The 576,716-nt window shown below is 44.5% G+C and overlaps 1 protein-coding gene and 1 long non-coding RNA gene across 3 annotated transcripts; both read right to left on the reverse strand.

Moving 5' to 3' along the window:
* Positions 1–478: 478 nt before the first annotated feature.
* On the reverse strand, positions 479–357,156 carry CA10 (carbonic anhydrase 10). 2 transcript variants are annotated; one of them, XM_079965645.1, is made up of 10 exons: positions 356,618–357,156; positions 355,012–355,511; positions 287,029–287,103; positions 212,244–212,386; positions 77,821–78,006; positions 27,649–27,744; positions 24,181–24,253; positions 8,824–8,978; positions 5,089–5,263; positions 479–1,274 (listed from the first exon to the last, which is right to left on the reverse strand). In XM_079965645.1, the coding sequence occupies exons 2-10, from the start codon at positions 355,070–355,072 to the stop codon at positions 1,252–1,254; spliced, it is 987 nt and encodes a 328-aa protein (XP_079821771.1). In that variant the 5' UTR covers positions 355,073–355,511; positions 356,618–357,156; the 3' UTR covers positions 479–1,251. The 2 variants fall into 2 exon arrangements, with proteins under 2 accessions (XP_079821771.1, XP_079821772.1); XM_079965646.1 differs by lacking the exon at positions 356,618–357,156 and adding an exon at positions 356,295–356,312.
* Positions 357,157–546,467: 189,311 nt separating this feature from the next.
* Positions 546,468–560,736, reverse strand: LOC307210164. The gene is made up of 4 exons (XR_013835892.1): positions 560,652–560,736; positions 558,483–558,588; positions 548,763–548,874; positions 546,468–546,954 (listed from the first exon to the last, which is right to left on the reverse strand). It is a non-coding gene; the product is annotated as an uncharacterized lncRNA (long non-coding RNA).
* Positions 560,737–576,716: the final 15,980 nt, after the last annotated feature.

Raw genomic sequence — 576,716 nt, forward strand, 5'->3', positions numbered from 1 at the left:
AGCTGGCGTACAACCTCCGGGTCATGTGGCCAGCATGACTAAGCTGCTTCTGGCGAACCAGAGCAGCCCACGGAAACGCCATTTACCTTCCCGCTGGAGCGCTACCTATTTCTCTACTTGCACTTTGACATGCTTTGGAACTGCTAGGTTGGCAGGAGCAGGGACTGAGCAATGGGAGCTCACCCCGTCATGGGGATTCGAACCGCCGACCTTCCAATAGGCAAGTCCTAGGCTCTGTGGTTTAACCAACAGCGCCACCCGCGTCCCTTCTGGTATCTAAATCTTATTCCTTGTGAATCCTATGGCAGAATTAAAGTCACACCACTGTATTTTAATATATCTCCCAATGCTTTTAGCTTAGACAAACTAGCAATATATTTATAATATGTATGTTTAGGGTTTCTTTAAAATATATATATAGGAGGCATTTCTTTAAAATATATATATAGGAGGACAGAGTAAACCAAAGCAAGTGTAGTAAATTAATTTGTTAAACACATTTATTGAATTGTTAACAGTAACCAAACACAACGTATGACCTTTGTAAAACAAGGAACAGAAAAAAAATGGATTAATCCCAGTCTTGGCAGTTCCTACTACAGATATGTGATGAGGGGAAAATATTTCAATTTCCTTTATATTTCTTCAGTGATCTATTTACAATACTTATCCCGGTATCTGTCCATTATTAAATAAACAGAAGGATCATGACCCAGAAACAAGTTTCCCTTAACAATCTTCTAGTTCTGCTTTGCCAGTAACCAGTAATGAGAGTGATATTATGAGAGCTTCCCAAGGATTACTTGGCACACAGAACACAAACCCACTTGGATGCCGTAGTGAACCACCATGTATGGTATTTTTTTTCTTTTTAATGGGGGGGGGGGGGATGATGGTAGGGGGAAGAAGGGAGGAGGGGAACAGAGGAGAAATTTCATATGTACAAAGTCTGAAAAGTCTTTGCTTGGTGAGCTACAGTAGTTTCAGGAAAACAGTATCAAAATTGTAATCATGTTATCGGTAAGATCATTGTCTTTTTGCTTTTGTTAGGACCGATCATCTATGAACAAATTTCATCTAGCTGAATTCCCAACTTGGCATCCGTTTATTTTTTCTCTTTTCGTTGCAGCACGTGTGTGCACGCCATCTATGAAGTACAAAGACTGAATGAGGCTGGGGCATTCTGTATTACGTCAATTCACAGTAGTAGCATTCAACTGAGGTTAGGAGTTCTTCCTGCTTCTGTCGGAATCACTTGAGGAGCCATTCGTTTACTGGAAAAGGAACACAACAAGAACAACATCATGTAGGTTTTCCACAGTGGTACCTAATTTTTGAGGGGAAGCTCCCACATGACTAAAGAAGATCACAGAAGTGCCCAGGGAATACAGATCTTAGGTGAGTCATTGAGAAAAGAACAAAACTCACCTTTTTCCTGGGAGAAAGAGGTAGCCTGCTTGCCCATGGGAAGGCAGCTAAAACAGGCAACTTCTTTAAACTTTGCTGGAGGGGCCTGTGGCTCCTGCACCTCGGTAAAAGCAGTTCAACGAAACCGTCTCCCTAAGCCGTACCTCTGTGGTATAAGGGCCAGAGAGCAATGGCGGCTTCACCCAGTGATCAGTCGCAAGTGAAACTGCCACCTGAGTCCCTCTGCCACCAGTGCACCAGTGGCAGAGGGAGTCTGGAGTGGTGGCGGTGGTTTACTTCATGATATACCACTGGGTGAAGCCGCCATCACACTTCGACCTTCATACGGGTCCTGGCTGATGTATCGATACATCACCCTGGCCTATTGTTGAGGCTGCTCAGCTGAGGCACGGCTTTCACATGCATCAACTGAGGAGCCTCAGCAAAGCCCCATTGTGCCTTTGGCTCTAGGGGAGCGGTCTCTCTCTCTCTCTCTCTCTCTCCCCCCCCCCCCCCGCTTCTGAGGGCCCAGGTGAGAAGTGTTGGAATGCCATTCCGGTGACTGCTCCCAAGGAAGCATGTACTGGACAGCAGTCTCTTTGTAATGGGTGTCGGAGGGGCCATGGCCTTGTGCATAGAATTTTGAAGGAGCACAAAGCTCCTCCACAGTGAGAGGAGCACCGGGCTGGGGGGGGGGTCCCTGCTTCGCACCCAGCAGGGGCCATCAGCTGCTCAGGCTCCCCCTTCGCAGATGCCAGCCTTGCAAGGCTGCTTTGGGGATGGGGTGGGGTGGGGTGGTGGCAGCCATGCACTCTTAGATCCCAGCCACGTGTGAGGCTGGGATCAAGTGGTGCATGGCTACTGGGTCCTCACACTGCCCTTCCCGAGCGGCCTTGCAAGGCTCGGATCCAGGGAAGGCGGCATGAGCAGCATGCAACAACTGTGGTACAGTGGTACCTCGGATTAAGAGCTTAATTCATTCTGGAGGTCCATTCTTAATCTGAAACTGTTCTTAACCTGAAGCATCACTTTAGCTAATGGGGCCTCCTGCTGCTGCTGTGCTGTTGGAGCATGATTTCTGTTCTCATCCTGAAGCAAAGTTCTTAATCCGAGGTAATATTCCTGGGTTAGCGGAGTCTGTAACCTGAAGCGTATGTAACCTGAAGCGTCTGTAACCCGAGGTACCACACTGCATTTGGTGATGGTATCACTCCAGCAGTTGCAGTGAGCCCTGTTTGTCCTCTGCCGGGCACCCCCTTGTGGCATGGAGAAACACTCTGCTGATGGTGAGGACCTTTGTCCATTGCAAAGATCAGGTGCTCCTACTGCCTCCCCCTCCCCACCATTTGTAGGGCTGCCATATTTCGAAGGGCAAAAAAGAAGACAGCAGAGGGGTAGCTCCGGGGATGGCTCAGCTGGGGAATCAGGAGCCTTCCCACTACCCAGCTGCGCTGCACAAAGGGCCCCCCGCTGCTCGCCTGCTACCAAACAAAAAAACCTGGACATTTCCCCAAGTTTAAACCCCCCCAACAGAGGATGTATGGTAACCATTTGTGACTTTATTCGTCACTTTGGTGGTGCCAAAGAGTTAAAGCTCCCCCTCCCCACACCTTTGCCCTTCCAGCCCCACTGATGGCAACTGGCGAAAGAAAAAACGAGTCACCAAACTATGTGATGAAAAACACATCAAGTTTGGCCCGTTGTGTGCTCACGTGAGATTGGTGCACAGGAACCAACTCATGACAAGTAAAAAACTGAAGGTAAAACTTTGTCCTTAGAGTAACACATTGAAGGGAGACAGGGCTTCAGAAAAAGGGATAACGTGTTGTTCACAGTCTGGAAATATGAATCTGTCTCCCACTGCACTGCTCCATCTAGCTATATTCTTTGACAGTGACCTTCCAGGATCTCATACCCCTTTCTATGTCCTACTTGAAAATGCCAGGGAGTGAATCTCAGGTTCTAATTGTCCTCTCCTGTGAAACCACTGCTGCTCTGGAAAAAACAACCACCACATGATGCTGGTGACTGTGCTCCCATATACCCCATGTTTGCATGATGTGTATATGGGTATAGCTGCTACTGTTTAGATCAGACATGGGGAACCATATGTTGTTGGACTACAGGTCCCTTTATCCTTGACCAACCACTGTAGTCCAATGACATCTAGAAGGCCACAGTACCCCCTGGCCTGGTCTAAATGGATGGGCAGGATCCACATCCACTATTGGTGTGTCAAAACATATACTGCGGTTCAGAAACCTCATTTCTGAAGTATCACTATAGTGTGGTATTTCCTAGTTGCTGACTGGACTGACACACAGAAGCTCTTCCACGGAAAAAACTATTATTTCTCCTACCCATATCAAATCATTTGAAATTAGGGACATAAAGAGAGGGTTGCCTGTGGAAGTGGCTAATTCTGGCCATCTGGAGGCAATGGCATACTTTTCTCTGCTACCTCACTGTTTCTCCAACCTTTAGGCCTCTGATATTTGCTGTTTACAGCAGAGGCTTGGCATTTCACTCCAATTTGGAGAGAGAATTTCCCACAGTGCGTATTGTGGAGATTCCTCCAGAATAAGTAATTTCTCCTGTACAGACATTCAGTTGTTCAAGCCCCTTTCGTTTCCAGCTGAAACTCCTTCAGCCCACCACAAGCATCAGACTCCAGCCAGTACTGTCTAGAGTCATTTTACTTTCCTAACATATGCTCGATTTTGCTTAATGTTCAGGAGCTTGCTTGAAACGTTGAGGGTGTTTTGGAGAGCGATTGTTGATCAGTGGCAGAGCCACGAACAGCCCATGTGAAGGGGCGTTGGGGACTGGCTGGCTGAAGAAGAGTAGTGGGAGCCTGCCTCTCCAAGAAGGCTCTGAAGATGACACCTTAGGGCCCGGAGCCTGATTGTGGGACAGTGAGGAACAGAAGGGTTGAACTGGGAGATGATAGAAGCAGGAGACTTGAGTGATCAAGGGGGAGAGGGGTCAGGAAAAGGTGAGATCCCGAGTGAGATGCTAGAGAAAGGGGCATGCGTAGAGCTTAGTTTCAGCAACACTTTCATTAAGGTGAACCAAGGACACTGCTGTACTGTTGTTTTTCTGCTAATAAAAAGCTGATTGCATTCCGTGCCTTCCTTGTGTGTGCTTGCCCTGTGGATGACCTGGCTCCTTGACAGCTCCTTGACAAGGGGCCATGCAACTGACCTCCCACCCGCAGAGCTGATGCTGCTTACTGGGAGGAAGAGGGGTGAGGTGGGAAGGGAGGCTTGTCTGTGTGCAGATGCAGAGCTAGGAGCACCAGGTTGACTCTGCTGGTGCACACGCACAGTGCTGACCTCCCCACCTTTCTCCCTTCCGGTAAACAGCGGCTATTCTGCTGATGGGAGAGCAGTGCACAGCTATTGCCTTTCTTGCCAGCCGCTACTAGTCTGGCCAGTGTCTTTGCATGTGAAAAGCCCCAGATTCAACCCCAGCATCTCCAAATAAAAGTGGAAAATACCTTTTTTCTCTGTCTGAGAGCTGCTGCTGGTTAAGAGTGTTAAAAATCCCTGCGTTACACTGACAAATCATCTCACCTGGTTAAGGCAAGGTCCTGTGCTCCAAAGCCTGGTTGCTGACAAGGGATGCTATAGAATTACGACACTAAGCATTTAAGAAATGAAAATAATATTTGGAGCATACCTCTATACTGTAGTTTCTGTGCTCTATTGTTTGGGCAATCTTTTCCCTGTAAACTAAAGTTGATGTTCGTTCGGATACATCGATTGTTGAGAGGCTGGACTGGTCTGAAGTTGTCGCTCATACTCAGAAAAATCTGTGAAGGCTGATTCTGGCTTAGCAGTCGTAACGAATGCATCTGCACAAACATAAATGGACCCACTTAACACAACAAAATTTACATCCGTTAATATTCAGGAGGAAAAAATACGAGCAAACTATATAACCCAGGACAGACAATTAGTGATAAGTACCCAGAAAATTTACTGTCTGTGCTCTGTTCCCCTGTCTTCTGTTTTTTGATTTCTGTTGATTATCTGGTAGTGTAATGCAATTGCAACGAAAGCCTGTATACAGTTGTACCTTGGACCTCAAACGCCTTGGCTCCTGAACAAATGGCTCCCGAATGATCGAAACCTGGAAGCGAGTGTTCCAGTTTCTGAATGATTTTCGGAAGCCAAACATCTGGCGCAGCTTCCGATTGGCTGCAAGACGCTCCACATTGGTTTTCAAACGGTTCCAGGAGTTGAATGGACTCCTGGAATGCATTTTGTTCGAGAACCAAGGTACAACTGTATAGGCAAATTCAGTTTATTTTGCCTTTAACGGAAAGCTTCCAATTATGGCTAGGAAATAATGCTGTAATGCCTCTTAAGGGACCCTCTGTGTAAGCTCCTTTCCCCCTGAGGAGTGTGTTAAATTACTGCGTCTCCCCATATTTCTTTTCTGTCTTTCACTGCGAAAAATTGTTATTGCAAAGAAACAATGGCAAGAAAGCATCAGTTTAATCCCTCACCCCTAGCAGGTGGGGGTGGGGCAGCTGACTTAAGGGGAAAAACATCATTAATCATTATGCAGGAAGAAATAAAATGGTCTGAGCCTACAGTGAGGAAATTGCAATTCAGGAGAGGGGAACCCCTGGCCAAAGGTTGGATCCAGCCTGCAGTCAGATGTAATCTGCCCCCCCCCTTCCACTCATCAGTGGTTCAGTGGAGAACTGCTCAGCTGGAACAGCTCAGTATCTCTTGTTAACCATTGCAACTGAGAGGAAATGTCACTTGGCAATCTGTTTCTCCAGGTGCGCATTTGTAACTTCTTTTACAAGGAGATCTGCTGTAGGAAAGCAAGGACTCCAGCTGCATGGAGAACTTGCGGTTCAAAGTCATCCATGCATTTTGCAGTTGCATGCATGCAGTTTTTCAGGGTGTGATGGCGTCTGGAAGGTTAAGGCTCTGAATCGCTGTAAGGCTATCAAGAAGCGGACTGAAATTATTCACATTCTTCAGAAATCCTATTGTCTTTTGCGCAGTCAAGGCAGATAAAAGGAGAGCTTTTCCACAGTGTGTTAAAATAAAAAGTCTATGGAGAAAACGGAAGGTGTGAAACTTAAATGGAGTTACTATGAATTCAGTATATGCCCCTGGTTTGTGATGGGAAGGTCACTTGCTGGGAAATGGGGCTCATCGTTCTGTCCCATGTGGCCACTGGAGGGTGTCAGTGCCTCCTCCTGTGGCTGCACTGGTTGCTGGAAACCTGCCCGTTTGAATGAGCCTATCACCTGCAAGCTAAGGGGCGGGGCCATGGTGGTGGACTGACTGGGGACTTCAGCCGTTAGTCTTCACTCAAGTCCACCCATTTCCTACCTGAAGGAGTGTCTCCACCCCCATCGTTCAGCCCAGACACTGAGGTCCAGCTCCGAGGGCCTTCTGGCGGTTCCCTCACTGTGAGAAGTGAGGTTACAGGGAACCAGACAGAGGGCCTTCTTGGTAGTGGCGCCTGCCCTGTGGAACACCCTCCCATCAGATGTCAAGGAAATAAACAACTATCTGACTTTTATAAGACATCTGAAGGCAGCCCTGCTTAGGGAAGTTTTTAATGTTTGATGTTTTATTGTGTTTTTAATACCCAGCCAGATGGGCAGGGTATAAATAATATATTATTTATTATTATTATTTTATTTTTATTATTAAAAAATGGGCCATGACTGAGCCAGCCAGCTCATTCAGAGTTGGAGTCCACACTCTCCCACTTAGGTCCTGTCTATAGGTGAGTGTCCAGGTTATATGCGGCTATGAAAATACTTGGTCACCGTATTTGGGGCCAGAGAGGAATTGTTCTGCAGACAAATTGACCCTGGTTGGAGTCAGTTTTGTCTTACTCATGGCAACTGTCACAATTTGATAAAAGAGCATTTATTCTGTCTTTCACATGCACACACACAAAGGAGGCTCCAAAAGCACATCTAAGTGACACATGTGAAGCTGATTCAAGTGCTGCTTGCCTGATGAGACCTTTAGGCAGGAGCCACCGCTAAAAGGTTGCAGTAGGAAGTGACAGCCACATCTTACTAGATTATAGTTTTTAAGACATGGGACTGTCTTGTAAGATTGGTGCCATGAATATCAGAGACTGGCGACTGTGCAGTTCTGTTTCCCAGTAAAAAAAAGTATGCATTTAAGCAAAACTGCAGAAGCCAGTTCAGATTACTCATGCTCATCTTGGAAAATAGATATGAAGCCTGAGTATTTCTGGGAGTCCCCAAACCAGACAAGACATTTTTCCCCCAAGCTCAGGTCATTTATACAGTGCAAAGAGATCCTGGAGACAGCTGCCCCGGACATCATGGTGATTAAGTCTCTGGCAGTGACTGCTCAGCTCCCTTTTCCTGACACTGAGAATCTGGTTGTTTTCAAGGCCCTCTGGCAGTGCTTGGCTCACCTGCCTGCCTGCCACAGAGAAGCTGAGCAGTGATTGGCTGAGCTGCTCTGATGATAAGGCAGGGCAAGGAGAAAAGCTTAGTGACGTATGGGAGAAGGAAGCAGGGCTCTATCAACGCAAGTCTGGAGGAGAGGGGTGCTTTGGGTGAATGCAGGGAAGAAGGAAAGGGGGCAGAAAAATTGAGAGGGAGAGGAAAACTAAGTGAGTGAATGGGCAGAGAGGCGAGATGTATATAGGGCAGGTTGATTCAGCATCCAGGGAAGCTGTCTACTAGCTCCATCTGGTACGCCGGCTGTGGACTGTCTCACCAGAGTGGTATATGCTCTGGTTCTCTCCCACTTGGACTACTGCAATGCGCTCTATGTGGGGCTACCATAGAAGGTGGCTTGGAAACTTCAACTAAATCACAATGCGGCAGCTAGACTGGTGACTGGGAGCAGCTGCCAGGACCATCTAACACCGGTTCTAAAGGATCTATACTGGCTCCCAGTACGTTTCCAAGCACAATTCAAAGTGTTGGTGTTAAACTTTAAAGCCCGAAATGGCCTTGGCTCTGTATACCTGAAGGAGTGCCTCCACCTCCACCATCCAGCCCGGACAGCAAGGTCCATCTCTGAGAGCCTTCTGGCGATTCCCTCACTGCGAGATGTGCAGCTACAGGGAACCAGGCGGAGGGTCTTCTAGGCAGTGAAGCCCTCCGTGTGGAACACCCTCCCATCAAATGTCAAACAGCTAGACAACTATTTGACTTTTAGAAGACATCTGAAGGCAGCCCTGTTCAGGGAAGTTTTTAATGGCTGATGTTTTATTGCATTACGTTTCATTTGGTAGAGAGGCAAGGAAGACTGGACTTCACTTTTTTTGAACTAACCCACCACATATTTCCCGCACGCTTCGGTTTATTCTCATATTCCTTTACAAAGATATACCTGAAATTTGTTAGTCTAACCTGGCCTTTTCAATAGAGGTAGCAATGCATACCTGCATCCTTGTAATGTAGACAGGCTTGTTCATTAGTATCCAACTTGCTGTTTCATAGCAGGGTGGAATTGTCATCGACCCATCATATGTAATGAAACTAGAGGTTTCGGGGTAAAGTTGTTCGATATTAAGTCCCTGCAGTAAGTATGCATCATCTGTGGGATAAATTGGGGCATCGTTATTAACAGGACACAGCTTTCACATTCACATGACATCTTGAAAGACCTACATTGGCTCCCAGTACGTTTCCAAGCACAATTCAAAGTGTTGGTGTTGACCTTTAAAGCCTTAAATAGCCTCAGCCCAGTATACCTGAAGGAGCATCTCCACCCCCATCATTCTGCCTGGACACTGAGGTCCAGCGCCGAGGGCCTTCTGGCGGTTCCCTCATTGTGAGAAGCAAAGCTACAGGGAACCAGGCAGAGGGCCTTCTCGGTAGTGGCGCCCGCCCTGTGGAACGCCCTCCCAGCAGATATCAAAACGATAAACAACTACCTGACATTCAGTAGACATCTTAAGGCAGCCCTGTTCAGGGAAGTTTTTAATGTGTGACATTTTAGTGTATTTTTGGTCTCTGTGGAAGCCGCCCAGAGTGGCTGGGGAAACCCAGCCAGATGGGCGGGGTACAAATAATAAATTATTATTATTATTATTTGCTACAAGTGTTATGGCAAAGGAACCTAACACAACTGGCGTGGGGAACCTGTGGCCCTCCAGATGTGGTGATGGAAGTTGCGTATTACAGCAACATCTGGGGGCCAAAAGGGTCCCTACCGCTGTAACGCAAGGAACTCGAGGTACTTCTGGTCCAACTGCCCTGCACTTAATATTGATTTCTTAACTGCCCTACATGATCAGGAAGAACAACCTGGACAAAACTGCAGTAAACAGTAAGAGAGATTCAGAAGCCTAAATAGGAAAACATTGTCTGCTATGTGGAGTCCCCAATCTACACATGCACCTGCGTTTTATTACCTTGGTGGTTCAGGTAGCGGCTCTGACATTTATTTTCCTGACAGTTTATGTTTTTGTCATGGGTTTTGGCTAGTACAATAAAGCTTATTTTGATTTGGACTGCCCTACACTGCAAGGTCGGGTTACAACAGCACAAAATTATTAGCAATAGTTGAAAAACAAGCTACAGTTACAGAAATAGGATGTGACCTATTGCAAATATAACGTGGGCTTGGGGATAAGCTACACAACCTGGCTCTTCTGAGTGGAAAAGCAAGATGGCAATAAATAATGTCCTTCATAGCAGCCCCCCTTGCTTCAACCACAACATTTCATTTGCTGATATTTACAGCAAAATACCCCCCCCCCAAAAAAAAGAAGTTTCCCCTGTCAAATAACAAGCAAAGATATTCTAAATATGTGCCGTTTCGCAACTTTGGTGTCAGAAGTGCAAGTTCTCATTCTTAACCTGCTTCACAAAGCTGTTGAGAAGCTAATGGCTGGAAGGGGAAGACAATAAACACACCCTGAGTTCCTGGGAGGAAAACCAAGATGCAAATATCTAACAATGAGCGGCAAACACGGGGCAGTTCCACAACTCTCAGCAAAACACCCGCACACCCAAAATCGTTTGCCAACCGTGATAAACAAAAAAAGCATTCCTTGCGTCTATAGGAATTTTGGCTCGCTGCAGCTGCAGGGTGTTTGCAGTTTTATTTTGTGTTTTATGTTTTGCTTTGTGGATGCTCCACATCAGTAAGTACTAGCCTAGTGATGGCAAGCAGTCCAGCAGTAACTGGGTGGGGGCTCTAGGTTTCTGCCCCATTACAGCAGCTGCTACTGATTCCAGTGGCGGATTTTGAGGTCCACTGCCTTCATCTCTACATCATCTCACCACAGCAGCATTAGACGGTCAGCTGGAGTTATTGCTCTCCCCGCCACCCTGCAGATGAGGGATGGCGAGGCTGCAAGGCAGTCGCTTGTCTAAGCCCACCTACTGAGGTGCTGGCAGAGGTGAGATTTGAACTGGGAACTTCTTAGCTGAAAGCTCCATCTCTGAGTACTGCAGAACAGCCATGCAACTTCAAGCACGAGCAACTCTTCCTCATTACTGTGGCTTCCATAGCTTTGAGTGCACACAGGGGGGCACCCAGCACTTGAGCCAGAACGCGACTTTAAATTTAGTAAAACTGCATTTTATCGAGCAGCATGCACAATGAAAATGCTGACCCCCTTTTCCCCCCTTTTGGTTCGGGAGAGGAGAGAGAGGGGGAGAGAGAGAGAGAGAGAGAGAGAGAAGGGGTTTGATTAACAATTATTATTTTTTCTGTTCAACATATCCTGGAAAGGCCAAGAGTGTTTAGATTTAATTACCCTTGCACTGCAGAAAAAGATTGTTCTACCTTGTTAAGGTTAACGTATGATAATAAAGCTGCTCAGTGAAGCCTAATGCCCTTTAGTGTGCGCAGTGGGAGTGTGGAAGGCACTGAGAGCTCACTCCAAATGCTCGAGCCAATGAGGAAATATGCTTTTAAGCAAACGGCTGGGCTTCCCACTTTGCTGCTTCTTCATCGCATCCTTCCTTCTTTGCTAATTAATGAGCTGTCCCTTTGTAGAAGATTTCAGGGAGCGCGTGCTATGTGCTCAAATTATAATTAGAAAGAGTCTGAGCCTTTAAAGGCCTCCTGAGCAGATTGGCACCTGTCATGCTGTCTGTGCTTGTACAGCAAAGTGGTTAATAAACAACCGCAGCATATTTTTTTGGTCTCCCTCACAGCAACCCTGCCAGGTTGGTCTTCTAATTTTGCAGATGGGGAGGGGGGGGTCTGAGGTTAAGAGAGTTTTGCCCAAGTCCACGGAATTAGTGGCAGAGATCAGACCTGAGTTGGTCTACTGGATAGAAGCAGAGCCGTCTTTCCCATAGGGCTTAGAGGTTCGTTGCACCAGGGCGCCAGCCTCTTAGGGGCGCCCCAGCAAGTGGGGGAGCTGCACGGCATTGCCAGCGGCCTCCCCTTTCCCTGCACGCCCACCAGCTGCGCCCTGTCAACCATATGGCTGGCGTGTGTGCAACTTGCCTCCCAAGCCTCCGCAGGAGAGCAGCGATCCCTGCAGAGGTTTGGATGGAACTATATGGCTGGTGGGCATGCAGCTTCCTTCCCAAGCCTCTGCAGGGATTGCAGTGGTATGGGGGAGAGTTGTGCCCCCCCATGGCTGGCAGTGCGGAGCTTCACCCCCCCCCCAATATCCATGGTAATTTGGGGACGCTGGGCAGATATTCGCACCCCGGCGCCACATCTGCTAAAGACAGCCCTGGATACAAATGAAGCTCTCCTAGAACACATTGGCATTTGTGCTCCACCGGCCATAGCCTGACAAAAAGCATATTTCAGGTTTAGCGTGATACCCCCCCCCCCGGCTTTTTGTTTCATCGACAGAAGCCAGAGGTCATGGAAAGAGCTGCATTAGGCGTATGTTTCTCTCTGAACAGCACTCCTTCCATTTCAAAAGCATTTGCCCATGTGGCCAAAGGCACTTTGGATGTGAAGTACAGATGGTTCTTTGGATCCCAACCATTGTTGATGCTAGAGGAAGCCTTGCTCTCTCTCTCTCTCTCTCTCTTACTTTTTTTTTTTTTTTTTTTAAAAAAGTCCATTTCCCATTTAGGGGAAAAAAAAGCACACAGTATTCAGCGAAGTAGAAAGAAAGTACACAGTGGCTGTAGAATTAGAAAGAGAATTATGCAAAGGAAGTTCACACAATGACTCAGAGAGTTTATCCCCAATTTGAACCCAAACAAAAAATCCCAACAGTGTATGATACTGGAGTACCACCTATTCGTAGTACAAAATAGGGCACTTTAGACAAATGTGTCGTCCCTGCAGCATAAGTGTGACCTTGAGATGGGGTATGAAAGCCACAATATGCAACGAATGTGCAATCAACGGATCACGTAAAAAGCCCAAGGTCTCAAAATCTGCTGCTAGTGCTTTTGTTGAGCGTTAATAGCATTCCACTTCCAGAATGATGCTTAAGACTAGTCTAACAAACAAACAAATAGGTGTGTTTTGAACAGGAGTACGTGTGGGTCCTTCCCTGCCCCTGCTTTTGGAAACTAACAGTGGAAACTTTTTTGGATATTAATGTTCGAGCCAGGGCCAGACCAAGACATTTAACCCCTGAGCCAAACCACAAAATGGAGCCCTTATCAGGAACAAGGGGAGGGGGAGGTATAGATTAACATTGGGGAAAAGGGTGAGAGGAGACCTCCTATTTGCCAAGAGGCTACTGCAGAGAGGGCATGGGAGGCGGCTGCTGAGGAGATGGCAGATCCAGCCTCCAAGGAGCAGTGGCAGTAAGCAGCGGGCAATGCATTCCCCGCTGCCCCTGCAAATCCTCCCACCTGAGCCAGTTGCCTCACCTTGCCTCATGTGTGGGCTGGCCCTGGTTTGAGCAAATGCCATAGCAGTCAACCGTCTCTTATTTGGCAGGAAACTCCTTTATCCTAGTGCCGTTTCCCGCTGCTGTTCCGGATTTATGATGTCCCTTAAATTTCCCTGGTTTCAAAGGAAGCAGTTCCTCTCCCTCCCTCCCTGCCGGCCAGGGAGGAAGGAGGCTCCAACTGTTGCTTGGCTGTGTTGCTCACCCAATAAGGAGTCTAAGAACGACAGGGGGTGTGTGGAGCTTGCATGCCTTGTGCCCGGCCGCGTTGCCTGGGGACTCGCCTTTGCTCAGCGCTTCCCAGCGGAGAGGTGACGGTGGTTTTCCTAGCTGCATCTTCTTTGCCTGGTTGCTGCGCTGTGGGAACCACAGCTTGAGGCTTCATTTGGCTGCTGGCTGGGCTTTCTCCCTTTGGCTTGGAGGGGCTCAGAAGTTGAACATACCTGTGCTCGGAATCGGATGGATACGTCATCGACGGCCCACTCACCCTTGCTGGGGAAAAGGTCTGTTTGGAGTGGGGGCACATGGTGGGGGGAAAGGAAAGGCAATCTCGTGGGAGGGGGACTTTTGGATTTGTTTTGGAGGCTCCTTTGATTGACTGTTATGGGAGAAAGGAAAGGAGGTGGTTGACTAAAATGGTGGGTGGCGATCTCGTGGCGGGGGGGGGGAGGCTGTGTGTTTCTGGTTAGTTAATGCAAGTTGATCCATTATTTTGGCTGCTGATCCCTTATTTTCGAGGCTGCTGGTCCCTTATTTTCAAATCTGTAAGTTGACAGCTATGGCAAATGCAGATTAAAACCACTGGCCAAGACCTCTCCATGCACAGCACATATAGACATGTTGGGCAAGCAACACTTAATCAGCACTTCCTGAATTTATCTAACATTCCTATATCCAAGGGCATTGCGACATAGTGAAAGGGCAAGGGCACAGGCCTTTGCTACAGATTTGCATATGCTAATATGCAATTAAGATGATGGAGGGCTAGAATCTCGCCAGCAGAGTATCCAGGTAAAAACAAAGCATGAAACGAAGAAGGAAAGGGGTATATGATCTGGGGTACAGCTCAAGAAAGAGACCTGGGATCTGGGCTCCCCTGGGTCCCCCTTTAACAACACTCATGCCTGTATCCTCCTAAAAATGTACAGCATTTATGATTCCAGTACAACGTGGCAGTAGGAAAAAACACATATAGATTCCTGTAACTTTCAAAAATGTAAAGCAGAGCAAGGTGAAGACAAGAGAGAAAGTGGTGAAATTTGTAACGAGCGATACAGTTGTCCCCACTCTTAACCGTAGTGAGGTCTGAGCTTTTTCCCAGCTCAGGTGGCTTCAACCTTGGCTGTCAAACTGATGTCAGACGGCTCCTTCATTGGAGCAATGCTTGCTTGGAGCAATGCTTCTCCGCCCTCTCCGCCAGCCTGTAATATTCTGCAGAGTTTGTGGTCATGCTTCACTTTTATATGCGCCACCATTGTAGCCAATTTCATGGGCTTCTGAGAGGGAGGAGCCAGAAGATACGCTTTGGATTGGACGCACCAGGCACCGTGTGTTGGCTGTTGCTCGCGGCGACTTCATGAAGCCCCAAGTACGTGCAAAGTGTGAATTGTTCTCGTCTCAGAGGAAACGGCTCACTCTAGGAAAGACTAGATGAGCTTGTCCAGGCTTTGAGACATAGCTGTCAACCGTCCCTTATTTGGCGGAAAACTCCCTTACCTCAGCACCGTGTCCCGCTGCTGTCTCTTATTGATGATGTCCCTTAAATTTCCCAGGTTTCAAAGGAAGCAGCTCTTCTCCCTCCCTTCCTGCCGGCCAGGGAGGAGGGAGGCTCCAACTGTATTGCTTGGCTGCCCGGCCCGCCCCCCTCCAGCCTCCTCTCCAAGGGCTAACCATAGAGGGGGAAAGCGGAGGAAGGACCGCAAGCGCTTCTCCCATAGATTTGTAGTGGTAGACTAGCATAGATGGTCTGATCTGTGGGTTTACTTTGGGCGCTATCCCCCCCCCTTCCTCCCACCCTGCCTGATGGAACTGAGAGCTGCAGATGGAGCACGAGAGAAAAGATACAGAACTGCAGCAGCATCTTCGTAGCTTGGACTTCATTTTGCACGAAAAGTGGTTGCTGTTTGTAGTTATTTAATTGCAGTGTTTCATTAGCTGGTATCTTGAGCAGCAACCTCTGGAAACAAAGGGCTGAAAACCAGCGCTGCTCTCCAAAATTATCTGGTCCCTTTTAACTTCGTATTTCAGTTGGTTGACTAAAATCCCTTATTTTGGCTGCTGATCCCTTATTTTCGAGACTGCTGGTCCCTTATTTTCAAATCTGTAAGTTGACAGCTATGCTTTGAGATCTTCTGGGAAGGCCTTTTCTTGGTCCTGCCACATTCGCAGACATGTTCGATGAGGACACAGGAGAGAGAGGAACTTCTAAGTGGCTGCTCCCAGTTTCTGGAACTCCCTTCCATGACCCCCTCTTTCCTTTACTTTCACCAGCAGGCAAAGACTTGTTGTTGTGTTCAGACAGGTCTTTTGGCCACAAGCTGATGTCACACACATGACCCTCTGGGGTGGGGGGCAAGAGTCTTGGCCCCCAGGAGCCAGCACCGATTATTGCCACCGCGACTGCAGCCTACCTTCTCAGGTGCAATAATGTCTAAGGCAGCTCCCTTCAGCAGATGCCCCCACTGTGCAGGGTGAATAAAAATCAGTGAGGTTTTTTTTAAATAAAAAGTAGGATTTTTAAAAATTTAAATTGGATTTTTTTTATTATTTAAATTGGATTTTTAAAATAAAATGCTTTTGGAGGAAAAATCTTTCGAAAGATAGTTTCCTGTTTAAGTTACATTATAGTCCAAAGGCTATTGATCCAGAAATAAGGATTTGTTTTAAGTTTTTCATGTGTGCTAAAACTCAGTCTAAAGTGTTGTTGTTTTTTAATCATTTAACCACATCAGTTAACAAACATGGATACATATGCTATAACGTTATTGTTTTAGTTAAATAAATTGTTTAAATTGTTATTAAGGAAATGATTATTTTTCTCCTTCCAATAAAGTACAACAGAGAAGTTGTCCAAATATAAATAGTTAACTTATTAAACCTCACATTAATTTCATAATTATCTGTTTATGTATTTCTAATAGTGTAACCAAATCAGTAATTTCTGATATAACTTTAAAAACTACTCTGAAAATTTATTATTCCAAAAATGAAACCTTGATCTGGTTGTAAATATTAAGATTACACCAGCAAGAATGAGTTTTTCTGTAAAAATATATATGATTTAAATCAAGTCTTACTGACTAGTGATTTAAATTGTGATTTAAATTGATTTGATTTAAATCAAATCCACCCTGGTTTTGTGATCCCAAGGGAAGAGGAAGCCCTGACTCCAACTCTTGTTTCCTACTTACTGCAGCTGCTATTTCCATGAACTTCATCACTCTGCTTCCTTGACCCACATTATTACCCTGACTCAAGCGAAGGGCTCGGGACGTGAGGCTGCTTTCGTCTTGCAAGTTTAGCTTCCCAAAGATGGAACTCGTGAGAAGGCATTCGTGCCCACGCATGCATGATGCGCCTGAACTGTGGTGGTGGAATGAGTGGGGAAGACAAGGCAAGGCATCCCTGCCAGATGCGAGATATTTGGCAAGGCTTTGGGGGACCCGCAGTTAGTGTGGGTGCCTCCTTTGCTCCCCCCATCTCTTCTCCCACTTCATGGGCTTCATTTCATTTTATTCACATGCTCTGTCTTCATTGCAGAGAACCCCCAGCAAGGCAGTTTCCACCCCATGCCAGCTGAAAAGCACAAAGTCACTCCAGTAGTGTTACTGGACTGGAAGACGGTCACAATATACCGTATTTTTTGCTCTAGAAGACTCACCTTTTCCCTCCCAAAAAGTAAGGAGAAATGTGTGTGCATCTTATGGAGTGAATGCAGGCTGCGCAGCTATCCCAGAAGCCAGAACAGCAGGAGGGAATGCTGCTTTTACTGCGCAGCGATCCCTCTTGCTGTTCTGGCTTCTGAGATTCAGAATATTTTTTTTTCTTGTTTTCCTCCTCCAAAAACTAGGTGCGTCTTGTGGTCTGGTGCGTCTTAAAAGGTAAAAAGGTAAAAGGTACCCCTGCCCGTACGTGACCGACTCTAGGGTTGTGCGCTCATCTCACTCAAGAGGCCGAGAGCCGGCGCCGTCCGAAGACACTTCCGGGTCACGTGGCCAGCGTGACGAAGCTGCATCTGGCGAGCCAGCACCAGTGCCGCACACGGAAACGCCGTTTACCTTCCCAGCGGTACCTATTTATCTACTTGCACTTAGGGGTGCTTTCAAACTGCTAGGTGGGCAGGAGCTGGGACCGAACGACGGGAGCTCACCCTGCCGCGGGGATTCGAACCTCCGACCATACGATCGGCAAGTCCTAGGCACTGAGGTTTTACCCACAGCGCCACCCGCGTCCCCACTGGTGCGTCTTATAGAGCGAAAAATAAGGTAACAGCCAGAGATGACCTCAGCCCTATTTGCAATGAAGATTGGAAAGGAAACCATCATTTTGCAATAGTTACGTGCGGCTCAGGGTGATTCTGGTTTGTTTGTTTTTCAAGCCAGTGACTAGTTTCTGACTCACCCTGGTTTCTCTCTCTCTCTCTCTCTCTCTCTCTCTCTCTCTCTCTCTCTCTTACCTATTCATTATTTATAAAGCAGCACGGAGTGTGATGCACAGCATCAAAGCGTTCAGTCGAAATGAGGCATTTCAAATTCTAAAGGCCAAGTTCTCCTAGTTATCACCCTATTATTTTTTCAGTGAGACTGCTTGGGTGAAAAAAGGAGGTGGTTTCTGCTGGCGGAATGAAAAACCAGGGACACTGAAACACAAACACACACACACACACACACACACACACACACACACACAGTTTTATTGTGACAACTTTGGTCCATCTGCTCTGCCATATGCCCACGCTTTATTATAAATAAACACCTGTAAACAATGCGGTAGAGTCATTAAATGAAAGGCGCAGCCTCAAAATGAGAGGGAATGAAACCTCTGTTAAATTTTAATACTGGAGATGTTGCCCCTAAAACGCATCAACCTGCCTTGTGCAGAGTCTGTCCATCTAGCCTAGCGTTGTTTGTGCCCAATGGCAGCAGCTGAGCAACATCTTTCACAAGGGGGGCTTAGCCTGAGAGCCTTTTAAAGTGAATTAAACCTGCACGTAAGACATCTGATGACCTCTTCTCCACTGCAAAGAAAACTTATTCTCGATTTTGTTCTTGGTCTCCAGTTTTTGGTCTTAGAAGCCACAAAACACAGAATCACTGAATTGTAGAGTTGGAAGGGACCTCTATGGTCAACTATTCCAGCCCCCTGCAATGCAGGAATGCAGTGGTACCTTGGGTTACATATGCTTCAAGTGACATACTCCGCTAACCCAGAAATATTACCTCGGGTTAAGAACTTTGCTTCAGGATGAGAACAGAAATCGCGCAGCGGCGGCGCAGCGGGAGCAGGAGGCCCCATTAGCTAAAGTGGTGCTTCAGGTTAAGAACAGTTTCAGGTTAAGAACGGACCTTCGGAACGAATTAAGTACTTAACCCGAGGTACCACTGTAGTTTGTCCAATGTGGGGCTCGAACCCATGAACCTGAGATTAATACCCTCATGCTTTACCAACTGAGAGGTATATAAATTTAATACTACTGCTGCCAATAAAAATTACTAGTGAGAAAAGAGTCTTTACAGTCGAAACATCCTAGCTTGGGAATGTTCTCCCCAGAGAGGTTTGTCCAGTGCTAACTTTCATGTCATTTTGGTGCCTTTATATTTAATCTATTCTTGCTTTAAATTCTTGCTTTAAAATAATTTTACCTGGCCTATGGTTTTAATGCTATATTTTTTGTATATAATTTACATTTTTTGTTAAAAGCTGCATTTAGAAATTTTACGGTTACAGGAGGGCGTATAAATATGTAAAGCAAACAGATTTGTTGCATGATGGTGGTCTTGTTCGGTTGTCTACTAAAGACATTTACACTTGGGTCTTGAAAGAACACATTACAGTGGTACCTTGGTCCCCGAACGGCTTGGCTCCTGAACAAACCGGCTCTGAAACACCACAACCCTGGAAGTGAGTGTTCCAGTTTGCAAACGTTTTTCAGAAGCCAAGCATCCAACACGGCTTCCGATTGAGTGCAGGAAGCTCCTGCAGCCAATCGGAAGCCGCGCCTTGTTTTTTGAACAGTTCCGGGTGTCGAACGGACTCCCGGAACGGATTAAGTTCGACAACCAAGTTACAACTGTATTCAAAGCCCAGACTGCAGCAAACTGCACAGGAATTACCATGTTACTTCTGCCTTAGTTTGCTGGCTGAAACTAGTTATCCAAGGTTTGAACATTTGACAGAATGCCCAACATAGATTTGTGCTATGCCACTTGCCACACAGAAAAGAGTGGCTAGCTAACAGATGGCCACATGATAACTGGTCAAAAACCATCGGTATAATCTTCCATCACAATATAATTGTACTGTTAGCTTTGCCATGTCAATAATGAATGGACTTGGCACAAAAATCTTAATAGGTCAAGGAATTGCAGGAGTTCTAAAAGCTCTTATGCTATTCTTGATGTTGCATGCACCCATAAAGACAACAAGCATAATCCAAGCCTAAATCATCCACTATTTATTTCCTGGCACTCTCTCGAACCACCGTCAGATCAATTTACTTCCTGTAGCGTAATAGGTAGTCAGTACTTTTTGGTCTGCCAATAACTCCACAGGTATTTAAGTGCAAAATAACCGTGCTTTGTATATTTTAATCCAGAAATCAATGGTGTGGCTTCCAAGGGTTGTTGCAATGTAGGTGTTAAAGTTTTAAAACTGATGGAATTCTGGGTTCTGTCTTTCAAAAACAGGAGCCCCAAAATTAGAATGCCTGCAAAAGGTGCAGAAATGTAGAGTTTCGACACAGATGATGAGCACAAGGGGAGTAAGAAGTTCTTCTGATCTGAGAGAGGACCAGGCTCTCTGAGGCTGCCCTTGGATTGCCTGAGAGTATTCTCCTTGAGCAGGCAGGAGACAGAGCATCTGGATAAATATCCAAGCCAATCCATGATCGCCACATCCCACCATCCTGTCACCACCACCCAAACATATCCTCCCCTTTCCCTTAGCAGCAGTAGCAGCAGCGAAGATGCCCTCATTTCTGTTGCTTCATTCATGACGGATAATAGTGTGGCAGGGTGTAGGGGCTTAGGAGAGCTATAGTTCTTTCTGTAGGGGGTTAGGAGAGCTATAGTTCTTTCTCATTTTAGGATTAGTCCCAAGTCCTTTTTTGAGTTTGGTAGGACATTTCCGGCCTGCACTTGAAACGGGCAGAGGAGACAAAACGTGATGAAGGTCACGGCGAAGAGGACTCCTCTCAAGGGCACCCAACCTGCTTTGAAACATAAGCTTGATGTAGGAGGGCTATGTAGGCACAAGGAGAAGATGTCCTATCACAAGGACTACATCTGCCAAGGGTGGGAAGCCGAGATGGAGACCAAATGTGCCCATCTTCTTGGGAGATCCATGTGCAAAGGAAGGAGGAAATTGTTCATCACTGTGTGGGTCAGTTTCATAGATCAAGCTGCAGTTGTGCAGTGTGTGTCATGTTGAGTTTAAATTCAGCGGCACTGGCTTTTGAAAGCCCCCAAATGGTCTTGGTGGGATCAGGGCAGGGGCTGGGAACCTTTTTACACCAATGGGCCACATTTTATTGTTAGTCACCTTCTGAGAACCATGTGTCAGTCTTGGGTGGGGCCCCGAGGGAAAGAGTGAGTAACGCAGTAAAAAAAGGTAAAGGTAAAGGACCCCTGGATGGTTAAGTCCAGTCAAAGGTGGCTATGGGGTTGCAGTGCTCATATTGCTTTCAGGCCGAGGGAGCCGGCGTTTGTCCACAGACAGCTTTCCAGGTCAGGCAGCCAGCATGACTAAACCACTTCTGGTGCAATGGAACACCGTGACGGAAACCAGAGTGCACGGAAACGGCGTTTACTTTCCCACTGCAGCAGTACCTATTTATCTACTTGCACTGGTATGCTTTCGAACTGCTAGGTTGGCAGGAGCTGGGATAGAGTGACAAGAGCTCATCCCATCGCGGGGATTTGAACCGTCAACCTGCTGATTGGCAAGAGGCTCAGTGGTTTAGACCACAGCGCCACCTGCATCCCGAGTAACTCAGTGGTACATTCCAGCTACACAAAAGTCTGAGAATTTTATACCCACAGCAACAAAACAAAAACAAAAACAAAAACAAAAACAAAAACAAAAACAAAAACAAAAACAAAAACAAAAACAAAAACAAAAACAAAAACAAAAACAAAAACAAAAACAAAAACAAAAACAAAAACAAAAACAAAAACAAAAACATCACTCCAGCAAAAATCCAGGCAGTTAGAGCTGACCAGCTAATGAAACAACTTGGAGGGGGTGGGGGATCTTCTATGAGCAGGAATCTGAGTGAAAGGAGGGTAGTTCCAGCCTCCAGCAAATAAGGATGCTAGAGAACTGGACCTAGTAGGCTTCTAATGCTAGCAAAATATGCTGGATGCACAGCTTCTGTTTGCTTTACTGGACACAGACTTTTTGATGCGCTATCAGGACATCAAAAATGTGCTTTCACCAGCCCTCTTTACTGCAGGCATACATCATCTGTTCATGATCTTCAAAAGTAATTTGGTACCCTGTCTTCTAGAAGCCTTGTATATCTCCTGACACTGTTGGTCTCTGAGCTTGATACATACTGGAAGTATGCATTCTTTGCCCAACTCTATTCTGCTTTAGGACAATTTGTGAACTTCTCACTTAGAGTTGTATCCAATGAAGCCATCCCATTCACAAGGATTTCTGCTTGCTCAATGGAACTTGTCCACTCCCCCCAGCACTTCCCCCAATTCTGTTTCCTTCAATTCTCCAAAGCAGAATTATTATTATTAATAATAATAATGATAATAATAATAATAATAATATTTGGATAGCGCATCAGGGAGGAGGAAAGGGAGGGGAAGTTCCATTGTGTAATAATGTATATACTTCTACATTTAGGAACGCACCTAAGACATTAAATATGTGATGAAGAGGCCCTCAAACACTAGTTTTAGATGTTAGTTCCTGTAAGAACAAATGTGTTTCTTCTGGAAGTGCAGCAAAGAGAGTTTAAACCCAGAATCTTGAGTGCCCCAGTTCCTGGCTTTTAAAAAGCTGGAATATTAGAGCAATGATTCTTTAGAACTATCAATATCGTTCTTATCACACTTACAGTCATTTCCATGAATTCCCATAACACTGTATGAAAGAGGGGTGGTTGCTAGTAATCACTAGGAAATTAATGAAGCACTCATCTAAAAATCCCACTTTGAAAATCCAAGGGGCACTTGGCTCTTAGGACGTTCCTGACCCATCGTCTGTAGAGCATCTTTTGTGATGCTTTGAAAACCACAGCTTAAATTATTGCATTAACTTTTCCTCATCTTGAACCTAATTCCGCACTCTTTCGCCTAACCAAAATTAAGTGAATGACACTTCTTATTTTCTTCAAACTGAAACTGAACACTCACTGCACAAAAGAAGCTCCTAAGCATGGGTTTTTAAAGAAGCCAGCTGTTTAAAAGCAGCACGGAATTCCTTCTAATATATGAAACAAAATTAGATCTCCCCGCCCCGTGCAATGACACTATAATCCATCATCCAAGACATCTGTGAAATTACGTTCAATAACTTGGGGTTTTTTTGCATTTCTTTTTTGTCCTGAAAATGCTTCTAATCAATACTTGTTACTGCAGGAAGTAATTCTTATGTACTGTCTTTGACAACTCTATTCTAACAGCATTCTAATGCTATTAACTGGGCCGCATGTTACCCATCACAGCTCTTGACCCATAGTTTTTGCAGATGGGTTTATGGGCTCCCTTCTTGTCTTACTTTCCATGCAGGCTTTCCTCCTTACTACCTAGTTTCATCTAAGCATAGCTTATCACAATGCCCAAATTTATTTTATTTTATTTATATCTCACGCTTCATCAGTTTTAATGATCCCAGGGTGCTTAGCAATCAGGCATTGTAGCATGATCTTTACCCAACGTGGCATGTGCTCTGATTGGCTGTGTAGTGCTGAGGGAGTTTTCCTCTGTATGTTTGGCTGAATGTCTACTTGTTATGTGCAAAGGCTGACCTAAGAAAAACCACTCTACTTGTTTCTCCTCAAATTATATACTGTTTTTGTTCAATTTGCTCAGTAGAGTGTTATCAACACTTTTCTCTCTGGACTCAATTTGCATTATTTATTGACTTTGCTAACAGTTTTTAGGTGGTGTTGAAATATAATTAGGTCCAGATTTAATTAACCCAGTTGATATTTAAGTTCACAGAAACTTTAATATGATAAAGACATGTTTTTGAGAAAGCTTGAAGCAACCACGAATAACTAGAAGTTATATCTCAAGTTAACACCAGCTAAGCAGATTGCTCATATCTTGTGTGGTAACTCCTTTATTTTTTTTAAACACCCCATGGTTACCTTTGACATATTTTTTATTGTGTGCCTTCCGTTTTTGATTCTGGTTTGAATTTTTGTTACCCACTTTAAAGGGCTTAGGCTGAAAAGGACGTTTATAAATGTTGAAATAAAAATTCCTTCCTTGCAGAGGGTTGGACTAGATGACCCTCGGATCCCTTCCAACACTACAATTTGACAATTCTATGAAATATAAATTAAATAAATGTTTCATTCATCTCTGTTCTCCCCCACACCTGAAAATACCTGTACTTATCTTGAAAATGGTCTCCGACCAAATGCCCCTGAGGAAAACTTGAATAAGCTCACAGCCAATTTGGGAAGTGCCAAATCTTGGATTAGGTATTCCTCACAATGTGAGGTGCGCCCACTGAATGATTCCCTCAGAACCCTTTATATATTTATTTCAAAAAGAAACTTACTTTTATACGTTATTCTGGTGATGGTGTCTCTGTTAAGCATACGGTTTAGAAATGGATTTGATGATTCAGACACCTGTGAGAGAGATAATCTGTCGTCAAAAACCAGTCACCAAAAACACCTCATTTTGGAAAAGTGCATCTGTTTGGATGGTGGGTATTGGTGGAATAAAGGTGCAACTTGGGAATTGGCAGAAAGTTAACTTCTGAGACGCGCTCAACTCTGCACCTAATATAATTCTAAAGAAATTCTGTATCACCCTGTGAATGAGGCAGAAGAACAGAAGCCTTTCTTCTGCAGAGGAAGGAGACGTTCAAGAAATTGGCAGGACGGGTTTCAACTAAAAGCAAACATATTCAAACCCTTTAATATATGTGCCTTCCTCATTTCTGGTCTTTGAGGTTGTGTGAGACACTGTGACACGAAACATGCTTTCTTCTTTGCCAGACCTATGAATCTGCTTCTCTTTTGTTTCTTCCACTCCTTTTATTCTCCTCAGGCCTCTGCCTCTATTTATTTTGATGCTTGGTTAAATTTTCATGTTGTGGTCATGATTCAAGGCCACACAGTTGTTGAGCAGAGCCTGACTGCAAATTTTATATAGGAGTTAATCAGCACTTGACATTTTGACTTGGGTTTCGATGACACGGGGGAAAGCAATAAGCGGTATCTTCTAGGAATTGTTCAGTACAAAAATCACATTCTCCACTAAGGAAGTCTTCAAAATTCATGAAGCAGCTATTCACACTGCCAACCGCCACCTCCCCCCCCCAGCAGTGCGATTCTCTCTCTTTTCTAGAAACATATTGTTGGTACTGGCAGAAGGGTAGGACTGGAACTGAGCAACCGAGAGACCTATTTTATTGGTCAGTCTTCTGTTGTTATGGAAGAAGCTCCAGTTGTGCCATACAGAGCTTTTCTACATAAATATTTTATTTTTATTTTTTAAAAAACAACCTCTCCAAAAGTTAAGAAACAATTTGCCAAGGACAAACAGATCAAAGCATCACTTGGTCCTGCAGGATGATTTAATGTGATGAGAGAAAAAGGGATTCTACAGAAGAAAAAATATTTGTGGAAAAAACCTACATGCCTGATCATTGGCAACCTGCAATGTGAGGGCTGAACAATCTGTTTGGCAGCACAATTGGATCTGCCAACCGGAGTGGCTGCGAACCAGCTGAAAAAGCAGTAGGGAGGAGGATTTGCTTAACCCTCCTCCACCCACTGTTTTTCCTGCTAAACCCCACCCCAAGCCACTGTTCCCTTGCCATAGCAAACACAAATCTGAGAACCCATATTCGGGAGAGGGGATGGCTGGAGGGAGGGCAATTCAGGGGGAAGCAGTAGGCGAGGAAGGGTTAAACACCTCCCCAACTCACAGCCTCCCCAACCCTCCTCCAGCTGTTTGGACGTGATTCAGAGTCCTACACTTGGTTCTTCTTGCCAAATAAGGTAAAGGTAAAGGTACCCCTGCCCGTACGGGCCAGTCTTGACAGACTCTGGGGTTGTGCGCCCATCTCACTTAAGAGGCCGAGGGCCAGCGCTGTCCGGAGACACTTCCGGGTCACGTGGCCAGCGTGACATCGCTGCTCTGGCGAGCCAGAGCCGCACACGGAAACGCCGTTTACCTTCCCGCTGGTAAGCGGTCCCTATTTATCTACTTGCACCCGGAGGTGCTTTCGAACTGCTAGGTTGGCAGGCGCTGGGACCGAGCAGCGGGAGCGCACCCCGCCGCAGGGATTCGAACCGCCGACCTTTCAATCGGCAAGCCCTAGGCGCTGAGGCTTTAACCCACAGCGCCACCTGCGTCCCCCAAATATCCACGCTCAAATAATGTAAGAGCCAGGTTCATTGGGAGTAGGTAAATTGGCCCTCAATGGTTAGTGGTCATACATTGCCATACATTCTGGTAAGTTACTTCAGATAAAGTGGCTGAATATGTTTCCAGGACACTGTCCAGCAGGGAATTACAGCGAAGGTGGCAGAGCAGCAAAGAATATTGCATTTAAAGTGGAAAATACTGTTGAATCATTCTATCGGCAGAGATATAAAGATCCTCAGGTTTTATTTTTAAAGGGCAGCCTGCAATTGCCCCTTATGATAATTTCCACAATTTTTTTGCCTGGTACTCATCTGTTTGACATCATTCTCCTCCACCTGTTGGACTTAGTTATATGCAAAGGATTTAAAATCAGAATGTATATGTTCAGACAAATATATACATAACATATTCAAATATATATTCATCCACTTTACTACAGAATATTTTTTTAAAGTTGCAAAACTGGGGACTGGGCAGTGGGTTGGTGATGTCAAGAGTGCTAACCAATAGGTACCTCTGGCGGCTTCTTTTTTTTTTAAAAAAAAATCAGAATGAAAATGAACAGGACGAGTTTCTCAGAGCTGACCCCAGAAGACAAACATGTAGACATACAAATAAATGCTCTTCGAATATTATATCTGCCTTCACCCCAAGTTTATGTACCTTGCCAAGTGAAGCTTTGATTATTTACTGGGGCTTTAAGGACTCAAAGTAGTAATTCTGAATTTAATATGAAATCCCTTTTAGCATATACTGACATCCAGTGTGCATCAAACCAATATGGCCACAGAAACATGCACTCTAATACAGTGGTGCCTCGCAAGACAAAAATAATCCGTTCCGCGATTCTCTTCGTCTAGCGGTTTTTTCGTCTTGCGAAGCAAGCCCATTGACGGCTTAGCGGCTTAGCGCTATTAGCGGTTTAGCGGCTTTTAGCGGCTTATCAGCTTAGCGGATAAGCAGATAAGCGGCTTAGCGGCTTAGAAAAAGGGGGGGGGGAGGAAAAAAAAGTCGGAAAAACTCGCAAGACATTTCGTCTTGCAAAGCAAGCCCATAGGGAAATTCGTTTTGCGAAGCGCCTCCAAAACAGAAAACCCTTTCATCTAGCGGGTTTTCGTCTTGCGAGGCATTCGTCTTGCGGGGCACCACTGTACCATATGTTAAAAAATGGGAGGGAAAGAGGATCAGATAAGCACAGAGGCAGTAACAGTGCAACCCTATCAATATCTATTTAGAAGTAAGTTCTTTTGAGTTCAATGGGGTACAGGACTGCAGCCTGAAAGAGGGCCATAGTGGATGTTCTAAAAGCATCTTTGGAATTAAAACATCTCCATATGCTTTTGAAAAAATGGAAATGGTCTGTTGCAATTGAATTTCACACCAAGTACTGAGCCACAGTGATCATTTTTCATCCTAAGGTATGGTGCACAAAGCTACTGAAGCAATCTACCAGCTATTAAAGCAATCTACCAGCAATCTACTTAGGCTGCAACCCTGTAAACACCTGGGCCTTACTTTTGTGTTGATATGTATTGGGAATGCACTGGAAGAAGGTTTAAATACGAGCAGCCACCAATGCTCCTAATTTCTTACAACCGTCTGAAAGGAATGTAACTCAACACAGATGAAATTGTACGATACTTACTTTCATAAATATAGAAACTACCACCAAGCCATTGGGACTTTTTGCAGCTTCTGTAACATTTGTATACAACTCATGGTTATAGTGGATTAGTTGAACCTAAGGATAGAGGGGAAAGCAAATAATAAATACTGGAGAATCAAACCCGCTGCTGTCTTTCAAAACGACAAATATCCTTTTTAGAAATTCAGATTTGTTTGCAATGCAATCTCCTACCAAGCTTGTAAATTCATAATAGCACTCCCCCCCCCTTTCTCCTTTTATCCTGGAGATTTTGCAGCCCGCATAATTTTAATAATTGCAGTGACCATCTGGCTTGTACTGGCGCTGCACCAGTTGTTCCTCCTCTCTATTGTCAATAAGTGAATTTAACACATTAAGATGCAAAATGCACCACAGAGGTCGGCACTTTTCTGCTGCTTGCCGTAGCAATTTGCCGCCGTAGCCCAGGAGTGTGTCTGTTTTTCTGCATCCCAGTCTGCAAAGGATGGAGGGCTGGAGATGGGCCCTTTGCACAAGCATGAGAGGTAGAAGCTGGTGGTTAAGGTTTGCAATAGCAACGCAGGATGAACAACTGAAAACAATGCTCGGAACTTGACCCAGACTTCAAAACTGTGCATAACAACCAGAGCTGTGCCACTTGTCACATGCCATGTGGAATACAACCCACCAATTGTCTCGCAGGAACTATGCTCTTTACATGGTTGTTGCCTGAGTCCACACACAATCCACATTCCCCCCCCACCCACCAAAAAACAAATACTCAGGGGACAGCTACCCTACAGGCCCCAGTATACAGTGGTACCTCGGGTTACAGATGCTTCAGGTTACAGATGCTTCAGGCTACAGACTCTGCTAACCCAGAAATATTACCTCGGGTTAAGAACTTTGCTTCAGGATGAGAACAGAAATCGTGCTCCGGCGGCACGGCAGCAGTAGGAGGCCCCATTAGCTAAAGTGGTGCTTCAGGTTAAGAACAGTTTCAGGTTAAGTACGGACCTCCGGAACGAATTAAGTACTTAACCTGAGGTACCACTGTATATTGAAACATGCAAAAGACCTCTTTGGTTCTCTGGGACGCAAATTATGCAGCAGTGATGTAAACCATGCAATTATTTTTGAATACAGAGATTCTCCACCATCCTCACCTTGGGGCAGTGACTGCCCATTAAACTAGGCTATGTGAAGATATATTGCATATGATAAACAGTACACTTTGGAGTAGGTTGCCGTATTTCAAAAAGTGAAGATCCAGGCATAAAAGTTACTGAGCTTTTTTTGTTCGTTTTCTGCCAATTTCCAGACCCTGCTTGAGGCTGCAGTATTCTGGATATGTCTGGGAAATTTTGGACATATGGCAACCCAGCTTTAAAATACCTGTAGGTTGCTAAAAGTGTGCAGGATTTGGGCAGAGGGATCTGAATCACTGGAATCCTTTAACTAGAAGTTCCTAGCCTTTCAAATTGGTATTCTTCCTGTGCATATCTCCTGCCTTCTGCTTTCCCACCAAGATCTTTCATTTAAAACCACTCTTCATTTTGTAAACCAAATTCTTCATTGCAAAGCCTTTTGGGGGAAAGGGGGTTGCCTTGCTTTCAACACAATAAAATCCATCGTGGTGAGTAACTGCTATCAGCACCACCAAGAAGCAAAGCCAGAACATACGAAGCACACGCTGTCAACCATTTGAGTGGGATTAAATATGTAGATTGTTAAATGGTAATTGCCTGCAACTTGTGGGCACTACAGCAATGGATTCATCACAAAACATTGAGAAAAATGGAAGCTCTGGACGGAACAAAGAGGCAAACATATTTGTTAGGTTTCGAGCAAATGGGGCGAGAAAACAGACCAGGCGTTGTGAGAGGAGGCCTTGTTGACTGGCATTGTTATATCTTCATATATGGAGAAGTAGACTGGAGCAGAACCCCCAACATTAAGATTATATACTTAATCTTATAAATCAGGACACAAATGACGCGACTTATCAATGTGGTTGTGGTCAGTGAAGTGGGGAGGCAGGTTGGCATTGCTCACCAGCCTTCTGGACACAGAGCATTGCTGCCAATTCCTGAGAAAGGCAAGGTGAACGGAGTGGGGTGCAGTCCGGGCATGGCGGCACGAGCATCAGATGGGCTCTGCTGCCAGGTCTGCACCACCCCTTCCACTCCCCCTCTCCGGAAACAGCAGCGGTGAGTGGTGTCCACAAGGCAGGGGAGCAATGCTGCTCTGCCTGTGCCGCCCCCACCAACTGTTGTCGTTGGCATCCATCTGGCTTGAGGGACAATGGAGTGTACCTCCAGGGGTGAAGTCAAACTGCTGCATCAGCAGCACCCAAGTGACCTCCCCGGGATGCAAGCCTGGGCAGTGTGTATAATAAATTATTATTATTATTATTATTATTATTATTATTATTATTAATGATTTATTTCTACCCCACCCATCTGGATAGGTTTCCCCAGCCACTCTGGGCAGCTTCCAACAAAGATTAAAATACATTAAAATGTCACACATTAAAAACTTCACTGAACAGGGCTGCCTTCAGATGTCTTCTAAATGTCAGGTAGTTATTTTTGACATCTGATGGGAGGGCATTCCACAGGGCAGGCGCCACTACCGAAAAGGCCTTCTGCCTGGTTCCCTGTAGCTTAGCTTCTCGCAGTGAGGGAACCGCTAGAAGGCCCTCAGAGCTGGACCTTAGCATCCGGGCAGAACGATTGGGGTGGAGACGTTCCTTCAGGTATACTGGGCTGATGCCGTGTGTATGGGGGTCCTGGGTTGCCCAGATGATAAGACCCTCCCCAGTTGGCCTCGCTGATGTGGTCCAAAGGAAAACAGAGCAATACGTTTGGCACCAGCTTGGCTGCAGGAGTTGATGGCAGGAGGAGTGCAAGACGCTATCCAACCATCTTAGCACTTCCACTCTGGAATTGTGTAGGGGCCCTTTATCTTTGGTTGTCTTGGGAAATCTGCAGCCCACCTTGTCATTCAAGGGCTTTCATTTATGCCTTTTTGGGACAGCTGAGATAACACTTTTGGTTCCAACTGGTCCAAGTTCACAAGCAAGAACCCCAAGCTTGAGGAGGCATCATTTGCAGTGTGCAATAAAACCGTGACAACAGCATGCAGTCCTGAAAGGCATCCGTCACTGTCTCTCGCAGTTCTGAGAGTTGATCCCAGCATCTCTGCCACACTGAACTCCTCTTGGACCATGTGTCCACGTAGCAAAATCACCCCCTGGATCATGTGACTGGGTGGCGAAATGCTTTGTATCTGCCGCTTTTGGCTAGAGAAGTCTGACTGTGGCTTGAGTAGTGAAGAGAGCTATGTAGAACTTCAATTTAATTGCTAGAGAGAGAAAAAGAATGTCTAAAGCAGGCAGATTTTAATAGGAAGGTCAACATGGTTGGTGCACTGTATTAATTTATCTTAGTTTATAACCCATCAGACGAGAAAAAGAATGCTTGACCTTTTTTTTAGCGTTTGACACAGTAGGTTATTTTTTCAAGCAAGCAAACAAACTAAACCGGACAGAAGTAAAAATGTCAAAGGCAATGAAGTCATCTACAGAGTTTTGACAGCCAGCAGAGCTGGAGGAAACATTAGTACAATCCTATTGTGGTCTGTCTTCTAAAGGGCCTTGTAAAGAATTAATGAGATTTCCCACTAAATGGTGACAAGAGGGCACAGGCTCATTAGCCACGGGTTTATGATTTTATTGTACTTTTTTATTATTATAACATCTTTAGACTTCGGGATTGTGCCCCTGTTGGCATTTTTTTGGACTTGGTAGCAAAGGGTTTCATCTTTATTTCCTAGCACTCACTCCAGAAGCCAAGGGCAGCCAAGGAGTTCAGGAAGAAAGAGGTGATGACCTTTGGCTTGCTGGATTTTCCTCTCTGCTAACTCTCAGAGATGGAGTTATCCATGTTGCTTCAAGGAAAGGAGCTGTGATTATAAGGCATAATGAGCCCAAAAGGGTTGTGGACAGCATTCAGCTCCTGATTCTGTAATTGCGAGGCCGTCTGTGTAACAAACAAATGCTGGATATGCACTCCTGAAAGAAGAGTTTGTGTAATCAACAGAATAAATAAATAAATAATAATGATGATGATAATAATAATAATATTTATACCCTGCCCATCTGGCTGGGTTTCCCCATGGCTACATTGAAGTCTAACAACGCTCATGAGAGAGGTTTTCACTACTACAGTGGTGCCTCGGGTTAAGAACTTAATCCGTTCTGGAGGTCTGTTCTTAACCTGAAACTGTTCTTAACCTGAGGTACCACTTTAGGTAATGGGGCCTCCCGCTGCTGCCGCACAATTTCTGTTCTCATCCTGAAGCAAAGTTCTTAACCCGAGGTACCATTTTTGGGTTAGCGGAGTCTGTAACCTGAAGCGTCTATAACCCGAGGTACCACTGTACAGCTAATGGGATTAGGGCACACATTATGAGGGAAACACGAGTTCCCAGCCCTGTGGCTTACAGCTCCCAAGAAGAGTATGAACTAGTGGCCTCGTGGGAGTCATGAGAACTTGACAGAGAGACATGTAGGACTATATTTGTCCCCTGTGCCTGAGGTTGCCCACCCCTGGTCTAAAGTCTGTACCACCTTTTACTGTTTGATTCAGTAACGATATTGTGCAGCATTTTCTGTGGTTGCTCTGAATCCATTTTTTTGGGAATCCAGTGTTCTAGGCCCAGCAAATTTGGATATGTGAATAGTTCCCAGGAACTGGGACACTTATATACAATGCAATTTATACAAAATGTTCTACCAATTTTTCAGCCCTTTCAACACCCCTGGGTTTTTCCATGGTCCCCACATTCCCTCCTCTGAAAAGAGTACAACATAAGAATGCATGTTTGGGGCACAACATAACTGCATGTGAATGTCCGAGAAATTTAGTATGACCTACATGTCCTCTAGCCCTTCCTAGCTTGGAAAAGTTAATATAGTGAATGTAGTATTATGCAATCATATTAATGGAGGTATTTATGAGTAGGCAGTAAGTAATTATCCCCACTCCAGAGATGTTCCAAATAATTTATGTGATCAAGGTTTAACTAAATTGTGATCCACTTTGGCTCCCCAGATTGTAGGCTCCCGAATCTCCTACCCTTCTGTGTACTTAACATCTTGTTGATTTTTGGCTGAATTAATTAAATACATCAGCCATTTTAATAATAAAATTGACTTAAAATCTCATGGCAAGTAGATTTAAACACCATTTATAATGAAAGGCCAACTACTTTAAATCAACTTAGCAGATGGGGATTGTAACAACTCCTATTTCATTACAGCTGGAGTAATTCATGACATTAAAATGGCTGTTTGTAAAATAAATGGGCCACAAGAGATGGGGGCGAGAGGGAGAGAGAGAGGAAAGGAAAAACCAGGATGCTGTGGTAATGGGGAAGTATAGGAACAAAGAGAACCATCTGTCTTTGATCTAATTTCTTCCTACTACCTTGGGTCAGAGAGGAAGACAAAGGATGTTGAAAGAAGAAAGACCAGGAGCAAGAAGAAATGAAGGTTGTGGGAAGAAGAATCACTCAAGACAAAAGGGTGTGCATTTGAGTATGTGAGAATGAAGGAATAGGGAGGGGCTGGACTATGTGGTAGGTTGCCTACAGCAGAGGAGGAAATTGTCCATAGAACTAGGAGTTTTGTTGCACAGATGATCAATCTGTGTGATGTAATCCATTGGTACAGTCAAATGCAACATTCCTTATTTCCCTAGAGTGGGCACAGGAAGGGGGACATCCAGTCAGTGTAACTTCCTATTCCACTGGTCTGGAGCTTCTCCCTCTGCATGTGACCTGGGAGATGGGCATGGCTCTGGCTGACTCCATAAAAGAGCCGAGTCATGCAGCCATTTTCTCACTTGCAGTCTTGTTGTTTTTCCCCTGCAGCCATTTTGTGTTACCTTAATGTAATTTTGCTGTCTGCTGTCTGCTGTCTCTCAGCCAGCAGCACATGGGTTCAGTCTCCATATGAGATGAACTCACAGTTTCTTTATAACAATAATAATTTTTATTTATTTATACCCCACCCTCCCCAGCCAAGATGGCTAACACCAGGTATAAAAACAATTGACTAAAATACAACTTAAAAACAAGATTAAAATACAACATTAAAATGCAGCCTCATTTCAGTAGAAACTCAAATCAAAAACTTTTTTGGGGATGAAAACGTCAAATCTTCACCAAGGCCAACTATCCAGACTCGTCCTACGTGGGCTAGAAAAAAAGCCAGGGAAGTCCCCAAACAGGAGTTCCATCATAGAAGGAGAAAGGAAAAAGGAGCGTCTCCGCCCCCATCGTTCTGCCCGGACACTGAGGTCCAGCTCCGAGGGCCTTCTGGCGGTTCCCTCACTGCAAGAAGTGAAGTTACAGGGAACCAGGCAGAGGGCCTTCTCGGTAGTGGCACCCGCCCTATGGAACGCCCTCCCATCAGATGTCAAAGCGATAAACAACTACCTGACATTCAGAAGACATCTGAAGGCAGCCCTGTTCAGGGAAGTTTTTAATATGTGACATTTTAGTGTATTTTTCATCTTTGTTGGAAGCCGCCCAGAGTGGCTGGGGAAACCTAGCCAGATGGATGGGGTACAAATAAATTATTATTATTATTATTATTATTATTATTTATTATTATTATTATTATTAATTTATTATACACACTGCCCAGGCTTGCATCCCGGGGAGGTCACTTGGGTGCTGCTGATGGGCGGGGTACAAATAATAAATTATTTATTATTATTATTAATTATTATTATTATATAAAAAGGAAAGAGGGGGAGGGGATCAAGTTGATTGCAAGCCAAAGGCCAGGCGGGACAACTCTGTCTTACAGGCCCTGCGGAAAGAAATCAAATCCTGATTTATGTAACCTCTAAGTAAAGCCTGCCTTTCAGGGATCATATTGTGAACTGAAATGTGAGTAAAATTTTCATTACTTTACTCAGAAAGACTCTTGTGTCTTTATTTTTTTAAGAGGGATCAAAGGGGACACCAGGAAACAATCTTAACTAAGAGATTCAAACGAATCTGCAAACTAGCTTCCAGCGATATTAAGGGGAATCTGCTCTGCTGCATCACTCGCCAGAGTGGTGCATGCTCTGGTTATCTCCCGCTTGGATTACTGCAATGCACTCTACGTGGGGCTACCTTTGAAGGTGACCCGGAAACTACAACTAATCCAGAACGCAGCAGCCAGACTGGTGACAGGGAGCGGCCACCGAGACCATATAACACCGGTCTTGAAAGACCTACATTGGCTCCCAGTACGTTTCCGAGCACAATTCAAAGTGTTGGTGCTGACCTTTAAAGCCCTAAACGGCCTCGGTCCAGTATACCTGAAGGAGCGTCTCCACCCCCATCGTTCTACCCGGACACTGAGGTCCAGCACCAAGGGCCTTCTGGCGGTTCCCTCACTGCGAGAAGCCAAGTTACAGGGAACCAGGCAGAGGGCCTTTTCGGTAGTGGCGCCCTCCTTGTGGAATGCCCTCCCACCAGATGTCAAAGAGAACAACAACTACCAGACTTTTAGAAGACATCTGAAGGCAGCCCTGTTCAGGGATGCTTTTAATGTTTGATGTATCATAGTATTTTAATATTCTTTTGGAAGCCGCCCAGAGTGGCTGGGGAGGCCCAGCCAGATGGGCGGGGTATAAATAATAAATTATTATTATTATTATTATTATTACTTACTAGTGTGAGTAAAGGAAGGATAAAACTTATTCAATATATCCTTGTCTACTATCCTTAACATTCCCACACAAGCTACTGGGAAATTATCTAGGACTAGTTGGTATGTGTGGCGAGCCAACCATTGAGAATGGACCCTGAGTTTTTGTTCCATCTCGACGTAAACCCAATATAATTTCATGCAGTGGGCATTTCACCAGATGAAGGTGGAGAAACAAGTCTAAGAGCTCTGAAATGGCAAACCTTTGAGTTCCCAGCCTAAGATGACTTTTAAGAACCCCATAAGCTAGGAGGGCCTGCGGTAACTGAAGTGGAATGCATGCTCAGTGCAGGGCAATTCCCTTCTGGAACATCCTGGCCACTCTTGGCTGGTCAGTCTCGACTACTGGGTCTCAAATGGACTTAATGAGCTGACGAATGGCGATTCACTGAAATTCAAGAATGGCAGAGCTGCTTCATAAGAAGATTCCTGCTGGATCAAACCAATGACCCATCTCATCCAGCAACCTGTTCTCACAGGGGTCAAGCAGTTGCCTACAGAAAAACCTCAGGCAGCACCTGAGGACAACACCCCTCTCCCCATCTGTGCTTTCCAGCAACTGGTATTTAAGTGCATTGCTGCCTCTGACCGTGGAGGCAAAGTACAGTGGTACCTCGGGTTAAGTACTTAATTTGTTCCGGAGGTCCATACTTTTGACAGAATTACAAGCCTGGTAGATGAAGGGAACGCAGTGGTTGTAGCCTACCTTGACTTCAGCAAGGCATTTGACAAAGTGCCCCATGATATTCTTGTAAAGAAGCTGGTAAAATGCGGACTTGACTATGCTACCACTCAGTGGATTTGTAACTGGCTGGCTGACTGAACCCAAAAGGTGCTCATCAATGGTTCCTCTTCATCCTGGAGAAGAGTGACTAGTGGGGTGCCACAGGGTTCTGTCTTGGGCCCGGTCTTATTCAACATCTTTATCAACGACTTGGATGATGGACTCAAGGGCATCCTGATCAAATTTGCAGATGACACCAAACTGGGAGGGGTGGCTAACACCCCAGAGGACAGGATCACACTTCAAAACGACCTTGACAGATTAGAGAACTGGGCCAAAACAAACAAGATGAATTTTAACAGGGAGAAATGTAAAGTATTGCACTTGGGCAAAAAAAATGAGAGGCACAAATACAAGATGGGTGACACCTGGCTTGAGAGCAGTACATGTGAAAAGGATCTAGGAGTCTTGGTTGACCACAAACTTGACATGAGCCAACAGTGTGACGCGGCAAGCTAAAAAAGCCAATGCAATTCTGGGCTGCATCAATAGGAGTATAGCATCTAGATCAAGGGAAGTAATAGTGCCACTGTATTCTGCTCTGGTCAGACCGCACCTGGAGTACTGTGTTCAGTTCTGGGCACCACAGTTCAAGAAGGACACTGACAAACTGGAACGTGTCCAGAGGAGGGCAACCAAAATGGTCAAAGGCCTGGAAACGATGCCTTATGAGGAACGGCTAAGGGAGCTGGGCATGTTTAGCCTGGAGAAGAGGAGGTTAAGGGGTGATATGATAGCCATGTTCAAATATATAAAAGGATGTCACATAGAGGAGGGAGAAAGGTTGTTTTCTGCTGCTCCAGAGAAGCGGACACGGAGCAATGGCTCCAAACTACAAGAAAGAAGATTCCACCTAAACATTAGGAAGAACTTCCTGACAGTAAGAGCTGTTCGACAGTGGAATTTGCTGCCAAGGAGTGTGGTGGAGTCTCCTTCTTTGGAGGTCTTTAAGCAGAGGCTTGACAACCATATGTCAGGAGTGCTCTGATGGTGTTTCCTGCATGGCAGGGGGTTGGACTCGATGGCCCTTGTGGTCTCTTCCAACTCTATGATTCTATGATTCTATGAGTCTATACTTAACCTGAAGCTGTTCTTAACCTGAAGCACCACTTTAGCTAATGGGGCCTCCTGCTGCTGCCGCACCGCCAGAGCACGATTTCTGTTCTCAACCTGAAGCAAAGTTCTTAACCTGAAGCACTATTTCTGGGTTAGCGGAGTATGTAACCTGAAGCGTATGTGTCAGGGACTCAGCGGGAGCGCAGGGAGGAGAGGAGATGGAGAGTGAGGGGGAGCAATCCGAGGGCAGCGTAGGAGAAGATGACAGCAGCCCGATAGATTCCATGAGCCTCTCCAGCGAATCGGAAGATTCACAGAAGGGGGCACCGATGGGCAGGGCAAGGGGGGACCCAAGGGGGACACCCCAGAAGCAAGGGGCCAGCGGGGACTCCCAGAGCAGCAGTTGGAAATCAGGACCAGCTTCCCCACCAGAGCGTAGTGGGGGGGAGGAGTCCCAGGTATCAGAGCCCACATATGCACCACCAGCGAGAGAAGATGAGTCAGGGTTGGCCACGCCTCCATCGGAGAGCGAGGGAATGGTCAAGAGGAAAGTTGCAGGCTGGGCGCGCGCGCCAAGTTCAAATGTACAGGCGAGCGGCACAGAAGGTAGCCCGGATAGGGAACCAGGTCCTAAAGCCCGCCGGAAGGAGGGGGAAGAATCATCAGGGTCAGCGTCAGAGGAGTCCAGAAAGGATGAAACCCTAGCGGGCAGGAGGGCCCAGAGGAGAAAGGAACTTAGGAAGAGGTGGAGCAAGGCGAGAGTCTTAAACTGGTGTGGAAGGGGAGGAGACTCAGACGGGACTTCGCCGATCTAAGGTCGAGACGTAGAGCTGCGCGCTGCGGCTTTAAAATGGAAACTAAACCTCAATAAAGACTTTTGTACATAACTACAGCCTAGCGTTGGTCCTCTGTGAGCTGGGACCTGGAGGCAGCTCTGACAGTATGTAACCTGAAGCATATGTAACCTGAGGTACCACTGTATAGCCATTGTGTGGCAAGTAGCCAAAGTAGCAAGTCCCACAAACTCCAGCAGGTGCAGAATGCTGCAGCGAGGCTCTTCACAGGGTCTCTGCCATGGGAGCATATTCACCCAGTGCTTTACCAGTTGCACTGGCTCCCGGTGGAGTATATGGTCAGGTTCAAGGTGCTGGTCTTGACCTTTAAAGCCCTTTGTGGCTTAGGGCCCTCATATCTACGGGACTGCCTCTCCTTGTATGCCCCGCAGAGGACCTTAAAGTCCATGAACAACCATAGTTTAGAGGTCCCGGGCCCTAAGGAAGTCAGACTATCCTCTACCAGGGCCAGGGCCTTTTCAGTGATGGCTCCGACCTGGTGGAATGCTCTGTCCCATGAGACTAGGGCCCTACAGGATTTAACCTCCTTCCGTCGGGCCTGTAAGACAGAGCTATTCCGCCTGGCCTTTAATTTGAATTTAGCCTGATCTTTTATTTCCCTTCCCTTCCCTCCTCCTCCCCTTTTATGAAGATCACCCACTCTGAGACACTACTGCTAATTCTCCCCTGGCCTCCTTGCTGGCCCAATCCTGGGGATTATCTAATGCTAATTTTCCCTAAATTGATTTTTGAATTTTATTGTTATTCATGTTTTTATACTGTATTTTATGCTGCTTTTATAATTTAAGTGTTTTAAATTTGTTATTAGCCGCCCTGAGCCCGGTTTTTGAACCGGGAAGGGCGGGGTATAAATAAAAAATTATTATATTATTATTGATAACACTTCACTGCAAAGGAAAGATAATAAGAAGATACACAAAAAGAAGGCACTTTTTATCATATGTGGTGGAAATGTAAGGTAGTAAAAGAATTTTGGGAAATGATATATAATGAGTTGAAAAAATATTTAAAACAACTTTTTCTAAAAAACCCTGAAGCCTAGGTGCTGAAAATATTATTTATGTATCCAACCACGGCTGCACAGATGTTATTGGCTCAGAGATGGAAAGAATATACCAGAGAAGAATGGCAAATGAAGCTGATGGATTATGCCAAAATGGCAAAAATGACTGGAAGAATCAGAAATCAGGGAGACCAAAATTTTAATAAGGAATGGGGAAAATTTATAATTTACCTTAAAAAACATTGCAAACAGTTAAAATCGTTAGCAGAATTGGAATTTGCACTTGTATTTTAATGGTGAATTTTGGACACAATGGAGAGGTAAAAGATTTGGATTATCATAAAAGATGCAGGAGGAAATGATTAATAATAGGACCCACAAAGAGAAGGAGGGAAGTACATGGGAATTTATGGAATTCTCTTTTTGTTTTGTTTGACAATTGTTTGTAAATTTGAAAATTAAATTAAAAAATAAATAAAATGAAAGCTGTTCTGCCACATTCTGGAGAAACAGTAGAGATATTAATGGACTAGTGAAACTTGTGTTAACTACAGATTGGCTTTTAAGTCTTTAATTTTTTTATTCAGTCTGCCATACATTTTAGCATCACTCCCTTGCCACTGTGTTTTACTGTCAGGTTCTTGATTTTAAGCACAAAGGCAGAGCGTGTCATGGTGAGTAATTTCTCCTACCCAGGGGGCACCCTTTCTGTATCTCCTCCTCCTTTTATCTAATTGACATGTAAATTCAGGCCAGGGATGCTGCAGCCAGAGTCCTCTGTGGGCCATGAAAAATCTGACATGTGGCCCTAGGAACCTGTCAGAAAAGAGACAGTAAGAAATTACCCTTGTAGCGCCTCAGGTGTTTCGGCCTTTGAGTTGTGGGTACAGGCGAACTAATGCCAGTGTACCTGAAGAAGCAAAGATCACCAGTGTCAAAGCAATGGTTCTTCAACATCAACTTCGTTGGCCTGGTCATGTTGTATGGATGCCAGATTATCGTCTTCCAAAGCAACTACTCTATTCCGAACTTAAAAATGGAAAGCGTACTGCTGGTGGTCAACAAAAGAGGTTTAAAGACTCCCAAGGAAAATCTAAAAGAAGGTAGTATAAACACCGACAACTGGGAAACACTGGCCTGCGAGTGCTCCAACTGGAGGACAGCCTTTACCAAAGGTCTCATGGGCTTTGAAGACACTCAAACTCAGGACAAAAAGGAGAAACGTGCTAAGAGGAAGGCACACTTGGCAAATCCACACCGTGATCAACTCCTGCCCAGAATCCTATGTCCCCACTGTGGAAGAATATGTGGATCCAGAATTGGTCACAGTCACTTACGGACTCAATGTTAAGATCGTGTTCATGGAAGACAATCTTAATCGGCTAAGAGTGATCACCAAAGAAAACTGGCTTGAACTCTTCCCACCCCAATTGGGAGAAAATCCATTTGTATGTGCCCTCGATGGCTGTTCTGTTTCAAAGCATTTTTATAGAGTGTGGGTGGGTGGGTGGGGAATGCAGCTCCATGATTGGTTCCTCAGCTTAGCACAAAAAACCAAACAAACCGGCAATTTGAAAGCTATTTCTGTGTTTTCCTTCTTTTCGTAAAACAGGTATTAGCATTTGAAATAAATATCTTTAAAAGATCCTGCTTTGCTGCTTTGCTTTGTAGTGTCACCTCAAGAGCTCTGTCTAAATGGCTTGAGACCCAAGGCTTGGTTTATCATCAATCTTCCCTGCTGTTCCTAACACAGCTACGATCAGTGGAGACACTCAGCCTGACAAACGCTTGATTTAAAAGAGAAGGCGCTGATGGCAAAGTGTGCACTGCCTCGAGGTCGCTTGTTTGTCTCAATATAGTTTGTATTAACAGTAAGTGCCTTGACAGGTATGTCTATTATTGGGAGAATGCCTCTGGTTATTAAATTGATGCATTTTAAACTACGTACGGTAGAGTCTGAATCATGCATTTAAACCTGGGTCTCTGCATGTTAACTGCGGGGTGAAGTCTGGGCATTCAAAAATCTTGCACAGGAGTTTGAGGCCTCTGTGCCCCACTCCCTCCCTCTTTTTATTATTATTTATTAAATTTGTATAGCACCCTATACTTGCAGGTCTCAGGGCAGTTACAAAATAAAATCACAAAACACATAATAAAAACAAAAACAAAACAACCCCCCTCTCGTTCACCTCTGCGTATTAACTTCTCCTTGTCTCTCTCTGGCTACAAATGGATACACAGTGGTACCTCGGGTTAAGTACTTAATTCGTTCCGGAGGTCCATTTTTAACCTGAAACTGTTCTTAACCTGAAGCACCACTTTAGCTAATGGGGCCTCCTGCTGCCGCCGCTGCCGTGCACGATTTCTGTTCTCATCCTGAAGCAAAGTTCTTAACCTGAAGCCCTATTTCTGGGTTAGCAGAGTCTGTAACCTGAGGCGTATGTAACCTGAAGCGTATGTAACCCGAGGTACCACTGTACTTCTATAAATTGGTTGTCAACATAAGTGCAAGAGACTATCTACGTTGCTTTGTCTGATCACACTGTTCTTCAAGACCTAATGCTGGTTATGGGGTCTCCAGAGCTGGAGGTGGCATTATGTCCCCCGATCCTGCAGATCCCCTGTCTTGGGTGAGGTCTCAGGGGCTGAATCTACACATACATATTTAAAAAATGCTGTGAAAATGCTTTTTTAAAAAAAGTTTTGAAATACATATGGAATTTGCCATTAGCTCACTAGCACCATCTTGTGCCACATTTATATAATGCACTTAAAACGTTCTATTTGCAGCTGTATAGCTGAGCCCAGGTATTCCATCTGGTTGCCCCTTTATTCCCCATGTCTTGCTCATGTATGGTCCATGATTTCTCAGGAGGAGTCCTTGTCTACTTCCATCTCTGGAAGCCTCGACAGGTCTTGACAGTTTATTGGGGGTATCCAGAACATAAGGAAGTCTCTGAACCATGATATTGGTTGAGACACAATTCTGACAAGCTGTTTAAATTGCTGAATGAATATTTTATACATTTGTGCCAATGCATTTATGAATATGAAGTGGAGGTGAGAAAAAACACATGGACACTAGTCTGAAATGTGAACCTCGTCTCCGAACTTGCATCTTATCCCTTACCTAGCTTGGAAGTTTCTGAGACGTACAGAACTGAGAACCTGAAAATATGGATACCTACTGGATAAATGAGTCTGACCAAGCTGCGGGGGGCAGTGGAGGACAGGAGTGCCTGGCGTTCTCTGGTCCATGAGGTCACGAAGAGTCGGACACGACTAAACGACTAAACAACAACAACACTGGATAAATAAGTTCCTTCCAGTATGGAATATCTTAGGGAGCGGGAATTAGTCGTTTTTGCTTAGTAAACTCTGAAACACCATATGCATTAATGGTATATTACTATTATAACTAAAAGGGATGCAGGTGGCGCTGTGGGTTAAACCACAGAGCCTAGGACTTGCTGATCAGAAGGTCGGTGGTTCGAATCCCCGTGACTGGGTGAGCTCCCGTTGCTCGGTCCCTGCTTCTGCCAACCTAGCAGTTCGAAAGCACGTCAAAGTGCAAGTAGATAAATAGGTACCGCTCTGGCTGGAAGGTAAACGGCATTTCTGTGCGCTGCTCTGGTTTGCCAGAAGCGGCTTAGTCATGCTGGCCACATGACCCGGAAGCTGTACGCCGGCTCCCTCGGCCAATAAAGCGAGATGAGCGCCACAACCCCAGAGTCGGTCACGACTGGACCTAATGGTCAGGGGTCCCTTTACCTTTACTATTATAACTACAACCATTGTTAGGGCACCAATCATTTTAGCAAGTCATTGCAAATATTAGCTTGAACTTCATTTGTATAACAACTACACATTTTCAATGGAGAACTAGAAGGAGCAGATTATAGCTACAGAGAGTTTCAACCCCCCCCCCCCCATAATATAGCACCAAGAGCATTGTTTACAGTGAAGACTGCAGAGAAAAATCCCCTTTCAGTTCTGGTTTTGAGCTTCCAAGCCCTTGTTATAAGCTATTGATTTTCTTCGGAAGATTCCCTTTGTAAGATTAATTTGCCACAGAACTGAGCCTTCTTTGCTTCCCTTGAGGAAAAAAGCCTCTTTTTTGTTCTTTCTTTCAGGGAGAGGGTTAGAATTAAGATTAATTACTCTTATTTTACCTGACAATTCCCCCCTCCCCTAAATCAGAATGCATCCTGGTTCCATCTCCAAAGACTGCATGTTTGAGACACAGCAGTTTTGAGCAATCCAGATATAGAGGAGTCTTACTAAGAGTAATCTATATTACGGTTTTTCCTATTACTAAAGCAAGAATTCAGCAGGTCAGTAAGGGGAAACTCTCATTCTGTAGCAAAGCAGCATAGTTCTGGCTGGCAACAGAAACAAAATTTGGAAAATGACAATGGAAAATGGTGCCTAACAGAAGGTGGAAACTGATAGAGGCTTTAAAAGGGGGGGGGGGATGAAGGTGAATACATGATGTCTCTGATGTCCCTATTCATTTCCTTTGTCTCTGGCCAAACAGCTTTGTAGATGTTTGAAAAGTCATGATCAGAGATGATATTATGATGAGTCCAGGGCTCCCCCCCCTGAGCTGGAACTCACTGGAACTCAGTTCTGGCACCTCTCAGGTTGATGCCATTGCAAGAGAACATGGCGAGTTCCGGCCCCTCTTTTTCTAGAAAAATGCCACTGAATGAATCTAAACACAAAGGGCAATTTTGCTTCCATCTGAAATAACTACATTATCCGTCTCTCACTCTACCAACAAACCAGCTGAACCGAGAGTGATTCGCATAATGGACTGGGACCTGGAACACCATGGTTCAAAATCCCAACTGGCAATGAAGCTGATTGGTGACCTCAAAATGGCCATTATCCCTCAGCCTAACCTACCTTACAGGGTGGTTGTGGAAACAAACTACAGAGCGAGAAAGCATGTAGGCCATCTTGTGCTTCTTGAAGAAAAGGTGGGATATAAATGTATACCTGAAGGAGCGTCTCCACCCCCATCGTTCAGCCCGGACACTGAGATCCAGCACTGAAGGCCTTCTGGTGGTTCCCTCATTGCAAGAAGTGAGGTTACAGGGAACTAGGCAGAGGGCCTTCTCGGTAGTGGCGCCCGTCCTGTGGAACGCCCTCCCTTCAGATGTGAAGGAAATAGGCAGCTATCTTCTCTTTAAAAGACATCTGAAGGCAGCCCTGTTTAGGGAAGTTTTTAATATTTGATGCTGTATTGTTTTTAACACTCGATTGGGAGCCGCCCAGAGTGGCTGGGGAAACTCAGCCAGATGGGTGGGGTATAAATAATAAAATATATTATTATTATTATTATTATTATTATTATTATTATTATTAGGCCCTTTCTGTTGTAGTCTTGTTAAAGGTAAAGGTAAAGGTACCCCTGCCCGTACGGGCCAGTCTTGACAGACTCTGGGGTTGTGCGCCCATCTCACTTAAGAGGCCAGGGGCCAGCGCTGTCCGGAGACACTTCCGGGTCATGTGGCCAGCGTGACATCGCTGCTCTGGCGAGCCAGAGCCGCACACGGAAACGGCGTTTACCTTCCCGCTGGTAAGCGGTCCCTATTTATCTACTTGCACCCGGAGGTGCTTTTGAACTGCTAGGTTGGCAGGCGCTGGGACCGAGCAGCGGGAGCGCACCCCGCCGCAGGGATTCGAACCGCCGACCTTTCGATCGGCAAGTCCTAGGCGCTGAGGCTTTAACCCACAGCGCCACCTGCGTCCCTTAAGCGCCACCTGCGTCCCTTTGTAGTCTTGTTACTGAGCAACAATGTGCAAAGCTCAGAGGAGTGGGAGGCCGGCCAACCAGAAGAGTCTTTGAAGTGTACTTGCCTCAAGGCAGAATCAGGTCCAGTCCTAGGGTTGGGCAAACAGCAATCCACATGGTCAGTCTGTCCAGGGGTCAGGGAATCCAGTGTTCATGGGGTCAAGTGTCACAACGAGACGGAAACAGCGAGGTAGGATCAGGAACTACAAGCATTCTTACCAGCATCTGACTGCTGCTGGAAGCTCTGCTTAAGAAGGCTGAAGCCAGCTGGTTCTCATCAATGCCTCCTCCTCTGTATCCTTGAAGGCTGATCAGCTGCAGGTGGAGTCACTTTGCCTTTTCCCCCTTCAGGCTGCTGTTCAGCAGGTGAAGCTGACTCCTGGCCCATGATAAAACTCCCCCTTGAAAATTCTCTTCTGTCCCACATCAGTGTTATTAGCAAACCACAGGGCTGGGAACTCATGTTTGCCTCATAAGGTGCCTCATAATATATAAACAGAATAAAGTTCCATTGCTGTCAGAGAGCATAGCTGTTGCAAAGCACACAAGGGGTCCTGGTTGAATTCTTAGTTTCTCAAGCCAGAAGGACCAGGTGGCAGGGATAGGCTACTGCTTCAGACCCCAGAAAGCTGCTGTCCAGAAGGTTATATGTAGGCAGAGTCTCTGTCTGCTTGCTTGCAGCTCAGATGGGGGAGATACATAAGCCTCTCTGTTGTGGCAACTGCCTCACTGGGGACTCTCTCATTGCACACCTAGGGGTAGCTGAGAGATGTGGGACTGATGGACATGCCATCTCCTAACTTGTAAGTGTACTTTTGACAATGAAGAGTAAATTCCTCACTCTGGACATTCTAGCCCGACAGCGATGTGACCAAACAGATGGCCAAATAGTTTGATAAGGCAAAAGGCAGCTTTCACTGCTGTATTTCCCATTGGAAATGAACAGCTAAACAAAAAACAAAAAAAAAACACAAAAAAAATCACTGAAAACTGATCATTTCTCTCAGACAGAAAGAAACAAAACCATTGTTTGAAATCTCTCCTTCCCATGCTATTTGGAAAAGTTTCTTTAAAAAGGTTTACCGATCCTTTCAAAAACTGAAAGAAATACTGTCATTTAATGAGAGGGCTCACCACACAACTGTTTCACAAACAGTAAACAGATTATTATTATTATTATTATTATTATTATTATTATTATTATTTTAAAAAGAAATGTGTAATAGGTTGCATTAGGACTTCTTTTTTAGTTCTTCAAGGCTGTTTGCTTTCCCCCTTGAGTGCTGGAGCACACATGAACCATGTTTTGTTTTGAAGCAATGACATTCTTGCTGCAGCAAGAATTATAATGCAATTCCCAGGAGATGTAAACAGATGAGCCAAGCCAGTGGGAAAAACACAAAACAGAGAGTTTGATTTAGTTGGAAATCCCTCCCTCCCTTCTAAATACAGCGGTTAGTTAATTCTGGTTCAGATATTAATAATTTCTTTACATGATGCATCCTGACTGTGCCCCTATTTTACACCGCCCCCACTGTCAGTGGGATCCTTCATCAGGACCCAAAGTGTTTCATGGATGGAAAGAACCTTTCTGCTGCTAAAAGCCTGGATCCAGCCCAACTTGTTGAAATTGCAAGAGCAAGAATACGATGCTTTTTTTAAAAAAAATCATCTTGGAAGTTCAGAGCTGAGATTTGAATCGGGCATTTGTGTGATGCACAAACGTAAGCTATAGGACTTTAGAGGTGTTCAGGTACTAAAGAAACTACCAGCTGGTTATTGTTTCTCAGTGTTTTAATTTAGTAAACCACTCTGCAACCAAGTGTGGTGAAGGCCAGCACACACCTATCACGGCATTCTGCAGAAGGGGGCAACCTGAAGGCACCATCCTATCATGTTTTCTGCGTCAGTTTGCATTTCTTAGCACAGAAAGCATTGATCTGATGTGTAGAAATCCTTCCTATTCTAATTATTTCAAGAGGGTTCTGGAAGTTTCTGTGTGTGAAAGAAACAAGCAGAAGGTTCATGATGTTTGGGTTATTCCTTCAGAGAAGCTGAGCACAGCTGGCTTAAACTGGTTCTGTTATCTCTTCTGTCAAGGTCATGGTGACTATAAAAGTAAGGCCAGAAGGAGCCTGGATTTCACTTTTCTCTTTTCCTTCTGGTGTGGTGTTCTGTATATCGTGTTAAGGTTTAGTCTTATTATAAGTTATTGTAAGTTTAATTTAAGTCTGCTGCAACTGGATTTCCTGTGGACAGTGCATAGCTGTCAACTTTTTCCTTTTTTAAAGGGAAATTCCCTTATTCCGAATAGGATTCCTCACAAGAAAAGGGAAAAGTTGACAGCTATGGGACAGTGCCAATCCTGAATGTATTGGATTTGTGACCATTATGCTCATTTGCCTTCAGTAGCAGTAAAACTCTGCTGGATGAAGTATCAATTGCCTCTGGTCTAATTTTTTTTTTTTTGGGGGGGGGGTTTAGGGATCCTGCAACGTGTTTAAGTTTTTACTCTGATAACTATACATTGGAATCTGCTCTGGATCAATATTGAGTAGAATTCCATGACAGTCTGCTCCACATGATGTTGGAATTGTACCTTTGGTGTGGCAGCCCCTTCCTTTTGGAACTTCCTCCTACTTGCTTTGTTGTTGTTGTTTAGTCATTTAGTCGTGTCCGACTCTTCGTGACCCCATGGACCAGAGCACGCCATGCCAGAGCACTTCCGTCTTCCACTGCCTCCCGCAGTTTGGTCAAACTCATGCTGGTAGCTTCGAGAACCCTGTCCAACCATCTCGTCCTCTTTCATCCCCTTCTCATTGTGCCCTCCATCTTTCCCAACATCAGGGTCTTCTCTTCTCGTGAGGTGGCCAAAGTATTGGAGCCTCAGCTTCAGGATCTGTCCTTCCAGTGAGCACTCAGGGCTGATTTCCTTAAGAATGGAGAGGTTTGATCTTCTTGGAGTCCATGGGACTCTCAAGAGTCTCTTCCAGCACCATAATTCAAAAGCATCAATTCTTTGACGATCAGCCTTCTTTATGGTCCAGCTCTCACTTCCATACATCACTACTGGGAAAACCATAGCTTTTGGTCAAAACTCTCCACTATGACCTGTCCATCTTGGGTGCCCTGCATGGCATAGTTCATAACTTCTCTGAGTTATTCAAATCCCTTCGCCATGGCAAGGCAGTGATCCATGAAGGGGCCTACTTGCTTTATATATCTTTTTATTATGTTGTAGGTTGCTTTGGGATGCCAAGCTGTAAGCTATTCATAAGTGAAAATAATGCTAACAACAAGAACAATACAGATTGAATAGCAAAAAGCGACACAGATCTCTCTCCACACACTCACATTACAAAGGAGGGTTTAAAAAGTAAATAAAAATTACGATGGGCAAGGGGGCTTGGCAAGCACTGTGAGAGATGTCTGAAAGTGCTGGGTTCTACTTGTACTTTATTGGCGACAAGTACACTGCACATAATTGGAGCACAGATAGGAAGCCTAAGCAGGTATAAAGCTTATTATCACATTAAAGCCCACTAGGCAGCTTCTGTTTTCTCCATCTGTTCATCAACTACCTCTGCCGAACAGCAGATAAAATGGAGGAGAAGAAACCAGTTGGATCACCATAATCCCTGTTGCGTACATTGGATGCTAAAGCACATTGTTTGTTCTGTAGCTTTTCGGAGGTGTGATAGTCACCATTTTGACAGGGATCCTGGCCTTGGTCAGGGTGGGATTAAGTGAATCAGTTCATGGGCTCACAGAAAAAGTATTTTCCCCCCCGAATAAGAGAGGAGTTAAAGCTTGCTACAACTCCCCTCCCCAACTGAAAGACTTCTAATGTATGCTCCCCAGTTATATAACTCTTTGTCTCACTACAACTCATTAGTGAGAAGGAAATAAAAAGGCTTTCCTAAATGCCCAGTGGAGTATACTAGAGAAGCATGAAAGCTCAGCTGGTTTGATGGATGGATTTGGGAGCGATGCACTTGCTTGGAGGCAGGTTGAAAGTAAATCTGGGTCTCTAAAGCTTCAAATGTTTCTATAGGAATTGGCTTCTGGTTATACCGTTAGACTGTTGAACACCCATGGAAAAAATGGGACCTTGTAGGAGAGGGGTGTACAACCTTCCAAAGCCCAAGAAGCCCAGAAACCTTCCAAGGGCCACATGGAAGTGGTGGACAGGCCGAAAGTGGGTGGACCAAAACATGTAAATGTTACTTTTGTACTGTAGCCAAGTTTGCATACACACTTGCACACCCTTCTCCATTCTTCATCCAGGCAAGCAAACAACATTGTCAGAGTTCAAGGACATATCATAGCTAGGGGGGAAATGTCCAAGGAAAGTGTGAAGCAGGACCAGTGAGAGGCATGGCCTGAGGAGAGGGAGATGGGTTGACTTAGAAATCCTAGTAGGCCTCTGTGGGGATGGAGGAGAGCATTTGAGAATGCCCCCTCAGGACTTGACAAGCAAAAGGACATGACCAAGAGAGCGAGGAAGATCCATACTTCAAAATCTGGTGTGTGTGTGCATGCATGTGTGTGTCTGAGGTCACAACATGAGTCAATATCTTAATTGTGTGCTTCTCTAAGATCTTACTTGTGTTTCTCCCACTCTCCCCAACTCAGCAATGCAAAATCTATCTATCATCTATCTATCTATCTATCTATCTATCTATCTATCTATCTATCTATCATCTATCTATCTATCTTCTATCTATCTATCATCTATCTATCTATCTATCTATCATCTATCTATCATCTATCTATCTATCATCTATCTATCTATCATCATCTATCTATCATCTATCTATCATCTATCCAAATTCTGTTGGCATAATTTATCTCAGCCAGAAGCCAATGCAAGAGTTAAGTGTATTTAAGCCCCTTAATTGCCAACAAAGGTCCGTTTAGTAAAAGCTAAGGTTTCCCCAGTAGTGATGTATGGAAGTGAAAGTTGGACCATAAAGAAGGCTGATCAAATTGATGCTTTTGAATTATGGTGCTGCAGGAGACTCTTGAGAGTCCCATGGACTGCAAGAATATCAAACCTCTCCATTCTGAAGGAAATCAGCCCTGAGTGCTCACTGGAAGGACAGATCCTGAAGCTGAGGCTCCAGTACTTTGGCCACCTCATGAGAAGAGAAGACTCCCTGGAGAAGACCCTGATGTTGGGAAAGATGGAGGGCACAAGGAGAAGGGGACGACAGAGGATGAGATGGTTGGATAGTGTTCGTAAAGCTACCAGCATGAGTTTGACTAAACTGCGGGAGGCAGTGGAATACAGAAGTGCCTGGCGTGCTCTGGTCCATGGGGTCACGAAGAGTCGGACATGACTAAATGACTAAACAAAATTCCACAGGGTGTCAGATTGCAAAACTCTGTCTTGGATGGAGAAAGAAGAGATAAGATAAGGTTTTCAGCAATGTAGAAACGGGAGCTACGTAAAGCCAAGTAGCAAGTGCTTAAGAGTCCGAACTGATTTATTTTCCCACTCGAAGTACCTTCTTACAAAGTTTGTTTGACTTTTGTCATGTAGTTTTGATGGCACGCGCACCATGCAGCCACAGGAGTGAGAGGGTTTCTGCAGGCCACTGAAGGGGATGAAAGCGAGGCCACGAAGTTCTGTGAGGCGTCTAACGTTCACCAAGATGAATAACAATAATGAGGTATTAAAACAATTGGAAATGAAAGTCATGGGGTGATATTAGCATAGAGTCTATGGCTGTGGGCTCGAGCAAAGGCATGTTTGAAGAAGCACAGCATGGTTAAAAATAGCCAACAGCAATCTGGAATAAATGTTTTATTAAAGTGTTGAAATTCCTCGAGGATATTATTATTCAATTTCTGACAACACAAAGGAAGCACATTTCACCTCATGCTTCCCCCCTCCCTTTAAGTAGGAGACTTACAGATTAAGATGACCAATAATAACGGTGAGCTGTTTGTGCCAATGGGGCCGAAAGCAACAGGAAGTTGTGAGCAGTAAATCCAAATGTGAGCAGTAATTATAATAATATTGATAAAAAAGCAGCGGAATTTCCAGGTGCAGCTGCCTCTTGTTGTTTTATGTGCATGCCCCAAATATAAAAGAATGATTTTCAGATTGGCAAGATGACAGTAATCTTGGCGAGTTCAATAAATAATGAATGTTGTCGTCAACATTCATTTTGACTTCTGAATTGTTTAAAGCCCAGGGAAATGGAATTGCATACATTATATAAATGTTGACAAAGGCTGGAATGGATATTTGAGCAGTGAAACAAATGGGAAATCAGAGCATAAGAAGAGCATTGCTTTTTGGAGCCAAAGGCCTATCTATCTCAGCATTTTGTTTTCACCATGGCCTACCAGATGCCTGTGGGCAGCCCAGAAGCAGGACCTGAGAACAACAGCACTCTCCTCTCCTGCAGTTCACAGCAACTGGTGTTCAAATGCCTACTGTCTTCCAACAGTGGAGGTAGAACATAACCATGGGGGCTGGGAGCCATTGGAAGCCTCCATGAATCTGTTCAATCCTCCTTGAAAGCCATCCAAGTTGGTGGAAAATGAGCGAGGTCCCAACCAAAGAAGAATGGCAACTTAAATTGATGGAATATGTGCAGCTTGCAGACTTAACAAATAGAATAAGAGAACAAGAAGAATGCACATTTAAAGAAGCCTGGAAAATGTTTACTGAATATATGAAAATTGCATTTACAGTGGTACCTCGGGTTACAGATGCTTCAGGTTACAGACTCCACTAACCCAGAAATAGTACCTCGGGTTAAGAACTTGGCTTCAGGATGAGAACAGAAATCGTGCAGCGGCGGCACGGCGGCAGCAGTGGAAGGCCCCATTAGCTAAAGTGGTGCTTCAGGTTAAGAACAGTTAAGAACATCGGTAGAATGTGTGCTTTTATTTAAAATGCATCTCTGGGTTATTTGTGGGGCATAGGAATTTGTTCATTTCCCCCCCTCCAAAATATAGTCCGGCCCCCCACAAGGACTGAGGGACAGTAGACCGGCCCCCTGCTGAAAAAGTTTGCTGACCCCTGGTTTTGGGCATAGTTAGGGAGAAGCTCGTGCACGGACTGATGGCTGCAGGGCTGTGCAAACTGAGGCTACCTGAGGGAGTCCCTTCACCGTTTCTTGAAGGCTTCCAAGTGGCAGGTTGAGGTGCTTGGTTGGTCTGTATATATTGCTTGCTGTTTAGAATAAAATCTTTAATCTTCTCACTCACTTGTGTTTCGTATTACTTCTGAATCTCATTTTAAAAGAACCACCTTGCATTTGGCAAGACACCCTCCCTCTGCAACGACTCGGTCGGGTGGAGCTTAGGTGAGTGGTGAAGCTCCACCAATGCTGCTGCCTAACCAGTAGGTGAAGCCAAAGTCCCTGGCTTATCATCTCTTGCTCTGTTCGAAACATAGCCCCTGCAAAGTCAGGCAACCAGATTTTGTGGCGACAAGGTAACCAGATTTTGTGGCGACAAGGAAGGAACATAGCCCCTGCAAAGTCAGGCAACCAGATTTTGTGGCGACAAGGCAACCAGATTTTGTGGCGACAAGGAAGGCCGGACACTAGCTGCCCCCCCCCCAAACACGTAGCCAGCACTTAATTAACTAAGGGTCAAACCTTGCACCCCACAAGCTCTGAATGCAGAAGAAATTCAGGTGGCTCCACACAGCAGGAATTCGGATGACAACTGCACATCAGTGTTGCAAACTGCTGCTCCGTAAATGCTGGGCTACAGAGAAGGAGAGGTGAGAGTTTTTTTGTATGTCTCCATTTGTGCAAGGGCAATGGGTGAAAGGGAGACCATAGCAGGATTAAAGTGACCCAGAGTGAAGCCATAAGCCTCCTAGACATTAGTGGATGGGTAAAAGGCTTAGCAATCCAATTAAAGAAGCACTGGAGCCAGCAACAGAGAGTCGCTTTCCCTTGGAAAATGCAGTCACCAATTGATTCCGAAGCTGTTCTCTCAAAGGAAATGTCGCATCTTTCACAATGGGGGTTATCATAAAGCCTTGGGAGCCACAGATTTTCTCTTAATGGGGCTCAGTGCAGGATGCCCCAAGACAGCCAAACTCCCAAGGAATTCACTTAGTGAGTTGGGCACTTAGCCAACACAGCAAGCAAATGTTAACGGCCACCCCATTTCAAGTCCTCCTCCCCTCCGGGTAGCAAAAAGCCCAGTCTCTGTTAAGGTCATTCACACCAATCCTTATCTTTGCTGGCAAGGACCCCAGCCTTCATCATTCATTGATCTTCAAAGTTCACTTAGATGGCATTAGACCCACAAGGTGTTCATTGTACAGTCATACCTTGGTTTTTGAACAGCTTAGTTCTTGAACGTTTTGGCTCCCGGATGCCGCAAACCCGGAAGTGACTGTGAACTATTTTTGGAAGCTGAAGGTCTGATGGGGCTTCCGCGGCTTCCAGTTGGCTGCAGGAGCTTCCAGCAGCCAATCAGAAGCCACACTTTGGTTTCCAAACATTATGGAAGTCGAATGGATTTCTGGAATGGATTCCGCTTGACTTCCGAGGTACGACTGTATTCCTCAATAGCACCCTGGACTTTCAAGCACCATAGAGTGGGAGGTTTTGCAGCTAGAAGGGACCACATCCAGCAGAGAACTTTGGTATGCCAAGATCCTATAGTGCCAAGATCCTATAGTGCCAAGATCCTATAGTGATTCTATAGCAAAACAAAATGCATGTTTACTTACAATACCCAGTTCCTCCCCTGCTCCTAAACTCGCTGCAAGCGTATTTGAAAACTTGACATTGTAAGCCTATGTACATATTACAGTGGTACCTCAGGTTAAGTACTTAAATCATTCCGGAGGTCCGTTCTTAACCTGAAACTGTTCTTAACCTGAAGCACCACTTTAGCTAATGGGGCCTCCCGCTGCTGCCGCGCCGCCGGAGCACGATTTCTGTTCTCATCCTGAAGCAAAGTTCTTAACCTGAGGTACTATTTCTGGGTTAGCAGAGTCTGTAACCTGAAGCGGATGTAACCTGAAGCGGATGTAACCCGAGGTACCACTGTACTTTGAAGTAAGTAATGAGTTCACTGGGGCTTAGTATACCAAGGCTGTAATACTGCAAATGGGACATGAAGGCCAACAACATTAACCCCAATGTGTGGGAAACCCTAGCAGATGACCGCAGTACTGTTGTGTATCCATAGCAAGGATCAGGGGAGGAATGAGGAGGAGGAACACAGAGAGAAGAAATGTCCATTTTTGCTGTTACAGATGCACAAAGGCATCTTCATTTGCCGCACCCGCAATAAAACATGTCTGTCCTGTATTGGTCTCTACAGCCATAGCAGGTGCTGTAATTCACCAACTGTTTGACTTTATCCCTGAAGGCACACTCTTCCACTGTCTCTTGAGACAGACGGATTATAACAACTGCATGCAGCCACACAATGCAAATGCGTAGTTTGACCCAACGGATGGAAGCCAATGGGATTTATAAACTTGTTACGGGCATGAATTAAAGGGCACTTTGTAATAATGTTATAAAAAGAACGCACTTTAGTTCCAAAATTAAGGAATATGCTTTATTCTTTGTTCCGTTGGTAATACTCAGAGGGCGTGGGGAATCCTTCAATTACTGCTGCAGGATCCACTGCCTGGAATCAATCGACATCTCCGGAAAGTCAAAACACTGTCAAGTTAATTAAATGGTTCGATACATTTGCAACTGTAGCTAAAACAAAAATTACCAAATATTTAAGGGATGCTTAGAGCCGTTTAAAAGGTAATTACTGTAGCAGCATTCCACGATCCTTAGAGATGTATTGTAAATTATTCTAAATGCTTCAGTGAAGTTAATATTAACACTTAGAGCAGATACATTAAACATTTTATTTATTTATTTATTTATTTATTTATTTATTTATTTATAAATAAGTCATATTTGACTCAGCAAATATACTGAGGCAAATATTCAGAGATTTATTGATGTTGAGATTTGAAGTTTTACTTATTTCTTTTCTGGACTTGGAAATAAAATTCACAGGGGCTCATAATAACGCTTGTCTCAAATACAAGGCAAACATTATGACGCTGCCACCCTACTTTTTACATAGTTCGCCTTTTCTCCTTTCTACCAAGCCGGCATCCACTGTTGTCCCAGCTGCAGGGCTTTTCTAAAGCAAAATTTAGGACCACTCAGTGTAGGTGTTTATAATTTGAATGTAAAGCAACAGACCCAATAATTGCCCCTATTTACCCAGGACACTCCCAGATTTACAGAAGCCATCCCAGTTTCTGATTTGATCCTGGAATGTCCCGCTTTTCCTTGGTGTCACCTGAAGTCGGGTTTTTAGGTCTCACACGGCCTCGGACAGCATCTCCAAGGTCTCACAAGGCCTCAGATGTGATTTCCAGTGCTTCCCGAGACACAGGAAGTCGTGTCAGGGGCCCTATGGTATGGGTGCTGAGGACCCACAACAAAACTTTTGTGGGTGTTCAGGAACCCAGAGCCCCCCATAGTTGGCACCCCTGAACTTTCACATGACTCAAATTTGTGAGCTGCCCATTTGCCCCCTGTAACTGCCTATTTTGGGATTGACTGCATATTTTGGAAGATTTGCCTGATTTGCTGTTAAGGCATCTCAATGGTGATCCAGAGAAAATGCCACAGAAGACAGAATTGGGATTCATGACCTTAATGGATTGAGGAACTGGGCCAAAGCTAACAAAATGAATTTCAGCAGGAGGAAATGTAAGGTTCTACTTCAGTTTAGATTCCTGCATTGCAGGGGGTTGGAACAGATGACCCTTGAATTCCCTTCCAATTCTACAGTTCTGTGATTCTACACCAAGGCAAGGAGCAGTAGCTGTACATATATAAGATGGGGGATGCCCTGATTGCCAGTTGTTGTTGTTGTTGTTTAGTCGTGTCCGACTCTTCGTGACCCCATGGACCAGAGCACGCCAGGCACTTCTGTCTTCCACTGTCTCCCACAGTTTGGTCAGACTCATGTTTGTAGCTTCGAGAACACTGTCCAACCATCTCATCCTCTGTCGTCCCCTTCTCCTTGTGCCCTCCATCTTTCCCAACATCAGGGTCTTTTCCAGGGAGTCTTCTCTTCTCATGAGGTGGCCAAAGTATTGGAGCCTCAGCTTCACGATCTGTCCTTCCAGTGAGCACTCAGGGCTGATTTCCTTAAGAATGGATGCGTTTGATCTTCTTGCAGTCCATGGGACTCTCAAGAGTCTCCTCCAGCACCATAATTCAAAAGCATCAATTCTTCGGCGATCAGCCTTCTTTATGGTCCAGCTCTCACTTCCATACATCACTACTGGGAAAACCATGGCTTTAACTCTACGGACCTTTGTTGGCAAGGTGATGTCTCTGCTTTTTAAGATGCTGTCTAGGTTTGCCATCGCCTTTCTCCTAAGGAGCAGGCGTCTTTTAATTTCGTGGCTGCTGTCACCATCTGCAGTGATCATGGAGCCCAAGAAAGTAAAATCTCTCACTGCCTCCATTTCTTCCCCTTCTATTTGCCAGGAGGTGATGGGCCCAGTGGCCATGATCTTTGTTTTTTTGATGTTGAGCTTCAGACCATATTTTGCGCTCTCCTCTTTCACCCTCATTAAAAGGTTCTTTAATTCCTCCTTACTTTCTGCCATCAAGGTTGTGTCAATTGCATATCTGAGGTTGTTGATATTTCTTCCGGCGATCTTAATTCCGGCTTGGGATTCATCCAGCCCAGCCTTTCACATGATGAATTCTGCATATAAGTTAAATAAGCAGGGAGACAATATACAGCCTTGCCGTACTCCTTTCCCAATTTTGAACCAATCCGTTGTTCCATATCCAGTTCTAACTGTAGCTTCTTGTCCCACATAGAGATTTCTCAGGAGACAGATGAGGTGATCAGGCACTCCCATTTCTTTAAGAACTTGCCATAGTTTGCTGTGGTCGACACAGTCAAAGGCTTTTGCATAGTCAATGAAGCAAAAGAAGATGTCTTTCTGGAACTCTCTAGCTTTCTCCATAATCCAGCGCATGTTTGCAATTTGGTCTCTGGTTCCTCTGCCTCTTCTAAATCCAGCTTGCACTTCTGGGAGTTCTCGGTCCACATACTGCTTGAGCCTTCCTTGTAGAATTTTAAGCATAACCTTGCTAGCGTGTGAAATGAGTGCAATTGTGCGGTAGTTGGAGCATTCTTTGGCACTGCCCTTCTTTGGGATTGGGATGTAGACTGATCTTCTCCAATTCTCTGGCCACTGCTGAGTTTTCCAAACTTGCTGGCATATTGAGTGTAGCACCTTAACAGCATCTGATTGCCAGTAGTACATGTGAAAAGGATCGAGGGGTCTCAGTAGACCACAAGATTAACATGAGTCAACAGTGTGATATAGCAGCAGAAAAATAGTTAATGCTATTCTAAGCTGCATCAACAGAAGTACAGTGTCCAGATCAAGGGAAGTAATAGTACCACTTTATTCTGCCTTCGTCAGACCATACCTGGAGTCCTGTGTCCAGTTCTGGGTGCTGCAATTTAAGAAGGATATTGACAAGCTGGAATGTGTGCAGAGGAGGGTGACCAAGTTGATCAAGAGTCTGGAAACCAAGCTTTATGAGGAACACTTGAAGGAGCTGCGTATGTTTAGCCTGGACAAGAAGAAGAAGAGTTTGGATTTGATATCCCGCTTTATCACTACCCGAAGGAGTCTCAAAGCGGGTAACATTCTCCTTTCTGTTCCTCCCCCACAACAAACACTCTGTGAGGTGAGTGGGGCTGAGAGACTTCAGAGAAGTGTGACTAGCCCAAGGTCACCCAGCAGCTGCATGTGGAGGAGCGGAGACGCGAACCCGGTTCCCCAGATTACAAGTTCACTGCTCTTAACCACTACACCACGCTGGCTGAGAGGACTGAGAGGAGCTATGATAGCCATCTTCAAATATCACAAGGGCTGTCACATGGAAGATGGAGCAAATTTGTTTCCTCTTGCTCTGGAGGGTAGGACTCAAGCCAATGGCCTCCAGTTACAAGAAAGGAAAATTGGACTAAGAACTTTCCGACTCCCTCAGAAAATGGTGGACTTGCCTTGGTGGTTTTGAGGCTGGATGGCCACCTGCCATGGAGGTTTTAGCTGAGATTCCTGCATTGCAGGGGTTTGGACAATAACCCTTTGAAAATGCACGTGGGGACAATCTGTGGATAATTTGGAAGAGGGAATGCTAGGTGTTTAATTCATTAAGAGACATGCTCTAACCTCCACAAAGTTGAGCCTCTTTTATTAATTCAGGTAATTCCGTGCTGACAAGGAATGAATGCCCACAGGCAGTTTATAAACAATCAAAGTCGGCTCTGAGAGATGATGACACAGCCAAGTCTGGTTGATTTTACGGCCCTTGTGCCAACCTCCCTATTTCCTTCAGAGATTCCGTGAGGAGCCATGTTGAAGAAGCAGCTCTTTATATGGGCCAAGGCAGTAAGCGGCCTTAGCCACCTGCAGTGAAAAGTTTTATTTGTGCATTGTAAACTCATTATAATCTAAGAAGATAGCCCTCGTTTATCTAGCCGCTGAGTGACTTAATAATCTTTCTGACATTGTGCTTGGATGAATTAAGTCATTAAAAGCAGCTGCGGTATTGTAACTTAGCCAAACTAAACTCCAATTGCCTTTGGTGCAATCCTTCTGGTATCGCTTGCTTTTTACAGTTGACCTTTATCTATGCTTCCTTAAGGATCAGTTTATTATGAGAGCATCTCAGGGCTCTGTTGTAGTGGCTTTGCTCAGTTCAGCTGAACAGAATGCTTACATACTCTAAATTGCCACTTCTCCCAGATGGAAAGCAAAATGTGCAAAAGCCTCCAAGTGAACAGGATGAGGCTCCTAATGGTCATTTGTACCATCTTGTCTCTCTTTTGCTCTTCTGGCAAGCAAAAGAATGGGAAGGAGCACCAGAGAACGTCTTTGCTGAGCTCATTAAGGAAAGAGATTGTTGATGGTTTCTTCAAAACTTGTTGCAATCCTAGCACACTTTTGCGTGGTATAGCACACTCATTTCAGTATCGTCTCTGGCCTAGCTCTCATGGTCTTGATAAATGTGTGCTTCAGCAGTACCACATAGAATCATAGAGTTGGAAGAGACCACAAGGGCCATCGAGTCCAACCCCCTGCCAAGCAGGAAACACTCCTGACATATGGTTGTCAAGCCTCTGCTTAAAGACCTCCAAAGAAGGAGACTCCACCACACTCCTTGGCAGCAAATTCCACTGTCGAACAGCTCTTACTGTCAGGAAGTTCTTCCTAATGTTTAGGTGGAATCTTCTTTCTTGTAGTTTGGAACCATTGCTCCGTGTCCGCTTCTCTGGAGCAGCAGAAAACAACCTTTCTCCCTCCTCTATGTGACATCCTTTTATATATTTGAACATGGCTATCATATCCCCCCTTAACCTCCTCTTCTCCAGGCTAAACATGCCCAGCTCCCTTAGCCGTTCCTCATAAGGCATCATTTCCAGGCCTTTGACCATTTTGGTTGCCCTCCTCTGGACACGTTCCAGTTTGTCAGTGTCCTTCTTGAACTGTGGTGCCCAGAACTGGACACAGTACTCCAGGTGAGGTCTGACCAGAGCAGAATACAGTGGCACTATTACTTCCCTTGATCAAGGCTGTTGATCAAGGCTGTTGATCAAGGCTGTTGTGATGGAATGACCATGAGTATGATGGAGTCTTCAGACATTAAAAAAGAAATCCTACGTATAGAAATCCAGCATGTCATGGGAGAAAGCTATGCTAGACTTCGTCTCTCTCTGCCAACTTGTTTTCTACATGAAAGAGAAGTGTAGGGAAGTTTTTAATGTTTGATGTTTTATCGTGTTTTTAACATTCTGTTGGGAACTTCCCAGTGTGGCTGGAAAAACCCAGCCAGATGGGAAATGTATAAATAAATTATTATTATTATTAAGTGGTGTAACTCAGACACAGGTTGATCACCTTAGTGAGAACTAGGCAAAGGTGTTCATTTTTTGGGGGGTAACAATGTACTACAAATGAGTAAAATGTAGCAGTGCAATGATAATATTTATGGAAGATAATAATTGCATTTTGTTCAAATAAAAACTATTTTCCCCCAAAAAGGAAAAAAAGAACTAGGCCTCTCTTCATGGTTTTCTTTAGTGTTTGTCCTGTCATTTTCCATCTAAATAGATGAATGTCAGACTGTGCTAAGGCTGTTTTTCAGTGATTGGAATTTTATCTAAAAGCAGACTGGAGATTTGACATCAACTGTTTTCATATTTGTAGCCCAAATTGTTGAACTTTGCTGTTTGCTGACATTCAGAAAAAATAGAAGTATGTATTAGTACCAAATATATATATTAGTATATTATTATATGTTAGTACAGTATATATTAGTTGAGATAGATTTTCTGCACCCTTTTTTTACTTTTGGGGAGGGGCTGATTTTGAATGAATTAGCTCAATCCTTTTTTTGGTTTTTAATGTAGTATTTCATAGCAATTGGTGTGCATTAATGCTCACTGCTTTGCTGAAAGGTAAGAGTATGGGATGATAAAAATTGATGGAACATCTGGCGATAAATAGGGGAAAAGATGAGTTCGGAACAAATTTTGGATTTCTTACAGAATTGAAACCTATTTCCTTGGTGTTTAAGGTGATCCTAATGCAATTTTTCACAAGGGACAGCTGCTCTGACTGCAATAATTTTGAAAGAAAAACAAATCTCCTTATTAAGTGTTTGCCTATGCTAGATGTTCTTAATTCATAACCCAATTTCATTCTCTCAGAGCTTGCCTGGACAGAAATGAATTGCTTTTTAAAACATTAACTCTTTTTATATCGCAAAAAGGTTATAAAAAATTGGCTATAGAAATAAAAATGTTTTGAAACCAAAGCGCGCTCTCTCTCTCTCTCTCTCTCTCTCTCTCTGTGTACTATTCACCAGTGAGCTTAATAGTAGAGATCTGGACATATTTGGGATAGTGAACAAATGTTACCCCAGTGCTTTCTGCCTGGCCCCTTAGGACATTAGCACTGCCTCTGAATGTATTTGCCTGGCTGCAATGTGCTGTTGAACACTGATAAGGCATATTCCCTGTCTGAATAGAGGGTAGAGAGGGTTATGTGAATGCGGGAAAAGCTAACCTACTGTACAAAGCTGAAATTCACATTTTTTTTATTTTTTATTTTTTTTAATAAATATTTATTAGGTTTTTCCAAGTTAATACAAAACGCAAACAAAAAAACCAAAAATGCACAAAAAATGTCAAAAATACAAAAAAAAAACAAAACAAATATAATTTTCATTACTTATTCCATTAACTTATTTCCCGGACCTCCTCTCACCTCCCCCTTTTGTATTCCAATTCAGGTTCTTAACTCAGCAAATCCTTATTATAACTTATTATGACTTATTTTAACTTATTACTCAACCTTTACATTACAGCTGATAACCACTTAATTTCTGTCCAACATCAATCTAACATTCATTAATTTTACAATATTTCTGCAAATAGTCTTTAAATTTCTTCCAATCTTCTTCCGCCGACTCTTTTCACATTTATTGCTCCATTCACCTGTGCCGCTGGCTTGGCCTGCTATTGGCACGCAACCCCCAGAAAGCTGTCTTTGAAGGAAAACTACTTGAAAATGATATACAGGTAGTATTTAACTCTGAGTAGGCTTGCTAAGATGTATAAGAATGAATCATACAAGTGCTGGAGATGCAAAGAGGTGGAGGGAACATTCTTTCACATGTGGTGGACTTGTAAAAGAGTATTGGGAAATAATCCATAATGAATTGAAAAAAATGTTTAAAAGTACTCCCCCCCCCAAAAAAAAAAAACCCAACCCAGAGTTCTTTCTGTTGGGGATAATTCAGACTGAAATTCTCAAGTGTCAAAAAAGGTTATTTATGTATAATGGACAACTGAATGGTATAGTTTTTTGTAAAATATGTAGGGATTTATGATACTTAAGGTGAACCATGGAAAGAGAAGACTGGAAATCATTGATATCTTAAGGATGTAAAAATGGGTATTTTAAATTGTAAAACAGAAAATTTAATAAAAATTATATGCGAAAGAAAAAAGGAAGTTGTCCAAAATGGAATGCCGCCCCCAGGCTGGAGAGGGTTCCCCAGCCATGACATCCATTCATCCTCCGAATAGTAAAGAACACTGCGTTCCGTAGACTGTTTGGACGCAGAGGAATGGTGGGAGGAACCATCTGGGGGAACCCCCAAGGGACGAAGGCTCAAAGCCAGGGGATTGGTGGTGGGATGGTGATGAGTGGTCAGAGGGAGAAGACTGGGAGGAGGTGTCAGAAGCTGAAGAGGTAACAGGGCTTAGTGAGCGGGGGAAGTCTATGACAGAAAGAAGTGCTGAATCAGAGGCAGAGGCAGAGGCAGGAGAGGTGGGGGTAGATATGGGCCACAGATTAGCCACCCCAGATTTAATCAGACATACACACTGATGCTTTGATGCATCAGTGACATTGCCTCTCAAACCTGAGTCATAATACGACGACACCTCAGCCCTAAATATCCACACCCACATTTATTCTGAAATAACTTGCCCCCAAGAGTGTTCCCTACCCTCTCTCCTTGCCTGCTAGGTTTGAGTGTTCAAGGTGTTTTGTGTTGGTTTCTTAACATGAGGGGGCATTCTGATCCTTGATTTTCTACCTGCAATCTGAAGCATTAACAGTCGAGCAACAAATTCTTCTTTTCTTCCTCTCTGGCAATCAGTCGTAGCCGAGTAAGATTGCCTTTCATGAACACGGTTTTAACAGTGAGTCTGTAAGTGACTGTGGAGGCCAATTCTGGATCCACATGTCCTTCCACAGTGGGGACATAGGTTTCCGGGCGGGAGTAGATCATGGTGAGGGTTTGCCAAGCATGCCTTCCTCTTAGCACGTTTCTCCTCTTAGCAACAAATACAGCAGATGAGTTTGCTGTTCATGCAGTCTGCAACTCTCTGGGTTTCTGCCCTGTAGTATTTGTTTGTTACACTTGTATCCTGACCTTCTTCCAAGGTGCTGAAGGGAGCTCTCCTTTTGCCTAATGGTTTTATCTTCACAACAACCCTTTGCAGGCAAAGAGAGATGGTAGCTGAGCTTCATGCCTGAATCAGGAAACGAACCTGGATTTTCCTGGTCCTAGTCTGGGATTCTAAACACTCTGCCACACTCCATCCCAGGAGTGCAGAACATTTTCTGGCCTGAGGGCCACATTTCTTTCTGGGGGCCACATGCCAATGGAAGGCAGAGCTAGAGGCAAAAGTGGGCGGAGCAACACATGCAAATTTCAGCTTTGTATAGCAGGCTGGTTTCTGCACATATTCTCACACCATTTTCTATCCAGGCAAGCAAGGGACATTATCAGAGTTCAATGACATATTTCAGCCAGGTGGTGCAAAGCTGAGGCAGGTTAAGGGTTTGGCTTGGGAGTGGGTGTGGCCTGAGGAGAGTTCAAAGGTCAAATGGAAAGGGTTGGAGGCCCACATTTGGCCCCTGTGCTAACTTCTCCAGCTTACCAGGTATCTTGGGATCCTATCCTTTTGACCTTCCTAGTCCTCAAAAGCGATGACAAACCTAGACAGCATCTTAAAAAGCAGAGACATCACCTTGCCAACAAAGATCCATATAGTTAAAGCTATGGTTTTCCCAGTAGTGATGTATGGAAGTGAGAGGTGGACCATAAAGAAGGCTGATCACCGAAGAATTGATGCTTTTGAATTATGGTGCTGGAGGAGACTCTTGAGAGTCCCATGGACTGCAAGAAGATCAAACCTCTCCATTCTGAAGGAAATCAGCCCTGAGTGCTCACTGGAAGGACAGATCCTGAGGCTCCAATACTCCTCATGAGAAGAGAAGACTCCCTGGAAAAGACCCTGATGTTGTGAAAGATGTAGGGCACAAGGAGAAGGGGACGGCAGAGGATGAGCTGGTTGGACAGTGTTCTCAAAGCTACCAGCATGTGTTTGACCAAACTGCAGGAGGCAGTGGAAGACAGGAGTGCCTGGCGTGCTCTGGTCCATGGGATCACAAAGAGTCGGACACAACTAAACGACTAAAGAACAACAAAGTCCTCGTACGGATTCCCCAGTTATGGCACAGAATTTGGATCTGACCGGCACATAGTTTTGAACACAGACAGTCTGATAGTGAGGCCAATCAGATTCAAAGTTCACCATCTTGTCCCTGATACTGCAACGGTTTCTTGTTATCAAAGCCTGGCTCGATCACCCTGTGGTGCACTGCCGGCACAGCAAATATTAGAACAGGCCTTGGAGGACCAATGTTAAAATAAAAATTGAAAAGTTGTAATGGTGAATTCATTAAGTTACCCCTGAATTATTGTAAAACTGAAAGCTTCTGCCTCTGGGAGTAACATCCTCTTTAATTAAAGACACGTCATCCCTTAAGCATGTAATAGCAATCCTTTAGCAACTGAAAACAATTCAGGGAAAATGCATATTTTATAAGCAACACTGGAAGTTTAGAGTTTTCAGTATCTTAATGGCCCAAAGGGAGAAAATCAGGGAACTTCTTTTTGAACGGGCGGGTGTGTGGGGGAACAGGGGGAGAGAAATATCCCTTTCTGTTTCGTGCTGGCAAAGTTTAAAATTCTGATCCCTAAAGGGAACTGGAATCTGTTATGTGACAGACTGTTCTTGCATCCCTGGAATAAACAGAACAGTAGGTAGCTGAACAAATAAATAAGGGGAACAAAACAGGAAATTACCCAATTGGGCTAATTTAATCAACACTTAAAGCAACAATACATTGAGTAGTTATAGTTCTTTTCTTAGGGGCAAACTCTGGATGATACATGCAAATGCATGTAAGAAAACTGACCGTCACTTTTGTTTTTTAACCCTTTCCACACCAATTGCATTTCTTCTCTAAATCTCTTTACCCGTCCAGCTGTCCGTCCCCCCTGCCACCTCTTGGGGGTTTCACTTGGTGAGGAAATAATTAAGGACCCCATCCCTTCTCTTTTCTCTCTTCAAAAAAGAGGCAATTCATTAAAACAAAACAAAAATGCACATGTGACCTGCATTTGGCTCTTTTAAATGCCATTCTAATAGCAACTTATAAAATGTTACTGGGCAGAGTTGTAGTTATTTGGTGAAATGCTGGAAATCTGACTACTACCTCTCACTTTAGTTTCTTAATCGAAGTAGGCTCCCTCCCCCCCCCCCCCGGATTTGTCATTTATTTTTCTACTGGAGATGCTGCCGAAGTCTAGGCTTGCAATATGAACTCCCAACAGTTCATAGTGCTGGCCTAATGCCCTTGAGTTCTTTTGTGGTTCAGAGTTTAATCTGAGCTGGAGAAGAACTCCTCCCTTCCAACCCTGCCCTCACTTACCTCACTGTGGTGATGGCTCCAGCAGACGAGGTGAAGTGGGAGTCAGCAAACTTTTTCAGGAGGTGGCCGGTCCACTGCCTCTCAGACCTTGTGGGGCGCCAGACCCACCCTCTCCTGAAAGCACCCCCTTCCTGAAAGGACGCCCCATCCGCCACTCATGCCGCTGCTGCCGCTGCCTCACCTTCGGCAATGTCGGTGTCATCCTCTGGCCTGGATGATGGAGGTAGCCTCCATGTCAATGCCGCTTCCTCCTGCTCAGCTCTTCCCACTCGGCCGCTTCCTCCCACTTGGCCACCTCTTGGTGCCACCCCTTCCTTCCCGCTGAGGCGGCTGAGCAGGACGAAGTGGACGAGCAGGAAGAGCTCAGCAGGAGGAAGCAGCGGTGGTGGTGTGGAGGCCGCATCAGCGTCACCGTCCACCCAGAGGCGTCCACGGCTTCTGCGTGGCTGCAGGAGCTTCCTGCAGCCAATTAGAAGCAGTGTCACATCGGGGAAGTCACTCCCCGTGTGGCAAGGTCTCCACACCGTGCCGGTTTAGCGTGGGGACTGACTGAGCAGGCAGCAGGGTCCACAAGGTTCGTGGGCCGGATGGGCGAGCCCGGCGGGCCACATCCGGCCCTCGGGCCTTAGTTTGCTGATCCCTGTCTTAGTCCCTTCCTCCCAACCTTCCTGGCATATGAAGCATTGCTAGAATGCCTGCATGAAGCCCTGAGAAATGTGGTTTTCCTAAGGCTTTCTGCACTTGCTGCTTCACACACTAGGGAAAAGGGGACAAGCAGTGACAGCAAGCGCAAGAGATCAAGGTCTCCTTCACCACTGGAATACCCACAAGCGAGGCATTAGGAGGAAGGAGTGAGAAGACAATATGAAGCTGCAGCCACCAGGAAATTGCTCCCATGGGGGCTCATTTAAAGTGAATTTGTAACACTCTGAGGAAAGGGGTCCCTCTATCCACTTTTTAAACTAACTGCTGGGCCCAGTCCTAATTGGGCCTGATGGAGCTTACTCATCTCTTATTTACCCTGTGTATTCTACAACCAGGAGATAAAGAAGCATGGTAATAGCAAATGCTTTGGTGGTAGCCCTCAGTGCTGCATAGAATTCTTTCACACAGAAGCCTCATCCAAGTGACATGACTCCCACTTGGAATCCTGGCCCACATAAGGCAAACTAATCTCATGGCAGGTATCCGTTACTGTAAATTTGCAAAAGGGACATGAATTGCCCCTTGTTCCCTTTATTGCAACTTAAACCAGGAAAGGATTACTAAGATAATGTGTCTGAAACTTTTGGCTAACTTAGGGAAATTCCATCGAAGTATTATGTTCTGCCTTCTTAGAATATGAATTTCATGGTGTCATGTGGAACTTCCTAGTTCCCTCAGGTTTGGGCTCGAGGGTGGTTAGGCATTGGGTAAGCCTTTGTTTAAAGGAGGGTAGGTTGTAGCTTCTGCCTGCCCCTCCTCAGAAAGGCTATCCTGTTAAAGGGATCCAGGGGTGTGGATCCTGTCTGATGCCTGGACATGGGCTAGGGCCATGCCATGACCCCAACGGGGACTCCTTGGGTGCCCCTATTTGATGTAAGTCATAGGGCACCCCTATTGGTGGTTTGCGCTTAGTTGGACTCCCCGCAGATGAGCGGGAGTCGAGATATAGCCTGGTTTCACCCAGCGCCTAAGCCAAACCAATAAAGTTGTGGCCTATTTTATCCCATAAACCTAAATAGGTTTATAAACCTAAATAGGGAGCCAGTGTGGTATAGTGGTTAAGAGCAGTGGACTCGTAATCTGGTGAACTGGGTTTGATTCCCCGCTCTTCCACATGCAGCTGCTGGGTCACCTTGGGCCAGTCACACTTCTCTGAAGTCTCTCAGCCTCACTCACCTCACAGAGTGGTTGTTGTGGGGGAGGAGGGGAAAGGAGATTGTTGGCCGCTTTGAGACTCCTTAGGGTAGTGGGATATCAAATCCAAACTCTTCTCTTCCAAATATTTGTGTCTGTGTGTTTATTATCAAAGGGAACTGCAGGCCCAGGGCCTTGGCACACCATGTATCTAAAGCTTTTGGCTAACTTAGGGACATCTAAATGCTAAGTATTATTTTCTGCCTTCTTAGAATCTGAATTTCATGGCGTCATGTGGCACTTCCTGGTCCCCTCATGACACTTGCAATGTCAAGACAGGGGCTCAGAGAAGTTTACTGCTGCTACATCACAGTGAGAAGTGACAGATAAATGTGCTGAGAATGAAAGGCAACTGACCCCACAGGTCACCTATATACAATTCTGGATCTTCTCCAGTCTGAACAATTTATTGTGAGGACTTGTTCTGGAACCACTCTGCTGAACTATACAATGAGATGCTGCACACTCCCTGATCTGGCTTTCCAACACTGTGTCACTGCCTGTTACTGAATGACAGAGGGGAAAGACAGTGGAGAGTTTGGCGTGGTGCAGGTGCAATGGCGGAACCAATCTGAAACACCTCAAACTGCACCTGTACCCTGCCAATTACAGTGGTACTTTGGGTTACAAACACTTCGGGTTACAGACTCCACTAACCCGGAAGTAGTACCTCGGGTTAAGAACTTTGCCCCAGGATGAGAACAGAAATCGCGTGGTGGTGGTGTGGCGGCAACAGCGGGAGGCCCCATTAGCTAAAGTGGTACCTCAGGTTAAGAATGGTTTCAGGTTAAGAACGGACCTCCGGAACGAATTAAGTTTGTAACCAGAGGTACCACTGTATTATTATTATTATTATTATTATTATTATTATTATTATTATTATTATTTTGCCCAATATACATTCTCTTCACAAAGCAATTTTCCCTAATATAATACATATTTCTTAATATATGCACACTTTAACCCAACACATGCATTTGTGTACACGTCACTTGGCTGCAGAGCTGCATAAAAAAATTAGAGAAAAGTGTGAATTCTGAAGAAGGGCCATGTTTCTGTTTACTTATTATTTCAGAATGTGCAAATTAGGTAGATGCATGTTTAAACATCTTCCTTCATCCCTAGCAGGCTTTGGGATAAATATCTGGCAGGCTAGTGCTCTACTAGATGTTAACAACAGGATGCTCATGCTTGGGAATATTTCCTGAAGCTTGGAAAACCTAATCATGGAATAAAAAAATTCCTTCCAGTAGCACCTTAAAGACCAACTAAGTTAGTTCTTGGTATGAGCTTTCGTGTGCATGCACATGAAAGCTCATACCAAGAACTAACTTAGTTGGTCTTTAAGGTGCTACTGGAAGGAATTTTTTTATTTTGTTTTGACTATGGCAGACCAACACGGCTACCTATCTGTAACTAATCATGGAAGACATTTGTAGGAAGAATCAAGTGAAACTTGCCTTTTCATTTTGCTACAACTGAAAGTCTGAGCCTTTCCCAGTTTCATCCGCTTTCCCATAAAATGCATGCTTAGCCCCGCAATATGAAACATAAATCTTTCCCCGAAAGGCACTCGCTTCGAATTTTTTACTTGCTATTTCAAGTGAGTAGAAATAAGGATGTCAGTGTCATGAATCCTGAATGTACGTGGCACAGAATTGATTCGTGTCCACAGGAGCTCAGATATCCTATAACTCGATTTGCATAATGAAATCTACGTCGGGAATCCAATGTTTTTTCTTCTCAACTAGCACTGTGACAAGAGCAATATTACAGGGAAGACCCTGGGCTCTACGATGACACTCATCACATAACTGTAAAACCAATGCTAATAAAGAAGATGTACAATTGCAGTCTAAAGGAAAAGGGGAAGGCAGATGAGTACTCAGTCAGTGAGGTGGTGGAGAACTACTTTTGTGCCTGAAGGGGTTCAGGAAACCCTCGATGCCACATGATGGACCCAATGACTTGAATGGAGCCAATTTCTGAAAAGGTAACAGTAAAGGGACCCCTGACCATTAGGTCCAGTCGTGACTGACTCTGGGGTTGCGGTGCTCATCTCGCTTTATTGGCCGAGGGAGCCGGCGTACAGCTTCCGGGTCATGTGGCCGGCATGACTAAGCCGCTTCTGGCGAACCAGAGCAGCACATGGAAACGCCATTTACCTTCCCGCCAGAGCGGTACCTATTTATCTACTTGCACTGTGACATGCTTTTGAACTGCTAAGTTGGCAGGAGCAGGGACTGAGCAATGGGAGCTCACCCCGTTGCGGAGATTCGAACTGCTGACCTTCTGATTGGCAAGTCGTAGGCTCTGTGGTTTAACCCACAGCGCCACCCATGTTCCTTTTAATTTCTGAAAAGGGCACGCCAAAATGTGAGCCCTGCTGCCTCAGATGATCAAAACCCATGTGAGGACCCATCCTCAAAATACCTTGCAAATGCAAGCATACCTCTCTCCATGGGATGCGGGTGGCACTGTGGTCTAAACCACTGAGCCTCTTGGGCTTGCTGATCAGAAGGTCGGAGGTTCGAATCCCCATGACAGAGTGAGCTCCCGTTGCTCTGTCCCAGCTCCTGCCAACCTAGCAGTTCGAAAGCATGCCAGCGGAAGTAGATAAATAGGTACCACTGCGGCAGGAAGGTAAATGCTCTGTCCAGGGGTACTTTACCTTTTTTTAAAAAACTTTTTCTTCTCTCCACTGTTGGTTATCCTGCCCCCACCACCCAACTTTACAGGGCGAGGGGGAAAAAAAAGAAAAAGCTTACTACAGTGGTACCTCAGGTTAAGAACTTAATTCGTTCTGGAGGAATGTTCTTAACCTGAAACTGTTCTTTAACCTGAAGCACCACTTTGGCTAATGGGGCCTCCTGCTGCCGCTGCGCCGCTGGAGCACGATTTCTGTTCTCACCCTGAAGCAAAGTTCTTAACCCGAGGTAATATTTCTGGGTCAGCGGAGTCTGTAACCTGAAGCATCTATAACCTGAAGCATATGTCACCCGAGGTACCACTGTATTGTGAAAGAAGGGAAAGCAGTGGGAAGGAGTCCAGTGGGCAAATGGGGTGATGACAAGGAACCCTAACCACACTGTGGATTACACAATTCGAAATGAGAGTTCTGAGCGTCCTTCAGACCAAAACAGCCCCCCCCATTTGCCAATCCCTTTGCTGGTGGTAAATTGGGAGGCAGTTGTTTCAGGGGCTCTGATTCCATACCCTCCCCCATGTTGCAGGGGAGGGGCTTGGGTGCAAGTGTCTAAACAAGGATTATATCAGTAGGTCACGGAGATTTGTAAATAGAGGTGCATTTGTCTTTTAAGCTGATATTACGAAACTCAGTCCTACAGCTCGGTCTAACAAGGAAGTACGAAGAGCAACAGTTACAGTGTCCAACAGTCTGCTCTAACCAGTGATATTTTGGTTGGCATTTTGAAACTGCTATCACTTTCCATTCTCCTAGACTTTGGGCTGGTTCATTAACTGCGGTTTGTTCCACCCATTTTTAACCTTCTAAAACTGACGGGTCGTTGTTCTGTCCCTGCACACTTTACATATATATTCGCACTTGAAATAACTGACAATAACTCTTAATGGAAGATAAAAATCAAGTAAATTGAGTTCAACACAGTAATTAGTTCATATTTGCATCTGCAGCCTTTTTTTAATTACCTGTCAACAGATTAACAATTAAAGTTGTATAATATGGAGATTGGCTTTGTTTTAGACAAAGGAGTTTATAGAGATGTCAAGGCAAAGATTCTGCAGAAACTAGTCTGCTGTTGCTTGCACACGTCTTCTTCTTCTTCTTCTTCTTCTTCTTCTTCTTCTTCTTCTTCTTCTTCTTCTTCTTCTTCTTCTTCTAAACCTATGTTGCTCCCTACACTGGAAACAGCTGCCCCATCCCATTTTCCCCCCTCCTCTCTTTCAAATCCTTCCTCCGAACCCATGAGTGGAGTATTTGCAGGAACAAGCTTCCATTCTTTACCAGATTCTGCATTTGTCCATTGCTGACTCCAGCTTGTTAATTTGGGCAGATTCAGAGCTGAATGCTCTCTAAAGTCAAGTCCTTCTAAGATGAATGTATACAAAATGGATTCGGGTTTTTCATTTATATAAAAGATTCCCATAATTGAGGACTGCTTTATGAACTGAGATATCCTCTACACAAGTAATTTTCTCAAGCAATCAAATACTTCAGATATCTTTTCCCAAGATCATATTCATTCACCTTTTCTCTCTTTGAATTTTTTCATCTTGTAGATTCAAAAGATGGGTGCACAGGAAGCAGTTTGTTAGCACTGCAACAGAGATGAATGCTCTTATCTCACAGATACATATTCCATTTGGTCACCCAACTACTCTGCTTAAGCAAGGATACTTTCAGGGGCAAAAGAAGAGGCTGATCGACAGGTAAACTAGCATGATTTCAAATGTTCAATTAAGGTTAACTCAGTTCACTGTGCTTATAAATTAATTCACTTGCTAATTTATATAAATGTCTTCAAATGTAGCTATCTACTACATTTATTGTGCAACCCCAGGAGTGTCCATTCAGAAGTAAGTCCCACAGAGCACCATGGGGCTTATTCCATGTGAGTGTGTACAGCATTGCAGTCTTAAATGCATTGTACATGAATAGATGTTTGTTGTTGTTTAGTTGTTTAGTCGTGTCCAACTCTTCGTGACCCCATGGACCAGAGCACGCCAGGCACTCCTGTCTTCCACTGCCTCCCGCAGTTTGCTCAAACTCATGCTGGTAGCTTCGAGAACACTGTCCAACCATCTCGTCCTCTGTCGTCCCCTTCTCCTTCTGCCCTACATCTTTCACAACATCAGGGTCTCTTCTCATGAGGTGGCCAAAGTATTGGAGCCTCAGCTTCACGATCTGTCCTTCCAGTGAGCACTCAGGGCTGATTTCCTTCAGAATGGATAGGTTTGATCTTCTTGCAGTCCATGGGACTCTCAAGAGTCTCCTCCAGCACCATAATTCAAAAGCATCCATTCTTCGATGATCAGCTTTCTTTATGGTCCAGCTCTCACTTCCATGCATCACTACTGGGAAAACCATAGCTTTAACTATACGGACCTTTGTTGGCAAGGTGATGTCTCTGCTTTTTAAGATGCTGTCTAGGTTTGTCATTGCTTTTCTCCCAAGAAGCAGGTGTCTTTTAATTTCATGGCTGCTGTCACCATCTGCAGTGATCATGGAGCCCAAGAAAGTAAAATCTCTCACTGCCTCCATTTCTTCCCCTTCTATTTGCCAGGAGATGATGGGCCCAGTGGCCATGATCACAGATGTATGTAAATGGATGCTAATTTAAGCTCGCCTATTGCCTGATGCTGAAGTTACAGTCAACATGAAAGCCATGGATGGGAATCAGCTAGCCAAGAAATGGATTTCCTGCAATTCACAATCAATCTATGCTGATGGAGCACAAGAACCTCCATGGTCCACCTTGGTTAGCATGTTGACTAGGACTCTTAGACTTTGGGTCAGTCCTGATCCTGTGTCAAGGAGCTGTCAAGGAGCCAGGTCATCCACAGGCACACACACAGAAGGCATGGAATACAATTAGTTTTGTTTTGTTTTTTAGCAGAAATAAAAAACACAGCAATGTCCCCTGGTTAGTCTTAACTCAACGGAGGCATTGCTGAAACTAAGCTCTAGGTATGCCCTCTGGACCTGTCTGGTGCACTGCTCAGCAACGTGCAGCCCTTCTGGGGCAAGGGGTAAGAGGGGAAGGAGAGTCAGCAGGACTGAGACTGTCTGCATGCATGCTGTGACTCACAGCTTCTAATCCTGTCCTGGATGACCCTCCTTCTCCTGACCCCCCTTGATCATTCAAGTCTCCTGCTTCTTTTGGCTCCCAGCTCTTCCCTTCTGCTGATTACTCCTCAGTGTCCCATCACCAGGCTCCGGGCCCTAAGACGTCATCTTCAGAGCCCTCCCTGGGGGCCTCGTGGGCTGGTGGCTCCCAGTTCTCCTCCTTATCCAACCAGGCCCTGATATCCTCTCCAATGGTTGTGTGTGCATCTTAAACACATGGTGAACATCATGCCCTGCTACTGCAGAGTTTGAAGACCAGATGCCAGGATGAATGAGAAGGTAGGATAGGGATGCCGGCAAAATGGTTTGGTTGGCCATTGCTTGTATCTGTTATTTGATGCATTTGAGCCATACATTTAATACATACAGCACCATCTTGGAAGCACCACTGCAACCACCAAAGCAGTAGATATAAGAGACAGATTTAAAGGTTAACACATTTTGGACAGCTTTACTGTCCCATAAAGTCATCTATTATTATTTTTTTGGCCATCCTTCATTTGCTTCCTAAAATATCACAGCTACCTCTTGATTTGCATTATATCTCTCTAGCTATTTAATACATTGCCATGTTGACTTACATTGCTGAATTTGAACATTCATTTGTAGTCCACAGAGGTTTTGCTATACTGCCCTTACTTTAGGCATATGTTCCCTCTTCTGGCTCTTTCCTCCAAGGCTCAATTTTCTATGTTAATAAGCTTATCTTTGAGCTCAAATACTTAAGACTGACCTGTGTCATTTCCCATTGAAAAGCTCCAGAATGTAATGCAGATAGCCTGTGGCAAATTGCAGTTCTGAAATTCAGCAGGAAGAATGCTGAAATCCATTCAACGCCCCCCTTCCAAATGCAAGGCATCAATTGTAGGATGGGAAAAACAAACTCCAAGAGTTTATGATATAGTTTCCCTCTTGGTTACAGTACTTAGTGTTAACTACAGTGTTGAATTCTGGGTAGCTAGAAGCCTATCTCTTAAGCACTTAAAAACAAGCAGGAATTTACCCACAATTAAGAGGGCATTAATTAGGATTTTCCCCCCAGACCAATGTTGTGGTTGAATTAATTGTGACCCCCCCTCACCTCCCTGAGAGGATGACTTCTTTTATTCATACTCAGCAATATATTCCTGGCAAAGTACACCAGGCTTTTAACCCAGGAGCGGGTGGTATTTGAATATGCAACACAGACTTAAAGCACCTGAGTCCCCATCTCTCCTTTAAAAAGATGAATGCTAAATTCAGCAAATATATTCACTGAGTTGTATCCGTCAAACACATCCCCCCTCTCCCCCTCCATTTGTTTTAGCCCTCCCTCCACCGAGCAGATCAGGGCATGGGGGGGGTGTTGGGTGCATGGGGAGAGCAAGCCCGTTGTGCAACCACAAGTCCTTGCAGTAATGGTAGGGCTTTTTTTGGGGGGGGGGTTCAACCATAGTGTGTGAAATCAGCGCATGGGTGTCAGAAGTTCGAGTTGTACGTAATTTCATGAAAATACTGTTTCTTGACTCTGTCAGGCAGTCCCCTACTTTTGGAAAACAAAGACAATGATTGCCATCCATTTTAATGACACAATTTGACAAGGCTGCAATTAATCTACTGCTCTTTACATATCTGCTGTTCTGCGATGCCAATGAAAACGGCAGGCGTTAATTGACTTATCACTACTTGGTGATAGATGGCATAGGCTGCAGAGCGGCTATTCATCTTCAGCAGAATAAACACCTGCATTGCTAGAACCTTTTGGTGCGTCAGAAAGAATAACAACAGGATATTGAAAGAGCCTTTTGTACATATTTGTAAGAGGATGTATGTCTCTTATTACCATATTTGTTTGTGCTCTCAGGCACATCCCATTGGGAAACGGCTCATGATCATATACTAGGGTTAGCAGACCTTAAACCAGGAACTGACTGCTTTATATTTTTTGCTGAGGAACTTCCTGCTCACCAAAGCATTCCCTGACCACTGATATCGGCTGAGGTATTTTGCTGGTCACTGTGGGGGTTCAGGAAACTGGAATACTGCATTTTTAAAATATTGTTTTATGCTGTTTATGATCCATTGCATTCCTCTGAACCCTTCTTTGAAATTCTTCTAGATCATGGTATATGAATGAATGAGTGAATGAACAAATACATCCCTGGCTTCTCCTGATGCATGAAACCAACATCCTAAAAGCATTAGAAACAGGCTTCGGTCTCTCATCTAAATGATACATTTGACCTTACCCACTGATTTCTACTAGTTCCTGATGACTCCTGCCCTGGCTGTAAAATCTCATAAAGATCTCCACCTTCCTGCTTATTGGAACCATCTTGATTGTCTCAGCAGACTTCCCCCTCCAAGGTCATCTGACTCACTGCTTCTTCTCTGGACTCAATCCACTAAAGTCCATATTGAGTTTGGGACTTGACCACTGCCCTGAACTGCCCCATGTGGCGATCACACAGAGTCCCCGGACGTTTCACCGTCTATTGATCCCTGTGCCACCACTTTATTTCTCGCTGCCACCACCCAGGCCCTACCTGGTACAAAACTGAGTCCAGTCAGGGTTAAATGGGAACATAAACTTCTGTTTATTTATTGCAGATTAACAAGCATGTCGTTTCATAAATGGCATCGGTCAGTTACAATCATGGGGTGCCTATCCAGACCTATAACTCCCGCTACCTGCTCTCACTCACTAAATCACCTCTCAGATATTGACTTGTCTTCCTAGCCCCTAACTGTTCCTGACGCAGCTTATTTCACTACACTAACTCAACCTACCCACAGACTTTATCCCAACTCACTCCCACTCCAACCAACCACCCAACTCCCAAAGAACTCTCCCTTCGCCCCTCCCAGAGCTGGTTTTATAGTCCCTCTGACTCCACCTCTGGGTAACCTGTTTAACTATTTCACCTCCAGCACTCTCATATGTTAACGTCACACTCCACTAAGCAGCAATGCTACTGTTGTTGGGAGGGCAGCACCACATCCCTCTGTTGACTATGCCTGATGCATGCTCCTCCAATCCCTCTGAGGACAGATCTTCCAGCATTATGATAGGCCTGTTTGACTTAATGGCTGGCTGGACTTCTGTTCTAGCATGGCCTTCCATCTGATGGTTTCCTGGGTCCCATACTAAATATGGGCAGGTGCCAGCCTCCTCTCCTGATGCTCATTGGGTTGGACCGGATTCCTGACAAGACTGCTCAGAGCTCTGATGCAGACTGAAAGCTTCACTGAAACAAGTAAGATAAGCATACAAATCCCACTCATTTCTCTGAGGCAAGAGATTATCTTGATTGATTTCATTACGGGTCCTTCTTTGCTTGAAGAACAAACAAACAAAAACCACCCTGAGAGTCTATGGATAGACCTATTAAAACGCCTAGAAACGACTGTGTTTCCCGCTGTAAAATGGTAAGACCTCTGAAATTAGAAAGGCACTTGACTCTACAGCAGTGACTCTTTGCCTTCCACCCCAGTGTCCTGTCTTTAGTCTTCCACATCAACATGTCTGCTCAGGAATGCTCTGCTGTGTCCTGCAGAGGAATCTTGAGTATATTCAAGGGCACAGCTGAAGCCTATTGGGTGCATTCTCAACTAACACTGGGTGATGGGGAGAACCAGTAGCTGTGGATTGCAGAGAGTTGGGGCAGAGGAAGGGGGATTGGTGAAGGCAGTCCACCCTGGGTGTCATCACTGAGGGGGGTGACATTCAACTCACTGCCGGTTACCCGAGCCATCGGGGGAAGGGGCGGAGCTGCGCCGCTTTGCCGGCGGCCTTCCCCCCTTCCCTCTTTGTTTTGACAGCTCAGGGGAGGCTTGGGAGTCGTGGGCAGGTGGCATGCCATTGCCCCCCGTTCCCAGGCTGCTTCCTGGGGAGGGGGGAAGAAGAAGAAGAAGAATAGTTTGGATTTGATATCCTGCTTTATCACTACCCGAAGGAGTCTCAAAGCAGCTAACATTCTCCTTTCCCTTCCTCCCCCACAACAAACACTCTGTGAGGTGAGTGGGGCTGAGAGATTTCAGAGAAGTGTGACTGGCCCAAGGTCACCCAGCAGCTGCATGTGGAAGAGCAGGGAAGCGAACCTGGTTCACCAGATTACGAGTCCACCACTCTTAACCACTATACCACACTGGAAGCCTCCCTCGAGCTGTCAAAAGGAAGAGGGAAGGGAGGGAGGCTGCTGGCAAAACAGCATGGCTCCCTCCTCCCCGCCCAGGAAGCAGCCCGCCATGGGTGGCTCGCTCCACCCCCAATGGGTGGCTTGCTCTGCCGCCATGGGCAGCTTGCCCCTGAGACATTCGCTCCGCCCCATGGCCCCTGCCCCTGGGTGCACAGCATATGTGCCGCTCCGGGTGCCGGAGCAGGTAACTCTGCTTCTGTAGAGAGATATTGGTTGTGGTTGGCAAGCTGTCTTGCTGGGGAGTTGGCCCACCACACCCCCATTGCTGATCTTCTCTTTGAGTAACCCCTGATAAGCTTCCAGGGAACACAGTTTTAAAGCAACAGGCCCGCCTCTGTACACCCTTTAACTATTTCTTTCCATGGTTTTGAGATGCAACAAGGACATCCTTGTCACCAGGGGCAAAGCGACGGATTCCAGAAAGAAAACTAAGCAAACTGCATTAAAAATAGAACAATAAGCAAGTGTAGCTAAATGTGCATAGAGTATTCTAGTTGCAGAATTTCTATGTTCTCGTTACATAACTGATGTTTTTTGTATTTCGCAAAGTGTAGAAATCCTGTGCTGAGGACAGAAACATGAGCAAGTCAGCTCTCCAGGGATCTTAAAAAAATAAATAAAATAAAATTCTCTGCAGAGCTTAAAGCATATTGACATACCTCTCCAGAGAAAGCTTGTCCATTCAGAAGGTGTTCTGATCCCTGACTGTCTTCGCTTCCAAAGTGTAACCGGATCTCTTCCAATCGGTGGCTGTATGTCATGGGTCCTCCAGAGATGTTGACCAAATGTTCTTTGTCCAGTCGCAGAGAAACATGCCTCCCTGTGTTATACATTGTCCCACTGACCTAAACAAAATGGAAGTGGGGAAGAAAAAGCATGAACTTTGCAAGTCTTGGCTTGCTTCGAGGTTGAAATTTATTTAGTTTTGGTTTTTGTTTGTTTTTACTTTTAACTGTCTCCTGTTGATCTAGATTTTTTTTTTAAAAAAAGGCTGTGAGGAAATTCACAAACCCATAAGGGCTTCATTTCCCTGCTTTGAGCATTACATTATATATTGAATTATTTTAATAAGTATACATATTTCATGCAAAATATGTAAGATATATACACACACTTTAGCCGGAAGTGTGTGAGGAACACAATAAATGCGATTAGTGTGCTTCTAAATAAGTAGGAGTTTGAAAGTATCCTTTATACGAGACTTGAATAATGACTTCATTACCGGATTTTGGGCCCGAGAAAGGGGAATATTTCATTGGAAGGATTAATTATTTACATTGCATTTAAACATATCAAAGATTCAACTCATTTATTCTCACTGAAAAATTTATAAAAAAACAATTGGCTAAAAGCAGAGTAGACTAGCTTTGCAAATATACAGATTCAAAAACATGTGGTAACCTTACATCCTCCTTGCCATCGCTGAGGGCAACACTTCTGTCCCTAGAAGTCAGTTGCTAGTGGGCGGGCAAAGTCACTACACTAACTTCCTGGAAGTACACTAGCTTTCCAGGAGTGGGAGGGAGATCACTATGGTGAAAACGCATTGTTGCGGCCAGTGCATTTTCTGCCTTGTCCCTTTTTACCCTCCCAGTAAGCAAGAGTGACCCATCTGACTGGAAGCTACTGTAGTAGCTGGGCTCCTTCTGGCAAGCCACACCTATCTGTTCCACAACAGTTGCTACAACATGGATAGTTCACATCTCTTCCTCCGACTCATCTAATTCAGAGACAAATCTCTACTAACTATTACAATCCCCATCTTGGTTGGAAGTTCTGCATTTAAAGGAAATAGTCAGCAATGTCTAGGCAACACTATGACCATGTACATATGCAATAGACAATTTTTTTATAGAATTCCTTCAAACCATAACAAGTCCAAAATGAAATCTTTAGTCTCAAAGTCTCTGAAAATCTTTAAATGACTACATGAGCACTGTTCCACAGCACTTGATATTTTCATTTACATATATTCATTCGAAATAAGATGGGTTTATGAAGCAATTCTATATCTTCCCACCACACTGACAAAGAATTCTATGAAACAGTAGTCAATATCCAGAATCACTGTTCAGTGTTGGACAGTATTGGTTGAATACACAAAGCTTCACCTTCATCTTGTCTTTCATCATACAAAGTCTAGTGCCTCGCTTCATTTAAAGATTTTCAGAGACTTTGAGACGAAAGATTTCATTTTGGACTTGTTATGGTTTGAAAGAATTCTATAAAAGATTGTCTATTGCATATGTACATGGTCATAGTGTTGCCTGGGCATTGCTGACGTTCTCTTTGCAACACAGGGGTTTGTTTGTTTACTTATTTAAAGAAAATATGCCAGTTCCTTTCTTCATGTTTCTGTTTGTGGTTCATAGCCACTGGGTTTCACTGTCGGATCACTGACACCTGGGCATTTTGCACTATATTATTTCCATCCATTCACTATTACATTTATATCACACCGTTCCTCCAAAGAACCCCAGGTTCTCTTCCACCTCCCAGTTCCATCCTCGCAACAACCACGTGAGACAGGTGAGGCTGAGAGTGTATTGCTCAGAGAGTTACATAGCAGTGAGGGATTTGAATCCTAGTCTCCCAGGTCCCAATCGGACACCCCAACTGCTCCGACAGACTGAGAATTATGTTCACACCCGGATAATATTAGCAGAGCAGGGAAGAAACACAATTTCCTGCCTTTCACAAGCTTCAGTTACAAAACACAATGGTAGCAGTGGGAGGCTAAAGTAACAAACAGTGTGGAGTGTCATGATCGAGACCACCAGTGCATAAATAGATTTATTGTTCAGCTATGAGGAAAACCAATGCATTTTTAAAAATAAAATAAAAAGATGCATGTTTTTACTGATGCCACTGTAAAGGCAAAGAAGGACAATCTGCCCTTCCCATCACCTTGCTCAAGCTTCACTGGGATGAATGGGGCCTGCCAAAGAAGACAACAGTACTCCTAAAATTGAAATGACTGCTCCAGGAAGTCATCCTCCCTTGGGCCTCAAATTCAGCTTATTGTGATTTCTTGCTGGCTACCTGAAAAAGTTGATGGTAGGAAGAGCACAAAAACTAAAAACTCACCGATCCACTCTACATCTACGTTATTTTTGGAAGAACTCGCTGACATTAGTCCCTTCCTTTATGGAAATATAAAATTTTGCAGAAGATCTTTTATGACCCATCCCGTCCCTGCTGATTTCCCAGTCAATAAAACCAGGGTGTTGCCAGTATGTTTGTTTGCTGACAATCAGACCAAAGACTCTGAGACTGAAAGGAAAAAATGAAATTGCATCTAAAGAGTATAATAAAAACAGTGCTCCTGTATAGCACCCATTCATGCCACTAAGAAGCATGCTGGAGACTTTTCTTCCTAGTGCATTGTACAATTCCTTCTTGCTCGAGTTCAAGGTAACAATCATTTTTCTTCTCAGCAGTTGTTAGGAAAATAAAAATAATAAATCACCAGGCTGGATACAAATCGTACATTTAAATTATGCTAATTTGTATTAAATAGCGGGAACTATAGCATGGTATGCTTTGTTGAGCTTTAATTTGAAAGGAGTGTCTTGACAATTACATATGATACTCTATAGTTAGTACATCATGCACCATAATCATTAACCGTGCCGCTGTGTCATTTTACCCGTAATAGCAATTACTGTGCTCAAAGGTCTTGTTCTGTTGTTGCTCATTCCCTTGTAAGAAAAAAAAGTTGCATTATAGAGATGCTGTGATAGAAGTTAAGGTTGGCCATCCAGAGTTCTGCATCATCATATCGACACAGGTACTTTACATCCTGTTTCTAATTTCAAAGGAAGAGTGTGAATAGTTTCTATTTGTCACATAAAGTCATTTATTAATGCTTGGGGGGGGGGAGCCCCACAAGTCGCGGAGCTTTGTGTTTGCCCTCTAGTTTATTACCTTGATATTTGTATGTGTAGTAAACAAATATCAGATTTGCTTTAATATTTCAATGAGGGCTTGCTTCACTGAATCCGAGCTCTAAAACGCTGAGCAACTGAGCACCCCTCATTGGTTGAAAAGGCAGTTTGCTATTCTGAAACGGCACATTGCTAAATGTTTAATTCACTTTTGAATGCTCTTGAAATATATTCAAAAACCCATTACTTACTCTGCTGGGTGCAAAACTTAAATTAGGCTACCCTTGCTTTCTTTTTTAAAAAATGGTTCAATCGGAGTACTAACACAAACCTAATATCTCTCTGTGGATTATAAGGGAGAGCTTGCAACATACACAAAAGAGAGCTTGCAACATACACATACTCTGTTGACCAGCTACACTCTGGGGCAATTTAGGAAGTATTCCTAAGACATCCAGGCAGCGATCTGCATCAGTAATCTTTTCCACTTGCCCCATGGAAACTTGCTTTTGCCTGATCAGTCTGCTTGGCTTGCTAGCCTGTTCTAGAGAGCTACAACTCTGTTCGAGTGACTGCTGATCTCAGTTTGCTTCGCTAGAGTCCCTGGAACATCATGCTGCAAGGACTGACAGGTGTGTCCCATAAGTTTCAGTTTACATGGGTTTTCTCTGAACTTTGTTCCTGGGACAAAGTTCTCAGCACCAGCTGTAGGTTCTGGAGGGCCCTTGAGCAAGATGAGCTCAGTGGGTTCCACTCCCTGAACTGCCCTTCCTGATGCAGGAGGTATGGAAAGATAGACCTGGGTGTGTCATCCACATGGTGAAGACACCTCACCCCAAAACTCCTGATCACATCTCCCAGTGGCTTCATACAGATGTTAAGCAGTACTGATGGGAGGCAGGACAGAATGGACTTGTGCAAAATTTAACAGGTTAATTCTCATGGTGCCAGGAAATAGCTGTCCCTATCTGCTACTATCTGAAAGTAGGAATGGAACCATCATGAGACAGTGGTGCCACCCTACGTCTTGGAGTCAGCCCAGGAGACTACTGTGTCAATGGCATCAACAGCAACAGAAGTCAAGGAGAATGAGCAAAGTTGCCCTCCTGCTATCTCTTTAACAACAAATGTCATCAATCATGGCAACCAAGGCAGTTTTTGTACCATGAAAGCACAGTGAGATCAGTCCAAATGCTCAGTTTCCTCCAAGCATGCTTAAAAATGGACTGCAACTGCAAGGATAGAGCAGCATTCTTCAACTTGGTGCCCCCCAGATGTTTTCGATTATAGCTCCCATCAGCTTCAGCCAACATGGGCAATAGTCAGGGATGATGGAAACTTTAGCCCACCATCTTCTACTAAGTTGGAAAAAGCTAGTGTACCAGTTTCCATTGTGGTCCAGCCTTGACCAATTTGCTCCCCTTCTTTTGACTGCCAAGGCAGCTGCCACTAACTTGTAGGCTTCAAACAGTACATATGCAGTTGAACTGGAGGGTGAGCCTGGCAACAGCCTCAAAATTATAAGTACCCATTGAGGAAGATGGAAAGTACATATATAAAGTACCATTAACATAGCATTTTCATTGGCCATGGTAAGCCTTCATAAGGTTGACTTAGGCTGCAAAATATATTATGTAACACAATGAAGCAGACACTGATATTACATTGAGGTCTATTTTAGCGTAGGATGATTTCTGGGCAAAGGCCTAGAGTAGCCTTTCCCAGCCTTGGATCCCCAGATGTTGTTGTCCCGTTGTCCCTGACCATTGGCCTTGCTGGCAGGGATGATGGGAGTTGGAGTCCAGTAATATCTGGGACCATCACCTCCTGGCAAATAGAAGGGGAAGAAATGGAGGCAGTGAGAGATTTTACTTTCTTGGGCTCCATGATCACTGCAGATGGTGACAGCAGCCATGAAATTAAAAGACGCCTGCTTCTTGGGAGAAAAGCAATGACAAACCTAGACAGCATCTTAAAAAGCAGAGACATCACCTTGCCAACAAAGGTCCGTATAGTTAAAGCTATGGTTTTCCCAGTAGTGATGCATGGAAGTGAGAGCTGGACCATAAAGAAAGCTGATCGTCGAAGAATGGATGCTTTTGAATTATGGTGCTGGAGGAGACTCTTGAGAGTCCCATGGACTGCAAGAAGATCAAACCTATCCATTCTGAAGGAAATCAGCCCTGAGTGCTCACTGGAAGAACAGATCGTGAAGCTGAGGCTCCAATACTTTGGCCACCTCATGAGAAGAGAAGACTCCCTGGAAAAGACCCTGATGTTGGGAAAGATGGAGGGCACAAGGAGAAGGGGACGACAGAGGACGAGATGGTTGGATAGTGTTCTTGAAGCTACCAGCATGAGTTTGAGCAAACTGCGGGAGGCAGTGGAAGACAGAAGTGCCTGGTGTGCTCTGGTCCATGGGGTCATGAAGAGTCAGACACGACTAAACAACAACAACAATATCTGGGAACTCAAGGTTGCAAAAAGCTGGCCAACAGTAAATCATGTGGGGTTTTAAATCATACAGGGAGTGTCCACAAGTAGAGAAGCTTGCTCTTCTACTCATGGAGGACTGTAAAGACAGGAGAAGTGATGTGCTGGACTTAGCCTACCAGTGTCCCCCACCCTGAAATGAACACCTGAATAGAACTTCTAAATATTCTTAAAACATTGACTCCCAAGCTATATTTTTTAGGTCTTGAGCCTCCAATCACCAGCCATACATGGAAATCCACCTGATACAACCGCCTGTTCGGATTCTTGTTGAGTTTTATTCAGCATTCCGTGTTGCTCAAACACGTCTCTAACACAAATGTCAAGGTCTACCACTGCTGTGCATACAATAGAGTTCTTCATTCACAATAACATCCTTTGTCTACGGATAAAAATTGTGCAGGGAACAAACTAGGGTACAAAATAAATCTGCGTCCTTTAGAAGGCTAAGCTCTTTCTGCATTTCAAGACACAGAACATGGCTCTCAAGGCAGTGGCATGACAAAAGGGAACAAATACAGGACAAATGCAGGTTGTGCAATCTGCATGGCATGGATTATGCTTTTGGCTCAGGATAAAAAGGTACTTGCTTTTTTGTGTGTGCCCAACTTGGTGCATTTCCAGTTTCAGCCAACCAGAGAGCACAGGGAGCTGCCAAATGGATGTACCCCAATTTTCAGTATGAAGAACCTTTCTCTTCCCCTCCAATGTACACCTGTGTTCTTTCAGAAGATGACACACATACCATCATTGATGTACTGCCACTATCTCTTATGCAATGGCCAATGCAGTTGGTTGAGTGACTGTTAAGAACATCCTGTGGCATGGGCATGTTGTGTAGCGCTGACTAAAGTTGTGGCCTTTTCATCTGACTGGAGTAAAAAAAGGATCCCTGGATGGTTAAGTCCAGTCAAAGGCGACTATGGGCTGAGGGAGCCAGTGTTTGTCTGCAGACAGCTTTCTGGGTCATGTGATCAGCATGACTAAACTGCTTCTGGTGCAACGGGAAACCGTGATGGAAACCAGACCACACAGAAACACTGTTTACCTTCCCACCAAAGTGGTACCTATTTATCTATTTACACTGGTGTGCTTTCGAACTGCTAGGTTGGCAGGAGCTGGGACAGAGCAACGGGAGCTCACCCCATTGTGCGGATTCGAACTGCCAACTTTCTGATCAGCAAGCCCAGTAGGCTCAGTGGTTTAGACCACAGTGCCACCCATGCCCCATCTGGAGTAGTACAGTATCAGCAGAAGTATAGGTAATCCAGTACACTTATGCTGCTGCTGAGCCACACAATGCTCCTATTGTGACTCTCTTATGCTCTGTTTCTTATTAAAAGAAAACAAAAGCGTGGCATGGCCAAATTGGAAAGGTGGAAAAACGCTCAACATCTGAAATCACTTGATGTGCAGAACTGCTTATTCAAGTTGGCATCTGTCATGACCACGTATGCAGTGCTGAGCTTGTTTTTATTGACATGGCACGAAGTAGCCAAGTTAATCATAACCCAAGCTATGAAATGTTGGATTTCAAATGTAAGTTTAGAGAGGATTTGGAGAACCTAGCTCCTCAAATGGCTCTGTCAGCCTTGGTGAAATAATCTGAGGACTAGGCAAAAGTGATAAATATATGTATTACTCTTCATTGGATAATGTCATAAGCGATTATAATTTTGGAGGGAAAATCCTGAGAAGAGGAAGGCAAGACCTGAAATGACTGGAGAAAAGTGCACAACATTTTATTTTATTTTTTAAAAAAGGATTCCAGGCAAGCAATCTTCCTGCTAATAAAAACTGCATCCTGAAAGCATCTGGTTGGGAACAGAGCAATAACGTCCACCAGTGCTTTTTTTCTACTCTCAGTTTGACTCAAGAAAATCACCATTTTATAGTTCAAATCGGGAAAAATAAATACAGTAAATGGACAAAAGTACATGCATTACACTGGGAAAAGAAATGAAGCTGCTATCGGAGGTGGGAACAACGAAACTGACCAATCACCATGCTGGATTCATAGAATCATAGAGTTGGAAGAGACCACAAGGGCCATCGAGTCCAACCCCCTGCCAAGCAGGAAACACCATCAGAGCACTCCTGACATATGGTTGTCAAGCCTCTGCTTAAAGACCTCCAAAGAAGGAGACTCCACCACACTCCTTGGCAGCAAATTCCACTGTCGAACAGCTCTTACTGTCAGGAAGTTCTTCCTAATGTTTAGGTGGAATCTTCTTTCTTGTAGTTTGGAGCCATTGCTCCGTGTCCGCTTCTCTGGAGCAGCAGAAAACAACTTTTCTCCCTCCTCTATGTGACATCCTTTTATATATTTGAACATGGCTATCACATCACCCCTTAACCTCCTCTTCTCCAGGCTAAACATGCCCAACTCCTACTTCACAAATTAAACACTCGCTTCCGCCTGAGACTCAGGAAACACCATGACAGGAAATGAGGCTGCCATTGGGGGTAGCAACGGAACTGACGATTCACCATGCTAGGGAAGAAACTATTTTTTAAAAAATTGCTAGTTTATTCTCTCGTTAGATTCACAAAATGTTTAGGCATATGCGTCTCCCTGCACCCCCCCCCGAAAAAAGCACGGTTATCCACACTGGAGCATGTGGGGCATGCCTGTTCACTCAGAATGATGAAGTGAGTTCATCAGGCATACATCTGATGTATGTGGAATGTGTTGTGGTGAACAGATGTAGACCTGCAACATCTCATGTACAGCATTTTCAGTTCTCTGACAGTTATAATTCCTTAGGAAACTGTTCATTTAAGAACACAACACAACACAACACAACACAACACAACGTAACATAAAAACATAAGAGGAGTCTGTTGGATCAGGCAATCTAGACCAGCATCTTGTGCCCACGGTGGCCAAGCCCATGGGAGCCCCAAAGAAGGATTACAACAGCACAACAAAATGTAACTAAAGCTGCTTCAGGATCGACTTCCGGGTCGGCGCCATCGCCGAATGGCGGACTCCCTCCGAGCTCCGGAGGGAGCCTGCTGGGTAGGGGTTGGGTCCTGCCGCGCCCGCGATGCGGGGACCCTCAAAAACCATGGGCGGTGATGCCCATGGACTTGGTGACTCGGCGGGCACCGTTTGCGCCCCCCCGACCCTCGAAGGAGCCTTTTTAAAGGCTGCTGAGAGGGTGATGGGTGTGTGTGTGTGTGTGGTGCTATGAGTCCACTGCTTCCCCTACCTAGCGAAGCCACATGCCATTCGACGGAGAGCAACGACTTCTTCTTCTGAAAATTTTGGATTAAAAAGAACAACCCGTGAGTAAATTTATCGGACTTAAAAGGAAAAATTTGATTTACGAATTCGGAGCGAGCGGGGGAGGTGCAAAAAGGAAGTCCGCCCCCCCTGTTGTAGATGTTTTAACGCAAGGATTTGACAACTAAGATCGAGAGATGAACTTGTTTATTTGAAAAAAGTTAATTTCACGAAGGGAAATTATAAGTAACTGTGCTGGAGGAGAAGATTGGTTTGTGAGAATTAAAATGCAACCCCCCGGGAACCGGGAGCGATCCATCATGAGAGACTGGTGAAGAGACACAGAAACTTTGACAGCTATCAAAGTAGCTGTCAAAGCAGGAAAATTAAAGAGAACTTTGTTACGATGGCTTTGCTGGTTAGATTTGTTACAATTTGGACATAAATTATTGGAAATAAAGGCAACAAGTTATTTGACTTTTGGGTCTGATCTGGAAAGAAATTAATTTACCATATTCCCTCTAGAGGGAGTTCGGGACATTGCAACAGTGGCAGCAAGTGGAAAAATACTAGGAAACTGAGCAGGATTTGTTATCTCTTGGGAAAGCTGCAAAAACGAAGCATTATTTTGTCTACAGAGGTTTCTACACTAAAGGAGACAATGGATTTATCTATTGAAGAAAGGAAGGGACTTGATGTAAGTTTATGTTCCTGAATAAATAAAGCCTCTGTAGAGGAACCAGAAGTTTTTGAATTAGAAGGTTTTTGCAGCAGAACAGGAAAAGAAACCTGAGGAATAAGAGCTGGACTAAATTCGAAGTTAGAACATTTGGGACATCCAGACTTTAAAAGGATCAAGAAACAGAATTTGAGTTATACTCTTAAACACAGAGGTCTGGATGGAAGAAGAATGATCTTTTCTGAGAGTTTCTCCGAGACTGGACTTTCTGAAATTAAAAGCTACCAAAAAGACGGCAAAGTGGAACTGAGAGAGATTTAGACATGGACATGGGTTCTCCAGGCTGGCAGTAGACAGATGGATGAACTTTGGGGATCGAAACCGGGAAAGGGGGGAGGGAGATTTGGAACCCAAAGGCTGTAAAACTATATATTTTTTCTTTTCTTTTTTTTTCATTTTTTCCTGTTTTATAAAAATAGGGGAATTCGTGGAAGGGAATTGGGGTCGATCTCAGGGAAGTATAAAAAATATAAAGAGGAATGGTTAAATAAGATAAATTAATTTTGAATAAATGGGCTAATTATAATTATAACAAGGCTTTAAAATTTGGGGTAAGAAGTTGTGGAATTAATTTAATGAAAATGGAATATAAGAGGGGGAGGGGGGGAAGTCCTGGAAAGATGTCAATGAAATTAAGTGTAAAATGTATCCTTTTCTTTTTTCTTTCTTTCCTTTTTTATTCTGGAAATTTTAATAAATATTATTTTTTTTTAAAAAAAGCTGCTTCAGGATCAGTATGTTTTGCTTCTTGGGACAATGAACTATGTTAACCCATCTTTGAGGAGTTTCCCACTTCTTAAAACACTGCAACCACATGGAATTTCTCATGCTACCTATATTTACGTAATTGCTCTCTATTTACCACAGAGTGAGTGCATGTCGTTCATACAACAGTCCTGTCCAGTGAAATGCTATCTGAGAAATGTTCTTGTTTGTAAAAAAGAAAAGAAAAGAAAAGAAAAGAAAAGAAAAGAAAAGAAAAGAAAAGAAAAGGGGGGGTGGAGAGCGAGCTACTGAATGCCATTAACTGCTGCTCTTTGGTTCCTATTAAAAGTCAGACTGTAGATTAAAGGAGGAATTACGCAACAGCAACCATTAGCAAAAATGAGGTATTGTTTTTCACTATTTGGATTTCATACCTGATTTAGTTCGGCGCTGCATTGTGTAAATGGATATAGGGATGTTCTTCTGGTACCAGCCCCAGAGTCTGGGAGCTCTCTTTAGGTTTGCCGGTAATGAACCTCATAGACAGAAGGAAGATGTTCGGAATTCTTGTTATCCTCTTAGACTTGCCCCTCTAATATGGAAGGAGTTTCCCATAAAAGCTGGGACATTTGTTTGTTTGTTAACAATATTGCTTCAGTAGTATGAAGCACAAATGACAAAGCCATAGGAAACCACCCTGTGATACTTGGATGAAGGGCAGTATAGAAATGTAATAAATAATGATGATGGATGTCAGGGGTTCAGGGAGAGAGGCGCAGAGGAGGGAGGAGACCGAGAGTGAGGGAGAAGGATTCCAGCCTGACGAGGAAGAGGACGACAATGACCCGAGATGGTCCATGAGTCCGTCCAGTGAATCGGAGGATTCCCAAAAGGAAGCCCCCCTGGTCAAGCCAAGGGGAGCCCAAGGGGGAAGCAGTCAGGAGCAGGGGAACGTAGGGGGAACCGCCAGTGGGAGTTGGAGATCGAGACCTGCTTCTCCACCGGAACGGAGTGAAGAGGGTGGAGTTACCAGTGTGTCGGGAGGAACAGAACAAGGAGCAGAGGGGGGAAGGAGATCGGGGCAAGACGTCCTGCCGGAAGGGGCGGAAAGCAGTACCGGGAGCAGTGTGGCTGTTGAAAGGAAGGTGAGGAGCAACGTACGCGCGCCAAGTTCAAATGTGGAGGCGCGCGGAAGTGGGGAGAGCTCTGGGGAGGAGCCTGGTGCTAAAGCACGAAGGAGGGGGCAGCAGGCAGGAGAAGACTCAGCCTCTGGGGAGTCCCGGAAAGAGGGAACACAGGGGGGCAGGAAGACCCTGCGGAAAAGGAAGGAGAGGAAAAGGTGGAGCAGCACAAGCCTCTTAAACTGGTGCAGGGGAGGGACGGACTCAGAGGGGACTTCTAACATCTAAGGGTAACAGATGTGGAGCCACGGAGTTTGGATGTAATGACGACAATGATCTTCAATAAAACCTTTTGTATATAACTTGGACTGGACTTTGGTCTCTTGTGAGCTGGGACCCAGGGTGGCTCTGACAGTAAGTCCCCTCCAAAGAACGCAAAAAATTTTTTTTGCAAAGCTCACGAACGGTGACAGCCATGAGTGCGGAGGAGCAGTTGACAGCTCTGCGAACTACAGTTTCCGAACTCACTGCTGCAGTCCTTGCGTCTCAGAAGAAGCATGACGAAATGGAGAAGCGCTGCCAGGACCTGCAAACCAGGTGGGAACGTGCAAGCAGGGAAGGGATTGGACTTGGACGGAGGGGGGGCAGCCTAGTCACCCACTTCGATGGGAACCTGAAGCACTACCCCAGTTTCAGAGCAGACGTTTTGTATGCATTGCACTTGCTTCGCCATGACTTTAAAGATGAGGAGGAGAAAGTGGGGTTTATTGTTTCTCACTTGCATGGGCCGGCCAGAGACTGGTTGCGCAATTTGTGGCGTGAAGATGGCCCTGCCCGCCGCGATGCAGATGAATTCATTAAAGCAATGGATGCCTGCTTCCAGTCAACTGTAGATGTGGATCTTGCACGCAGGGAAATTTTTGGATTGCGGCAAGGCAAAGCCACTGTGCGTCAGTACCATTCCAGATTTTTTGCTTTACTGACTGCGCTAAGCTGGGAGAAGGATTGTGCACCTGTGAGGGATTTGTTCTGGGAGGGGCTCAGCGGTCCCATTAAGGATGAACTTGCCAGGGGAGACAGACCCCAGACCCTGGAGGAGCTTGTGCAGAGGGCTTTGGCGATTGGGATAAGGCACGAGGGACGTCCTTGGCACACTGAGGAAGAACGTCAGGTGCGTCCACCAGCGAGGACGTCTTCTTTCATCCCCAGGGAGTTCAGTCAGTCACATCCTTCGCCACTGGGAAGGCAGGGGGAGGAGCCCATGGAACTTGGTGGTGCTAAGGCTCAAGCAACAGCCAGAGCCCCAGCTTCCGGTGCAGTAAAGGCACAGCCTCCTAGAGGGACCAGGAAGTGTTACATTTGCGACAGTGCACAGCACATGGCGAAAGAGTGTCCCCAGAGGCTGCAGAAACACACTGCAGCTTTAGCAACTGTTGCAGCAGAAATGATGCAAGCAGAGCAACCTCAGGGAAACGACAGTGCCTGGCTGGAAGCAGAGCTGCTGGGGCTCAGCCAGGCGAATCTGTAGAGCAGTCCCCAGCGCTTTTGCAACGCACAGACCCTTTACCACCCAAGCCAGCCGTGCAGCTCACTGCAACACTTCAGTTGCCGAATGGAACCACCCTGGAAGTCCCCATCACGATTGATTCTGGGAGCAACGCAGATTTTGTGGGGACGCACTTTGTCAAGCAGCATCGCATAGCGCTTCTGCCAGCGACAACACCTCTGAACGTAGTCACGGTGGATGGCAGGAAATTGCTAGGAGGACAAGTTGTGCAACAGACGCCTCCCATGGTGATGAGGATTGGAAATCATCGAGAAGTCATCAGCTTCAATGTCACCCGCCTTTCAGACACGCCTATAGTATTAGGCATGAGTTGGCTGGAGAGACACAGTCCTGCTGTAGCGTGGTACCAACGGCAGATCACCTTTTGCTCATCGTACTGTGCTCAACATTGCATCCAGTCCAGCCAGGAGGAGGGAGCTGAGCAGCAGTTGCAACTTGGCATGGTGCAGGCAGTACCCCGCAAGTACGAGGGGTTCCTGGAGGTTTTCTGCGAGAAGGAAGCTGACCAGTTGCCGCCCCACAGGCCTTATGATTGTGCCATCGACCTGGTGCCAGGGGCGCAGTTACCGACTGCAAAGCTGTATTCCATGTCTGAGGACGAGATGCAAGAACTCAGGGAGTTCATAGAGCACAATTTGAAGCGCGGATTCATCCGAGAATCGAAAGCGGTGGGGGGCAGTCCTGTTTTCTTTGTAAAGAAAAAGGACACGCCCCAAAAAAGACTCATTGTGGACTATCGATTCATAAACAGTAAGACCAAACCCAAGGCCTTCCCCATGCCCAAGATAGATGATCTCCTGGCAACCGTAAGGAAGGGGAAGATCTTCACCAAATTGGATCTGCGTGGAGCGTATAACCTCATACGCATCCGGGAGGGCGATGAGTGGAAGACGGCCATGTTCACGCCTCTGGGCACGTACGAATACAGAGTGATGCCATTTGGTCTCCAAAATGGATCTCACGTCTTTCAAGCATTTATGCATCACGTGCTAGCGGGACTTCTCTACAAGAAATGCGTGTGTTTCCTCGACGACATCCTGATCTTTTCGGAAACGGAGGAGGCCCATGAGAAGGACGTAAAGGAAGTCCTGCAGAGACTACGGGAGAACAAGCTCTACGCCAAGTTAGAGAAGTGCCAGTTTGATGTGACGGACGTGGATTTCCTAGGCTACAAGCTGTCCGACAAGGGGCTGGCCATGGACAGCGCCAAGGTCCGCGCGGTGTTGGACTGGAAGAGCCCTCGCAATCGGAAGGAAGTCCAAAGATTCATCGGCTTCGCCAACTTCTACCGCAAATTCATCAGAGGTTTTGCAAAGGAGACGGCAGCGATCACGGACACTCTCAGTTCCAAGAAAAAGAGGTTCGTGTGGACGGAACAGGCGGAGCGCTCTTTTCAGAAGCTTAAAAGCCTTTTCGCCTCCGAGGAGCAGCTGCTGCACGTGAATCCAGGCAAGCCCATACGAGTAGAGACCGACGCGTCAGACAGAGCGGTTGGAGCCGTACTCCTGCAAGAAGATCCACATGGAAACTGGAGACCCGGTGCCTTTTACTCTAGAAAGCTCAGCAAAGCGGAGCAAAACTACACCATATGGGACAGGGAGCTGTTAGCCATTCACGCAGCGTTCAAAGCGTGGCGACATTTCCTCATTGGAGCCAAGCACACAGTGCAGGTCCGCACGGATCACAAGAATTTAGAGTATTGGCGCACGGCGAAACTCCAGAGCCAAAGACACATGCGCTGGGCAGAGTTCTTCGCGGATTTCGACTTCAGGATAGAGTACGTCCCAGGGGACTCCAACGTTATAGCCGATGCGCTCTCCAGGAAACCGCAATATCTTGAGGAAGCGGCGCCAATAGCAGCCAGGCACATTTTTGCACCGCAGGCGTGGGCGTGCGCTGCCATCGCTGTCGACCTGGACGCAGTGCGACGCGCGTTGCAGGTAGATCAGTTTGCACAATCCAAAATAGAGGAGCTGCGTAGGGGTTCGTTGAGAGACGATGAGTTCCAGTTACGCGACGGACTGTTAACTCACAAGGGTGCCCTCTACGTGCCGAGCGACGAGCTCCGAGCAAAGGTTCTGCAGCAGTTGCACGACGCTCCCAGTGCGGGCCATTTCGGCAGGGAGAAGACAATAGAACTGGTGGCCAGGGACTTTTGGTGGCCCCAGATGCGAGGAGAAGTAGCGGAGTACGTCGCCAGATGTGACACTTGTCAGAGGTCCAAGCCAGTACACCAGAAGCCGGCGGGCTTGCTGGAACCACTGGAAACACCACAGCAACCGTGGGAGAGGGTGGCGCTGGACTTCGTCACTGACCTGCCCAGTTCCAGAGGCAAGACGGCGGTACTGGTGGTGGTGGACTTGTTCACCAAGATGGCGCACTTCATTCCCTGCGCGAAGGTGGCGACGGCGGAACAGACCGCCAAGCTCTTCATCGACCACGTGTTCCGGGCGCATGGGCTGCCGCGGGCCATCCTGTCCGACAGGGGGCGCCAGTTTATTTCCAATTTTTGGCAGAAGCTCCTAGGTATCCTGCGCGTCAAGATCAACCTAGCGTCGGCAAGACATCCACAAACCAACGGCCAGGCCGAGAGGGTCAACGCGATCATGCAGCAGTACCTGAGATGTTATGCAAATCAGCGACCCACAGCTTGGGTGGACTACCTACCGATGGCGGAGTTTGCCTACAACAACACGAAGCATGCGTCGACGGGGGTGACGCCGTTCTTCGCGAACAATGGACGTCATCCCAGGACCTTCCCGGGGTTCGTAGCACCAAGAGAGGGGGAGCCGCAAGAGGCCGACCAGTTCGCTGCAGAACTACAAGAGGTGCACGAGGAGCTGCGGAGACATTTGGAGCTAGCCAAACAAGCATATAAGGTGCAGGCAGACAAAGGCAGAAGAGTGGGAGAGGACATCCAGGTGGGGGACTGGGTGTGGTTAGCGGCCCAGGCGATGCCAACCAAGTCGTTGGCCAAGAAGAAGCTAGGGCACAGGCAGCTAGGACCATACCAGGTGGAGGCTAAGATCAACCCCGTGGCTTTTCGACTGGCCCTCCCCGAAGGTTCCAGAGTCCACCCGGTTTTTCATAGGTCGGTGCTCACTCCCTACAAGGCCCCGCACAGGTTTCAGGAGTCTGAAACAGTACCGCAGCCACGCACAGAGTCACCTAGGAGGGAGGGATCGCCTAGGGTCGAACCACTCAACGAGGTCACAGAGATCCTGGACTCGAGATGGGGGGAAGAGGGAATAGAATACTTTCTAGTCAGAGAGGGTGCACCAGTCAGTGCCAGTGGGTGGGTGCCGGACTACGCTTTAGACGAACCTCTTTTAAAGGACGAGTTCCATGCCCTTTTCCCACATAGACCCATGCCAGCCGAGTACTTCGATGACTGGCTCTTTACCCCCACATGTTCAGGCAGCACTTTCCACGGCTTTTCTTCAGCCGAGGAAAGAACGCCGAACTCAAACTCGCCCAGGGGATCGTGTTCGGGGGTGGACACAGAGCCTTCTTATTGGTGGGATGAGCAACCAGAGGAAGCCTGGCGCAAGAAATGGCTGAAGGGGCCTTGGCAGGCAGCACCAGACGAAGTAGCAATGGAAGAGGGAACTGCGAACATGTTGGGTGAAGAACCCGAATTCGAACACACGTACACCGAGCTGCCAGCAGAGGTCATGGACGTAGCCGAACTGTATCCTGCATCTACCTCCGAGGAGCTGCAGTTCCCACAACCCGCACCCGATGGGGGGGAGGGGGGAAGGGGGGGCTTCGAGGGGGGGATGGATGTCAGGGGTTCAGGGAGAGAGGCGCAGAGGAGGGAGGAGACCGAGAGTGAGGGAGAAGGATTCCAGCCTGACGAGGAAGAGGACGACAATGACCCGAGATGGTCCATGAGTCCGTCCAGTGAATCGGAGGATTCCCAAAAGGAAGCCCCCCTGGTCAAGCCAAGGGGAGCCCAAGGGGGAAGCAGTCAGGAGCAGGGGAACGTAGGGGGAACCGCCAGTGGGAGTTGGAGATCGAGACCTGCTTCTCCACCGGAACGGAGTGAAGAGGGTGGAGTTACCAGTGTGTCGGGAGGAACAGAACAAGGAGCAGAGGGGGGAAGGAGATCGGGGCAAGACGTCCTGCCGGAAGGGGCGGAAAGCAGTACCGGGAGCAGTGTGGCTGTTGAAAGGAAGGTGAGGAGCAACGTACGCGCGCCAAGTTCAAATGTGGAGGCGCGCGGAAGTGGGGAGAGCTCTGGGGAGGAGCCTGGTGCTAAAGCACGAAGGAGGGGGCAGCAGGCAGGAGAAGACTCAGCCTCTGGGGAGTCCCGGAAAGAGGGAACACAGGGGGGCAGGAAGACCCTGCGGAAAAGGAAGGAGAGGAAAAGGTGGAGCAGCACAAGCCTCTTAAACTGGTGCAGGGGAGGGACGGACTCAGAGGGGACTTCTAACATCTAAGGGTAACAGATGTGGAGCCACGGAGTTTGGATGTAATGACGACAATGATCTTCAATAAAACCTTTTGTATATAACTTGGACTGGACTTTGGTCTCTTGTGAGCTGGGACCCAGGGTGGCTCTGACAATGATGATGATGATGATGATGATGATGATGATAATAATAATAATAATAATAATAATAATAATAATAATATTGTCCACTGATTAAGCAATGTCCAGTACTAAGGGCTGGAACAAATGATCTCCTAAGATCAAGCAAATCTGTTGTTTCCACTGTCAACTTGATCGAGACTCTTACTCAAGACTTGTAAATCCAGCATTTTACTCGCCTCTTGTTCTTTCCTCCTAATGTTTTTAGTGTATAATGATCATAGAATCATAGAATCATAGAGTTGGAAGAGACCACAAGGGCCATCGAGTCCAACCCCCTGCCAAGCAGGAAACACCATCAGAGCACTCCTGACATATGGTTGTCAAGCCTCTGCTTAAAGACCTCCAAAGAAGGAGACTCCACCACACTCCTTGGCAGCAAATTCCACTGTCGAACAGCTCTTACGGTCAGGAAGTTCTTCCTAATGTTTAGGTGGAATCTTTTTTCTTGTAGTTTGGAACCATTGCTCCGTGTCCGCTTCTCTGGAGCAGCAGAAAACAACCTTTCTCCCTCCTCTATGTGACATCCTTTTATATATTTGAACATGGCTATCATATCACCCCTTAACCACCTCTTCTCCAGGCTAAACATGCCCAGCTCCCTTAGCCGTTCTTCATAAGGCATCGTTTCCAGGCCTTTGACCATTTTGGTTGCCCTCCTCTGGACACGTTCCAGTTTGGAGGTTCAGTTTATTTTTCATGCCGCTTTTGCATTTTTTCCAGAGGCCATTCTGTCGTTTCTATTTTCACATGTGATTGTTTTTTTCCAAATTAGAAAAAAAGGTCTGCTCATATACAAACTGCCTTGCTGTCCTATGAGACGGACTGAGAGGGCAGAAAACAGGGGATCTGATCAATAAGGAACTCCAGCCGCAAGCACAAATGTTCCAAATGGGACCACAAAAGCTCTTGGGAATGATGGGACATGATGACAATTGCTTCACAGGGGAAGCCATCTTTCTCCCCCCTACATTGCAAAGGCAAAAATGAGGGTCATTTTTGGCCTGGGAGTCAGATCTTTCTCTGTCCCCACCCCTGTAGGCCAACTGTGACAGATGAACATTGCAATCCACCATTATGATGTCGGATGATTTTCCTGGAAAAGACGTTAAGCTAACCCACCCATAAGTCCCGCAATTCCCTTTGCATCACTTCCTTAAAATTGCTTCTTCCAGTCCACAGGGACAAAGATTGATCTTAGGGATAAGTTATGCGGGTGGCGTGAGGGTTAAACCACAGAGCCTAGGACTTGCCGATCAGAAGGTCAGTGGTTCGAAGCCCCGCGATGGGGTGAGCTTCTGTTGTTTGGTCCCTGCTTCTGCCAACCTAGCAGTTCGAAAGCACGTCAAAGTGCAAGTAGATAAATACTGGTAGGTACCGCTCCAGCGGGAAGGTAAACAGTGTTTCCATGTGCTGCTCTGGTTCGCCAGAAGCGGTTTAGTCATGCTGGCCACATGACCCGGAAGCTGTACGCCGGCTCCCTCAGCCAATAAAGCGAGATGAGCGCCGCAACCCCAGAGTCGGTCACGACTGGACCTAATGGTCAGGGGTCCCTTTCCCTTTACTATGCATTCTTGTTAGAATATCGGAAAGGTCCCATTTGACTTCTTTAAGAACTCTCAGGTGAATCTGTTTATTTTAGATATGTGAACTCCATCTCTTGTCATCACTGCTTGCCCTAGTTCCTCAGACTCCTTTCCTGAGATAGTTAGTTCAGATACTGACATTTTCCCAACAAATACATTTAGAATATTGCCAAATTACAGTCTGGTTGTCCAGAATCTGCTTCATGGTTACATATGGGCACAGAGCTCATACACTACAGCGCGTCAATATTTCTTTAAAAATTACTAATAGGATCTTGCCAACAGCACCTAAATGCCAACCCAACAGCCTGCAAAACTGTTTTTCAGGTATGTTCCCTGCAGTGTTTTGTCACACCCAGCAGAGAGCACTGTGAGCCCATTGCATACTAGTTATTAAATGCATACTATGTTTACTTCCCTGTGCTGAGAAGGAAAGAAAGAAACATAATCTTTTGGGTATGTGATACCACTATAATCTGTGACTTACAGTTGCAAAGGCACTGGTATCAGCCATCTGAAACAATTGTGAATATGGTCCCAAGACTCCAGTATACTTCCAGCCTACATCTTTGAGTTTTCAGGGTGAGGTCTCAGCAGATTGCTTGAAGGTCATGAGATAAATTATATTTCTAGTAGATATGCTTTCCTGGCAAAAATCCAATGATTTGCCCCGAGTTTCACAGAAAAAAAAGAGGACTTAAAGCTAAGCAACGGAGTTATCGATAATGTGTCACTTACTGAGTGAGAGACGCCATGTAAGTGCTTAGCTTTGAAGAACAACAGAGAATGGATCCAATGTTTGATTGGGGTGGGGGGGAGTTTGCGTGAAAACGATCAAATATGAAAGTTGAATGGAATGATTTAAATAATGTTTTCATCTCATGGAGAATGAAGGATTTGAAAGGGGAACCATGCTAATTAGTCGAAAGAAAGCTCCACCTAAGGTGCCCTAGTTTCATAAGCATCATGGATTTTAAAAGGAGGGGAGGGGAAAATTCAGATTGAAATGGGCGGGGGAGGTTTCAGTTAAAGTCCTATTTGTTGCTGTTCATCATTACCTCTGCAATAAGAGTTTGGGTGTTTACTTTGCTAAATTGCTCAGCTCCGAGATACCTGGAGAAAACCACAGAAACGATGAAGTCCAATTTTAGTGGCTAATGAGCACAATATGTCAATTCCCTGTGATCAAGACAATGGGCTTCAATAATGGATGTGCCATTCTGTATGGAAGAGAGAGAGAAACAGAATTCTAATACAAGCACCACAGGGTCATGCCAGTCATAAGATAATTATGTACCATGAGCAATTAAAGGCATGGAACGTGTCCTGATGCACTGTAACACCCCATGGGGTTTATATGCCACATGCTGTCTTTCAGGGACAATAAAGTTCCTTATTATGGTCACATTACCATATTAATTCAGCAGTCTGGGCATGTTAGTTACTATGAAGACTACTGCAGATCTAGTGCGGCTTACAGTGTTTAGTGCTAACGGCTGGATGATAGAATGGCCCCTTATTTTCTCCAGCCAGATAACATTAAGATTTTACACTACAAGGGGCTATGGTTCCATGAACAGGTGATTTATAATAGTTTCCCCCCCTGGATACAGTCTTGAGATTTCACAACTGCAACAAACATGGAGTAACAAAGAAGATGGGGCATTCTGACGATTGTTGAGGCATCACAAAGCTAGTACATGATGCTTTGCAACTGCTGCAAGAATATCCCTCTGGGATTCTTGGCAGATGTGTTGATGCAAATGTTAGAATCTGGGTCCTCTTGTATTTCCAGCTCTTATTCCCATGTTACGCCCTGTTCTTGCAAACCTTTCCTGAATACTGAATACAGATGAATAGCATCGTATTTAGAGATTGTGGGGTTTGCCAGCAAAATACACACAAGTAGCATTCTGGTCCACACCAGCTCTAGAATCCACAACCTCAAGCCAATGCTATTGATTCTCAGGTCTCACGTAAATGCAGAAAACTGTGCCTTTAAAAAATGAACAAATAACAAAAGCACTTTGGTTACAATAGAACAATATCTAAAAGCATTTTATTTTCGATAAACACAAGGGCAGCATTCGAGTCCTGGATGGATTTGCCTATAAAATACGGACAGACTTCTCAAGATGAATCAGGTGTGAGTTCATTTTGAGGAGCATGGACTTTCAGACAAAAAAATATATCAGCCTGGAACCTGCTTGCCAGCTTTGAATTTGGCATGCTATGTAACAACCTGGTCCTTCACTACTTCAGCAGAGCAAAACAAGAACACAAGGACTTTCTGTGGCTGGGGAATTGGAAGTACTTAGTCACAGTGGGTCAAGAGAAGTGTGACCAAAACTCCATTTGTGCAGTGGGGTTTTTCTTAATGTAACCTCCTGCCCCCACCGCCTAGCTGTCTCTGATGGTCAAGGTACAAGGCATGGGGAAATATGGTGGGATGCAAGCATGGGAGCTGCCTCAAAAGAACATGAGAATTGAAGAGAAGAGCTGGTCTGGTCTTGTCCCAGATGAAGGAGAAGTTGGCAGGTGGTGAGGATGCAGGCAAATTAAGTGCCAACTGCACTAGTGTATTTCTCTCCCCTGCCAGATTGACATAATGGGAGGGCTTTGTATCCAACCTCTTTTCATATCTCATTTCTCCCTCTCTACTATTGGAGGAGGAAGGGAAGCTGTGTAGATTTCCGCAGCTGGATTCAGAAGTTGACCTCAATAAAATTCATTTTGCCTTGAGGCAGACCCTTTGTGGAATGCAAGGATCACAAAGGTTGAGAGGCTGCAGTAAAAATGTGCTCATTTCGGGTTCTACCCCTATTAACAGCCAGTGTGGCTTAATGGTTAGAGTGTTGGACTAGGACCTGGGAGAACAGGGTTTGAATCCCCACTCAGCCATGAAGCTCACTGGGTAACCTTGGACCAGTCACTGTCTCTTAGCCTAACTTACCTCACCTTGTGAGGATGAATGGGGGGGGGGGGGGGAGAGAACCATGTAAACCACACTGAGGTCCTCAGAAGATACAGGTGGCATATTAATAATAATAATAATAATAATAATAATAATAATAATAATACTTTTAATGGTGTGCTGGTGTGTGGGTGTGTGCAGACTGAGCTTAATAATTACAGAACAGCATCTCTTCCCATATCTGTCTAATCAATGAAAGTCGAGCTCAACTACACTCCCAGTTTTTACAATGAGACTATGAGAGGAATGCCGACATTTCTAACTTTAAAGAATGAAAGTACTTTCTCTCCCCAATCTGAAACTACCAGAGCCAGCAGAAACAGAACCTTGGAGAGCTCCCTCATGCTTTGCTTGCTGCAAGTCAAGCTTTAAACTGTTGTAAAACAACACTTTGAAAAGATGCAAATCAATTTTCTAAAAGGTTTTCTTCCCTTCTTAAATAATAATAAAAAAAATCAATTGGAAATAATATAATGTGGTCTGATCTTATGCACAATCCCTCGGAGAGAGGGATGCCTGACAAGAGTACACATTTGACCGATACGGAAAATATGTCTGTGTTCTTCCTTTTTCACTTCTTGCTCCCTCTTCTCCTTTACATCTGCACCATGAATTCAGTCCCTTTATGCTGCTGTTGCCAAAAAATAATAATTAAAAGGTGCTGCATTGCCTTGGACACAAATGTCTCACCTGAACATTTTGCCCAGAAGAGAGAAGAAGGCATTTTATAGGCAAGTACAAGGTCTTCTGGGACACGGGTGGCGCTGTGGGTTAAACCTAGGACTTACCGATCAGAAGGTTGGCAGTTTGAATCCCTGCTCCTGCCAACCTAGCAGTTTGAAAGCACATCAAAGTGCAAGTAGATAAATAGGTACCGCAATGGCGGGAAGGTAAACGGTGTTTCCGTGTGCTGCTCTGGTTCACCAGAAGCAGCTTAGTCATGCTGGCCACATGACCTGGAAGCTGTACGCCGGCTCCCTCGGCCAGTAAAGCGAGATGAGTGCCGCAACCCCAGAGTTGTCCGTGACTGGACATGATGCTCAGGGGTCCCTTTACCTTACAAGGTCTTCTGAGCCTAGTCAAAGGCTGGTTAAAACTGATCTCATGCACTGCTCTGCCAAAATGCAGTAAGTTTGCCTCAACCTGGGGCAAGAGGTTTTCTGACAGATTTACTAAGTGAAATAGTTGATTTGTTATGCTCAAAGAGGTCTTAAGGCCTCTTTGAAACTCACTGGGACTATTTTCAATACTGGTGGAACGACCGACAAGTTTTATTTTGTTAAACTTGTTTATTGATTTCTCAAAAATTAATAAAAACATTTATCTATCTATCTATCTATCTATCTATCTATCTATCTAACCTGGGTGTAAGGGGATGGTTTGCAGAAGCAGCTGACTACCAGTAGCAGCTGATGCTCATTGGGACTGGTGAGGTGGTAGCCAGGATGACCAACATTAGATGGCGCTACAGTTAATTATAGTTTTGTCCTCCTCCTCCTCCCTGCTGAGTTGTACAAGCACAAGGCTGGGATTAAGGAGGAGAGAGCTGACAGACAGAGCCACCCTGTTGATCACTTGTAGCCACAAACAATACCAGGTCAGCTGCCAAAGAGATATGCCTCTGTTGATTTTATTAAAAGGCTTGCTTCTTTGACAGTGGGTACTGTGAACAGTAACATCTAGCACCAGTGTGTGCAGAGGTCCCTGCCACATGAACAACTCCTTTCCTTGGATCCTGGCCACAATCTCTAGGACTCTTTACTTCTGCCGAAATGGTGTCATTAGCAAGGACAGAACTCTATGTAGCAGAAAAAATAATATTTCAGAACATGGCACTGTATTCCCCTGAGTCCCCCAGAAACAAATATCAACAGCTAAAAAAAAAACAATGGATTACACAGTGGTATAAATTAACTGCATGAAGTCAGTTGCTTGCTGCAGCAGTTTGTGCCCTACTTTCCAAGACTTTCATAGCTAGCAATTCTGTATCGTCTCTGCTTATTAAAAACAGAGTGGCAAGATCAATACAGCAATATTTTGTAGAAGAAAATTGAATTTATTAAACTGGTTTGGCATTTTAAAGATGATTAAATCCTTTGTTTATTGGAAATCAGAGGGACTGCAGGAATATTTGGCATGGAAAAGAAAGAACACAGACTATAATAAACTCCTAAGACTTTTAAGTAAAATTATCAAATTGATTTTCCAGCTTCTGGAATCACAAAAATTGCAAACATATAGCAGATCTTTATTATTGAACTATTTTATGAAAGACTTGATATTGAGGCGCCATTCTGTAAACGGCAGTCCGGGGCAAGTTTAGGTTTGAACCACTGGAGAAATCAGTCTGAACATAGGAAGGAATGAGGAGGATGAACTCAGGCCAAGATGAGCGAAGATGAGATGCAAGGAAAAAGCAGGAAAAAAGCAAAGACTCAGTATGTTTTATTATGGGGATGTAGGAATGAGAGTCACTTTTCACTAGCCCTTAACACAGCCTTGCTGACCTGGTGCCTTCTAGAATCATTGGCCTACAACTTCCATCATTCCTGACCACCAGCTATGTTGGCTGGGACTAATGGATGTTGTAGCCCTAAACACAGAGGGCACACAAAAGCATTTTCCACATCATTCGGGACCTGCTATGGCATGTTAAACTACAAGAAATGTACAAAATTATTTTTGTGATGTAGCCTTGAGAAAACCAATGTCTGTCATCTTCCATTCCCAGAATAAAAATGTAAATAAGTTCACACGGTTGTTTAGGAACAAACAAATTAAGGGGCTTTTAAAGTACGTTGCACACTGAAAGAGCTATATTCATGATGATGATTTCTCTTTCTCTCTCTCCAAATATAGAAGAGATTTATGTGTTTTTGTTATAAATGCTAAAGCATCTTCATACACCATCTGCTGTAGATGTGACTCAAAAGGAAACAGAGAGCTTGAAAGTCACACTTCAGATCACTGTGTGCCTAATTAAAGAGGGAGGAATTTGTTTTAATTTTTTGCAATGATAAACATGTATGTGCTTTTCAAACAGTCAACAAAGCTGTGGACAATAACATACATGATCATATACAAATAACAGCATTCACGTAGAAGACTGGTGATTTGCCTGTCTCTCATCATGGCCATTAAAGGGGAAGAAGAGATGTTCTAGGAAATGGGGTTGAAACCTAAAATGAGATTGGAGAGTCATAGCTCAGTAGCAGAGCATGTGCTTTGCATGCAGAAGGTCTAAAGGAGGAATGCTTCTGGAACTTAAATCCATCCAAGTTTCTCATCCGATTCTGAAGCTCCCAGTCCCCTAGCCATGGACAAAGAACAGCACCAGTATGTGAGTTATCTTCCATTCATTCAGCTAGGATTCCTGGGCTTTGTAAAGATAGCTGTGCATGGACTTTCCACATCATTGACTTGACTACGTGATTCATGAATAGCTGTCAACTTTCCCCTTTTCTTGCGAGGAATCCTATTCGGAATAAGGGAATTTCCCTTAAAAAAAGGGAAACGTTGACAGCTGTGGATTCATGTAAGCCATGAACCACAACAATCATGCACGTTTCTTTTAAATAAAAAAGCAGTCGTCGTCCCATCCCTCCCCAGCATGTGATTGTGCACACAGTCACATCAATATTCATCTAAGCTAACGGAAAATGCAAATGTGCATGAGTGTAGAAGTCAAATTTAAAGCTCCTATGCCATCTCGAAATGTCAAACACAGACTTTTGTGAGATTTTCATGCACACCAATAAGAAATGGTAAAGGAGCTTTCAGTAACTGGGGCATTTGATCAGAAACTGTACAAGTTTATGCAAATGACTGAAGGACAAACAGGGACGAGCAACTTGGACTTCACTCATCTATGCAAGCCATGGAGTGGAAGAAGGCAAGGCAAGGAGGGTGGTGGATCGAACGGGGCCCCTAGCAAAAATGTAAGAATGTCATCATACTGCAGTTGAAAGGATCAGCACAGTGCAGCTTAGACCTTCCCCTTTCCAGGCAACTTGCCCTCTCACTTGCCTCCATCCACCTGTGGTTCCTGCCTCCTTGTCCATCGGCTCCCTCTCCTGCCTCCTCACCAGCCTCAGCCACCCGCCTGCCTGCCTCTGTTCCCATCTCTTTTCTCATAACGACACCTCCTGTTCACAGCTTCCAATGTCTGAGGCTAAAAGGATCACGGTGGGGCAGGCTTTCCTGAGCTCCCTCTGTGGTCACTGCCCTAGAAAGGAGGGTGGGGAGAAAAAGCTTCACCCCCTACTGCTGTCACAGGTGTAAAAGAAAGAGTAGTTTGGGTGAGGGATGAGGGGTGGGAAATTTGGGTAAGTTGTAAGGGAAGAGGGGTTGGGAAGGTTCAGGGAATGTGTTGGTTGGTGGGAGGTATAAAAGAGGGGAAGGGGGTTGGCTAGGCAGAGGGGGCAGAGAAGGGGTTTGGGGCAATAGTCAGAAGTTGGGTAAGTGCAGTTGGCTAGCAAATCAAGAAGCAGAGACAGCCCTTATTGTATTTATATTTGTGTTATGAATCTTTTTTTTTACATCAGTGTTACAGTACAGTGGTACCTCAGGTTAAGAACTTAATTCATTCTGGAGGTCTGTTCCTAACCTGAAACTGTTCTTGACCTGAAGCACCACTTTAGCTAATGGGGCCTCCACAGCATGATTTCTGTTCTCATCCTGAAGCAAAGTTCTTAACCCGTGGTACTATTTCTGGGTTAGCGGAGTCTGTAACCTGAAGCGTATGTAACCTGAAGCATATGTAACCAGAGGTACCACTGTACTGTATTACATTTCATTTTTTTCTGATCCCGAATTCTTTACTATCACACTCAGAACAGACCCATTTAAATTATTGGGCACAACTAGCCCAAATCTACTACTTTTTAAATAGGTTTAATTGCTTCAACCCACAGAATTAATACTTCGGTCAATGGGTGGTCCAGAAATGTCATGAATGAATGAATTATGTTGGCTGGCAGAGCTATGAGTCTTCTAAAAAATATTTTTTTAAATGTTCACGGTAAGTATGCCATAAAACAGCAGACTCTGTTGCAATGAATAGTAAAAATGGTAAAAAATAAAACCCTGCCGATAGGCTTTCTGGATATGTATGGATTGAAATATATATATTTCAAACTCACTAAAATACTGCTGCTGCTACTTTCTGCCAGATTTTTCGTTTAAAAATAAACATAAAGCCAAACAATGTTATCAAATGCTGCAGAATGAATTCTGTCCATCGCAAAGGCTGCAGGCAAATAAAAATATTTCTACGTGCGCTTTACCGACACAGTTGATTAAGTAAGTAAGTAAATAAATAAATAAGCCATATGTATTTATTTTATTTTTTTAAAAAAAATAAATCACACATGAAATAAAAACATCCACACACAGAATTGAATGGCCCACATCCAAATTTACATCCCTCCCCTCTCAAATTTCTCTTTTTTGGGGGGCATGTTTGCGATTAACGTGTAGGTTTGACATTTCATCTTGCACTCTGCCTAAAATACTTCAGCATGAGCCCGGGATAAACAGCTGACCCACTGACACATTGCTTCAAACAAATCACAAATCTAAGAACGCAGCACACGCCGCCTACAAAAACATGTGCGCAAGGAATATATAAGGCCAGATCTTCCTGTGAGAACAGAGATTAAGGCTGCGGAAGGATTAGAAATTAATTAAGAAGCTCCGTCATGTTTCTCAATATCCTCTTTGATCTGCTACAAGACTCTCCCCAGGGGCTTTGCTGCTGCTGTGTCAGGGACCTTTTGAGCTGCAAGTCTAGGCAGGCTTACTGGTTTTTGTGCTTCTCCCCATCGCTCGTCCCAAACTTTTAGCCAGGATGAAAAACAACAACAACAGGCAGCTCCTGGGAAGGAACAGGAAGCACAGGACTGGAAGCACAGACTGACCTACTGTCCAGGTCTCTCTTAGATCAGTGATTTTCAAGCTGTATTCCCCATGGCTTCCCGCAGATGCTTATCAGGCGTTCCTCAAGGAGAAGATCAGTTGCGGCACACAACTTAAAAGAGAGCCTGCACACAATTGCCAATCTCTCCCAGCAACCCACAACTGGAGTGTTGAGTGTGTTTGGGTTTTCACTGTCAGTTCATGCAAGGGCAAGGGCAAGGGCAAGGGCAAGGGCAAGGGCAAGGGCAAGGGCAAGGGCAAGGGCAAGGGCATAATGCTCTAATTCAGGCATGTCCAACTTCCAAAAGACTACAATCTACTCACACTATAAAAAAACTGGCAGTGATCTACCCATTGGATTGACCAAAGTGGTTGAGCTTTTTTTGGGGGGTGGGGGGAGATCGATCAAGGTCATGCGATCGACAAGGATCGACCAGAAACGTCCCGCGATCAACTGGTAGATCGCGATCGACCTGTTGGACATGCCTGCTCTAATGAGTCCAAGAACCCTCCCACTACCTTCCCAAAGCCCGCCTGGTTTTGGGAAGGAGACAGGAGGATTTCAGCATCCTGTAAGAGCCCTGGCACCCTCTTCCCAAAGCCCAGGAAGTTGCTGCCCAACTTAGAGAGGGAGGCGCGATGCTGAAGAGGGTGATGTCTCGCATGCAACATCGGCCCCAATCGCCCTTGCAAACTGGTGCCTCTGGCCCTAACTGTTCCCCTACAAAAATAAATAAATCACTGTATACCACTGGGCAATGGGAATAATAATAATAATAATAATAATAATAATAATAATAATAATAATAATAATTTATTATTTATACTCAGCCCATCTGGCTGGGTTTCCCCAGCCACTCTGGGCGGCTTCCAACTGAATATTAAAAACAGTACAGCATCAGACATTAAAAACTTGCCTAAACAGGGCTGCCTTCAGTTGTCTTTTAAAAGTAAAATAGTTGTTTATTGCTTTGACATCTGCTGGGAGGGTGTTCCATAGGGCAGGTGCCACTACCGAGAAGGCCCTCTGCCTGGTTCCCTGTAACCTTACTTCTCGCAATGAGGGAACCGCCAGAAGGCGGAGACACTCCTTCAGGTATACAGGACCGAGGCGGTTTAGGGCTTTAAAGGTCAGCACCAACACTTTGAATTGTGCTCGGAAACGTACTGGGAGCCAACATGCATGGTGAGGGTCCCCCAGGAACTGAGTATGCACCCCAGAACCCACCCCAGAGTCCTTTGCAATTAAATGGGCATCTACGGCAATTGTTCAAAATTTATTGGCCAGATAAACTGATTGCGGGAAGCATTTTCCTGGAAACGCCCATGCCAACTATTACAATGGCACGAGAGGCACTTCTGTGTGCTGAGAGCTACGCTGGCAATTTTGTAATGACTCAGATGTGTCTTCGCACACTGATGATACTGCCATTGGAGATAGTACTGCCATTCATTGACTCACTGTGGTTGTTCTTTACAGATACATGAAGAACTGTATCCAGTGCTGCCAATTCCGCTCTCGCAACAGATTTCCACTGTTGAAATGGAACTGTTGTACCCTCCAACATTTCCCTGATAACAATAGGGAAGCCTAGTGCTATTTTTCTAGAAAAAGAGATGCTAGAACTCCCCACGAACACCTCCCTCGTTCTCTTAGCACCCACCTGAGAGGGGCAGAATTGAATTATGGTGAGTTCCAGCTGAATAAAAGCCATGGGGACCCTCCAACATTTCTCTGATGAAAATAAGGATGTCCTAAGGAAAAGCGGGACATTCCAGGGTCAGTCCGAAACTGGGATGGCTTCTGCAAATTTGGGACTGTCTCTGGGAAATAGAGACACTTTGAGGGTCTGCCCTCTGGAGAAGGTTTTTGTTTTTGGGAGGGGGAAGGGGGTACAACTAGAGGAAGACCTGTTGCACTTGAGGAATGACAGCATTCCATATAACCCTTCATGTCTTGGTAGGAAAGGGCCAACTCACTTTGCTACCCAACTTTAAGCCTGCCACGAAACCTTGCTTTGCTCACACAAGTCCTCTGAAACTAAATGAGTGGAATCCTGAGTGTACTGCTGCTGCCATTCTGGTATTTTATTTTTAATTGCTTTCCCCAAACTCTTCTTTCGTAAAACGCCAGTAGGCTCTATTCATAAACCTTCTTCTAATGGGTGACCTAGGGTGGGGGTGGTGAGAAGGGTAGCTGGGTTACGTGTCCTCCTCTATTGCTATTTGATTGTGCCTGGTTTGAAAAAAGCCGATAAAAATCTTAATAAGAAATAAAACAAAGGTGGCCAATCAATGTTTGCTGAATCAATACACTATTTTCTGAAGCTGATTTCACAGCTATCATTCTACTTTATTATATGTACTAGCAGGGCTAGAGTATTTGACCCAGATCTTTCAAGGGATGGGATGAAAATAACTTCCCTCCCTGGAGTGGGGAGCACAGAAGAATTGTCATGTGTGTATGAGCTGACTAGATCAGATAGTGGAGGGCCTCTTCTTTCTAAACAAAAAAAGTGATGTCACCACTTCAGACAGTAGCTTGACTGCCCCCAACAGGCTGGTGGTGTTCCTTAAACTAGTGATGCTTCATGGGAATAATGCAGGTATTTCCCTGCCCCATTTTCTCAGGGGCAGAATGGTCTCCTGAAAGGGTGGAGGGAGATAATTGGTCCAACCATAATTACCATAATCCTGCTTTGTGCAAGGTGTGTCTGGCATTTGCAGGATAACCTGTGAACAAAGAGAATTCATGCTGCCTCACTGTGAAAGGATATTTACAAACAAGGCCCTCAGGTGCTTTGCAGGGAAAAATAAATGCGGTTTAGCCTCTTCACAGGCTTACAGCTGTGAGAAGACTTTGAGAATGCCGAGGGTACAGCAACGCAGTGGTGGTAAACAGCAAGAAATCAGCAATACAGATGCTTTGAGAGGAAGTCAAAGCAAAGAAATACATAAACATAAGACCCATCTCTACTGGCTTCCAATGCGAACAAGGATGGTTTGCGTTCCAGGTGGACATGTAAGAATTTCTGGAAGCCCAATAGCTCTACTGCAGGTGTAGGGAACTACAGTCATACCTCACGTTGAGTCTGCTTCAGGTTGTAATTTTGTAATTTTATTTACGGCCATAGGCCCATACAGGTAAAAACGACACATAAATAACAACTTGTGCACGTGGGGAAAACCTGCTTCAGGTTACGTCTTTTCAAGTTGCGTCCTGCAGCAACCTGGAAGTACCGGAATGGTTACTTCCGGGTTTCACCGCTGGCATATGCGTAGAAGGGCTAAATTGCGCCGTGCACAGACGTGGTGCTTCTGGATGCGAATGCTTCGAGTTGCAGACTTGCCTCTGGGACAGATTATGTCCGCAACTCGCAGTTCCTCTGTACAACTCCCATCAGCCTCAGCAATATAGTCAGTGGTCTGGAATGATGGGAGTGGTAGTTCAGCAGCAGAGCCAAAGATTCCCCAAACCTGCTTTATTGGGAAGAACTATAGGACGCGGGTGGCGCTGTGGGTTAAACCACAGAGCCTAGGACTTGCCGATCAGAAGGTCGGCGGTTCGAATCCCTACAATGGGGTGAGCTCCCGTTGCTCGGTCCCTGCTCCTGCCAACCTAGCAGTTCGAAAGCACATCAAAGTGCAAGTAGATAAATAGGTACCGCTCCAGCGGGAAGGTAAACGGTGTTTCCGTGCGCTGCTCTGGTTCGCCAGAAGCAGCTTAGTCATGCTGGCCACATGACCTGGAAGCTGTACGCCGGCTCCCTCAGCCAATAAAGTGAGATGAGCGCCGCAACCCCAGAGTCAGTCACGACTGGACCTAATGGTCAGGGGTCCCTTTACCCTTTTATAGGAACTTAGTAGTGCTGCAATGCTTCGTGAATTTTACAATATGACTTTTCTTGTGGTTGTGCTGCTTATAGCCTTTTTAAAAAGTTGTTTTGTTAACAGTGTTTTGTAGAAGGTGTTTGCTTTCCTGGTGATTTGTTAATTATTTTATATGATTTATGTTGTGGTTGTGATGTTCTGCTATTTATGGTGTATAAGCCGCTTTGTGACTCAAGAGAGTGAAAAGCAGAATAACAACAACAACATCAACAACAACCATTTAGTATGTTGAAGAGCAAAATGAAGGGTTCATATAGTGGTGAAGGAAAGTATGGCACAAGGAAAAGGGGAGAAACTCCCTCGAATGAACAACAACAAAAGGAGAGCAGGCTCCTGTGCTCAGTGATGGAAAACTATTGTAGCTCAATAAAGCTACAATAAAGACTTTCCCAGCAGTAAGCATTGCAATTGCTCTCTTTTTGTTTTGTTCTACTAAAGCATGGATAAGGCTACTCTCAGTGGGTAAAATCTAGCAGCATTCCTTATGGTTTGAGACATTATCCACTCCCATTTCCATGCTGGCGAAAAAATGCTTAGCGACATAAAGGGACATGTTATATAATAACGAAGTATCTCAGAAAATAATATGGATTAAGAATGGCATAAGAAGAGCGTAAATAAGCAGTTTCACAGTGTTATTTGCTTAAAGGTAAATGCTTGGCATAGACGACCCAACATGGGATCATTCACCAGAGAAGGATGGCTGCTTCTACAAAACATGGTTGAGAATATCTATTGGATTTTACGCTTCTCTGAAAAGTGCAACACAGTTTTCATAGCAGAATGCATGGAAGGATGCATATTTTGGGATTTAACACATTTAGAAATGTGTGTTTTGATAGAAATGACACTCAGAGTTTAAATTTAAAGCAATCTTTTGTGCGAATTTAATAATAATAATAATAATAATAATAATAATAATAATAATAATGCAGAAGTCCCATGGACCATCTGCTTTGGATGCAGCAAGTCCCAAGTACAATCCCTGGTATCTCCAGTTACAGCGGGGAGAGACTCCACAGCGCAGCAACCCAGCAAAGGGGATGCAGCAAGGAAAACCACGGTCACCTCTCCGCTGGGAAGCACTGAGCAAAGGCGAGTCCCCAGGCAATGCGGCCGATTTGATCGGCACAAGGCATGCAAGCTCCACCCCCCAGTCGTTCTTAGACTCCTTATTGGGTGAGCAACACAGCCAAGCAACACAGTTGGAGCCTCCCTCCTCCCTGGCTGGCAGGGAGGGAGGGAGGGAGGGAGAGGAGCTGCTTCCTTTGAAACCCGGGAAATTTAAGGGACATCATCAATAAGGGACAGCACCGGGAAACGGCACTGGGATAAGGGAGTTTCCCGCCAAATAAGTGACGGTTGACAGCTATGTGTTCGCTATTCAGTCTGTTGGAGCAAATAGTTCCTTGCTCTAGCTCAAGAACTAGTTAGGTTTGTGAAATTGCTTCCAACAACGGGGGTTGGTGGGTGTTGAGTAGCACGCCACTGAGGTACACACAACTAAACTCATGGTATATTTAAGCTCACCTGTGAAAATCTCCAACTGTGCTCCCCACTCCCTGTACAACTCACCTTCTGTTTTATTGACGTCTGCAGTTCATGTTTCTTGAACTAAACCAGTTTCCAGTAATTGCCTCATAAACATAAGGTGAAAAATTACACATCTGGAAAAGGGCTCATTATATAGTCATTTGTCAAGTAAATTCTGCCAAATGGAGCAAACACTGAAGAGATTTGTGCCATTTATTTGTACACAGGCTGGAAACGAGGGAAATGGGAATCTTAATTCACCAGCTGAGAGTGGCAGAACGCATGCCAACAGAGCACCTCTGGTGCTTGTCTGTTACAACAATACTGGTTGCATAAGAATAATGTAAGACAAGACTGTAAGATATTTAAGACATGTAAGGAAATGACCAAGTAACAACAAAGTTTGGTGTGGTTTAAGCTGAAGTGCACAAGTGCCTTAAGGACACTGGCCTACAGGAAGCTGCAGTAGGCTACTAATTGGGTTTCCTGACACATTTCAAAATGGAAGCGTTATCCTAAATAGTTATCTATGGAATTCACTTTCACTCAAATGGGTAGCGACCAACTTGGATGCTTTAAGAAGCGATGAGACAAACTCACGGAGAGCAAGGCTATCAATGGTCACGAGCCACAATGTCTATGTTCTACCTCCATGGTCTGCCAAGGATTAGATGAGGAAGAGTGGTGGAGACTGTCTGGCCAAGAGGCCTCCTGGGAAAATGCAGGAGAGGACAATTTGGACCTGGGTTCGTGGTGGTGGGAGACAGGATACACCCCAGAGAGCTGGGAATTACTGGAAGCTGGGAATCTGGAGGGTGAGGAACAAGGGCAAAGAAGCAGAAGCCATAGCCCTGGGCAAGGGCAGGAGTCAAACTTAATAGAGGCAACACCAGCACCAGCTGATAGAGTGTCTGTTGAAAGTCTGCCAGCTCCACTTTCCACCCCTAAAACAAGATGATTGCTCCATGTAACAGAACAGAAAGCCAGGTAGAAACAGAGAGCGTCCCTTGGGACTTGCCTCAGGCAGAAGGAGGGATCTGAGACATAGAAAATAGACTCGATGGGAGGAGCAAGACACTCTGGGAAACAGTTCATGATGAGGGAGTATACTTCATGAATCTTGCTATCAGCTGTTGACCTCAGATCCTGCATGTGGTTTTCTCCTAAGCATTTGCATGGAGTAATCCATCAGTAAACTTCTTAAGTTCCCATGAGAGTCTTCTCTCATGTGCACCCAGATCCTTAGAAGAAGATCACTACCTGATGTCCAGCAGATGGCAACCCCTTTTGTTGGAAGCCCTCAAAGGCTTTAAAAACTCCTAGGTCTGGCCCATAAAACTCAGGAGCCGGGAGGATAAGAGTCCATTGATTTATTACTTTCCAAGCAATAGGTTACAGTGGGATAGCTCCGCAGAAGCCTGCAACCGCAACTTTGCGGCCTGGGAGAGTGGTGATATTTATAAGTTTTTACACAAAGAATTTCAATTTTCTCCAATCATATGTATAGAAACATTTCCCCATTACCTCATCCCGGTTGTTGGGTACATTTCATGTCAGTTGCGCCAGCTTAGCATAAGCATCAGCTGTTTTGCTGTCGTCTATATGGTCTCCATGGGATGCGGGTGGCACTGTGGGTTAAACCACAGAGCCTAAGACTTGCCGTTCGGAAGGTTGGCGGTTCAAATCCCCGCGATGGGGTGAAGTCCCGTTGCTCGGTCCCTGCTCCTGCCAACCTAGCAGTTCGAAAGCATGTCAAAGTGCAAGTAGATAAATAGGTACCGCTCTGGCGGGAAGGTAAACGGCGTTTCCGTGCGCTGCTCTGGTTCACCAGAAGTGGCTTAGTCATGCTGGCCACATGACCCAGAAGCTGTACGCTGGCTCCCTCAGCCAATAAAGCGAGATGAGCGCAGCAACCCCAGAGTTGGCCATGACTGGACCTAATGGTCAGGGGTCCCTTTACCTTTACCTTTATATGGTGTCCATATAGAAACATTGTGTTACATTTTTATAGCAAAATCTATTGCACTTTGTTGAACCTAAGTGTATAGCTGTGTATGTTCTGTGATAAAACATGTTAGCGTCTTCTCTTCCCATTGGAAAGGGCGCTTGCATAACAAAAGCTTTCTTGACAGGTTCAAAGCTTTTCTTAAAGGGATAGGTTATCAATTTTTTAGGGGCCCTTGGGGCCCCTCCCACAGTTTTACATACCCCACAACTGTTATCCCGTCCCCGCCCCCCGCCAAAGCACAGTAGCTCCCCACTTCTCAAGGGCATGTAGGTTTGGTGTTGGGCAAGTCTAAATCTCACTCACCTCACATTCCCCATGGTTTTACTCATTACTGGGTTGCTTTAAAAACCTGCAAATCATTGCCTAAATTTGGGCAAATCTTTCCTCTCCTACAAATCAGGGTGGATAAAAAAATCAATGATTTTTTAAAAATAATAATTTTAAAAATGGATTTTTTTATTTAAATCAGATTTAATTTAAATTGGATTTTTAAAATAAAATGCTTTTGTAGGGAAAATATTTCTAAAGGTAGTTTTCTGTTTAAGTTACATTATAGTCCAAAGGCTATTCATCAGGAGATAAGGATTTGTTTTAAGTTTTTCACGTGCGCTAAAACTCAAAGGTTTTTTTATATAAAAAAACTATTTAACCACATCAGTTAACAAACATGGATACATATGTCATAATGTTACTATTTTAGTTAAATAAATTGTTTAAATTGTTATTAAGGAAATGATTATTTTTCTCCTTCCAATAAAGTACAGCAGAAAAGTTGTCCAAATATAAAGAGTTAACTTATTAAACCTCACAATAATTTCATAATTATCTGTCAATGTATTTCTAATAGTATAACCAAATCAGTAATTTTTGATATAGCTGTAAAAACTACTCTGAAATTTTACTATTCCAAAAATGAAGCCTTCATCTGGTTGTAAATATTAAAATTATACCAGGAAGAATGAGTCTTTCTGTAAAAAATGATTTAAGTCTTACTGACTAGTGATTTAAATCATGTTTTAAATCGATTTGATTTAAATCAAATCCACCCTGCTACATGAGTGATCTTTTTAAATTTTTATCTTTACTGAAATCTTCAGCAGGAAGATGACAGTTGAAGTAGCAAAACGATAATTCAACACTTACTGAAAAGTTTTAATAGCTGGAGTTGTGTGTGTGTGTGTGTGTGTGTGTGTGTGCGTGTGTGTGTGTGTGTGTGCATGGGCGCCACACTCTGTGCCCCAGAGTTCCTTGGAAGTGAAGTGACTGATCCCATCACAAGTCAGATATCCTAGCAAAATGTGCACACACGGTGTGCGATTAAAGGATTATTCCCAAAAGAGTGAGCTCTGTAGTTCTGTATGGTGTTTGCATACTAGCAGCAAGCTAATTAATGTGTAGTTCATCCTTTGGCAACCATTGCTGGGCTCTGAAACTGAGCGAGATTAGCTGGCATCCAGCCATTTCAATCACTGCTGCTAAAACAGGCTCTAAAAATGTAGAGGGGGAGGGGGAGAGGCAGAACACAACCCTTGGAACTGGGCGTTGTCTAGAAATGGCTTTAACAAAGGCCTGGGTCAGATGGTTCAGCAAGCTACATGTATTCAGGCTGTGCAGGGCTTCCAGCAGACTCACGACCTGCCAACTGCATTAACCGGCACCTCCACATGAGACCAATTCGCATGGCCGCTGTGGTTTAGATTATTGTGGTAGTCCTTCTGATGTAATGAACATCGCCACACATATTAAACAACAAAGTATGTAGTGATACCAGGAGGTACATTAAACAACAAGACTGTCAGCTTGTCTTCAGGGGGGGCTAAAAGAGGCCTTGCTGTTTCTGCTGCAACATATTAATAATGTGGCTGTCATTCGCATCACTGCCAGCACCACGGACAGTTCCTTGCTTCTCTGCCTGTTGAGAGACTTTTTCTTCTTGTAGGCATTGGCCATAAGGAATTGACCACAGCTGTACTGCATAGAACGCATATATTCAAGCATAAATACAACCACACACTATAAACGTTAGCTATTTGTGATTAAAAAATCCGCCTCACACAAATAGTTGGAAATAAATCTTTTTACTTGTCAGGCTAGCAACACCAAGTATTATTTAGGAACTCCTCCAGACGACGTCAAGAGAGAACCAACGGGATAACCAGCCCACTTCGAACTCCCAACTGCCAATTGCCAACGGCCACCTCCTGTCCACAACCCCATCTATTCTTCGTGAAATACATTCCCAATGAAATTACACTGCAAAGGCCAACAATAAAGCTCAAAGGAACAAGGTCACAGGACACCTTGTTAATTCAGAAAGCTGTAAGCCACCTAGAGTGGCTGGGGAAACCCAGCCAGATGAGTGGGGTATATTATTATTATTATTATTATTATTATTATTATTATCATCATCATCGTCGTCGTCGTCATCATCATCATCATCTCTCTCTCTCTCTCTCTCTCTCTCTCACACACACACACACACTTTTAAAAATAATGTATATTATAATGTATATTATGGGTGCTTCTGCATGTGCTCTCCATGAAAGAGTAGCATTATTATTGTAAGGTAACACAATTCTAGCTATATTCTAGTTACAGTGGTACCTCAGGTTACATACACTTCAGGTTACAGACTCCGCTAACCCAGAAATAGTACCTCGGGTTAAGAACTTTGCTTCCAGATGAGAAAAGAAATCGTGCTCCAGCAGTGTGGCAGCAGCAAGAGACCCCATTAGCTAAAGCGGTGCTTCAGGTTAAGAACAGTTTCAGGTTAAGAACGGACCTCCAGAATGAACTAAGTACTTAACCCGAGGTACCACTGTATTTTGTTTCTTATCCTCCACAAAATAGTCCATGGCCACTGAAACACCACCGCTTGCTGCCACTTTACCTATATCAATATACTGATTCCTTCTACCTGCTATTTCTGGGCCTTATTTTGGTCTTCTCTTCCCAGCCCTTCTTCTTTAGCAACCTTCTTGCACCTGGTTTCCTCCTACAGCATATGCTTGCTTTGTCTCTTTGCCCCTTTGTTCTGTTTCCCTTTCTGTTAGAAATTCAAGAGTCACTTGCGGTGCTGAACAAATCAAAGGGATCCCTGTGATAAGTGCAAAGGTATCTATCCTTTTGCCTGCCTTTACAGCCCAGGGATATTTTAGACAGCAGCTCAGGGAATACACGACATGACTTGGTCATCGTTGAAATAACCTTGAAACGTCAGAGCAGTCTCTTTCTCTTAAGGCAACCTTCCTTTCTCTTTACAGAGATCATTCATTTCAGGTCAGATTAACATCGTGGCAATCCCTGCTCAAGATATCCGACTTTTCCTTTTTTTCAAATGGGTAGGGGTTTTTTGCGTGAAAATCTTTAAGGCTGGGAGGTGAACCAGTGTACTGATTCTACTGTTCGCTAATCTTGGGAAAGTATCAAAAAGGGCTTTGCACCATTCCCCACACTTATCCTCTTGAATACAAACTGCAAGCTTGAGGATTAGAGGAAGTCAGCCAGGGTGGCACTGATAAAGTCACGAGATTCCTGGGGGACTGTTGAGCAAACCCCAGTTTAGTTCTGTATCTCTTCTGTAAAGGTGAAGGGACCCCTGACCATTAGGTCCAGTCGCGGACAACTTTGGGGTTGCGGTGCTCATCTCACTTTATTGGCTGAGGGAGCCGGCATACATGGGTCATGTGGCCAGCTGCTTCTGGTGAACCAGAGCAACGCACAGAAATGCCGTTTATCTTCCTGCCACAGCGGTACCTATTTATCTGTTGTTGTTGTTTAGTCGTTTAGTCGTTTAGTCGTTTAGTCGTGTCCGACTCTTTGTGACCCCATGGACCAGAGCATGATTTCCTTAAGAATGGATAGGTTTGATCTTCTTGCAGTCTGTGGGACTCTCAAGAGTCTCCTCCAGCACCATAATTCAAAAGCATCAATTCTTCAGTGATCAGCCTTCTTTATGGTCCAGCTCTCACTTCCATACATCACTACTGGGAAAACCATAGCTTTAACTATACAGACCTTTGTTGGCAAGGTGATGTCTCTGCTTTTTGCACTTCTACGTGCTTTCGAACTGCTAAGTTGGCAGGAGCAGGGACCGAGCAACGGGAGCTCACCCCGTCATGGGGATTCAAACCGCCAACCTTCTGATCGGCAAGTCCTAGGCTCTGTGGTTTAACCCACAGCGCCACCTGTGTCCCAATCTCTTCTGTAGAGGGCACCAATTCCTGAAGTTCCAGTTATAGCAATTAGGAGTGGGGGCAGCTGTTATCCAATTGTACTTTAGGACTTTCATATTTAATATTCTGCTATAGTCTTCACCAACCTGGTGCTCTGCTCCTGACAGTGCTGGTTGTTATAGCAATGGGAGTTATAGACCAAAACATCTGGAGAGTAATCAGTCTGGTGAATTCTGCCCTACGCTGTGAGTCCCATGGAGATGTCTTGGGCTGGTTGGAGGAGGAGGAAGACTGAGAGAACTGGGTCCTGGCAGTGTTGCTTCAGATGCTGGGGAGGAGATGAGTGGGTTAGAATCATAGAATCATAGAGTTGGAAGAGACCACAAGGGCCATCGAGTCCAACCCCCTGCCAAGCAGGAAACACCATCAGAGCTCTCCTGACATATGGTTGTCAAGCCTCTGCTTAAAGACCTCCAAAGAAGGAGACTCCACCACACTCCTTGGCAGCAAATTCCACTGTCAAACAGCTCTTACTGTCAGGAAGTTCTTCCTAATGTTTAGGTGGAATCTTCTTTCTTGTAGTTTGGATCCATTGCTCCGTGTCCACTTCTCTGGAGCAGCAGAAAACAACCTTTCTCCCTCCTCTATGTGACATCCGGGTTATCAGGGAAGAGGCCCTCCTCAGTGGCACTGAATGCACTGACCACAACAGAGGAGTGGTCTGAAGACTCCAGGACTGCCTGTTGTGAATCAAGCACACCTTGCCCCCGGGGAGGCGTCTGAGATTAGACAGGACAGTGAACTGGTCATGTCAACCCTGCCTCTATGTTAGGGACTGGACTGAAGAGGAGGGCTGGGAATCACCCCCTCTTTCTCCTCTGCTTCCCTCAGAGGAGGAGGGGGATTGGGGGGATCCAGTAGTTTCAAGGGAAGAGGGAGACAGGATTGAATTGCAGCAGAGCTGCCAAATTATGAGCCGATAGGAGAAGGAGGGGGGAGGCAGAGAATTGTCAGGAGAGACATCCTTGGAAAGCATAGAAGCACCACCATCCCCACATACTCACCACTCACTTAGAATTCAATAAAAAAGGGCTCAAAGACGTTTGACTCCTGAGGCCACCTGTAGGGCCACAGACTGTTGCTGGAGAAAGAAGGTGAGGAGCTCAGAGAGAGCAACGTCTTGTGTTGGTGCTGACCTTTAAAGCCCTAAATGGCCTCGGTCCTGTATACCTGAAGGAGCGTCTCCACCCCCATCATTCAGCCCGGACACTGAGGTACAGCTCTGAGGGCCTTCTGGCGGTTCCCTCCCTGCGAGAAGTGAGGTTATAGGGAACCAGAAAGAGGGCCTTCTTGGTAGTGGCGTCCGCCCTGTGGAATGTCCTCACATCAGATGTGAAGGAAATAACCAGCTATCTTATCTTTAAAAGACATCTGAAGGCAGCCCTGTTTAGGGAAGTTTTTAATATTTAATGCTGTATTGTTTTTAACACTCGATTGGGAGCCGCCCAGAGTGGCTGGGGAAATTCAGCCAGATGGGTGGGGTATAAATAATAAATTATTATTATTATTATTATTGCACCATAAATACAAAACCATAAATACAAACTTTCTTGCATCTTCCTTGATGCTACCGGGAATGGAGAGAATCCCCAAGCCTGACACTTTGCTGCAAAAGATGTATTAATGGTTGCGTCAGTGTAGCCAGACCTAGCAGACACAGCCTCCTCACTGCAGTGCCTGATTATTTGCCTAATCTCATTGCTTGGAAAGACAACAACACAACTATTATTATTATTTTCTGGATATATTATTAATTAATTTATTAATTATTATTATCATCATTATCATTATTATTTTACTACAAATTGTAAACTCAAAGTGACTTACAACATAATATTAAACAAATATTAAAATCAATCTAAAGCTAAAGCAAAAGCTAAAAGCACTTATGCATATTTAAAGCAGTCTAACAAATCCTACCTGCTAAGAGAGGCCACAATGTCCAGAACTCTCCGAGTTAAAGGCTAAAAAGAAATGTTTTTGCCTGGTGCCTAAAAGTCGCCAGTGATGGTGTCACACATCCCTCCCTGGGGACAGCATTCCATAAATGGGGAGCCACCACTAAAATGACCCATTCTTGTGCTGGCACCTTCTGGACCTCCCTTAGTGTCAGACAGCACACAGAGAACCTCAGTTGATGAGCACAGGGTCTGTGTTGGCTCATGTGCCTAGGAATGCTCCACTCTTCAAAAGGGGAGCTCAGGGTGTGTGTCAAGTGCTTGGACAAGGTCTTAGCTTATGCCTAGTCATGTATACAGTGGTACCTTGGGTTACAGACGCTTCAGGTTACAGACGCTTCAGGTTGCAGACTCCAGTAACCCAGAAATAGTACCTCGGGTTAAGAACTTTGCTTCAGGATGAGAACAGAAATCATGCTCTGGCGGCGCAGCGGCAGCGGGAGGCCCCATTAGCTAAGGTGGTGCTTCAGGTTAAGAACAGTTTTAGGTTAAGAATGGACCTCCAGAACGAATTAAGTTCTTAACCCGAGGTACCACTGTACTAGGAGCTGCATTGTGACTTCTGAACAACGTAGCCTGAAACCTGATCTATGGTGGGTGCACTGTAGTGAATTCTGGAATAAAGCCTTTAATAAGAATTGAGCCAAGAGTCCACGTACTGAGTCTACAGGTCAGAGCTGGGGCACCATATTGCTACTGCTCAGTTTCTCCAGAGATGTCCCACATGCTGCCTTCCTCTCGCCACTGTTTTGGGACAATTTCCATGTGCCCCGAGGAGACTTTTCAATCGCAGGTTTGGCTGCAGTTCTCACAGGGCTGCGTCAGCCTTCCTGATTTATTTATTATATATCTCCAAAAACACGTCTTTGCTGCCTTTTGGCTCCAGAGAATTATTGATATTCGCTCTGGGGTGTTTCGTGGGAAGTGATTCATAAATGAATTGAATAAATAAATAAATAGAAAAAAGATTCCCCCGAAGCGGTTTGCAACAATAAAACTTCAAAAAAAACGCATTCAAGCCGCAATAAAACAGATAAAAGGAAAGTATAATGAGATCAAATCAAAGCACATGAAAAGCCTGACATAAAAGAAAAATGTCTTAACTACTTGCCTAAAGGACAATAGAGAAGGGACCTGTCTAATCTCCCTTGGGAAGTAGTGCCACCATTTGGGGTTCTGCGACTGCCAAAGATCTTATTCTACATCCCTACCCATTGCTCCTGCCATGGTAGAACTCAGGATCTTATCCAACACTGCTGTTCCCGTCACAAAACAGTCATCTGCTTGTGCAATAGAGCTTCCCTCTCTACTTTCCTACAGCTCCTTGCACACCCTCAAAATCTGCTCAAGAAGGTTGGGGGACCCTCTGGAAGCATATTTGGTGAGGTGCATAAGGAGAGGAGAGGAAGCTGAAGTCCCACTGCATGAATACAATGTTGCTCACCCAGCACTGGATATGAGCCACCCAACACAGCCTCCAGAAATTATCTCAGCTGATGTCAGGGGCTGGACTGAGAAGGAAGGATGGGGGCCGCCTCCTTTCTCCTGAACCTTCCCAAGAACAGGAGGACAGTACAGTATAGATTTAGAACAGTGGTTTGCAGAAGGGCATAGTTCAGAGGCTGCAGAAGGGAGAAGCTGGGAAATATTGGGAGAGGAACAGCAGGAAGAATAAGAAGCACCAGGGGAGAGACAGATGACAGACTCAGTGTCCTTGGAAAGCATTCCTGACCCCCCTCCCTCTCCCAGGACCAGGCAAGCATTGAGGGTATTAGAACAGACAGCTCAGAAGCAGAAAGCTCAGATTAGCTGATGCAGGAGTGACGTCTAATAGGAGAGACGTAGTGGGGTCGGACTTGACTTGGAGAAACGCCATTACAGTGGCACCTCGGGTTAAGAACTTAATTCATTCGGGAGGTCCGTTCTTAACCTGAAACCATTCTTAACCTGATGTACCACTTTAGTAACTACCTGACATTCAGAAGACAGGGAAGTTTTTAATCTGTGATATTTTAGTTTATTTTTGGTTTCTATGGAAGCCGCCCAGAGTGGCTGGGGAAACCCAGCCAGATGGGCAGGGTACAAATAATAAATTATTATTATTATTATTATTATTATTATTATTATTATTATTATTATTATAGTTAATGGGGCATCCTGCTGCTGCCACGCGATTTCGGTTCTCATCCAGAAGCAAAGTTCTTAACCCGAGGTACTATTACTAGGTTAGCAGAGTTTGTAACCTGAAGCGTCTGTAACCCAAGGTACCACTGTAGTTGCTCTCTGTGAATTATTGAATAAATTGCTTGGTAAGAACTTTGATCGTTTCTCTGATTCTTGACTGCCACTGTGAGAGGGATCGGATTCCCCGAAGCCTGACAGCTGATGTGGAGGTTCATGCACTCTTCAAAAAACCCCAAGTTGCAGACGGTGGAAGAAGATTGGAAGAAATTCAAGATTTATCTACAAAAATATTGTAAATTGTATGAATGTTAAGAAGGATGCTAGAGTACAAACAACTTGGCACCATTAAGCTAGATGAAGTGAATATGAAGATAAGCTAAATTTAAGAAAAGATAATTTTTTGGAAATTTTAGGTTATATTTAAATTTTTAAATTTGAATAAAGGATATCTAAAATCAGAGATATAACATTGGAAAATTAGATAATAAGAAATAGAAATAAGGGGATAAATTTGCTGGAAAATTTTTATAGTCAGGAACGCAGGAGCGGGAGATGTGAGGGAGTCCAAAGAAGTTAAGAAAATTATGTCAAGAGATGTGTTATATTGTATTGTTTATTGGTATTGCAACTAAAAATAAAAACTGTTAATAAATATTTATAAAAAAAAAAAAAACCCAAGTTGCAGGAATGTGTTTGTAGGGGAGGTGTAGCCGGCAAAAGTTACTCTATGCCCACAGAAAGGCACCCTGCTTTTGCACAGAGACATTCCTACTCAACCAGCTGGAATGGGTGCAGGAGAACAGTCATTCACGTGAGTGATTATAGTGGGTGTTATCCAACCAACTTGTTCCAACAGTGCAAGGATTTCTGCTTATGCAGTGAAACTTCTCCACTCTCTTCCCATGCAACTCCCCCCCCCCCCATAGCTGTCAACCGTCACTTATTTGGCAGGAAAGTCCCTTATCCCAGTGCCATGTCCCGCTGCTGTCCCTTATTGATGATGCCCCTTAAATTTCCCGGGTTTCAAAGGAAGTAGCTCCCCTCCCTCCCTCCCTCCCTGCCGGCCAGGGAGGAGGGAGGCTCCAACTGTGTTGCTTGGCTGTGTTGCTCACCCAATAAGGAGTCTAAGAACGACTGGGGGGTGGAGCTTGCATGCCTTGTGCTGATCAAATCGGCCGCGTTGCCTGGGGACTCGCCTTTGCTCAGCGCTTCCCAGCAGACAGGTGACAGTGGTTTTCCTTGCTGCATCCCCTTTGCCGTGTTGCTGCGCTGTGGGAACCACCGCTTGAGGCTTTGTTTGGCTGCTGGCTGGGCTTTCTGCCTTTGGCTCAGAGGGGCTCAGAAGTTGAACATACCTGTGTCCGGAAAATCCCTTATTTTGGCTGCTGATCCCTTATTTTCGAGGCTGCTGGTCCCTTATTTTCAAATCTGTAAGTTGACAGCTTCTGGTTTTATGAGTTAGCTGGATGCCACCCTACATTTCCCTTTATTGCCAATACAATGTTTCAAAAGGACAAAGTTTTGTGCAAGAAAAATATTTAAGCATTGCTATTATTGTTTGCCCCCCCACAAACTCCAAAGTTTGGGGGTCTGTTGGTGAAATGATGTTATACAAATGATAATTAAAGTGGGAATTGTGCATCGGTTACACACTCCCTAGGCAACAAATTACTGTAGCGTACAACAAATCCCACTAAGCAGAAATGTTCAGGTGCCAGAAGGGGGGGGGGGGGGACCGCAGCAGCATATGTCTGCAGAACTAACTAAATTAGAGGAATATAATTTTCTTAAATAAAGAGGAAACACGGAATTAATGGAAGCAATAGTTTGACAATTTTGGCTGCAGTTATTAGTGATGCGCAAGATTGTTATTATAAAGCAAGCTGCTAATTACGATCAGATTCAGAACAAATCGACTGATAGCTGTTAATTATGCCTGAGTGTATAGGAATAAAAGAAAGGAAACAGAATTATTACTGCCTACAAATATGCAAGTGCTCGTGAATTTCTGCTGGATACATCAGAGTGAGATGCAATGGGGGAACAAGTAAAAAGGTAAAGGTAAAGGTACCCCTGCCCGTACGGGCCAGTCTTGACAGACTCTGGGGTTGTGCGCCCATCTCACTTAAGAGGTCAGGGGCCAGCGCTGTCCGGAGACACTTCCGGGTCACATGGCCAGCGTGACATTGCTGCTCTGGCGAGCCAGAGCTGCACACGGAAACGCCGTTTACCTTCCCGCTGGTAAGCGGTCCCTATTTATCTACTTGCACCCGGAGGTGCTTTCGAACTGCTAGGTTGGCAGGCGCTGGGACCGAGCAGTGGGAGCGCACCCCGCCGCAGGGATTCAAACCGCCGACCTTTCGATCGGCAAGTCCTAGGCGCTGAGGCTTTAACCCACAGCGCCACCTGCGTCCCTTGGGGGAACAAGTACCAGTGCTATTTTTTCTAGAAAAGGAGGTGCTGGAACTCACTGCTCTCTTGTTGTCTTGTAATGGCAATGGCGCCCAGCTGAGAGGTGCCAGAACTGCGTTCCAGTGATTTCCAGCTGAAAAAAAAGCCCTGACTAAGATTCTCAGCAAAGCATTCTGATTTTGTCTGGGAACTATTTTAATGCTAACATGTTTTCAATTTCAATTCTACTTTGAATTCTAACATGGCTTTTTTGGGGGGCGGAGGGGGGCAAAGGAAAGTCAACTTTCAGTTTCAAGTAGGACACAGCTAAGTTACAGCTTGTGGTTGGTCTGGAGAGAGCTAAACCATGAGCCCAGATTTTGGACGAGATGCTAAGCCAAACCATGACTTAGCTTGAGCACAGCACAGAGACAGAACCATCAGGAAGAGCAAAGGGACTGCCACCTCGTCCCTGGAAGCCTGCAGTCTTGCACTAAGCCATGGTTTGACTTAGCATGATGTGTGAAGCAGTAGATGTGGGTGACTTTCAACATTCCTAGTCTTTGATGATGTGTATCCTTTTCCCATGGAACAACTGATTGGTTCAAAATTGGGAAAGGAGTACGACAAGGCTGTATATTGTCTCCCTGCTTATTTAACTTATATGCAGAATTCATCATGCGAAAGGCTGGGCTGGATGAATCCCAAGCCGGAATTAAGATTGCCAGAAGAAATATCAACAAACTCAGATATGCAGATGACACAACATTGATGGCAGAAAGTGAGGAGGAATTAAAGAACCTTTTAATGAGGGTGAAAGAGGAGAGCGCAAAATATGGTTTGAAGCTCAACATCAAAAACAACCAAGATTATGGCCACTGGTCCCATCACCTCCTGGCAAATAGAAGGGGAAGAAATGCAGGCAGTGAGAGATTTTACTTTCTTGGGCTCCATGATCACTGCAGATTGTGACAGCAGCCATGAAATTAAAAGATGCCTGCTTCTTGGGAGAAAAGCAATGACAAACCTAGACAGCATCTTAAAAAGCAGAGACATCACCTTGCCAACAAAGGTCCGTATAGTTAAAGCTATGGTTTTCCCAGTAGTGATGTATGGAAGTGAGAGCTGGACCATAAAGAAGGCTGATCGTCGAAGAATTGATGCTTTTGAATTATGGTGCTGGAGGAGACTCTTGAGAGTCCCATGGACTCTCAAACCTATCCATTCTGAAGGAAATCAGCCCTGAGTGCTCACTGGAAGGACAGATCCTGAAGCTGAGGCTCCAATACTTTGGCCACCTCATGAGAAGAGAAGACTCCCTGGAAAAGACCCTGATGTTGGGAAAGATAGAGGGCACAAGGAGAAGGGGATGACAGAGGACGAGATGGTTGGATAGTGTTCTCAAAGCTACCAGCATGAGTTTGACCAAACTGCGGGAGGAAGTGGAAGACAGAAGTGCCTGGTGTGCTCTGGTCCATGGGGTCACGAAGAGTCGGACACGACTAAACGACTAAACAACAACAACAACATCCTTTTCCCATGCATGGTGCTGATTACTGGGAATGCCTTGTTGTGTGCCAGCTTCTATGTTATCAAGCACACAGCCAGACAGAGTTGGGAGAAAACAGCAGCATAAGGCAGTAGCTCAGAAGGTCACGCAAAAGGCAAGGACCTGGCCTGTCCCAATTGTGCTCAGAAAGAATACATTATAATTCCTTTCTTGATGATGTGTGTGTGTCTCCGCACACATACATTCCCTGTTCTCTATTAGGCCTTCACTGTATTGGGCGAACTGATTAACAGATTGATTTTATTAACGAGGCTGAAATGTATGTTGTGAGATGTGCAGACACGGACATTTTCATTCAGCACTTTTGTTAAATGGATGGCAATGCACATGCAAGCTCATTAAGATGCAAGTCCAATGAGCAATTACAGCATCGTCAGCACAATCAGTCAGACATCAGGCGACCCAGTTTTGTAATGTAGAATTACTGTGTTTACAGCAGAAAGAATAGGACAGCTTGTACTCTTTTTTAAGAAAGTGTGAGCACACACACCAGGTTTAACAAGGTCCTGCCTTTAATGTTAAAATGCTGACAGCCAAAGGTTGCATTCACCCGGCAGTTTATTCCATTTCTTCAGCCTTTCCTAAATTGTTAATTTCCATGTTATATTTGAGCTTTCGCATGACATCAAAGCTAATTCTAGAAAACTAATGGAATATAGCACATGTTTCTGTGTTATTTGATCCCTTATGCCAGGAAATCACCAGAGTAAAGGGACAAAATTTGGGGGCAGTATGCTGGCATACAGCTTCCCCCTGATGTTTTCATGGTAGAGTGATGTTGGAACAGAAGCACACCTGTGTGGAAAGGGTGCGGGGGGAGGCAATGAGGTTGTCCAAAGACATTGGTTGTTGTGTCACACCATGCCCAGTTGGTGGGAATAAAATTTAGTGTGAAATGCCGGTATGTCAGTCATACAGCCACGGTTCATAACACAGCAGGTACTACAGTGTGGAAGGTACATCAGAAAATGGGACAGAAATGTTAGCTCTATAATCAGGAAAACTAACCTATCCATTCTTAAGGAAATCAGCCCTGAGTGCTCACTGGAAGGACAGATCGTGAAGCTGAGGCTCCAATACTTTGGCCACCTCATGAGGAGAGAAGACTCCCTGGAAAAGACCCTGATGCTGGGAAAGATGGAGGGCACAAGAACAAGGGGACGACAGAGGATGAGATGGTTGGACAGTGTTCTCGAAGTTACTAACATGAATTTGACCAAACTGCGGGAGGCAGTAGAAGACAGGAGTGCCTGGCTTGCTCTGATCCATGGGGTCACGAAGAGTCAGACATGACTCAATGACTAAACAACAACAACAACAAACACAACATTCCATGCATCATCTTCATCATTATTAAATGTCTATATCACCCTTCATCAGAAGATCACAGGGCGGTTTACAATATGAAGGCACCCAAAGTCTGTAATAAAATATAGTTCCAACAAACTGGCAGAGGATTCAGAACATAACACATTGGTCCGAACAATTGTCAAAAGCTTGCCTAATCACATTCACACATCTCCCCCAAATTTTGAAAGATGAATGAGGCTGAGGACCACATTAAAAAAAGCTAAAACTCTGGTAAAACCAGACACTGACTTAAATGGCATCTAAATTTTGCAACTTTCAATTTACTTGCTCAGAGTCTGAGACATGCCTCAAATGTTCAGCACTGTGTAGTCACACCCCCAAGTGGCTTGCAGCTTGGAAATGTGACTTATATTTGTGGCACCAACTATGTGGCACACTAATTTCAGGACTGACAGCTGACCTAGCTTTAGTCAGGCCAATTCAGACATTGCTTTAAATGCAGGAATAACAGAAGTGAAAAATTAGTTGTGCTTCTGAATCTTCATTTGAAGCATTGCATAATAATAATAATAATAATAATAATAATAATAATAATAATAATAATAATGTTATTTATATCCCACCCTCCCAAGCCAAAGCTGGGCTCAGAGCGGCTAACAACAGTAGAAATAGCACAGTTTGCATAAAATCACAGTCAATTAATTGAAATACATTCTAAAATCAATTCAGAATCAAATTAATGGCAACCATTGGGCTAGAGTTCTATGAGGATTACAGAAGGAGAGAGGGGGTCCGACTGTGCCTTGGCCAAAGGCCTGGTGGAACAGCTCTGTCTTGAAGGCCCTGCAGAAAGATGTCAGGTCCCGCAGGGCCCAAGCCTCTTGTGACAGAGCGTCCCACCAGATTGGGGCCACGGCCATAAAAGCCCTGGCTCTGATTGAGGCCAGCCTAACCTCCCCATGGCCCGAAGTCTCCAATATGTTTTTATTTGAAGACCGTAAGGTCCCCTGTGGGACATCCCAGGAGCAGCGACTCTCACTGTGAGATGGATGAAATGGAAGATACAAGAACACACCAGAGCTCAAAAATACCGTGTTGCTCAAGGAAAGCTCAGCTGGGAAAGAAAACCTTTTATACTCTTTGCTCCCTAGAAGAATTGAATGGTCATCCTGGGTGGGTGTTAATCTGTCTGGTAGGCTGAGAGTGGCCACCATTTAGATGGCACTCTAGTCATCCTTTGAGGTTTATAGGGTCTGGCCAACCAGTGACACCATCAGCACGGCAGAAGCTATTCTGAATTAATCTGGATGTCAATCAGAGCTAAAGTGAATTAAGGACTGGAAAGATAATAAATATAGCTTAAATGAATTAACTATGGAGCAAAACCAGAGGTCGTGCCCATCCTTAATATGTGCACACACAGCTCAGTCGAAAGGGTGAGCTGCTCCTTTCAATGATTGTCAAAGCTTAATACTTTTAGATTAAAATACTTCCATGATAAATAGAATGATATTGAAAAGAAAAGAAGTAAGATATATGATGTTGCTATATTATCGTCTAGAAACACATGCTATTTGTGAAAGACAACTTCCCCCCCTCTCCAAGGCATCACCCATCATCATAATAAAATCTTGAGATATTTTCAGTTTCCTGAAAGTCCCATCCCTCACCTTCTCTTGTCAAGAGGTGATACAAAGCATTTATCTTCCTGCTGTGCAACCATCTGCTTGAAAAATACACAAATATTCTGCGCTGATAGACTTTTCAGCCATTACGAAAGTGGAGGAAACATGGAATGTTGCTTTATATTGACAAGGTGGGTGCAACGTTCACCAGCATGGGCACTATTATGACAATAGGGGACCACAACAAAATATTATGGTACAGGACCCAAGCCTACTGATACCTCCCCATCTTCTGCACGGGTGGCACAATTTTGGCTACGCATGGATTTAAGCTCAACAAATGAGTTCGACGTTAGTAGGTAGCATTCTTTATTACTGGCCATGTTCAGCACATCAGAAAAGCAACATTCACCATCTAGGCCAGCTCGGGAACTATGGATGTCTTAAAATTTACATTGGTGTGTTGCCATTTTTCCATCTTACTGTTTGTTGTTTGTTTGCTTGCTTTGTATAAGGTATGACGCAATACCCTGCTACTGTATCTTTGGGATGCTGGTAATGGTCATTATGCTGTAATTGGGGGGAAAACTGACAAAAGAAAAGCAATAATAATAATAATAATAATAATAATAATAATAATAATAATTTATTTGTACCCCGCCCATCTGGCAACAAATACAGGGATTCTTCATACATAACCTTCTGTTAGCGTTAGTAATTTTTATGGTAATAAAGCAGAACTTTATTATTTCAACCATCTTTATAAGGAGGGGTCAACTGCTGTGGGCAGGAATGCCCAAGTACAGCCGCTGAGTTTATTCTCAGCACCAATGAGCTCATGGGTGCTGAAAGAAAGCCCGTTTGCAGTCATGGTATGGATTCAAGCCACACACACAAATGGGTATTTTCCCTCTGAATGGCTGCTTCAAAGTGCAGCTTAAGTTCAAACCGTGCATCCGCAGGCCACCGTTTACCCTCTGCAAACTGGGAGAGGAAAAATGTCCGGTTGTCATGTTGTAAGCTGCCTTGAACATGGTTTGAACCATGGAAAGGTGGCATTCAAATAAAATTATGTACGTATGTATGTATGTATAAGGTAAAAACGTAAAGGATCCTTGGATGGTTAAGCATGAATACGAACTGTGGGTAAACTATGTTTTAAAATTACTTTTCAGTCTGTAGCTTGTTTCTTTGATAAACAGGGAAACAAAAGAGATCAGCCTAATGGCTAATTCCTACGCTTTCATTTAAATTGCTTAAGATGGGATTTAAACTCTGCTGAGAGGGCTTTCTCTTGTGGGAGAGTCTGCAAAAGCCCTGCACTTTGAAAAAGGCTTGCAACCACATTTTTTTTCTTTGCATCAACCCACACACATTGGCCTGTAGAGGGACAGAATCTAGTTAATCTATTCCTCACCTACCTAATAAAACCCATCATTTACTACCCAACGAGACTATATGAACTCTGTGGAATTGAGGGTTTTGCATGGGTATAAGCAGCCTGATATTTATTTTTCTCTGCAACCACAATTGCCCAGTTAATCATGTTCTGAGCCACAGGAGTTAACTCCTACAAGCAATCTTCAAAACTCCAGTTTCAATGTGCTCTTCTCACTCTCTCTCTCTATGTATATGGATGCAGGGGGCAGTTCTGGCAGCTGTAAAATCTGTCAGATCACTCTGACTTTGTTTCTCCCACATAGAGGGCCATTGATTTTGTACCTAACTATGCTGCTGATGGCAGCCAAGACATGGTGCACAAGGTCATGCATGTAGGACGTGTTTGGGAGCTCACTTCTCTGTTTGTCTCGCAGCTTTGTTTCAGCAAACTGTCACTACTCCGTGAAGAGCAGAGAAAACATCTGCTAGCTTTAGCACCACTGGGGGAGGCCTTTCCACCCGCAACAGCTGCCTGTGCTGTCTGAGCGGGGATGTTAAGAGAGCTCACACAGCAGCCAGCGCAAGAGGAGATTCCAGGAGCACCAAAACAAGGCTTCCATTGGCTGCTGGTGAGGGTTGATGCAGCCTTTCTTGCAGAAAAGAGAGCTGCTGAGGAGGGAACGGGCAGAACTGAATTTTGCATGAGCCTGTCAACAGAGCACGTGGAGCAATACGGTTTCTCAGCACACCTTGGAGGCTAAGGCAGGGCACTCATCACATCTGGATTTATTGCAAAGAAGCCCTTTTTCTCGTATTGGGTTTTTCTTACAGCATTCAAAAGCACTTTGTATGAAACTCAGAGCAGCGTATGACTTGGCAGCTATGTGTGAATTCATAACACTGATTTAAGTGGCATTTGCTTTGTGGATATGACAGCTCCCAAATCTCATATGCACATTGATATTTTTTTTAAAGGCATCATATCAAGCACACTAGCTGAAGGAGGCTCTTGTCTATAAAAGTTAATGACATGATGCAGGCTGCCATGAGATATTTCAGTTGTTATAGTTTTGCCAAGAGACAGACCAGACAGAGGGCCTTCTCGGTAGTGGCACCCGCCCTGTGGAACGACATCCCATCAGATGTGGAGGAAATAAGGAGCTATCTTATCTTTAAAAGACATCTGAAGGCAGCCCTGTTTAAGGAAGTTTTTAATATTTAATGCTGCATTGTTTTTAACACTCGATTGGGAGCCGCCCAGAGTGACTGGGGAAATTCAGCCAGATGGGCGGGGTATAAATAATAAATTATTGTTATTATTATTATTATTATTATTATTATTATTATTATTATTATTCTCGAGGAGTGGATGGAGGGGGAAGCTTTGAGAATGATGAGGAGTCATGCCTCCCAGTAAGGTGCTCATTTCAGAGATCTTCCTATGTCACTGTTTTCTATCCCATCTTGTCAGCCTCCCAGTTCCCTCTTAGGATTGCCAGCCTCCTCTGGCAGAGTTTGTGTTCCTTTAACAACCGGCCAACGCCAGGAAATTCAATAGGCGGTGAATTGTTATTTCTTAAAATGAATATCCTGTTTCTCTTCAAAGAATCCATAGCTGCTTTCAACAAACAAAAAAAACTCAGAAACAGTAAAAGACGCAACCACATCCACCTACTCCACCTCAGATGTCATCCCCGGTGACCATCTATCTCCTAAATTACGCACTAAAATCTTAAATGGAGAGTTTGTTGATATGTTCAAGTTAGTTCCCCCAGTGGAGGAATTAGGGAGGGGCGAAAAGAGGCCTTCCCATGGAAAGAGAAAGAGCAAGTACCCGTCCGTGCCTAGGACATTTGAAAACTGGCTCGATGGCTTCCAGGCCTTTATGGGTACGATTGTTGCTGCTTACCCTAAGCGAGCGGTTCATCTTGTTGCTTACCTTTCGCATATCCGTACCGCTTGTGCCCTCTCAGGGGAAGCCGCCGCCATAAGCTATGACAAAAAGTTTCGCAGGAAGGCTTCCAGGATCCCGTTAGCACGTTGGGATCAGATCGAAACCGGTATCTGGTCAGTAGCCGTTGGTCCATATGTAGAGAAGAAACCACTGGACTCATATCGTTCGGTTAGGACAGAGCTAAGGAAGGATTACAAGCGCAGGGTTTGCTGGGAGTACAATAAGGGGTTGTGCCAGAGGCCATCTTGTAAATACCCGCATGTATGCGACAGGTGCGCCGGCGCTCATCCCGTTACATCCTGCTTTAGGGGGGGGAAACAGCCCTTTCGTGGAGGCCGGGGGTTCCATCACGCCAGTTCCAGGGGAGCCCCCGCGGCAGGGAACAGAAGATGAGGTAGTTTTGGGGTTGGCGTTTTCCCCCATTAATATCGCACCCCTCTGCGATCTTCTGTCCTTTTATCCTGATAAAAATGTAGCTACCTACCTCCGGGAAGGATTTTCTAGTGGTTTCAGAATCCCTATAGTAGGTTCCTTGATAGCTAAAGATTCCCCCAATCAAAAATCCGTTAGAGAAAGACCTGAAGTCGCCGAGAGAAAGATAGCCAAGGAGGTTAGTGCAGGCAGGGTAGCTGGCCCTTTCGACAGGCCCCCCATATCAAATTTACATGTATCACCATTAGGCATTGTTCCAAAGAAGACCCCTGGGGAATTTCGGCTTATCCATAATCTTTCTTATCCGAAAGGCGGATCAGTAAATGACGCCATCCCACAGGAACTATGCACGGTAAAATATGCCTCATTTGACCAGGCAGTAAAGCTAATTCGGAGTTTTGGTCGTGGGGCACTTTTGGCAAAGTGCGATATCGAATCTGCCTTCCGCCTCTTACCAGTTCACCCCGGTGACTTTTGGTTGCTGGGCTTTAAATTTCAAGGAAAATACTATGTTGACAAGGCCATGCCAATGGGTTGCGCAGTAGCCTGTTCGGCATTCGAAACTTTCAGCACATTCTTGGACTGGGCCTTGCGTTTTAGAACCAATTCCACTGGCGTCACGCACTACTTGGATGACTTTCTTTTCGTGGGTAAATTTAACACGGGAGAATGCGCCTCCTTGCTTGAGGCCTTCTCAGCTCTGGCCCACGACTTGGGGGTTCCCCTTGCTGCAGAAAAAACTGAGGGACCAGCTACGCGTCTCACATACCTGGGCATCGAATTAGATACAATGGCCCAGTCATCCCGCCTACCCGTTGAAAAGATTGATGCCCTTAAAGAAACAATTCGAGATACCCTGAGGCTGAAGAAAATCACGCTTAGACAAATCCAATCCCTATTGGGCCATTTTAACTTCGCGTGCAGGGTAGTTTCCCCTGGTCGCCCCTTCTGCGCCCGTCTAGCCAGGCTGTCAGTTGGTCTCAGACACCCGCATCACAGGGTACGTCTTCCCAAGTCGGTTAAGGCCGATCTGGAGGTGTGGATGACATTTTTGGAGAGGTATAATGGGGTATCTCTATGGCAGGATGTTTTAAATTTGTATTCAGACTTCCAGGTACAATCAGACGCAGCAGGGTCTTTAGGCTTCGGCTTGTACTTCAGGGGTCGTTGGTGCGCACAACGTTGGCCATCGGGATGGCAGGGGCAGGCCATCACACGGGATCTCACCTTTCTTGAGTTTTTTCCCATAGTCGTGGCCGTTCACATCTGGACAGAGGAGTTCTGTAATCGCCGCGTATGCTTCAGGACCGACAACTTGGCAGTGGTGAACATACTAGCCAGGCAGTCATCTCGGTCTGAGAGGGTCTCCTCCCTTCTGCGGGCCTTTGTTCTCCGGTGCCTTGAGTACAACATAATATTCTCAGCCAAGTTTATTCCTGGGGCCAGTAATGATATAGCCGACGCCTTGTCTCGCTTTCAGATGTCTCGCTTCCGGTCACTAGCTCCTGGTGCACAACCGTTGCCCGAACCCTTTCCGGAGCACCTGTGGAACGTTGGAGACGCAAAGTGATTCAGGGAGTATTAACGTCTCTCGCTCCATCAACTCTCAGGTCTTACAAGAAGGCCTGGTGCGATTTCCTGGGTTTCAGGTTTGGGATATCTGGGCTTTCACATAATGTTCCACCCACCACCGACAATGTCCTTCAGTACCTTTCCCACCTTGATGATTTGGGACGCGCTCCCAAAACCTTAAAGATACATGTAGCAGCAATCAGCTTCTTTTCTAAAGCCACCTTTTCTTCCGACCCGTGTAGTGACTTTCTTATCCGTAGAGCTATTGAAGGTTGGAGCAGGTCACAACCCCCTAGGACCGAGGGCCGCAAGCCAATTTCTTATGGGTTGCTATCTCAAATACGCTTGAAGCTTAGGTCAATTTGCTGGAGCAAGTTTGAGGCCCGCCTCTTTTCCGCGGCGTACGCCATTGCCTTTTTTGGCGCTTTGAGGGTTGGCGAGGTTGTAGTGGAAGCTAGCGCGAGGGGTTCTACGCGCGGCCTTCTTATGGAGGACGTGCAGTTGTCTGAGTCGGCTTTGATGGTCAGGATACGCCAGTCCAAAACAGATCAGGCTGGGAAAGGGGTTCTGGTTAAGCTGACAGCATCAGCGCAACAGGGCCCATGCCCAGTAAAGGACACTAGGCGGTACCTTTACCTTAGACCACCCGGCCCCGGTCCGCTCCTGTTGCACGAGGATGGGTCTCCATTGTTGAGGCACCAGTTCACCAGGGTACTCCGCAAAGCTATTGAGGAGTGTGGCCTATCTCCCCGAGAATATGCGGCGCATTCATTCAGGATCGGTGCCGCAACAACAGCTGCCCACTTGGGCCTGCCCACGGATAGGATAAAGGAAATGGGCCGGTGGAAATCCGATGCATACAAAAGCTATATACGTTAGAGTGCTCCCCCTGTTGTCCTCTTACTTACCGGTTTTCTCTCTCCTTTCACCCTCAGCTGTGTTCAGGCGACACGTGTGGTTTTGCGGCCACAGTATAGTCCATTGGGCCCGCGTTCGGGCGGCCAGCCGCGGCCTTGCGCCTAACCTTGGTTTACCACCTGGAGTTCGAGTTTCCTGGTTCTCGAGAAGAGGCATGCGCTGGGTCGAGCTTAAGCCGTTGTTGTGGGAGAAAGTAGCCGCGTTCGGCCCTCCCGATATCCTGGTCATCCAATTAGGAGAGAATGACTTGACTAGTAGGAGAAGTGTGGACTTGCTAGCGAGCATGAAAAGTGACTTGGATGCGTTCGCTACTTTATGTCCCAGAACGACAGTGTTCTGGTCTTCTATGCTGAAGAGGACTTTTTGGCGCGGAGCGCGTAGCTGTATGGCCATTGAAAAAACCAGGAAACTCGTAAATCGGGCAGTTGCCCGTTGGGTGCGCTTCATGTATGGCCGAGTCATTTATCACGACCGTATCCGTATCGGCGAGCACGCCTTATATCGGAATGACGGGGTGCATCTATCAGACCTGGGGAACGACATCTGGTTAGATAGCGTCATTTATAGCATCCGGGATTGGTTACAGCTGTGAGGGTATTGGCGGCGAGCCTTGCGGCTCGGGTGGCGGTTAGGCATTGGAATAATGTGTTGTGCTGTGTCGAAGAGCTAGGTGTGGCCATCGCCTATGCCTTCAATCTTTAGGGGTATTCCGTTAAAGGAATCTGGCGGTCGTGTATTCTGTCCGATGCCTGCTTGGCGGGAGGCCATGGCACGACCCTCGGTGACATTAGGGGTGAGCCTATAGTTGGATCGGCATCAACTGGCTCCACCTTCTGGTGAATAAACCCACTTGTTCAAATCCAATGCCTAAGCCAATACCTTTTCACTGCTGTAATCAATAAAGTTGTGGCCTTTCCTTGCCCATTAACCTTATATCACGTGTCCGTGTGTATTCTTTCCACATTGCGGGGGTCGGGTCCTCGAACCACAAAGACTCTCCTCCCTGCAAGAGAGGGGAGTGGTTGTGGGCGGGAGCCCGAGCACCGCCCCTAGCAGGGGGCATTAGCCCCCTGCCATCACCTCACCTGGCTGCCGCCCACGCCCCCCAGCAGGCATCCAACCAGGTGCCTCAGGGGGGCGTGTTCAGCAGCCTTTTGCTGCGGCGGCAGCCTTCGCCCGGCCTCATTCTTCGTCCTCTCACCACGAGTCACCCACCCTCCACTCCCTTTTAGTTAGGGCTTGGGTCACTGGCCTTGCTATGGACCTTAGGTTGGTCGCCCTGGTTGACTAGGGGGCCTGGTAGGAGTTTTTCCATTTGGCATTAGGCCTTTTTGGTTTTTTCGCCTACCTCGTAGCAATCGTCACAACTTTTTGTGGTATTGGTGGGTAGGTTAGGCATTGGAATAATGTGTTGTGCTGTGTCGAAGAGCTAGGTGTGGCCATCGCCTATGCCTTCAATCTTTAGGGGTATTCCGTTAAAGGAATCTGGCGGTCGTGTATTCTGTCCGATGCCTGCTTGGCGGGAGGCCATGGCACGACCCTCGGTGACATTAGGGGTGAGCCTATAGTTGGATCGGCATCAACTGGCTCCACCTTCTGGTGAATAAACCCACTTGTTCAAATCCAATGCCTAAGCCAATACCTTTTCACTGCTGTAATCAATAAAGTTGTGGCCTTTCCTTGCCCATTAACCTTATATCACGTGTCCGTGTGTATTCTTTCCACATTGCGGGGGTCGGGTCCTCGAACCACAAACAAAAAAAACTCAGAAACAGTTTAGCAGCAACAAATGCTTTTTAAAAAAATTGACAAAAAAGGGCTGCACCCTCAAACACAGCAGCAGGAAAAAGGAGGGCATGTGGGTTTGGACCAGAGTTCCTGTGAGCAGAAGCCTGTTCAGAGGACATTCCTGCTGGAGGGATTGTGGAGTTGCTTGTGCTTTGGAGGGTGGAGAGACCCTATGGAAAAATATGGCTGGCTGGCACAACTGGGTTGATTACTCTATAGTGTCCTCCAAAACCACCCTGAAGAACCACGTAATAAAAGTACAAGGTAAAGGACCCCTGGATGGTTACGTCCAATCAGACTTGGTTGCAGTGCTCATCTTGCCTTCAGGCCTAGGGAGCCGGTGTTTGTCCACAAACAGCTTTCCATGTCATGTGACCAGCATGACTAAACCGCTTCTGGCGCAACGGGACACCATGACGGAAGCCAGAGCGCGTGGAAACACTGTTTACCTTCCCGCTGCAGTTGTAGCTATTTATCTACTTGCACTGGCGTGCTTTCGAACTGCTAGGTTGACAGGAGCTGGGACAGAGCAACGGGAGCTCACCCCGTCGTGGGGATTCGAACTGCCGACCTTCTTGGGCAAACCCAAGAGGCTCAGTGGTTTAGACCACAGCACCACCCACATCCCTTACCACATCATAAGCAGGTGATGAAACAAATAAAAAAATGGCTTGCAGGAAATAGTTTCAATGGAAAATTATAGTGGAATTAATTAGAATTGACAAAAAAGAAAGAAAATCAGGCATGTGTGTGGAGCAGAAGGGGGAAAGCATTGTTGTGCAAGCAAAGTCCTTGTGCAGGGCTTCTATTGATGGGTCTCAGAATGTGAATCCTGCACTATATCTGGATGCCATTACAGGCATAGGAGAAGGGTCAGGGGGAATTGGGGTGGGTGAGCAGCAATCCTCCTTTAAAATGTGTGCAAAATTGGTAGCAATATTAAGAATGAGATTGTCTGGTAACCTAATGTTAGGATTTCAACAAAGCTGATCTAGGAATGAGCTGACTCTCAGATGCTTAAAGTAAAGGTAAAGGGACCCCTGACCATTAGATCCAGTCGCGGTCAACTCGGGTTGTGGTGCTCATCTTGCTTTATTGGCTGAGGGAGCTGGCATACAGCTTCCGGGTCATGTGGCCAGAATGACTAAGCTGCTTCTGGTGAACCAGAGCAGCGCACGGAAACACTGTTTACCTTCCCACCGGACGTGCCTTCGAACTGCTAGGTTGGCAGGAGCTGGGACCAAGTAACGGAAGCTTACCCCGTCGTGGGGATTCAAACTGCCAGATGCTTCCTAGTTCCTAATTTCTTTCATTCTTCTTTTTAACAAAGGAATACCAATATGTTTTCACTTCAGATGAGTAACGACGAAAGTCCCAGAGAACCCTATGCAAATCAATATGCCAAACTACTGCAAATTAGCAAGCAGAGAGCATTTCATTGACAGTGAACGCTATCTGTCAATCTAAAGTGGCCTTTATAACCAGGAGGGACGGCACGGCTCTTTGCTAGTCAACCAAATGTACTTTGCTAGTACAGCAATGACAGTGGGAAGCCTGATCTGAAGCAAGCACCCTCTGCGGTGAGTCCAGATCACTTATTTTCTCTCTCGCCGATGGGTATCATTAGCCCTCTCTCTGGGGAGAAGCGCTGCACATCCAAGCTCTGCTTCTTCCCTACCAAACTTCCCTTTCACAGATAATTCCCATAGCCCTTTTGCATGTGTAGAGTGCTTTAACCTTTTTAAAACTAAAAATGAATAGAAATAAATGTGCGTGCAACTTATAGGCCAGCTTCCAACATCATGACACTCTCTAAGTCCAAGCTGCCTTAGAGTTGCTACTCGTGTGAAGAGGGGAAGGGGCTATGAAGCTGTGCTTTCAAGTTTTCCCCTGTCCTCTTGCTGAGGTGTTGGCTGCCCATGAGTTCAGCTGTAAGTTCGGCCGTGGGAAGCAGAGGAGGCTGCTCACTTAAGGCAAATGGGGCACAGCCCCAGCACCCTCAAGTCTGCTCTTGGACAGCCCCCCAGCTGGCTGCCTTCTTATTACAGCCATTGCTGTCTGTCAGCTTGCTCTTCCATAAGTCTCAGTGTTAGCTAGGAGGAGGGTGGGGAGAAAACCAAAATGTCAGGGACGGGACTGAAGAGGAGGAGGAATGGTGGAGGTCGCACCCCCCCTTTCTCCTGTAGCTCTCAGAGAAGAAGAAGAAGGCCGTCTCAAATTACAGCAGGGCTTTGAGGAAGATAACAGCTCAGAGACAGGTGAACAGCAGAGTTATGAGGTGGAGGCAGAGCAACTAGCTGACACGTCACTGGACAGCACAACTGAACCCCCTTCTCCCAAAACGTGGCGTTTGTTACATGTGCAAGAAGAAAGGGCACAGAGGCAGTAGACCACAGAGAGACGCCATAGAGGGAGAGGGGAGGAGCTCAGTGCGAACAATGCCACCATTGAGGAATGACTGGATTCTTTCACTGTGATGACTGAAATAAATCATAAGAACTTTCTTGTTTCTTCCCTGCTTCTTGGTGCCATCAGGGGAGGGAGAGCATCCCTCATGCTGGCACAGAATTCTGCTGGGAGCACGGGATCTAATGTATTATTTGGCAGCATGTAGAACTGATCTGGGATTGCTCAGCTGGTAGAGCACGCGACTCTTAATCTCAGGGTCGTGGGTTTGAGCCCCATGTTGGGCAAAAGATCCCTGCATTGCAGGGACTTGGACTAGATGACCTGGTGACCCCTTCGAATTCTATGATTCTATGATTCTAACTAGCCCACCCCACAGATATAATGATCTGGGTCCTAAGGAGCATGGACAAAGTTCCTCTTGTGCAGCAGAGCTTTCCCATTTTCTTCTCCCCATTGTTGCTCCTTGCAACTCCTGAAAATCTGGTGGTTGGAGACTCACTGGAATGGCGTGGAATGGGATGACTGCAGTTGGGTGTGGGTGGGTGGGAGAAATCAGTAACTGCTCCCATGTGAGTAGACATGCCTTCACCTTCAGCAAAAAGCTGCTTGGATCTGAGCCATGGGTATTGCATAGAAATCACTCAGTGTGATCACAGTGACACAGTTCCCACCCACCCAGTTCCTAGCCCTATCTAAATGGCATTGCTTCTGAGAAAAAATGTTAAATGAGAACTGGCTCTCTCTTCTGAGCCCTCGACTCTGCCAATGTGAATCGGCCTTCATCGTGAAGCTGTAGTTAAAACAGCCTCAAAACACAACATTTGTGTAAGGCGGAGGGGGTGGGCAGGAGATAAAACGTTGTAAGGTTTTATATAGTAGGGATGAGCCAGCTCTATTTATAGGGGCTATTCAACAAATTTTAACATACCCTTATATGTTGTATGTGAAGAGCCATGAAACACAAGCATGCATTATACCCTAAAGCTCTCTGGATAGTGTACTGATGGCTATCTGCCCAGTTCCTACGATTAAAAAATGGCATGGCAGTAAATCACAGAGAGTTTAAATCTCTTGGATTATCATTATTAAATGTGGTTTTAATACTTTCTGTTCAGTACAGCACTGGCCTCCCTCTATGCAGAAATATCTAATCACAAACCATTTAAAACTCTACGAGAGAACCTCGTTGCTAAATTAAATGTTTGTCAGCTGCAGAGAGAACAGCAGTTCCAGGTTTCGCCCCACTAGGCTGGAGCGTGGCCACAACGTAATCATCCGAAACGATTTCTGAGAACCGTGTATCCATCAGATTGTCACTGATGATAACAACGGTCTTACCCTTAATGCGATGACACACCTGGGAGCAAAATTACTGACCTGAGCATTGCTATAGAGGGGTGGTGAACTGTGGTGTTGCTGACCCCGTTAGAGGCACACGGGGATGATTTGGGATTAATACGTTGGGAACGCCTGTAGTTCAGCAGTAATTCACATGCTTTGCATGCAGAAAGTTTCATCATCATCATCATAATAATAATAATAATAATAATAATAATAATAATAATAATAATTTATTATTTATACCCCGCCCATCTGGCTGGGCCTCCCCAGCCACTCTGGGCGGCTTCCATAGAAACCAAAAATACAGTAAAATATCACACGTTAAAAACTTCATGTTTAATTCTTGGTATCTTCAGGTATTGTTGGGAGAGATTCCTATCTGAAACCCCGGAGAGCTGATGATAGTTTGTGTAGGAACTGAATTAGACCGACCAGTGGTGTGACTTGGTCAAATGCAGTTTGACTCTTAACCATCGTACCTAAAATAAAAATACAGTGGTACCTCTGGTTAAGTACTTAATTTGTTCCAGAGGTCGGTTCTTAACCTGAAACTGTTCTTAACCTGAAGCACCACTTTAGCTAATGGGGCTTCCTGCTGCTGCCGCACTGCCGGAGCACAATTTCTGTTCTCATCCTGAAGCAAAGTTCTTAACCTGAAGCACTATTTCTGGGTTAGCGGAGTCTGTAACCTGAAGCGTATGTAACCTGAGGTACCACTGTACAAATACTGTATTCCCAGACTGAACCTCTTCATATAGATTTGGCCATCAAATTACCTGCTTCCTATCATAGGTGCCAACTCCCTGGGGCCATGGGTGCTCAAGCACCCACAAAATTTCCCATGAAGGGGCCGGGCACCTACAAATTTCAGTGCCAGGGCCATGCACACTGCATGGCACCCACACCCATGGTTGCAGGGCCAAGCTGGCACTCCTGCTTCCTAAGTTAGCTTCTGCCCATTGGCAATGCCATTCATACCATTTATGGGGGAGGGACGAATTTGCCACACCCCTCCTCCCCTGTAAGAAGCAGAGAAGTGATATCTCACTACTGCAGGCTGTTCTGAATTATCATTTATAGGGCTACAAAATAGTGTCCCGCCCAACTGTTTAAAAAGCCAAATATAGACGTGGAAGTGGTGGTTTGGCTGTCCTCTTGTGACATACAAATGGATATAGAGGATCTGACATTAACCAATAATGGTTATATCCAAGCAGTATTAGTAAACCACCGCAGAATGAATTAATTTATTTGTCTAAATGTATAAAGGTAAAGATACCCCAGACCGTTAGGTCCAGTTGCGGATGACTCTGGGGTAGCGCGCTCATCTCGCTCTATAGGTCGAGGGAGCTGGTGTTTGTCCACAGACAGCTTCCGGGTCATGTGGCCAGCATGACTAAGCCACTTCTGGCGAACCAGAGCAGCACACGGAAATGCCATTTAGGTTCCTGCCTATTTATCTACTTGTACTTTTACGTGCTTTCGAACTGCTAGGTGGGCAGGAGTTGGGACCGAGCAACGGGAGCTCACCCCGTCGTGGGGATTCGAACCGCTGACCTTCTAATCGGCAAGCCATAGGCTCAGTGGTTTAGACCACAGTGCCACCCACATCCCTCCTAAACATACAAACTATGATGCAAAACAAGCTCGGTAGTATCTAGAACAAGGGCTGCAATGTACTGAAGAAACATTCCTAATGACAGAGATTCTGCTATGTGGGGGATTTCAATGCGAAAAATTGGGGGGGGGGATGACAAAATAAGCAAAGCTACTGCCCTGGATGAGGACAACATCAACACTGCAGATAGAGCCTCACAAGATAAGACTATTAATAAATATGGGTTATAACTATATTCCCTTGTATATAAGCACTGCTTGCAATGTCTAAAAGGTAGGCCCCTCAATAAGACAATAAGTCACTACACTCATATATCCCAGCATGGGGTCAGTGTAGTGGATTACATCTTTGTGTCACATGCTATTTATTAAAAAAATAATAAAAATGGAAGGCAGAGCAGATAGTGATGCCCAGTGGCCCAGTGGTGGCCCAGGTAGGCCAGCCAAAGAACAACAAAGACCCCATTACCACACAATCAATGCAGGGAGAGCACATTGGGGATAGGCGCATAAGATGGACATATCAGTCAGATATTGTCAAACTTAACAGGGCAGTCCACCTTCCTGGGAGGTGTGATGGGCAGAGAGAGTTTCACGTATGCATAGTGAACACTCTTCCCTGTTAATGCAACCATTGGAAGAGGTCCACCAGTCCCTAGGTGGAACATAGCTACTTTGTGCATCTGAAACACAAGCAGGACCAGTCGAAACACCTGGGCGTCTGCCAATTGAGCCTGGCTGTCATCACCGGAATTGAGCTGCATGACATCTAAGTGCTCTGGATGAATGGGTTTGCGGAGTTGGCTTCCCGATTCAATACATGGCAACTCTCTCGCAGCATTGGAAAACAAGAGGCTGTGGTGCGGATATGTTTATATCTCCCATGTGTGGCATCTATTTTATGGCAGCAGGCCAGATTACACTTTTAGCTGTTTGGGAATTCACCTGAAGTACAGAGCAGCTTCCGTCCAAAGCACAGCTTTTATCTTTAGATTTTATGTCAGCAATATTTCGTTCCGAGAGGGAGGCTTGCAAAATAAATAAATAATGCTGACAACCTTTCCATGAGAGGAAAGCAGGGCTATTCAGAGTGGAGAGCAGCGCATTTTCCAGCTGAATTTCTTTCCCTCCCATCTAACCTATAGTTTTCTACGGGCATGAAGTTACAGAAAATATGTGTGCACACTTTCAGGGATATGATGTTCTTTCTATACCGGCTCTAATTCCAATAGAGATTCAACACACATCCACAAACTGGTTTGAGCATACAGTACAGTCGTACCTTGCTTCTTGAACGACTTCATAGAATAATAGAATAATGGAATCATAGAGTTGGAAGAGACCACAAGGGCCATCAAGTCCAACCCCCTGCCAAGCAGGAAACACCATCAGAGCACTCCTGACATATGGTTGTCAAGCCTCTGCTTAAAGACCTCCAAAGAAGGAGACTCCACCACACTCCTTGGCAGCAAATCCCACTGTCGAACAGCTCTTACTGTCAGGAAGTTCTTCCTAATGTTTAGGTGGAATATTCTTTCTTGTAGTTTGGAACCATTGCTCCATGTCCGCTTCTCTGGAGCAGCAGAAAACAACCTTTCTCCCTCCTCTATGTGACATCCTTTTATATATTTGAACATGGCTATCATATCACCCCTTAACTTAGCTAGCCGAACAAATCGGCTCCCGGAAGTGAGTGTTCTGGTTTGCAAATGTTTTTCGGAAGTCGAAAGTCCGACGCGGCTTTCACTTGAGTGAAGGAAGCTCCTGCAGCCAATCGGAAGCCATGCCTTGGTTTTCGAACTGTTTTGGGAGTCGAACAGACTCCCGGAACGGATTAAGTTTGAGAACCAAGGTACCACTGTAGTCAAATTATTCACAAAATAAGACACAAAACAAAACCCTGATCTCCTCTGAGCAGTTTTGTGGAATGCCTTCAGTACATTTCCTGCAGCAGTGACTTGCTCAGATTCGATCACACTAGTCTACACACTCATTTCAGATACACGAGCATTCATACAAGTTGTTTCTCTAGTGTGGACTCTCTAGAAATCAACTTGAATGCTCCCCTGAATAATCATGCCTCCATTGCAAGTCGTGATGCAGGTTGTCATATACGGACAGAAAGTATCAGTATTTGAGCAGTAGCAGCAGCAGCGTCCATGAAATGAGGACATCCTGAGAGCATTCAAGTTTCTCCCTAGAGAGTCCATTTGGTGGGTACTGTCTTCCCGAATGCTCTGTAGTTGTTGGCTTTCATATGTTGACAGAAATAATGCAAGATGGAAGAACTCATGGTGTTAACCTGATTGTTCCCTGGAAACTGTGGTATTCTACCATGGATGAAATAGACAAAAAGTGATGGGGGGGGGGGGGAATCAGGCCTTTTTTTTTTTTTTTGCAATCCAAGTTAAAATGATACTGGGGGGAAAGGGTCAACTTTTTTGGATGTGTTTTAAATTCTACACTACAAAGAGAACCTCTCTCTTTCCAAAATTTGGAGTAGGAAAACAGATGTTTCTCTCACACCCCATGCCCTGTCAATTTTTGTAACTGCTGTGGAACTTAAATCCTTGAGGAACTAACAGAACAGTCGAAACAAAATAAAAGAATTCCTTCCAGTAGCACCTTAGAGACACGAAATGCATGCACACGAAAGCTCATACCAATAGCAAACTTAGTTGGTCTCTAAGGTGCTACTGGAAAGAAGTCTTTTATTTTGTTTCAACTACGGCAGACTAACAAGACCAACACAGCTACCCACCTGTAACAGAACAGTGTCACTCGAATGCATTCAGTAATGTTAATGGAACACTTTTAGTATTAAGGAAGTCCTTAGTTTGCAGGAAGACCTATGCAGATTTTATTACCAGCTTCGTCTTTCACCTGTATTTTGACAAAATCTGAATACTATTGAAAAATGCCACCCCAAAGCAAATTGTACTGCTTTAGAGCACAAATCTGTAGTGCCTTGTGGTATTCCCAATCATTAACAATATATATATATATATATATATATATATATATATATATATATATTTCAACTATTTGCCTGATTTAAGAAAGCTTTGTTGATTAATAGTAAGTTTTAATCACTTCATCAAATCTGCATAAATCTGCATATGAATAAAACAAAGGGTCTGAAAGCGAACATATGTTAATTACTTTTATATAATGCATGGGTATACTTGCAACAAACATAATCTTAGAAAATAGAAAGGGGGAAAACCCCTTTTCTAAAATGGAGCCTGCTGTTTTAGATGTACTTTTACTAAAGAAAGAAACTCTTAAAAATGTGTTGCTCGGTTAATTTGCAGGGTTTTTTTAGTCAACCACAAGCCTTTTAATGAATTTAGCAATTTAATTCATTAAATACTGCAGCCATTATTTCTTACAAGATTTGGGGCTTTTTCAGTTTTGAGTAAGAGAGGATGTGAAATAAATGTATAGAATTATGTGTGGTGTGAAAGAAGTCGATAAAGGGAAGGTATTCTCCCTCCTTCACAATAATATAACTCGGGGGGCATACAATGAAATGGAACGTTGACAGATTCAGGAGCTTGTTCACCCAGATCACTGCTAAGCTACTGAATTTGCTCTCACAAAAAGCAGCAAAAGCCACCAATTTGGATGGTTTTAAAAGGGGGCACTGTGGTCTAAACCACTGAGCCTCTTGAGCTTGCCGATCAGAAGGTTGGCGGTTCAAATCTGCGCAATGGGGTGAGCTCCCGTTGCTCGGTCCCAGCTCCTGCCAACCAAGCAGTTTGAAAGCACGCCAGTGCAAGCAGATAAAAAGGTACCACTGCGGAGGGAAGGTAAACAGCGTTTCTGCGCGGTGCTCTGGTTTCAGTGTTCCGTTGCACCAGAAGTAGCTTAGTCATGCTGGCGACATGACCTGGAAAAACTGTCTGCGGACAAACGTCGGCTCCCTCAGGCAGTAAAGCAAGATGAGCACTGCAACCCCAGAGTCGTTCGCGACTGAACCTAACTGTCAGGGGTCCTTTACCTTTTTTCTTTCTTTTTAAAATGTGGTATGTACTGTGTTTTACATACAGTGAAGATTAACCTTCTATAAATATATCCATTCATTTAAAAATCAGTAAATTTTATGTCAGTTGGCTAGGGGAGGCAAAAAATCCCACACACAACGAAAGCGAAGTGTACAACCACAGTTCCTGCAAATTTCTAACTGATTCTTTATGATAAATATCTCCCGACTATTATCATTACAGCATTGTCAATGCTACATCTATTTTAACAGTTTATAAAATATTACACTTTCTTGACATTAATTTATCATGATTATTTTGGTAATGATTTTAAATGCTTATTGATGCGCTGGATTGCAGAAAGTGTAGTATAATTTAATTTTCGCCGCTATGCATGTAGAAATCACTGTAGGCATTCTAATGATGAAAGAGGAGCTATGCTAATACAACAGAAAAAATGATGCAAAAAAATGATTTATGCTACTTTCTTCTTCTATTTGCAGTTCATTAAGTCACTGTCTTCTTGTAATGACCAAGTGAAAATTAAAGTACTTCAGAGGAGAACTTTAGGTTCAGCATCATTAGAAGAAGAGAAATGTGTTCTTTGATGAACTTGACTGGAGAAATCTATAGAGCACAATTTAATCAGACGACACATTGATCTCTGATGCTGGAAGGCAGGCTTAAGATTGAACAAATCTTTTAAATGCATATTTCTGCCTTTTAAAAGTAGCATATGATCCATGAGTGATTTATTTTTAATATGCTTCAGTTTCATAAGGTACAAGCAGTACACACGGCTTCACTTTGTACACCACATAAATGGAAGAAAAATATTCCAGCCTGGGGAATCATAATTCATTGGCTTTGTGCAGTTCTGGTTTTTTAAAGACAGGCACTCCAATCCAAAGAATTCAATCTGGGCTGTGGAAATAGGTTTTTCACACATGCCACTAAAAGATTCTTTGAGCCTCTCTGGCACTATTTGGAGGCATGCGTTGATGCTCTGGGTGTTGTACAGAGGGACGAAGGGAGCCATAATGAATGTATGTTTTAGTTCAATGGTTATCCGATAAGGGAACTCTTCCCACGCCGATTGGTCAGTTGAGCCCATCCACTTTGTGGAGAGGTCTGGGACATTCTATTCAGCATTATTACAGTGGTACCTTGGTTCTCAAACACCTTGGTACTCAAACAACTTGGAACCCAAATACTGCAAACCCAGAAGCAAGTTTTATCGGAAGCCGAATGTGGTCCGTTTTGAGTGTTATGCTTCCATTTTGAGTGTACGCTGAGGTCTGTCTGTTTTTGCTGTTTATTTTGCGCTTTTGTGGCTGTTTTGTTTTGTTTTGTTTTTGTGACTGTGTGGAACCCAGTTCAGCTACTGCTTGTTTGATTGTGTGACTGCAGTACATTGTTTATTAATTTCATTTTATGGATCTTCTCGTTAGATAGTAAAATTCATGTTAAATTGCTGTTTTAGGGGTTGCTTTTAAAGGTCTGGAATGGATTAATCCATTTTGCATTACTTTCTATGGGAACACGTGCCTTGGTTTTGGAACAGACTTCCGGAACGGATTAAGTTTGAGAACCAAGGTACCACTGTACTCAGTGCGCACAGGGCACTGAGAGGGAAATGGAAATGGAAAATGGCCTGTCTTTCAGGAAAGTGTTTCCCATTGCAGGTTTTCTAATTGATGATCTCCTGGTTATTCTGGGGAATCCCAAGGTTGTTAGGATCAGAACACTATTCTGGCCAACACAGAATAATTTCTGCTTCAATTATGTACTAATTTAAGCATCCCTTGCGGAATTTAGTGAGATTGCTACATGGCACTTAATCCCAGCAAACTAGGTTGCTCAGTCAGGAAGGTCTCATCGGGCTTTTTAATTATTGGCCCTTTGTGAGAATCCAGAGAAAAGGTGCTTCCCATGGGGCAGCTACCACAAATGTCTTCCCCCCACCCCCGGGGGCTGCGAAGTTTAATCGCTTTCAATGGCAGATGAATCAACTAAAGTGCTCATTGATTAGGCCAACTTCAATCAGTAAGGGCAAATTTTTAATCGCCGAGACAGAGAATTAAGGAGACGCTCATTCATATTTAAAGCTATTATGCAGGAATGAAAGACAATGTTACAGGCAGCCTTTCTGAGCAGTGGCTCATAAATTGCACGTTAAGGCACTGACTCTGAGGTTTTGGTACTTTGCTAATTAATTTCATTTAATTAATTGGTCAATCACTTAAAGAAAGTTGTGAGCAGGGCAAGAGAGGGCACAAAGATGCGTTCATTGACAAATGCAATAACAGTATACCTGTGATTGGTTAAAAAAAACTATCTGAACGTTTTTCTCGTCATCAAGCTTATGTTGAAAGTTGTTGGGTCTAATTTTGACTCTGCTTCAGTCTAGGATGGTTTAAAACAGAAAACTGAAGGTTTGGGGTGACAATAGTGCCACACGTCGATAACACAGATAAAATTTTACATTAACTTCACATGCAAATAAGAATAACATATGTCAAGATGGCAGTGCACAGAACTTTTCCTTCATTTGCACAAAGAATGGGTTGATGGAAAAGAAAATCAAGGTCTTCCATACTACATAGGTATATCTCAGACAAACACACGGAATATATTTGCTATGTAAATTGCTTATAAAGTCAACAAACAGCAGGTACTGACAAAAAGGTTTTGCTAATGACAACACAAGCTTGAGAAAATGGTCACCTACTCATTTCCATTGCACCCGGCTTGCTTTCAGCATCACCTGATTTCATTTGTCACCACACAGCCAAATTTGATTACCTACAGAGTTTGATTAAAACATCATGTCCACTACATGATTTCTCACTGGGTGGGGGTGGGGTTGGTCATGTGATTAACCCAGGAAGGAGTGAGGGGAAACAGCACCCATTGGGGTGGGGTGGGATGAGAAATAGCGCCAAAGCAGATAGAGGAAATAATTGCACCTAACAGGCTAACATATTCACACAATCAAAAAAGCTTTAAGGAAGTGTTTCCGTTTCACCAAAACAGTTATTTTTGACCCAGAAATTAAAAGTGGCAATCATTTGGTGCAGGTTCACCTGAAAGGGACTTTCCTCTACTCCTGAGTTGGCTTCTTTTGGAGCCAGTGGACACACTGGGAATTTTGAGAAAGTGCTGGGCTTCCATGGGGGCATGTAAACGGCCTTGGCCCAGTATACCTGAAGGAGCGTCTCCACCCCCATCATTCAGCCCGGACACTGAGGTCCAGTGCTGAGGGCCTTCTGGCAGTTCCCTCACCACAAGAAGTGAGGTTACAGGGAACCAGGCAGAGGGCCTTCTCGGTAGTGGCGCCTGTCCTGTGGAACGCCCTCCCATCAGATGACAAGGAAATAAACAACTATCTGACTTTTAGAAGACATCTGAAGGCAGCCCTGTTCAGGGAAGCTTTTTATGTCTGATGTTTTATTGCATCATCATCATTATTATTATTATTATTATTATTATTATTATTATTATTATTATTTCTGTTGGGAGCCGCCCAGAGTGGCACCCAAATGGGTGGGGTAATAATAATAATAATAATAATAATAATAATAATAATAATAATAATAAATTGTTGTTGTTTAGTCGTTTAGTCGTGTCCGACTCTTCGTGACCCCATGGACCAGAGCACGCCAGGCACTCCTGTCTTCCACTGCCTCCCACAGTTTGGTCAAACTCATGCTGGTAGCTTCGAGAACACTATCTAACCATCTCGCCCTCTGTCGTTCCCTTCTCCTTGTGCCCTCCATCTTTCCCAGCATCAGGGTCTTTTCCAGGGAGTCTTCTCTTCTCATGAGCTGGCCAAAGTATTGGAGCATCAGCTTCAGGATCTGTCCTTCCAGTGAGCACTCAGGTCTGATTTCCTTAAGAATGGATATGTTTGATCTTCTTGCAGTCCATGGGACTCTCAAGAGTCTCCTCCAGCACCATAATTCAAAAGCATCAATTCTTCGGCGAATAAAAAATAGGAAGGGCCAATTTCAGGCATTGTGGATTTTTGAGGGGATGTCTTCAAATATCTTTTGTAGATCATAAGAAATATTGGCAGGCACAGTAATGTCCAGGGGTACCACTCCTGCATTACATGACAGCTTGTGAAGATGACCTTCTGTGTAGGCTTGGATGGTCCCTTGCACCCAATGATACACTAATGCAATGCTTCTCAAACTGGCGTCTCCAGCTGTTATTGGACTGCAACTCCCATCATCCCAAGTGAGCAGGACCAGTAGTCAGGGATGATGGGAGTTGTAGTCCAAGAGCAGCTGGAGACCCAAGTTTGAGAAACACCGCATTAATGGGATGGTGGCATTGGGGGTTATTCAGGTATGCAACAAGCCAATGCAAAGGTTGTTGTTAAGTGTCCAGGCCAGGTTCATATGAAATATTTCACCTCCTCCGACAGCGGAAATATGAGGGAGAGGGAGCGTTTGCTCTACTCAATGGAAGAAAACAGTACAAATCCAAATGTTAAATACCAGGGACAGAGAATTCATGCAACGAAAGCCAGCTCGAACCATTTTTGCTACACTTTAATGCCAGTATGCTCATAATCAGCTGAAAAGGTTTCATATCTAGATAATACCAAATCTTTATTTGTCTGGAGCTAGACTGCTCCAGCTAAAGCAAATGTAAGCCTGGGTTTATGTTTTATGCCTTATTTTGTGTTGCAAATAAAAACCACAGATAAAGGGCCCTAAAACTATATAGAAAGAGAATGTGTCAGCAGTCTTCTACACTAGCTAGCATTTTTTACTGTGTTTTTTAAAAAGGGGGATATTGGAAAAGGGTTAGAAAGTGTAGGATTTACAATCAACCACATGTTTCTTTGAGGTAAGCAGAATACAGTACGTTTCATATTATCCAAACATCTGTTATTCAGCACTCATAATTGTCCAAACCACATGTTGATTCCGGTTCTAATTTTATCTGACTCACAGGGAGCAGAACGAGCTGTTGGGTGGAAAATGCCATATTCCCAACCCCATGTGTTGCTTCTGAAATTAAAAGCAATGGGGATATTTAAAAGAAGCAGTGTCAAGAGTGCATAACTCTTTCTCATCCACTGTTTTTCCATGGCAACCTCTCATCCTGGCCACTCTCCCTGTAGCCTCACTCTGAGAACAGGTACCCTGGCATTAGCAGCCAGTGCAGTGGGGTAATAATAATAATAATAATAATAATAATAATAATGTATTATTTGTACCCCACCCATTTGGCTGGGTTTCCCCAGCCACTCGGGGCGGCTTCCAACAAAGATTAAGAATATATTAAAATGTCACACATTAAAAACTTCCCTGAACAGGGCTGCCTTCAGATGTCTTCTAAATGTCAGATAGTTGTTTATTTCCTTGACATCTGATGGGAGGGCATTCCACAGGGTGGGCGCCACTACCGAGAAGGCCCTCTGCCTGGTTCCCTGTAGCTTTGCTTCTTGCAGTGAGGGAACCACTCTGGCGAGACAGTCCACAGGCAGGTAGGGTCTCAGCCTGCATACCAGGTGGAGTTGGTAGACAGCTGCCCTGAATACAGAATTGACCTGCGCCTCCATGGACAGCTGTGAGTCCAAAATGACTCCCAGGCTGCGCACCTGGTCCTTCAGGGGCACAGTTACCCCATTCAGGACCAGGGAGTCCTCCACACCAGCCCGCCCCTGTCCCCCAAGAACAGTACTTCTGTCTTGTCAGGATTCAACCTCAATCTGTTAGCCGCCATCCAACCTCCAACCGCCTCCAGGCACTCACAATGCTATGAAGCCATACCCCACCACTGGTTTTGATGCTGCTTACATGGCCACAGTGGTCAAGTCTCAGGAGTAGGAAAATATGGCTTTGCAGCACCTTCCACTTGCTTCGTTTTCCTCCTCTCATCATATTTTGCTTCTCAGAAATTCAGATAAAACAGAGGAGTTGAATGTTGCCTTGCGAGATGGCATTGAAACATCGCAGCTGTGATTGCAAAGACCAAATAATGAGCAGGTGTGTTTGTGTGAGAGAGTAATTTATGTGACTATTTAGAATAATAAAACAGGTAGCAACCCCCATCATTCAGCCGGGACACTGAGGTCCAGTTCCAAGGGCCTTCTGGCGGTTCCCTCACTGCGAGGTTACAGGGAACCAGGCAGAGGGCCTTCTCAGTGGTGGTGCCCACCCTGTGGAACACCCTCCTATCAGATATCAAGGAAATAAACAACTATCTGACTTTTAGAAGACACCTGAAGGGAAGTTTTTAATGTTCGACATTTAATTGTGGTTTTAATTCTGCTGGGAGTCGCCCAGAGTGGCTGGGGAAACCCAGCCAGATGGGCGGGGTATAAGAAACAAACAAACAAATAAACAAGCAAACAATCTGTAGCATGTAGATTGTAGGCACCTCACCTTACCTGATTGCAACGAGAAGCTAAGCCATAGTTTGGCTTAGTGTTATATCCAAACTTGGGATCATGCTTTGTCTCCAATAACAATAACAAACCTGGGTTACAGCTCGTGGTTTGCTTGGAGTGAGACAAGCCATAAACCCAGGATTAATAATAATCCTAAAACAAATCATTGCTCAGGTTTTGGTAGCACTGCAGCACCAGGAGTGGGGGAAGACTGAAGCAGGCATAACTTTTCCACTGTTCACCAGCATGCTAGCTTGTTCATGCTAAGCCATTGTTTGCCTCAATGTCATATTTAAAAGAGAACAATGAGTCACGAGCCTCAATGAGGTAAATTAAGGATGTCCCTCTTTGTACGCAGCCCTGCCTTAAATGTCCTGAAGCTATGATTAATACATTCAACGCAGTACATTGTTGTCAAACAACCGCAGATACTTTTAATTGAATTTTTCAATAGCCGTTTGAAGTTCTGCGCAGTTTGGAAATTTCTGCCTTGCATCTTTTATTCCTTACCAGATTGCATCTGCTCCCCCTCCCTAGAGAGGCTGATCTCTACAAGCAAGTACTGAGACGTAACTAAGCTCCACACCCTTTGTCACGGACTTCCCTACTTTGTGAGCCAGAGGAAGGGGGGGGGGAGAAGCACCAAACACAACCCATCAATTTTTCATAAGCAAACTCCGCCTTTGATTATAAATCTCTTGTCAAAATGAATTCTTGACATGAATCCCTGCCAGGATATTAAGAGGACATGTGAAATGACAATCTTAAGACTCAATTCAATAACAGCGGTTTATTGGAAGAATGACGGCTTCTCTCCCATCTTCACAATCCCTTTGGCTGATTTGGTTTTTTTTTATACTCGGGAGGAAGAATGTATAATGTGTAAGTAAACAATACAAAAAGCAAAACTAGAGGCTTGAGATGAAATCCAGCTCAATTAAAATCAACGGGAATTTTGTCACCGACACGATGCAGATCACACCCAGCCAGGTGCATATGGAGACAGTGGTGGAGGGAGGGGTGTGTGGTGGGGGTGGCTCGCCCCGGGTGTCATCCCTGGGGGGGGAGGTGATATTCGGCATGCTCCCTCAGGCTCCCTCCTTTGGGAGTCATGGGCAGGCGATGCACCATTGCCCCACACTCCTGGCTGGAGGAGGTAGGCAGGCAGGCAGGGGAGAGGATGAGGGGAGAGGACGATGGCTCGGGGTACGCTTGGAGTTGCGGGTGGGTGGTGTGCCGAATGTCAGCCATCAGTGGCTTGCTCCTGCCCCATGGGCGGCTCGCTCTGCCCCTGGCTGCAGTGCACGCACCACACCTGGGAGGGCACCCTTCGCCCCCCCTTGGGAACACGCCCGTCCTGGACAGCGCGCGCATATGCTTTGCCACTGTATGGAGAGCAGTATGCCCTTAAGTTTTAACTTCTGCTACTTCTCCTGCATTCAGGAGCAGAGAGTGAGCTGTTGGCCTGGCCTCCTGGCCCCCGCTTCATTGCTGCTTACCAGAATGGTGTACAATGGGGTGGCGGTGAGGTCAGTGCTGGTGCAACGGCTCAGACCTTCAGGCACTCCAGAAGAAACAACATAATACAAATTTAATGGTTCTTCCCAGCTCCTTAATGCAAGTGTTCAGGGAATAACTTGAAAGCTCTCGCTCTACTGTTCACAAATGGTCTGCCTGGAAACTCAAGGGCACCTTTTGCTTAGGATTTCTACAGGTGAGATTTCCTGCAGCAAGTTGTTTTATACTGTGGCTAGCAGGCAACCCTGGAGAATAAGAAGGAGTCTCCACCACACTCCTTGGCAGCAGATTCCACTGTCGAACTTCCTGACAGTAAGAGCTGTTCGACAGTGGAATTTGCTGCCAAGGAGTGTGGTGGAGTCTCCTTCTTTGGAGGTCTTTAAGCAGAGGCTTGACAACCATATGTCAGGAGTGCTCTGATGGTGTTTCCTGCTTGGCAGGGGGTTGGACTCGATGGCCCTTGTGGTCTCTTCCAACTCTATGATTCTATGATTCTATGAATATAGGAAATTGAGTGCTTTTAGACCCCCTTCTGTACGGGACCAGGATGCAATATATTTAGAACTTTCAGTACTGGAGGAGGCAAATCCTGAGATATGATCTGCTGCTGACCACTTACCAACACATGCTGAATAGGGCTGGCGACTGATCCCTTAAGAGGTTGTGGACTCTCCTTCCGTGGAGGTTTTTAAGCCGAGATCGGATGACCATCTGTCATGGATGCTTTAGCTGAGATTCCTGCATAGCAGGGGGTTGGACTAGATGACCCTTGGGTCCCTTCCAACTCTACAATTCTATTATTCTCCTTTCTTCCCCACTAAATATTTTCTGCCATTTCCCTAACCCTCCAAGCAGATTTGAGGACGGTATACAGGGAGGAGAGAGAGGAAGTCCTGTTGTCCAAGCAGCTCTCATTCTGCTTGTGCAATTTGTAGCTGAACAAATTTCAACTGGTTAAATCTGCATAGATTTACATATGGAAAACAACAGTTCTGAAAAAAAGTTTTTAGATGATACGTGCATGAATCACAGCAAGCACTGATGCAGAAGAGTTCCCTACTATGAATTAAAGCAGAAATACCTCTTCTGCAACGGTGTTCATCACTGAGAGAGCTTTTAAAAAGTGTTTATAGAATTAAAAACAGCTGACAATTCTTTTCAATTATCGGCTTAATGAATCTGTGATATGTACCAAAATGCATGAAATGGGGTAAAGTGCACATTAAAGAAATTGTGTATTAATGAAAATAACATAAGAAAATGCATTATATGTGTTAGGAGAAAATACGTACAAACATGTCTGTAACAGATGAAATGTGCACAAAAATGCTGGTGAATTTTCACGACTTTTTAAAAAATGAAGAAAATGAAAATAAATCATATTTTGATGTGGAAACGCAGAGGACTGAAGACAGGGAAAATGAGAAAATGAAACTGGTGCATTTGCTCAATTTTAGGTGAGACCCATGTTGAAACAGTAATACTGAAATCCTATACACACTTGCTTAGGGGAGTAAGGCCCACTGAAATAAATGGACCTCACCTCTTGAGTAGATATACTCAGTGGGGCATGTCTGGTACTGCCTTGGAATTCGAAGAAATATATATATATATATTAAAAAGTGTATAGTGTAATTAGTGAGTTTGGATCTATTACACCAAAAATCAGGTGAAGTCATGCTGAAGTTACATTTTGATCTGCCATCTTGTTTCAAAACAAGATGGCACCTGAACATCAACAAAGATGGGCCACCCCACCTCAGGAAACCTTTGTGTCACCTTTGGCAACAATATCTGAAGAGGTGGCCAAACCTGTGCCAAAAAAAAATGGGCAAAGGAACACCAAAGTCATATTTTGGCCAACCATCTTGAATCACAATGAAGTTTGGCATATAAAGGTTGGCATAGACCCCCCCCTCCACTTCAGGAAACTTCATGCTGAGAGGCAGCTGAACCCAATAGACAGCAAACAAACCGACAGACAGACAAATCACCTTCCAAAATATTTAGTAGATTGCTCCGTTAATCTGGCTGACAGAAAGTTCAGTCATTTCCTTGACACATGTCTGTGGCAGGTATATTTCTTTCATGTCAAAGAATTAATAAAGCCTGCCTTTAACAGTAATACTGCTAAATTGGTTATTTTTCAAAAGGAAGAGGAAAACGCAGCCGACGTGTTTTGTTCCGTGGGGGATATAAAGTTGTTCTGAGTTGCGGAATAAGGTGCATATTTTATGTGCTAGGGAGCAGCGATATCCTAGAATAATGATACTCCTGCGAAAGAAGAGATAGCAAAAGGCATGCAGTGGACTGTGAAGCAATTCAGAGCTTTTAAAGTGCAGAGTGAAAAATCGCCAGCACATGCTGTGTCAGACATCTTTAAATAGCAAGCCTTTGGGCCAAGATCAAATATTTCATTTGATACATCCTACTTGCAAAGGGAGGGGCCCAGCCATTCTCTCGGTTGCCTTCCATCTTTGATTTCAAGGCACCATTATCCTATTTCATCGCTCAGGAAAGTGATGATGAAACACTGCAGCCAACTCATTGTCCCTCCCTCCCCCTCTCTTCCTTTAGTTCAGGGGTGGACTCTTTTTGGAGATAAGAGAAATCACCTTGCTCTGTCCACAGATTCAACACACGTCCTGGTGCGATCAATCAGATGTAGCTAACAAAAAAAATTATTCCCTGTTGCATAAAAAAAGAGAAGCCCATTTTCATAGGTTTTATATGTTAGGTAATCAGCTTCGCAGATGATCAAAGATTAACTTTTAAATGGATGCTGCTAAGGAAGATTCTCAGTCTTAAATCAGCTTTCCTGCATTAAACCTTCCTCTTTAATCCTCAGCTCCAAGTAATTTTATAAATAGATAAAATTGGAAAATCTCTTAAACCACACAAGTATAATATAATCAGATGGAACCTGCCACAATCCCTGCTTTTGCTTGGGGGATACCCTTGGGGAAAAAACAAACAAATTATTGGGAGTCTTCTTTGTGTTTGATTGTTCTTCAAGGAATGACATGAAATGAATGTTAAAGAAGAAACACCAGTTGTTGGCTGAATAAATAATTAATAACTGATAGCAAGACACAGAAGACCCCCCCCCAACTCCCAGTTACATAATGCCACTGTAGTTGTTCTTTTCAGGATTTAAAAATAGATGCATAGTAATGGAAGCAGCTATCTAGCATGTAGACACAGCTCTGAAAAGCACCATGCCCTGTGCAACATTTCAGCTAAATTGACCATATGTTGCGGCAATGTCTGCCCTCCGCTGCATTGCACTGTATTACCCCCATGCCTGGCAGATTGGGATTATATATTCAAATGACAGAATAATGTAACACAGATGTTAAATACATGATATGATCGAACGGCAAGAACTGATGCTCGCTTTGGGAAAAACTAAAGTTTAAGCTGAACCCACACAAGTGCTCCTTGTTCTCTGCATTTGGTTATATCTATACCTATAGATAAACGGGGAAGAAATGGAGGCAGTGAGAGATTTTACTTTCTTGGGCTCCATGATCACTGCAGATGGTGATAGCAGCCACGAAATTAAAAAACGCCTGCTTCTTGGGAGAAAGGCGATGACAAACCTAGACAGCATCTTAAAAAGCAGAGACATCACCTTGCCAACAAAGGTCCGTATAGTTAAAGCCATGGTTTTCCCAGTAGTAATGTATGGAAGTGAAAGCTGGACCATAAAGAAGGCTGATAGCCGAAGAATTGATGCTTTTGAATTATGGTGCTGGAGGAGACTCTTGAGAGTCCCATGGACTGCAAGAAGATCAAACCTATCCATTCTGAAGGAAATCAGCCCTAAGTGCTCACTGGAAGGACAGATCGTGAAGCTGAGGCTCCAATACTTTAGCCACCTCATGAGAAGAGAAGACTCCCTGGAAAAGACCTTGATGTTGGGAAAGATGGAGGAAACAAGGAGAAGGGGACGACAGAGAACGAGATGGTTGGACAGTGTTCTCGAAGCTATAAACATGAGTTTGACCAAGCTGCGGGAGGCAGTGGAAGACAGGAGTGCCTGGCGTGCTCTGGTCCATGGGGTCATGAAGAGTCAGACACGACTAAACAACAACAAATAGATAAACAGGAAAAATGACAGGAAATTATTGTCTTTGATAAGGCCATATTCCCCATTTTAGAAACCATTTTCTTCTGGATAATGTGATATGTTGCCCATCCTTTCCGTTTTCTTTACAGTGAAACAGCTTCGCCTCAAGTGTTAGAGCTTCTGCTTTTTTCCTTCGGGAACTCTTTCATGGACTTACAGATTTTCATGTTGGAGATTTTCCCCAGATAACTGTTTTCTTCTTCTTCAAATTCCAGGTTTGATTACAGCAAACAGAATGCAATATTTCAGGAAGTGGCCTCTCCCTACCATAATCTTACTCCAGTGCCATGCAATCTGTAGCTTCTTTTCAAGAGCTTATTGCCTTCCCATGACACAATCCTATTTACTGCGATGGCCCAATCTTCTTTCTCTCACTTATTGTGTGACGATAAATGACAGAGGTTGCAACCCTCTGCCATTGAACCTCTATAGTTCTGCCTTGGGTAACATGCCACTTCCTCTAAACTCGTTAAGTTAGTGCAAGATTCTCTCTCTCTCTTCTTTTTAATGAAAAAAATCTTTATTGAAATTCATTAATGTCATTACAGATTTAACTTCACACATACACATACATATATTCTTAAATTAGTTTAACTTAGAATGTTAATTTGACCTTCTAATTCCACTTAGATATCAGCTAAGCTAAAATCATATAATGGTACATAAAATAAAACAAAACAACAACAACAAACTAAAGTAAAATAAATATAGACTTCCCATCATTTCCCGATATAGTTGACATTTGTGATTTTGAATGTACAATGGTACCTCAGGTTAAGTACTTAATTGGTTCCGGAGGTCCGTTCTTAACCTGAAACTGTTCTTAACCTGAAGCACTACTTTAGCTAATGAGGCCTCCTGCTGCTGCCGCGCCGCCGGAGCACGATTTCTGTTCTCATCCTGAAGCAAAGTTCTTAACCTGAAGCTCTATTTCTGGGTTAGCGGAGTCTGTAACCTGAAGCGTATGTAACCTGAAGCGTATGCAACCCGAGGTACCACTGTACTTATAATTATTACCTTACATTTAATATACTTTCTTACAACCTAGCGTACCAGTTTTCTTTTATTTCTTAATATTTAGTTAGTGCAAGTTTCTCAATTAAACTCAAATAATCTTTCTGAAGTTTACAACTACAGTGGTACCTCAGGTTGCATACGCTTCAGGTTACAGACTCCACTACAGACTCTCTTTCTTTGGCAAGAATCACGTGTCTCTTGTGAGATCTCCTTTCAGCCCAATGATCAACTATAGCATATAAAAGAATTGTAAACTTTTGTTGTTGCTGCTGCTGTTAAATTCTTGTGTGACTTAGCTTCTCAATTTATAAAGCATCAGGGAGAAATATCGCATAATTTATTTGGAAGTAATTCATTTATATTTACCCTCCACTGACAGCACAATTATTGATTTTGTTCTCAAGTGAAAACAAAGCTAAGGGCTGCTGAAAGCCTGTGCTGCAGCTTATATTAAAGATCCTGGAAAGGTATTTAATTTATGTCAACTTACCATTGTGCATATTGGAGCAAAAAGAGGCAGTTCAGTGAGTGTACAACAGTGCGCCAGGGCCTTGCTGAATACATAGCTGCATTTTCTATACATTCTTTACATGCTCTTCAGGCTCACATCCTGCTTTTTCTACCTACAGACACCAGAAATGATGCAAACCGCTACGGAGAGCATTCTGTTCACTACAGATTAACTTTGGATCCTATGTTGATTGTAAGCAATTAGCACAGCACTCTCAGGTGACACCAGTATCTTTGCCACAACTTCTTTAACAAAAAAATATTTATACTTTTCAGATTTATACATTTCACTGATTTTACAATCATTTTAACATTTCAGAACTTGACTTCCTTCCCCCTTTCTGCTTTTCATTAAATTTATTTTTGATATCTTCTGCATATCCAAATTAACTTAATTTCCTCATTTATTCATCTTCTTTAAATATACACTCTTATGAAACTGCAGGTTATTACAATAATCCTATCAATGTTCTTATCTGTTTGCAATTTATCTGTAAGTATTCAAAAAACGTGTTGTCTTTGTCCATGGAGTTTTCTTGGCAGGGATACTGGAGTGGCTTGCCGGTTCCTGCTCCTGGTGGATCAAGTTTAGTCAAAACTCTCCACTATGAGCTGTCCGTCTTGGGTGGCCCTGCACGGCATAGCTCATAGCTTCTCTGAGTTCAAGCCCCTTCGCCATGACAAGGCGAAATGCAAGAAGATCAAACCTATCCAATCTTAAGGAAATCAGCCCTGAGTGCTCACTGGAAGGACAGATCCTGAAGCTGATGCTCCAATACTTTGGCCACCTCATGAGAAGAGAAGACTCCCTGGAAAAGACCCTGATGTTGGGAAAGATTGAGGGCACAAGGAGAAGGGGACAACAGAGGATGAGATGGTTGGACAGTGTTCTCGAAGCTACCAGCATGAGTTTGACCAAGCTGCGGGAGGCAGTGGAAGACAGGAGTGCCTGGCGTGCTCTGGTCCATGGGGTCACAAAGAGTCGGACATGACTAAATGCCTAAACAACAACAAAATTGAGTATTTGAAATTGTAAAACAGAAAATGAGTCCCATGGACTGCAAGAAGATCAAATCTATTCATTCTGAAGGAAATAAGCCCTGAGCGTTCATTGGAAGGACAGATCCTGAAGCTGAGGCTCCAATACTTTGTCCACCTCATGAGAAGAGAAGACTCCCCATAAAAGAATGTTGGGAAAGATTGAGGGCACAAGGAGAAGGGGACAACAGAGGATGAGATGGTTGGATAGTGTTCTTGAAGCTACCAACATGAGTTTGAACAAACTGCAGGAAGCTTTGGAAGACAGGAGTGCCTGGTCCATGGGGTCACGAAGAGTTGGACATGACTAAACGACTAAACAAATTCAATAAACCATTTCCATTCTTCTACAAAATTCTCATCATCTTGATTTCTTATTCTTCTGGTAAGTTTTGCCATTTCTGCATATTCCATAAGTTTTTGTATCCATTCTTCCTTTTCTGGGACTCTTTCTTTCCATTTTTGGGCAAGCAACATTCTTGTCACATCTTTGCCACAATATCACTCGGCACAGAGCGCAACCCAGGTTAAGGTACAGAAGCCATGTAGGTTCCAAAGTGACATGAGTGCGCTTCTGACATATTTCCTGCGCGTGCACCGTGAACCCCCAAGCCTGCCTAAGAAGATGTAATCGCCAATGGTAAGTATGGCTGAATCTGATCAGAGTTAGATTGCCTCACTGCCAGAGCTTCTTCACCCTGAACGAGGAATTCTGTCAGAAATCCCAAGGCATTGAAAAATGAGAATCCTGTGAAAGAAGGTTCTTTCATATGTGGTTGACCTGAAAAAGTGTAAAAAGGTATTGGGAAATAATTTATAATGAATTGAAAAAAATGTTTAAAAGTACCTTTCCAAAAAAAAATTTAAAAAAAATTCAGATGGAAATTTCCATGTACCAATAAAGGTTGTTTATGTATGCCACAACTGTGGCCCGTGTTTTGTTAGCCCCAAAATGGAAAATGAGCGAGGTCCCAACCAAAGAAGAATGGCAATTTAAACTGATGGAACATGCACAGCTTGCGAATCTAACTTATACAATAAGACAACAAGAAGAACATACATTGAAAGAATATTGGAAAATGTTTATTGAATACATGGGGGGGGGGACTCTGTACACTTGAAAATGCTGGCAGCGTTAAGATAAATTCAACAGTGTAAATAAGTTTTGATGGAAGTAATAATGGAATACTGAATGGTTTAGTTTATATAAAATATGCAGGGATTTATGCTATGCAGAATGAATCATGGAAAGAGAAGGGAAGTCATTGATATTTTAAGGTTGTCTGAATGAATATTCTAAATTGTAAAACAGAATGTGTGTGTGTGTGTGTGTGTGTGTGTGTCTGTGTGTATGTATATATATATGAAAAGAAAAATGAGAATCCTGTAGAAATCCAGAAGCATGATGCACAAGTACTGCTGTCTAGCTAGTTTGAGATGAATAAAATTATACATAAATGTAAAATAAATAGATAGAAGAAGAAGAAGAGTTTGGATTTGATATCCCGCCTTTCACTCCCTTTAAGGAGTCTCAAAGCGGCTAACATTCTCCTTTCCCTTCCTCCCCCACAACAAACACTCTGTGAGGTGAGTGGGGCTGAGAGACTTCAAAGAAGTGTGACTGGCCCAAGGTCACCCAGCAGCTGCATGTGGAGGAGCGGAGACGCAAACCCAGTTCACCAGATTACAAGTCCACCGCTCTTAACCACTACACCACACTGGCTCTCAAATAGCAAATACAAAGACAAAACCTCCCTTATGCAGCACACTACTACTTCAAAGTCACCCTCAGTTTGAACAATGAATTAGTCCGGAATTTGAATGAAAAGAAATAATTTTCTACTGCTCTTCAATGGAACTTTAATTCTTCTGAAAGTGTTTTAATGAGCTTCATAAACAACCTTCTTGGCAGAAAGTTATGTGGATTTTATTTAAAAAATAAAGCCCAATCTTCATAAAAATAATTAACTCTATGCAAATAATGTATCAAATGCACGTACAAACTATACTTCAAAAGTTCTTTTCTGTTACTATGGAAACTTCTGAAGTCATTAGTTTTACAACTGTGCAGCAGTTCCTTTGTCCACTCAAGACTAACAGATAGCTGGGCTTGGAATCTTGTACTGAAGGCTCATAGGAACTCCAGGAAAGCCTCCATTTGCTCAGGCACTTTAAAGTTTTAGCACCTAGTTTAATCTGTTGTTGTCTAACTGCCTTTATTGCTCTCATTTATGATGACGCTGTTTTATTATTAATTGTATTATATTTTGATTTGGCTGTTTCTTATCTACGCTCTTATGCCACCCTGATATCTTTGATGATGGACGGTTTACTATTAATTTATGAAAGCCATCTTTAATAAACCAAGTATCTTGATGTATTTGTAGCTGGCTTTTGTAGGAAGCTGTAAGGTTTTTCTTTTCTTTTCCTGCATATATTACCTGTGTAATGTTGCTCTCCCGGAACTGTTTTGTAATCCTTGAGAAATGAGGCCTCAACACAACCAATAACCAATCACGACCCTTTAGGAATTTCTGTCCCTCCTAAGAAGTCCTCAAATTCCACTAAAAGGGGGAAAGAAAAATATTTTCTAGACTAGGGAAAGGATAGCGCTGAAGAGAGGCTTTCTGCAGAAATGCCCTATCTAACCTCTCTCTCTTTCCCTTTACAACAAGAGCAATGACATCATCTGACAGAGCAGTATTTGCCTGTGATGCAAACTTGGAGGATAGGTCTGGCCTTGCACATGTCCCCTTTGTTATGCAAGCTAGGCTCCAACAGTGACTGGTAGGCTTCGGCGATATAGCAATATATAGTCCAAAACCGGTTTGAAGTTCATATTGTGATATCGTTTTCATAATTTCTGACCTGGCAATATGTGTTGAATCATGGTCCGTGTGTGTGTGTGTGTGTTACGCATAAATCACAATGTGGGAAAAACAGTGAAGCCAACCAATGAATCTTTCGATTCCTGCAGCCTCTGTTAATTCTTTTTAAAAAGAATAATAATAATTTTTATTAGTTTTACATAAGGTTGTACACAATGAACATAACCATTCCAAAAATAAAAAAGAGTTTCTTTCGAACCTTCGGACCTCCTTTGCTCCCTCCATGGGTTCCATTTATAAATATTATTCCTGCATCTTTTACTGCAGGAATGTCCAACCGGTAGATCCAAGCTGATCGTGTGATCCTGTGGGACTGCAACCCCCCCCCCAAAAAAAGCTCTGTCTTCCCAAAAGAAGCTTAACAACTTTGGTAAATCCAATGGGTGGATCACTGCCAGTGTTTTTATAGTGTGCGAGTAGATAACAGTTTGTTGGAAGTTGGACATTCCTGTACTGTAATGCATTATATAATAACGGTAACCAAAGTTCATGTTACTTACAAGTGTTCTTGTATGACAACAACAGCCTCTGCTAATTCAGCCAGCTCAGCTCTCCCTGCCTCATGCAGTGGCCAGTAAATCCCTAGAGCAGAGGCCGGCAAAAATCTTGATGCAGGGAAAACCGTGAAGCCAGCCAACGCCTCTACATAGCTCCATCCTTATTTCAGACATTGTGATATATCGGTATATCACAATGTTTAGCTGGTGATATATCATTATGTTGGAAACCAGATATCGCCCAGCCCTACTGACTGACTGTGAACTTCCGGGCTGAGCAGGGATGTCAAATAAGGCCTCCCTAGCAGGTGGCGCTGTGGGTTAAAGCCTCAGCGCCTAGGACTTGCCGATCGAAAGGTCAGCAGTTCGAATCCCCGCGGCGGGGTGTGCTCCCGCTGCTCAGTCCCAGCGCCTGCCAACCTAGCAGTTCAAAAGCACCTCCGGGTGCAAGTAGATAAACAGGGACCGCTTACCAGCGGGAAGGTAAACGGCGTTTCCGTGTGCTGCTCTGGCTCGCCAGATGCAGCTTTGTCACGCTGGCCACATGACCCGGAAGTGTCTCCGGACAGCGCTGGCCCCTGGCCTCTTAAGTGAGATGGGCGCACAACCCCAGAGTCTGTCAAGACTGGCCCGTACGGGCAGGGGTACCTTTACCTTTACCTTTAGCCAAAGTCTAACATGTTAATCACTACACAACACTCTCAAAGTTCATTATTCAGAAACTGAGAGGGATAGCTATATAACAGGGGGAGTGGGCTCCTGTGCTTCAGATTTCACCACTGGACCAGATTGAGGAGCAATGTGGACTGAGTTTCCTTTTACACTTTGATGGCTATTGAATAATTGGTGTCTAGTGAACACAAGGGATTGTAGAACAGGTAATAATAATAATAATAATAATAATAATTTATTATTTGTACCCCGCCCATCTGGCTGGGTTTCCCCAGCCACTCTGGGCGGCTTCCAACAGAGATGAAAAATACACTAAAATGTCACATATTAAAAACTTCCCTGAACAGGGCTGCCTTCAGATGTTTTCTGAATGTCAGGTAGTTGTCCATCGCCTTGACATCCGATGGGAGGGCATTCCACAGGGCGGGCGCCACCACCGAGAAGGCCCTCTGCCTGGTTCCCTGCAACTTGGCCTCTCGCAGTGAGGGAACCGCCAGAAGGCCCTCGGAGCTGGACCTCAGTGTCCGGGCAGACCGATGGGGGAGGAGACGCTCCTTCAGATATACTGGACCGAGGCCATTTAGGGCTTTAAAGGTCAGCACCAACACTTTGAATTGTGCTCGGAAACGTACTGGGAGCCAATGTAGGTCTTTCAAGACCGGTGTTATATGGTCTCGGCGGCCGCTCCCAGTCACCAGTCTAGCTGCCGCATTCTGGATTAGTTGTAGTTTCCGGGTCACCTTCAAAGGTAGCCCCACGTAGAGCGCATTGCAGTAGTCCAAGCGGGAGATAACCAGAGCATGTACCACTCTGGTGAGACAGTCTGCAGGCAGATAGGGTCTCAGCCTACGTACCAGATGGAGCTGGTAAACAGCTGCCCTGGATACAGATTTGACCTGTGCCTCCATGGACAGCTGTGAGTCCAAAATGACTCCCAGGCTGCGCACCTGGTCCTTCAGGGGCACAGTTACCCCATTCAGGACCAGGGAATCCTCCACACCTGCCCGCCTCCTGTCCCCCAAAAACAGTACTTCTGTCTTGTCAGGATTCAACCTCAATCTGTTAGCCGCCATCCATCCTCCAACCGCTTCCAGACACTCACACAGGACCTTTACCGCCTTCACTGGTTCTGATTTAAAAGAGAGGTAGAGCTGGGTATCATCTGCATACTGATGAACACCCAGCCCAAACCTCCTGATGATCCCTCCCAGCGGCTGCATGTAGATGTTGAAAAGCATGGGGGAGAGGACAGAACCCTGAGGCACCCCACAAGTGAGAGCCCAGGGGTCTGAACACTCATCCCCCATCACCACTTTCTGAACACGGCCCAGGAGGAAGGAGCGGAACCACTGTATGACAGTGCCCCCAGCTCCCAGCCCCTCAAGACGGTCCAGAAGGATGTCATGGTCGATGGTATCAAACGCCGCTGAGAGATCCAGCAGAACTAGGAAACAGCTCTCACCTTTGTCCCTAGCCCGCCGGAGATCATCAACCAGTGCGACCAAGGCAGTTTCAGTCCCATGATGAGGCCTGAATCCCGACTGGAAGGGATCCAAATGGTCCGCTTCTTCCAGGCGTGCCTGGAGTTGTTCAGCAACCACTCGCTCAATCACCTTGCCCAAGAATGGAAGGTTTGAGACTGGGCGATAATTGGCCATCGTGGCCGCATCTAGAGATGGTTTTTTAAGAAGCGGTTTAATAACCGCCTCTTTCAGTGGGTCTGGGAAGGCTCCCTCACGGAGGGAAGCATTCACCACTCCACGAAGCCCATCGCCCAGTCCTTCCCGGCTAGCTTTTATAAGCCAGGATGGGCAAGGATCCAGGAGACAGGTGGTTGGCTTCACTCGTCCAAGCAGCCTGTCCACATCCTCGGAGGTAACAGATTGGAATTGATCCCACACAACTTGACTAGACAGGACTCTAGCACTCTCCCGCCCCGGCCCTGCTCCCACGGTGGAGTCTACTTCTTCCCGAATCTGAGCGATTTTATCTGCAAAAAACTTTGCAAAATCATTGCAGGAGAACATGTGGCCCGTACTGGGCCCCGATGTTACAGGTGGTTCCGCTAAATTGTGAACCACCTGAAAGAGTCTCCTGCTGCTGTTTTCTGCAGATGCAATAGAGGCGGTGAAGAAAGTCTTCTTCGCCGTCGCTATCGCCACTTGGTAGGCTCGACGTTGAGCTCTAACCTGTGTCCGGTCAGATTCAGAATGGGTTATCCGCCACCGGCGCTCTAGCCGTCTCAACGATTGTTTCATTGCCCTCAGATCCGTGGAGAACCACGGGGCTCTCCGGGCTCCATGCAATCGGAGAGGGCGCTTCGGAGCCAAACAGTCAATAGCCCTGGTTAACTCCACATTCCAGCGGGCCACCAGGGAATCGGCTGAAAGGCCATCAACATGGGATAAAGCATCCCCTACCACTCTCTGGAAACCATTTGGATCCATTAAGTGGCGGGGGCGGACCATCCGAATCGGTCCCACCTCCCTGCAGAGGGGATGGGTCGCAGAGAAGTCCAGTTGCACCAGGAAGTGGTCTGACCATGGCACTTCTTTCGTTTCACTTTTACTTAGTGTCAGATCACCAACATCCGTAGAGGTAAACACCAGGTCCAAGGCATGTCCGCGGCTATGGGTTGGGCCAGACTTATTCAGGGACAGCCCCATGGAGGCCATGCTTTCCACGAAGTCCCGAGCGGCCCCTTGTAAGGTCGTGTCGGCATGGATGTTAAAATCCCCTAGGACGACCAAGCTAGGTGTCTCCAGGAGAACATCCGCCACGACCTGAAGCAGCTCGGGCAGGGAATCCTTGGTGCAGCGGGGAGGTCGGTACACCAAAAGGAATCCTGTACTGCCCCTATTGCCCAACTTCCAGAACATGCACTCAGAAAACTGGGTCTTCCCAATAGGACGCCTGGTGCAAACTAATGACTTCCTAAAAATCACTGCAACCCCCCCTCCCCGCCCACATGACCTGGGTTGCTGTGCGTAAGAGAAACCTGGTGGACAAGCAGCGGCAAGGACAGGCCCATCTGCTTCATCCAACCAAGTCTCTGTTACACATGCCAGGTCAAGTCCTCCATCCATGATCAAGTCATGGATGGCAGTGGTCTTATGAATCATTGACCTGGCATTGCACAGCAGCACCTTCAGGTCATGTGGGTATCCCTTGCTGATTCTAGTATTCATCTGGTCAGGGCCAGACCCGGAGGCAGGGATAGTCCTCAGACAACGACTAAACCTGCCTCCTCTGTAATGACATGGTCTGGTCTTAGCGTAACTCCTCCTCCTACCCGTGATCACTGAGATCGGTTGTCCCAGTGCATTCCCCCCCGTGGAACATATCCCAGCCATTTTGTGGGCTGGGGCCCATTCCCCGGCAGCCCTGACCCCTCCCCTTAAGAACAAAATAACCCCTTTAAAAAACAACAACAAAAAAACAACAACAACACAAATAAAACAATACAAACAAAAAACAATAAAAATTATAAAAATTACAAAAACATAAAATCAAACAAATTCCCAGGCCCAATAAACATCCACCCCACCCCACCCCACCCCACATACAAAAAATTCAAAATAAAAATTTTAAAACATTTTAAAAGCACTCTGCACCCCTCCAGCAGTAACAGCAACTGTCCTAGTGAGGCCCGTCAGGCCCTGCCCTGGGCCAGGTGGTAAGTGGCAGGAAGGAGCAGGGCCCTCAGACACTCACATACAGGAGAGTCCTCCTGGGCAGCAGAATCCAGCAGTCCTTTATGAGGCTTCAGGCCCCGCCCCAGGCCAGATGGTGAGTGGCAGGAAGGAGCAGGGCCCTCAGACACCCACACAGGAGAGTCCTCCTGGGCAGCAGAGTCCAGCAGTCCCTGTGAGGCTTCAGGCCCCACCCCAGGCCAGATGGTGAGTGGCAGGAAGGAGCAGGGCCCTCAGACACCCACACAGGAGAGTCCTCCTGGGCAGCAGAGTCCAGCAGTCCCTGTGAGGCTTCAGGCCCCACCCCAGGCCAGATGGTGAGTGGCAGGAAGGAGCAGGGCCCTCAGACACTCACATACAGGAGAGTCCTCCTGGGCAGCAGAGTCCAGCAGTCCCTGTGAGGCTTCAGGCCCCATCCCAGGCCAGATGGTGAGTGGCAGGAAGGAGCAGGGCCCTCAGACACCCACACAGGAGAGTCCTCCTGGGCAGCAGAGTCCAGCAGTCCCTGTGAGGCTTCAGGCCCCACCCCAGGCCAGATGGTGAGTGGCAGGAAGGAGCAGGGCCCTCAGACACTCACATACAGGAGAGTCCTCCTGGGCAGCAGAGTCCAGCAGTCCCTGTGAGGCTTCAGGCCCCACCCCAGGCCAGATGGTGAGTGGCAGGAAGGAGCAGGGCCCTCAGACACCCACACAGGAGAGTCCTCCTGGGCAGCAGAGTCCAGCAGTCCCTGTGAGGCTTCAGGCCCCACCCCAGGCCAGATGGTGAGTGGCAGGAAGGAGCAGGGCCCTCAGACACCCACACAGGAGAGTCCTCCTGGGCAGCAGAATCCAGCAGTCCTTTATGAGGCTTCAGGCCCCGCCCCAGGCCAGATGGTGAGTGGCAGGAAGGAGCAGGGCCCTCAGACACCCACACAGGAGAGTCCTCCTGGGCAGCAGAGTCCAGCAGTCCCTGTGAGGCTTCAGGCCCCACCCCAGGCCAGATGGTGAGTGGCAGGAAGGAGCAGGGCCCTCAGACACCCACACAGGAGAGTCCTGTGTGGTAAAATAAAATACATGATGAAGCCATGAAGTCTGTCCTATCCAGTGATGAGGAACAAGATGCTCTGAGAGGAGGGAATATATAACCACAGAATAGAAAAAAGAACATGGAGAAAATATCTGGGACAGTAAGAGCCGAGTTTAAAGTTTGTGAAAGGAAAGAAAAGTGGTTGGTTCAGACACAGCTGAGCAGCAGTGATATGCTTAATCCCTGCTGCCTTCTATTGTTTTGTTGATTAATATCATGCCTATACCTCAAGTCTCCTTCAATAATTATAATAGTTGGTATTATTAGATAAGGTTGTCCCATGTGGTGGCTTGGAGACAACTGTGGTTCTTATTTCTTGTCGTAAGCAACTGAGATGTGAAAAAGCAGCAAGAATATCAAGCCACATAGCGGAAAAAGAACTGACCCTCAAATTAAGATTGATTTTTTTCACCTCCACATTTATAGTTTTGTTTTGAATTCTTTCAAGAAGAACAATTTCTAATTATTAAGGTGAGAGTCGGGGAGGGGGAAGGAACAAAAGAAAAGCTCAGCGGAGAGAAGATCATAACAGCACAAATGTCTGATTTCAGTATATAGATGACTTTCACGTGCTTAAGAAGAAAATAGCTATCTGCAATGAGGTTGCATTGCACAATCTATATTAAGGGGCCTCTCTTTAATTAAATTTAACTTGGGATTACTGGGTCGTGGTCAATATTGTACTGCAGGCTTTTGCTTGAGCAATGGAACTTCCACGTCTTCTCTCCCTAGAGCAGGCATAGGCAAACTCGGCCCTCCAGATGTTTTGGACTACAACTCCCATCATCCCTAGCTAACAGGACCAGTGGAGGGATGATGGGAATAGTAGTCCCCAAACACCTGGAGGGCTGAGTTTGCCTATGCCTGCCCTAGAGTATCTCTCACCAGGTATAACCTCAGAATCTGTTCCAGTGGGTTGGAGAGATGGCTGCAGCTGTTTTTCAGGGTGTGCAGGGAGAGAAAATCAAAGTTGCCTGAGTGGAACTCAGCACACGCACTGCTGGATGCAACCCAGCGGCTGTTTTGTTTCCCCCCCAGCCCAAACTCCATTCCGGCACCTCTCAGGTGGGCGCCATTGTCGTTCTAAGAGAATGAAGGAGGTGTTCTAGAAGAACAGCGGTGTTGCAACCCATTATTCCGGATACAAGCATATCCTGGAGAGAAAACAGTAAAGACCTGATGAAGAGAGCACAGCAGAGGTTACATTTTCTGAGAATCCTCCAGAAAAATAATCTCTCAAAGGACCTGTTGATGACATTTTACCATTGTACTGTTGAGAGTATATTGACTTATGGTCTCTCTGTGTGGTTTGGGAGCTGCACGGTCAGGGAAAAAACAATGCTGTCCAGGGTTGTAAAGACTGCGGAGAGAATAACTGGGTGCACTCTTCCCACCTTGGATCAAATCTATGTTTCCAGGTGTCACAAGAAAGCTGCAGAGATAGTGCAGGATAGTACGCACCCCGGAAATGATCTCTTTCAGCTTCTGCCTTCTGGAAGAAGGTACAGGGTTATAAAGACTAGGACTAGCTGCCTGAGAATAAAGATTATTGTATCATATCGTATATGAATTTATAAAGGGGAACTGGGAAAGGGGCAGACATAGGGAATGGCCCACATTCCACTAACTGCAAAGGGAGTCAGAAACAACCCTCTGATGATTATAGGCTTGTAGCATGGCGGTGGGCTTTTTCAACATTGTGGAGGACATTCCCGGCTGAATATGAGGGGCCCCATTGGTATTCCAGTGGCTTTTGAAGACAAGCCTCTTTAGATGTTCTTCTCATTTCCTGACTTGAAACTCCTGTCTGGTTTTTATCACAGTTTTAATGTTTCAAAATGGCTGCGCTGCTTTAATGCTCCTGTTTTATTATATACTCTGTGGATATTTATTGTGATGTTTACGCGGAATTGCTTATTGTGTATTTTAATGTGTTTGCTTGTCTCTTGTTGCTGGTTTTATACTTGTGAAACACGTGGAAGTCAGCCTGGCACTTAAGCGTTATATAAATTAATATAACAACAGCAGTAATAGAAGTAGAAGCAACAGAATACTGTCTCCGGGTACTTCTTGCTTTTAGGCCTAGCATACAGAATTGCTCCATCTATGTGTGGAAGTAGGATTCTAAACACAGCTCAGTCTGCTGAATGCAAACCTGTGTGAAGTAACAGACCCTCCAAGCACCCCTATTTTCCAGGAATAGTCCCCAATTGACAGAAGCTAACCCAGTCTGATCTGATCCTGGTATGTCCCATTTGTCCTTATGATGTCCTGTTTACATCAGATAAATGTACAGTATGTGACCCCTCAGCCAAGGAGATAAATAACTATACAACTGAAAACCACCCAGAAGGTTTTTTTAAAAGGTTTAATGCTTTGTTATGTTTTTATATTTGTTGGAAGCAGCCCAGCGTCGCTGGGGCAACCCAGTCAGATGAGTGGGGTAATAATAATAATAATAATAATAATAATAATAATAATAATAATAATAGAATTGGATGCTCTTATTTTCATTGGAGAAATGTTGGAGGGTATGGAATAAACACCACTATATCCAAAGTGACAGTGGCCTTGGTTGCTGACTTTCAGGTACACATAGGTATGCAGACGAGGGAAGTATTCTGTTAAGTACCAAGGTCACAAACCACATAGGGCTTGATAAATCAAAAATACCAGAAACAAATCAGAAGCCAGTGCCAGTGATAAAGGACTGACATCATGGGTTCATAGTAACAGGCTTAACAAGAGTTAAGAATAGGATGGAAACAAGAATCTTAGAAGGAGCAGAAATACAGATGAGGCTCAAATGCTGTCTGGGACCAAGTAGTTTGTAAATCAAAGCTATTTACCCTATTTTTCCATGTATAAGACTAGTCTCCCCCCCCCCCCAAAAAAAATAATGTCAAAAATTTAGGTGCGTCTTATACACGGATACATCTCCCCCCATTTTCTTAAATCATGGTGCCTTATACATGGGGTGTCTTATAGACGGAAAAATATGGGTATTTGTTTATTTTTTACTTTCTTTAACATTCCTCTGATGTTTCATCCAAGCAGGAACTTCCAAATTTGCCTTAAAAACACCTTTAGGCAAAATTTGGTGGCAATTATAGTTTTCTGTGCATATTTTCTGATAGTCCTCTAAAATAGTGTAAGACTGTGCTGCTCAGCCTTGAGGTGTGTTAAATGCTACTCAAACTGCAGTGTTAATTATTTTTCTTGTAGTTTGCTGCTTCTTTTTGACTCACTACTATATCACAGTGCAGCAGACAAATAATAATATTAAAGAACATGAGGGCTCATGAGTGGAAATAGTATCAAAACAAGCAAGAAAGACTGGAAGATACCCTCTCATATATTGAATAGGGATGGAGGGAAACTGTTGTGAATTTTTTTTTTGCAATAATCTTTGGAACTGCACATCCATTGCCATGCAAATGGAAGACAAGGGCAAACGGGCACAAACGACTTTTTAAAAATCTAGGATAAAGTGCTGCTGCTTGCTTTTTTCTGTTAGACCCATGAATTTCAGTATGTCTGCTCTGAGTAAAACTTAAAGTTGACTACCACCCGATCATAAATGGAGTTTACAGGTTTCAGATTCAAGAAGCCATGAATTTAATTTAATTTACTGACCCCCATCAGTCACTTGGTGGGGCCAGTTAGCTAAATCCAGCCCCGTGATATTATACAGTCATACCTTGGTTCTCAAACAGAAAACCAAGGCGCAGCTTTTGATTGGCTGCAGGAGCGTCCTGCAGCCAATCAGAAGCTGTGGAAGCCGTGCTGAACATTTGGCTTCTGAAAATTGTTCGGAAACCGGAACACTCATTTCCGGGTTTCGATCGTTCGGGTGCCGATTTGTTCTGGAGCCAAGGCGTTTGAGATCCAAGGTACGACTGTATGTTATATAGCCCATGCTTTCAAAAACTTCATTTTAAACTGACAAATTTGTAAGTTGGGCATAGGTAAAGGTAAAGGGACCCCTGACTATTAGGTCCAATCGTGGCCGACTCTGGGGTTGCGGCGCTCATCTCGCTTTATTGGCCGAGGGAGCCGGCGTACAGCTTCCGGGTCATGTGGCCAGCATGACTAAGCTGCTTCTGGCAAACCAGAGCAGCGCACGGAAATGCCGTTTACCTTCCCGCCGTTTACCTTCCCGCCGTGCTTTCGAACTGCTAGGTTGGCAGGAGGAGGGACTGAGCAACGGGAGCTCACCCCGTCGCGGGGATTCGAACTGCCGACCTTCTGATCGGCAAGTCCTAGGCTCTGTGGTTTAACCCACAGTGCCACCCACAGTTGTGCATACTGCTACACAAAAATGAGAGTCTTGTTTCATTCAATCAATACTTGATGTCTACGCTGACCTTAGTGCAGCAAATTCTTCCGTGCATTTCTAATAAAGCGGAACCCTAGGAAAATCAACACCTTCTATGGAAGAACTAGCTAATAATTTAAAGTTGTAAATTGATACATTTTGAAAATAACACAGTTTTTTATTTATAGCTTAAAAGCACTATCTTGCTTTAATCGTTACAACAATCATGTTGTAGGTCAGAATTATTACCCCCACAAATTACAAGAAAGTGCCCTTTCTAAGGCAATATTCAAACCATGGATTTGCTGATTTATACGTCACTCCATGAGCTTTCTACAACACCTTCACTTTGGTGAAAGAGGAACCTGTTAAATTTCTGCCTGTCTAGCTGTTCTTAAAGACACATACACAGTTTCAGAAATGGTGATGGCAGCCCTGTGCTAATTATCCTTTACTTGCAAGTACCCTTCAAAGACGGGACGTGGGTGACGCTGTGGGTTAAACCAGAGCCTAGGACTTGCTGATTAGAAGGTTGGTGGTTCAAATCCCCGCGACGGAGTGAGCTCCCATTGCTCGGTCCCTGCTCCTGCCAACCTAGCAGTTCGAAAGCACGTCAAAGTACAAGTAGATAAATAGGTACTGCTCCAGTGGGAAGGTAAACAGCGTTTCCGTGTGCTGCTCTAGTTCGCCAGAAGTGGCTTAGTCATGCTGGCCACATGACCCGGAAGTTGTATGCCGGCTCCCTCGGCCAATAAAGCGAGATGAGTGCCGTGACCCCAGAGTCGGCCACGACCGGACCTGATGGTCAGGGGTCCCTTTACCCTTTACCTTTATCCTTAAAAGACAAAGGCTCTTTCCCCTGAGTCCTCCTCTTCTAATTGGGTGGCACTGGCAATGTTTCCAAGGATGCCATGGGAATATCTGCTGTTTTCATGCCATTGTTTTTTCTTTTTGCATTTTCTGACTCACCATCAATCCTGGGCTGAGCATGCATAGGATTTAGGGGCAGTCTTGCTTGCATAGTGACAGTGCATAGTGGTACCCTGGTTTACAACCATAATCCGTTCCAGAGGTCTGTTTGTAAACCAAAACAGGTTGCAACCCAAGGCACGCTTTCGCCAATGGGGCCTCCCCAAAAAATTTGTTCATAATCCAAAAAAAGAAGGTTGTAATCCAAAACAAGGCTGCAAACCGGGACACACATTTCAAAGTTTGATGTGTTTGTAATCCAAAACGTATGCAAACCAAGATGTATGCAAACCAAGGTGCCACTGTATCTCCCCATACCCCATAATTGGAGTAAAGGATTGCTCGGCCCAGCCTTCATCTGCACTGAAAAGTGGCACAGAGTCACACCTGTGTGGTCTAGTGGTTAAGAGCGGTAGACTCGTAATCTGGTGAACTGGGTTCGCGTCTCCGCTCCTCCACATGCAGCTGCTGGGTGACCTTGGGCTAGTCACACTTCTTTGAAGTCTCTCAGCCCCACTCACCTCACAGAGTGTTTGTTGTGGGGGAGGAACAGAAAGGAGAATGTTAGCTGCTTTCAGACTCATTCAGGTAGTGATAAAGCGGGATATCAAATCCAAATCCAAATCCAAACTGATACTTCACATGTGTTGATGACTGTGTGCATTCTAACTCTGATACTTCACATGCAGCATAATCCCAAGGCTCAAGGTCACTCTAGACACGACCTTCTTCTTTTTCAGCAGCCCCCCAATAAACAATCAAAATTATGAATACATTTCCCAGCAGGCTTGGAAAAACCCATTAATTCTAGTGCTGAATCCCAGCCACGGCAGTCACTGCCAACAATTTGCTTCTTTTTTTGGGTGCGTGTGTGTTTTCGTGCCCAGAATGCCACGCTGTATTCCCTTTGTTCCCTGCCACACACGAGCCTAATGTAATTTGATAATTGCGACACGGTAGGACACTGCGGAGACATGGGTTTGATTAAAAAATTAATTTCAATACACAAGGATGCTGCCTCCCTTGGAATGGTTATGAAAGGCTAATCAAGGAGAAGCGAACCAGAAGACTGGCATTTCCTGGTATGTGGTTACACCTGCCACCCTCTCTCTCCTCCCAGTATTGCAGATCGACAGCATGATGGAGCGAAGAAACTTTGACAGGAGAGGCACGCACAGCCCATCGGAAACCGAAAGTAAGTTTAGCCGCCTCGCAAACAGAACCCCCATTGTTAATTCTGTCGCAAGCCACAAAGACTGATGGGCTGGAAAGATCTTTTAAATGTAATAATATGTATCTGGATGAAGCCTGTGCCTTAAACAACAACAACACGCACACTGATGTGATTAAACGGAACAGGTGTAAGATGCAGAAGGCAGGGGAAGATATTTTGTGTTTTGGATGTGTTTCTATCCCCCCCCCAAAAAAAAAAATCTCAAAAGCTAGCTCTCATCTGTTGCACTCACTCTCTTTTAGTCAACATTAATCTGCACAGATGGCAAAACATCCTAATCTCTGCTACCAGCTGCAGAGGGGGAATTTTTTTAATGAAATGGGAATTTGAAGGTTTATATAGAAAGCACTAGAATCTCTATTAATTCCCTCCTCCTCCTGATGCCCAAATTACGTTATTTGGCAGGTACCGTGGTGTGTGGACAATTAGTAGCGTCTACAAAACCCAGCGTCAGTTACCATATGGCTTTGCTGCCATTAAACTTTGGCCTTGGTAAGAAGGAGAATTCAAAGGCCCAAGCTGCCCGATAAAAATACATCCCACCGTGATTGTGAACAATTTCAGCCACCCATAAATAATCCCTTACGTCCAAATAGTCTGATCCTGTGGTTAGGCTTTGTGGCACGTTAGAGCAATGACCACTGGGCAGAATGTAAAAATAAATAAATCTTTCTTCAGCATGAGCCTGAACTGAAACCAGGTTTCCTCTGGTCTCCATCCAGGGCTTTTTTTTTTCTTATAGCAGGAACCAGAGCACGGAAACACCATTTACCTTCCTGCTGGAGTGGTACCTATTTATCTACTTGCACTTTGATGCGCTTTCGAACTGCTAGGTTGGCAGGAGCAGGGACCGAGCAACGGGAGCTCACCCTGTTACGGGGATTCGAACCGCCAACCTTCTGATCAGCAAGTCCTAGGCTCTGTGGTTTAACCCACAGCGCCACCCGCGTCCCTCCACAGTGCCACCCGCGTCCCTATTTCAGTGGTACCTCAGGTTAAGTACTTAATTTGTTCCAGAGGTCCGTACTTAACCTGAAACTGTTCTTAACCTGATGCATTTTAAATAAAAGCACACATTCTACCGATGTTCTTAACTGTTCTTAACCTGAAGCACCACTTTAGGTAATGGGGTCTCCTGCTGCTGCCGCGCCGCCGGAGCACGATTTCTGTTCTCATCCTAAAGCAAAGTTCTTAATCTTAAGCACTATTTCTGTAACCTGAAGCGTATGTAACCTGAAGTGTAGTAACCTGAGGTACCACTGTATAAGAGAACAAGGGAGGTTCATGGTGAGTTCTGGCACCTCTTTTCTGGGAAAATAACACTGTCTCTAACCAAAGGTTCTGGATCCCAAATCAGCAATGATAAGCAAGGGTGCATTAGAATTAGGGACATGGAGAAATTTGATTCAGTTTGCATTTAACTGACATTTTCCAGAACAATATGCAAACAGAAACACAGCCATCCTTTGAAATTCACACCGCACTTCTCCCAATTTTGCAATGTAGTTATCCAGTATAAAAATGCATATAACAGGGTAAAAAAGAACATACCTGTGAAGGTAACATACAGAAATGCACTGCATTAGGAAAAAGAGCTTCGTAAAAATGTGTGTTTTAGGCAAAACTGCACAGAAAAATGTGTGTACTGGGATAAATTTGCATTAAAATGCGAATGAATTTTCATGAGGACCGTTCTTTTTTTAAAAAAAAATATATAAATCACAATTTCTTTTTTATCACATCACAAATTGAACTGGAAATACAGATAACTGAATTTAAGATGGGAAAACTAGAAAACTGAACCTGGCAGATTCACCCATTCTTATTTGGAACATATGGAGAATGTTTTCCCCTCACTAATGAAAGCTGGTTAATGCATCAGCTGGACCCAACAGTCTTACCACAACAGAGAATGGAGCTACCAGCAGACTAGGTTCATATAGATACATTGTTTGTGTGAATTGGGCCCTCCATGTAGGACATCAATATGGAGTCACCCTAATTCCCATAATCCTGATGGAAAAATAAAATAAAATAAATCACCACTATCATGGGGAAGGAGGTAAAAGGTAAAGGTAAAGGACCCCTGACAGTTAAGTCGAGTCGCGAACAAGTCTGGGGTTGCGGTGCTCATCTCGCTTTACTGGCCGAGGGAGCCGACATTTGTCCACAGACAGTTTTTCCAGGTCACGTGGCCAGCATGACTAAGCCGCTTCTGGCGAAACCAGAGAAGCGCACAGAAACGCCGTTTACTTTCCCGCCGGAGTGGTACCTATTTATCTACTTGCACTTTGATGTGCTTTCTAAGTGCTAGGTTGGCAGGAGCTGGGACCGAGCAACGGGAGCTCAACCTGTCACAGAGATTCGAACCTCCGACCTTCCAATTGGCAAGCCCTAGGCTCAGTGGTTTAGATGCATATAAATCTATATAATCTATCTATCTATCTGTCATCTCTCTCTCTCTCTCTCTCTCTCTCTCTCTCTCTCATCCACCTACGTACCCACCCACCCTATGGGACAGTTTCACATTACAGGCACCTCCATGTAAAACTTTCTCAAGCCCTATAGTTGGCCCTATAGTTTTTGAAGAGATCCTAAGGAGGGGGGGGGGTTGTCTTATTCATGAACCATCCTTGAGTAACCACAGACATCTGGGATTAGAACATGAGGCTTTCATGTCAGTGTGACAACACTCCTTGTTTAGAAATTAACCGCTTCTGCTACCTTTTAAAAGCCAAGGAACCCTGCTTTCCAGGAGCCTATGAAAAAGCAACCTGTTTGCCAACTGCACTAAGAAGCTGATACTTCAGCCTCTTTCAGCAAAGAGTTTTTTCAAAACTATTACAGCCACCATGCGGGATAACGCAGAAAAACAGCTCCAAATGGATGCTATTGTCCTCCAACAAGAGAAAAGTGAGGCAGGAGATCCTTAGACATTGGGATGGTTACACCACAAGTACTCTTACTACCAATATTGCAGTTGTAAAGTTAACACACTTTCTTTCCTTTTACTGTGACTGAATCACTCTTGGGATTGCCAATGGATGGATTTGCCTAGAACAGAAGAGAAGGGCTGGCACAGTTTTACATGTTGTATATACTTGCTATGAAATATTTTGAGCTGGATTCCTTGGCTGGTCTGGGAATTTGTTCTCCTGTGTTTATGGCATAACATATGTTCCACGTTCTGTAATGATAGTGAGCCATTATGCAAAGGCTGGCGACTGTTTCCATGACTGAAGAAATGATGGCTGAACTCCAGAAGGTGCTCAGAAAAAGGGGACTTCCTTTACATTTCACACTGCCCCATTAGGCATAATGCATTTTAGCCGTGTTGCCATTATTTCCCTTCTGGCTGATCATCAGTATCCTTTCGTACTGCTCCACTACTAACAACGGATTTCGGTGCCTAATCGGCTAGTGGCTGGGTGCATAATGGCACAGCTATTCACAACCATCCATTAAGACTGAGCCGCAAGAAGCTCAGCAACAATTTTGCATGAACAGGGATAGGACTGCTTGGCACCATTGCTGTGGCACTTCGCAATCACATCACCCTGCTTTTCGAATATATAAAAGCTCCAGCTGTTGATAGACCAATGAAGTTCTTGCAGACATCTAAGGGCCAACCCAAACCCACTGGAACAGCATGACGGAATGTATACAACACTTCTTGGATTGCACCACTTCAGACAGCAGATGGGGCATCATATATGACTGGTTCCTTGAAGGAAGAAGAAGACTAAGCTAAAAACCTTTTCCTAACCCACCAGCTTTCTGGACTCCCGGTGGTGCAGCAATAAGACTGTTAGCACATTCACAAAACTAAGCAGGGTCTAGTTTCAAATTGGATGGGGGAACCACAGGTTGAGATTTCCTATATTGCTGGGGATTGGACTTGATGACCCTTGGGGTCCCTTCTAACTCTAGTTCTATGATGCTATGATTCCATGTGCAGGGAAAAAAAAGAAATGGACCGCCACCAGCAGTCTTAAAGCAGTCCAGTCCGGTTGTTCCATGTACATTTTCTACATATTTTATTTGGCACTAAGGAACTTGTGGTTGGTGGCGTTTGAATTCTTCCCTTGCTTTCCCCCCTTCTATCCTTTGCTATGCTCTTTACTTGACCCACTGGGTGATTGTCCCTGTGATGATAATATTAGGATGTAGGTGTAGCTGATTAAAGCTGCTAACTTTCAAATTTATTTATGAATTCATTTATACCTACATTGGCTCTCCTGAGTAAGTATTAATGGGAAGCTGTTTATTAGCATAGCTGATTGCTGGAACATTTACCTAATGATTAAAGAGAGTTCTGAAAAATTATGTTTCCACTGTGTTGCCTTGTGACAGCAAGCACAGTTTCCCTACCAAAGTGCTCACCAGTACAAAGAATAATACAAGAACCTCATTTTCATTTAAATTCGGGGAAAACGAATCTAAGGTAAGCCAACGGGGATAGCCTACAACAGTAAAATAAAGCAGTAATTACAGTTTTAATATCACTCCCGCTCATTATAATCAACGGGAACTTTGCCATTTCCTGTTAGGTACAGAATCAGCAAAGACCCACAGGAGTGATTTTCTGTGGCAAGTGAGCCACTGACTCAAGTACTCTAGCCATTAAAAACCCAACATCTGAAGAAGAGAGAACACACACACAATAACTTTTAAAATCTTTTAACATTCCATAAGGAGCAAGAGGCAACTTTAATCAGATAAATTCTACCGCAAAACAAATGTAAAAATATCGTTTGTGTTTAAAAGGTGCTTTGTTATGTGTATGCAAACTACTTTGTATGTAATAGCTCAATAAACAATCTTGAAGGGTACGGTTGTCCCCCCTATTGCTACGGATGAAAGACAGTTTTCCAAAGACCAGCTAGTGGCCAAGGTGACATTTGAACTATAGTGCAGCACAATTCTTTGCTTCCCAAATTCAGTGGGGTTTATTCCCAAATAAATGTGCACAGTTTACAATGCACACCCAGGATTACAATACACTCCCTGACCAGTAATAACCATTGCAACAGATTTATAGTACTTTGCCCCTCCTATTAGTTAATATTAAACTTATGAGAGGTTCATTTTATTCAAGCGTTCCTCTCTCTAGTGGATTATGGGAAGCACCCAGTGGTATAACATTTATCCTGCCACAACCATTTAGTTTTAATAATATGGCAGCATCAGGCAGACCTAGATGATTCGCTAGACTCTATAACCTTTCCCAAAAGGAATTATAGATCACATTAATCTTGCTCATGCACACACACAAAAAAAAAACCATTGCAAGAAACCCTCCACATATTCAATGAATACTGACTGGCCACACCCCAATACGAAAGGTCCAGTGGTAACTCGGGTTAAGTACATAATTCGTTCCGGAGGTCTGTTCTTAACCTGAAACTGTTCTTAACCTGAAGCACCACTTTAGCTAATGGGGCCTCCTGCTGCTGCCGTGCCGCCGGAGCACGATTTCTGTTCTTATCCTGAAGCAAAGTTCTTAACCTGAAGCACTATTTCTGGGTTAGCGGAGTCTGTAACCTGAGGTGTATGTAACCCGAGGTACCACTGTATTGCTAGCTGACACAGTTCTGCTTCCTGCCACAAGTCTGATAAAAGTACGAATGGTTTCTGACAGTTTCCCCTCCCTTGCTCTAGTTACTCAGGAATGAAATCTATCTTCCTATAGCAAAATTCATTGTTGTCCACTCAGCTGAGGAACCCCTCTGTCTGTTTGACCAAAAGTGTCTTGGCACAACTCTGTGCAGGTTCTGTGCAGAGAGTAAGTTCAAGAAACAGAACCACAAGGAGCTAAAGAGGGAGAACAAACCGCCCGAAAGGCTACCGGAATAAATGGTGCATCAGCAAATCTGTCAGGAGTGGTAATATCCTTTGAACGGCATCAACAATTAAAGACACCTTCTCGGTGCATGCCGTACTCCCAGAGCAGCCATTAGTGGTGCCAAGAATAACAACAAAGACAAGCACCTCAGCAGTGTCACAGCTATTTAACATCAACTAAAAAAAAAACAACAAAGCCAAGCCAAAATCACTTCACCGCCTTGTTGGGTTTTCTACAAGTGTCAATCAAAGCAGGGGGAAAGAAGGGAGGGAAATGCACACAAAGGCACATAATGCCAGCATTGCGTACTAAAGTGTTGGCAATATATGGTCTACACACTTTTCAAGGCTGCAATTGCTCCCTTCAAATTTCCAACGGGAGGGGTAACAAAAGGTGGGATGAGCACGGGGGCCTCACTGACACTGGGGGAGGTCAATGTAGGTGCCATTACTCTGGGATAGCTTGGTTGGCGGAGCATGACATCATCACAAAGCCGTGGGCTCGAGCCCCACATGGGGCAAAACATTCCTGCATTGCAAGTGGTTGGACTAATTTACCCTGTGGTCCCTTCCAACACTACAGTTCTATGATTCTAACCTGCAGGCACCATTTTTTGTGATACTAGCCCTACATACAGGAGGAGACGACAACACTCCTACAACTATGAAACACTGGTGCTTTAGTGCTGTGACCAGTGCTATTTTTCAAGAAAAAGAGGGGCCGGAATTCCCTATGAATGCCTCCCTTGTTCTCTTAATAACGGCAATGCCGCCCACCTGAGAGGTGCCAGAACTGAGATCTGGCGAGTTCCAGCTGGAAAAAAGCTCTAGCATTGACCAACTTTATTCTGTTGTGCATGCAGAACATCACAAGCTGTGCATACCTGGCAAAGTTTCTATACAGGAAACAGAGAGATGAACTATGACCTCCAGTGATCATGGAACCTCTGTATACTCTATCCCTTCCCTGCATGCAACTATTAGGAGAAACTTTATGTTTAGAAGGAATTATATTTTTTTACCCATTTTTTGGGGGGAATATTCAGTCATACCTCATGTTACGTTTGCTTCAGGTTGCGTCCCACGGCGACCTGGAAGTACCAGAAAGGCATGCTCACGCAAAATGACATCACGCACATGCGCATAAGTGGTGAATTGTGACCCGCGCGTGCGCAGACACCAGTTGCGTTCCTTTCAGGTTGTGAATGGGGCTCTGGAACGGATCCCATTTGCAACCAGAGGTACCACTGAGTGTCCCTGCTTGTAGTTTAGAAATGCAATAAGCTATGATTGGGGGGAAATGCCTGACACCTATATCCTGGCAACATTCAGCATGTATCCTGCCAACTATTTTCATGGGCTGAGCCAGATAACAGGATTCACAACGGCACATTTTTTTTTTTTTGGGGGGGGGGGGGTTAGAGGTGCAGAAGGACCTAACAGTAGAAAATAGCCAAAATAAAAGCCCTTTTAAGTTCTGTTGATTCCAGGTGTTTGCATGTGTCGTGAATTTAGGACGGTTGTATAAATGATGACAGCCCCTGCATAAGAGGTTTGGATGCATATGCCGAAGTGTAAGTTCTGTGTACACTGTTGCATTTATGGAGCATACATATGAACATCCAGATTAGCAAATTCATCTCTATTTCAATTTTCATAGACGGCCAATTAAAAATGGAAGCATCAGAAAAGTAACATCTGAAGCAGCTCTTATCCTCTCCAAAAGCAGATGCTCATACAAGATGGATAGTTCTTCTCTTATGGTAACAGCTACCCATACTGATAGCTATTTATCTGTGGGGAGGAGAGGAATCAAATAAGAAACACCATGGCAAGTCAAAGCTTCTCTTTGGCACTCACAACAACTTCAGACCCTCCAAGTGTCCCTGTTTTCCATGGACAGTCCTGGATTTACAGAAGCCGTCCCGGTTTCTGAACCGATCCTGAGATGTCCTGCTTTTTTTCGGACATTCCCTATTTAGGGAAGCTTTTAATGTTTGATGCATTACTGTATTTTAATATTTTGTTGGAGGCCGCCCAGAGTGGCTGGGGAAGCCCAGCCAGATGGGCGGGGTATATTATTATTATTATTATTATTATTATTATTATTATTATTATTATTATTTTCATCAGAGAAATGTTGGAGGCTATGTAGCTCCAACACTTCCAGATTATTCATCTTACACTCTGATTCTCCTTCAAGCCCCAGTATCCTTCTTTAGACAGACCCTTTGAAGTGGAATAGAAAAGGAGATGCTATAAGGAATAGCACGAGGCATGGAAATAACTCTTCATAGGAGAAGAACTGCAAGCACGAGACAAAGGAAATAAAGACTGAAAACAACAGCTGCAAGGACCCTCTGCATCAATTTGAACAAGGGATTCCTATCCCTTTCATCCCGAGCAATTACACTGGGAAGTTTCTTTGATAAGTGAGACACCCACTCCATTAAAAACAACAACAACAACAACAACACCACTTGATTCCATGAAATCTATGGGCCAGACTACACATTATATCAAATGTGCATAGGCGCCGACTCCATGGGGCCTGAGGGGGCCTGAGCCCCCTCAAAAATTTGTTTGGGGGGGCTCTGCCTCCCCAATAATTTAAGAAAATTATTAGTTATATTATGCTTCGTAAAATCACAAAATTATGTTGGTATTTTTTATTTTCCTTGTTTGACGATAGTTACCTTTTAAAATACATTCAGTAATGAGTTAAAACAAATAATTATTACGGTAGTAAAAGAGGCGGCGCGAGTAGTTTTGCTCGGTGCGTGCAACTGGCCCAGCCCCTTTTTCCTCTCTTCTGCTCTCCTGCCGGGCGCCTGAGGGAGAGTTACTTAGCGGTTCTGAGGAGCCGCTGTTGTTTCGGCAGGGGAAAAACCGCCGCCCGCGAACCGCCGAGCTCCCTCTCTCTTTCCAGCCTCTCTCTCTCTCTCTCTCTCTCTCTCTCTCTCTCTCTCTCTCTCTCGCTATGGCCAAGGAGGAGAAGAAGCCCTTCAGCCAGTCTATGGCCGAGTAGCGGAGGTTCATCTACAGCCCCAACAGCGGCGAGTTCCTGGGGCGAACGGCCAAGAGCTGGGGTGAGGAGGGCGAGCGAGCGAGCGCGCGCGCGCGGGGAAGGGAGGGGAGGGGGCGGCCGGCACGAGGGGCGGTGGGAGGCGAGGCGCGGCGGGCACTTGCCTTGCCCACCACGCATCTCTCTCCTTCTCGGTCTCTCTCCCTCCCTCAGCTGGCGAGGGGGCCACGAGGCGGGCGGCGGCAGCAGCAATGGGCCGGGAGCGGCTCTTGCGCGCGCCTTGCCCACGTCTAAAAATAGACCACCCGAACGTCACTAATTTTCATCTAAAATTTAGAAAACTTCCCGGGGCAGGACCCCGGTATGGGCCCCCCCAGTATTTTTTATAAGTCGGCGCCCCTGCAAATGTGTAGTATGAAGCACTGGCCTTCAAAACTGAGAGTGAGTAGGGGTTATCATTAGGACTGCAGCAAGTGAGGAAGCATGGCAAAATTTCTTTTTTCTCTAAGGTTAATTTTAAGGCTTCAGGGAATCAGCTTCCTCCCCTCTTTGGCAGTAGATAAGCAGAACAAAGGAAAAGGAGTCTTCTTACCAGTTAGAAACTTTAATGATCACTGCGAGAGAACAAAGAATCCATTTCTAGGAAAGAAGGTGCTCCCAATTAAGGGTTCAACCCACTTCATCCCTAGTCATCGATGTCACTAGGTAACCTGATCTCGCAACCACTGTGCTTTCTCTGCTGCCACTTTATCTGCTCTTCTTGACCTTCGGCTGAGCAGATGAACGCTTTCAAGCGACAGTGAGTCTGTTAACACACTCTCTCCTAGTTCTCCTCCTCCTAGCTGTTCTCCATCCAGGACTTCCCAGCTTCTGCCTTCTGAACTATGTTCCTCTGCAAACCACTGTTCCAAATCTATACTGTCCTCTTGCTCCTGGAAAGATTCAGGGGGAGGGGGAGGCTCCCACCATTCCTCCTCAGTGCAGCTCTCCTCAGCATGGTCCCTGACAGGAATTGCCACATTGGGGAATGGTTTTTTTTTGGGGGGGGGGTCACAGCTGGAGACAGAAAGGTTAAACCTCCCAACCCTGTGTATTGTGGTCCTGATGAAAACCTCTCTTCCCCTGTCCTCAGCATTGACGTTAAAAGATCAGGGGCCAGTGTTTTGCTCCATGTTCTCCACACCAACAGTACTGATCTAAGTAAACGGATTATCTATTTTCCTTACCTCCTTCAAGGACAAAGGTAGGAAAGGGCGGCCTCTCATTGAAGGTGTGGGATGGTGCATGGCTATTGTATCTGTATTTATTTAAAAAGCAATAAAGATTTGTTGAAAAGAAAAGAAAAAGATCAGCAGGTGCTCACTGCAAATTTGACATTACCTGTTGTCTTGGCCAAACAGCTGCATCCCTCTCTGGGCAACCTTCCGTGGGTCATGTGCCAGTGGTGAGCAGCATCAGAGGAAAAAGTTTGTGAGGCAATGAATGTTATCTTAAATGCTAGGTTAATTTCTACGTACGCTTGCACACCCCTATTTTTGTTCTGTGAACAGCTCTGAGACCTTTGGGTATAGGGTGGTATGTAAATTCAAATAATAATAATAATAATAATAATAATAATAATAATAATATCCTCTATGCAGGCAAGCAAGAGGCACTATCAGAGTTCAAGGACACATTCCAGCTAGGCCAGAAGTCTCAAGAAGGGTATGAAGAACATGACCTGAGGAGAATTCTGAGGGCCTGATAGAGGCCTGCATTTGGCCCCCAGGTCTGAGGTTCTTCCCACTTCTGTTGAGAATATCTTAAAGCTTTTTGAAAGTCCAACTGCACAATGTCAACTGGATCATCCCATTGAATCTGATAGGAATGGATTATATAGGTGGAGAAGGTAGGGATAGCAGGATGAGTGGGACCTGAATAGGAATGGGGGGAGAAATTACAATTCAGTTCACATTTATTTTGCACTTTCCAGAACAATATGCAAACCGAAATACAGACATTTTCACAATTTACACTTCTCTGAATTTTGCAGCTGCCATGCAATGTGTGCAAAAATGTATATTCTAAGGTAAAGTGCACATACAAATGCATATATTTGGGGAAAATGACATATGGAAAATGCAGTACATTGTGGAAAATCTGCTTTGAAAAAGTGTGCCTGTCAAGGCCATAGCTGTCAACCTTCCCTTTTTTTGCGGGAAATTCCCTTATTCCAGCGCTGTTTCCCACTGCTATCCCGGATTGTTAGATATCCTGTAGACTGTCCCCGGGACAGGTGAGGTTGCTGATCTCTTATTTTTGAGGCTGCTGATCCCTTATTTTCAAATCTGAAAGTTGACAGCTATGGTCAAGGGACCCCAGGGCACATACCATGATGAGGAAGCGAGCCAAAGCAGTCTCTCTCTCTGCCACCTGGTAAAAGTATTATTTACTCCTGGCTGTTTTCCATCAGCCTAAAACTTCTGTGTGTCCTTGAGAGCCCTCAAGGTAGTATAGAACTTGGCACTTTAGACCTGGGGTGGTACGTTAAAGGAGACCACAAAAGTTTTATAAAACAAAATTAAAAGTTTACTAAAAGGATGAAGAAAAAGCTCTTAGGGGAAAACAACAGCAGCGTCGGAATGGTTACATGCACATAAAGCATTCTTCCCAACTGGAGCAAAAACACAGCCAAATAAATGTAGGTTAAATGCAATCCAGTTTTCCCTAGCTAGACACAGTCCTGAGAGCTAAGACATATGCCTGATTTGCCATATCTTGCACCCTTCAGCTGGCATGTGTTCCTGTATCTGTATCCTGAGACATGCCTTGATCCGTTCATCCATTTACCTGGTTCCCCAATTTACCCTCTGGCTGCATGACTCCCAAACACAGGGAAGCTAAATAGTCTCCCCCACCCCCTTCTCTCAACAGCAAACACAGCCTAAGTGCAATCTGCATCTTTCTCAACGATTAACCAGATTTCAATTTGATCTCCAGACCCAGCAAGTTTTAATAAGTTAAGCCCGTAGCATCCAAACTAGACCTAAATACAACCCATTTTTTTCACAGCACGTATTCGGCAAAACTCCACACACAAATGTGTGTGCTCGGATAAATTCACACTGACGCGCTGATGGATCATGGCAGCTTTTAAAAAAAGATATTTGCAAACTGATGTGGAAATGCAGAGAATTGACCTTCAGACGGAAAAGAGGAGGAACGGAAATGGACAGATTTGCCCATCGCTAGACTTGAAGCACCTTCACGTTTTTGGAGACACCAGCCACTCTGCCTCCTTTATTTAAGCTTAATCTTGTGATTTGGCAAGCAAGGCTTCTTGGGTAATGCTGATATGTATTTAACAGTAAACAGCTTTTGTGTTTCTCAGCTTTGCTTCGCTAGCTTTAATCACTGGCAAAAGCTCTTTATTGCCATGTATACTCCCCCACTATGAACAATCTCCCTTAAGCACACCACCAGCCTTATGCCATGTACAGGAAAGCAGAACACTCAAAACAGCACACAAGACACAGTTATATTGCCAGCACCCGTGCAACAAAGGCCATTCTTCCAGTGCAGACCACAAGATTCAATACCCATTTCTCGTGGAACTAGAAGCACAAGCAATCCTAATGCAACGGGGTCTCATTCCAGAGACAGAGCTTTTGCATTCTCCAGGCCATTAAAACAAACAACATCGACTCACAAACGTGCACTGCCAAGCTCTATCAAATCAAGAGAGGAACGGCATCTTTGAATAATAAGGGAATCTGAAAGAAGCGGGGGACATTATCAGACAAACAGAATCTTTTTGCAAATGTTAGCTATGCATGTAGTTGAAAACAGCCAGAGAGAAATTGTGACAGCCTGTCTTCTGATGCTGGTGGGTTGCCAGGAACACATCAGCAAGAGCGTTCCTGGATTTGCAAATGATTCCTTTTTGGTTTCGGGCAATCACTCCAGATGTTGCGTTTTAACCTCCAGTGCCTAAGACCGGAATCCCATGTAAACTTCCATGGGAACAAGTGCCACTGAACTTCGTGGGATTTGTGTCCCAGAAGTAGCAAATGCAACAGCTGGGATGGCCTACGGAGCATGTGGACCATTTGTTCCACCTTGGCCCCATTCTGCACTTGCTGCCATGCTGTTCCCTTTGCTGTGCCCAGGACTTTGCTGTTGACATCACTAGCCAGAGGCTGCCTCCAGGCTGGCTGACAACATGAGCCAACCAAGCCCTAATTCTGGGAGTAGGCTTTTATCTGCCAGTCTCAACACAAGTGGCAGTGCCCTCAGCAGCAGTGACACCAAAGAAAGGGGGGTGATGTAAGGCCATGGGTCCCCCTTCTAACATTGTTGCTGGGGTTGAATATTTATGGTGTAGTGTTCTGGTGACAATTACTGGAGGTGAGCTTCAGTGGTCTCTTCTTCTGCTGGTTTTGAAGGGGCTTTGTCTTATGCCTAGAAGGAGGATATGGGACTCAATTATGGGGGGGAGTTGCGTGGCGAGCTCCCGCCCCCCACCAGGGAGAAATAAAGACACAGGACACCAAGTATTAAGGTTAATGGGCGAATTAGGCCACAACTTTCTTGATTTCAGGAATGAGAGGTATTGGCTTAGGCACTGGTCCTATCGACTAGCCGGCTCCAGCCTGATTGCATGAAGACCGGCATGGGTTAACACCATAAGGGGGAGTCCTGCTGAGGAGCTTCCCCGGGTCACCGCTCGGGGCGTGCCTTAGGCCCACACCTCCATAGGCTTCGGATAGGACCATGCCCCCCTGGAATCCTTTATCGGACTACCCTTAGCTTTTGGGGGGAGGTGATGGCATTTCCTCCCCCCCCCACATCCTCTTAACCCTTCCTTACCAATGCCTAACCGCCAATACCGAGGAGTTGTGATGAGTTGCTACGAGGTAGGCGAAAAACCGATTGGCTGAAATTGCCAATAGGGAAAAATTGCTAATAGGGAAAAATTCCTACCAGGCCCCTTGCGGCAACCGACCGATGTCTATAGCAAAGTCAGGAGCCTACCTTAAGGGAGGGAGGGTGGGACAAAATGTGATGGCTGGCGCGGCGAAAAGAGGGCGAGCTCTGGCCACGCCGGCCCTAAATAGGGCAGGCCATGCCCCCCAGCCACCTGATTGGCTGGCTGGGAGGGCAACGCAGCTGGGTTTCCCTTGGTCTCGCGGGGGCTGGAAGCAGCCCCCGCGCACATGGGGTGGCCGTGAAGCCCGCAACCCCACCTCCTCACCAGGTTCAGAAGTGGCTTTGTAGGGGCCCCAAACCATGTAGTCACTGGTAGTGAGAGGATGGTAGGCCAGGTAAGGGGATCAAGGAACAAACAGTGGTCTGATCTTCATCTCACCAAGTCTGGTGGCTGTCCTATTAGTCAGTCCTCAAGTCTCTTGGTTGTTATTTATGAATGCTTCATTGGTATACAATGAGATCCACTTTAACCAAAATTAAATAGTGGATGTGGGCTGACCAAGACCTAAGTAGAGTAAGGCTGAGCTAGTCTCTTCCTGCTAAATCCACCTGGATATTTGGTTCAGAACCAATAGACTTGAGAGCCAGGCTCTCTCCCTTTTCAGGCTCCCTGTCTGTTGATAATCCAGAATGTCTACATCTAGTTCAGGGCCAACAGGAAAGATGGGGGATTCTGCTGGTGTACCAACCCCACCCTCCCGCTGCTCAGCTTTCTCCCTATGTGAGCTGAAGGAGGGGTTCTCAAACATAGTGTTGAAGAGCTCCCAGATACTAGCTGTTTTTCTTTGGGGGTGTCAACATTCACATCAAGGCTGCCTTACCTGGAGTAACCCCCATGACTTCATGGGTACCATGAAAACCATGAGCTTGTCCCCAAATGCCTTCAAACCAGAGTACAGCAGGGCATATTCTGGATGTGATTTTCTCAGCAAACAGACGACAACCTGAAACACTTTGCATTGCTTCCTTTGTTGTGATGAGATCACTTCCTCGATGAGCGGTGTCCAACCTGCTCTTAATGGGTTCAGTCTGAAGGAGGAGGTTTGGAGCTTGTATGTTTTAAATGCCTTTAAGTTGCCTTGAGACTGATTATTATTTGAATGGTAATAATAATGATGGTGCTAATAGGCAAAAAATATATGGGACCAGGCTGTAAATGCTTCTAGATACCTTACAGATTTTTTGCTCCTTTGCTATCTCTAAGCCCGACAGGAATAATCCCTTTTGTCGATACTATCCATGTAACATACAGAGAAACCTTCTTGGTGGCAACTCTTCAACTGTGGGAATCAGACTATACATTACTCTTACAGCGTGAGAAACAGTCTGGCTCTACCTTTGAAGGTTCCCTCTCGAGATACAGAAAACTAAAGGAGGTTGACACACCGATAGGTAAAGGGGAACTGCCAGCTAAAGCTCTATCCTTCAGTTGTTTATCTCCTGTTATCACTATTCGTGGCAGCTAATCTTCTCTCCTCCCTCCCTCCTAACAGTAAGGGAAGATTAGACAAATGGTGGAAAGAGGGCTGGAGATAAATTGTGAAAGGGAAGAACGCAGGGCTCTTCTTTCCCGACTGACACCACTTAAAAGTTCTGAACTGGCAGAGCTGGAGTGCTTTTCACGTGGCAAACATAACGTTTAACCTGGTGAGTGAAGGTGTGCTGATCAGGTGGGAAATAATAATAATAATAATAATAATAATAATAATAATTTATTATTTATACCCCGCCCATCTGGCTGGGTTTCCCCAGCCACTCTGGGTGGCTTCCAACAAAAGATTAAAAATACATTAAAAACTGCAAACGTAATGGCAACCCATGGAGTGGGTTCACACATAATCCACACTGATGCAGAAAAGCAGCTCCCGCAAAGCCATGTCTGCATGAAGTGAGCCTATGACGTTGTTTAAGACTGCCTGCTCCTCTAAGTATAAGCATTGTAGCAAAATGCACCAGAGCAAAGTGTTTTCAATATGAGGGGTAATATAATAATAATAATAATAATAATAATAATAATAATAATAATAATACATTGGCTCCTAGATGGGGAGGGCTGTCACTAAATATTAGACCCAAAACTGACATATGGCAGTCCTGATAAGGGTCCAATTGCAAATGAATGGAACAGATACTTGAGAGCTGTTTTTTCAGAAAGAGGGGAACGAAACTTTGGGAGGAAATAATTTGGAGGAGTGGCATGGAAAGGGGTGTGCCAAACCTTTCCTTAAATCATCAATCATCATCATCATCATCATCATCATCATCATCATCATCTATTATTTATACCCCACCCATCTGGCTGGGTTTCCCCAGGCACATGCCATTTAACCACTCCAGATCATTCATCCCCAAGTAACTTCCCTCTGCAACTTTCCAAATGCTTGTTGTGTTTTTAGGGGGATGTGGGTGGCGCTGTGGTCTAAGCCACTGAGCCTCTTGGGCTTGCCAATCAGAAGGTAAGCGGTTCAAATCCCCGTGATGGGGTGAGCTCCCGCTGCTCTGTCCCAGCTCCTGCCAACCCAGCAGTTCAAAAGTACGCCAGTGCAAGTAGATATATAGATACCACTGTGGTGGGAAGGTAAAGGGCGTTTCTGTGCACTCTGACTTCCGTCATGGTGTCCCATTGTGCCAGAAGCGGTTTAGCTGTGCTGGCCACATGACTCGGAAAGCTGTCTGTGGACAAATGCCAGCTTCCTTGGCCTGAAAGTGATATGAGCGTCACAACCCCATAGTTGCCTTTCACTGGACTTAACCATCCAGGGGTCTTTTACCTTTGAGTTTTTAGGACATGTATTTCTGTGTAATGGGGCTTAGAAAGCTGAGATTTCCATAGTATATTATTGTGCACTAGTTCTTCATCCCATCCCAACCCCTTATTCGAGTTCTGAGATGTTCCAGCAGTAAGTACCATTACCTAGGTTTGATTTACTTTGGGTGAGAAAGCATTGGAAGCTTAAAGTATCTGTAGCATTTCAGGAAGCTCCACAGCTCAATGGCATAAGGTCTCAAGTTCAATCCCAAGCATCTACAGCTAGGAGAGACTCCATGTCTGAAACTCTGGGGACCTGCTCTGAATCAGTATAGACAATGCTGAGCTGGATGGACCAGAGTTCTGATTTGGTATAAGGCAGCTTTCTAGGCATAGCTGTCAACTTACAGATTTGAAAATAAGGGACCAGCAGCCTCAAAAATAAGGGATCAGCAGCCAAAATAAGGGATTTTAGTCAACCAGCAACCAAATGAAGCCTCAAGTGGTGGTTCCCACAGCGCAGCAACCTGGCAAAGGGGATGCAGCAAGGAAAACCACCTCTCCGCTGGGAAGCGCTGAGCAAAGGCGAGTCCCCAGGCAACGCGGCCAATTTGATCGGCACAAAGCATGCAAGCTCCACCCCGCAGTCGTTCTTAGACTCCTTTTTGGGTGAACAATGCAGCCAAGCAACACTGTTGGAGCCTCCCTCCTCCCTGGCCGGCAGGGAGGGAGGGAGAGGAGCTGCTTCCTTTGAAACCCGAGAAATTTAAGGGACATCATCAATAAGGGACAGCAGTGGGACTTGGCGCTGGGATAAGGGACTTTCCTGCCAAATAAGGGACGGTTGACAGCTATGTTTCTAGGTTCCTATGTTTTTGCTTCATTTGCAAATATAGTAGTAAGAGGCGAAGAGAAAATACCCTAAGAGGACAGCTGGTTTGCTAGCCCACATCAGATCCCAAGAGAAATGCCATAGAACCCCATAAACTTTAGCCAACTCTCAGCATTCTACCTCTGTCCATTTGCTGTTCCTGCACAACCATACGGACTACATTTACCCAGTTTCCTCATCAAGCGCTGATGGGTATCTTATTCAAAAACTCAAGGTTTCCAGCAATCGGCCTACGACTCTGGGCTCTTAAGCAGCAACATGTCTAGCAAAGAAATGATCAGATATTAGCTGGAACAGTGTGCACTTAAAATTCAATTCAGCAGCTTTTTGAAGAAAAAAAAATGTCTAGACTTATTTATTGGATTATTCAAAAGGTAAGAAGCAGGGAAGCAGAATGGAATCCCCTGATGTTATGTATTGTGCATCATTGTTAACATCTTCGATTTGAGCTCTTAATGGCATAATCTCGAGCCAGAGGATACAGGCATCCTGCCGCAAATCGGAAATAGAAGCCTATAGCCTTCCAGAAATAAGGGGGTGGGGATTCCAAAAGCTTTTTCATTAACAGCTTCAAAGATCTGGGACAAGTACAGATGTAAATTGACCCCAAGCATTTCACTATTTGTGTGTTGAGGTCCCCAAGCCACCCCCAAATAAAACACAATTGACACATAATTTTTGTTTAAAGTTTTTGGCATAATTTTGGCCACAACTTTATTAAAATACAAGCAATGTGAGTGGTTGCTAAGGCATTGGTTGCGACTATCTGACCCCGCACGGGGACAGACTGACATTTGCACGCCCGTGAAGTCAGAAAGGGAAAACATTTTGGGGAGAGATGGAGCTGGGTACCATGCCTCACCTCTCCCCAAATGCTCCCAGGGGCTCTTGCGTGGCCCTAGCCCCTTGACAGGGGTTGGGACAAAAACATGGCGAGCCCCTGGATTCCTTTACCAGAATACCCTTGCAGCAGCAGCATTTGGAGGGGCAGGCACAGCCAATCCATACCCCTCCACCAACCAAATCATAAAACCAATGCCTAACTGCAACCTTACAAGTTGTGATGATTTGCTACACAGTAGGCAAAACCCAAATGGCACCAGCCAGTCAGCCAAATGGACAAAATTCCTACCGGGCCCCTGCCCCAAAAGCAAACGACCCCATGACAGGCATAGCAAGGTTAAGTGAACAACCCTGAATATAGGGAGGGAGGGCGATTGATCCGATGCACGCAGTGAAAAGAGGAAGCTTAACGCTGTGCGCAGGACATATATAGGCTATGGCTGTCAATCACAAAATGACAACATATAAATCTCCCCAGCAACAGGTAGAACCCAATTGTAATGGTGGCCAACATTCTTTCCTGCCCAGCAACAGTGGGGCGTCTTGTTAGCCCCCACCACAACACGTGCTCTCCAAGAAGGAGAACACACTTTACCTGAGTTTAGACAACAGACCAGGGCTAGGCTGGGCTGTTTCGCTGTTTGAGGAAAAACACAAAATGGCACCCCCTGCCTCCAGTTCCTCCTCTGCCACTAAAGTCCTCTCCCTTTGTACCCAATTGTCTCCCAGCCTGCTGCCTGAGCTGGCTGCCCCACCGAGCCCTGTAACAGACATTTTAACTGCAACGGGGAAGGGGAACTTGGCAATTTTCAAATAAGAATTGTCAATAGGACTAAGGTAGTTCCTCAAAAACACGCCACTTTATCAGCCAAAATAATCTTTTATGAGGCTGCGGTTCAGGTGCAAAGTATGTTTCTATTTTTTCTTTCATTTTTTAAAGTCAGGGCATTTATTATTATTATTACTACAGGCAGGGATAAATTGTGACTTTTTAAAAACATTAAGCTAAAGACTGAGAAAGGATCCTGGCCTTTTTAAAAAAGCTTATAAAATAATCTATAACCTTCCTCTGATACCTTGTAAGGGGAATAATTTAAAAGAGCCAGGGAATAAGATTTGAGGAATCTCCACTGCAGGAGGAGTGTATATCTTCCAACTTTAAGAGTAATCATTAAAATATTATGTGTAAGTGGTATCTGACACCTACGAAACCTTATTATGTTTCACACTGTTGCATGAAGTGTGGTCAGCAGAGGAAATTTTCATTTTTTTTGCCATTGAGTATGATGTACACATGTTCTGCAATTAAGTTATACAAATGAGACCAAAGAGCTGTGTGCTTTCAATTGCCTGTGGGTCCATTGTTAATACTTCTTGGATATTATAAATAAGATGTTAGAAAATGAAAGGCGGAAATGGTTTCTAATCTAATTATCGCTGCAAAGACTAAAATAACTAAGATACAGAAAACCCAGAATATGGTGTCTTTAGAGGACTGGACTTTAAGAGTTGGGAATCAGTTAATTAAACTACTAACCCAGGATGAAGCTGGGAAGATTTACAATATGTTTCAATACAGATGGAACAACTTTATACAGTTTCTACACACACACCCCGGGTGCCTTGAATACTATGTGATTTCTATGAAATGAACTTTAGTTGTACACAATGTCACTTTACTAGTACTGTATGTTTCACCGTTTCAGCAATAAAGGTCATGATCCAGCAAATGGAAATCACTTCTAAGATCTGTTGTTTTAGTGGGAGAAATAAGAATACCCTTAACTGTCTCCCATGGGAATCAAGGGTTATGCAACCTACTCAGGTTTGGCTGGATCATTACCAAAGTGTATAATTAAACAAATAACAATTGCAGCATTATCTCAAACATGACAAGTGAAAGGTCAGATTTGTAGCAAAATAAAAACAAACTAATTTACCTTTGATTGTTAGCTGTTCTTGCTTTTTTTTTTTTTGTTGCCTTACAATTAACACTGTTAAAGTCAGATTTGTAACTTTGTCTCACTAGCAAATGAATTAGATTTACCACTTAACCAAGCATGAAATGATCTTTTCAATACTAATTCAATAAGCGCTGAATAAGCTGGAAGCAATTACGCCACACATAGGAAGGACGGGCTTTCAAACGATTTTATGTTTTCAGTCACTAAATACAGCATAATTGCCCAAGCGTAGCGTGCAAAGACAAGAGAGTTGATGGCTAAGTCATCTTCAGCCGACCACCAGAGAACTGGGGGTCATAAAACTTATTGATTAAGGGTAAAATTAATACTCTCAGAAGTTAATGAAATGGATATGCATCTCAGAATGCTCAACTACTAAATACAATAACTTATGCCACTCCCTTCATACTCTTGTTAGAATGACAAAACATGATGGAAAGGTCATTAAAACCCCATGAGTCTCTTGTATGGAGAAGTATGTTTGTTCAAGGAGAAATGATGTCCTTCAGAGAATTTTGCACAATTGCATGATTGGAGCGGGACACAATGGCTTAATTGGCTTGAAGTGGTGTAGCATGTGGTTGCCACAGGGGCAGTTGCCCTGGGCGCAAAATTGTTAGGAGGAGCAAACTTTCAGTACCCAGGGGTGCTCCATGCAAACCAGGAAGACAACAGAATGACTCCTCTTATCTCTGCGGCTGTGGTCTCCTGGGTGACACAAACACTGTTAGGCAGTTGAATGTGCATGTGTACTCTGTCCATTTCCATTCCTCCCACTCACCCCTCTGCACAGCCCTGGACACTGACAACCCACACTACACCACTGCTGGCTTGCCTCTCTGCACTTGCACTAGCAGAGAGGAGCATGGAAGCAACCACTCTATTCTGAACTTTAAAATGGAAAGCGTAATGCTGGTGGTCAACAAAAGAGGTCTAAAGACTCTCTCAAGGCAAATCTAAAAAAAAATGTAGTATAAAGTCCAACAACTGGGAAACACTGGCCTGCGAGCGCTCCAGTTGCAGAACAGCCTTTACCAAAGTGTCATGGAATTTGAAGATGCTCGAACTCAGGACGAAAGGGAGAAACATGCCGAAAGAAAGGCACACTTGGCAAGCCCTCACCGTGATCAACTCCCATCTGGCAACCTATGTTCCCACTGTGGAAGGACGTGTGGATCCAGAATTGGCTTCCACTATCACTTACGAACTCACGGTTAAGACCGTGTTCATGGAAGGCAATCTTACTAGGCTATGAGTGATCACCAGAGGAGGAGGAGGAGGAGGAGGAGGAGGAGGAGGAGGAGGAGGAGGAGGAGGTTCAGATCTTGGTATCTTTCAATGATGGTTGGCCACAATGCTGAATGCTATTGACATATTATTTGCATGCACAAGCATTTCTCTCTTAAGATCATCACCTACCTCCCCACCTTCTCTTTGAAGAACATAAAAGAGCCTGCTGGATCAGGCCAGGGGCCCATTTAGTCCACCATCCTGTTCTCAAAGTGGGAATCTCTCAGGTAGGACCATAGCCCAAGAGCGGTCTCCCTTCCAGTGGTACCCAGCAACTTGCTTTTCAAAAGCATTGCTGCCTCCAACCTGCCCCACCACTGGCAGTTCACACTGCTTCTGCGCTGGGAGGGTAGAAAGAGAAGCATGGAAGCCCAGTGATCTGGCAGTGAGCTTCAGCTCCAGCAGGAAAAGGAAGAGGGTGGGATAAGGAAGGAGAGGAAGGGGACAAAAGGAGAGGGCCCAGGCTGGCATTTCCCTAGTTTAGCACCACATGCAAAGTCAGCCACAATACACAAACATATAAACAGATTCCTTCTTTCTATAGCACCTACATGTGATGCCAAATATTCTCTGACAAGTGGCAGGAAGGACATCAATTATACCTCATGAAGCTAAGTGGCTCTTTTTGTCTAATGAAGGACCCATGTACTGTAAACATTTTCACCATTATCAAGCCCTTGAGCGTAATTGAAAAAGAATCAGACAGAACAAGCAACTGATTTTTGCTGATGCCAAAAAGACAAAGGCATGGACTTCTAATGAGATCCCCCCCACCTGCCACATCCCCCTGGGGCAGGACAGAATTGCAATGGGCGAGATTTGCAGAAGAATGGGCTGTTTCATTTCTCTCATTTAAATAATGTGATAGTATACCTCCATGCAACCTTTTTTTATTGTGTTTTTCTATTGCATCTTTAGCATGCCTTAGATCAATGCCGCTAACGTCAATGCAGTTAACAAGTAAAATCAAATATAAGAGTCCACCTAAATGAATAATAAAATGTATTAAAAATTAAAAGATCATTGCCAGTCCCATAAGAGCCAGTGCACTGCAATGGATATATGGCTGTGTTTAGAACAGAGAGAAGTGGTTTCAAAACAATGAAGGTCATTTGGTCACCTTGGGCCAGTCACTATCTCCCAGACGAATCTACCTTTGACAATGCTCTAGGATGCTATGTTGAACTCTGTCCCTCAGCTAGTCACAGGCGCCATGAAAAAAATCCCAAACAAGGTAATGTGAAATTCAGTGAGAAAACTATCTCAACACCACAAAATGGTACACTGAGAGATAAGAGCTTCAAGTAGTAAACCGTTGGTTAACCAGACATCTGACTAGTAACTCTTAAGACAAACGACAGAATTGACCCAGGGGCTTTACAACAGGTATTGATTTTCCGACAATGTTATCTGTGATCCTGGATAAAGTTTCGTCTTAGCTTCTGGACAGACCGCTTTACTTTTGTCATCTTAGGAGTCGGAAACCATTATGCCTACAGATTTTGCAGTGTGAAATATTGTTTGTTTCTCTCCCCACCCCCCTCTGCCCCGGTATGTAAACTGATATTAAAGACTAGTCTATTTGTCATTCTGACAGCTCCTGGCTGCTAGAAGAGATTTCGTTATGAAATTTCTGGTCTCCTCCGAGGCTGTTAAACTTCAGAAGTCTTTATCCTTGATTTGTATTTCAGGCATTTTTCAATATTCTCCACCACATGGAACTGGCTCCTACTCACCCAACTGCTCTATTCCTATTCCGTATTTATAGCTCAAATATGCACAGGGAAGGCAAAGAACGTGGCATACCACAGGAACACATGAAGAGAAAGAATTAGAACTGGGAAAGGTTCAAAAATGAGCAGAACAACAAGTATTAGACATCACCCCAGAATTGGCCCTACTAAACATCTTCCAAGACAACAATGCCCATTTACACCACAAAGAACTCATAACCCACCTACTTTCAGCAGCCAGAAACACCATAACCAGACACTGGAGAGACCTGTCAGGAGTAAGCATGGACCAATGGTACCAAATAGTATGGGAAACAGACCTGCTAGAAAAAATAACCAATAAACTGAAACTGACACGGGGACAAACAGAAGAAGATGCCTTTACCCCGGTATGGCTCTCCTTTATCACATACACAACCCAACAAGACAAAGACAATAATCCACCAACAGCATACAAATTAATATGGCTAACCTGATCCAAAACACCCACCCACCCCACTCACACAGGAAAACAAAGATCACCACAGCCAATCACAAACAAACAACCACACCCTAGGCCAACCCCAACCTCTCTCACCACCAAAGGAACACAAGTGAACAGCACAAGCAACACTGACACCAAACCCTACAACACCAAACCCTACATACATTAAGCATAACAGAAACATCGCCACCCACCCCCACCCCCACCCATCTTCCCTCCCTCCACCCGCTTTTTTTCCCCTTCTCCCCCTAATGTCTCAACAAATGAAAAGGATTTGTAAAAATGTTACATCGAAAAAATATGAGAGACATTACAGTTACTTCTGTAAAACAAAAAATCTTTAATTAAAAAAAAAGAAGCAAAAAAAAAAAAAAACCCAAACAGAACATCTGTGGTTGCATGCTGCAGTCCCACAAGAGGACGACTTTCTGACCATCTCTGGACATTCTGGTTGTTGTTGTTGTTGTTGTTGTTGTTATCTGTGAAGGCTTCTCTGTTAGGGCAAATGGGGCACTATCCCACCAACCTCATCCAGCCCCCACCTTCCTGCCTTCTTACAATCAGCCTGTTCCTCTTCCTTAAATCCCAGTGTTGCCCCTTGTAGAGCTCAGCAAGAAGCAGTAAGATGGGTAATGGGTGGGTGGAATAGAATGAGTTGGCCCTGCCTTACATTGGCTTGGGTTTCACATACTGGTGGTCTACTTAACCTTCTGCCCAGCCGGTTGTTAAGTGCCAATTTTGTTGCAGAAAGAAATATTGCCATGGTAACTTGAGATATGGATGAAGGCCTCCTGACTGACTGGAAGCAAGCTTTGAGGGTCTTGCTTCAAATCAGAGACCATCAAGTTAAAACTGCAATGACAGATTGTTGTTCAAGACCCTGGTTAATAAGCCAACATTAAGCCATAGAGACTTTTTGGCCAACTGAATTCTTTATGGACAAAGATATGTAGGGAAGATTGTTATAACGAAGCCACGTGATAGGCAGGAGGACTGACACGTTTCTTTTTAACCCTATCTTTATCAGAAGCTTCTTTTTCCCAAAAGTAACAGAGGAGCTGGAAAGTCTCCCACACAAAAATTCAGCACTGTGTATAGTATTAAGTATTAATTAGACACTGGAAGGAATCAAATGTTAATTTCACAGAACCACAGCTTTCCAGCGGAATAGAACATATTAAATTGGATACTATTCCACAGCTTCCCAAAAGCACACACACATCTTGGCGTCCCTTCCAAAGTTTATGTTCTGTGACAGCTTTGGCTTCGTTTCATGTAGCGTTGCTGGCAGAACATGATGCTTTTACATATCCAACACCACACAATACAGACATCAATATGCACTATGGGTAAGCAGTCGCGGTGTTAACATTCAGCTAGGTTATCTTGTGGGTACACATAAGATGTAGCTATGCGCAAGCTATGTCAAATCTTGGATTGCTAGCTCACTCGACACAGGGCTATGTCTGAAGATGATTTGCAAGCTTCAGCTAATGTAGAATCCCACAGCTCAACTCTAGCTCATTTGCCCTGGTTTCCTGTGAGCTTCAGTAATCATATTATTGTCATTATTATGAGGAGAGGTTGAAGGAGCTAGGTATGTTGAGCTTGGAAAAGGGGAGATTGAAAGGAAGTATGACAACCGTCTTCAAAAATCTCAAGGGCTGTCACATGGGAGCAAGCTTGTTTTCTCCTGCTCTGGAGGACCAGAACCAATGGCTTCAAATTTCAAGAAAGGACATTCTGATTAAACATCAGGGAGGACTTTCTGACAGTAAGAGCTGTTCAACAGTGCAATGGTTTCCCTCAGGAGGTTGTGGACTCTCCATCAGAGGTTTTAAGCAGAGGTTGGATGGCTGTCTATCATGGGTGCTTTAGTTGAGATTCCTGCATTTCAAGGGGGAGACCTAGATGACTCCATCATTTTATGACTCTATGTCTGTCCTAGAGTCTGTGCTGATGTGCTCTCCTGAAGCTATGTTTTGATATAACCTGGTGAAGTAACCAAGATGAATTAAACTGATTTAAAAAGAAAACTCGATTTAGAATTATTGAAACTCGATTTAGAATTATTAGAAAGATTTAGATTATTGGAATGGCATAATGAAGATGAAAAGGTAAAATAGGTAATGATACACTGGGCTAAAGACGTTGGTTATAATATACGGTTAGAAGAATGGGAGAAGTTATGGAAGGAAGGTATCAATTTTACTGCATGCAGTCTGCTTAAAGAAAATGTCATGAAAATGATGTATAGGCGGTATTTAACACCATTTAAACTGGCCAAAATGTATAGAACAAAAAAATGACTGTTGGAAAAGGAGGGTACTTTTTGCCACATGTGGTGGACATGTAAAGAGGTAAAAGCTTTCTGGGAGATGATATATAACGAGTTAAAGAAAATGTTTAAAACACTTTTGTTAAAAAACCCAGAAGCTTTTCTTACTGGATATACTGTAGTGGGGAAAGAGATACTGAGACAAGATAAAAAATTGTTTTTATATGCAACGTCTACAGCAAGAATGTTATTAGCTTAGAAATGGAAACAGCATGAAGTACCAACAAAAGAAGACTGGCAGATGAAAATGATGGACTTTGCAGAACTGGCGAAACTGACGGGGAGAATCCAGAACCAGCATGATCAAGTACTGTCTTCCAAAAAGACTGGAACAAATTTATATTATATTTGAAAGACAACTGTAAGCAATTAACACCATTAGCAGGGTTATCTGAAGATTTGTAAGATGAATTAGTTACCTATTCTGTTTGAGTAATTTAATATTTTAAGTAATGATACAACAAGAATAGGAAAGGAAGTGAAATGCAAAAATGGAAAATTTAATTTTGTAAACCATTAGGCGGGAAGGAGGGAAGTCATTTAGGTTTGGTTGAGCCAAGAGATTTAATAGGAGGATACGATGTTAGATATCGTGATTATATGTAAAATTAATAAAAATCATTTAAAAAGAAGATTTAGACTGCACAATGAAAGAGATCTGTCTATTGTTTATATCTGTCCTCATTGCAAACCATTACAAACAAGAGGGATTTTACAAAATCTACAGTATTGCTGTTTGTTAAACAAAGTGACAAAGAAAACAAAGCAGCAAAGCAGACAGTGGTACACATACAGGGATGAATAAATGATAGGCACTCATGCACTTGACAAACCACTGGCAAATTTCAGATTGCAAAGGATGCCATCTAGATTACGCACCCATCCCACTGGAAGAAAAAGGGGCTTGAGTGCTTTTCTGTACGCTCCTCCCATTGATCTCAATAGAATTTAAGCAGGCGTGACTTTCTCTGGATTATGTCAAAGATGGGAGGAAGCCTTATTAGGGAACATCTGTTCTCTCCCTGCAGTTATTCACATCTTGTTAGGCTTACCAAGAAGCTACCATGGTTTGGCAGGAAAATCCTCTAACATCACAGTGCTATGCAGGACCTGCTCAGAATGTTTACTCCAAAGTTAGACCCATTGCACTAAGTGATTCTTATGCCCAAATAGGATTGCAGCTCAAGATTATTTCAGCGTCAATTGAAAGTCACTTGAGTGATAAGCAATCATTATTGCACGAACCACTTTGGTGTTCCCCAAAGACTAGATTAGGAGTATAAGACTTAAGTTTTTAAAAGTACTGTATTTTTCCGTGTATAAGACTATATTCCCACCCCCCCCCCGCAATTTTTTTTTTTTTTAAAGTTTAAAATTGTGGGTTGTCTTCTACATAGAATGTTGCCATTATTTATTTCTTAATTTTGGGCTCAAAAAAGAGGGGCCATCTTATACATGGGGGCGTCTTATACACAGAAAAATGTGGTAATTATTAAAACATGTTCACTTCCTGTGTCTGTAGATGGAATATTTGGAGAAAGAGGAGTCACAGTACTGTGTAGAATTGTACTGACCTGTTGGGTGCAGAGTTATAGTTATTAGTGATGTTCTAGTTCAGGGTTTCCCAAACTTGGATCTCCAGCTGTTTTTGCACTACAACTCCCATCATCCCTAGTTAGCAGGACCAATGGTCAAGGATGACAAGAATTGTAGTCCAAAACCAGCTATAGATCAAACTTTGGTTTGGGAAACGCTGTTTTAGCTGAAGGTACAGAAGAAGAAGAAGAAGAAGAAGAAGAAGAAGAAGAAGAAGAAGGGGAGGAGGAGGAGGAGTTTGGATTTGATATCCCACTTTATCACTACCAAAAAGAGTCTCAAAGCGGCTAACAATCTCCTTTCCCTTCCTCCCCCACAACAAACACTCTGTGAGGTGAGTGGGGCTGAGAGACTTCAAAGAAGTGTGACTAGCCCAAGGTCACCCAGCAGCTGCATGTGGAGGAGCAGGGAATCGAACCCGATTCACCAGATTACGAGACTACCGCTGTTAACCACTACACCGCACTGGCTCTCAACCAGCTTTCCCCAAGCTCTAACCAACTGACCTGGTACCTTCCAGATGTTTTGGATTACAACTCCCATCATTCCTAGCTGGGGTTGATGGGAACTGTAGTCCAAAACATCTGGAAGGCATCAGGTTGGGGAAGACCAACTTAAAAATAATAATTTAAACAAAACTTTATTTTCCAATAGACATGCTATTAGCAAAAGGTTGATTGCCTAGAGCCCCTATGAATAATAGTTAAGTTGCAGCATGAATTTATTATTTGCATCTTTATTTGTTAAACTTTCAGACGTTTGTATCAAACTTAATAACTTTCCAAACACTATACATCAAAGCTTCAGATTATTAAGCCCTCTGAAAATCAATCACAAATCAGTTTTCAGATGACACTGATGTCTTATTGCTATTCATTCCTCCTGGACCATTTCTAGCAGTTCATTTTATATTCCCGCAGTGTTGAAATATGGCTCGTGCCAGTATCTGTCCTTTTAGTAATCACCAAAGCATAGCTTGGCAGTTGTCATAAATTACACTCTCGAAGAAAAAAAAAATGCCAGTAATACTCTGAATTGATTGAACAGCATGGAATCAAAACTAGCTGTCAGAGAATCCATTTGACCGATCTCTCCCTCTATCCTTATCCCTTCTTTTAAGTCAGAAGACTTCTAGTATTGAAATTATTTTGTGCCAACATATGCTGGATGAACCAATTATTTATAAAAGCATTATTTTAAATGACTCTGCAATTGCAATTTTTCGAATGTGCTCTTTCAAAAGAAAGCTATAAAGGATACAATTGAATAATTTTCATTTACCCACACAGCATTACGGAGTTTAAATAATAGCCTGTGGCCAGTGCAAACTGATTTATTCAGCCTCAAAACATCCACATCAGGTGGAATGGCTCTTTGTGATGGCAGAAAAAGAAGACACCATTTCAATCAAACTGCAGGTGCCGTCCAAACATACGTGAAGCCAAAGGCTGGGTTATTCATTATGCTAAGAAAGGCTCACAGCAATGGCTGGGAGCTTAGGCCCATTTGGCTCCTTGGGTCTCATTAAAATAGTCTCTACTCAAGACTGTTCTCTTGTCCCATGAGTGGGAAGCAGTGGTCATTTTCCCAGCTGGAGGGGGAAATAATGGTATGGTTAGTAGAATGGGCAGCAGAACTAGTAAAGACTGTTCTGTAGAGCAGAAGGTTTCGGAAACAGGGCAGACTGTGGCAAGAAGAGTGAGAATAAAAGCAACATGCAGGTGCAGCCAAGCCCACTCTCATATAAGGATACTAGCGAATGAGACAGCAATCCTTGAGGGAGAGAAACATGGGGTCTAAAGGTGAAGATGGGGACCTAAAGCCCTAGTGGGTGACGTTGGCATGGGCATCCTAGAATAAGCTCAGACTCCTCTGCTGTAAACTCAGGTCCATGAAATGCCCAAGTACCACGACAGACAGGCTGATGTATAAATAATTCCCTGAGCAGGGATGAGGAAATGTGACTGGACTGCACCATCATTGCTTATTGGCTCTGATAACTGGGGCTATTAAGAGAAAGTACTCCTTGTATTAAGTACTCCTTATAATAGGGATGCGGGTGGCGCTGTGGGTTAAACCACAGAGCCTAGGACTTGCTGATCAGAAGGTCAGCGGTTCGAATCCCCGCAACGGGGTGAGCTCCCATTGCTTGGTCCCTGCTCCAGCCAACCTAGCAGTTCGAAAGCATGTCAAAATGCAAATAGATAAATAGGTATCGTTCTGGCGGGAAGGTAAATGGTGTTTCCGTGCACTGCTCTGGTTTGCCAAAAGCGGCTTAGTCATGCTGGCCACATGACCCGGAAGCTGTACGCCGGCTCCCTTGGCCAGTAAAGCGAGATGAGTGCCGCAACCCCAGAGTCGGCCATGACTGGACCTGATGGTAAGGGGTCCCTTTACCTTTACCCTTTTCTCCTTACAATGAGGGACGTGGGTGCCACTGTGGGTTAAACCACAGAGGCTAGGACTTGCCGATCAGAAGGTCGGCGGTTCGAATCCCCGCAATGGGGTAAGCTCCCGTTGCTCAGTCCCTGCTCCTGCCAACCTAGCAGTTCGAAAGCACCTCAAAGTACAAGTAGGTAAATAGGTACCACTCCAGTGGGAAGGTAAACGTCGTTTCCGTGCACTGCTCTGGTTCACCAGAAGCGGCTTAGTCATGCTGGCCACAGCCATGACTGGACCTAATGGTCAGGGGGCCCTTTACCTTTACCTTTTACCTTATAATGAAATGGGGAAAAAATGTTTAAAATAACTTTTGTAAAAGAACCAGAAGCCTTTTCTATTAGGAATTATAGGTATTGACATTCCAAAGGAACAGAAAATACTTTTTATGTATGTGACAACAGCAGCAAGGATGCTACTAGCCCAGAGATGGAAAGAAGAAAGAGTCCTGACCAGAGAAGAATGGCAAACTAAGCTGTTAAACTACACTGAAACAGCAAAAGTGACTGGGAAATCCAAAACATTAAATGCATTAATTGACTTTTATTCCCATTGCCACATTGTGCTATCCCTTCCACTGGAAGTGTATTGGTGCAGTTCCAACTCCAGGAAAACTTATAGGTTAAATATTATGTGATATAAGGCATTTTGAAAAAGTGGATAATGCTAAATTACCCAGAAATATTACTTCGAGAATCAGTTAGGAACATTGATCCATCTAGTTCGATATTATCTGTGCTGACTAGCCAAGGCTCTCCAGGGTTTCAGGAAGTCTTTCTCAGTTATACCTGGAGTTGTCGGGGTCTGAATTGGAGATATTTTGCATGCAATGTGCTCAGACCAATGATCTGACTTGCTATACAGCATGTTTCTAAGCCTAATGCACAATTAAAGCATATAATAAACACACCTAATGCTATAGTAAAGTAGAGACACCACCTTGCCAACAAAGGTCCGTATAGTAAAAGCTATGGTTTTCCCAGTAGTGATGTATGGAAGTGAGAGCTGGACCATAAAGAAGACTGATCGCTGAAGAATTGATGCCTTTGAATTATGGTGCTGGAGGAGACTCCTGCGAATCCCATGGATTGCAAGAAGATCAAACCATTCAATTCTGAAGAAAATCAGCCCTGAGTGCTCACTGGAAGGACAGATCGTGAAGCTGAGGCTCCAATACTTTGGCCACCTCATGAGAAGAGAAGACTCCCTGAAAAAGACCCTGATGTTGGGAAAGATGGAGGGCACAAGGAGAAGGGGACGACAGAGGACGAGATGGTTGGATAGTGTTCTGGAAGCTACCAGCATGAGTTTGACCAAACTGCGGGAGGCAGTGGAAGACAGAAGTATCTGCCGTGCTCTGGTCCAGGGGGTTACGAAGACTCAGACACAACTAAACAACTAAACAACAACAAACAACAATGCTATAGGTACTGTCCCTGAGCAAGGGCCCAGCAATATGAGCAATAGGATTCAAATTGCAAAGGGCATATCTAGTAATCCAGGTGTAGGCTTTGTGTCTTCTATAGGACACCAGGCTGACAACTTTTCCTTAATGCAATTTTCACTCCCGATGAGCAAATTGGCAGCAATTTTAGTGTTTTTAAAAGAAAGTGCTATCTCAGGCACTTAAGTCATTTTGGGCATAAGGAGCTGTGGTGTTTGTTGTCTGATTGACATGGGCCTGTACTCGCCTCTTAATAAATTCTTTTGTTTTGCTCCAGTGGTGCTTGTGTGTTGTGAGCATCAAGGGAAAAATGCAAAAAGCAGGATTATTTTTCTTTTGCTTGTTTGTGAAGAACAAGAGGATGCACTGCGTAAATTAATGAGAGCCTGAATTTTCGATTAGAAGGGAGAGTTTATCTGCAAATGGGCTTCTTGTTGATTTCTTTTTAAATACATATAATCAAAAGACAAAGGCAGCCTTATTATGAGAAAATTGCAGCATGTGGGGTTTCTTCCGATACTTGCATTCCTTCTGGGGCAATTCATCTGCATGTAAACTCATTAAGTATCTCAAGCTGATATTTCAGGTCTTGGAATCCAATTAGGTGTTCTAGTGACACACTGTCTCGAGGAGCTGGAGAGGCTCTTTGTAATAAAAAGGAAGTTATAGAGTAAATAATGGAGGAATGATTCCATGACATCATCTGAAATGCTTGCAGGTTGATGGCACAAGGGGGAAAATCCCAAACGCTGCACCTGTTTTCTCATTCCCCACTCCCCATTGTTGTGTATTAAAGCATTTCACCAGCTCAGAGACTGGGGACCTTGCCCATGGACATCATGGTGCCTGTGGGCACTGGGTGGTAACTCCTACTATAAGTTAGATCAGTGGTTTTCAATTAGTGCACCACGGCAGCCTGTGGCACCTTGAATGACAATCAGGTAAGCTTCAGGCAGCACCAGCTGCCTGCCTGCCTTCCTTCCTTCCTTCCTTCCTTCCTTCCTTCCTTCCTTCCTTCCTTCCCTTCTCTCTTGCCCTCTTGCATCTCTGCCTATTGGAGGCTCGCAAGCCTATTTGTTGCAGCGGCCCTGGCTACAAGCTCCCCAGGTGAATGGTGCCTCTGCGGTTGGCCAGGGGCATAAGAGCCAACTCCTAGGTGCCAAGGGGTTTTTGCCCCCCCCCCCAATAATGTATTTGAGGGGGCGCCCCCAAGTTGATGGGCATTGCCATTCCAATGGTGTGTGTGCACCTCATCACGCGATCAATTATGTGGGTGGGACTCACCTGCTCCCCCTATTTTATTCAGGTAGGCACCCCTGGTCAAGGGGCTCTGATTGCCAGGATATAAGGTGGCCTCAGAGAAAGCAAGCAAGCAAGCAAGCGGCTGAGGGAGCCCAGCCCTTGCTGTTGGGAACAGGCAGACAAGTGGGAGGCCGGGCAGTGAGCTGTCTTGTGCTCACTGCATACAAGGCCTGCCTGAGAGCTGAGCGCCTGACACCAAAGGGGAGTCTCTCTGCCATGCAGGCCCAGCAGTGCCCTCTGCTGCTGCCTCCTGAGGCGAGTAAGCTGACGGCCTCATGTTCAGCCCCCTTTGTCTGTTTCTGTTGGGCCACTAAGACCAGAGGCATCATCTTCCTAGGCCCCCGTGGGACAGCATGAGGAGGCAACTCTCTTTGGGGCAGAGGGTGGCGGCTCAGAGACTAGCAGATGCTGCAGCGTCCACCTCGATGAGAGGGGAGAAGAGGCTGGGGGAACCCTCCACAAGGGAGGTTATCCAAAAAGGGGTGAGGAGATGCTGGCTTGGGCAGGCAAGGAGAGACATAACTGGGCTCCTGAGACACTGTAGCCATTCAGACCTTTCCCATTGGTTGGGTGCGTGTTGCTCCCGGGAGGGAGGAAGGAGTCAATAGACACTGAGGGTTGGTTCAGAGAAAGAGTTTATTTCTGCTTTCCGGATAGCAGAAAGGCACTGTGTGATCAGTCACAGCAAGCACACTTAAAGAGCAGTTACATACAGCTTATATCCCCTTCAGGTCCCCTTTCCCCCTCCCCAGGAATCCAGCCTCATGAGTTTGTACACATAAGTTTACATCCTTGAGCATGAACAGAAATTCCTGTTTCTGTACTCTTATCTTGGGGTAAAAAGTTCACCCAACTATAGGAGTACTCCTGGCGCCATCCCTGGGCGCGGGGGCTGACAGGCCTGTCTTGCAAGGTCTGTGCGTCAGCGTGGTCAGGATAGTTACAACTGATAAGATAAGACCCAGATCCGCCATCCCGTCTCCACTTGGAACTGACAAGGCCATCCATTAAGCCTTCATGGACTGATAAAGGAGAAGGCTTTGTTTATACAGCTGGGTTTGTGTTATACAGCTCAAGCTAATGGATTTTAGCCAATGGATCCTTGAAAAAAGAATTTGGGAATTTGGGGGCCTGGTTCAGGTGACTGCACAGTCAGGTTTGGGTAACCTGTTCCTTCAACACAAAGCACATTTCCCATAGGGGAGCTGCAGAAACAATGAAGTTGGTCAAGAGAGCCATGGACTCAAAAATGTTGAAAACCTCCAGGCTATAGCTTTTGCTAAGACACTGCATTAAGCCTCTCTTGATGTTAAACAGAAAAGCCATTTCTTCTAATCAGCAAGTTGTAAATGGGCACATGATCCATTCACCTGGAGGTATGAAATGGGGTAGTTGATGATGCAGAATAAAGCAGAGGTGTGTCCTACCCATAGAGTTCGGACAACGCTTAAAGAGGCACATCAGCTTGGCCATTGACTTTCCTACAATATGCGAAAGACATGCTCGACTTGCTTCTAAGAGTGCAAGAAGTGACCTTCCAAGCGACCTTAGCTACCTCATCTTAAGCACGCAGCAGCAGCAAAGTGAAAACCCCTTCCACAACATGAGGAATTCAAGTCTCTTTTGGGTGCCCCATTATAGGATGCAACAAAGCCAATGCTTAAAAACTGATCCACGCAGAGACATTCATTGGTCTGGGTCTAACCACTCAATGACTTGCCACCAAACGGAATACATGAAGTGCTTTAATTGAAACGCATTGGGGCAAAAGGTGTTGTCAGGTGATGTGAGAGTGACTCACGGTGCTGTTTGTTGGATCTGTGGTGATCGTTGCACACGTAGAAGTTATTACCGGTACTTGATGATACAGCAATGATGTGTTGAACACACATGTAAAAGCTTCCCTTAAGTCAGTGATGGCCAAACTTGGCCCTCCAGCTGTTTTGGGACTACAATTCCCACCATCCCTGACCACTGGTCCTGTTAGCTAGGAATGGTGGGAGTTGTAGTCCCAAAACAGCTGGAGGGCCAAGTTTGGCCATCACTGCCTTAAGTTGTTCTTAAATGGGATCAACTGAATTTTCGAAGCAGAAATGGGGAACTTCCCTCAGTCCTCCCAAACATACTGGTCTGTTTTTGCTTTTTTATGGCTATCCATAGGCACAATGAGATACTAGCTAATCAGTGATCATATAATGAACAAAAGCAGGCCACACCACTATAAAGGCAGTCAGACTGGCTGCACACTTGTGGGGGAGAGGGAATGTTGCCTGTTGCCAAGTGAATGCAGGGGTTCCTACCCCTCTGAGAGTAAGCAATGAAACCAACATAGTATGATTCAGAGAGGGAGAGGATGCACCCCCAAGGTAACTGAACACATACCAACTATCATTCTGCAATTGCTGCAAAGCCCACCCTTTTAGCTTAGCAAATGAAAAGAGAGAGCATCCCCTGGTGGCCTAGGCAATACGGGAAGTGCTTCCTCTCACGCCACACACACACACACACACACACACACACACACACACACACATACAATGTCTATTGCACTTTGCTCTTCTTTGCTGTCCCTGTGTGCAACCATCACTGGTAGTGGAGCTCCTTTGGCCACAAAGAGGCAACAAACTCCGCGAGGGGACTTCACTTCAGAGCTATCCCCAATTCATTAAAGATTTTAGAGCGTGGAGAAAAATGCAAGGGACAGAATTCTCTGCTAGTAGCCTACACTGTTAAAACTTTATGAAGCATACCAACAAGACCAGGCACCTCTGAGTACAACATTAATAAGACTAAAATTAGAACTCATCTTATGCAGAAGTCTCCAAATATTAAGAACCATTTCCCTGTATTAAGAATAGTACACAAGGCACATTAAAGCACGTAATCAGAAAGATATATGCAGCACAACATAAGTGTGCGTGGTTTTGAAAATGGGAAGGATAAAATATACAGTAGCTACAAGAGTGTTATTCCAGGCTTGCCATTGCTCTGCTGCTTCCTTCTGGGAAAACCCAATATTAACCGCTGAATCAGCGCAAATGTCAACCGGGTTTTCTCTGGAATGACGTTTGCTCCAATTTATCACTAAAGAGCAGGATTTCTTGGGGAAAGCAGTGGGGCAAAGGCAAACTGCTTGGTCCCATGCTTTCTAGGTATGGGACAAGCGCAGGTCTGGCTGAGCCCCGAGTTTGAGATCCCATCTGATGCTGAAAGCATTGTCATACATATGGAAAGATGCCAATGTGAAAGAGCTGTTGCAATTTTTTTTCAAGCGAGAAAGCCATGGCTAGAATCTTACCTTTCTGCCCCCTGTGTTTATGCGAAGAGGGGTGAGGAAGGGGTCGAATATCATATGGCTGGTTTCTATGTTGACCGGTGATTGCCTTTTCCCAACAGAACAAAGATTCCAGGCGGAATTCACCAGGCCCCAAAATGAAGGAACTGTAACGAAAGAAAAGGGAAGGAAGTTTAAAGAAATGGTTCTGGGAACAGGGCAGAGGAAGTCAATGCAAGAATTACTGATATTGTGCATCCCATACGAACAATCACTGTGAAAAGTTAAAATAAGGAAGGATCAAAAATTAATACAGTGGTACCTCGGGTTACAGATGCTTCAGGTTACAGACGCTTCAGGTTTCAGACTCTGCTAACCCAGAAATAGTACCTCAGGTTAAAAACTTTGCTTCAGGATGAGAACAGAAATTGTGTGGGGGTGGCGCAGCGGCAGTGGGAGGCACCATTACCTAAAGTGGTGCTTCAGGTTAAGAACAGTTTCAGGTTAAGAACGGACCTCCAGAACGAATTAAGTTCTTAACCCGAGGTACCACTGTAGAATCTTTTAAAGAAGCCAAGAGGTGCAATCTGAACCTCCAATCCTCCACACTAGAGGGTGCTTGGATGGGATGGGCCTCTGCCACTGAGGAAGCTCCACTGTCAGCGGAAAAGTCCGGCCTGTGAGGAGCCCACCAATGTACCCAAGCAAATGGTGGGCAGGCAGAAGTTATCACTGGTGCCATCATCACAGAGGGTAGCTTGAACTAGATGTTTCAGGGGAAGGGATAGGGGTTCTTCAGCACAGAATCTGCTAGAGCGGCAATGGCTACAATGCTCCATCAAATCCCTCTGCCGCCAGCCAAGGGTTTGGCTGGCTCCCAATACTCAAGATCCTTCATTGTTTTCTCGAGTGGTGGTTGTTTCTCTCGCTTTCCTTTCCCAGGGTGCCTGTAACTACTACAGACACTGTGGTTATTTGCACTTTAGAAAGCAGGGAACTGCAGAGACCTCTTAGATAATCCCATGCGATTTTGCAGAATGTATCCCCCCCACCCTAAAGAAAAAGGAACCAGTCCTTTTTGAAGGCAGCTCTGTTTAGGGAAGTTTTTAATGTTTGATCTTTTATTGTGTTTTTAATATCCTATTGGAACCTGCCCAGAGTGGCTGGGGAGACCCGGCCTGATGGGCAGGGTATAAATATTATTATTATTATTATTATTATTATTATTATTATTATTCCGGTGCAGACAGTACAGAAGGCACACCCTGAAATAAAAAAAGAAAATACTTAATGCTGTTCTGTTAGCTACTAAGTAACAGGTTGCCTTGTACACTTTGCACACCAGCCAGTGAAACAGCCATTACATGAAGCCTGGATAGCTTAGCTGGTTAGAGTGCGGTGCTAATAACACCAAGGTCGCAGGTTCGATCCCCATTTGGGACAAGCTGCATATTCCTGCATTGCAAGGGGTTGCACTACATGATCCTAAGGGTGCCTTCCAACCCTACAGTTCTATGATTCTGTGTTCAGAAAGAGGTCTCCTAATGACTGTGGCTGTAGCAATCAGCCCTGACAGGTAACATGCGCACGTATTCATGTATTCATCATTGTCAATGTTGCCATGATGTCACTGAGGGGGCTGGAAGGGTGCTGGTCGCTATTATTTATTTCATAGATTTCTCTCTTTTCCAACTATAGTCCTCATAGGGCAGGCTTCCTCAGCCTCGGCCCTCCCAATGTGTTGAGACTACAACTCCCAGCATCCCTGACCACTGGTCCTGCTAGCTAGGGATCATGGGAGTTGTAGGCCAAAAATATCTGGAGGGCCGAGGCTGAGGAAGCCTGTCATAGGGGCTCACATTGATAAGCATTCAGTGATACACCTTTAAAAACACAAAAATGGGGGAAAGCTGGGGCAGGGAGATCAGTAGGACTTGTGTAAGAACTTGCAGTTGATGCTTATTTCTACTGGACAATTGGTCTTACAAAGGTCCTGGTGGAAGAAGAGACTGTCTGGCTGAAATATTCATTTATTAGATTTGACAGCTGCCCTGACAGTCACCCTGAAGCTCTGTATAAGGTGGTTCCTGGTTTACCGGACCTATTATGCCCAGTCTCTTCAATAACCTCTTGAGGCTGCCATGCTGATTATTTGTATCTTCTCCTCACCTGTCATCTACGTGATCAGTGCCTGTGGTTGTAGAAGGGGCCTGAAGCTAACATTTCAGCTACAGAAGGCTACTTTCGAGCAAGAGCTTTGGCATAGTAGGCACAAACAACTTAGGACACGTTATGTCAAGCTAACCTTTGACATAGTCAAACGATAAATCCAACAGGGGGATTTTCAAAGGACAAGGGGCGGGAGGAAGGGTATTCTGCTGAGCCTTCAGTTTGCTGTGTACATCTCCCCCACAGATAAATTCATCTGCTCCGTTCTTCCACTTGCACTCATAATGCCTGAAAATTTAATTTCCAGCTTCACTTCCTTTCCCTTGTGTTGCTGCGCTGAGCCTTCTGTCTCTCTCTCTTCCCTCCTGATGACAGAAGCAGCAGGTGAGCAGAGGGATTGTCGCAGTGTTTGCTGAAGCAGCAGAGATCCAACAAAGGTGGCTGTGTCACTAGCGCTGAACATCAGTCTGTGGCTTAAAGGATATTATTGATCTCATGGAAAAAGCTGGAGGTGTTAAAAATGGCCGCGCAGATTTGCCACTCCCATGTCCTCAGACATGCTTCAAAGTGTTCATAAACTAATCTGAAAACATGTCTGATTATCATAGCTCAGGTCCAGTCCCCATCATCTTCAGTTAAAACGATTTCAAGCTGGCTTCTTAGATTTATGGGTTACCATAGTTTTCTAATTATGTGTTGGAAGCTGCCCTAATTTTACAAATGGAGGCAGAATATGCATTTTTAGACAAAGAGATGGCTTGCTCTACCAGGTGCTTTATTTATATTCACACAGTTAAACTTTTGCAATCCTAAGCAGGTAAGCAAAACTGGAGGTTGAATGGTGGCTGGGGATAGAGAAATCTGTCAGTTTCTATTTTTTTCCAAGCTCAAGTTGAGTTCTCCACATTTCCACATCAGTTTGCAACTTTTTTTTTTAAAAAAAGTCTGCATTAAAAAAATGCATTTTAGTGTGAAGTTCTCCTAATATAGGCATTTTTGCATAGCAATTTCCACTGATATAATGCATTCTCAGTAACATGCACATTTCCCCCCTCACACTTTAGGCAGCATATGCATTTTTGGTACGCTTGGTTGGAAAACGGCCCTGCAATATTTGGGGAGTTTGGCAGGTGTGGTGGCAGCGCCAATCTGAGTTTTGCCCCTCCCACACTACCCATTACTGGTTAGATTCTCTCCCCCCCCCTTCCTCCCTGAGCAGGAAGTAGAGTGGGCAAGAAACTGGAAGATTGCTTATTTAGTTTATCGTGCTAATGTTCAACACAGGAAATGGTAGCCCAGCAAATAATGTGACTGGATGGCAGTTCATACATTATTACAATGATACCTTGGTTCTCAAATGCCATGGTACTCAAACAACTTGGAACCCAAACACTGCAAACCCGGAAGTAAGTGTTCTGGTTTGCGAACCTTTTTCAGAAGCCGAACGTGCTCCGTTTTGTTTTTTTTTTAATAATATTTATTGAACATTTTCAAATATAACAGAAAAATGAAAAAAAAGAAAAAAGAAAGAAAAAGAAAGAAGTTTTATATCCTTATTTTCATTAACATCCTTCCAGGACTTCCCCTCCCCACCCCCTCTTGTATTCCAATTCCTTCAAATAAATTCAACAAGTTCTTACCCCAAATTTTAAACTTATTACAATTAACCGAATGTTAAAAATGTTTTTCCCTCCCCTAAAAATCGACCTCGCTCCCTTCCACGAGTTCCCCTTTTAAATATGCAGAACAAATTAAATTAAAAGAAAATAGAAAAAAGAATAAAGTATAATTTAACACCCTTTGGATTCCAAATTTCCCTCCCCCCTTTTCCGATTGCGTTCCCCAATGTCCATCAATGCCTGTTGTCGTCCTGGAGATCCCACATCTAGGCCGAGATCCTTGCCAAGTCCACTTTGCCCTCTTTTTAATAGTCTTTGCCGTCTTTTAGATCATCTTTAGTTTCGAACATCCAATCTTGGAAAGACATTATCTCAAAAAGGACCATTTCTTCCATCCAGATCTCTATATTTAAGAGTAGAAACTCCAATTTTGTTTCTTTAGACCTTTCAAATCTGGATGTCCCAAATGTTCCCACTTCCAGCTTTATCCAATTCTTGTTGTTCATATTATTCTTATTATTCTCTCTCCTCACTTTTCTCCAATTTCTTTTCCTGCTCTCCTGCAAAAATGTTCCAATTCCAAAAGCTTCTAAATCCCCTACAGAGGCTTGGTTATTCAGGAACAAAACTTTACGTCAAGTCCCTTCCATTCTTCAATAGATAAGTCTATTGTCTCCTTTAGTGTAGAGACCTCTGTAGACAAAATAGTGTTCCATTTCTGCAGTTTCCCAGGAGATAAAAAGTCCAATTCAAATTCCATACCAGCAATGCTTGTAATGTCCCACAGCCCCTCTAGAGGGATTATAATAACTCAGTTTCCTTCCAGATCACACCCAACAGTCAAAATAGCTTGTTATTCCTTGTTTTAAACAATTTATATCTAATTTGTAACAAATGTAACCGGCAAAGTCCTCGTAACAAAGTTCTCTTTTTTTTTTATTCTTCAGCTTTGACAGCTCCTTTGACAGCTGTCAAAGCCTCTGTTTCTCCTCTCCCGGCACTCTCACGGTCCGCTCCCGGTTCCCGGGGGGTGGGGGTGGGGGGGGTTGCATTTTAGCTCAGGTTCTACTTTTCTCCTCCAGCCCAGTTATAATTTTCCATCGTGAAATTAATAACTTTATCAAACTTAGGTAGCACTCGATCTTAGTTGTTAAATCCTTTGCTTTAACTCCTCTACAACAGGGGGGAGGCTGACTTCCTTTTTGCACCTTCCCCGCTCGCTCCGAATTTAAAATTTAAAATCTTTTCCCTTTTTAAGTCCAGTTTCCAATTACTCACGGGTTGTTCTTTTAATCCGAATTTTCAATAGAAGAAGTCAGCGCTCTCCGCCAAATGGCATGCGGCTTCGCTCGGCAGGGGAAGCGGAGGACTCATAGCACCACACCCCCCCGGCACCCACTCCGCAGCCTTTAAAAAGGCTCCTTCGTGAGTCGGGGGGCGCAAACGGTGCCCGCCGAGTCACCATGCCCATGGGCTTCAGCGCCCATGGTTTTTGAGGGTCCCCGCGACGCCGACGCGGTAGAACCCAGCCCCTGCCGAGCAGGCTCCCTCCGGAGCTCGGAGGGAGTCTGCCATTCGGCGATGGCGCCAACCTGGTAGTCCCCGAACGTGCTCCGTTTTGAGTGGTACGCTTAGGATTTGAGTGCCACACTTCCGTTTTGAGTGTTATGCTGAGGTCTGTTTTTGCTATTTATGTTATGTTTTTGTTTTTTGCGGCTCTTTTTGTTTTGTTTTTGTGACTGTGTGGAACCCAGTTCAGCTACTGCTTGCTTGATGGTGTGACTGCAGTACATTGTTTATTGCTTTCATTTTATGGCTCAATGGTCTTGTCAGATAGTAAAATTCATGTTAGATTGCAGTTCTGGGGGTTGTTTTTAAAAGTCTGAAACGGATCAATCCATTTTGTATTACTTTCTATGGGAAAGCGTGCCTTGGTTTTGGAATGCTTTGGTTTTGGAACGGACTTCCAGAACGGATTAAGTTTGAGAACCAAGGTGCCACTGTAAAGGTAAAAGGTAAAGGACCACTGGATGGTTAAGTCCAGTGAAAGGTGATTATGGGCTGCAATGCTCATCTCGCTTTCAGGCCAAGGGAGCTGGCGTTTGTCCACAGACAGTTTTCGGGCCACGTGGTCAGCATGACTGAACCGCTTCTGGCACAACAGAACACCATGATGTAAGACAGAGCACACGGAAACACTGTTTATCTCCCTGTCGCATTGGTACCTATTTATCTACTTGTACTGGCGTGCTTTCGAACTGCTAGGTTGGCAGGAGCTGGGACAGAACAACGGGATCTCACCCCAGTGCTGGGATTCGAACCGCCAACCTTCTGATTGGCAAGCCCAAGAGGCTCAGTGGTTTAGACCACAGCGCCACATATAAAGACAAATTTTCTTCCACGTGAATGTGAATCTTCCACACAAAATATCAGCTGCATGCCATCAGGCTAGATATTACTTATTCTACATGGCTTCAATCCCAGGCCCACTCAATGCTTCTCATGCACTAACAAGCATATTCAGTCTAGACAGAGGCCCTCTGTACACTATGAGTGGTTGGGATGCATTATGGATGCTTAGTATGATCTAGGCAGTCCGATTAAATGCAATGTGACTCACGTTAGGTGCAATGAACTTCTTTCATCAGCTCCAATGGGCTGTGAAGTTCTTGTTTACTCATAAATAACTCTTACTGATTTTGTTGGGTTTTCCTCCCAAGTAGCTGTTCAGAGGCTTGCAGCTGAGGCCACAACTAGCCTTCAGCTGCATTTCAGTCAGCAAATTCCACCCAACGCTTTCAACATGCAGGTGACAGAGACAGGACCTTTCCCACTATATAGCACTAATGCAAAACACATTAGCGTCAATAGCTGGCAAATGGGATGTGTAACATCAAAGAGGTGAGTGAAGCATTCACATTTGAAAGGCCTTCACTGTTTCCATCTCTCTACAAACACCGGAGAAATGCGTATGGTAGTAAGATTAAAGAACAGGAAATTTGACATTTTGTACAGTCCACTCGCCAACAGAAGATATTCAGTTCTGATCACTATTAATACAAGAAAGAGGTGAAGGAGGAAAAGAAAACCTTTCAAGGATACTCGGATTGGCACAGAATAACCAAACCACACACCTCAGCTCATTACAAACTTGCACCAATCATGTGGTGGTTGCTTCTTCACTGGGCATTCAAACTGTAATCCTCCAGACCTCCTGGATAAAATTCAGAATGGGTCTTGATAACATCAGAGGGAGTATGGCAAAGATCAAGTCATCTCCAACCCTGCACTCAGCAGAGGACAGTACAGTGTAGAAAGTTCACTCATGCCCTAAAGAGCCAGGCCTCACAGAAACTGTTGTGCAAGTCTCATTATGCCTTAGTATCTTCGGTGCATCATGAACTTTGAGCAGCGTATATGGCCTCCAAACAACAGACACTCACCACTCTCCTACTCCTGCCCCCATCAGCTGGAGGTAGTGGGAATGGCTGGGAGCATCCTTTTTCCATGTCTAAGGTCTCAGGTGCTACAGTTGCTAAGGCAAATTGTATGGTGCATCCAATGGACCTGGACATTATAGCCGCTATATTCTCTATGTTCTTGAAGAAGCTGCTAGAATCTCTGTGTATATGTGTGCACATTCTCAAACGTATATATGTATGTAGGTATATATATATATGTGTGTGTGTGTGTGTGTGTGCGCGCGTGCACACGCAGTGGTTTTTTCCTAAAAAATGTTTAGGGCTACTTTCATTTTGACTCAAGAAAATCACCATTTTATACTTCAAATTGGGAAAAATAAATACAGTAAATGGACAAAAATACAAAGATTCACAAAATGTTTAGGGGTATGCATACCCCTATGTACCCCCAGAAAAAAGCACTGTATATATGTATATATGTGTGTGTATGAGAATGTGCACTCTCTCTCTCTCTCTTACTGATAAACACCATTTTATTAGATGACAACTACTGAAAAATTGCGAGTTTAGCCACCTCAAGTAATCCATTTGCTCTTTGTCAATTTATAAAGGCAAATTATTGCTTTAAGACTTTATATTTCCCCCCTCTCTCTCTGCTCTTAAATACAATGAGGGGGTGTTTTGTTTGAAGTGCCGTCTTCTGCAGTTATTCCTATGTTTTTAAAACATATTTATTTTCTTTCTATATTTCCCTCCTGTTCCAAATGGCAAGCAGAGTTCCACATTTACAAAACAAACTTTTACCAGAACCCATTTTGTTGTCCTTCCTCATTATTGCATTCTGAGGAATTAATGATTTCTTAGAGAGATCGGAACAGCATTTATCCAATTTGGATTTAGCACAGACACACACACACACACACACACACACACACACACTTACCAATAACAGACAGGAGTGGGGGCATTACAAGCTAATTAAACAATGAGTGCCGTTAATGAAAAAAATTGTTCACAGTGCATAACAACGCAAAAGAAAAGAAGAAATCTTTAGTTAAACCAAGAAGGTTTATCCTTTTTTCCTCTAAGAAATTAAAAGCTGAAATCTTATACACATACGAGCTTGGGTGTGACTGAATGCAGTGGGGCTTACTTCTGAGTAGGAAGGCATAGGATTGTGCTATAATAGTATTTTAAGAATATTTTAAGCCTATTCATCATTTTACTTACAAGGGCATAGTACAAGAAGCATTTAACTACTCTGTAGAGAATAGTATGCATATAACTTTCAGATATGTATTTGAATCTTAAAAGAAATAATAATAAAAAATAGGCAGGGATGTCAGCAGTGTTTCCTGGAACCATATGCAAATTGTATCCTTTTTGTGGGTGGGGTGGAGGGCTCAGCAATAAATCGGGTACCACACGCAAGTAATAAAACTGCCTGGCAGACAGAATGTCAACTGGTGAAGCTTTCCCATATCTGTATTTCCATAGTAGGAAAGGCTTGGCCTATTGACTTCTCCTGCACATTCCCTCCCTGGCAGGCCTGATGCCAGGCAGTGCCATCATTGGGCACATTCTGGGGTCCACAACTCTGCAGAGGGGGAGGCACACTGGTGATTCAAAGAGCCTCCTGGTCCTGCTATCTTCTTGGAAAGGCAAAGGTAAAGGGACCCCTGACCGTTACGTCCAGTTGCGGATGACTCTGGGGTTGTGGCGCTCATCAAGCTTTACTGGCCGAGGGAGCCGGCGTACAGCTTCCAGGTCATGTGGTCAGCATGACTAAGCCGCTTCTGGTGAAACAGAGCAGTGCACAGAAACACCGTTTACCTTCCCGCTGGAGTGGTACCTATTTATCTACTTGCATTTGACGTGCTTTCGAACTGCTAGGTTGGCAGGAGCAGGGACTGAGCAACAGGAGCTCACCCCATCGCGGGCATTCCAACTGCTGACTTTCTGATCGGCAAGCCCTAGGCTCAGTGGTTTAGATCACAGCGCCACCTGCGTCCCTAGTTGCTGCTTATTCATGGCCCCTCTCCAAGTGTGCAAACATGACTATGGCAAGAGATCGTTGTGTTGACTGATCTCAGAGGAAGAGAAGGAGTACATGTGCAGAGATGAGTCCATTTATGCAAGGAAGAGCTTCCTGAGACAATTATGACTCAGAGCCCCCTCAAAATGTAGAGTTGGCACCGCTTCCCATCCCTGTCATTCATCTTCCCCTCTGGCTTGCTGCCTGGCATATCTGGGCCCTGATCGGTTGCCCACAGTTGCTGGCTAGAGCAGAACTGGCACAGGAACAGCCGTGCAGCCGGAAGGAAATCTGAATGCTACAGGGAGACGACAAAACCTGCTGGCTGCTGCTGATGGCTGGCGAGCCTTCTTTTAAAACGTTCAAAAACAAAATGAGGGGGGCAGGCAACCTGACCCCGACCACCTCACCTGCAAGTAAGGTAAGCCCAACCTCACCACCTTGAAACCCTCGAGAAATTTCTACTGGCCTATCTTCAGCATGTTTTCTTTTAACGAAAAGAAACGATTGGTAAAATTGAGCATCCAGTGAAATTTTGGCCCAGTATATTGTCTCCCTGCTTATCTAACTTATATGCAGAATTCATCATGAGAAAGGCTGGGCTGGATGAATCCCTAGCTGGAATTAAGATTGCCGGAAGAAATATCAACAACCTCAGATATGCAGATGACACAACCTTGATGGCAGAAAGTGAGGAGGAATTAAAGAACCTTTAAATGAGGGTGAAAGAGGAGAGTGCAAAATATGGTCTGAAGCTCAATATCAAAAAACCGAAGATCATGACCACTGGTCCCATCACCTCCTGGCAAATAGAAGGGGAAGAAATGGAGGCAGTGAGAAATTTTACTTTTTGGGCTCCATGATCACTGCAGATGGTGACAGCAGCCACAAAATTAAAAGATGCCTGCTTCTTGGGAGAAAAGCAATGACAAACCTAGACAGCATCTTAAAAAGTAGAGACATCACCTTGCCAACAAAGGTCCGTATAGTAAAAGCCATGGTTTTCCCAGTAGTGATGTATGGAAGTGAGAGCTGGACCATAAAGAAGGCTGATCGCCAAAGAATTGATGCTTTTGAATTATGGTGCTGGAGGAGACTATTGAGAGTCCCATGAACTGCAAGAAGATCAAACCTCTCCATTCTGAAGGAAATCAGCCCTGAGTGCTCACTGGAAGGACAGATTGTGAAGCTGAGGCTCCAGTACTTTGGCAATCTCATGAGAAGAGAAGACTCCCTGGAGAAGACCCTGATGTTGGGAAAGATGGAGGGCACAAGGAGAAGGGGGTGACAGAGGACGAGATGGTTGGATAGTGTTTTCGAGGTTACCAGCATGAGTCTGACCAAGCTGCGGGGGGCAGTGGAGGACAGGAGTGCCTGGCGTTCTCTGGTCCATGGGGTCACGAAGAGTCGGACACGACTCTTCACTGGAAGGACAGATCCTGAAGCTGAGGCTCCAATACTTTGGCCACCTCATGAGAAGAGAAGACTCCCTGGAAAAGACCCTGATGTTGGGAAAGATGGAGGGCACAAGGAGAAGGGGATGACAGAGGATGAGATGGTTGGACAGTGTTCTCGAAGCTACAAACATGAGTCTGACCAAACTGCGGGAGGCAGTGGAAGACAGGAGTGCGTGGCGTGCTAAACGACTAAACAACAACAACATTGCTTCAGAATAGCCCACAGAAAGATACATGGACAAATGCATCCAATCTCTTGTTTAAAGAGATGGTTTAATATATTTGTTTGCTTATTATTAGCTACCACAATAGACTGCTGGTATGATATTGAGGGGGGTGGGATCGGGGTGCCCTCTCGTTCTCAGGATTGTGGGTGCCTACCACCACAACGCAGATGTGCAACGTCACACCCACACACCTGCACATAGTGTGTTGATATCACATGCACTAGGTGCAGGTGTGTATGTGATGGCTTGGGACTCGGGCTCAGACTCCGAACCAGAGGTGTCTCAGTCTGTACCGGATCCTTTGCCTCAGGCATCATCTGAACCAAGTCTGGGGCCTGATCCTGAAGAGTCCCAGTCTGCCCAGGTTCCCCTGCAACAAACACCAGCTGGGCCGAGTCAGGGGCCTGAGCCTGCCCTGGCTCCAGATGTGGGGATTACCTCGTTGCCTTCAGCTGGGCCATCACTCACAGCTGCTCCACTACCGGTTGGGTCAGGGGAGGCTGAGGCGGCCCCTGGGTCTAGTAACCCACCGACTTCTCCCGAGCTGCAGAGACTAAGGTCTGAGAGAAGGAGATACCTGAGTACTCGCAGGAGGAGTGCTTGCCTTCGGGCGAAACAGGGAGGTGAGTCGCTGGGGGATCAGGACCGGCCGCTACCCCGACAAAGACAAAAGGCTGTCGGACCCCGCCCCAGGTTGCTGGAGTAACATTGCTGTATGCTAGATCCTGCCTGAGATCCTGTACCTGTCCTTGCCTGGTTTCCTGCCTCGTGTTCTGCCTTGACCCTGTTGGACTGACTCCTAGCGGAACCTTCAGATTCTGGACTGGTCCTGGACCGTGTTTCATGGGTTACCCCCAGGCCCAGCACAGTGTGCTTGTGATGTCACATGTCTGTGTTGTGGTGGCCGGCGGTGGAGACTCCTCTTCCTCCTATCTAGAGCCAGAGAGGCACCCTTTTCTGTGGGGATGGTCTCGCACCAGGAGGCAGAGAGACTGCCTCCGCATCCAAGCCACAATCCTGGAAAAGAATGGCTCGCTGGCTGGCTATGGAGGATGAAGCTTTTTTCATTGACTTTGTGGGTGCCTGGCTCCCACAATTTTATTTTTGATGGTGCCCAAGCACCTACGGCCTCCTGGAGTTGGCTCCTATGGGGGGGGAGGGGGATATAAATAATATTGATAAGGAATATAGAACTAAAAGGGACTGGGCTAATAGAAATCCTCCTCCTCCTCCTTTTAAAAGAATCCTTTATGAAGAGTTTCACCATGAGTAAACAAACCTCTCTATCTCACTTCAAAATCTCTCTGGTGGTCAGATGAGATCTGCAATACATTCTCCTTCATTCCACATGATGTTATTATGGTATTTATCCTTTTTTTTTTTTTTTTTAAGAAGAAGAAGACAGTTTTTCGCCGTGTCTACTGATAATAGCAGAAGAAGCAATATTGCAGTATGGCAGATGTAGATTTAAGTACTTAGAGGGGAGGGGGACTTCTTAAATATGAGAGCTGCTCAACAATGGAATTGCCAGGGGAAGCTGCTGAATATTTTCTTGGAGATTTTGAAGAAAAGGTTAAGATCGTGATAACCCCGCCTTATGATAGGGATTTAAGTCTGTGCGGTCTGCTGGGCTTGATTTGATTTTATGATTCATGGGAAGACACAATGAATGCAAAGGAAACTAGTAACTTTTTGCTGTGATAAGCCCATGGGTCTCAGCTGTAAAGGCAACAAGTTGCTGGAAAGAAACTTTAGCATGCTACCCTAATACACAAGCTCTGCCACTTGAGGGGCTATCAGTGTTTCCCAAACACGGGTCTGACACATAACCATAGTTGGTTGCACAGTCGTTGTGCTTCTATGGATACTGGACACATGCATGCCATTTCTCCTTTGTGTTTTCCTGATCACTTCATTTTGAGTTTTCCTGATCACACTGAGAAGGTATAGGATACAATGGCCATTTTGCCAGTCTACTAGCAGTGTATCAAACTTCTCATTTTTTAATTCCTGTGATGCTGGCTCATATCCACCCCAGATCAGGAGTGCTCCTTGCCCTGTGGCCAGTTGCACAGCTGAATGCCATTCTGTCATGTCTTTTGGTGTCCAAGATTTATGCCTCTCAAGCATTTATGGCATTACATTTAGCTTTTATGTAGAAGTCGAGAAGGTCATGTGGTTATCTGGAGGCATTAGCACCATGGTTTCCTTCAAGCAGAGTAGGTGGAAGTAATGAATGGACTGCTTTTAATGATGTACACTGAGCTCTTTTCTCTCTCTGTGGTTTCAATTCCCAATTTCAATAAACTAGCTTGAGATTTTATCTTTGGCACTGGTAATTATATAAGCCAAGAATAATTGCTGGGTAAATACAACCTGATTGGCTTTTATTTTACGGCTGGGCTTCATTTCAAGCTTAAATTATGAAAATAATGAACTCAATGAATAAACTGAAGTAGAGATCTTATCAACTCTTACCTCCAACTTTAGAACTTGGACTGGTTTTTAGAACTAATTTACATAATCCTTTTAGTCTGGAAAAAATGTGGGGCATTTTGAACTACCATGCATTTTGTGGCAGAGTACAGGCTACTTGGTCCCTGTGCCACCATGACAGTTTGAAAGCCATGGGATCCTAGGACTGGATTATGCAGTGCTTTTTTTCTAAAAAAATGTTTAGGGGTACTCTCATTTTTCTACTCATATTGATATACAGTCATACCTCATGTTACGTCCGCTTCAGGTTGCGTGTTTTTGTCTTGCATCCCGTGGCAACCCGGAAGTACTGGGTTACTTCTGGGTTTCGCCGCTTGCGCCTGCGCAGATGCAGCACTTTGAGTTGCGAGCTTTTCACGTTATGGGCGGGCCTCCAGAACGGATCCCGTCCGTAACACGAGATACCACTGTACTGCCCCTCAATGAGGCCAAACTTAGGCTCACAAAATGTTTAGGGGTATGCGTACCCCTGCGTCCCCCCAGAAAAAAAAGCACTGGGATTATTGCAGGTGGCCAAAGTGTATACAGCACCCAATCCATTTGTGACCATGTGACACAAGCAGCCCCTGGCCCAATAAACTGATCTAGTTCCTCAAAAGCAGTTTTGCTCAGGCGCTGCCTATGCTGTTCACAGGCTACCTTTCTATGCTAGAGTATGTCTCTCCCCCACATAGCCCCTGCCCTTCAACTAGGTGAATCGCATGCTGCTGGGGAGTCTGTGAATCCATAAATGTTAGAGGCAGGGCCAATTGTGCAAGGATTTCCAGGAAGAATGGTAGCAAATAGATAGATATGGCTCACTCCATTGGCCACACCCACACTATGCATTAGCATGGGGTCATACCACGTGTGTGTGTGTGTGTGTGTGTGTGGGCACATACATATGAGGGAAGGAGGGGAATGAAAGAATGGGAGTAGTAAAAGATTGTGTATCCACAATAAGTGCCTTGTTGGATAAGAACAGATGCCCATCTGTTCTTATAACAGCCAATCAGTTTTCAATGGGAAATCTGCCAACAGGACCTGAGTACAATAGCACTCTCCTCATTTGCGATACCCAGCAATGGATATCTATAGGCATAATTCCTTCGGGAGTGGAAATAGAACATACCCATCTTAAGTAGCACTCAGTGATAGCCTTATCTTCTTCCATAAGTTATTAATTTCTCTAATTCTTTAGAGCCAAGTTAGTGGCCATCGCTACATCTTGTGTGTGTAGATTCCATAATTCAACTATGCACTGTGTGAAGTCATAACTTCTTTTGCCTGCCCAGAATCTTCCATTATTCAGCTTCAATGGATGGCCCCAGGTATCAGCATTATGAGACACAAAGAAAACAAAAACTCTACATCTCCTGTCACCACACCATGCACAGACATCCTACCCTAAACAAACCTTGCCATCAAACACCTGTGCTCCCACATGCTGAGCAATGAGTAGCTTAGTGAGATGGATGCTAGAGTAGGGTTACCAGACGTCCCCGTTTCCTGGAGACAGTTCCCAAATTTGCAAATCTGTCCCCAGACAAATTTCATCCCCAGAATGTCCTTACCCTGCTCTCCTGGAGTAATATGCAGCTAGAGGGGTAGGAAGATAGTTTTTGCACAGACAGAGGCAGAGGTGGGTGGGGGAATCGAAGAGTGTGAAAGAATGGCTTTGCACCTTGCCCGGCAGAGAAACCGTGCACCTTGCACCCCTTCTGGGCAATGGCACGCTGCCCGCCCATGACTGCTGAGCCTCCCTCAATCTCCTGCCCCCTTCCCCTTCATTTTGAGAGATCGCAGGTTATCCAGGAAGGGTGCAAGGTTCACGGTTTCTCTGATGGGCAAGGCACGGAGGGGTGAGATGACTTTGATCCCCTCAGCCAACTGGAGCAGTGGCAGAGCTGGAGCAGAGCTGGGCAGCTGAGCTTGAGAAAAAGAATCATAGAATCATAGAGTTGGAAGAGACCACAAGGGCCATCGAGTCCAACCCCCTGCCAAGCAGGAAACACCATCAGAGCACTCCTCACATATGGTTGTCAAGCCTCTGCTTAAAGACCTCCAAAGAAGGAGACTCCACCACACTCCTTGGCAGCAAATTCCATTGTCGAACAGCTCTTACTGTCAGGAAGTTCTTCCTAATGTTTAGGTGGAATCTTCTTTCTTGTAGTTTGGAGCCATTGCTCCGTGTCCGCTTCTCTGGAGCAGCAGAAAACAACCTTTCTCCCTCCTCTATGTGACATCCTTTTATATATTTGAACATGGCTATCATATCACCCCTTAACCTCCTCTTCTCCAGGCTAAACATGCCCAGCTCCCTTAGCCGTTCCTCATAAGGCATCGTTTCCAGGCCTTTGACCATTTTGGTTGCCCTCCTCTGGACACGTTCCAGTTGGTCAGTGTCCTTCTTGAACTGTGGTGCCCAGAACTGGACACAGTACTCCAGGTGAGGTCTGACCAGAGCAGAATACAGTGGCACTATTACTTCCCTTGATCTAGATGCTATACTCCTATTGATGCAGCCCAGAATTGCATTGGCTTTTTTAGCTGCCACGTCACACTGTTGGCTCATGTCAAGTTTGTGGTCAACCAAGACTCCTAGATCCTTTTCACATGTACTGCTCTCAAGCCAGGTGTCACCCATCTTGTATTTGTGCCTCTCATTTTTTTGCCCAAGTGCAATACTTTACATTTCTCCCTGTTAAAATTCATCTTGTTTGTTTTGGCCCAGTTCTCTAATCTGTCAAGGTCGTTTTGAAGTGTGATCCTGTCCTCTGGGGTGTTAGCCACCCCTCCCAGTTTGGTGTCATCTGCAAATTTGATCAGGATGCCCTTGAGTCTATCATCCAAGTCGTTGATAAAGATGTTGAATAAGACCGGGCCCAAGACAGAACCCTGTGGCACCCCACTAGTCACTCTTCTCCAGGATGAAGAGGAACCATTGATGAGCACCCTTTGGGTTCGGTCAGTTAGCCAGTTACAAATCCACTGAGTGGTAGCATAGTCAAGTTCGCATTTTACCAGCTTCTTTACAAGAATATCATGGGGCACCTTGTCAAATGCCTTGCTGAAATCAAGGTAGGCTACATCCACTGCGTTCCCTTCATCTACCAGGCTTGTAATTGTGTGTCTATTCCCGCCCCCTCCCACTGAATGGAATAAATAAAGATACAGGACACGGAATTTAGGTGAATGGGCGAAAAATGGCCACAACTTTATTGATTACAGGTAAGAGCGGTATTGGCTTTAGGCACTGGCCCTATCAGACTAACCGGTATAACCGGGAAGGCTTAAGCACCAACAGGGGGAGCCCCCGAGATGCACATCCCTGGGCGCTCCCCGAGGGGTTACCGTTCGGGAGCGCGCTTTAGACCCTAGCCTCCGTAGGTTTCGGACGAGGCGACGCCCCCCGGAGTCCTTTAACGAACTACTTAGCCAGCCGCAGGACGATCAGGGGAGACTTTCTGGACGTAACAAACCGCAGCTGCTGGAAGGAAAGAAAGGGGCGAGTATGGGCTATCCCGACCTTAAATGCCCCTTACTCGCCCCGCCCCCGCCGCCAGCCGATTGGCTGGCGCGATGAATAATGCATCCAATGATCCCGGGATTCCCCTGTTCTCGCGGGGCTATAGTCAGCCCCGCGAGAGTGTGAATGGGTCGTGAGACCGCAAAACCCCCTCCACCTGATGTCGGAAGTGGCATTCTGTCAAAAAACGAGATCAGGTTAGTCTGACATGACTTATTTTTCAGAAATCCATGCTGACTATTGGTGATCACAGTATTCCTTTCTAGGTGCTCACAGACTGTTTGCTTAATGAAAGGGTGAACAAGAGCGTGTCCCCGATGGCTCGGAACTGCAGAAGTCCAACTGGAGCAGGGAAGATTTATGTTCTATGAAGTTGAGGCTGCTTGAGTTGAGGTACCCCCATTGCAGGGGGTCGGCCTCGGTTCCTTTCCAAATCTGTAATTCTGTGATCATCCCACAGTTGTATTCTCAAACTCTGCTTCCAACTCCACCCCCCAGGTTTCTCTTTTCCTCCTCGAGACAGCAAAACAGTTGATGTATAGATGTAATTAGGGATAATAAAGCAGGTATTTGTTTTTTTAAAAAGTGTTCCCAGATTCATTGAAAAAAATCTGGTAACCATATGCTAGAGCCCTCAAAAGTTGACCCAACCATTCAGCCTGATGACTCCATCCACTTCTACCCAACCACTAGACAGAGAACAGGCCGAGAGATGCCAAGGGCAGTGAACGTTCAGGGGCTTCTAAAATACCTCCAAAGAGACGCATTTACACCTTTCACCTGTACTATATACAGTGTTTTAATTCCTGAAATAGTATTTATTATACTTGGAATTTCAGGTTGCTTGTAGGCAACCTGAAAAGATGTAGTGATATGTAGACTAGAATACACAAAAGGGTATGTTATTAATGAAGGAATACAATGGAAAAATACAAGAACTGGACACAGTACTCCAGGTGAGGTCTGACCAGAGCAGAATACAGTGGCACTATTACTTCCCTTGATCTAGATGCTATACTCCTATTGATGCAGCCCAGAATTGCATTGGCTTTTTTAGCTGCCGCGTCACACTGTTGGCTCATGTCAAGTTTGTGTATAATGTCCTCAATTTCTGAACTAAGACTATACCCAGGGCCGGTGCAAGTCATTTTGGCACCTGAAGCAAACCACAAAATGATGCTCTCCCCCACCAACGGAGAAGGCATGAGTGAAGATCTACGTCGAGAATAACCTGGGAAATAAAGACGTACTCTGGGAACAAGGTGGGGGGAAACAAATCAACCTTACTCAACATAGTTGCACAAGATGGTTCTGCATTGTGCATCCTCTGTAGGTATGCACTATATATTGTGCTTCACATCAATATCTTTACTGCAAGGCTACCTGCTGCTGCTGCTTCTTTAGCTACTATTATTCTTTCCCTCTATGGCTATTTCCCTCATACATTCTTTCTTTCTTTTTTCCTTCCAGAAAATGAGGAAGCAGCCCTGTGTGGCAAACACGATTTTTATAGAAAATACAATTGCCAATTTTCTAGAAGCAATTTTAGCTGCAGCTGCATAATTGTGTTGTGTTTGGTAATAATAGCTGCAGTAATTATAACCTTCATTACTATGCATTGCTGCATCACTTTTTTGCCGACCAAAGTGGTAAAGATGGCTGTCGGCTTAGTATCTGCAATGTCTAGATGTTTCATTACATTTGAGATATGCTGATAAGATGGACAGCCTCATAAATCGTAACTGCACTTAATTACAGTTGTTTCAAAGTGGCGTACAAGTAACTCAACACAATAAAGAGGGGAAAAATAAGATGAAACGATAAAATCAGAATTAACCTTGTTTTATTCACACAACAATCCTGTAACTTAGGTCAGTGTTCCCGTTTTACAGGTAAGAAAACAGAGGTTCCGATAAAAAAAAATCAAATCTATTCCCTCCCTGCAATGCATTTGCATTTCTAAGAGCAGTTTACATCAACAATTAAAACAGAAGCCATAAGAAAACAGTGTAAAAATTAGCATCATGTCTCCTACAATATGAGGTTTCCTTAGCTAGGGCTGGTGGAGGTCTTATACATCTGTACTGTGTGAAATGTCCCCCTCTAGAGGCAATATTCCATGCTGGAACATGGTTATTAAAAGGAGGAATGCACAAGTGTTTTTCAACCTTAAAGCTATTAAGATTTCAGTGATGAAATTAAGCAGCCTTCTCTAAACAATGGAGCTGTAGATCAACAGCTGAAAAGGGTACACAAAGATAGATGGGATCTTTATTTTGAATAAATATGGTTTATGGCTCCATACATTAAGAGCCTAGAGCAAGGATTACGTTGCTAGCATCTTACAAGAAAAAGCACACTCCTTACTTTTTGGTTTCTCAATTTGCCAGCCTCAGGGAACCCTTTGCACACTGACTTGTTCGCCAACAAACAAGGATTCTGGACCTGCAACAGCCTAATGTTGCCCACTGCCACGTTTATTGGGTCTTTCTCTTGCCCAAGCAAACAGTCTCTGTCTGTCCTATACATTCAAAGCAACATTATATAATTTTAAACTGTTGAAGCTTTCTCCAAAGAATCCTGGGAACTGCAGTTAGTTAAGGGTGCTGAGAGTTGTTAGGTAAAGGGACCCCTGACCGTTAGGTCCAGTTGAGGACGACTGGGGTTGCGGCGCTCATCTCATTTTATTGGCCGAGGGAGCGGGCGTACAGCTTCTGGGTCATGTGGCCAGCATGACTAAGCCGATTCTGGTGAACCAGAGCAGTGCACAGAAATGCCATTTACTTTCCCACCAGTGTGGTACCTATTTATCTGCTTGCACTTTGACGTGTATTCGAACTTCTAGGTTGGCAAGAGCTGGGGCAGAGCAACGGGAGCTCACTCCTTCGCAGGGATTTGAACCGCCAACCTTCCGATCTGCAAGCACTAGGCTCTGTGGTTTAGACCACAGCGCCACCCATGTCCTTGCTGAGAGTTGTTAGGAGACTCCTATTCCCCTCAAACTGCCACAATTCCCAAAGTTCCCAGAGAAGAGAAGCTGTTTGTTTGTTGAAAGAAAAACCTGCTCCTTTTCCTTTATGGGGTATCTAAGAGCCCATATAGAGTCCTTAAGTGGGTTCCCTATCGGTAGGAGAAAATAACAGAGACCAACCAGAGTATATTGAGAAGCAAAGAGGATAGTAAGCCTGATCTTTATTAACTGTTGCAACAGGGTCCCACACTCACCACACGCAGGAGGGAGGAGAACCCTGAACAATGGTGCACAAGCCCTTATATAGACTTTTGAAATTGCCCACCCTGTAGCCCAAGACCACCCACCAAAAAACATCATACAGAAGGACATACATCAAGCATCACAGAAGGAGGCATTCTACAGCAGAGGAGGCAGTCTACAGCAGAAATCCTGTTTGCCAGGATACCTGAAATGACTATGCTACAAGATCTGGACTCCCTCCATGCAGACTGAAGGTGTAAATAGGTGAATAAACCATGTTTCTTAAAGCTACAGCAGTCTCTGCCATGTCTCAATTCTCCAAAGGAACACGGAGCCTGGTGAGTGTCCGAAACACCCTAGAATCCTGCAGACAGTGGGGGTGGGACACAACATTTCTAACAGTATTTTCAAGCCAATTTCTAACAGTTCTGCAGCATGTGGTGTCCTGGCTCTTTTTATCCAAACACCCAGAGATACTTGTTCCACAAGTGCCTTTACACTGGTAGCATAATGTGGTCTGGATTAAGTTATGGAGCAATGGAGGAGAAATCCAATTCAGTTCATAATAATAATAATAATAATAATAATAATAATTTATTATTTATACCCCACCCGTCTGGCTAGGTTTCCCCACATCTGGTGGGAGGGTGTTCCACAGGGCGGGTGCCACTACCGAGAAGGCCCTCTGCCTAGTTCCCTGTAACTTGGCTTCTCGGAGCGAGGGAACCGACAGAAAGCCCTCGGCACTGGACCTCAGTGTCCAGGCAGAATGATGGGGCTGGAGACGCTCCTTCAGGTGTTACTTAATATGGTATTACTTAATTTGCACTTTCCAAGATAATACACAAACTGAAATACAAGTCATCCTTCAAAATGTGAACATCTCCAGATTTTGCAAAGCAGCTGCAAGCCTGGTGATGTTTGCGAAAATTAATGTATTAGAGCGAAGTGTGTATAAGAATGTATACAATACTGAAAATAACATGCAAGAATGCATGTTGGGGAAAACTGCTTTGCAAAAATATTAACCAAAATTACATACAAAAATGTGCATAATAAGATAAATTTGCACTAAAAGGCTAATAAACTTTCTTGAGTACTTGAGAAAAGATTGCAGTCTCATGCGGAAAGGTGGAAAACTGAACTAAAGACTGGAAAAATGAGAACTGAAAGAAACTGAAATTGCATATTCTACCATCTCTCAGCATATGTTAACCTGGTGGAAGAGGAGTAGCAGATGGTCCCATATTTCATGAGATGGTTATATTGTGTGGCTTTTCAGTACCTTCCAATTATGATCTTGTGCATGGAAAAAAAAACGCTGCAAAACGAGACTATTCAGCATGTACAAAGTCTCTCCACCCCCTACCTCACCAATTCTGCTGTGTTTGGCAAACAAGAATCCCTTCAGAATGCCATTTCGGCATTAACATTTAATTATGCAAAAACTGGTAGCTATAATTTTAAAGCATTTTTTCCCCAATTAATATTATTACCTGGGGAAAATGTGAGGAGCAATCACAATTAGCAACCTTTGGCCCTTTGCTGATCATTTGGTTATTTTCATCTAGACTACAGATATGGCGGTAGGTAACAAAAGGAAGCATATTCTTCCATTACGCTGATTGGAGCCCTCTTAATTCCACTTTGTAAATTGTGCTACCCATAGGGAGGGGGTAAGGATTTTGAGGAAGAAGCATTTGTATAGTTTTATGTAATTAGATTGTCCTTGTCTCGGTGCAATTAGAATTAGTGTGAAACTAAACGAAGCACTAAGAATGATTTACAACAACTTTGTGAGACTGACTACAAACTACTTCTGTTTAACTTTCATGATGATAACTTGGACCACACATATATCACATCTGTCTTCTATGCATTGTAGAATTTCTTCAGCTGATTATGGTGTTTACAGTTAGAAGAGATTTCTTGTACAGTTACATGCAGCAGAGGGACAAGGAACAGCACAACACAAGTGTTTATGCATTTTATCTTTTCTGTAGATCCAACCGGACAAAGTCAAAACAATTTTACTGCTAACTGCAGTCCTTTTGGGGGTTTCTGTCAAAAGAACTCAGGCCTGCCTAAGATACAGAGTGGCTTTGTGTTTTAAAAAAGTTTTTTTTAAAAAAAATAGTAATACTGAATTGTTTGTTTTTTCTTAGCTCTTTCTGCTCTTATTGTTCATTCTTTTATTAACTGTCACAAAGCATTGTGATACAATCAGGAAATTTGAGGTGTTGTGATTTTGGGTTTCATTTATAAAACTTTATCTTCTTGATTATATTTTTTAGGGTGTGTATATGTAATTTGATGTGCATATGTGTGTATGTGTATATATATGTGTGTGTGTGATTTCAATTTGTTTTAGTATTTTAACTTTATGTTTTAAAGTACGGTTGCAAATTTTATCGTTTTATCTTCTTGTAAATCACTTTCAAGATTATTGTTCCAGTAAACCACTTTGAGGTGTGTTTTTTTTAATCAATGAGTATATAAAATTTATGAAACAAATAAAGATCTATAAGCTTACTTTCAATTTTAAAAAGCTATAAGGATATGGAGATACACACAGCACTGACAATAATTACAGCACTGGCAATAAAAAATCTTCAGTAAGTTTTGCTTCCCACATTACAAATTTGGTTGAGAGAACTAAGTTTATATGCACAACATCCTCTTGTGGTTTGTCTGTAAAGTTCACTTAAGTTCATTTTTACAGCAGACCGAAGTTCAACATTTGGAGCTATTGTTTGCAGTAGAAAGAGAAACTGCTCAATTTAAAATACTTCCAATATGTGGTTTAGTGGCCAAAATGTGAGGTGCAATGTGTGAGATGGTTCATACTAGGAGTAAAACATTTCTGTCTTGATGGTAATAATAATAATAATAATAATAATAATAATAATAATAATAATAATAATTTATTTTTTTATACCGTGCCCATCCAGCTGGGTTTCCCCAGCCACTCTGGGTGGCTCCCAACAGAATATTAAAAACCCAATAAAACATCAAACTTTAAAAACTACCCTAAACAGGGTTGCCTTCAGTTGTCTTCTAAAAGTCAGATAGTTGTTTATTTCCTTGACATCTGAAGGGAGGATGTTCCACAGGGCAGGCGCCACTACCGAGAAGGCCCTCTGCCTGGTTCCCTGCAACCTCACATCTCGCAGTGAGGGAACCACCAGAAGACCCTCAGAGCTGGACCTCAATGCCCGGGTTGAACGATGGGGGTGGAGACACTCCTTCAGGTTTACTGGGCCAAGATCATGGGCTTTGAAGGTCAGCACCAATACTTTGAATTATGTTCAGAAACGTACTGGGAGCCAATGAAGGTCTGTCAGGACATGTGTTATATGGTCTCAGCTGCCACTCCCGGTCACCAGTCTAGCTGCTGCATTCTGGATTAATTGTAGTTTCCGGGTCACCTTCAAAGGTAGCCCCATGTAGAGCGCATTGCAGTAGTCCAAGCGGGAGATAACCAGAGCATGCAGCACTCTGGCGAGACAGTCTGCATGCAGGGAGGGTCTTAGCCTGCGTACCAGATGGAGCTGGTAGACAGCTGCCCTGGACACATTGACCTGCGCCTCCATGGACAGCTGTGAGTTCAAAATTACTCCCAGGCTGCGCACCTGGTCCTTCAGGGACACAGTTACCCCATTCAGGACCAGGGAGTCCTCCACACCTGCCAGCCCCCGGTCCCCACAAAACAGTACTTCTTTCTGACCACCCTTCCTTAACCTGGTCTCTAGCAGAAAGGGACAATCATATATTGGCTTGACAAGCTGACAGATGCACCAGCCTTCTGCTTGTGCATGCACGTCCTTCTATGTCTCTCTGAAGAACATAAGAACACATGGAGAGCTGGCTGGATCAGGCCAGTGGCTCATTGAGTCCAACGTCCTCTTTTCACTGAGGCCTACCAGATTCCCATGGGAAATCAGCAAGTAGGACCTGAGGTCAAGTACACTCATCCATCCTGTGGTTTCCATCAACTGGTATCTTCACACGAGTCAAGATTAAACCAGGAAGTCTCTGATTAATCACAGTTTCCCATTGAAGAAGAGTTCGGATTTGATATCCCCCTTTATCACTACCCGAAGGAGTCTCCAAGCGCCTAACAATCTCCTTTCCCTTCCTCCCCCACAACAAACACTCTGTGAGGTGAGTGAGGCTGAGAGACTTGAAGTGTGACTAGCCCAAGGTCACCCATCAGCTGCATGTGGAGGAGCGGGGACATGAACCTGGTTCACCAGATTATGAGACTACCGCTCTTAACCACTACACCACACTGGCTCTCCCAATTGCAACTGAAGCATGGTCCAAAGTGTGACTGGTTTGTTCTGAAGTAAGATTTCCAAGTTAAACAGACAGGATTCCACTGTGCAGCTGGGGTTTTATGTTGCCATGGTAGTGCGGTAGCCACCGCAACACTGGTGAGATAATGTGAGAAGTTCAGACTGCATGGGTTCCCCATGTCAATCCCATGTCCTGCCTGTACCTGTCCTTGCCTGGTTTCCTGCCTTGACCCTGTCAGACTGACTCCTAGCGGAACCTTTGGATTCTGGACCAGACCTGGACCGTGGTTCTCAGGTTACCCCCAGGCCCAGCACAGCTATGAATAAAGAAGTGTATATATTTAAGAGCTAGAAAAGGGTATCATATTGGCAGCTCCCATCCCTTTGCTGTTATTTTTGGTCAAATAACATTTTGCTGATGCACTGCTTAGAGTTTCTTGGCCTGATGTGTAGTTCCATCATAATTTTAATGCATTTAACATACTGCTGGCCTTTAGCTGACAGATGTTAATGAAAGAGTGAACATATAATCAATGAAAGAATGAGCATATAAAACCAAAAACAATGCTAGGCTTAATTCAGGTAGAATGTTGATAAATGAAATAGGCTTTCTGGGAATTTCTCAGCAGTAGGATGCTTGACAGGCAGATATGATTCCACTCCATTGGTTTTTGGAACATATTGGGCTTTTAAAAGTATGTTGAATTAGGCTCCATAAAGCAATGCCACCTAGCAAGTTTCTAGAAGAGGCAAGATTAAAACACCGGAGTCTCCCGATTCATAGCTCTCTCTCCTCAGCACAATGCTATTTGCTGCCTACATATGCAGTTGGTGAGATTATTAGGATGAGTACAAACCTGGACCAGGTAAATTTAAGATGTGAATTAGTGTGACCAATTTATGCAACAGGTAATTGGGCGCCAAATGTTAGTGAAGATGCTAACTGACCATCCAAAGTGGTCTTTTGTTGGAATTATTCAGTTGTGCCGTATGTGTGAGGACACAGTCCTGTGACACAACAGAGACAACAATGGCCTATTTGCCATGAAACATTAATGCATACTATGTTGAAGCAAGAATTGTGAAATTGCAGCTAAGAAGCTCAAATCACATATATGCCTGACACCCTTCTTTGGAAATTAAACCAATGTCTAGACTTGAACATTCAAAAGTTTTACTTGCAGAAACTTATAGTTGTAGATGAATTAAAACATAATATTTACAGTCACATACTTATCCAAGCGTGGGTTTACAGTCTCTTCTAACTTCCAAACAACTGTATTTTACTCTCTTTCCAGAGCTCAGCACTTTCACCCTTTAGTATCTCACTGAGGCCATGCCTTGCAGCTCCGATGAAAGATTTCCACTTTCACCTTCTTCTGCAGCTTTGCTCTTTCTTTCATCTGCTGCAACTGGCAATGGCTCTGAAGCTTTCGGACAGGAATCTTTCCCAAGCCCTACCTGGAGATGCCAGGGATTCAACTGGGAGCCTTTGCATGCATAGTTCATGTTCTACCACTAAGCCATGTTCATTTTCTATTATAAAGGGACTATATCATTTTCTGTGACGTGTTAACATTAACAGTGCTGATGAAGGCTTAGGAATCACAAAGAGGGGGAAGCTGTTGGGAGGAGTCACGGTATGCTGGCTGTTACTGGATTACGGAAGAGGGAACAACTTGGTTTGAACCTCTGTGCTCAAGCCGGGAGGAAGCTGATTAAAAACCTGGCTTTTCACATGCAGTATCAGAGAAAGATGGCCCAGTGGAACTCCACTGAGCATTCAGTAATATTGTTATCTTCTGAGTCACTTCTCCAGGTGACCTTCCCAAGTGAGGTGGATGAGCTAAGGAACATTTTCAGTGGTGGTACCCTAGTTATGGAATGCCCTCCCCACAGAGGCTCAAATGGTCCTTTCTTGGTGCTCATTTCAGTTCCACATGAAGGCCTTTTTATTTCACCAGACTTCTTAAAAAAGTTTTGTTGTAATGGGCCAAGAGAACATTGTATGCCAAGTGGAATACAAGTACTATAATTAAATAAATACCTAACTATTCTATTGGCATGTTATCATGCCTAAGCCAATTAAACTGAACTGAACAACTCCACTAGATGCAACCAAGAAATTGTTGCTGGAACTCCATGGCTTTACTGTTTTAAAAAGGAGACGGGTAAGATTAATTAAATGAACAGATGTAAGGAGTTGTAAGACATTGTATTTGAAAGAGATTGGCCTGGGAGATAAAAGATGTCACTCACAACGACCTCAATTGGTCTTTCTGCATAACATGCGGTCAGAATGACACTATAAGAGTTAACACAACCTGAATAAAACTCTCCTCCCAGCAAAATTCATAAGCAGGCAAAAGAAAAATGAATTTGTCTATTCCACCATATGTCAAGAGATTTTTGCATTACACATCCATCCATCAAACAAACTATTTATGTAGGCTTTGACTTTGTACAATAACAAAAATTAATGTGCACTCTCTAATGAACGTAACACTCTTACACACCATGGATAGAATGACAATATGATGTGATAGGTTCAAAGACTAAATCTTGATGAACTCAATTACATTTTGATTAAAATGTAAAAGGTATCAATGATTATGAAAACAGCATCTCACACTTAAGTGACAACTGTCATGACAGTGATGCTATACTGCAGTGCAAAAGGTAAACAACCTAGTGTGTGCACACTCAGAGGATGACCTCCAAACCATCCTAAATATCTTTGCAGAAGCTTACAAAAAGCTTGGCCTATCGCTCAGCATCCAAAAACTAAATTGCTGCACAACAAGCACAAAACAATAGCTCTGCAGCACTACTAATCCAATTCAATGGTGTAATGTTGGAAAGTGTTACTTCTCCTACCTGGGCAGTTATTTTCACAAGGGCCAACATTGATGCCAAAATCCAGTATTGCCTGATCTCGGCAAGTGCAGCTTTCTCTCGATTGAAGTGCAAAGTGTTTAAGGACCAGGGCATTCACGGGGAAACCAAAATTCTTGTTTACAAAGCTATTGTACTACCACTCTTACTGCATGCTTTTGAAATATGGACAGCTTATAAATGCCATCTCCAACTCCTTGAAAGATTCCATCAACTGTGTCTCCGAAAAATTCTCCATATCACTTGGGAAGACAGATGAACTAATGCCAGTGTACTGGAAGAATCAAAGATCATCACTGTCAAACCAATGATTCTTCAACATCAACTTCGTTGGACTGGTCATGTTTGGATGCCAGATTATTGTCTTCCAAAGCAACTACTCTATTCCAAACTTAAAAATGGAAAGCGTAATGCTGGTGGTCAACAAAAGCCTGCGAGTGCTCCAACTGGAGAACAGCCTTTACCAAAGGTTTCATGAACCCTGAAGACGTTCAAACTCAGGACAAAAGGGAGAAACATGCTAAGAGAAAGGCACACTTGGCAAACCCTCACCGTGAAACCTAGGTCCCCACTGTGGAAGGACGTGTGGATCCAGATTGGCTCCCACAGTCACTTACGGACTCACTGTTAAGACCATGTTCATGGAAGACAATCTCACTCAGCTACAAGTGATCGCCAAAGAAAGAAGAAGACTGCAGTGCGATTATAGTGAAGTAATCATGGTAAAGCACATAGCTCATCACGGAAAGGTGGTTGACAGGATAGAGTAGAACCTAATAGCACTTGATGCCATCATAAGTATTGGATGCTGCATGCATTCTTAACATGCTTAACTTGCTGGAAGGGATGTCCAGGGTCATATGGTCCAACACCCTGTAATGCAGGAATCTTGCCCACAACCATTCCTGGGTGGGCTTGAACCACCAATCTTCTGATTATGTCTGTCCATCTAACTTAGTACTATGTCCACTCCAGGGTTTCAAGCAGAATTCTCTCCTAGCCCTATATTTGGGGATACTGGGGATTAAACCTTCTGCAGGCAAGGCATATATTTTCCCACCGAGCTATGGACCTTCCCATACAGGATGAAGTGATCTCTACAATACCACCTGTCAGCAACAAAAGACATTCATGGGTGAGCAATTAACACTGAAATGATTCAGCACCCTCACATCTACCACAGCATCTGAGAACCTCCAGCCCACAGGTGTAAATAGGCCGATCAGGGGTCCTAATTTGGTCCACAAGGCCCGTTTCCCCAAGTGATGCCCAAGTACACTGCATGTCTGATATCAGGTGTGACGCAGGAAAAAAGATGTGCCTCCCTGCTGAAAGCAGGGCTTGCAGGGGCCACCAATCAACAGGCTGGTGGTGCTTGCAATACCCTGTGCCTTGGCCCACATCAGAATACTGTTGAGAATTCCGTTCCACCTTAAGGAACAGGCATGTGGAACTGTTTCATGTCACGTGTCTGTTTACATTCCAGCACAACTTGCTGGGAACTTCCCTTTTGTGTATAGCTTTTGCTTTTGCTGTTTTGCTTTGGACACGAAGGAGATCAGACATGTTTCCTTTTGTCCTGATCTACACTGTATAAAGGGACGCAGGTGGCGCTGTGGGTTAAAGCCTCAGCGCCTAGGGCTTGCCGATCGAAAGGTCGGCGGTTTGAATCCCTGCGGCGGGGTGCGCTCCCGCTGCTCGGTCCCAGTGCCTGCCAACCTAGCAGTTCGAAAGCACCTCCGGGTGCAAGTAGATAAATAGGGACCGCTTACCAGCGGGAAGGTAAACGGCGTTTCCGTGTGCGGCTCTGGCTCAGGCTCTGGCCAGAGCAGCGATGTCACGCTGGCCACGTGACCCGGAAGTGTCTCCGGACAGCGCTGGCCCCTGGCCTCTTAAGTGAGATGGGCGCACAACCCCAGAGTCTGTCAAGACTGGCCCGTACGGGCAGGGGTACCTTTACCTTTACCTTTTACACTGTATAAAACCTGCTTGGAAATATGCTCACACAACCTCTCGTGCCACTTCTGTTTGCGCAGCGTTTTCTCTGCTGAATAGCGAGCACAGTCTTCTAAAGCCAGTGTCGCAGATTTATGCTGCACCAAGGACCGGAGTTCGCCTCGCACAATGGCCGGTGGCCTGCAAATTGCCCCCGTTTCCTTGGGCACATGCCAACAAATACATGGGGGAAAGGAAAATGCTTCATCTGATATCATCAGGTGATTGGCAAGTAGGTGGCCCTGCCGAACTGTCAAAATGGTCCATGGGGATTGGGGGAGGTTATCATTACCATCATCACCATCACCATTTTATTGGTATGACGCCTTTCCATAGTTAAAACAATGCTCAAGGCGGGTTACAACATGGCAAGATTTACATAACCAAATGGAAAACAATTTCCACATAAATCATAAAATCTAAAACTAAAAAAATACAACATTAATATCAGTAACAATTTAAAATGACATAGGTAAAAAATAAAAACAGTATCAGAAAAAGAGCCCTCTCTGTCAAGCAGCAGCAACAGTCCTTTATGGAGCCTGTCAGGCCCTGCCCCAAGCCAGGTGGAGAGAGGTAGGGCAAGGCCCTTCAGGCTCCCAGCAGGTCAGTCAGGTTAGGATCTGCCCTGTCACCTGAATCCAGTTTCACACTCCTGATCTAATGGGTCTCACAGTTCTCATCCTGGATGACACCTTTCTAATAATTCTCCCTAACTTACAAAAGCTATAGAAAACTTCATAACAAAGAGAAGATGAGCATTTTTTTTTTAAGGTTGGATATAGGAACACTGCATATGGTGTCTTTCCAAAAATGCGGAGGAGAAGTACATACCCTCGAGTTTTGTTCTCAATGATAATTTGTAGGCAAAGTTAGTGGAGTTCTCCTGAGAGTGCATGCTGTTTCAATTTCCCCATCAGAGCTCTAAAAAACCTGACAGCAAGCCATGCATCAATTGCCTGACTCTGCAGACCTGCCATTTGCCTCTCAGGGGGAATTGACGGCAATAATATAGAAATGTTAGTTCATCACTTCATCCTGTATGAAGTTAACTTTTCAACTGTCGGAAGAGAAAAATTCAGGCAAATAGGATAAAAGGTTCCGCACGAAGATTCAGATTTCCTTGGCTCTTTTCTGCTCAGTTTTAGACTTGGGTAAAAACAAACAAAACAAAAACGGCTATGGCGTTGCCTGCTCTCGTTTGTCCACATATCAAACTTGCAACATTAGAAGGGAAAACAGAGGACCCTAATGTCTTGATCCCACTTGCTATGTTACAAGCAACACTGTTATTTATTACACGAGTGCCTCCCCCTACTCTCAAGTCTCTAGATGACAAAATGAGTAATACAATTCAAAATCCATAAATCCAGTTACAGGAGGAGATCAGCAACCCTTTATACAAAGCTATATTCATTAGATGTCTTACCCATCTTTCGCTATAAGGTCACGGGGTGGGCTACCTCGTGTAAAATAACAAAAAGCACAATCTCAATAGACAAAATGAAAAGCAGGAGGAGGATTTTAACTGTAAACCCCCTAAAAACTGGGCCATGGTTAAAACAACACGGTTAATTGCCTCCCCCTTCTTCCATTAGCAAGGGCATTCATGAGATCAAAAGCCATTTCCATAAGCGCAAGGGCAGCAATTACATTCTATCGTATGCTTTCAATAAGATTACAGATGTGGTTCTTGCTGAGAATTGGCTGCTATACGCAACAAGATGGAAAGATACAATCCTACCCACTATAGAAGAATGGCTGATAAAATTATTGGATCTGGCTGAGATGGCCATAGTCAACCAATCAACCAACCAACCAACCAATCAATCAATCAATCTTTATTGTGGTCAAAGACCAGAGAGATGAGATGGCAAAGTTAACATGTTTAATTAGAGAAAAATCATTACTGACATTTGTTAAGGGTTGGAAATTTCTTATGGGCAGTCGGCATGAAAGAGAAAAAGAACGGGTAATATTGGGATATGAAGATTGATATAATACTGGTTTATAGAAGATAGAATGGTTGGATTTTAAGGAATGAATATTTTATGTAGCTGCAGAACAGAGAGCTGGAAGTCCTTTTACACTTCAAATTTTCTTTAGCTTTTCCTTTATTTTCTCTCCCTTTCTCTCTTTTCATTTGGCCTCTCTTCTTCTTGCCTTTTATTCTTTCTAACTTTTTTTAGATTAAATAGTTATGTTATCTTAGTATATTATAAAAATATATACACTTTGTAATGGGTTTGTGTTTTTGTATAGCTATGAATAAGGTTTTTTTTAAAAAAGAGAATTGTCAATACTGGGGTGAGGGCTCAGTAAAGTACTGCAGAATAAGGAAGATTCCCAAGAAAATAATTTTGTTCAACCATAACATCTCAGATAGAGTAAGACTTGGTTTACAGTGCTGGCCCACTGATGCCTGGAGCAAACACACATCCTGGTGTTCTCTTATGCAAGAAATATAGGCCCATGTTGAGAATGGTGCTGTTGAAGGCAGGAGAAACTCCACCATATGCACTTTTCTGTACACGACCCTCAGGCAGAACACTAAATTAACCCAGAAGCACAACATGTGCCCTAATCTGCTGGCTTGCTCTGCTGTTGCACTGCTGCTTTGCAGCTCCCAAACTCTTAAGCTGTCTCTTTTTCTTTTCTCCAAGACTGCTGTAGCTCATACAGAATAAGCACCAACACTTTGCAGGGGGGACTTGTAAAATATAATGCATATTTTCTTTTTGGCAGCCAAGATTTGCCAGGAGATAGTACCTCTGAGGCTTTATTACTCGTGACCTTCAGACAAAACAGAATGCATCTTATTTTTGGAATTATTCTATCCCATTGCTACACCATTTGATGGCCTCTCTCTCGTCACCCAAAATAAAATTGTTCCCTCTTGGGTTAAAAAGGATTAGGAAGAGAGGGGGGGGGGATGGAATGATCTGGTTCAAATTGAGCAGGGAATGTATTTCAGCACATAGGGAAATAAAGTTCCACAATATACTATTGTGAGAAGAGTCAATAAAGCTCCTCTGTCAACAATCTGCATACATGTCATCAAAATGACAAGAATCTGGAGCTCGCTACTGGGCTTAGCCTATGCAAAGACCTATCGGTGATTGCAATATTCATGAGCTTTTTCTCATGAAACCTGCCTGCTTTAAGAACATCCATACTAAATGGCCCATAGTAAACCTGAAGGAGCATGTCCACCCCATCATTCAGCCTGGACACTGAAGTCCAGCTCCAAAGGCCTTTTGGCGGTTCCCACACTGTGAGAAGTGAGGCTACAGGGAACCAGGCAGAGGGCCTTCTCGGTAGTGGCGCCTGCCCTGTGGAACGCCCTCTCGTCAGATGTCAGGGACATAAACAACTATCTGACTTTTAGAAGACATCTGAAGGCTGCCTGGTTTAGGGAAGTTTTTAATAGTTGATGTTTTATTGTGTTTCTAATATTCTGTTGGGAGCCGCCCAGAATGTCTGGGGAAACCCAGCCAGATGGGTGGGGTATAAATATTAAATTATTATTATTATTATTATTATTATTATTATTATTATTATTATTAATTGTAGTTGCCATAAACTGAATGTGTTTAGGATATACTGTATTCCCTTTAGAAGAGGCCTATGTGTATTCTGCTTGCACATTCTGCAACCAGGAACCAGATTCTGTAAGCAGAATATATTAAACAACATGCATTTTTGCATAGATCTTTGTAAATCCACATAATTCTACTACTGAGGTTTTCAGAGGTCTGCAGAAAGAAAGGAGACTGGAGGAGAGCCTTGGGAAAGGAAGAGCATAGAGATTATTCTAAATGTTGTTTCCTACAGTCATGAGGGCCAGAGTGGTGAAGTGGCTGCTCCGTTAGATTTGTATGGGAGGAAACAACAACAGGTTAGCCATGGAATCCTCTGTGTGGCCTTTGGCACATTCCCCAATGCAGCCTACTCTACAGAGATGGGAACAAGCAACAAGAACCTCCTTGCTCCACCCAACAATGGATTCTGCACTTGTACGCAGCAAGTAAAAGATATTTCTATTACACATACTTGTAATCACATAGCAAGCAGGCCACACTGGTCCCTTGGCCTCTGCCACCAACGAGGTGGACTATGGAGTTTGGAGTGACCACAGTTTTCAGTCTTGCAAACTCAGTCTCACAAATATCCAACAAAACAAACAATTTAAAAAAAGCAAAGTCTTGCTGGCCCATAAAGGGTGGGGGAACCAAGATCCAAATTAGGGTATGATGAAGGAATTAGGCAGGAAAGGAAAGCTTGCTCACAATTTGGTTATATCTTCGTTTGCCTAATAACGGTATTTTCTGATGATGGATCCTGGATTGATCAGCTACAGATTTCTCTGTCCTGTGAAGTCAATGGGAACTCCTGTAACACAGCTCCTTTTGTCATGACTTGGGTAACATGAAAAGTGAAAGCTACAAAGGATTAGCCCAAGATGCAGTTCCTCCCTATTCCACTGTTGTTCCTCCTATAAATGAGAGAAATGATGTCATAGCCCTGGACCAGGAATTCTCAGATTCAGAGTCCTTCCACTATGGTAGTGCTGAGGAAAAAAGGAGACCGGTCCTTCACATGTGAATTCACTGGCATCAGAACCCACATCTCATTCCTGAACCCCAAGGTGACACCTCTGTCACCTGACTGTGATGACTGGATCACAGACTCCTCAATGGCTCATGAAAGACCCCCAAGAAGCTTTCCTCAAAGAAGTCCGCTCACCCCTCTTGGTGAGGCGTGGCGGTCCCTGCGGGGGTCACCCTATTTGATGTAAATCTTAGGAACCCCTACCTGGATTAACCACACGTAACTTCCGGCGGGCGGGCCGGAAGTATTTCGATTGCCCCATGCCCAAGCCAAACCTCTTACATCTGTTTTCAATAAAGTTGTGGCCGGTTTTGACCCCAAACTAGTCTTGTTGGTCTCTTATTTATATGGGTTGGGGTATGGGGCGCTCGACGCCTTGTCCTGCAATTCTCCGCAAATTGAGAAGAAGCCAATGACTGAGGAGAAGAAGACAGAAACTGGCAAGATGAAGAACTTAGGGATAGGGCTTTCATCCTGACTACCTAAGCCCATTGTATCAGGTTCTGCCAGTTAATCCAAAGTGGTATGTTAAAGTGAAAAAGCAGGCGGCGGTCCAAGAAAAACTGCAAAATGTGATTCCAAGCAACCCGCTGTACAGACTTGTACCTTGAACAATTACAGACTATTAGGTTTACTACAACCTACAGGTCTCCTAGAAAAGCCTCCAATTGATCTCAATTACAAAATTGATCTCTATTATATAAAAGAAACACACACTATCAACAGAGCATTTTATAGAAATGCTGATAGCTGCGTGGTGCCAGAATCAAGCTGGAGTCTAATAAATAATAACGCTCTGGTGCTTTTACAGCATTATTTCATGTGCAAAGCTCTTTGCAAACATTAGAGTAATTAGTTTAATTGAACTTAATCCTGGCCTATTCAGAGCTGAACAAGTTTTGTTCCCGTTTGATAAGGATTCTGCAGAGGTGGCTAGTAAACATCGGATGTTATCAAGTATAGTGTTACAAAACTGTGGCTCGAGTGCTGTTGTTTCTCATTGTCCCAGCATCCCCTACAAGCCACAGACCTGCAGAGACTATCAACCTTCCTTTAATTAAGTGAACAAAATTGATTGGAGCAAACAAAGGATTTGAATGAGAGTTGAATTATTGTGGATTTGGAGCTGGTTTTTCTCCAGGCTCAGGGCCACATTAAAAAGGTAAAGGGACCCCTGACCATTAGGTCCAGTCGTGGCCGACTCTGGGGTTGCGGCGCTCATCTCGCTTTATTGGCCGGGGGAGCCGGCGTACAGGTTCCGACTCATGTGGCCAGCATGACTAAGACGCTTCTGGTGAACCAGAGCAGCACACGGAAACGCCGTTTACCTTCCCGTCAGAGTGGTACCTATTTATCTACTTGCACTGGCGTGCTTTCGAACTGCTAGGTTGGCAGGAGCAGCGACTGAGCAACGGGAGCTCACACATTACCCCCATATAAAAGTGTACCTCCTCCAAGTGTCCCTATTTTCCAGGAACAGTCCTGGATTTACAGAAACCATCCCTGTTTCTGATTTGATCTCCGAATGTCCCACTTTTCCTTAGGACGTCCCTATTTTCATCGGAGAAATGTTGGCTCAGGAATCACATAACTCCATACCCTCCAACATTTCTCCGATGAAAATAGGGACGTCCTAAGGAACAGTGTTCCTTTATTGTAACTATACAACCTTTAGAAGACATCTGAAGGAAGACTTTTATATGGAAGTTTTTTTAAAAAAAAATTAAAAATGTTTTTTAATGGGGCCACCCAGTCAGATGGGTGGGGTATAAAGAATAAAATGATTATGGAATAGGACACCCCTATTTTCATCAGAAAAATGTTGGGGGGTATGAAAGTGTTGGTGGGCACATTCCAAGAGTGGGCAGGGCCAGAGCCACACACAACCGCAGAACCATTTCCTATGGAAACAGAGGCATATATTTGATAGAATGGTAGGGTTCCTGGAAGAGACCCCAAGAGCCATCTAATTAAGTCTACTCAAGTTTCATCTTGCAGTTTCTTTATTAGACGTTTTAAAAGATTTTTTTTATTATTACAAAGCTCTCCTTTATCTTTCCTGACTGTGCAAAAGGCTACTAGACCCAAGTTATCTGCACAGTAGAGGCAAAATGAGGCCAATTCTCTGCTGCACTACAACCTCAATTTCCCCCCAATATTTAAACTTCAAAATGGCATTGCATTCCCAAAATTGCATGCAAGAAATTTAAAAATCTATTGACACCCCCACCCCCACCCCACTTATACACACATACAGTGGTACCTCGGGTTACAGACGCTTCAGGTTACAGACGCTTCAGGTTACAGATTCCGCTAACCCAGAAATAGTACTTCGGGTTAAGAACTTTGCTTCAGGATAAGAACAGAAATTCTGCTGCGGTGGCAGCAGGAGGCCCCATTAGCTAAAATGGTACCTCAGGTTAAGAACAGTTTCAGGTTAAGAACGGACCTCCAGAACGAATTAAGTTCTTAACCTGAGGTACCACTGTACATATGAATTAAATGGTAGGGGAAGAGAGAAAGATATGATAGTGTAACTCAAGTTGTGTATATTGAACCTGGGTTTTGTCATGGATAAGAAAAGCTGGAAACCAGTGCGGTCCCTATGTTTGTGGAGTGGTAATGTCACAATGTCGAACAACTCTAAGATAGGTGGGGGCCGAGAGCTTGAATGGTCACAGGCCAATGCTAACCACCCCAGTAATTGAATGGTTAAATGTGCTCCCTCAAACAACAAGAAGCACCATTCCTGTCCTGTCAGAAGCCCTGAGTAAGTGAGGATTCCAAACCACAGGTCTGCCCCACAAAAGCATTGCCTCCATGGGGCAGAACTGATGTGGGGATCCTCTCAGAGCCCTCAGGGCTTCTAACATGACATTTGCTTCATTTTCTGCAGTAGCCACTCGCATACCTCCAAACTAGTGTTATAAGCTCATATCCTTCAACATTTCTCCAGTGAAAATAGGGACACCTTATTCCATGGGCAGGCAAACTAAGGCCCAGGGGCCAGATCCGGCCCAATCGCCTTCTCAATCCGGCCCACAGACGGTCCAGGAATCAGTGTGTTTTTACATGAGTAGAATGTGTCCTTTTATTTAAAATGCATCTCTGGGTTATTTGTGGGGCATATAGTCCGGCCCCCCACAAGGTCTGAGGGACAGTGGACTGGCCCCCTGCTGAAAAAGTCTGCTGACCCCTGCTATTCCATCACCATCACCATCATTTTATTACAGTATTTATAGCCCACCCATCTGACTGGATTGCCCCAGCCACTTTGGGCAGCTTCCAACATATATAAAAACTGAATAAAACAAACATTAAACAACTTCCCTACACAGGGCTGACTTCAGATGTCTTCTATAGCTTGCTTAGTTACTTAGCTTCTCAGCTTGTGTGTGTGTGTGGGGTCACAGAACTCCATACCCTCCAACATTTCTCTGATGAAAATAAGGATGTCCTAAGAAAAAGTGGTACATTCAGGGATGAAATCAGAAACTGGGACGGCTTCTGTAAATCTGGAACTGTTGCTGGAAAACAGGGACACTTGAAGGGTCTGTAATTTGCCTCAAATCCTTCTGATTAAATGTAGGGGGGGATTTTAAAAACCCAAAGGTGTCTGAGCATGTATGCTTAGTATCCTGAGACACAGCCAAACAAACAAAACAAAACACCAGATGTGTACATCACCTGCATATATGAATATCTTTATTCAATATGAGTGTGAAATGCCTTTTATCTGGTACCCAATAGCTTATACTCTTACTATCAAATTCTCATTCTATATTCAGTATGCCTTTAAGCTTGATTAAAAAGAATGGTGTAATTATCATTGGCTTTAATGGTGCAATTTTATTGTCCTTTGAGTTTGTGGACTCTGTTCTACAGACCTATCTGTGACACCCAGAATTAGCCCATCAATGCACATTTGATTCTTCCACTTACAGACACATATACCCATTACCCATTTTCATTCAGCGGTGAAAACACACTTAAAAATAATGGTCACGTCAATGCCAAGAGCAACGGTCTAGATTTTATTTCTTTTCCCACCATCGTTTAGATCAGGATTGGGTGTGTTATAAGCTGTGTGCAGCAGCAGTTGAAAGAACATATTCCAAATACATAGTGATTTGCCTCAATTATGGAGTGTTTTGTAAGGGTAGTTTGAAGAAGATTTATTCAGTAAAGATTAACTATCTTTAGTGCTCTTTTCTCTGTTTAAACGTCCTCTAATGCAAAGCTACCAAAAGCCAAGTCAGCAATCATATTAAGGCCACAAATTCCTCTTCAACATATCTAGAGTGTTTCCCCACCCCCAACCCCAATTGGATTTGACAGTATTCGAGAGGACTAAATATGGAAAAGGCAATGCCAGTTTTACAATCACTTTTATTTCTCCCTACTTTTCTCTACAGAAAGAGGATTGACTGCCCCCCACACTCCAATACACACCAAACGGAATGAACTTTTATGACTCAGCAGGGAAAATACAAAGCTTTTTAGGTGGGGTGGGGTGGAGAGAATAAAAAGTTTTCTCTTGAGTTATCACAATACACCCAATGACTTTGTATCTGGCTTTAAGAAAGGCAATTCAGCAATCAAAACAATTCAGTCTTTTAGCCTGGCCTGTGAAAGCACCGTGGAAAATTGTTTGTACTTAAGCTGTGTGCTGTGAATGGAAAACCCCACTTGTTTCTTAAAATCACTTTTTCATTTAACTTCAGAGAAAGTGCCAGGAATAGCTTAGTAATATAAGCCGTGGGCAAAAGGCTACATTCACCTTAAGTATTATGTATGGCTTTAAAAAGAAAAAAAGAAAAAGAACAAAGTATTAAAAAGGAAAGCAATATCTCATTTTTAAACCACTTAAATGTAAAAAAATAAAATAAAAATTCATTGGCACAGGGTAGCATGGGCATCCTTTGGCTACTTCCACAAGCTATGGGTATCACCCTCATTTTAAATTATACTCTCTAGGGTCATAAGACCCAATACTCTTAAGTCCAACAGCTCTTGATTAGAATGCTGGATTGTGTTCCGAAAGAGAAAGCCCTGTCTCTGCATTCCCAAGGCATTTTGACAAGTAATGGCATTGAAATTTGTAATTATGTGGTTCAATATACCAATCTCTCCAGCTCACAATGCTTAGCTATATTATGAATTGAGCAACAATACTCCCCAGAAGTTATTTCCCGGCTCTCAGCTATGGAGGTGGGCCGACAATGTCTCCTGAGGAGATTCCTCTATTTGAAGAGGACAGTTTCCTATATGAAGGACTTTTCTATTGCAAGAGTCATCTGATCTATGTCTGACCCCTGCAAGATTCAGAACCATAAAAAAGTAGGAAGGGGCCTTGAAGTGGGGCTACCTTTGAAGGTGACCCAGAAACTACAACTAATCCAGAATGCTGCAGCTAGACTGGTGACTGTGACTGGCCACCCAGACCATATACGTTTCTGAGCACAATTCAAAGTGTTAGTGCTGACATTTAAAGCCCTAAATGGCCTTGGCCCAGTATACCTGAAGGAGCGTCTCCACCCCCATCGTTCAACCCGGACACTGAGGTCCAGCACCGAGGGCCTTCTGGCGGTTCCCTCCCTGTGAGAAGTGAGGTTACACGGAACCAGGCAGAGGGCCTTCTCGGTAGTGGCGCTCGCCCTGTGGAATGCCCTCTCATCAGATGTCAAGGAAATAAACAACTACCTGACTTTTAGAAGACATCTGAAGGCAGCCCTGTTTAGGGAAGTTTTTAATGTTGGATGTTTTATTGTGTTTTAATATTCTGTTGGGAGCTGCCCAGAGTGGCTGGGGAGGCCTGGCCAGATGGGCGGGGTATAAGTTATTTTATTATTATTATTATTATTATTATTATTATCCGGCCACAATCAGCATTATCCCAGAACAGGTCACCTGGTCACACTCATGCCCACTGTGGTGAAATGTATTCCATTTACATTTAAACTGCAGCAAGTATTTCTAATTTTGCATCTATACATATAAATTAGCAAATGCTAATTTGGTGAGGGGGGGAAATAATGTGAAAATGGCCACCCAAAACAAGGGAGGATGCTTGTGCAATCATTGCACATCAGCCTCACTTTTCCAAGTCTTCATGAGATTGGTAGTAAAGTTGGTGAGTCAATGTCCAGGAGATTGTACAAAACAACCCAAAAAGTGCCTTAGGTTTTCCGAGCTGGGATGAGAGGCAGGCAGCCTTGAGGGGGGAATTTTTTTCATGTCACTGGCCCCTATAAGCTGCTAGTTTGTGGGGAAAAGAGAAAGGGAGAAAGAAGACCTTGTAAAGAGTGATGGTCATTCAAAGGAGCTTCTTCCTCAAAATCTTCTTTTGGTACATGCTCCCAACCTGAAGGCCTTTCCCAGGCTACAGTGAATGAAAATATAGCAAGTAAAACAAAAAAAGATCTACTGAAAATAAGAGTTCGGAAGAAACTTATTTTCTGCCCAAACGAGAGGGAGGAAAGCTCAAAAGATTGATCCTGCCTTCCAATCCAGGGATATCAATCCCTGATATGAAGGTTAAGGCCCTCTTGTGCAGCTGAGCTATGTTCAGTGAAAACACTATTATTGCTTTTTATGCATTGTTAAGTTGTGGGTGAACATATCAGATGACACAGCGATTCTTCAAACAGCTCTTGTTTATTCACAGGCCAGAACAGAACTGAACTGAAGGGTTGAGCCAGCCTGCTTATATAGAGCTCTACTACAACGCAACTGTAACACTTTCTGTAACTATCCAATCACTGAACGTCACTTTCAATCCCTTATTTGCATATGTGGACCTGAGTGAAAACTATCTACAGTATCCCCCTGCTGGCCCAGGGTGAGAACTTCAGTACATAACATGCATCAACAACCAAAGCACCCCAGAATATTCTCTGGGGACAAAGTGCAGGAAGAGCCCTAAAGTTTTCTAAAGTACAGTGGGAGCTCGGGTTGCAAACGTGATCCATGCAGGATGCACGTTCACAACTCGCAGCATTCACAACCTGCGTCTGTGCACGCACGGGTTGCAATTCAGCGCTTCTGAATATGCGTGACTGCCAAAACCCGGAAGTAACACATTCCGGTATATAATTTGACTGTATAATTTCCCCCTTATAAGAGAAGGACTGCTGGAAGCTCTTCAGTGAGTGAAAATGAAAATGGCAATGCAGAATGTAACACCAGTGCATGTTCAAGATTCACCAACAACACTGCATTCTGCTTTCTAAAAAAATAAAAGAGGGGTGTTTCAGCTCATTTGCCGCCATATTAGAACATAATTTTGACAGCGCATCAGTTCAGCCATTTTGTGGTGTTAGGTTCCAGGAAACTAACACCAATAAACAGCTTATAAACTTCATGACTATTCTTGGTGGTTCGATGCCCATCTCTGACCTTTCCCAGAGCAGTTTTGTATAAGGCGTCTCAGAATAAATAAACCAAACCGTTATGTTTCCACTGAAAGATAGAGCATCAGCGGAAAATGTGCAGCTTTTCTTCTGGTAAGGTTTAATCCATGAAACACACACACACACACACACACACACACACACACACATATAAACAAACCCGAGAGGGAAGTCATCATTTTCTCAGTCCTTGTTCTATTTCACTGAACAGTCCCAGCCAGGCACAGAACTGATGGGAGCAGGTGGCAATGGGTATAATAACTGGGACCAGAATTTTGCAGTCTCCATTTAATGTGTGTGTTATATGAGAATATTAACACTTCTGTTTTAGACTGGAGATTTTACTCAACAGAATGCAAGATACCTTCTGTTTGACTGCTGAACTGCATTATTTCAATTGTAGCAAAATATTTTGTTGGCTAAAAGTGGCTACCTAGACTTTGTTTTCGTTTCAGATATTAACATATTTTGACATCCCTAGTTCAGAAGGAAAGTTCTCTGAGGTCTTATCACAAAATATGTATTTGTATATTTATTCTACCTCAATGCACACATTTCTAAATGTATTTTACCTTAAGATATACAGCTGTATCTATTTTGGATCTTTTTTTGAGGTGGGAATTAAAAACCCCCACACAAAAGTAGGAAAACTGTGAAATCCAAAGGAAATATAAATTCCAATCCATGTATGAATCCAGGTGGTGTGAGTTAGATCAGCTCACTTCCAAATGCACCAGACAAGATTATGGTTTAATGTTATGTCTTTACCAGGTCACCGAGCCGCTGATTGCTTTCCTGTGTAAAATACAAACATACCAGATGCAAAATATATCTGGCGTTTGAGGTCTGGAGTTGTAAATATGACACATCAGATGCACTTTGTTAATAATCATGCAAATTATGAATATTTAGACGATTGTATTGCTTTTTTCGATGCTGCCCATCTGGTGATGTCCATGTGTAGAGTCGTCTCTTGTGTTGTTGGAAAAGCGTGTTTGTGATGACCAGCTTGTTCTCTTGACAGAACTCTATTAGCCTTTGCCCTGCTTCGTTTTGATCTCCAAGGCCAAACTTGCCAGTTGTTCCTTTTATCTCTTGACTCCCTACTTTAGCATTCCAATCCCCTATAATGAGAAGAACATCCTTCTTTGGTGTCACTTCTATAAGGTGTTGTAAGTCTTCATAGAATTGGTCAATTTCAGTTTCTTCAGCACCAGTAGTTGGTGCATAAACTTGGATTACTGTGATGTTAAAAGGTCTGCCTTGGATTCGTATCGAGATCATTCTATCATTTTTGAGATTGCATCCCAGTACAGCTTTTGCCACTCTTTTGTTGACTATGAGGGCCACTCCATTTCTTTTACGGGTTTCTTGCCCACAGAAGTAGATATGATGGTCATCCGAACTGAATTCACCCATTCCCGTCCATTTTAGTTCACTGATGCCCAGGATGTCAATATTTATTCTTGCCATCTCATGGCAAACTATGGCAAGTTCTTAAAGAAATGGGAGTGCCTGATCACCTCATCTGTCTCCTGAGAAATCTCTATGTGGGACAAGAAGCTACAGTTAGAAATGGATATGGAACAACTGACTGGTTCAAAATTGGGAAAGGAGTACGACAAGGCTGCATTTTGTCTCCCTGCTTATTTAACTTATATGCAGAATTCATCATGCGAAAGGCTGGGCTGGATGAATCCCTAGCCGGAATAAAGATTGCCGGAAGAAATATCAACAACCTCAGATATGCAGATGACACAACCTTGATGGCAGAAAGTGAGGAGGAATTAAAGAACCTTTTATTGAGGGTGAAAGAGGAGAGTGCAAAATATGGTCTGAAGCTCAACATCAAAAAAACGAAGATCATGGCTACTGGTCCCATCACCTCCTGGCAAATAGAAGGGGAAGAAATGGAGGCAGTGAGAGATTTTACTTTCTTGGGCTCCATGATCACTGCAGATGGTGACAGCAGCCACGAAATTAAAAGACGCCTGCTTCTTGGGAGAAGGGCAATGACAGGCCTAGACAGCATCTTGAGAAGTAGAGACATCACCTTGCCAACAAAGGTCCGTATAGTTAAAGCTATGGTTTTCCCAGTAGTGATGTATGGAAGTGAGAGCTGGACCATAAAGAAGGCTGATCGCCGAAGAATTGATGCTTTTGAATTATGGTGCTGGAGGAGACTCTTGAGAGTCCCATGGACTGCAAGAAGATCAAACCTCTCCATTCTGAAGGAAATCAGCCCTGAGTGCTCACTGGAAGGACAGATTGTGAAGCTGAGGCTCCAGTACTTTGGCCACCTCATGAGAAGAGAAGACTCCCTGGAGAAGACCCTGATGTTGGGAAAGATGGAGGGCACAAGGAGAAGGGGGCGACAGAGGACGAGATGGTTGGATAGTGTTTTCGAGGTTACCAGCATGAGTCTGACCAAGCTGCGGGGGGCAGTGGAGGACAGGAGTGCCTGGCGTTCTCTGGTCCATGGGGTCACGAAGAGTCGGACACGACTAAACGACTAAACAACAACAACAAATTGCTTTTTTCTAGTAACTACAGTCCTTGCAAGTTGAAAATTCTGGCCAATTAAACTTTAGGTAAGTGAATTTGCTCTGTGTCCTTGCATGTGTTCAGAGACAGTCAACAGAAATAATTAATTTCACAAATGCCCTTTGTTGCTAAGCAGATATGACTTTTGCAGTAGAAAAGCCCATGAACTTCATGTCCAGACATTTTGGATTATGTTCCCAGATAGCTGTGAATCAAATTTAGTTGCAGGCCTAATTTCAACTGCAACTAAACATGCATGCTTCCTTATATATTGGGAATTTGATTCAAATCCACTTGGTTTAAATCAATCCAACAAGCTGTGAGTGTACTAACAATCTGATTTACAAAATCAAAGAACAGCAAGTTTTGGCCTCTCCAAGGAGCAATGGATCAACCATAATTCCCAAGCAAATCCCAATATGGGCTTCCTACCTTCCAATCTGATTGCTTCAGATGGTGACAGCAGTCACAAAATTTAAAGACGCCTGCTTCTTGGGAGAAAAGCAATGATAAACCTAGACAGCATCTTAAAAAGCAGAGACATCACCTTGCCAACAAAGGTCCGTATAGTTAAAGCTATGGTTTTCCCAGTAGTGATGTATGGAAGTGAGAGCTGGACCGTAAAGAAGGCTGATCACCGAATATTTGATGCACTTGAATTATGGTGCTGGAGGAGACTCTTGAGAGTCCCATGAACTGCAAGAAGATCAAACCTATCCATTTTGAAGGAAATCAGCCCTGAGTGCTCACTGGAAGAACAGATCCTGAAGCTGAGGCTCCAATACTTTGGCCACCTCATGAGAAGAGAAGACTCCCTGGAAAAGACCCTGATGTTGGGAAAGATTGAGGGCCCAAGGAGAAGGGGACAACAGAGGACGAGATGGTTGGACAGTGTCCTCAAAGCTACCAGCATGAGTTTGACCACTCTGGTCCAGGGGGTCACGAAGAGTCGGCTAAATGACTAAACAAGAACACCACCACCTTCCAATTGAAAGAGCAGCCATTAATAGGATGCTGTACATTTCACATGAAGATGTGCACCCCAACAAACCCCATTCCATTTTTAGGCAAGATGTGATCCTTGCACATCATTTGCTTCTTCAACCTTTACCTTATTGGTTAGAAAGCATCCAATCTGAAGTATAAATATTATGTGCCTTATCAGAACGCATTGCACAAAATTAAAAAAGCAACTGACTCTTTGGCATGCTTGCTCCATTTCCCAGATTCCCAAGTGTCCCTGTTTTCCAGGGACAGCCTCGAATTTACAGAAGCCGTTTGAGTTTCCGATTTGATCCCAGAATGTCCCGCTTTTCCTTACGATGCCTCTATTTTCACCAGAGAAATGTTGGAGGATATGGAGTTATGCATCCCCTGAGCCAAGGAGATGAGTAACCACACAACCTTTAGAAGACATCTGAAGGCAACCCTGTGTAGGGAAGTTCTTTGAATGTTTAATTACCGTATTTTTCCATGTACAAGACTAGGTTTTTCCCCTAAAAAATAATGTCAAAAATTAGGGGGCGTCTTATACACAGATACATATCCCCCCATTTTCTTAAATCTGAGTCCCCAAAAATAGGGGGCGTCTTATAGACGGAAAAATATGATATGTTTTTATATATGTCGGAAGCCGCCCAGAGTGGGTGGGGCAACCCAGTCAGATGGGCAGGCTATAAATAAACAAATTCTTATTATTATGGAATATGAGGCCCCTATTTTCATTTGAGAAAATGTTGGAGGGTATGCATTTCCTACCAACCAGACCTTTAAAGCCCTAAACGGCCTCGGTCCTGTATACCTGAAAGAGCGTCTCCACCCCGATCGTTCAGCCCAGACACTGAGATCCAGCTCCGAGGGCCTTCTGGCGGTTCCCACATTGCAAGAAGTGAGGTTACAGGGAACCAGACAGAGGCCCTGTGGAACGCCCTCCCATCAGATGTGAAGTAAATAAGCAGCTGTCTTATCTTTAAAAGACATCTGAAGGCAGCCCTGTTTAGGGAAGTTTTTAATATTTGATGCTGTATTGTTTTTAACACTCGATTGGGAGCCACTCAGAGTGTCTGGGGAAACTCAGCCAGATGGGCGGGGTATAAATAATAAATTATTATTATTATAACTACAATTAAAGCTCTCCCTGAGTAACATGGATGGGCAACCCATGCGGTTCTCAAAACTTCAGAGTTGCTTCCAAGCAAAAACAGTTGACATCGATTCCACCATTGTATACATTTCCTCCCTTTTGCTATTTCTCGAAACCACTATCTTTTTTGGGGGAGAGGGGGGCATAGCTGAGTGGTAGAGCTTGCATGCAGAAGGTCCCCAGCTTCAGTCCCTGGCATTTCCTGGTAGAGCTGGGAGAAAATCCTACCAGAAATCCTGGGGGAGCTGCTGCCAGTCTGTGTAAATATCATTGATCTAGATCAGGCATAGGCAAACTCCGGCCCTCCAGATGTTTGGGACTACAATTCCCATCATCCCTGACCACTGTTCCTGTTAGCTAGGGATGATGGGAATTGTAGTCCCAAACATCTGGAGGGCCGGAGTTTGCCTATGCCTGAGCTGGATGGATTAATGGGGTGACTCAGTAGAAGGCAGCCCCTGCTCTCATCCATTCCTAGATTGACAGATTCCTACTACATATGTTCTCCAATATTTTTGGTGCTCAATTTCTTTGCAAGCACCACTTTCCATTCTGTTACTCAGTTGGAAGATCCTTTTTATCAACTGCCCATAACTAAATATATCTCGATTGTTTGTAACTTGAGCTAAATTGCTCTTGAGCTTCCTGTGTTGCCAGCACATTTTAAAAATGTGCCAGTGAGCAGTGCAGTCAAAAAAACATCTTCTTGTTCTACTCCTTCCTCACTCTCATCTTACACCACATTGCAGTGACAGCTTCACTTTTGCCTTTTACAGAAATTTTGAATTAAACATGCCATGCTCATATTTCCGGACTATACTTTTAGATAATGGTGATTGATCTTTTACAGCATTGCATCGTTACATCATTTCCGAAGCTCAACCAACTTAGAATGACTGGGAAGCATTGCTGCGTATTGAATTTGTAAATGCATGCACACCTTAAATAACTCAAAAATGAATTTGAAAGGTGCTTTTGCACAGAACGGCAGCCCTGCAGATTAGTATACCATACATTTTCTTCCATCTATTTACATTCAATCTATTTTAAACCTCAAGGCAAAATATTCAAAGATAGGATTAATCATCCAGTTATAAATCACAACGGAGAAATGAGGGTCTGGGTTTCTGAGCAGGAGTGCTGAACAGCAAAACTTTGCCTATGTATGTTGACTAATTCAAAGGCAGTTATCACCCAAGTGCAACAGAAAGAATATAAGTGACTTATTCCCCAACATATTCATCATTATCCAAAGCTTCATGGATGAACTAACACACATAAATAGCTCCTGAAAAGTCTATTCACTATAGTAGGGATGGGGAGACACGAGCTTTATTCATTTATGCAAGGGACAGGAAACTTTGCCTCTCAATTCGGTGGGACTACAATTCCCATCATTCCTGACCATTGGCCATGTTGGCTGGGGCCGCTAGAAGACAGAGTCCAACAACATCTGCAAGGTCAAAGGTTATGCCAGATTTAAGTAGTATCATTTAGGGTAGCTGGTAGTGGTGAGGAGTCATTTTGTCGCTGCTACTGTGAAACGTTTAAACCAGCTCCAAGTGCTCTTGGAGGAAACTGATTTTCTAGACCCATTTCAATCAGGGCTTAGGCCTGGTTTTGGCACAGAAACTGCTTTGTTTGCCCTGGATGAAGACGTCTGTTGGGAGAGAAACAGGGGGAAATGTGTCTGTGTTAATTCTCCTTGACTATTCAGCGGCTTTCGATACCATCAACCATGATATCCTTCTGGAGCGTCTGTCGAAGTTGTGGGTGGTACTGCTTTGCAGTGGTTCTGATCCTACCCGGATAGTCATTTCCAGAGGGTGATGTTTGGTGAGTGCTCGTTTGACTCCTGGCTGATGTTCTAGGGAAGGAGCATGGGGAAGCTTTGCACTTGTTGGAAACATGGCTCCTTCAGAGGCTCCAGAATGGTTGCAGCCTGACACTGCAATAACCGACCCCAGCTAGTGTAGAATTCAGCGGCCAGGTTGCTCACGGTTTGAGCAAGGTGGTTTGAGCATATTACACCGATCCTGGTCTGACTGCACTGGCTACCAGTGAGTTTCCAGGCCCAATTCAAAGTGCTGGTTTTGACCTATAAAGCCTTAAATGGCTCAGGACCGCAATACCTCAATACCTCAAGGACCGCCTCTTTCCATATGAACCTACCCAGACCCTGAGATCACCTTCTGAGGCCCTCCTTCATGTGCCGCCTCCTCCTCCTTGAGAGGTCCAGAGGGTGGTAACACGAGAACAGGGTCTTCTCTGCAGTGGCTCCCCGTCTGTGGAATGCTCTCCCCAGGGAAGTTCGCCTGGTGCCTTCATTATATACCTTTAGGCGCAGGCAAAAATGTTCCTTTTTAACCGGGCCTTTGGTTGACCTGACGAACATCCTATACCCTTTTAAATGTGACTCCTTTTGGAGGGGGGTGTTACTGGAGACCTCCATGAATGAATGAATAAATAAAATATCCATGCATTAAAAAATAAGGAGATAAATTTGACCACACAGGCACACACAAACCTCTCACCCTAGCAGGCATCACCCTGCAAGGGCTTTAGGAGTTCTTGTGAATCCACAACTTTGCATCTCCCCCATGCACTGCTTAGAATTGTACTCTAAATACTGCCCTGAGTGAAGTGCTGGAAGATAGCTAAGATATAAAGCAATAAAATAAAAAGCTCTTATTTTGCCACAGAACTCCTATTCAACATTAAAACAGTTTCAGTATTAAGTTTCATCAAGCTTCTCTGTCCTCTTTTAATGGGGGGCGGGGAGTAACACTCATGTTTTTATTGGTTTTCATTATTACAACAATAAACAACAGAAAGTGGGAGGGAAAGGAACAAACTCTTCTTTCGCAGAAACAAATTAAACAATAATCCCAGCCAAGTCCCCCTGCCTCTGTGCTACAGCACTCTGCAGCAACAGATTAATAAACAAATGGCAAAGCAGAAAGTCTCCGGAAATAGTTAAAAAAACAGAGAGGGAGGCAGAAGAAAGAGTGAGCAGCAAGGGACAGAATTGGCGGCAGAGAAGATCCATCATGCAGAATTATAGATTAGTGTGTGCCTTTTCTTCGAGTAAATGCCAAATGCCTTGCCAAGTGGATGCAAAGGTCTCTGGAGTGCCATGTCTGTTAACAGGCACAGTTCTGGGTCGTTTTTACACCCTTTGGTTTCCCATTTGTTCTGAAGTTCAGCATATCCACTGTTCTGCTGAGCGATGGCAAGGTCTTCCAGTGCTTCAGAACAACCCCTTTAACCAAGGGAGCAGCTGCTCTATATATCCAAAGGGATTGCCCAAAGATCAGGCTCCATTTATTTGATTATTTGTGTGATATTTTTAGGCTGCCCTACAATGAACATCCCCTGAAATGCAAAAGCAAATGGAATGCATAGTACAAATAATAACAGATTACAACCAACCCAAAATCAATCAGAAGTGAAAAGGATACCAGCTCCTAAAAAGGAATATGAAAGCAATAAGCAGGATGACATTTTTTTTGGACTAGAAGCCTAGGAACTGGCACACACAGAGAGGGAGCGTGGACCTGAGCCTCAGGAAGCAAGACTTAAGGCAGGAAGTAGTCTGTGCTGGATGGCAAACTTCTGGGAAAATCCTAGAGAGAACCGTACGCCATGTTCTCCTCGATGAATATTCTCTAATAGGGGCAGAAGGATCTATCAATTTTGATTCTCTCCGTCTTTCTATTTTCTAGCCTTAAGTTCAGTTCTCCATGTTTCTGCTGCAATTTGCGAATTTTCATTTAGAAAATCCTCCTGAGAATTCTTCAGCATTTTAGTATGCTTTTTTTCTGGTAACAAACACATTTTTGTATGCAGCTTTGATGAACATACACTTTCCCACAAGCATTTCCTACATTTTGCATGCCACTTTCAATAAGGTGTTCATTTGGGGGCACACTTTCACCTAATATATGCATTTTTTGTAACCATTCCTTGGTTGGGGGAACTGCATGGGAAATTTCAGATAAGTGTGAATTTCAAGGGATGGTTGCTTGTCACTTCTCATATTGTTTCAGAAAGTGCAAACACAATCAGATTTATCCCCGTTTCCTATTCATCAATGCCCTTGGCTCTCGTTTCACTTCATGCTTGCTCACAGTTATTACATTCCCACCCTCTTATCACTTTAAGATAAGATAAGGTTCTCAACCTGTGGGTCCCCAGATGTCATTGGACTACAACTCCCATCATCCCTGAGCTCTGGCCTTGCTAGCTAGGGGTGATGGGAGTTGTAGTTCAACAACATCTGGGGACCCACAGGTTGAGAAAGGCTGCTTTAAGAGATCATCCTTACCAAGTAAATGGGAGATGCCCACTCGCGAATTCCCAGTCCCAGAGACACACTAAGTGCAACGAGAGAAAAGGAGTTTTGCCCCTTGAGCTGAATAGATAAGTGGATAAGCCAGTGGGTACCATTCAACTTGACATGATGATTCTAGTCTGGGGTAGGCAACCTAAGGCCCAGGGGCCGGATGCAGCCCAATCGCCTTCTCAATCCAGCCTGCAGACGGTCTGGGAACCAGCGTGATTTTACACGAGTAGAATGTGTGCTTTTATTTAAAATGCATCTCTGGGTTATTTGTGGGGCCTGCCTGGTGTTTTTACATGAGTAGAATGTGTGCTTTTATTTAAAATCATCCCTGGGTTATTTGTGGGGCATAGGAATTCGTTCATTCCCCCCCCCCCCCACCAAAAAAAAATATATATAGTCTGGCCCACCACATGGTCTGAGGGACAGTGGACCGGTCCATGGCTGAAAAAGGTTGCTGACCCCTGTTCTAGTCCCTGATGAGTAAGGTCTACAACCAGCTGTGTGTACTGATTTGAAGAGTGGGTGCCATGTGCAATCAACGTGTGCCAGAGAACCAATAGCATTATCTCTGGCAGAAGCCTAGCAGTGGATGATTTTTGCTCATCTCCTCTTTGAAAGTCAAGCCAGTACTCCTTTGGACAAGCAAAAACAAAACAAAACAAAACAAAAACCAAAGGAGGTGTTTGTCTGTTGCCCTATCCCTAGTTCTCTTGCTTCAAGCATCTGGAGTCTTCTGCTCTGGAGAAAGTTGACCACTATGCACTAATTAGTTTTTACTGCAGAGAGTGGCATAATTAGAGAATTAGCAAACAATGATGAGAGCATAGGATGATTTGTGGTATCGGGGTGTAAAAGCATCGGATGCAGACTGGAATTTGATTGGCACTACTTTATTAAGTTTTGGCAGAATTTAGGGAGGCTGGGAGCCCTTTTATAAAGCTCTTGCACATTAATCCAAGCTCCAGATCTCGTTAATACTGATGAGTGAAAGCAGTTAATTGAATTATGTATGAAGTACTGCTGATTAAATAATATTTCACTCCCTGCTGTAGAATTAGCTATGGTATATTAATGGCTACTGTTGTCTCTAACTCTGAATGTCAGAAGGACCTTTTTCTTCAACCATGTCCTTTAATTTTTTAACCATCTGTTCTACCTTGCTGGTTGCACTCAAACCACTGGCAGTGCTTTTATAGCACACTGGTCCTCTCAGGTCCTCATTAGCTGTCTCATGTTAGGCAATTAAAAACACTCTCCACAAAATACACTGTGACACACGTTCTCAAACTTTCAACCTCCAGGGCCCACTTGAGATGTCTGAAAGTTGTTGACAAAATGCAATTTCAGGGGCACAGACAGTGGCAAAATGGTGGTATATAGAGACATAATCTGCTGGAAGCAGATTTTTTTTTAACCCAGATGGAAGTTCACTCAGATTCAAGACCAGCGATTCATACTACCCATATAGGCCATGATCTCATAATTGTCCCAATGATTGTTGTCAGTTTTCGTATTTCAATTTCATTCTTCAATATTTTGCAGTTATTATTTTTGTAGCACTATTCTGAAGTAGAAGGTAATAGGTTGAAAGGAGGTAAACTAGACTTGGATGTGTATGATTTTTTCCATGATCACTGCAGATGGTGACAGCAGTCACGAAATTAAAAGACGCCTGCTTCTTGGGAGAAAAGCCAACAAAGGTCCGTATAGTTAAAGCTATGCTTTTCCCAGTAGTGATGTATGGAAAGAGAGCTGGACCATAAAGAAGGCTGATCACCGAAGAACTGATGCTTTTGAATTATGGTGCTGGAGGAGACTCTTGAGAGTCCCATGGACTGCAAGAAGATCAAACATATCCATTCTTAAGGAAATCAGCCCTGAGTGCTCACTGGAAGGACAGGTCATGAAGCTGAGGCTCCAATACTTTGGCCACCTCATGAGAAGAGAAGACTCCCTGGAAAAGATCCTGATGTTGGGAAGGATTGAGGGCACAAGGAGAAGGGGACGACAGAGGACGAGATGGTTGGACAGTGCTCTCGAAGCTACTAACGTGAGTTTGACCAGACTGCAGGAGGCAGTGGAAGACAGGAGTGCCTGGCGTGCTCTGATCCATAGGGTCACGAAGAGTCGGACATGACTAAATGACTAAACAACAACAAAAAGACTTAAAGTAAACACCTAGGGTGGAAGAACACATTTGGGATTCAGCCTGCAACCTCCATAGGGCTGTGATCCCATCTGGAAGAAAGTCCAACTGAATAAAGAAGAGCTTACTTCTGAGTATACCTGAATAGGATTGCACTGTAGGTCATGTAGTGACTTGTCGGTGGTTTCCATCAAACGTATCATGTCCATAACAAGATCATTCATTCCAACTGATCAATAGGTGCAGGGTATAAGAGGGAATTTAATTCTGTGACATACTGAATGCCCTCAAGAATTACCGAATTTGACTAAACATCAAGATGGTCAGCATTACGTGAAACCGGGCTGCAATTAACACATACTCTAAAAATATATCATACTTTGTTTCCACTGGCAGGTTGTCTAGTTGACCTCATGATCCTATTTCCCACAGATTTATCTAGAATCCATGTAGCATCCTTATAATTAGTTTTAAACTCTTTTATTGGCATGCTTAATGAAGAAAAGGGCACAGGTTCCTCTCCTCCAAAGCAGCTCATAAAAAAAAAAAAATCATAACATTTGGGCAAATGATTCCAATGTTCCTCACTAATGAGAAAAGTCAGAATATGGATAGCAAATGTACAGCAAAATGAAAACAAGCAGAAAATGTCTCGCCATCCCCACATTTTGTTGAGGAAAAGGAATCGCCCTGGAATTAAAAGGGGGGCAGTGAATATGGGGTGCTTCATCTAGCGCAAAACCATACCCTCCAACATTTCTGCAATGAAAATATACCCAATTATGCCCATACAGTGTGTGGGGGTGGGATGGGTGGAGGAAGGGAGGCAGGAAGGAAGAGAGAAAAGAAGCAATACACACATAAAGGTAAAGGTAAAGGACCCCTGACAGTTAAGTCCAGTCACAAACAGCTCTGGGGTTGCAGCGCTCATCTCACTTTACTGGCCGAGAAAGCTGACGTTTGTCTGCAAACTGCTTTTCTGGGTCATATGGCCAGCATGATTAAGCCGCTTCTGGCAAAACCAGAGCAGCACACGAAAACGCTGTTTACCTTCCCACCAGAGTGGTACCTATTTATCTACTTGTGCTTAGACATGCTTTCAAACTGATAGGTAGGCAGGAACTGAGACCGAGCAACGGGAGCTCACTCCATTGCAGGGATTTGAACCACCGACCTTCCGATCAGCAAGCCCTAGGCTCTGTGTTTTACACCACAGCGCCACATATATACCTGTAAAAAGGTGGGTGGGTGGAGGGGAAGTAATGCCAAAATCTGTGCAAAAATGCAATCAATTGGAAGATCCTGCAGTTGCAAAAAATAAAATAAAAAATGTGCACCTGGTTTTGTGGACAAACGACCTGACCACCAAGAGCCATTTTTTCAACAAAGTGGAAGCATTTGCACTGTCAATACAGAATCAATTGGACATCTTGGCTTAAAATACTGGCACAGCTTTTATCTGCAGCAAACACTTTACCGTAAAAAGTGATCCATGTCGTGTAATAACTTCACAGTTCGGCCATGACTTTATATAGAAAATAGAAATCAATTTCCACAACCACATACATTCATAACAATGCAACAAAGCAAATGTCTATTATTGTCGGCATGCTACTTTAGAAACCTTGCAACTCTAGCTAAACTAATGCTAGCCATTCCCCCCCCCCCCATGCTGTATGCATCCAGGAAGAAGATGCACCAATGGCATGCATTTTTTCCAGCCTCCTTTGACTTAATGAAGTGCATTTTCAGAAGCTCTGACAAAGGATATCGATGCAAATGCCAAATTATGCTAACAACACAGAAGGAACAGGAGGTGTGCATTCTCTGGTTTCTGCCCCAAGGACTACAAAATGTCTCTTATGGCATCTAGAACAGATTGCAAACGAAATGCAGGCACCCTCTGAATGTTCTGATAGATTGGCTGTGGTTTCAATCTGGCAGAACATGCAGAGGTCCTACAGTAAAGCAATAGACTGGCGTGATGGGGTCCAAATTCCTGGCTGGCTTTCTGTGATCTGAACACTACGCTTCCAGGCCATCCAAGAGTCCCTATTTTCCATGGATATTTCCTGACTTAGAGAAGCCATCCTGGTTTCTGATTTGATCCTGGAATGTCAAGCTTTTCCTTAGGTAAAAGGTAAAGGTACCCCTGCCCGTACGGGCCAGTCTTGACAGACTCTGGGGTTGTGCGCCCATCTCACTTAAGAGGCCAGGGGCCAGCGCTGTCCGGAGACACTTCCGGGTCACGTGGCCAGCGTGACATCGCTGCTCTGGCCAGAGCCAGAGCCAGAGCCAGAGCCGCACACGGAAACGCCGTTTACCTTCCCGCTGGTAAGCGGTCCCTATTTATCTACTTGCACCCGGAGGTGCTTTCAAACTGCTAGGTTGGCAGGCGCTGGGACCGACCAGCGGGAGCGCACCCCGCCGCAGGGATTCGAACCGCCGACCTTTCGATCGGCAAGCCCTAGGTGCTGAGGCTTTAACCCACAGCGCCACCTGCGTCCCCGTTTCCTTAGGACGTGCCTATTTGATTTCCATTCTGAAGGAAATCAGCCCTGAGTGCTCACTGGATGGACAGATCCTGAAGCTGAGGCACCAATATTTTGGCCACCTCATGAGAAGACTCCCTGGAAAAGACTCTGATGTTGGGAAAGATGGAGGGCACAAGGAGAAGGGGGCGACAGAGGACGAGAGGGTTGGACAGTGTTCTCAAAGCTACCAGCATGAGTTTGACCAAACTGCGGGAGGCAGTGGAAGACAGGAGGGCCTGGAGTGCCCATGGGTCCATGGGGTCACGAAGAGTCAGACACGATTAAACGACTAAACAACAACAACAAAATTTGCATCAGAGAAATATTGCAGGGTATTGAGTTATGCGACCCCTGAACCAATGAGATAAGTAACTTTCCAGCCTTTAGAAGACATCTGAAGGCAGCCCTGTATACATGGAAGCCATTGGGAAGAAGAATTGAGTAGTAGTTCTATAAAGAGAGACCTGGAGTGCTGGGTAGACTTTATTTTTCAAATTAGCTATGGCTAAGAAGATGTCCTCTTGGGGATAATTGGGGATCCATGGCCAAAAAGAAATGTATTTATGGCAAGAATAGGCTTTGCTTTGGGTGAAATTAATGGATAATTCATTCATTTCATCATCATCATCATTTTTTAAAAAAACACACATCAAGAAGCAGAAGATATTTTGAACGGCGAGGAATCCTGGCAGAGGAATCTGCAAGCCATATGCCAGATATGCGTGGGCACGACATTTCCACACACTTCTAATAATATCTCTGCTTTGTGTATGTTTGCAGAAGGTGGATGCAGCCTTCTGGAGAGGTCCAAACAGTTGGAGAGAGCACCCTGAAACAGGAAGCCAGATGGTTCCAGGGTCCTATAAGGAGTCTGCCAGTAAAATTTGGCCTATGTGAACTTGTTTTGCTAGGAAGATTGGATTCGTTTCCTTAGTTTTGCAGAGGACCCTGCAATGAAGCTTCAGAAGAGAAAGCAGTTTTTGTAGAGAAATTCTTGGGGCAGGGCGTGGGCAGGTGTGGGGGACTCCCTGGTCCTGAATGGAGTAACTTTGCTCTTGGAGGACCAGGTGCGCAGCCTGGGAGTCATTTTGGGCTCACAGCTGTCCATGGAGGCACAGGGAAGAGGATGGAGACAAACTCTGAATACAAAAAACCCATTTTACAGATGGGGAGCTAAAGCATGAAGAGTATAACCTCCAACATTTTTCTGATGAAAATAGGGACCTCCTATATGATGATGATGACCCACCTACCCTCTAGGCAGCTTCCAACAAATATAAAAACATAATAAAACATTAAACATTTAAAATCTTCCCTATACAGGGCTGCCTTCAGATGTCTTCTAAAGGTTGAAAAGTTACTAAACACCTTGGTTTGGGGATCACATAACTCTGTGCTCGCCAATATTTCTCTGATATTTCTCTGATATCCTACCATAGCCTCCAAGATTTATCTAATGGAAATAGGGACATCCTAAGGAAAAGCGGGTCATTCTGGGATCAAGTCAGAAACCGGGATGGCTTCTGTAAATCTGGGACTGTCATTGGAAAATAAGAACACTTGGAGGGTCTGCAAAATGCAAATGAAGGGGACATTTTGCCTCACTTTCTTCCCTAAAATATGGGTCAAAGGTTCAGCTCACACTTAATGACAACACCCTAGCAAGATCTGTGCCTCCTGATTCACCTTTCTTTAATATGTAAGCAGTTGAAGGGTTATCACTGATGGAAGAGGTGCACCATTCTATAGAATGACCCAAGCTTTTGGGTGAAACATGCCCTCTATCCTAGATGAAGGATTAAGTTTGCACATAGCTTCAGGGTGCTCCTGAATCTGGCATTGTCCCTGGATGTTCAAATGACCCCAATAGCTGGAAGCATCTTTTAGCATCTTTTGCAGGTTTGCCACTTATGGTCTTTCTGGTCTGGAGAAATGCTCTCTATGTGAAAGATGCCATTAAAGACAGTTTGTAAATTGTTGTTGTTGTTTAGTCATTTAGTCGTGTCCGACTCTTCGTGACCCCATGGAACAGAGCACGCCAGGCACTTCTGTCTTCCACTGCCTCCCGCAGTTTAGTCAAACTCATGCTGGTAACTTTGAGATCACAATCCAACCATCTCGTCCTCTGTTGTCCCCTTCTCCTTGTGCCCTCCATCTTTCCCAACATCAGGGTCTTTTCCAGAGAGTCTTCTCTTCTCATGAGGTGGCCAAAGTATTGGAGACTCAGCTTCAGGATCTGTCCTTCCAGTGAGCACTCAGGGCTGATTTCCTTCAGAATGGATAGGTTTGATCTTCTTGCAGTCCATGGGACTCTCAAGAGTCTCCTCCAGCACCAGAATTCAAAAGCATCAATTCTTCGGTGATCAGCCTTCTTTATGGTCCAGCTCTCACTTCCATACATCACTATTGGGAAAACCATAGCTTTAACTATACGGACCTTTGTTGGCAAGGTGATGTCTCTGCTTTTTAAGATGCTGTCTAGTTTTGTAAATTACAATCCGTATAAAATATGGCTGCCAAAAAGCTAGTAGGACCACAGTGATCAGAGAGCATGCCATCAACAGGGACATGAGTCAACTTCTCATGTTATAAACATGACTATTCACACATGAAAAGGTTGGCTTCTGCATTCTGAAACGCAGGCCAGATGTTACATATTGCCTCTGTTGTTTCCAAGTCTTTTCTTCTCTGCTGTGTGCTCTGCCTCCACTTTGATGCTGTGGAGTGCCAGCTTGGTTAAAAGTGAAATATGTGAACAGCTTTTGATCCTAAGATTCTTCCTCCCCACCCCCACCCCCACCCCTGAATTATCCTCTGTAAAGTGAACACCAAGTTGATTATTTGAACAGCTCCTCTGAGAATTCCTCCCACCACAAAGCCCCAAATAAACTAACTTTCAAAATTTAAAGAATCCCCCCAGTTCTTCCCTTCCTACCGCCCAATCTTCCTCCTCAACATTTATTTCTAGAAATTGTAAAGGCAAGGCAAGACATCTTTTCTCTGGCATTTTCCTCTCTCCTTGGAAACCCAGTCAGATGGCCAGGGTACACATAAAATATTATTATTATTATTATTATTATTATTATTATTATTATTATTATTATTATTCCTTCGATAGCATCTCTCCCATCCTTTTCACAACAAATGCTATGAAATTGTGCCCTTTGGTTTTGACACAATCTTGTAAAGGTTAGTCCCACTAAAATCCTCTTCAATATTCTCAAAGGGCCTTCACTGCAGCTAACATTTACTGATTTCTGTCCTCTATATTTACTTACAAAAATAATTCCCAGCTGTTTCTTATTTAAAGCATTCCCCCCCTCCCATGATCAGAAACATGGCACTTTCATTTCAGAATGATATTTTGAGCAACTTTCTTCAATTAGTGAAAGGAATTATTAAGTTTTATTATTCATGACTTGTGAGCCAGTCTAGCAATAGATAGCAACAGTGAATCGTGCTCTTTGATCTCTCCCCTCTTGGCAGAAACTTATAAAATATTTCTTCAGACTACAGACATCAAGACTTGCAAGCGTCGGATTCCTAAGGGAGCTTGCATGAACATTTCCTTTGGTTCTGATCCAAAGGGATTCAAGCTTTGCTTTAGATTTCTATTTCAAATGTGCCCCAAACTTCCATTTTTTTATTTTTTTGCTTTACTCCAAAGGTCTTACTTATACAGTTTCAGATTATGCTCCGAGCAAGAACATTTCGGTGCACAGCTGTATTCTGCACTAAGGTTGCCTCCCTGAACTGTGGTTTTGGTTTATTAGATTATACCTGCAAATTGTTTCTGCATCTAAAAACAACATAAAGGAGCAGTTTTGAAAACTGCCTGCATGGCTTGTCAAACTGTTATGAGTGGATATGCCAAGAAGTGAAGAACATACATTTCTTCAGCTTACTGGAGTTTAACAACAATCTCAAATTGACATATAAACAGATCCCTACTGTGATATTAAGTCATAAAACCATTATCTCCAAATACCATTAAATGCTCTAGTTACCACAGTTGCAAACCTGTATTCAGAGTTGTACTCTGAAGCCCAAACTCTTTGTTTCCCTGACAGCTCTTCCAAATTCAGAAGAGACATTCCTGACATGACACAGTTGTGTGTGTTCATCCTGTTGCTTCCCTCACTCCAATTTACCCTACCCATGAAATGCACTTGAAAACCCGGGTAAGGGTGATCACTTGTACAGTGGTACCTCGGGTTACAAGCACTTTGGGTTACAGATTCCGCTAGCCCGGAAGCAGTACCTTGGGTTAAGAACTTAACCTCAGGATGAGAACAGAAATTGTGCGCCGGTGGTGCGGCGGTAGCAGGAGGCCCCATTAGCTAAAGTGGTACCTCAGGTTAAGAATGGTTTCGGGTTAAGAACAAACCTCCGGAACGAATTCAGTTCGTAACCAGAGGTACCACTGTATATGAATTAGAATGAGAGAATGGCAGTTAGAGAACAGGTTAAACACCACCTATGCTGTCACCCTACTGCTCCTGTTAAGAGCACGTGAGCACAGCTTTCCTATTTTAAAATGGCTATTGGGCTACTATCATTACATGTTCCTGCATAAAGAATGTAGTCTGAACCCTATATAGACCCTCCAAGTGTCCCCATTTCCCAGGGACAGTCCCAGATTTACAGAAGCCACCCTGGTTTCTGATTTAATTCTGGAATGTCCCACTTTTCCTTAGGGAGAAATGTTAGAGGGTATGGCAGGACATCCCTGTTTTCGTGGGAGAAATGATGGAGGGTATGGAATTCTCGTGTGTGTGTGTGTGTGTGTGTGTGTGTGAAAGAGAGGGAGAGAGAGAACCTTAAAAAGATTGATTTTAAATTCAGTACATATCAATTACAGGGAAGGCAACTAATTCATTTAAATTAATGTTCAAATGTGGGGTAATAATAACTAAAGATCATTATAACTAAGCACTAGTAAATCATTTAAATTCATTGTTTGTCTTGTAGAAATCATTAATCTATTAATGTTTTAAAAATTAATTTGAGTTATTCACATGCATTCATAAGATTCTCTATGTGAGTCTGGCTTCAGCCATGCTCACATTGGCACCTGCCCAAGGGTTTGCAAAAGTCCAATCCTTTGGTCCAAAAAATTAGCCACCTTTAAAGTAGAGGAACCGAGTACAGCTCTGCAAGAGAGTCCCTGTGACTTTTCAAAAGCCCCATTTAGACAACCAGTTTTGTATGTATCCTGCTGTGTACTAAATGCCTAAGTCTCAGGACAGGATTAGGTAGCACATGCAAGAAAATGACCCATTCTGCCAAGGACCTGGCATCTGCCCAACTGCAAGCTATGAGATGACCTGAAGTGTGTTTTGAAAAATTAAGTCCCCATGCGCCCACTTCTTTATGCCCATTTGAGTGGGAAGAACTGACATACACCCATCCCAATTGCTAAAATATGTGCGATCACCTCGTCCCAAGGGAGTAAGGTAGGCTGCACCTTCAGGAAGTATGGTTCCGTCTCAGAATGACTGAGAAAAATGGAACAGAACATCCACTGCCCTGCCCTGCAATTTTCAAGGAAAATAACATCTGCAAGTTAGTAAGACTGAAGAGTCAGAGGCACATGTTGTGCACCTGGGGGTGGGGTTGGCCACCTGTGGGGTGGGGCAAGTGTCCCAGGCAGCAGGACAAGCATCCCAGGGGGGTGCTGCCTGCGGCGAGCAATGAGCGTTCCAGGGGGCGGGGCAGCGATGTCACCCCCCCTCAGGGATCACACCTGGGGTGGACCACACTCACCGCACACCCCCTTCCTCTGCCAGTGTGAAGAGTGCCTCCAATAATCCCCAAAGGTGTGGCGGCGAAGAGAGAGGATGTGGTTGGGCACCATGTAGCATTTATCACAAAGCTTGGGAGATGCTTCTATACGGACAGCATGAAGAGTGTTCTGTGGGAACAGAAAAGCACTTCTGAACATGTGACTTCCCAGGATTACCCTTCCCACTGTGGTCCCCTGGTATATATCTCATAGGTAGACTGGTGATTGGGAAAGGCCACTGGGACCATATAACACGGGTCATGAAAGACCTACATTGGCTCCCAGTGCATTGGCTCCGAGGTTGTTTATGTGGGAATGTTCAGGGAGGCAGGAGAGGATATATTGTTTAATAATATCCTTCCTAACTTGAGCTAGCAAGTTCTATAACTTAGCAGAGTTTTAACATTCCCCGTTTAAATTCACAGTGGTTAGCTTGTTGCAGGCTAGCTTTAGCCTCTCAATATAAGATTCCTGGTAATCCCCTTTACTCCCCCTTAAAAAGAATAGACACGACACTGTCTTGTGCAAAAAGCATAAAAGAAGTTTACTCACATTCAGTCAGTTCACAAATAGATCTCTGAAGGCAGACTTAAGTTACAAAAGTATATACACGTGGAATATATCCCATAAGGAGATAGTTCTTTTGTCCTCTGTTGGCTGAAAGCAAACAGGGCATCTCTAACTAAAAAGATATTGCTTCTTCAAGGAATGGAGTCTGGGATTTGTGTGTGTTCCTGGTCCTTTTGTCACCTGTACAGGTAAGGTCACACCCATTTCTAATCACATGCAGAGGAAGTTTGTCCCAGCCCTGGAGGAAAGAGGAAGTTTTCTACTGGCTGGATCAAGCATCCCCTTGCATGTCCACTCTAGGAATGTTGAACTTGACTGCTATGTGTTTCACATCCCACAGTTTAGGTCTTTAAAGGTTAACACCAACACTTTGAATTGTGCCGGGAAATGTACTGGGAGCCAATATAGGTCTTTTCATTTGGATAGTCACAAGTTTCCTTTCTTTCTTCTCCTAGGTTAATCCCATTATTTTAAAATTTTGTTGTTGTTGTTTAGTCGTTTAGTCGTGTCCGACTCTTCGTGACCCCATGGACCAGAGAACGCCAGGCACTCCTGTCCTCCACTGCCCCCCGCAGCTTGGTCAGCCTCATGCTGGTAACCTCGAAAACACTATCCAACCATCTCGTCCTCTGTCGCCCCCTTCTCCTTGTGCCCTCCATCTTTCCCAACATCAGGGTCTTCTCCAGGGAGTCTTCTCTTCTCATGAGGTGGCCAAAGTACTGGAGCCTCAGCTTCACAATCTGTCCTTCCAGTGAGCACTCAGGGCTGATTTCCTTCAGAATGGAGAGGTTTGATCTTCTTGCAGTCCATGGGACTCTCAAGAGTCTCCTCCAGCACCATAATTCAAAAGCATCAATTCTTCGGCGATCAGCCTTCTTTATGGTCCAGCTCTCACTTCCATACATCACTACTGGGAAAACCATATTTTATTTTATTTTAAAATATTTTAAAATATATTTTAAAATACATTTCACCAAACAGGACACTTCAAAAGAGTTCTGGAAGAGGAATGAAAGTACACATGCTGAACTCCACCCTCAAAATAGCACAGGATTCTGGCCATTTTGCAGCTAATCTTTTGTTTTACAGTATATGCCAGGCTGCTTAAGTTCTTTGACTTCGATCCACAAGACTCCAATGCACAGATGGAGCTCAGTGTCAGCCCGTCTTGCTCCATTCTCTTCAGGGCTAGGGAATATTCCTCACATGCGTTCTAAGTTTCATGACACTTTTCACCTACATGAAAGAGGACCTGGCCACCCTGCCTACAAAGAGCTCCCCATGTGCGTTAGTTCTACCCAAGAGTGTGTCATTTTCCTGTGTCTTTCTTCTATAGTAACTGCACTGCTATAAATCTACATCCTTTCAAGGGTACAAAAAGGAAAAAAGGAAAAAACAACATTCACAATAGTTGCTCATGGAAAAAAAAATTAAAAAAAAATTCCGAACATAAATAGGGAAGCTGCCTCCTGCCAGAACAACAAGATGCATATCTTGAGGGTTCTTCTTCTGTCACATAAATAAATCATAACTCCTCGTGTTGATTTATTTTCACATCTTCACGGAGAAACCACCTTTATCATTCACAATGCAGGTTCCCGATCTTCTTGCATCATAAAAAGTAGCTGAGTTATGCTTTCACATAAAGTGTAATTTATCTATCTTACTTCCTCCTCCAAAAACAACAACAGAACAACTACGGTACCATGGGTACCTGATGTCCCTTGCATTTTCATTGCACCGCACGGCTCAGATAATTAACATTACTGATGAATACATTTTTTATGTATTTAGGAAGCCTGAGCGACTAAGCTGCAGAATAGCACTGGTAACATCCTTTAAGGAGAAAGTGTAGTGTATTGGATGAAAGTTGTGGACTAGCACTAGGGAGATCTGGGTTAAAATCCTTACTCAGTCAAGTCCCACTCACTGAGTAACCCTCTCTAACCTAAGGGTTGGGGTGAAGGATAAAAGGGGCAGGACTCATTATGTTACTCTAAGTCAGGCATGGCCAAACTTGGCCCTCCAGCTGTTTTGGGACTACAACTCCCATCATCCTTAGCTAACAGGAGCAGTGGTCAGGGATGATGGGAATTGTAGTCCCAAAACAAGTTTGGCCATGCCTGCTCTAAGTTCTTTGAAGAAAATGCAGGTTGGAAATATAACTTGTTATCATAATCGCTGTGGTCAACTTTCAACAAAAGTCGTCAGGGCAGTGAACAATTGACAATCAAATACAAAAAAATAAGCAATAAAACAACAACAAAGGCTTAAAGGCATTTTGTCTTAATATTACAAACCTCTCAGCCTTTTCATTTTAAAAAAAATCAACAAAAGAAGGTGGACTATTTGCTCCAGTGTCATATGGTCACCATGACTAAACCACTTCTGGCACAACGGAACACAGTGACGGAAGCCAGAGTGCATGGAAACGCCATTTACCTTCCCACCACAGTGGTAGCTATTTATCTACTTGCACTGGTATGCTTTCAAACTGCAAAGTTGGCAGGAGCTGGGACAGAGCAACGAGAGCTCACCCCGCCGCAGGGATTCGAACCGCCAAACTTCCAATCGGCAAGCCCAAGAGGCTCAGTGGTTTAGACCACAGTGCCACCCACATATAGATACATGTGTACACACAGAGAGAGTAATGCTCAGCAAATTGCCCAGTGATGTGCTAATGACACACACATATAGAGAGGGTTTCTATCTCCCTGGAAATGAAAAGCTCAGCAGGCTAATTTTTTTTGATTTTTTTAATGTGCACTATGCATTAAGGTCTGTGAAAATTCACAAATGTGGTTATTTTTATTTGCAACCCCTTCTCTACACCAATTCCTTATCAGTCTCACACAGCCATCCATGCTCTTCACACATCCCATTCATGTACACTCTTACACTGACACACATATTCACACTAAAACTAAACAAAAAACATCAACCCACCCTACATGTACAGGGTCTTTGTCCCCTCCCCCCCATAAATGTGGAGGGAGAATTTCTGTAGTGGGCGGGGGGGAGTGTGATTTAGAGCAATTTCAGTTCTGAGGGATTGCTTTTCAGAAGGCAGCAACACATTTTAATTTTTTATTTCTCACTTAAATGAAAGCCCAATCACCACTGCATATGACAGCTTGGCACGGAGACCTCTGTAGCTGGAGTTCCATCCTTCTAAAAGTGAGCCAGAATGTTTCGTGGGACTGGAAAGAACGCTAATCACTCTTTTATGTTACTGGTTTTCCAAACTCTGTTGCAGAACTCTTTCCATATGTCAGGGACTGAAACCATGCAAAACACCACCATCCAACAAATTTGCTGCCTCCGCCATCTTCATTTAGAAATAGCCTCTGTATTTTCCATATTGTGCAACATCTCAGTGCCGTAAGAGAAAACCAGGTGGGGAAATGTCTGGCCTGGGGTTAAGCCTTGCAAATGATACAATAGGTCATAGGAGCCAACTCCTAGGGGCCAAGGTCCCTTCGCCCCCCCAAAAAAAATATTTGAGGGGGCCATCCCCCCCAAAAAAAGTTCATGGGCATTGCCATTCAAATGGTGTGTGTGCATCACATCATGTGATAGATTATGTGAGGCAGGGTTTACCTGCCCCACCCACCCAATATTTTATTTAAGTAGGCACCCCTGCAATAAGTCAAGTATTACAATTAATCCAGGAACTGGCAAGTGACCGGTCATGAGAAATAAGGATAGGCCATTCTGCATCAGACCAGGATCATCCACTGAGCCTACATACCTGAACTTTCACAATCACTTTATGTCCTCTGACGACTTGCGTCCTAAAATGCACTGGTCTTTTAGGGACGCGGGTGGCGCAGTGCCTAGGACTTGCCAATCGCATGGTTGGCGGTTCGAATCCCCGCGGCGGGGTGAGCTCCCGTCGTTCGGTCCCTGCTCCTGCCCACCTAGCAGTTCGAAAGCACCCCTAAGTGCAAGTAGATAAATAGGTACCGCTTTATAGCGGGAAGGTAAACAGCGTTTCCGTGTGCTGCGCTGGTGCAGGCTCGCCAGAGCAGCTTTGTCACACCCTTTGGTTAGTAATTAAAATGGTTTTAATCAAAGATTTAAATCATATTGATCATATTCATCCTGATTTAAGATATCTGCCAAATCCACTTGGTATCTGTGGATAAAAGTCCATTTGATTGCAGCCATCCTTTGATTAAGCCCTTTATCCCAACCAAACTTTCCAGATTTATTGGTTTCAGCTTCCACTGCCCACCAAAGCCATCATAAAACAGGAAAGTTAGAAGAAGCAAAAATTCTCTTCAAAAACTCTCTCCAGGGAGTCCATTTCCTCTATTACTTTATTTTAATGCATGTCCCAGTTAACCAACTTGAAGAGCAAATTAAAACACCTGGAAGCTTGACTGTCCCCTGAATTCTTAACCCTAGATGCTTCTATTGTCCAGCAGCCTGCCTGAGAGCAGACACGCTGCAGTGTTACGGGGTTCAGCCCAACTGAATTAAAAATTAAAGAGCAAAATGACAAGCACAATGCTAAAATTAAAAAAAAGGCTCAGAGTGGTATCTGAGTCTTCTATTTCTCACAGCCGATATTTGCAAATCAGACTTCTTTCTCCCCCTCCTCAAGAGCTGATGGAGAGGAGGAGAAGGAAGGCTTCACTCATCCTATGTTGCGAATTTTGGGAACCAATGGGGATAGGGCTGGCAACACTCCCTGTGCTGTGTTTCATAAGCACCCAACAGCCAGGTGGCTGTCAAGCACTTGGGAAACCTGCGCAAGGGATTTTGACAGGTGGGAACTCACCTGTCATCCATGTGATGGCATAGTCCTATCATGTGATTGACAGGTGGGTTTGCCCTGCCTACCTGTCAAAGTTGATTCGTGGGTTCCCCACCCCTGACCTAGAGTGTGAGGTACATGATGGATCACTTTGGAAATTTCCAGTAATTTGTGCTGATCAGCACTTGGGCTCTCTAAAGGCTCTCCTATAGGGAAGCATTGTATCAGGAAGAATTTTTTTTTTTTTTTTAAGGGGGATTGCAGTTGAATTCTGCCTTGTCTTCATCCCATAAAATGAGCAACAGCATGCAATAACAATTCACTAAATCTTACATCTGATAAAACATAATTAAGGAAACACAGAGCTTTGGGCAAACAATAAACACTATATGCCATAAAAATCCTATTATTCTGTATTTAAGTAATGAAACCGTAACAGCTTCTCAAAAGTGCCTTAGCATATAGCGACTAACATTTATTTGGAGTGCACAGTGATGTGTGGGTCTCTTCATGCTATTGTCAACACACTATTCATTCCTCCACCCAAGAGAGGTACTATGCAACAACCAGTTAAGTTGGGTGCTTATAATTAGTTCCCTTTGCTAGGCTGGCATTTGTGAAAACATCCCTAAAAAGAAATAAATTACACAGTGCAAAAGAAAAATGTGTGTGGCTGTGCTGAAAAATAAAAAGAAAATGTATCAATGAATTAACTCCCCCTCCCCCACTATACCTGGGTGAAAGAATTGGAAACCGGAAGAATTTCAATGCATGGTAGTTACACCCAGGGGTCTTTAAGAGCAGCCTTGTGACTATCTCCTTTAAGGATGCCCACACACAAAAATACATTAAAATGCAACCTCAACAGAGCTGGCCGATCCCCTTGTCATGATGGACAAGGGTCAAGTTAGCAAGTGGAAGGCTACACCATTCAATCAACATTCAGTTATTCTAATTTATTACCTGTCCTTCACCCTAATGTCCCAGGGAGAGTTACAATATTAGAACTCAATATTAAAAACAGTTCAAAACAATTTACAAGCACAGAAACAAGGTGGGTCCTAAAAATATACACCTTAATCTGTCTTGCATATGAAGAAATAAGCTGTTGCCCAAGATAACCAGTCCATTGTGGAATCTGCTAAGCTCCTGAACAGGGTTTTGTCTTTCTTAGAAGTGGGGATGGAGGGAAGGAAAGCAAAATGAACCAGTTACTGACCTATCCTAGGCACTGATATCATATGTATGAGCCTTGCAGGAGGCTGTTAGAACGTCAATTAACATTCTAAGTAAAAATACTGGTTTGCATTTTCTCAGAGTCCCTTTCATTGGGTGGTGTTCATGCCCTGTGGCTCTGACTTTTGCAAGTAATGCAAAATTCACTATGCAAAACGGTAGATCACAGCACTGAAGGAGCAATTACTGCTACCACTGTCCATCTTGTGCGAGCCTCCAAACTGTAAGGCGAGATGTCACAGCAGCCAAGCACTGATCTGAGATAATTAATTCCAATAAAATTCCCATCCCACATGCTGAATGATGGCAGATGCCCTGATTGAAGTTCATTTTTGGGATATTAGCATAGAAAAGCTTGCTGGGGCCTCTGAGACAAGACAGCTGAATCAAAGCAAGGAGTGCTGATCCATATAGCAACCCCCTGTGAGCAGCCTGTCTACGCAAGAATGCAAGCAACAGAAGGCAAAGCCGCATGTCTCACTCAACAGCCTCCAAATTCCAGTGAAGAATGACTTCAGACAAGTTTTAAAACTGCACTCTCCATTTGCGTTTTTGGAAGAAAACACTTTATGCACAGTGGTGCTATAAATTATGCTTATCAGTTCATAGTATGGGACTGTTATAATGATACTAATATATATGTGGCTTGCACTTGATTTATGCACCCTTTGTAATTGAGATCAGGGTGCAAGAAGTGGCCTTAATGTTGTGTAATGTTTTGGCTGCATTTCTAAAACCACTTTATAGCAAATCTATCTAATTGGGGTGAACTGCTACAAGTAATGACTTCTGGGCAGCAACCTTTGTTTTCAAGCAAATATATCTTTAAAGTACTCAATTCCTCTTGAGTATTCCTCCCTTTTTATATGTAGGATGACCATTTGAAACACAAAGCTGCTAGCAGTCTTTTCTACTGCAACCCTTGCAGAACCATATGCTTTCAGCACCTTGGACAGCTCTAAAGCAGCAAAGAATGGGTTTAACATACCGTATTTTTCGCCCCATAGGACACGCCTAGATTTTTTTTGGGGGGGGGAATAAAGAAAAAAAAAATATTTTAACCCCCCCCCCCCAGGCACGGGGCTGGCGCGGGGGAAGCCCGAGCTTCCCCCAACTCCAGCCCCGAGAACAGTCTGCTATCCACAAGCCTAGGGAGCCCGGCAGGAAGTCACGCCGGTCTCCCCAGGCTTGCAGAGAGCTGTGCGAAGCCCGGGCACGCTCTTTAGCGCGCCCCAGGCTTTGGAATGCAGGCAGCTCTGCGCAACCCTCGGGAGACCGACGCGAAGTCGCACCAGTCTCCCGAGGGTTGCGCAGAGCTTCCTGAAGCCTGGAGAGTGAGAGGGGTCGGTGCGCACCGACCCCTCTCGCTCTCCAGGCTTCCGCGAAAGTCTGCATTTGCCCCATAGGACACACACACATTTCCCCTTCATTTTTGGAGGGGAAAAAGTGCATCCTATAGGGCAAAAATACGGTAGATTATTGCAGCCTTCCCCCACCGGATGAAGCCCGGATCTTAGGGGTGGCAACTCGCTTAATCTCTTAACACCACCTATGTCAGCTGTAGATGTAGCTGATGGGAAATGCAATCCAACAACATTTGGTTTGGGAAGGGTCAATTATTGTAATATAAAGACTCTCCTCCCTGAAAGAGAGGGGAGTGGTTGTGGACGGGAGCCCGAGCACCGCTCCTAGCAGGGGGCGTTGCCCCCTGCCTCCAGCTCACCTGGCTGGCACTCACGCCCCCCCCGGTGGCTGTCCAACCAGGTGCCATGGGAGGGCGTGTCCAGCAGCCTTTATGCTGCAATTATTGTAATATAATATTTATTTGTTTCGGTCAATAACCAGTTAAGAAGCGAATAAAGCAAAATACATAGAACACAGTATGATACATTAAGTACAGTATTAAATATATAATTTAAATACAATGTAAAATATAAAAATATGAGGAAACGGAACTGAAGGAGAAGCACAAGTGATACAGGAATCATAGGTATCCCCTCAGAAAGTTAGGAGAGGTGAATACCCACACTAACTTTTCTCCATATGCAAAGCTGCTACCCTAATAACTTGGTTATAACCCATTCACCCAGCACAGCCTTGTAGAATTCTGCAAAACACCTGATTCCTGAATGTCCACATGACTAACAGTGATTAGCATGAGCTGCCCATGAGCTACACACACACACACACACAACCTCTCCATTCTCTAGCCAGGCAACCATGTTCAATGACACATTCCATCCATGCAACTGAAGAATGCGTGGGTCAAGGGTTGTGTGATGTGTAACTGGAGAGAGGGGTACGATATATGGAGGATCCCAAAAGCCAGGTAGAGATGCCAAGAGGACCACATCCAGCCTGCTTGCCAGAGTTTTACCATCCCTGCCTCAGCTTTTAATATTTAGGTTCCTTAAAAATATGTGCATTTCAAAAATGCTCTCAAACTATTATTCACCTTACTAATTAACAATAAACATAAATACAACAATCATGCCTAAAAGAAAAGTACAGCCAGCAAGGCTCCAAATACTTTGGTCATTAACATGCTTACGTATATTTTCCCTGGGCATGGTCTAAGGCAGTGGTTCTCAACCTGTGGGTCCCCAGATGTTGTTGGACTACAACTCCCATCATCCCTGAGCTCTGGCCTTGCTAGCTAGGGGTGATGGCAGTTGTAGTTCAACAACATCTGGGGACCCACAGGTTGAGAAAGGCTGGTCTAAGGCATGGTAGGCAAACTAAGGCCCAGGGCCAGATCCAGCCCAATTGCCTTCTAAATCTGGCCTGCGGACGTTCCGGGAATCAGTGTGTTTTTACATGAGTAGAATGTGTCCTTTTATTTAAAATGCCTCTCTGGGTTATTTGTGGGGCATAGGAATTCGTTCATTCCCCCCCCTTCAAAATATATTCTGGCCCCCCACAAGGTCTGAGGGACAGTGGACTGGCCCCCTGCTGAAAAAGTTTGCTGACCCCTGGAAGGGACCACATTGCTGAAGCTAAGCAGTTCTGGCTCCCTGGGTCTGGGCAGTGCCTGGATGGGCGACTGCTTGGGAACCTAAAATATGCCACCTTGGGTACCATGAGGGAGGAAAATGTTTCAAAGCATCCTTGGGATGTCCCCTTTTGTTTCTTGCAATCCCCTCAACAGCAATATTGGCTAGAGCCAATGGAACTGGCATGAAGAATTGTCATAGACTCCAGACATGTGGCTTGCACATGTCAAATGCTACCAGACTGGTGTGGGACCTGATCATGTAAAAACCATGCCACTTGTGAAATGTACAAATTGGCTGTATATCAATGGCCCAGAGACAGTGGTGAACTCAGATCAGGTAAACCTGGATTTGAACCCCTGCGCGGGCATGAAGCTCACTAGGTGGTTTTAGGGCCAATGGCTATCATTCACACGGTGGCTGTTGGGATATCCCATATAAGCTACCCTGAGATCCTATGGAAAAAGAGAGGAAGCAAATGTGATAAATAAGAAAACTCAATGATTTGCAAATTATCTTTCTCTCTATTCCAGCAGTTATCAGAGAAGGCAGAACTGATTACAAGGATTTCAAAAATACGGTGAGACTGGTTCATGATCTCCAAAGAATTATCATGCAGGGGGTCACATTCTGGTATGTTTGCTTTCTGCTCAAGACTGCCAAAAATTCACTCTGCTACCTGGGTTCTATTGCAAATGCAGAATCTTTTCTCCCAAATTGTCAATGAGTGGCATTTACTTCTAGAAGGCATTTTGATACACTTCACAAAAGCCCTTTTCAGGTCAGCTACAAGCTTTTCACAAAGAAAAGGCCAGAAGGCCAGTCTTTGTGAGGCAGTGTCTTGAACAATCTCAAAACTGACTATCAGGCAAGTTACAAATAATGGGCCTCCTACGACTTCTTTTGGCCCGGGGTTATATAAACAACCTGTGTGAGGACATGCAGTACAGGGAAAAGAAAGCAATACAACACTGTACTTGCAGAGTTCAGTATCTGCATTTCCCACACACACTTGGAAGAAAAAAGCAATTCTTGCTTCCATATTGGAGTCTCTCGGGTGAATGCTATTCCTAAAAACAACCATGCTATGCCAACACGTATTATCATGAGAGAAATAAAAACGCAACTGTGGAGGTACCGGTATATGTCTGAACCAACGATATGGAAGGTATAACAAAACAATGAACAGGGACTGAAATCCATCCAATGTACAAAATGGCTGTGGCCCTTCATTTTTAATAATAACTGCACTGCTTATAACAAGTATGGAGAATCTGTGGCCTTCCAAATGCTGTTTGATTACAGTTTTCATCCCCTAGACATTGGCCATCTTGGCTGGGGCTGAGGCTGCAAAGTCCCAACCCCATGGACTGGCCAGAATTGAAAACTGGGACTGGGAGAAACTCCTGACCTCCTTAGTGGTCAACACAGGGATTTCCCAACTGTCAGTCGCCCAGTTCAGTATTGCTCCTGGGGGGTCAGGACCAGTTGCGATGGGCCACAACCGCCACACACCCCAGGACTGGGTAAGCAGCCATTCTCATCATCCTAGACATTGGCCATGCTGATTGGTGCTGAAGTGAGTTAGGGGTCAAACAACATCTGGAAGGTCCTAGGTTCCCCACCCCTAGCACTGATGCTTTTTAGATGCCTTTTTAACTGAATCAAATACAAATGTTGTTGTTGTTATTGTTTAGTCATTTAGTCGTGTCCGACTCTTTGTGACCCCATGGACCAGAGCACGCCGGGCACTCCTGTCTTCCACTGCCTCCCACAGTTTGGTCAAACTCATGTTCGTAGCTTCAAGAACACTGTCCAACCATCTCGTCCTCTGTCGTCCCCTTCTCCTTGTGCCCTCCATCTTTCCCAACATCAGGGTCTTTTCCAAGGAGTCTTCTCTTCTCATGAGGTGGCCAAAGTATTGGAGCCTCAGCTTCAGGATCTGTCCTTCCAGTGAGCACTCAGGGCTGATTTCCTTAAGAATGGAGAGGTTTGATCTTCTTGCAGTCCATGGGACTCTCAAGAGTCTCCTCCAGCACCAGAATTCAAAAGCATCAATTCTTCGGCGATCAGCCTTCTTTATGGTCCAGCTCTCACTTCCAAATACAAATACCTAAATATATATCAACTGATTATTAATTCCTTAATGGAAGCATGCTCACTCTCAATTGTTTCAAAGCTGCCCAAATCAAGTGATATTAGACCAAGAGAAACATCTCCTTTGGATACATTACTGCAAATCTCTACATGTTCTTGGGATTTAGGAAAAGGATAAACAAAAACTAAAAGGCAGTCACTGAACACATCGCTAACATGGCCTGTCAGCCTCTGGAGCAAATAACGAAAACAGAATGGAACATATGATTGCATTTTATGAAGTGCTCACCAAAGACAAATCTCTACAGGACCTGGAGAATGAATCTGGAATTGCTTAGCATGTTCTACTTAATATTCTAGTTATACACTTGGACATTTAGGGAGTAGCTTTGAGTTTACTGGGCATTCCAGGCAGAGGCTGACAAAATGGATTTGCAGTTGCTTTGCACTCCTGAGAAACAGTTGCGGTTCTTTTTTATTGTTTGTTAATTCGAGTGTTTCTAAGATGCATTCAGAAAGCCAATATTATGCACTGACATTTGAAAATGTGAACTAGTTAATACCATGCACACATACTGTATAATACAGGGAAGAAGCCATAGCTCAGTGATAGAACATATGCTTTGTTTGCATGAGGTCCCTCATTTAATCCCTGTAACTCTGTAGTTGAAAGAAGAATAAGATAGCAGGAAGGAATATACATTTTTCCAGGATGTTCAAACATATGCCCTCAGTGAGAATAGTAGGCTACTTCTACTACTAATGAGTGTCGAAGGCCATTCACAAATCACTTTGTTTTTCTACAAAATTCATATACCAGAGATATACAGTCTGCTACTATTTACATGATCACCAATTCCAGGATGAAAGAGCCTTTAATCTTGCTAGTCATAGTGGGCTCTCTTGCAACCCGCTTCTATCTTGTTTAGATGTTCAGGGGCTGAAGCAAAATCAGAGGATTATGTCAAGTTGTGAGTTGTTATCCTAGAATAGTTGGGTACACAAGCCCTTAGTCACTGTGGGAAGAAGACATTTTTGTTTGGCATTTTTAATAATATGTGGCAAAGGTATGTGCTGTGTAATAAGCTCTCTGATCTAACGGTCAGCATGCAATTTACGTAAATGTGTCATATGTAAACTGATGTGGCAGCGCTAAAGACTGAGTATGTCCAAATCAGTTGGGGACTCATAATGGACATGCATAAAGAAATACTGGGCTTATCACAACTCTCTGACATGTGCCCACATATCCCAGACAGAAGGGAAAACTGCATCTTCCCTCTAGGTTTTATAGTACTTAGCATATACCAGTATCCATATTTCCAATTATCTCATTCCAAAATATCTAAATATCCTGAGAAATTCCTCTTGCCTGCAGAATCCTTACTAAATATATTCACCTTTCTGGGAATTTTTATTCATTTGGGTCTGAATAGAGACAATGGTTTCCTATCCCATTCAACACTGCCAAGATGATTGTGTTATCACTGTGCACTGTTTCAGTGAAAGTTCATTTTGCACACTTTCAAATACTAATAGAATGCCAACCTTTACATCTTTCCCCCTTTGCACCCATGTATATATGTGTACACACACACACAACCTGGCAACTGAGGATCACATTCCACACATCCAACAAGGAGTTCTAGTTCACAAAAGCATATGCCCAAAGAAAATCTCCTAGTCTTGGAAGGTGCCTGTTGTTTGAGCCAAAGAAAACACTCCTAGACTTTGAATCATCAACACAGCCAAGTGGAAGATAGACCAGCATTCTATTCTTTGCGGAATCACTCTCTCCCTACAATTACAATGCAGTCTCCCCTATTGTTTCATTATTTAGGATCATTTCTTTCTACACTTGCGGCTGTCGTTCTCTGGAAAATGCTCAGAAAAAAATTAAAAGAGTCTGCCTTTCTAAGATCTCTTGAAACGAAGGGCCCCACAGATTTCAGTGAGGACTGAATGCACACAACTGCAGCCGAAGGCAGCGGCAAGCTTTGTTGTTCCTCCCCTGACTTCACATAAAAGAAGCTTAAGATATACGGTTTGGGGGGAGGGAATCAAGGAAGTTAGAAAGCCACAAGGCCTTCCAAATATGTAACAATGCATCTTTGGCTGAAGTGAAAAATATAGTGCTGATCTGATGTGTTCTTCAGATTTTTGTTACAATACACAGGTGTATAGGTATCAGTACTTCTCAATCTGTTAAATGTGATATCAAATAGTACATGCTGGTAAATATGCCAGAAAAGAGCAGCAACCCACACAACCTCTGGATTGGAAACTTAGCACCTACCTGGAACAAAACTTCCCTGGACCACCTCTTTATAAGCCCACCAGCCTTCATGGATTTTTGGTGAATTTTGCTGAGCTGTAGGGAAAAAAAATGAAAACAATAAAAATAGGGCAAAATGTTTTCAAAATTTTGATAACTACAGTCTTCCATATTGCTTTCACAACATCCTGAAAATACAAAAACGATTACGACTGCCTTGTGCAGAACCAACAAGAGTTGGTAGTGGAGACCTTCCTTCAATTCTCAAATTGGATAGCAGGTCCTATTTGTGTCAATGAGGCTTACATGCAAGCATAAGTTGAGAATTGGTTTAAAAGGATGTCTTGCACAGTTTGCTTGCATGTGAAAGGCCCTCCAAGTACCTTGCAATGCATTTGTGAAAGCACAGCAGACCTTGAACCCCCCCAAAAAACACTGAGTTGCCAAACATAGAAAAATGTGTAGCTTATCTAGGAACAAGTACTGAGGAAGCCAATCAAATATTGAGATTACGTGTGTTATGTGTAGATGGCAAGCATGGCGAAAGCATCTGTAAGGGTCTGAGATGCCACCACCAAAGGTGCACTCCTGCCCATGCCTTTGCCATCACCATTGTCACATTAAGCATAATAAAGTATAATGGGACGCTTGTGGCACTGTGGTCTAAACCACTGAGCCTCTTGAGATTGCTGATCAGAAGGTTGGCTGTTCGAATCCCCACAGAGCTCCCGTTGCTCTGTCCCAGCTCCTGCCAACCTAGCAGTTCAAAAGCACACCAGTGCAAGTAGATAAATAGGTACCGGCAGTGCTGTTTTTCTAAAGCATTGGGTACCACTGCAGTGGGAAGGTAAACGGCATTTCCGTGCATTCTGGTTTCCATCACGGTGTTCCGTTGTGCCAGTTGCAGTTTAGTCATGCTGGCCACATGACCCAGAAAGCTATATGTGGACAAACACCAGCTCCTTCAGCCTGAAAAGTGAGATGAGTGCTGCACCCCATAGTCGTCTTTGACTGGACTTAACCGTCCAGCGGTCCTTTACCTTTACATACCTGCAGCAGGAAATGAAGAAGTTTCTGAACTGCATAGAGAACCTCCATGTACAGAGAAGGCTGGGCACTGCATAAGCCATGCTTACTGTGCAGGGAAAGTTGAGGGGAAAGTTGAAAATACTTCCTCCCCCCCCCCTGCTCCAGATGAACAAGAAAGCCAGATTATCATGGTTTTGTGCTAAATTTCTGGTTGACAGTGCAACTGTATAGAAGAGAGCCAACAACCTAGCAAACACTGTGCCAGTACTCTATATTTATAAAATCCTTATCAGGTCAAGAAGCATCAAGTTAAACATACTAAACAGAAAGTCCCAGAGAAAAACACTAACATCCCAATCCTAAATCATGCTGTACCAGCAACTACATGTTACAGAAAGGCTCACGATGACTGCTAATATTCTGTTGGGCTGCAAGGAGGTGAGATGTGTTAGAGAACATGCCCAAGATTAGGGAGCCAGTGATACCATCTGAAGGTCACTTAAAATAATGGAGGGATGATAGAAAGCACTGTCAGAACCAATCCTGAATTACAGGGACTGACAGGAAAACTAAGGCAACATCTATGCTATCAAGCAGGCAAATTGGGGAGTTCATTTCCAAAGGGATGTTCTTCTGTGAACCGCGACATCTCTACATTTGACACCAGTCCAGGGAAAACACACTAGAGAAAATTGTGCATGAAGCAAATGGCTGACATGAATTTGCACTCTGCCATGCCATGCAGTGAAGCAGATTCTGATGCCACCAAAGCAGGACTCGACATTCTCCATGGAATGAAAGAAGGCTCAATTTTGCAGGCACGCATTGAAAGGAAGGAGGGGGTAGGAGAGGCATGTGGTTTCCCTCATTCCTCCAATCAGTCTGATGCAAAAGGCCATGAGGCCTTGAAAGATGAGTAAGGAAGCCGGGTATTTGCTTCAAACCTTAATCCACACCAAAGCTGGATTAGTAACAAAAGTCGCCAAAACACAGGGCTGAGAAATCAAAATGAGATAGCCACATGAATACCCCTTGCTGAGCATCCTGCCTGGTGTACACATTTCACAGTGGGCCTCAGCTATTTAATCTCATACCCATCTGACAGGATGGCAGGATGCCTGCCTCTCTCCAAAGCAAGGCGGACCTTGCAATTGGGCTACTGGTGCTGTGATGGTTCTAGGGGTTGCTCGTGCGTAAACCGGCGCCACACCTGGCTGGGTTGCCTGAGTGAACCCTTTCTGTCCGGACAGCCACTCACCCGTGACTGTCTCAATCGCTGGCAGAATCCGTCAGTGGGCGTTTCTTGAACTTCTTCCAGCAAAGAAGCTCTTTGATGCCTAGTCCCCGCCTACTCTCCCTGCGCTGAAGCCTTCTGCGCAAGGAGGTTGTGGGCAGTGGAGGACCCGTGCTCTCCCTGCTGGTCCCCGGCGAGGAGTCATGGGACCATCTCGCCGATTCCCCCATCTGCCCCCCTTTTCCACTGGTGCTACGCTGATTTCCTTCCCCAGAGGATGGGCTGCTTCTCCTCATCCCGGGACACTCTCCGGAATCCCTCTGGAGCCCTCTCTCTCCCTCTGGCTCCGATGGCAGTTTCCTGACATCCACTTCCTCCCCAGGACCCCCTCCACCCCCGGCGCGATTTTCCGATACAACCTTGTCTCTTTCCTTGGCCGACGATGCGGGAAATCCATGGAAGGAGCTGCCATCATCCTCTGAGGATTCAAAACCAGCCTCCCACCCGCTCAGATCTCTCCCTGCAGGCTGAACCTCCCAGTCTGATTCTTCTCCCTCTGACACCTTCCCTCCCTCCTCTTCGGAGGCAGGAAAACCCACAAAGTCCCCTTCGTCGTCTGTGGGTCCAAATTCTTCCTCCCAGAATCTAGCTAGTGGTTTTGGCTTATCTGGGAACAAACTGTGGAATTCTTCCACCAGATACCCATCATTGATTGATTCAGCGGGGACCCACGTGTTTTCCGACCTGGGTTCTCCCTCCCAAGCTACCAAGTACTCCACCTGGCGGCCTCGCCACCTTGAATTGAGTATTTCTGTGGCTTGGTTGCGCTGTTCCCTCTCCTCTACCTGCGGGTGGGTGGTGACTCCTCCCTCCCACCCTGGAAATTCCCACCCCTCCCTGTACGGTGAAAGTAGGGACCTATGGAACACCGGATGTATCTTCATGCTGTCAGGCAACTTGAGTTTGAATGCCACTGGGTTCACCTGCTGTATTACCTCAAAAGGCCCCAGCCGCCTCGGCTGCAACTTCTTGCACCCTCCCTTTAGGGGTAACCCTTGGGTTGACAACCACACCCGGTCTCCCACCTGTATGGCCTCCCCCTCCCGACGGTGCCTGTCTGCCTGCCTCTTGTAAACTTCATTGGCCCGCTCCAAGTTCATCTTGAGTTGCTGGTGCAAGGCCTCCATTTCCTCCACAAATTGCTCAGCTGCTGGTACACTCCATCCTTCCTCCCCCCTCCCCGGGAAGGCCCTGGGGTGACACACATAATTGGCCATGAACGGGCTCATTCCCGTGGACACATGTTCAGCCAAAGCTAATTTCTCTACCCAGTTGTTCTGTCTCTCGCTGACATAGCAGCGTAGGTATTGCTGGAGTATACTGTTCGCTCTTTCTGCTTGTCCGTTGGTTTCTGGGTGCCTCGCCGTCGAGAAGCTCACCTCGACCTGTAGCAAGCTCATGAGCTTCCTCCAGAACCTGGAAGTAAATTGTTTCCCGCGATCCGAGATTACCCTCGAAGGAGCTCCATGCAGTCTGAAAATGTGATCCACAAACAACCTGGCTGTCTCCTCTGCCGTTGCCGCGTGTGAGCAAGCTAGAAATGGCACATTTTTGTCAGTAGATCGACTACTACCATGACTGCTGTCTTCCCCCTTGACTTGGGCAAATCTGTCATAAAATCAATGGACACCACCTCCCAGGGCCTTCCCGGTGTAGGTAAGGGTTCCAGTAACCCTGCGGGGGCAGCCCTCTCCCCCTTTGCCCTCTGGCATTGGTCGCACCCTCGTACATATTCTCATATGTCTTCCCTCACCTTTGGCCACCAGAACTGCCTGGTGACGAGCAGCATGGTCTTGTGCTGTCCAAAGTGTCCAGCTGTTGGGTTGTCATGGAGTTGTTTAAGTACCTTCCCCCTCAAGGTCTCTCCCGGTACATACAGTGCCCCCTTATAGTACAGTAGCCCTTCCTTTTCCTCAAACCCTCCATTGTCCTCCCTTCCGTCCCGGAGTTCCCTGATTTTTGCTTGAGCGAACGCTCTACTGCTTACTGCTAAAAAAACAACCCTGGTCTTAAGAAGAGAACAAACAGCACATCAAATTCTTAAAAATAATTGTTAAACTGGTGATTTATGACACAAAATCTTCCACATAAATAGTCATGAACTTGTTGTGTCTAGACTGCAGAAACCCTGTGGCATTTCATTACCCACTGAAGATGAAGTCGTACAGTTAACTATAGTCAGCTCAGACTACTTAGGTGCCCCAGATGAAATGTCATTTTCATCAACCCATTTGTTGTATGGCTAGGATCTCCAATGTGGCACCTGTGAGAGCAATTGCCCCCCTGGCACTCTCAAAGGCTCTGAGTCCCTGGGGAAGGCAGTTACCTTTTTTTCACTCCTGAAAGTATATAGAGATTAAGAGGAAACGGGAAGAGTGACACACTGACACTCTTTCCCACTTCCTCCTTTAGCTCTATGCTCTTTTAAGGCTTAGATCTATGCTCAAGCAGTGGAGCAGAAATTGTGAGTGAGAGAGGGTAGGAGGAACAGGGGAGCAATCTGGGAACTGGGGGGCAGGTGCCACAGGAGTAGGGAGAAGGGGGGGGGGTAACAGAGACAAGAAATGCTTGCTTGTCATAAGACAAAAAAGTAAGCTTCTCTTTTCAAACTCTGAATCTTCCAAGATCATGGTAGTGCATTCACAGTTTCTATGACCATTCAAATGTGTTTCAATAAGTAATCAGAGTGGAGTGAGGCAAAATATATGACATAAAAATAGTCCTGCAAAACAAGAAGCCCTTTCTCTGACTTTTGCAAACTTTGAATAAGACCTATTTCATGAAGTTCGATAAAATAATTACTTCTGCTTAAGAAGCTGTTCCAACTCTATGGCATTTTCTACATCTGCAAGGTTATTTATTTGCTATGTCAGGCTTTCCTCTCTCCTCCTGCTCTTTGGCTGTCAGTGGAAGATGGAGTATGTTATTGATCGGAGGGACCATCAGTCAAGCAGCTCTTTTATATATGCAAATCAGCAAATAAAAGTGAAACAGCTCCTCCTGTGATGAATTTTGCAATAGTCCTATATTACTTTCTTAAAGTGAAGACAGGCTCCTGTTCATGGCAATGTAGCCTTTGACGGGCGCCACCATATGAGAAGTTTATTCTTTAGTATACAGAAATGTGATATGAGGCAATCTGCCTAATAATAATAATAATAATAATAATAATAATAATTTAATATTTATATCCTGCCCATCTGGCTGGGCTTCCCCAACCACTCTGGGCAGCTTCCAAAAAAATATTAAAATACTGTAATACATCAAACATTAAAAGCTTCCCTAAACAGGGCTGCCTTCAGATGTCTTCTGAAAGTCTGGTAGTTGTTCTCTTTGACATCTGGTGGGAGGGCGTTCCACAGGGAGGGTGCCACTACCGAGAAGGCCCTCTGCCCGGTTCCCTGTAACTTGGCTTCTCACAGTGAGGGAACCACCGGAAGGCGCTCGGTGCTGGACCTCAGTGTCCATGTAGAATGATGGGGGTGGAGACGCTCCTTCAGATATACTGGACCGAGGCCGTTTAGGGCTTTAAAGGTCAGCACCAACACTTTGAATTGTGCTCGGAAACATACTGGGAGCCAATGTAGGTCTTTCAAGACTGGTGTTATATGGTCTTGGCGGCCGCTCCAAGTCACCGGTCTAGCTGCCGCATTCTGGATTAGTTTCCGGGTCACCTTCAAAGGTAGAGCGCATTGCAGTAGTCCAAGCAGGAGATAACCAGAGCATGCACCACGCTGGCGAGGCAGTCCGCAGGCAGATAGGGTCTCAGTCTGTGCACCAGATGGAGCTGGTAAACAGCTGCCCTGAACACAGATGCCCAAATTATGGAATCTGATTAATGTGATGATGACGATTTATATACCACCCTTTATCCAAAAATCCTGGATAGTGTGCAACACGAAGAACATAATTTACACATCATCATAAAAAACATAATACAAAGCCGAATAATAAAATAATCATAATAACAGTCCCCTCTCCCATTTAACAGGCCATAGATTATATAATGGCCAAAGGCCTGGGTAAAGAGGAATATTTTCACCTGGTGCCTAAAGATATGTAATGGTAGCACCAGGCAAGCATCTTTGGGGAAAGTATTCCATAGATGGGAAGCCACCACAGAAAAGGCCCATGCTCGTGTTGAACTGGATGTTACTTTTGGATATCCAGTCTAAGAAAAGTTATTTACTACTTCTGCAGCAGAGCACTACTTATACAGTGGTATGTACAGTTGCGGACGGGATCTGTTCCGGAGCTCCGCTCAGATTCTGAAGTTTCTGCAACTGGAGGTGCCTGTTCTGCGCATGCGTGCAGCACGATAGAGCACTTCTGCACATGCGCAAGTGGCGAAAGCCAGAAAAATACTTCCGGGTTTGCCACTTTCGCAACCCGAACTTTACATTACCCGAGGTTCTACTGTACTGAGATATACAGAGTTTGAACTTATTTAACCTGCCACTCTTCATTTAAAATCACAGAGTGGTTTGCAGAATAAAAGAATAATAAAAATAAAAACAACTAAACAATATACAGTGGTGTCTCGCAAGACGAAATTAAATCATTCCGCAAGTTTTTTCATCTTGCGATTTTTTTCGTCTTGTGAAGCATGGACTTTGGAAAAGCTTCAAAAATCACCAAAGTCTTCAAAAACCTCAAAAAAGGCTACCACACTGTGTGCTATGAGTTGCTCCTCGAAGTGAATGCACGGTTTTAAGAAAAAGGAAACAAACTTGCAAGACGTTTTCGTCTTGCAAAGCAAGACCATAGGGAAATCCGTCTTGCGAAGCAACTCAAAAAACGAAAAACTCTTTCGTTTTGCGAGTTTTTCGTCTTTCGAGGCATTCGTCTTGCGAGGTACCACTGTACTAAAACCCAATAAACCTGCCAATAATCTCCAAAACAGCAGCGAGCATCGTAACTTCCACAATCACTTTAGAACTAGTGGATTGGGCGTGATGTAAGTAATAAATTATTATTATTATTATTATTATTATTATTATTATTATTTAGAGGGAAAATTGCCACGGTTTAAACAGGGGGATGAACTGTTCCTCTAAATAAAATAAAATAAAATAAAATAAAATAAAATAAAATGTATATTGTTCCATGCTTATCTATAGTCACTGGTGGGGAAACAGGAATTGATAATTAGCTTGGTATTTAGATAAAAGGTTGTGACTTGGAAAGGGTTGAATAAATATGTAGAAGGTTGTAGCCTATAAGGAAAACAAAACAAAAGCATTATTTTTTTATTGCTATTATTTTTTACCTATGGCATTTTAAACTGTGATATTAATGCTGCATTCTTAGTTTCAGATTTTGATTTATGTGGAAATTGTTTTCCATTTGGTTGTGTATTTTTTTTGATGTAGTTTATTGTTTATGACTTTTGTAATTATGTAAATCTTGTCATGTTGTAAGCTGCCTTGAGCAATGTTTTTAACTGTGGAAAGGCGCATACAAATAAAATGATGATGATGATGATGATGATGATGATGATGAAGGTTGCAGTAGGGATAGTAGCTTTCTTTATCAGCCTAACCAACCCATGCTGAGAAGGACTGATTTTCAAGTTCTCACATTACCTGAAGAAAAATGTGTCTTCGCAGCTCAATGAAGCACAAGAGAACAGAGGCTGGATCAGAGGTAAAGTAAGGTAAAGGGACCCCTGACCATTAGGTCCAGTCATGGCTGACTCTGGGGTTGCAGCGCTCATCTTGTTTATTGGCCGAGGGAGCCGGCGTACAGCTTCCGGGTCATGTGGCTGGCATGACTAAGCCACTTCTGGCAAACGAGAGCAGCGTACGGAAGCGCCATTTACCTTCCCGCCGGAGTGGTACCTATTTATCTACTTGCATTTTGACGTGCTTTCGAACTGCTAGGTTGGCAGGAGCAGGGACCAAGCAACAGGAGCTCACCCCGGCACGGGGATTCGAACCACCGACCTTCTGATCGGCAAGTCCTAGGCTCTGTGGTTTAACCCACGTGCCTGCTGCCAATCCAGGCTTCTGGGCTCAAATGCAACAATTGAAACACTTTACATTATTTAGCATCTTAAATCAGAAAACAACTTGATGAACATGATCTCTTATTCACTTGCCTTCCCCTTGAACATTCAAATGTAAATGATAGATCAACAGTTTTACAACAAATGTAATCATGTACACCCTATTTGGCATGTTGAAAGAAATAAGATGTTCTACTCCAGAAATTAAAAACATAATGCCACTCTGCCAGGCAGAAACTCTTGCTCTCACAAGAGAAGGAAAATATTCTGACCACTTTGATCTACAAGGAGCTAGAACGTTTGCACACCAGCGCAGCCAAACAGTGCCAGAGACTTCATAGATGCTAGTACAAGACAATGCAAGCTAGCACTGACTGCAACTGAACACAAGGCCATCTAAATACAGTGGTACCTTGGGTTACATATGTTTCAGGTTACAGACGCTTCAAGTTACAGACTCCGCTAACCCAGAAATAGTACCTTGGGTTAAGAACTTTGCTTCAGGATGAGAACAGAAATTGTGCTCCTGTGGCTTGGCGGTAGCAGGAGGCCCCATTAGCTAAAGTGGTGCTTCAGGTTAAGAACGGACCTCCGGAATGAATTAAGTACTTAACCCGAGGTACCACTGTAGTCATCTGTCCCACAAAAAAAGCAGGGGCACATCATGTCCCCTCAGCTATGGACCTTTCAGATGGGAACCAGAAGTGTTAACTGTGTTTCTTTCATGTGTTTGTTTAGCCCCACAGATCACACAGTGAGAATGAGCTACAAATCACCCCATCCTGTACTGCTTACTCCCTACCAGAACTGCACTTCGAAGTCTCACTGCATGATTCCATTGAATATGGACCTAGCCACAGGCACACAACCATAACTATGATGCTGTGAAAAAGCTAGCTTCTTCAGATTCCTCTGTTGTGCCTCCAAACCTTCCACCACCAACCATTAGGCTTTCAGCCATTTGCACTTCAGGAAACCAAGTTACTGTTTTGAAAAATAAAACCAGTTGTGCAGCATCCTAAATAAGACTGTCAAGTGCTGTGTGTTCATAATGCCAAGGTTTGCATCCAATATTAGCTCTACTGAAGAGTAGACCATTGAAATTAATGGAAAACAGTGTCTTGGATCCAATAATTTAAATGCCTCTACTTTGAGTAAAACTTAGCTGGAGACAACCCCAAGCCTCTGCCAGATTGAGATTCCCTAGGCAAAGTCAGATAATGCTTTTTCCTGACACAGAATTTATATCTTGTCTTTGTAAACAAAACACCCAGTCTTTATCTCTTTAATAAAAACCCAATGTATTATTTAGAATAAAGCCGAATCTGATACACGGAAAGAAGCAGGGGATAGGAAAAGATAAGAATCATCTGCTTTCAGTAAGTGTGATTCATCTGGTTATTTCCTTTGAGATTCTAAAGTGGTGCCATACATCAAAACTATATAATTAGTTTTGCTCCTTTAAAATGTCTTCAAACAAAAATGTATTATTTTGTTAAGCAATATATTTCAGGCTTTCCTGATAGTAAAAACAAAAGGCCCACCTAGAGCCCAGCAAATAAAGGCCTGGTTCTCAGTGAAGAGCTACATTTAATAAATAAGAGGCAACAATTCAGGCTTCGGGTGAGAGTTGGAACATCTTATGACTTGGGGTGCAGAGAAGCATCTGCTAATCCCTTTGGTCCCACAGGGTTTCCTGAATCTCTCACCAGAAACAGAAGCTGTCAGCAGCAGCAGCAGCAGCAGCCTAGTGAGGAAGCCTGAGGCTTTGAGCAACTACTGTCTGGTTGCTTTAAAAGCCAGTTACAGGTCAGCAGAGTCAACTGGGCCATGGGAGGGAAGACTTACGCATATTAGTGCTGCCCTAGTAACCGTTATCTATTTTATTGTATTTTAAAGCTGCCTAAAGAACTCTGGTTAGTAAGCAGAGTAACACTCACAAACTTAAACCAAGCAAGCATCTGAAAAATCGGAAAGCAAGATAAACAGAACAGTGTTGTTAAGTGAAGGCAGAGCCATAACTCAGAAGGCCTACTGCATGTTGGTGCAGACACATCTACCACAGAATAATAGAATCGTAGAGATGGAAGGAACCACGAGGGTCATCTAAGTCCAACCCCCTGCCATGCAGGAATCTTTTCTCTAACATGAGGCTTGAACCCACAACCATGAGATTAAGAGTCTCATGCTCTACCGACTGACAGTTTCATTTGTGGATCTGTCCCTCATATGTTTCAAAAGCTACCACAATCAACATTGGACTTGTCCATAAGGTATCTTGAGTTACTATGGAACTGTTTTCCATTGCTATGGCACAATATAAATGTATATTGCATCCAAGGTTATGCTGCCATGAAACCTTATTAAATTTTGCATTAGGGGAGGGGAGAGACGAGAAGAATAAAAAACAGCAAGGCATTATCAAGGGTTCACTAAATAAAATGCTTCGATAGACAGACCAGGTTTCTTCTTCTTGTTTTGCTCAAAATACATTCAACCACCATTTCATCATCATGCCCAATTTCATAAATCCCATACTTTCTCCATCTCAGAATGCAAATGACTAAATTCCTGTAGGCTTACTAATTTTTAAAGTGCTGTGTTGAACCCCACCCCCTATTTTGCAAAAGTCTTTGCTCCCCATGAAAGAGGCATCATTTTTTTGTCTGTCTGTCAAAGTGGCAGAAAATTATATGGAGGTTTTCCATTGTGGGGTCAGGGTGTTGTGCTTACTTAAATATATATATATATATATATATATATATATATATATATATATATATATATTAGAGTTTGGAAAAAGGCTAAGGAGTCTTTTCTTTCCTCCTTCTCAAAGTTCTCCCATACCCACTCTCTTTAGAGCAAAGCAAAGGAAGAGATTCCCCATAATGAATTTTTGAAATAATGATATATATGGCAAGATGGAATCACTGATAATGAAGCCAAGGGCCTAAAGGGAGTCAAGCAAGAGAAAGGGATAAACTGTATCCACACAGATGGATCAAGAAGAACAAGGGCTGAATAAAGACCTTTAGATCAGGCAGAAAATAAATAATTGGTGATTTTGTGAGGGGACTCCTGGAGGCAGAAGCCAGATTGCAGTGGGTCAAGAGAAGACTAAGTTAGAGAAGACTAAGTCAAGACAAATCTCAAAACACCGGGTTGTTAATAGGCAAAAAGACAGAAATCCCCTTTCACAAATTCCCTTCCTGTGATAATGAATGGAAGAAGGACCACGTTCAATGGTCCTGACCCAAGCTTTCCACATTTAGCAGTTCTGGAAAGGATGTCTATGCACATCAGTACCACATTATGCTGATATGCAGAGGTTGGGTATAAAGCCAGAGAGGCATGATGACATCAATGGGGCCCAGTGACTGCGACTGCTGCCCTCCTCCATGTGAAGGAACGAACTTGTGCAAGGATCTGTGCATGGGGAAAATTGGGGAAGGGCATTCAAGGTTATAAAGTGGTACCTTGGTTCTTAAACGCCTTGGTGCTCAAATGCCGAAAACCCGGAAGTGTTTCATTTTTTGAACTTTTTCTGAAAGCCGAACATCTGATGCAGTTGTCGGCTATTGTTTCCAGGGCGCCTGCACTAATCAGAAGCTGCGCCTTGGTTTTCAAACATTTTGGAGGTCAAAAGGACTTCTGGAATGGATTAAGTTTGGTGTTTTGGTTTTTGCTATTATTTTGCGCTTTTGTTTTTGAGGCTCTTTTTAGTTAATTTGTTTTTGTGACTGTGTGGAATTCAGTTCAGCTACTGATTTATTGACTGTGTGACTGCGGAAATGGATAAAAGCCCCCCCCCCCCCCAAACAATGACTATCATCAGTGCAGGTAAGAATTAAAAAAAATAAAAAATTATCATCTACAATACTGTCTTATTTATTTTATAGTACAGTACATTGATTATTGCTTTCATTTTATGGATCAATGGTCTTGTTAGATAGTAAAATTCATGTTTTAGTGGTTATTTTTAAAAGTCTGGAATGGATTAATCCATTTTGCATTACTTTCTATGGGAAAGTGTGCCTTGGTTTTGAAATGCTTTGGTTTTGGTACAGACTTCTGGAACGGATTAAGTTTGAGAACCAAGATACCACTGTACTTCTAAAAAGTGAGAGTGTCTGCAATCCTAACTCCACTAACTTGGGAGTGAGCCCCACTAAACTGAGGGGAACTTACTTTCAAGAAGTCATTGTTAGGGCTACAATGCAAGTTACTTAAATGGGCACTGGAGGAACAAAAACTGGACCAGGAGAAATCTTTCCAATATTTGGAAACTGGGAGTTCTCTCCTCTAGTTCTCCTTTAGCCAAGCGTAGGCAGCACAAGGAGTAAAAGGCAGCGGGCAACACAAGTTAGATCAAGGGAAGTAATAGTGCCACTGTATTCTGCTCTGGTCAGACCTCACCTGGAGTACTGTGTCCAGTTCTGGGCACCACAGTTCAAGAAGGACACTAACAAACTGGAACATGTCCAGAGGAGGGCAACCAAAATGGTCAAAGGCCTGGAAACGATACCTTATGAGGAACGGCTAAGGGAACTGGGCATGTTTAGCCTGGAGAAGAGGAGGTTAAGGGGTGATATGATAGACATGTTCAAATATATAAAAGGATGTCACATAGAGGAGGGAGAAAGGTTGTTTTCTGCTGCTCCAGAGAAGTGGACACGGAGCAATGGTTCCAAACTACAAGAAAGAAGATTCCACCTAAACATTAGGAAGAACTTCCTGACAGTAAGAGCTGTTTGACAGTGGAATTTGCTGCCAAAGAGTGTGGTGGAGTCTCCTTCTTTGGAGGTCTTTAAGCAGAGGCTTGACAACCATATGTCAGGAGTGCTCTGATGGTGTTTCCTGCTTGGCAGGGGGTTGGACTCGATGGCCCTTGTGGTCTCTTCCAACTCTATGATTCTATGATTCTAAGTTACACTGCAATTTCTCTACAAAGTTTTCCAGCTCTGCCTGTCTTTGAGAATTAAAAGTTCTTTCCCATAGTCTACGAAGCCAAATGCTGGGTATGGAATATGGCACAGAAGCTTGAGGCTATACAAAAGAAACTCAAGAGCTCTGTATCTCTTGCCTTTCATCTACTCCTGCAAACAGAAGTTAGGAAAGCTCCTCTGTGCCTTTGAAGGTACAGAAACAGGCCACTGTATAATGGCTTTAAAAAGGAGTACAGGTACCAAGACAGACTGCTATCCTTCTGTTGCAGTGATCAATATAAGTAACCCTGACTTCCCAAGAAAATCCAGGGTCTCAAAGGCTGATACTCCAATCTCGCTGTGTGGCTTTTCACAAGTTGAAATGAAAACCAAAAGACCTATCACAGGCAAGAACACTAATTAACCTAAACTCAATGATATTGTTGCACAGCAAGCATGCAGTTCTGAATCTTTGTTAGGCCCCCCTCCCATGGACATGTTAAAAAGGAACAGTTACATTATAAAGTTACCTTTGTGGTCTATTCTGTGCCTTTCTTTGAAGTCCCCAAAACAAGTGTATCTAAGATGATAGAAAGATGCTATTCAAACTGACTGTGGGTTGCATCAATGTAGATGAGGAAAAACTTGAAAAACCTACCCACTGATGTTTGTTCCACTGCATTCTAAGGGTTGCATCCAACTATTTCCCACTCAGAGTAGACCCACTGAAATTAATGGGCCTAAGTTAGACATGTCCATTAATTTAAATGAGACTTCTCCTAATATGACTAATGTTAGATACAACCCTAAATATTCTGAAATCAGGCCCAAGCTGTTAAAAGTCTACTCTGGAAAAGCTAGCCTTCATATTATCAATAATTCTTTTTGTTGTTGTTGTTGTTGTTGTTATTCTTCAACAGATAAGGGTAAAAAAGGTAAAGGTAAAGGACGCCTGGACGGTTAAGTCCAGTCAAAGGCGACTCTGGGGTTGCGGTGCTCATCTTGCTTTCAGGACGAGGGAGCTGGTGTTTGTCCACAGACAGGTTTCCGGGTCATGTGGCCAGCAGGACTAAACTTCTTCTGACACAATGGAACACCAGAGCACACGGAAACATTCTATCTACGTAGAAAATCAGTATGTAGACCATACATTTTAACAAACCAAATACAAGCCCTCTATCACGATATGTATGCGTAGTTGGAAGCTGTAACTCACTATGTACATGCTGCAAAATGCCCAGCTAAAATGGCAACCAGGGAAACCAGATGGAAAAGGGGGAAGTATCCTGCACACTTAAACATTTCTATAATATACAGTGGTACCTTGGGTTACAGACGCTTCAGGTTACAGACGCTTCAGGTTACAGACTCTGCTAACCCAGAAATAGTACCTTGGGTTAAGAACTTTACTTCAGGATGAGAACAGAAATCGCGTGCCGGCAGCACAGCGGCAGCAGGAGGCCCCATTAGCTAAAGTGGTGCTTCAGGTTAAGAACAGTTTCAGGTTAAGAACGGACCTCCGGAATGAATTAAGTTATTAACCCGAGGCACCACTGTAGTATCAATAGTTATGGCTCCCTGAAGCAAAACTGATTCACCAAAATAGATATTGTAGAGAAAAGCAAAAAACCACACATCAGGCGTCATGATAAAAACCACAATGATATTGTCCCAGGAATAATCCACAATACTTGGGCCTTTTCTTCTTCCAGCAAAGCCACAAGGAGAAAAGAAGCTTCCTGCTTCCAATTTTGATTAAACACAACAAATCACTTTGAAAACCGCCAGAAAATGTGGTAGAGTTCAGACCATGGGCGATGAAGCTGGTTTGTTTCAAGCAAACCATAGCTGATATTAACTACTGTTAAGAGTTTGGACATTACTGAGATTAATCAAAAGAAGAACCAGAAGGCTCACAGCTACTTGTTCTGATTGCAATAAACCATGGAGGGCTAGTTAACTATTGTGGACTTTTTGCAAGGCTGGAGAGAGAAAGAGAGCAACGAATACCCTCTCCGCCACCCTGCACCTCCTTATTCCATTCAGACTCGACGGGCCTTTACCTAGGATTAAAATCACAACCACCATCTAGCGCACAGCTACACATTATCAAATGCTGCAGAAATAGAGACTCCTGATTTCATTGATACTAACCAAAAACATTTTAAGTTCCTCATAAAATGATATAGCATCTTAGTGGAAGCTTTGTTAAAGATCCTATTTCAGAACATCCTATTTTCAGCGTATAGTCTAAGCTAGGGGTGGAGTTCAGACACAAATATAAAAGCAGAAAAGTAGGCCATAAAAAAGTGGCAAAGCTGATGGAGTATTTCTCCTTCCAGCTGTACAGTTTCTTAACGCCAGTCAGTTTCTTACGGCAAAGCCTCACAGACATACCTTTAATGGAGCAGAAAAGATAGCTTGCTGCTAAGATCTCTTTTCTTAAGACCAGACTGCAATATCCACAATTGTACTGAGAAGCAGATTATACCATGAGCAGTTTTCCTGAAATCACAGAAATTCTTTGCAGAGTAAGGAGGTGGTCCACACCAGGTCATTTTAACTCCCCTTCAAGAGCACCCATCTAGCACTTCCCTCAACTAACGTAGTTTTTTAAAAAACAAAAAGGGAAAAAACGATTTACTAGCTCTGTTGACCCTGTTTCCATAAAAAGATTAGATTCAGGTCTTTAAGAACGTATTGGTAGACGCAGGATGTATTCTGGTGGTATACACCAACCACAAGATTTGGTTCAGATACCAGTTTGGTGTTTGGAAAACAGTCCATTTCGGTCCAAAGCATTTCATAACTTTGTAGACTGGGGGTCAATTTAGCTCGGGGTCCAAAAGAGTCTGTTTCGTCTGTCCAAAACAGTTTGGGCCCATAAGTGTCCCCTTAGTTTCCAACCATCACCCTGTCACTATTGGGAAATCATAAAATGGTTATAACCTTTCTCTCCTTTTGACAGAAGTGAATGAAATTTCTAGGCACTTTAGATCCACTGGAGCTGATAAAGCCTGACAAATTACAGGCAAGGGGCTTTTGTGTACACATCTCATATTTTCAGATCAGACACCCACAAAACCCTAGGGAAGATAAAGTCATTTCTTTCTAACTGTTGTTAACTGACGGGGGGGGGGAGGCACCGGGGACCAGGAACCACTACAACTATCCTAAAATGTGGCAAGATGAATTCCCTCTGAAATAATGAACTTGCCTGTAAATCTACTGCAGTTCTGGCCAAAAATGGGGGTGAGGGAATCACCTTTAATGGTCCAGCTGCCATTTAGCATGCACATGCACACACACGCGTGCACACACACACACACACACGGCCCTGGGGAATGGTCTATGAGTAATAATAATAATAATAATAATATATTATTTATAGCCCACCCATCTGGCTAGGTTTCCCCAGCCATTCTGGGCGGCTTCCAACAAAATATTAAAATACAGTGGTACCTTGGGTTAAGTACTTAATTCGTTCCGGAGGTCCGTTTTTAACCTGAAACTGTTTTTAACCTGAAGCACCACTTTAGCTAATGGGGCCTCCTGCTGCCGCCACACCGCCGGAGCATGATTTCTGTTCTCATCCTGAAGCAAAGTTCTTAATCTGAGGTAATATTTCTGGGTTAGCGGAGTCTGTAACCTGAAGCGTATGTAACCTGAAGCGTATGTAACCCGAGGTACCACTGTACAATAATTCATCAAATATTAAAAGCTTCCCTAAACAGGGCTTCCTTCAGATATCTTTTAAAAGTCAGATAGTTTATTTCCTTAATATCTCATGGGAGGGATTCCACAGGGTGGGTGCCACTACTGACAAGGCTCTCTGCCTGTTTTCCTGGCTTCACTTCTCGCAGTGAGGGAACTGCCAGAAGGCCCTCGGTGCTGGACCTCAGCGTCCGGGTTGAATAATGGAAGTGGAGCCTCTCCTTCAGTATACAGGGCTGAGGCCGTTTAAGGCTTTAAAGGCCAGCACCAACACTTTGAATTGTGCTCGGAAACGTACTGGGAGCCAATGTAGGTCTTTCAGGAGCGGTGTTATAAGATCTCGGCGGCCACTCCCAGTCACCAGTCTGGCTGACGCATTCTGGATTAGGCATCAGGCAGAACACAAAATGGTGGCCAGGCTGTATGTACATATGTTGCTGCAGCCACTTGCAGCAAGTGGCATGGGAGGGGGGCTGTGCTAACGAGGAAGTGTCAAATAATTTCTTCTCCCCCAGGACAAATTGAGTGAAATGGTCCTAATTTCTCAGCAAACAAAAAAACCGTGGAGAATTTTGAAAGGCCATTTGCACACAGCTCTTGGTGATGTCCCAAAGCAGGGAGGTAGGATGACTTGGAGTGGAGTAACTCCCCACTTAAATCAAAATTTAACACACCAAGGGTTGGAGGGCCAATTTAAATCACTGATTTAAAGGAAACTTCTCCCTGGTAATTTGTAATTCCTAGACAGTGAAGCATAAAAATTTGCTACAGTAAAACATGCACATTTACAAACAAATACATTTTTTTACCCTACCTACAAGGAGATACTTTGGATAATTTTACGCATTATGTAACTTGATATGTTTACTAACTCCAGGAAATGTTACATGGCACACAGCTTGCTTAGTAGATAACTTTGCTCATTATGTTTTTCCTGAGTTACTTAACTTTGCTCATTATGCGTGCAAAGCATTAGGAATGTTGGCTAAAAGGAAATTGCACACAAAATGGCAAATGTGTTTATTAAACTGAACAAACCAAACCGTTAAATAATCTTTTCACTCACCCCCAAGTCCCCATGTCTGTTCTTAAAATGTCCAAAAGGCGACGGTCATAATCTCATGAGCAAATTGCAAATAACAGCACCCATCAACAGTCACCCATGTGAACAGTTAAATCTCCTCCAGTTGCTATGCACTGAGGTGGACGGAAGGTAGATCTCAATCTACTGATAGATTTCTGGTGATATGCAATAAATCAGCAAGGATTTCTGACCCACAGTTGTCTCTAGCAACAGCAGCATAAAGGAGGTTTTCTTCCTCTTCCTACTTCCCAAACCTAAATTCTACAACTGAAATGAAAAATGCTTGGAGGAACAAGAAGTGGATTTTGTGTGGAAGGACCCTGGGTCCTATTCAGTTTTGGGACCAAAGGCAAATTCCTGGGCCCAGAATTATACACTGTAAAGCTCTACTGTCAGAGCCACCCTGGGTCCCAGCTCACAAGAGACCAAAGTCCAGTCCAAGTTATATACAAAAGGTTTTATTGAAGATCATTGTCGTCATTACATCCAAACTCCGTGGCTCCACATCTGTTACCCTTAGATGTTAGAAGTCCCCTCTGAGTCCGTCCCTCCCCTGCACCAATTTAAGAGGCTTGTGCTGCTCCACCTTTTCCTCTCCTTCCTTTTCCGCAGGGTCTTCCTGCCCCCCTGTGTTCCCTCTTTCCGGGACTCCCCAGAGGCTGAGTCTTCTCCTGCCTGCTGCCCCCTCCTTCGTGCTTTAGCACCAGGCTCCTCCCCAGAGCTCTCCCCACTTCCGCGCGCCTCCACATTTGAACTTGGCGCGCGTACGTTGCTCCTGACCTTCCTTTCAACAGCCACACTGCTCCCGGTACTGCTTTCCGCCCCTTCCGGCAGGACGTCTTGCCCCGATCTCCTTCCCCCCTCTGCTCCTTGTTCTGTTCCTCCCGACACACTGGTAACTCCACCCTCTTCACTCCGTTCCGGTGGAGAAGCAGGTCTCGATCTCCAACTCCCACTGGCGGTTCCCCCTACGTTCCCCTGCTCCTGACTGCTTCCCCCTTGGGCTCCCCTTGGCTTGACCAGGGGGGCTCCCTTTTGGGAATCCTCCGATTCACTGGACGGACTCATGGACCATCTCGGGTCATTGTCGTCCTCTTCCTCGTCAGGCTGGAATCCTTCTCCCTCACTCTCGGTCTCCTCCCTCCTCTGCGCCTCTCTCCCTGAACCCCTGACATCCATCCCCCCCTCGAAGCCCCCCCTTCCCCCCTCCCCCCCATCGGGTGCGGGTTGTGGGAACTGCAGCTCCTCGGAGGTAGATGCAGGATACAGTTCGGCTACGTCCATGACCTCTGCTGGCAGCTCAGTGTACGTGTGTTCGAATTCGGGTTCTTCACCCAAAATGTTCGCAGTTCCCTCTTCCATTGCTACTTCGTCTGGTGCTGCCGGCCAAGGCCCCTTCAGCCATTTCTTGCGCCAGGCTTCCTCTGGTTGCTCATCCCACCAATAAGAGGGCTCTGTGTCCACCCCCGAACACGATCCCCTGGGCGAGTTTGAGTTCGGCGTTCTTTCCTCGGCTGAAGAAAAGCCGTGGAAAGTGCTGCCTGAACATGTGGGGGTAAAGAGCCAGTCATCGAAGTACTCGGCTGGCATGGGTCTATGTGGGAAAAGGGCATGGAACTCGTCCTTTAAAAGAGGTTCGTCTAAAGCGTAGTCCGGCACCCACCCACTGGCACTGACTGGTGCACCCTCTCTGACTAGAAAGTATTCTATTCCCTCTTCCCCCCATCTCGAGTCCAGGATCTCTGTGACCTCGTTGAGTGGTTCGACCCTAGGCGATCCCTCCCTCCTAGGTGACTCTGTGCGTGGCTGCGGTACTGTTTCAGACTCCTGAAACCTGTGCGGGGCCTTGTAGGGAGTGAGCACCGACCTATGAAAAACCGGGTGGACTCTGGAACCTTCGGGGAGGGCCAGTCGAAAAGCCACGGGGTTGATCTTAGCCTCCACCTGGTATGGTCCTAGCTGCCTGTGCCCTAGCTTCTTCTTGGCCAACGACTTGGTTGGCATCGCCTGGGCCGCTAACCACACCCAGTCCCCCACCTGGATGTCCTCTCCCACTCTTCTGCCTTTGTCTGCCTGCACCTTATATGCTTGTTTGGCTAGCTCCAAATGTCTCCGCAGCTCCTCGTGCACCTCTTGTAGTTCTGCAGCGAACTGGTCGGCCTCTTGCGGCTCCCCCTCTCTTGGTGCTACGAACCCCGGGAAGGTCCTGGGATGACGTCCATTGTTCGCGAAGAACGGCGTCACCCCCGTCGACGCATGCTTCGTGTTGTTGTAGGCAAACTCCGCCATCGGTAGGTAGTCCACCCAAGCTGTGGGTCGCTGATTTGCATAACATCTCAGGTACTGCTGCATGATCGCGTTGACCCTCTCGGCCTGGCCGTTGGTTTGTGGATGTCTTGCCGACGCTAGGTTGATCTTGACGCGCAGGATACCTAGGAGCTTCTGCCAAAAATTGGAAATAAACTGGCGCCCCCTGTCGGACAGGATGGCCCGCGGCAGCCCATGCGCCCGGAACACGTGGTCGATGAAGAGCTTGGCGGTCTGTTCCGCCGTCGCCACCTTCGCGCAGGGAATGAAGTGCGCCATCTTGGTGAACAAGTCCACCACCACCAGTACCGCCGTCTTGCCTCTGGAACTGGGCAGGTCAGTGACGAAGTCCAGCGCCACCCTCTCCCACGGTTGCTGTGGTGTTTCCAGTGGTTCCAGCAAGCCCGCCGGCTTCTGGTGTACTGGCTTGGACCTCTGACAAGTGTCACATCTGGCGACGTACTCCGCTACTTCTCCTCGCATCTGGGGCCACCAAAAGTCCCTGGCCACCAGTTCTATTGTCTTCTCCCTGCCGAAATGGCCCGCACTGGGAGCGTCGTGCAACTGCTGCAGAACCTTTGCTCGGAGCTCGTCGCTCGGCACGTAGAGGGCACCCTTGTGAGTTAACAGTCCGTCGCGTAACTGGAACTCATCGTCTCTCAGCGAACCCCTACGCAGCTCCTCTATTTTGGATTGTGCAAACTGATCTACCTGCAACGCGCGTCGCACTGCGTCCAGGTCGACAGCGATGGCAGCGCACGCCCACGCCTGCGGTGCAAAAATGTGCCTGGCTGCTATTGGCGCCGCTTCCTCAAGATATTGCGGTTTCCTGGAGAGCGCATCGGCTATAACGTTGGAGTCCCCTGGGACGTACTCTATCCTGAAGTCGAAATCCGCGAAGAACTCTGCCCAGCGCACGTGTCTTTGGCTCTGGAGTTTCGCCGTGCGCCAATACTCTAAATTCTTGTGATCCGTGCGGACCTGCACTGTGTGCTTGGCTCCAATGAGGAAATGTCGCCACGCTTTGAACGCTGCGTGAATGGCTAACAGCTCCCTGTCCCATATGGTGTAGTTTTGCTCCGCTTTGCTGAGCTTTCTGGAGTAAAAGGCACCGGGTCTCCAGTTTCCATGTGGATCTTCTTGCAGGAGTACGGCTCCAACCGCTCTGTCTGACGCGTCGGTCTCTACTCGTATGGGCTTGCCTGGATTCACGTGCAGCAGCTGCTCCTCGGAGGCGAAAAGGCTTTTAAGCTTCTGAAAAGAGCGCTCCGCCTGTTCCGTCCACACGAACCTCTTTTTCTTGGAACTGAGAGTGTCCGTGATCGCTGCCGTCTCCTTTGCAAAACCTCTGATGAATTTGCGGTAGAAGTTGGCGAAGCCGATGAATCTTTGGACTTCCTTCCGATTGCGAGGGCTCTTCCAGTCCAACACCGCGCGGACCTTGGCGCTGTCCATGGCCAGCCCCTTGTCGGACAGCTTGTAGCCTAGGAAATCCACGTCCGTCACATCAAACTGGCACTTCTCTAACTTGGCGTAGAGCTTGTTCTCCCGTAGTCTCTGCAGGACTTCCTTTACGTCCTTCTCATGGGCCTCCTCCGTTTCCGAAAAGATCAGGATGTCGTCGAGGAAACACACGCATTTCTTGTAGAGAAGTCCCGCTAGCACGTGATGCATAAATGCTTGAAAGACGTGAGATCCATTTTGGAGACCAAATGGCATCACTCTGTATTCGTACGTGCCCAGAGGCGTGAACATGGCCGTCTTCCACTCATCGCCCTCCCGGATGCGTATGAGGTTATACGCTCCACGCAGATCCAATTTGGTGAAGATCTTCCCCTTCCTTACGGTTGCCAGGAGATCATCTATCTTGGGCATGGGGAAGGCCTTGGGTTTGGTCTTACTGTTTATGAATCGATAGTCCACAATGAGTCTTTTTTGGGGCGTGTCCTTTTTCTTTACAAAGAAAACAGGACTGCCCCCCACCGCTTTCGATTCTCGGATGAATCCGCGCTTCAAATTGTGCTCTATGAACTCCCTGAGTTCTTGCATCTCGTCCTCAGACATGGAATACAGCTTTGCAGTCGGCAACTGCGCCCCTGGCACCAGGTCGATGGCACAATCATAAGGCCTGTGGGGCGGCAACTGGTCAGCTTCCTTCTCGCAGAAAACCTCCAGGAACCCCTCGTACTTGCGGGGTACTGCCTGCACCAAGCCAAGTTGCAACTGCTGCTCAGCTCCCTCCTCCTGGCTGGACTGGATGCAATGTTGAGCACAGTACGATGAGCAAAAGGTGATCTGCCGTTGGTACCACGCTACAGCAGGACTGTGTCTCTCCAGCCAACTCATGCCTAATACTATAGGCGTGTCTGAAAGGCGAGTGACATTGAAGCTGATGACTTCTCGATGATTTCCAATCCTCATCACCATGGGAGGCGTCTGTTGCACAACTTGTCCTCCTAGCAATTTCCTGCCATCCACCGTGACTACGTTCAGAGGTGTTGTCGCTGGCAGAAGCGCTATGCGATGCTGCTTGACAAAGTGCGTCCCCACAAAGTCTGCGTTGCTCCCAGAATCAATCGTGATGGGGACTTCCAGGGTGGTTCCATTCGGCAACTGAAGTGTTGCAGTGAGCTGCACCGCTGGCTTGGGTGGTAAAGGGTCTGTGCGTTGCAAAAGCGCTGGGGACTGCTCTACAGATTCGCCTGGCTGAGCCCCAGCAGCTCTGCTTCCAGCCAGGCACTGTCGTTTCCCTGAGGTTGCTCTGCTTGCATCATTTCTGCTGCAACAGTTGCTAAAGCTGCAGTGTGTTTCTGCAGCCTCTGGGGACACTCTTTCGCCATGTGCTGTGCACTGTCGCAAATGTAACACTTCCTGGTCCCTCTAGGAGGCTGTGCCTTTACTGCACCGGAAGCTGGGGCTCTGGCTGTTGCTTGAGCCTTAGCACCACCAAGTTCCATGGGCTCCTCCCCCTGCCTTCCCAGTGGCGAAGGATGTGACTGACTGAACTCCCTGGGGATGAAAGAAGACGTCCTCGCTGGTGGACGCACCTGACGTTCTTCCTCAGTGTGCCAAGGACGTCCCTCGTGCCTTATCCCAATCGCCAAAGCCCTCTGCACAAGCTCCTCCAGGGTCCGGGGTCTGTCTCCCCTGGCAAGTTCATCCTTAATGGGACCGCTGAGCCCCTCCCAGAACAAATCCCTCACAGGTGCACAATCCTTCTCCCAGCTTAGCGCAGTCAGTAAAGCAAAAAATCTGGAATGGTACTGACGCACAGTGGCTTTGCCTTGCCGCAATCCAAAAATTTCCCTGCGTGCAAGATCCACATCTACAGTTGACTGGAAGCAGGCATCCATTGCTTTAATGAATTCATCTGCATCGCGGCGGGCAGGGCCATCTTCACGCCACAAATTGCGCAACCAGTCTCTGGCCGGCCCATGCAAGTGAGAAACAATAAACCCCACTTTCTCCTCCTCATCTTTAAAGTCATGACGAAGCAAGTGCAATGCATACAAAACGTCTGCTCTGAAACTGGGGTAGTGCTTCAGGTTCCCTTCGAAGTGGGTGACTAGGCTGCCCCCCCTCCGTCCAAGTCCAATCCCTTCTGATCTGGACCCTGGGAACCCTTCCCTGCTTGCACGTTCCCACCTGGTTTGCAGGTCCTGGCAGCGCTTCTCCATTTCGTCATGCTTCTTCTGAGACGCAAGGACTGCAGCAGTGAGTTCGGAAACTGTAGTTCGCAGAGCTGTCAACTGCTCCTCCGCACTCATGGCTGTCACCGTTCGTGAGCTTTGCAAAAAAAAATTTTTGCGTTCTTTGGAGGGGACTTACTGTCAGAGCCACCCTGGGTCCCAGCTCACAAGAGACCAAAGTCCAGTCCAAGTTATATACAAAAGGTTTTATTGAAGATCATTGTCGTCATTACATCCAAACTCCGTGGCTCCACATCTGTTACCCTTAGATGTTAGAAGTCCCCTCTGAGTCCGTCCCTCCCCTGCACCAATTTAAGAGGCTTGTGCTGCTCCACCTTTTCCTCTCCTTCCTTTTCCGCAGGGTCTTCCTGCCCCCCTGTGTTCCCTCTTTCCGGGACTCCCCAGAGGCTGAGTCTTCTCCTGCCTGCTGCCCCCTCCTTCGTGCTTTAGCACCAGGCTCCTCCCCAGAGCTCTCCCCACTTCCGCGCGCCTCCACATTTGAACTTGGCGCGCGTACGTTGCTCCTGACCTTCCTTTCAACAGCCACACTGCTCCCGGTACTGCTTTCCGCCCCTTCCGGCAGGACGTCTTGCCCCGATCTCCTTCCCCCCTCTGCTCCTTGTTCTGTTCCTCCCGACACACTGGTAACTCCACCCTCTTCACTCCGTTCCGGTGGAGAAGCAGGTCTCGATCTCCAACTCCCACTGGCGGTTCCCCCTACGTTCCCCTGCTCCTGACTGCTTCCCCCTTGGGCTCCCCTTGGCTTGACCAGGGGGGCTCCCTTTTGGGAATCCTCCGATTCACTGGACGGACTCATGGACCATCTCGGGTCATTGTCGTCCTCTTCCTCGTCAGGCTGGAATCCTTCTCCCTCACTCTCGGTCTCCTCCCTCCTCTGCGCCTCTCTCCCTGAACCCCTGACATCTACTCAGGCATTATTTTTTACTTGTGTGTAAGTAAAGTTACTTGTGTGTAAGTAAAGGATGCGGGTGGCACTGTGGGTTAAACCACTGAGCCTAGGACTTGCCGATCAGAAGATCGGTGGTTCGAATCCCCACGACGGGGTGAGCTCCCCTTGCTTGGTCCCTGCTCCTGCCAACCTAGCAGTTCGAAAGTGCATCAAGGTGCAAGTAGATAAATAAGTGCTGCTCCAGCGGGAAGGTAAATGGTGTTTCCGTTTGCTGCTCTGGTTTGCCAGAAGTGGCTTAGTCATGCTGGCCACATGACCCGGAAGCTGTACGCCGGCTCCTTCGGCCAATAAAGCAAGATGAGCGCCACAACCCCAGAGTCAGTCACGAATGGACCTAATGGTCAGGGGTCCCTTTACCTTTACCTAAGTAAAGTTAACATGTGAGAGTGAGCTGTCCAAGCCTGCCAACCCCAGCATGGTCAGCTTCATCCCAGTTTGCCATCCCTTCCACAAGTTTGGGGGCAAAAAACCTAAAATAGGGAGCCTACTCTACTCAGTGGCGCACGCCCTTCTGACATTCACTCTTTATAAAGACTTGAGGAATGAGATTATCACTCCTCTTTTATTGCCCATTCCAGGTCATCCAACCACTGCTACAGTGTCCTTTCTCTTGGCAGATCAAGATGAGCAGGTGACAGCAAAGGTTGCAAGGTTTTTAGCTGGGGCAATCAGAATAAGATCCACTATTTGACTATTGATTCAAACCCCTAAAATGTATTTTATATAATTGACTTTTTATTTCTATTCTTTGTATATCACACTGTTGTTTTATTGCTATGGCCAATGGCTGATGCAAATATTCTTTCATTCTTTCATGAAGGCTCTCTACATGGCTTCAAATTCATGGAGGACTCTAAACTAAAACCCTCCAACATTTCTCCCATGAAAATGGAGATGCCCTATTTAATAACTAATAATAATAATAATAATAATAATAATAATAATAATAATAATTCATTAATTATACCTTGGCCATCTGGCTGGGTTTCCCCAGCCACTCTGGGCAGCTTACAGCATATATAAAAACACAACAAACATCAAACATAAAGAAACAAAATATAACTTATAAAAGCAACAAACAAACCAATAAATCAATAGAAACCAATAATAACAATAAACAGTTTACCGTTATACCCAAATTAAAATAACCTCCAACCCCAACTAAACATTTAACCAACACCAACTTGACAAAAAGAACACAGAGGAACCAAAATTAGCATCGTTTAAAACATTTTAGCCGGTTGCCCCAACCCAGGAGTTGTTCCAGCTTAATAAAACATTAAACATTAAGAAACTTCTAAAGGCTGTATAGGTACTTATCTCCTTGACTTGGAAATCGCATAACTCCATACTCTCCAACAATTCTCAATGAAAATAGGGATGTCCTAAGGAAAAGCGGGACATTCTAGGATCAAATCAGAAACTGGAGTGTAAATCCAGGACTGTCCCTGGAAAATAGGGACACTTGGAGGGTCGGAACAAAGTAGAGCTGGAAACCTGGAGGAAGCAGGGCTTGGCAGAGTGTCCCTGTTCACCATCATGGGACACAAGAAGCTGATGGGCAGCGACTTTCCAGGGTTTTGGACCAAATCCTACCTAGAGATGCCAGGAATCAAACCTGGGACTTTCTGCATGCATAGTAGTCTATCACTGAACCCTTCCTCCAAAGAAGGATGTTTACTTAACCACGGAGTAAAGAATTACAGTGGTACCTCAGGTTACAGACGCTTCAGGTTACATACACTTCAGGTTACAGACTCCGCTAACCCAGAAATAGTGCTTCAGGTTAAGAACTTTGCTTCAGGATGAGAACAGAAATCGTGCTCCGGCGGCATGGCGGCAGCAGGTGGCCCCATTAGCTAAAGTGGTGCTTCAGGTTAAGAACAGACGTCTGGAACGAATTAAGTACTTAACCCGAGGTACCACTGTACACCCTAACAGGGCTTAAGTGCATGTCTTTTTGTAGTTGATGCTGACTGACAGATGTTAGGGTTCAAGAATTAAAGCAGATTCTACTCAGCCTAAAGTCTGCTCATCTCACCTGCCAGTTCATGTCTCTCTATATCAATCCCATGACAGCAAATGTAATATATGACCTTGTGATATATGTCTCTCACTCCCTCTCTCTCCCTCTGTGTGTGTGTGTGTGTGTGTTTGTCCAACCCCATAGATTTTATTTACATATCACAGAGGCCTTTAATTTAATATGTTTGAAAGAGGGCCACTGATCCAGTTTTAAATGATCTTTAAGTGTAGGTTTAACATGCTTGCATTCAGATTCATTCAAAACAAACAAACAAACAAACACCATGATGTTCAAAATGCATTTTTTTAAAAAATAAAAATTGTCCATCTTTATCCACCCTGGATAGAGGTCACAGAGAGAGAAGCCAAGAGATCATTCTGTTGCCTCATATTTTCCCTCAATTTCTCCCCAGTAATTTTGTTAACTCTTCCTTAGAGATTATTTCTCGCACCCATCTGTCCATAGTGGTTTTTATCCACTGAGCTTGGAAAATACTCATTCCTCCTCACCCACCCCTCACCGCCCCCTGTGTATTTGCTGCCTGAAACAGTAATGTTCCTCTGTCACTGTGATGCTATACTGTTATTTGAGGAGAATGCATTTTCCATGACAAAACAATCCCATTTCTGACTGACGATGTCCCTGGCTAAGAGACTCGCTTTGTCTGCTTTGAAAAGAGAGTGCAGTGAGGAAGGAAATTCATTCAAAGTTGGCTTGTTTTCCAAGCAGTTTCCCACACATGTGAAGAAGTGCTCTGAATTCTGAGACCATTACAAAAATAAGTGTGATAAGCAGGGCCGGATTTAGGTTTGATGAGGCCCTAAGCTACTGGAGGTAATGGGGCCCTTTATATGTCCAGCTGTCCTTTGTCAACAACAAATTGTCACTGTTTTTTTGTGTTGAATATATGCTATATGGTAATTTATGGACCCAATAGGTATCTAAAGCCATTTGCACATGTTGCCATGCAACTAGTCCATGCAGAATGTAGGAACCCTATATATAGAAATAAGCAGACCAGACATATTTTAGGGAGCAGGCTAGCAGACGGGGTCCATTATTTACATCATAGGAGCCTACACAACACAAAACACTGTTGCTGTATGTAGGTTTTATTTTATTTGTTTTTTATCTTATATTTTGGAAATGTACATCCAGGTTTTTTTCCTTTAATTTTTTTGTGGGCCCCCAAGAGAGTGGGACGCAGGTGGCGCTGTGGGTTAAAGCCTCAGCACCTAGGGCTTGCCGATCGAAAGGTCGGCGGTTCGAATCCCTGCGGCGGGGTGCGCTCCCGCTGCTCGGTCCCAGCGCCTGCCAACCTAGCAGTTCGAAAGCACCTCCGGGTGCAAGTAGATAAATAGGGACCGCTTACCAGCGGGAAGGTAAACGGCGTTTCCGTGTGCGGCTCTGGCTCGCCAGAGCAGCGATGTCACGCTGGCCACGTGACCCGGAAGTGTCTCCGGACAGCGCTGGCCCCTGGCCTCTTAAGTGAGATGGGCGCACAACCCCAGAGTCTGTCAAGACTGGCCCGTACGGGCAGGGGTACCCTTACCTTTACCTTTACCTTTAAGAGAGTGGGGCCCTAAGCTATAGCTTGTTTAGCTTATACATAAATCTGGCACTGGTGATGAGCCCCACCTCCCCAGCTCAAACATGGCTGGTTTGGACTGTACTAGGAAGCACTTGGGATGTGGGTGGCGCTGTGGTCTAAACCACTGAGCCTAGGGCTTGCTGATCGGAAGGTCGGTGGTTCGAATCCCCCCGACGGGGTGAGCTCCCGTTGCTCGGTCCCTGCTCCTTCCAACCTAGCAGTTCGAAAGCATGTCCAAGTGCAAGTAGATAAATAGGTACCGCTCTGGTGGGAAGGTAAACAGCGTTTCTGTGCACTGCTCTGGTTTTGCCAGAAGTGGCTTAGTCATGCTGGCCACATGACCTGGAAAAACTGTCTGCAGAAAAATGTCAGCTCCCTTGGCCAGTAAAGTGAGATGAGTGCCACAACCCCAGAGTTGTTCGCGACTGGACTTAACTCTCAGGGGTCCTTTACCATTACGTTTTTAGGAAGCACTTATCAAATTGTACCTCAGTTTCTTGATAATCAATTAAAAGACATGGAAGAAACTTATCCTGTACCAAAGAAGATAATTTGAAGGCATCTTCTTTAGTACAGGATAAGTTTCTTCCAAGTCTTTGAATGGATTATCAAGAAAAGGAAGGTCCAGCTGGCTCAGTACTTTGTACAATGTCTAGTAGCAGCTCCCCAGATTTTCTATCAACTCCACCTAGAGATACAGGGGGTTGAACCTGGAAGCCTTTGCAGGCAAAGCATATGAACTGCTAGGGAGCCACGTGTTTCTGCTCTCCAGTAAAGAGACATGCTTACAGTAGCTTTTCAGTTTAAGCATTGTGGCAGTAGCAGTTGATGAGGTGGGGCATCACTGCTGCATATTGTGATCATTGTTTGAAATTAGCCAGGCACCGGGTGCATTTTGCACCTGGATTTCAACCCCTTGGGATCAAGTGAAGATGCCCAGGCGCCTGACATCTCCACCATCTGGAGGTGTGTGCTTGGGGATCATTGGATCTAGACTGTTTTCACATGCTAATACCCCATCCTGTAGAATTCTATCAATTACAGTGGTACCTCGGGTTAAGTACTTAATTTGTTCTGGAGGTCCATTTATTACCTGAAACTGTTCTTAACCTGAAGCACCACTTTAACTAATGGGGCCTCCTGCTGCCACTGCGTGATTTCTGTTCTCATCCTGAAGCAAAGTTCTTAACCTGAGGTACTATTTCTGGGTTTGCGGAGTCTGTAACCTGAAGCATATGTAACCTGAAGCGTATGTAACCCGAGGTACCACTGTATATCTTATCTGCACAACTGGAATGAATTTCTGAGGCCAAAATGCTTTTTTCTGTGAAGCCTGAGCAAAGAGCAGTCACCGTTAAGAGAGAGAGATTGGAATAGACCAATATATGTGGATCAAGCAACTTTTCTTGTTTAGGTTCTCTGAGCTCTTAACCTATAGCTCAAGGTTGCCATCTGAACTAGCGAGATGTTTAACTGAGAATCAATCAGGGTCAGTCCATCCTTTGAAAAATAAGACTTTGTAGAGCCATCTTGCCCCACAAAGGCAACTGGACATTCCATTTTGGTGACTGTTGTTGTTGTTGTTGTTGTTGTTTAGTCGTTTAGTCATGTCCGACTCTTCATGACCCCATGGACCAGAGCACGCCAGGCACTTCTGTCTTCCACTGCCTCCCGCAGTTTGGTCAAACTCACGTTAGTAGCTTCGAGAACACTGTCCAACCGTCTCGTCCTCTGTCGTCCCCTTCTCCTTGTGCCCTCCATCTTTCCCAACATAAGGGTCTTTTCCAGGGAGTCTTCTCTTCTCATGAGGTGGCCAAAGTATTGGAGCCTCAGCTTCACGATCTGTCCTTCCAGTGAGCACTGGCTTAAGGAGCCATTTGGCACTAGAGGGGCAGGGTCTTCCTTAAACTGCTCAGCTGGGGGGCACAAAGCCTTATGTCTCCCAGCTGAGCGAGCCCCCATACCGCTCTGGTTCACACAAGCCAGGGGGGCGAGGGGGGGGGGGCTTCCTCAAAGGCTCACTCAGGCAGGCAGATGGAGCTCTCCTGGAACCTTCTCAGACTCCATTTGCCTACCTGCCAGCGCATTTACCATTTGCAGGCAATTTGAGCCGGGAATATACATCGTGGATCCCCAGCCATCACAATGTATTGCCAGCTCAAAATGTCTGAAACTGGTATTGTGATCTACACGCCATACTGGTTTCAGACAATTTACCAATATATCGCCCAGCTCTGATCATCACCACAACATCATTAGGAGTGCAATATATTTTCCAAATTTAAAATTAAATTCAGAAATATCAAGCTATTGCTACCCAAACTTTTGCTGCCAAAGAATGTCCCTGTGTGCTGCACAAAGAAAATGGGGGGGGGAGAGAGAGAGAGACTGCATGCAAAGCAATACATTCAGATGAGTCAGGTAAGTTAGTCAAACTATAGTCTTTGGAGGGACACAGAACTGGAACAGATCTGATTATCAGGGTTGCATCCAGACGGCTGCTAAATTATACACACACACACACACACAGTGGTACCTCGGGTTACAGATGCATCAGGTTACAGATGCTTCAGGTTACAGATGCTTCAGGTTACAGACTCCGTTAACCCAGAAATAGTACCTCGGGTTAAGAACTTTGCTTCAGGATGAGAACAGAAATCACATGGCGGCGGCGCGACAGCAGCGGGAGGCCCCATTAGCTAAAGTGGTACCTCAGGTTAAGAACAGTTTCAGGTTAAGAACAGAACTCCAGAACGAATGAAGTTCTTAACCTGAGGTACCACTGTAACTGTGTCGTGAAAACTTGAGTTTCATGTTCAAGAAAAAAAATATAGAAGCCCAATTGACTTCAATGGAACATATTTCTGAGTAGACATGGTTAGGAATGGGCTGTTAAGTCCTTTGGAAAAACCCTCCATCAATCATTTCTGCATAAAATTACATCAATACAAAATATTCAAATGAATATAAAATATTCAAATCAAAACAAAGTTTTGAGGATGGACACAATTAGTTCTATACTTCCAATTCTAGAATTCCACAGATCATTGCAATTTCCCTCAGAAACATTTCAATGGCCTTTTCCCCCTCCCCAAATGCACATTGTATAATAGCAGTAATTTTTGACAAAGCACTACAATACCAAGATTTCTAGAACCAATCCTCTATTGATGACTCATTCATTCTTTTCCAGCTATAATCATTTCTGCAGCTGTTAACAAATTGCCAACTATATCTCCATCATTTCCTTCCACACAGAATTTAGTGTCATTAAAGAGGACCACTTTGGGTGTTAAATTAAATTTGTCGCTTAGTTAAAATTACCAGAAAGGGGATTTCGACTAAGAGGAAGAACTTCCTGACAGTACGAGCTATTTCAGTTGAACAGACATCCTTGGAAGGTGGTAGAAGTTTTAAAGCAGTGGCTAGATGTCTACCTGTCAAAGATACAGATTGTCTGAATTGCAGGAGGTTGGAATGAATAACCCTCGAGGTTCCCCCTCCAACACTAGGATTCTGTGATTCTATCTTTATCTAATAAGACTCTGAAATGCTGTCACATGTAAAAGAAATATGTGTACGAAGTTGGTCTGCTTTGCCACTTAGCTCCAACATTTACCTGAACCTGACTCTGCTCCTTTGTTGTTGTTGTTTAGTCGTTTAGTCGTGTCTGACTCTTCGTGACCCCATGGACCAGAGCACACCAGGCACTCCTGTCTTCCACTGCCTCCCGCAGTTTGGTCAGACTCATGCTGGTAGCTTCGAGAACACTATCCAACCACCTCGTCCTCTGCCGTCCCCTTCTCTTTGTGCCCTCCATCTTTCTCAACATCAGGGTCTTTTCCAGGGAGTCTTCTCTTCTCATGAGGTGGCCAAAGTATTGGAGCCTCAGCTTCAGGATCTGTCCTTCTAGTGAGTACTCAGGGCTGATTTCCTTCAGAATGGATAAGTTTGATCTTCTTGCAGTCCATAGGACTCTCAAGAGTCTCCTCCCGCATCATAATTCAAAAGCATCAATTATTCAGCGATCAGCCTTCTTTATGGTCCAGCTCTCACTTCCATACATCAGTACTGGGAAAACCATAACTTTAACTGTACGGACCTTACTATACTGCTTACTATACTGCTCCTTTATTAAACACTAACTATGTGGGACTGACCCTCAGAAAAAATAGATGTCTTGGAAGAGCATTCATTTGCGTGTTCAGACCCAGAAACCGCCCCCCTAAATAAATTCACACATGACTCAAATTTTGGTTTGGTTTTTGGCAGAATTTAGACCACAACTTTGACTACAGTAAGTGACTGGTTGCATAGGCTCTGATTCAATTAGCTCCCTGCCATGCAGGTAGCGCTGCCCCAGGGTTCCAGCATAGGTCAGCCAAGGGTGAACACCTGAATAAGTGGAAAGCTGGGAACAGGCTTTCTCCGCCACCCAAGTGTCCCCCTGGACTCAGGCACGGGCACAACCCCCTCTCAGGGGTTGACCAAACCATTGAGTCCCTGGATTCCTTTAATGGAATACCCTTCACATAGGGATGGCGAGAGCCATCCCTATCGCCTGAACCAGAGCCTATCTGCAGCCTTGCAAGTTGTGATGATTTGCTACAGGCGAAACCCAAATGGCAACAGCCAATCAGCCAAGTGGGGAAAATTTCTGCCATGCCCCTGTCCCAACGACAGACAAAACACGATGGCATAGCAAGGTCAAGCGCAAGCCCTAAAAGTACAGAGAGGTGGGCAGGTGTTCTGAATGCACGCGCCGAAAGAGGAAGCTCTGGGTCACGTGCATGGGCATAAATAGGTTCCTCAAACTGTTTGGACTGCGTCCCATTGGTCAGATTGCACCCAGCTTCGAGGGACCTACCAATCGGGTGTTGTGGCTGACCAATCGTACCCACCCACAACACAGGGTGTCGGTTTTCCAGGCCTCACCGCAATACTCTTTAAGGGAGGGCCCAATTTTTGTAACAGGGTTTCAAAAGATACTTTCCTTTTTGACTTCCAGTTCAGCTCCTGCCCTAATTTGAATAGCAATGCTTCTAGAGCTAACTAATAAGTTCTTTACATAATTAACTAATTTCACACCAGGATACTAATGCCCTTATCTTTCCATTTAGCCTTGCAAACCTTTGAAAATTACATCCTTATCCACGATATCAATATTAATTCCAAGTAATTTGGATTTAGACTGATTTAAAAGTCCTAGCAATTTCAACGGGAGAGCTGAGTATTTGCTTAAACGCTCTTACTGCAGTCAATGGGACATTTGAAGTGCTTACTTTGCCATTCTAGATTACCCTGGTAAAACAATTCATTATCTGAAAACTCGTAGAATTCAGCAGAGCCTGATCCCATGAAGAAAAATATCCCTGCGTTCAATGGGACTTATTCCCATGTAAAACAAGTGCTGGCTTGCTGTTGCGGCGAGAAAATTCCCCCAACAAATTAGAGCTAACTTCTTGAATATAAAAGAAAAAAACACTTTAGAAGAAATACACAGGCTTCTTCAAGTAATCAAGATGATAAGTCTTGGAACCACAGCACATTAAAAACCGAAGGGGAGAAAACAAACTAAGAAACATCTCTTTTTGAAGTCAAGATGGCAAACACTAGAAACTGATTAAATACTGCTCTCTTTTTTGTGCCTCCCCCAGCTTGCTTTCATGAAGATCCATCTGTTTCTCTCTCGAGGACTTCTACGCCACAATATGAGCGAAGCACGGAAAATGTTCCTGAATAACAAATAAGAATCTAAGTTCATTATTTCTGCCTGGATGCCATTACAATTATACCATCAGCAATGGCCACTCGCTCCATAAACTTAATTTTGATCACTGATCCTATTACAGTGTTCAGGGTCAAAACGGAACACAGAGAAAGCCTGTGAAAGTGGCCAGGGGAAGGGTATCCTTCAGATTCTGATTTCAAATGAGAACATGGACACACACACACTGGTTGAACACCATCTTGATGCAGAAAAAGACACCGTTAGAGAGGAAATTTAAGGCAGTTAATTAATAATAATAATAATAATAATAATAATAATAATAATAATAATAATAATTTATTATTTATACCCAGGGCTGCCTTCAGATGTCTTTTAAAGATAGGGCAGCTACTTATTTCCTTCACATCTGAAGGGAGGGTGTTCCACAGGGCGTGCACCACTGCCGAGAAGGCCCTCTGTGTGGTTCCCTGAGGGAACTGCCAGAAGACCCTCGGCGGTGGATCTCAGTGTCCGGACTGAACGATGGAGGTGGAGACGCTCCTTCAGGTATACAGGACCAAGGCCATTTAGGGCTTTAAAGGTCAGCACCAACACTTTGAATTGTGCTTGGAAACGTACTGGGAGCCAATGCAGATCTCTCAGAACCGGTGTTATGTGGTCCCGGCGGCCACACCACTCTGTTATCTGAAGGGGACTGCTAGCTACGGATGATGGGAGTTGTAGTCCAACAACAGCTCAGAGACCCAAGTTTGGGAAACTCTGATTTAGATAACATGGAGGTTTTGATAACATGGAGGTGGGCTTTTATCACGGGTGGCCCTAGTGTTTTGAACATCTGAAGAAGACATCTGATGTCTGTTTAGGGAAGTTTTTAATGTTTGGTGTTTTATTGCTTTGTTATTAATGATAATATTCTGTTGGGAGCTGCCCAGAGTGGCTGGGGTATAAATAAATTATTATTATTATGGGATGCCCTTCCTGCTGAAATAGTAGAGGTCCCCCTCAATACTGACAGTCCCTCGGCCTTTGAAGACATGCTTGTTTAGTTTTAATTGTTGTTTTGACTGTGTTCATTGTGGCGCTGTTTATTTCACATTTCAATGGCTTGTTTTAATGTTTTGATTGAATTCTTTTTGTCATCTGAGAAGAAAACAGCAATTTCCACTATCTTCCGACATTTTCGCTTTCAGCGAAAGTGAAATTTTACAGTCATCCTTGCTTGTATATTTATTGCAATAAACAGTTAGAACGAAGCTCAGCAAAGAACATAGCAAAATCACACTTGAGAACATTATTCTTTTAAAATGTGGAGAAAGTCTTTTCCCCAGTTCCACATAAAGGCCAAATAGTATCCATCCAAATTTAGGAACAAATTATGAAAATGAATGGTGAAAGACGGTGTGTGTGTGTGTGTATGCGCAATCCAGCTTGGACTCTGGAAAAGTTTGTCTTGCACCAATTCCAAATTCATCATGTCCTTGATATATAATGGATTTTACTTCTCAGCCATAAGACCTTCAGAACGGACAGAACCGTGAAAGGGAAAGCCAGATTGACTTTTTGGCAGGCAAGCACAGTGTAAACACTAATGGAATAATCTTGGAAAACAGCAAGAATTTCCCCAGAGGCCAACCACTGTGTGGTTAGATACTTCTGAACAATTTAGACCTTAAAATATTTGTCTCATAAGCTTCGCAAGAAAGCTATTTCAATCAGAATCTTCTTGCGAAGGACGAGAGACTTGGCGCTGGTAGCCATACCGTTATTAAGGGAAATTCACGGCGGCAAAACTGATTCAAAGGCAATTGGTTATCGCTCAAGTGATTGCCATCCCTATATGCTTAATCCAAAAATCTGAATGCCCGGATCTGCCTACTTGTGAGTAAGGGGTTGCTCTGAACTCCTGCAAAGGCACTTGTAGAAAGGGACCAACTAACAATGGGAGAAGAATTATGATGGCAAGTATACTTCTGTTATTTGATTTAAAGACTGAAGCCCACATATATGATGGAACTGGTTTCTGATACACAGCTGAACTACCAAAGCCCAGTCGCCAATTTAGGTCTCATGCAGCATTTAAAAACTTAAAATCATAGAACTGTACAGTTGGAAGGGACCTCAAGGTCCCTCAATGCAGGAATCTCAACTAAAGCATACATGACAGATGCACACCTAACTTCTGCTTAAAAACCTCCAAGGAAGGAGAGTCCACCACCTTCCAAGGAAGACTGTTCCACTGTCAAACAGCTCTTACTGTCAGAAAGTCCTTCCTCATGTTTAGTCGGAATATCCTTTCTTTTAACTTGAAGCCACTGCCCTCTGGAGCAGGAGACAACAATCTTGCTCCATCTTTCATCATCATCATCATCATCATCATCATCATTTATTATTTGTACCCCACCCATCCAGCTGGGTTTCCCCAGCCACTCTGGGCGGCTTCCAACAAATATTAAAAATACATTAAAATGTTACACATTGAAAACTTCCCTGAACAGGGCTGCCTTCAGATGTCTTCTAAATGTCAGGTAGTTGTTTATCTCTTTGACATCTGATGGGAGGGCATTCCACAGGGTGGGCTTCTCACAATGAGGGAACCGCCAGAAGGTCCTCGGTGCTGGACCTCAGCGTCCGGGCAGAATGATGGGGGTGGAGACACTTCTTCAGGTATACTAGGCCAAGGCAGTGACAGCTTTTTCAAGATGTGATGATGGCTATCATATCTCTCTTCTGTCTCCTCTTCACAAGGCTAAACATACTCAACACCTTCAAATGTTCCTCATAAGGCTTGGTTTCCAAGCCCTTGATATTCTTGGTCACCCAGCTCTGCACACACTCCAGCTTGTCAATAGCCTTCTTAGACTGTGGCACCCAGAACTGGACACAGGACTTCTGGTGTGGTTTGACCAAGGCAGAATAGAGTGGATCTATTACTTCCCTTGATCTGGACACTATACTTCTGTTGATTAGGGCTGGATGATATATGGCTTTCAACACGGCGACATATCACCAGATAAACATCTTGATATACTGCTATATCACAATGTCTGAAACAAGGATTGAACTGTGTAAAGGCAAACAATAGGGCTGGGTGATATCTGGTTTTTAACTTCGTGATGTATCACCAGCTAAACTTTGTAATATGTAGAGGCATTGGCTGACTTCCTAGTTTTTCCAACATTGTGATTTTTGCATAACACACATACACACACACCATGATTCACAATATATTACCAGGTCAAAAACTATGAAACTGATACTATGATATGGACGTGAAACTGGTTTTGGACAGTATATTGCCCAGTCCTAACAGACATCATGATTCGTGATATATTGCCAGGTCAAAAACTATGAAACCAATATTTTGCTGCTGCTGTTAACTCCTGTTAAGCCTGTTGTCTACTAAGACCCCTAGATCCCTTTCACATGTACTATTAGCAAGCCAGGTGTCCCCAATCTTATTTTTGTGCAGCTGGTTCTTCTTGCCTAAGCGAAGAACCTTACATTTATCCCAACTGAAATTCATTTTGTTAGTTCTGAACTGGTTCTCCAATCTGTTGAAGTCATCTAGAATCCTGATTCTGTCTTCTAAGGCATTAGCTACCCCTCCCAGTTTGGTGCCATCTGCAAATTTGAAGAGCATCCCCTCAATTCCTTCATCCAAGTCATTTAGAAAGACGTTGAACAACAATGGGCTCAGGACAGAATCCTGTGGCACCACACTTGTCACTTTTTCCAGAATGATGAGGAATCATTCACTTGTGTCAATTTTCTGCATACAAAGCTTCTCTAAGCAGCTACTAACTCTTTCCATTCATTATTTCTATTAGTCAGGGGTCAGCAAACTTTTTCAGCAGGGAGCGAGTCCACTGTCCCTCAGACCTTGTGGGGGGCCGCACTATATTTTGGGGGAAAAAAAATAATGAATGAATTCCTATGCCCCACAAATAACCCAGAGAGGCATTTTAAATAAAAGCACACATTCTACTCATGTAAAAACGCTGATTCCCAGACCATCCGTGGGCCGGATTTAGAAGGTGATTGGGCCGGATCTGGCCACCAGGCCTTAGTTTGCCTATCCATGCTATTAGTTTGTCACAAGGGTGGTCAAATCAGAACCCAAGAGTCGCATGCAATTTTCAAGCCCCGTGAACTGAAACAAATGAGGAAATCTGCGAAAGTGCCCTCATCATCCTGATCTCAGGACAGGTAACATTTCATAAAAAGAAAAGTGCAATTTATAAAACCATAATTACTCTGCAATCAACAAATTCCAGTTGACCTGGGGCCTGAGGAAAGTCTCAGCTTGGCACGAGAATGAAGTCACCATTGGTACCACCTCAGTCTGTGAGAGGATGGCATTTCATATATGGCACACTATAGCAGGGAAAAACACCTGCCATATCCCAATATAATCACTCAGTGGCGTAGCGTGGGTTGTCAGCACCCGGGGCAAGGCAAGTAATTTGCACCCCCAACCCTGGATTTGCGCCCCCTGACCCTATCCCTAACCCTAACCCCCAGATGTTGCGCCCGGTGCGGCCGGCACCCCCTGCACCCCCCACGCTGCGCCACTGTAATCACTAGCTCCCAGAAAGGGAATGCAGAGGAGACTCTCCCTAGCAAATCTTAATACTCAGGTCAGGAAATATATGAAGAAACACTCCACTCAAGTAATTAGGTTACAGGCCATTTAGAGCTTTGTTAAGTCATTGCTTTTTAAATATGGAAGCCAATATCAGCATTTCTAAATTGGTAGTAATTTAGCACAGTAACCACTATGGTGCTCTATTGTCTCAAGATTAAAGACCCCCAAAGTGACATAGTGGTACCTGGGTTCTCAAACTTAATCCGTTCTGGAAGTCACTTCAATAACCAAGGTGCGCTTTCCCATAGAAAGTAATGCAAAATGGATTAATCCCTTCCAGACTTTAAAAAACAACCCCTAAAACAGCAATTTAACATGAATTTTACTATCTAACAAGAGCATTGATCCATAAAATGAAAGCAATAAACAATGTACTGCAGTCATGCAATTGATCAATCAGTAGGTGAACTGGGTTCCACACAGTCACAAAAATGAAACAAAAAAGCCACAAAAATGCAAAATAAATAAAAAAAACAGACAGGCCTCAGTGCAACACTCAAAACAGAATTGTGGCACTCAAAACAGAAGCGTAACACTCAAAACGGAGCATGTTTGGCTTCCGAAAAAAGTTCGCAAACTGGAAAACTTACTCCCGGGTTTGCAGTGTTTGGGTTCCAAGTTGTTTGAGTACCAAGGCATTTGAGAACCAAGGTACCACTGTACATTCATGAACACACGTGTAAGATTTTGCTTTTCATATATAGGTGTGCTGTTAACACTCCCCGAAATAACTTAATCTTATGAAACTTTACAATGCAGGAAATGTTAAAACAGCTTTAAATGTGAGATCTCGACTTTGGCCAAAACTACTTGTTACTCACTCTTAAGTGCAAATAGACAATAGCTACTCCCAGAGTCATTGGAGAGGATGTATTTTCCGGAATAGTTATTGCTGTCTTTCTGTATGTGAACTCTCTGAAACACGCTGGTGACTTAAACAGCTCTTCAAACCCTAATCTGAAATATTTAGATATGAAACATAATGGGACCTGCTTACGGCTCCATTTGTTTCAAAAGAGCATTTTAGCAAATGCTATATGTGATTGCTGCTCTGGCTGTCCTAGTCTAAAGAAAGAAGTTACTTACTGTATATTCAACATGGGAGATGTAATTTCCTTAGCAAGTGCTAGTACATAATATCACTAATCTGTGCTTGATTCAGCTCTTAAATATCCTTGAACTCTGGGCAATGCGATAAATTCCTCAAAATACCCCGTAATTCACAGGAAAATACATTATTTCACTTATCTGCCACTTAAACCTAAGCACATGCAGAAACAGGAACAGTGACAGAGTCCACACAGTTGACAAACTCATGCAACTCGACCGGGTTGCGAGGAATCCTCTTTTGCCAGCCTTAACTCAAACGTTCAGCCTCCTATGAGCCCCTTGTTACAAGGCAAGATACCCCTCTGCTCTGAGGGGCTGCAGCTAATTCAATGCAGAAAGTCACAGGTTCAGTCACTGGCATCCCAAGTTTGTGGTGCTTGCCTTGAAAGTAAAGCATGTTTTCCTTTCTTATCTTTTGCGTGTCGAGACCCCACAGCCACCCCCTCGTTGGGAAATAACTCACACCAGGACACAGCTATTAGGTTTATGTTACCGGGCAAATTTTGGCCACAACTTTATTGAATTACAGAATGTGAGCGGTATTGGCTTAGGCATTGATTGGACCTGGCTATATCTGACTCCTGCCAGAAGTCCAGAAAAAGGTAAGCCACCAGTAGGGGGAGCCCTGTCAGTGTTCCTGTCGGGGTCATGTCAAGGCCTTAGCCCCCCAGCCGGGCTTCGGACAAGATCAACACCCCCGGATTCCTTTAACGGAATACCCTTAAGCATGGAGGGGCAGGTGATGGCCACACCTCCCCTCCCCCCCACAAAGTCAAACAATGCCTAACCGCAACCCTAACAAAGTTGTGACGATTGCTACGAGGTAGGCGGAAACCAAGTGGCCATTGCCAATTTGCCAAATGGAAAAATTCCTACCAGGCCCCTCGGACAACCAAGGCGACCAACCAAAGTCCATAGCAAGGCCAGTGCCTAACCTGCAAATAGGGAGGGAGGGCGGGTGATTGAGGAAGCGAGCCAAAGAGGAAGTCCTCTGGCTCGCTCCTCGGTTTAAACTGCTCTGGCCACGCCCCTCCGGCCAGCGGATTGGCTGGCCGGGTTCTGACGTGGCCAGGATCCCCCAGGCAAAGGGGAACAAAGTCCCCCGCCCCTGGTGGGGAGTGGGTGGCCATGCAGTCCACCGCAACTCCTCCCCACTGAGAAGTGGAGCGGATTTGTGCTTGCAATGAATGGCAACTGTGTTTGCTGATCTACTAACTAAGGCACCCTTATCCCCAAGCCCGTATGTGGGCAATAGGGCTTGGCAATGTATCAATATATCATTGAAAACTGGTTCGAAGTCCATATTGTGATATCAGTTTCATAATTTTTGACCTGGCAATATATTGCAAATATATTCCTCTGCTTCTGTGACCTTGCAGAAATTTAAGATGACATTTTTTCCCCCCAGCGAAAAGTGAAAATTGCCAGGTGAGCAAACACTTTTGCCACGGGTAGAAATGTCAACGGAGTGATCTGCAAGGCAACATTATTCTAAAACACTGAAGTTCCAGGATGAACAAACGCAGACATGTTATTAACCACAAGTCAGCAAAGCTACATAGAACCTGCGTACAAACTGATCAGACCCACTTTGGATTATAGAACATTAAAGTTCCTTAAGGTCTGTAGTGGGCGATTTGCCATTTCACAGAGTAGCAACAAGGACATTGTACAGTATATCCCTTTTAAAATCATGTTCAGATTAGTCATGCTGCTAAATAAATTAATACTCCCGGCACCTGATGTCAGCATAAATTCAGTTGACATATTTATGTCTAGCGCAATCCCCTTAAACTGAACCCAGGTGACAGAAGGAAAAAAGAAGGGAAAAAATCATAAAATTGCGGCCCTCTTCACACTTACCCAAGTGTAAGCCCCTGTGAAAATATTCAGACTTTCTTCTCCACAAACACTTAGGAATTCATTGTAAAACTATTCAATGTGCTCCTTATATTATTATTGTTACAGTGGTGCCCTGCAAGACGAATGCCTCGCAAGATGGAAAACTCGCTAGACGAAAGAGTTTTCCATTTTGGAGGTGCTTCGCAAAACGAATTTCCTATGGGCTTGCTTCGCAAGACGAAAATGTCTTGTGAGTTCCTGCGGGTTTTCCCCCTCCCCCCCCCTTTTTCTAAGCCGCTAAGCCGCTTATCCGCTAAGCCGCTAAAAGCCGCTAAACCGCTAATAGCGCTAATCCGCTAAGCCGTCAATGGGCTTGCTTCGCCAGACGAAGAGACTCGCGGAACGGATTCTTTTCGTCTTGCGAGGCACCACAGTATTATTATTATTAGTAGTAGTGGTAGTAGTAGTACCCCGCCCATCTGACTGGGTTGCCCAAGCAACTCTGGGCAGCTTCTAAAATATATAAAAAATATAATGAAGCATTAAACATTAAAAAACTTCCCTATACAGGGCTACCTTCAGCTGTCTTCTAAAGGTTGTATAGTTACTTATCTCCTTGGCATCTGATGGGAGAGCGTTCCACAGGGTGGGTACTTGTGAAGCTGAACTGAATGCACTGTCTTATTCACTTAAGGATTGTGTATGGTTGTTACAATTGTGCAAGGACATGAAAATTCCTGTCAAATGTCCACTCCAGCTTTACCAGGACAACAAAGCATGTTTGGCTTTGCTGAATTCTGAAGGTTGTAAGCAAAGCACGAAGCATTTGCAGTTGAAACTGCAACATGCTAGGGAACGTATTCAGAAGGGACTCGTAACGGTGTCCTATATGCCAGGTAATGAAATTCCTGCTGATGTATTGTCCAAGATTGTATCAAGGGATCAACACTGTACCTATGTGCAGAAGTTGGGTTTGTACTGATATTCTGCGAACACGCTGCCCAGTGATGTTCACAGAAAGGGGGGAGATGTTGGTTTCTAGTTCCCTCACTGAGCAGCAAATGCAGTCACAAGATTTTGTTTTGCATTCCACAGTCAGAGTTACTGTTGGGTTCCCACGGGAATGGGAGACTGGATGTGACGTTCACTGCTTTCCTGTTTTTCACTGTTCTCTCAGTGTTCTTTGTTTCCAAGAGGAGTTGCTTCTCTGCACTCGCAGAGGCAAGATGCATGTTTGTATTCTCTCAGCATAAAAGTGTAAATAAAGTTAAGAATGTGGCACATACTGCTTATCCTTCCGCTGTGTATGTGACGACGCTCTGCTTGGGCTCCAGATAAGACGAGCCTGTATCAGCTTCAGCTTCAGATGGGCCGAAGCTGGTCAAAACCTCACACTGAGAAGGCCCTGAGCACTGGCTGCAAGGACTTGATGCAGAAGTTAGAGAAATTCCCTGGTCTCTTCTACATACACCTGACTTTGATTCTACAGACACACTTTTAATCCTAGCCTAGGTAATGCAGTCTTTTCCATTTGTGTTCTTTTAAATCACCCCTTCATCAAGACTCCCCATAATGCATGGACCAAAAAACCTAAACACTTCCTTAGGGAGGAAACAGAAAATGTCACCTTTTTTTAGAGAAAGATAGAGAAAGAAAAAAACAAAACAGCAGCACATCACTGAATAATCTTGAAATCAATATATAGGCAGAGAAGACAAGTGGCAGCAAAAGAAGAGAGATTTTACTCTTTAAAAAACAAACAAACCCTGAAGATGGAAAAGCAGGATACAAGAGTCAGGTAAGAGAAGATTTGAGATATAACTTGTTTGATTTGAGTCATCTGGTTCTACTAAATTACTATCTCTCTGAAAATGCAAGGGCTTTAAACGTGAGGGCACCTTGTTCCCTTGCATTCTCCACCTGCAGGAAACTTTAGAGTGATGCTATCACTTTCAGCTATTTTATTTTCCTGCTTTGAGTGGAGGTTTACTACAACTGGGGGAGGCAGGCGGACATTGTGAGAGAAGTCTTAAATGAAGCGGCCCTTGATTTGGAAATGCAATCTGCAGGCTGTAGCCAGCAGTGCCAGAGGTGGAGTTAGCTGCTCTGGCACCTGGAGTGGCACACATGCTGTGCACCCAGGGACGGATCCATGGGAGCAGAGCGAACCACCCCCATGGGGGGGGGTGTGGAGCGAGCAGCCCATGGCAGGCTGCTTCCTGGGCAGGGGGGGGGGAGGGAGTCGCGCTGCTTTGCCAGCAGCCTTCCTCCCTTCCCTCTTCCTTTTGACAGCTCGGGGGAGGCTCCCCCCCAGGAAGCAGCCCAGGAGTGGGGGGCAAGTGCATGCTGCTCGCCCACAACTTCCAAGCCTCCCCCGAGCTATCAAAATGAAGGAGGAAGGCCGCTGGCAAAGTGGTGCAGCTCTGCCCCATCCCCCAACAGCTCGGGGTAAGCTTGGGAGTCGTGGGCGGGTGGCACGACGAATGTCACCCCCCCTCAGTGATGACACCCGGGGCAGACCGCCCCCCTGCCCCCCTTCATCCACCCCTGAGCGGTGCTGTTCCAGTCATGCTGCAGCATAGCTGTCAACTTACAGATTTGAAAATAAGGGACCAGCAGCCTTGGAAATAAGGGATCAGCACCCAAAATAAGGGATTTTCAGAGCACAGGTATGTTCGACTTCTGAGCGCTTCCGAGCCAAAGACAGAAAGCCCAGCCGGCAGCCAAACGAAGCCTCAAGCAGTGGTTCCCACAGCGCAGCAACCCAGCAAAGGGGATGCAGCAAGGGAAACCACCGTCACCTCTCCACTGGGAAGTGCTGAGCAAAGGCGAGTCCCCAGGCAATGCGGCCAATTTGATCGGCACAAGGCATGCAAGCTCCACCCCCCAGTCGTTCTTAGACTCCTTATTGGGTGAGCAATGCAGCCAAGCAACACAGTTGGAGCCTCCCTCCTCCCTGGCCGGCAGGGAGGGAGGGAGAGGAGCTGCTTCCTTTGAAACCCGGGAAATTTAAGGGACATCATCAGTAAGGGACAGCAGCGGGACACGGCGCTGGGATAAGGGACTTTCCCTCCAAATAAGGGACGGTTGACAGCTATGTGCTGCAGACTTGCCCTTGTGGAAGAGAACTTCTTTCTCCTCTCCCCTTCAACTCCCTAGGTACTCTGGTTCAGATTTTGGGGGTACACAGGGAGAAGAGACAAAGAGAAAGCCACGTTGTGCAAGCAGAACAACTCTCACACGGAACAAGATACAGCAGGGAAACTGGGGACAGCATTCACCTGACCTCCCTGCTGCATAATAGGATGAGGAGGGGACAAGGCAACGGGATGGCTGTTGCGGTGCAAATGCACTGGCGAGAGCAGTGATTTCGTTCTGCTGGTGCATTTGCACCACACTGACTTTGCCGTTGCGTCACCCCTCCCCATCCCAATCAATTGTAGAAGCTGATTAAGGTGCCAAATGGCTACTTAAACAAAAGTTGAAGTCACCAAAATGGAATGCCGAGTTGCCATTTGGGGGGCAAGACGGCTCTCAAAGTCTTATTTTTCAAACGAAGGACTGCGATTGATTCTCAGTTAGACATCTGGCTAGTTCAGATGACAACCCTGAACTAGGTTACGAGCTTTGAGAACTTAAAGGAGAGAAGTGACTTGGTCCAGGGAAAGTCGACATACGTAATTGGCCTATTCTGACCTCTTTTTCTTAATGGTGACTGCTCCTGCAAAGGCTGCACAGAAAAAGCATTTTGGTCTCGGAAATTCATTCCAATTGTGAAGATAAAGTATAACTGATAGAATTCTACAGGGTGGGATATTAGTGTGTGAAAACAGTCCAGAACTAATGACATGAAGATGGCGGAGATGCTGTGTTTCCAGGCGAAGGCTGCAACAGGCCTGGTGGCTGCCGAAAACAATCAAAACCCGGACCTTTTGCAAAGCATTGGAAATCTGCCTGGATGGGGATTTCTCCTTTGGAAAAGAAGACATGTCTACAAAAACCCAAATGTACAACAACCCTGCTCAAACCTGCAACTTTGTCAGCACCACACACTTTTTTTTTTTTTTTTTTTTTACTTTTCACGGTTATTCATTTTACTAATTTTACAATTAATTTTACACTTTTACAATTAATTTTACACTGTGGGAGGCAGTGGAAGACAGAAGTGCCTGGTGTGCTCTGGTCCATGGGGTCATGAAGAGTCGGACACGACTAAACGACTAAACAACAACAACAATCTTACAATCATTCTGACATTTCAAAACTTGACTTCCTTGCCCCTCTTTCTGGGGTTCCTTAAATTTATTTTTCATACCCTCTGCATATATCAGCACCACACTCTAACCCACTGAGCTCCGTACCATCTATTCAATTTTTGCAACTTTTCCAGCAGCCCGCCTTCAGTACCACACGTTTCAAAAACAGTTACAGCAAAAACATTAGCTGATTGTTAGCAAGCCATCTAGGAGCAACTTAGCAGTGGGCTGTCTGCTCCAGAAATAGCTATGTTTTATATTTGAAACCTACCTGAGAGAAAAAAAGACAAGTGCATGAGTGTGACGCTAGGAGCTGAAGACACTTGTCACAGGTGGTAGTTTATCAAGTCTTGTTCCCCTAACATTTCTGCAGTCTTCCAAGAGCACAGGTATAATGAGCAAAGCACACCATCTGTTATTAATGCACTTAAGAATAGCTGAACACAACACACCTGATCTGCATGGGCCTTTTAAAAACAACCCCTCTGGAGGAAGTGTTTGCAGACAGCAGGATGTGCAATGCAGATTGAGGTGAAAAGGAACCTAAGGGATTGCACAGTCTTAAAATTTTCAGAGATATCAAAGCTTTCTCAACTCTAAGGCCAGAAGTCAAACGGCTGCACCTATTTAACAGTGATTTGTAGACAAGCAGAGGCACAGCTGAAAGCATTTACTAATCTGTTGCCTAGCCTTGCAAGGTAGCACCTCACATTTCTACAGAAAGTAAATTAACTGAACTCTCCAGAAAAATTAGTGAATCTAATTAGTATTATTTTTCTTTAATGGGCAACACCTTGAAATGGGCAGTCTCTGAGTCAATTCACATGTGTGAATCACTCAATAAGCATCACAGCAAAATATAACACGCATGTATGGATTAGACCCCCGTCAGGAGGTATCCTGACCCCAAAGGAACCTTTTTGAAGTTATGGTTAACAAAATGTTTTTGCTAAACTACTTGAGAAAGTTTATGTTGAAAGATAGTATACAAATATCAGGGAGGGGGTTGTGTGTGTGTGTGTGTGTTCATAAATTTAATAAATGATGATAAATAAAGTCAGGCTCCCATCACCAGCAGCTCATTGGAGGCAATCCTGCAATCACTAACCCAGAATAAAAACTCAGGCACTTCCATCATGGTACCTAGGAGTTCCAAATGCCTGCCTCAAAAGGTTTCTGTTCCCATAATGCAATGGGAATCACATCTGACAAATAAGAGCTAAAGCTGTTCACAGAAGGAGCAGCTTTAACTGGGTGCTGTGGTGTCTCACAATGCAGTGTTCCAGCAGAACTGACACTGACACACCCACACACACCTGCTGGATTCAAGAGTTGCAGACAGTGTTTGAAATTAGCCAGGCGCCAGGCGCATTTTTACACCTGACTATAGGTCACTTTTGACCAAGTGAAGATGCCTGAATACCAGCATGGCGCCTGATGTATCCACCATCTGAAGCTGCATGCCTGGGGATCCTTGGATCGGGACTGTTTTCACAGACTAATACCACATCCTGTAGAATTCTATCAGTTATATTTTATCTGCACAACCAAAATGCTTTTTCTGTGCAGCCTGAGCAGTGAACAATGTTATAGTTAATTGTTGTAGCTTGTCTTCATTTACCCCACCCCACTGCCCTGCTCCCAGGTGTGAAGAATATTCTTAGGTTATGAGTGGTCTGTGTCATCATTTGAAAAATAAGACTTTAGAGCTGTCTTGACATTCTGTTTTGGAGACTGTAATAATAATAATAATAATAATAATAATAATAATAATAATAATAATTTTATTATTTATACCCCGCCCATCTGGCTGGGTTTCCCCAGCCACTCTGGGCGGCTCCCAATTGAATATTAAAAACACAATACAGCATTAAACATTAAAAACTTCCCTAAACAGGGCTGCCTTCAGATGTCTTTTAAAAGTAGGATAGCTGCTTATTTCCTTGACATCTGATGGGAGGGTGTTCCACAGGGCAGGTGCCACTACCGAGAAGGCCCTCTGCCTGGTTCCCTGTAACCCCACTTCTTGCAATGAGGGAACTGCAATGAGGGTAACCTTGTTTTAAGGAGCCACTGGGTGCCTAGTTTATATATCTGAGTTTCTAACACTGGACTGGCAGAGTTTCTAAATGCAGAGTGCAGGTGGCAGCTGCTGGTGAAACTGACTCAGCATCCTAGGAACCCAGAAAGCTGATAAACGTAGGCCATCATTCCAGCTTGTTCAGAGTTTTGCATGCTCTACCATCAACCTACGGCCCTTTCTCATTTTAACTCTTACTGGGTTTCTTTTCAGATCTCTTGATCCAGGCGACTTCCACTGAAAACGCCTCAGGAGGGACTCTTCACACACCTCCTCCCATTATTCAACAAAGGTTTCTTTCTCAGTTGATTAAACCAATGAAAGTTCACAGCCATAGCAAGTAGCAATGCATGGACACTGAAGAACGAGAACACCTACTGGTGAATTGTCGAAGAGGAATGGTATTAGAATAAAATGCCTTCTGGCTGTTCCATGGTACAGTGCTCTCCACTTGGTCAATTACAGTTATAATCACATTTCTGGTTTCCTCGACCAGCTGAAGTTTCCTTTATCCGTCTTCAAAAATGACTCCAGGACCATACAGCAACATTAATTTCACCCCAGCCCAAATGTAGTATTTCTGAAAAACTGGCAGGAGAAACTGACAGGAAAACCTCTTGCATATTTATGGCACAGTGGTCAATGGACTGAGTGCTCTTAATAACTCTCCTTTCCCTTGCCCTCGCTTGGAATAGCTGCCAAAGCTTTGCTCTCAATTCTGACTTTACCTCAAAGGGATATTGCTGGAAACCCACGTATTGCTAGAATGCACCATTAAATCCCTTGATGAGTCTGTAATTGGATGCCACAGCATGTGCAGGAGATCCAAGTTTAAATTTATTAGGCAACAGTCAATCCCAGATGTCTCACAAGGAGAGCTCTCCTTGGGCTATTGGGATTGTTTCTCAGAGGCACGCTTGTTGAAAGAATGAGTGGAAAATGTAGCCACCCAGTTTACTCTTCCAAGACGCAGAAAGCTACATGAAAGGCATGCAAGCTCTGGTAGTGTATGTCACTGGAACAGATTGAAACATTACCATATGTCACCATGTTCTAGTCTAGGCAGAAGCACAAACGTTCATGAAAGCCGGTTTGCAGAAATCACTCTTAAATTCCAAGCCAGATTTGGGCATACTTTCAAATCTTCCATTCGCCATTTAGAAATATATATACAGTGGTACCTCGGGTTACATACGCTTCAGGTTACAGACTCCGCTAACCCAGAAATAGTGCTTCAGATTAAGAACTTTGCTTCAGGATGAGAACAGAAATCGTGCTCTGGCGGCATGGCAGCAGTAGGAGGCCCCATTAGCTAAAGTGGTGCTTCAGGTTAAGAACAGTTTCAGGTTAAGAACGGACCTCCGGAACAAAGGTACTTAACCCAAGGTACCACTGTATATATTTCACACAGGCAATGACTTCCAGATTGCCAAACAGCTGAAAGCAAAAAAAAGGACTTCTAAGACTCAAGTCCACCAGCTTTGTTTACACAGAGGGCCTGTTGATCAATGTATCAGTGGGTGATTTGGAAAGAAACAGTTACCTAGGTCAGGGACCTGGTTTGGGGGGTGTTTATGCTGTTATTTTGTAAAAAAAAATTGGCTTCTTTGTTTACACAAATTGGATTTTTTGCTGTGCTGCATTTTCTCTCTGTCTGGTTCTAAGTCCTTCTGATTTTCCACCACATTTGGTACTCCTGCTCTTTGGTAAAGATAAGTGCTTGATGCACACCTCTCTTGATATTCTTATTTCTATTCAGGCATTACAGAGAGCCATTGGCATAGAGAGAAGAAAATAGTTTTTACTCTGATCTGCAAGGGGGCAACTTGCCACACTCAGTAAGTCCTCCATCATCCTTTACCAAGAGCAAAAAGATGTTGGTGGTCACCAAAGCATGCAAGATGGAGCCTCATTGCATTAAGACCTGCTACTCATAAGATCAACAAGTTGTTCTACAGCTTTTCCTCACGTGCTGCTACCGCCTTGCCATAAAAGTGCCCTGCTGTCCACTTCGTTGCAAACTTTTCCTCCAGGAAGGACAAATCAAATTAGCTCTGCATGCCACGAAGAGATGTGCCTGCTCTCGGGTGTGCCAGCTTTGCAAATGCAAGGGGGCTTGATGCTGCTGGAGAAAAATGTGGAGGCACATCTTGCCTCTCCAAATGTACCTTCACGCCCTCTCCAATATGTACAATGAAGTGACAGAACAAGCCCACTTCCTGGATGTTAAGTTTGTTCCTTAACCAACAACCAATAGTTTGGCCACATCCAGAGAATCTCAGTTCTAAAACAGATTACTCTGCTTCCTTCTTTGCCACTCTCTTCCCTCCTCTCCCCGCCGATTCTCATCACCCTATATCCTATTTTTTTTATTGTAAGTTGCTTTTGCATTGCTGTGACGCACTACTGGAAATTAATAAAACTCTCAACTCTCCCACTCTCCCCTCCAGTATGGATCAATCTAGTTAAGTTTGCCAAAAACTAATCTGAGATTTTGGTGGTTACCATTCTTCAGGTCTATCAGTAAAGTATTATATAAAAGCCGTGCTTTTTTTCTGGAGAGACTCAGGGGTATGCATACCCCTAAACATTTTGTGAATCTATGTACTCTTGTCCATTTACTGCATTTATTTCCCCCGATTTGAACTATAAAATGGTGATTTTCCTTGATTCAAAATGAGAGTACCCCTAAATTTTTTTTTTAGGAAAAAGCACTGTATAAAAGTATGCCATAGTTCAACAAAATTGTGTACATCAGGGCTGTCCAACAGGTTGATGGTGATCTACCAGTCGATCGTGGGGTGCCCCTGGTCAATCCTGATCGATCACATGATCCTGATCGATTGCCCCTCCCCCCCAAAAGCTCAACAACTTCGGTCAATCCATGGGTAGATCACTTCCAGTTTTTTTATATAGTGGGAGTAGATCGCAGTTTCTTGAAAGTTGGCCATCCCTGGTCTACATCATTTGTATTATTCAATGCATGTAACCTCTTTGTTATTTTTTCTGATACAGCAACAAACCATACATTCTGTTTCCAACAAGAGACACACAGATGTTGCAATCCTTTCCAATTCTGTGCCATTCCTCTGCTCCAGTTGCAACAAAACATGTCTCTCCCGCATGAGTCTCTACACCTACAGCGGGCACTGCAACCTTCCAAAAGCTGGACCTCACCCCCAAAGATGTACTATTTCATTGTCTCCTGAGACAGATGGATGCCAGCAATGAATAAGAAATGCTGCTGTTATGAGAACTGCTCTGTTGCAGAACCAAGCCTCCCTCCCATAGGCTGGAACTACAGAAAAGCCCTGTGTCCGTGTTGTAGCTTTCCCACAATCCATGTTTACTTTCTACATTGCAGCTGCCATTTCTAACACCAGACTATTATATACCATGCTGTAAGAAGCTACAAAGCGCTTAAGCAAGCGGAATCAGCAAATCTGTTGAATTATGGAATTGTGACATCAACTTGCCTGGTGCTTCTTAGCCATCTCAAGGCTCTGTCAATCTAAAGGAGGACTGGGAAAGAAGACTTAGTGGATTAGTCACAACAGGCCATTAATCTCTGCATCCCCTATTTTAATCCTGCCATGACCAATGCGATTGAAAAAAAGAAATTCATTGTGAGCACATGACCACAAAAGCTCCTGCGCCGGGGTTCAAAGATACCTCGAAACCAGCTGAGGTCACAGTTTCTTTATTCAGTAATACTATTTCATAGGAATCCAGTAATTCCCCCAACTCTTCCTGCCTGTTATTTTAGAAGGGAGCCCCATTTTTGTGCTGCAGCAAATCTTCCATTACAGCCAAAGCACTTTATGCTAGTTTCATTTGATACTTCCATTGTAATTGACACATCACAGAAGTTTCATTTGGGGAAAGTGAATCCAATTTATTCTTCTTTTTAGGTACCATGTTGTGAGTACAGCAACATATACATAGTTTTTTACACTAGACAAAAAACAAAGGTGGGTAATTGTTTTCTGTACAAGGCAGTGACTAACTTGTGATTCACACACCTTCTGTTTATCACAAGACTGCTGTTAAGTATTGATTGTTGGGTGGGTGAAAATTTTCTTTCTCCCAAATGAATATGTTAAAAAGAATATAAGTTGTAGAACTTATTGTGAATATCTTTTCTGAGAGTACTTGAGACTGGTTTTTAAAAGAGGATGTTAGCAAATGATTACCAACTTTTGTCACACAGGTATTATTATTATTTTAAAATGTCTATACTGCCCTTCATGCAAAGATCACAGGGTGGCTTACAATATAAAAACACAAAAATGTGTAAAATAGTAACAAACCTGAGAGGTGCCAAAACTGAGTTCCAGTGAGTTCGGGCTGAAAAATTGCCCTGACTGAAGCCATCACAAAGCAATGCCACCCACCCTTAACTCAGACAGTCTCTCCAGAAGGATACAATATTTGATGGTATTGAGGAGAATTAACAAGGACACACACCCCTGGTCATCTTTCCGGGTGACCAAAGCAGTTTCAGTTCCACAACTGGGTCTAAACGCCCGATGGAAAAGGATCTAGAAGATCCATTTCTTCCAACAGTGCCTGGATCTGGTCTGCAATCACCTGCTCAAGAACCTTGCCCAAGAAGGGGAGATTGGCAACTGGCTGGTAATTACTTAGATTTTCTGAACCCAGGGAAGGTTTCTTGAGGAGTGGTTTTACCACCGCTTCCTCCAAGTTTGCAGGGATCACTCCTACTCACAGGGAAGCATTCATCACCTCCCTGGACCAGCCAGCTGTCCCCTGCCTACTAGTTTTTATTAACCAAGAACAGAAGGGCCCTAACTGATCCAAGCACATTGTCCACATAAGTAAAAAAACACACACACACAACTTAAAAAATTAAAATACCCCCATCTCTAACCTTTATAGGATCCAATTTTGTTCAGCTGAATGTATGGATTAACTAGCAGAAACAATGCTTTTCATTTCTCTTACAAACTTCGTATCACAGTGCCTTACATTTGGCTCCATTGCTTCATGGACTGCAAGAAATTGTGGCCATATTATGAATGCTCTCTCTCACAATACAGTGGTACCTTGGGTTACAAACGCTTCGGGTTACAAACTCCGCTAACCCGGAAGTAGTAGCTCGGGTTGAGAACTTTGCCTCAGGATGAGATTGGAAATCGCACACTGGCAGCATGGCGGCGGCGGCAGGAGGCCCCATTAGCGAAAGCGTGCCTCAGGTTAAGAACGGCTTCGGGTTAAGAATGGACATCTTAAGTTCATAACCTGAGATACCACTGTACCACTAACAATAATAAATACATTTCTATCTGAGAGTTTTCTACTAGTTCTTACTCATGTTGTCTCACTTTCATTGTCACACCTTAATGTGGGTGGGTTGTTGTTTTTTTGCGGGGTTTGTGTGTGTTTTTAACAAAAGCTGCAACCGACAATTTATGACTACTGTGCTTTTGACATTGAGAAGGTTCTGCAAGGAGGCACAGTGGCACAGAAACAAAAGAAGGAGTTCCATTCAGATGAATGTACAGCTGAATACACCTGAAAATGCAGCCTGTGAATAAGATACAGAGTGAAGCATTTTAGCAGACACAATGGACTCTGTTCTAATCCATGAACCAGACCTCTCAATACTTTTCAGTCATAGTTTTATGTTCCATCTCAGCCTCCCAACCCTCCATCACAGTCTACCTCAATTATTCTTAACTAGAGCCATGGGCTGCCATACACCCCCCAGGGAAAAATCAGGAGGGGATTCAGAACTTTTTTGGGGGGCGATCTGAATTTCAGGAAGCCCTTTCTCCTCTTTTGCAGTGGCTTGTGATAGCTTGAAGGGAAGAGTTGTCGTTCATTTCTACCCCAGCAATTAAATTACTAGAACAAACAGGGATGTCTCCTTCTCCTCCTCACTTGGGGGGGGTGGTGGTGGGGGGAAGCATCACAAACTAATACTCTACCTATTTACAATGAGATGAAGTATGTTGTGATGAGCTTGGTTTGAGCAGCTTGAGTTTCATGGCCCAAGCTGTCTGCAAATATCAAACATTAGGGAGTTGGCAAATGGCCATCAGCTGCAAAGGTTTCCTTGAATGCGTGCCTGAGATTTGTGCGTTCTATGCATATATCATGGGATGCAAGTGGCACTGTGGGTTAAACCACAGAGCCTAGGGCTTGCCAATCAGAAGGTCGGCAGTTCGAATCCCCGCAATGGGATCCCCGTTGCTCGGTCCCTGCTTCTGCCAACCTAGCAGTTCAAAGGCACGTCAAAGTGCAAGCAGATAAATAGGTATCGCTCCGGTGGGAAGGTAAATGTTGTTTCCGTGTGCTGCTCTGGTTCGCCAGAAGCGGCTTAGTCATGCTGGCCACATGACCCGGAAGCTGTATGCCGGCTCCCTTGGCCAGTAAAGTGAGATGAGCGAGGCAACCCCCGAGTCATCCATGACTGGACCTAACGGTCAGGGGTCCCTTTACCTTTATGCATATATTATAAATATAGCCACATATCACAGACCATCCAAGTGTCCCTATTTTCCAGGCACGGTCCCAGATTTAAAGAAGCCATTCTGGTTTCTGATTCGATCCTGGGATGTCCCACTTTACCTTTGGACATCCCTATTTTCATCAGAGAAATGTTGGAGGGTGTGCATATCAGAATAAAGTTTCCTTGCCCAAAATGCTATTTTTATGTTCTGTTTGTTGTTGTTGTTTTTTGTTTTCTAAACAAATGAGGCTGGCTTGGCTCTAGAGTGGTTTTCATAGGGCTTCATGGGATGAAGTGTGGGACAAATTAAAGGGGAGGCTATTGAAGACGGTGCAGAGTGCTGTTGGGAAAAGGACTGGCATTCTCCACCCCCATCAAATCTGACTGGCCTTTACCCAATAGCAGCATCAATTACCATTGTCCAAAATGTAAAATTACTGGCTCGAACATCACAGTAGCTGCTAAGGTCATTTCTAATAAAACTATTAGCATGTGATCCCCTGGGCCTAGCAGAGTACAGCTCTGATTACTGAGCAAAAGTACCAAGGCGACTTAGTGTGCAATAGCCAGAGCAGAGAATTTAGCCTCTAATGATCCTGCTGATCCCTATCAACAGAAGGATACACAGCAGATTTATTTTTTCCTCTCTGAGAAGCACTTAAAACTCTCGGGCCCACTATCTCCTTCTGAGCCATGCAAAAGACAGATCAAGGCCCAAGTCAGAGGCTGTCAAGAACTGCTCCCCGCCCAAAGGTATGAAAAGGTAACCATCAGTATGATACGTTTTCAGACCCGCCAAGTGTCCCTGTTTTCCATAGACAGTCCTGGATTTACAGAAGCTGCCCCAGTTTCTGATTTGATCACAAAATGTCCCACTTTTTCTTAGGGTGTCCCTATTTTCATCAGAGAAATGTTGGAGGGTATGGAGTTATGTGACCCCTGAGCCAAGGAGATAAGTAACTTTCCAAGCTTTGGAAGACATCTGAAGGCAGCCCTGTATAAGGAAGTTTTTACAATGTTTAATGTTTTATTATATTTTGATATACTGTATGTTGGAAGCCTCCAATGTGGCTGGGGCAACCCAGTCAGATGGGTGGGGTAATAATAATAATAATAATAATAATAATAATAATAATAATCCCTATTTCCATTGGAGAAATGTTGGAGGGTATGGGTTTTGAAGTTCTGACTTAGAAATAAGTCATACCATCTAGCTTTGGTAGCAACCGGGCACCCAGCATATTCTACAGGACAAGCACAAGCTCATCTGCTGCTAACCTTCCAAACATGGACAAGGAAGAATAAAGATGGACTTTTCCCAGTAGTGATGTATGGAAGTGAGAGCTGGACCTTAAAGAAGGCTGATCGCCGAATAATTGATGCTTTTGATTTATGAGTGCTCACTGGAAGGACAGATCGTGGAGCTGAGGCTACAATACTTTGGCCACCTCATGAGAAGAGAAGACTCCCTGGAAAAGACCCTGATGTTGAGAAAGATTGAGGGCCCAAGGAGAAGGAGACGACAGAGGACGAGATGGTTGGACAGTGTTCTTGAAGCTACCAGCATGAGTTTGACCAAACTGTGGGAGGCAGTGGAAGACAGGAATGCCTGGCGTGCTCTGGTCCATGGGGTCACGAAGAGTTGGACATGACTAAACGACAACAACAAAGGGTCTAGCAGTAAGCACAGAGGAAATACATTAGGACAGCAATAAAAAGCCTTACATGTAAGATTCAGGAGCAAGACACTGATGCAAAAAGCAAGGGTGTTTTGTTTTTCTTTGGCCATACGGTCATGGTATTTCTTTTATGCATCTGTTACATTTGTACTCGGCATCCCATCCACACAGTTCACACATGCAAAAGGTTTCTGCTTGCACTGGTCTCTCAGATGTTCACAGTGCTGGTGGAAATGGATAGGGGCCCAGCAGCCTGCATGAATATCAGAATCCCCACTACTGATATGGGGAATGTCTAAGGAACTGTCAGGCAGCGGAGGAACCAATCCCCTCAGCAGGTTGCCAGGAACGGACGAGACAAGGAAAAGTCCCATCTGCTTTTATTCAATATTCGCAGAGAGAGGCTCGGGAGTGCAGCCTGTCGGAATAATGGTGTTGTCCTGAGTGACTCTCCATCCCCTTTTTCTCCCACTTCCTCATTCATCATCTCTTTTATGGGTGGTCCTGAGGGCCCTTTGCTTCTCAGCCCTTTGCTCTCCTACTTTCAAGGTCCGCCATGTTCAGGGAGATAAGGGGGTGGTGGTCTGGAATGCTTTCTAAAGACATTGTGTCCATCAGCTGTTGCCCTCCTGGTGGTTCCTCTTCTTCCTCCTCCTCTCCCATTATTTCCCAGCTTTCCCCCTCATCAGCCTCTGAGCTGTGACCTCACTCAAACCCTTGTTGTAATTCTGAACTGTCTTCTTCTTCTCTGGAAGGGTCAGGCTGGGGAGGCGGTCTCCACCATTCTTCCTCTGCCCAGTCCCTGACAGGAACACATGAACTTGCCAGTTTCAGGAAAACCACTACCCTTCCAAATAACAACTGCCAAATTCACTGTGGACATGCCCTGTGGGAGGGCAGAAAAGCCTTTAGCAATTAAAAAAAAAAAAATGTTGAAGGATGGAAATCCTGCAAGCCGAAATCCTGTGCAAGAAAAAAACGTCCACTTGCCCAATGGGGCTTGATCCCCTCTCCTCCCTCCACCCCACAAGCACCCCCAAATTCGCTTGTGGGGGGCGAGAGAATCCCCAGAACAGTGCACAGAGGGAGGGGAGGGGAGTGGGGATAATTCCATCTGGCAAGCTGATATGTTTGTGCAGGCAAAACATTTGCAATAGTGTGACATTGAATTCCACCCTAAGAGTTATTTATTATCAGCAGCTTGCAGAAAGCCACATCTGACCATGTGTGGTAAGCATTGCATTCAGACAGCTAGGCAAAGAAGTGTTCAAAATTCTTCTTTGGGTTCATGGTTGACACAGGCAGACAGGCAAGCTCAGACAGACAGACAGACAGAACTAGCTAGTAATTCCTGAAGACCCTAATGGCTCTGAGCTGTACTGTAGAATATTGAGAACCTGCTGCCCTCCCCAAGGTTGCTGGACTCCAACCCCCATAAGTCCCAGCCAACATAAACACTATCCAGGGATGATGGGAGTTATAGTCCAACAATATCCAGAGGACGATGGGTTAGCCATCCCTAATCTGGGGCAAAACTAGGAATAAATCATTTTCATTTTATTTTACTGAAAATACATGTATAATAATAATAATAATAATTTATTATTTATACCCCGCCCATCTGGCTGGGCCTCCCCAGCCACTCTGGGCGGCTTACATAAAAACCAAAAATACAGTAAAATATCACACGTTAAAAACTTCCCTGAACAGGGCTGCCTTAAGATGTCTTCTGAATGTCAGGTAGTTGTTTATCACTTTGACATCTGCTGGAAGGGCGTTCCACAGGGCGGGCGCCACTACCGAGAAGGCCCTCTGCCTGGTTCCCTGTAGCTTTGCTTCTCGCAATGAGGGAACCGCCAGAAGTTCCTCGGCGCTGGACCTCAGCGTCCGGGCAGAATGATGGGGGTGGAGACGCTCCTTCAGGTATACTGGACCGAGGCCGTTTAGGGCTTTAAAGGTCAGCACCAACACTTTGAATTGTGCTCGGAAACATACTGTTCTTCTCATTAGCTGACTAAGAGAACTCTGCCACCAAGTAGTCGTCAAACCCGACTAAGGCTCTTGTAAGATAGTGTTCTTAAAATAAATTTGTCTTTAAGGTATGAAGTGGTAATTTAATTAAGAGTATGATTATAAGACGAAACTCAAAAATAGTTAACAAGAGAAAGATCTTGTCATCTTGCGAGACACCAGCTGAGATAGCCTTTAGCCTCTGGTTTAGCCATTTGATAAAAATAATTCCAATAGAGAATGCACACCATAATTAAACTATCCTTCTGTGACATATCCCCAACAGCTAAAAATATGGAGATTTCGGCAATTAAAGGGCTTGTTCCGCAGATGCTGTCCAGACAATGTGATACATGGATGCCCAGGTGACATGGGCGGTGCAGCTCTGAGAAACTCCCAAGCATACTTATAAGAAGCAGGATTTTGTCCAGTTACAACCCACTTTTAATACTTAGAACCCTAAAGTGCAGCAGTCTTCTTCAGCCCCACTTCCCCCTAGCCTTGCTGTGTTGAGCAGCAAGGTCTGAAGGGGGCTTGTAAGTATATTTGCCTAAATGTACCATTCTTCCCCACAATGCAGAATCTTAACCACACAGGTTCCCAGTCATGGGAAGAACTGCCAGAAAAAAGAAGGTAAAGGCAGTGTTTTTTTCTAAATAAAAAATAAAAAATGCTTAGGGGTACTCCATTTTCCTACTCATATTGAAATACCTCAATGAGGCCAAACGTAGATTCACAATATGTTTATGGGTATGTGTACCTCTGCATCCCCCCTGAAAAAAGCACTGGGTAAAGGACCCCTGGACAGTTAAGTCCAGTCAAAGGCGACTATGGGGTTGTGACGCTCATCTCGCTTTCAGGCAGTGGGAGCCAGTGTTTTCCCACAGACAGTTTTCCGGGTGATGTGGCCAGCATGACTAAACCGCTTCTGGCACAACGGGACACCGTGACGGAAACCAGAGCGCATGGAAACACCGTTTACTTTCCCGCCGCAGCAGTACCTAATTATCTACTTGCACTAGTGTGCTTTCGCTCTGCTAGGTTGGCAGGAGCTGGGACAGAGCAACGGGAGCTCACCCCATCATAGGGATTCATACCACCAACCTTCTGATTAGCAAGCCTAAGAGGTTCAGTGGTTTAGACCACAGCGCCACCCATGTCCCAGTTCCCGTCATGGGAAGAACTGCGAGTATGTTGAGGCAAACACACCCGCAATACCCTTTTTGATTTTACGACTCAATGTGGTGAGGTCAAAGGAGCAACGTGGCAAACAGGGTCCTGCACCTCCTACTTGCTTATAACTTTAACACCCTTAGACAACTGGTGAGACGGAGCCCTTCAGCACAGGCAACAAGCATTTTAAGCACATCCAATTGACCTGCAACCAGGCGCATTATGTTTCCCCCAGAATTGGCTGGGAAAGGGGGCGAGGCAGGGGGCCGGGCCGGGATGAAGCAGGCTTAAACATGCTCGGGCCAGGAATGCAAGCCCCATACAAAATGGTCGTTGCTTGTTATCTGGTTTTGGTAGAATGGCCCTCTCTATCTGCTCTACTGAAAGCAATGGAAGATGCAATAATTAAAGGGACCCCCCCCCCAAGGAATGGGTTTAGAGCAGGCATCCCCAACCTGTGGCCCTCCAGATGTTTTGGCCTACAACTCCCATGATCCCTAGCTAACAGGACCAGTGGTCAGGGGTGATGGGAATTGTAGTCCAAAACATCTGGAGGGTCGAAGGTTGGGGGTGCCTGGTTTAGAGCTAGAGTACTAGGCACATCAAGTTGATGGATTATGCCAAAATTGCCATAATGACCAGAAGAATCAGAAATCAGGAAGACCAAAATTTTAATATGGAATGGCAAAATTTTATAACTTATCTTAAAAACCATTGTAAAATTGTTAGTAGGATTGGAATAACACTTGCAGTTTAATGGTGGATTTTGGACACAATGGAGAGGTAAAAGATTTGGATTCTCATAAAAGATGCAGGAGGAAATGATTAACAATAGGACCCACAAAGGAGAGGAGGGAAGTCTAAGAGATTCCTTGGAATCTTGTTTTTATGTTGTAAGTTGGATATGTGATTGTAAAATTTTAATGTGAAAAACCAAATAATATTTTTTAAGAGTTGGAGTACTATGCACTTTCTGAGATGTTATTGTTATGAAGAACACTTGATTTTCTGCTTTTTATTATTCTTATTGCACAAAGAGGAAGTGAAAATTATTATAATTTTAAAATGAAGTGAATGAATAGAGGTAGTCAAACAAAACCTATTCATTTTGTTGTTGTCTTTTTGCTATCGTCATCGCAATTATCAATCTCATTTTTATCCTGCCCTTCCTCTAACCAGTGATCCCAGGGTAGGTTATGTAACACAGAGAAACAAAACAATATGGCCCATCAATAAAACATAAAAAATGTAAGAATCATAAATATTTCATCCATCCCATCTCTGTAAATCCCAGTGACCTAGATATATTGAACTCCTACACCATTAAAAAGCCTGGAAGAAGAGATTCTGCAATCATAGATGCTTTCTTGATTGCCACTATAAATGCCTTATTCCCCATCCAAGGGGAATCCAAGGATTGCTGGAATGTGTAACGTGAAATGACGGAGTCCTGCCATCATAGATGGTGCTTAGCATAGCATAGAAAGAAGACACAGAGAGGCAGCGAGTATTTTCATAATGGAGGGGCAGCTCCTTCGAACCTCTCTCTTCCCCGGTAACTTTTATTATCCTTTGTCCTCACCAACAGCATGGTCATCTCGCAATGTCTGGTAATGGTTTGACACTCCCCTCACCATATAAGGAAACACTGCCCAGAGGAAACACAACTCCATTTAAGGTCAATACATTCCTATACATTGTAAAGCTCAGAGTGCTGGTCAGCCGAGGTCAGGGGGCACCCTGTGCTATTTACAAGCCTCTGCCTTGGCTTTATGACTCCCACAGTGAAAAATTTGCCAAGTGTGTGAAGAGGAAAGTTCCGTATGTTTGGCTTGTAGTGTGTGCATGGAAGAAATAAACATGGGTTGGCCACACACCGCACATATTGAAAAGCAGAATGTGGTATATACTATACCTGTCAACTGTCCCAATTTGACCAGGACACCCAGGAATTACAGAAGCCATCCCGGAATCTGAATGGATCCTGGAATGCCCCGTTTTTGGTAACACAGGAGTTTTGTGCTGTATTTTCCTAGCTGTTTTCATGGATCGTGCCACCACTGCTCAGGGGACATAATCTGGGGCGGTGTTCTAGCTTCATGTAGGAACAGAAGCCTGAATGTGCATAAAAGGTGTGTCCTGTTGTGTCACACGACACCCACTGGTGTGAAGGAAATTTAGTGCGACATGGAAGTATATCGATCAAAAAGTCACAATTCTATGACACAAGAGGTAATAGAGCAAAAGGAATATTTAAGTCTTCAAACAGGAAAGCCAATACAATAGACCCCATGTATGAATACACCCTAGGCCTCTACCGCAACCACACCATATTTCCAACACCTCTCCTCACTTATGATATGACCAGTGCTTTTTTTCCCTGGGGGTACGCAGGGGTACACATACCCATAAACATTTTGTGAATCTATGGGAGAAAAAACTATATTTTTTTTTAAAAAAATTAGTTTCTTCTCTAGCACGGTGAATCGTCAGTTCCATTGCTACTCCCAATGGCGGCCTCATTTCCTGTCACACTGTTTCCTGAGTCTCAGACAGAAGCGAGCGTTTAATGTGTGAAGCAGTGTGGAATGTGGATGTGTGGTGTTTTACTGATGAAAGTTTGGCCTCATTGAGAGGCAGTATTTCAATATGAGTAATGCATGTTCTTTGTACCTTTTTCTATTTACTGTATTTATTTTTCTCAATTTGAACTATAAAATGGTGGTTTTATTGAGTCAAAATGAGAGTACCCCTAAACATTTTTTAAGGGGAAAAAAGCACTGGATATGAAAACAATTAAAAATCTGCTTTGGTCATCCACAAAGACCTTCCAGTGACTAGTTTTGTTTTGTTTGTTTTTCTTTGGTATGTCTAGTGTTGTTGTATTATGATATACTAGTGTTGCTGTTCTTTCTACATTTTAACAATAAAAAGTATTAATCAAAACAAACAAACAAACAAACAAACAGAACATAAGAGTTCTAATTAGAAAGGAAAGAATCCCTACCTCCACCTTTCTCTATTGTAGTACGAAACCAAGTATAACATGAGTTTGAGTAGGTTGTGCATAATTTTGCTCCAAGAATGATCTTGCCGTTGTGTAAACAAACTCTGCATTTTGGTACTACAATCCACAAAGCCATTTTACTATATGACCACCATTTTGACTCAGTACATAAAAATGTATCATTTTGCTTCTAATCCAGGAATCCAGCAATTTTTAATAACTACCCTGAACAAGTGAGTAGTAGAGATCCAGCATTATTTCCCCTATGGAGTGCAATGATCTGCAAAACAAAGATCCCAAATACCACACATCTGTGGATACAGGTGTAACATGAACATTTATATAAAGCATGATTAGGGACACATCCAGGCTTAATAACAGAGCACTACCCATGTGTCAACAATTTCTGATTTTACTTTAATAGTCAAAAATAAATTTACCACTAGGAGGGTGACCAGGCTTCAGATAGTGCCACAGTGTTTCTCAAACTTGGGCTTGCAGCTGTTGTTGGACTACAACTCCCATCATCCCTGAACACTCATCCTGTTAGCTGGGGATGATGGGAGTTGTTGTAGTCCAACAACAGCTAGAGACACAACACTAAATCACCATTTAGTGCAGCATGAATGAGCCAGGATGGGCTTCAGGCATGCATTCCATTCCCTTCCCTAATATAATTAGGAGGAGGAGACTTGAAGCATCTGCTTCTGGATTTAAACTAACCAAGAAGGATAAACTGAAATTAATAATTATGGAAGCAAGCCATGGTGATAAGTTCATGGTTTCCAGTCCTGTATTCAACTGCACATCACTTTGAATTCCACTTTGGTAGACTTAATTGGTAGAATTAATGAATGTGATTAATGAATGTGGTAAGTCAATCATGAAGCATATAGTCTTCTGACCTGGAAGCTTCAATTTCTGAATCTCAGATATGAGTAACATCACTGTGGTTATTCAGTGGTGATAAAATACTCTGCACATGGCCAGAGCCACTCTCTCCTATATTCACAACAAGCACTCTAGCAAGGCATGGCTTTGCAAATGAGGGCCCCAAAGAATGGCTTGTGGTCAGACAGAAGTTTTTTTAGATGTGCAGAGACACAAACATGACCGCAATGAAGTAACACCTTAATGTTCTGGAGCATTACTGAGATGTATTTCATTCTTGTATGCTTCCATCACATGAATTTATCAACACCTCATCAACAAATTTAGTGCACTGCTAATGATCCTTAAGACCAACTGATTTTCACACTTAATGGTGTTAGGTACATAACAGTGTACCTAATTGTAACAGCAAGCTATGTGGCAAATATTAGGTACTCTAGCCAGGAACTGCTTTTTACTGAGACACCATTGTCCAAAACAAAACATCTCACCAGAATGTCTGCCGCTCTGGTATGTTCGTAGTGCCTATTGCCAATGTTTAAAGCAGAGACTCTGTTGTTTTCCATCGCACCTGGCTGACTCCTTCCTAACGTTATGCAAACATTACCCAAGGCTTGTGCAAAATAAATGACAGCGCAGAGAAATGTGTCAGCCATTATGTGATCGGGAGCATCCCACCTACAGCTGCAAATGTTGCTGCTAATTAATCTGTCGTGGCATTACACGGAAAAAGGGATTTGGGCCAAAGGAGCACAGAACACGTAATCCATATGCCTTTTACTCAGTGTCACGATTATCTGAAGGTCCCTGGGAGCTGCAGCCGGGTGGGAACTCATTTTAGCATCCTTGTTTTGACATCGTTTCCTTGGCACAACACTCAATTAATAATGCTTTACTGTAGCATCATTAGGGGGGCTGGAGACCGTGACAGCATCCGACTTCCTGGGAGGATCGGGTTTTCCACAGCACTCAGATGCCACATTTCAGATTATGGTGGTTTTTTTTAATTGCCTATTCTGATAATCACTCAGGTCTTAGAAAATGACAGCTACGAGATGCAAAAAACCAGCCACCACCCCTCCTGCCTTTTACCAGAAATAGAAAACATCCAGTTTCCACATAGATGAAAAGTACACGTTATTTCATGAACAAAAAATAAACACTGCCAAGCTTCCGATATAATGCAGAGATGAATTTATCCACTTCTCTCTATCAAAACCACTTCTGTCTAATGTAAACCGTGCCAACACTTCAGTAACTAAAACCCTGGCGTTAACTGAATTACCTGTGTGACTCGATGAGGAATGTTAAGCAGCCAGGGATTGGCAAAATGATAATGAACACATTTTGTTCCCCCATATGGAGCACCCTTAACACACCTTCTGAATTTAAGTGGTCTGCCACAACGCTTCAGGTACCACTAATTTCCATTGCAGAGCCCTACCCGCCTCCCTTTGCCAGGAAGGCTGTTAGCAGAAAACTGCTACAATGCAAATTTCAATTATGTAAAGGAAAAAAGAATGTTTACCCAGATTACTTGCAGTGCAATGGTCATGATTAAATGGCTATTACATTGTAGCCAAAGGTTCTCCAAGCCTATTCCTAGGCTCTTAAAACATTTTTTACGACAAACATGGTCAAAAAGCCCAGACTGCTATGTTTAGCTGATTTGCCACAATATCATTCCAACGGGACCTTCCCCTTGCATGGAAACATGCCTACATGCCTATGAAGGTAAAAGCACAAATCCTGTCACTAATGCTGAATCCTATCCACCAACAGAACAAGCAAGCAGCCAAAAACAAGCAGCAGACTCTACCTTTCTAACCTACCAAAGGGGGGGGGGGGAATTGATTTCAATGTTTCAGCTGGCAAATGTACATTTCCCCTCATTTTAGACATTGCTACAGATATTTAAACCTTTAGAAATATATTCATTTCCTTCCAGTTACCTATACTGAACACCTGATATATATAGAGAGAGGGGGAAAGAGAGAAGATTTCGTTCGTTAAGTTGTCAATGGTGAAAAAATTCATAGCAGGATTCATTCTATGCTCTAACACTTCTCCTGTTACCCAGCCGTGTCAATAAAGCTACCAACACACACACAATTTGAGTCAAGTAGAAAAGACGGCTATCAAAGGATGCTCTCATACCCTGGACCATATGACAAAACAGGTAAGAGCATCCCATGCACAAAATATCAGTTTGATATTTGGACTTCTAAAGAAAGCTTTTAGTATGGTGTTGTTTTTACTTTTTCTTTCCTTCTTTGCCACACTGGCATTTGGGGGTATTTCATTTCCACCAGGCCTATCCAGACTTCTTCTTCTTAATTTATTTTTTAATGCAAGCCCCTATTTGAAAAAGAAGCATAGGATGAACCAGTTGTTCACCCCTCCCACCCTAGTCACCACCACCAAATCCCTGGGGTCGAAACCTTCAGGATAAGATTTATGTTGGCTTTGATGCAACTTAATAAAGCCCTCCAGATGGAAGACTTGGGCACAGGTGGTGTGAGCCACAAGCGGGAGACAGCAGCATTGGCAGACCTACGAGAATGCTCTTGAATAGACAGGGCTCCCAGTGGGTATGCAACTCCTTGCCCTCTCACGTGTGGGAAAGAAGGAGAAAAATCAAGCTTGCTCACTGCAGCATTCGTTTTTGCACCAACTATTACATCAGGTAGCTTTTGAAAAATAGTGAGAGTGTGGATGGTTGCAGAGCTTTTCCTCCCTATAGCAGTTCTTGGCCCAGCCAGTAGGGGGTGGTATTGCAGTGTGCCCCCCCCCCACCTCCCCTTGCAACAGCACCTTGGCTTAGAGCAACAACAGCAGAAGATGGTGGAGAGGGTTTCCGACCTGATGTCGCACAAAATGGAAAGGGCTGGGGGTCTTCGACAGAAAAGCAACTGAGAAGGGAAAACCCTGCACCTCTCCAAACGAGGCTGGGGGGGGGGGGGAGGGGACAGCACTGGTGCATGAGGTGAGAAATTGCCAAGGAGCACAGAGCAGCTGCTGTTGCGAGGCGATTTCCTGAGGGGGCTTTGGACGCTTCTGCAAAATAAAGAGGAGGGCTAAGCAAGAGCAAGCGAGGGCTGGGAATTTATCTTCCTACCTCCTCCACCATGCAAAAGTTATTAGAACTGAGAATTCCGAGAGGCTCTGAACACAAGCGTTCCAAACCGAGAACATGGCAACTCTGCAAGGTTGGCCAGCGAGGCAATGGATCAGTGTGTGAGATCAGCCTCAGATGACACCACTCTGGAGGAGGGCTGCCAGGGCAAGGCAAGAGCCAAGCGTAGCTGATCAGATTATAAAGGGGGGGGGCGTGTGGAGGAGTGGAGGAAAACCAAATAAGATGGAAGTTGAAAGGCTCGCAGTTTCCAGAGCGCAGCGGGTGGCTAACTTCAAAAAAATGGGGGCTGCCAAATCCTAGCCCTGCCAAACAGCAAGGAGAAGCAGATATCTGGTTCAAGCCAACAAGCATGAGACAGCGGGGAGGGCTATGTTTTCACTGGCTTGGCAGAAGAGGGCCTCCCCCAGGTGCTTTCATGCCTGCTCCAGTGGCTGCTTCACCTCTGCTTACAAGCCAGAGGGCAAAGACATCTGCCTTCAGAGAAGGGAATCAGCAGCCAAGATGCCCCGCAGGGGAGCGGGGGGTGTTTGAAGTGCCCCAAACACCAGATCCGAGGGTCCCATCCTCCTCCCTATTGCTCTCTCTGGCTGGGGCGTTAATTATTCCAGTGCGAGTGACGTGACAAATTAAACGAGGCGGCCAAGGCTTCTGAAGTAGAAAGAGCATGTCTTCTACCAATAATAAATTGCTGTAATCCTAAACGCCAGGCGCCAGGCCGTGGCTGGTCATTAATTGGGCAGGATCTTTTTGACAACCGGAATTACCTGGAAAAACAGAACAAAACAAAACAAAAAACAGAGGAGGGGAGAATGACGGAAGGCCATGGAGCACAGCGTTAGATGCCCAGCCAAAAGGAGGTGAGGTGTCAAGAACAGATACCCCCACCCCTGGAGGAATAATTTGGGCTGTGGAGGGGGGAGAGAGGTGTACAGCATCTCCAATCAGAAACCAATGCTATGGAAACCCTGAAATGTCCCAGAAAACAGAGCTGCCCTCCCACAGCAAGAAGTTGAGCAACTTTCAAAAGCCACAACGCATTCAAGATTAATGAAGCAGAGCAGTGCATTTATTTCAGCCAACACACAAGCCTAGTAGATAAGAGGGATTGGGGGTGGGAGCTCAAACACCACTGCGTTTCTTTATTACAACCCATGCACAGAGACCCAAATAAAACAACAGGGACAGACGCTCTTGGGAGGGGGGGGTGTGTGCGCGATTCCGCACACTTTTAAAATCAAGGCAACGCTGTTAATTTCAAAATGTATACTGCTTTGCACGTAATTGGGAGGGGAGGGGAAAGGGAACCCGCTCGTTCTGTTTTGCTGCGTACCTGAAATGCAGATGATGAAATTGGCTTGCAGAAGAAAGAGCACCTCCCAAACAATTTCCATCCTCCGATTCTCATGCCAAGTGCATCCCTCGGCGAAGAAAAATAAGGATCAATATCGCAGTTTGGACGGACCCAGAAAACCCCCTTTCGGACTCGCAGCCTGTATTCCCCAGATGTGCTGACACATGTCCGAGCTCTCCCTCCACACAGCTCAAGCGAGATCCCTTCTCTTCCTTCGCCCTCCAGCAAAGACCAAGGAGCCAACCGCCGGCACCAGCTTCTTCTTCTTCTCCTTCCTCCAGGAGAGCGAGAAAAATCCACCAGATCTCCCAACAAGACATAGACGGGGGAAAAAGCCCGACCGCTGCTCCCCGCTCCGGAAAGTCTCTCTCAATTCCAGGGGACCCGAACTGCCAAGTTGTCCCCGAACTCTGCACGTCTCACTGGGGCATCACCACGGCAATCACACCATCCCGGCGCCTTCCTCTCCAGCTCTCTCACTACAAAATGATCACATGGAGATTAATATACACATTGCAACGGATTTTAAGCTTTTCGCATGGTTATTTCACCTACATCTAAACCAAGGAGAGAGGGCGAGGGAGAGAGGGAGGGAGGGAGGGAGGACAAAATACCAAGCGCAGGTTTCCTTGCCAAAAGGAAAAAAAAAAAAAACCAAAAAACCCCCACAGCTCAAGCTCCCGTTAATTCTCCAGCAAAGCAACGGAGATTTTCCGCAATGCAACTGCAGGGGTCGTTCTTCCCTCGCCTACAGATATTTCTCCCTCCCTTCTCTCCATTTCTCCCCCTTCCTTTCTTGCAAAGCTATTGGGGAGAATTCATAGTGGAAGCAAGCAAGCAAATAAATAAATAAATAAATAACTGCGGAGCCAAGCCTCTCTTCTCTCCCCCCCCCCCGCAAACACACACACACACATACACACTCATTCCTAGTCTTTACTTGGCACTTTTAACCACTTGATTAGTTTATTGGGGTTAATGAAATCAGCAAAGTGTCCAAAAATTAAGGCGGGGGAGAGGGGGCGCGCGCGCGGAGGAATGGCTGTTTTTCTTATATTTAATTTAAACATCAACTGTACACACAAGAGAGGCTTTCCGCTTCTTTAACTGGCTTAAGTGCACACTGGTTTCCCTCCTCCCGGACCCAAGCCCCCTGTTTACAAGAGCGAACCTCGATAACCCAGAAAATATGCAACGCCCTTTTCTATCTCTCTCCCCTTCCGAAATCTGCATGCAGATAAATAAATAAATAAAACGATTACCCATTGCGCGAAAACCGAAGAGAAACTGCTAAGAGAGTTCGCAAAAGTAGCAGTTGCCTGAGCGGACCCCCGCGGTAACACAGTGCAATCCCAATGCGTGTCTTTCTCGGGAGTAAGCCCCATCGAGTTCAGTGTGGGACTCAACACTCCAAGGTAAGGGAGTACAAGCTTGCAGCCCTTTAAGGCTTAAACGCACTTACCCCGAACTCAACGGGGCTTGCTCCTGAGTAGACCTGTGTCGCGTTACGCCGCCATTCATTTAATATCTTCGCGGCGCGCGGTTGCATACTTACCCCTCCCCAAAGCTCCCGTTTCCCCTTCACCTCATATGGGACGCGGGCATCATTCCTCTTTCAGTTTTCCTGCAGTGCCCTCACCACACATACGAAAAATAGCGAGGACCCAGTGGCTGCTAGACAGCCCCTTCGCTTTGGGTACAAAAATAAAATGAAACCACACTTTCACGGCGATTTTCTCATGGGGATTCTCGCTGCCTTTCCCCTCCGAGTCCAGGGAACCGCGCGCTCCGGGCTCCAAAGCGCCCGAGCCAGCCTCCGACACTCCGCCAGCTCAATACGCAGCCAAGGCAGGGACCGAGGCGCAAGGCAGAGGCGCGCGGGGACGCGAGCGCTCCGCTACGGGAGGCGGCGCGTGTGGCTCAAAAACCAAGCGGCAGCAGCAGCGGCGGCGGCTGCAGCGGCCATCCCAGGTAGCCTAGGCTCTTGACTGCAGCCCAAGCTGCAATCCCGGCTCTTTCTGGGGACCTGGGATTGAGGGCGAGCCGGGGAAAGCGCAGCGGAGGAGCAAGCAATCCCTAGCTGCAAAGGAAGGAGGCGGCTCGTTCCGTGCGCAAAGCATCCAGGCGTTGTTCTCGGGGCACGCTTTCTTTCTCAGTTCTTTGGGCCATTGCAGGTTTGTTTTATTGTTTTGTTTTTACACACTACATTAAAGCGGAGGCAGGTTAATGGCGGAGGGGTGTCAGAGCCCCAGGAAGAAGCTGGAGGGGACCAGAAAAGCAGGGTAACTTTCAAAGCGCACAGACGGCCCCAGGCGGTTTAAGGGCGCATCCAGGCAATGCTCTCCCTCTCTTGGGTAGGTAACCGGAAGTAGCGGAAGTGCTGCTGGCTACCTCGAAAAGTAGGGTTGGGTGTGTGGAAGACCACCAGCTCTCAAAGGCTGCCTGCGTTTAATTCAAATGCTTAAGGGGGGGGGGGAGGAACGGAACGCCCAGTTCCAGGTAACAGTTATGCGCACGGATGCTTGGCACGTAGCCGCTCAGGAGCGAGCTTCACTAGGTTGCAGAAAGCTGTTCTAGAGCATGCATGACTTGTCTGTGGTGTGGGTAGTATTATTTAGTTCCTGGAACTCCCTGGACAAGAAGAGAAGAGTCTACAGACTTGGCATTGATTTTCCTATGTACTGAGTATTTGTTTTATTGGGTCGGTGAACACTCTTTGCTTGGTTGAAGCATTGTGTAGATGGCCTCCATTGGAGGCAAAATATTCTCATTCTCTAGGCCAGTGGTTTTTCAACCAGTGTGCCATGGCACCCTGAGGTGCCTTGAATGATGGTCAAGGGTGCCATGGGCAACACCAGCCTCTGTCCCTCTTTCCTCGTCTCCCTCCTCCAATGCCCTCTGGTATCTCTCCTCCCAAAGGCTTGCACAGCTTTTTGTTGCAGCAGCCCTGGCTACAAGCTCCGCAAGCGAATGGTGCCTCTGGGGCTGGCCAGGGGGTGCTTCCCAGGGCCCTGTGGGGCAGTGTGAGGAGACACCTCTCTTTAAGGCAGCTCAGAGACCAGGGACAGCAGCAGCAGCCACCCGGAGGACTCCCAAGGAGAGTGGAGAAGAGAGGAAGCTGAAGGAACACTCCACAAGGGAGGGTGTTTGAAAAGGGGTGAGGGGCTGCCAGCTGTGTGGGCGAGGGGCCATGGGGTGCCACAGAAAGAATGTAGTTGGTCAAGGGAGCCGTGGACCCCAAAAGGGTGAAAACCTCTGCTCTAGGCTGTTCATGCTTTGTCCATCTGCTACTAGCAATATGCTTCTTGGAGACCTGATTTCACATATTGTGGTAACGGCTTCCTCACTCCAAATGTCAGCTGGGGAGAAGGCACTAATGGTTCTGATAGGGGAGAAGAGAAGTCCCTTCCCCTACTTCTTCCCCACCTGGCGTGACCTCCAGTTACTTTAAGGAACGGAAACACTTTCTTCCCCTGGCTCCACACTGGATCTCAGCGGCCCAGAGAACAAAAGAACCTGTGACTCGTGCACGTAATTCCCTACAATTTAGTCCTTTCAACGAGACATATTACGATGGGCCTAGGGAAAGATGGTTTCACTTCTTAGAAAAGTACACAAAATTGTCCGCAGAAAGCATTCGTCATCATTCCACTTAATCAAAACGTAAGGATTAAATTCCACTCTGGCTTAGACCAGCAGAATCCCACTGACTTCAACAAGTATCCAAGATTGCCCTTGAGCTAATCGGAGTCAAATTCAGTGTTGGTATAAGCAATTCTGCTCCACCGGCCTAAGGTTAATTTTACCTTTCCATTGGCATAGCCTTTCACATAATGCGAGCAGTGGAAGGCATCTGATACAATTAACGTTAATCAAATTTAAACTCAAAATGAAGTCACTTTTCTTCACACATTTCCAAATTGATCATTAAAACTTGCCGTCTCAAGATCCAGTAATGAGCAACTGCGTAGCTCACTTTGGTTCCCTTTTTAAACAGAGAGATTCCCAATCATTCAAAGTTGAGATGCTTGGGGCATGCATAATCTTCCTCAGTTTGTCCCAAGATAAAACAACTTGGAAGTGATTTACTATGTGGGAGGTAGAATTCTTTATTATTTTGCTCTTACAGCTGCATCAAATGTTTGCTGTCCAAAATTGCTTTTAAATCATGGTCCTGCCAAAAAAAAAAAAAAGCTTACAAGGTGATGTGTAACACAATATAACAACAAAAGAGAATAAAAGGGAAATAGAAAACAAATTGGAAAAGAGACAGACTGACAGTGGAAAAAATCTAGAAGTATACATTTGCTAACTAATCCATCCTGATTTGTAGGGGTGATGGATATTCCAGCTCACCAGGATTGTAGACGAGTCTAAACAGATAAAAACATTGGCAGGATTATTGTAATAACCTGCAGTGTCATTTGTTGTTGTTGTTGTTTAGTCATTTAGTCGTGTCTGACTCTTCGTAACCCCATGGACCAGAGCACGCCAGGCACTTCTGTCCTTCACTGCCCCCCGCAGTCCGGTCAAACTCATGCTGGTAGCCTCTAGAACACTGTATTCTTGCCATCTCATTTTTGACCACATCCAAGGTTCATGGTTCTTATATTCCAGGTTCCTATGCAATATTTTTCTTTACAGCATTGGACTTACCTTTCGCTTCCAGGCATATCCACAACTGAGCGACTTTTCAGCTTTGGCCCAGCCGCTTCATCAGCTCTGAATCAACTTGTACTTGTCCTCCGCTCTTCCTCCGTAGCATGTTGGACGCCTTCCGACCTGCGGGTCTCATCTTCCAGCGTCATAACTTTTATATGCTTGTTGTCTTTGTCCATGGAGTTTCATAAGAGTATATATTTAAAGAAGAGGAATAAATGAACAAATTAAGTTAATTTGGATATGCAGAAGATATTAAAAATAAATTTTAGGAATTGCAGCAAGCGGGGGAAGGAAGTCAAGTTTTGAAATGTCAAAATGATTGTAAAATCAGTGAAATGTATAAATTTGAAAAGTAGAAATAATTTCAAAAAAATAAAAAGATTGTAGATGAGCCTTGCCCATCCCTACTAACCAGGTATTCTTTCTAAACTGGAAATGCTGGCTGTTAGACTTAAGGCCTGTTACATATTAAGTATCCATGGTTCCAGTTTCTCCGAAGCATAGGAAATTCTCAGAGAAGATGCAGTTCCTCCCCATGTCCAGTACAGTGGTACCTCTGGTTAAGTGCTTAATTCATTCTGGAGGTCTGTTCTTAACCTGAAACTGTTCTTAACCTGAAGCACCACTTTAGCTAATGGGGCCTCCCGCTGCCGCCATGCCGCCTGAGCACGATTTCTGTTCTCATCCTGAAGCAAAGTTCTTAACCTGAAGCACTATTTCTGGGTTAGCAGAGTCTTTAACCTGAATCGTATGTAACCTGAAGCATATTTAACCTGAGGTACCACTGTATTGCTATTTCTTTGCCAGCCTCTTCACATTGCATGGTGTTCAACTAAATAAATGTACAAGTGGAATGACTTCTGCTTTTGCAGCTAAATTCCACCTTCCACTCCCCCCTAAACACACCTCACCAGTCCCAAATCTACTCTGGAAGTTTGTGGTGGAGGGAACCCAGAACAGATTTAAGGGGCATGCAATGGGAGCAGAGGGATTGAAAGTCCTGATGTGCTAACAGAAGTCATTCTGCTCCTGCAAAGTGATGTTTAGTGCTATGTTGAGTGCAACTCATTGTCTGAAAGAGCTGATGTGATGATGTTCAAGGCCGGGCACAGGTAGAAAAGAAGGCAGATGTAACTTCTGTTGGATCTCTGGGTGAGAGTAAGGGACCTCAGGTACAGAAGCTAAATACAGTTTTGCAAGCCTTTCTGCCTAGCCCTCAAGATTATCCCCATATCACACCCCTTTTTCACAGGCTACAGCCTTCACAGATCTGCTTCTCCCTTGAGTGTTTTTGCCTGGAAAGAGTGTGCCTTTGAACTCTGGTAATGCCTCTTCTTTGCCTGGGTGGAGGGTCAAGAGTGGTCTGTGAGTGTGCCCTATACAGCGGTACCTCAGGTTAAGTACTTAATTCGTTCCAGAGGTCTGTTCATAACCTGAAACTGTTCTTAACCTGAAGCACCACTTTAGCTAATGGGACCTCCTGCTGCCACCGCACCACCGGAGCACGGTTTCTGTTCTTAACCTGAAGCACTATTTCTGGGTTAGCGGAGTCTGTAATCTGAAGCGTATGTAACCCGAGGTACCACTGTACAAAGATAAAAGTTGTATGATAACTCCCTCTTCCATTTTTGCCTTGCCCTCACCTCTTTGTGACTCCCCTGCCCCAGAAGTTTCCACCAAAAGGGAAAACATCCCTTGGGCTGAAAAAAGTCCCACCATCACAAGCAGTAGTTCATCAGCAAGTTTTTCCAACTCCCAATTGTTTACCAGTAGCAATTTTTGGTCTCGACCGGTGTTTCTCAAACCTGGGTCTCCAGCTGTTTTTAGACTACCATTCCCATCATCCATGACCATTGATCCTGCTAGCTAGGGATGATGGGAGTTGTAGTCCAAAAGCAGCTGGAGACCCAAGTTTGGGAACCCCTGGTAAACAGTTGGAATCTCTGATCTATAGTCAAGACGTGGATTGGTATTTGTTTATGCAGCTCATCCCAGTGTATGGCTCCTAGAGAGCAGGAGATCCTTGGCACCATTTTGAATCTGACCTTAGTTGGTGGACCTCAGGATTCTAGTGGAAACAAGAGAAATCCTGTGAGTCTTCCCTCACCTGTACAAGGCTGACAATTTGGGCATTCATTTATCTTAGCAAAGTTATCTGTGACTATTTTATAATTGCAACAAGTGGGATCCTTCAACTATGGCAGCCTTCTCTAACATGGAGCCCTCCAGATTTTTTGGAATACAACTCCCATTAGCCATGCTGCTGGGAGTTTTCTGGAGCATACCAAATAGGGGAAAGTGATCCGATAGCTAACACCTGGGTCCAATGGTATGCCTGTTGTTAGATTCCAAGCAAGGTACTTGACCAGTAGAATGGAGCTCATATCAGATGTGGTATCGTATGTGCTAAGTACTGCTGTCTGAAGATAAGAAGCACTCTGTAAGTACTAGTAATTACAACCACTGCTGCTTCATCTCTGGCACTGTAATTTTATATACAATTACAGGCATAAATTGTTAAGTTTTCTGAGAATAAAGTCAATGTTTGTATAAATAGTTCTATCCTTCCACAAAGGGAATTGATAAAAATTTAACATAATCACCGTAGAGAGCTTCTAAGGATCCGTCAATACAATGGATGTTAAGGTAATTATTTTTCTTTATTGATTGCGACATCAAAATCTTGCTAGTATTTGCATTTTTTTCTTCCTGGTAAATATATTAGAAACGTATACTGATACCTTTTTGGTTAGTGTTTTTTCTTTTTTTCTTTTTTAAAATCAACAACAACGCCCAGAAATATGAGAACAAATATGATGATTAATTTTCTTAGAAGTTGGTTGTCTGTCAGTGTTTCTTTGTGCAAGCTAATATCACAAAGCCTTATTGTCACTCTAGTTTGTTCCTGTATGTCTAAAGACTAAAAAACAGTGTGAATATATCAAGTGTGTGTTGCTTATGAAGTAGGATTAAGTAATAATATTTGAATATTTTACCATTTCATTTCTCACCTAGAGGGAGTCTAAGGCTCTGTCCTAATTCCTTAACAGAATTTGAAAGAAATTAGGACAGAGCCTTAGATTCTCTCTAGGTGACAAATTAAATAGTAAAATATTCAAATATTATTACTTAATCCTACTTCATAAGCAACACTGGCACTTGGGTTCAACTGAGGTCAGAATTCAAGTCATCACTCATCCATAAAACTCACTGAGGTGAACTTGGGGCTGCCACTTACAAGCCTATCCTACATCATGGGGCCACTGTGAGGATAAAATGGGGTAACACTCCTCATGCTACAGTGAGATATTTGGAAGAGCAGTTCTGCTAATTCCTTTACTTTTATCCTCTCCCTTCAGTTGCTTCTTTCAATGGCTTCTTGGTCCATCTAGCACAGTATTATCTATGCTGACTGACAGGGGCTCTCCTGGGTTTCAGGTAGGAGACATTCCCAGCCCAATCTCAATATACCAAGGATTGAGCCTGGGGCATTTTTCATGCAGAGTATGTTCCCTCCTAATGAGCGACACCCCTGTGCTGTATTCAATGACAAGGTAACAGGAAAAGGTTAAACAAAACTACAAAAAACAGAAGTACTGTTCTTGGGAGACAGGGGGTGGGCTGGTGTGGAGGACTCCCTGGTTCTGAATGGGGCAATTGTGCCCCTGAAGGAGCAGGTGCGCAGCCTGGGAGTCATTTTGGACTCACAGCTGTCCATGGAGTCACAGGTTAATTCTGTGCCCAGGGCAGCTGTCCATCAGCTCCATCTGGTACGCAGGATGAGACCCTACCTGCCCGCGGACTGTCTCACCAGAGTGGTGCATGCTCTAGTTATCTCCTGCTTGGACTACTGTAATGCACTCTAAGTGGGGCTACCTTTGAAGGTGACCCAGAAACTACAACTAATCCAGAATGCAGCAGCCAGACTGGTTACGATATGGATGCAATGCAGCTGCAAACTGCTAGCTTGAAAACATCACATGATGGGAATGTTGGAGCTGACTGTGGGAAACAGCCTTCCAGCCTTCCAGCCAGCTCACAGGGCAGTTCACCGGAAATTGCACAGAGTGTAATTTGAGACCTTCCTCATGTGATTGTACAGGAAGTCTTTGTCACTTGTTTGCCGGAGTCTGAAGTGAGCAGACACGTTTTATGTTATGCTGAAGAGTCAGAAATAAAGCCATGTAAAACCGTTTCTGACTATCTCTTTCCCCTGCCGGGGGAGCAGGAAAGAGTGGGTGTGTTCTTCCCACGCTGGGAAGAATCGCCTATTGAGACCTAGCCTGAGTTGCTGGGGAATGCAGCCAGCAAGGTCATCGGAACCCAAGCTGGGTGCCTGGGAGGGTTACCAGCTTCTCCCGATAGAGGCTTGAATTCCAACAATAACACCGGTCTTGAAAGACCTACATTGGCTCCCAGCACATTTTGGAGTGCACTTCAAAGCGTTGGTGTTGACCTTTAAAGCCTAAACGGCCTCGGCCCAGTATACCTGAAGGAGCGTCTCCACCCCCCATCGTTCAGCCCAGACACTGAGGTCCAGCACTGAGGACCTTCTGGCGGTTCCCTCACTGTGGGAAGTGAGGTTACAGGGACCCAGGCAGAGGCCTTCTCAGTAGTGGCGCCCGCCCTGTGGAACACCCTCCCATCAGATGTCAAGGAAATAAACAACTATCTGAGTTTTAGAAGATATCTGAAGGCAGCCCTGTATTGGGACGTTTTTATTGTTTGACGTTTTATTATGTTTTTTATATATGCTGGGAGCCACCCAAAGTGGCTGGGGAAACTCAGATGGGAGGGGTACTAATAATGATAACTATAATAAATTTATTTGAGAGAAACATGTATGCTAACAAATCTCAGCGCTCTTAACAAACTGCACAAATGTTTGGTGTGGATGTGACGTCTCTGTTTTTTACTGGGGTAGTGTTGCAGCACCCCCAAGTAGGAGTGGTCATGTCATCATATTCCAGTGCCACTCGTGCTCCTCTGACCCTGGTAAGCAGGAAATTTGGGTCCCTATAGATGGTGTATAGATGTGAGAAATAAACACAATGGCAGCAGCAGCAGCAGCAACAACCAAACAATTTACAGACTGTAGAAAACTTGCAAAAGGTTTGTGTATCTTATGGCAAACGCCTAGAATTTGACAAATGTGGACATTCCAGTGTCAAAGTTGACAGCAACAAATATCAGCATTCACTGGTATAAGCCTTTCATGTCAGACGTATGCATTGAATGTCAACAATTTCATTTCAATTCCTGCCATTGTTCACTGGACGGAACTCTTAGAGTTTCTGGATATTCACATTTGTTTGCATACACAAATTATGTATATAAAAAACTTGCAAGTGATGCATTGGGCATTTAATCTTTTCTACTCAGAATAAACTTCTCCAGATGCCAATCCTGATGTTGTCAGAGCAGCAAAATCCACAACAGGATTGGTGGGTGGGCATGCTAACCCATTGGGACGACTCCATTGCTTCCATGTAGTTTTGAATTCCTTGCCCTGATCTTGGACTCCGTGAACTTGAAGCACTGCTTCCAGCCTGAGTAGCCTCACCTTTCCTGTCACCTACCCTGAGTATAAAGGCTGCTATGACTCTACCTGTTGCTAAGCCTGTACCTCTACTAGAGTAGAGTTCAGTAAATATATCTACCTTACTTATGAGTAAGAGCCTGAGTTGTTGTGGTCTGAGTGGGAGTCAGGACAGCTTCCTAAATTTACCATGGTTTTCCAATGTATTTCATATTCACATGTCTTTTGTACTTGTATTTATACTTGTCCCCTGACATCTTTGGCTACTATAATTATAACTGTTGTTTCCCCCCTGATTGTTACTGTTTTTATTGTTGTGTTTTGTTGTATGTTGTGTTTTTATTGTCCTGCAAACCTCACGGTATTTCTCTGAAACAAAAGGCAGTGCACAAGGAATTTAAATAAATAAGTCTACAGTAAGAGCTATAGCATAAGACTTGCAGACTTTGTATATTTAATTTTGAGTTCATTGCAATATTGGTGTGCCCCGTTATCGATAGACCCTTAAATCAAATTTATGTTTTAAAAGAAGTAGCAAGTTGGGTCACACAGAGGAAGGCACAGTGAATTAATAAACAGACTAACCTCTTCCAAATGTCCGTGGTAAGGAAACCACAACTGTGAAATTTTTGGAGCAGCAATGACCATTTCTTCAATACTGGAATAGGGCAATGCCATAGGAAAATAAATAAATAAACAAGGACATTTGTGATCCTGTTTGTTTCTTATTTCATGTATTATTCAAATACATTATTTTATACTCATTACATAAAAACAAAAACAAAAACTGGCCTGCTTGTTCTTGATGACTGGTGGACATATTGCTTCTTCAGAGGAAACAGGCTAAGTCTCGTGCTTTTTTTCTTACATTCGTTTTCACTAAAGTGAGGACATAAAATAGATGGGAGAAATTTCTCAAACGGATGCAAGGCTACGTCCCTTGGTGTTTGCAAACTGTTCTGAAAGTACAAAGAGCTGTTTTGTTGCTGAAAATTGCTGCTATTTAAAATTTTCCCCATGTATCAAAGTGTCAGTAGCACCTGCGGAAACATAGATGTGCTGTGTTCGATCCCCCACCTGTGCTGAAAAAAAGAAAATGAGAGAGTTAGTGTGACTTGAAAAGTAAGGAGAAAGCCCTCAGACTGAAAGCAAGGCTCTATTATTACTTTTTGAAATCTTTTCTATACGTTATTTAGTGGGTATAGTTTTGAAATGCCTAGAAGGGAACATAAAACCTTACTCTTCTCTCATCATTGTACCACTTAGAAAGTGGAAGGTACGAATGGCCGTAACCCTGGAACATTGTTAACAGAGCTTGGGACCAAAGGGGCTTGTAAGATGGAAGCTTTGATAACCGAAACATAAAGATGTCACTGTCAACTTTCTCCAAATATACACGTTTGTTGTAAATGTCACATAAACCTGCAGCTAAGTGATGGATCACAATTGTCTGCATTTTCGAAGGATGGCTCTGGATAGAACTTTTAACTCCTTCATGAATGGTGCCTCTCTTACAGTGACCATGAAGCCATTACAAAAGGAATTTTGTTCCAGTTTGACAGGCATGATTCTGGTTTTGTTCTGGTTCAGAAAAAGTTCAGAGTTTTGCACACATTTGTATAGCCATTGGTAGAGTCCTGTCAGGGGGAGATATGGTGGTGGAAGTTGAGTGGGCCAAGTGAGGAGAAGACATATTTGTGCTATCTCACCTGAGCCTTTGCCCAGTTGAATGTCAAGACAAGTGAATAGCAAAATCAGTGTCATCCCGGATTTAATCATGGATGAGGATGTTGACCTGGAAGAGAGAGGGATAAGCCTTTCCCAAATTTGTTTACCAGGTTTCCTGGTGAAGCATCAGCATCAGCTTGGTGGATGGATAGAGGATATTGCTTCAATTCATAGATATTTGGGCTGAGTGTTCATCAGTATGCAGATGATACCCAGCTCTACCTCTCTTTTAAATCAGAACCAGTGAAGGCGGTGAAGGTCCTGTGTGAGTGTCTGGAAGCGGTTGGAGGATGGATGGCGGTTAACAGATTGAGGTTGAATCCTGACAAGACAGAAGTACTGTTTTTGGGGGACAGGAGGCGGGCAGGTGTGGAGGATTCCCTGGTCCTGAATGGGGTAACTGTGCCCCTGAAGGACCAGGTGCGGAGCCTGGGAGTCATTTTGGACTCACAGCTGTCCGTGGAGGCACAGGTCAAATCTGTATCCAGGGCAGCTGTTTACCAGCTCCATCTGGTACATAGGCTGAGACCATATCTGCCTGCAGACTGTCTCGCCAGAGTGGTACATGCTCTGGTTATCTCCCGCTTGGACTACTGCAATGCGCTCTACGTGGGGCTACCTTTGAAGGTGACCCGGAAACTACAACTAATCCAGAATGCGGCAGCTAGACTGGTGACTGGGAGCGGCCGCCGAGACCATATAACACCAGTCTTGAAAGACCTACATTGGCTCCCAGTACGTTTCCGAGCACAATTCAAAGTGTTGGTGCTGACCTTTAAAGCCCTAAATGGCCTCGGTCCAGTATATCTGAAGGAGCGTCTCCTCCCCCATCGTTCTGCCCGGACACTGAGGTCCAGCTCCGAGGGCCTTCTGGCGGTTCCCTCACTGCGAGAGGCCAAGTTACAGGGAACCAGGCAGAGGGACTTCTCGGTAGTGGCGCCCACCCTGTGGAATGCCCTCCCATCAGATGTCAAAGCGATAAACAACTACCTGACATTCAGAAGACATCTGAAGGCAGCCCTGTTCAGGGAAGTTTTTAATATGTGACATTTTAGTGTATTTTTCATCTTTGTTGGAAGCCGCCCAGAGTGGCTTTGGAAACCCAGCCAGATGGGCGGGGTACAAATAATAAATTATTATTATTATTATTATTATTATTATTATTATTATTATTATTACTATTATAGATATTGCAGCTCACTGAGCAAGAGCCCTTTCAAGTAGTTCTTTAGAAATGAGTCCCTGAAATATTGTTGGGTTATTGAGACAGGGTGCTGCCTGACGGCCTTCATTCTCCAGAAGATGGAAGTGGGTGTTGGAGATGCTGTTGAAAAGCCCACATGTAATACTGAGCAGCTTTAATATCAAAGCTAAGGCCTCCTTGTTGGATGGACTCAGAAGTTCACAACTCCTATGGCAACCACAAGAATGTTTTACATTATATATCTGTCAGAGCTGCCCCTAGGTCCCAGCTCACAGAGGACCAACGCGAGGCTGTCATTATGTACAAAAGTCTTTATTGAGGTTCAGTTTCCATTTCAAAGCCGCAGCGCGCAGCTCTACGTCTTAAACCCTAGACCGGCGAAGTCCCATCTGAATCTCCTCCCCTCTGACACCAGTTTAAGATCCTAGCCCTGCTCCACCTTTTCCGCTGCTTTCTCCTCCTCTGGGTCCTCCTGCCCGCTGGGGCATCCCCCTTTCTGGACTCTTCTGATGCTGAGTCGCTTAACTCCTCCCCCTGCCTCCGGCGGGCTTTAGGACCCGGTTCCCAATCCTCATTCTCTGCTGTCCCGCGCTCCTGTACATTTGAACTTGCCTCTCGCGCCAACCCAGTGACCTTCCTCCTGACCGTTACACTACTTCTGTCACTGCTTCCCTCTTCTGGGATACTGGCCGGATCTGACCTCCCCTCCGTTGTCTGACTCTCCGATGGAGGTGTGGTCAGCCCTGCCTTATCTTCTCTCCCTGGTGGGGAATGCACTGGCCCCGATCCTTGGGACTCTTCCCCCCCCCCACTCTGCTCTGGTGGGGAAGCTGGTCCTGATTTCCAACTACTGCTCTGGGAGTCCCTGCTGCCCCCTTGCTCCTGGGGCGTTCCCCTTGGGAACCCCCTACCCCTGGCCACTGACGCCCCCTTCTGTGAATCTTCCGATTCGCTGGAGAGGCTCATGGAATCCCTCGGTCCACTGTCCTCTTCTCCTACGCTCCCCTCGGATTCTTCCCCTTCGCTCTCCATCTCCTCTCTTCCCTGTGCCTCTGCTCCTGAGCCCCTGACATCCATCCCCCCCTCGAAGTCCCCCCTTCCCCCCTCCCCCTCTTCTGGCGTGGGTTCTGGGTGCTCCAGTGTTGTGGGGGTGAGTGCAGGATACAGTTCTTCCCCCGTGGTGTGCCTCCAGCCGGTTAGATCCGGCCAGTCCTCAACGGGCTCGTCAACATCGATCTCCTCAGCTTCCATCTCTCTGCCGGTGTGTTCGAACCCCAACACGTCCATGACCCCCTCTCCCCCTGTCGCCTGGGGTGACGCTGCGTGCGCGGGCCCGCTCGGCAGTTCTCTGCGCCACCCCACCTCAGGTTGATCTTCCCACCAATAAGAGCCGCCTGTGCCAAACCCTGAGAGGGACCCCTCTGGGGAGCTAGTCTCCGGCGCCGTGTCCTCCTCTGAAGAGAAACCCCGGAACGTGCTGGCTGAAAGTGTGGGTGTGAAAAGATATTCGTCGAAATAATCCTCCGGCATGGGCCTGAGTGGGAAGAGTGCGTGGAACTCGTCTTTGAGGTAGTGCTCCTCCACCGCATAGTACGGTACCCAGCTGTTGGCGCTGGCCGGGGTACCTTCCCTGGCGAGGAGATATTCAACCCCGTCTTCCCCCCATCTTGAGTCCAAAATCTCCGTGACCTCGTTGAGCGGCCCCGCCCTCGGCGACCCCCCTGTCGTGGGTGCGTCCCTAAGCGGGCTAGGAGCTGTCCCTGGCACCTGAAACCTGTGAGGTGCCTTGTAGGGCATGAGCACCGATCTATGAAAGACCGGGTGCATTCTGGATCCCTCCGGTAGTGTCAACCGGATGGCCACTGGGTTGATCTGTGCCTCGACTTGGTAAGGGCCTAGCTGCTTGTGTCCGAGCTTCTTCTTAGCTAAGGATCTGGCCGGCACTGCCTGGGCTGCTAACCAGACCCAGTCCCCTACCCGTATGTCCTCCCCAACTCTCCTGTGTCTGTCTGCCTGCATCTTGTACACGTGTTTTGCTAGCTCCAACTGCCTTCGGAGCTGTTCATGGACCTCCTGTAACTCCTCTGCCAATGCCTCTGCTCCCTGCGGCTCCCCTTCCCCCTCTTTCTCTAAGCCCGGGAAGGTCCTGGGATGTCGCCCATTGTTGGCGAAAAACTGTGTCACCCCCGTGGACACGTGTTTCGTGTTGTTGTAGGCAAACTCGGCCAGCGGTAGGTAGTCCACCCAGGTCGAGGGCTGCTGGTTCACGTAGCATCTCAGGTACTGCTGCATGATGGCGTTGACCCTCTCCGCTTGTCCGTTGGTCTGCGGGTGTCTTGCCGACGCTAGGTTGACCTTGGCGTTCAGGATCCCCATCAGCTTCTGCCAGAAACTCGAGATGAACTGGCGCCCCCGGTCAGACAGGATAGACCGTGGCAGGCCGTGCACCTTGAACACGTGGTCTATGAACAGCTTGGCTGTCTGTTCCGCTGTGGCCACCTTCGCGCAAGGAATGAAGTGCGCCATCTTGGTGAACATGTCAACTACCACGAGTACTGCTGTTTTGCCCTTCGTGCTGGGCAGATCAGTGACAAAGTCCAAGGCCACCCTCTCCCACGGTTCGGACGGGGTCTGTAGCGGTTCCAACAGTCCCGCCGGCGGTCTGTGTACTGGCTTGGCCCTTTGGCATGTGTCGCACCTCATGACGTAATCCGCGACTTCTCCCTGCATCTTGGGCCACCAAAAGTCTCTGGCTACTGATTCCACCGTCTTGTCCTTGCCGAAATGTCCGGCGCTGGGTGCGTCGTGTAGCTGTCGCAGTACTCTCGCGCGGAGTTCATCTCCCAGCACGTAGATGGCCCCTTTGCGGAGGAGCAGTCCGTCGCGTATCTGGAACTCGTCGTCCTTCGCTGTGCCACTGCGACCTCCTCCATCTTGGATCGTGCGAAGGAATCCGTTCGAAGCTCGCGCCGTATTGCTTCCAGGTCCACGGTGGCCGAAGCGCATGCCCACGCCTTAGGTGCGAAAATGTGTTTGGCCGCTACCGGTGCTGCTTCCTCCAGATACTGCGGCTTCCTGGATAGCGCATCAGCCATGATGTTGTTGTCTCCGGGGATATATTCTATCCTGAAGTCGAAATCCGCAAAGAGCTCCGCCCAGCGGATGTGTCTCTGGTTCAGGAACCACCCCGTGCGCCAGTATTCCAGGTTCTTATGGTCCGTGCGAACTTGCACTGTGTGTTTGGCTCCGATGAGGAAGTGCCGCCACGCCTTGAAGGCTGCATGAATGGCCAGCAACTCTCTGTCCCAGATGGTGTAGTTCTGCTCCGACTTGGTGAGTTTCCTGGAGTAGAAAGCGCACAGCCTCCAATCCCCTTGCGGGTCTTGCTGCAACAGGACTGCCCCCACGGCTCTGTCGGAGGCATCCGTCTCAACCCTCATGGGTCTGCTGGGGTTCACATGTAGCAGTTGTTCTTCGGAAGCGAAGAGACGCTTGAGTTTCTGAAAGGACTGCTCCGCCTGCTCCGTCCAGATGAACTTCTTCTTCTTGGAGCTGAGGGTGTCCGTGATGGCCGCCGTCTGCATAGCGAAACCCTTGATAAACTTGCGATAAAAGTTGGCAAAGCCGACAAACTTCTGGACCTCCTTCCGATTGCGCGGGCTTTTCCAGTCCAGTACCGAGCGTACCTTGGCGCTGTCCATGGCGATTCCCTTGTCGGACAGCTTGTAGCCCAGGAAATCCACCTCCGTCATGTCGAACTGGCACTTCTCCAGTTTGGCGTAAAGTCTGTGCTCCCGTAGTCTTTGCAGGACTTCCTTGACATCTCTCTCGTGAGCCTCCTGCGATTCCAAGAAGATCAGAATGTCGTCCAGGAAGCAGACGCACTTCTTGTAGAGGAGCCCCGCTAACACGTGATGCATGAAGGCTTGGAAGCAGTGGGAGCCATTTTGTAAACCGAACGGCATAACCCTATATTCATAGGTGCCCAAGGGAATAAACATGGCCGTCTTCCACTCGTCACCCTCCCGCATGCGTATAAGATTGTACGCCCCTCGTAGATCCAACTTGGTGAAGATGCGTCCCTTCCTCACCGTCGCGAGCAAGTCGTCGATCTTGGTCATCGGGAAAGCCGTGGGCTTGGTTTTCGAGTTCAAGATTCTGAAATCAACTACCAACCTCTTTTGGGGCGTGTCTTTTTTCTTCACGAAGAACACAGGACTGCCCCCCACTGCTTTGGATTCCCGGATGAATCCCCGCTTCAAGTTGTGATCTATGAACTCCCTGAGCTCTTGCAGTTCGTCTTCAGACATGGAATACAGTTTTCCCGTCGGCAGCGTCGCCCCCGGCAGGAGGTCAATCTTGCAGTCGTAGGGTCTGTGGGGAGGCAGCTTGTCCGCTTCCTTCTCACAGAAGACCTCCAAAAACGCCTTGTACTTGTCGGGTACCGCTTGCAGCATGCCCAGTTGTAGCTGTGGGTCATCCTCTTGCCCCTCGTCTTCCTGGTTAGTCATGATGCAATGTTCTGCGCAGTAGGAGGAGCAGAAGGTCAATTTACGCTGGTACCATGCCAATGCCGGGCTGTGCCTGTCCAACCAGCTCATGCCCAATACTATGGGCATGTCTGACAGGTGGGTGACATTGAAGCTGATGACTTCGCGGTGATTTCCAATTCGCATCACCATTGGCGGCGTTTGCTGTACCACCTGTCCCCCCAGCAATTCTCTTCCATCGACTGTCACTACTTTTAGGGGCATCGTGGCAGGCAGGAGCGCTATGCTATGTTGCTTGATGAAATCCACTCCTATAAAGTCTGCATTGCTACCAGAGTCAATGGTAATAGGGACTTCCATGGTGAGCCCATTGGGAAGCTGGAGTGCTGCGGTGAGCTGCACCACTGGTTTGGGCGGGAGGGGGTCTGTGGGCTGTAAGATTCCTGGGGACTGCTTCACTGACTCGTCTGGCTGGGCCCCAGTGGCTCTGCTTCCAGCCAGACTTCGTCGTTTCCCTGCTGTGGTTCTCTCTGCTGAACTGCTTCTGTTACTGTTGCTGAGGCTGCAGTGTGCTTGTGGAGCCTCTGGAGGCACTCTTTTGCCATGTGCTGAGCACTGTCGCAGATGTAACACTTCCTGTTCCCTCTAGGAGGCTTCACTTTGGCTGCTCCTGGTGTTAGGGCTCTGGTTGCTGACTGAGCCTTGCTGCCCCCTTGCTCCTGGGGCGTTCCCCTTGGGAACCCCCTACCCCTGGCCACTGGCGCCCCCTTCTGTGAATCTTCCGATTCACTGGAGAGGCTCATGGAATCCCTCGGTCCACTGTCCTCTTCTCCTACGCTCCCCTCGGATTCTTCCCCTTCGCTCTCCATCTCCTCTCTTCCCTGTGCCTCTGCTCCTGAGCCCCTCACAATATCTTTTCGGTATATAGCTGAGCTTATACTTGATTTGGTGTTCTGTTCAGAAGGATGATGATTTGTGATGTCCTGGGCATATCATTACCTGCTCAGGTTTGGGCTGCTGTTGACATATGATACCCTCCACAGAGGTAGGAAACCAGTTACAGGTGAGCATCCCTGAAGGTTTATGGATTCAAATACTGTATTTTTCGCTCTATAAGACGCACCAGACTATAAGACGCACCTAGTTTTTGGAGAAGGAAAACAAGAAAAAAAATATTCTGAATCCCAGAAGCCAGAACAGCAAGAGGGATCGTTGCGCAGTGAAATCAGCGATCCCTCTTGCTGTTCTGGCTTCTGGGATAGCTGCGCAGCCTGCATTCGCTCCATAAGACGCACACACATTTCTCCTTACTTTTTAGGAGGGAAAAAGTGAGTCTTATAGAGCAAAAAATACGGTAAATTCCTCTTGGGGATCTTCCTACTGGCAGTTCTATTATAGCCCTTTAGAAGAGAGAAATTACCCAGACTATTAGCACAATTGCTTCAAAATGCCCTCTCCCACCACACAAAGTTCAGCTGCCTCCTTGGTTTTGTGAGGAACAATCAAATGGCAAGGAAGGTGACTACAGGGGAAAGCACATGGAAAATGGATTCAGTTTGCATTTACAGATGAAACTACCCAATTCACACTTCCCAAAACAAGATGCGAATTGAAACACTCTTTCAAAATTCACATTTCTTCAAATTTCAACACAGTTCTCTGGCCTCTCATACAATTTTTACAAATAATGTGAACAAAAATGCATATGCCAGGGTAAATTAGGCATAAAAATGCTTGTATTCGTGGGGGAAACATGCACAAATACATTGCTTAAGGAGAAATTGCTTTGTAAAAATGAGCAAAATTGCCTACACATATTAGGAGAAATTCAAACTAAAATGCTGCTGAATTTTCATGAAGACTTAAAAAAAAAAAAGTGAATGGATATAGAATTGTGGGGAAGTGACCTTAAGAGAGGAAAATGAGCTGAGAAAAACTGAAATTGATACTCTCATCCCTAGCCATGGGTCACCTTTTAAAAAAGTGGTAGAGCCCAATGTTTTGTCACTTGAAAAGAGATGACGGACAGCAAGGCCCCTCTCAATCTCTAGTCAGTTTGTAGTCCCTTTTCCAAGAGAAATGAAAGCATTTCACTCACTCTGCAAGCCATCTTCTTTCAAGCTTCCTTTTAAGGCTGCAGTTTTATGCTCACTTACCTAGGAGTAGGGATGCGGGTGGCGTTGTGGGTTAAACCACTGAGCCTAGGACTTGCCGATCAGAAGGTTGGCGGTTTGAATCCCCGCGATGGGGTGAGCTCCCGTTGCTCGGTCCCTGCTCCTGTCAACCTAGCAGTTCGAAAGCACCTCAAAGTGCAAGTAGATAAATAGGTACTGCTCCGGCGGGAAGGTAAACGGTGTTTCCGTGCACTGTTCTGGTTCGCCAGAAGCGGCTTTGTCATGCTGGCCACATGACCCAGAAGCTGTACGCCGGCTCCCTCAGCCAATAAAGTGAGATGAGTGCCACAACCCCAGAGTCAGCCACGACTGGACCTAATGGTCAGGGGTCCCTTTACCTTTACCTTTACCTAGGAGTAAGTCCCAATGAACTCAATGGAACCTACTTCTGAGTAGATGCATATAGTTTTTCAGTGCAAAGAAGGTGATATGTAGGACAATCTGCAAGGTAACATCCCCATTGAAAACACTTTTACCCAGTGCTTTTTTTCTAAAAAAAAAAATGTTTAGGGGTACTCTCATTTTCCTACTCAAATTGACATACTGCCCCTCAATGAGGCCAAATTAGATTCACTAAATGTTTAGGGATACGTGTACCCCTGCGTCCCCCCAGAAAAAAGCACTGCTTTTACCCTTGCTTGATCCCCTGCAGAAAATCACAGAAATGGCAGACACTCCTTTTCCAGAAGAGTCGCCATTTCATCTCAGCACTAATACTGTACCAATGTGCTCAGTAAGCCGACAGTGTGCATGGCTTCTATTTATATGCTAACTTCATTTTATAAAATACTGCAAGCTGCTCTGCTTGTAAATCTCTCAATAATTATCTGTTTCAGTGCCTTCTTCTTGGAAGCGAGTCCTTTGATCAACAAAATAAGCTTGGGGGCATGATAAATATACAGCATTCTCCCTTCGGTCTTCATGGCCTAGAGGGCCTGAAGAACAAATGTCTGTGTGTTTGTTTGTGTGCATGTGTGTGTTAAGAAAGAGAAGGTAACATTCTGACCTAAGGTGAAACAAATTCACATCCAGGAAAGACCGTTCCCGCAATGTTTTGCCATATCACGTAAATATGAATATATTTGGTTATTTTGCATCATTGTGTTTCCATGTCAGGTTTAGCACTTCTCTCACACAAGACACAAAACACTGCCAGTTTAACTAGTTGAGGTTTATTAGCAATAACAGGCTTCCAGCAATCCAAGCTTCCCACAACTCATTTATCACTATCGGAGTCAGTTGACTTGACTGGCTTCCTGCCCATCCCAAGGCTAGATATACCAAAGCCCGCCCCCACTTCCTGCTGCCCCTCCTTTGTTCTAATCACTTGCTCCGCCTCCTGTTTCTTGGAGACTCAGGTGCAGCCAATTCCTCCTCCTCAGGAGTTGAATCCAACTCCCTCCTACCACCTGCCTCCTGCTCCTTCATCTCTGTGCTGCTGCGAAAACTTACAGGCAGCATTCCAGAGCGAAGGGCTTCTCTCACTTTTGTTGTGTGAAAGAATCAAGTTTCTATTTTCCTCTGCCCACTGGTGGAGGAAGAGGAGTGGGGGGGTAGGGTGCCATTGTGGCTGCCCCCTCGCCTGTGCTGGGTGTGCATCAGCCCTGCCCCTGCCTGCTCTCCGCCCCCCTGGTGCCAGAGCATGACACTCCGCCACTGCCTCTGCCTCTGCCTCCCCCTCTACAGATTCCTCTCTGCTGGCCATGTCTCTGACATTCCACAAGTCAAGAAGGAGTGCGCAGCCATAGATGGCACAGAGACTCTACCGAACAGGTAGGGAACTTTTAGCCTTCCAGATATTGCTGGACTACAACTCCCATCATCTCTGAACATTGGTCATCCTCATGGGGGATGTAGTCCACATCTGTAGGAACACAGTTTCCCCACCCCACCCCTGTCCTGTCTACTAACCACTGACCTCCTCTATCACACTCTCCAACTTTTGGGATTCTACTAGTTATTGCATTCAATTTCAAGTGACCTATAGCAACAGAAAGGGGAAAGAACAGAGATAGCGATGAGGAAGAGGATGAGGAAGATAAAAAAAAAAAAGTTGCTCTTACAGGATCTACACACACATTCCTAAAGATAACACATTTCTTTCATTAAGGCTCCAGAGTCCTCATCTTTTCTTCCTCATTCAGCAGCCCTGTCTTCATTCTTCACTCTTTGCATGAAGTGCCGGGCAGATGCAGTTGCCACGAAATCCTATGAGTTATCCTTATAGATTATCCTCAGGTTTGATGAAAGGAGATAGCCAGAGGCACATTTCCACTGATAAATTGTTTTTAAAGCACTGGCTCACTTAGAAGGACTCTTACACACTATGATTTATGCACACTGTTAAAATGATATTCTTCCCTTCTCTCTCTCCCCTCCCCCCTAAAAATAAAGAAAATATCTGGGAAGCACAGTTCATGATTTCATGATTCACAGGAAATATAACTAGAAGGGAATCCAAATTGGAGGGGTTAATTTTCTGTACGCTTTCTCGCTATGCACCCTCTTTTGTCATTCCACCCCAAGGTGGTGAGAAGGAGCAATGATATTCCTGCAGGGGGAGATAGAAGGCTGACATCATGGCTCCACATAGCCAATCTGATTTGTCTGTGTTGCCTCACTCTCAACAGAGGTAGGAGGTGCTGGAGACAGAGAACATATCAACCTACAAATGAAATTTACCCCATAGTTCCTGATTGGCGGGACACGGATGGTGCTGTGGGTTAAACCACAGAGCCCATGACTTGCCAATCAGAAGGTCGGCAGTTCGAATCCCCACGACGGGGTGAGCTCCTGTTGCTCAGTCCCTACTCCTGCCAACCTAGCAGTTCAAAAGCATGTCCAAGTGCAAGTAGATAAATAGGTACCACTCTGGCGGGAAGGTAAACGGCGTTTCTGTGTGCTGCTCTGGTTCGCCAGAAGCGGCTTAGTCATGCTGGCCACATGACCTGGAAGCTGTACGCTGGCTCCCTTGGCCAGTAAAGCGAGATGAGCGCCACAACCCCAGAGTCGGTCATGACTGGACCTAATGGTCAGGGGTCCCTTTACCTTTACCTGCTGATTGGCAGGGATGGGTGTAGTGGCAAACTCAGAAGTGCAGGGGCCATTCATGATATCCACATCCCACGCCCTCACAACCACACACCCTTCTGAGATTACACAACTTTCTAAGATTATACAATGAAGTTATATAATAACGCTTAGGGATCCATATGTTGCCTTACAGGTAGATCTACTGTCTACATGGGCGAATGCTTTGGCGTGCTCCACTATGCTCTTTCACAGTGACTTAAATACTGTTTTCCTTGAAGTTAACATGGTAATAATAATAATAATAATAATAATAATAATAATAATAATATATTTATACCCCACCCATCTGGCTGGGTTTTCCCAGCCACTCTGGGCAGCTTCTAACCGAATATTAAAAACGATACAGCATCAGACATTAAAAACTTCCATTGTCTTTTAAAAGTAAAATAGTTGTTTGTGCTGAAAATGGTTCAGAACAGAATGCGCACACCACTCTCTTGAAACTAAAAGTGGGTGCATCTTTGGCGTTCCAAAATGCTTAGCTCTAAAGCGTACAGAAAACTCATCTTTGGTGCTCTTCCTGTGAGCCTTCTGCAGAGGGACTCTAGGAGTCAATCCTTAGTGGCCGGCTTACCTCCTTTCCTTCTGATTGGCACAAAGGCTGAAAAACTTCTCAATGGCAAAAAAGGGCTCCCCTTTCATACTGGTTGGGTGGCTGTAGGACACTGGAGACAATGATCCTGCTGCAGAAAGATTAATGACCCTCCAATGACCCTGGACCACTACATTTCCGTCTGAGATCATATAATAGTGATTCAGGGAGCAATCCTAGCCTCACCTGTAAAACAGCGGAGCCCAAGTGCTGCTCTACCAGCAGAGATGGAGGTATGCTGGCAGGTGTATCTCTGTTACACACTTTCCCAGTCTTCCAACCCATTCATGGAAATATCTGCAAAGGTGTCCCACCAGCAAAGTTCTGCCAATGTTCTGGGACTACTTCTTCTTCTTCTTCTTCTTCTTCTTCTTCTTCTTCTTCTTCTTCTTCTTCTAAGTTGTGTGCCTTTGTTTCCCAGTCGGACCCTTTTACATAGCTTTGTATGTGTTGCGGTATTTTATGCAATGTGACTTGCTGTTTTTTTTATTGCTAATAGTTCAGTAATTAGTTATTGTAATTGTGAATTTCTGTTTAACTGTTGTTCGCTGATATTTAATTTCATTGTATAACATTATATTCTAATGGATTATTGAACGTTACTTTATTTGAAATAAGCTGTTTGTTTCAAAGTTATTTTTTATCATTGTACATATTGGATCAGACTGTTACAAGGTGTGCTATTTGGCAGGCTTTAAATAACTCTTGCAATGATACAGAGACTTTGGATATAATGGAGGATGGTAAATTAGATGGACTTACAATATGCAGTTTAAAAAGTTATTTAAAGAACCCACGTAGGGGAGGAGGGAAGTTTTGAGATTCAGAAGAATCTTGTGCAAATTTTAATATTTGTAATAATATTATTAGTGTGGATCAATTTGTAAAATCAAATAAATATAAGGTGTGTGTGATCTTTGTTGTTTCTTGAAGTTGTAAAGCTAATGGCATATAGTAATATAGAAAGGCGGTATACAAATTAAAAGTGAAGTGAAATAATTTAAGTGGGGGAAATGGGGCATGATGGGGTGGGATGCAAGACCTCCCACATCCTAAGCCCCTTTGTTTCTCTGACATGTCTAAGGAAATGATCAAGCCCTGAGACTGGCATAGTTAATCCCCTCTTATTATGGTCTGGGGAAGGATGCAAAAACCAAAACAAAAACCACACACAAAGAAAACAGCAGGTCCCCGGTTGTGGTGGTTTCTCTACCCTTTCCTTCTGCTGTCAGTGCAAGCAAGGATAACTCTGTCCAGGGGAAACCTGAACCCAAAGGAGTGCGTTCTGCCTTGCAAGGATATGTCTTTGAACTCTGATGATGCTTCTTCCTTGCCTGGATGGAGAATAGAGAGGGATGTGTGAGTGTGAAGAAATAGCCTAATGTGCAAAAGCAAAGTCCATGTTAGTTGTTCTCCCTGCTTTTGCCTTTGAGGATGCCCATGCTTGGCTCTGCCAAGGGTCTCAATCTGATAAACGAGGGTATTGCTCACAAACCACACCCACTTGCCCAACACTGACGCCATACGTGAAGCAGGCACAAATGTAGTTACAAAGGAACCGTCAGAAGCTTAAAGCCGATTGGTTCTGACAGCGAGCCCCAAAGGGATTGGCTGTACTAGGGAGTTTCCAACAGGGAACTCCTTTGGTGCAGTGTTTCCCAAACTTGGGTTTCCAGATGTTTTTGGACTACAACTCCCATCATCCCTAGCTAGCAAGATCAGTGGTCAGGGATGATGGGAACTGTAGCCCGAGAACAGCTGGGGACCCAAGTTTGGGAAACACTGTCCTCGTGCATCCGGGAAGGCTCTGTTTTACATCAATACCCTTTTCTAATTTTATACTGAATATGTGTACATTTCCTAAAAGGTAAAGGTAAAGGACCCCTGACAGTTAAATCCAGTTGTGAACAACTTTGGGGTTGCGACGCTCACCTCGCTTTACAGGCTGAGGGAGCCAACGTTTGTCCGCAGACAGTTTTTTCTGGGTCATGTGGCCAGCATGACTAAGCCACATCTGGCAAAACCAGAGCTGCACATGGAAACACCATTTGCCTTCCCGCCGGAGTGGTACCTATTTATCTACTTGCACTTTGACGTGCTTTCGAACTGCTAGGTTGGTAGGAGCTGGGACAGAGAAAAGGGAGCTCACCCCGTCGCAGCAAGTCCTAGGCTCAATGGCTTAGACCACAGCGCCACCCACATCCCTAATCCCCAATACTACCTTTTCTCTTTGCAAAGGAGTGTCCAGGAATCCTTGCTGGAAGCATGCCTGCTGAAGCGAGGGTGCAGCAGGATGAAGAAGTCCACCTTCTGCTTGCCCTCAGCTAACCTCTCCTTTCTTGGCCTTCATCATACCCTTGCTTCTTTGCATGTGTGCAGCAGTGCTTGGAGATCCTCAGCCACATGCACCCTCACCCCGAGATGAGTGATAAAAGCCTCCTTTTCTCTCTGTGAAACAACCCCTAATTCGTACCTTTAGGCTAGGGCAAATGGAACCCAATCAGGAAAAGGTTAATTCTGCACAGAATTTGACATCACTGCCTCATTTATTTTCCCTCTCACTGCTTTGCAAGCAGAACATGCTTCTCGGAGGGTGTAATGGAGTCACGCAGGCATCGTTGAAAATGCACAGCATGTCACAAGACCGATTAGGAGAGACACCATAGACACCTGAGAAATGGAGATAGATCTATAATCCTGCATACCCAGAGGCCTGGGTGTTGTTTTTCTCCTAGGCATGAAATGGCATGAATAGTTCATCATCATCATCTCTCTATCTTATTAGTTTCTGGGTAATCTCCTTGCGAAGAGCACTGTCTTTTTACTTACAGTTATTTCACAGATTGAAATAAATAAAAAAAAGGTAATAAAAATCTGAAGAGTTGAGACCTTTCCTAGCCATTGAAAATGTATGCATTGGGGGAAAGCACACACACACACACACACACTTCAGTATGCTCCTCTACGGCAAGGGAATTTGCTTTCTGTCTGTCTTTAGGAGCAAGACTACATATTCCCAAAGTAAATTACTTATTTCAAGGTTTTAATACATGAATGCAAAGTGTGCCTAATTATTTCTCCAGCTGGGAGTTTCAACAGGAACAGATCTATTATGCAACAACACTTGGCAGATTTTTCTGGGCATTGGATAATGTTGGGCGCCATGAAAAGAAATATAAGCCATAAACTTTCCCTTGAAAGTTCATCTTCTCTTGAAGACTTGTGGAATCCCGAATGCTGGTGAGATGGAGGAACCATTTCACTGTTCCCACTCTTTTAATTTAAACATTCAAACATCATTTTTATCAGAGAAAGATATTTCGTAATGCTAAATCACACCTAAAGGCAGCTCCTTGATTTGAAAAAGGGAAGAACCATTTGGATTTCTTAAAAATTCCCAGAATGAAAAAGAAGCTTATATCATCCTTCTTCAGAATGGTCAGATATTAGCCCTTGAGTGCCACACAGAAGGTTAGTTTCATTGCTCCAAGTTACAGAGATCTTGTTAATGTGGCTCTCTTTTCCTCCTTTTAATTCTGGCATCTCATTATCTATATACATTTTCCTCACCTTGCTCTGGACACCCTCTACTAGGGACATATTTCATGCTTCCTTAAGGTATCTGTATATGCTGCATGTGGTGCTGAATGTAAATGGGCACAGCCAGGGACAGAGTACCAGAATAAGGTTTAGTGATGCTACAATAGTACTGCCACAGGCTATAAGCTTGAAAAGGCTTCTAATATTTTTTTGCCTGTATAATTTATTATAGGAATCACCATTTCCCCCATTTAGCTGACACCATCTTGGAATCCCTCCCTTCTTACTTCTCAGTGTTTGGGCACAGCCTGCAGTTGCTATGGGATGAAGTGAAGGCATTCTGCACATGCTCAGAGGCACTAATATTATGCATATTAAAAACACATTCCAGGCCTGAACCTTGGTAGTGATGTCCTGTAGGATACCGCAGGACAACTCCCATGGTGCACAACACTAGCCTCCAATGACTACCGTATATACTCGAGTATAAGCCGACTTTTTCAGCTCACCTTTTTACGCTGAAAATCCCCCTTGGCTTATACTTGAGTGAGGGTCTTTTTGGGCTGCTCCTTTCTTCTCATCCACCTTTGCTGCTGTCGGCAGAGGAGAAATGAGCAGTCCGCTCTTTCTTCCTCCGCTGCTGCCGCCACCAGCCTCTGCCTCTTGGCAGCACCCTAGGTAGGCAGGGAGATGGGAGGGGAGAGAGAAGTCCCATCTGCCGTGTGCGCACGCGCGTGCACACACATGCATTCCGGCCCACCAGGAGGTTTGTGGTGTGGTGAAACCACAGCACAATAAGTTTCCCCAGTTTTTTGTGGTAAAATTAGGTGCCTCAGCTTATATTCGGGTCAGCTTATACTCAAGTATATACGGTACTTTCTGGAAATGGCCCTGGAAGTAGGAGCAGAAACACTAAAGTACAGTGCCCCCCAACCCCTACCTTCCTGTGATTCTGTCAACTGGCAGAGGAACCAACACCCCCGGCAGGTTGCTAGGAATGGATAAGACAAGGAAAAGTCCTTTACATCTGCTTCTATTCAATATTTACAGAGAGAAGCTTGGGAATGCAGCCTCTTGGAATAATGGCATCCTGAGTAAATCTCCACCCCCCTTCTCTCCCACTTCCTCATTTGTCAACAGCAGCATCCCCCATACGGTGGCTGATTAGGGCCATCTGTCTCCAAGCTCTTTGCTCTCCTACTTTTAGGGCTTGCCGGGTTCTGGGAGATGGTGGGTCTGGAATGCTTTCTAGAGATAACATGTCAGCCAGCTGTCAGCTCTGCCTCCTCCTCCTCTCCCACTGTTTCCCAACTTTCCCCCTCATCTTCCTCTGAGCTGTGACTTCCCTCAAACCCCTGTTGTAATTCTGAACTGTCCTCTTCTTCTCTGGAAGCATCAGGCTGGGGAGATGGTCTCCACCATTCCTCTTCTGCCCAGTCCCTGACAGGTGCCTCTGAAGGATACTGTGGTCAACTGTATCGAAAGCCACCGAGAGACTGAGGAGAACGAGCAGGGTTGTACTTGCCGACATCTCTCTCCTGATAACTGGGTGGCCAATGCATTTTCAGTGCCATGACCATGGGCATAGCCAGGATTTATATTGGGGGTGGGTGCAGGGCACCCACCTGTCATCATCCTCTGTCTGGCTCTGCCTAGCAGAGTTGGAATGAAATAACTCTTTTAACCTAAAGTGCTCAGAAAAATCTCCAGTCATTTGAAAACGAGGCAGTCAAATAAAAAATTAACATTGGGGAGTACCTTTCACATGGTTGATGAGTATATTTTGGAAAATTACAAACTGAAGGAATGGGTTTCTGTGCAGTCAGTTTAAAACTGACTCGAACCCCCCCTTTTCTTCTTAGCATTTCTAAAATGCATAACCTTGAGCTCTTGAGCCAAAAGGCTCAGCTATATAAACAAATGCTCAGAGCCCTCTTCTTTATCAGTTTGTGACGGCAAGCAATGCCTTGACTGTACTAGTAGAACAGAGAAGACACGTCTGTGCCTTATCGTACGTCCTGACCACAAAAAACGCACAAACCCAGTCTGGGAACAGCGCCAGAGTGTGTTCTCGGAGATGGTGACGTCTTGCTCCAAGATAAGAGTAGGAACAGGAAGATCCTTTTATGGTCAGAAGTACAGGAAGGAATACCCTTTTATGGTTAAGAATACCAGAGCAGGAACATATGTGATGTCAAACTGCGTACATAGGCTGACGTGGTTGAATTCCTAGGGAAGGAGGGAGAGGGTATCTGGAGGATATATATACTGCATGAAATTTCTTATTTCTTTGGACTTGCTGTGGACTGACCACACAAGTGCCTTTTGCTATCCGGAGAGCAGAATAAACTCTTTCTTTGAACCAACCTCGGTGTCATTTGACTTCCTTCCTCCTGTCCAGGAGCAACGCAGACCCAATCGGTGAACTCCAATAAGGCTACAAAACAACACGCCTTCTTTCATCTTATTTCTTAAAAAACTAAAAGAGGTTTTCTTGGATTTGCTGGAAACCTTTTCAGAACTTCCTCCTCCATTTCCTCCCCCCCATGCAGTTTTTCTGTGCACACTCAATAAGCATAGCCCATCGAGACGCCCTCCTGTCATAAACTTGAGCCAGGTCTATTCTCCGCAAGGTGCTGAATGACCGCTCTATGATACAAGTGGTGCATAGCTGAGCAAAACAGATGAGCAGAGCTTTTGTTGTGGTCAAGCATTTCAATTTCAAATATTCTGATTATTTCTGCTTTTAATTAAGTATTTTTATTTACTTGATTATTATTTTTTTACTTGACTGGGGAGGTAGCTGTCTCCCTGCCCCTTGCTTGGCTACACCCATGGCCATGAACAGGCCTCCCCATCATCCTTGAACGTTGGGCGTGCTGACTGGGGTTGACGACAGCTGGCATCTAACAGCATTTGGTCCCCCATCTCTGGTGTAAGCAAACACTTCTGTGTTTCATAATCAGTTCCAACAAAAGATGTTTCCCACTTTGCTTATGTATTTCAAGGCTGAGTATGACTCAAGGCCACTCCTGCTGCTTTGTGTAGATGAATTCCAGCACCATCACATTTGAAACACCTTTGCTGTTCCTGAGAAGAACTTCCAATAGATTTATAAACCCTTAAAACAAAACAAAACAAAACAAAATGCCGGCATCAGGTTGGCTAGTGCACAGCTGTGAATAGAGTGTGCTTAGTTTGGTGATCTAGGGGAAAATTCAATGTTTTCTTTGTATTTTCAAACACATAAATAGCTGCACTCTCCCAACAGCTCTTAGCCATTTCTACCCGTAGCCTTCTCCTGCCTCTTCTCCTTTTGCTACCTTCTCAACCAGTAGTTGTTTCCTTCACTAATTCCATGGGCAAGTTCAGGATTCCTTTCAGAGTCAAAGGATTCCTTGGCCTGGTTCAGACATCATGATCTCAGTCTATTAAATCATTACTAAGAACAAGCCTTGAGCCTGTTGTCCCCAAGATTGGGGGGCAGGGCAGCACGCATCGCACACATGTGACATTATGTGCACATTGTGCAATGTCACACACATCTCTTGGTGCTGTGTGTCAGGAGTGCGTGCAGGAGCCAGGCCCTGTGACTGGTAGGGCCCCGCAGGACTGGGGCCTTCCTGAGTTTGGCCTGGAAGGGCAAGGCGTGGCCGCACAGGTGAGGCTTGACAGAAGACTCGTAGCACCTGGTGGCAAGGGCCGGGAGGGGTATATAAGACCAGCATTTCCCTCTGGCTCTTTGCCACAGCAACACACTACCCACCTAGCTGTGCTTCAGCTTCCTGACTCCTGTTTTCCTGACTTGTGGACTCTTGCCTTCCTGACTCCTGGACTGCTGACCCTGGACTGCTGATTCCTGCTTCCCAACCTCTACTCCGGTCCTGACGTACCAAGCTGGGACTCTGACTGCCTGTAACCTGGACTGTGACACTGTGAAGACCGGAGCAACCTTAATTATTATTCTTTTTTTAATGATTTTCAGGTTTATAAAGGTAAAGGTACCCCTGACCTTAAGGTCCAGTTGCAGATGACTCTGGGATTGTGCACTCATCTCGCTTTACTGGCCAAGGGAGCTGATGTTTGTCTGCAGACAGTTCTTCCAGGTCATGTGGCCAGCATGACTAAGCCGCTTCTGGCGAACCAGAGCAGCACTCGGAAACGCCGTTTACCTTCCTGCCGCAGCGGTACCTATTTATCTACTTGCACTTTGATGTGCTTTCAAATTGCTAGGTTGGCAGAAGCAGGGACCAAACAATGGGAGCTCACCCCGTTGCAGGATTCGAACCGCCGACCTTCTGATCAGCAAGCCCGAGGCTCAGTGGTTTAGACCACAGCACCACCTGCGCCCCATTTTCAGGTTTATAGGTAAAGGTAAAGGTACCCCTGCCCATACGGGCCAGTCTTGACAGACTCTGGGGTTGTGCGCCCATCTCACTTAAGAGGCCAGGGGCCAGCGCTGTCCGGAGACACTTCCGGGTCACGTGGCCAGCGTGACATCGCTGCTCTGGCGAACCAGAGCCGCACACGGAAACGCCGTTTACCTTCCCGCTGGTAAGCGGTCCCTATTTATCTACTTGCACCCGGAGGTGCTTTCGAACTGCTAGGTTGGCAGGCGCTGGGACCGAGCAGCGGGAGCGCACCCCGCCGCAGGGATTCGAACCGCCGACCTTTCGATCGGCAAGTCCTAGGCGCTGAGGCTTTAACCCACAGCGCCACCTGCGTCCCATTTATACATCAGGTTTATACATTTCAATAATTTTTCTGACTAGTCATTGGGACAGGCTGCTGGAACTGTATCTGCAGCCATCACCAAGAGAGTTCATTAAGTGTACCAGCCTTTACCAGCACTGCTCCTGGTTTACTTTACTTTCTCCTACTTTCCATCCCTCCTTTCTTCTTTATGCCTGCTGTACAGAAGTATTAGCCCTACTGATCCTAGGCTGCTTCCCCATTCCACACCCCCACTGCCTATTCATCACAAGCTGTATGGCTTTCAACACGACAGTTTCAGCACCATCATTCTTTTCTCTGACTTTGCCTTTTGGCTTTCGGCTTCTGCTGCACACACGGTCTTTCCCCCTTGGAAGCCACCAGTGATTGCTTGCCCTTATGAAAAATGTGTTGGTGCCTAAAAGGGGAGCAGCGAGTTCCTTGGGGTCCCCCTTATCTGTTCTCTACATCCTTTGAAACACCAGTCCTGATATTGCATTGTAGGGTCCTGAAAGAACAGACCAAACTCTGCATTGCTAGTTTGCTAGCAAAATGCTTCTCATTATTATGATGAGAATGCATGCAAGGATTGAGCACTGCAAAGTTGCAAGGACCATTGGAAGTGAGTGTGTGCACTTTTTGCACACACAAACCCTCCCAACTCAATGTCAAATCCTGGATGGGGGGGGGGGTGCAGTGGCGTAGCATGGGTTGTCAGCACCCGGGGCAAGGCAAGTAATTTGCACCCCCTAACCCGTGGATTTGCGCCCCCTAACCCTAACCCCCAGATGTTGCGCCCGGTGCGGCCGGCCCCCCTGCACCCCCCACGCTACACCACTGGGGGTGTGTGTGGCAAAGCCAGCCATTGTCAAGCTCAGAAGGAAGGAGACAGGTTTCACTTCCTCTGCAATAGTGTCTGCAAGAATATATTGTTTTCTGCATAGGAACTAATTACTGCTGCTCATTTGTTTAGGAGACAATAAAGACTTATACTATCAGAGATATTGTTAGAATGAGGGCTAAAATGGCACCTGGACCGAGAGAAGCCAGTCTTATCCTCTCTCAACTGTGTGTTAAATTGCAGCCTGTATATTTTGTTTCAAAGAAGGTACGAAAAACTAAAATAGCCTCCATCTGCAGAGGCTTGCCCTGGATTCTTTGGTCATGCCAGAGCAGACTTTGCCAACAGATATTCTGAACTATAACACCCATCAGCTGGTTGGGGAAATGGGATAGGATGATGGGAACTGTGTTCTCTCTCTTTCTCTCTCTCATTGCCCAATCTACCAAAATACAGCTTTCTTCCTCTTAGAGTAAGCTATTCTGCAGTTTTCTTGTTAGGCACTCCACTTCTAACAGCATTTTCCACTTGTTCCTTGGTGAATTCTTCTTACTTCTAGTCTTAAGGGACTATGCTCCTTCATTCCCCCACAACCAAGCACATCTTTTTCAACTGCACTCTGGTCTCTAGCTCCTGATACTTTTAAATAACTGAAATGAAATTGGGCTGAGCCCAAACTTCAGAGTTCTCCAAAATATATGCCTTTCTCCAGATCCTGGCTTTGTATTTCGAGTACAAAAGAAAACCTGGATTTGAACTTCAGGATTCAGATTGAATGTTAAGACAGGCTTTATATCCAGTACTCTTCACAAATGTCCCAGCCTGTCAAATTCCTTGTCCCTAATGTACAGCTGACTGAAAGATTCAGAAAGCGATTGTCACCAAGCATCAGAGTTGTTGCTCTGCTGTGAAATCATCACAATTCACAGATCATGTGACTCCCACACTGCGTTTAAGGAAGTTTTAAATATCTAAGCCATGACTGTCTGAAGGCATTTGCATTCTGGGTGAATCAGAGAGATTTTGCAGAACCCATATCCCATGGATATGGGTTACTTACAATGGGGCTCAGAGAGAGTAATTGCAGGTGATATCCTGGGGCCAAGTCCTAATGTGATCTTTCTATTCACAGTAGTCACTGTGAATTGGGAGCCATGAACTCTCACAACTTCTCACCATCCTTTCTGCAAATAGAAAAATGGCAAGTTCAGTTGCTGCTTTTTTGTGGAAAGCAGAAATCAGCCAGAAGAGTGGTCTGCAATACGTATACACTTTGGAACTGATTACAGTAGTACCTCGGGTTACATATGCTTCAGGTTACAGACTCCACTAACCCAGAAATAGTACCTCAGGTTAAGAACTTTGCTTCAGGATGAGAACAGAAATCGTGCTCCGGAGGCGTGGCAACAGGAGGAGGCACCATTAGTTAAAGTGGTGCTTCAGGTTAAGAACAGTTTCAGGTTAAGAATGGACCTCCGGAACGAATTAAGTACTTAACCCGAGGTACCACTGTATCTTAGAAAGGAAATTGCTATCAAAGTCCTCATTTCTGTAGTTAGAGCAAAGCGAGAGGAAAGGATTTCTCTGTCTTGCTGTTGCTTTGACCACAGTCTCCATTCTAAAGGCCACAGGGGTGCAAAACATTTGCCATATTTCTTGTTGATTTCTTTAACATATATATTTGCAGCAGAATGGACGTCAGCCGTGTTTTAGATGGAAGACAAAACAAAACAAAAAACCGAACAATTTCAATGTTCCAATATTTCCAGGAACTCCTCTGATCCTTCATTTATCTTGCCTTCGCCTGTGAATGTGTGCTGCAGCTGGTAGGAAGATCGATGAGAGCAATACAGGAAAAATAAATGCACAACTTGGAGATTAAACTGTGGCTAAGAGTATAGATCCCTGAGCAAATGGCTATATTGAAAGATATACATCGCTTTTAGAAGTCTATAGATGCAGTAGGAAATGTAATAGTGCCTAGTATTAGGTAATGTTCTTCTCCATCAACCTAAACTGAATCTGAATGGCCTAAGTGATTGCCTTCTCTTTAAAATGAAAGGTTTTGAACAACAACAACAACAACAAAAATAGTATCTCCATAGCAGTGTGTGTGCATGTGTGAGAATTAGATTAGAAGTCCTTATTGTACACCCCTTCCTATCTCCTCCATAAGCAACACTTACTTTTATGGTGGCATCAGAAACTCCTTATTTGTCTCTCCAGGCAGCTGTCCTGACCCACAACCTGAGGACCTTGCAGTGTGTGGCAAAGGACCCCACACTCCATATCTTGTCAGCTGACGTTAAGGCTTCAATTGGCTCCAGCTTCCTGCAGATGCAATATCTCCCTGTTGTTGACTTCGGAGGGGAATGCTTCGGCCAGCAGGACTCTCACTTGAAGTTCTCTGAGATCCTGTTCTTGTCTGATCTGACTTTGCTTTGGCCTACCTACATTAGTCACTGCCTGTGGGCCATAGACCCGCACATTAGTTGATGCTTCTGCAGTACAGACAATATGATTCTAGGCTTCTAGGCTTCTAATAGAAGCTGCTTTCTATCTGGAGGTGTAGTGTTTACTTCTCTCACTCTGTTTAGTCATTGTATGCTGTGGAGTCACCATGGCCCTTGGAACACAATGTACTTTCAGAGTAGGCACTCAGTTCTAATGCGGAGAGAACAACAGCTAATAGATAGTTAGCTGTCCCTGTTGAGAGTACATTTCAGGAACAACAACCAGTCCACCACTCTTTATAATGGCCTCACCCTGCATAAGGTAAAGGTAAAGGTACCCCTGCCCGTACGGGCCAGTCTTGACAGACTCTGGGGTTGTGCGCCCATCTCACTTAAGAGGCCAGGGGCCAGCGCTGTCCGGAGACACTTCCGGGTCACGTGGCCAGCGTGACATCGCTGTTCTGGCCAGAGCCAGAGCCAGAGCCAGAGCCAGAGCCAGAGCCGCACACGGAAACGCCGTTTACCTTCCCGCTGGTAAGCGGTCCCTATTTATCTACTTGCACCCGGAGGTGCTTTCGAACTGCTAGGTTGGCAGGCGCTGGGACCGAGCAGCGGGAGCGCACCCCGCCGCAGGGATTCGAACCGCTGACCTTTCGATCGGCAAGCCCTAGGAGCTGAGGCTTTAACCCACAGCGCCACCTGCGTCCCTTCACCCTGCATAGATATGCACTTTTTAAGGTGTGTCTATGCACACTAAAAGGAATGCAGGTGACGCTGTGGTCTAAACCACTGAGCCTCTTGGGCTTGTCGATCAGAAGGTCGGCGGTTCAAATCCCCATGATGGGATGAGCTCCCGTTGCTTCATCCCAGCTCCTGCCAACATAGCAGTTCAAAAACATGCCCCCCCCCCCAGTTTTTAAAAAGTGCAAGTAGATAAATAGGTACCGCTCTGGAGGGAAGGTAAACGGTGTTTCCATGCACTGCTCTGGTTTGGGTGTTCCATTGCGCCAGAAGCAGCTTAGTCATGACCTGGAAAAACTGTCTGCGGACAAACGCCAGCTCCCTTAGCCTATAAAGTGAGATGAGCACCGCAACTCCAGAGTCGTCTGCGACTGGTCTTAACTGTCAGGGGTCCTTTACCTTTTTTTATGCACACTGGATATAGGCAGCAGTGCAAGGCTGGATAGATCTGCAAGTTCTGGGTAGAGCGTTCTTTCTGTTCACTTATTATCCTATTAGTAATTTGAGCCATGCAAATTCTTCACACAGGGTCTGGCTTCCCCTTTGTCAATTTAATAGCTAAGTGCTCTGTCCTGGGGAACACTATGCCCAGGGCTTCTTCTGCCTTCCTTCTGCCTTCGTAAACGGGGAGGGTGCAGAAATCAATGGGAAGCAAAGAGGCCAAACCTTAAGGCAAATTCATCACCCGATGGAAGGCTATCCATGCCCCTGTTGCTTCCATGCTGATGTTATTGATCCTTTCAAATGGCTTTTAAAACCCTTAATATGATTCTCATAATTCTAAACGTTGCTTTCAAGATCTCCTTCCACTAGCCAAAGGAGGTCTTGGCAGGGAAGTACGGTATGATGAAGAGAATAGCCAGTCGAGCCTAAAAGATAAACTAATAATATAAAGAAAATGTATGCGGTAAGGAGAAAGAAGGCTCAGAAATTGATTCAGCGGTGGGTTGGAATGCTTCTGGGGTCAATGTGAAATGTACAGTGCAGTGGTGGGTGGGGACAGGGGTGGGGAACCTGTGGACTTCTAGATATTGCTTGACTCCAACTCCCTCCACCCCAAAGAACCTTGTTGGCTCAAAGGGACTGGCCCAAGGTCACTCAGTGAGTTTTATGACTGAGCAATGATTTGAAATTGGGCCTGTCCTAGTCTGATGTATAACCACTTTGACACACTGTTGCACCCATCTTCCTCCACACTGATACCACTGTAACACTGTAAAGTTAAAAACTAAAAAAAATTACAATGTATGAACAAAAGTGGGGGTTGTCAGATGTATTCAGACCACCTATCCAGTGCTGCATGTTCGCTGCAGACCTGATAGAGAAGCTCATTGTCATCTGAAGGCTACATCTGAGAAAGGAATGCCTCCAATGAAACTGGCAGCAGTCTTCTTCAAGCTTTTGGGAAGTGATATTTGTCACTTCTTAGTGCACTGGCACAACACACAATGCGGCGCCTTGACAATGTGGTCAATGGACTGCCACGTTCTAGACACTGCTTTAAATCACTAGCTTCCGTTGATGGATCTACCAGTTAAACTGATTGACAGTGCAATTCTCTGCAAGTTTACTTGGAAGCACATGCCACTGTATTCAGTGAGGCTGTAGAGAGGATTGCATCCCTGCAACAAACCCTTTATACAGCACAAAGGATGCATGATGTCCCCTGGAAGAAGGAGAGAAATGCATATCACTGCCAGCAGCTCTGGTGAGTCGAGGGTAGTTTGCATAATTCCTTTCTTCCTTCTCTTCCACCTCTGTGCGTCTACATTGGTCTTCAACTGATAGGTTGCTCAAGACCCCCTCTTGGGTCATGGCTTGATCTCTCTCTCTCTTTTTTATAGATATTTATTAAAGTTTCAAAAATAGTACAAAAAGAAGAAACAACAAAGATAGAAAAATACAAAAATATAACAATACAAAAAATAAATAAAAACAATTTAAAAACACGTACAGTTTCCATTCACTTATTTTCTTTCACCTTATTTTCCCGACCTCCTCACACCTCCCTTTCTTATATCCCCATTCAAATTGTTTATTCAGCAAATCCTCATCATTAGTTCTGATACTTATTTCAAAACCTTATTTTCCCTATCTCTTAGCCTTTCAGATGGAAACCATTTAATTTCTTTCCAACATCATTCTAACATTCATTAATTTTACAATATTTCTGCAAATAGTCTTTAAATTTCTTCCAATCTTCTTCCGCTGACTCTTTTCCCTGGTCTCGGATTCTGCCGGTCATTTCTGCCAAACCCATATAATCGATCATCTTCATCTGCCATTCTTCCAGAGTGGGTAAATCTTGTGTCTTCCAATATTTTGCGATGAGTATTCTTGCTGCTGTTGTCGCATACATAAAGAAAGTTCTATCCTTCTTTGGCACCTGGTCATGGCTTGATCTCACATGGGTCACAGTAACAGCACTATTGGCATTCAAACATACGGGGGGGGGGATTACTTGGCCACCTGGACCACATAACACCAGTCCTAAAGGCAGCTGCAGAGGACACCACTTGGGCATCTGGGGTGGCGTGCCCAGGGGCAGGGCAAGCAGCCCATAGGGGTGGGGTGGGGCAAGCTGCCCATAGGGGTGCGGCGCACCACAATGCCTCTGGAGTCTGCTTGCCTCCTCCCAAGCAGCCGCCCTACAGCTGGGGGGGGGAGGGGAGGCAGCAGGCAGACCACTTGGGCAGCGCAGAGCCTGCACATGCCCATGCCACCGCATCACTCCCAGGAGAGAAGCGTGGCTTGGGTGCACTGCAGGCCCCGCAGTGAGTGCCGCCTGGCATTTTGTCACACACCCCCAGTGGTGACACCCAGGGCGACCCTCACCCACTGCACCCCCCTTCCTCCGCCCCTGCCTAAAGGATCTGCACTGGCTCCCAGTACATTTCCAAGCACAATTCAAAGTGTTGGTGCTGACATTTAAAGCCCTAAATGGCCTTGGTCCTGGATATCTGAAGGAGCATCACCACCTTCACTGTCCAGCTCACACACTGAGGTCCAGCTCCGAGAACTTTCTGGCGGTTCCCTCACTGCAAGAAGGGAAGCTACAGGGAACCAGGCAGAGGGCCTTCTTGGTAGTGGCACCTGCCCTGCAGAATGCCCTCCCATCAGATGTCAAACAGATAAACAACTATCTGACTTTTAGAAGACATCTGAAGGCAGCCCTGTTTGGGGAAGTCTTTAATGGTTCATGTTTTGTTGTGTTTTTAATATTTTGTTCGGAGCCACCCAGAGTGGTTGGGGCAACCCAGTCAGGAGGGCAGCATATAAATAATAAAAATATTATTAATAATATTAATATAAGAAAGAAAAGGAAATGAGTTGCCAATTGCATGTTTGGTTTAGCAGGTTGGAAAGACTGCTGCTCCACAGAATCCTCTGCAGGAAACATGCATAAGGCATAGACCCATCTCTCCAATCCTTTAGCTCATATTTTATTGAAAAGGCAATCTTATTAGGAGGCAGGATCTGCTCCAGCATCGTCAAGCAGCAGAAATAATACACAGCTGCACCAGGGATGATCTGAGACACGTCAACTTTGAATGGGAGATGAAATAAAAACCAGAGCAAAGTTGCTGTCACAGAAATGAAATCAGTGTGTCTGATGTCCTCGTTTACACAAAAACTTTCTTGGGGATTTAAGGGGCTGCCTGAGTCAGGCCAATGATCCATGCAACCTGGTACTGTCTGTTTTGATTGCGTGGCGATACCCGCCCCCTCCCACAGATGAAATAAAGACACCGGACACCAGAATTAAGGTTGATGGGCGAAAATGGCCACAACTTTATTGATTACAGGTAAGAGCGGTATTGGCCTTAGGCATTGGCCCCTAACAGACTATCCGGTCTAACCGGGGAGGGTTAAGCACCAACAGGGGGAGCCCCCCAGATGTACATCCGTAGGCGCTCCCCAAGGGGTTACCGCTCGGGAGCGCGCTTTAGGCCCTAACCTCCGTAGGTTTCAGACGAGGCGATGCCCCCCGGAGTCCTTTAACGAACTACCCTCCAAGCATTGGGGGAGGTGATGACGATCCTCCCCCCCGACCTCATTTGCATAACAATACCCTGGCCAATGCCTAACCGCCAAAACCAAAGAGTTGTGACGTTTTGCTACGAGGTAGGCGAAAAAACCAAGTGGCTTCAAGTTCAGCCAATTAGCCAGACGGAAAAACTCCTACCAGGCCCCTTGCGGCGACCAGCCGAAGCCCATAGCAAAGTCAAAATGCCTGCCTAGAGGGTGGGTGGGTGGGAAATCACGACTGCTGCAGAGGAGGAAAAGGGGCGAGCTTAGGCTGCCCTGACCTTAAGTGCCCTGCCGGTAGCCCCGCCCCCAGCGCCAGCCATTGGCTGGCGCTGCCAGAAAGAATATGTATGAGTTCCTTGGATCCCGCGGGGCTGCATTAGCCCCGCGATAGTGGGGGCGGGGGTCACGCGCCCGCAACCCCTCCCCCTCCGTAGCTCGGGAGAGGCTTTGGCAGGAGTTCTCTTGGGTCTTGTCCAGAGAGGTATTTCGAAATCCTACTACCTGAGAGCTTTTAATTGGACATGGTTGGGATGGAAGCTTGGACTTTGTGCTTTCAAATTATCTGTTTCAGCAGAGGCTCTAGGATCAGGGGTGAGCTTTTTGTTTTGTTTTAGGTGGTGGTGGGGACCGTGAATGAGAACCACAAGCTTTCCTGTTTGATGCATATATCTTCAATCCCTTGGGTGGGGGAAGGAAGTTACCACCTTACAATTGTCATGGCTTAAGTGTCTTAACAGCAACCCTCCCACCCTCAGTGTTCTGATTTAATGCTTCCAGGCCCTGGCTGTAATCTACCAGGCTCTAGTTCAAGAAGACTTCTCAAATGTTATCATAGTGAGCTTCTTTAACTGAAAGTTAAAACTCTCTGAAGCTTCCCAAGTATATAAAAAGAGGGCTTATCTGCACGTACACTGTAAAAGGGAAAGTTGAATGTGATTTTTTCCCCCTCTGCAAAGAAAAAGAGGCCCAGAAACTAAGCTATGTTTGGAGTGGATGTGAAACTGTCTGTGCTAGTCAGAGAGCAGCAGGGCTGCCCCAGTTCTGAGCCTCCTTCCCTTCATAGAAGCATAGAATTGTAGAGTTGGAAAAGACCCCAAAGGTCCTCTAGTCCAACCCCCTGTAATGCAGGAATCTCAGCTAAATCATCAATAATAATAATAATAATAATAATAATAATAATAATTTTTTATTTATACCCCACCCTCCCCGGCCAAAGCTGGGCTCAGGGCAGCTAACACCAATAAACTCGCAGTAAAAACATAATGGGGGGGGTACCAATTTAAAATACAGGTTAAAATGCAATTTAAAATGCAGCCTCAATTTTAAAAGTAGCTGATAGATCAAGACCATAAGGGGAGGGAAATATAAGGGTCAGACTGAGTCCAAACCAAAGGCCAGGCAGAACAGCTCTGTCTTGCAGGCCCTGTGGAAAGATGTCAAGTCCCGCAGGGCCCTAGTCACTTGTGATGGTCACCCAACCTCTGCTTAAAAACCACAAGGGAAGAAGAGTCTACAGCCTCCCTGGTTTGCTTCCTGGCTGCATGGAATGGCAAGTTGCTGCTCTCTCCTTTGAGTGGATCTGTTTAAGAGGATTGACTCTGTTTAAGGCCTTCTCTGCTATGGGACAAGCTGGAGATCTGCCCATCAGTGGATGTTTGACATGGAAGGCATGGGTGTTTACTCACAAGGAGTTCAACTCTATGGCTGCTTGGTTATTGACTTGCTTTGGTTATTGCTTCTAACCCCATTAGACTCCAGAGGAGTTTTAGCTGATTGAGTCTGAAGCATAGTTAACACTTTATTGTGTCAAGAAGTGGTCCCTGTTGCCTTGAAAGAGGTGGTGATATGACCACTCTTAAAGAAGCTGGCATTGGACCTGTTGGTCTGGACTAACCACCAAGTGGTTGCAAATAGCCCCTTTTTAGGGAAGGTGGCAGAAAGGGTTGTGTGACAAGACAACTGCAGGCCTTTGTGAATGCTAACAATAATCTAGATGTATTCCATTCTAGGTTCAGGGCTGGCCATGGGGCTGAATTGGTCTTGATCACCCTGACGGATGACCTTAATAATAATAATAATAATAATAATAATAATAATAATAATAATTTATCATTTATACCCTGCCCATCTGGCTGGGTTTCCCCAGCCACTCTGGCTGGCTTCCAACTGAATATTAAAAACAATAGAGCATCAAACATTAAAAACTTCCCTAAACAGGGCTGCCTTCATATGTCTTCAAAAAGTCAGATAGTTGTTTATTTCCTTGATATCTGAAGGGAGGGTGTTCCACAGGGTGGGTGCCACTACTGAGAAGGCCCTCTGTCTGGTTCCCTGCAACCTCACTTCTTGCAGTGAGGGAACCGCCAGAAGGCCCTCGGCGCTGGACCTTAGTGTCCAGGCTGGACAATGGGGTGGAGACACTCCTTCAGGTATACAGGGCTGAGGTCATTTAGGGCTTGAAAGGTCAGCACCAACACTTTGAATTGTGCTTGGAAACTTTATTTATTAATAACAGGACAAAGTGTGACCTTGCTCTTTCTTCTCAATCTCCCTCCAGCTTTTGAAACCATAGACCAAGTATGGGGAAACTTTGATCCTCCAGATGTTGTTGAATTGCAACTCCCATCGGGTACAGCAAGCATGGACAACGGCCAGGGGTGATGTATGCAAAAGTTTATTAGAGAAATAGGACTCTTACAACTTTTTGCAAATCATGGGGTCCTGTAGTTCTTGTATGCCTGATGTGAACCCAGCCTGAAGGTATTTTGCCACCTGTCTCAAGTTTTATCCAGGAAGTTGTGGGATGAATAGGGGAGAGATGGAGAACAAAGGCTAATTCAGTGGTGACCTCTAAGTAAGATATGGCAGAGAAACAAAAGAGAAGAGGAGACTCTTCGGAGTTCAAGTCTTGCACCAGGAACAAGGGAAGAAGACAGAATCAGATGTGGTTTCTATCTCTATTGAAGAAACAGTGTGATAGTCTGACCTCTGACTTCTTTTTAAACAACTTAGTCATATCCTAAGGACAGTGATTCATTGCAGCCAACGTTATCAGCATTTGAACAGACTCTCCCACAAGGCATGCCTGTGTTGCACACTGTTAAGTACAGATGCAATACATCTGTTCCTCCCTATACTTTTCAGAAATAGGTTTACAAAATTGAAGTGCTATTTTCTCCAGTGGAAAATATTATAAAGCATGCAACCGATAATGAGATTTAGACAACTGGAGCCAAGTTGGCATTGGCTATTGCAATTAAGATCACGTACTCTTCCAGCTGGCTAATTCCTGTCGTTGAAAGGAATGTCTCAAATAGATTAAGTCTGCACTCCTGTATAAACATATCTAGGAGCAAACTGCATTGAACACAGAAAACCTGTGGCTTTCCAGATATTATTGGACTATTATCCTTGACTACTGGCCAGGCTGGCTAGGACTGACAGAAGTTGACAAGTTCCTCATGCCAGTAGTAGGACTTGGGGGAGACATGCATTGTAGTGAAGATGGGTGTAAGAATGCAGTCTTAATCCTGCCAAATTATATGGGAAGTCTTAAGGTGCAGAGCTTGTTTTGTTCTCTAAGTTGGTTATTGTCCTACTGATTTAATTATGGTTACGATGGCCATGGGACCAGCTCTCTAGGAAATGCATCTATGATTGTTTCCTTAGACATTAACACTTTTATGTTATTTTTTAAAAAAATAATAATCCTGTTCATAGCAACACTGTTTTGGGAAGAATACATTTTTTCTTCATCTGTTCACTATAAATTGCTGGTTCTGTGAAATGACCTTTTTTGCATTAACAATTTGATATGATGATCAGTGGTTATGAATTTTGAGGTTTCCTTTTTATTATAAAGCATTTCATTGTTAGTTGTTGATACTGTGGTTTTGATTTTTAAAACAAATATGTAAGCCACCTTGTAGGTGTATCACCAGAAGGCAGCACAGAACTATTTTAAAATAAATAGATATCACTGAAAACAGTCTATTTATTTATTTATTTATTTATTTATTTATTTATTTATTTATAAATTTATAAATTTATAAATTTATAAATTTATAAATTTATAAATTTAATAAAATATACATACCACTTGGTGGTTAAAAAAACAAACAACACCAAACCTCAAAGTGGTTTACAAAAAAAGAAACCAGTTAAATTATCAGCAAAAAGAATGAACGAAAAGCAGCTGTTTAAAAATGTGAGAAAATAATTAGAATTAGTGATAAGCTAAAAAGATATGAAAAGACATGTCAACATGGGGTTTATAAGGAACACTATCTTGAGCTCCTCATAGGAAAGGTGGGATAAAAATGTAATCTGTATGGGCTGCCTGATTTTGGTTGCAGACCCTCCTAATTTGCAGTAGTGTTTAAAGTTCTGGAAATGTCTAACTTTGGGGTTCAAGTTTTATGTGATGCATACAGGATACAGAGAGACACGGGTGGTGCTGTGGGTTAAACCACAGAGCCTAGGACTTGCTGATCAGAAGGTTGACGGTTTGAATCCCCGCAACAGGGGACTGAGCTCCCATTGCTCAGTCCCTGCTCCTGCCAACCTAGCAGTTCGAAAGCACGTCAAAGTGCAAGTAGATAAATAGGTACCACTCTGGCGGGAAGGTAAACGGCGTTTCCATGCACTGTTCTGGTTTGCCAGAAGCGGCTTAGTCATGCTGGCCACATGACCCAGAAGCTGTACGCCGGCTCCCTCGGCCAATAAAGTGAGATGAGTGCCGCAACCCCAGAGTCGGTCACGACTGGACCTAATGGTCAGGGGTCCCTTTACCTTTACCTTTACAGGATACAGAAGTATGGAGTCTCCATTGAAAACAACACTTTTCGGTTAATAGTGAAATGCTTATTGCAAAGTCCACTATTTCAAAACATTTCTAGACTACTGAAGGTGATGTAAACAATGAATTTACTTTGCTTACTGACTACTTTCATCTGAGGCCTTGACTTAGCATAAGCCATTGCCTTTGTTTTTGTGTGGCAAATGGTGGAAGCCACACTGTTGTAGGCATAGCACCAGTAAAGAACAAGACTCAAAGACCCTGAGTTATGTGAACATTGTCTTTACTATCCTTAACTCTGGTGTCTATGGCAACTTGAAGTGACATGATAAATGCAGGAACTGTTACTGTTAGCAGCCTATGGCTTTTCACTTACATGGGGGAAAACAGAGGAACTGATTCTCAGTTCTTGATGATGAGAGCCTGGACACTTCTTCTCTACAGCTAATACAGAGATGGGGAATCTCAGGTGCTGGGAGCCAAATGTCTTATTCTCATATATATATGAGAATATGAAGCTTTGCTTGTGCTGCCAGGATGACCAGCTGCCTGCAGCTTCCATGTGCTGTTCACATGTTATAGTCAACAAGTGTAAAAACTTTTTATTCAAGCCCATAAACGCTTGAGTTGTACACTGAGTTATTCACATGTAACAATCTGTGAGTGCAGTTACCTGTATGTGCAGACAGTTGAGATGTATGGCTTAACAAGTGTACATTCTTTCACACAAACACTTGTATGTATGTGAAGAGTGAGACAGCTCATACCTGGGTTCAGTGTAATGTGTGAACAAGCCTATAGAGTCAGCCTGTGTTGGTTAGCTTATAACCATGGACTGAAGGACAAACCCTGAGGCTGGATGGAGGAGCATGAGATATTTCAGGACTGAAGGACAACCAAAGGCATTATGAAAACTGTAGAACTCAGGAGAGCTTTGTTGATCAAGCAAAGCATGGACGGGAAACCTGATTTTAGTGCTTCCTGTCTAGAAGGATCCAATAGCCAGCTTGAGTAGGTGGGGTTAGTGCCGGGACTTGAGATACTAAGCTGCCCATGCAGATACAATGGCAGATACTTTTCGATGGTTCACCACCCAACTCTGTGAGACTCCCAAATTGAGCCCCAGCAGCTCCTGAAACATAGCTTGCTCCTTCCCTAAGGGTAGTTGAAAAAACCACAAACCAAGTTGTGTCTAGACGGATACCAAAAGCAGAATATGCAGAAAGATGATGATGTATGGACCAAAGGTTGTCATTCTTATTTCTGGATTTGCTGCTGCTGCTCCTTTTAATTTGCAAGATAGCACCCTTCTCTGTTTGAAATGGGCTGCCACCGAAAAGCTTGTTGGTGTTTCTTTGCTTTCTGTGTGTGTGTTGTTCCTGGATTATTGTCTTTGCCATGGTGCTCTCTCATTTTGGACTATGCTCCAGGTAAGCGGAAGTGATAAATAGTTGTGTGTGTGTGTGAATAGAAGCACCAAAGTTGTTAAGGGAGATACTTCTTCTGTATCTGCCATGGCTGGAACTGAGGCATGGGCTCTTCTTGCAGTATGTTTTTAACTTCTGAGAATTCCCTTCTCCACTTTTTTAAAACAACAAAACACCAAAGGGCGGCACTGGTAATGATGTAGAAGTTGGTGCCTTACGCTGTTTTGTAATGCCCAGAACAGATAATGATCCATTGCTAAAAGTAAAATAATTTGTTTGGACATATCTACAATAACATATACAAATGAGAAGTTATCCTCTCCTCCTTCTCCTTCTACAATGCCATTCATAATCCTTAGGGTTGCAAAAAGGTACAGAATCCATAAGCATCTGGGTATTCAAGTTTTCTGATTAAAAAGCCCGCATTATCGTTTATATTCAGGGGAGCCAAATGATCTAAAACAGGGATTGGTGAACCTGTGGCCCTCATAATGTCATTGGACTTCAACTCCCATCATCCAGTAGCAAGCAGATTGAGATGCTTGCCTGAGCTCCTAACAGGTGAGCCACTGCTGTTTACTGGAAGTGGCAAAGTCAGTATGGTGCGAACGCATCAGCAGACTCATTCCTGGTGGCGCATTCACACTATGCTTCTCTCTCTTCCCACACCTCCATTCTCTCCCTCCCAGTAAGCAGTAGGGACTGACCTACCAGGCGATCAGGTAAGTGTCTGAGGACCACCGCATTGTCCGATGCTGTCATCGTTCCTAAATATTGGCCATGTTGGAGTCCAACAGCCCTTGGAGAGCTACAGTTTCCTCATGTCTGGTCTGAAGGCATGTGGTGCAGCAAAACCTAAAGCAGGTTTGTGTGCAGTCAGTGCATGGATGGGCAGTTGACTAGAATAGAAGCCTCATGTCTGCTGTCTTGTACCCTACCATGAATAAAAGTGGATATAAACAGAGTAGCTGCAGGGAGGGAATGTCATGTTTCAGTGCTCACTGGCAAGGAAAAATAAACACTGTATGTAAAAATCTATCATCTCAGGGATAAGGGTTCAGCCTCACTTTTTCTATGGCATGCTATTTTTCTTTATTTAGATTTGAAGTATTCAAAATTAATGATGATGATGATGATGATACTGCCCTTCATCAAAAGATCTCAGGGCAGTTTGTACGTAGAATCAAATACAAGATAAAATGAAAGTAAATAATTAAACCAAAACAAAACAATATACACCACCCAATTGCGCCTGAGATGATACAGTTCAGAAGAAGCTTCAGCACTCATTTCTGCTGAAAGTGTAAAGTAGGCCTCCGGGTGGGGGAATAGAACTAATCAATTAATTCATAGAATAGAATCATAGAATCATAGAGTTGGAAGAGACCACAAGGGCCATCGAGTCCAACCCCCTGCCAAGCACTTCAGCTTATATGTTCTTTCCTTCTCTATAACAATGACCAGTGATGGGAGTTAGAGTTGCATGATGGGAGTTAGAGTCCTGTACCCCAGCATAAGGCATCTCTTTATATATCCCACCAGCTTAATTTGACAGACATATATAAATATACTACTGCCTTGCACAGAAATCAACTGTGCCTGTTAAGATATAGCAGTTCTTTTGCAGGTGAGCGGTGCGATTCTCCTGCAGTATCGTGTTTCCTGGAGCTAGAGGTGCAGCCTCTAAATGCGCAGGGAATTCTAGTTGCAAAATGTAATTACCCAAGCTGGAGCTTGGCCAGGACACCAGGGTTAGCAGCACCTCCGTAATATTAATAACACAAGGCACACCATTAGTTTATTTACTCTGTGCCGTGCATAATAATGGACACCTGCAGCAGTTTTCCTCTGATTATTTTTCATTCTTTTCCTTAAAATAATTAGCAGCAGGCTTGGTATTAGCTGAAGTGGGTCAGATAGTAAGGAGGGGAAAACATACCTCCTGTTTCTCAGTCTAAAGCAAGCATTCCTTAATTGTTATGAAAAATGGGTGATCTGCAGGGATTTTTTTAAAATAAATTAATTGCTAACAGTATATTAATCGGGGTGGATGTACTCAATGGGCTGGAGTCAACAAAACAGTTGCACTAGTGAGAGCTGGTGCAAGGATTTCTACTAGTGTGATAGGGAATATTCTCCTCTCCTCCACCCGGCACGCCTGTGAACCCCTCAAATGGCTCAGGGTGTGTGTCAAGAAAACCCCCAGAACAGCTCTCAGGGAGAGGAGAGGGGAGATGGTTCTATTGGGCAAGCATAAGTGCTTGTGCTGGTGACCGGTGAGACTAGTGTGGTGTTGAATGCCACACAATATGTTTAGCTGGTGCCAAGTTATATGCAGCTTGTGTAACAGGACTGAGTCACAGTTTTTGCTGTATTATATTGGAGTATCTTACTGTGCCAGGAACCGGTGCCCTAATTTAATAATGCTAATGACAGTAATGGCTCTGTGTTACTAAAAAGTCATGAAGAGCGGACCTGCGAACTGGCGCTCGGGTTTCTATAATAAATGGCAAACGTGCACCTTTCACAGTCTGACGTACTTTGCCGGTAATATGGCTAGCAAGATGATTCAAGCTGTTATAGTGCAGCCCAGGCTCCAGGCTTCTAGTATTTTCTTTGTCTTTTACTTGAACCTTGAGGTCCACCAGTGGGTAGAGCCAGTTGCCTAGCGCATCAGGGTTTCCCCAAACTTGGGTCTCCAGCTGTTTTTGGACTGCAATTCCCATCCCTTTGAAGGTGACCTGGAAAGTGCAATAATCCAGAATGCGGCAGCTAGACTGGTGACTGGGACTGGCCGCCAGGACCACATAACACTGGTCCTGAGAGATCTGGCTCCCAGTACGTTTCCGAGCACAATTCAAAGTGTTGGTGCTGACCTTTAAAGCCCTAAACTGCCTCGGTCCTGTATACCCGAAGGAGCGTCACCACCCCTATTGTTCAGCCTGGACACTGAGATCCAGCGCCGAGGTCCTTCTGGCGGTTCCCTCATTGCGAGAAGTGAGGTTACAGGGAACCTGACAGAGGGCCTTTTTGGTAGTGGCGCCCACCCTGTGGAACACCCTCCCTTCAGATGTGAAGGAAATAAGCAGCTATCCTATCTTTAAAAGACATCTGAAGGCTGTTCAGGGAAGTTTTTAATATTTAATGCTGTACTGTTTTTCACATTTGATTGGAAGCTGCCCAGAGTGGCTGGGGAAACTCAGCCAGATGGGCGGGGTATAAATAAATTATTCTTATTCTTATTCTTATTCTTATTCTTATTATTATCCCTAACCACTGGTCCTGCTAGCTAGGGATGATGGGAGTTGCAGTCCAAAAACAGCTAGAGATCCAAGTTTGTGAAACCCTGCTGACCTGCATCATAAAGTACAAAATCTACATCCAAAACCAGGACCCTTCAATGTTTTTTTATGCAACAAGTATGCAGTTGCAACTCATGTCATGTCCAGCTGAGATACCTTTCTCAGAAGCTGTGCTTCTGTTCCAAGCTGTTTCATAGCTGTTCTTGTTAAATAATTGGACTGCAAAACAATTGGGCTACAAAAAAACCCCTGGGTAATCTGCTAAGAATCACCAAGATATCTACCACATATTGGAAATGCAGGGAGGGGAAAGTCAAAGTTTAAAAAGTCACCGGACAAAATGATCTCTCTCTATATAAATATATTTAAATCTTGTAACATAAATAATCCACTATACCCACATCTTCAAGGTGGTCTGGACTTCTCTCCCTCACCCATCTTCAAAACAAGAGTAACCCTTTAAGGAAGATAAAGCTGGGAGTGAGTGCTTGGTGCAAGCTCATCAAATGAGCTTTATGGCTGAGTTGGGAATCTGAGGACCTAAAATTATGGGGGCTTAAGGCTAGTTTTTTATATGCCTGTTGTCTTTGTCCATGGAGTTTTCTTGGCAGGGATACTGGAGTGGCTTGCCGGTTTTGAATTATGGTGCTGGAGGAGATTCTTGAGAGTCCCATGGACTGCAAGAAGATCAAACGTATCCATTCTTAAGGAAATCAGCCCTGAGTGCTCACTGGAAGGACAGATCCTGAAGCTGAGGCTCCAATACTTTGGCCACCTCATGAGAAGAGAAGACTCCTTGGAAAAGACCCTGATGTTGGGAAAGATTGAGGGCCCAAGGAGAAGTGGACGACAGAGGACGAGATGGTTGGACAGTGTTCTCAAAGCTACCAGCATGAGTTTGACCAAACTGCGGGAGGCAGTGGAAGACAGGAGTGCCTGGTGTACTCTGGTCCATGGGGTCACAAAGAGTCGGACATGACTAAATGACTAAACAACAACAACAAGGCTAGTTTTATTAGCCTAATAGTTAATCCATCCCTGCTTGACTATAGGCAACTGCTGTGTGATGGCTGCAACATATAATTTAATCCAACCCTTATTATCTCCCTCCTGCATCAAACCAAGGGGGAAGGCAAATTGAGTGTTATAGTTCCTTGTAGCTATGTTTCCTGATTCACTGTCTCTCCAGAGTGCCAAAATAGCCGAGCTGAGACCTCCAGAAGCAGGGAGCAGAGATACGATTTATTTACTAAATGTTTAGACCACAGGGTGGTTCAAGCAACATATTAAACACAACAACAAGAAGGATGCAATGGCAATTAAAGCAAGTTATAAGTCATCACTACGGAGCATGTCCTTTCTCACTTTGACACATAGCAAGCTATGCTCTTGCTGGTGGGACAGCAAGAAGAAACTTCCACCAATCTCATGGTCCTGGCTGGCTGGTCTGGAGAGAGGCGCTCCAACAGATATAACTGTGTCTGAGGTCATTCAGGGCTTTGTATGTAAACATACGAAACTACAATTAATCCAGAATGCAGCAGCTAGACTGGTGACTGCGAGTGGCCGCCGAGACCATATAACACTGGTACTGAAAGACCTACTTTTGCTCCCAGTATGTTTCCGAGCACAGTTCAAAGTGTTGGTGCTGACTTTTAAAGCCCTAAACAACCTTGGCCCAATATACCTAAAAGAGCAACTTCACCCCCCCCCATCGTTCAGCCTGGACACTGAGGTCCAGTGCCGAGGGCCTTCTGGCGGTTCCCTCACTGTGAGAAGTGAGGTTACAGGGAACTACTGTAGGCAGAGGGCCTTCTTGGCAGTGGCGTCCGCCCTGTGGAACACCCTCCCATCAGATGTCAAGGAAATAAACCACTATCTGACTTTTAGAAGACATCTGAAGGCAGTTCTGTTTAGGGAAGTTTTTAATGTTTGATGTTTTATCATGTTTTTTTATATTCTATTGGGAGCCAGCCAGAGTGGCTGGGGAAATCCAGCCAGATGGGTGAGGTATGGATAAATTATTATTATTATTAACTCCAAAACCACAAATTAGATCTGGTGACATGTAGGCATCTAGTGTAGATTCCACAAGATGGGCGTTATGTGACTTAATGCACCTGTGAACACTCTAATAGGTACATTTTGCACTAGCTGAAGTTTCTGCACCATCTTCAAGGGAAGCACAATGTAAAGCACATCACAGTAATCCAGACACAAGCATACTATTGCATGTACAATTGTGTCAAGATGTCCTGGTCCAGCAATGACTGTAGTTGGCGACTGTAGTGGGCCTCCAGTCATCCAACATTATTCCCAGTTTATGAATTCCTTCAGGTGGAATATGATTCCATGAAAACAGGATGTCCACCCAGTTTCTGGACATGAGAATGCCCACCAACAGTGCCACAATCTTGTTGGGATTCAGCTTCAGTTTATTGACCTGCATCCAACCCATTACTACTGTTCAACAGCAACTCAGCTTCATCTGGACGAGCGGCTATGGAGAAACAGAGCTGGGTATCATCTACATATTGGTGACGGTGTTGAGGTAGGATGGGGGAAAGAGAGCTATTCTGGTTTACAGGATTTCTGGGTCAGCCTCATTCATTTTTGACAGTGTGTGGTTTTGCTACAGCTTTTTTTTTTTTTAATGTTCACTGCTACTGTCCCCCTGTGATTACTGACCCTGATAGGTTGGGGGCATGCATGCATACATCAAGATATGTGGGTCACATTTCTGCATATGGCCTGTGATTCTTAAGTCCCTGTGAGAGCCCTCCTTCTGCTGAGTCACCAGCTGCATTTTTCGAGATGAATTCTTAGCAGTATTGTTTGACCCAGAATGACACTGCATTCCCTTCACACATATACCATGGATCAGACTATTGCACTGAGCAGGGAAACCTAGGAGTGGAGCAGAGACTTCTGCCCAACTAGAATCCAGACTGGAATCATGGCATTGCCAGAGTGGAATCAACACCCATATCTTTCTGGTAGGTTCAGAGCTATTTCTGGGAATACATGAAACATGGAATAACATGGCCGGGGATATTCTAGGGGTGTCCTACACCTATATCCTATATCTGAAGGTCTCCAGTTTGCCAAGGGGTAGCATTGTTCTTGCTCTATCAGCATAGTAGGGTCCTTAGAGCAGATGATGTGAGTCCTTGTGGAAATTAGGGGACATCTGTGTGTCTATCGGGGCTGGATTGCAGAATCCTTTCTGAATTTGAAATTCAAATTTTGGTCTCCACCAAAATGATTTGGAGCAGGATATAACAGAGTTCTGAGGAATCTGTGGTCTTTGGATATTTTTGGACAACAGTTGCCATAACCCTGGACCATTGACCTTGCTGATGGGATGGGAGTTGGAGACCAACAGCATCTTGAAGACCTCAGCTTTCTTGTTCTGCTGATTAATCACACCAGCCAAGGGTGCCTTGGGGACCTACATAAGCAAAAGGAACCAATGTAGAATATGCTGGATATTTTTCCAAAGCCAACTTCTACCATGACAAATATGTAAGACTTTAAGTCATGGAAAATATATTTCCCCTCACATGTATTGGACTGCTTTTTTGCATTAGTACCTGTGTAACCCCATTTGAATTTTTTAAGGCATATATTTGTGCTGCCAAGCACTCCATCTGTCCCCAGGAGGGAAGCAGCACTTTCTTGCTGCTGTCAGCAATACCATTTGTGTGAGCTGCCGGGATGCTGGTAATTCACCAAATTTGCCTGCTAGAGATGGTTTTAGAAACCTGTTTCACCGGAGACAATTGGAGATGGTACACCTCTCTCTCCCGCCCCCGGTTAATTGTTGGCAGGCTTGTGACATCCTTTCCGTATCCATTGTGAATGAGATTAGAAAGAATACGGGAGTTAAGCATTTAATCAGTCACAACTGTCAGGAACAGTTAGGCTGACCTTGGCTATTCAGCTTGCGTGCTCTGCCACTACACATTTCGCCATTGCAGGTCTTGTTGATGCACATACAACTTGCTCTTCTGACTGGTGCTTTTCTTATTGATGGAAGGATTCTTTAGCTGTGGAAGCCATCATGATCTCTCTATATAACAAGCCAATTCATGGAACTGCATCACACGTTAGTGGAATGTCAAAAAAACAGAACCCAGGGTGGGTATATTCCAATTGGATTTTAAAATGGGGTTTCAGAGTTTTTAGGGGTTTTTGAATGTTTTATGTAGATTTTCAGTTTCATTGTTCTGTATGGGACAATGGCAATAAAGATATTGTATATATGAAGGAGTTAGCCTATGCAGATAGCAACCTCAGTCTCAACTCCCATTAAACTCTATGGGACAAAGGAAACAAGCGGCAGTCTGAGAAACAGCTGAGGACAAAAACCTGATCCTCAGCATTGTTGTTGTTTATTCGTTTAGTTATGTCCAACTCTTCGTGACCCCATGGACCAGAGCACGCCAGGCATTCCTGTCTTCCACTGCCTCCTGCAGTTTGGTCAAACTCAGGCTGGTAGCTTCGAGAACACTGTCCAACCATCTCGTTCTCTGTCGTCCCCTTCTCCTTGTGCCCTCAATCTTTCCCAACATCAGGGTCTTTTCCAGGGAGTCTTCTCTTCTCATGAGGTGGCCAAAGTATTGGAGTCTCAGCTTCAGGATCTGTCCTTCCAGTGAGCACTCAGGGCTGATTTCCTTCAGAATGGATAGGTTTGATCTTCTTGCAGTCCATGGGACTCTCAAGAGTCTCCTCCAGCACCAGAATTCAAAAGCATCAATTCTTCAGCGATCAGCCTTCTTTATGGTCCAGCTCTCACTTCCATGCATCACTACTGGGAAAACCATAGCTTTAAATATACGGACCTTTGTTGGCAAGGTGATGTCTCTGCTTTTTGAGATGCTGTCTAGGTTTGACCCTCAACATAGACACCAGGAAAAGGAGGCAGGTTGAGGCCCCCATCTGGATGGGATTTCAAAAGGCAGCCTTTATTTTCCTCCCACTTCAGTGAATCGTTGCCACTAACTGTCAATATACTGTGGCTATTGCTGGTGTAGTACATAACCACATGGCTAGAGGCTGCAGTAAAGTGGAAATAGAGACTTTGTGATGCTTCATGTATTGTTGGACTCCATGTCCCATCATCCTTGACAATTGGCCACGCAGGCTGGGGCTGATGGGAGCAGGAGTCCAATAAATATGTTGATGGCTGCCGCTTCCCCAACCCTGCGGTAAAGTGAATACATTTTGCAAGTAAAGTGAGCGGAATGAGTAGGCAAATAAACAAGTCCATGAGCTACTGAATAAGCCAGCAAAGTGAGTCACTAAGATGCCTCTTTATTCACTTGCTCACTTTTCTTTATTCCCTTGCTCATTACTCAGTTATATTCCACACATCATAAAGACAGGCATTTTGTTACACCAGTAATAATTGCAAAATCCCTTGGGAAGAAATAATGGGAACCAGCAACTGTGTTTTCCATGTGTGCTCGCTGCAAAGAGGGGAGACCATGTATTACAGTGTGTGCATTGCACCTGAAAAATAAAGCCTTATTTGATCTCAAGGATAGCAGCGGAATAGTCTATGCAATCCCTGTTCTTCTGCACTGACCTTTGGGGATTTGCTGGTAGATTGCAAAGGGCAAACATAAGACAATGTTCATCTTATAGCGTTTAGCCTTATTTGTCCAGGCTGATGATGTACAAACAGTGTTTGCGCCACTGGGAATATGCTGTGAGTGCTCCCCGCCCCCATTTTCATATTTATATATTTGGAATCAGGGAGTGAGCAGGTCTCTCATGATAAGACAGGGAATTAAACAAGTTGACATGGAATTAAACAGGCACCTGATGGGCCACTGTGAGACCAAGATGCTGGCCAAGATAGACTGCTGGCCTGATCCATCAGAGCTCCTTTTATGTTCCTAAGTAGTACCATGTTGGGCTGGATGGGGGGGAACCACACCAATATTCAAAACTCAAGTAAGGTAAGGGCAGTTAGGAGGAGAAGAGCCATAAAAAGCCATCAATGTTGACTTAAGCAAGTGTGTCCTAGAATTCAGTGGCCATTCACTTTTCTTCTTCTTCTTCTTTGGCAATCACTTGTAGCTGAGTAAGATTGTCGTCCATAAACACTGTTTTAACAGTGAGTCCTTAAGTGACTGTGGAGGGCAGTTCTGGATCCACACGTCCTTCCACAGTGGGGACATAGGTTTCCGGGTGGGAGCTGATCACAGTGAGGGTTTGCCAAGCATGCCTTCCTCTTAGCACGTTTCTCCCTTTCATCCTGAATTTGAGCATCTTCAAAGCCCATGACATCTTTAGTAAAGGCTGTTCTCCAATTGGAGTGCTCGCAGGCCAGTGTTTCCCAGTTCTTGGTGCTTATACTACTTTTTTTTTTTTAAGATTTGCCTTGAGACAATATTTAAACCTCTTTTGTTGTCCATCAGCATTATGCTTTCCATTTTTAAGTTTGGACTGAGTCGTTGCTTTGGAAGACAATAATCAGGCATCCACACAACATGACCAGTCCAACGAAGTTGATGTTGAAGAATCATCGCTTCGACCCTGGTGAACTTTGCTTCTTCCAGCACACTGGCATTAGTTCACCTGTCTTCTCAAGTGATGTGTAATTTTTTTCGGAGACATCTTTCGAGAAGTTGGAGATGGCGTTTATAAGTGGTCCACATTTTGCAAGCATACAGTAAGGCTAGTAGTACAACAGCTTTGTAAACAAGCATGTTGGTTTCCCTGTGAATGTCCTAAGGAGATCAGGGAAGGTGTGAAAGGTTTCTCGGAACTGTCCCTCCAGATAGATATAGATATAGCTATATAGAGATAGATAGCTTTTTTTTTTTGCTACCACTGCCATTTATTTCCAGATCCTGACAGCAAGCAACATTTCCTAAAATTGTGGTAGTGAATTTTTCTAGAGTGAATCATAGAAGAATAGAATTGTAGAGATGGATGAGACCCCAAAGATGGGGGAGCTTTACTCTTATTTTGGATAGGCTTGATGTCAGCACTATCTGATGACAAAGCATCATGTTGCAGCAATACTATTTGCTATTGTAAAGCCAAACATAATTAGGGGAATGTTTCCTGCCAATGGGATCATGGGAAGGAAAGAGATGGCAATTGCCAGCCCATGAGACTTTGGGAAGCACCATAATCCCAAAGTTGCTCAAAGTTGCCTACTTTGCGGTCAGGATATATGCAAGGATTTAATTATTAATTTTTAAATGTTAATTTTAAACCACACAAATCATCAAAGTCCCAGTAAAATCTTCCCTTAATTTTACCTCTCAGAAGACAGAGAAACAGATTAACATTTAATAAAGAGATATTAACTTAAACTGCACTGGAAGCAAAATTAACTTCAAGAGGCTGTATAATAGCAAATCACTTAACATGTCTAAACATACTTCTTATTTTCAGCAAATTTATTTGTAGTTCATTAGGTGGTAAATGCCCTCTCATTCCTCGAAGGCACTAATAGGACAAAATCTCATAAAACTAATATTAGAAACTTAATCCTTTTGCTTGTTCTAAACAGATTCCTGACTACTGAGCTAAATGAACACGGTCTGAATACTTAACACAGATCTTCTTTTAAAGAAGGGGGCTGTATTTCCCTTCTAACAACAGGATGTTGTTGAATAAATTTGCATACTATTATGCTTTAAATTATGTATTTGCAGATTTTGTGTGCAATCAACTAGTTGGGGCGAAGATATTTATTTTAGTAACATTCCAAAACTAGGGATGGAAGAGAATTTTGTCCAGCCTGCATTTTTAAGCGAACCAACCTAATTCTCACTTTTTGGAATAATACAAAGATTGGATTAAAGTTATGCATTTTCCCTGAATTTTGGGATACAGTTCTTGGCTCAAAAACCACACCGACATGTGCAAAAATGCACATTTTAGAATAAAAGGAACTTATATATGTGCACATTGAGATAATATATCTATTTAAATCCACATTGTCACACTTATTAAAACCACACACAGATTCATGCAGAAACAGGATTGAACAGATTTATGAATGAACACATGTGAATGTGATGTGGATTGGGAAATGTCTGATTCATCCATCCATATGCAAAGTATTTTTTTCTTATGGCAAGAATGTAGACATGTGACTAGGGATGCTGGAGGAATCCATTGAAAATTGACTATCAAGCAGTTTTTCTTCTGTCCATCTGTTCATTCTCTGTTGCAGCACAGACTCTTGCTATGAATACTTTTTGTCTTAATTCTCTACAATGAAAGTTTGTTTTCTTTTAAAAATACACACATCTCCCAGAAATGAATTCATAAATTGCTTTGCAGTGAAAGTTATTTACATATTTACTGTCCAATAATTGCCACTACCACTGCCCAATAATTGTCACTACCACTGTTGTTTGCTTCCAGGGGAAGCCTAAATGCACTAAGATTGCTCTCCTCACCTAGGGTTTCCATATTCCAAACAGTGAAAACCCAGACAGAAAAAAATGTTGACCCATATGATCGGGACATTCCGGATATATGGCAATCGTAACCATGCCTTCTCAGAAGGAAATTCCCACTTAATTCAATGAGACTGACTCTCAGCTAACTTGTTTCCTTTTATGAAACTTAAAACCAAATGGGATGCATTGCTCATTATTGTTCTTTTCACATAGAAATAAGTTACCTCTTTTATCTCTACTCCTGAGTTAAAATTCGAGCCTCTTTGTCAAAGTGGGGAGAACCATTGGGATTTGACTGTTCATTTTTTAACCCATATAACAATACTGTAGCAAACTTATTCTCCAAGTGCTGATCTTTGGGAAGGTTTGAGCAGGCTTAGGAGTTCACAGTTCGTGAGCTATTTATGTATTAGGCAATGCTGTGCTGACATATGAGTGAAGTCATGCTTTTAGTCCCACTCCGTATGTAACCTCTGCTTCCTAGAACAACCACATGTTCTGCACTACTGCTGGTAAGGAAAGTTCAGAAAGTGCAAACTCTTGATTGCACAGGGGTTCAGTTTGATTGGGATTCCTAGTTGTGCTGATCAGAGCTTGACTTCATCAACATCAGGAAATCTAAAAAATAAACAGAAAAAAATGTAATACAATATTGTTTATATTCGCATATTGTTTCCTTTCTACACATTTTTGTGCCTTTTTATTTTCTTTTTCTCTTTTTCTTTGCATCACTTTAATTCTTTATAATTAAAACCTTTTCAATAAAAATATTAATACCAAACGAAAAGAAAAGAAAAGTCAGAAAAGGCCAAAACAAAACCACCAGGAAATCTCCAAGCTCCCCAAGAAGTGATAATGTCACAATAATTTGATAGAAGGATAATTTCAGAGGGTCATTTTCAACATTGTCAACTGTGTGTCGTGAACTGGCAGGACAATGGGAAGGAGGAAGAGGATCCTGGCAAGGGGTGTGGTCGGGACTGGGACACACTGGAGTGAGCTGGGCATGGAGAAGGAGAGGTTGGTGTAGGAAGTACTCACGGAGTGACGGAGGATGGCAAGAGGGTGGGGGTCAGCGCACAGGAACCAGAGCAGCAAGACCCATCACCGCAGCCAAAGGGGCTCCTGTCTCCACCAACAGGGCGGACTCTGAGGTGTAGGAAGCAGTGTGTGGGTTGCTCCAGGAGGCTGATGCAGGCAAGGGACCACAGCCCACAGCCCAGCTCACTAGCTAGCCACCTGGAAGTGTGCCAGGTGGAGGTTGCTAGCTCTGGGAGGAAGTGTGATTCCTCAGCTGGAGTAGAAATGGAACAGTTGAGGGTCACCTGCCTCATCAAGTCCAGATGCTGCAATCCGCAGGCACAGTATAAAAGGACAGCAAGCTGAGGTGCTGGGTCTGCTCAACTGCCCATGTTGAAGGACCTCAGCTTGGATGTTCCAGGATCTCAACGGGACTGTGCTTCACTTTGGACTTGTGCATTGACCCTGGACTGGGGACTTGACATACTGACTTGCCGCCAGGTAGTAAAGGGATTTAGGACATTGAGAAAAATGGCATCCGTTACAGATATTGGAGAACATTCTGCCATCCCATTTCCCCCCAGAAGCTTTCTTTCTTTTTCTTTTTTAAAAAGGCTTCTAAAATAAATGAACTTGGGCTTGGCTCCAGTCTCAGGAGAGCTGACCTGACTATGAGCTTTTTGGCCATTGGCAACCTGGTTGTAATACAGCCTTACCGTCTTCTGTTGATTCCCCTTGAGGCTTGAAAGACAAGATCTGCTTTCCACTACATAATTTTGACTCCCTCCAGCTCTCCCTCAGGGCATTTTCTATACATTAAAATATATTACATGCTTTCTGTAAACAGTATGTGAGCACTATCCATTCCCCCTTGTATTCCCCCCTCCCCATTCATACATAATGCACAGATCCTTTGATTTGGGCACAATCCCAAATGTGCAATATTTCACTTGTCAGGAGCCTCTTTACACTGCCTCTCTATGGCAGGTAATTCTTTCCTCGCGGCGCATGTCCTCCATCTCTTTGGCCGTGATGTGCAGAGTGGCGTTAAAACAGTGTTCATAACTCATTCATCACTGCTTCAAGGAAGCAGATACCATCAGAGCGGAATCAAAAATGAACATTAAAATGGAGGCGAGGAGGGAAAATATATATAACTCTGGTGACATGTACAGCATCGCAGTGGAGGTACAGAGAAGCGCAAAAATGAGGTCTTGCGTTTTTCCTTAGGATTTTAGTAAGCCATTCTTCTTCACTTTGGTGCCTGCAATGAACATTGATCAGCTTGATTTTAAAAGGTGGTAGAATGCTAAAATTATACAGTATTGCTGGCAATGTCAGTGTTATTCATGCTCTCAATGGCCCATTACCTATATATTGTTCTTCAGAGGGAAAGTAATATATTAATGGCTTTCTTCCTTGCCTAAAGCTTGTCAACAATTGGTCTTTAAAGACTAGAGCAATTACCATTTGCATAGGAAACACCCCCCTCCTCCCAATTTAAACCTAGCAGGAGTGGGAATATTTTTTTGCCAGAGGCCTGCCTGACTTTTGAGCAATGAGCAAAATGCTTGTTTCTGACATGTTGCCTGCTGTTGCCCGATTATAAGAATTGTAGGGAAACGTACATAAGAAATTATCAACATTTAGCGAAGGGGTGTGTGTTTATCCGGCAGTTAATCCCATTAGGTGCTAGCGCTTTGGGGCTTATTCCTAAATCTGTGTGCGTAGAGCAGAAATCAAAATAGGCTGTCTCTGCTTCAGGAAAGCGTGAATAAGCGGTATATTAAGTGGGATAGGTAGGGCCTGATGGCTTCCAGGCTGGCATGGACTGGTAATCAATGCAGGGGCAGAGAAAGAGGGAGAGCTGCTCGGGTGTCACCACTGAGGGTGTGTGTGTGTGTGTGTGACAAAATAGTGGGTGGCACTCACCATGGGGCCTGCAGTGTGCCCGAGCCATGTGTCTCTCCTGGGAGTGATGTGGTGGCTTGGGCACCTGCAGGCTCTGTTCTGCTCCAAACGGTCCACCCGCAACCTCCCCCTCAGCTGTAGGGCGGCTGAGTGGGAGGAGGCAGGCAGACTCCTCGGAGGCCCCGTGGAGCATCCTGCCCCATGGGCGGCTGGCTCCACCCCCGGGCACAGGGGATGTGCGCTGCCCCAGGCGCCTGATCGGCTTGCTCCGCTGCTGGAGCATTGCACCATGTTTCTTGTGGGGAACATCACCAAAATTTGCTTAGCTGGCTTTTAGAGGGATGGACAGTGGCTCCGCCACTCAGCAGCACCCGTGCAGCCCAGCAACCCCTGTGCCACCCTGCAGCTCCTCTGCCACCCTGCAGTCACCCAGGACACCAAGCAATCCATGGGCTGACCTGCAGACCCCACTGATGCCCAGCAGTCCCTTTGCTGCCCTACAGACCCCCCTGCCACTCTGCAGTCCCACACAATGCCCAGTGAACCCTGTCCCCCCACTCCTTCCTTCCTACGTTACTGGGAAATGTTACAATTTTTTTTTTGGGGGGGGGGGAAACCTGTTGTCCTCCAGATATTGCTCAGCTTCCACCATCCCTGGTAAGCATTGCAGGGGATGATGGGAGTTGTAGTTCAGCAACAACTGGAGGGCCAAAAGTTCTCCACATCTGTGTTACATAGTTCATTGCAATGATCTATTTCATCATGTCAAGAGCCATATTATAGAAAAGAAGGGGCAAATTTAATGGATTCTTCTTAATTCCTGTAATTCACTAGTAATCATAAGACTAAGGGTTGAATCCAATGAAGTCTTTCCATTAGTGCTTGTGTATCAGAACTTCTTCCTCTGCTCACACCATGTGCCCCCCAAATCTCTTCTGGGTTTTCCCCCAAACCTCCCCAGTATATTGGGTGTGGGGTGGAGAAGGAGTGGAAGTTCTGTTGTTCCAGTGGGACTTTTTGCATTAATGGGACAATTCCATTTGCTATCACGTTGAGGGTCAAAGTCAGTGTTCATTTAAATGCATGAAAGCAATCAATGTGCTTATTTAATTATGGATGTTTATTTTAATGTTTTGATGAATTCGTTTTCTTGGGTATTTCTGAATGGCCATATTTTTCAAATGGGCTTTATACCTGTAAATGGCTTAGAAACCGTTTTGGCAACGTATATAAATTACAAAATTCTAATCAAATTTCCCTTAGCAAATGATACAGTTTGTGCAAATCAACTTCCCAATGACTGTTGGGGCTCATGAGGCAGGTAGGGTGACACGCCACGACTTGAAGATTCACAAAACTAAGAACTGGGAGACTGCATGGTTTATCTCCTGACATCCCAGTCAAGGGCTTTGTGTGGGGGTGGGAGGTGGGGTGGGCTGCGAGACATTTGTAAGTCACGCTCACTTCCCATGTGTTTCCTACAGGCTCGTGGTTCTAATCATGCTTAGGACATTACCTGCTCCCTGGAAATTGTTTTTCTCCCGGTCTTTTCAGCATTTTCATCTCACCAACAGTGCCGTTGGTTTTCCCCTCCTGCTTCGTGTCAGATAAGGTTTCAATTCCACACATCTCAGGTGGCCTAATAGCTGTTTCGTAGGTGGCAGTTTTTTGATTTAGGAAACAACAAAGTTCACCTGGGTACCCTGGTCTGCACTTCAATTTGAGTTTCTGCGGTTTACGCAAGTTGTCCCCCCCGCCCCCTTATTGACTATTATTTTTATACAGATCACTCTATTCTTACAGTTACATTGCAGTTTCAACTGGGCTTCAGTTTGTTGGAGGGAAAAAAACAGATTACTCTTCTGAACCAAACTAAATTCAGCAACACAAAGTGGAATTCTTTAATGTCATCAGCCTAATCTAAGGGGGGTTGCAATGGAGAGGAAAGCAGGGGGTTGGGTCAGTAATAATAATATTAATAATATATTACTTATACCCCGCCCATCTGGCAGGGCCTCCCCAGCCACTCAGGGCAGCTTCCAACTGAATAAATATCCCTTCTCTCCAGATATTTTGGGGTGACATAATCCATAACCATTGGCTATGCTGGGAGTTAAATAGCTCAATGTTCCCCAGCCCTGCATTTGTGCAACCCTGAGAGTGTAGGGAATGGTTTAGGAAGAAACTGACCCTGTAGAATTATTTAACCGAAAGTGAGTGTGTGGACCTGCTCATTCCCCTGGAGAGGAAACCACTGGGATATTCCCTTTATTATTATTATTTATTAAATTTGTTTACCGTCCTATACCCACAGGTTACAACATAAAAATCACAATATAAAAACACAAAATACATGATAAAAATAAAGCAACCCAATAGCCCACACACTCCCAACACATTTTAAAAGGGCATTGGATGTCAATCAGCCAAAGGCCTGGTTGAAGAGGAATGTTTTTGCCTGGCACCTCAAGGTGTATAATGAAGGCGCCAGGCGGACTTCCCTGGGGAGACTATTCCACAAATGGGGAGCCTTAACCTGATATGTGAAGGAAGATCAGGGCATAAGTGTCATATGGTCCAACACCCACCATTTCAAAACTTTGAGCACAATCCAGAGTAGATAAATAGGGACCGCTTACCAGCGGGAAGGTAAACGGCGTTTCCATGTGCGGCTCTGGCTCGCCAGAGCAGCGATGTCACGCTAGCCACGTGACCTGGAAGTGTCTCCGGACAGCGCTGGCCCCTGGCCTCTTAAGTGAGATGGGCGCACAACCCCAGAGTCTGTCAAGACTGGCCCGTACGGGCAGGGGTACCTTTACCTTTACCTTTACCTTTACCTTTACCTTTACCTTTACCTTTACCTTTACCTAACCTGATATGTGAAGGAAGATCAGGGCATAAGTGTCATATGGTCCAACACCCACCATTTCAAAACTTTGAGCACAATCCAGAGAAACGAACAGGGTTCATGAGATCTAATTGCTTAACTATGCAATGTATGGCTAACTGGATTGCATCCCATGTCTTTGGTGCAGCAGGGGCTAAATACTGATGGCATCTCTTATGTCCTCTCCCCAAGTGCCCACATGGCTGAACACACATTAACCCAGAGTGAAATGAGCAGGGACTAGCGCTGTTAACTGCTCTGCAGTAAATAACATTTTGGACCTGCTTCTAGAGAACCAGAGATTAGGAAGGGATTAGGAGGCCACCTCATCAAGGTAGATCATTCATCCAATAGCCCTTCCGTTGACCTGCCAAGACAATCTGGACCACAGCAAGAGACAAGCTAAAACATAACCTGTAGAAGAAATTGTATTGCTTCTCCTGAAGAGTGCTTCAGCCATCCTGAAGAGTGTTACAGTTACAGCCATTTTGTTCCTCCTGAACACGGGTAATGACAATCACTCGTCTTCATCTCTGCTTAGAGACCATCTCAGCTGTGAGTTCTGGAAGATCTGCTCCCTGCCAGGCAAAGACACTCAAGGAACCTGGAAAGTGGGGCTTTTAAGGGCTGTGGGTCAGGAGTGTTTGTGGCTTGTGGTGAGTTGCATAGGAAGGCCTGTGCTCAAGGTTTCCCATTCATGCTCTATATTAAGTAGCAATCATTTTATGCAAATTTTATTCAAATCTCTGTCTAAGCAGTATGTGGACTGAGAGCTCCCAGAAGTGCAAACTGGATTTCGAAGGGGCAGAGGAAGCAGAGACCAAATTGCAAACATACACTGGATTATGGAGAAATCTAGAGAGTTCCAGAAAAAACATCTACTTCTGCTTCATTGACTATGCAAAAGCCTTTGACTGTGTCACCCACAGCAAACTATGGCAAGTTCTTAAAGAAATGGGAGCGCCTGATCACCTCATCTGTCTTCGGAGAAATCTCTATGTGGGATAAGAAGCTACAGTTAGAACTGGATATGGAACAACGGATTGGTTCAAAATTGGGAAAGGAGTATGACAAGGCAGTTTATTGTCTCCCTGCTTATTTAACATATGCAGAATTCATCATGCGAAAGGCTGGACTGGATGAATCCCAAACGGAATTAAGATTGCTGGAAGAAATATCAACAACCTCAGATATGCAGATGACACAACTTTGATGGCAGAAAGTGAGGAGGAATTAAAGAACCTCTTAATGAGGATGAAAGAGGAGAGCGCAAAATATGGTCTGAAGCTCAGCATCTAAAAAAACTAAGATCATGGCCACTGGTCCCATCACCTCCTGGAAAATAGAAGGGGAAGAAATGGACCGCCGAAGAATTGATGCTTTTGGATTATGGTGGTGGAGGAGACTCTTGAGAGTCCCATGGGCTGCAAGAAGATCAAACCTATCCATTCTGAAGGAATCAGCCCTGAGTGCTCACTGGAAGGACAGATCCTGAAGCTGAGTCTCCAATACTTTGGCCACCTCATGAGAAGAGAAGACTCCCTGGAAAAGACCCTGATTCTGGGAAAGATTGAGGGCACAAGGAGAAGGGGATGACAGAGGGCGAGGTGGTTGGACAGTGTTATTGAAGCTACCAGCATGAGTTTGACCAAACTGCGGGAGGCAGGAGTGCCTGGTGTGCTCTGGTCCATGGGGTCACGAAGAGTCGGACACGACTAAACAACTAAACAACAACAACGTGGCTGACCATAGTGGCAACTCAGGCTGCCATGGCCTTAAGAGCTGTCTATGTCATTATATGTTCATTCTGAGGCTGCGAAAATGTAGCTTATAGCTGTTTCTTCCCATAATTTTAAAAAGAATCATAGAATCATAGAATCATAGAATCATAGAGTTGGAAGAGACCACAAGGGCCATCGAGTCCAACCCCCTGCCAAGCAGGAAACACCATCAGAGCACTCCTGACACATGGTTGTCAAGCCTCTGCTTAAAGACCTCCAAAGAAGGAGACTCCACCACACTCCTTGGCAGCAAATTCCACTGTCGAACAGCTCTTACTGTCAGGAAGTTCTTCCTAATGTTTAGGTGGAATATTCTTTCTTGTAGTTTGGAACCATTGCTCCGTGTCCACTTCTCTGGAGCAGCACAAAACAACCTTTCTCCCTCCTCTATGTGACATCCTTTTATATATTTGAACATGGCTATCATATCACCCCTTAACCTCCTCTTCTCCAGGCTAAACATGCCCAGCTCCCTTAGCCGTTCCTCATAAGGCATCGTTTCCAGGCCTTTGACCATTTTGGTTGCCCTCCTCTGGACACGTTCCATTTTGTCCGTGTCCTTCTTGAACTGTGGTGCCCAGAACTGGACACAGTACTCCAGGTGAGGTCTGACCAGAGCAGAATACAGTGGCACTATTACTTCCCTTGATCTAGATGCTATACTCCTATTGATGCAGCCCAGAATTGCATTGGCTTTTTTAGCTGCCGCGTCACACTGTTGGCTCATGTCAAGTTTGTGGTCAACCAAGACTCCTAGATCCTTTTCACATGTACTGCTCTCAAGCCAGGTGTCACCCATCTTGTATTTGTGCCTCTCATTTTTTTTGCCCAAGTGCAATACTTTACATTTCTCCCTGTTAAAATTCATCTTGTTTGTTTTGGCCCAGTTCTCTAATCTGTCAAGGTCGTTTTGAAGTGTGATCCTGTCCTCTGGGGTGTTAGCCACCCCTCCCAGTTTGGTGTCATCTGCAAATTTGATCAGGATGCCCTTAAGTCCATCATCCAAGTCGTTGATAAAGATGTTGAATAACACCGGGCCCAAGACAGAACCCTGTGGCACCCCACTAGTCACTCTTCTCCAGGATGAAGAGGAACCATTGATGAGCACCCTTTGGGTTCGGTCAGTCAGCCAGTTACAAATCCACTGAGTGGTAGCATAGTCAAGACCGCATTTTACCAACTTCTTTACAAGAATATCATGGGGCACCTTGTCAAATGCCTTGCTGAAATCAAGGTAGACTACATCCACTGCGTTCCCTTCATCTACCAGGCTTGTAATTCTGTCAAAAAAATGAGATCAGGTTAGTCTGACATGACTTATTTTTCAGAAATCCATGCTGACTATTGGTGATCACAGTATTCCTTTCTAGGTGCTCACAGACTGTTTGCTTAATGATCTGCTCCAGAATCTTCCCTGGTATTGATGTCAGACTGACTGGGCGGTAATTATTTGGGTCCTCTCTTTTCCCCTTTTTGAAAATAGGGACAACATTTGCCCTCCTCCAGTCTGCCGGGACTTCGCCTGTTCTCCAGGAATTCTCAAAGATGACTGCCAGCAGTTCTGAGATCACATCTGCCAGTTCAGTAGCATTAATTCCAACATCATTTAGGGATACTGAATTTACTCCTAACTTTTCAACTAACATTTTATGTGCTTTTTTTTGACCCTGGAAACTCTTTCATTATGAGATAATGATTTCTAAAGAAATGTACCAAACTGACAAAGAAATAAGATTTATACTGAGCGGTTAATTATTGCGGGTAAAGGATCCCAGCGCTCTCATATCACAAAGCCGACTAGTGAGCCATCTTTATTTTTAACAGTAAATGTCCTAATGCAGCAGTAGATTTATAGCTTTACAGTTGTAAATTCATCACTCTAACTTGCCCCAGTTGGATAGGACCAACTTATGATAGGGGCCAGGCAGTCTTCTTGAACCTAATGCACATTAAGTATCGTTTGTAGTCTCTTGGTGCTTAGAAGAGGATAAAAAGGGTGGACTTTTCCTGCTCTTTTGAGGCATATGCACAAATGTTTGGGGGAAAAGATTCTGATTGTGGACAGCATTCACAGACATTAAAAATATAACCAAATGACAGCATGAAATCCTTTGTTTAAAAATAAAGGTCCTTAGAACAAGTTTACAAGGTGGTCTGCCTTTTAATTTCTTTTAAACAGTTTTTTTTAGCACCATGAAGCAATAGGGGAGTGGCCATTGCTGTGATTATCATATATTATGCCTCAGAGGGATTTCCAATCCCATTTGTTCTTGTTTTTTATTATGTATTTTGTGTTTTTATCTTGTATTTTTATGTTGTGATCTGTTGTTGTTGTTGTTGTTGTTGTTGTTGTTGTTGTTGTTGTTGTTGTATTTCAGCCTGTGTAGGCAAAAGCTGTGGTTTCCAGGAGCCCGAAGCTGACAGAAATTGCTGAAGAAAGAACAAAATAACAAAATAAAGCAAGAGTAATACAGTGGTACCTCGGGTTACATACGCTTCAGGTTACAGATTCCGCTAACCCAGAAATAGTGCTTCAGGTTAAGAACTTTGCTTCAGGATGAGAAGAGAAATCATGCTCCGGCGGCACGGCGGCAGCAGGAGGCCCCATTGGCTAAAGTGGTGCTTCAGGTTAAGAACAGTTTCAGGTTAAGAATGGACCTCCGGAACGAATTAAGTGCTTAACCCGAAGTACCACTGTAATTACAAAACTTAAAAGGCAACTGTGGGAACACCTTATAGAATATGGCATAGGTGTGGACCATATTCCAATTCCCAAATTAGTTCAGTGGCTGTGGATCAGACGAGTTGTTCTACAATACGAACTCTCCATTTCACCAACACCCCTAGTTCTCTAATATTATCTGTTTGCCACTCACCCTATAGCTCCAAATCATAGTTTATGGGATCAGGAATCAGCATACTGTCTGCTCACCACCTTTTCCTCTTTTCCTTGCCTTGTGGTCTTGTCTTCATGGGAGACTCCCTGGTTTGTCAAACCACAGTTTGCTGTGACATCCAACTCATCTAACCGTGAAACTGTGCATATGGCTTGTTATTGGTTTTCTCGAGTGCTATGATCCACTGAATTCTTATTCACTGAACTTCCAAACCAATGGGGAATATGACATCTGAATGCAACATGTGAATTCAAATCTATGACATAACTTCTGTTTTCTTAATACAGTTGCAACTCCTTAGAGGCCCACTAGGTGGTGCATGAGATGTAAGGAAGTTAAGTTGGGTAAATATTTGTTAGAAACCATTTACTGGTGGCATTTCTGAATATAGATAGATGCTGAAGTTTATGCTCCCATTGAACGAGGTTGTCTTGTAGTTTCTGTGGTCGTTCATTCTTTGGTGGCCATTCTATTAAATAGTGTTTTTGAAATCCCCCCCCCCCAAACATCAGAAGTCAATTTCTGAAATAATCTGTTTGCTCTAATGACCCAAGTCACATTAATGTTATAGTTACATTAATCAATGTGCCTAGTTTCTATGCTAAGAAATTGAATCATTTGCAAGTAAAGGAATTTGGCTCTCTATCTGACCTTCAAATGCTATAGTGCGAGTAGCAAACAGATAATATGCAAGGAAGGAACTAGGGGTGGGGGATATATTCATTTTGCATTTTGATGTGAACCTACCTAATTCACACTTCTGGAAACAAAATGTTGCAGCCCTTCAAAACCCACAGTTCTCCAAATTCTGCATTCCAGACCTCAAAAGAAAGGGCTACAAAATGTGTGGGAAAATGTGTATATTAGGAAAAAGTGCCCCTAAAAAGGTATATATTAGTGAAAATTTCAAATAAGTATGTATTTTGTTCTGGGGAAGTACTTGCAATAAATGTGCATATGGGGATGGGAGACTGCATGCGGATGTACCTATTGGAAGAAATGCACATTAAAACTGTGACTTTTTAATTTAAACAACACAGAATGATATGGAAATGTGGCAAATGGAGAAATGAGAAACTAGGTTTTTCAAGAAACATGGTGGTTGGGGGGGGAGGGGAGGGGGAGCCTGAAAGGCTTTTGGAAATGGGAACTTGGGAAACGGTCAGATGACTGGTCCTTCTCCCTACAGTACCTTGTTTTCCATGAATTTGGACTAGGATCGTTCCCAGCTCTGTCTGCAGATGCCTGCATAGAATGACATTTTGCATTCAAATATAGGATCATGTATTACTTCTAGGCTTTAAAACCTGCGATCCTCCATGCATGCATTTATATGCATATCCTATTAAAGTTCATAGACTTTGTCTACAAATTGCTGGTGGCAAGATTAAACCCAGTAGTGATGGCATGGTGAGGCAGAGCCACCCTAGAAAAATCAGCCCTGCTGTGGTTTAGCTGGGATGGAGTCCAGGGTGCACAGCCCCAGTCTTGCTGCCCCCCCTGCCCCATTGCCGCAACATCCAAGCAAGCTGCAGCTATGCTGGTCTTAGGGATGGAGGAATCTCTCAATTCTGGTTTCTCATTTTCCTAATATTAAATTCAGGTTTTCCACACTTTATCAGCAATTTTCTCTCTTTTTTCCCTCTTAAGAAAAAGAAATCCTCATGAAAATTCATCAGCACTGTAGTGTGAATTTCTCTGAATAAACAGATTTTTGTATTCAGTTTAGGCTAATATTCACCTTTTTTTTTTTGCAAAGCCATTTCCCCTAATGCAACGTGTTCTTGTATCTTGTTTCCACTAAGATGTGCCTTTTCATTTACACATCCCACTGATATATATGTCTTTGTTTGGCTGGAGATCTGCATCGCAAAATTCAGAAAAGGGCAGACTTCAAAGGAGAGCTGTGTTTCGGTTTGCAGGCTGGTTTGAGAATGCAAATCAGGTAGTTTCCTCTTAAAAGGCAAACGAAACCGAATTCCTCCACCCATACACTGCTGTCTGGAAGGCTGCTCTGTGGCTCTGTCCTAATACATTGTTCTATGGATTGCGCCATCAGCATTTTTGCCGGTAAACCAAAAGTGCTAAGAATTATGGTCCTAAATAAACAAGCCTTACAAGGTGTGAGGGACATACTTTGAATCAAGATATGTTTCAGTCCTGTGCCCCATGATATAGTTTTACATTTTAGGAAGGTTACCTTGGGTATGAAGATGAGTGAGGGAAAACACACACAAAAAGCTTAGGTGAGTACTTTTCATAATCCAGTTGTTCATCATGCAATTCCCCCTCCTAGCTGCTTAGAAAGGATTTGAGAGCATAATTGTGCCGTGGGACTCCTTTCTGGTTGACTCTGCTAAATGGAATGATTTTGTAGGGAAATTCTACTTTCCTTTTTTTATTGCTCAATTTCCACAAAACAAATTATCAAACCATATAATCACCAACATAATTCCCCCCATATTCCCCTCCCCCAAGACTTCCCTCAGCTCCTCTCCCTGATTTCGCTACACATATTTTCTCTGGATATTATAAAATTGTATATATCCTCTGTCCATCATGTTATCAACAATAAATTAGTGTATGTTTATTCAAAACCTGCCAAGGAGTCCAGTTCATTTTGTTGCATTTTTAAATCATTTGTGAAAAGTTCCCATTCTGCCTTAAAGTCACAGTTGTCCTTGTCTCGCAATTTTTATGTCAATTTAGCCATTTCTGCATAGTTCATCAATTTCTCTTGCAACTGTTCTTTTGTCGGGGTTTCCTCATTCTTCCATCCTTGTCCTACAATCCCTAACAAAAATGCTTCTGGTTTTTTTTTTTTTTTTTTTTTTTTGCAAATGTCATTTTAAACATTTTCTTCAATTCATTATATATCATTTCCCAAAAATTTTTAACTTCTCTACATTCCCACCACACACTGTACGATAAAAAGTCCCTTCTTTTTCTTTACATTTCCAACAAATGTTAGAGCCAGTTTTATACATTTTTGCTATCTTTACTGGTGTTATATACCATCTATACATAATTTTCATATAATTTTCTTTCAGAAGGGAACAATCTGTGAATTTTAAATCTGTTTTCCACAATTTTCCCCAGTCTTCAAATTGTATAGGGAAATTCTATTTTCCTAGGAGAGACTTGTGAGGCAACTTTCTCCCAGTGGAATGGAAGGATCTGGAAGGAAACCTTGCATACAATTCTGAGAGAGGTGTGGACGGTCTGTGGTGAAACCAAACCACTCCAGAAAGATGGGTCGTCATTTCACACCAGTGGTAGTTTTGTTATTGACTTACGTTGCTTCCAGATGACTTCTTTATGGAGTGTATTCAAGCTGTTCCATTTGCAGGGTGGTTAAGCTTTCATTCAATAAGCTTTCATTCTGATTTGTTTGTGGAGAGGTCAGATGACGTTGATAGGGTTGCCATATTTATAGAAGTAAAATTCAGGACACAAAAGTTGTTGAACTTTTTGGGGAAATGAAACTCAAAGCTGTTTTTAGGCCATCAAAATTCCAGACCTATGGCAACCCTAGTTGTTTCATTGAAACAACATTTATACCACACTTCCCGGTGCATTTTCCTGTCACTTTCCTCATTTCAAAAAAAAGTCCAGTCTTTTGGAGAATTGGGTTTTTGCACAACGCCTTTCCATCAATAGCAATTGAACAACCTGAATTTGCCAGTATGTGATAAAATCCCGCCTGAAAATAGCAACAGTCTATGGCACAAGCAGTAGTATATTTTGCTTTTTAGAAAGGTAGTTGTGTTTACATTTCATCTATATATGCAATCAAGGAGAACAATAATTCAGTTAATCCATGCAGTATTTATCAAAGGAGAATGAATTATATAATCAATTCAACTCGGTGTTAAAAAAACTTGGCATGCCTATAAGTTACCATTCCTTCTTCATAGTTCCTTAGATTAATCCTAAATTAGTACATATTGAAAATAACAACAACAACAACAACAACAACAACAACTTATTATTTCTAACCCACCCATCTGGCTGGGTTTCCCCAGCCACTCTGGGCGGCTTCCAACAAAATATTTAAAATACATTAAAACATCTGTCATTAAAAACTTCCCAAAACAGGGCTGCCTTCAGATGTCTTCAAAATGTCAAACACAGTGGTACCTCAGGTTATGAACTTAATTTGTTCCAGAGGTCTGTTCTTAACCTGAAACTGTTCTAAACCTGAGGTACCACTTTAGCTAATGGAGCCTCTCGTTGCACCGCCAACATTCAATTTCCGTTCTCATCCTAGGGCAAAGTTCGCAGCTGGGAGCAACTACTTCCAGGTTAGTGGAGTTTGTAACCCAAAGTCTTTGTAACCAGAAGTACCACTGTAGTTGTTTATTTCTTTGACATCTGATGGGAGGACATCTGATGGGAAGTACATTTGCAGAACAAGCCTAATTGTCTACTCAGAAGTAAGGAGAGCGGAATTCTCCCAGGTAAGTAGGGTTAGGATTACAGAAAAGAATGGCAGTATAATAAAGTACAACACCCTATAAGATTATAAAATAAAAGCAATTAACCATAATAAAAAAATCATTCAAGAATGTTATTTTAAATTGGTTTGAATGACTTAGAGCAGTTAATGTCTAACTCATATTGATTTTTCATAAAGTTTATAAATATAACCCCTGGTTGTTATAAAATCTTTCTTTCCTTTCATCATACCATAGGTACCTTTGACATTTTCATGGTATTCCAGAGTTTAACAAGCCACATTGTCAATGGACTGACCCTCCATTTTGTGTCAATTGCTTATTTTTCAGCTCACAATAGGTTCTATGCTTGCTTATAATGTTCTTACTCTATTGAGTCTTTCAAATAACTCAGTAATGTTGCAGGCAATGGTGGTTTAATATATCTAACTTAATATGAGATATAATGATTGATAGATTCTTTCCTAAAATATATTCATTTTGGGTTTCCCCCTCTGATGTGATACAAATTAGCCATATTTTGAGTGCGACTCTAACACTGATCTGTTCTTTTTTTACGTATTATAAACAGACTGTCTGGAGTCAAAGTCCACTAATACAGAAGCTTGTAATTATTCTCTTTTATGTTTTGACAGATTGTTTGAGCTGGGCCTTTTATAAATATAAAATGCTGCATCTGATGTGACATGTTTGAACTAGTCATTTTCCCCACATGCTTCTTAAAAACAAACAAACAGTGGCCTGTTCTCCCCCTCCCCTCCAGGAGCAGGGGAAATCCCTGCACAACCCTGTAGGAGAGGCTGATTTTTTTATTATTATGCCCATCCTGTGTGGGGCAGGTGGACGCAGAGACCAAGCTTGCTAAAGGCTGTAAAACCTTTAAAACGTACCCTTCCAGTGAGTCCCCAAAATGCCCGCCTTTAAAAGATCTTTCTAAGCTATCCCACTTCCCTAGCATAGAGACAGACAACACATTTGGTAAGTCATAAAATTGGTTTACTTACAATGTTTTCCAAAGGTCAGATTCATGTGATTTTCCATACAGAAGTCAGAAAAATGCAAAGGCAATTTAAAATGTTGCCTAGTTTTTCTTCTTCTTATTATTATTAAAGATTTTATTGTTTTACAGAAGTATGTGTAATGTCTCTTGTATTTTTTCTGTGTAACATTTTTACAAATCAGTTTCGTTTGTTGAGACATTGGGGGGGGGAGGTGGTGGAGGGGGGAAGATGGGGGCGCGGCGATGTTTCTATTTTGCTTAATGTATGTAGGGTTTGGTGTCAACATTGCTTGTGCTGTTCATTTGTGTTTCTTTGGTGATGAGAGAGGTTGGGGTTGGCCTAGGGTGTGATTGTTTGTTTGTGATTGGCTGTGGTGATCTTCCAAGACAACAATGCCCATTTACACCACAAAGCACTCATAACCCACCTACTTTCAGCAGCCAGAAACACCATAACCAGACCCTGGAGAGACCTGTCAGGAGTAAACATGGACCAATGGTTACCAAATAGTATGGGAAACAGCCGTGCTAGAAAAAATAACCAATAAACTGAAACTGACACGGGGGCAAACAGAAGAAGATGCCTTTACCCCGGTATGGCTCCCCTTTATCACATATACAGCCCAACAAAATGTTGTCTAGTTATAAAAGAACTTCCGATCAGCCCTGTGGGCTTGGCAGCCCTAGACCTATGTTCTTCTTAGAAGCAACGTCATTCATTTATTCCAGGCAGACAGGGAAGTGGATGCCCCCGCCTATGGCTTCTTTGTTAATTCTTAGGACTAATTCTCACTGAAATGGTAAAGAAGAAGAAGAAGAGGAGAAGTTTGGATTTGATATCCCACTTTAAACCTCTCCCTGGGCTGTACCACTTCACTGCAGATGGGTGTCTGTGTGTATGACCTGGTTAAATGTCTCCAAATTTGGTTGGGGTGGGGTGGGATCTTTGTTAATGACCCCAGCTATATGGCTGCCGATTGTCCATTGAGAAATTTCTTCCTTTTGGTGCTATTCTTTTATTTAATTAGATTGCATTACTGCATTGAAGCTAGAGGATGGCCATTTCCATGTTTCTTTTTATCTCCCTTCACCTGTGAGTGATGCATGTGTTTCAGCTGAGCAGATAGCTGTAAAGCTTATGTTCTCTTTGTTACAAGGATTTTTAAGCAGTGGTATGGCTATCAGACTCCAAATAGTGGACAGAAAGAGAGTCAAGATGATGCTGGGATCTACTATGGGCCAGGGCCAAATTTGACCCTACTATGAAGCGTTTTACACTCTCCACTTGCCCATTTGGTGGTGGTGAGAGTTGGGCAGAGTAGTAGTAGTAGTAGTAGTAGTAGTAATAATAATAATAATAATAATAATAATAATAATATATTATTTGTACCCCGCCCATCTGGCTGGGTCCCCCCAGCCACTCTGGGCGGCTTCCAACAAAACACTAAAATACAATAACCTATTAAACATTAAAAGCTTCCCTAAACAGGGCTGCCTTTAGATGTCTTCTAAAAGTTTGGTAGTTATTTTTCTCTTTGACATCTGGTGGGAGGGTGTTCCACAGGGCGGGCGCCACTACTGAGAAAGTCATCTGTCTGGTTCCCTGTAACCTCATTTCTCGCAGTGAGGGACCCGCCAGAAGGCCCTCAGTGCTGGACCTCAGTGTCTGAGCTGAATGATGGGGGTGGAGATGCTCCTTCAGGTATACTGGGCCGAGGCCATTTAGGGCTTTAAAGGTCAGCACCAACACTTTGAATTGTGCTCAGAAACGTACTGGGAGCCAGTGTAGGTCTTTCAAGATCGGTGTTGTAGCATTGGCGGCAATAATTCTGGGCATTTGGGGAAGAGGATTTTTTTTACATGTGACCCAACACATTCCGAAAGTGGCTGTCTGGCAACTATAGCTGCTGACCCTGGTAGCAGAGATATCAGGCCAGAATGGTAACCACTTTGGTCCTCAAGATTTCTCCCTCTCCATTTCATTCTCTCTCCTACCAGTCTTAGGACTAATTCTCACTGAAATGGTAAAGAAGAAGAAGAGGAGGAGAAGTTTGGATTTGATATCCCACTTTAAACCTCTCCCTGGGCTGTACCACTTCACTGCAGATGGGTGTCTGTGTGTATGACCTGGTTAAATGTCTCCAAATTTGGTTGGGGTGGGGTGGGATGAACGCACATGGAGAGGTAGCATGTCAGGAAAAAAAACTAAGCTAGAGCCCTCCCCCCATCTAGTTTTCCTTGTGAATGTGTTGTTGTTTTTTGGATGGGGGCATGTTAAGTCTGTAAATTAGGCAGAAAGTGATGGTGGGGGGCTGGATGAGGAGGCACAAAGCCTCTCAAAGAGAGTTCATATAAGCAGCCCCCAAGTTGTTTGTGTATTCTGGATTACTCCTAGTGGGAGAATAACAGAACAAGCCTAAGCAAGAACCATAAGTGTCTTTCCTCACAAGTAAGATGTGATAATGAAGCTCTCTAGGAGAACACAGCTTCAGGCTGGAATGGAGAATGGAATGGGGGGAGAGACAGCGTTTTTACTTCAATCCTGTTTAAAGTTATTTCCAAGAAGTTCAGCCCCTGCTGGACAGGCACATGATATTGTATGGAATTATCTGGATGTCTCTTTGATCATTTTTGTTCTGTTTTGAAGAAAGTTCTGCAACTAAAGTTTTGAAACATGATTATGGGTCTGGATAATGGTTTATTCCAGAAGGAGCCAGTTTTTATGCATCCAGCTGCCTCAAGCTACGCAAAATTAATATCTGAAATAGGAACAATCCAAGTCATTAGCCAAGTAAGTCACACTACGTTCAACAGAACTGACTCTAGAGAAGTGCTCCTCAACTTTGGGTCTCCAGATGTTGGACTACAACACCTTGACCATTGGCTAAGCTGGCCAGGGAGGATGTTAATTGCAGCCCAACAACATCTGGGGAACCAAGGTTGACAGCACATTGCTCTACAGACCTGGCACAGGCAAACCACATCCTCAGGCATGAGGAACCACTGCTGCTGGCCAGGGTTCTATTTTCTGGTGTTCCCTTGAAGAACGTCAGGCAGCCACCAATGTCATTGCTCACAAGGTTCTATATCACTTTAGGGAAGAGTGATAAGTTTTAATGACAGCTTCTGGGCATGCACTGAAGCACCACTGCCTCTGCTGCTCTCTCTTCCTCCTCTGCTAAACCTGTCCTTCCTCCCCACATGCATGGAGGAAATAATAGCAGCAGAAGGAGAAGGGCTGAACTATCATGCCACGAGCCTCCTCAAACCTTAAGTAGGCCCTATATTTTTAGGACTGTAATTTAGAAGAGCATATGGATCAACAAAACAATATAATGCTTGGTTAGTTTCACATTTATCACCCAATATTCCAATTAAGACTAAATTTAGGGTTATCGTAGTGCTCCTAGTTGTCATTTTTTAAAAAATAATAATTGATGGTGTGACTGTGATATAATTAAGTCCTGTTAGCTGGAATGAATGTGTCACACTGCTATTTACGGGCTCTGATCACATGGCAATACGATGTGTTGACTAATAGACTGATGCCGGAGTCTGAAACCGATGCGTGATTTTATTAAAATGAGTTGTTTTTGCCTGTTAACAAAATGTAGATGATAGCAAAACAATCTCCCGCTAATCACTATTAATGCCTCTGGCATTCATGGTACAGTATTAATCATGAATGGGCTCATTTGGAATACACTTAATATGATCTAAAATTGTCTAGCAATTTGCAAGTCGTCAATGAAATCCTTCTACAAAAATGATCTGGGGCTTGATGGGGGGGGGGCATTTCATGCATAAAGCTTATATCAAGCTAGTCTTTTAAAGAGAAAAATCAGAGCAAACAGCTTGGTGTGTTTCAGACTCTATTACTACGAATTGCCAATAGTGCCGCACCAACAGTTTCACAGGTACTGTGTAGAAATTGGCAGTGTGCTGACTTTACCCACCTGTGATTTGCATCCACGGAAGTTACTGGCAGGGAAGGAGAAACTTGTGATGCAGTGATTCCAACTCACACAGTGCATGGTCCCGAACTACTTGAATGGTGAGTAGGAAACTCACCATAGAGATATCACTTTCTATGCTGATTGTAAAGTCTTATCCCATAACAGTCACTGTTTATATCAGATGGGTATGGCAAGGCTTTGGCGGGGAATGTCAGGCTGTGGGCAGCACTCTGGGAAGAGCCAGGAGCTGGGGAACAGTTGTCAGGACCAGAAGGCAAGTCACAACCAAAGACATCCCAGAAGCAAGGCAGCAGTCAGGACTGAAGGCTAAACCAGGAGGCAAATATGTCAGGACCAAAGACTAGTCAATGATGCAGGAACATGCGAGAATGCAGGAAAACCTTGAATTAGAACAAGAAGTCCTCTTCTTTGTTTCCTGTCCAGGAGAATCCAATAGCCATCTGGAGTCAATTTGTTGTTGTTGTTGTTTAGTCGTTTAGTCGTGTCCGACTCTTCGTGACCCCATGGACCAGAGCACGCCAGGCACGCCTGTCTTCCACTGCCTCGCACAGTTTTGTCAAACTCATGCTGGTAGCTTCGAGAACACTATCCAACCATCTCGTCTTGCCATCTCATTTTTGACCACATCCAACTTACCCAGGTTCATGGTTCTTTCATTCCAGGTTCCTATGCAATATTTTTCTTTACAGCATTGGACTTTCCTTTCGCTTCCAGGCATATCCTCAACTGAGCGACCTTTCGGCTTTGGCCCAGCCGCTTCATCAGCTCTGAATCTACTTGCACTTGTCCTCCACTCTTCCTCAGTAGCATGTTGGATGCCTTCTGACCTGAGGTGTTCATCTTCCAGCATCATAACTTTTATATGCCTGTTGTCTTTGTCCATAGAGCTTTCTTGGCAGGGATACTGGAGTGGCTTGCCAATTCCTGCTCCAGGTAGATCATGTTTGGTCAAAACTCTCCACTATGACCTGTCCATCTTGGGTGCCCTGCTCAGCATAGTTCATAGCTTCTCTGAGTTATTCAAGCCGCTTCCCCATGGAAAGGCAGTGATCCATGAAGGGGTCTGGAGTCAATAGAGTTGCAAATGGAACAGGAAGTCCTTTTATATGCCTTCCTGCCCAGGAGGAACCAGTGGACAGCCTGGGTTGGTGGATTCATTCTCCAAGCCACTTGGTTCCCTCTTTGCCTTTTATGTGGCAGAGGGGAGATGGTCCTCCATCAGAAATGCAAAATCAAGGTAGCCAAATTTCCCATGTCTCCTGCACCCTGTTTCCTGTCTTGACTCCCATGAGTCACATCCTAAAGAAACAGACAAGCAAACAAACAAACAAACAAACAAACAAACAAACAAGTGTCAGTTTAATCACAACTGGGTTTTGGGGATTTTCTGAAAGGCAGTTTTGACATTTTCCGCACTGTAATGTTTAATTAAAACATTTTTCAAAACAAATAAAGAATCAGGGCTGACATTTCCCATGCAAGCCTACCTGAGCTCCAAGAACGAATTGGGAAGGTAGACTTTATGAAGCAGTCGTTTTAGGCCTGGATGAAGTGTTAGACTGTTTTATGACTGAAGGACACCTGTGGGAATAAGTCACAGTCAGTCTTGACTAAATAAATCAATATTTGAAGTGGGGGCGGAGGGAGGGGGAGGGAACGTGGACGGCCTGATATAAATTTTTAGAAGTGACAGGTATTGCTAAAACATTTTGAAAAGGATTTCATTTAATCTTCCATAGCCTGACAGTCTGCCCAATTGACACTATTAAATTAATATGCAAAAATCATGCCAGGAGCGAAGAGAAGTAATTCTAAAAGCTGGCCACTCAAAGGAAAAGAAAGCAGAGACTCTAAGGCAGGGGAATAAAGGCCACTTTTTGCAAGTCCCAGGCAAGGTCTTGGGGACCAGGAGATACCAGTTCCATAATGAACTCTTATTACATCACTTAGCAATAAAAAGCTCACAGCTTTGCAGCACATAGGCTCAGGTATTGCACCACACACAAATACTGCATACACAATCCTTAAAAAAACAACACCTTTGCATTTATTTAAGCAAGAACACACACTTTAATAACATACAATAAAAAAAGAAAAACAATACAACTGGTTAAAAACAAAATTGAAACATACACATGCACATGAAGTATAAATTTAGGCCACTTCATTCACTTTTCCTGGGAAAAGTAATAACTGGCATTTTGGGGTAGTAATATTTTTTAAAAAATATTTATTTTACTTATATGTCTTCCTTCTTTTTTGGCGATGGCTCATAGCCGGGTAAGATTGTCTTCCATAAACACGTTTTTAAAAGTGAGTCCGTAAGTGACAGTGGAGGCCAATTCTGGATCCACATGTCCTTCCACATTGGGGACATTGGTTTCTTGGTTGGAGTTGATCACGGTGAGGGTTGGCCAAGCGTGCCTTCCTCTGAGCACATTTCTCCCTTTTGTCCTGTATTTGAGCATCTTCAAAGCCCATGACACCTTTGGTAAAGGCTGTCCTCCAACTGGACCACTCCCAGACCAGTGTTTCTTAGTTGTCATTGTTTATACTACATTTTTTAAGATTTGCCTTGAGAAAGTCTATTGGCCTCAAGGTCTTATGATATTCTCACTTAAAGCTGAAAAGTTACTAAGAATCCACTTGGTAGCATATTTCATAGGATGCTTTGGAACACTGCTATCTTGGGTATAAAAATGTATATATTTGCCACAAAGTTGAAAATGAATCTTTTTGTTTGTTTGTCCACCAGTATACCTTAAATTTTGACTATAGCATGGATCCTGCATACAAAAACCAGAAGGGAGGTGCAACATGAAAGTGTGGAACTTCTGCTCCTTATGATGTGAAATCATGCTTGGCAGGACCAAGAGAAGCAATATGAATTTGTGTGTGTGTGTGTGTGAGAGAGAGAGAGAGAGAGGGAGCACATTCTCATCTACTTGGCCATTCCTAATCTAGAGAATAGACCATAAAGAGCTGGACCATAAAGAAGGCTGATCGCCGAAGAATTGATGCTTTTGAATTATGGTGCTGGAGGAGACTTTTGAGAGTCCCATGGATTACAAGAAGATCAAACCTATCCATTCTGAAGGAAATCAGCCCTGAGTGCTCACTGGAAGGACAGATCCTGAAGCTGAGGCTCCAATACTTTGGCCACCTCATGAGAAGAGAAGACTCCCTGGAAAAGACCCTGAGGTTGGTAAAGACTGAGAAGGAGAAGGGGATGACAGAGGATGAGATGGTTGGACAGTGTTCTCAAAGCTACCAGCATGAGTTTGACCAAACTGCGGGAGGCAGTGGAAGACAGAAGTGCCTGGCCTGCTCTGGTCCATGGGGTCATGAAGAGTCAGAGACAACTAAATGGCTAAACAACAAATCTAGAGAAAATAGATCTTCCAAAAATGAAGGACCCAGTTTTACTGCTGCAGAAATCTGGGTTTTGTAACTCAGGAGAAATGCTGTTGCACTCAGGTCTTGTAGGATTCTGGTTGGTCACTGTGAGACTGGGATGCTGGACTAGATGGACCACTGATCGGATCCAGCAAGCTTTACTTATGGGGATGCGGGTGGTGCTGTACTCTAAACCACTGAACCTCTTGGGGTTGCCGATCAAAAGGTCAGCAGTTCGAATCTCTGTGACGGGGTGAGCTCCCATTGCTCTGTCCCAGCTCCTCCAAACCTAGCAGTTCAAAAGCACGCCAGTGCAAGTAGATAAATAGGTACCACTGCAGCGAGAAGGTAAACGGCATTTCCGTGTGCTCTGGTTTCCGTCACGGTGTCCTGTTGCGCCAGAAGCAGTTTAGTCATGCTGGCCACATGACCAAGAAAGCTGTCTGCGGACAAACGCCGGCTTCCTCAGCCTGAATGCGAGATGAGCGTCGCACCCTGTAGTCGCCTTTGACTGGACTTAACTGTCCAGGGGTCCTTTAGCTTTTTAGCTTTTAGTGTTGAAAAGTGGGAAATGGCAAATTGGGGAGGGGTAATGGAATAGACCAGTGGTTCCCAAACTTGCGTCTTTAGCTGTTTTTGAACTACAACACCCATCTTCTGTAGCTAGCAGGACCAGTGACCCAAGTTTGGGAAACCTTGGAATGGACTATCCTGGAAGAACAGACTGTGGAGTTGTGGAGCATGCAGTTGTGTAGTATTTTGTTTCAATTCCCACTTTTAGTCACATTGCTGCTGCTGGTGATGACAACGATCAGTAAAGTCCCATTGACCAACACTGTGATATGATAAGCTATAACAGCTCTGAAGCAGGCATCACTTACAGTATTTTCCCCCTCATTCCTCCTTCTCTTGTCCCCATTTACTCTTTGCTTTCATAAAGAGCCTGTCACTTTCAGTCGTTTGTCAACAGCTATGGCGTCTGACAATGGCACTATATAGGTAACAATGTTATGAGCTGCCACCAGTTATCTTCTGTTACCATAGGGAGTTTTCTGTCTCATTCAGCTTGTTCTAAAATAGCATGCTGGGCTGGATCACCCTTTTGAGCATCATCTGTTTTAGATTTATTACTGCAAGGAACTTCTCATTTTCCGTAGCTCCTTTGTAGCTCACAGAAGGGGATGCTAGAAATTCTGTGCATTTTTTTTAAAAAATATTATGAAAACCCCCCCACACTTTCAAACTGTCCTTCTGTCTACTTCACAAGGTTTAAAAATTGCCACAGTACAGTCAATCACATTGAAAGGCAGCCTGGCTCTGTGGTGGATCAGTTGTCATAGAAACAGGTAAGGAAACCATATATGGTTAGGAAAGTCTCCTTTCCATTCTTGTTAAAAGCAAAAACTTCTCCTTTCTGAGAGCTCCTTCAGAACCAGGGGGGTATTTCTGGACCCACAGCTCTCAGGATAACACATTTTAAAGATGTGGTTGTGTAAAGGTAAAGGGACCCCTGTCTGTTAGGTCCAGTCGTGGATGACTCTGGGGTTGCTGCGCTCATCTCGCTTTATTGGCTGAGGGAGCCAGCGTACAGCTTTCGGGTCATGTGGCCAGCATGACTAAGCCGCTTCTGGCAAACCAGAGCAGCGCACGTAAACTCTGTCTACCCTCCCGCCGGAGCAGTACCTATTTGTCTACTTGCACTTTGACATGCTTTCAAACTGCTAGGTTGGCAGGAACAGGGACCGAGCAACGGGAGCTCACCCCGTCGCAGGGATTCAAACCACCGACCTTCTGATCGGCATCACCCCCAAACAGGGAGGAAAGAGACAGATTTGCATAAAATGTGCATACATGCTAATATGCATATATATGATTTTCAGATTTATACATTTCAATAATTTTACAGTCATTGTAACATTTCAAATCTTGACTTCCTTCCCCCTCTTTCTGCGGTTCCTTAAATTTATTTTTAATATTTTCTGCATATCCAAATTAACATAATTTGTTCATTTATTCATCTACTTTAGATATATACTCTTATGAAGCTGCAAGTTATTACAATAGTCCTGCCAATATTCTTATCTGTTTATTCAATAAACCATTTCCATTCTTTTATAAAAAGTTTGTCATCTTGATTTCTTATTTTTCCGAGAAGTTTTGCCATTTCTGCATATCCCATAAGTTTTCCTATCCATTCTTCTTTTGTTGGGACTTCTGCTTCTTTCCATTTTGGGGCAAGTAACATTCTTGCCGCTATAGTCACATACATGAATAAATTTCTGTACAGTTTGGGTAGTTCTGTCCCTATAATTCCCAAAAGGAAAGCTTCTGGTTTGTTTGTTTTTACAAAAATTATTTTAAACATCTTTCCCCATTCATTATATATCATTCCCTAGTAAGCTTTAACCCTACTACAGGACAACATGATTCCTATAATTTCGACAGAAGTACAATATAGCTCATCATAGTGGGGAAGAGGATGACAAGGGGGCCCGTGTGGCTTCTCCACTTGCAGTCCAGGTGCTACTAAGTGTTGATGGCAACTTCAAGCTTGTCCCCTTCTTGGAGCCAGCATGGTGTAGTGGTTAAGAGTGGTGGACTCATAATCTGGTGGACCGGGTTCGCTTCCCCGCTTCTCCACATGCAGCTGCTGGGTGACCTTGGGCTAGTCACACTTCTCTGAAGTCTCTCGGTCTCACTCACCTCACAGAGTATTTGTTGTGGGAGAGGAAGGGAAAAGAGATTGTTAGTCGCTTGAAGACTCCTTAGGGTAGTGATAAAGCGGGATATCAAATCCAAACTACTACTCTTCTTCTTCTTCTTCTTCTTCTTCTTCTTCTTCTTCTTCTTCTTCTTCTGGATCACCATCTTTGAACTGAACGTGGACTGGCCAGCTTGTCAAATAGAGGACTGTCAAGTAGGAGGACATGGGCAGCCTAGTGGTAGCCGTTCTCTCACATCTGCTTCAAGTTTTCCAAGAAACATTGATGTGGCATATGGAGCTGGTTGGTAATAGCAAGTGACGTTGGTGGCATTTGGGAGGTGTGGCTCTACCAGCATTCTGAGTGCCAGAAGGGAGATGAAGTTCCATATCTGCCTTTGCTCATGTCCCATGAGGCGCAAAGTGCTCTCCTTCACTACTTCATGCAAGATCCTTAGGTAGTCGTATTTGCTTCTGTCCTCTTCAAGAAAGTGGTTCAGGAGGTATGTCTCCAACTCTATGAAGAACCTAGAAACACATGTAATGTTCTAGGTTTTTTTAAAAAAATATCTCCTCTTTGTCCATGGGCTTGAAGTCCCTCCCAAGCAGATCGCTGTACTTCAGGAGGCCTGTGACCATAATAAATCATTCATTCATTCATTCATTCATTGATGTGGAAGCATGCACTTTTTAAATGAAGATTGTTAAGCAAGTGCAAGATGTGTGACAATGTGTCCCCCCTACCCTTGAGACCTCCCTTTACTGTGGTGAGTTAGGCTACCAAAGTCACAGGTGGGAGCCATTTGTCTCTTCAGATCAGGGGTCAGCAACCTTTTTCATCTGTGGGCCAGTCCACCGTCCCTCAGACCATGTGGTGGGCCAGTCCACCGTCCCTCAGACCATGTGGTGGGCCAGACTATATTTTGAAGAAAAGAATTGAACCAATTCCTGTGCCCCACAAACAACCCAGAGATGCATTTTAAATAAAAGGACACATTCTACTCATGTAAAAACATGCTGATTCCCGGACTGTCTGTGGGCCGGATTGAGAAGGCGATTGTGCCCCATCTGGCCCATGGGCCTTAGGTTGCCTACCCGCTCTAGATGTTCTTGGACTCCAACTCCCATCAGCCTCAATCAACATGTGCAGCTGTCAGAGACAATGGGAATTGTAGTTCGACAACATCTGGAAGGCCACAAGTTCCCCACCCTTATTCTTCAGTGTTTGTGTCCAACTCCTGTAGAATGTCATTCGAACAGCCCAAAGGCTGAATTTCTGTTGGAACTTCTGTGTCTTGCACCAGTTGAGCAGAGAATCTTTAGATGGGCTTCACTGTATGTGATAGGAATACGGATGTCTAATTACAGCTGTAATTAAGCTGTCATTAGCTGCTATTTGGTAGACCCTCCGGCAAACTTCATTTAAAGCTTGAATTACTAGGACAGCTCAAACTAGACATCAAGTGTAATTTTTATCATAAAAATTAAATGAAACAACAAGCCAAAGGCATGACAGATGTTGCCCATGCATAATAGTGTGTGAGGTGTTGTTAATGGCTGAACAAAGCTATATTTGTAGCCCTTTGTCCTTGAAAGTTACATTATTGTTATAATTGCTCATTTTGTTTACTCGTTTCTCCTCCGCTTCTGCCCTGGCTGCTCTTTTCGCTATTGCCCAAAAGGCTGACTGAAAGACTCAAAGGAAATCTCAAGAAACAAACTCATCAAAAATAAAGAAAGAATAAAGATTTGGCGGTGTTTAATCATTAACATGTTACTAATGCAAGTGATCTTTAGCCCTATTCAGGAATTTTTCGTTCCTTATGAGCAACGTTACCTTGGAAAAGTGCTAGTTCCCCTTTGCTAAGACACCCCCTGCCAACTCTGCCTCCATACTGTCTACTTGTTGAGAGAAGGTGTGAAGAGGAGAAGCCTGCTGAATGCTTGTAGGCCAGGGGTTGCCCATGTTCCTTGGTCCAGAGGGCACATTTAGAATTTTGAGGAAGTGTCATGGGCACCAGTCACAAAATGGATGCTATGGACACTTGACAAAACACAAAATGGACCATAGGCAGTTCTGGCACATGGGTGCCATACTTGGGTCCCGTTGTGTAGGCTGCACCCATGAGCTTGTACAAGGTGGAAACTCATGGGGGCTGCCTATGCATATTCAGGAGGCTTCCTCACTTCAGACTTTGCCACACCCCAGTAATGCCTGAATAGGCCGTCAGTTCCTTTAATGGGCTCCATCCTTTCGCTCTTGTTGGCACTTATGCCTCAGACACATTTGCACAACACATACATTTGTTGTTGCTGCTGTTTAGTCGTTTAGTTGTGTTCAACTCTTCGTGACCCCATGGACCAGAGCACACCAGGTACTCCTGTCTTCCACTGCCTCTCACAGTTTGGTCAAACTCATGCTGGTAGCTTTGAGAACACTATCCAACCATCTCGTCCTCTGTCGTCCCCTTCTCCTTGTGCCCTCCATCTTTCCCAACATCAGGGTCTTTTCCAGGGAGTCTTCTCTTCTCATGAGGTGGCCAAAGTATTGGAGCCTCAGCTTCACGATCTGTCCTTCCAGTGAGCACTCAGGGCTGATTTCCTTAAGAATGGATAGGTTTGATCTTCTTGAAGTCCATGGGACTCTCAAGAGTCTCCTCCAGCACCATAATTCAAAAGCATCAATTCTTTGGCGATCAGCCTTTTTTATGGTCCAGCTCTCACTTCCATACATCACTACTGGGAAAACCATAGCTTTAACTATATGGACCTTTGTTGGCAAGGTGATGTCTCTGCTTTTTAAAATGCTGTCTAGGTTTGTCATTGCTTTTCTCCCAAGAAGCAGGCATCTTTTAATTTCGTTACTGCTGTCACCATCTGCAGTGATCATGGAGCCCAAGAAAGTAAAATCTCTCACTGCCTCCATTTCTTCCCCTTCTATTTGCCAGGAGGTCATGGGACCAGTAGCCATGATCTTCGTTTTTTTGACGTTGAGCTTCAGACCATATTTTGCGCTCTCCTTCTCACATCGCTTCACAAGACCATGACTCCTTTCGTACAACTCCTGAGTCTTTACCCTGAACTAAAACCAAACATTTGTGCATATTATTTTCCTTTAACAATGCCTCACCTTTTCTATTTTCTGTTGGTTGCCTCCTCTTCAGTTGAAATTTAGGGTGTAAGCTGCTTCCAGGCAGGATTTTATATTACACTATTGTCATTCTACCTTTTTATAGCAGCCTGATCAAATTGTGCTATACATAAATAGTGATAATTTTGTGAAAGGATAGGGGGTTGGCTTGGATGATGCCCATGCATACCAGCTAAGCCTGTGATTTCACATCTGCAAGATTGTAGTCCGTGGTAGACAGTGTCTCATGAACGGGTCAAACCAGTTTCTTTAGTTATGCACCCTTCATTTATATGTCAGAAGAAGGTGATGGAGAACAGATGTGTTGCCATAGAGACAACTGACTAGTGATGCTCTTTCAGGAGGGGTAGGCCTTCCCGACTCCCTTTCCTGGCTAGAGGCCATGTCAATCTGCAGGTAGGAGAACAATAGGAAGAGCTAGTTTTTGTTTTGAGTCTGAGCTGCAGTTGGAAGCTGGAAGACACAGAGGCCTGACTTCCTCTGTGTTCTGAATCCAAAACGATGGCTTTGAGTTCTCTGCCTCCAACAAACAAAACCTAGTGTTGAAACAAGATCTATTAGAATGATAATAGTATGAGCCCTTCCATTCTGTGCTCAGGTTGTTTATACTGTATGTGTTAATAAAACCATATAACCTACAGACACCACAGTTTCATTCCAAGGAAACCAAACTCTGGGCAAGTCCTGGAATCCCTGGATTCTCCTGCTGCTCGGAAATCAGAACGAATGCAACACTATGCTTATTTATTTCTTAAAACACACCCACACTAATTTTCAGAGAAGCTTGAGTCATCTTACAACACAAAACACAAAACAAGGATGAAACGATACATAGAATTGCATTCTTAGTCACACTGAGCAACTCTTTTGCACAGAACACATCAACTGATTCAGCCCATGGGACAATCAGCACAAGGACTGAAGCTTGTGAGGATTTAAGATTGTACAATAGAATTGCCCCCCTTTTTCTCCTCCTGTGCACCCCCTAAATCTGTGCTTTCTCCTGACCCTCTGCAGCAGATTTTGTGAGGGTGTGGTGGTTGTTGTTTTTTGCACACACATGGCAGGCACAGAATGCAACCAGCTCTTTATTAACAGAAAACAACATCACAGCAGAGTCCTCTGGTTCACCTTAATCCAGCTAAGACATTGCTGAAACTGACCACTAGCTCCACTGTTCCCCCTCTAACCATTCACTCTGGATCCCTCCCAAGCAGATGAAGGTTGCATCAAGGGGGTGGGCTCCTCTGGGCCTGTCTGGCCCATTGCTCAGCAATGTGCATGGACTCTCCTCAATCAGGGTGTCAAAGGGGAAGGCGAGCCAGCAGGACTGGGACTGTCCTGCTGCTGTGTAGCAGAGCCAACCTCTAAATATCTGAGTCTGCACTCATACTGTGACTCTCAGCCTCTAACCCCGTCTTGGAAGGCCCTCCTCCTTCAGTCCCTTCTTGATTGCTCAACAGCCCCTGCTTCTGGCACCTTCCAAATCATCCCTTCTGCAGACTGCACTTAGATCCCACCACCAGGATCCGGGATCTAAGTTGTCATCTTTTGTGCCCTTCCTGGGTGTGAAGCTCTTGGGCAGGTGGTTTCCACCACTCTTCCTCATCCAGCCAGTCCCTGACATGGAATGTGTTAGGTGAATACCACCCATAACAATAAGCTACACAGTGCTTGGTTTTGCATGGCAAGGCCCTGAGCCCTCCATCATTTCTTGGATAATAAAACACAGAGATACCAATATTTTGGGTGAATGGGATAATTATGTCAGGATACGCTGCGGGGCCCACACAGCCCCTGGGATGAGACAAACCTCTCTGGGAGTATTCCTGGTGTTGCGCAGCTCCGGGATGTTCAGAAATTACCAGTCCCAGCAAGCTCCAGTAACATGGAGCAGATACCTACATGCACACTCACTTAGCAGAGATTTAGCAGAAACGAAGTGGAAAATTGTGGGCTCACTCTAAGCTTTTGTTCAGCAATATTTACAGGACAAAAGATCATGGCGTTCTCTCACTTCCGCTCCGAGAGAGAACCGAAAGTAAAAAGTACAAAAACACAGAAAGCGGAAGAGATAAAGCTAACTTCCATTCTCAGGCTTTTCCAAGCCTAGAAAATAAACACAGGCATGTGATGTAACAATCACACACCCAGCAATGGAGGACTGGTATACTAACAAATCCAGGCCACAACTTGATTGGTTACAGATGTGAGTGGTATTGGCATAGGCATTGGAACTGAGCCAACTATATCTGACTCCTGCCCACCATGCAGGTAGTCTCATAAGGGTCAACCACCAGTAAGGGGAGCCCTGTTGATGTACATCAACTGCGAGCTCCCCCAGGGTTCCCAGTGGGGTCGTGGCATGGTCCTAGTCCATACCCGGGCTTCGGACAGGATCCTCACCGCCGGATCCCTTTAATGGAATACGCTTAAAGAGGAGGAGCAGGTGAAGGTGAAGGTGAAGGTGAAGGCCACACCTCCCCTCCAATCAACCAGGTTTTACCAATGCCTAACCGAAATCAGCCCTGAGTGCTCACTGGAAGGACAGATCCTGAAGCTGAGGCTCCAATACTTTGGCCACCTCATGAGAAGAGAAGACTTCCTGGAAAAGACCCTGATGTTGGGAAAGATTGAGGACACAAGGAGAAGGGGACGACAGAGGACAAGATGGTTGGATGGTTCTCGAAGCTACCAGCATGAGTTTGACCAAACTGCGGGAGGCAGTGGAAGACAGGAGTGCCTGGTGTGCTCTGGTCCATGGGGTCACGAAGAGTCGGACATGACTAAACGACTAAACAACAACCACCACTCAAGCCAAATGGCTCACCGCCAACACCCTCAAACCTGTAACCAACACCTAATGCCCTCAATGACATTGGCTAAGCCCCCTGGCCGCATGGTGGTTTAAATAGGGTAAGCCATGCCCACGGTCGACCAGATTGGTTGGCTTGGGGGCATGATGCAGTCAGGACTCCCAGTGACGCGGGCGGCTTTGCCATGCCCCCCGCTGTTTGTGGGGAGTGCACGAAGGCTGCCTGCAACCCTGCTCCCTTGGGAAGGGGAGCGGCCTTAGCAGACCACTTGTTTACGGACATGGTATTGTACAGAGTGTGATCAACAAGCCACCTGGGTTGGAATCTGCTTTTGACTGATGGCAAAAGGGAATAAGGGAGGGGAAGAAATGTGAGACGAGAATTTGGGAAGATATTAGCTATTAAATTTCATGTGCAGTTTAACACAGCACACAGCATTGCTTGCAGGGGAAGTCTTTTTGACCCCTTTTGTCCTTTGACCATTCCGCATTGCCGAAAAAGCCCACAGCTCCTCAGAGGGATGAGTGACAATAGTAGCAAAGGCCTGCGTTCATTCATAATATAATCCCATAACCCTAAATAGAACTCTCCTAAAGCTGTCACGAAGAAGAAAGAGGGAGGTGAGAAGACAACATGGAAGGGAACAGCAGACTTTAGGGCTAGCATAATTTATCATATCAGATAGCTCGCAACTATCATTTCAAAGAGGCCTCTTGCATTCCTGCACATCTTTTTTCATCTTTACGTACTTGGAGATTCTCGCTAAGAGAACTTGCATATTTATGAGCCACTTGGATTTAAAATATTGCATTGCTTTCAAAGATAACTGCACTGTGGTATTTTCTTTCAAGCGAGTTCTGTCAGAAGTCTGCAATTGCACGTTGCGTGTGTATGTGTGTGTAAACTAAAATGATTCTGCTCTAAATTTAATACATGGCCTATCATTTGCTACTGCTGCCTGCATTCAAAAGATGAACAATATTTAAGGGACACTTTCACGCATGTCCTTAAATTGCACCCATAAACCGATTTACAGGAAATATAGGGTGGGATTTTGTTTGTGCGTGGAACTAGGTCTGTTCATTCAACAGCACTCCCCCCCTCTGCCCCCAGGGCTGTTAAATCCACTATGAATGGTTGGGGGAACCCCTAAAACAGGTTTATAGAGGGGGGGAGGAGGGGGGACCTTGTTGTGTGAGTGAAACAACAACAACAACAACAACAACAACAACAACAACAACAACAACAACAACAACTTTATTATTTTTACCCTGCCCATCTGACTGGGTTGCCCCAGCCACTCTGGGCAGCTTCCAACATACAGTGGTACCTCGGGTTAATAATAATAATAATAATAATAATTTATTATTTGTACCCCGCCCATCTGGCTGGGTTTCCCCAGCCACTCTGGGCGGCTTCCATAAAAACCAAAAATACACTAAAATATCACAGATTAAAAACTTCCCTGAACAGGGCTGCCTTATGATGTCTTCTGAATGTCAGGTAGTTATTTATCGCTTTGACATCTGATGGGAGGGCGTTCCACGGGGCAGGCGCCACGACCGAGAAGGCCCTCTGCCTGGTTCCCTGTAGCTTTGCTTCTCGCAATGAAGGAACCGCCAGAAGGCCCTCGGCGCTGGACCTCAGCGTCCGGGCAGAACGATGGGGGTGGAGACGCTCCTTCAGGTATACTGGGCCGAGGCCGGTTAGGGCTTTAAAGGTCAACACCAGCACTTTGAATTGTGCTCGGAAACGTACTGGGAGCCAATGTAGGTCTTTCAAGACCGGTGTTATGTGGTCTTGGCGGCCGCCCCCAGTCACCAGTCTAGCTGCCGCATTCTGAATTAGTTGTAGTTTCCGAGTCACCTTCAAAGGTAGCCCCACGTAGAGCGCATTGCAGTAGTCCAAGCGGGAGATAACTAGAGCATGCACCACTCTGGCGAGACAGTCCGCAGGCAGGTAGAGTCTCAGCCTGCGTACCAGGTGGAGTTGGTAGACAGCTGCCCTGGATACAGAATTGACCTGCGCCTCCATGGACAGCTGTGAGTCCAAAATGACTCCCAGGCTGCGCACCTGGTCCTTCAGGGGCACAGTTACCCTATTCAGGACCAGGGAGTCCTCCACACCAGCCCGCCCCCTGTCCCCCAAAAACAGTACTTCTGTCTTGTCAGGATTCAACCTCAATCCGTTAGCCGCCATCCATCCTCCAACCGCCTCCAGGCACTCACACAGGACCTTCACCGCCTTCACTGCTTCTGATTTGAAAGAGAGGTAGAGCTGGGTATCATCTGCATATTGATGGACACCCAGTCCAAACCCCCTGATGATCTCTCCCAGCGGCTTCATATAGATGTTAAAAAGCATGGGGGAGAGGACGGAACCTTGAGGCACCCCACAAGTGAGGGCCCAGGGGTCTGAACACTCATCCCCCACACCACTTTCTGAACACGGCCCAGGAGGAAGGAGCGAAACCACTGTATAACAGTGCCCCCAGCTCCCAGCCCCTCTAGACGGTCCAGAAGGACGTTATGGTCGATTGTGTCAAAGGCCGCTGAGAGATCCATCAGAACTAGGAAACAACTCTCACCTTTGTCCCTAGCTCGCCGGAGATCATCAACCAGCGCGACCAAGGCAGTTTCAGTCCCATGATGAGGCCTGAATCCCGATTGGAAGGGATCCAAATGGTCCGCATCCTCCAGGCGTGCCTGGAGTTGTTCAGCAACCACGTGCTCAATCACCTTGCCCAAGAAAGGAAGATTTGAGACTGGGTGATAGTTGGCTATACTGGCCGGGTCTAAAGATGGTTTTTTAAGAAGCGGTTTAATGACCGCCTCTTTCAGCGGATCTGGGAATGTTCCCTCACAGAGGGAAGCATTCACCACCCCGCAGAGCCCATCGCCCAGCCCTTCCCGGCTTGCTTTTATTTGCCAGGATGGGCAAGGATCCAGGAGACAGGTGGTTGGTTTCACGCGTCCAAGCAGCCTGTCCACATCCTCGGGGGGTTAAGCACTTAATTCGTTCTGGAGGTCCGTTCTTAACCTGAAACTGTTCTTAATCTGAGGTACCACTTTGGCTAATGGGGCTTCCTGCTGCCACTGCTCTGCCGCTGCACGATTTCTGTTCTCGTCCTGAAGCAAAGTTCTTAACCCGAGGTACTACTTCCAAGTTAGCGGAGTCTGTAACCTGAAGTGTCTGTAACCTGAAACGTCTGTAACCTGAGGTACCACTTCTATTTGAAAACATAATAAAACATTATACATTAAAAATTCTCCCTATATAAGATTGGCTTCAGATGTCTGCTAAAGGTTATATAGTTACTCATCTCCTTGACATCTGATGGGAGGGCGTTCCACAGGGTGGGCACCACTACTGAGAAGACCCTTTGTCTGGTTCTCCATAGCTTCATTTCTCACAATGAGGGAACTTCCAGAAGGCCCTCAGAGCTGGGTCTCACTGTCCATGCACTCATTGCATGCACACATATGTACATACCGAACACATGTTCTCCAACATATGTATTATTTATATACACTAGCCAGCAAATTGGGATTGTTTGCACCTCCCTTACTTTTGTACATTTGGGTGCAAAAAATGGGTTTGTCACAACTTAAACATCTCTAAAATGCACACTGAGGGGCAGAAATAAGGGGAAAGTAAATGTACCTCTCTATCCACATGGAAAGATGGCATATGATAGGTGTACATAGCCCACCAGTCCCATGTTGTAGACAGCTAAATCTTTGAGAAGCTCTTGTTTTTACAGATGGGAATGGGGGGGGCAGGAGCTTTATGGAACCCCTGGTGGGCTGCCATACATGTCTAGTGGGTCCCTGTAACAGGTAAGAAACCTATGGACAGAATGAATAAAATGGTAAATTATTTTAATGATTGATTGGATAGATTTAGATCCCACCCTCCAAAATGGAGCACAGAGTAGCCTACAACAACAATTAAAAAATGCCACAATCATCATAAAACCATATTTAAAGCCAGGAAATGGGATGAAATACAATGAACAGATGCTATAGAACTGTCTGTAGAGGAGCTCTGCTTAATATGCGACTTCATTCTGCACCATGTATCTGCTGTCCACTTGCTTGAAAAATCAAAAGTTTCGTTCTAGAGTAATTAATTATGGTTGCTATATGTCCAGAATTTCCCTGACATGTTCAGGATTTAAGCGGTGGAAATAGCGTCCGGGGGATATTTCGGAAAATCTGCAAAATGTCTGTGATTCTGCCAACAGAACCAGGAAGTGCCTTTTGCAGGGCAATTTCCCAAAAAAGTTCAACAACTTTTATTTGTGTTTGGAATTTTACTCCTAGAAATATGGCAACCCTAAATTAATGTAAGAAGAAGAAGAGTTTGGATTTGAAATCCTGCCTTTCACTCCCTTTAAGGAGTCTCAAAGCGGCTAACATTCTCCTTTCCCTTCCTCCCCACAACAAACACTCTGTGAGGTGAGTGGGGCTGAGAGACTTCAGAGAAGTGTGACTAGCCCAAGGTCACCCAGCAGCCACATGCGGAGGAGCGGGGACGTGAACCCGGTTCCCCAGATTACAAGACTACTGCTCTTAACCATCACACCACACTGGCTCTGGTGTTAATGTAAGTAATTAACACCTCTGGTGTTAATGTAAGTAATTAACACCTCTGAATGGGGCACAGCACAGCCTGAATTTCATAGGTCAATCTAGGAGAAGCTGATAGGTGGGTGACTTTTTTGGGAGGTAAGCTGCTTTCTTAAATGGCTTCCAGTTATAAACCTATGAAGTGTCTCTTTCATTGCCACAAACACCCTAGAGTCCTCTTCATCTGTGACTGTTCCTCAGCCATTTCATCAACTCCCCTTTAATCACCAATGGTGGCTTGATGACTGCATTTTGGCCTGCTTGCTTAGCCAACACAGAATGGCTTCTTTGATTCTTGTAAGACCCTGATCAGTCTGTTTTTGTTTGGCCGATCAGGAAGTCAGGCATGTTTCTAACACAGCTTGTAATTATTCTCTCCAAACTCTCAGAGCATCTCCTGGTGTTGTGGGTTTCCTTGAGGTATCTGGCCTCCTGCTACTGCAGACAGAATGCTGACTCAACAAGACATTCCTTATATCCCGTTTTCCATACACTGGGCAGCTTTGAACTCCTTCCTTATTTGGTTGGTTTCTTGTATCAACCATGGGGAACCTTCTGACTCCCAAATTTCATCACCCCCAGTCAGCATGGCCAGTGGTTGTCAATGATGGAAGTCCAACAAAATCTGAAGAGTCGCAGATTTCCTATCCTTTCTTTGTAGTCTGATCCTAATCAGGTTGAGAAATAAATCCCAGTGAAATCATGGGATTAATTTATAGATAGGTAAGCTTTCTTTGGACCAAAGTCTACTGTAATACCCTTGCCTTACTATAGTTGGGGAGATAAATGGGGAGATGTTCCTTTGGGTGGAATCATTTTTTCTTCTGGATGTTAGTTTCACTGCAGACCCTTGTTGTGTCCTTGTCTTATCAGCTGTTCCTACTGCACAGGAATGCTCTTACAGCAGGTTTTCTTGCCATGTAGATATGCATGCCCTCCATTTGTCCTTTCCTGTATCTATTCTAATACAAAAAACAAACAAACACCAAAAACCAACCCTAAACTAAAGTAAAAAGAGGGCCAGATGGGCCTTGGAGGAAGAGATCTGGAGCTACCCCAGATATACAGGTGCTTGCTAAGCGATTTCCCTCTAAGCTCTCCTGAAGGGGTTGTGTTAATTCAATAAGTGCAAATTATAAAATACCTGGAAGGGGGGGGGTCCACTGGAGGATAAAGGAATCTGAAGCAACCCAAAGACAAACAGTCACTCTTGATAAATACCAGGTGGAATGTAATTGATTGCAATGCTGAAGCATTACATAGCCATTAGCCACGAGGGTCTCTCACTAATTCGGCCTCGCGTCTAGCCAAAAATAAAACCAGATCTTTCTTAATAAGATCAATCAAGGCTGTTTAAAGATAATTAAGTCATTTTTCAACTATTGCTTTGTGAAATGGCTTATTCCATACATGACCTGGATTGTAAAAGCAGTGGCTGGAGACAGATGCTCCCTCTTCACTGCAACCCCCCCCCCCATGTAGAAAAACAGAAAAACAAAGAGCAGCCTGGCTCTTTTGCTGGTCCAGTAAGGGATCTGCTTACCAGTTCTGAGTTGGTTGGGTATGAAGGCTGCCCGAACTGTGGCTCTCTGGATACCTTTGGGAGAACTGCTATCTCAGTGATTCAATTTAAAATAAGAAGTGTCCATTTTCCAAGTACTGTATTTTTCCATGTATAAGACTAGGGTTTTTTCTTTAAAAATTAGCTTTAAAATTTGCCCTCGTCTTATACATTGGTAGTACAGAGGAGGATTGGGCAATTGGTTGCAGCTGCAAGCAGGAGATTTTCTGCTGCGACAGGGCAGATGATTGGTGGCTTTGTGAAGGGCTAGTTACAGATAGGTAGCTGTGTTGGTCTGCCATAGTCAAAACAAAATAAAAAAAATTCCTTCCAGTAGCACCTTAAAGACCAACTAAGTTAGTTCTTGGTATGAGCTTTCATGTGCATGCACACTTCTTCAGATACACTGAAACAGAAGTCACCAGACCCTTCTATATAGTGAGAAGGTGGGGAGGGGTATTACTCAGAAGGGTGGTGGGATTGGGTGATTGGCAGATAGCTGTGATGAGCCTGTTGACGACTCTTAACGACTGCAATAGGTCTTACAGGAAAAAGCAAGGGGTGAGAAGGTGAAAAATGGCTTTGTCATGTATAATGAGATAAGAATCCAATGTCTTTGTTCAGACCAGGTCTCTCCATGGTTTTAAGTTTGGTAATAAGTTGCAATTCAGCAGCTTCTCTTTCCAGTCTATTTCTGAAATTCCTGGTGACTTCTGTTTCAGTGTATCTGAAGAAGTGTGCATGCACACGAAAGCTCATACCAAGAACTAACTTAGTTGGTCTTTAAGGTGCTACTGGAAGGAATTTTTTTATTTTGTTTTTTGAAGGGCTGTTTGTGATTGGCTACCTCTGTGGCAGTAGCGTGGTTGATTGGTGGCAATAGTTAGTGGCTGGTGAGCAATTTCCAGCAATTCCACCCCCAAAGAAGCTCAGCCACTGTTGGCATACCACTACCCCCCTCAAAAACTGTGGGCAATTCACTCCAAAGAAAGCTCAACAACTCTGCCGACAGTGGGACAGATGGGAGGCAGATCTAGCGACGCATGTGGGCGAGCAATTATCAGCCATTCCCCCCTAAGAAGAGCTTAGCAACCCTGGCCAATCCTCCACAAAAAAAGCTCAACAACTCTGTGCCATCTGCCCCCATTTTCTGAAATTGGAGTCCCCCAAAATAGGGGTTGTCCTATACATGGGGGCGCCCTATAGACCGAAAACTACGGTAGTTACAACATCATAAACAGATAGAGATTGGCGACATTTATGCACTGATAGCTAAAAATACCTCTGTGCACGAACAGAACACATTATCTATTATTATTACACCACATGTTTCAGGTAGGGTTGTAAGAAGAAAAATATAAAAATGACCTGGCTCATTCTGGTACATATCATCATCATCATTAATCAACTTTCACATAATGTGTCAAGGAAAGGCAATTTACATGTTAGCAGCAACTTGCATCACCCCTGACTATTGACCATGCTGCATGGGGAAGATGGGAGTTTGAGTCTGACAACATCTGGAGGGTTACAGGTTCCCAATCTCTAATTTGCAACAAACAGCATCATGCGTTAATAGATTAATTGTGTCACCTAGGCTGCAACACAATGTGCCACATACCTGTGTTTACATAAGGCTTGATGGCATCTGCATCTGGTTGATGCAAAATGGACTTTGGTCAACTGCTGTCACTGGGCTACACTGCATATCACTTTCTCCTTCCCTTTTTCATTTGATTTTTCGGCACATGCTGATTGTCAGCTTAGTGTGCGAAATGAGCATTATCGGAAAGAACTAGGTTTGAGATTGGATATGAGCCTATAATTTTACAGAAGAAATATTCGGGAAAATAAACTTTATGGGAGGCAGGAAACCCTCTTCCCCAGACAACACAGTGCAGTGAGGATTGAACTTCTTCTTCTTCTTCTTCTTCTTCTTCTTCTTCTTCTTCTTCTTCTTCCCTGCTTCCAGCACATATAAAAACATCCTAAAAAGTCAAACATTAAAAACTTCCCTAAACAGGGCTGCCTTCAGAATTCTTCTAAATGTTTTGTAGTTCTTTATCTTTTATCTGATGGGAGGGCATTCCACAGGGAGGACACAACTGCTGAGAAGTCCCTCTACTTGGTTCCTGTAATTTCACTTCTTGCAGTGAGGGAACCACCAGAAGGCCCTCGGAGCTGGACCTCAGGGTCCTGGCTGAACAATGGAGGTGGAGATGTTCCTTCAGGTATACTGGGCTGAGTGGGTATGGGATGCTCACTGACGATTGAGGGGACAGGGCACTGGGGTGGCATAATGGAACAGAATACAGTGGTACCTCGGTTTAAGAACAGCCCTGTTTACAAACTATTTGGTTTAAGAACTCCGCAAAACCGGAAGTAGTATTCTGGTTAGTGAACTTTTCCTCAGTCTACAAATGGAAGCCGAACGGTGGAAGGGCATCGGCAGTGGGAGGCCTCATTAGGGAAAGCGCACCTTGGTTTAAGGATGGCTTTGGTTAAAGAATGGACTTCTGGAATGGATTAATTTCATAAACCAAGGTACCACTGTATCCTGAAAGCAAGCATGCCTGTAGGCTTGCTATCATTTGTTGCTGTACCTCCTAGGGATCTTTCTTCCCCCCTTACATAAAAGGCACAGACATTTGAGGCCTTCATCCTAGAGAAAGTGCCCCAAGCCCTTTGATCCTTGAACCCGCTGCTAGAACAGGGGGTTAAGGAAGGAGAACAGCTAGTTCTGCCACTTGGGTTGCAGATCAGCTGGTCAAGAAAAAAAATATCACTCCTCAGGCATCAACAGACTCCTCAGTCTGTTTCTGATGTCCACCTTCTGGGGTGTCAAAGCAATTACAGTTAATGTGGGATTTGACACCCAGTGGATGATCTTCTAACTGCTTTCCCCTGGGTGAGATGTGTGTTTTTCCTGTTTGCACCGTTTCCACAGTCCTGTTGCCATTTCCAGTGGGTGCAGCTCTCTGAAATCCTTCTTACCATTTATTGCTATTATCCATCAATACGGCAGAGCACAGTTCTACTGATTTTAATATAATTGAAGCAGATTAATTTTAATAACTAAAATGCGAACATAACCATTAGATGAAATAGGAATAAAATTGCTGCCATTGCAAGATAGATTACGGCTTCTTCTTTTTTTAATAAATTTTAAAACAGCTGATTCTGAATTCCTACCTTTGTTAAAAAATAAAAAGTAAAAAGGGCAAGAGGAGGCAGACTTGCTGTTTCAATTACCCTAAAAGTGGGTTTTATGCAGAACTCAACGAAGTAGTATAAAGATAAAAAATGCAGCACAAAGGCAGGGAGAAACATTCAACACATTCGTTTTCTGATCACACCCCCTCCCTCCACCCTGGTTTTGTATGGAGGGAAACAATCTGAGCTTTAAATTCCCAAATCAAAAGGTGGAAATGTGGTAGTGCTGCTCCACGAACTCTTGTGGAAGTGTTAGTGAAAGTCTTCTAACAGCACCACACTCTGTTACGAGGTGCATTAAAGCAGAGATTGGGGACCTGTGACTCCCAGATGTTATTAGACTCCAACTCCAACCATCACTCATCACTGACCATGGTTGCTGGGCTGATGGGAGTTCAACAACACCTGGAGGGTTATGGGTTCCCCATCTCCGCCTTATAGTATGAGGAACACAATGAATTATAAAGTAGTGGCAGTACAGTGGTACCTCGGGTTACAGATGCTTCAGGTTACATACGCTTCAGGTTACAGACTCCACCAACCCAGAAATAGTACCTCGGGTTAAGAACTTTGCTTCAGGATGAGAACAGAAATCGTGCAGCGGCGGCATGGCAGCAGCAGGAGGCCCCATTAGCTAAAGCGGTGCTTCAGGTTAAGAACAGTTTCAGGTTAAGAACAGACCTCCAGAACGAATTAAGTTCTTAACCTGAGGTACCACTGTAGTAGGGAAGAATTGTGGACTGCCACTTTAGATTTCACACACTGACCTGTAGAGGTACCGAAGGAAACTGACTGATTGTGTGTGACATATTTATTGGTAAAACCTATTTGGTGTTTCACAACTTTCTGACTAGTTGCAGGACCTTAGCCAGACCTAGCAGAGTACACGCAGAATCCACGGAAGCAATTGGCAACTTGGCTGCAGACAGGAAAGACGAAGCAGGAACCAGGAACTTGTAGTTAGGTGTTTATTATATACAGTGGACTATTTACAGGTAAAGAACACGGATCCTTTGCTAGCTCTCTCTGACACGACTCACAACTCCTACACAGAACTCTGAACCTCTGAACTCTGAACTAACACATTCTAGTTAGTAGGCCATTAATTATCACTCCCTTGAGAGAGCCTGACCAATCAGGGAACTGTCTCCATGTCTCTGTTATCACCAGGCAGACTTACTCCTTCAAATTGCCTTCTGGCTGTCTGCCAAACCTTAATTGACTCTGTGTGAGTAGCTGCACGTACACAGTTTCCCAACAATATTCACATACCTTTTAGTCCTTTCCTCCTTCTTCTTCCTTGGTACGGGCCATACGGGAAATGAAGGTTGGCAACAGCAACGCTGCCATGTGGGAATCCCTTGCAGACGGCCGCAGTGCCTGAAGACAACCAGCCAGTTCGTATATCCACAGCAGTGACTAGAGTGGGAATGACCACTGGGAGGAGTGCAGAAAGAAAAACATCAACAACCATGGTGCACCTGCAGCAGCACGACTAGACACTGTCATCTGCCCCAGCTGCAACAAAACATGTCTCCTGTATCAGTCTCTACAGCCACAGCAGGCACCGCAACTCTCCAATGGTTGAACTCCATCTCCAAAGGTGCACTCTTCCATTGTCTCATGAGACAGACCAGTGTCAGCAGTATGCAGAAGGTCCCAGGATCTCCTGGTAGGGCTGAAGCTGGGAGTGGGAACCCAGCCTAAGAGAACCCTAGAAAACTGATGCCAGTCAATGCAAGCTACAGTGTGCTGGATGGATCAATGTACTCAGGCTATGCTCCTGTCTTTGCTATCCAGCCCGTATCCTTGTATATTTCATTTAGAGGGGGAAGGGATTGCCTTCAAGGTACCCAGTTTATATTGTGTCAGTCCACAAGTTCCTGGAAGGGTGTTCATACCTGTTGCTCCCACTGTTAGCAGGAGTTTAATAAGAACACACACACACACACACACACACACACACACACACACACACACACTACAGATTCACACTTTCCATTAGCCATGAAATCTTTAAGGACAACATCTGAGCCAACTGGTAAAACAGCCAAAGCTTGTCATCTCGTCTCCGGATAGTTGGACAGCTTCTGCAAATTGCCCAGATGCTGCCTAATTCTGCCGCTAAATCAGATTCTTCCTTTAGGCATGGAGATTTGTGACAAAGCTACTGCAGGTGCTACAGGAAACGTCTCTGTCTTGGAGACGCTGACCCTCCATTTGATGGCATCATGAGGTCCAGGCTATTCACATATTCTATTGCTTTCATAAATTGAGGACTAAGCACTTTTATTATTCCTGTCACTGTTGCTATTTCCTTGGACCTTTTGGGTAATTGATTTCTTTTTCCATTTACTGGGCTGAACATGTGCACAGCCCAAATATATTTCTCTTTAGGCTCAAGCTGCATCTCTCTTTTTAAAGTCTGAGTATATTGGCATGCCTATAGTGTGTGTGTATCTATATATCTATAACTATATCTATATCTATCTATATCTATCAGCTAATGGAAGAAAATATGAGAATTGAATAGAGTGAGTGAGACATCTCTGATCCTGATGTTCCATGTTCCATTTTGCAATGTTTTGAGAATTCTGGATGAACTTGAGTTTGAATTCACTAGGGTTGCAGTCTTATGCTAACCCTGAATCTATGCCATCACCTCAAGGACAAAGAAAGGCTACTAGCCATAATGACTATGTCCTACCTTAGGCAAAATGGTATAGGACCCCTGGATGGTTAAGTCCCGTCAAAGGTGACTATGGTATTGCGATGCTCATCTCGCTTTCAGGCCAAGGGAGCCAACGTTTGTCCACAGACAGCTTTCCGGGTCATGTGGCCAGAATGACTAAACCACTTCTGGTGCAATGGAACACTGTGACGGAAACCAGAGCGTACAGAAATGCTGTTTACCTTCCCACCACATTGGTACCTATTTATCTACTCGCACTGGTGTGCTTTTGAACTGCTAGGTTGGCAGGAGCTAGGACAGAGCAATGGGAGCTCACTCCGTTGTGGGGATTCAAACCACTGACCTTCTGATCAGCAAGCCCAAGAGGCTCAGTGGTTTAGACCACAGCGCCACCTACATCCCTATGTCCTACCACCATTGACAGAGGCATTATGCCTCTGAATACCAGTTGTTGGGAATCACTGGTGGACAGAGCACTGTTGCATGTAAGTCCAGCTTGCTGGCATCCCACAGGCACCCGATCATCCACTGTGAGAACAATCAGTTTTGACAGATTTACATAAGAATGTAAGATGAGCCTGCTGGAACAAGCCAGTGCCCCATCTAGTTCAACATCCAGTGGAAATAAAGACACATGACACAATTATTAAGGTTAATGGGTTAAATAAGGCCACAACATTATTGGTTACAGGTAATGAGCGGTATTGGCTAAGGCATTGGTCCTAACTGAAAAAATCCAACTTCAGCCAGTCTGCTTGAAGTCCGGGAAGGGTTAACCACAAGTAGGGGGAGTCCTGCTGATGCACATCAACTAGGAACTCCCCCGGGGTCACCGCTCGAGGGCGTGCCTTAGGCCCTCACCTCCCCAGGCTTCGGACAGGGCCATGCCCCCCAGAATCCTTTATCGGACTACCCTTCAATATGCGGGGCAGGTGATGGCGCTTCCTCCCTTATTCCATCTATAGAACGATACCAATGCCTAACAGCCAATACCAAGAAAGTTGTGACGATTTGCTATGAGGTAGGCGAAAACCAAGTGGCTGGTGCCAATTTGCCAAGTGGAAAAGTTCCTACCAGGCCCCTCAACGGTGACCAACCAAGGTCCATAGCAAGGTCAAGCAACGAAAACCTATAGGGTGGGAGGGTGGGAAACAGGAACAGCTGGTAGGTGGCAAAATAGGGAGATCCCCAGGCACGCCTGCCTTAAATAGGGCAGGACACACCCCCAGAGCCAGCTGATTGGCTGGCCAGGAGGTGATGCGGCTGGGGATTCCCCCAATCATGCAGGGGCTGGGCTCCAGCCGTCGCACACGTTGTGGGACCGTGAAGCCTGTAACCACACCTCCTCTGTAGGGCGAAAGTGGCTTTATCCCAGTGACCGACCAGATGCCTGTGGGAAGCTTGCAAACTCACCCTGAGCACAACAGCACTCTCCCCACTTTCGATTCCTAGCAACTTATTGTCTCTAATCGTGGAGGTAGAACATAGCCATCTTGTCTAGTAGACATAGGTAGGCTTGTCCTCCATGATTTTATCGAATCCTCTTTTAAAGCAATCCAAGTTGGTGGCCATCACTGCTTCCTGGGAGAGCGAGTCCCATAGCTTAACTCTGTGCTCTGTGAATATTTTCCAAACCTTTGTCCAGTGCCCAAAGCTTGGGTAGTGCCACCCAAGTGGGGAGTAGGCATGAGGTTCTCCCAGCTTCCTGCTTGAGTTAGATGCTCTTAGCTAGTAATTAATTTACCATGCAGTTGTTTGTTATCAATAATACAGCTGAGATCTCTTTAACCCCAAGATTTATCTCACTTCTCCATTGGGGAAACTGAGATTGTGTATAGTTCCACTCTAATTGCCCCTTCCAGAAGAAACATCCCTTCCAATATGTACCAATCCATACTGATGGCTCAAGTAAATGACTGAGTTTTGCCAGAATCCAGAAGATAACAAGGATCCCTAAAGGCATCCTATTACGTTTGACCTTTTATGTTTCAAAAAATGTAAACAATAATGTGCAGTATGAGTACAGTCATACCTCAGGTTGAATATGCTTCATGTTGAGCGTGTTCGAGTTGCGCTTCGGGGCAACCTGGAAGTAATGGAGTGCGTTACTTCTGGGTTTCGCCGCTTGCGCATGCGCAGATGCTCAAAATGATGTCACGCGCATGTGCAGAAGCAGTGGAAAGCAACATGCACGTGCGCAGACGTGCCGTCGCTAGTTACGTTTGCTTCTGGAAGTGAACTGGGCTCCGGAACGGGATCCTGTTCGCATCCCGAGGTACCACTGTATAAGAATCCAGCTGCAAGTGACCGTGGTTGATGCTTGCCAATACATCTAAAGACCACGTTTTTCTCTAATTGCTGGAGAATTCTTCCTTTTCTTCACATTCCCTGCATGCTATATAGGAAAAAGTCACAGATCCAGTTCAATATAATCCCCATTATTAGCAATGCTATCAGGCTACTTTATCTAAAATCCAATTAATTATTCTAGCCTCTCTTTTACTCAACCTTGTGGGAACATCTACTACTTGATAAAGATTAATAACCCTAAGAAAAGTACCGTAATTCAGCTTTTCCAGTTAATATGTGAAGCTCCCAGAATTACTAATGACATTCCGGCACCTGATATCCTACCAGGAAGCTTAATAATAATTTTAAAAAGTCTTTTGACCTGCTCAAGCACTTTTTATACTATTTCTATTATTTATGATAATTTTTTTAAGATGCCGGCTGCAAATAAATGTTGGTATTGATTCCCTTTGTTTTTTAAAAGACGGCAAATGGAAATAATTGAAATAGTCATTTGCATCTAAGTCCGGTGAGCTCTTCTCGAAAGTATGTGCCTGAAATTTCTGAACACTGATGTCACTATTAATTATTTAGGCTACGTCGCCATCAACTCCTCTTGTAGGATTCCTTTGGCTCATTACAGACATAGCATTCCACCAAATCAGGGTCAGGAAGTCAAGAGAATGCTTAAGACTTGCACAATGCTTCCATTTCCCCCTTCCTTTCCCTTTCAGAACTACCCATAGTATGACATTGTGCCTGGACTGATTTGCAAGCCAGTTTCTAACCCTGATTTTATACTCTCATCTCGCCATGGTCAGGGCTTGGGATGAACGAGTTTGGTATAAAAAGACTACTGAATTAGTTCAGAAATCTCTGAAGCACCCCAGAAAACAGTTCCCATAATGGCCAGGTGAACGGAACGGGAATTAAATTGCTTTGGGGTAGAACTTTGAATCCAACATAGTCATTGTGTGAGTGCAACAACTTCTACTTGTGCAAAAACTTCCACTATTTGTACTTGTGGGATGGGGGAGGTTACTGTTTTTTTGTTTGGGTTTAATTATTTACTTGTGTTTTATCTTGTATTTTATTCTGTGAAACACCCTGGGATATCTTTATGAAGGGCGGCATAATCATCATCATCATCATCATCATCATCGGGGGCCCAATGCAATATCCTGTCATCTCACACGCAATGTCACAAGGAGGCAGGGGAGAGAACTGAGTGCCCTCTGAACATTGGGAAGGGGGCTGGCCCCCACAGTGCTTTGGTCCCCAGGAGGTGGGGCCTATGATGTTTAATAAGCGTATTTGGCAGTAAATCTTATTTAGATTGCTTTCCTATGCACACTAACTTCAGAGTAAGTTTGGATAGAATTACACTGTTACTGTTAATTACACAGGATGGGCTAGTAAGTACATTAGGTAAAGGTAAAGGTACCCCTGCCCGTACGGGCCAGTCTTGACAGACTCTGGGGTTGTGCGCCCATCTCACTCAAGAGGCCGAGGGCCAGCGCTGTCCGGAGACACTTCCGGGTCACGTGGCCAGCGTGACAAAGCTGCATCTGGCGAGCCAGAGCCGCACACGGAAACGCCGTTTACCTTCCCGCTGGTAAGCGGTCCCTATTTATCTACTTGCACCCGGAGGTGCTTTCGAACTGCTAGGTTGGCAGGCGCTGGGACCGAGCAGCGGGAGCGCACCCCGCCGCAGGGATTCGAACCGCTGACCTTTCGATCAGCAAGTCCTAGGCGCTGAGGCTTTAACCCACAGCGCCACCTGCGTCCCTAGTAAGTACATTAACCACACTTTAAGGAGCACAAGTACAAAGTAACAGCACAATCCTATACACATCTACTCAGAAGTAAGTTCCACTGAGTTAAAAGGTAGGTTTATATAAGGATTATAGGATCTCCACTCAAACCTACTTTTAAAGCTCTACATGAATGTACGCGAGCAGGAGAGAATCCTGGATAATATCTGTACATGTCTCCTTTTCACTCCTCTTGTTAAATTAGTATTATTAGTCCTGTCACATTTGTCCTTTTGAGATCTGCGGAGGAGACTTGCCTCCCCATTCTGCTGGAATTACAACATAATCAACCACAGAAAGTCTGAGGTCTTGGAACAAGCCTGCCTTTCCTGACAACACTTTATATCTCATCACAACGAGGTGCACAGATGGCAAAGCGTTTTAGAGGGCAAAAGACTATAGATCTTTTGGGGTGTCAGTGACATAATGAAGGCAACACCTGTGGTTAAATAAGATAGATAACAGATTAGAGGATCTCTCCCCTTGGCATTGAGTTAGTGCTTAACAGTCCTGCAAAGCCAGAGTTGTTTATTAATATGAACTTCCTGGCTGGAAACCTTGTGAAGCTGGTGAGAGTCAGCAAAACTTTGCAGGACTGAGATGCTGAGAATTACCCCAGGCGGTAACAAGGAAGTCTTGTATAGCAGCAATGATGCCCCCAAGCAATTTGTTGCTCGAAGCAGAACATCCAAATGGTGCCCCATCAAAGTGATAAAAATCTAAAAATAAATGAAAGAATAGGCAGCATACTGTCTTTTAATGGCACCCTGAAATCCTTCACCTACACCTAATGTTAGGCACAAGACAGGAGGAAGTTAAGAAGCTGTGCTGCCTGGGACTCATGGAAGGTGGAGTCCAAAACATTTGGAGGGCATCACATTATACCTGCCAACATTTCTCTGATGAAAATAAAAAGTAAAGGTACCCCTGACTGTTAGGTCCAGTTGTGGACGACTCTGGGGTTGCGGCGCTCATCTCGCTCTATAGGCCAAGGGAGCCGGTGTTTGTCCACAGACAGCTTCCGGGTCATGTGGCCAGCATGACTAAGCTGCTTCTGGTGAACCAGAGCAGTGCATGGTAGCACCATTTACCTTCTCACCAGAGCAGTACCTATTTATCTACTTTCATTTTGACGTGCTTTTCGAACTGCTAGGTTGGCAGGAGCAGGGACTGAACAATGGGAGCTCACCCCGTCGTGGGGATTCGAACCACCGACCTTCTGATCAGCAAGCCCTAGGCTCTGTGGTTTAGACCACAGCGCCGCCCGCGTGAAAATAGGGATGTCCTAGTCAATCATCATCATTATTTTATTATTTATACCCCACTCATCTGACTAGGTTGCCCCAGTCACTCTGGGCAGCTTCCAACATCTATAAAAACATAATAAAACATTGTAAACCTTCTCTATGCAGGGCTGCCTCCAGATGTCTTCTAAAGGTTGCCTAGTTACGTATCTCCTTAAGGGTCATATAACTCTATACCCTCCAACATTTCTCCAATGAAAATAGGGACACCCTAAGGAAAAGCGGGACATTCTGGGATCAAATCAGAAACCAGGACAGCTTCTGTAAGTCCGGCACTGCCCCTGGAAAATAGGGACACTTGGAGGGTATGCCAGACTGGTGAAGGCTGATCTAATGTAATAGGCTGTTTTTTCTTTGTCTGTTTATACAGCTGGGATTTTGGGCTGTGCACAGATGATAATGAACAATGTGTTTGTGTGCAGTCTCACCCAACTACTGGGTGCCACAGTAGGTTCAATCAGAGTTCCTGTTCCCTTTATTGGAAACCCTATATAGTCTGTCTCCTTTAGAGTAACACCAATCATGCATTGGTCAATGAGTGTGCCTAGCATGCACAGTGTTAATGAAGAAGCGATGCTTCCCTTGCATGTTCTCACTTGCCCATTTGTGCATTGAAACTGAATACCAGGAGAAGGTTATTGTTTATATTTTTATGGTACAGATTCCCACTCTTCCATTGTACATTTATTAGGGGTGCACACTGCCCAAAAGTTTCAGTTCAGAAGTATATTTGGGGCTGGGTAAAATGGATGAATTCAGTCTCAAGCACACTGTAGGCTATCTAATTCAGTTTGGATCCAAATCCTGATTTGGAAAAATGAAGCTTTGTCTGCACCCTCTCCCCTGATTCATTATTAGAGGAAAAAACAACATCAGCCATAGCTCCCTACTTAACAGAATTGGATGAAATTTGCAGGCACAGTAGCCTCTTCTGGGTGGACACAGCACACCAGATTACAGGCAAATAACTCTAAGGGGGTTTATTCTGGACACCTTTAATTTTATTTTTTAAAGGAATCATGTAAATTTTAAACTGTCAACTTTCAGAAGACTATCTACAGAGATTTTCCTACAAGGGCAATCCTTACAGATTTATGGCAGTTGAAAAGGATTCATTTAACCACCCCTATAGTTTTGTGGGAAATTTGTTAAGAAACAGCATGTATTTTGAAATTGTGAAAGCAAGCCTGCCCTTAACATTTGTCAACTTTTTTGCCTGGGGTGGAGCCCCCTCCCCCCAAAAAACTGCCTGAAGCACATTGGCTGTTCTGGTGCTTTCCATCACAACCCCTTACAAGAAAACTTTGCTGAGGGTTTTGCGGGTGTAAATGTAGCTAGCAGGTTTTTTTTGTTTTTGTTTTAAAGCATACAACTCTCAGGCCCTTTATGAGTTTACTGATTCCCCCCCCCCCCTTCTTTGGAGGAGAAAAATACCATATTGGCCTTGTCAAACCTAGAGTGCAGATGGATGACTAATCATCTCAAGAGCTATGGCAGTAACATCGCGAAGGCTGTCTTCTCCACAGTGGCAGCTCCACAGATTCCTTATTTATTTAGTAGCCAGAAGCTTTTGAGTTTGATCAGAGAGCACACAATGCACAATATTGTCTGTTCTATACACTTGCTTGGTCTCCTGTCAAAGATGTGCTCCTCTTATTGAGCTAGTCAGTACCTGAATCATACTTCTTGTTGCTGGAACTTTGCCTCTAGGTATGTTTTGTTACCTGTGAGACCAGAGGAAACTTTGTTAAGCCCATAACTTTTGAATTGCTCAAGCTGCCAGCTGCCCAGTTGTCATACTATTTATTGTAACCTACTTTCCTGCTTTCTGGTACATGATGGCACTCCTGGTACTTCATACAGTATCTGCTGCTTGAAAACAAGTCCCCTTGATGTGTGAAACTTGCAGGACTCTGTTGATTCTGGTGGGTTTAAGCATACTTAATTCTGTATTGCATTGTGACCATTGATAGTGACTTCAGCAGCTACCATTTTCCATTACAGTATCTGGAATTCTTGGACAATAATAAGCTTGATAGATGAAAACTGCTTATGGAATCTCATCTAGATCAGGGATGGGTGACCTCCAGATGTTACTCACTACAAGTCTCATCATCCCCAACCACTGATCTAGATGGAGCTAGCTAGCTAGTACCCTAAGATAAAGGTAAAGGTACCCCTGCCCGTACAGGTCAGTCTTGACAGACTCTAGGGTTGTGCGCTCATCTCACTCTAGAGGCCGGGAGCCAGCGCTGTCCGCAGACACTTCCGGGTCACGTGGCCAGCGTGACAAGCTGCATCTGGAGAGCCAGCGCAGCACACGGAACGCCATTTACCTTCCCGCTAGTAAGCGGTCCCTATTTATCTACTTGCACCCGGGGGTGCTTTCGAACTGCTAGGTTGGCAGGCACTGGGACCGAGCGACGGGAGCGCACTCCGCCGCGGGGATTCGAACCGCCGACCTTCCAATCGGCAAGTCCTAGGCGCTGAGGTTTTTACCCAAAGCGCCACCCGCGTCCCTAGCTAGTACCCTAGTCTCTACTAAAATGAGTGAAAATTGGAATTGATAACTCCTTTGATACTTGGTCTTCTCTGATAGGAGTGGAGGCTCTCAGCAGTAGAACATATGTTTTGGAGGCAGGTTCATTGGCTAGTGCAGACATGGGAAACTTGTGACCTTCCAGATGTTGGAGTATAATTTCCATCATCCAGGACCATTGTCCCCTCTGTCTGCAGCTGATGGGAGTCCAACAATACATGTAGAGCTTCTAATTGGTTGGGAGTGTGAACCTCTTCGGATTGGTGTAAATACTAGGAGCCTGGCTTTCTGCCCTTGCCTGTCTGATCAGTAGGGCAATACCTTTTACATGCTTCACTTCTGACTTTGATATCCATCTAAGGGACCCTGGCATAAAGAACACATACCCCAAGTTTAGATTTGGATATGGTCACATTGGTGCAAGCTGCTTGATGTGACTTCCCACACCTGCAGCAACTTAAACATGCAGCTCTTATTTTAGTTCATCAAATCAGATATTTTCTGGGCTCTGACACTCATAATGAATGCCGATGCAGCCTATTTTTTTATATTTAATGAAACATTAGCACACCACAGTGGTTCCTTATTGTTCACTGGTGAGAAAAAAGTGTCTTCCCTCTACGCCGGTACAAGAGAGGAGTCATTTAAAGCATCATTGTGTCATTCCTAAGACAATTAATTATCAATGAGGGGAATTCAATAATTTGATGGAACCCAGCAAACAGTACTTGGAACTACTAATACAATAATTAATGATGATCAATTGGATCATCATTTGAATTCTTCTTGAAAAATGGATCAAGTCTATAGTAATCGTTGGCGTGGTAAATTGCATGTTTTATTTTAATGGATGGAACATGAATGGAAATCTGGAAAAAAACAGACTAGATGGCAAAGTGAGTTGAAATTTCAGTGTGTGCTAGAGGACTTCTCTTAAGTGGCTGATGGTTCCATTACAGCAAGTGGGGAGGGGGAGGGAGAGAACAAAAAACACCCAGCCTGAATGGTAATAAGAAGATAATATTGCTAAGTGGTACCTAAAATGTAGCAAGCAACCCTAATGACATTTTTTTAAGGCAGCGCTAAATTAAGGGTTTGAATTGATTTTCCAAATAAGTCCACAAAAATGATTAGTCCTTAAAAAGTGTTGACTTCCTCACCTGGCCACACATATACAGTACAGTATGTTTGTGGTCAACACAACAGGGGTGGGGAACTAACTAGATTTCCTAAAATCTCTCTGTCTTCTTGCCCCAAGCTGGTTCCTATTTCACACAAGTGCCCCAGGAGAGTAGCTACTTACTATGTTGGTTATATGTTAGAAAACGGCACACTACCTTTGTCATTCATTAAAAAATTCAAAGAGGCATTTGAACAATACAATTTGTGAACATCTTCATCTGCTATAATTAAGGGATGGGGAACCTCTGATCTTCCAGGTCCAACATTGATGACCATTCAGAATAAGTGCCCACAACATTTGGGGAGACTATGGCTTCATACACACTGTACATTTAAAGCACATTCTGTACCACTACCAAATAATGATGGGAACTGTAGCTTACCCCTTACAAAGTTACAATTCCAAACAAACTACAGTTCCCATGATTCTTTGCAAGGGGAGTTGCAATGTGCTTTAAATGTGTTTCAAACATATTAGTGTGTACAGTGGTACCTCTGGTTAAGTACTTAATTCATTCCGGAGGTCTGTTCTTAACCTGAAACTGTTCTTAACCTGAAGCACCACTTTAGCTAATGGGGCCTCCTGCTGCCGCCACGCCGTGGGAGCCCAATTTCTGTTCTTATCCTGAAGCAAAGTTCTTAACCTGAAGCACTATTTCTGGGTTAGTGGAGTGTATAACCTGAAGCGTATGTAACCTGAAACGTATGTAACCTGAGGTACCACTGTGCACAGCCACAGCTCAGCCACCTCGTGTAGTGATTCAATATCTTTAGAACCTCATGGCATTAGAACACACATTATTATTCTAATTTTTATGTCACCTGCTCTGGGATCACTATTTGTGATGAATAAGTGAGTGATACAAATTTTAAATAAATTTTAAAATGTATGTGCCCAATACTCCACCTGTATTCATTCGCCAGGAAAATGGGCTTTAAGGAGTAACTGCTTGGCACACATGCACTGCCTAATCAACACTGGCCCTCCAGATGTTTTTGGCCTACAACTCCCACGATCCCTAGCTAGCAGGACCAGTGGTCAGGGATGATGGGAACTGTAGTCTCAAAACTTCTGGAGGGCTGAGGTTGAGGAAGCCTGGTCTAATCTTTTCTTCCTTGGCTCAGGCCTTGGATGGCACTGATGGGATACTTCCTCCTTGGCTTTTGTTCTGCCATTCCTCCCTTGTCAAAGATATGGCTCTTCTGTTCTCCATCCACTTGGTTCATCTGTTGAAGTGGTCACTGCTGAAATAACAAAGGCTGACATAGTCATACTGATGCCACTCCAGTGGGTTCAAGTGGGATGACACCTTTGAATCTTCAGATGAAGCTGCCTGCTTCTTTGGCTTACTTGTGTTTAAAAGGGAGCGGAGTTTGCTTGCTCTTGGGAGAAGACCTTCATGCTTCATCAGGCAGAGGGTTCAGCTTGAGTTTGTGACCCAGGGATGCCCATTTTCTTCTGCACTCCAGCTCAAGCGTAGCATCAGGTACATGCATTTTAAAATCCCCCGTGCTCCATTTTCTCAGGTTCACTTACAATGTTGGGTAATGCAAGGCACGCTCTGGAATGTTCTTTCCACGTTGGAAGCCATTTAAGTAAAAGTTAAATTTGATTTTGGTGCATTGTGGTATGAACTGAACTGGCCCAACTCTGCATTGTCCAAGCAAACATTTGGATTGGAATTTTAGTTATCCGCTGTCTCTTGCATTTCCTGCATGTTCAGATGCAGTCCTTGGCTCAGATAATGTGTCTTTTGAGAGAAAATGCTTTCAGGGCTAGTATCAAGGGTTGGCTTGGTGATGCATTTGTTTGGGCTGTCGAGAGAGAGGTGGGTGGGTGAACAAGCAAGCAGATTGTCAGAGTTGTTGCTCATTTAGGCACATGAACTGTATCTTGTGCAACCTGGTCACTTTAAATCTAATGTACCTCACAGGTTTGTCATGAAGGCAAAAGTTAGGTGCATTAATTTCAGTGGGTTTACGCTTAGGAAATTTCAGCTGAACACCACACCTCATGGTGCATGCATGTAGAACCACACACATCACCTTAAAGTCCTTGAAAGAAAAGTGGGATATAAAAAAAATAAATAGCTAAACAAAGGTTTCTGCATCGTCTGAATTTAAGACCCTTATTTTGGCCATCTCACCTGGCTAGATGCCACAATATCCTAGGATGGAGAACAATAGGCCAACGAGGGCTGTGTATGTTTGAGAGAGTTTTGGCTTGTGCTGGCAGCTGGAGACACAGAGGTTTGGCTGGCTTAGTACCGGACTCAAAGCTATGTATTGGGGTTCTCCCTTGGAACCTAATGCGGAGGCAAGATCTGTGGGGTGTTAATGCTCCATCATATGCTCAGGTTGCATATATTTGTAAACAAAACCATACGAGGGGTGACAGTCTCCACGGGCCTTCTTTCCAAGGAAACTGGACCCTAAGTGAGCACTGGACCTCCTAAAGTCTCTTGATCCCTGGAGGTTGGGTTGCGCACAATACAGTGGTACCTCAGGTTACAGACGCTTCAGGTTACAGGCTCCGCTAACCCAGAAATAGTACCTCAGGTTAAGAACTTTGCTTCAGGATGAGAACAGAAACTGCGCAGCAGCAGGAGGCCCTGTTAGCTAAAGTGGTACTTCAGGTTAAGAACAGTTTCAGGTTAAGAATGGACCTCCAGAAGGAATTAAGTTCTTAACCCGAGGTACCACTGTACTACGTAAAATGTACAAGGTTGGTATTCACACCCTAGGGTGGCCCCTGAGGCATGCAAGAGAACATGCTTTTTTTAAAAGCAACATTTTAAGAGGTGGCAGTTGAGCAACCAGAGGCTTGCACTGAATTTTTTTTAATAGGAAAGCAGTGCCAGAGACTTTAGCTTGTGAGGGCTGGGGAGGGGATGTTGTGTGTGTGATGTTGTGACTTCCTGACATCATGTGCGTGAGCATCGCACCTCCCTCCCTAAGCTGGGCAGAAGCATCCCAGGCTTTGGGAGGGAGGCACCAGGACTATGACAGGATGTGGGAGCCCTCCTGCCTCCTTCCCAAAGCTGGGCAGGCTATGTGTCAGGGACTCAGCGGGAGCGCAGGGAGGAGAGGAGATGGAGAGCGAGGGGGAGCAATCCAAGGGCAGCGTAGGAGAAGATGACAGCAGCCCGATAGATTCCATGAGCCTCTCCAGCGAATCGGAAGATTCACAGAAGGGGGCGCCGATGGGCAGGGCAAGGGGGGACCCAAGGGGGACACCCCAGAAGCAAGGGGCCAGCGGGGACTCCCAGAGCAGCAGTTGGAAATCAGGACCAGCTTCCCCACCAGAGCGTAGTGGGGGGGAGGAGTCCCAGGTATCAGAGCCCACATATGCACCACCAGTGAGAGAAGATGAGTCAGGGTTGGCCACGCCTCCATCGGAGAGCGAGGGAACGGTCAAGAGGAAAGTTGCAGGCTGGGCGCATGCGCCAAGTTCAAATGTACAGGCGAGCGGCACAGAAGGTAGCCCGGATAGGGAACCAGGTCCTAAAGCCCGCCGGAAGGAGGGGGAAGAATCATCAGGGTCAGCGTCAGAGGAGTCCAGAAAGGATGAAACCCTAGCGGGCAGGAGGGCCCAGAGGAGAAAGGAACTTAGGAAGAGGTGGAGCAAAGCGAGAGTGTTAAACTGGTGTGGAAGGGGCGGAGACTCAGACGGGACTTCGCCGGTCTAAGGTCGAGACGTAGAGCTGCGCGCTGCGGCTTTAAAATGGAAACTGAACCTCAATAAAGACTTTTGTACATAACTACAGCCTAGCGTTGGTCCTCTGTGAGCTGGGACCTGGAGGCAGCTCTGACAGGGATCAGACTCAAGAGGGCAAGATGAAGGAGGAGGAATGGTGGAGAAGAGGGAGACAGCCTTGACAGGGCTTTGAGAGGTTTGAGGAAAGTCACAGCTCAGAGAGAGACGAACAGAAAAGTTGGGAAGTGTTAGAAGAAGGGGACTGCGGCAGGGCAGCCAGATGACACATTGTCACTGGAGAGTATTTCTGATTCCCCTTCTCCCAGAACGTGGCATTCGTTAAGAGTACAGGAACAAAGGACTCCAGGACATTTGACCATGAGTGGCCACTGTAAGGGAAGATGCTGTTGCTAGGGAGGAGGGAGGAGGAGCTCAGTGTGGAGCAACACCATTGTTAAGGCTTGTTGCATTCTTCTCTCTCTCACTATTAGGACTGAATAAAACTCATTAAAGAGGACTCTACCTTGTTTTCCCTGTTTTTGCTGCAACCAGGGGAGGAATAGGTTTCCTGAAGTCTTGTCAAAAGAAGGGCTCTTGGACCCATTGAAGCATCACACCTCCCTCTCTAAGCCAGGTAGAAGTTTCCCAAAGAATAACAAGAATAACAAGCAGTTCCTATTGTATGGTACTTTTTATTCAGTTATTTAGTTGCAAGACAAGAATCCATGTCTCCACACAAAGAGAGATGTTGGCTACTCTGAGTCGTGACTCTCTCACCCCAATGAGTCCTACGATTTGGTGCCTTTTTTGAGCGAATTGGACAGCGTCAGGGCCCCGAGGGCTGATTTTTTTGGGGTTACATGGAAACACGGCATTTGCACTGCCCAACACTGCATAGGGCGTTTTGCAGGTATTTGGTGCCCTTTTCAAGTGAATGTAATGACGTCAACTTTTCGGCAAAAACTGTGACCCGTGGGTCAGGGCGCTGAGGGCTCATTTTTTGCCTATCTGGAAACAGAGCGTTTGCACCGCCAAACGCTTCAGGGGACAATATGCATGTGTTTGGCACTGTTTGTGGTTGCATCGGACGACGTCGAAATTTTGGCGAAAACCATGACCCTAACCCACCGCGTTTCCAGGTAAGGCAAAAATGAGCCCTCAGTGCCCTGACTAGTCCCCCTTGTCCACTGACCGCACACCACTGTCAGCAACCCTTGAATGGTGCTGCCTTTTCCCTTTGACGACATTGTTTTTACACTGCAGTTGTCTTCCCTGCACAATTCTATTCTATCCTGTTCTCTTTTTTTAACTTTCATTCTCACCTAGCTAATCCAATGCCTCCCCTATCCTGTGCCAATGCTTCTACTGCTGCTGCTAATATTTACTCTAATCCTAACAAGCCTGTTCTTGGAGCTGGCGCTGAGGAGAACCTGGACTCCTTGGGACTGATTGTTGATGCGGCTCATAAGTCAGCAGTCAATATTATCGATTTTGCTGGGTGAATTGTGCACTCCTTGCAAAGCAGTGGCACAGGCTGCAAACTAATAGGCCAATGAAGTTGCTTGACAGCCGGCGGTGTTCCTGCGAAATATTCCAGCAAAACGTGTCTACTGCTTGGAAAGAAGGGAGGTGATTAGCTCCTGCCACAGTTGGGAGATACTTACGAGAAAACAAAGGGAAGTGCAGAGATGTTCTTCCCCTTCACCCTCACATGCAGGGAGAGTGCTGTGTGCTGTGGTGTGCCACTAGGAGTGTGCAAAAACATCCCAGGGGATGGAAGGTGCTTTCACCCAATTATATCCTCACGGCTTCACTATGTTGGGATTTGGACAATCTAGGAAAATTTCAGCTTACCGTATTTTTCGCCCTATAGAACGCACTTTTTCCCCTCCAAAAATGAAGGGGAAATGCGTGTGCGTCCTATGGGGTGAATGCAGGCTTTCGCTGAAGCCTGGAGAGCTAAAGCCTGGGGAGCTGAAGCCTGGTCGGTGTACACCGACCCCTCTCGCTCTCCCGGCTTCAGGAGAGCTGCAGCGCCAGTCCCACAAGGTCGGGGGACAGCAGGGAGGCGGAACACCGCCATCCCGCTGTCTCCCGATGTGGTTTGGAGGCTGACAGCGGGGAGATGCGTGCTTCTCCTGGCCGCCAGCCCCGCAAGCTCCGGGGACAGTTGGGAGCCGCAGCACGTCCTCCCGCTGTCCCCGGACCTGATCTGCAGGCGGGCAGCGGGGAGAAGAGCGCTTCTCCCCGCTGCCTGCCCCGCAAGCTCCGGGGACAGCTGGGAGGTGCAGCACGTCCTCCTGCTGTCCCCGGACCTGATCTGCAGGCGGGCGGCGGGGAGAAGAGCGCTTCTCCCCGCTGCCGGCCCCACAAGCGCCTGGGGGGGAAATAATTTTTTTTCTTCTTTTTCTCCCCCCAAAAAAACTTGGTGCGTCCTATGGGCCGGTGCATCTTATGGGGCGAAAAATATGGTACTTACCTCATTTCACCTACCTTCTTTCTCAAGTTTAATGTTTTGTTGTAGGTTTGGGGTATGTTAAGTATAGATGACATTTTTGGGCCCCTTCAAGGCCTGTGGTCCTGTATCTGTGATCTTAGAATCTATGAGAGGAAACACGCTGAACCAGTCAAACCAGTTCCTTTGTTGGTGTATTGGCTTTAGTTGTTCAGCTAAGTACCTGCCACTGGCATCTAAAAGAATGAGCCCTGTTGCCACACCATCCTAGGATGGAGAACAATAGGCCAACAATGGTTATGCATGTTTGAGAGAGTTTTGGCTGGAAACTATGCATGTAACCTGCACAATTTGTGACCCGTCAAACCAAAGGCAGCCACTGGCTATGCAAGGCAGCCCCTCAGGGGCTCAAGAAGACTACTGATGCTTCCTACTGCAGAAAGATGGATTGGCAACAAAGCCTCAATAGACAGCTTATGTAGGCCCACAAGCTGGGTGCCATTTAAATTGCAGTCTGCCCTGAAAGCATTCATGAGCTAAAGGGCAGGAACAGGCAGAAATTTGATTTAAATGGCCTGATTTCATGCAGCGTTTGGGTCATGCAGGTGGCAAGGAGGGTGAGGGACGTGGAGAAAGAGAAAGAGAGGAAAGGGAGGGCGCTCACACACCTTTTACTCCAGCCCCACCCACTACTGGCATGGAAGATTATCCTCCAGAGCCATCCAGGGCTGCCAGGGGGTGGGGCATCAGACAGAAAGGCGGGGCAAGTTTGAGTAGGAAGGAGGAGAAATGACAAAAATGATGGACCTACTAGGTAAGGCTGGGTGTGGGTGGATGTCTTTGCTATATTTCAGTTGGCGGTATCATTCCACACAAATGTCTGATGTGTGCTGTAATCTTGTCATTCATCACCTGTGTTTTAACCCATCAGGATAATCGGTTTGGTCTCATCAATGAAACTCTTCCACACTGAAAACGGAAACATAATGGCACCTCCCCTCCTCATGACAGCATCATTCTGACCATCCCCTCACTGCTAAATGCAGAGGGATGTCGACATCACATAGCATTTACTTTTCCCATTGAGATTCATATAATTTATTTCACTTTGTCCTAAATCACTTGTGACAGTTGGTGGCAGTGCATAAAAAAATTACAGGGTCCAGCGACACTTGCCATGGCTTTCCCTCAGCAACTGATTTTTTTGACAGATTTATCTTAATTAGGGGCATCAGGAGGAAGAGCACAGGGGAAATGGAGACAGAAAAATTTAACTGAGTTTGAGCGAGATCTTAGTTAAGAGCTTTCGGTTCACAATTCATATTTGACAGGAAAAAGAGTGATGCAGTTCCAGTTCATAAGTTCAGCAGATTCCAATGGCATTTCCCTTCTAGACTCTAATGCAGTCTTCTCCAATTCGGCGCTACCAGATGTTGCCCAAGCACATCATCCCTGACTATTGGCAGTGTTGGCTGTGGCTTATGTGTATTGTAGTCTAAAATATCTGGAGGCAGGCCCCCACAACAGAGGGTGCCCAGGGCTTGCTGACATCACTCATGCATGTCGTGGGGGTGTGCATGTCCCACAATGTATATGTGGAACCACATAGCCTGGGGAGCCAGCCTCCTCATTGAAAATTTGTGGTTGCCTGGGCCCCTGTGGCCCTGCAGAAATGGCACCTACGTATGTCTGGAGGCCACCAACTGGGGAAAGCAGCAGTAATAATTGAGGTTACAGGAGTGGGGTTCCATGAAATTCCTCCAAAAACAAACAAGCCCACACATGGAAAGTCAGACCACTGAATTTCTGAACTGGTGTCTAGTGATAGTATTGGAGTAGATGAGGGTGAAACAGTTTTACATGCATTTTCCCTAAAATACATGTTTTTACTTGTTTGCTTGTTTTGAGATAAGACTGCACTGAAAAATTCAGAGAAGTGTACCATCCTAACTGTAGTCTGATCCCTGTATTAGCCCAGAAAACACAAGTTAGGTTGACTCCCTTAGAAACTTGGACTGAACAAAATTCTCGGTTCTTCCATTTCTCTCATACACTGAGCTTTGCTACGCTCCATAATGAATAGCCTTCTCCCTTTCTGCAAGACATTCTTGTCTTTGAAATTCCAATTAAAAAGAGAAAAGGGAAGATGCTTTCTCCACATGAACTGCACCGAGTGGCCGTAAGCATCAGATATCTCAAGTGGGGTGGGAGTGTAGCCAACAGCATTAATACCCTTCTTTTTTATGATGCCTCATGCAGTTATACAACTTCTTTTTGCATTTATTCGCCTTCATTAAACATCTCATAATCTCAAACCTTTTCTTGTAGTGCCACCAAAATCAAAGAGGGCAAGTCATAACAGGGCCAGCTGGTTAGATCAGGGGTGACGTTAAACCAAGCCAAGAGCCAAGAGGCTCAAAATGGACAGTATTGAGCCAACAATTAAATATCTTGACACTCTGAAGATGAGTTGTTAGTTATGCAAAGTCTTGGGATCAAAAACATTTGTGTTCCTCTTTGGACAGCCCTTAAATCAAATTATATTGTGGCCTGAGTACTGGAGTGTTTTTAGATTTCTGCAAACATCTGCAAATGTTCCAACGAGGCCTGAGAACATCACTTTGCTGCTGTTTACCACAATGCACCTTCTACTTTTGGTTTAGGAACTTGGGATTTGAATTGTGCTCTTTCTTGTTTTGGCTAAAGGCCACCAGCTGCTTTTCAGGAGGTAGAATGATTAATGCTACAGTTTGCAGTGAGGCTCCTAGACTCCATCATCTCGACGGTAGAGAAGTGTTGAAAATCAGGTGAAACTGCTGGGTCCTCCTAGTTGCTTAACTCCATCTTAAATCACTCTGTAGGTTTTTATACCCTTGGGGTTGACCAAGTGGAGCAAACAGCAACTTTGATATGTTATGGGGTGATTTGGACTAGGATAATAGCATGGAGATAATGGTTAAGGGACTTCCTGCCTCTCCTACCCCATATGCCCTCAATATCTGTTCTAGGGGTTCATATAACCCTCCAGGGCAGATTTAAGGATGGCATGGATGACCACTGAAACAGGTGACAGCAGTCACGAAATTAAAAGACACCTGCTTCTTGTGAGAAAAGCGATGACAAACCTAGACATCATCTTAAAAAGCAGAGACATCACCTTGCCGACAAAGGTCCGTATAGTTAAAGCTATGGTTTTCCCAGTAGTGATGTATGGAAGTGAGAGCTGGACTATAAAAAAGGCTGATTACTGAAGAATTGATGCTTTTGAATTCTGGTGCTGGAGGAGACTCTTGAGAGTCCCATGGACTGCAAGAAGATCAAACCTCTCCATTCTGAAGGAAATCAGCCCTGAATGCTCACTGGAAGGACAGATCCTGAAGCTGAGGTTCCAGTACTTTGGCCACCTCATGAGAAGAGAAGACTCCCTGGAAAAGACCCTGATGTTGGGAAAGATTGAGGGCACAAGGAGAAGGGGACAGCAGAGGACGAGATGGTTGGACAGTGTTCTGGAAACTACCAACATGAGTTTGACCAAACTGCGGGAGGCAGTGGAAGGCAGGAGTGCCTGGCGTGCTCTGGTCCATGGGGTCACGAAGAATCAGACATGACTAAATGACTAAACAACAACAATAACAACAAAAACAGCATGGAAGACACAAGGAGAAGTGGTACAAGTGTTTATCTTTCTGTTGACAGGGCAAGTGAATAGAATACCACCCTTTGTTTCTCAGACTCTCTAGAATTTACCCCAGAACCACTCAGAGCCCATGAGGGATCTCCCCCTCCCCACTCAACTGGGAGTTTTTCAGTCTGCATAATACAGACATTAAATTCCCCACTCATATTTCCTCTGTGGAGGCAGAGCTTCGTGGCAGGTCTATATAAACCATCAGTTGGCTCCAAATCATTGCTGGAGCAACATTTCAGGTACTCTGTTGGTCAGTGGTGAAATCACGCTGCTGATACAGTGGTGCCCTGCAAGACGAATGCCTTGCAAGACGAAAAACCCGCTAGACAAAAGGGTTTTCCGTTTTTCGAGGCGCTTTGCAAGACGAATTTCCCTATGGGCTTGCTTCGCAAGACAAAAACGTCTTGTGAGTCTTGCGATGTTTTTCGCTTTTTCCTCCCTTTTTCTAAGCCGCTAAGCCGCTAATAGCCGCTAAGCCGCTAATAGCGCTAATCCGCTAATCCGCTAATAGGCTTGCTTCGCAAGACGAAAAAACCGCTAGACGAAGAGAATCGCGGAACAGATTCTTTTTGTCTTGCAAGGCACCACGGTATTTCAGCAATTGCCTTTTGCAGCATTAGACACACCGCACTTTTGCAATGGTATTCACCAGTGTGGAGTACCATCGCCTCATTTTGCTGACCACAGCAGCCATTGTGTGGAACCCATGACAATTGTATAAAGATATGAGTAGTGGCACCTCAATTGTCTTTTAAGGTGGGGGGGACACTCACCCCTCAAAAAGGACTAATTAGACATGTGATCATATAATGTACCTTTTAAATGGTGGTGAAGAAGGTCCATAAGCTATGGTCTGTCCCAAAGGAGCAGAACAAGCTCTTTGTTTCCGATTAAAGAAGTACAACCATTGTTCATATCAATAAAAGGTGGGATTTCTGTTTGCTTACCTCTGTGACTTTAGCATAATATCAGTCTGTACAGGGATAGGTTCTTTCAGACATATGCAAAATGCTTCTCCCTCTATTGTGACAAATATCTAAATAGTTATTTTTTTAAAAAAATAAATCACCTGAATGATGGATATAGAAATGTTGGAATCCGCCTTATGCTGTGTCAGATTATTTCTCCATCTAGAGATTACAACGAATTTAATTTAAGGAATTTAAGGAAGATTGGAAGGACTTTATTGCATATATACAGAAGCAATGTACACTGGTTAATACATTAGCAGGAACTACTTGTAATGATATTATGAATGGAAAATAAGTAATTTCAATGTTTTTTCAATTTAAAATGGACATGCGGTTTGATGATAAACAATGGAACCAGGGAAGGGACTAGGGGGAATTCATTTTCCCCCTTTTACTATGTTTGATTATGAATATGTATTTTTGTTGTTTTGTTTTTGTTATTTTTTGAAAATTAATAAAATATTATTTAAAAAACATATTATTTCTCTATCTAGCCCCGACAGGCAGTGGCTCTGCAGGGTCTCATGCAGAAGTCTTTCATATCACCTGCTCCCTCATCATTTTAACTGGACATGGTGATACTTTCTGCAACATATTTTTAACTGGCTTAGTTAAAGTATTTAAAAAATAATAATCTGCTTTTTAGTAAAAATAAATGGGTTGGTGGGGGCAGCCTCTCTCAGAGTCAAGGAAAATAAATAAGTGAATAGAAAGAGATCCTACTCAAGTGATGTCGACACAAAAACCACACATACACTAAGTAAAATAATGTTAGCTTTACCACTCCATCCCCCCTCTCCCTTTCTCTTCTCCCCCAACCTTATAGATAAAAGGTAAATGACCCCTGGTTAAGTCCAGGTCATGTAGTCAGCATGACTAAAACGCTTCTGCTGCAACGGAACACTGTGACGGAAACCAGAGCACATGGAAACACCATTTACCTTCCCGCCACAGCGGTACCTATTTATTTACTTGCACTGCTAGGTTGGCAGGAGCTGGGAGAGAGCAACGGGAGCTCACTCCATCATGGGGATTTGAACCCCTGACCTTCTGATCAGCAAGCCCAAGAGGCTAAGCGGTATAGACCACAGCGCCACCCACATCCCTTTTTACCTTTACCACAACCTTATACTGCATTAATGTCTCACATTGAATGCAACCGATCAGTAGAACTGATTCTATGTCCTGGGAAAAAGAGACAATGCACACCGTATTTTTCGCTCTATAAGACGCACATTTTCACCTCCAAAAATTAAGGGGAAATGTGTGTGCGTCTTATGGAGTGAATGCAGACTCCTTGGCTTCAGCGACAGCAACGCAAAGCCTTTGAAGTGCAGTGGGAGCGCTCCCACCGCACTTCAGAGGCTTCGGGTTGCTATCGCTAAAGCCTGGGGAGCGAGAGGGGTCGGTGTGCACTGACCCCTCTCACTCTCCAGATAGCTGCCTGAAGCCTCCGGAGCACGGCGGGAGACTTTGCGTTGCTTTCGCTGGGTAGGTGTCCCATCAGCTAAGGCATAGGTGCCCCTTCAGGGTAGGTGCCCCTTCAGCTAAGCCGGAGTGCCCCTTCAGCTAAGTGGGAGAAGAAATGGAAGGGGCTCCGATTCTCCTGCCGCTTCGCTGAAGGGGTGCTGCGCAGAGAGGGGAAGATTTTTTTTTCTTGTTCTCCCCCTCTAAAACAAGGTGCGTCCTATGGTCGGGTGCGTCCTATAGGGTGAAACATATGGTAGATCTTTAATAAAATTATTAAAATAAAATTGCTCTCAGAGAAGCTTGAAAAGATTCACAATACCTACATTCCTCTCTTCTCCCTCTACTCTGCATGCTCTTTGCCACTGGTCTATGGCCCAACCTTTGCTTTGAAGACTGGAAGATTCCAGGAAAAAAGGTTGCTGTAAATGTAGTTCATAAGTTGGATATGTGATTAGGGTGAAGCCTTTACATTTCTGTAGGGTGGGATTTTTCCTTTGCCTGGATATTCTGCTTCTAAGTGGGTTTGGATATTGTTGCGGCTTTCCCCCTGTAATTACACCGGTGATTCCTGTGGCCCATGGCTGAAACCCAAGAAGCCTAAATAAATAAGAAAAGCACGACATTCTGCAAAACATATGGTGGAACACCATAGAGATATGCCGAGTCAAAAGAGAATGAGAAAACTATTGAAATGGAACAAAGAGCGAAGGAATTATGTGTGTAGTTGCCTGCAAAGAAGCTATGCATGAAATAGAGGGGCAAGCTACATGTCTGTCACTCCTGAAATGCAAATGAAGGAAGTTAATCCAAGCTGAGAAGGAATTCCCAGGGATGTACCATTGCTGCTAAAATGCAGTGTGTAGTTAATGTGAAATCTGGCGCACTTCCTAGCACACACCTGCCTAGATCACAGGAAGCTCACCTTATTAACCTCTAAATATATTTAAGGTATTTTCAGATGATGTATTTAAACCTGCATGAAAAAGATAGGGTGGGCAAAGCCATCATGCTGACAGCATGTTTAGTTGTTTAGTCGTGTCTGACTCTTCGTGACCCCATGGACCAGAGCACGCCAGGCACTCCTGTCTTCCACTGCCTCCCAGTTTGGTCAAACTCATGTTAGTTGCTTCAAGAACACTATCCAACCACCTCGTCCTCTGTCGTTCCTTTCTCGTTGTGCCCTCAACCTTTCCCAGCATCAGGGTCTTTTCCAGGGAGTCTTCTCTTCTCACAAGGTGGCCAAAGTATTGGAGCCTCAGCTTCAGGATCTGTCCTTCCAGTGAGCACTCAGGGCTGATTTCCTTCAGAATGGATAGGTTTGATCTTCTTGCAGTCCATGGGGCTCTCAAGAGTCTCCTCCTGCACCATAATTCAAAAGCATCAATTCTTCGGCGATCAGCCTTCTTTATGGTCCAGCTCTCACTTCCATGCATCACTACTGGGGAAACCATAGCTTTAACTATATGGACCTTTGTCGGCAAGGTGATGTCTCTACTTTTTAAGCTGCTGTCTAGGTTTGTCATTGCTTTTCTCCCAAGAAGCAGGTATCTTTTAATTCCGTGACTGCTGTCACCATCTGCAGTGATCATGGAGCCCAAGAAAGTAAAATCTCTCACTGCCTCCATTTCTTCCCCTTCTATTTGCCAGGAGGTCATGGGACCAGTGGCCATGATCCAAGTTTTTTTTGATGTTTTTGGAGCTGATATCTCAAAGTCTCATGAAGAGCTTTTGATGCACCCACCCACAGGAACATAGGAACCTGCCTTATACCAAGCCAGACCAACTGGTCCATCTGTCTCAGTACTGCTCAAATGGATAGCAACAGCTCTCTGGGGTTTCAGGCTCAGTCTTGTATACCTGAAGGAGCGTCTCCACCACCACTGTTCAGCTCGGACACTGAAATTCAGCTCTGAGGGCCTTCTGGTGCTTCTTCCTTGAGAGAAGTCAGGTTACAGGGAACCAGGCAGAAGAACTTCTTGATAGTTGTGCCCATTCTGTGGAATGCCCTCCTGTCATACATCAACTATGCAACTATTAGAAGACATCTGAAGGCAGGCCAGTATTGGGAAGTTTTTTATGTTTGATGCTTTACTGTGTTCAGTGTTTTAATTTGCTGGAAGCCACCCAAAGTGGTTGAGGCAACCCAGTCAGATGGGCGGAATAATAATAATAATAATAATAATAATAATAATAATAATAATAATGCATTCCCAGTTCCACCTGGAGAGTCTGTGAAGCCTTGGCCCGTCCTCTTTCCATCCATGCTTTCAAGAGACCCTGGAAGTGGCTTATCTGAAATACCATGATGAAATCCATTTGAACCATCCAGTTGAAGACTAAACCCACTCTTGATGCATCAATGGCATGTTGCTGCACACACCCACATTAAAACAGCAGTCCTGATGGACTTTGTGTGTCCATCCTACCATGTTCTCTCTGCCATGCCAGTAGGAATGATACAGCAGCTGTGGCTGGTACCATTCAAAGCTCAGTGCATGGTGACTATAACCCAGGCTTCCTCAAACTCAGCCCTCCAGATGTTTTGAGACTACAATTCCCATCATCCCTGACCACTGGTCCTGCTAGCTAAGGATCATGGGAGTTGTAGGCCAAAAACATCTGGAGGGCCGAGTTTGAGGAAGCCTGCTATAACCCCTCCGGGGGTGCCATTTTGCGACCCCAATTGTTTTATTTTTAATCCCCATACTTACTTGATGCTGACTTATTAGTCACTCACTACAAAAGAACATCTGATAGTTGGCTTACGAATAATTAAAAGGCCAAAGCACTTAAATCAAGCCTTTAATTGTTGGTCTCAGAAAAGACAGAGGAAAGCAAATAAACACAGGATGGAAATGACTGAACGGCCGCGTTGTGTTGGTGCTGATAAAAAGCGAGTGAGCAAAGCATGACAATTCCACATTTGATGCCTAATGCGAAAGCGTCCTCTGTGTCCACCAGGTCTATTTCTGTTCCTTCCGTTTTTCATTGCAGATCTTGGCGTGCTGTGTCAGACATTTCACCAAAGTCTCCACGTTTTGCTGTGTTGTGTGGAGAGCAGCAGATGGAAAGTGGGGAGCTCTGGATGCCACCCACAGACTGCGGTCCTGTGTTCAATTAGCTGGCTCAGATAACTAGCTAGAGCCCATGCAGCCATATTTTTCACTGAACCACTCCCATCTATCAGCTTTTGCTGAAACTGCTAAATTCTATTGCATTGAAATTCCCTGCGAAAAAGGCGAGGGCCAATAACTATCTTGCAATGTAAAATTAAAAGATAGTCGAAGAGAATCCAGTGCAGTGAATAATGTGATTGTTCACTCTGATACTTCTGTTCCCCGGCTAACTGGATTGTTTTCAGGAAGCAAGCAATATTAAAGCCATCTTTTCCCCCTCCTGTCAGCTGCATCAGGTGCATCCCTCCCTTATTGACATGTACTTAATAAGCTCAGATCTTCTCACTTTCATCTTCCTGAGGTACTGCAGTTAAACTGAAGGCCTTTTGGTTTTGCAGGGAGATTTCCCTCTGCTGTCACCTACCCAGGAAAGATAATGCTCAGACCGTTCCCCCCACCTTCTGGGGCTGAGTCGGGGTGGGTAGGAGGGAGAGAGATTCATTATTACCACTCATCTGACATAAAGGCAGATGCTCACAGCAGAAACCTGTCTCCAACTGATATGTGTGCAATAATAAGCCTTATGACAAGCAGGCTTCCCACAGGAGGAAATGAGCACATGTGAGAATTAAACACATAACAATGTAAATTAACAGTGATGGAAAGAGAATGGAAGGAAGCCTTTGGATAAATAACCTCATATTGATAATGATTAAGTTTGTGTGCATGGACTAGTTCAGGATACTGTGACTATCAACACAACACAAGTTATATACCAATACTCCAGCTACTGAACCATATCATTATATTGCCACCACTGCTTATTAGCAACTTATCTGGATATCATTCTTATTTTGACCTAATGGATGTCATAAAAGGTAAAGGTAAAGGGACCCCTGACCATTAGGTCCAGCCGTGACTGACTCTGGGGTTGCGGCGCTCATCTTGCTTTATTGGCTGAGGGAGCCAGCATACAGCTTCTGGGTCATGTGGCCAGCATGACTAAGCTGCTTCTGGTGAACCAGAGCAGCACATGGAAACACCTATTTATCTACTTGCACTTCGTGCTTTCGAATTGCTAGGTACCCTCCAACATTTCTCTGATGAAAATAGGGACGTGTCAGGGACTGGGCAGAGGAGGAATGGTGGCGACCACCTCCCCAGACTGACCCTTCCAGTTAAGAAGAAGAAGAGAGTTCAGAATTACAACTGGGGTTTGAGGGAGGTCATAGCTCAGAGGAAGATGAGGGGGAAAGTTGGGAAATAATGGGAGAGGAGGAGGAGGCAAAGCCGGAGCAGCTGGCTGATACAATATCACTAGAAAGCATTCCAGACCCACCCAGGGGCGTAGGAAGGGGGTGGGGGTGGTTTGCCCTGGGTGTCACCCTGAGGGGGGGTTGACAAAATGGCAGCCAGCCGAAGGCTACACTCATAGACAGCACTCGAGTGGCACCTTCGGTATCGGCGGCGTACGTAGTGGGGCTGCACATGCACCACCAGGCACTTTGCCCCACTCCTCAACACCCCATACCGGGTGTTGGAGAGCCTTCCTTCACCCCTGGACCCACCATCTCCCAGAACCCAGAGAGCCTTAAAAGTAGGAGACCAATGGGCTCAGAAGTGAAGGGCCCTCAGTTAAGTGCTTGACAGAATACCTGAGATGATGCATTTGATTTGTTGGCCTGTAGCTAAAGCCAGTGCTGCTGGTAGCAAAAATGCCCTGTGTGCATGCACAAAATTATTTCTGCAAAACTGACCTTCTCTCTGCTTTAGTAATCCAATCTCACCATTGTAAATAAGGAGCCTTGGACTTATGCTAACTGACAATTCTATTCTTTGTATATTGTGCAGTGGTACCTAGGTTTACGAACTTAATCCACTCCAGAAGTCCGTTCTTAAACTGCAATTTCACTAATGGTGCCACACGTCTGGTGTGAGCTGTCAGACCACATGCTGCTTGCTCCCTGGACCACTGCAGGAGCTAGACGTTTGGGAGGGGAGCAGAAAGAGTCAGGACTATTCTCCTTTGAGTTGTAGGCTGAGATAATCCTGCTAGTGATCTCTTTGCAAAACAGATTGGTTTGATTTCCCACCATATGCAATGTTCAGAAAGAGATATGAAAAGTTTGTGTCTCCAAACATTTTAATGCTGGTGATGGAGCACAGATTTTCACAGAACCTAAAGGGGCTTGGGAGAGTCTTTGGTTCCCAAGGGGCAAATACACCCATCTCATCATCATCATATAATATTATTTACACCCCGCCCATCTGGATGGGTTTCCCCAGCCACTCTGGGAGGCTCCCAACAGAATATTAAAAACAAGAGAAAGCATCAAACATTAAAAACTTCCCTAAACAGGGCTGCCTTACGATGTCTTCTAGAAGTCAGATACAGTGGTTCCTAGTTTTACAAACGTAATCCGTTCCGGAAGTCTGTTATTAAACCGAAACCGCTCTTAAACCGAGGCACACTTTCCCTAATGAGACCTCCCGCCACTGGTGCCCTTCCACCGTTTGGATTCCGTTCTTAGACCAAGGTAAAGATCTCAAACCGGGACCTATTTCCGGTTTTGTGGAGTTTGTAAACCGAATCATTCTTAAACAGGACTCTTCTTAAACTGAGATACTACTGTATATGGTATGTGTGAGAGAGGGAGGGAGAGAGAGAACCACCACTCTGGGCAGCTTCCAACATATATATATATATATATATATAAACATAATAAAATGTTTAAAAACTTCCCTATACAGGGTTGCCTTCAAATGGCTCTAGGTTCGCATAGCTCCATACTCTCCAACATTTCTCTGATGAAGTTAGGGACATGCTAAGAAAAAGTGGGACATTCCGGGAGCAAATCAGGAACTGGGATGGCTTCAGTAAATTCGGGACTGTCCCTGGAAATTAGGGACACTTGGAGGGATTGTCTTTGTGTTGTTTGGGGGCAAGGTACAGTACACCATCCTTCCACGAGCATCCATGAAGCTCTCAGTATTCTTGGAGGGTGCCTTTGCTCACACCCCCCCTCATGCTAATCACTGTTGTTTACATGGCAGCAGTTCACAAACAAGCTTATTAATGGGGCTGGCATCTCACCACCACTTTGCAGCACACATCTCATTAATCAAGGGCCGACAGGTAAATGGAACAGCCGAGACAAGACAGAGTGGGAAATGGTTTTCAGATGCAGGACTTTGACCAGCTTGCCTTTTTGCTTCGCTAGCATGTCGGTGGCATCCCTCTGCTCATCTGGTATTCCAGAGTGCCCTTCCCCCTCCCTTTCTCCTGCCAAATAGGAAGGTGGTATTCATAAAAGATTAAGGTAACAATAGAGGACCAGTTTAAATGGAACGCAGAATGAGAAGTAGGTGGAACAAGATGCAGAACTGGGTGAGAGCCAGAAATATACCTAAAAATCTGTTAAAATAACAATGGTACAGATCTTATCTGCATCAAGCGGATGTCAACATAGCTGACATCTAAGAAAAATATGAGATATGGGGGATACTCTAAAATTTATATTATATTATATTGATAGATAGATAGATGATAGATAGATAGATATCGACATTATATATATAATTACACAGTAACCATGTGGATGTGATTGGTCAGCTCACCTCATCTATATGGATCAGCAATGTGGCTAATGTTTGGTGACAAAATGTCTGTTACAAATTCCTTGGCCACTGAGGAAGACCTCTAAGGGTCAAAATTAGGGCCGATTTGCCCTGTTGCTACCCTGGTAGCACCTGTCCCAGATCCAATCCTGCATGGTGCTTTGTCTATTAAAAATGAGCCCTTATGACGAATAATTTGTCATAACAGGAAGTAGTAAGATATTGGTTTATTACACGGAAATGAAAGGGAGAATAGATCAAGTGGTCTAACAGCAGGCTGTTTGCTTTTGACACTGGAACTGGAAGCTGATATATAACAACAGATTTATTTATTTTAAGGTAACTGTTTTCGTACAATCCTTTTGCTCAGCAATATCTGCAATTTTCTGCTTGGCTTTCATAATTACATTTAGAAGCAGATAAAACTGCTTCTATAAAACCCAATAGAAAGATAGACCTATTACACCAAGTCAGGCCTATTCCATCTGCTCTGTATTGTCTACACTGAGGGCTGATTCACACTTCCACTTGTCCCCTAGAAAGCACAGATCCAAGCAGTTTTCTGTTTGACCCATGCTAGGCATGGATCTGAGTGGTTTTGCCCTTTGCCCTGCTTCTTTCCCAGGGAAAGCCTGCTCTTTAGTGCTAAATCGAAACAAACGTCAATCTGGAGATAACCTAATTGCTGTTTGCTCCAATTGAGCACTAAAGAGTGGTTTTCCACAGGGAAAAGTAGGGGGGAAACAGAAAGTGCAGATAAGCCCTGATTGGCATCAACTCTGCAGGCTTTCAGATAAGGAAGCTCTCCCAGCCCTACCGGGAGATTCTGGGGATTAAATTTGCAAAGCAGATACTCAATCACTGAGCCGCAACACTTCAAAATTATGTAATTGAATAATACGCAGATAAAGTCTAAGTTGAAGCAAAAGTAAGAATAGAGATAGGGCTTATCCCTTGGCGACAATAGAAAGAGCCTTGTTCTGTAAACATTGCCACCATGAGAAAAAGGACAGGCAGAAAACATCCCTGGAGGAAACTTTTTTTAATACTTTACTCAACACGAAGAGGCAGAACTGCATTCTGTTGTGTATCAACAATATGTTTGCCAGCAGACTTTATTAACCTATTAAATCAGCAAAATCGAATAACCACTTTGCTCTATTTAATTTAAAACAATAAAACTAAATAATAAAAATTGTAGCTTCATAATAAAGCCTTATGCTGGATGAGAAAAGTGTTTCATTACAATCTTATGATTCCTCCTGGTATTAATATAAGATTGTTTACACCCCCGTGTTTAAGTCGATGCTCTACTTTGGGGTTGTTTGCGCACACGATATAATTACACATGTGGAAGTCTGTGCTATTCACGTTGCTGAAATTGAGGATGGAAGAATGTGCAGAAGCTAGAACACATGGGGGAATAAGGCACTGCAAGGAAATTGCATTGTATTGCTTAACCTTTGAAACTCATTGCCACAAGTCAGATCCATTTGTCTATCAAGCTCATTATCGTCTACACTGCCTGGCAGGGACAATCCAGGGCTTTAGATAGCAGACCCTCCAAGTGTCCCTATTTTTCCAGCAACAGTCCCAAATTTACAGAAGCCTTTCCAGTTTCTTTTTTGATCCTGGAATGTCCTGCTTTCCCTTAGGATTTCCCTATTGTCATCAGAGAATTGTTGGTTATATGACCCCTCCCCCCGAGCCAAGGAGATAAGTAACTATACAACCATTAGAAGACGTCTGAAGGCAGCCTTGCATAGGGAAGGTTTTTTTAAAAAAATGTTTAATGTTTTATTGTGTTTTTATACATGTTGAAAGCCTCCCAGAGTAGCTGGAGCAACCCAGTCAGATGGGTGAGGTATTATTATTATTATTATTATTATTATTATTATTATTATTATTATATAAAGGTAAAGGTAAAGGTACCCCTGCCCGTACGGGCCAGTCGTGACCGACTCTGGGGTTGCATGCTCATCTCGCTTAAGAGGCCGAGAGCCAGCTCTGTCCAGAGACACTTCCGGGTCACGTGGCCAGCGTGACGAAGCTGCTCTGGCGAGCCAGCACCAGCACAGCGCACGGAAATGCCGTTTACCTTCCCGCTATAAAGCGGTACCTATTTATCTACTTGCACTTAGGGGTGCTTTCGAACTGCTAGGTGGGCAGGAGCTGGGACCGAACGACGGGAGCTCACCCCGCCGCGGGGATTCGAACCGCCAACCATGCGATGAGCAAGTCCTAGGCACTGAGGTTTTACCCACAGCACCACCCGCGTCCCTAGATTATTATATAGGACATCCCTATTTTCATCAAGGGATGCGGGTGGCATTGTGGACTAAACCACAGAGCCTGGGGCTTGCTGATCAGAAGGTCAGCGGTTCAAATCCCTGCGACGGGGTGAGCTCCCGTTGCTTGGTCCCTGCTCCTGCCAACCTAGCAGTTCGAAAGCACGCTAGTGCAAGTAGATAAATAGGTACTGCTCCAGCGGGAAGGTAAACAGCATTTCTGTGCGCTGCTCTGGTTCACCAGAAGCATCTTCGTCATGCTGGCCACATGACCCAGAATCTGTCTGCAGACAAATGCCAGCTCCCTCGGCCAGTAAAGTGAGATGAGCGCAGCAACCCCAGAGTCATTCGCGACTGGACCTAACGGTCAGGGGTCCCTTTACCCTTTACCTATTTTCATCAGAGAAATGTTGGAGGGTATAAGATAGGCAACATTCCAAGCCCTATCTGAACATGCTGAGAATTGAGCCTGGGACATGCTTTATGTAAAACAAATACTTTACCCTTCTTGTTTCTTCTTCTTCTTTTTTAAACCGCTTCCAAAATTACTGCATCTCATAAAGTCCCATATGTTGAATTCCTGCCTGCTGTTCATCTGTTAGATTTATAGAGCCTTGCCAGAAAGGAGGCAAGCCTAGTCACTCCTGATCTGGCTTATTCTCTGCAGATGCAATCCTATGCACACATATTTAAGCATAAGCCTCACTGAACGCAGAGAGGGACTTCCGATTAAACAGTCTGGCTGTGCATACTTTGTACACAGCACTGCAGTGAAAAAGCCCATTGTTTCAATGCAACGGGACTAAGTAAACATGCTTAGGCTTGAACTGTACTTACTCCTCTCAAAGTGAAGTTTGTAGCCACCTTGGTACTGAGCAATATATAATGACAACAGGCACATATTTAAAAGGGCATTTTAGAAATGGCCAATAAAGAATTTGCTTTGAGTCCCAGTGGTCATTTTCACAGGGGAATCAACTTATACAGGTATTCAGGGTCAGATTGGGGTAGCAGTTTCTTGGGCTTGGAAAACCCCCACATTTTCTCTTCAAGCCTAAGAGGAAGCATAAGAGCAATATGGGAACTGCTTTGCAAATGGCGTAGGAGTTCTATTTACAATTAAGAGGTAGGCAGATGTTGTTAAATAAGCAATAAAATTAATACAATAGCAAAAGGTCTTCAGCTGGTAGTACTATGAGTGGCTGTTGGGGAGGGGAAGGGGGGAGGTCAGCATCATGCGAGTGCAGTGGTAGAACCAATCTGGGGCTCCCACTAGTCTCCCCCCAACAGTAAAAAAAAAGGTAAAGGACCCCTGGATGGTTAAGTCCAGTCAATGGCGATTATGGGGTTGTGGTGCTCATCTCGCTTTCAGGCCAAGGGAGCCGGCGTTTGTCCACAGACAGCTTTCTGTGTCATGTGGCCAGCATGACTAAACCACTTCTGGTGCAACGAGACACTGTGACAATAGCCAGAGAGCATGGAAATGCTGTTTACCTTCCCACCACAGTGGTGCCTATTTATCAACTTGCACTGGTGTGCTTTTGAACTGCTGATTGGCAGGAGCTGGGACAGAGCAATGGGAGCTCACTCTGTCGCAGGGATTCGAACCACTGACCTTCTGACTGGCAAGCCCAAGAGGCTCAGTTTTGGATCACAGTGCCATCTGTGTCCTTTTTACCCCAACAGTAACCTCTCCACTGCCTCACCCCTCCCTCTTTATAAGTGGCAGTAATGTTGTAGCGGGACGTGGGTGGCGCTGTGGTCTAAACCACAGAGCCTAGGGCTTGCTGATCAGAAGGTCGGCAGTTCGAATCCCCGTGACGGGGTGAGCTCCCATTGTTCAATCCCAGCTCCTGCCCACCTAGCAGTTTGAAAGACATCAAGTGCAAGTAGATAAATAGGTACTGCTCCGGCGGGAAGGTCAATGGCATTTCCTTGCACTGCTCTGGTTTGCCAGAAGTGGTTTAGTCATTCTGGCCACATGACCCAGAAGCTGTCTGTGGAGAAACACCGGCTCCGTTGGCCTATAGAGCGAGATGAGCGCTGCAACCCCAGAGTCATCCGTGACTGGACCTAACGGTCTGGGGTACCTTTACCATTTTAATGTTGTAGCTGGTAAGCCCAGATGCACAATGCTGCCCCTTGTTACCGCTCACTTCTGGGTAGTACAGTGGTACCTCGGGTTACATACGCTTCAGGTTACATACGCTTCAGGTTACACACTTTGCTAACCCAGAAATAGTGCTTCAGGTTAAGAACTTTGCTTCAGGATGAGAACAGAAATTGGAGTCCGGTGGCATGGCAGCAGCAGGAGGCCCCATTAGCTAAAGTGGTGCTTCAGGTTAAGAACAGTTTCAGGTTAAGAACAGACCTCTGGAACGAATTAAGTACTTAACCAGAGGTACCACTGTACTGTATTCACAAGATGGCTTCTAATAAAATTTAATTGAAACGAGCCTAATAAATGCAAGTTTTCTTCCTTGCAGAATATATAGGTACTTCATTCCCCCCCTTACTGGTTGCAACTGGTGCTGAAAGGGCAAGGAAGGACTTTTGCTAAGAGTGCACTGCTAATCAAAACACAAATTCAGAATACTGAAAAGGTCACAATGCATGTAGCACTATGCCATATCTCATGGAATGCATTAAGCATTTCATTTCTGATAACTCATTTGAAGATTTAATGAAGCTGGCAAAGAGCTAAAAGCTTCCCTTAAAAAAACACACACAGCTGGGTGGGGAGAGAATGCAGATTGCAGCAATAAAACAAACCCCCACTTGATTATTGTTTTGTATTACGATTTCTGTTGGTGCATTCTGGCTTGCAAAAGTTCACTCTTCTTCACGATGGATGGATTATAGAGATGTCTGTACTCAGTTACAACTGGGTCGTCCTAATTGTCAGGGCTGGTTCTTGGTATAAAGTTTTATGGTGATCTTCATGATACAATGAAAGAAAAACAATCTTGTTAAGTTGTGGGTGAACATATCAGACGACACAGGGATTCTTCAAACAGCTCTTGTTTATTCAGAGGCCAGAACAGAACTGAACTGAAGGGTTCAGCCAGCCTGCTTATACAGAGCTCCAGTACAACATATTCTGTAACTATCCAATCACTGAACGTCACTTTCGATCCCTTATTTGCATATGTGAACCTGAACTATCTACAGTATCCCCCTGCTGGCCCAGGGTGAAAACTACAGTACATAACAAATCTGATCTACAAGAAATAATAAAAAAGGAGCTAAAAAGGAAGAGAAGAGAAAGAGAACTATGTTGTCCTCTCTCACTGCCCTATCTTAACTTTTATCCCATACAGAAAGAGCTCTCAGCTGAGATTGTTCCTCTCTTCTCAAAGCCTCTTATCCTGTGAGGCCTCTCCTTCCCTGCCTCTCACACAGGGTCCTTTAACCTATTCTTCACCTTCATCTGCTTGCAATTCTTACTGTTTTTGGGTAAGAGAGAATAATGAAAAGATGATAATAATAAACTTCCAAATGGAAAAGAAGTTGGAAAAAAGATAAAAGGGACCTCCAGCTATCCCTTGGTTACTTATAAAATTATTCAGGGTAGACAAATGCAATAATAATAATAATAATAATAATAATAATAATAATAGTAAATTATTTATACCCTGCCCATCTGCCTGGGTTTCCCCAGCCTCTCTGGATGGCTCCCAACAGAATATGAATAATTATAATAAAAAGTAATAAAATATCAAACGTCAAAAACTTCCCTAAACAGGGCTGCCTTCAGATGTCTTCTAAATGCCAAGTAGTTGTTTATTTCCTTCACATCTGATGGGACAGCGTTCCACAGGGCGGGCACCACCACCGAGAAGGCCCTCAGCCTGGTTCCCTGTAACTTCACTTCTCACAGTGAGGGAACCGCCAGAAGGTCCCCGGTGCTGAACGATGGGGGTGGAGATGCTCCTTCAGTTATACTGGGCCGAGGCTGTTTAGGGCTTTAAAGGTCAGCACCAGCACTTTGAATTGTGCTCGGAAACGTACTGGGAGCCAATGTAGGTCTTTCAGGACCGGTCTTATATGGTCTTGGCAGCCACTCCCAGCTGTCCCTATGCTGGTTGCTGCCCTTCCAGAGCTCTCCTGTACATTCTGGGCTGGTTCTGATCATTACAAAGCACAGAATACAGAGGAGGCTGACCCTCCCTGTGTCAAAGGCACAGCCATGCATAGACTATGACACAGGGACACTGGGAACCGTCTTATATGTTGTTCCACTTAGATCAGAACTGTCTACATGGAAGGGCAGCAGCTCTGTTACAGGCCACACAGAAGTTGGTCCAAGCCAAAGTACAGTGGTACCTCAGGTTACATACGCTTCAGGTTACAGATTCCACTAACCCAGAAATAGTGCTTCAGGTTAAGAACTTTGCTTCAGGATGAGAACAGAAATCGTGCTCCGGTGGCGCGGCAGCAGCAGGAGGCCCCATTAGCTAAAGTGGTGCTTCAGGTTAAGAACAGTTTCAGGTTAAGTACGGACCTCTGGAACGAATTAAGTACTTAACCCGAGGTGCCACTGTACTGCTGATGGGCTGACTGATTCTTGGTATAACAGAGTACAGCCAATATTATCGGCTGAGAAACCAAGATGCCAGGTGAGAGCGGCAAAGGGCAAACACAATCCATATTCCTTTTATAACATATGGCAAATGTTTATTGAATACATAAATTGTTCAGACTGCGGCAGGAATCCACCCAGCACTCACAGGAAAATGTGGCGTGATCTCTTAGAGTAATCAAATGAAACTTTTAACACATGGCATGATAAAAGTCTGTAATTTTATCAGGACAAGTTATTTGTTGTTTCCTGCTGTAACAACTGCCTTCTCGAAGTGTATCTTCTGTACATGAAAATAAATAAAAAGATTACAAGGGGGGGGCAGAAAAAGTTGTCCTTTTCTCTCCCCCCCCCATGTTTCAATTTATGCCCAACAAGTTATAAGCTTCTGCTGCAGCTTCTTATCTGTAAATACTGAAAAGAGGAAAACACAAACCTTCATTTTTCTGTATTATTTGATCACGTGACATGGTCTTCCATGAATCAAAAAATATTTAAAAATCATCATTTGCTTTAAATGTCATCATATTTCTCCTGGCAACAGGGAGAGTTCTTGCTCCTCTGAATGTATTACTATTAACTCCCGGAGGCAAAGCTGAGGCTCCCAGGGATAATGTTTCTTCAACGTTTGTACCATATTTTATTTTAATATTTCCATTCTGATTCTCATTGTTTTCAGATTTCTCTTTCTTGTTTGCTTAACCACATGCAAACTATAATCCTGTAGTCAATTCCCCATGACTCACACATCTATGTAGACACAGCCAGGCTGAAGCATCTAACATTATTGCCTGATAACTGCAATGTTTGCTATGGAATGTTTTTCTTTCAAATTAGGAATATGCATTATTATACATTTCACTCTTGGTGCCTTCTAGATCCACATGCACTTATTTATTTATTTATTTAGCATTGCATTGCATTGCATTCAAAATTACTCATGGAATGTCAAAGAGAAGTGTTTGAAATATCTATATCTATCATCTATCTATCATCTATCTATCTATCTATCTATCTATCTATCTATCTATCTATCTACAGTCATCTACGGGCATCATGATTTCGGGTTGTGCACCGTGCCGAATCTGGAAGTACCGGAATGGGTTACTTCTGGGTTGCAGTGCTTGTGCATGCGCAGAAGCACTAAATTGTGCTGTGCACATACACAGAAGCACCAAATCGCAACCCGCACATGCTCAGATGCGGCGCTGCAGGTTGCGAACGTGCTTCCCGCACGAATCACGTTTGCAACCCGAGCGTCCAGTGTATCATCTATCTATCTAGGCAATAATTCTTTCTTCACCACATCTGCTCTCCTCATCTATGAAATTGACAGTTTAGCTCACGTTCTCATATGTGATCTTACTTTACCATATAAACAGGAGTGTCTTACCCATAGAGGCTAGTGGCGTGGGGCGCCAGGGCGCCAAGTTCTGGAGGGTGCCAGGGAAGAGGCGGAGGCTGGACATGGCGCCTCCTGGCATCAGCTCGCCACCCTCGCCCACCTCTGCCATGCCACACCGAAGCAGTGCCACGCCTGGAGCCTCTGTCTCCCGTGGCCACCGTGGCATGAAGTGTCCAGCTGAGCTGGGAGGCGCCATGTCCAGCCTCCGCCTCTTTCCTGCTGGAGGAGCAGCCCTCCAGCATCTGCCCGCCTCCTCCAGCCCTGCAGGGGCAGGAGTGCAGGGAGCTTTGCACCATGGCGCCGGATATGCTTAAGATGGCCCTGCATATAAATAAAGAATACAGTGGTGCCTCGCAAGACGAAAAGAATCCATTCCGCGACTCTCTTCGTCTAGCGATTTTTTTGTCTTGCGAAGCAAGCCCATTGACGGCTTAGCGGATTAGCGCTATTAGCGGTTTAGCGGCTTTTAGCGGCTTAGCGGCTTAGCAGATAAGCAGCTTAGCGGCTTAGAAAAAGGGGGGGAGGGAAAAAAACCCCGCAGGAACTTGCAAGACATTTTCTTCTTGCGAAGCAAGCCCATAGGAAATTTATTTTGCGAAGCACCTCCAAAACGGTAAACTCTTTCGTCTAGCGAGTTTTCCGTCTTGCGAGGCATTCGTCTTGCGGGGCACCACTGTATTCTCTGTTACAGTGGTACCTCAGGTTACATACTCTTCACGTTACAGACGCTTCAGGTTACAGACTCCGCTAACCCAGAAATAGTGCTTCAGGTTAAGAACTTTGCTTCAGGATGAGAACAGAAATCGTGTTCCAGCAGTGCGGCGACAGCAGGAGGCCCCATTAGCTAAAGTGGTGCTTCAGGTTAAGAACAGTTTCAGGTTAAGTACGGACCTTCGGAGCGAATTAAGTACTTAACCTGAGGTACCACTGTATTTATATAATCTATTTCCTTTCAGTTTACACCTAGAACATGCCACCCATTCAATAGTTTTTCTATACTTCATAACCCCTATTCCCAGGTCACACCCCCTCAAGCTCCTTTGCTTGCCTAGAGTTTGTTCTTGAATGCGACAATACTTGTTTGGCTGGCTGGAGTGTGTGTGTAGAATTCTCTGACTTCTGTGTGGCCAGAATGTAGCCCACAGTCCAAGGGAAAGAGTCACATCCACAGTTCTGCCGACTTTTGCCACTGGCCCTGCCACACCCACCCTTGCCCACCTTCTGTTGTTCTGATATATCTGTGCTTGCGTGTCAAGGCCCCCAAGCCAGCCCCCCAGAAGAAATAAATTCACACAGTCACAGATTTTGGTTTAAGGTTAATGGGCAAAATTTAGGCCACAACTTTATTGGTTACAGCAAATGTGAACTGTATTGGCTTAGGCATTGGCAATAAACTCTGACTCCTGCCCACCTTGCAGGAAGTCAGGAAGGGTAAACCACCAATGAGGGACTCACATTGGGGGAACCCGCCTGCAGCTCTCCTCGGTGTTCCCTGAGGCCTGGCATGGCCCTAGCCCCTCAAGCGGACTTCGGACAGCATCCAGGCCCCATGTGCTGGTCCCGAGGGTTAACCGTGCGGCGAGGTCCGAGTCCAGTACGAGGTCGAGGGTGCAGTATGGAGGCTGTCTGTCAAAGCTGAAGCTGGGTTCGTTCAAATCCCAGCCCCAGCTCAGCCTGTTCTGGAGGCGGGGACTCCTGTGCAGGCTGGGATTCCTCAGGTTCAGCCTCCGAGTCTGAATCCCAGGCCATCACACCCCGGATTCCTTTAATGGAATGCCCTTGAACATGGAGGGGCAGGCGATGGCCGACCTCCCCTCCCTCCTCACATCAATAAGCCAATGCCTAACCGCCAAACCTTACAAAGTTGTGACGATTGCTAAGAGGTAGGCAAAAACCAAGTGGCCAGTGCCAATCTGCCAAATGGAAAAATTCCTGCCCGTCCCCCAGCCCAAGGCAGGCGACCAACCAAAGTCCAAAGCAAGGCCAGAGGCACCTAAAACCAAAGGGAGGGTGGGTGGGTGTTCGGCAGGGCGAAGTAGGTGCTCAGCAAACATTGCGCTGCTGCTTTTATATCCCCCATGATCACCCCACTCAATCGCAGTTGGCCAAAAGAGGTCTGGGTTGATGGTGGTGCTACCCTGGCGTAAAGGGCATCACTCCCCCCACGCTGGGGGGGGGGGCGACTGAGTTGTGTGCCCACCCGCAACCAGGACCATTCTTTAAGATGATCCAACTTGCCACCAAATGGAAGTATGCGAGGCAGCAGTGCAGCTCCTCTAGAACATGTTGACAACAGTGCTCGTTTGAGATTGCTATGCATCCGAAATTTCCTGGAGATACCTGGATTACTGTGCCTGCAAGCGTCACCTGGGCATCCATGTAAATGTCGTCAGAAATAGTTTTAAAATGTCTAAATTCTTTTTGATCTTGCTAAAAAAAAGCTCATCAACTTTGGCAAAAACTAAAAGAAGCTCAACAACTTTGGCAAAAATCTGTCCGGACTTTCACTTTTTGAAACACGGCAACCCTAGCTCGTGAGAAGTATGTTCTGAGGGTATTTGGGATGTCCTGATGAAAATAGGAATGTTTATTTCCTTTTTGTACATCATGTGCCTTCTTTTCTGATACAAACATATACCAGAACTTTGGGAGAGGACCAAATTTGGACTGATTATTCATGCAGGAAAAGAAGAGGCAGACACTTGATGTGACAATGGAATTATCTTGTGAGTTTTGTAGTGGGGCGCATATATATATATCCTTTCCATCTCTACTTTTGTCAGATTCTTAATTGGATAATTTGCTGCTGTGCAGGGAATTTTGATGAGTGCTCTTGCGTGCCGGTACATTAAGTCCCTGGAAGAACCCACCTTTAATTATGTAAGACACTTGGATTTGTTTTGATTAAGAGTTGAGTCTGTGGTGGCTATGGATTATTCATGGCACACCTTCTCTTTTGATACTTTGAGGGGGAATTATACTGCCATCTCAGCTCTGACAGAGAACATTTCACTCTTTCAAACCTCTGGCGACTGCAGAAGGAAGCAAACATTTGTTTTCCAGTGCAACTTTTGGAACGCAAGGGCAAACGTGGAGGACAGGAGCTAATGAAACAAATCCCCTGCTCTCTGTCCTTTCCAACACGGCAGAGAGCCGGCTTCTGTGTTTGCTAGGCCAAAAAATGAATCCTGCTTGGGATTCACCTGTGACTATCAACAAGACCAAAACGGGAAGTCATGTCATGGTTTCTTGGCTGCAGTCCCAACAACTAGAAACAGACAGAAGATGGGTTTGGAATAATTGTCTGCCCCAGCAGAACGATAATGTTCGTGCCAGAAAGAGAACCTGCCAAACTGCCGTGGTATCCCTCATTTGGATTCTTTCAGCGTATGGACCACAGTTATCTAAAATATAAGAAAATCTAGGGCACACCAGCATACCTTGCACTTTCAGAAAGTCAAATCGAGAATAATATTTCATTTCATTTCACTTTTAATTCATATACCATCTTTCTATATTGCAATACACAAGGCAGTTTTACAGCAACAAAATATACAGCGAAGGACGCACACCTTATAATAATCCGCTCCAGTACAAAAGGTCATAATAAAACATGAATTTAAAATGGAATGACTTTATTTGATATAAGCAATATTCCATAATCGATTAGAATACAAGAGTCCACAATAAAATCAACTCTGAAAATATCAGCAAATAATAAGTAGAAATTCACTCTTAACAATAAATAATTACTAAACCATGATCGATAAAATAATGGCAAGCCACAAGGCAGAAAATACCACAATACACACAAACCCATGTAAAAGGATCAAATTGGGAAACAAAACACACAACTTATAAAATCATTATTTTTTAAATCCCCAAATTCCTCTTCTCCCTTCCCAGCTGCTTCTGCTGTTCTTACAGCCATGGCCCGGGAGAGGCTCATTGCTCAGCTGGGCTTGATGGAAAGGTGGGTGGCTGCAGCAGGTCTATAGGAGCTAATGTGTTTATTTTATTTGTAGCCACTCTTTCTTTCTGAATAGAGTGGAATTAAAAGCCATGCACACAGGGATTCCCAGGTGGTTTTGCATCCAGGCACTGATCAGACCTAGACCTGTTTGGTTTAAACCAGGGGCCAGCAAACTAAGGTCTGTGGGCCAGATATGGCCCAAGGGGGTCATTAAATCGGCCCCTGGCCCTTGCCACCCGCTCGGTCAGTCCCCGCATGGAGCTAAACTGGCGTGGCGCAGTGACTGACTTCTGGGACGCAGCCATGGCTTTCTATTGGCTGCAGGAAGCTCCTGCAGCCAATAGGAAGCTGCAGATGCCACCTCCTCCTCCCCCGCCATGGTTCTGAAAGCCAGAGAGGAAAGAGTGAAGGGTGTGTGCGCATGCGCATAGGTGTGCGCGCTCCCGCACACTCCCACGTGTGGGCGATCCAGCCCGCCGGCAGAAAAGTTTGCCGACCCCTGGTCTAAGCAAAGTCACTGTTTCCTGTGCCTTCAGACCATGATGAAGGCCAGATTTTATTTTGGGCAAAATCCTTACCACCGAACAGGCTCAATTTATTGGTAGCACAGCCACCAATATTCATTATCCCCAGGCTCCCAGCTAAACTATCACAATTAACCAGGTGGCAAACTTTTATTATACTAGCTCTAATAAACAAGAGGACCTAGCTTCCCCGGGTTGGAAATGTCGGTAAACATAGCAATATATTTTTTAAAAAGCAGCCATTTTGGATAAAGTATCGGTAGAATGTCTCCCCCCTCCCCCAGATTGCATTCAAATGAAAAGCGAATTGCAAATATGCTTACACTCTTTCCCAACATAACATTTGTGGCACAATAGTAGCATAGCTGGTCAACCTCTGTCTCCCACATTGCCAAAAGTTGAAATGAAGTATCTCCTGAGCCAGAGCTAAGTGTCCTTTAAAAATCACATTGCAGTGAAGCCTAGCTATGAATGGTTTGCAAAAATGGAAGGAAGTCTCAAAATGACTTATAAGTAAAATACAAAAATACAATACAGAGTAAACATGACTATTGCAACAATGCTATACACTAAAAGTGTTCACCATCAATTGTTATACAACTAGTACCTTTCGCAAACAAGTACCTAAAACACCTAAAATAGACCCGCAAAACCAGAACTGTAATAGTGCCCAAATAATGTATAGAACTAAGTCAAGTATGTATTGGAAGTGCAAAATGACAGAAGGAATGTTTTTGGGTTTTTTTCATATGTGGTGGACTTGTAAAAAAGCTAGAGGTTCACATATTGTTATAAGAAGTTGATTTAGGTAGATTTGCATGAAAACATGACCTGAACTGGCAGCAGCAACAAAAAGACAAGAAAGAAAGAAAGAAAGAAAGAAAGAAAGAAAGAAAGAAAGAAAGAACCACAAAACATTATTCTCCCGCCTTCCCAAATTTAAAAAAATTCTCCAGCCCACTGAAGATTATGTTTCTTGCCAATTTCTTTTTTTCTTTTCTTTTTGGGCCCAAGCTAGTTCTCATGAATGTGCAAGAAAAGTTCCAGGGGGAAGTTTTTCTGTAGCACTAGCTGTTTCAGCACAGCACAGACTCCGAACAGTTTAGCACAAACTGGAATCTCAGGAAGCAGTGCATATGAAAAATGTCGCCACACCGAACATAACTTGGAGAGTCCTTTCCCCATGAGTCTCTCTCTGCTTCCTTTGCCCCAGTCTGGCACAGGTTGTGTTTCAGTAATGCATTATTTTGTAAAGGTCACACATACTGACTGAAAACATCCACCACCCAATCCAAACCCCCAAAGGCTTGCTTTGGGTTGTTGGAGGTGAAGTTTCCTGTGTCATAGATGGAGGAGAAAGAGAGAGCACTTGCTTTTATGAAGGACGAATCGGCGAATTAGATCCAAAATGTACTGCATCATATCCTGACATTTTATTTTTTTTTATAAAAAAAACAGCATTAGATGCTTAACTTAGGTGCACTGGCCAAAGGCTTAACAGGCAAATTAGATACAGACTTTATACATAGGGAAACTGAGGCAAGATCAGGGTTCTGAACTGCTGGGTGCAATGGATTGTGAAGTGCACTTACCAACTGAAAACCAGTGATTCTTTTTCCCAGTGACAGGAACTAGAACTCATTTAGCTTTGGCAAAACAGTGTCTTGGGAGTGACTAGGGAAACCCAGCCAGATGGGCGGGTTATAAATAATAAAATTATTATTATTATTGGGATGAAATTGGGGCTTAAGAAGGTTTGGGGTGTTGGTGGTAGGAACTGGCATCTAAAAAACAACAACTAATAAAGTTTAGCTTCAATATTTTTTGGGGGGAGGACTGAGAGAAACAGTGATTGGCATGTCCGTCCCTGCCTAGCCTTGCTACAACCTGGGGGCATTTTGTATAATCCTATGCTCGCCTTCATCTAGATAAGGGCTTGTTGTGTTCCAGTTAACTCTCACAATCATATTAAGACCATGTGACCTTTGCAGAAGTCCATAGATGCAAGTAACATACTGTTATGTCTGGAGCTTTAATAATAGGCGGGTAGGCTTTTAAAATGTAGTAATCTGATTGGCTGTTGGAACCGTCCAATCTGGTTCCAAAAGGGAAGTTTGAACCAGCCTATCAGGTGTCACCTGGGGTGTGAACAAAGTATATACAGCCTGGGGTCTGGGAGGCACAACAAGCCAGAAAGCACTGAAAGGTACATCAATGACTGACTGTTTTTATTACTAACTGAAATAAACTCCATGAAGCTGATGGTATGCTCCAAGTATATTTCACATACCTTGATAATAAAGTCCCACCTCAGCCGTTCAAATTGTATTCAGTGAACACACTTGGGGATAGTGGTGACAAGTTATACATCAACCTTTACTTGTTGACTGAACGCCTGAAGAGAGAGTCTGCATGCACAGTTGTGTGGTGTGTTTTTGAGGGAGATTTGAAATAATCTCAGGGTTGTGGGTTTGAGCCCCACATTGGGCAAAATATTCCCACACTACAAGGTGCTGGACCTACCTGGACCCTGAGATCATCTTCTGAAGCCCTCCTTCGTGTGCCTCCTCCTCAAGAGGTCCAGAGGGTAGGAACACAAGAAGGGGGCCTTCTTTGCAGTGCCTTCAACCCGCTGCCCTGCAGAGGCTTTGCACGGCTAAGCCCGAAGCCTTTAGAGCGCAGCGCGAGGTCCCGCTGCACTCCAAAGGCTTCAGGTGGCTATCCCTGAAGCCTGGAGAGTGAAAGGGGTCGGTGCGCACCGACCCCTCTCGCTCTCCAGACTTCAGCGAAAGCAACGCGTAGCCTCCGGAGCGTGGAGGGAGCACTCCCTCTGCACTTTGGAGGCTTCACGTTGCTTTTGCTGAAGTCAAGGAGCCTGCATTCGCTCCATAGGCCGCACAAATATTTCCCCTTCATTTTTGGAGGGGAAAAAGTGCGTCCTATAGAGCGAAAAATATGGTATTTGGATGGCAAAGATAATTCAACTGCTCCATCCTGTCTCGTGGCTTACAAGGAGAATTTCACCCAAAGGCTGCTTAGGGTGCTACATTTGTTTGTGTGTGTGCACATGCCTAGTCTTCAGAACCTGAACCTCAAATGAATGACAGCGCAAATGAAGCGTTTGGGACTATGTAAATGCTGAGTAATTGTAACAGGCAGGGAAATGCTGGTGACTGTGTAATCAATAACTGAGTTTCTGTCAAGCTGTTTGGGCCCCTGCAGTTTCATCCACGCTGTTAATTAGGCAGATCAGAGATGTTGCAGAGTGCAACAAGAAAACAGAGCAAAAAACAGTTCTTTGTTCTGTGGGAGCATGAAGAAGATGGCGAACCAAAAGGAAGCAATGAAAACTGAGAAGCTTTTTTATTTTCCTTTTACAGAGGCATGATCCCTGTTTCCTCTGATCCAAGGGTTCTTATAATAATAATTGAAGAAGTGCCTAGATGACTAAGCTTCTCCTTAGATCAGCCTATGTGGAACTTGGCTCTTTTGGTGTCAAAAGACTGGAGATACTCATTTGCTTGACTGTCAGTTGTGAATTAATAAGGCTAGATCTTTGTATGAGAGTCGGTAGTGCAGCATGCTGAATCCTGGATAAAACTTTGCTCTCAGTGCTGAAATAGAATTTTGCCCGCAGGAAAAAACGCATATGATTTGAAAAAATGAGCACCCATTCAACCTTGTGCAATGATTTTGCCAGATCTCCTAAGATAAACAGCTCCACAATGGCCTGAAAGATTGCCAAGGGGGAACCAGAGTGCGGCAAAGCACGAGCCACAATGGCGGCATGAGGAGCACAGAGATGGGGAAACCTGTGGCTCTCTCAATGTTGTAGGACTCCAACATAAATAATCTCCATTTAGGAATCATGGGTGATATGCCTCAGCCCCTATATACCCAAATCAATCAATGTGTTCTGTAGGAGAGGGCCTCCTGCAGATACTATCTTACAAGTAGGTCCATTTCATATGATGTGGGAAGCAGGTCTTTAGTGTGGTGGCACTGACCCTTTGGAAACAAGGACCACTTATAAACGCCATCTTCAGCTCCTCAAAAGATTCCATCAATGGCGTCTCTGGAAATTTTTACACATCACTTGAGAAGACAGGCAAAATAATGCCAGTGTACTGGAAGAAGCAAAGATCACCAGTGTCAAAGTGATGATTCTTCAACATCAACTTTGTTGGACTGGTCATGTTGTGCGGATGCCTGATTATTGTCTTCCAAAGCAATGACTCTATTCTGAACTTAAAAATGGAAAACATAATGCTGGTGGTCAACAAAAGAGGTGTAAAGACTCTCTCTAGGCAAATCTTTAAAAATGTAGTATAAGCTATGACAACTGGGAAACACTGGCCTGCGAGAGCTCTAAAAGGAGAACAGCCTTTACCAAAGGTGTCATGGACTTCGAAGACGCTCAAACTCAGGACGAAAGGGAGAAATGTGCTAAGAGGAAGGCACACTTGGCAAACCCTGACCGTGATCAACTCCCACCAGAAACCTATGTCCCCACTGTGGATGGATGTGTGGATCCAGAATTGGCCTCCACAGTCACTTACGGACTCACTGTTCAAACCGTGTTTATGGAAGACAATACAATAATCTTCAGGTCACTCCCATAGAATATATAATACAGGTGATCCACAGAGATTATAGTAGATCAATCCTGCTGGGTTCTGCAGCACACTGCCATTGTGACATTAGATGATAGACTGGTGGGTCACTCCACCCACCTGTCAAAGTTGGGCCAGAGGGCGGGGGAAGTTAAAGATCTAGCCCACTGGGCCAAAATGGTGCTCTACCTCAGGCTTCTCAAAATCACTCTGAAAAGCATATAACTCCTTTTGCAAATGCTGAAAGGAATATAATTGTGAATGGATTGCAGTAACTCCTGGCTAAAGTCACATTTGAAACTGCAATCTAGAGGTGAAAATCTCAATATCCCCTTACCATTCTCCCGGGCCACCTGGTCAAGTTGATGGATTTACTTCCATGCTTCTCAGAAATTAACTATATTCACAAGAGAGGAGGGAACAAAACAAACCTGCTTTTTTATTCTCTTTCTTTCCCCACAAGCAATAGCATTTCTAGCCTTTTTCCTTCTTTGACAAAAGAGAAAAGAGCATTAGCTGTCATTAACATTTCTTAATAATCATGGTAACCTCACAATCATAACTGGCAACAGAGACACAAATATTTTCTCCAAATAATCTGCAAAATATTATCAGAGAAGAGATTCTACAGGAAGGAAATGTCCTTTGGGGAAAGCAACTGAAAAATAATAATCAGTGGCTATTTCAGTTTGTCATTTTCTGTATGAGGATATCAGATCAAAGAGAATTTAAAGATAGATGCAGCTTGCCTTGTTGCAAGATCACTCATGCTTTGCTAATTTGTCCCATGACATAGAGTGCAGTACCTTTAGAAACATCTTAAACAGATTAAAATTGTATTTTGGAATGAGTTCATCTTGAGCTTTATGAGCTGCAAAAGTGGAAGTTAATTGGAAGTGTAGTATTAACTGGAGACATAAAGAAATAAGCATTCTGAAAGCCCAAAAAGAGATAACCTTAAGCACCAATTCATATACAATGTAATCACTTTTCTCTTTGATTCATTACATATGCTGCCTTTGGATCTCAGACATCAATAATAGTTGGGCATCATCCCCCCCCCCCTTTCCTCTAAAAATATCAAAGCACCTTGATGTTAGCTGAGTATCTGGGTGAAATTTTAAAGCATCTTGTTGATGCTAGAAAGCAAAGTTTGTTTTGAAATTGGGACAAGGAGAATCTCAATTAGAATCAGAACAAGTGCCATTACGCTCCGTGGGGGTCAGGCATAACCGAGTGCTAAGATAGCAATGCTATTCACCATTGCTTTAGAGTAAAACCCATTAAACTGAGAGTGACTAGTTATATGGGTAAATAAACATCAGGCTGCCAGAGGATTAGGGTTCAATTCACCTACAGAAGGTTGTGATTTTGGGAAAGAGTCACTAGTTTACTGCAGGCAGGGGTTAGACAGGAACAACAATTAAGAAAAGCATGGCAAAAATGGGGAATTGCCATAGAACGGGGAGATCTGTGAGCCAACACCTGCTGCCAGCAAAACAACAACAACAACAACAACAACAAGTTATTACTTATACCCCACCCATCTGGCTGGGCCTCCCCAGCCTCTCTGGGCGGCACCCAACAGAATATTTAAAACATCAAACATTAAAACAGGGCTGCCTTCTGATTTTTTCTACAAGTCAAATAGTTGTTTATTTCCTTGACATCTGATGGGAGGGTGTTCCACTACCGAGAAGGCCCTCTGTCTGGTTCCCTGTAACCTCGCTTCTCACAGTGAGGGAACCGCCGGAAGGCCTTCGGATCTGGACCTCAGGGTCTGGGCTGGACGATGGGGGTGGAGACGGTCCTTCAGGTATACTGGATCAAGGCCATTTAGGGCTTTAAAGGTCAGTACCATGACTTTGAATTGTGTTCGGAAACATATTGGGATCCAATGTAGGTCTTTCAGGACCAGTGTTATATGGTCGTGGTGGCCATTCCCAGTCACCAGTCTAGCTGCTGCATTCTGGATTAATTGTAGTTTCCGGGTCGCCTTCAAAGGTAGCCCCATGTAGAACGCATTGCAGTAGTCCAAGCAGGAGATAACTAGAGCATGCACCACTCTGGCGAGACAGTCCATGGGCAGATAAGGTCTCAGCCTGCATACCAGATGGAGCTGGTAGATAGCTGCCCTGGACACAGAATTGACCTGCGCCTCCATGGACAGCTGTGAGTCCAAAAAGACTCCCAATCTGCACACCTGGTCCTTCAGGGGCACACTTATCCCATTCAGGACCAGGGTTATACAATGTAAGATTGACCTGAGTCTGTATTGAGCAACTCATTAGAAATGTTAGCAGACTAATCGCCTCCTTGTTTGCATTCTCTCCAGCACTTCACTGTGATACCTAACTCCCCAAAGTTTTCAAAATTTGTGCTTATGGAAAGCACAAATGTCAGATTCAGTGCACAGCCCCACGGGGTGTTTGATCTAATGTAGGCATGCCTCATTCATTGGTCACGAGCAGTTAGCAAAGCAGCAATTTTAGGAAATGAATTTACCCTACTGCAGTTGCAAGAGGTTGGGGAAACTTTTAAACTCAATCTCCCCATTTATAGAAACCATATTTCTAGCCTCCAGGGGAAATGTTTTCTCCCCTCCCCATCCTTGCCAAGGCCTTTTCTGAAAGAAGATGAAACAATAAATTGTTAAAGTTATTGTGGGCATAGTTATAAATATTTTATGGTAACGACACAAGATTCGTCTGCTCTGAATGCTTCACCTTTCCGCAGCACAAAAGGCTTATGAATCATCTTTATTTCCAGCTGTAAACTGGGGTGGTTCTTATGGACTTCCCATATGGCTGAGCAGAACTCTGCTGAGCTGTGTCAAATTGCCCCAGATTGTATGTTCCAGAAAACACCTTTTTCTTCTTTGAAGTTATTAGGCAGCTACAAAATGCTATAAACTCCCTTCCATTTACAAACGATACAGTTTTCTTCATAGACAACCCGGAAATAAATGGTAGACTTCAACAATCAGGAAGTAGCAGGTGAAGTTTGACTAATCTTTGAGTGCAGAAACTTCTAAATAGGGATGGGGTGGGAAATTTGGTTCGGTTCTAATTTTAAGGTAAGTCTACCCCATTCAAAATTTCCAGAATAATACACAAACCACCCTGCAAAATTCATACTTCTCCGGATTTTGCAATGTGATTCTCCAGTCAAGTAATCTGTGCAAAAAAATCCATATGCTTGGGTAAAGTGTGCATAAAAATGCATATATCAGTGAAAAATAGCATTTTTAAAAATGCAATATATTCTGGGAAATTGCTTTACAAATGTATATGCATGTCTCTAGTAGGAAAAATTCACCAATGAACTCTCATGAAAACTTAATAATAATAATAATAATAATAATTACAAACAGATGTGGAAAGCTGGAAAAATTTATTTAAGAGTATCCTAGCCCAACATTCTAACCACTACACCACACTGTTTTTCTTAACCTTTATACACTAAAGGATTTGCATATTTCACTGTATATTTCACTGAAGCATGTTCTTTCTTTCTTTCTTTCGTTGTGATTCCTGGGGTGTGTTTTGTGTATCCTTCCTTCCTTCCTTCCTTCCTTCCTTCCTTCCTTCCTTCCTTCCTTCCTTCCTTCATGTTTTCATGTTCAAGTATCTATTTTAAACTGCTCCAAATATTTCCTCTAGTTAGATTTAATCCATGACATCGTCCTTGTCCTACTTTTGTGGCGTGTGACTCAGCAATTCAGTCTTTTCAGGGAGAATTATAACACAGTGGGACAAGAAGAGGTGGCAAATAAAGGACTGATGTAGTTTTTCTGGCTGCAGAAATTGACTTCCCTCAGTAATGGAAAGAGCTGTCAGCTTGTAACTCCTCCTGTTTATGTGTGTGGGCTTCAGTTTTTCTCTACCAGGATACAATTTTCTTCTCCTTTTTTGCTAGACTTGGGAAGAAGCATTTTGGCACACCTCAAACTCATCAACTGAGGAGGACCTCATCAGATTGCACAGAGAAATTAAAATTATGCACACAACAGGGTTATTTACAACATCAGAAATATTATTATTTTTGTTCAACTATGCCTAGGCTGAAATCCTGTCAACTCAGGATTCTTGACAGTGCAATTCTTGTTCAGATCAAGGGAAGTAATAGTACCGCTCTATTCTGCCTTGGTTAGACCCCACCTGGAGTATTGTGTCCAGTTCTGGGCCCCACAGTTTAAGAAGCATATTGACAAGATGGAACGTGTCAGAGGGTGACCAAATTGATAAAAAGTCTGAAAATCAAGCCGCATGAGGAATGGTTGAGTGAATTAGGTATGCTTAACATTGCAATAACCATTATTTCTGTTGCACCCTTCCTCCCTCAAGAAAGGGTGCACAAATTTGGGCTTTTCTAGATCCCCATTGCAGGAGCTGAGTGGTAATTTTTTGGGTGTGGATTCTTTGAATGGTCCTTAGGTTCCCTCTTTCCCACCTACTCTACACTGCTGGGGAAAATTCTAATTGGCTCTCTGGGAATTGTGTTGTTGGTGTTTTTCATTTGACATTTAGTGTTGCAGATATTAATATTGCACAGTTTGAAGTGACTAGATGCATGAAAACTGACTCTGTTTGGATTTGAAGCATTGCCCAGCCCCATTCAAAATATTATTCAAATTTTACTAGCAGAACTCTTCGAAATGAACAGAAAATGATTAATTTTTGCAAACCACAATATGGATTATTGGTATACTATGTGAAAAATAGTAGAAATGGATAAAAGGAGTAGTTTAACAAATAGAAACAATAGAGACGCTTAGAGGAAAATGGAAGTATAATTAAGAAGAAAAGGAATTAGGATATGGTGACATAAGTCTGTATGCAAGAATTTATGGATTTATGGTTGTATGTATGTTTTTGGTATATTTTTTCTTACCCCCCCCCCCTTTGTTTTCTTAATGAATTAATTTATCTTCTTTTGTTTGTCATTGTCATTTTATTATTTGGGTGACTTTACTGCGTATGTTTGTCTATTAAGAAAATTAATAAAAGAAAATTAATAAAAAGTAATTTTTTTTAAAAAAGTTACCAGACCCAAGACTCACTTAGGAAGGATGGAGTAATTTGCTCCTAATCCTTGGCTGGTGAGTCACAGACCATGACTATTAACACGCCCAGGGGACTGGAGGGAGCCACCTCTAGCAGATTTATACACAACCTCACCTGCCTGTACTTTTCTGAATTCAGTTAATTTGGCTCGCAGATCTTCCACTTGTTATTTTGATAAATATAACATGTTAGCCATCAGGTTGCCTCAGGCGCCTTCATCATGGGCATGGGGGCAGTATGGATTTTATGATGATATCACAGCCACTGCTGGGCAAGACTTGGCAGACACACTGGTAGCGATTGTGTTTTGAAGAGTGTGGCTGAGATAAATATGAATAGTAAGGTAGCTCTGGGACCTTGGCTTGCAGCAGGATTATAATAATGTTGGCTCCAACGTATTCTCTGTTTTTCCTATATGGGCTTAGCATGACATGTAACCTACCCTGAAACTCCCCACCCAAATGCAGCCATGATTTATTTAGCTCAGATCAAAGACATGCAGCTGCAAAGAACCTAATTAAAATTGGATGGTGCAGCAGGCAGACTACATCTATTATTTAATTTCTGAGGTTGTGATCTTATTCAGAATTAGGGTTTTTTTTTTCAGAATTCACTTACATGGCTGGCTCCCTTTTCCCCTCTGCACCAGGCTTGTATTTCAATCATGTTTCATATGGAATTGGAATGCCAGCTCTTTACAACAGATCTTCTGCTTGAATGAATGGCAATATGCAGAACTTTCCTTCCTTCCTTCCTTCCTTCCTTCCTTCCTTCCTTCCTTTTCTTTAATTTGAAAAAAAGTCATGCATATTTCTGGCAGCATGCATATTTATCAGAAACATCTTACATCATAAACACCCTTGTGGATCAGACTAAATGTCCATGTAGTTCAGATTTGAAATTTGTGGCCTTTCCAGATGTTACGGAACTACAACTCCCATCAGTTCTGACAGTTGGCCATGCAGGTTGGGACTGATGTTGTTGGACTCCGGTTCCCAAGAGGAGGGACACAGGTTCCCCAACTCTGATCTAGTCCACCTTCCTGTTTCCCTCACTGCCAGGTAATTTTGGGAAGCCCACTAAGGAGATTAAGACAGTCCTCTCCCCTCTTCAACAACAGGCTTTCCTCTGCTCATAGATGCTCTATTTAGCGTACATCTTGGTTTTTGAGTAAACAAATGATAGTCAAATCATACTATTATACAGAATTATAATAACCAGTGCTTTTTTTCTAAAAAAATGTTTAGGTGTAGTCTCATTTTGACTCAAGAAAATCACAGGGAAAGGAAATGAAGCTGCCATCAGAGATGGTAACAACGAAACTGACTAATCACTGTGTTAGATTCCAACTCCTACTTCACACATTAAACGCTCGCTTCCATCTGCGACTCAGGAAACACCATGACAGGAAATGAGGCCATGATTGGGGGTAGCAACGGAACTGACAATTCAACATGCTAAAGAAGAAACTAATTGTTTGTTTTTTTGTTTTTTACTTTCTTCTCCCATTAGATTCACAAAATGTTTAGGGGTATGCATACCCCTGAGTACCCCAGAAAAAACACTGATACTAGCATACAGCAGGGGTTGCAAGACTTTTTCAGATAGAGAAAGGGACATGGACACTAGGCACGAAATGGCTGCTGTGTGTGGGTGAAACATGACATAAAATGGCTACCACAGGGGCATGGTATAAAACAAAACAGGTGCTATATCTAAAATAGCAGAAAAGGGAGACAAAATGGTGCCCCCTTAACTCCACCCCACCTCCATTAGGAGTCCCATAAATGTGGAAACGGGGCCTATATCTGTCTCTGTGGAACTCACTCAAAGAGAGAAGCTGTTTTCACCTCTTCTCTGTTCAGAATGAATGGGAGGGTGGATGGTCAATAATGGCATTCATGTGGACATATTTAGGGGTGCTCAATGTAGGAGAGGCTGAATGCAAATTGGAGCTGAGCAGGAGATTAGACATGGACACACAAAGCATTTTGTTTTTCAAAAAAACGAAGACTCGTTGCATTCCACTCTGCTCTCTCTTTCTTTCTGCCTTGGGTGGTTCTGTCCTCTGCTTGCCCCTCAGAGCTTGTTTGTCATGTGCGGCTGGGCCTCAGTGGTGGATAATAATAATAATAATAATAATAATAATAATAATAATCTATTTATACCTCCCCCCATCTGGCTGGGTTTCCACAGCAACTCTGGGTGGCTTCCAACCAAATATTTAAAACAATACAGTGTCAAACATTAAAAACTTCCCTAAACAGGGCTGCCTTTAGTTGTCTTTTAAAAGTAAAATAGTTGTTTATTGCCTTGACATTTGCTGGGAGGGCATTCCACAGGGCAGGCGCCACTACCGAGAAGGCCCTCTGCCTGGTTCCCTGTATCCTCACTTCTCGCAGCAAGGGAACCGCCAGAAGGCCCTCGGCGCTGGACCTCAGTGTCCGGGCTGGACGATAGGGGTGGAGACACTCCTTCAGGTATACTGGGCCGAGGCCGTTTAGGGCTTTAAAGGTCAGCACCAACACTTTGAATTGTTCTCGGAAATGTACTGGGAGCCAATGAAGATCTTTCAGGACCAGTGTTATATGGCCTTGGCCACTCCCAGTCAACAGTCTAGCTACCACATTCTGGATTAATTGCAGTTTCCGAGTCACCTTCAAAGGTAGCCCCACGTAGAGTGCATTGCAGTAGTCCAAGTCTTTGCTCCTCTTCCCTCACTCCCCAGAAGCTGCTACGAGCTGTCCAGCGGGATGCTCGCTCACTGCCGCTCAGGGCAAGTGCCGGCTCACCCTGAGCTCAGCAGCAGTGGCACTGGCGGTGGTGGCACTGGTGAAGAAAATAGGGACATTTCAGGATCAATGTGCAAAAGGGATGGTTTTTGTAATTCCAGGACTGTCCCTGGAAAATGGGGGCACTTGGAGGGTATGGAGCAGTCTCTTATGCATTGTGGATTTGTGAGGAATTATTTACTGAGACCTTTCACAGGTGCCATAGGGGTTACTGGACAGCACTAAATCACTGAGCCTCTTGGCTCTAAGGACCTAAGACGGGAAGATATAAAACTGGAGAAATTAGAAACTGAGAAAAATGAAAACTGACAGGTTCGTCTAACTCTAAATACTAATGCTATGGAAGGGAACAATATCTGCTCCAATCTTTTTGGCAGCACCTGGAAAGAATTGATCCAGCCTTTGCAAGTCCTCACCTATTTGTAAGACAAACATCTTTAATTTTCCCTCTTGTTAGAGATTAAGGGCCATTGACTTCAAGATAACATAGCATAGAATTTGCTTGAATGCTGAGAGCAGTGAGGTGAAAGGAAATCCTAACTACAAACACTCCACTCTTCTCTTTGCAGTGCCTGTCATCCCTCCCTATGCCGAATGGGCTTTGTTAGTATGTGGGAGGAAAAAGATGAACCCCTATAACCCACGTATGTTGGGTAAAAAAACACAAAACTAAACTCACTCCCCAGTAGCTGAGTTTAAACTCACAAAATTCAAGTGGTAGTATAGTATGGGAATGTAGGCTATTTAAAACCCTTTCCATATCCTGTTTAGTTGCATACAACACTCCCCATTTTCTACCCTTCTTAGCATTGAACGGACCATGCCAGTTTAGTAAGTTTAAAATGCTTTACTTACAAAACATTCCAAAGGTCAGATTAATGCGTCTATCCAAGCAGCAAGGACTACTCCTTTTTTTTTTTAAATGATATTTATTGAAGTTTCCATTAAAACACAAAAATACACAAACATACACAAACAAAATACAAGTATAATTTCAATCCTTTTTTTCTCTTAAACCATATTTCCTTGACCTCCTCACACCTCCCCCTTCTGTATTATAATTTCATTACTATCCGCTCAACAAGTTCTTATCTTATTTCTCAACCTTAACTTAATAATTTTGTTAAATCATGCTATTATTTTCCTTTTCTTCTTTCTTTCATTCCTCAATTTATTTTTAAAACATTATATCTATTTAATTTAAAAAAACAAAAAAAAACCCCATTTTAACTTAATCTTAAACCTTTTTCCTAAAGTCGGCCCAAATTTCCCTTCCACGATTTTTCCACATTCCATAAAAATTACAAAAAAGAAATAAACATATAAACAAAATCTAAACAGATTATATCACCCTTCGGATTCCCAAATCCCACCCTCCCTTTCCCGGTTTTGATCCCCAATCCAGTGTCCATAAATGCGTCCATTTCTCAGCCTGGATCCCAAACACCTGAGGCTTTTAAACCTCTCTCAGTTTCTCTCTGCCGGTCTTTTTGACAGTCCTTTGTTTTCAACACCGACTCTCGAAGAAGCTCTGTCCCAATAATGTCCATTTTTCTTCCCAGCAGGCCTCTATATTTAAGAATGGAGCTCAAATTTTGTTTCTTAAATCTTTTAAATCTATATGTCCCGAAAGCTCCAATTTCCATCTCAATCAAATTTATGCTACCAGGCCTCTGGTCCAGCTTTGTCTTCTGCAACATTGTGGCTTCATCTTTAATTTCCAGCAAGTCCTCATATGTCTCTTGGAATTTTTCAAACTTCGTTTCCCCAGCTGCAGCAGTTTCTGTTTCAACTTCAAGGGCTATTGGTTCAGAGACGAAAACTTGTGTCAAGTCTCTTCCTGTTCCCACAAAATTGTTTACAGTATCATTCAGTGCTGTTGCCCTTGTTGTTAAGATGTTGCTCTGGTCCTGGAACTTTCCCAGGAGATAAAAAGTCCTATTCAGCTCAGCGAGTATTTTTCCACTTACAGTCATTTCTTGCAGTATTCCAAAACCCCCCTCTAGGGGGATTCTGTTTACTTGGTGTCTTTTAAATTCCAATCCAATAGACCAAAATGTGACTTATTTTCCTTTGCTCCCGACAATTTATATCCAAATTTAAGAAAATCTAGCCAGCAAAGTCACCGAAAGCAACGTTTCCTTTTATTTCCCGGCTTTGACAGCTAGTTTGACAGCTGTCAAAGTCCGTTTCTTTCCAGCAGGCTCTTTCACAGATCGCACCTGGGTCCCGGGGGGTTGCACATTAATTTAAACCAGTTCTTATCCTCCAGCAAAATCAAGTATACTGTCCAATCGCGAAAATAATAATTCTTCTTCCAAAAAGGCAAAGATGTTTCTCCCAACTTTAGTTGGCTGGTCCTTGCTTTAGATTATCTACAAGGCGGGGGGGGGGGGCGGACTTCCTTTTTACACTTCCCCCGATCGTACCGAATTTTAAAAAGAATTTCCCTTTTAAGTCCAATTTCCGTATTACTCATGGGTTGTTGCTTTTAGTCTGAATATTGAAGGAAAAAGTCAGCGCTCTCCATCCATGGCATGCGGCTTCGCTCAGCAGGGGAAGCAGAGGACTCTCAGCACCGCACCGCTCCCCGCCCCCGTTCCGCAGCCTTTAAAAAGGCTACTTTGCGGGTCGGGGGGGCGCTAATGGTGCCCGCCGAGTCACCACATCCACAGGCATCCGCACCTGTGGTTTTTAGGGGTCCCCGCGTCGCCGGCGCGGCAGAACCCGATCCCTACTGAGCCGATTCCCTCCGGAGATCGGAGGGAATCCGCCATTAGATGTTGGCGCTAACCCGGAAGTCCCAGCAAGGACTACTCCTGCCTACAAAGACAGGCTCTGGCAGATTGAGCGGATGAGACCAATAGTTGGTCCAATGGTCAAGTAGGCAGTTTCTGCACGTGTTCTGTATGTTTGGTCATTTAAAATGCTGACCGTAGCTCCAGTTCTTTTGATTTTAGAAAAGGTGACACTGTGGCATGATTGTGTGGGCAAATGGACGGAATTGCTGATTTTTGGTTCAAGGGGCATTTGGCAGGTGAAATAATTTAATAAACTAGTAATTAAACACCTGAGAGGTCACCTCCCATTAGCTTTTCCTTGCCCGGGGGATGCTTTTGTTGATGGCCTTTAGACTTGGCATGCTCACCAAGATGAATGCTAGCCAGAGAGGCCATGACGTGCATGCCAGTTTCACATACCTAAAGCTTTGATGAATGACCATGGAATGTGGCTGTAAACATGCCCAGGGAAAGGAGAATTTCCCCCCTACTCATTGGTTAGGTCACTTGGCCAGAGTACACTCTTTTGACTAATCTGGTTTCTGCAGATCCTCTAATATGATATATTTTAACCTGTTTATACCATCCTTGATGACCACTGAGTATTGTTTGTTGTGTGTGATGGCAAAGTTTTGATCTTACAATCTGTTGGAACCTTGCCTATCGGAATGGGCCTAGGCAACCAAACATCCCAGACATGATCCAGCCAAATTTAAACACCCTTTGGGCCCATAGTTTCCAGTGAGATAAAATTCAGCAAGCCCTTAGCTTTCCCACTGAAACCAAAGGGAATGAAATGTATTTAATTTTTGTCTAGATTGTATCCTGCTTCCCACATTTAGCCACTGCATTTGCAAAGAGATTTCAGTAATTTGAAATTAGTTCCAAAACGTATTGTTTTGATTACCAGGTTTCTTTCAATACACATAAAAAAGAGATGTAAAACTTAATCAAAGAAATTATATATATATATATATATATATATATATATATATATGAATATATAAAGGAAAAAGAAATTCAAAATCATTTGGGAGGCATAACAGTTAATTGAATTTCAAATGCTGCAAATATGTTCTCCATAATGGTTTAATTTTCTTTTTTTCTGGATTACTGTTGCTCATTCCATTAGCCTAAACATACATGGTTAGCTTTTAGATTACAGTGCATTAGTCTAGCTGTTTCTTTTGCTGCTTACCCGGCTTCTATTTACCCTTCTCCATCCCCCCCACTCTCACTTCCCCACCCACCCCCATAAAGCCACTACGTTGCCCTAGCAAGCTCACTTAAAACAGCTACAGGAGAGGCCTGCAGCCACAGCTGGACAATCCAGTGCTTAATTATTTCTGTTTTCCATCATTGCCTCCAGAGGGTCATTAAGAAGTAAGATCCCTTCCTTCCGACTCCATCTACAGTGTTGAGTCCCGACTTGAGCAAAGCATTGAAGACATCACTTTGCTTGTTAAAAACCACTGCTTTATATTTCCAGCAGCAACAGTGAAACAGTCTCTGTGGATTTTGCTCTGCTTTGTATATGAGATAATGTTCTCTTTTGGGGGGCCCAAAGGGGGAAATAGTTCTCATTCCACAGTGTTACAAGTATTGTAATATACCCAGGAAATGAGGTTTTTAAAGCCACTAAACCTTATTATGAATGTAACTCCCCCGCTCCTTTGAAGGCATTTGGATATTGATTGGTGTTGGCCTCATGATGAGCTACAAAGAAGGAGGGTACGGTACTAAAATGAGAGAGAAAATGTGTTATTGAAAAATGCCAAATGCTTCTTCCATCAATGGTGAATGGAAAGCCTATGCTTCTTGGCTCTTAGGTTTGAATCAGGAAATCTAGTGCATGTATCGAGAAACCTGTGGCCTTTCATCATCTCCCATCATCTCTGACCATGTTGGATGGAGTTGGATGGACCACCTCTCTCTCCGCTGCCATCTTGTGTGGCCAGTGTAGTGTAGTGGTTAAGAGAGGTGGACTCATCATCTGGTGAACCAGGTTCGCGTCTCCGCTCCTCAAAATGCAGCTGCTGGGTGACCTTGGACTCGTCACGCTTCTCTGAAGTCTCTCAGCCCCACTCACCTCACAGAGTATTTGTTGTGGGGGAGGAAGGGAAAGGAGATTGTTAGCTGCTTTGAGACTCCTTAGGGTAGTGATAAAGTGGGATATCAAGTCCAAACTCCTCCCCCCCTCCTCCTCCTCCTCCTTCTTGTGACATTACCAGATAAGGAAATAACTCCCTCTCTACATTAAATTGCATTGTGGTGGATCCATTTTTTTAAAAAATAAGCATCTTTACTGAAAGTTCAAAAAGAACATAATTATATGTGCACTAAACATAGTGAGACATAAATAAAAGAGAGAAAAAGAAAGAGAGACAGAAACTGTGTAAAAGGGAAAAAGGGAAAATAAGGGGGGGGGACACCCAAAACTATATACTTTACAAGGTTGTTATTGCACTTCACCAGATCTTAGCCTATTTGTAAGAATGGATTCCAAATATCATTGCATTTGTCAATGGCAAGTCTGCGTTTATATGCAAGTTGTTCACACAGTGCGAGTTTGTGTAAATTTTCAATCCAATTGTAGAAGGGAGCGGCATTTTTATTTTTCCAATTCATCAGTACCAGTCTTTTTGCTGTGGTAAGGGCATGGAGAGTCCATAGTGGACCCATTTGTTCCACCAGCTTGGAAGCTCCCTTATTGGTCCACCTCACTCAGTATTATCTACACTGATTGACAGAGGCTATTGAGGGTTTCATACTGGCGCCCGTGCCAGCCCTATCTGGAGATAACAGGGGTTGAATCTGGGGCCTTTTGCATGCAGTGCTCTACCACTGAGCTATGTCCTGATTGTTCTGCAGCATAAGCTGTTGGTTCAACCTTGTGAACCATTTCATTGACTGCCATATTGTTAAGCAGGCCTCATTGAGATTAGGGTCTCATTCAAGTGCAAGCCATGTTTCATTGCAAATATGAAATATATTGCCACCACAATCTGATATATATATTAAAAAACATGCATAGAAAGTATGCTTCAGTTAAGGACTGCATGTCACAAAAAAGTGTGTGGAGCATTTATGCAAGCATCAAATGTATGCCTCTAAGCTTAAGGGACACGGGTGGCAGGTAAAGGTAAAGGTACCCCTGCCCGTACGGGCCAGTCTTGACAGACTCTGGGGTTGTGCGCCCATCTCACTCAAGAGGCCAGGGGCCAGCGCTGTCCGGAGACACTTCCGGGTCACGTGGCCAGCGTGACATCGCTGCTCTGGCGAGCCAGAGCCGCACACGGAAACGCCGTTTACCTTCCCGCTGGTAAGCGGTCCCTATTTATCTACTTGCACCCGGAGGTGCTTTCGAACTGCTAGGTTGGCAGGCGCTGGGACCGAGCAGCGGGAGCGCACCCCGCCGCAGGGATTCGAACCGCCGACCTTTCGATCGGCAAGTCTTAGGCGCTGAGGCTTTAACCCACACTGTGGGTTAAACCACAGAGCCTAGGACTTGCTGATTAGAAGCTCAGTGGTTCAAATCCCCGCAACGGGGTGAGCTCCCGTTGCTCGGTCCCTGCTCCTGCCAACCTAGCAGTTCGAAAGCACATCAAAGTGCAAGTAGATAAATAGGTACCGCTCCAGCGGGAAGGTAAACGGCGTTTCCGTGCGCTGCTCTGGTTCGCCAGAAGTGGCTTAGTCATGCTGGCCACATGACCCAGAAGCTGTATGCCGGCTCCCTTGGCCAATAAAGCGAGATGAGCACTGCACCCCAGAGTCGGCCACGACTGGACCTAATGGTCAGGGGTCCCTTTACCTTTAAGCTTAAGGAAGATGCAATGGCTGTGCTTTGTACCACATTCTTTTGCCCATTTTATCTGCCTTACCCTACCACCTGGATTAGTCAATATGGCCTTACATTTGCCCTGGCAAAGTAGGCAAAGTCGCAGTTATTTTATCTCCCACCTTATCGCCTTTTAAAGACAACTAAACTCTTCCGACCTGACAATTCCAACACTTTTGGACTGATTTCAGCCCCATAAATGTATGGTTCGCTTTGAATGATGGACATATTTCAAATCTAAGATAATATTATAGAACAGTTTTCAGAAATCTGAAGCACTTCCCACTTATTATCTCAGTAATCCTTAACAACAACTATGAAAGAATGGTTTGTAATATTATCTCAAAATTTTCAGATTGGGCATGATAGTGGTTCTGAGGCTGAAAGAGAATGGTTTCCTTAAAAACATCTAGTGCATGGCTGAAGTGAATTTTATTGGGGAACTGCCAGACTATAATCTTATTCAGCAGTTCCATGAGAATAGGACTCAGCTTCAAGGAAATGTTATAGGAGTTATGGGCTTTATATCAATGTAGCGCACCAGCATTCATATCTTGTGACATCTCAAATCATTGAAACATTTCAAAAATGTAAGAACTTGGATATTAGGCTACCGGTTTCAATTGCTGTGTATTTTTTGCTAACAACTTTTTAAATGTTGGGTTTGCATGTTTTCTAAGTCAGTTTGTGCTAAAGAAACCTGTGGATGAGCATGGACCACATATTCAGTTTGGACTCTGATTTGGCGTTGTGAAATAGCCTAATTAGGCTTAGGGGTCTGAGTCTGCATCATTCTCCCTCACCTCCATTGACCTCCCTCACTGGGAAATAAAAAGGGCTTTTTGACAGATGTGGAAGAAATTTGCAAGCAAGCTCATGCCTTCTGAGGACACAAATCCCACCAAATTTCAGAGGGATAGCTGCAATGCTTCTACCACAAGGGCAGCTATAGCAGTTTGGGGATCTGATACATCTCCCCACCCAATCATTATTGGGAAATCAACTGATTTTCCCCTTTCGATAGAAATGGATGAAATATAGGGCAGAGTAGCCCTCCAGTATGGCTCAAGCATTTCTAATTACATACAAATATGTCCAGGGGCATTTGTGCTAGAAGCCTCCTAAATTCATGGGGCAGAATTGGATGAAATTGGCAGGCAACATGGCTTCTTCTGAAGGCATGAATCGTGCCAAATTTAAGAAATTTAGTTGCAATGGTAGCCATTGCAGTTTGAAGGTGCTGGAAATGACTTAATTTCCCCAAGGGTTTTGTGAGCAATCGGTGTGAAACTTGTAGATCTGTGGACCATGCCCCAAAGTATAGACAAATAGGTCCAGGGACTTCTATGTTAGACAGTTGATTTGGGGTGGGAAGGATTGAAGGGCTTTTGCCATTCTCTCTGCTTACAGGTGAGATGTCAGTCCTGAAGAAACTCCCCCTTCCTGATCCTGGTATTTTCCTTAAGTTAACGTATGTGTTGAATTTGCAAAGCTGCTCTGTCTCCGGCTTCCACTGCATCACTGGAGCACTATGAAAGGAGGAGGAGGAGGAGGAGGAGGAGGAGGAGGAGGAGGAGGAGGAGGGGTCTCAAAGCAGCTAACATTCTCCTTTCCCTTCCTTCCCCACAACAAACACTCTGTGAGGTGAGTGAGGCTGAGAGACTTCAAAGAAGTGTGAGTAGCCCAAGGTCACCCAGCAGGTGCATGTGGAGGAGTGGGGACGCGAACCCGGTTCACCAGATTACGAGACTACCACTCTTAACCACTACACCACACTGGCTCTCAGGAGGTCTGTTTAGATGTATGGAACTTGTATACATCCCAATTTGCCTCTGGATTCATGTGAATCCAACACATCCCCCTAGTATTAGCAATTTTTTATTTTTTTTACTACTACTAAGTGGAAGCAAATATATTATAAAATGATGCAATTAAAAATTAGAACCTTTTTAATAATAATAAAAAACTATACCCCCCCACCTCAAATAATGTTTATAGGAAATGCCACATTTACTTTATGTTCTTTTTCTTCATCCTGACATAATGCTGCTGCGTGATTATGCGCGTGAACAAGTTGAGTTCTGAAATGGTTATTAAGATGCCACGAAATCTCTAGTTTTCTTTGGGGGAAATGTTCTGCATACCTTCAGGTTGTTGTTGTTTTTAAAAAATATTGTTTTGTTTTGTTATTTTTGCATGTTTGTTGTGGGAAGGATGAAATGGTTCAATGAAGCTGACATCTACCGGTGCTGACCTTAATCAACTATTTTTTTAATGCTTCCTATAGACTGTACATCCTATAGGGATTTGTTGAAGATCAAGCATATCAGCATCAAGGGTACTGAGTTTTCCTGAAAACCTATTTATGCAAGGCATCATGCACATGCATAGCAATGCTGAGTGTATCAGTAAGACAGACTATATCTAAGGCTAAGAATGAGTGCTGTATCCCGGGGAGGATTACGGTTAGAGGATTAATAAAACATGTTGTAAATGTCAAACCTGTTCATTACAAAATTGCAGGAAGTATGTTGTACGTAGTAACCAGTTCTGAGATATGCAAATAGTATATTTATGGTTAACAGACTGGTCCTAAGAGAAAAAGCAGATTCATAAGAACATATGAGACCCCACCTACCCGCAGACTGTCTTGCTAGAGTTGTGCATGCTCTGGTTATCTCCCACTTGGAATACTGCAATGTGCTCTATGTGGGGCTACCTTTGAAGGTGACCCAGAAGCTACAACTAATCCAGAATACAGCAGCTAGACTGGTGACTGGAAGTGGCCACCAAGACCATATAACACCAGTCCTGAAAGACCTTCATTGGCTCCCAGTACGTTTCTGAGCACAATTTAAAGTCTTGGTACTGACCTTTAAAGCCCTAAACGGACTTGGCCCAGTATACTTGAAGGAGTGTCTCCACCCCCATCCTTTAGCCCAGACACTGAGGTCCAGCTCTGAGGGCCTTCTGGCGGTTCCTTCCTTCCTTCCTTCCTTCCTTCCTTCCTTCCTTCCTTCCTTCCTTCTTAAATTTATATCATGCTCTTTCCTCCCAAATAACTTTTGGGCAGCAAACACTCAAGCAATAAGAGAACTGAAACATAAAAATATTATCTAAAAGCACCTGAAAACAATTCCAATACAGATGCAGACTGTATTCCTGTAGGGAACAGTATTTTTCAATTCAGAGAGGGGTGTTTGTTTGCTTTTTACACATATTGTTCCATGAGATTTACGTTAAAAAGTGAACAAATTTCTTTCCCATCTCTAATTACAAGACACACCAGAATTCTTTAACTGTAGGATCAGCTGTTTATTAGGGCCACCAAAACATCAATTTTGTGCTGGTTGCAACCGTGCATGTCAGCTTTTAAAGATTTCACCCTCCATTTCCTAATAAAAAATGGTGGATCCCGACATGCTGTGCACATTCAAGGAGAAGCTGCAACCAGCAGTGTCATTGAATTAGCTGAACTGTAACTCTTACAACTAATTATGTGTTGCTCTTTAGCCACCTCATTGCCGAAGAGAAAAGATGACAGTTCAAATGCGCTAGAAGAGAAGTTATGCAAAGCTGGGCTCCTTTCAGAGCCTCAGTGAATTAACTGGAGTAAAGCTAAGTAAAGATTAATCCCTCTGTTGTATGCATGTGTACATTTTAATGAGACCTGCAGGGTAGCAGGGCATTGTATTAGGTGATTGAGCTAATGCTGCCAAAACTGTTGCCTTTTTTTTCATTTTCTTTTTAAAGTGAAGGTACAGAGCTGGAAGAATGACAAAATTTGCATGTTCTCCACGTGCATTTGAACATGGTTTTCTTTTCGTGATGACCCCATTTAGTGCTACATTTTCCAGAAATATTTAATGGAAATATAGGACCGATTCACAGGTCAGTGTGTGTGTGTGTGTGTGTGTGTGTGTAGCCCCCTGCAACATTCTGTTGCAAGCCTCACTTATATCTATCCTATAGCACAATCCTATAGCAGTAGGGGACAGAGAATCTGCCCTGAAATAACTACCAGATCCAGAGTTCTGCTGGTCTCTTCTTTATCTCTCTGATAGGAACAGAGTTACAGCCATAATCTTGTTGTAATGTGTGCTCTGCAAACTTTCTAAAATGAGGTTGTGGGAGATGGCAGCAACAAATATTCTATGGGCTGTGATTTTCATGTTTCAGTATTGAAGCTGAAATCAAACCCAGTTTTGAAGGCAAACCCCATACTCAAATGTTCATTGTGGAATCAAATCACATCTATTGTTATTTTTTAAATAGTGTAAATAGAGACAAGGTAGTCCTCAACCATACTAAATTCTGCATTCATTGGGTTTCCCCAGAACCTGTGATTCTTAATCCACCTTCTGCACTGTTCTCCTCAGTATCAGGAAGAGTAGATTGAAGATTATGGGGATCTGGCTTGATGGACCCTACAGCAATCCGTTGGTCTCATGAGAGAGCTGTCCAACCTCACCAGGTGCTGATTTGCTAGTCATGAGTAGGTGACTTTTTTTTTTAATCAGGAGAAAATCTGTTTCAGCTTTGCTCTTTTAAAAAAAACACAATTCTTTCTCTTCTACTCTACATTATTGAGTTAGCATTTAGATGCAAAGTAATGTTAATGCTCTCCAACAATAGGTAACTGGAAATAAATGCAGTGCTGGAGGGTTTCTTATGAAGAGTTTTAATGCATTTACTCCATTTATTGCAAGCAAAGTTAAGGGACTGGAGTCCCCCCCTAATATTCTGTGAATTGTACAACTGTTACTATGATTCATATGCAGCCTTTAGAGTGTGTATTTATTCCCCCTGGGCTGGAGGTTGGGGAGAGTGGTATTATTATTCCTATGAATATGTATGGTTCAAACACCATGGCATCTGCAAAGAGTAACTAAGTTGAAGTGTCTCAAATTAGTTTTGACTTCTATTTTTTCCCCTCGCTCCCTCTCTCTCTCACCTTCTGTTAACCAAGCGCATGAATACATGATGGGGGGGGGGAAGATCCTGTCTATGGGGGAAAGCCATGGGAATGAACTAATTCTCCCGTCACTCAAGTAGTTACAAAACAAGACAGGCATAGATTGAAGGTGAATGTTAATGATGAAGGAAGCAGCCAGATGGCTCAACGTTTCTTGAGGTAGTTCATCACACTTTATTATTCAGAGAAAATTGTCTTTGATAAATGGATATGGCGTTAAACACTTATTCAAGCAACATGTGGTCACCTTTAATTATGGTCAGAGAGGATATCTTTGTCTGATTTCTGTCACGTTGTTGAACATGGTGAGGGCAACTGTGACAGAAAATGAGACTATTAATGTGTGTGAGAGAGGGAGAGGGAGAGGGAGAGGGAGAGAAGAAAAATCAATGGTATGTAGCATTGATTTTCTCCTAAATGTCAAAGAAAGAGTGACAAGGTACTTGATTACTGTTGAACTAATCTCCATTTGGAATATGTTAGCTCAAGACAATAGGATAATTAATGTATTTTTATTATTGCCCTGCAGTGTTCTTAAGACTCTTCTTATCTGCGAAAGCTGTTGTGGTACAGTGGCTAAAAAACTGAGTGATGAAGCAGAAAGTCCCACATTGAACTCTTGTCTTTTTTCCATGGATTCATCAAGGATCCCTTAGGTGGTCCACCGTGAATTAGCTTCAGCCATTCATTGGCAAGACACATATTCCTATTCCATGAGCTGTACTCAATGCAGGCATTCCTGCTTGCCAGATAGAAAAATCTCCCCTCTCTTCTCCCTGAACACTCTTCTGGGGATTCTCCCCACCCTCCCAAGCAGATTTGGAGAGGTGGTGGGGAAAAGGGAGGAGTGGGAAGCCCTGCTGCACCAGCAGAATCCTTGCGCTGGCTTCTACTAGTGCACCGTGCTAGTTGAATCTGGCCCTTTGAAATTAAAAAGGTAAAGGGACCCCTGACTGTTAAGTCCAGTTGCAGACGACTCTGGGGTTGCAGTGCTCATCTTGCTTTACTGGCCAAGGGAGCCGGCGTTTGTCCGCAGAGCATGGAATTTTCAACGAAAATTTCATGGGTGAGATGTGACAGTTTTGTTGCACTTATTTTGCTTTTGAGGCAGCTGAGAAAGATATTTGTGAATGGTCTTTCTTTCCTTTCACAAATAAGCTCTCAGGGGGTGGGGTGTCTTTTCAGCCACCTACACTTTCTGAAAACTCAACATCATCCTTGTCTGGGCTTTGCCTTAAGCACTGAAAGATGGGGAGGTTGCCTGCTATGTGTCTGACAGCTGTTGATCATTATTTTTAAAAAGTGTTCTTACTTTTAAAAAAATCAGTGTGAAAAGATTTTTTTTATTTTGAAGGTAAATAAACTTTCATTTAAAACAAAATCAGTAAACTTGCCAATCTCACGCCCTCAGTAGCCAGCCTCCTTGGCTTCCTAAAAGGTAAAGGGTAAAGGGACCCCTGACCATTAGGTCCAGTCGTGACCGACTCTGGGGTTGCGCGCTCATCTCGCTCTTTAGGCCGAGGGAGCCAGCGTTTGTCCCGGCAGCTGTCTGTGGACAAATGCTGGCTCCCTCAGCCTTGGCTTCCTACACCTCAGTTAAAGTTACCTAAAAGATTGTCTCACTCACTTCATACCCAACTAATGTGGACATGGGTGGTGCTGTGGTCTAAACCACTGAGCCTTTTTGGCTTGCCTATCAGAAAGTCAGTGGTTCAATTCGCTGTGAGGGGGTGAGCTCCTGTTGCTCTGACCCAGCTCCTGCCAACCTAGACGGTCAAAAGCACATCAGTGCAACTAGATAGATAGGTGCCACTGTGGCAGGAAGGTAAACGGCATTTCCGTGCACTCTGGTTTCTGTCACGGTCTTCCATTGCACCAGAAGCAGTATAGTCATGCTGGCCACATGACCTGGAAAGCTGTCTGTGGTCAAATGTCAGCTCCCTCAGCCTGAAAGCAACCCCATAGTTGCCTTTGACTGGACTTAACCATCCAGGGGTCCTTTTTCTGTACTGAAATGAGCCTTTAGTGTGATAGTGCACACTTTTTCAAATTTCCTCCCATTAGATATCAGACAGTCAGTTTTTCAATTGTATTTTCAATGCCTACTAAGGACATTCCTCTTTCAAGGAGCCCCCTAAATGGAGAACTTTAAGCCAATTGGTAACTGTCATGGGCTTAATTAATTTTATGCATGTTACATTGTATTAAACTATATGTATGGTTTAAGCACCAGGATGAATAGAACATATTACATCAGACACCTGTGGCTCCTGCAATACAATTCATATCACTGAATGCAAAAACACGCAACAACTATGGGATGTCATATTCAGCATGTAGGTGAAAGCTACAAGCAGCCTATGTTGTAGGCAGTTTTGACCAAAAGAAAAAGTGGAGCAACGTGCAGCTGGACACTTTAATCCTGAGAACCACAGCCTGTCAGTCTTACCAATAATTGCTACAGAGATGCCAACAATGTGAGCAAAAGGGAAAACATTTGGCTGTACCCACTGGATGCATTAATACCTCATGGCCTCAACCTATAGTACCAGCATCACTTAGCTCCAGCAAATGAAAGCATCCCCTCCTCAAAGCTCTATAACTGCCACCATGGAAACAGCATCATTTTTATCAGAGCAACTGATGAAGCCAGCAGCCCAAACATTTTGCTGGAATAATTTAAATTTATTTATAATTTAAAATTATTCCACACACACATATTTATGTAGATGTTTTGCATTTGTTTGAACTGTATAGCTGTTTTACATAGATGCATTTATTACATTGTAGATCGCTTTGGGATGCCTCACAGGAAATGAAATATAAAACAGTAATACTGACAATGATGATGCTTTGACTGATGTTTTGGCAGATCAGGAAGCATGGGGAGCCATAGATGGTGCAGGATGCTGTAGAGATGATTAATGGAAAGAAAGAAAAAACGTGCACCATGCTCAGCTACCTCACAGCAATAAGCTAAACCCCACAGCCACCAGAATTAAAAAGACATTTTAACAGTGCCTTGTGAATGGTACTTCCAGCAATGCCAAAGGACCAATGTATGGAAGATATTGCTGACCTACCTTACTGTGTTATTGCCGGGACTACAGTGGTACCTCAGGTTACATACGCTTCAGGTTACATATGCTTCAGGTTACAGACTCCGCTAACACAGAAATAGTGCTTCAGGTTAAGAACTTTGCTTCAGGATGAGAACAGAAATCATGCTCCAGCGGTGCAGCAGGAGCAGGAGGCCCCATTAGCTAAAGTGGTGCTTCAGGTTAAGAACAGTTTCAGGTTAAGTATGTACCTCCGGAACTAATTAAGTACTTAACCTGAGGTACCACTGTACTGAGAAATGTGATATGCTTGTGCAAGCTAAAGCACAGAATAAATATGGTTTCTATTGTTTATTGATTCATAATAAATATGGTTTCTATTGTTCATTGATTCAAATAGCACTTGACTGCGAGAAATGCTTCCACATGGCAACTGTTCTTTTTGTGTTCTGTTAATCCACAGGCGGAATATCTCTGCACCAATCCTGTGCCTCTTTTACATCTTCTGGCAGCGGTTTGGGGTTAATGTTTAGTCATCAAATAAAGTTGGGGTTATTACTCGCAATTTGGTGGGCTTATGTTTAACCCACCCCATGCCTATAACATCCTTTTGGCATGTTTCCATTGGCATCCTGATCAAGCTCTTAATCTGCAGCTCTCAAAATGAACACTCATCCCTATACATATATAAAAAAGATGCTGTCAGCAATTTCTTTGGGGCCCGATGAGTGTCATGACACACACTTAGATGCACCTTCTTTGTTCTGTGCACAGTTCCCCATACAGATGGGAAACTCTTCCTGGCTGGGGGCATGTAAATACTCATTCTTAATATTACAAACTAAATTTGAAGAACTGGATGGGAACTGATGGGTGTTACAGTTCATTCCCTTGCTGAGAGCCAGTGTGGTGTAGTGGTTGTGACTCGTAATCTGGGGAACCGGGTTCGCGTCTCCGCTCCTCCACATGCAGCTGCTGGGTGACCTTGGGCTAGTCACACTTCTTTGAAGTCTCTCAGCCCCACTCACCTCACAGCGTGTTTGTTGTGGGGGAGGAAGGGAAAGGAGAATGTTAGCCGCTTTGAAACTCCTTAAAGGGAGTGAAAGGCGGGATATCAAATCCAAACTCCTCCTCTTCTTCTTCTTCTTCTTCTTCTTCGGATGCAGAAGTTCATCTGGCTGATGGGACCTTTGGCTGAGAGGCAGGCTTTTCCTGTTTGTTGAGACCTAGTAAAACATCACTAAGCTTTCTCCATATGTCTCTCAGTTATTGCCATTTATAGAGACCTGGCATGAAAGATCAGGGTGTTTCTCCTCAATAATGATAAAGGCTGAGGCCTCTTGGATCAGTGTCCTATACTTCCTTGCTCTCTTGTGTAACCATGCCCTTCCTGGAAGAAGAATAAACACTTCCTCTTCTCCCTAGCTGCCATGTTACCCCATCACCCACAGCACCAAACCCCTCTTTGTGCTACCTGCCAATGTTCCATTGCTGATGGCTTCCTGCCATGAGCAGTCAGGAAGCTCACAAACAGTCCAGACCAACAGAGCAGGGAGAAAGAAAGCAATAGCCCCAAATAATACCGTCAAACACACATCTCATCCAGCTTTTGGGTCTGAGCCAGCACTGACTGAGCTGCATGATGTTCATACGCTGAGGTTTGCCTGAAGACTTGTCATACATAACCAGGTAATGTGCGTACATTATTGCACTGGGTGGAAATGAGACTTCGGCTCTACTGAAGCAAGAAAATAATGCGCTTCCCTATCTTCCTGAAACAATTTCATTATTTCCAGAGCAGCTTTCCTTCAGCTTTTGCTCTCTCCACCCGCATCACAACCCCTCCTGACAGTCACAATTAGAATTTAGCTCATGCTTCCTGGGCTGCTCTAAATCAATGAGACATTCTGACTTATGATTTCTCATTTCTCTTGGACCCTGTTTGTGTCAGCCTGGAGTACATTCTGCGTTTGTGCTACCTCTCGTCTCTCCTTTCTCTTTTCTTCCTAACTGCCCATTAAAATAAAAACTAGCTTTAACTTGTTGCATTCCTGTGGCAGAAAGGGCACCGTGCAGTAGTAATAGTGACCCGAGTGAGATGTGGGGTTTACTTTTACTTTTTTAAAATTTTTCCTCATTTTTCACTCTTTCTCCCCACCTCCCTGCTTTAACCAACTGCATCGGCTGGCACTCGGCTTCAAAGAGCGATATGTCTGAAGGCAATTTTCACAACTCTTCCAACACCTCTTATTCAAGGTACTCAATTCTGGCTCCATCAGGCAATTCCATGTCCAGAGTTGCCGTGAAATGTAATGAGAAACTTATACTGCCTGTAAGAACCCATCAGCGTAATGGGAAATGCCGAGCCATTTTCAAGGAGAGGAGTCTCTGTTTGAGGGAGCGCGTGATATACCCTCACACACAAACTGAGGAAATGTGCTTGAATACAACAGAATCACCTTTATCTAGGCAACCCACAGTCCTTTTAAAAAAATAAATAGCAATAATTTAAATGAACTGCTACCTTATTATACACTGGTAAAAAGTCAAAGTGAAATGATATATAATGAAATGAAAAGGATGTTTAAAATAGGTAAAGGTAAAGGAACCCCTGACTCTGGGGTTGCGGTGCTCATCTCGCTCTATAGGCCAAGGGAGCCGGTGTTTGTCCACAGACAGCTTCCGGGTCATATGGCCAGCATGACTAAGCTGCTTCTGGTGAACCAGAGCAGTGCACGGAAACGCTGTTTACCTTCCTGCCGGAGCGGTACCTATTTATCTACTTGCACTTTGATGCGCTTTTGAACTGCTAGGTTGGCAGGAGCAGAGACCGAGCAACGGGAGCTCACCCCATCGCAGGGATTCGAACCACCAACCTTCTGATCGGCAAGCCCTAGGCTTAGTGGTTTAGACCACAGCGCCACCCTTTGTAAAAAAAAAAAAAACAACAAAAACAAACACACACAGAAGCTTTTCTTTTGGGAATTTTAGGGGCAGAACTACCTAAACTGTATCACAACTTATTCATTTTTGCTACTGCAGCAGCAAGAATGTTACTTGTCCCAAAATGGAAAGAAGCAGAAGTCCCAGCAAGGGAAGAATGGATACAAAAACTTAGGGAATATGCAGATATGGTGAAACTTACCGGAAGAATAAGAAATCGAGATAACATTTTTTAAAAAATAAAATAATGGAAATGGTTTCTCGGATTTTTACAGATAAATTGTAAACAGATAAAAACATTGGCAGGATTATTGTAATGACCTGCAGTTTCATAAGAGTATATATTTAAATGAGAGGAATAAATGAGCAAATTAAGTCAATTTGGATATGCGGCAGATATTAAAAATAAATTTAAGGAACCGCAGAAAGAAGGGGGGGAAGAAGTCAAGTTTTGAAATGTTAAAATGATTGTAAAATGTATAAACTTGAAAAGTATAAAAAATAAAATAAAATAAAAAGTCAAAGCGACCCAACCTAGACCAGCCTATGAATTATTGCATGAAAACTCACCCTTGTGAGGAAGGGCTGTGGCTGAGTGGTTCAGCATCTGCTTTGTATGTGGAAGTTACTAGATTCTATCATCTTCAGATAGGACTAGACATATCCTCTGCCACAGAACACAGGAGACCAGCTGCCAACCAGGGTGGGCAACATTGAACTAGCATGCTCCATACTGAGAGTTTAATGTTTGCACATGAGCCGCAGTTTCAAAAACTATCTAGAAAGCTTAGTGTAGATCTCTCTCCTCCCCCCCCTCCATATTTATATCAATTTAGCAGGGGTTGGGAACTTATGTAGGACTCCCCATTTAGCCTGTAAGCCATGCCCACTTGTCCTGACAACATATAGGCAGGTAAAGATGTAGCTCAGGCTTCCTCAACCTCAGCCCTCCAGATGTTATTGGCCTACAACTCCCATGATCCCTAGCTAGCAGGACCAGTGGTCAGGGATGATGGGAATTGTAGTCAGAAACATCTGGAGGACTGGAGTTTGCCTGTGCCTGGTTTACTCTTTAGCCTTTTCTTCTCCTGAAGATGTAGAACCCTCTGAATATCCCACCTATCACAGTCAATAGCTATGGATGATAGGAGCTGTAGTTCAAAAAGATTGGGAAGGCGCTACATTGGTCACCCTTGGTGTCGGGTTTCCAATATGAGGATGGGAGCCCTGATCAATCAGAAATCCCAGTGCCTATACAAACAACCCACTTTAGTCTAACAGCTGGGGACAAAACTAGTCTCAGACATTCCTGCAAGCCCCTTTATGTGTTCAGTACCCTCAGGGATCAAACATTCAAACAGAGCTATTACATCAAAAAGTGTTCATGCCATGAAATGTGATGTTATGAGTTTCAAGCCCCTACCCAGAGATCTCTTACAAGCTCTGACCTGCACCAGTAATTATAGCTAATGGGAATTGTAGTCTCAAAACTTCTGGAGGGCCAAGATTGAGGAAGCCTGATGTAGCTGAATCAGAGGGGTTTGTTAGGCACCACCAATCATACGATTGCGTGGACTCAAGTAGCTCTTTATGTGGTGCTTTGCACACCCCACCAATCAGCTGACAGTCTGCCTGAGCAAAAACAGCTCACCTGATGTCACAATGACACCAGGTGATTGATGGGTGAGGACATGTTTGTTCTGGATTTCAGCTGATGCACTTAATCACTACAACCATGTGCTTATTACAGTGACAATGCAAACAGAGATATTAAGGCTGCAGTCTTAAAGTGGTAGTCAAAAACTGAAAGTGGTTCAGCCATCACACTGGGCTCACTCTAGCATGGAAGAAGTTTTGCATTCCTCCATCGGTTTTGCAGTTTTGTAAAACAACGAGAAGAAAATAAGAGGTTGAGATTTTGACCAGCCCCTCAGCTGGTTTATATCTTTGCCTGGTTTAGGAACATGTCAGGCAGCCAAGGTTCCAAAGATCCATACAATCTGTTTTCTTCCCCTCCTCCGAACACAGCAGCGCCCTGCCACACCTACCTTTTGAACCTATCAATTTCAGAAAGCTGGAGCTTTCTGTGGTGGTTGAGAGGAGAAATTCAACATTGGATCTCTCTATCTGATGCCAGAGCACTCTCTCTCTCTCTGATGTTGGAGAGGGAGATCTAATATATCTTAGGAACCCTTCCAGGGGCCATAGGATTGCAGCCTAAATTCTTAAAGCAAAAGGTTTTTTTGCTTCCATCCTTTCAGCTGCTTTGATGCGCTTCAAAACATTGCTGTAACAATGGAAGATTTAGAAGGGTAGCATTTGTTGCAGCTGAGTGATGTCAGGCATTATATTCCAGTTTGAGCCTATGTGATATAAAGGTGTCTTATACCTCTATATCCACAAATGGTTTTTTATATATATATCTCATTTCCAAAGTTCGAGGATCATATCTCATCTCTGTTGCAATTATTAATTCTTCAGAATATGTCTTTTGGATATTTGCAGTTTGATTTCAAAATAAATCTCAATGGATTATATCCAACGAAGCTGTTCCCTTGGAGCAAGGACTTCTGCCTGTGCAGTAGCATTTCCACTCCCTGTGTGCCCTTCAGATCTGTTCTGGGGCTTTCCCTGACTCTCCAGACCAGATGGGGGGACATGGGGAGAGGAGTTGGAGAGCATGTCCCATTGCACAGGTGGAAGTCCTTGTGCTAATGGAACAACCTTGTTGGATACTACCCAGTTCTTATACAAAGCGTATTCTCATTACAAGAGAGCATGTGTTGCGGATGGGTCCAGGCAAGACGTCCCGCAGTTGCCAGGCAGTGTGGGATGGTAGGGCCTGGCAAGGATTGGTTGATTGAGTTGCTGGGGCAAAATTGATGTTGCCAATTTGGGGGTGGGATCAGAGTTTACTTAAGCAGTGTTCACAGCAATCTGCTTTCTCTTTCACTGTGGACACCGGATCACCTGCCCTCCCTCCCTTGTTTGGGCTTGTGCTTTGACCTTGCTATGCCTGTCATGGGGTCGTCTGCCTTGGGGCAGGGGCGTGGTAGGAATTTTGTCCATCTGGCTGATTGGCTGGTGCCAGTTGGTTTTTGCCTACTGCGTAGCAAATTGTCACAACTTGTAAGGTTGGCAGTCAGGCATTGGTTAAAAATTAGTTGGAAGAGGGGTAAGGATTGGCTGGGCCTGCCCCTCCAATGCTGCTGCTGCAAGGGAATTCCATTAAAGGAATTCAGGGGCTTACCATCCTTTCATCCAAACCCCTGGAATCGGGTTTGGGCCGCATAAGGCCCTGGGAGCATGCGGGGAGAAGCTGAGGGCCTGTGTCGCAGCTCCAGTTATCCCCAATATTGTTTCCCCTCACTGACTTTCGCTGGGATACAGGAGTCAGTTCTGTCCTCAAGGTGGGGGGACAGATAGTCATAACCAATGCCTAAGCAACCACTCACATTTATGTATGTTTAATAAAGTTGTGGCCAAAAAATTATGCCAAAAACCTTAAACAAAAATTCCGTGTGATGTGTGAGTTATTGGAGTAGGGGTGTTTTGGGGGACCTCAGCACGCAATCCATCTTCTAGAGCAGTGTTTCCCAACCTTGTGCCTCCAGCTGTTTTTGAACTACAACTCCCATCATCCCTGACTAGCAAGACCAGTGGCAAGGGATGGTGGGAATTGTAGTCCAAAAACAGCTGGAGGCACAAGGTTGGGAAACACCGTTCTAGAGCAAATATTGCAACGTCTGTTATTTTACAATTATGTGGTGCTTATGGCACAGTTACCTACCTGTTGCACTTCTCCAATTAATGCATAATTAACGCCATTTGGTGTTCCAGCATCAAGGCTGCAGGACACGCCCTCCCCCACAGCACCTGGTTGGACGGCCACCGGGGGGGCGTGAGTGCCAGCCAGGGGAGTGCCAGCCAGGTGAGTGCCAGCCAGGTGCTAGGGGCGGTGTTCAGGCTCCCGCCCACAACCACTCCCCTCTCTTTCAGGGAGGAGAGTCTTTCTGGTCAATTGAATTATGTAAATAGCAATTCAGGTTCTTGGGAATTCATTTGCCAAAGCAGTTCCAAGTACTGTTCAAAGTTTATATCATCTTTCAGTGTGTGTATGTGTATGTGTATGTGTATGTGTATGTGTATGTGTATGTGTTTGCCCCCCTTCTGTTATGCAAATGAAAATGTAGCATATTACAGTCTTGATCAAAAATGGTAAGAAAACCAAGTAACCATGAAACTTTTTCTATTTTCTTATTTTTATCCAGCTCAGGCAATCTGAGTTTCAGTTCTCTGCTCTTACAGAAAGCATTACTATTTAAAATCCTGATTAAGCATGTTTTTGGGCAGGGGGAGATGGACTGATAGAGTCAGAATTGTGACCCACCAAGCTCACTTCAGCCCCACAAGCCTTGCATACCATATTGACTTGTATTGCGTTATTGACATCCCATCTGTTTTTTAAATATATTTATGATTTACAGTTTTGTACATTTCAATAATTTAATCATCACTGTAACATTTCAAAACTTGACTTCCTGCCCCCTCTTTCATGCTGTTCCTTATTTTTTAAAAAAATATTTTCTGCATATTCCAAATTAACTTAATTTACTCATTTATTTATCTACTTTAAATATATACTCTTATAAAACTGCAGGTTATTACAATAATCCTGCCAATGTTCCTATCTGTTTACAGTTTATTTGTAAATATTCAATAAACTATTTCCATTCTTTTATAAAAACTTTGTTGTAGCGATTTCTTATTTTTCCAGTAAGTTTCGCCTTTTCTGCATATTCCGTAAGTTTTTGTATCCATTCTTCTTTGTCTGAGACTTTTTGGGCAAATAACATTCTTGCCGCTGTAGTCGCATACATGAATAAATTTCTATACAGTTTGGGTAGTTCTTGTTGGGACTTTCCATTCCACCTTTAGCTGCAGACATGGGATTGTTATGTGTCACAAGTCTGTTTACATTCCAGCACAGTTTGCTGGCGTAAGCGGAACTTCCACTGTATTGCTTTTGTTTTGACTCTCTCTCCGAGAAGACGGCAAGGAGAGACGACATGTTTCTTTGTCCTGATTTATGTATAATAAATCCGTAATTCTTAGTATGTATTCACAAGCCTCAGGCTCTTCTGTTGTGCAGTTTACACTGCTACATATAGTATGCTCAAGTCTGGGAGGCCTGAGTCACTGATTTATGTCAGAACCAGAGGTCGCTGGATCTTCACAGCAGCACGGCTGAGCAGACGATCCAGCTGGGGGCTAGCCAGGATGCCTACAGTTCTGTCCCTATAATTCCCAAAAGGAAAGCTTCTTTACAAATGTTATTTTAAACCTCTTTATCAATTTATTATTTATCATTTCCCAGTAAGTTTTAACCTTACTATAAGACCACAACATGTGATGAAAAGAACCTTCTTTCTCTTGTTTTTGAAGTCCCAAGTAGGTCGGGTGGGGGGCAGTTTTCATCACTCTACCGAAGAACCCTACATATATGGATGGTGGAACATATTTAGACTTGGTGGGTTGTCTAGTTGCTCAGACGTAAGCTGTCAGGGCAGAATCAGTATGCTCAGAATCCCCTGACATGAAAGAGAGTGTTCAGTTAGGAATGGCACTGTGGATTAAACCACAGAGCCTAGGGCTTGCCGATCAGAAGGTTGGCGGTTCGAATCCCCATGACAGGGTGAGCTCCCGTTGCTCAGTCCCTGCTCCTGCCAACCTAGCAGTTCGAAAGCATGGCAAAGTGCAAGTAGATAAATAGGTACCCCTCTGGCGGGAAGGTAAACAGTGTTTCCATGCGCTGCTCTGGTTCACCAGAAGTGGCTTAGTCATGCTGGCCACATGACCCGGAAGCTGTACGCCGGCTCCCTCAGCCAATAAAGCGAGATAAGCGCCGCAACCCCAGAGTCATCTGCGACTGGACCTAATGGTCAGGGGTCCCTTTACCTTTACCTTTAACCTGTCAGGGCAGAATCAGTATGCTCAGAATCCCCTGACATGAAAGAGAGTGTTCGGTTAGGAATGAAGGAAGCAAAAGAATGCATGTCTGCAGAGGAGGGGGTAGGAGAGCCCAGTGGAGAAACATCAGCTCCTGTAGATGCAGGGAATCAAGAAGAGGTGGAAAGGGAGCAGGCAGCCTCACAGGCACTGTGAAGGTTGAGCTCTGAATCGGAAGGAGGAGGTAGATTTAACACAGCTCACGCCAGACACGAGGACAAAAGACAGGGTCAAATGAGAGTCTTAAAGTTCCCGCACTTTAGATGCTGGAAACGGAGGAAGAGGTCATTGGTGGTATCTGATTCAACAGAGTCGGACTAATGGTGATTATCTAATAATAAGAATACCATTATTATCAATGTACAACCTGTGTACAATGAAATTAATTGATGACTTGTAAATAAAGACCGTAAAAACATCAACGGTGTGAAGTGGCAATTACTGTGAAGAGAGAAACATAACTCCCTGACGTAACCTGAGAATACAATCCAGTATCCCTGTAATTCTCATTGATTTGAATGAGGGAATTGGGCACATGTTGAAATGTCTCCCACTGAAGCCAAACCAACAAGACCTGGAGGACTTCATTTAGTGCAGGATCATGTCTATCCCATGCTGCTGCTTTGGGATGAGGGAGAACATGTTCCAGTGGCACTGGCAGATTTGCAGAGCACCGATTTTATGTGCTTGGAGCTTTTGTGAGCACAGAGACCTCACCGTATGCAGAATGTGGAATCCATACGACTTTGGTTTGGAATTTGTCACCGTTGCCAACAAGGGTGCCAACTGGAATAAAATATTGAGGGGGGGCAGGTAAACGCTGCCTTGCATAATCAATCACATTGTGATGGCCTGGGATTCAGACTCGGAGGCTGAACCTGAGGAATCCCAGCCTCCACAGGATTCCCCGCCTCCAGAACCGGCTGAGCCGGAGCTGGGGCTTGAGCCTGAAGGGTCCTCACCTGTGCTAGATCCTCAGGTGCAGGCACCTGCTGAGTCTGCTCTGGCTCCTGTGGTGATGGAGGACCCATTGCCTGCAGGTGCTCCACTCTCAGCCCTGTCGGGGAAGCTGAGGTTGCGTCTGGGTCCGGTAACCTTCCAGCCTCTCCTGAGCTGCAGAGGCTCAGGGCAGAGAGGCGGAGGGAACTAAGTTCCTGCAGGAGGAGTGCTCACCTCCAGGCCAGGAGAGGCGAGTCACCTGTGGACCGGGGAAGCCCTATGCCAGATAAAAGCCAGCCAGCCCCAGTCCCAAGTTGCGGGAGCAATGTTGTTGGTAGCCTGTTCCTGCCTGAACCCTGTCCTGCTTCTCTGCTGGAGCTCCTGACCTCACCTGACTCCCTGCCTTGGACCCAGCTTCAGTTTTGATGGACTGTCTCCCTACTGCACCCTTGACCTCGGACTGGACTCGGACCTCGCCTCACGGTTAACCCTCGGGACCAGCACACACATTGTACGATGCACACAATTTGAATGGCAATGTCCATCAACTTGGGGAGGGCTGACTCCCTCAAATATTTCATTGGGGGGCAAAGGCACCTCATCCCCTAGGAGTTGGCTCCTTTGATTGTTGAAAGCACTGCTTCCACTTCGTAATAAAAGCTCTGGGTTTCCCCCCTTCTATATATTAAACTTAAACAATGTCAATAATTCCACATATTAATAATATATTTGCTATTCAATGCAGCGAGTCCTTTCCGCGAGAAGAGCCTCCGGCAAGTTGCTGTCTCCAAAGCTCTGTGAAGAAGGTAATTATATTTCCCCCCTACCCCAACTCCTCTTGTTCATAATGTTCTGAGATTTATGAATGAAAAATTATATGGGACAAATGCAAATGACAGGTTGCATCCTTTTCAGAACTGGCATCATGTTCTTCATGTCTGGGAATATTAGCTTAATGAGGAGACAAAAACGACACAGAGACAATTATCTCCCTTTGTTTTTAAAAAACAGGAAAGAGAAAGAGCTACTGAAAGCCTGTAATTGTGCGGGATAATCCAGAGTTGATACCAAACCTTATTCTTGAGCTTTTATAAACCTATAACAGTCCAATTGATTTGACTGAAGCAACAAGGATTGCCATTTTAGAGGCTGAAACTTAATTTTTGTTAATTTCTTCAGTGGAGGGGTCTTAAATATAAGTTTTTGGGTGTGAAGAATTCAAATCTGCTATTATTGTGATTGGACAACATTTAGCTTGGTAGGTCTACATTTGATGAAGAAGCACATAAACTGCTTTCCGAAAACCAAATACCGTATTTTTTGCTCTATAAGACTCACCTTTTCCCTCCCAAAAAGTAAGGGGAAACGTGTGTGCGTCTTATGGAGCAAATGCAGGCTGCACAGCTATCCCAGAAGCCAGAACAGCAAGAGGGATTGCTGCTTTCACTGTGCAGCGATCCCTTTTGCTGTTCTAGCTTCTGAGATTGAGAATATTTTTTTTCTTGTTTTCCTCCTCCAAAAACTAGGTGCGTCTTGTGGTCTGGTGCGTCTTATAGAGCAAAAAATATGGTACTTTCAGTTTTACCTTTTGAAAATGTCAGGTAGTTCTAAATAAAAATAAATAATATTAATATATGATACATAATGTAACTGCAAGCACTTGGCAATCATTTTTAATGATTCCTGTGCAATTTTACACACATTTTACTTACGAAGCAAAACTAAATCATATTAACTGAGTCAAAATATATTTTGCATTCCCAAGTCATGTTCCAGCTTTTAGCATCCCTCATTTTTTTTGGAATGTGAAAGCTCAGAAATTCACCATTCCCCAATGAGGTAACACATCTGGAAGGTATGCCTAAGCCTTGCTGATAGTTGCAGACTGAATAAGAGCCTGCTTTGGGAAAGATGGATGCAGATGAGATAGATAAGAGATACCGTATTTTTTGCTCTATAAGACTCACTTTTTCCCTCCTAAAAAGTAAGGGAAAATGTGTGTGCGTCTTATGGAGCGAATGCAGGCTGCGCAGCTATCCCAGAAGCCACAACAGCAAGAGGGATTGCTGCTTTCACTGCACAGCGATCCCTCTTGCTGTTCTGGTTTCTGAGATTCAGAATATTTTTTTTCTTGTTTTCCTCCTCCCAAAACTAGGTGCGTCTGGTGGTCTGGTGCATCTTACAGAGCGAAAAATACGGTATTTCTCTTTGGTTTGTTTCCTGGCTGCACGTTAGTATTAGGACTGTACTGAATGGTAGCCACTTTTCATTTTGCAGTAGGAATGACCCCTTTTGGTAGGGTGTAATTTCAAAATACGCTTAGATTGCAAATAATAAAAATAAAAATAAAAATAAAATTATCTTGATCCTTTAGCACTCCCCCCCCCAGCTTCTGTGCTACTCCTAACCCCAACTGCTGCTGCTGCTGTCTCCTTTCTAGATAAGTCACCAAGGATTAGTTTTTCCCCGTCAGAGATAATGCCATGAACACAAGATGGTGTCATAATATGGGAAAGCCAATGAGATTTGGCTGGGTGATATAAGGATGATACTGTACTTTGGTGTGCAGAGGATGGTGGACTACTTAGAACTACCATGGAAGAAGCCCTTAATTAGTTTCTATATTTGATTGTTTGGTTTTATTAAGTGTGCTTGTTAGGCAATGAGAAAGTGAAATGTCACTGTGTTTTGAAAAGGCGGAGTAACTGACTGACAGCTTTCCTTTTGGGAATTCTAAGGACAGAATTACCTAAATTGTATAGACATTTATTTATGTATGCTACTACAGCGGCAAGAATGTTACTTGCCCCAAAGTGGAAAGAAGCAGAAGTCCCAGCAAAGGAAGAATGGATACAAAAACTTATGGAATATGCAGAAATGGTGAAACTTACTGGAAGAATAAGAAATCAAGGTAACAAACTTTTTTATATAAAAGAATGGAAATGGTTTATTGAATATATACAGATAAATTGCAAACAGATAAAACCATTAGCAGGATTATTGTAATAACCTGCAGTTTCATAAGAGTATATATTTAAAGTAGATAATTAAATGAGCAAATTAAATGAATTTGCATATGCAGAATGTATTAAAAAATAAATTTAAGGAACCGCAGGAAGAGAGGGAAGGAAGTCAAACTTTGAAATGTTAAACTGATTGTAAAACTAATGAAATGTATAAACTTGAAAAGTATAAATAAAAACTTTTAAAAAAAGAAAACTGAAAAGGGGGAGTAATTCTGAATAAAAATAAATGAAACACATAAAACTATGTTTTAGTGATAGGCCACGAATGCACCTTTGAGGTGAGGTCTTAAAGGTGTGTTGAAAGCTCAAAAGCTAGATACACATTTCAGGAAGAAATAATGAAATGAAGGTGTTTTTCCTGGCTCCTGATTGGCTGTGTTCTATTTCACCATAGTAACGCCATATCAATGCAAGAAACTTTTATGCCCAAAGCTGTTATCAATGCTGCAACATGATTCTTTTTAAAACTGGAAATGTTTATTTAATTAGCATGACATAATTTCTCTTCTAAAAGGCATTTCATTTCTTTTTTCAATAATTTCAGCTAAGCAATTTCCAGAGTCTAAGAGAAGCTGGCCTATATTTATGATTCCATGTCGCTGTCTAGAAAAACCGTGACAGCTATAATTACTGGTGCAGGTCAGAGCTTGTAAGAGATCTCTGGGTAGGAGCTTGAAACTCATAACATCACATCACATTTCATGGCATGAACACTTTTTTGATGTAATAGCTCTGTTTGAATGTTTGGTCCCTGAGGGTACTGAACACATAAAGGGGCTTGCAGCAATATGTGAGACTAGCTCTGTCCCCAGCTGTTAGTCTAAAGTGGATTGTTTGTACAGGCACTGGGATTTCTGATTGATCAGGGCTCCCATCCTCATACTGGAAACCCTACACCAAGGGTGACCAATGTAGCACCTTCCCAATCTTTTTGAACTACAACTCCTATCAACCATAGCTATTGACTGTGGTAGGTGGGATTGTTGGAAGTTGTAGTCCACAATATTCAGAGGGTTCTACATCTTCAGGAGAAGAAAAGGCTAAGGAGTAAACCAGGCATAGGCAAACTCCAGCCCTCCAGATGTTTGGGACTACAATTCCCATCATCCCTGACCACTGGTCCTGTTAGCTAGGGATGATGGGAATTGTAGTCCCAAACACCTGGAGGGCCAGAGTCTGCCTATGCCTGGAGTAAATACTACACAAATCCTTGGTGAAGTCCCTAAGGCAGTTGGATGGCATCTTGTATGCCTCCTCCTGGCAAATTCTGCAGCCAAGCTGGTTCCAAATGTATTGCTCTGCTTTCCTTTGAACCACACCAGTGGGGCTTGTTGTCTGGACAGATCAGGGCCTTCTGCCCAGGAGAAGTAATTTTGGTGCTGCTAACATAGGAAAAACAACGCAGGAGGCAGCAGTTATGAATTGTTGGTCTCTGTAGCCACAGCAAGCAGTGTGATTCTCCAGTGGTTTGACTTAACCCCTGGAGATGTACTCCACTGTCTCTTGAGACAGACAGATGCCAACAACTGCATTGGTTATGCTGGCCTTAAGTTCATAAACTAGCGTTAATACACCCTGGAGCCTCATCAAATTGCTGGAGAGGGTGCACCTCCACAGGCACATACCTCCACATGTGGTGGGAATGTCCTAAAATCCAACTCTTCTGGACATCAATTATACAAGAAATATACAAACTAACTAAGCAAATATTAGATGTCACCCCAGAACTGGCCATACTAAACATCTTGCAAGGTAATAATGCCCACTCACATAAAGAGCTCATAAACCATTTACTCTTAGCAGCCAGAAACTGGAGAGACCTGTCAGGAGTAAACATGAACCAATAGTATTAAATAGTATGGGAAACAGCCTTATTCAAAAAATCAACCAATAAATTGAAACTGACACAGGGACAAATAGAAGAAGGCGCCTTCACCCTGGTATGGTTCCCCTTTATCACAGACACAGCCCAACAAGACAACAAGAAACCGCCAACAACATATGGATCAATCTGGCTAACCTGATCCAAAAACACACATACACCACACTCAAACATAAAAACAAATCTCACGACAGCCAACCTAAGACAAACCAACCACACCCTAGGCCACCCCCAACCTCTTTCACCACCAAAGAAATACAACAAGCCAATAGTAAGAGAACCCACAGAAGTGATGCTGACACAAAACTCCACACATACACTAAGTAGAAGAATAGAAGCATTGCCACCCCACCCCACTCACCATTCCCCTTCTCCCTCTTTTCTTCCTAACCTAATACTAATGTCTCACAACAAATGAAACTGATCTGTAGAAAACACAACTTGAAGAAAGAGACAATGCACGTATATTTGTAAACTAAGAAATCTCATATTATATATATATATATACACACATACAGTGGTACCTTGGGTTAAGTACTTAATTCATTCTGGAGGTCCGTTCTTAACCTGAAACTGTTCTTAACCTGAAACACCACTTTAGCTGCCGCCACGCTGCCGGAGCATGATTTCTGTTCTCATCCTGAAGCAAAGTTCTTAACCCGAGGTACTATTTCTGGGTTAGCGGAGTCTGTATCCTGAAGCGTATGTAACCTGAAGCATATGTAACCCAAGGTACCACTGTGTGTGTGTGTGTGTGTGTGTGTGTGTGTGTGTATGTATACGTGTATACACACACACATATATAGCATAAAAGTAGCACCCTTGAGACTAGATTTGCTCACACATTGGCTGGGGGTGAAGGTATCAATGGGGTGTGACTAGGTCCACAGGTCCTTGAAACATGCAATACCCAAGACACTGAGTGCCTGAATATGATTAAAATGTGAGACTGCCCTGTGGTTCTCAATCAGTAAGAATGGATTGCCTCAAGGAATGGTGGCTTCCAAATCTGACTGGACAGTTAACAGTTAATTCGAGTCAACGGTGACTATGGGGGTTGCAGCACTCATCTCAATTTCAGTCCGTGGGAGTCGGCGTTTGTCCACAGACAGCTTTCTGGGTCATGTGGCCAGCAGGACTAAACCACTTCTGGCGCAACGGAACACTGTGACAGAAACCAGAGTACATGGAAACACTGTTTACCTTCCTGTTGCAGCGGTACCTATTTATCTACTTGCACTGGTGTGCTTTCGAACTGCTAGGTTGGCAGAAGCTGGGACAGAGCAACGGGAGCTCACTCAGTTGCGGGGATTCTAACTGCTGACCTTCTGATCAGCAAGCCCAAGAGGCTCAGTGGCTTAGACCACAGCGCCACCCGAATCCCCTACACCATATGTATAAAATACTATTTAAAACAATCACGGTTTCCCCCAAAAATAGTAATTCTGGGACCTGTAGTTTGTTAAGGGTGCTGAGAGTTAGGAGGCCCCTATTCTTCTCACAGAGCTACAGCTTGGCTGCTAAACCACTCTGGGATTGGCTATTAAACCACTCTGGAAAGTGTATCTATGGGAGGGGAGCTGGCTCTCCTCAATCTTTTCATGGGAGATAATATTAACTTGCAGCTTAAATCTTTAATAGCCTTTAATAAGTTCTCTTCTGCTAGCAGCCAGGCTCATAATAATGAGAGACCGGAAGGGCTTGGTGCTTTTCTGACAATCTGATACAACAAAGTATTGCAAATAGCACTTGTGGGAGAATTAAATAATAAAATAAAATTGATAGACTTGAATCAGACTTGAATCAGAAAGGATCTTTTGTTATGGAATGGCACAGCTTTATTATGTACAAGGCTCAATAGAGGAAAACCCTCACATTAGAAAACTTCTTACCTAAACATTAGCTTCTTGGTTAGGGTAGGATATTTCTTTATTTAGCTGCATGATATTGCTGTATGTTGAAAGAAAATATAATAATAATAATAATAATAATAATAATAATAATAATAATAATTACACTTTTAGTGTTAAGATGGAAGGTGGTATTCAATGAAATACTTGTGCTAATGCAAGGATTAGTGCTAGCACAATGGGTTTTCCCCTCCTAGCTCCCCCCCCCCACTGCAAAATCTCCTCTGAAGGGATGGGGTAAAACTCATAAATATGTTTTAGGGTGCAGTTGGTAGAAAGGGAGAGAATACTCCATTCCACATGGGGGCACTCTTACACTTGTTAGTGCTATTTTGAATACAATTCTGAAATGCTAGAGAGACCAACTAGGATTGAATCCTCATATAATGAACCCCTCTCAAATCTCTCCAATATGGTCCTGCAAAGTATTTTGGGCTGCAAAGTACCATAGCTAAATCAACGTTTCCTGTTTCCTGTTCCTTCTTTTCAATTTCACACCAATAAGCCGCACAAAACTGAAAGGCAAAGACATGGACAGCTTAAAGATAAAGGTAAAGGAACCCCTGACCATTAGGTCCAGTCGTGACCGACTCTGGGGTGGCGGCGCTCATCTTGCTTTATTGGCCGAGGGAGCCGGCGTACAGCTTCCGGGTCATGTGGCCAGCATGACTAAGCCGCTTCTGGCGAACCAGAGCAGCGCATGGAAACGCTGTTTACCTTCCTACTGGAGCGGTACCTATTTATCTACTTGACTTTGACGTGCTTTCGAACTGCTAGGTTGGCAGGAGCTGGGAACAAGCAACGGGAGCTCACCCCGTCGTGGGGATTTGAACCACCAACCTTCTGATCGGCAAGTCCTAGGCTCTGTAGTTTAACCCACAGCGCCACCCGCGTCCCCTTACATTTCGTTAAATTGTATAAACACCAGAAAATGGTTTTTTTAATATAAAAAAAAATCTGAAGTCCACATAATCCTCAACTTAATCTCTCTCTCTCTCTGGTGTGTGGGTGGGGGGTCTTTTACTCATGACATACAAAAACATAAGATGATTTTAAAATAACTCTAAAAACAATTGGCAGAAATATCATCCCCTTGGAGTGCTTCTCCCCAAACAGTGTGTGTATGTGTATGAGAGTTAAGGAAAAGATAATTTCAAAGTAATTTTTGATACCAGAAATAGATGTGTCATTCCTCAGTAAGCTAAACAAAATGCACAGCAGTGGGGTAGTTGTACCATCAATTTCAGAAAATATTCCTATCAGTTTAATATATCCTATGTAGACTTTTATCATGTATTAGTCTCTCTCCTTGCTAAGGAAAAATACCCACAGAAATTTATTCCTCTGGGACAAGTGTGTCTCATCCTGGCAACCAACCTGCACTCACCCAAGGTTATCCAGTGCTCTTTTCCCACCTATTTGTAACTGATGTTTACATTTTGTGCTGGGTATTGTGAGGCTGTCCCCATGTTCCTTGGCAGTAAAAGATGCCTCTGCTATCATGTAAGCGACTATTTGTTAACTAAAAAGTGGGGTAGAAATTTTAACATAAATGTACGCAACAGTGCAATCTCAGGCATGCCTACTTGGAAGTGAGTCCCATTTGTTTCAATGGGTAAAAAAAAAAAAAAAAAGGTAAAGCACCCCTGGACGGTTAAGTCCAGTCAAAAGCGACTATGGGGTTGTGGTGCTCATCTTGCTTTAAGGCGGAGGGAGCCGGCGTTTGTCCACAGACAGCTTTCCGGGTCATGTGGCCAGCATGACTAAGCTGCTTCTGGCACAATGGGACACCGTGATGGAAACCAGAGTGCATGGAAATGCCATTTACCTTCCCGCTGCAGTGATATCTATTTATCTACTTGCACTGGTGTGCTTTCGAACTGCTAGGTTGGCAGGATCTGGGACAGAGCAACGGGAGCTCACCCCATCGCATGGATTCGAACCGCCGATCTTCTGATCGGCATCATCATCATTTTTAATTTGTATACCGTCTTTCGATCTTACTCAAGACAGTTTACAAGCTGAAGAAACAAAAAATGTACATCTTATAACAATCTAATGCAATACAAAAATGTGATAATGAAATAAAACTTTAAAATAAGGAAAATAAGGCAAGAGTCTCAGTGGTTTAGACCACAGTGCCACCCACTCCTGTTTTCCTCTCCAGTATGCATAGAATGCCAGCCTAAATAAGCAAGCAAATTTTTTGTGGTTTTTGTTTTAACAGAGATGCCACAAAGTTTCCACTTATTCCCCCTCCAGCAGAACCTAACACAGCAAAATCTGCTTTGAATATCCTATCAGGAATATCGCATTATACAAATGGGCAAGAAATACTGACCAGTATCATGCTGTGATGGAGAAAGGCGAGAGGATTGACTACAAGTAGCGTGTCATGAAAATGTTTAAGGGTGGCTTCATATATTTATTACAGGAGACTTGTTATAAATCTCTCCAGACCAGACTATTGTTCCAAAAGCACCATTCGCATGCTCATGGGAATGTGAACTTTAAGACTATGAAGGGCAAAAACATACAGCACTCTGTGTGAGGCAATTAACAGTCTGTTTTTGTCCTGCTTAATTTAATGCTTTAGCTAAGCTTAGCATGCAAATATCCACTGGAACAAGGGGTTGCATCTATGACAAAATAATCAATCTTTTGACAGTTAGCTCATGTAACAGAGTCATTTAGAATTATGACTCGAAGGAGGAAAAAACATTCGGATATCCTCTTGTAATTACTGTGAACAATGTAACGCTTTGAAGGCACTCTGTATGCTCTATAAGAATTAGAGCTATTTTTTAAAAGCCCTTGCATAGCTTCTGATCACCTCTGAGTCACTGTTAACTTCAAGCTGTCTACTGATACTGACACTGGTACTATGACAATATAATTCTTTACAGATAATGTCTGTCAAAGATGCTGTTAAGAATTAACAGGATTTACAGTTGCATTGGGGAGAGAACCTTGCGATTTAGAAGGGTTGCCAAGGGAATTGAACTCAGGAGCTGCCTTCCCCGATTGCAGACACACTCGGGATAATTCTGCTAATGAGTTTTGCTCATATTTAGGGTCTGTAAAGATGTCTATACTACAGGCAGCATGACTGTGATAATACCCTGCTCTCCATACCTAAAATAGAACCTGGGTAGAGATGCCAAGAACCTTATCCAAGCTCAGACGTGGAGAAGAACTTTAGGAGCTCATAAAAACTCAAAGGAGAAACAAGAATTGCAAGTTACTGAATTTTTATCAGGCTCAGTTTAAAATCTGATCCAGAGAAGAATTCCTGATGTCCCTCCTCACATCACCAGGATTCTCTTTCTGTCGTCACCAGCATCCCTGCTAGCCCCCATCCCTAAAGTATACTGCTTCTTCCCTGGCAAGTGGCAGTAAAAGTGGGAGCAGCAGTGATGGGCACACAGAACAGAGAGGGTGATTTCTTCCTTCATTCTTCATACCTTGCATACTGGGGTAACATGCTAGAGTAACAGTGAATCAGGGAGCAAGTCTATCAAGGACCGCCTTTTTCCATATGGACCTACCTAGATCCTGAGATTATCTTCTGAGGTCCTTCCTTGTGTGCCCCTTCTTCAAGAGGTTCAGAGGGTCGCAACACGAGAACGGGACTTCCCGTCTGTGGAATGCTCTCCGCAGGGAAGTTTGCCTGGCGCCTTCATTATACACCTTTAGGCGCCAGGCAAAAACATTCCTTTTTAACCAGGCCTTTGGTTGATCCTATTTACATCCTATGCCCTCTTAAAATGTGTTGTTTTTTAATGGGGGGGGGCTATTTTTATTAGGTATTTTGTGGTTTTATATCTTGATTTTATTCCGTGAACTGCCCTGAGACCCCCGGGTATAGACTGGTATATAAATTCTAATAATAATAATAATAATAATAATAATAATAATAATAATAACCATGCATCCATCCATCATCTTTGATATTGCTACACCACTCTTCACCCTGTAGGATCTCAGGGTGACATACAAAGATGGTCCAAACCTACCCAATGGCTAGTGCAGCTTCCTATGGGCTTCCCAGAAGTACCTGGCTGGTGACTGTGGAAAACAGAAGGCAAGCTAAAGGTAAAGGGACCCCTGACTGTCAGGTCCAGTCGTGGACGACTCTGGGGTTACGGTGCTCATCTCACTTTACTGTCTGAGGGAGCCGAGGAGTACAGCTTCCAGGTCATGTGGCCAGCATATGACTAAGCTGCTTCTGGCGAACCAGAGCAGCGCATGGAAACGCCGTTTACCTTCCCGCCAGAGCGGTACCTATTTATCTACTTGCACTTTGACGTGCTTTTGAACTGCTAGGTTGGCAGCAGCTGGGACAGAGCAACGGGAGCTCACCCCGTCGTGGGGATTTGAACCGCCGACCTTCCGATTGGCAAGCCCAAGAGGCTCAGTGGTTTAGACCACAGCGCCACCCGTGTCCCTTAGAAGGCAAGGTAGATGAACCTTTACTTTGATACAGCAAGGCTGGTCTAACAGTGCAATCCTAACCATGTCAACTCAGAAGTAACTCCTTCTACACTCAGTGGGGCTCACTCCCAGGTCAGTGGGTTTAGGATTACAGCACTTTGTTTTTATGTCTCTTGAGCCTATTGCCAAAATGTGGGATTGTGCAGTGGCAGATTTTGACATCTCGAATTCCAGTGGCATCCTGTACGACGCCAAAATCTGGCGTCCTCACCTCTCTCCTGTTGGACTCCATAGTTGAGGCACCTGCTGCGGCAACCCCAGAAGCTCTGCTCTGGGTGCAACCAAACTGGTTACACTCCCCAGATCCACCTTTGGAGTATGATTTGGGACATAGGGGAGGTTGGATAATCTGATGGTACCCATTTTTGCTGTGTGATTCCATGAGCAGCAAGCCAGTGTTAACTGCGAAGTTCTATTTTTGTCACTTGAAGGGTAAGGAAGTGTTCTTCAATTTTCAGTTAGGGTTCACAGCCCAAATATACTGCCTCCCCTCCCCTCACAAAATCAACAATAGCAAAATCCTCCATCCCAGTCTCTTTGACAAAAGAGGTTAGGTCAGGAGAGTTTATAGCATCTCTCTTGCTTTCCTGTGTCTTGCATCTTCCTTGTATCTCTGCCATGTGCCTCATGGAAAAACAGGGGTTGACACTGTCAGCAAATTGACGCATGTTTTTGTATTTATATCTCCTTGCTTTCCTGCATCTGTTGTCTGTTATGTCGGGTGGAAGGGTCTTAACGAAATAATAAACGGCATTGCACACATCCATGCTTTTGACAAAAGCATCTGATGTTCTTTTCTTCCCTTCCTTTTTTTAAAGATGATTTTCTTGCAGAAGCCGGAAAAGTGAAACAGAAATATTACCAAATTAAAAATGCTGTAATGCTCTAAAATGCTTATAGAAATGGCAAAGCTAACTGCATACAAAAGATGAAAGACAAACCAAAAACTCAGACCAGAATGGCAATGTTTCAAAGAACACATGGACAAACACTGTTCAAGAAAGAATATGTTGATATGCTTAGATTAAAGAAGTAAAGTAGAAAGTATTAATTAGGGATGTCCTAATGAGATCAAAATTTAAAATTTAAAAATTGCCATGATAGTATCAAATCTATAAGATAAGGAAGTTGAGATGTTGTGGAGGGGGGGTCAAAGGGTGTGGTGGTGGGAAGATATGGGGGTGGGAAGGATTTCTGTGTATGTAAATAGTAGCCTTATTTTTGTATGTTTTTGCACTGGTAGGGTGCATTTCTTTTTCTTTTTCTGTATTATTAAAATTTAATAAAAAATAAAAATGCTAAATAACATATTAATAGAAGTATGACAAATATTTAAAACCAAATAAATACTGAAATGCATAAATTTATTGGATAGAATGCTATCCACTGGGTCCTTTTGATTCTGCAAAAGGGTACAGGTATGGAAGAAATAGACAACTTTTAAACTGGACTGTTTTCTGACCCTGTGCTATGGCAGGGAGGGTGAGGGTCTGTAGCAGGGGTGAGGAACATTTATCCTGCCTGACCACATTCTGTTCTGAGCAACAGAATGTGCCACGGGCTGGGGTGGAGGCAAAAGAGGGCAGAGCAATGAAAGCAAATAGGAACTTTGTGATAAAACTTAGTGATAAAGAGGGTTACAGATTCCTCTTTACCCTCCATCTAGGAAAACAAAAAGTATTATCAGAAATCAAGGACACATGCCATGGAGGCAAAAATACTTCAGTAAGGTATATTGGAAATAAATGGGGAGATAGCAGACCCTCCAAGTATCCCTATTTTCCAGGCAGTGCTTTAGGCAAGTCAATTGGAAAAATTGTGGTCTTTTGGCATTTTGCCAGAAAAAGCTCAACAATTTTAGGGGTGTCCTGGTAGTTACTTTTTGAAAGATGTCAACCCTAAATTATCTGACCCTGAGCCATTTGAAGGCAGCAATGTACAGGGAAGTCTTTTATGTTTAATGTTTTTATTTATGTTGAAAGCTGCCCAGAGTGGCTGGGGCAACCGGCCAGACGGGTGGGGTATAAATAATAAAATTATTATTATTATTGAATAGGACATCCTTATTTTCATCAGAGAAATGTTGAAGGGTATGAGATACGCGGAATTCAACAATTATCTCATTGAAGCCTTATTTAGGTCCAGTGTAGGGGCTTGAATATGCTTAATAGTAACGGCAATATTCTGGACCTTCTAGGCCGCAACATTTAAGGGGTTAATTTTATATGAGAATATATTATGTCATACAATGGCTAGAGAAGTGAAGCTGGGTTTTCTTTTGGGGTAGTCACCCTTAAAACTGATGCGGGGGGGGGGGAGGGGAGGACTTTGTTTTGCCTTCTGTGATTTTGCAGGAAATAATTTGTTTTTGTATGACCATGGCATTATGTACATGCCCCTAGGTAGTACTGTAAACACAGTGGCATGGAAAGTGCTTTGAAGAGATGTGGGTGTAGGCAAGGAAACAGAAGTACCAGGCTGGCATCTGATTGGCCACGAGGAAAACAGGATGCTGGACTAGATTGGCTATTGATCCAGCAAGCCTTTTGTGATTATCCTATGACCAAACCAGAGCAAATGAAAAGCATTTGCGTGCATGTTAAACAAAACATCCCTTTCGTTTTGCACAGTTACCAGGGCTCTGGATGAAATTGTAATCGCAGAAGGGAAGCAAGGGATTAAATTCTGTTTTAGCTTTGCTGGCACTCAGTCATAGATCCTTTCTGTCCCACTTTTGGTGGATTGTCTGAAAGAATGCACAGCAATTCTGTATTTAAATAGCAAGCATAAAATCTGTAGTTTTCCATACTTTACAATGTATTTCCCATAAATTACATAGCCATATTGATGTAAAGCATATATATTTGGTGTGCACTTCTTACGCACCAAAACCACATTGCAAAATGAGAAGAAGTGTGTGAGTTGGGAACCATGAAGTAACAGCAGAGAAACTTGAAGGTAGAGCTACAGCTGTGAAAGAGGAGCAGAGGTGGAAGCACACAGAGTGAGGGAGACGCATCATGAAAATGAAGTTTTCCTCTTGGGGTATTGCTGCTCCCTTCAGTATTCAACAGAGTCCTTAACACATCTTATATGTAGTGTTATTCACCCCCACCACAAACCCTTGGAGACTTCCTACTTGCCAAAACTCTTTCATTTCAGGGACATCATTTAAAGAGAAAAGAAGTGAAGAGAAAAGCTTTCTTCTGAAGACGAACCAGAGACTACAGTGGTACCTTGGATTACATACGCTTCAAGTTACGTACACTTCAGGTTACAGACTCCGCTAACCCAGAAATAGTACCTCGGGTTAAGAACTTCAGGATGAGAACAGAAATTGTGCTCTGGTGGCGCAGCAGCAGCAGGAGGCCCCATTAGTTAAAGTGGTGCTTCAGGTTAAGAACAGTTTCAGGTTAAGAACGGACCTCCAGAACAAATTAAGTACTTGACCCAAGGTACCACTGTATTTAAAAGGGTTTTTTGCTATGTGCCCCAATAGTCCCTTTGATAGGACTGATTCCATCAGAACTTTTCTCCATGTTTGTGTGTGTGTTTATGTGATTCTTTAGAAGTCTCTGTTGAGCACATGGCTTTTCCATGCCGATATGTGTCATAGGAGAGACAGAAAATGGCACTATTTTCTCCTTTAGAAGCAATCATGGTGTAATTTCTTACTATGACAAGCTATACCTTTCAGTGGTGGTTTAGAGATAGTTATTCCATATATCATATTTTCTTCTCCCAATACTGTTCATCTGCCATCTGGCGAAATATTGGAGGGCAGAGATAGTTGAGATTCAAAGGGGCTGCATGAGCAGAAATCACTTGTTGTGAAAGGCAGGGCCCCCAATTTTGGGCAGCCCTCTACCCCCTGAAGTCTCCTCTGCCTCCCCACTACTCCTGAGGGTTGCAATATCCTCAAAACAACCGGAGGTGTAGTGTTGTGTGAGGCTCTGGAGCGGGGAGAAATTCAGTGCCCTGCCTTAAAGAAGTGAAAGGGCTTTTATATATCCAGTGCTATCATTGGATCCAAGCGATTGGCAGTATAATACAGTAGACCTGCAACTGATGTGTGATTTATTACGCAATTGCAGCTTTGCAAAGGCAATAGGAAAATCAGCAAGCAAACGAACAAACAAGCAAATGGAGAGCAAGCAGTTGGTAGGAGCTCACCCCACAAGATCTCGCACGACTTTTGTCCGAGAATCAGGTTTAGCAAAGCAGCACACTTTAAAAGCTCATGCTGTGATAGGCTTTTGCTGCAATGGAAAGAGTTTTTAAGCCCCCACCCACCCACCCAGCTTTCTAGACTTCCAGAGGCCTTGCGTGACCTTCCCAGAGCGTGGTAAGGTAGGGATATTGGGGGTGCGGGTGGCACTGTGGTCTAAACCACCCCCATTGTTCTGCCTGGACACTGAGGTCCAGTGCCGAGGGCATTCTGGCAGTTCCCTCAATGCAAGAAGCAAAGTTATAGGGAACCAGGCAGAGGGCCTTCTTGGTAGTGGCGCCCACCCCGTGGAATGCCCTTCCACCAGATGTCAAAGAAATAAACAACTATCTGACATTTAGAAGACATCTGAAGGCAGCCCTGTTTAGGGAACCTTTTAATATTTGATGAATTATTGTATTTTAATATTTTGCTGAAAGCCACCCAGAATAGCTGGGGAAACCCAGACAGATGGGCGGGGTATAAAAAAATTAATACTACTACTGCTACTACTACTACTACTACTAACCACTGAGCCTCTTGCTCTTGCTGATCAGAAGGTTGGCGGTTCAAAGCTGTCTGTGGACAAACACTGGCTCCCTTGGCCTGAAAGCAAGATAAGCACTGCAACCCCGTAGTCGCCTTTGACTGGACTTAGCCATCCAGGGGTCCTTTACCTTTTGTTTTTTTAAGGTAGAGATAGTACTGTGGGACGGTTTCAGTGTCCTTGAGGACTTTGTGAGATTTTGCCTTTGCATGTGAAGCCATGGTACATTACCCCCATGTAAGTTGTGGGCCTGTTGTATATGAAATGGCTGTTATAAAGGTAAGATTTATTTATTATTGAATCCTCACAACAACCCTGTGAGGAAGGTTAAGCTGAGATAGTGAGCTGTGACTGACAAGCAAGTTATTTGGACACCGGGAGACATAAATTTCTGTGGTTCTAACAAGCTGCTGTTTTCCCCATCCCTGAATTTTTTCTTTCTCGATTTCTTTTCTGTGCAATCTCTGCAATTTGAGGTCAGGTACTCTCTGTAATTTATTCTCTGCAAATTCTACTACACAGTAAGTGGTTGTTAAATAATAGCCTCCCACAAAAAAACCTGGCAAATGCAAAATGTGGAAATTTTGCCAAGAAGCAGCCTAAGGTACACATTAAGAATTCACATATAGTTAACTTACAGTACAATGATACACATGTCCACTCAGAAGTAAGGATGGCTGTTATCTGTCAAAGTTAATTTCTCATTTTTTGTTTTGTTTTTACAATCTTAAGTCCAGTTCTTAATGTTTTCAATTAAATTTGTTATTTTGTTAATGAAAAAAGTCTTCATGAAAATTCATCAGCATTTTAGTGTGGATTGTTCCTCATGCACACATCTTTTATGAAACTTTGTCTAATATAAACATTTTTGCAAAGCAAAATGTAATGAATTTTTAGAATTTTGTTTTCACTAATATGCATTTATATGCACACTCTACTCTGGCCTGTACATTTTTCTACGTATTACTTGACTGGAGAACTGCACTGCAAAATTCAGATATGCAATTTGCAAAGAAACTGCAAATTTCAGTTCACTTATTGTTTTGGAAGGTGTGAATTAGGTAGGGTCAAGTTTAAAGGCTAACTGAATTGAATTTCCCCCCTATCCCCACTCTTTGTGTTTTGTGGGGCTTACTCCCAGGTAAGTGAATACAGGATTGTAGTACTCTTGAAATAAATCTTGCTATGGATTTTGAACTGAGAACTGCATTGGGACATTTGGGAAATATAAATATTAAAGGTAAAGGTACCCCTTTTTGCCAGAATCTAGGGTTGTGCGCTCATCTCACTCTAGAGGCCGGGAGCCAGCGCTGTCCGCAGACACTTCTGGGTCACGTGGCCAGCGTGACAAGCTGCATCTGGCGAGCCAGTGCAGCACACGGAACGCCGTTTACCTTCCCGCTGGTAAGCGGTCCCTATTTATCTACTTGCACCCGGAGGTGCTTTTGAACTGCTAGGTTGGCAGGCGCTGGGACCGAACGACGGGAGCGCACCCCGCTGCGGGGATTCAAACCACCAACCATGCGATCGGCAAGTCCTAGGCGCTGAGGTTTTACCCACAGCGCCACCCACGTCCCTTTTATATAAATATTAGTGACTAACAAAAGATTTAGTGACCTCCATCTGATATGTTGATGTGGCTTCTATTATGAGTCCTAAAGGTCTCAAGACTGGGTCACCAGGCTGTTTTTTGTGTGTGTTTTTTTGCATTGAAAGGAGTGGTCCACATCTGTTATCATTTAAGATGCTTGAAGGGTTCAGTCTTTGTAAAGCCTGTTATAAAGTTAAGCCTGATCTGCACCTTGATTATAAATTATTAGTGACTAACAAAAATGTGACTCACAAATTTATAATCAAGGTGCAGATCAGGCTTAACTTTATAACAAAGACTGAACCCTTTATTTACAAAGACTGAACCCTTCAATCATCTTAAATGATAACAGATGTGGACCACTCCTTTCAATGCAAAAAACAAAAACAAAAACAGCCTGGTGACCCAGTCTTGAGACCTTTAGGACTCATAATAGAAGCCGCATCAACATATCAGATGGAGGTCACTAAATCTTTCCTCTGAAATATATTCTCTGCTGAAACCAGTTCATGAATGACACAAGACATCATGATAAAAACAAACTGAGAAATTATTTAAGACTCCTGACCAGAACTTAGTTTTCTTTGTCACTTTCTGCCCAGAAATCTATTTCTCCTACCCAAGAAAAATGAGCAATACAACGCTTTTCCTTCAGTGAGTGAATATTATGGTGATATATAATGACACTGGGCTGTATTGATAGAAGGGGAGTTATAATGGAGGAAAATGGTACTCTTTCAGCCTGGAGCAAGTTTAATATCACCATTATTATTAAATAATGTTGGATATTTTCTTTTATGCAGTGCCTCCATTTCTTCTGTCCCAAGTCTCTCAGCTCAGAAATGACTGGGCTATTAAACTGTGCCTGTCATCTCAATGCTTCCAGGAACCTCACAAGCAGGACATGAATGCAGTGCTCCTCTGCTGTTTGTCCCAACATATGATATTCAAAGATAGGCTGTTTCTAAACATGGATGCTCTAGTTACTCATCAAAGTGATATTTCTTACCTCCATTCTCTATGAACTTATCTAGTTCCTTTTTTCATCCAAGTCAGTGGTCATCCCTGTATCTGAAGGGATGCAGCCTGTCAAATTTCAGAATGATAGTTGCAATGGTTCTCCCACAAGGAAAGACTTTACTATTTTTGGGATAACCACAAGAGGAATTGTAGGGGTAGGGTGGTAGAAAAAAAAGACAGCGGATTCTCAGGGAATGCCTGCCCCCAGCAAAGACCAAGTTATGCCCAATGATCACCTGCCCTTCTCAGATTTTATTTTTTTTAATTCCATGTTTGGAATCGTTAGAATAAAGATTGGAAAGAAAACTGCCAATTTCATAATGCTATTATACAAATCTGTGGTGAAACCACGCTTGGAATACTGTGCACAGTTCTGGACACATCATAAGAACATGAGATCAGGGTCAGACCAATGGCTTATCTCCTCCAGAATCCTGTTCTCACAGTGGCCAACCAGATCAGGGAAGTTTTTTAGTGTGTGGTGTTATTTTACTGTTTTTTGTTGTTGTTGGGAGCTGCCCAGAGTGGCTGGGGCAACCAGATGGGTATTATTATTATTGCATGGACAGGCAGAGTCCCCCAAACCCTGAGTGCCCCCCCTCATGTGGAATAACGACTCAAGACAATGTGCTATGGGATTAAATTGGCCACAACTTCCTTATATTTCAGATGTGAGTAGACCTTGGCTCAGGCATTGGGCATCATCCCTCCCCAGTCCCCAGCCAGGGATCTAGGGAACATTAGGGTTATCCAGTGTGTGTGTGGGGGGGGGGGTGAGCTGGCTCTGAAGAACATATGTTCAAGCAGAGATAGCCACCCCTGTTACGCCGCGGTCGCAGGGGAGAGCAATGACGACCTCTTGGCGTACGGTCAAAGCCTCCCCTCAGAAACCCCTTTAACAGGGAACCCTAGTATCGCCGCTGCAAAGAGGAAGGGGGTGTGGGTCACCACTGCACGCCCACCCCCAATTTAGGGAAGATAGACTAAAGGATTCCGCCCAAGGCCTGATACCGCCAAAGTTGTGACGTTTTGCTACGAGAAAGGCAAAACCTGCCAATGCAGGGGAATTCCTTTCCGGCCCTTCAACAGCGACCTTGACGTAGCAGCACCCGCATACCTGTGAAGAAAAGGTTAACCTGCAAAATAAGACTTAACTGAGGGTGGGTAGGGTGGGAGAAGCTCTGGAGCCAACTGAGGATTCCCAGGTAAGATCCTCCCTCTATTGTGTGGGCAGGTAGAGCCCTCCCCTACCTGGCCTGGTCTCCTTGGCAACGCTTCCCCCAGGCGGGATTGGACAACTGACTGAGGTAGGCGGAGACCTCCAGGTATCCCACCTGGGGGAAGGCAAAGCCAAGCCTGTGCTGATGGAGCCGCACTGGGTCCAGGGGCTGCGTGCATCCATGCAAAGGGCACCCCTCGTTTAATGTGAGGAGTGGTCATTATTATTATTAACCAGCAAGCAGGATTCTAGCACAAGAGACCTCTCCCCACCTGTGGTTTCCAGCAACTGGTTTTCAGAAGCATTGCTGTGTCTTAACCTTCACCCCCAAAAGGAGTATACCCTTGATTAAGAACAATGCTCCTTCAAGTTGGGATGTCCATCTTCAAGAGGGAAACAAGATGGTGCCATGTGGGCATGGGAAGATGAGGATCTGGCTGGCAGGGCTGCTAGGAAGTCACAAGGATATAGCCAATGAGGTCTCAAGGGTGTGACAAGTTCTGGTTTTCTCCCTCACAAAGATGCTGTGAGCACTTTTGGACTGCAGTTGTACAAATGCTTAATCTGAACCTTGCAATCCGGTAAAGGAGAAGCACACACTGCAGTGATTAACCGTCTGGCAGGGACAGGGATGGTGGAGACTGTCTCCCCAGCCTGACCCTTCCAGAGAAGAGGAAGACAGTTCAGAATTACAACAGCTCAGAGGAAGATGAGGGTGAAAGTTGGGAAATAAAGGGAGAGGAGGAAGAGGCAATGCCAGAGCAGTTGGCTGACACGTTATCACTAGAAAGCATTCCAGACCCACCATCTCCCAGAACCTGGCAAGCCTTAAAAGTAGGAGAGCAAAGAGCTTGGCAGTGGCGAGGAAGGGTGTGTGTGGTCCTCCCTGGGTGTCATCAATGAGGAGGAGTGACAACATGACCCAAAATATGAGTTTTAAAAAATAATTTAAAAAAATCGGAGTCATGAAACTTTGTAGTTCAGTCAACAAACGTAACAAAACATGGCTGGCACTGGGCGCCACTCCACGGGGGACGCACTTACCGCAAGGCCTGCAGCATGCCCGAGCCACACGTCTCTCCTGGGAGTGACATAGTGGCTTGGGCGCCTGAAGGCTCCGTGCTGCCTGAAACGGCAGTGTGGGACTTGTGTCTGCCCACCACCTCTCCCTCAGCTGCCCTACAGCTGAGGGGGAGGTGGTGGAGAGGCTCCACGCAGTGTGCCCTGCCCCCAGCTGTTGGGCACATGCGCCGCACCAGGCACCCAAGGGGTAATTTCACCGCTAGAGCTAGGAGACAGATGGCCTAAGTGGCAACTGTAAGGGGTGTGTGTGTGTGTGTGTGCTGTTGATGAATAAGGAAGTGGGGGAAAAGGGAGGGTGAAGATTTACTCAGTACAATGCCATTACAGTGGTACCTCGGGTTACAGACACTTCAGGTTACAGACGCTTCAGGTTACAGACTCCGCTAACCCAGAAATCGTACCTCGGGTTAAGAACTTTGCTTCAGGATGAGAACAGAAATTGTGCAGCAGCAGCGTGGCAGCAGAGGGAGGCCCCATTAGCTAAAGTGGTGCTTCAGGTTAAGAACAGTTTCAGGTTGGGGGGCCACTAGGGGCGCATTGGAAGATGGCCGACAATACCATCTCTCCGACCCACACGGGGTAATTAAGAGGCTGTTATGTGAGTAGGCAGCCTCCCTTGTTGCCCCAAGGGAATGGGGAACACTGCCCTTGCCTGCTGTGCCCATAAATCACCCCCAAATTTGAAAGAAGGGGGGTGAGGGCACTAGGCAGAATGCCCCCGTGTAGACCTCAGCTCTCCTGGACGCTGTCTCTGATAGCGCACTAGCTGCAGCAATTTGGAATGATTAATTGCAAAAGAAGCAAATGCACATATTTCAAGTCAAGAAGGGGAGTGAGACTGCTAATTTAAGGGACCTCTGCGAAAGAAGACGACAGGTTGGAGAAACAGGAATATTTTACGATGAAGATACACCAAAGGCTGGGTATGTTGACAACGGGACTGAATGGGGGGGGGGACCTTTTTTACTTTCCTTCTATGTGATTTACCAAGAACGCCTCCTCACTAGAACCGTCGGTTGAACTGACCCAAGCAGGATGATTAAGGTCTGTGTGGAGATAAACTTTAACCGAAAGTATGCTTTATGGAGATCGAGAAGCAATAAGAGCTTTTGGAATGGCACAGCAATTAATTCGGAGTCACCATCTTGCCAAAGGATTTATAGCTGGGAGGAGGAACAGACTTGTTTTCAGACTGCATTCCTGGTGAATCTCCTCAGAGGTTTGAGAAAGGAGGCAGATTGGTGAAGATTAATGACGCTAAGACTGTTTTGATGTATGGAAGTGATGTTATATGGAAAACGTCTGGATATGGCTACTGGATAAAAAGAAAAATATATCCACGCTGGATTACAAACTGTTTTAACCAGCTTGTGGAGACTATCAGAGGTCACAAAGAGAAAGGAAAAATATATGAAAATAACAACAAGAGATGTGGAAAAACAATAAGAAAGGACTGGATAGTACTGTGAACATCATAAGGTTAGATTTGTGGACATTAAAACAGCAGCAAGAAGCAAGAAGTTGATTGGATCCCCTTCGGAACTTGAAATATGGGTACCCCCAACAAAAATTTAAAATTCGGCTGTGTAATTTGGAATTTATGTAATTTGGTTTGATTTGATGTGATTGGTCGGTTAATAAAAAAAATATTCTTGAAAAAAAAAAGTTTCAGGTTAAGAACGGACCTCCGGAACGAATTAAGTTCTTAACCCAAGGTACCACTGTATTCCAAGAGGCTGCATTCTCAAGCCTCTCTCTGTAAACATTGAATAAAAAGCAGAGGGTAAGGACTTTTCCTTGTCTTATCTGTTCCTGACAACCTGCCACCTGATACCATGCCCTAAAAGGTAACATCAAAAGGCTGCCAAACCTCCTTCACACTACCCAAGAATACCCCTTTCATCATGGTTGGTCTCTCCTGCTACTTTTTTTTTAAAGCTATTAATATATTTATGTGCCTTCTCACAATAAGAAACCAAGAAACCGATTTCCAGCTTTCTGAATAAAAATGACTTCCTAGCAACAATGGGACTCCTGGGAAATACAGTGCCCTCCTTCTGATTATGCTTGCGCTGAAAGAGCTCCAAACATATCCAGATTGTTATGATGATAAGATGATACGAAGTGTACAAAAAATGCAAATATTTAAGTGGAATTGAGATCTTACCATGTCTGCTTAAATGCATCAGGCAGGGGATGAGGCAGTGACAGAGTGAATCAAAATATGCTGCAGCTTATGTTAGCACAAGACGTTAAATAGAACATGAAGTGCAGTTACATTTTTATTCCAAGAATTAGGAAGTCTTTATCGCCACTTCTCTTATTTTATTGCTCTGATGCCTGATAGCAGAGGGGTGGAGGAACTGGGAACGGGTGGCAGTGCATAGCTAAATATAACAGTCTGTCTGTGGATTGCATCAATGGGATGTGTAAATTCATATGTAAATGGAGATAATAAAAGGCACAGGTGAGCAAGTGTGTGAAACAGCCTAAGAACCAGCTTGTCACAAGTTCCTGAAACCTCTAGAAGCTGCTGTTTTCCCACCCCATGGAATGAGAGTCATTTTGGCAACATACCTAGAGGAAAAGACTGTATCACAAAATTTATTTTCAAACATACAAAAGGGGGTGGGGGGAGAGACAATAGCACCAAGTGTCAACCACAGACATCTATTTAGTATTCTTACATTTTAGGAGTGCATCAGTCCAGGTCAAATTGTTGGCGTTGTTGGCATGCTTGGTTCTCTGCAGTGGTTGAAGGCAAGGAGGGGGGCTCTACACTGCTTGCCCAATCTTAAATGAATGCATTTATTTTAATGTACACAAACACATAGACACATCTAGCTAGTCGACATGATCTCCAGTCTCTGCGCTTTTCTGGAGGAGAGTCTTCCTGGGCCCAGCAGCAGCTGCTTGTTCTGATCTAATGATGTTGCTTCTGCAAATATTGCAAGATTTGGACCCCCCCCCCCCCAAAAAAATGCAGTGATCATATAATGAATGAGATTGTGGTGTCTTTTTGTGATCAGATGAAAATCATGGTGGTGCTGCTGGGTCCAGCCTTGATATCTGAGGGGTGGGCTAGGACAGAAACCAGAAGTAACCCAGCCAACTAGAAACCCAAAGTGGTGAGAAGGTTTTTCGGAACTGAGACTGCAGTGGCTTTCAAATCTGTGCTCTGGGGGAACCATAAAGGTGAATGTAAGGGGACCCCTGACCATTAGGTCCAGTCGTGGCCGACTCTGGGGTTGCGGCGCTCATCTCGCTTTATTGGCCGAGGGAGCCAGCGTACAGCTTCCGGGTCATGTGGCCAGCATGACTAAGCCGCTTCTGGCGAACCAGAGCAGCGCACAGAAACACTGTTTACCTTCCCGCCAGAGCGGTACCTATTTATCTTACTTGCACTTTCACGTGCTTTCGAACTGCTAGGTTGGCAGGAGCAGGGACCAAGCAACAGGAGCTCACCCCGTCATGGGGATTCGAACTGCCGACCTTCTGATTGGCAAATCCTAGGCTCTGTGGACAGACTTCCCCAAAAACTACTAGGGTTTTGTCAGAAGCTTTCTTGAGAGGTAGTTTGCTTCCTCTGGAATAAACAACTGTCCACAGGGCAGTTGTTCTAGGGTTCATTTTCAATTTACATGAAGCTATGGTGAGGCCAAATCGAGAGTTTACCTCAGAATGCTTCCATGAATGATAGAACATTGGAAGGAGTCTTGTGTTGAGTCAGCTGTTTGGTGCAACTAGCTTGGCATTGTGACTTGCAGTGGCTTATCAGGGTTTCTGAGAGGGTTATCTCTCAGACCTACCTAGAGATTCCAGGGATCAAAATTGGGACCTCCTGTATGCAAAACCAGATAATAATAATAATAATAATAATAATAATAATAATAATAATAATAATAATTTATTATTTATATCCCGCCCATCTGGCTGGGCCTTCCCAGCCACTCTGGGCGGCTTCCATAAAAACCAAAAATACAGTAAAATCACACGTTAAAAACTTCCCTGAGCTGAGCTATTGTAAAGGTAAAAAGTAAAGGACCCCATGATGGTTATGTCCAGTCAAAGGCAACTATGGGGTTGCAGCACTCATCTCACTTTCAGGCTGATGGAGCCGGCGTTTGCTCACAGACAGCTTTCCTGGTCATGTGGCCAGCATGACTAAACTGCTTCTGGTGCAATGGGACACCATGACAGAAACCAAAGCACAGAGAAATGCCATTTACCTTCCCGCTGCAGCAGTACCTATTTATCTGCTTGCACTAGCATGCTTTCGAACTGCTAGGTTGGCAGGAGCTGCGACAGAGCAACGGGAGTTCACACCATCGCGGGGATTTGAACCACTGACTGAGTCAGCAAGCCCAAGAGGCTCAGTGGTTTAGACCACAGCACCACCCACGTCCCTTGTGGGGATTCCAACTGCCGACCTTTCATCTATAATGCACAGGATTGAATGCTCACTGCATTTTCAATTACAGCAGAAACCCAGGGTGAAATGGTATGAAAAGGGTCTCCTGGAGGCCAGAAGTTTGCAAACCACTGCTAAAAAGACAAGCACCCTCTACCTGGAGCCACATAACTCCCTTATTCCAACTATCAGTAGACACTGGAACTGTGGGTCAGGTTACGTGGCTGGGGCTTCAAGATCAGTGAGTGTCAGAACATATTTACCTTTTGCCAGTCACTGTAGTTTAAGGGAAAATGTTATGAAAGCCCTGTCAAAGGCTGGTGGGCCTGGGACTTAGTGATGCTTGTCATTCAGTCCTTTTAGTGTTCCTAACATGACAATCAAGGGAATAAATGCCTGAAAGATTTTGGGATAGAACACAAATTGAAGGTGTTTCTTTCTTTACCTTTTAATCTGAGGGCAGGAGAGACACAAAAGGACTTCAATTCCAGTTGGGGTGCATTTAATCCAGGAATATTTTCATGAACTCTAATAGTATTAAATGCAAGATGTGACAACTCAATTAATTTGTCTTTGAATATAGTTGTGCCTTCACACCTCAGAAAAAAGATGCGTGAATTTATCAATTTAGGTTCTTCTCAGTTTCTCATTTTTTCCAATCTTAAATTCAGTTCTCCACATTTCTGCATTTTTTTAAAAAATCCCTCATGAAGACCTGTCAGCCATTTAGCAAATTTCTCCTAATAAACAAATGTTAGCATGCAATTTTAACTGATATATACATTTTTGCAAACAATTTTCCCCAATATAAAGCCATCTTTGTATGCCTTGCTCACTTAGATATATGTATTTATGCACACTTTCTCTTAATAAATGTATTTTGGTTGGGTTGGAAAACTACATCGCAAAACTCTGAGTAGTATGAATGTCAAAGGATAGCTGTCTTTAGGCTTCACATATTTTGTGATAATCTTTACAGCTTTTGTCCAATTTTGGAGCCTTGATGTTTCTTGAAGTCTTAGTCATGCCTTTGGTGATCTGTGCCTTTAGTCTGACCTGAATTGTTGTAAGCTATGAATAAAGCTTTCTTTCTTATGTACACCTAAGAGTCTCTCATTGCATTGGGAGGCAAGACAGGACTCTTTAAGTCCTACTGAGAGCCAGTGTGGTGTAGTGGTTAAGAGCGGTAGTCTCGTAATCTGAGGAACTGGGTTCGCGTCTCCGCTCCTCCACATTCAGCTGCTGGGTGACCTTGGGCCAGTGTGAGAGCCAGCGTGGTATAGTGGTTAAGAGTGGTAGTCTCATAATCTGGGGAACCGGGTTCGCGTCTCCACTCCTCCACATGCAGCTGCTGGGTGACCTTGGGCCAGTCACACTTCTTTGAAGTCTCTCAGCCCCACTCACCTCACAGAGTGTTTGTTGTGGGGGAGGAAGGGAAAGGAGAATGTTAGCCGCTTTGAGACTCCTTAAAGGGAGTTAAAGGCGGGATATCAAATCCAAACTACTCTTCTTCTTCTTCTTCTTCTTCTTCTTCTTCTTCTTCTTCTTCTACTGGACTTTCACTGGCAGTGACGAAGTGAAGACAAATGACACTTTTGAGCTCCAATTTGCATTTTAAATGCCCCCACCATTTCCCTGCCATTGTTTCCAATGAGATGGAAATATTTTCATCAGCTTCTCCCTGATTCTGAGAATCTCGTTGCCTTTCTGCATCATTTATTGCATTTTATCCAAGATGTCTACTGGTTCCTGATGCCTTTTTTCTTTATATTTTGCCCCCAAGTCCTCTTCACTCCCCCTCTGAGTTCCATTTCCATTTTTTTCATTTTTCTTACTTCCATCTCCACTTTGTTTCTCTTGTCTGCTTGCCATAATTGCTTCTATTGATTAAGCTCTGGTTAATCACTGGGCACTTCGATCTGATAGGTGCTCCCCTTCCCTTACCCAATTTATTTTGGTTTGGTTTGCCTCATGGGACTTGTCTATTGGCATCTAGCCAACTCAGTTGTGACACCGAATCGCTATGTCCTGTGCCTTAAAGTCACACTAATTTCCTTACAGTTTAATGTGAATATCTCTTGGCTTGACTTTTACCCGCTCCTCTTTACTTTGTAGTATTTATTGTTGTTTTTCCCTTTCAAGTTCTTTTGCTTCAATTAAATCTAGTCTCTTATCTGGTATCAGGTTTCAGGTCCGGAGACCAGAAGTACAGTAAGAGCAATTAATTATACAGTGATACCTCAGGTTACAGACAATTCAAGTTACAGACGATTCAGGTTACAGACACCACTAACCCAGAAATAGTACCTCAGGTTAAGAACTTTGCTTCAGGATAAGAACAGAAATCATGCTCCAGCGGCATGGCAGCAGCGGGAGGACCCATTAGCTAAAGTGGTGCTTCAGGTTAAGTACAGTTTCAGGTTAAGAACGGACCTCCGGAATGAATTAAGTACTTAACCCGAGGTACCACTGTATTCAGTTATTTACTCCATGATTTCCAAATATTTTACTGTCCTGGATATTGTTCCATTCCTTTTTCCTTCTACTGTTCAAATGAAAGAGGTCCAATCATTTCTAGTTGTCCATTTTTGTCTTCACAAGTCCTTTGCTTTGAATTCTTTTCCAGGCGATAAGTTTGGTGTCAGGCCCAGGGCTGGCATCTAGCCCAGAAATTAAGTAGTAGTGTTGATTATTTCACTACTCCAGATTACATTCCTGCTTGAAAAGTTCTTAAGGACTGATCTGTATTCTTTGCTTCATAATACTTGTTCTTCAGAGTGAGAAATCTGTCTTTTAAAATATTTTCTCTGGGAGCTCTGAGTTTCTGCTGTTTACTGCATGGCCAGCAGGACCCGCTCCCCCCCCCCACTTGTTACTATCTGTGTGTGATGCCTGATCATCGTCTTCCAAAGCAACTCCTCTATACCAAACTTTAAAATGGAAAGCGTAATGCTGGTGGTCAACAAAAGAGGTTTAAAGACTCTCTCAAGGCAAATCTTAAAAAAAGTAGTATAAACACTAACAATTGGGAAACACTTGCCTGCGAGTGCTCCAACTGGGGAACAGCCTTTACCAAAGGTGTCATGGGCTCTGAAGACACTTGAACTCAGGACACAAGGGAAAAACGTGCTAAGAGGAAGGCATGCTTGGCAAACCCTCACCGTGATCAACTCCCACCAGAAACCTATGTCCCCACTGTGGATGGATGTGTGGTTCCAGAATTGGCCTCTACAGTCACTTACAGACTCATTGTTAAAACCGTGTTTGTGGAAGACCATCTTACTTGGCTAGAGGAGGAGGAGGAGGAGGAGGAGGAGGAGGAGGAGAAGAAGAAGAAGAAGAAGAAGAAGAAGAAGAAGAAGAAGAAGAAGAAGAAGAAGAAGAAGTAATGGGTAACAAATGTTTGGCCTAATAAAGTAAGTTTCTAGATGTGGTGTTCTGGGAGAGGGGCGTGCATTGAATAGTACAAATTTGAGTGGTGTTATACCAAGTTAATACGCACATGTGCTCATCATCAGCACACACAAACCAACATTATGAACCAGAAGACCACTCTCAGAAAAGCAAAGTTATTTTCTGAGAGATCTCTGGGAAAGCTCATGAGCATCAAGAAAATTCTTAACTGAGTCAAGGAGAGATCACACAGCCATATCCTGGAGCAGTGCCAGCAAATCCCCATTCCCTGTGTGGGGATGGAGCAGAGATTTGATTGGTCCACTATTCACAGCAGACCAATCTGACCCAACACTCTCAAACTTGCTTGTGGATTGGAACCCAACACCTAGTTGGATTATCCACTTCTCAGTATTATGCACTTTTGGTGTGCAAAAAGTGTGCAAAGAATATACATTTTTACAGATAAGATGCATGCTTTACTGGTGAATGCATCGAAAAGGCTGTATTTTACATAAAAGTCCGGTGGGGGGGGGAATGCACAGAAATTTGTATATACAATGGGATGCAATGGACTCATGACTGAGTGCCAGTCACACCAAAGCAGCACAAAATTTGCTGGTCAGCCTATTCCTATGTCCATGTCATTCCTGATTTAGCCATTTCCTCCTTTCTCTTTCTTTCTTGACTATTTTTTCATGATAGTCCAAACAGTGTTTTCAAATGTAGGATCTATTGATAGAGGTCAGACATCTCATTTTCTGGTTGGAAAACAAGGTCAGCTCCTTTGTCAAACTTGGCTCAAATGTATATACAAATCTAAGGCAGAGCAAGAGAAGATTTGCCTTTATTTATGGCAATACCCATGTCCTATAATGTTCTTCAGGTCTGATTTAATGCAAGTGCCATTTCCAACTTTGACTTCCCAGTTATTGGCCATCAATCAAGAAAATGGATGTGTACTGATCTGTTGTTTTCTCTGGTAAGGCCAGAGATTATATTGCTTTGCTTTGCAATAAATGAATAAATAGCTTAAGGCCTACAGAGAAAATTTTGTTCCAATTTTTTTATAGAACTTTTCTACAACTCCATGGATCCATGGGTCTATATTGGCCCACATACTGGTCCTTATTTCTTCCTGTATACATAAAAATGTAAGCTGTCACCATACAGCCCCCACTGGTGGATTTGTCGTGCCATGTCACAATCCAGGATTTGCATGTTGTCAGAGCACAGCTCCCACTTGAGGACTGATAACATATAAGAATCATGGATTTGCATGAAGCCATGACAGCAGAGGGGAACAAAAGAGAAGGCAGGTTGTAAAATGGTGGTTTTAAATGACAGGGGAGTTTTGAATAAAGCAGTAATGGAGGAACACAGAGGAGCTGTGAGTACATGGGCAGTGTTGGAGGGTGGTGAAGGAGATGTTAGATGGTTGGGGAGCAACCCAAACAAGAGCAGGAGAACCTGCTAATTATTATAGATATGAAAAAAAAATATTTTTTTTGCTTTATGATTCTGGGGTCTGTACAATGAAGAGTGAGTGATAAAGCAAATAGCTATATAATAGGAAGGGTGTTGCAAGTTGAAACAGAATGCTTACAAGTTGTCATTCTGTACCTTTATCATCAGATTTTTTTCCCCACCAGAACTGCACCAATTTGGCATTTACTCACTCTGAAACTCACCTACGGGTGGTACCTAACACCAATAAAACTAGTGCTGAAATGCCTAGGAACCTCACCAAAATGCTGGAGAGGGTGCACCTCCACAGGCACATACCTTCACATGTGGTGGGAGTGCCCAAAAATCCAACAGTTATACAAGAAATATGTAAAATAACTAAGCAAGTCTTAGAAATCACTCCAGAACTAGCCATAAAGAACTCATAACCCACCTACTCTCAGCAGCCAGAAGCATCATAGCCAGACACTGGAGAGACTTGTCAGGAGTAAGCATGGGCCAATGGTACCAAATAGTATGGGAAACAGCCTTACTAGAAAAATTAACCAATAAACTAAAACTGACACGGAGACAAATAGAAGACGCCTTCACCCTGGTATGGCTCCCCTTCATCACATACACAGCCCACCAAGACAATAACAAAAATCCACCAACAGCATACAAATCAATATGGCTAACCTGACCCAAAACACTCACCCACCCCACTCACACATGAAAATAAAAATCACCACGGTCAATCACAAATGAACAACCACACCCTAGGCCAACCCCAACCTCTCTCACCACCAAAGGAACACAAGTGAATAGCAAAGAACCTGTACAAGTGATGCTGACACAAAACCCCACATATATTAAATAAAATAGAAACATTGCCACCCGACCCCACCCCCACTCACTTCTCCCCCCTCCACCTCTCTCAACAAACAAAACTGATCTGTAAAAAATGTCTCAACAAACAAAACTGATCTGTAAAAAATGTTACTTGAAAAAAAAGAGAGAGACATTGCACATACTTTTGTAGACCAAGAAAATCTTTAATAAAAAATACCACAAATATTTTCATTGCTCAAAAAATTCCTCCCCACTTTTCAGCTCTCCATTCTCTCCTGCATATATTGCATGCAGCACTGTTCCCTTTCTGCTGCTGCTCATCTTCCACCAAAATCTACGTTATTCATCTCACTGCCTGCTGTGACAAAATGACACGACATACAAAGTTTGCCTATTTAATTAAACGAAATGATATAAATTAGATTTGGTGGCACTCATTCATTCCGCCTGCACAAGCATTCCTGCTTGCCATATGCTCCCCCTCTGCCCGCCAACATGCTGTTGAAGGAAGGGAGGGGGAGTCAATTCTGGGGAGCATGGGGCATGCAGTGGAGGAGAAGGGAGAACCCCATTTTGTGCAAGGAAAAGTCCTTGCACAGGATTTGTACTGAAAGGGCTGGTTAGGTGAATCCTGCCTATTGTGATTACATTATTCCGCTATGTTCATGTCAGTGCAAAGGAAATGCAATGCATATAGGCGGTGGGGGTGGGAGGAGCATAATCAATTACATATCATTTGTGGACTGAAATCAACAGCAGCAATGAATACCAGTCATATTCACCGGATTGATTTCTGTTCCAGACACCAGACGAATAAACAAACACTGCCAATTCTTGCTCCCATTTCCATTTCCATTCCCCCCACTTTTTTTGCTGAATTATCTTGCATCCCTATGATCAACTGGATTCTTAAGACAGCTTTCTCTGCAGAATTGTCTGATGATCCCAGCCATATTTGGACCAGGTTTTGATTAACCCATTTTCTCAAGTTGTCTATGAAACAAGCAAATGAAAGGAAATTTGGGAGGGGAGGCATCAATATCTGCTTAGTGGACTCAGTCTGGCTTTGTAGGTCAAAGAGAAGCTGTGCAGAGTAGTGTTATGAAGATAAGATACCATGTCTCAATTATTGATGAAATACAGGTATGAAACCTCAAGGTTGCTTCTTCTGAGCTGCAATGCATTATTAGCATCAGCACCCTTTAAAATATACATACTGAATGCATATAGGAAACCTCTTTTTTCTTCCCATGGCAGATGCCTGCTGAGATTTTGCAATTTAAAAGTTCCCAAGAAGCAAGTTGGATTCGGGAGGCAGATTTATAGCTCTCATCTCCCCCGGCCAATCCCTTGCCATATCTTCTTTATTATTCAATTAAAGCACTTTATACAAGGGCATTTGTGTGGTGAAAGGGGGAAGATGCAATCAGAGACATTTAACCACCACCTGATCTGCTTATGAATAAAGGATGACAAACTTTTGTTTACAAGCCTCATTAATTAAAGCGTACAACAAGCTGATATTAAAAAAAGCTGCAATATTAAAAGAGATAGATACATAATACATATACAAATCCTTATGATTAAAAATGCAATCATGCCAAGACACTTTAGGGTTTGGGGTTTTTTTTGTCTTGAAGTGACAAACGTATGCAAATATTGGAATAGATGTCCTCGCGTGCGTCTGTGTGCACGCACACACATACAATGATGGCAATTGTGGGTCAGAGTTATATTTTAGGAGGAACTGCCTGCTTCCATCAGAGCCTGAAAGAAGGTCCTTCTGCCTGGAACATTTAGACCTTTGTCTGAATTCCAGGCCAAAATGCTGAATTTGCTGATTTGCTAATGACAAATGAAGGCAAGTGAACTGCATGACAGCACACAGGGATTTTCAATGCCCTTCAAGACACAGCACTCTCTAGGGGCTTCCAGCACATGCAAAGATCAGGATGTGATCTGAGCTTGCAGAACCACCTTTCTCTTGTGGTGCTTTCCAGAAAATCCAGTGCTGATCACATACCCAAACACTACTCCTCACAAAGGACATATCAGGTTGGATGTGTCTTCATTTCTCCTCAACCTGGATATTTCAGTGTGATGCAAATCTATTAAAATGTGGAAAAACTCAAGAGGGAGACATTGTCTTCTGCTTTGTTCTAGGTTTGCAAAACATCTGAAGCCAGTTTTAATCTCTTGCTTTCCTTGGCATCAGGTGAAATCTTTTGCTTTGTCTCTCATGCCGTAAGGGACTGTGCTGAGGAGGGCTACAATGGGGAGGCATGGAGGGAGCTGCCTCCTCCCCCTGACCCTGAATGTCCCCAGGAGCAGGAGGACAGTATAGATTTAGAACAGTGGTTTGCAGAGGGGTATAGTTCAGAAGGGGAAAGCTGGGAAGGACTGGATTAAGAGCAACTAGGAGAAGAAACACTGGAAGAGAGAGGGTTAATAGATTCACAGTTGTTGGATAGCATTTCCCTTCCCCCCTCCCCACAATCTAGGAGAGCTGAGAAAGTTGCCGAACAGAAAGCACAGCGACTACAAGCTCAGGTTACCAGATGTGGATTGAGGGGGGGGGTAACCTTAATTGGAAGCACCGCCATTCTTAGAGGGAGACGTTTGTTATCCCTTTCTGTGATTATTAAAGAATTGTAACTGGTAAGAAGACTCCATTCACTTTGTTCTGCTTATCTATTGCCCAGGGGTGGAGGAAACCAATTCCCTAAAGCCTGACACATGCTTACTTTCCCACTTTAAGGGGGGCATGTAGGTATTGTGTGTTTATGCTCAGAGTAAATGACCCCTGGATGGTTAGGTCCCGTCAAAGGCAACTATAGGGTGTGGTGCTCATCTTGCTTCAGGCCGAGGGAACTGGTGTTTGTCCAGAGACAGAATTTCTGGGTCATGTGGCCAGCATGACTAAACCGCTAATCAAGGATCTGAAAACAAAGCCAGATGAGGAATGGTTGAAGGAGCTGGGTATGTTTAGCCTGGAGAAGAAGAGACTGAGAGAAGATATGGTAAAGGTAAAGGTACCCCTGACTGTTAGGTCCAGTCGCAAATGACTCTGGGGTTGCGCGATCATCTCGCTCTATAGGCCGAGGGAGCCGGCGTTTGTCTGCAGACAGCTTCCAGGTCATGTGAACCAGAGCAGCTCACGGAAACGCTGTTTACCTTCCTGCCAGAGCAGTACCCATTTATCTACTTGCACTTTGACATGCTTTCAAACTGTTAGATGGGCAGGAGCTGGGACCGAGCAACGGGAGCTCACTCCATCACAGGGATTCGAACTGCTGACCTTCTGATCGGCAAGCCCTAAACTCTATGGTTTAGACCACAGCGCCACCCGTGTCCCTTCCGGAGATATGGTAGCCATCTTCAAATATCTCAAGGGCTGTCACATGGAAGTTGGACCGATCCTGTTTTCTCCTGCTCCGGAGGGTAGAACTCAAACTAAGTTACAAGAAAGGTGATTTCGACTAAACCTATGGAAAAACTTTTTGTAAGAGCTGTTGGACAGTGGAATGGTCTCCCTTGGGAGGCAGTGGACTCTCCTTCATTGGAGGATTTTAAGCAGAGGTTGGATGGCCATCTGCCATGGATGCTTTAGCTGAGATTCCTGCATTGAGGGACCTCGGGGTCCCTTCCAACACTACAATTCAAAGATTCTATGACTGGCAGCAATTTTCCAGGGTTTCAGACAGGATTATCTCTCACCTGGGGATGGAACCTGGGACCTTTTGCATTCAAATCAGGAGAGGAGAGATTGTTCTATTTGGCAAGCAGAAAGCTTACAACTGATGGAACCATCATAACAGCACAATGTTGAACTCCCTGGTCCTGAATGGGGTAAGTGTGCCGCTGAAGGACCAGGTGTGCAGCCTGGGAGTCATTTTGGACTCACAGCTGTCCATGGAAGTGCAGGTCAATTCTGTTTCCAGGGCAGCGGTCTACCAGCTCCATCTGGTACTCAGGCTAAGACCCTACCTGCTCGCGGACAGTCTTGCCAGAGTGGTGCATGCTCTGGTTATCTCCCGTTTGGACTACTGCAATACGCTCTACATGGGGCTACCTTTGAAGGTGACCCGGAAACTGCAATTAATCCAGAATGCGGCAGCTAGACTGGTGATTGGGAACAGCCGCCGAGACCACATAACACCAGTCTTGAAAGACCTACATTGGCTCCCAGTACGTTTCCGAGCACAATTCAAAGTGTTGGTGCTGACCTTTAAAGCACTAAACAGCCTTGGTCCAGTATATCTGAAGGAGCGTTTCCACCCCCATCATTCTACCCGGACACTGAGGTCCAGCGCCAAGAGCCTTCTGGTGGTTCCCTCACTGCAAGAAGCCAAGTTACAGGGAACCAGGCAGAGGGCCTTCTCAGTAGTGGCACCCTCCCTGTGGAACACCTTCCCACCAGATGTCAAAGAGAACAACAACTACCCGACTTTTAGAAGACATCTGAAGGCAGCCCTGTTTAGGGAAGCTTTTAATGTTTGATGCATTACTGCATTTTAACATTTTGTTGGAAGCCACCCAGAGTGGCTGGGGAAGCCCAGCCAGATGGGCGGGGTATAAATAATAAATTATTATTATTATTCCTCCCTATACTTTGGGGATCTGGCTGCTGACAAGAGTAAATCCAGCAAGAAACTTCTAAACATTCATAGCATGTTCACCTACTTTCCCCTCAAATACAATGCGATAAATTATTTGGATTTACTGTAGGGAACAGGCAATAAAAAGATCATCTAAGATATATAATGATTTTTTTTAAAAAAACTGCCAATAAAAATTAATTATATTGAAGGCAAAGTATTTAAAAGCCAGATTAAAAAAAAAATGAGCACTTTCATAAATTTAACGAGTCAGACATTGATGTGATTAACACATTCCACCTCCAAGGCCTGAGGTTATTAAATGTATGTGCACAAGCAAGAAATGAGTTAATAACTGAGAATTATCCGGAAATCCTTCGAACGGTAGGTGTCACCAAGTGTCACAACTCTGAACACCCCGTGCTACTGTATATAGAAAGGGTAAATTGAACCTCTTAATTTACAGGTGGCTGGGTGGTTTTCTGTGAAGGAAGATGGTTTAAGGCCCATTTTCTACAAGCAGCCATACCAAGTGGTAAATTTGGGGTGTTAACATCTAAAATGCATATGTAAGAGCCATAGAACTGTGTGATGTCATATGCCTGTGGCAGTTATGGCAGTTGGTACAGTTATGGCAGTTAGTCGAACAGGCTTAACAGTCTAAGCAGCAGGTATTGTTCTGTTGTACTGCTGTCTGCCTCAGTCTGTAAATGTTAGTCTGTCTTAGAAGCAAAACTATATAAGATGTTTTAGCAACTTAAGTATCACCTACCTGCATTGTATATTTAATCTGCAACTGCAAGTGCACTAAGCAAAAGTTATTTGTTGCAGTGGTACCTTGGTTCTCAAACTTAATCAGTTCCGGAAGTCCATTCCAAAACCAAAGCGTTCCAAAACCAAGGCGTGCTTTCCCATAGAAAGTAATGCAAAATGGATTAATCCATTCCAGACTTTTAAAAACAACCCTTAAAACAGCAATTTAACATGAATTTTACTATCTAACGAGACCATTGATCCATAAAATGAAAGCAATAAACAATGTACTGCAGTCATGCAATCAATCAATCAATCAATCAGTAGCTGAACTGGATTCCACACAGTCACAAAAAAGAGCCGCAAAAAGAAAAATGCAAATTAAATAGCAAAACCAGACAGACCTCAGTGTAACACTCAAATCGGAAGTGTGGCACTCAAATCGGAAACGTAATACTCAAAACGGAGCACGTTTGGCTTCTGAAAAAAGTTTGCAAACCGGAACGCTTACTTCCGGGTTTGCAGTGTTTGGGTTCCAAGTTGTTTGAGTACCAAGGCGTTTGAGAACCAAGGTACCACTGTATTTAAACTTCAAAAGAGGGTGTCTTATGTAGTTTTTGTGGGAGGGAAAGGAGAACTAATTAAAGGGTCAAATGACCAAGGACTGACTTCTGCATGCTCTGCAAATGGGAACTAGAGTCTGGTTGAATCTACACATATATTAAAAACGCTGTGAAAATCCTTTTTTTAAAAAAGTTAAAAAATATATATAGAATTTGCCATTAGCTCATCTAGTGTCACATTTTTATAGTGCACTTGAAACACCCTTAAAACATTATATTTGCAGCTGTATAGCTGAGTCCTCTAATTCCCACAATAAAGTCTTGACTGTACCTCTTAAAACTGCAGGTACTTTCATTTTCACTTTTTACTTAATGTTGAACACTTTTTTATGCTGACATGCATATGAAGTTGTCTAAAATGTCATCTTAATAATCACTTTCTGATACTTTTACATATTTTTGTCTTATTGTACACCACCCTGATGTTTTGCAATTATGCGTGTCTGTGTGTGCAAAAATATGTGTGCGCAGAACATAACATAAAAAGCATACCCTCCAACATTTCTTCCATGAAAATAGGGACGTCCAGTGCTTTTTTTCTGGGGGTGGGGCACAGGGGACGCATGCCGCTAAACATTTTGTGAATCTATGTTTGGCCTCACTGAGGGTCAGTATTTCAATATGAATAGGAAAATGAGAGTACCCCTAAAAAAAGCACTGGGGAGTCTTATTCAATAATAATAATAATAATAATAATAATAATAATAATAATAATAATAATAATAATTTTATTATTTATATCCTGCCCATCTGACTGGGTTGCCCCAGCCACTCTAGGTGGTTTCCAACATGTATAAAAACATAATAAAACACTAAACATTTTTTTAAAACTTCTCTATATAGGGCTGCCTTCAGATGTCTTCTAAAGGTTGTATAGTTGCATATCTCCTTAGCTCAGGGGCCACATAACTCCATACCCTCCAGCATTTCTCTGATGAAAAAAGGGACGTCCTAAGGAAAAGCGGGGCATTCTGGGATCAAATCAGAAACTGAGACGTCTGTTGCAAAACCAGGACTCTCCCTGGAAAATAGGAACACTTGGAGGGCCTGCTAAATCCAGGCACATAGATATATTGAATGCTCTCCTGTCCATGCAGGCTTACAAGGTGAGATCTGCTACACCTGAGGAGAAGAAACCTGCTTTGTAAGCCTCTGACCATTTTAGAACATTCATTGGGCTTTCTGGCAGAGGCTACGAGTCGCCAGCAAACTTGAGACAAGCCTCTTGGCCACAACATCCCACCATCCGACAGCCCTGCTCTTTTTATGCCGATGTGATTGTCAGTGTTTGTGGAAAGAAAAAAAAAAAGGTTCTGACCTCCCTTTGTCGCCTCACACCCTTGTTGGCATAAAAGAGTCCACAAGAAGAATATCCTTGCAGAGTACTTTCGGCTTTTATTCTTAAAATTCTTTCTGCAAAAGCGACTGACCAACTATACACATCAACACTACCAGCTTTCACTAACCAACCAACCCAACCCAAACTAACATTTCTCACTCTGTATATACAACCCGGTGCAGGCCGCTGACTCATGCTGACCCAGTTTTTTAAGCATTAAAGAAACAGCGGCCAATTTTTAGCTGTGACTGTGATAACCCTGTGGCCTTAAACTGTTTGATTGGTGGGTTGTTACTTTTAATAGGTTAATGACATTACGGGAATTTGTGTATTCTAAACATCTGCACACTTCATTACACCTCTGACATCATGTTGTTGTGGCCTAAAATACATCCGTCTGCAAATTACCGCTACCAGAGTTTCCAGATACATTTTCTTTCCAAGGATTTAAGCAGGCAGTGGCACAAATGCAATCAGACAATGCAGCGTCCAAGCGGGAACGCCAAACGCATGATGTGGCCTGTGTTTAAAGCATATCTGAAAGCTGGAGGTCAGACAGTTCCAGGTGAATTCTCAAAGAGCCTTGAAATGAATTGGTAGAAAAAACAATGTCATCTTAATGAGTGGCTGAAATGGTGAAAATCAGCTCAATCATTGGCTAATGAATCAGCAGCAAGGCATTGAAATGTCTTTTGCTGAGAAATGTGTCTGGTGGGAAAACAAGTCTTTGTAAGTAAAAATGGAAACAAGCAGAAAAATAGCCCTGATTGGAATGTTATGATTTATTAGGCTGCTGCTCACAAACGTACATCTTTTTTAAAAAATATGTTTTTATTAAAGATTTCTTAGTTTACAAAAATACATGCATTGTCTCTTTTTTTCAAGTTGTGTTTTCTACAGATCAGTTTCATTTGAATTCATTTCTTCTACATACTCTGATTTAAGGGCTGTTTAACATGACAACTTTCATTTTGCCCCTTAATGTAAGGTGTGTCTGTTTCTTGGGATGTAAATATGATGAGGGTGGGGTTTGGTGTAATGGCTGCTGAAGTCACAAAGAAACTAACGTCCATCGGTTCCTATTGCCACCTCTGTTTTCTTCTCAGATTTTTTTTCCTGATGTTTCTGTACACCCATTCTGGAAAATGCTGGTGGGCAGGCTAATTTATAGGACATTGCCTGTTGTGGTAGTGCGTAGGAATCAGAGGCACTGTACAAGATGCCTGTGGCATGAAGAAACCATGATTTTGGTCCCCCTGTACATGTTTGCAGCTTCAGAGAACTGCTAAATCTACATTTAACATACTTATGGTGCTGGAGGAGACTCTTAAGAGTCCCATGGACTGCAAGAAGATCAAACCTATCCATTCTGAAGGAAATCAGCCCTGAGTGCTCACTGGAAGGACAGATCCTGAAGCCGAGGCTCCAATACTTTGGCCACCTCATGAGAAGAGAAGACTCCCTGGAAAAGACCCTGATGTTGGGAAAGATTGAGGGCACAAGGAGAAGGGGACCGCAGAGGACAAGATGGTTGGACAGTGTTCTCAAAGCTACAAACATGAGTTTGACCAAGCTGCGGGAGGCAGTGGAAGGCAGGAGTGCCTGGAGTGCTCTGGTCCATGGGGTCACAAAGAGTCAGACATGACTAAACCACTAAACAAATGGCAATCAGGCAATCATATCCATTTGCCAGACAGAACATTCTCCCCTGCGCACTGTTCTGGTTGCTTGCCCAATCCTCCAGACCCAAAGTATGGGGCATGTAGGAGAGGAGAAGGTGAAAAAGGCCCATTGCACTAGTAGAAGTCTTGGGTGAGCTTCTGCTAGTGTGGCTCATTATTTGAATCAGCTCTATAGATTAATAATATTTGGATCTCACCCTCCTCTAAGGAGCTTAGTGCGTTTAGGGTGGATGTGGGTGGGTGTCCCATATTGCAGATGAAGTGGTGAAAAGACCGTTCTCCTCAGTTGAAGCTTTTGTTTAACTTTATAACCTTTTTCTTATGCGTAGCAAATGCCGTGCAGCTGCTTTCTTCCAAAAAAAACAACACCAGCAGCAGCAGCTGTAGCATTCAGAGGCTTCTCAATATGCAGCATTATTGGCTATGCAGATTTTCTCTTAGAGCCTCACAACTGCAGTTAATCTAATTTGTATTAAAGTGTATGATTCATTTTTTCCCTAATAAATATCACCTGCATTAATATGATCCTTGGCATTTTATAATCTTACTCACCTTTTGCAAAGTGTGGTTTAATTAATAAGGGCTCCATATTTCTTCTCATTCATCCTGCCCTATTTGTCACCCCTTTGGTTTAGAGTATAATTGTCATAATTATTTACACCTTTAATTAGCTGCGAATCAGAAGCCCACATGGCTTCACCTTTCCTTCTTCCTTTGCTAGATGGATTAACGTTCTGTACATGGATTTGATAGAGCAGAACAGCTGAGATCTATTGCATTTCTTCCTGACACCTCTGGCCATTATCATTTGTAACATTAACACTTCACAGCTGATGGCAGGATTGATGAAAGTAGGCAGCTGTGGTAGCTTGCTATCCGGTTCCTAAGTGCTGGTGTGGAAGGCATAGCCTGTTGGGAACTGGATCTGTTCAATCTCACCTTGTTGCAGAGTGCAAACTCGCCAGAGGCTACTTGAGATTCCTTTCTTATCAATCCAATCCAGCCTCCATGTGGCCATTTTAAAAGGAAGCAGGAAGAGGCTGCCACTAGGCTTCTCGGCAGCTGATGTCCAATGTTATGCCAACTTCATGTAACCTGGCTCGTCCCCACCCCCCCTTTTCTGGGTCCTGCTGGGTCCCCAGATCTGTCACCAGCATGCAACACCCACAGACAACTGATGGAGCCTGTTATTCTTCATTGTATTACAATTGAGAGGAGGCAACTGAGATTGTGAGTAGCCTAAGGTCACCTAATGAGTTCGGGGCAGACACAAAATTCTAGCAGGGGCTTTCCTGATCCAGATGTGGGGAACCATTGGCCTTCCAGATGCTGCTAAGCTAAAGTGAGGGTAGATTGGCAGTCCTATAGTTCCTGTATTTTCCCAACAAAGAGCGCTTCATAGCGAGGCATTCCTGATTGAACCAGGGTTTAGATTTGTTGGAGTATAATGATCGCCACGTTGCCTTTTTGGGGGTCAAATAGGGTTGAAGAACTGAAATCAAATCCGAGCTACAGTTTCCATCAGCCCCAGCAAGCCATGGTTGGGAACAATGGGAGTTGTAGTTTAGCAGTATCTGGAGGGCCGTAGTTTCCACACATACAGGTATCTGGTATGTCACAAATAGTGAGAAGGCCTACTTTTCAACAGAGCACTCATTATGGCATGCACTTCCTCTTGACATACTACTTTGGTACCAGCTGAAAAGCCACCTATTTCAACAGGCCTGCCTACTTTGGCTAAAGACTGAACGGCTTGCTGTTTCAACCTGAATTATTATTATTTTGCTCCTAATACCTGCTGATTCTTCCTTATGCAGTGCAATG

Source organism: Podarcis cretensis (genome assembly GCF_951804945.1).
Source record: "Podarcis cretensis genome assembly, chromosome: 2".
NCBI lineage: Eukaryota > Metazoa > Chordata > Lepidosauria > Squamata > Lacertidae > Podarcis > Podarcis cretensis.

Bases quoted from the DNA above. Each gene is read 5' to 3' on its own strand.
- CA10 (XM_079965645.1), bottom strand. From the start codon at position 355,072: ATGGAAATTGTTTGGGAGGTGCTCTTTCTTCTGCAAGCCAATTTCATC. The intron at 212,387-287,028 runs GTAGGTGCTAAG...CTTTCGTTACAG, and splicing joins CCAGGGAAGTTTTGTTCCAG to TTCCTTCATTTTGGGGCCTG. The intron at 78,007-212,243 runs GTAAGATTCTAG...CATTTTGTTTAG, and splicing joins TAAACACAGGGGGCAGAAAG to GTCAGTGGGACAATGTATAA.